Here is a 489,167-nt window from a genome sequence, read left to right on the forward strand (position 1 = left end):
TTCCTACATCAATACAACGAAAAGTTAGTTGATTGCGTCTTTCATGCGTTAAATTGCTGGAAATTATAATGCTGTCCGACCCTAAATTAATTGTCACACGAAAGAGCCTATTATATTCCGAAAGAGTTGAATTAAGAATAGAATAGAATAGAATAGCCCTTTATTGTCATTATACGGTTGTACAATGAAATTCCCTTTACAGTGCAGGACAAGTAAAAAAAAAAATCTCGAAAGTGGCTTGCAAGAATAAAGCATAAAATCTAAATAAATATAAAATATGTATGAGTCCTATCTTCAGGCAGTGCAAATAATTGAAGTAGCAGCAGTTGACAATGAAGGCATAGTTACTTTTAATGGTGTGTGTATCGTTAGATAATCTAAACGTGAGTGACATTTTCTTTTTTTTTTTAAGTAATTGCATTTGACATTCGGCCTACATTACATCGCCTCCAGTTTTCCTGTTTACAGCACGTTTGACGAAATTCGATCATTTTATGTTTAAATTCACCGCCCATCCCAAACCGACTGTTTTTACTAAAACATTTCTGTGCATTGAAGAGAATTTGAATGATAATAAATGCATAAATTGTTTTAATGTGTTGTTTCTTTTAAAAAAAAAATTTTTTTTTTTGAAAACTCTCATGTGCTGTATTTGTATTTCTTATGCATTTCATATTGATGGATATCGCTCCAGTGTGTTATTGCAGGTCTATGTGTTGTTTTTCTGCAGTTTTCCCCCCCTTCAGTTGATGTTGAGCTATGCAAATCTGCATGCGCCTACCCTCCTCTTTTCCCAGGCCACGCCACGCCACAGCGAAACTTTCTCTTTGCAATGCAGCCTATACCCACCCACTCCTCCGCACCTTGGAAATCAATAAGAAGCTGCGTGCAAGTTCCCCTTCCTGTAAAGTCACCAATCCATCCCACCAGTTAGGGAAGAGGTACAGTGCAGAAGGGGAGGGTGTTCATACATGCGTGCATGCATGCTTGTCTTTCTAGAGCAGTTTTGCTTGAACACACAATAGGAGCTTCGGTAGAAACGACGTTCTTGAAGCCGGGAAAGGAGCTACCAAACCGGGGGAGAAAAGAAAGTGGATAGGAGCATCGGATGATCGAAGCTCTGCTGGCCGCCCTTTGACGACTTATCCCCCGCTTTGACTGCTGTTGCTGTGAGGCTCATGTACTGGAAAAATGAAGTTTTGTCTCCTCTTTCAGAGGGCAACACAATTTTGTCCACCACGAAACAGGTAAAAAAAAAATACAAATATACATCATTGTGTGTGTTTTTTTTTTCCTTTGAATATATTTGTCAAAATGTTCCATTCTGCAAGTATGTTTTGGAAAATCTAGTGCGTTTTTGTAATGTCACAAAAAAAGACAACTCTGCTGCGCACGCAAAAACCCGTGGAAAAAAATAGGCTTTTAATTGCATGCATCCAAGTGTGTGTTTGGAGGGGGTGCCGCGTGACCCGTCGCTTGTCTACTGATTGACACATGAAATAGACACTTGCGCAACCTCTTATCCGCCAGCTATCTGTAATTACAGGTAGTTTACCCCTCCACGCATGCCCCCCCCCCTTCCTTAATTTCCACGCGTGTCCTGGATTGCAAGGGGGGAAAACGCTATTATTCCAGGAAGTCAATTTGTGATATAGCTTCATTTAAAGGCGTCTTTTTGTTGCCAAAGGGGAGGGAGGATGCTTGGGGGTTTATTAAGGCGCTCTTATGAAGTAAATCATTCACACTGGTTGATTTATCACACGGAGGATGACACCCGTGTCGATTTTGCCACTGCTGTTGTAGGTGATCTCCAGTGAAGGTCAAAGTGTTGCGGGCAGCATCGTGGAATCCAAACACACGCAAATGGTGAGATCGCTCTTCCCGTGCATGTTCGTTATTTTATTTTATTTTTAAGGGAGTTATGTTTCCTAAATCACGGGTCGTTGAATTTTATTTGATGTCATGCCGTGACAAAATGAAGCATTTTCAGAAAGTCATTATTTTTTGTTAATAAACAGTATTACCAAAAAAGTGTTACAATACTATGGGAAAATTGCATGTGATTTTCCTTAAAACCGTGAATCCTTGTTATGAATATAGTTTTTTTATTAATTAATTTTTTAATGTATATATTTTTTGTAACATGTTATTTTAAAAAAAAGGTGTCTGCAAATGCTTTTAATTAATACGAATTTAACCAAAAATACTATAGGAAATGGCATGGGATTACCCCTAAAATCGTGATGCCATGTCATATGAACATTTGCGGGTACCATAGTTTTTAAAAAATATATATATTATTAAATAATTCTCTTATTTATTTATTCTCAAGATTTTTATAATTGATCAGTGGGCTCATGAGCCGTGCATGAACCACGTGTTCGCCGCCCCACTTGGTAGTTCTTCTGTAAAAAGAAAAATGTATCATTTAAAATAATATAACTGAGCATTAGTACAAAATGTAAAAATATACACGTGTAAGAATGCACAATAATATAAAATACGTCTCTTATAAAATTTAAAATGAACCCTTTTTCCCGCTCAATTTAGCGTTAAATATGGGAAGTGGTCACAAAAAATGTTCGTTTTTATTATCCCAGATAGCAGACCGACGTTGAAAAGATGTTGATCTTATATCGTTGACTCAACGTCACTTTTGCACCCTCAATGTTGTTTCAACGTTGAAATCCTTACAAAACCTAAACGTCATTTCGATTATTATTAATATGGCAACAATGCTGAATCAATGTTATGTTTTCGACCAAAACGCCCGCTCATCCGTAATTTAATCATAATTTCCGGTCAATCATAAATCAACTATTTGTCAACATTAGTTAATAATGCTAACCCAACCATCGCCTGACATACCATAGAAGAACGCTGTTTCAACGTCACTTGACGTCGAAAATTTCGACGTCAACCATACTGATGATTTTGATGGAAAATCAACGTTTATTCAATGTCGGTCTGCTATCTGGGATTATTATTATTTTTGACTCAGATGCGTGAAAGATTGCCTCGTGGAAATGCCCGTGTGTGTGCGTGTGAAGCACTTGGTTCTGATTCGTGGGTGCCCCCCCCCCCCCCCCCACACTTCACCCCCCTCCCTTTACGCAGTCTCAGTCGGACGCGGAGTCCCAACGGTCGAACATGGAGCGGGACGACACACGCTCGTCCCCGAGCACGCCGTCCACGCCGTCCGTGTGCTCCCCCACTTCCACCGCCAGCTCCGTGCCCTCCACCGGGAAGAACGTGTGCGCCAGCTGCGGCCTGGAGATCCTGGACCGATACCTGCTCAAGGTGAGCGCCCTCTAAATGTTCAAATTAGGAGAGGTGCTTTACGTTCATGAAACTACAAACATGGCGACGATGGAGCGAATTCGAGGTTTTATGGGTTTTTTTCACCATGATTTTTTGAACGTGTAGTTTGCACGATGTTTGGGAGATCACAACATAGTCGTTTCCTTTACAAATCTTGTCAAATCGGTCCGTCACGTCATATCAAATGAAGACAAATCAATTATCGATTAAAGGTGCTAAATGCTGCATAGCCAATAGTAAATATAGTTCACTATGTTTAGTTTCATTTAAAAATACTATAACTGTTATTATTATGTACATACGTATCTGAATGTATTATTTGTAAATGAAATTGAAATGGCAATAAATGTCATTACATTTGCGTAAAATCATACATTTTAAAAAACGGCACAGTCGTTCTGCTTTTGTTTTTCACCGACAAGACAACAATAATTTTCAAATGCCCATTTCTCTTTATACCAATTCTCCAACTGAAAATATGTCACTCAAAAATAGCTTTTTGGATATAATTAGAAATGTTAAGTCAAAAAGTTCCACAAAATTGCATTATTTGTATTTTTCATTGTCTTAAATTAAAGCTAAGTAATATATTTATTTGTACCTAACTAACTGGTTACGTTCAATTGACTCAACATTTCAGCATTGAACGTATGCAATACCTTAATGTTACACTAAAGTATTATTGTTATGTTCAATTGATATAAGCACCAAATATTCATGATTAATTCATTTAAAGTAACGTAGTCGTGTGGAACCGCATTTGATACAACTTTCTTAGTAAATTCATTATAAACACAAGACTCTTTAATACATCCAATGAGTTCAATTTCAAGTTCAATTTGCTCAACACAATATATGGAGCTCTGTAAAGTAACAAAATACATTTTCAAACAAAGTCTGTATTTATTTATTTAAAAATTTTCCCATTTATTGTTACAACTATGCAATGACACATCCAATAAGTGCATTAATACATACATTAAACAAACTCGTAAACAAGCACAACTCAGTTTCTCCAAAACAGGCTTATATGGTCTCGTCGTTATTATTTTTTTGGAAGCCAATGACCCCTATTTGCGTAACAGACATGTGCCTATTTGAAAATACTGCCACTTTTAGCAAAAAGAAGAGGATTTATACAGATTCATGTTAAACCTTATTCTGAAATGTTTGCCGGCTACCATTTTTACCTGGGGTAAATTTAATGAAGTGATTTTAGGTCTGATCGAGGTCAATTTAATGAGTCGGAATAATAAGGAAATAACGGCGTTCTTCTTTCATGTAAATGTTGGAAGAGATATCCATCTGACTTCTGCAACATTTTCGTTTATATTCATTTAATCAAAAATGTGTGTGTTATTCTCATTATTGAATTACCGGTGTTTTGTCTCATTGCAATTGATTTTATTCATATGGGCTATTGTTTATGCTATTTTGTATTTATGTTTTTCAAATGTGATGCAGTATTCATTTATTTTCTATGTGAATACTAGAAAAAAAAACAATTAGAACCCCCCCGATATTTACATACGAAAATTATACAACATAAAATATTGACTATAAATGGCGGAAAACATTCAGGTGACTTTGAGACCCCCAATTTGGCCAAATTTGAAAATTGTGTGATACATCGTTGGAAAGCTTAAAATCTCAATTTTCTGGGGAAAGAATTTTTTTGAACAGGTAGGCATTAAAAAAAAAAAAAAAACAGCAAAACCCTAACTGGAGGTGAAAGCACACGAGAACATAATTAAAGACGCCATGATTTGAACGAGATATTATCGCGTATCGCGTCTTTTCGATCCAAAAATTCCATGTAGCATGTATCACCGAGTGTCAAGACACTGCTGTGAATGGCCACAGCAGGATTTTTGGGGGATTTTGTGGGTGAAACATGGTCATATAACAAGGGTCGCGATGCATAAATCGCAGACATCAAGGAGTGGTCGATTTTCATTTTCATAAATTTACCCTTTTAAACGTTTTTTTCCCCCCTTCAAATCTTCTTTGTTTGGATCAATTATTTATCATCTAAAATATCAGAGGAAGTGCGACACTAACGGAAAATACAATTAAGCGATAGTTATGAGGTAGCTATCCGTGACTTTTTTACAGACACCATTTTTTCACTGTGACGTAATTTGTTTAAAAGTTTAAAATATGCGAGTGAATAATTTTTTTAAGTCGTTTTTTCTTCTTCAACTAAATATCAGACATCAATGAATGATTCTAAGCTAAAAATGACAGACATTTTGAATAATAAATATAATGAATTACCTTCGTTTTATGGCTGGGTCGAAACAAAAGCTGTTGTGCGACGTCTGTAAACGGGGGTCTCCAGGGTAAAACTGAAAATTAAAAATTATTCGGGGGCTTAATGCTCCATGAATGTGATATGGCAGCATATAGACATATGATTCAAACAAACACAACAGTTCTTTTGGCCTAAAATACCGCAGTTTATTTTAAAGAGGGGTGCACGAGCAGAAACTGCTTTTTCAATGTTGTCTGTGTTTTCTGCCATATATATATAATACGTTTGTACATAATTAAAACAGCTATAGTTTTAAAACCGTTAAGATTTCACGCAAGTCTAATGAAATTTATTGCCATTTCAAATTCATTGACAAATAATATATTCAGATATGTACATAATTAAAACAGCTATAGTATTTTTAAATGAAACTAAACAAAATATTTGGTGAATAATACTTGATAAAATCTTTGTTACAATTTGCACTTACTTTTATTAAGTAAATTTTACTATAAGGAGTAAACTTTATACTACAAGCAGTAAAATGCACTTAATAAAAGTAAGTGGAAATTATTACAATGATTTTATCAAGTAAATTTTACTACAAGGAGTAAAATTTATACTACAAGCAGTAAAATGTACTTAATAAAAGTAAGTGCAAATTATTACAATGATTTTATCAAGTAAATCAACCAAATATTTTTTTCAGTGTGGCCTGCATGCAGCCTGTAGCACCTTTAATCGATCATTGATTTGTCTTGATTTGATATGACGTGACAAATTGCAGGTGTTTTGTCTCATTGCAATTGATTTTATTATATGGGCTATTGTTTATTCTATTAAGTATTTATGGTTTTCAAATGTGACGCATGCAGCATTCGTTTATATTTGATATTTTGTGTTGTATAATTTTAGTTCCTATGTGAATATAAAAAAAAAAATTAGATTTTGTTGTTGTTGTGAATATTAAAAATAATAATAATAATAATAATAATAATAATAAAAAGAATCCCCTCCTCCCACTGATATTTACATATAGGAACTAAAATTTAATCTTGAATATAAATGAATACCGCAACACATTTGAAAAACGTAAATACACAATAAAATAAACAATAGCCCATAAATAAAATCAATTGCAATGAAAACACTTTAAAATTAAGTAATAAGACCAATACACAAATCCTGCTTGCATTATGAATGAATTTGTCAATCATTGTTGACGTGTGCTCACTGCAGGTGAACAATCTTATTTGGCACGTGCGCTGCCTGGAATGTTCGGTGTGCCGGACGTCGTTACGTCAGCACAGTAGCTGCTACATCAAAAACAAGGAGATCTTCTGTAAAATGGATTATTTCAGGTAGGGTAAGTTTATGATACGACTTCTTTGCAAAACACCTCTCCTCTCCTCTTTTGCTGCATGCCAACATATCCTGTCATCAAACACGCTTTAAACGCGTGTTTCCTATCTGAAAGCATTAATGCCTCATTGGGTAACATTTTGTTTGAAGTTGAAATAATATGAATAATACATGTACAACACCAAAGCAATCATAAAAAACACTCAAATGTTTAATTGTTCCCGTTTAAACATGAATCGAGATCGACTTATTAGTACCAAAGAAGCGAAGAAATCCGTGTGTTCTAAAATGACGCATTTTTCTTATTTATTTTATTTTACTAACATTGTGCAATATTCCCGTGTTTATTGAAATTAGCAACAGAAGTTTCAACTCAACAATAAATACTGTGCGTGTTTTTTTTTCGTTTTTGTTTTAGTTTTGGCTCATGAGTATTCGTTCCCAGACAGCAGACCGACATCGAATAAACGTTGATTTTCCATCAAAAATCATCAGTATGATTGACATCGAAATTTTCGACGCCAAGTGACGTTGAAACAACGTTGTTCTTTTGATTGATTAATTGATTTTGGTTTTGAGCAACAACGATAAACAAAAACAAGAATGAAAAAAAAAATAATAGTAATGATGATTATAACAGAAATAATAACACTACATACTAGGGCTGTCAAACGATTAAAATTTTTAATCAAGTTAATCACAGCTTAAAAATTAATTAATCGTAATTAATCGCAATTCAAACCATTTATAAAATATGCCATATTTTTCTCTAGATTATTGTTGGAATGGACAGATAAGACACAAGACGGATATATACAGTCAACATAATGTACATAAGTACTGTATTTGTTTATTATATTAATAAATAAACAAATAAATCAATAAAGCGATCCATGGATAGAAAGACTTGCAGTTCTTAAAAGATAAATGTTAGTACAAGTTATAGAAATTTTATATTAAAACCCCTCTTCATGTTTTCGTTTTATTAAAATTTGTGAAATTTTCAATCAAAAAAATAAACTAGTAGATCGCCATTGTTGATGTCAATAATTACACCATGTTAACTCATGGTACTAACCCATAAAATCAGTTGGACCCCCAGCGCCAGCAGAGGGAGCCAAACACCAAAAAACAAGTAACAAGCGGACATTACACTGTACTGTCATTTTAGTCTGTTTGAGTGGGGCATGTGCGTTAATTGCGTCAAATATTTTAACTTGATAAATTTAAAAAATTAATTACCGCCCGTTAACGCGATAATTTTGACAGCCCGAATTATTACATTTCAACATGCAATACCTGCTTTGTCTTCTTAGCTTTAATTTACATTGGTAGGTCAATTAATCTCCAGGTCTGTATTTGTAGGTTTCATAACCCATATTTAAAAAAATACGTATGTTCTTGAATAAAAAGAAAAATCCGAATAAAATTTCCTAATTAAAAATGTATCAGCAGTTTTGCAAGTTTTCTTTTTATGGCTGGATTGAAACAAAAGCAGTTGCGCGACATCTGTAAACGGGGGTCACCGGGGTAAAACGGACAAATTAAAAATAGTTCGGGGGCTTAATGCTCCATAAATATTGTTCTATCAAACACAACAGTTTATTTTAAAGAGGGGTGCAAGAGCAGAAACAGCTTTTTCAGCCTTGTCAGTGTTATTGCATGCAAATGTATGCATAGACGTAATTGAAAAATGTAGATAATGATGATGTTCAAGTTTTGCTATTTTACTTAGCTAAGACAAGGTGGGGAAACTTGCAACATTGCAGAGGCAGGAAAACAAAGATTTTCTTCTTTACACAGTTTTTGCTTCTTTCTGCTATCCTAGTGAAAGCAGAACACATTTTTGTTACAAAAAGCCAAGTCAGAGCTGTCGTCTGGCTTTTAGCCCTGCAACCAAAGAATCAACAAGTGACTGCTATTTAGAAAATATGAAGCAACTATATAAATGTCTCTGAAATGAATTCTGCCAATAAATAATATTTGGTGCTTTTTATTTACTTGCATAAAATGATGAAGGATGCAGAGACTGACCAAAATGCGTGTATGATGCAATCATAGTCAGGGACAAACATAGGGTGTTGTCACTTCTTCATCTTGGTGGAGGATGAGTGCTGGATTTCTACTGTGTGCTTCAGATAATTATACCATATGTTTTCATGTAATGTGCTCCGTTACATTTAAAGACATAGACTTGGACAGTATGGAACCGTGTGCATATGCAGTATTGCTAGATAGAAATCAAAATTGTTGTTGTGAAAGACTATTAGTGGTGTCGAGTGAAATGGTTGAAGATGTTTTACTCTCGTGGCCTCATTATTACTTGGCAAATGCATGGGGCCATTCTTGTTTGTTCCAGCAAATTCATGTCGGATGTTATTAAGTTGAGTCATAGACTTCATAATGATATTGACGGGTCACATTCTTCAGATAATGCACCACGCCTTCAAGTAGAGGGCCGTCTACACTCCGCTTCAGTCGGTCGAAGTCGGTCGCAGTTATTGTCCAACGCCGGATTTAGGTTGAAAAAGTACGAAAGCTGTACCGCATACAAATAAGAAGGATTGTCTCAGGAGTGATTTGTTTGAGGATTCAAGGTAATTATTGTATTTTTCGTACCATGCATGCAATTTGAAATGTGAAAAAAAATCAATGGGAGAAATTAGCTGCTGCAGCACTGGCATTATACTTTGCAATATTTACGTTAAATAGCTGCTAACTGCCCGTATTTTGGCTTTTAGCCAAGAATGGAGACTGTTTTACATCCATATCTATAAAGAATTCAGCGATTCAAGCATTTATTCACAAGAATTTCAACGTAAAAAGCTCTTTGTGGTGATAAGGTGGCGCCGCAGTGGCTTAAAGACTAGCGCCACATTCGACATATTTACGTAAAATAAGTGCTAACTGCCTATTTTTTTGCTTTTAACCAAGAATTGGGACTGTTTTTCGTCCATGTCTATAGAAATCAGGGATTTAAGCATTTATTCACAAGAACTTTCAATTTATAATGCCCTTTGTCTGTGTTTCAACTCGGTCAGCTTTGACGGAGATAGGCCCCCTATTAATCGGCCCCGCACCCCTTGTCCCATCAATATATTATGAAGTCTACGGCTAAGTTTATGTATACACACGGGTGAAAGTGGGCCGGAACAGGCCGGAACGCCATTCCAGTATAAAATTCGGGGGCGGAACTGTGCTTTGATCCCGAAAATATGACGGCAACTGCCAAAACCCCATGCTAAAAACAACCTGAATGGTTGCCACACAGGCATCTCCAATAGGAAAACAATCTACTAACGTCAGATTTACAGTGTATCACAAAAGTGAGTACACCCCTCGCATTTATGCAGATATTTAAGTATATCTTTTCATGGGACAACACTGACAAAATGACACTTTGACACAATGAAAAGTAGTCTGTGTGCAGCTTATATAATAAAGTTCATTTATTTTCCCCTCAAAATATAGCCGTTAATATCTAAACCCCTGGCAACAAAAGTGAGTACACCCCTTAGAAACTACGTACATCTCTAAATGTCCAAATTGAGTACTGCTTGTCATTTTCCCTCCAAAATGTCATGTCACTCGTTACAGGCGTGCTGTCAGCATTGCTGCAGCTTTCGTAGTTCTTCAAAAATCCAAGCTTAAATCCGACATGAGCGTGTGCCGTCTGGGAGAGAATTTTATTCATGCTTAAAACACAACCATTATACATTATATTTTGTATGCTTTGTTATGCTTGCATGAGAACATTGTAGCATAAAGCGTCCTTGTTATATTAATCTGTTTGAGTGTGCCTCCCCATAGCCTTCACTATTGTAGACTGTATCACAATATGCCCAACTGTTATGTTCCTGTGTTTTCCAATATGCCCTGAATGAATACAATCGGTGTCTGTGGACCCCCTTATCAGATCTGATTCACTCTCTACCAGCTGGGACCAGTGCTCAAGGTCTCGGCTCAAAGATGTTTTTGTATGGAAAAATACCCAGGTTTGTGAGATAATGTGTTTCGTTTCTTAGTAAGTTTCGTTTCATGGTGGGCTTCGGCACCGCCCTTTCAACGGTATAAATGTCCAGCCTCTATTGTACTTCTGGGTGATCACAGCTCCTGGCTGAATCACATAATTTTGTACCCAAGAGCTCTCGTTCATAAAGCCTTCAATGCAAAGCAATCCACGGTTGGGGTCTGATTCATTTCTCATCGAGCTATCGAGTTGACACTTGTCTTGGAGTTCAAAGTTGAATTTCCCTGACAACGTCTTCGGCTATTACTAAATGAAGCTCGGCCCCCTCTAATGAGGTGTTATGCAAAGAATGACAAAGTGTCACGTCAATAGGTAAGGAAGTCTATGGTTTAATATAGATGTGTTTCCTTATTTTGTATATCTGAACTTTAATTCTACGTCATGTTGATGGTCAGTAAAAGGAACTGGAGTCTCGTATGCCATCAACATGCACGTGTGCCGAGTGCACGCAGCGATAAATCGCAGCCGGGAAAATTACCGACCTCATTTTTATTTACCGATAATTTGATTCATTGCATATCGCGACTTACATACAAGTTCAATAAAAATTAGGGCTGTCAAAATTGTCGCGTTAACGGGCGGTAATTAATTTTTTAAATTAATCATGTTAAAATATTTGACGCAATTAACGCACATGCCCCGCTCAATCAGATTAACATGATAGCAGAGTGTGCTGTCTGCTTGTTACTTGTTTTTTGGTGTTTGGCGCCCTCTGCTGGCGCTTGGCTCCAACTGATTTTGTGGCTTTCAGCACCATGAGTGAGCATGGTGTAATTATTGACATCAACAATGGCGAGCTATTAGTTTAATTTTTTGATTGAAAATTTTACGAATTTTAATAAAACGAAAACATTAAGAGGGGTTTTAATATAAAATTTCTATAACTTGTACTAACATTTATCTTTTAAGAACTACAAGTCTTTCTATCCATGGATGGCTTTAACAGAATGTTAATAATGTTAATGCCATCTTGTTGATTTATTGTTATAGTAAACAAATACAGTACTTATGTACCATATGTTGAATGTATATATCCGTCTCATCTTTTTATTCCAACAATAATTTACAGAAAAATATGGCATATTTTATAGCTGGTTTGAATTGCGATTAATTACGATTAATTAATTTTTAAGCTGTAATTAACTCGATTAAAAATTTTAATCATTTGACAGCCCTAATAAAAATTGTACCAAACAGTTCTTTACACGCAAATGAAATGTTCTGCAGAGCAAGGGCGTAGGTTTGCATAGGGACGGTAGGGACATAACACTAGCAACTTTTCAGGATGCTCAAATTATCCCCACCAATTTTTAAGCAACCTTATTTGCATGATATTATGACCTCAGGTATAAAGGTCATTTAGATTGTCTTCTTATATGTTGTAAGGATAGAATTAATCCTACCATTATTAAATGAATTACAGTACTTTCATTATGTTCAGACTTACACTGACCCCTTTTCACTCGCTGACTGTGCCAGTCCATCTTCCCCCCCAAACACTTTTGATTGGCTGATGACTTGACCCCCACCCCACACACCCTTTCACAGCCCGACAGAAATACAGCATGCCGCCTCCCCCGCCCCTTTCAAAGACGAGGGATATTAGAAGTTTTTCCGTCAGCAGCAGCCACTGTAAGTAATGTAAAAAGACGTCGATGTTGTGGAGGTGGGGAACACTTCACTAATTTTGCAACTGCTACATTGTTTCGATTTTACTCACTGAGATTTTTTGAAATAAGAAAAACAGCTAGCTGAAAATAAGCTTAACAGACTTATTTTAAGCAAAATGTTTGTATATTTAATCTTAAAAGAAAACTTGTTTGTCAGAAATGTTCTTAATTCAAGAATATTGTTCAAAACATTATTTGAAAGAATTTTTTTCTTGATTTAGGTGAAAAATGACCAACTTTTAGATGTATGGGCTAAATACGAACAAATAGTAATATTTACTTCAAGTAAGTGGAAGAATCTGACGCATTAATCTGTTAACTAGCCTTTAACACTTAAAAAATGATGGAGGAAATTATTTTAACAAAAATGATCGGATTAAGACGTTATAGATTTGCACTGTGAAAGTTAGTATAGGTCAATACAGATTTATTTTGCATTAATCATTTAGCCTATCAATTACCGTATTGGCCCAAATATAAGACGGTGTTTTTTGCATTGAAATAAGACTGTAAAAGAGGGGGTCGTCCTATATTCGCGAGCTAGACATTATACCCATTCACGACGCTAGATGGCGCCAGATATCATTGAAGCGATGTTCTGTCATGACACATCTCAGCTACTCTCAAGTTTAACCAGTTTGCATTGTTTTATTGCAATGTTTTTCCTTATTCAGATTTGTTTCAAGACTACAGTTACAGTTCGACTTCACTTTGATGGTTAATGCAGTTCTTGCGATTTTGTTGTTTTATCACAATAGATTGGTTTATATACATTTCAAAAACCAAAAGCCATTCATTTACGAATGTAACTTTAGTTTACATATTTAAATGTTCAGATAGTAAGATCTGAATGAGGCAAAATAACATGCTTTTTCTCCCAAATATATTGTTATAATCATTTGTTTCGGATTTTCTGTAATTATTTTCTGTATAAAAATTAATTTTCTTGTTCAAAAAGTCTTTTTTTCAAACTTAAGTAGAGCTGAAACGAATACTCGAGGAACTCGGGTTTAAAAAGTGATCCGAGTAATTTTATTCACCTCGAGGAATCGTTTAATTTTGCCAGCTCTAAGCATCATGTTTTGCCCGGATTACTTTTAATGCGTGATAACGCGCTGACGTCACGTGCGTAGAGGAAGAAGCAATAGAAAATATAAAAAGCAGCCGACAGCCACTCCAAACTACGCCGACGTTGCTAAAAACTAGCCCGCATGATGTTACGGTGGTAGCAGGTAGCATCCGATGCGTCTCATAGATATCACGTGTATGTTGAACTAGATGCGAAATGACAGTCAGCATTGTTAGTAAACAGCCGCCATCTTAAAGCAGTACAATTCTCAGCGCTAATAAATAAGATTAACGTTATTGTCACTCGCTCACGTAACGTTAGCCCTGCAGAGGGCTAGGTTTCTATTAAGACCACTGTCGATGCGTGGCTAACGCTTTATTTAATCTGTGAAAACATAGCACTGTAGAGTGATGAGGGTGTAAAAAGAAAATATGATAAAGCTAACTGTCAATTTTAGCTCAGTAGTCATTGCTGGATAAAACACCAAGTAGCACTGGTCCCTAATGTGCTCCAATACAGCAGCTATCATACGGTAACGTTGACAAAGAGTCACCCGCTTCGTTAGGTGGCAATTATTTCTTTTTTGCGAACTTGTGGAACGACAACAACAACAGGAAGGCACGTCTCTCTCTCTCTCTCCTGCACCTCCCGCACGTCACGCGGTGCATTCAGGAACGCATGAAAATATCCCCGCCGTATTATAACCTGATATGTTACAATACATTTATTTTGAACACTGCAAAAACTCAAAATTTTATCAGGACTTACAGTTTAGACTAACTTAAAACTTAACTAGAATTTAAAAATGGCTTGACACAAATGGGAAAAACACTTACCGTAATTTTCGGACTATAAGCCGCTATTTTTTTCCTTCATTTTGATACCTGTGGTTTATAGTCCAGTGCGGCTTATTTGTTGATTTTTTTTTAGGTAACACTTTATTTGACAGCGGTGTCATAAGGCTGTCATAAGATCATCAAAATTAAGACATGACACTATCATGGCCATTACTGAATGCTTATGTCATTAAGTGTCATTTGGCAAATTATGTCACTAACTCAATTTTTGTCCAGCTTGGATCTTTTGCATCCATTCAAAAGTGAGATCATTTGCCGGATAACACTTAATGACATCTGTTATACGCATTCATGAATGCTCAGGACAGAGACATGTCATAATTATGATTGTGTAATGACAGTCTTATGGCACCACTGTCAAATAAAGTGTTAGCAAATACCATAACTAGCAATTGATTAAACAATTGGAACAGTAACTGAAGAAATATTTAGCACAGAACATGATTTTTGATTGTTATTTACATCTGTAGCGCTGCAATGCATGCTAAGAGGCATGTTGGATGACAACAGTCAACGGCAGATGGCAGCAGAGGTTGACTATCTCCCCCAAGGGAGCAGTGATGGCCAAGTGAAGCTTCTTGAAGCAATAAAGCTTTGCAGTAATTGGTTCAAAGTTAAATGATGGTTCATTTGGTTTTATGACAGTCGGTCGCATGATACCGCTGTCAAATAAGGTTGTACCGGTTGATATTTTTTTGGGTGTAAATATCACATGATACAGTGTGGACAGCTGTGGCTTATAGTCCAGTGTGGCTTATCTACGAACAAATGCTTTTTTTCGTGACAAATTTGGTGGGCTGCGGCTTATAGTCAGGTGCGCCTTATAGTGCGAAAATTAGGGTAACTTTTAAGTGATGTGTGTTATCAAGCATAATGGCATTTTTAGGTAAGAAATATATACACATATATATTCATAAGATCTAAAAGTTTTATGGCTGAAAGCAGTGAATTGGTCTTTTTTTTTATTCTAGTCACATCTGAGAGGATATTGTTGGCTGTTTTCAACAATGTACATCAAAAATAAAGACATTGATTGACTGAAAATGGTTCAATGTTAGATGAAATGTCTTGTTTTCTCATGTACATCTACAATTGCTCTTTACCTAAAAAATATATGTTTTACCCGATTACTCGATAGGATTTTCAGTCAGTTACAAAAATATTCGATAGCTGCAGCCCTAAACTTGAGTCTTGAAAAAGAGGGGGTCGTCTTATTATCTTATATTCGGGCCAATACGGTAATTAGGTTCATATTGGTGAGAAATGGAGCCCGGACCCCCGTTCACCAAATATGTTTGGTCTTATTAATGTCCCGTCCCCAGCAAATAATGCACATGCAGGTTATGCTGTTATATCGTCCCTACCAATTTTAAGACCAAACCTACGCCCTCGCTGCAGAGTAAAGTACAACTGTCGGCAGTGATTCTTTCGTAAACCGCACATTGTTTTAATATGTTTGTGTTTTAGCCTGCATGAAAAAGCCTGGCGTAGGGACACAAATGTCAGCGTGTGATCGAAACCTGACGCAAAACCACCGCGCTGAGGTTTCTAATCACCAGCAATTAGTTGTCCTCCACCCCAGACCTCCGGACCAGCAATTAGACCGCCTCAAGTGCCTGGTCAGCACCATTTTTTGTGATCTCAATGCGATTCTTATCCCAAACTATTAGTCAGGTTCGCCCTTCAATACACACAGCCCTTCAGTACTGTATATCACCCCGCTTGACACAGTCACACAAACACATGCCGGCGTCTCTGTTTATTTATGCATGTCCAGCAGCTGTCAATCATTTGCTTTTATTATTTTCACAACACGTATTTCTGTTTGCTCTGCCGTGTTCGTACTAATACTCCAGCTGACCCCTTTCCGTTTAAACTCTCCCTCACCGGTCACCCCTCGCGCCCCCAAACTGCTCCCCGGACTGTGAGCCATTATTAAATATGTAAAGTAGACGTTAAGCGTATGCGAGCGCCTTCCAACCGCAAAAGTGGTTAGGAAAGGTACAAATGGCTGTCACATGGCAAGATGTTATGCCATCAGCACCAGTGAACTGTATAGTAAATCCTTTAACGCGATTATTGGCAGCTTGGCAATGACTATAATCTTTTTTCCAATCGGGGGCCATTCCAGTTTATAGTTTGAAGACCATATGGAAAATATGAGACAACTGTTGGGCAAAGATGGATGAGCATTTGTGTGTTACTAATTTTTTTCTCCCAAAGTTTTTAGTTGTTTTTTGGATTACACTCGATAAAAAGTAGTGTTGCACCGATACCATTTATTGGCCCCGATACCGATACCTGGCTGTGCAGTATCGACCGGTACCATACCGATACCACTTTGTTTGAAATACAGTATATGGCAGAAAACACAGACAAGACTGAAAAAGCAGTTTCTGCTCTTGCACTCCTCTTTAAAAGAAACTGCTGTATTTTAAGCCAAAACAACTGTTGTGTTTGATAGAACAATATGTCTATATGCTGCCATAGCAGATTCATGGCACATTAAGCTCCCGAACTGTTTTTAATTTGCCCGTTTTACCCTGAAAACCCCCGTTTACAGACGTCGCACAACCGTTTTTGTTTCAGCCCAGCAATGAAAACAAGTTAGGTAATCATATTTATTATTCAAAATGTCTGTCATTTTGAGCTTAGAATCATTAATTGATGTCTAACATTTCGTTTAAAAAAAAAAAAAAAACACTTTAAAAAAATTATTCACTCGCATATTTTAAACTTTACAAAAATTACATCACAATGAAAAAATTGGTGTCTGTAAAAAAGTCAAGGATATCTTCCTCATACCTATCGCTTAATTGTATTTTTATTGTTACTATCGCATTTTCTCCGATATGTTAGATGATAAATAATCGATCCAAACAAAGAAAAATTGAAAAAAACAAAAATCGTTTAAAAGGGTAAATATATGAAAATGAAAATCTCGACCGCTCCTTGATGTCTGCGATTTCTGCATCGCGACCCTTGTTATTTTACCATGTTTCACACATAAAATCCCCCAAAAATCCAGCTTTTGCCATTCGCAGCAGTGTCTTGACAGTCAGTGATACATGCTACGTGGAGTTTTCAGATCAAAACAAGATAAGTACGTGATAATGTCTTGTTAAAGTCATGGCGTCTGTAATTCTGGTCTCACATGTTCTCACCACCAGATAGGGTTTTGCTGTTTTATTTAAAAAAATGCCCGCCAGTTCAAAATTTTTCTTCCCCAAGAAAATTGAGATTTTAAGCTTTCCAATGATGTATCACACGTGCATATCGGACAATTTTGAAATTTGGACAAAATTTGGGGTCTCAGAGCGGAACTTCAAGTTACCTGAGTGTTTTCCGCCATATAAATATATATGTTGGAAATTTTCAAAATTGTCCGATATGCATGTGCGATACATCATTGGAAAAGCTTGAAAATCTCTATTTCTGAGGGAAGAAACATTTTGAACAGGAGGGCATTTTTAAAAAAACAGCAACTTTTTTTTAAAACAGCAAAACCCTAACTGGAGGTGAGAGCAAGAAAGAACATAATTAAAGACGCTATGATTTTAACGAGATATTATCACGTGCTTACCTTTTTTTCATCCAAAAACTATGTAGCATGCATCATCGAGTGTCAAGACACAGCTGTGAATAGCCACGGCTGGATTTTATGGGTGAAACACGGTAATAGAACAAGGGTCGCGATGCAGAAATCGCAGACATCAAGGAGTGGTCGAGATTTTCTTTTTCATATATTTACCCTTTTAAATGTTTTTTTTTCAATGCACTTTGTTTGGATCGATTATTTATCATCTAACATATCGGAGAAAATGCGACAGTAACGAAAAAAATCCAATTAAGCAATAGTTATGAGGTAGATATAAGTGACTTATTCACAGACACCATTGTTTTCATTGTGACATAATTTGTTTAATATTATGCGAGTGAAGTTTTTTTAAAGTCGTTTTTTTGTTGTTGTTGTTGTTTTTTTATTCTAAGCTAAAAATGACAGACATTTCAAATAATAAATACGATTACTTACCTTCTTTTTATGGCTAGGTTGAAACAAAAGCGGTTGCGCGACGTCTGTAAATGGAGGTTTGCGGGGTAAAACGGACAAATTAAAAATAGTTCAGGGGATTATTGCGCCATGAATCTGCTATGGCAGCATATAGACATATTGTTCTATCAAACACAACAGTTCTTTTGGCTTAAAATACAGCAGTTTCTTTTAAAGAGGAGGGCAAGAGCAGAAACCTCTTTTTCAGCCTTTTCTGTGTTTTTCCGCGATATATATATATCTACTTATATATCTACAGTTGTGGTCAAAAGTTTACATACACTTGTGAAGAACATTATGTCATGGCTCTCTTGAGTTTCCAGTTATTTCTACAACTCTGATTTTTCTCTGATAGAGTGATTGGAATAGATACTTCTTTGTCACAAAAAACATTCATGAAGTTTGGTTCTTTTATGACTTTATTATGGGTGAACAGAAAAAAGTGCTGGGTCAAAAATATACATACAGCAGCGCTAATATTTGGTAACATGTCCCTTGGCCATTTTCACTTCAATTAGGCGCTTTTGGTAGCCATCCACAAGCTTCTGGTTGAATCTTTGACCACCCCTCTTGACAGAATTGGTGCAGTTCAGTTCAATTTGATGGCTTTCTGACATGGACTTGTTTCTTCAGCATTGTCCACAAGTTCTCAATGGGGTTTTGGGAAGGCCATTCGAAAACCTTCATTCTAGCCTGATTTAGCCATTCCATTACCACTTTTGATGTGTGTGTGGGTCATTGTCCTGTTGGAACACCCAACTGCGCCCAAGACCCAATCTTCGGGCTGATGACGTTAGGTTATCTTGAAGAATTTGAAGGTAATCCTCCTTCTTCATTATCCCATTTACTCTCTGTAAAGCACCAGTTCCATTGGCAGCAAAACAGCCCCACAGCATAATACTACCACCGGATCGGCACCCCCTGCCGATATTGGTATCGGTGCATCTTTAATAAATAGTACTCCGATCTTCAGTGGTTTAGTAACATTTCAAATGTGTTATTGTTGTTTTTTTTCTGATAAGTAAGAGCACGTTACATTTAATACTCGAATACCCTTATCTCAAATTATAGTAACTCATTCATTCATTTTCCATGCCGCTTATTCCTCACGAGGGTCGCGGAGGTGCTGGAGCCTATCCCAGCTAACAACGGGCAGTAGGCAGGGGACACCCTGAACTGGTTGCCAGCCAATCGCAGGGCACAAGGAGACATACAACCATTCACGCACACACTCATACCTACGGACAATTTAGAGTGTTCAATCAGCCTACCATGCATGTTTTGGGGACGTGGGAGGAAACCCACGCAGGCTCCACACAGGAAGGCCGAAGCCCGGGATTGAACCCTTGATCTCAGAACTGTGAGGCAGATGTGCTAACCACTCAGCCACCGTGCCGCTATTATAGTAACTATCCTTTTTTTTTTTTTTCTTACGAACTAAATTTTGATCTCATGTAATCTATATTTCTGTCAGATTGGCAAAATAGTCTTCACTTGGGACTGTACTGTACATGAAAACTAATAGACATATTCATGTTGATGGACAGCTTTATAGTCAAATTGACAAATTCAGAGAGACAGAAATGTTCTTTGTCTTGTAATGGAAATTTTGATGTTTAACAATAGCTGGAGGTCGGCACTCATTTGCATAATTATATGTTTACGCTATCATTTTTGTGGAAGTCTGTGCGACTATCAGGAATGAAAATGGGCCATTTTATTGAGAAGCAGATGTGTGATGATGGTCACCTATGTAAATATTAAATTCCAAGCTGTTTTTCCTCCGCCCTTCTGAAACTTTAAAAACAGCGGCGCCTGTGACATGGCCAAATTCTTTTGGGGGGGTGCTTTCAAAACCCCTGGAGATGTTTCTTCATCAATGTCAGTCTCTCATCTGGCTTTGGACTGACAGCTGCTTTAATGGGACGTAATAGCAGGAAATCAGAGTGCGTTTCCATATTTTGCTTGAGATGAAGATCTTGGACTAAGGTGCTGCATTTGTTGGGATTTAGGTGCAGGACATAACTTTGCTGTGCCACTCAAACCAGTATTTCACACATACATGTACGTGCGCACGCACGCACAGGAAGTCTCATCACTGTTGCAATCAGGAGCGCTTCAGGGTGTTCGCACTGTACCCAGAGTGAGCTTTGTTAAGCAAAAGGCGATGAATTGTCAGTAATTACTCATCAACCCACCTCTGGTTTAAGTGATTAGGTTACTATAGCAACACACCACACAGAACAGTGAGTTTTTCTTTTAGACATTTGAATTCATAAAAAAATGATAAAACATCTGTCAAACAAAGACTCCGTTCATCAACACTTTTTACGGTGGATATTACGCAAGGTTTGCATAGGGACGGTAGGGACGTAACACTTTTAAGGATGTCCAAATTGTCCCCACCAACTTTTAAGCAACCTTATTTGCATTGTATAATGATTTCAGTTATATTGGTCATTTAAAATTGTCTTTCCATACGTCGTATGGATAGAATTGACCCTACCTTTATTAAGTGAATGACAGTACGTTAATTATGTTCAGACTTATATTTACAGTGCTGGCCAAAAGTATTGGCACCCCTGCAATTCTGTCAGATAATGCTGAATTTCTCCCAGAAAATGATTGCAATTACAAATGCTTTGGTAGAAATATCTTCACAACACAAAAGAGAATGGAAAAAAAATATTAAATCATTATCATTTTACAAAAAACTCAAAAAATGGGCCGGACAAAAGTATTGGCACCCTTTGAAAAATCATGTGATGCTTGTCTAATTTGTGTAATTAACAACACCTGTTACTTACCCGTGGCACATAACGGGTGGTGGCAATCACTAAATCACACGAGCAGCCAGTTAAAATGGATTAAAGTTGACTCAACCTCTGTCATGTGTCCTTGTGTGTACCACATTGAGAACAGAGAAAAGAGAAGCAAAATTGTGAGGTAGCATGGGCAACCTCAAGGCTACAGGTCCATCTCTAAAGACCTGAATGTTCCTATGTCTACCGTGCGCCGTGTCATCAATAAGTGTAAAGCCCACGGAACTGTGGCTAACCTCCCTTGATTTGGACGGAAAATAAAAGTTGACGAGAGATTTCAATGGAAGATTGTGCGGATGGTGGATAAAGAACCTCGACTAACATCCAAACAAGTTTAAGCTGCCCTGCAGTCCGAGGGTACAACCCGTACTATCCGTCGGCGTCTGAATGACAAGGAACTCGATGGTAAGATACCCAGGAAGGATACTCCACTTCTGACCCAGAGATATTAAAAAGCCAGGCTGGAGTTTGCCAAAACTTAGTTGAGAAATCCAAAAACGTTTTGGAAGAATGTTCTCTGGTCATATGAGACAAAAGTAGAGCTTCTTGGGAAAAGGCATTAACATAGAGTTTACAGGGGGAAAAAATGAGGCCTTCAAAGAAAAGAACACGGTCCTACAGTCAAACATGCCGGAGGTTCCCTGATGTTTTGGGGTTGCTTTTCTACCTCTGGCACTGGACTGCTTGACCGTCTGCATGGCATTATGAGGTCTGAAGACTACCAACAAATCTTGCAGCATAATTTAGGGCCCAGTGTGAGAAAGCTGGGTCTCCCTCAGACGTCAAGAGTCTTCCAGCAGGACAATGACCCAAAGCACACTTCAAAAAGCAGTAGAAAATGGTTTCAGAGAAAGCACTGGAGACTTTTAAAGTGGCCAGACCTGAATCGCTTAGAACACCTGTGGAGAGATCTGAAAATGGCAATCAGAGACCTGGAGCAGTTGGCCAAAGACAAATGGTCTAAAATTCCAGCAGAGCATTGTAAGAAACTCATCGATGGATACCGGAAGCGGTTGTTCGCAGTTATTTTGTCTAAAGGTTGTGCTACCAAGTATTAGGCTGAGGGTGCCAATACCTTTGTCCGGCCCAGTTTTGTGTAAAATGATTATGATTTAATTATTTTTTGTTCTCTTTTGTGTTTTTTCATTTGCAAGCAAAATTAAATGAAGATATTACTACAAAAGCATTTGTAATCACAACCATTTTGTGGGAGAAATTGAGCATTATCTGACAGAATTGCAGGGGTGCCAATACTTTTGGCCAGCAGCGTATATCACATGTTAAAAAGTGAGAGAAAGAGAGAGAGAGAGCTGTGGATTGATAATATAATACAAAGTTTGAGTACTATAATGCCCTTTTTAAAAACTTTTTTTAATTATTTTTTAAATTTAACATCTTTTGAATGATGTATTTCTCTCTTATACAGTGCAGTACATGATATTTGACAAAGGCTGATAACAGTGTTTCAAAGTCAACCCTGTAATCCCGATGCAGCATGTGTTTAAAAAAAAAAAAAATTATATATATATATATAAGGGGTTATATGGAGATGAAGCTAGAGGAGTCAGGGCCCCTGAATTGAGTGATGATTTGCAGCGTTCTCTGGGTTGTGTCTACAGAGTATAAAGCTGACAAGCTGCCATGCTAGATTAGTAGCTCAGTCCCAAAATGTTTTGCGTTTTACTGTACAGCGAGAGGGGAGCTCGCCATAACAATTTGGAATGACACACCAGTACAGTATCAACCACCAAGTCCATTTTCAGAATGACTTAGGTGGAAAATATTAGTGACAACTTAAACAAACTGGCTGAACGTAGTCTGAAGTCAACAAAACAAGCGTGTTGTCATGGCTTTGACTGGTGGAATTCCTCGTTCGATACAGTATGTTTACTGCATGGGCAATTACAATACAATTTTAAAATTTGTTTGTTCATTTTTTAAATCTAATACGAATCTGCATATTTTCCTAAATACAGTGTCAACTTATGCAGAAGCTGCCTGGTTTTTAACTGAGGGTCCGAGGGCCAAATCCATATCAAGTACTTGTGTTTTATTTACGTAAATTCAAGCCACCGTACTCAAATTACAGCAGATTAAATTATTGTATATTGCTGAAAATGCTAATAAACAATTACACTTGCATGAACTACCCTGTAGTCACGGGAATTATGACGTGAATCAATTCTCCAGATACAATTGGGACCTCATCATAACTCCTAATAATAGTTTTTAATATAAATAGTAATCCAAATTTACACTGTCAGTACATGGATTGAAAAACATTCCAACTGCCTGACATCTATGTTTCTGTAGTCACTTTAATTTTTACATCGTTAAAGTATGCCTAACATGCAATTTGGAGTTCAAGACACTCTACTGTACAGTACATTCACATCAATGGACGATATACATTGTTACTATGTATGCCTGGTATGGCAACAATATCATGTGATTGCCACCGCTGAGGAAGTGAGTTTGACCTTCATGTATGCTATGAAAACCTATACAAGAAATAGACTATTTGAATATAGCTGCATGTAAAAATGCATGGAGCACCAATAAGAGGAGGAGAACTTGCTTGTGAGGATACAAGGCACAACAGTGGGCTTTCATCCCAGGCAGAGTGGACTTGAGTGGGTTGTTTCTCTGCCAAAACCCACTCAAGTGGCAGCCCTTGTACTTCCCTCAGTGCAAACCCCCTCACAACCCATCTCTAATTCAACCTTTTATATCGGAGCGTTTCTTGATTTTTTTTTTTTGCTGCTTTTTGTATCCTATTCTCCTTGAGTTTTTCATTTGTGGAAGTAATAGATATCATGGGCATTGATTTTCGGGCCCTCTACGAAAGCTTTGGGGTCATGCAACTGGTACAGTGGTACCTCTACATAAGAATTCATTCTAGGAGCTGGTTTGTAGGTCGAAATTGTTGAAGGTTGAGCTGGGTTTTCCCCATAAGATTACATTATAATTCGATGAATTCGTTCCACAGTCCAAAAACCTACGCTATAATAATAATACAATAATATATGTTAATTTATCAAATTTATAATAATAATAACGCTATAATAATAAATACTGCAGGTAAAGAATTACAAATAGTAATTACACACAGCACAACAAATCAATTATAAATCCAAATAATAATACATTGAAAGAGAAAAAAAAGCCTTTTTAATGTGACATTGTATTGGTATTCACATAATTCACCCGTAGAACCATAGTTGCGGTAGCCGGAGGTTGTTAGTTTTTTACCCCTGTTCATTCTGGTTGACTTGTGTGTAACGTTATTGCTGGAATGCCAATGAAGCATCGCAGTTTGGCTGCTGGTGCGCACTATAAATAATCTTGTGCGCACTATAAACAATTTGGTGTGCACCAGAAACAATCTGGTATCTGGTGCGCACCCTAAAGAATTTGGTGCGTACTAGAAAAACAATCTTGTGCGCTTAGAAACTATCTGGTGCACAGTAGAAACAATTTGGTGCATACTAGAAACAATCTGGTGTGCACTACAAACTAATTGGTGTGCACTAGAAACAATTTGGTGTGCACTGGAAACAATTTGGAGTGCATTAGAAACAATTTGGTGCACACTAGAAACAATCTGGGGCACACTAGAAACCATCTTGTAAACATTAGGATTACATAACATTTAATCCAGCGAACCTATGCTATGCGAGTTAGCCAATTTATGTTATTTCTGTTGATGTCCATTTAGGGACATACCGTATTAGCCAGGCCCTCAACGGTATTACTTTCCAATCATTGTCTCATTTTTGGGTGAAATATTTTCACACAGTTGTTACTAAATATGGCCATATGCCGTAAAAATAAAAGTGTTGTGATTTTGGTTGCTGCACTTTATGACATGAATCGTTCTAGTCATCACATGGTTGTTGCCCACGCAATTTTGGACATAACATTTTAGTAATGAAGATAGCTTCACTTAGCACCACGGAGCTCATTCCGTTTTCCTTGGCCTTGTGGGGTCTCACACGTCGGTTAAAATGGCAAAATCTTTGTGTACGCCCTTCTTGAGTATCATTAAAGCTGCAATACCTCTGCTTTGCCTCCATCACCACAGTGTTTGTCTCATTCTGTCCTCAAACACATTTACCACCACATGTACGGCTCCAATAAGCAGCACGTGTTTATTTCAGGTATTAACGCCTCATTTCAGGCACGTCTGTCGTTAATCACTTGTTGTCCTTGCGAGGTTTACGTTCTCTTTCCAAAACTCTCATCCGCTGGCCCCGCTCCCCTCCTGTACCTATCCCTCTTGTATAATGCTGCCTGACCTCACTGATACTATCGGTTACAGCCACTACAAAATGATGTCATCCCCTCCCCGACTATCATCCACCCTGGGAAAGCACTGTAGTGTACAGTGTGTATATGTTCGCGATTGTGTGGTGATGGGGGGAGGGGGTTTGAATTTTTTTTTTAAAGGCATCAGTCAGGAAATTGCAGGTGTTGGTTGGTTTGTGTTTAAAGCTCAACTAGGAGACCTTTAGTTGAAATCACATCCTCCACCAAGGTTTCGTCATTCCTCCACAAGCAAACCAAAACATCAATGTTAGTGAGATGACATTAAAAAAGAATGGATGTAGTTGGGCGGCGCAAATGGGTTGTGTTGGCACCTCTACCTCGTAGTCGAGTCCCGGGTTCAGATGTCAGCTCAGGCCCACAACCTTAAACCAAAATCACGGCTGTCAAACTCATTTTCGTCACTGGCCACAGTATAGTCATGATTTCCCTCAGACTGTGGAAACTATATATAGTAAATGTATGTCATTACTCATACAATTTCTCCTGCATTTGATTCCAAAATCTTGCCATTGAAAATCACGGCATGCAAATATTTAAATCAATTTTCATGAATTGTTTCTAAATATATGAAATGTGTTTGAAGATGAGTAGTGGAATAGTGCACGTGTGAAAAGGAAGTATTTAGTGCTAAAATTCTGCAATAAAATCTTGTCACCTACGAAATCATCCAGATTTTTTGAGTGAGGCTAATAAGGGGGGCTCGATGACACGAAAAAATATTTATACCGGATTGGCCCGAATATAAGACGGCCCTGATTATAAGACGACCCCCTCTTTTTCCAGACTGAAGTTTGAAAAAAGACTTTTTGAACACCAAATTAATTTTTAAACAGAAAATAATTACATTACATGTGAAACAAATGATTAAAATTAATTATTAATTTAATTAAGGCGGCACGGTGGCTGAGTGGTTAGCACGTCTGCCTCACAGTTCTAAGATCAAGGGTTCAATCCCGGGCTTCGGCCTTCCTGTGTGGAGTTTGCATGTTCTCCCCGTGCCTGCGTGGGTTTCCTCCGGGAACTCCGGTTTCCTCCCACATCCCAAAAACATGCATGGTAGGCTGATTGAACACTCTAAATTGCCCGTAGGTATGAGTGTGTGCGTGAATGGTTGTATGTCTCCTTGTGCCCTGCAATTGGCTGGCAACCAGTTCAGGGTGTCCCCTGCCTACTGCCCCGAGTTAGCTGGGATAGGCTCCGGCACCTCCGCGACCCTCGTGAGGAAAAGCGGCATGGAAAATGAATGAATGAATGAATGAATAATTTAATTAATCTTTGATTAAAAACAATTAAAATTTTTAATCGAGTTAATTACAGCTTAAAAATTAATTAATCTCAATTAATCGCAATTCAAACCATCTCTAAAATATGCCATGTTTTTCTGTAAATTATTGTTGGAATGGAAAGATAAGACACAAGATGGATATATACATTCAACATACGGTACATAAGTACTGTATTTGTTTATCAAAACAATAAATCAACAAGATGGCATTAACATGATTAACATTCTGTTAAAGCGATCCATGAATAGAAAGACTTGTAGTTCTTAAAAGATAAATGTTAGTACAAGTTATAGAAATTTTATATTAAAACCCCCCTTAATATTTTCGTTTTAATAAAATTTGTCAAAATTTTCTATCAAAAAATAAACTAGAAGCCCGCCATTGTTGATGTCAATAATTACACAATGCTCATGGGTGCTGAAGCCCATAAAATCAGTCGCACCCAAGCGCCAGCAGAGGGCGACAAAACTCCCAAGTAACAAGAACTGTGAACATTGCTGTCATTTTAATCTGTTTGAGCAGGGCATGTGCATTAATTGCATCAAATATTTTAACGTGATTAATTTAAAAAATTAATTAATGCCCGTTAACGCGATAATTTTGACAGCCCTAATTTAGAAGTAACACTACTCTTACTTGAGTCATTTTCTTTGGCTACTCTACCCACCTCTGGGTATATGTGGTTGAATAGTGTTGAAGTGGTGGTCGGTCCAGGCCGGCTGGCATAGGCTCCAGCTCAACTGGTGGACAAGCACAATAGGAAATGTGAAGTTGGATGAATCTAGTTGTATTCCCTGTGCCTCAGCGCTTCTCTTTTTCTGTCCTTCACAGTAGGTTTGGTACGAAGTGCGCTCGCTGTGGCCGTCAGATCTACGCCAGCGACTGGGTGCGGCGCGCCAGAGGGAACGCGTACCACCTGGCGTGCTTCGCGTGCTACTCGTGCAAGAGGCAGCTGTCCACGGGGGAAGAGTTCGGTCTGGTGGAGGAAAAGGTGCTGTGCAGGATCCACTATGACACCATGGTGGAGAACCTCAAGCGAGCCGCGGAGAGTGGTGAGTGAAGTAAATTTTACCACAATTCATTTAACTTCTGTCCTTCACTGTGCCTCAAACTTAAATGAACTATCATTCCTTTTTAAATTTGATCCCTTTATTGCCAAATGTAACACATTTGATACACCTAAAATTTCATGATTTTGAAGCTAATTCAGAATTTTGACATTTCTTTTTGAAAAAAAAAAAAAAAAATGATGGATGCAAGTCAACACATGCACCTGCAGGTTCCAAGAGGGGAAAAAATGGATATAGCAAGGGTTATAGATATTAGAGCACTTATTACGGTAAACATATTCATTTTGACTTTTCTTTTTACAAATTTGAAAAAAAAAAAAAAAGGTTTCATTAGGACCTTATTTTTCAAATTTTGGGATTCTCTGGTAATTGCTTCATGTTAAAGGTATTTAAGGGTTATATACTGTATGTATAAATCCTCCTGAGAAAAATTCCCTTTAACAGATGTCTACAGATTTTTACATATTTAAAAAATTCAAGCTTTGGCTACTACTGGGAGGAAATACAGTCCCTGACAAAAGTGTTGTCGCTTATCCATTTTGTGGAAACAATTGCTAATAACCTGACTTTTAATGATTCAATTGGTTTCAGAAATGGCTCATATGAAAGCTAAGACCCTCCCAAATGATGTCGAATGTACAAAAATATATTTGTTTCACTGAAAAAAGATTGATCATTTAATGAAGACATAAAGGTCAAATTTTGGCAAGAACAAAGTTTTGTCGCCTTCAGAAAGTAGTGTGAAAATTGAACAAAAAATGTACTTCAAATACAAAAATTTGTTACATAAGCGAATTAAGTAGTGGTGCTGTGAGATCCAAATTGAATATTTTGCATGACTTCCATGGGCTTCAGCAAGGATTCATACAATTTATCGATGAAGTCATCAGGAACATCAAAGAAAGCAGTCTCGCATGCCTCCCAGAGTTCATCAACATTCTTGGGTTTCGTCTTTCATGCTTCCTCTTTCATCCTGTTCATGTCTGGTGACTGGGCTGGCCAGTCCTGGAGGATCTTGATCTTCTTTGCCTTGAGGAACTTTGAGGTAGAGATTGAAGTATGCGATGGAGCTGCAGAATTTGTCCCTTTTTATGGTTAGGACTGTAAGCTAGGATTTGTTGATATTTCAGACTATTTATGTTGCCCTCCACCCTGCAGATCTCTCGCATACCCCCATACTGGATGTAACCCCAGACCATAATTTTGCCACCACCAAACTTCTGTTTTCTGAGTGGATCTCGGATCCATGCGGGCTCCAGTAGGTCTCCTGCAATATTTGCGGCGGCTGTGTTGTAATTCGATGGAAGATTCATCTAAAAAATCCACCTTTAGCCACTTTTCCAGCATCCATCCTTTTGACAGGCTGTGGGCCTTGGCAAATGCCACACAGTTTTTTAATTGTCTGCACCCTTAGAGACTGGGCTGGCCAGTCCTGGAGGATCTTGATCTTCTTGCCTTGAGGAACTTTGAGGTAGAGATTGAAGTATGCGATGGAGCTGCAGAATTTGTACAGTGGGGAGAACAAGTATTTGATACACTGCCAATAGTGATTCAAATACTTGTTCTCCCCACTGTATGTAAGAGGCAACTAAGATTTGTTGATATTTCAGACTATTTATGTTGCCCTCCTCCCTGCAGATCACCCAGGGTGGCAGGGGGCGACAAAACACCATAAACACAGGAGAGCATTAAGTGGACATGACAGCACTGCCATTTGCGTATTGGCCCAAAACCGATGCCGATATTAACCGATGTCATTTTAAAATGCTTTTATCGGTCGATATTATCAGCTACCCGATAATATCGAACAACTCTACTTCAAAGGTTTGGTTATTTGGATATACGCCAATAATAAATCTGGTCAAATTTTCATAGTATATCTGAAAGTTGCACCAGCAACAACTTTAGAAAAGTGTTTTAAAAAAAAAAATTTAAGCTGTAGGAAGAAGGAAACATTTTTATGGAGTCACTAAAAACAAATGCCATTTGATTTGTACTTATCAGGCAACGGTATCACATTAGAGGGAGCGGTTCCAACGGAACAAGAGAATCAGCCCAAGCCAGCCAAAAGGGCACGGACGTCCTTCACTGCTGAGCAGCTGCAGGTAACACACATCACTCCTTTGATAATGATTATTTTTATACATATGGTGGTATGAAAAAGTATCTCAACCTTTTGGAATTTCTGACATTTCTGCATAAAATCATCAAATGTGATCTGATCTTTGTCAAAATCACACAGATGGAAAAAAAAAAAAACTGTCTGTTTTAACTAAAACCACCTAAAAATTTATAGATTTCCATATTTTAAGGAGGATAGCATGCAAACAATGACAGAAGGGGGAAACATAAGTGAACCATCACATTTGATATTTTGTGTATCATGATGCTCCCTCCACCATGCTTCACAGTGGGGATGAGGTGTTGATGTTGGTGAGCTGTTCCATTTTTCTTCCACACATGACGTTGTGTGTTACTCCCAAACAATTCAACATTGGTTTCATCAGTCCACACAATATTTAGCCAAAACGTCTGTGGAGTGTCCAAGTACCTTTTTGCGAACATTAAACAAGCAACAATGTTTTTTTTTTTTTAGACAGCAGTGGCTTCCTCCGTGGAGTCCTCCCATGAACACCATTCTTGGCCATAGTTTTATATATATATAGTTGAGATATTGGACTGTGCCAGTGATTTCTGTAAGTCTTTAGCAGACACTCTATACAAATCAATAATCCTTGATCGCAGGTCTTCAGACAGCTCTTTTGACCGTGCCACGATGCACATCAGACAGTGCTTCTCACCAAGACAATTCATACCAGGTGTGTGTTTTATAGTGGGCAGGGCAGCTTTAAACCACTCATCGGTGATTGGGCACACACCTGACTTAAAATGTTTGGTAAAAATTGGTTTCAATTGATCTTTAAGTCTCCTTAGGCAAAGGGTTCACTTACTTATTTTTTCCCCCTTCTGTCATTGTTCGCATGCTATCCCCATTAAAATATGAAAACCTATAAATGTTTGGGTGGTTTTAGTTAAAGCAGACACAGTATTTTCATCTGTGTGATTTTGACAAAGATCCGATCCAATTTGATGGTGATTTTATGCAGAAATGTGAAAAATTCCAAAAGGTTCAGATACTTTTTCATACTACTGGAGGTATATAAGGTCAATGAGGAACAGTTTTAAACTATTTGGATGGGGAATTCAGTGGTGGCCAAGTGTGACTTCGGGGCCACATATTGCTTGAAACTAAAATAAAATGAAATGAAATCAGTCTCATCTTCAATAACAGCAATTCAAATTTGCGTTCAAAAGTAGCTGCTGATACAGCAATAACAAACGTTTAGCATCTATCAGTTAGCGTCTGCACATCATCAAAAACAATCACATCAACTTACCCCAAGTATTCAACAGCAATTGAAAACGCACAATAAACAGTACAAAAGGGGTTGCCGTCGCCTCTGGATGCTTCGCAAGCAACAAATGTGTGCGCAGGCTGTCACCTCTGTTACTCAGCTGTTCTGTGTGTGCGTGTGTGTGTGGGGGGGGGGGGGGGGGCGTGTCTGTACATGCGGTCGCTTCCTGTTCTAAGGTTCCTGCGCCAAAATAAAAGCATGCATGACAAAATAAAAGTCAAATTTAAACAACAAAAAAAAAAAAAGGCGTCGTAAATTCGAAATTGTGTAAGTTGGGTCCGTCGTAACCCAGGGACTACCTGTACTTTACTTATCTACCCCCACCCCAGTTTTTATATGCTGTATGTATTTTTTCCATACTTTGATCTGGCCCATCTATTGGTAACCAGTCATAATAAGCTTGCATTAACTAGTTTACAGCGGGGGTGGACTAGCCATGCTAGTGCTAATATTCCGAGCAAACTGTTCAAATAGTCAATAGAGATGCGTCATAGTAAATGGCGCTGCACAACTGCATGTTACATCCCTTTTAAGTTGATTGAAGCCTGTAAAAATCTGAATCTGAATGGTTTTCTGGCCTGGCAACTAATTCAATGTGTTCAACTGGCTCCAGCTACCCCAATTAGAACAAGCGGTAACCTATCACTACTTTAAAACAACACACCCCTTCTCTGCAGATCATGCAGGCCCAGTTCGCCCAGGATAACAACCCAGATGCTCAAACGCTACAAAAACTAGCCGACATGACAGGTCTCAGCAGGCGAGTTATACAGGTGAGTATGTACATATGGTACGCTAACACATAAAAGACTGTCAAACATATCAATAAAAATCCCCTATTTGTGGTGGCACGATACATGATATGTGTTTGCGTGGCTCTTCTTAGGTGTGGTTTCAAAACTGCAGAGCAAGACACAAAAAGCACACACCCCAGCACAGCGGGGGCCCCCAGGGCCACCCTCAGTCCAGGATACCCTCGTCCTTGCCGGATGATCTTCACTACTCGCCCTTCGGCAGCCCCGACCGGGCGCGCATGGTCGCACTACACGGTTACATCGACAGTACGTATTTTGGTATTTGAAATCAAATCATATGAAAATGAAGTAAACTTGCATGCAAAAAAATTTTCTAATAAAATTAATTAAGTAATAAGGTAATGAGCAATTCTTCTCATCATTTCATAATTGTAAACAATATTCAATTAAAAATTAACATTAAATAATAATCTGTATTTTATTTATTTTTTGCTCACCGAATATAATATAACCATAATGTTCAATAATTGAAATGTGTAAATAATAAAAATAACACAAAACTATATAAATCTTATTTCAGACTACCCTATACTTTTCATTATATATTAAAATAATGTCATTTGATATAATGTAATAAGGGCTGTCGAAATTATCGTGTTAACGGGCAGTAATTAATTTTTTAAATTAATCACGTTAAAATATTTGACGCAATTAACGCACATGCCCTGCTCAAACAGATTAAAATGACAGCACAGGGTCATGTGCACTTGTTACTTGTTTTTTTTGGGTGTTTTGTCGCCCTCTGCTGGCGCTTGGGTGCAACTGATTTCATGACCATGAGAATTGTTTAATTACTGACATCAACAATGGGGACCTACTAGTTTATTTATTGATTGAAAATTTTACAAATTTTATTAAAACGAAAACATTAAGAGGGGTTTTAATATAAAAGTTCTATAACTTGTACTAACATTTTTTTTTTTAAACTACAAGTCTTTCTATCCATGGATCGCTTTAACAGAATGTTAATGTTAATGCCTTCTTGTTGATTTATTGTTAGAATAAACAAATACAGTACTTATGTACAGTATGTTGAATATATATATCCATCTTGTGTCTTATCTTTCCATTCCAACAATAATTTACAGAAAAATATGGCATATTTTATAGATAGTTTGAATTGTGATTAATTACGATTAATTAATTTTTAAGCTGTGATTCACTCGATTCAATATTTTAATCGTTTGACAGCCCTAAATGTAATATGACTGTAATATACACGACTGTTACAATTATTTTTTTAAAAACACCATTGAGCTAAACATTCACTACAATCCCTAGCAAAAAGTATGACATCACCAGTCTCAGGCGAGCACTCACTCAGACAGTTGATCATGTAGAACAAACTCAGATAAAAAGCTTAAAAAATATAATGAAGTAGTTCAAAAGTGCAACTCTTTAGCATTCAGAAACACTAAAAGAAATGAATAAAAAACATTGTGGTGGTCAGTAAATATTACTTTTATAGAGCAAGTATATATGGAATCACTCTATTCTGAGGAAAAAAATGGAATCATGAGAAAAAAAAAAACAAAAAAAACCCTTAGCGTTTTATAGCATTTAAGCTAGCAGACTTTTGCTATGCATGTTAGCCAATTGTTCTTTTGCTGTACATAGATCCTCGTTCATTTATTTATTTTTTAATAACGTTTGAGGCTCAGCTCAGGTATCTATCTATGTTCCTTATCCGATTACTCGATTATTCGAACTAACTAGTTCTTCGATTAATCGACTACTAAAATAATCGATAGCTGCAGCCCTACTTCATTGATTTATCTTTATAATTTTTCTAAAAGAAAAAAAAGTTTAATGCGCAATGTAGCGAAGGATTACAGTAAATAATCATCAATCCATAAAACCAGGGCCGGCCCAGGCCATTTGAGGGCCCTAAGCAAAAAAATGCAAAGGGGCCCATATTTTTGGCCCACCATTTCGTCACAGTGTACTGTGAAACCCATACATGCAATCCAACCCATACGTCCATATTTCGTATATTAATCAGATTTTGTTGCACTGCATACTTTAAACTTCTCACCCCAAATGATTGTCAGTACTTACAGTAGATAGCACCAAACCTTTTTCTAAAAGAGGAAAGAAAGAAGTTAAGGAAGAACTTTTATTTTTTTAAGCTTGTAATCAAGTATCAAAACTCACAAAAGTCAAATAAACAAAATAGAATATAAATTAAACAATTGCCAGATTGGGGGCCCCCTAGTGGTCAGGGGCCCTAAGCAGCTGCACAGTCTGCATATAGGTTGGGCCGGCCCTGCATAAAACACTTGTCATGCAAAATACATGAAGGTTTTTCATTGTTTCGTGTGTGTCTACATGTATTTTCCAGGTCACCCCTTCTCCGTTCTGACCTCCCAGAGTCTCCCCCATCAGGCCATGTCGCTTCCCCAGCTGCCCCTCAGCCGCTAGCACTCCGCAACTACTTTGACCTGGGAGGACTCGCTCAAACCTGGCATCCCAACTCTTGACCTCCAATCACTGACGCCCTCAGAACAACCGTGAGGTCGAGCGGGTGTCAATCCAGAGGACAAACAACTCTTGAGTTTTTCTGTGGATTCCACCTAAAAGTGTATGGTGGGTTTTTTTGTGTTAGCATCACAGCATCATACAACTGGAATCATTCCGAGAGTTGAAGTGACCCAAGAAGAAAGACTGAAGTCTGGTTTGAATGGGGGATTTATCACAGCGGCTTAACGGTAAGGGGATGTGGTCAGCGAGACATTGGAAATCCAGCAAAATGAGAATCCCTCACCGTACATAATGACTCACGGTCGGCAACAAAACCCTGTTGTGTTGGAAGGCCTCATTCACAATTGCAGATTATGGCGACGGTTTCAATGCCTAAAAATGAAGGACAACCACAAAGCACAAGGTTTGATGAGTACTTCCTAAATTTCAGGTTTCCTTAAACAGACTGCATACTGCTCACTAATCTTTCTTAACAAAAGAAATAAAATAATGTCGTTGTTTGCTTGGAGTGAAACAGTATTGGTACAAAATGGACAAAAATGAAACATGCTAGTAAGATGTGACTTTTTCTGTGTGTGTGTGTGTGTGTGTGTGTGTGTGTGTGTTGGGGAAGGACTTTGCATCATGTACTTAAGCGCCACGGCCATCATTGTAAAGACGCAGATCCAACGTGAACCTCAACGTCCTTGTATTTATTGAGATGGAAAAATCCCTGTAAAGCACTTTTTTCTTTGAATTTTGTAAAATGAAATGGGGAGGAAAAAAAAACAATGAAAAGAGACACAAATGTTTATTTGATAAGAGTGTGCTTCATCAATGTTTTGTGTAAAGAAATGCAATAAAACAGAATGTGATGACCTTTTGTGGTCAATCTCTGTGTGGTATCACAAAGTCAGCCACAAACCTAAAATGAACGAAACAGATAGGACGTGTGTTTGTTTTCGTTGAAGTACAGTGCTGGCCAAAAGTATTGGCACCCCTGCAATTCAGTCAGATAATGCTCAATTTCTCCCAGAAAATGATTTCAATTACAAATGTTTTGGTAGTGATATCTTCATTTATTTTGCTTGCAGTGAAAAACATGAAGGAGAATGGGGGAAAAGAAATCATTCTCATTTTACACTAAACTCCAAAAATGGGCCGGACAAAAGTATTGGCACCCTTTGAAAAATCATGTGATGCTTCTCTCATTTGTGTCATTAACAGCACCTGTTGCTTACCTGTGGCACATAACAGGTGGGGGAAATCACTGAATCAAACATGCAGCCAGTTAAAATGGATTAAAATAGACTCAACCTTTGTACTGTGTCCTTGTGTGTACCACATTGAGCACGGAGAAAAGAAAGAAGACCAAAGAAATGTCTGAAGACTTGAGAAGCAAAATTGTGAGGAGGCATGGGCAATCTCAAGGCTACAAGTCCATCTCCAAAGACCAGAATGTTCCTGTTTCTACCGTGCGCAGTGTCAATAATATGTGTAAAGCCCATGGCACTATAGCTAATTTCCCTAGATGTGGACAGAAAAGAAAAATTGACGAGAGATTTCAACGAAACATTGTGCAGATGGTGGCTAAAGAACCTCGACTAACATCCGTACAAGTACAAGCTGTCCTACAGTCCGAGGGTACAGCAGTGTCAACCTGTACTATCCGTTGCCGTCTGAATGAATACGGACTCTATAGTTGGATACCCAGGAAGACCCCACTTCTGACCCAGAGACATAAAAAAGCCAGGCTGCAGTTCGCCAAAACTTACCTGAGAAAGCCAAAAATGTTTTGGAAGAATGTTCTCTGGTCAGATGAGACACAAGTGGAAAAGGCATCAACATCGAGTTTACAGGGGGGAAAAAAGGCCTTCAAAGAAAAGAACACGGTCCCCACAGTCAAACATGGCGGAGGTTCCCTGACGTTTTGGGGTTGCTTCGCTTCCTCCGGCATTGGACTGCTTTGGCATTATGAAGTCTGAAGACTACCAAATAATTTTGCAGAACAATATAGGGCCCGGTGTGAGAAAGCCCTCTGAGGTCATGGGTCTTCCAGCAAGACAGTGAGCCAGAACACTTCAAAAAGCACAAGAAATTGGTTTGAGAGAAAGTACTGGAGACTTCTAAAGTGGCCAGAACTGAATCCCATAACACTGCTGTGTAGAGATCTGAAAATGGCACCCTTCAAATCTCAGAGACCTGGAGCAGTTGGCCAAAGAAGAATGGTCTAAAATTCCAGCAGAGCATTATAAAAAAAACCTCATCGATGGATACCGGAAGTGGTTGTTCACAGTTATTTCGTCTAAAGGCTGTGCTACCAAGTATTAGGCTGACGGTGCCAATACTTTTGTCTGGCCCATTTTTCAGAGTTTGGTGTAAAATGATCATGATTTCATTTTTCTTTTCATTTTCTTTTGCGTTTTTTATTTCCATTGCAAGCAACATAAATGAAGACATTACTACCAAAACATTTGTAATTGCAATCATTTTCAGAGAGAAACTGAGCAGATCTGACAGAATTGCCAATACTTCTGCCCAGCATTGTACGATAAAACTGCTGAGGTACAACTGGGCAAGTGTAATGACCACTTTTTATTATTGTACAGAGACCCCCGGCCCCCACACCATTCTACTTTGAAAATTTGTTTAATATCACTGACAGATTTTCTTCATACTTATTCCACCTGTGAAGAACAGGAGTCGTCATCTAAGAAGGACTCAGGATTTGGATCCTCTGCCACTCGACAGGTTTGCACTATCCACTCATGTTCTGAGTCATCTGTTGGGGGGAAAAATATTTTTATCATTCACACATTAATAATGAATTCTTGAAATGCAAAAAGAAATGAAAACCGGTGCCCTGCGATTGGCTAGCAACCAATTCAGGTTGTACTGCCTACCAGTGTTGTTAATCTTACTTTGAAAAAGTAATTCATTACAGTTACAAATTACTTCTCCCAAAAAGTAATTGCGTTAGTAACTCAGTTACCTGAATGCAAGAGTAATTAGTTACTTGGCAAAGTAACTAGTGATAATTTTCATGTTTTTTTTTTCTCCAAAAAAAAAAAAAAAAAAAAAAAAAAAAAAAAAAAAAGGTCACTCAATGTGAAGTTTAAAGGTTTTTTTGGGACAATTGGCCTTAGCCCAATTATTTACCCTAAACTTAACTAGACACAGGGGTATTGCGGATATTGCGATAACTAGATAGTAACCTTTGCTATGTGTGGAAGTCATTTAATGTTGTGAATCAACCGTTAAAGTTGTTAAAATTGCTCCCGTTATTGCACTAGTTCCCTTCTATTTTTGACATGTTTAAGTTTTAAAACTGTCTCATTTTTTAAAGATAGATTTAAGTTAAGATTTTGCCGATTTAGGAGCATTTTAGATAAAAGTGACTTAGGTTCGCTAGGAAGGTTCTCTACAACAGAGCCTTCCTGAGAAATCTACTGCTTTAAGATGGTGGCTGTTTACTAACGCATCTAGTTTTTTATTGTACATGTTGCTAATGCGGCCGTGTCTGTCATTTGCATCTAGTTGTGTATATATTAGGGCTGTCAAAATTATCGCGTTAACGGGCGGTAATTAATTTTTAAAAATTAATCACGTTAAAATATTTGACGCAATTAACGCACATGCCCCGCTCAAACAGATTAAAATGACAGCACAGTGCAATCTCCACTTGTTACTTGTGTTCTTTGGAATTTTGTCGCCCTCTGCTGGCGCTTGGGTGCGACTGGTTTTATGGGCATTAAGCACCCATGAGCTTTGTGTAATTATTGACATCAACAATGGCGGGCTACTAGTTTATTTTTTGATTGAAAATTTTTACAAATTTTATTAAAACGAAAACACTAAGAGGGGTTTTAATATGAAATTTCTATAACTTGTACTAAAATTTATCTTTTAAGAACTACAAGTCTTTCTATCCATGGATCGCTTTAAGAGAATGTTAATAATGTTCATGCCATCTTGTTGATTTATTGTTATAATAAACAAATACAGTACTTGTATACCGTATGTTGAATGTATATATCCATCTTGTGTCTTATCTTTCCATTCCAACAAGAATTAACAGAAAAATATGGCATATTTTATAGATGGTTTGAATGGTTTGAATGGTTTGATTACGATTAATTAATTTTTAAGCTGTAATTAACTCAATTAAAAAATTTAATCGTTTCACAGCCCTAGTTTATATGTGATATCTACCGAAGCATCATGTGGGCGTAGTTTGTAGGCTATCGGCTACAGTCAGGTATTATTGGAGCCACCTAGCATGGTAGCATCACGTTTGCAACGGCGTCACCCTCCCTTTGCCCCTCCCCACGCCTGTTCTGCTCTCTCGTCTCCGTGAGTCCGTCTTTCTCAGACTTTTCTCGCGTCAGTCAACCAACATAGCAACGCACGCCTTTCCCGCCTCAGTAACGGTAACGGCATTGCCAAGATGAGAAAAGTAGTTAATTAGATTACTCACTATTGAAGAAAATAACGCCGTTAGTAACAACACTGCTGCCTACTGCCCGTAGTTAGCCGGGATGGACTCCAGCACCTCGCGCAACCCTCGTGAGGAAAAACGGCACGGAAAATGCATGCATAGACTTCACCATTAGTTGACCAGACAGTTCCTACAGACTAGAGCTGTCCCGACTAGTCGACGTCATCGATGACGTAAATCCGTAGACGAGCACAACATCCCATCGACGGTTAATGAAGGGTTAAAAATATACATGCGTGGAAAGTTCAGAATGTCGGACGCTCGGTATGCAAATGGGGAAAGCGGCACAAAGCCAAAAAAGTGCACCAGAGGGGCAAAAACATTGACTTATTTCAACGAAACAAAGGAGGGTACACTGTTGTGTCCTGTCTCTTCAATGCCAAGCTTGGCTGCACGTCAGCCGTGAATGAACACCTACACTGTCACCCAGTTGTAATTTTGGAAGACGACAGTAAAAGTGTAACTTGAACATTAATGCACAGCATGGGCAGGGGTGGGGTTCATTCATTTTCATTAAAAAAAATGTTTTTCCACACAGGGGAAAGTCCTCTTTCTTGCTGACTCCATCCTATCAACTACTGTACAAGTCTTTAACCTTTCCCTCTCCAAACCACCTCCAACACTGTCGCGAGCTGTCAAACCGTGGGCCAAAATCGAAAGCACTCCCTGAAGCAGTCACATGTTGCAGCTGGGCAGCGAGGCTTCGGTCGAGGCATCAGAGTAAGCATAACGTTAAACTGTGTGAATTTGCTTACCTGCAAAACTCGAGTAGGAAGCTGTTTAGAGAGAAGTGTCCTTCTGTTTGTGTTTTCTACTGTTAATGTTAATTAAAGTGTGAGAAACGTAGTGAACTCTGCTGGAAACTATAGAAATTTATTAATAATCTATTCACATATTATTCATCATTGACTCTGCACGTTTTCCTCAATTATTAAGTTTCTGATGTTAAATTGAGTGATTTATTAGCTGTTGAAAAAAAAAAAAAGTTGCTATTTTGGTCAAAAACTTATATATGGTAAATATTGCTATTGATCCTGAAAATATCGGTGATTATCTCTGCATTTGGTGATTTTTGTGCATTTAGTGTAAAATCTGAGACTTTTATAGCCATTTTAAGTTGTGTTATACAAAAAGTAAGTCATCGGGATTTTATAAGCGAACGACTTTGAATTTTTTAATGCCGCTGCTCATGGAGACTCATATAGCAGCTTTACTTTTGAAAATATTTGAATTTGAAGTTTTTTTAAAAATAGGCCCCCAACGAATTGGCCCCGTTTCCCGTGCCATGTCATTAGGTTATGAAGTCTATGCATGTACATAAAAAAAAACTTTTAAAAAATTGGGGGATGCTGCGAGCTACCCACACTAGCGTTGCAAATTGTGATCGACTGGTCAATTGTGATCAACGTAATGAGTAGACCTGGGAATCTTTGGGCACCTAACGATTCGATTACAATTACGATTCAGAGGCGCCGATTCAATTATAAAATGATTATTGATGCACCCCCCTCCTTTGTTTTTTTTTTTTTTTTTTTTTTTTAATGTTTTGTACATTAGTTCCAAAATTGTTCAAAAATCTTCTCAGGCTAAACCAAACTACTATTTCAGTATCGAGTTAACATATAACAGTAAACAAATATACAAAAATAACAGTATATAAAAAAACTCCAGTCCGCATACTGTATCAGCAGCTTTAAACTACATTTAATTAATTTAATGTTGTGAATCAACTGTTACAGTTGTTAAAATTGCCCCCGTTATTCCACAATTTCCCTTCTGTCTACTTTTGTCAAAGTTTTAAAACTTTTTCATCATTTAAAGATAGATTCAAGACAAGATTCTGCCGATTTAGGAGTATTTTAGATAAAAAGTTAATTAGATTCGCTACAACAGAGCCTTCTAGAGAGGTCTACTGCCTTATGATGGCGGCTGTTTACTTACGCCGGAAAGTCTGTCATTTTGCATCTCTGTTCAATAATACATGTTCTAACACCGACGTCGTGTGTCATTTTGCATCTAGTTCTACATATATATGATATCTACTGTAGCCGTATGTTTGTAGCAACTGGGCGTTGTTTGTAGCGGCTGTCAGCCGCAGTCAGGTATGATTGTTTTTTTATCTAGCGGCATGAGTTGAACATGATATTTACTCTCGGTCCGTTCCTCATTGCGTCCCAAAGACCGCGCTGACTGTGTTTTACTTCCGCTTTACCTGGTATAATTCAATAATCGGAATTTGGATATTTGGGAATCGTTCTCGAATCTTCCACGGCCGAATCGCGAATAATCTAAGAATCGGAAATTTCGCACGCCTCTAGTAATGAGCACCCCTGATTTAGCATATCAATTAATTAGGTTCATATTCGTGAGAGATGGAGCCCTGACCCCCGCTCACCAAGCTCATTCCCAGCAAAAAGCGTACATGCCGGTTATTCTGTTATATCGTCCCTACCCATGTTGAGACCAAACCTAGGCCCTTGCTGTACTGTATATCCAAAGAAGTAAAACGGCCCCTCCTGAAACCGTTTTCCGCTTGACCGGCGTTTAAAAGTCTATCTGCCTATATACTGAATCGTAATCACGCACAGCGTGAAAGGAAACATAATAACGACTAAGCCGCAGAATTAAAAACGCAGGTCACTTTGTGTGTAAAAGGCAGCTTGAGCAGTGAAGTGCCATTCAGGTGGCTGGTAAATTTTGTCAAATCAAGATAAGCCTCACAATTAGGAGAAAATAACTTCTCACAGCCACTTCAGACACCCATAAACAATAACCCCTCACAAATGGTCGGCCCCTTCTTTTCCCCCTTTTTTTTGTGTTCTGCCAAAGAAGGACTGCCAGAGGAGCAGATAATGCTGCAGTTCGTCAATTGTTACGAGTGAAATGTGGAGCTAATTGCAGGGGAAGTCGCTCTTCTCTGGAGCGCGCGCAGCTGCACGCACTTGAGCGGCGTACGGACCTCACCCAGAAAGGTTGGAGCGCGCGTGGGGTTCGGGGGCCCGAGGGGGGGAAGCGGGTCCCGGTCGTCGACTGATTGTGCGTAATTTGGCAGTGACGGGCGTCAACGCTAACAGCCACTTCAAGCACAAAACTCCCCCAATCTTCTTTCTACCTGATCGGGAAGGAGACAGTATGGGGGATTTGGGGTATGCTCGGTCAATTGAACTTATCAGCAGCTGCAAACATTTTACATCCCTCTTTGTGGCTGTAAAGCGTAATCATCGTGGCCTACGTGTACCTCGTCACAGGGTCAAGAGGAGACCCCTAAAACCTGCATTAATGATGATTAGATTGACCCCCGTTTACGTATTGGGTAATCGCGGCCTCTTCAGATTGGATGGAGGCCATTTATGTTGGCTTAAATTGAGTACACAGGTGGCGGGTAAATATTCACATTTTGTAGTTTTTCTCTTTTCACAGCTGAACAGTGGAGTCGTAGTGTTGATCCATACTGGTGATCTGATCAAAGGTTCCGTGTGCGATTATCAAGTCAAAACTTTTGGTCTGAAGAATCCTCATACTCAAGAGGGTTTCAGAAACCACCTCTCTCATGAATGAAGTGCGCCTTGGCATTAGGCATGTACCGATAACCGCTTTCAAGGTATACCCTGGTATGAAAACGTCGCGGTTTCAAAACCGCAAACATTTTCTGTCATCCCTAAGGTATTAGCTATTTTTTTTATGTACCGTTGAAGGGAATAGCTACCGTTCTCGCACACACCATATAATTGTTTGCATTAGTCTAACACATTCATCGAACTATAGTTTAGGCAAACTTCACTCCATGCCCTTGACACAGTAAAGTGAATCACCTTATCGGACCTCATGAGGGGGAAATGAAAAAATGGTACCGTTTCTCATAGGCACCGTCTAACTGTTTGCATTACTCGAACACACGTAATATAAATAATCAGGGAATAGTATCATTTCTCATACTTACTGTAGGACTCCACTACTCTAACGCATCTAATATAAAATAAATAGCACACCATAGTTTAAAGAAGCAGAATAGATACAGTTGTGGTCAAAAGTTGACATACACTTGTGAAGAACATAATGTCATGGCTCTCTTGAGTTTCCAGTTATTTCTACAACTCTGATTTTTCTCTGATAGAGTGATTGGAACAGATACTTCTTTGTCACAAAAAACATTCATGAAGTTTGGTTCTTTTATGACTTTATTATGGATGAACAGAAAAAGTGATCAAATCTGCTGGGTCAAAATATACATACATGGATCTGAAAAAGCGAATCATTGACTTGAACAAGTCAGGAAAGTCACTTGGAGCCATTTCAAAGCAGCTGCAGGTCCCAGGAGCAACAGTGCAAACAATTGTTTGTTGTTCTGTTATTAACACATGGAGCTAACAGTACGAACACAGCTTGGGGCTCTCGGCAGGCTGTGCGGAGCAATAGATGGAGCCTGTGCCTCTCTATCACACTTCCGAGTCACGTGACCAAAACAAGAGTAATGTTGCGTGCACTTCAGGGTGCCACGAAAAACATTGTATCAGAATATTACACGCAGTTAGGACATTACAGTATAAAATGAAATAATAATATGCATAAATTCATTTACACAACAAACCCCAAGAATTGCATGTAGTTTATGAAAATTAACGTCATATGAAAGAGTCGGAGATTTGTTGGTGCACTGAGAAGCTGGACCAACAAATCACACTCCTGACATTTAAAAAAAAAAACAAAAAAAACCTTGAAATTTGCGGCATCTTGGGAGCAAGCAGCCAGGATCAAATGATATTTCAACATGCCAAAAAGACTGTTGCATTTACTGTCTTTTTTCAAAAAGAAGGAAGATGGTTCAAAACGACTCAGAAAAGCACATAGAAAAGAAAGAAAAAAAGGAAAGTCCCACAGCACGGCAAGTGGGCATTTGCGTTTTGTTTTCAGCACCATTTTCAGCATAATGTAATGTCCGTAACTGGGTGCGGGCCCGTGAAGGGGCCATCGGACAGCTGAGTGGTGACGTAGCGGGAAGTAAGGAGAAGGGTGCGGCGTGAGAGCAAAGTTGGCGGTCGCATGTTGCAGCAGTCCGCTGTTATTTTTGTTATTTGTTATTTAACTGTTGCCACAATAAAGTGAAGGAAGCCATCATTTACTCCTCTCCTTTCTATTTCCCTATTCAGGTTATTACAATATGTTCCGGGACCTGTCCACCTGCCGTCATCCCTGCGCTGTCATATGTACTTTGCGTTCCGGCACCTTATGATTTAAAAATTAAGCACTGTTCCACAACAGTTGGCAGCTCTGCTTTGACAAAGTCATCAAAGTCACACTTACTTTTTTGCAAATCCCGTATCATAAGCAGACCGGTTGAGCAAGCAGGCATCTTCGAAGTCTTTGTAGCAGAGAACACGACTCGATGATGGCGTGAAATTCTTCGCTTAGTGCGAACAAAAGATGTCCATTTATGTGCCCTGCTATCCTTCAGCCACTAATACAACTTTTCTTTAGATTGAGAACAATACACCGCCACACACCGCCGTGGCATCTTAACGAGAAGCAATGCAACAATACTGTGTGTATGGCGGACTTCCCTCGCAGTTCTCAGTGTGACGTCATTTCCGAAGATTTCCGAAGAAAAGCATTTTCGTTGTCAAGCGCGTTGCTATGGGTTAAACAAAGAATCTGGAAGTGTTGCGTTAAAGGGTATGAAAACGCAAAGGGGGTGTGAGACATCAATAGAACCGTTATGTGCCAAGATAACAAATATTGATAAAAATAACAAAAAAATCAATCACATTAATGATCAATTATCGAAAATAGATCGAAAATGTCTAACATTTCCGAAAGTGTTCCGGAATCAGCCGAATGGGGCGGAGACGTCATAACAAGGAAACAAAAGGTCGAGGCGGGTGCCGTCGTTGTTTATCGACGAGAGAGTTGCGTTTGTGTTTTATCAAAAAATCGCTAAAATGGTTCAAACCTGTCATGCTATGTGGTTTACAAATAGCCATTTGTCGCAATGTAGTACCCATGAGTTCCCGAACGCGAGATAAAGAGCTGGACTACGCAGACAATGAGTAAAGTTCGTCAGTGCTAAGAGGGCTAATTTTGCAGACCCAGCCTCCGGCACGGTTTTGTGTGATGCGCATTTTACACCTGAAAGCTATACGAACTATGGGCAAATGAAATGAGGTTTTGCTAAGAAATTGCTGCTGAAAGCACATGCGGTGCCCGGTGAAAAGAGGACGATGACTGGCTCACCTCACCACCCCAGGCAAAGCAAAGGAGGGAAATGGCCAGAGTGAGTACTCTTTTATAATAAAAAACATATCACGCATTGGATATAGGACTGGACACATGTATAAATTTACGCTCGTAAAATATATAGAACAAATCCTCAAATCCCATTCATATTTGTGTCTGTTGGCAGAGCGAAAACCTATGATAGCACTATTAATGATAATTATTCTATACATTACATTATTTTGCGGTCACGGTGTATCAGCTTCACAAAAAGAAATGCAAAACAAACCATTCGGTGATTCTGTTGCCGCCGGTGTTTCATCAGTGTGATTGCTCCCCTCAATGAACCTTTCATTAGGCTGCATTGGCTTTCGTTTGGGCTCAAATTGATAACTCAAAACACTGAAAAAAAAGTTCATAACTCTCCTCGTCACCATTAGAAGAATGTTCGTTGCGTCGGATTCGTCGCTGCAAATAGAAACAAAATTGTCCGCCATCATCGCCGCCATTCAGTACTAAGCACTGAGCCGGTTGTTTCCCTATAGTGACGTCACGCACACAATATGCTAGATTTCCGGCATCTCGGGGGCGGGTCCTTTTAGCTTGACAATCGACCTAATTTCTATCATTTTCTTGGTGTTGCGATGTGTGTAATTACTCGAAGTGTCATGATATGAATTCAAAAGGCATGCGTTGATGGATAAATGATGGAATATTAGCATTTCCCCAGGTGTTGTCGTACCCTTTAAAAAAAAATAACGAAAATATGTTTAGAATTGTTTAGCCATTGATATTATTCAAAAACATGGTTGGCCAACCTTACTTCACATTTGGTCTTTTAGTCAAAGTTAATGGTTAGTTAAAGGTACTGTAGTTTTAGTATAATTATAGTTTTTTTTCATCACAAAGCATTTACCATTTCAGTGTAATTTTACAGCTATGTGAAAAAATGGGACTGAACTGAGAGAAACTGTATTCTTGATGTTATCTGATTTTGAGATAAACTGACATCAAATAACTATTTGAATCCCCCCGCCCCTCCATATTAGCTCATTGATTTTCTAATCTATTCTATCTGAATAAGTTGAATACAAATGATAAGCTTTGACTAGAACGATGATTTTAATTCGACATGGTCAAAATAGAACAGCCATTTCTGCTTTTGCAGTTCAACTGAACGTCAACACATGGAATGATAGGGCACATGTTTATGGCATCTGTGCCCAATTCACTTCTATGATCATATCACAAAGCAAAACAGCGTCTGGTTTGATACACATCTTAAAAATAATCATCCATGCATGACCACTCTTTGGATTAGTCCCAATAATGTTTTATGTTCACATGTACAGTCTGCGCAGCCACCACTGAAGGCCCAGGTTGATGTTATCTATCTGTGGAGCACCTCAACAAGACTCGGACAAAGGGAGGGCCTGTGCTTAAGTCACCAGAGGTGTTTTTGTTGGCACTGGTATGTTTTTCACAGTGGAAGCCTTTCAAAGGGAAGTGCTTGCTTATTCCAGAAACAGGAAAGTGCGCCAAACAATATGGTAGCCCTTCAGTTGCCTGTAATGTTGCTACTTGTTGCCAAAATGAGTGTGGAAACGTTTGTTTATGAATTAGCCACAGCTGCACAGTTCACAATTAGTTTAATTGCTTAGAAACCGGGAGACAATAAAGTTAAAGTTTACTTCATAGTTTATAATGACCATATCCAAAAAACTGTACACAGTAGAGGGTTTTCTTAATTTTGCTACAGTAGAGCCCCCTTTCACACACACCTGAACACTGTTTAAATCCCGGCACATAGACTTCATAATGATTGAAGGGTCAGATTCAATCTTCAGTGCCCCACGCCTTCAAGTAGGGGGCCATCCCACAATCCGCTTCAGTTATTCGGAGTCGGTCACAGCGACACATGCTGCGATCCAACGCCGGATTTATGTTGAAAAAGTACAATACCAACAGGAAGGATTGTCTCAGGAGTGATTTGTTCGAGGATTCAAGGTCATTATTATATTTTTCGTACAATGCATGCATTTTGAAACGCTGTGAAATAAATCAATGAGAGAAATTGGCTGCTAAAGCATTGGCATTATATTTCGCAATATTTACGTAAAATGAATGCTAACTGCCCGGTTTTTGCTTTTAACCAAGAATCAAGACTCTTTTACATCCATATCTATTTAAAAAAAATGCAGGGATTTAAGCATTTTATCACAAGAATTTTCAACGCAAAAAGCTCTTTGTTGTACTATGGGGGCCACCACAGTGACCTAACTAACAGCACATTCGACATACAGTGGGGCAAATAAGTATTTAGTCAACCACTTATTGTGCAAGTTCTCCCACTTTAGAATATTAGAGAGGCCTGTAATTGTCAACATGGATAATCCTCAACCATTTGGGACAGAATGGGGAAAAAAACCCCAGACAATCACATTGTTTGATTTTTAAAGAATTTATTTGCAAATCATGGTGGAAAATAAGTATTTGGTCAATACCAAAAGTTCATCTCAATACTTTGTTATGTACCCTTTGTTGGCAATAACGGAGGCCAAACGTTTTCTGTAACTCTTCACAAGCTTTTCACACACTGTTGCTGGTATTTTGGCCCATTCCTCCATGCAGATTTCCTCTAGAGCAGTGATGTTTTGGGGCTTTTGTTGGGCAACACGGACTTTCAACTCCCTCCACAGATTTTCTATGGGGTTGAGATCTGGAGACTGGCTAGGCCACTCCATGACCTTGAAATGCTTCTTATGAAGCCACTCCTTAGTTGCCCTGGCTGTGTGTTTGGGATCATTGTCATGCTGAAAGACCCAGCCATGTTTCATCTTCAATGCCCTTGCTGACGGAAGGAGATTTTCACTCAAAATCTCTTGATATTCATTCATTCTTTCCTTTACACAGATCAGTCGTCTTGGTCCCTTTGCAGAAAAACAGCCCCGAAGCATGACGTTTCCACCCCCATACTTCACAGTGGGTATGGTGCAATTCAGTATTCTTTTTCCTCCAAACACCAGAACCTGTGTTTCTACCAAAAAGTTCTATTTTGGTTTCATCTGACCATAACACATTCTCCCAGTCCTCTTCTGGATCATCCAAATGCTCTCTAGTGAACCGCAGACGGGCCTGGACGTGTACTTTCTTCAGCAGGGGGACACGTCTGGCAGTGCAGGATTTGAGTCCCTGGCAGCGCATTGTGTTACTGATAGTAGCCTTTGTTACTGTGGTCTCAGCTCTCTGTAGGTCATTCACTAGGTCCCCCTGTGTGGTTCTGGGATTTTTGCTCACTGTTCTTGTTAACATTATGACGCTACGGGGTGAGGAGGGAGTTGAAAGTCCCTGTTGCCCAACAACATGGTTGAGGTTTACCCATGTTGACAATTACAGGCCTCTAATATTTTCAAGTGGGAGAACTTGCACAATTAGTGGTTGACTAAATACTTATTTGCCCCACTGTATGTGCCTCTGCTGGTAGGTCAAATCATTCAAAGTATGTTTATGAAGAACTGCAAGCAAACCACCCTGGGTGAAAGACAAAGGAGTGCAGGAGACCAAAGATCTGCACTGTCAAGTGGACACTTGAAAACACCTTTCACCCCCGCATATTACATTTTTTTTTTCTTTACTACATCCTCATAAAGTCAAGTTTCTGGTGCTTACAACTAATGTAAACACCTCCTGCTTGTTACCAGCCCTCATCAGTTAATAAGTGCAATGTGCTCTTGTAGGATGAACCTGCTGGCATATTCTTAAAGTATATTTGCAGAGTAGTTCTGGGGTGTGAGGGTTCTGTTAAGACATTTTGACATGTTTGCAGAATGAACTGGGTCCAAACCCCTAATTTGCACTTGAGTCACACACGCGTCAAGAAAATCGAAGAGAGTGGGTGCTCAGAGGAGTTTCCAACCACGATTGCAAGAAATAAACATAAAATTTAGTTAGGAAACAACTGTACCTACTTCTAGCTTATGAAAGTAAGTAGTTAAACATTTCTTTTGCTCATTTTTTAAAATGTCCAAATATAGCACAGTAACAAGTGGGATCAATTCAGTTCTGACTTAAGCCCAGAAACAACAACTACATATCATTGGACTTTATCTATAACTGCGAAACGTACAAAATAGACAAATGGTTAAAATGCACAAACTTCACGATTTAGCTAACCTGTAGCTGATCTAAGGAAGCATCATTTCACTTGGTTCAGTCGGAGGCGCGGTACATCTCACTGGAGTGACACGACCCAAACGCTGCTACAATGCAAGCTGACGTATTCCACGTATAATATTAAAATGTAACGCGTTGTAAAAATATGACAGAAACGATGTTACACTTTCGTTTCGTCGTTGTGTCGTCAGACAAAAACTGGCCTTCTTCTCATTATGTTTTAGTCTTCTGAGCCACGTTTTTAGCTCGGCAGCGTCATGAAAAAATTGTTCGTCGATGAAATATTTTCGTTATCGTCATTGTTGACAAAAACAACACTAATCAGTACTTGACTGATTTTTGCCACAGTGACTTGGGACTCGCTTGGAACTTGAAGGTTACTTGTGACTCACTTTTGACTTTCTATAGCTATGGTACAGTATGTGTGGTCTCCTGTGACAGTCAACTCTCAAAATAACCCATGAGCTCTTGGGGAATATTGGCTGCAGATTCTATTGTTTTGCATCTTGGCGCTGTGCCATGCAGGAATGTTTTCCCATGTTAGCAACGGTAACTAAGGAGGCTGAGGAGTCTGCAAATGGTGTGAAGAGCAGCCAACATCAAATTCTTCCAGTCATTTCAGGTAAATGTAAGAGCACCTTGCCCTACAGTCACCAGTTATTAGAGCAACGTGCACCTCGTCCTCTCTTTCTCCATACTGAGTTGAGATGTTCCCCGCACCAGATTAGGGGGTTTTCTTCCCACTGTCCCATCATCATCATTACATCCTGGAGGGGAAGCCATGAGGCAATAAATCCTAAGTTTACACATGCTCTGACAAATGCCCCATACACTTCCTTAGGTTGGACAATAAATCCATACAGGATACGGGGGCATTTTTCTTAAAAAAAATAAATAAATAAATAAAGAAGACAAAAAGGGAGAGACAGCGAGAACAAAAAGTGGTATTTGGTAAGCGGCAAAATGGATTTTCGTATGTGTCATTTTTTGTTGGTACGTGGCAAAATGGATTTTGTTTTGTGGCATTTTTATTCAGTATGTGGCTTTTTTTTTTTTTGGTATGTGGCAAAATGGATTTTGGTATGTGACATTTTTTGTTGGTATGTGGCTTTTTTTTTTTTTTTTTTTTTTTTGGTTATTTGGCAAAATGGATTTTAGTATGTGGCATTTTTTTTGGTCTGTGGCATTTTTTGTAGGTATGTGGCAAAATGGATTTTGGTGGGTGGCATTTTTTTTGGTACGTGGCAAAATTGATTTTTGAATGTGGCATTTTTTGGGGTATTTGGCAAAATGAATTTTGGTATTTGGCATTTTTATTTGGTATGTAGCAAAATGGATTTTGGTATGTGGCATTTTTTTGCAGGCATTTTGTGCAGGCATGTGGCATTTTTTGTGGTATGTGGCAAAATTGATTTTTGTATGTGGCATTTTTTTGCAGGCATTTTGTGCAGGCATGTGGCATTTTTTGTGGTATGTGGCAAAATTGATTTTTGTATGTGGCATTTTTGGGGTATTTGGCAAAATGGATTTTGGTATGTGGCATTTTTATTTGGTATGTGGCAAAATGGATTTTGGTATGTGGCATTTTTTGCAGGCATGTGGCATTTTTTTTGGTATGTGGCAAAATGGATTTTGTTATGTGGCATTTTATGACATGTGGCATTTTTGGGGTATGTGGCAAAATGGATTTTGGTACGTCCCTTTTTTTTTTTTTGGTATGTGGCAAAATAGATTTTGGTATGTGGCATATTTTTGTTGGTATGTGGCAAAATTGATTTTTGGATGAGGCATTTTTAGGGTATTTGGCAAAATGGATTTTGGTATGTGGCATTTTTATTTGGTATGTGGCAAAATGGATTTTGGTATGTGGCATTTTTTGCAGGCATGTGGCATTTTTTTTGGTATGTGGCAAAATGGATTTTGGTATGTGGCATTTTTTTGCAGGCATGTGGCATTTTTTTTGGTATTTGGCGAAATGGATTTTGTTATGTGGCATTTTATGATATGTGGCATTTTTTTGGTATGTGGCAAAATGGATTTTAGTATGTGGCATTTTTGTATGTGGCATTTTTGGGGTATGTGGCAAAATGGATTTTGGTACGTGCCATTTTTTTTCGGTATGTGGCAAAATAGATTTTGGTATGTGGCATATTTTTGTTGGTATGTGGCAAAATTGATTTTGGTATGTGGTATTTTTGGGGTATTTGGCAAAATGGATTTTGGTATTTGGCATTTTTATTTGGTATGTGGCAAAATGGATTTTGGTATGTGGCATTTTTTGCAGGCATGTGGCATTTTTTGTGGTATGTGGCAAAATTGATTTTTATATGTGGCATTTTTGGGGTATTTGGCAAAATGGATTTTAATATGTGGCATTTTTGTATGTGGCATTTTTGGGGTATGTGGCAAAATGGATTTTGGTACGGGCATTTTTTTTTTCGGTATGTGGCAAAATAGATTTTGCTCTGTGGCATATTTTTGTTGGTATGTGGCAAAATTGATTTTGGTATGTGGTATTTTTTGGGTATTTGGCAAAATGGATTTTGGTATTTGGCATTTTTATTTGGTATGTGGCAAAATGGATTTTGGTATGTGGCATTTTTTGCAGGCATGTGGCATTTTTATTTGGTATGTGGCAAAATGGATTTTGGTATGTGGCATTTTTTTGCAGGCATGTGGCATTTTTTTTGGTATTTGGCGAAATGGATTTTGTTATGTGGCATTTTATGATATGTGGCATTTTTTTGGTATGTGGCAAAATGGATTTTAGTATGTGGCATTTTTGTATGTGGCAAAATGGATTTTGGTACGTGCCATTTTTTTTCGGTATGTGGCAAAATAGATTTTGGTATGTGGCATATTTTTGTTGGTATGTGGCAAAATTGATTTTGGTATGTGGTATTTTTGGGGTATTTGGCAAAATGGATTTTGGTATTTGGCATTTTTATTTGGTATGTGGCAAAATGGATTTTGGTATGTGGCATTTTTTGCAGGCATGTGGCATTTTTTGTGGTATGTGGCAAAATTGATTTTTATATGTGGCATTTTTGGGGTATTTGGCAAAATGGATTTTAATATGTGGCATTTTTGTTTGGTATGTGGCAAAATGGATTTTGGTATGTGGCATTTTTTTGCAGGCATGTGGCATTTTTTGGGTATGTGGCGAAATGGATTTTGTTATGTGGCATTTTATGATATGTGGCATTTTTTTTGGTATGTGGCAAAATGGATTTTAGTATGTGGCATTTTTGTATGTGGCATTTTTGGGGTATGTGGCAAAATGGATTTTGGTACGGGCATTTTTTTTTTCGGTATGTGGCAAAATAGATTTTGCTCTGTGGCATATTTTTGTTGGTATGTGGCAAAATTGATTTTGGTATGTGGTATTTTTTGGGTATTTGGCAAAATGGATTTTGTTATTTGGCATTTTTATTTGGTATGTGGCAAAATGGATTTTGGTATGTGGCATTTTTTTGCAGGCATGTGGCATTTTTTTGGTATGTGGCGAAATGGATTTTGTTATGTGGCATTTTATGATATGTGGCATTTTTTTGGTATGTGGCAAAATGGATTTTGGTATGTGGCATTTTTGTATGTGGCATTTTTGGGGTATGTGGCAAAATGGATTTTGGTACGTGGCATTTTTTTTTTTCGGTATGTGGCAAAATAGATTTTGGTATGTGGCATATTTTTGTTGGTATGTGGCAAAATTGATTTTGGTATGTGGCATTTTGTTTTTTTTTTGGTATGTAGCAAAATGGATTTTGGTGTTTGGCATTTTTATTTGGTGTGTGATGTGGTATTTGAAAATGAGCATTACCAAAGACGTGGCTTCCATCATAAATCCACCCATACATCTTCAACCGATTTGAATATTTTTATTTGGGACATACGTATGAAGTAAAATACGCCAGCATTGGATAATGTGTCAGCGCAACTTTCATATTGGTGCGTTCGATGCGCCAACACGTCGTAGACACACTGTGTGTTAATTGACACCCCTATTTCTAACTAATGGGAGTGTCCCGTTAACTCTTTTATATCATATTGTTAAAAAATTCACAATGCACTGAGGGCTGGAAAGTTGAACCGCAAAATAGCGTGGAATCAAAGTAGAGTATATGTCATTTTCGTCTTACCTGCAGTTCTTAAGAAAACATCATCATAAGAGGTGATGGTTCTAGTAGTAGGATCATAGAAACCATCTCCGCAGTCATAACAGCCTTCAGGAATGACACGTGGAGGATGCAGGTCAGTAAGCTGAGATTCACCTGCATGAAAGAATGCATAAAAAACAACATGGAATTATTTAATTTGAAGTCTTAGTGGCTGATTAGATAACAACAATGCTAACCTGCTGGGCGTAGGCCGTTGCATCTCTCGGTATAGAAACGTCTGTCGTGACCGTCACAGTAATCCCAGTTTTTCTCCTGGTACGGCAGGCCATCATCAAAGGTGAATGATCCCTTTTTTAAAATAATCCAAAATTGAAACAAAAAACAATTGTTCAAATAATGACGTTTTATAGTGTTGAGTACCGAAATGTTCATACTATAAGGCGCACCTGACTATAAGCCGCCACCCACCAAATTTCACACGAAAACGACATTTGTTCATAGATAACCCACACTGGGCAATAAGCCGCAGCTGTCCTCACTGTATTATGGGATATTTACAACAAAAAATATTAATAGGAGACAGCGGCAACATTAGACTGTCATAGGACCAAATGAACCACCATGAAACACACTGTTTACTGTTCTCACTGGGCCTATTTGTTAGTTCCAACCAAAATTGTCATAAATGAGACCCTGGGGCTTATCATGCATGCCTCCAAAACAAATGCTTTTTAAATGCCACTCTTAAGTGCAGTAAGCAGTCCAAAAGAATGTCTGTTTTTCCGTGGTTGTTTTTGGTTCGAAGCCCAGAAAGATGTCCCAATTTGCGTGGATGGACTCTAATTGGAGACAATGGAATATGCCTTCAGGTCAACAATAGATATCCATATGGTCGTGTTTGTATTTACAGTACGTGGAAATGCACAGCAGCTCATATTTGGGAAAAAATCGGAATATTCTAAATTAGAAACAGTTAGGTTGTGAAGTAAACACTGCAATCACAATCACAAAAATTACATTAAATCTTTCTTTATGGAAAACAGAGCGAATGGGAGTGTTTAAAATGATGGCATTCAACTGCACCTAACAAATATGTCCAGTGAGATTACAGTGATTATCATAATTAATGTGGTTTTCTTTTGTTAGACGGTTAAAAAGCTTAGATGCCAGACATAGGCAAGCTGGATGAGTTTACCAGATCAAGCATTGTCAAATGGAAAGATGAGTCTATATTAGGAGCAGTAGAGGTTTAGTTCCCCTTCAAGTAACATGAAATATTTCAAATTCTCATAGAAGAGGTTGACCACTGTATGATAAAACAAAATTGTGCTGCAACGATCAATCGATTTGATTCGATTAGAAAAAGGCTTCGAATCAAATTTTGCCGCTTCGAGTATTTGTATATTAATTTATCGATTTGGGTGGATACACTGCCCTCTAGTGGCAACAGTGGACATGCCATAACTCGTCTAAGATGGCTGAATCCAGCTGCTCCCTGTTAAAACCAACATAAGGTTAATTTTTGTTTGCTAATATGCTTGTTTATGCCATTGTTTTTTAGTTTAGAAGGATATTTAGCTGTTTTTGTTGGAATATGTGTTTAAATGTTTAGTTAAGAGTTTTGTAAAAAAAAAAAAAAAAAAAGAAAAAAAAGTTAGCATTTTATAGCATTTATGCTAGCGGACTTTTGCTATGCAAGTTAGCCAATTGTTCTTTTGTTGTACTTATATCCTAATTTAAATTTTTTTTTTTTTTATACTGTTTGAGGATTAGCTCAGGTATTTTAGTTTTAAATGCATTTAATGCTCTTTTGAAATTGCAATCTTAGCCAGTAAAAAAAAAAAAAAAAAAAAAAAAAAAAAAAAGTTTGCATTTTATAGCATTTAAGCTAGCGGACTTTTGCTATGCAAGTTAGCCAATTGTTCTTATGTTGTACTTATATCCTCATTTATTTATTTTTTATACTGTTTGAGGCTAAGCACAGGTATTTTAAATTTAGGTTTTAAATGCATTTAATGCTCTTTTGAAATTGCAATCTTAGCCAGTTTAAAAAAAAATATATAGCATTTTATAGCATTTAAGCTAGCGGACTTTTGCTATGCAAGTTAGCCAATTGTTCTTCTGTTGTACTTATATCCTAATTTATTTAAAAATTTTTATCCTGTTTGACGCTTAGCTCAGGTATTCTAAATTTATTTTTAAATGCACTTAATGCTCTTTTGAAATTGCAATCTTAGCCAGTAAAAAAAAAAAAAAAAAAAAAAAGTTAGCAATTTATAGCATTCAAGCAAGCGGAATTTTGCTATGCAAGTTAGCCAATTGTTCTTATGTTGTAATTACATCCTCATTTATTTATTTTTTATACTGTTTGAGGCTAAGATCGGATATCTTTAGTTTTAAATGCATTTAATGCTCTTTTGAAATTGCAATCTTAGCAAGCCAAAATAAATATTATTGCAAGCATAAACATTTATTCTGCAAGGCATCATGTTTGTAATCTGATGACTCGATTATTCAAACTAACGAATCAACAGATTTAAAGATTATTTAAATAATCGATAACTGCAGCACTAAAACAAACCAAAAATAAATAAATAAAAAGCCAAATTCAACTTAAATCATTAATCCTTGCTGCTCACTGAAATACAACATTTTGAAATAACACTGGCTTTTAAAGGATGTTATCATATAAAATGGTGGTTGCAAATACAACTTGAAAATGTTTAAGAAAAAAGAAACAAAAATCTCATTAAACTGAATTAAAATACACTCTGGTCTTACGCACGAAAAACACTCGCCCACAGCATGTATTTTTAAAGTAAGATCATTCTTTCATACAAATGCTCTTGGTTTGAATAAAGCACCATTGCATTGCATATCCCTGGCTTACGGTGTTGCCTTTTGGGTTTAGCCTAGCATCAATGCAGGTGCTGGGAAGTCTTGGCTAGATTTAGTCACGGTTCATCGTGACTATCATTTGAATTGACCCTTGTCTGAATTGATAATAATTGCAATGATTGCTGCAGCAAATAGCAGGACAGAACACACCTTTGTAAAATACGAAACAGAGAAACCTAATAACCGCCACAAGAACGACGAGTGATTGCTGTAACATGGAGCAGATGTAATAATAAGTATAACCAACGTGAAACACATAGAGGCGTGCATACAAACACAAAAAACACACACTTGGGTTGCAATGCCATTCTCCCAGGTGGCCTCGTATTTACTTCCATTTGGAAAGTGGAGCACACCTGACCCATGGAACATCCCGTCTTTCATCTCCCCTATGTACTTAGTTTCTGACGGGAATGTATATTCCCCTTCTCCTTCCATCCTGAAAATACAGTAGAACACAATGTCTACATTGTTATAGCCTTCATAAAAATGTAAAAATTTGCATACTGAAATCTATTGCTGACGGGCTGTATTTATTAAAGGCTACAAAGCACCCACCCACCTACCTGTCTACCTACTAACCCACCCAGTGATGGTCAACAACCCAACAACCCACCCCCACCCACCCACCCACCTACCTACCTACCTACCTACCTACCTACCTACCTACCTACCTACCTACCTACCTACCTACCTACCTACCTACCCACCCACCCATCTACCTACCTACCTACCTACCTAACCACCCGCCTAACCCCCCGCCTAACCCCCTGCCTAACCACCTACCTACCTACCTACCTACCTACCCACACACCCACCTACCCACACACCCACCTACCTACCGATCCATCTATAACACACCCACCTAACAACCTACCTACCTACCTACCTACAACAAATCTAGAACACATCCACCCACCTACCTACCGATCCATCTATTACACACCCACCCACCTACCCACCCACCCACCCACCCTCCTACCTACCTACCTACCTACCTACCTACCTACCTACCTACCTACCTACCTACCTACCTAACCACCCGCCTAACCCCCCGCCTAACCCCCCGCCTAACCACCTACCTACCTACCTACCCACCCACCCACCTACCTACCGATCCATCTATAACACACCCACCTAACAACCTACCTACCTACCTACCTACAACAAATCTAGAACACATCCACCCACCTACCTACCGATCCATCTATTACACACCCACCCACCTGCCCACCCACCCACCCTCCTACCTACCTACCTACCTACCTACCTACCTACCTACCTACCTACCTACCTAACCACCCGCCTAACCCCCCGCCTAACCACCGACCTACCTACCTACCTACCCACCCACCCACCCACCTACCTACCGATCCATCTATAACACACCCACCTAACAACCTACCTACCTACCTACCTACAACAAATCTAGAACACATCCACCCACCTACCTACCGATCCATCTATTACACACCACCACCTACCCACCCACCCACCCTCCTACCTACCTACCTACCTACCTACCTACCTACCTACCTACCTACCTACCTATAACAAATCTATAACACATCCACCCACCTACCTACCGATCCATCTATAACAAATCTATAACACACCCACCTAACCTAACCTAACCTAACCTAACCTAACCTAACCTAACCTAACCTAACCTAACCTAACCTAACCTAACCTAACCTAACCTAACCTAACCTACCTAACCTCTTTACCGGTATATTAGTGTTAATGTCATTCATTCTTAATGTCATTCTTTAAGTAGTTAATTCTTACCTGGCATTTAGAGTTGGGCCCTGATAACTGCTTCCAGTAAGCTCCATTTTTTTTTCTGAACTTCAAACAGCAAAGATTCAAAAGGTATGGCAAAAGGTATGTTCAGCTCCTCTTAATACTACAAAATAAAATAGACGTTGTTAAACAGAAAAAATCGATATATTAGAGGCTGTTGTCATATGTCTATATCTTTGGAATTACGTAATGTCTTCAAATGTGAAACTGATTGAAAGCGCAGCGGTCGTTCATGTTGAAGTGTGCTGAGTTACCATGGCAACATAGTATCCATGAAAAAGATTGGGTTTGCGTAAATGTTGTGTCAAAAAAGTTTCTTCTACACCTTTTTAATTTACAAAAAAATATAAACTGTCAGGTTTGACCAAAACCAGACGTACAAATTATTTACTGGAAATATACAATGCGCATGCGCATTCTGGTGTCACGTCGCTCGCTATGACGTCATCTACACTCGCCTTTTCGTTGTCAGATAACCGAAGTGAAACTGACCTTCTCCGCGGAGGAGACCTTCAAACTTCACGTCCGACTCGTCGGTTTTTCGGCGTGTGCTTTGTTATAGACGCATGCAGCCATGCCGGTGGAAATCCCCAGTTTGCAGGAGCTGAACGTGGATGAGGTGAGCAACGGTTTAAATTCAATTTGAACCGGACCTTGGAAGCTAACAATTTAGCTATCACCGGTGCCAATGTTTGTAGCATAGTATACTTGACAACTTTTATAACCCATTGAACACTCATTTTGTTAAGTTTTTAAAATGTATTTATTTATTCATGGATTTATTTATTATTAACAATAATATTTTTTTAGGAGTCCAACCGTGTTGCGCATTAAATGCCATAATAACTAATAACTTATCAAATCGTCTACATTATTATCAACTGTAAGCAAGATCTATTTCATTATTATATCTTCTAACTCATCTCATGGAATCTGACCTTGGAAATCAAGTATTGACATCTTGGACCTCGATTACCAAACTCAAATCCTCCCTCTACTGAGGCTCTTTTTTTTAATTTAACTGAGTTTGTTGGATATGTATTAATTTAGCAATAGGGTTGATAAATATACTGTATAATAGAGATCCGTTTCTAATGCAATTGTGCACCACTTTAAACTAGAACAATGATAAAGTATTTTTGTGTGAGATGTTGCATTGATGTACTGGAATCGGTACTCCTTTCACTTGTGTTGTATTCATAATGGTATATCTCAATGTCTGTAGTTCTTAAATTTAGTAAGATAATAAGTATAACAATAGCACAGTGGATTAGCAGAAATTTAGCACATCTGCCCAACAGTTCTGGGGTTTGAATTGCAACTCACGTCTCGCCAAGGTTCCTTGGGCACGCTACAGCTTCCTAACACTCTGTTAGGTTAACTAAAAAGTCTTAATTTACTCCCATGTGTAAATACTATATATTTGGGAATAGTTCTCTATCTAGAGAGTAGAGCTGAAACGATGACTCGAATAATTCAAGTAGCTCAATTTTCCTCCGCCTCGAGGAATCGTTTAATTTTGCCAGCACTAAGTATGACTTTTTGCCTGGACTATTTTTCATGCGGCACAATGCGCTGACGTCACGTGCGTATAGGAAGACAGAGGCGACATATAGAGATAACGATGAAGAAGCCGACAAAAGCGAAGAGGAACGCACCAAGAAAAAGCTAAAAATGTCAAATTGTCAAAAGTGCTTGAGCATTTCAAGCTGGAGACCAATCCGAACACTGTTTCATGTATTCACTGTAACACAGCGCGCTATGCTATACTTAATGATGCAGCTCCACCCAAGGCACCTCGTTTACTCCGAGAGCGGAGGAGCTATACTCTGGACAAGGTAAAATTAAGTTAATGTAGCGCTATTAAATAAGATTAACGTTACTGTACCTCGCTAACATAACGTTAGCCCTGTGGAGTGCCTGGTTTCTGTTAATTATGACTACTGTTGATGCGTGTCTTTCGTACAGGCTTTATTTAATCTGTAAAAACACAGCGCTGTAGAGTGATGACGGTGTCAAATAAAAACATTATAAAGCTAACTGTCAATTTTAACTCTGTAGCCATTGATGGCTAAAACACTAACTAGCACTGGTGCCTAATGTGCTCCAATACAGCAGATATTATAATTTAATTTCGAACACTGCAAAAACTCAAAATCCTATCAGGACTTACAATTTAGACTAACTTAAAACTTAACTGCAACTTAAATATAGCTTGACACAAATGGAAATCTAATTAAAACATGTGGGAAAAACACCTTTTTAAACTTTTAAGTGATGTGTGTTATCAAGTAGGGCTGCAGCTGCCGATTATTTTAGTAGTCGATTAACGACTAGTTAGTTCGAATAACCGAGTAATCGGATAAGGAATACGAAAAATTAGAGTACCTGAGCTGAGCCTCAAACGGTATAAAAAATGAATAAATGAGGATCTACGTACAACAAAAGAATAATTGGCTAATTTACATCGCAAACGTCCGCTAGCTTAAATGCTATAAAATACTAAAGTTTTTTTTTTTTTTTTACAATGCTCTTAACAAATGGTTCGGACTCATATTCCCACAAAAAAAATGGCAAAATATACCTATAAACTAAATTACGAATGCATTAAAAATCATAAGCTCAAACAAAAAGTTAGGTTGGTCTCGACGGTGAGCAGTTGGATCCAGCCATGTGAAATGAAGCAGACCAGAGGGCAGTGTATCCACCCTAATCAATAAAACTAAATGTAAACACTTTGAAAATAAACCATTACAACGCCACTTTAATTAAACGAATACTTGAAGCAACAAAATTTAATTTGAATATTTTTTTCTAATCGAATACCCGAGTTGATCGATTAATCGTTGCAGCACTATTATCAAGTGTAATGACATTTTTAGGGAAAGAAATATGATTTTTTTCCTAGTCGCATCTGAGATGCAATTGTTGGCTGTTTTCAACAATGTACATCTAAAACACCAAACATTGATTGTCTAAAGATGGTTCAATATTAGGTGAAATATCTTGTTTTCTCATGTATATTTGTAGTTTCTCTTTACCTATTAAAAATAAGTTTTATCCGATTATTCGATGGAATTCAGTAGAATACTCGATTACTAAAATATTCGATAGCTGCAGCCCTTCTAGAAAGAGAGTTAACGTGTTAGTATTTGGTCAGTAATTTGTTTTTGCACTTTCAGGTCAATGTATCATCTGCGGTGCTGAAGGCGGCCGCTCACCACTATGGCTCCCAGTGTGATAAACCCAACAAAGAGTTCATGTTGTGCCGCTGGGAGGAAAAGGACCCCCGGAAGTGTCTCCAAGAAGGGAGGAAAGTCAACGAATGTGCGCTCAACTTCTTTAGGTATAGCCTAAATCCATGAATTCTTTCTAGATGTGGACGCAAAACAGTCTCGATTCTTGGTCAAAAGCACACCAAAAAAAACGTGCGGTTAGCATTTATTTTACGTAAATATGTCGAAGTACAATGCTAGTCTGTTAGTGAATATAGCTAGCGGCCACGTGATATAAACAGCTTTTCTGGTGAAAATTCTTGTGAATGAATGCTAAAATCCCTGAATTCTTCATAGATATGGACTTAAACAGTCTCAATTCTTGGTTAAAAGCAGAAAAAGAAAAAAAAACATGCAGTTATCATTTATTTTACGTAAATATGTCGAGGTACAATGCTAGTCTGTTAGTGAATGCAGCTAGCAGCCGTCTGATGTAAACTGAGCTTTTCCGGTGGAAATTCTTGTAAATAAATGCTTAAATCCCCGAAATCTTTATAGATGTAGACGCAAAATAGTCTCATTTCTTGGTCAAAAGCAAAAAAAAAAAAAAAAAACGTGAAGTTAGTATTCATTTTGCGTAAATATGTCGAAGTACAATGCTAGTCTGTTAGTGAATGTAGCTGGCAGCCACTGATACAAACAGAGCTTTTCTGGTGAAAATTCTTGTGAATAAATGCTAAAATCCCCGAATTCTTCGTAGATATGGACTTAAAACAGTCTCAATTCTTAGTTAAAAGCAGAAAAAAAACGTGCAGCTAGCATTTATTTTACATAGATATGTCAAAGTACAATGATAGTCTGTTAGTGAGTGTAGCTAACAGCCGCCTTATGTAAACATAGTTTTTCCGGTGGAAATTCTTGTAAATAAATGCTTAAATCCCCGAATTCTTTATAGATGTGGACGCAAAACAGTCTCAATTCTTGTTCAAAAGCAAAAAAAAAAAAAAACGTGCAGTAAGCGTTCATTTTGCCTAAATATGTCGAAGTACAATGCTAGTCTGTTAGTGAACGTAGCTAGCGGCCACCTGATATAACCAGAGCTTTTCTGGTGAAAATTCTTGTGAATGAATGCTAAAATCCCCTAATTCTTCATAGATATGGATGTAAAACAGTCTTGATTCTTGGTTAAAAGCAGAAAAAATGTGCAGCGAGCATTTATTTTACGTAGATATTGCAAACTATGATGCCAATGCACTTGCGGCTAATCTCTCTCTCTTCAAAATGCATGCATGGTACAATAAATATAATAATTACATTGAATCCTCAAACAAATCACTCCTGAGATAATTCTTCCTGTTTGTATGCGGTACAGCTTTTGTACTTTTTCAACAGAAATCTGGCGTTAGATCGCTGCGTGCGTGTGTTTGTGAATACCTCCTCTTGATGTGGGCGGTCTTGAATGACCGGTCTGACCCGTCAATACCATTATGAAGTCTATGGCTTATCATTAGAAACCATTTGTATTGAGTAAGATGTATCATTTATACAATAGGTTAAGTATATTATCTTCAACCTTATTTCCTATATTTAGAAACAAATCAATGGGTTTACAGGATCTTGGTTGTAAAGAAGTCCAGTTCAAGAAAATGTCATCTTAGTTGGATTGTGATTGTCAGGCAAATCAAGGGGAATTGCGCCGAGTCGTTCACCGAGTACTGGACCTGTCTGGATTATTCCAATTTGGCCGAGCTGCGCCGTTGCCGCCAGCAACAACAAACCTTTGACAACTGCGTGCTGGACAAGTTGGGCTGGGAGCGACCCGAGCTGGGAGACCTGTCTAAGGTGAGTCTCATTAGAAAGCGCTTTAGTTCCATGGCCGCCATTCGTGTTGATTGGAGGAGTCACTGATTGCATCTGCCTAACTGTACTTTTCACAAAATTGCGCCTTTTTCCTCCCCAGTACAACTTGGCAGTCACAGCTGTTGTTCAGAACTCTTGACTGAGAGGAGAAGGTAGAAAATGACAAGTTACGGCTAACTTGTGATTACAGTTACGCTCCTGCTTCACGTTTTGCAGGTGTTTAGCCACTTGACCTAGAATAACCAAATTATGTCTGAAGTAGTGGGAACAAACTACATTTTATTTGCAATAATGCTACTCTAAATACTAGATATTTTGAATAATACTTATTTTCATATTTTGTCTCTGTCCAATAAAAATCTAAAAAAATCTTAAAATCCAAGAGTCAAAAGTAAGATTTGTTGATTGAATAGCACTCACAGGCTGTCTTCGGCGCTACCAATAGAAAATCACGTTAAGTATAACATGATAAAATCACATGAAGTATAACATGGTTACAATAAGTAGGTAATGTAGGATATGGATATAAAACAATTAGAGCTGAAACGAATACTCGAGTAACTCGAGTTTAAAAACTGATCCGAGTAATTTTACTCACCTCGAGGTATCGTTTAATTTTGCCAGCTCTAAGCATCCCGTTTTGCCCGGACTACTTTTAATGCGGGACAACGCGCTGACGTCACTTGCGTAGAGGAAGAAGCAATACAAAAAAAAAAAAATTTACCGCAGCTGACAACCGCTACAAACTACGCCGACGTTGCTAAAAACTACGCCGCATGATGCTAGTTTGGTAGCAGGTAGTGTCCGATGCGTCTAGGGCTGTCCCAAACGACTAATTTTCTCCCGATTAGTCAGCCGACTATTTTTACGATTAGTCGACTAATCTAATAATTGTTATTATTATTTTTTTTTTTTTTACTAATTTAGCAATGGAATTTTTGTTGACGCTTATCAATTCACAAAAACATATTGGAACACTTAAATTATTTATTAAAGTACAAATAAACACATAAAAATAATAAATCAGAAATAAACAATGAGTTCAAATGCTGATAGAATTAACTAGTGTAGCATCCCGATTGGAAAGATGGTCTCTTAAACTGATGGTTTACAACTTTTATTCCATCCTTGATGTATACACACCGTAAGAGCTACGGTGCACACAAATAAAACAACACAATTAGAAATGAACAAAAACTTCTCACCTTTTTCCTTTTAAACCTTATTTATATATCAATGAATCGCCTTTCTGAATTGCCTTTACCTTAAATTAGTACCTTATCATTGACAATCTCTCCCTTGAGTGCAATCACTGTATATACTGTATATATTTATGACCTTTTAACCTTATATAATTGTCTATACCATTAAAATAAACCATAACATGAAATAAACCTTTCAATTATCATTAAGAACCATACTAACAGCACTTATAGGCCCATTGCCAATGAAACATCATTATTTAGTAAGGCGACAGCACCCTCTGGTGTACAAAAAATGGGGGGGGGTGTACAAACTGGGTGATGGCGCTTGAGGTGTTCATTCACGGCCGACGTGCAGCCAAGCTTGGCATTGAAGAGACAGGACAGAGGAGTGTACCCTCCTTTGTTTCTTTGAAATAAGTCAATGTTTTGGACACTCTGGTGCGCTTTTTTTGGCTTTGTGCCGCTTTCCCCGCTTGCATACAGAGCATCCGACATTCTGAACTTTCCACGCATATATTTTTTTAACCCTTCATTAACCGTCAACGGGATGTTGTGCTCGTCGACGGATTTACGTCTGCGATGACGTCGACTAGTCGGGACAGCTCTAGATGCGTCTCATAGATATCGCATGCATTTAGGACTAGATGCAAAATACAGACTCGGCCGCGTCTGGGCAGCGTTAGTAAACAGCCTCCATCTTTGGTGCCAATACTTTTGGCCAGCACTGTATCATTCTTTCCCATTTGGACCTCCATAGTTGCACTGCTTTTAACAGGGAAATGTAACGTTGTAAACATCGGACCTCTAATATTTCTCGTTTGCTAGTTCGCAATCACTTTATAATGTGCACTTTACTGCCATCTAAAGGCCAGGACTCTTGCACATTTTCGACTACAACATGTGACTCGTCCAAGTTTCACCAGGATACCCGGAAGACATATCGGGAACTTTTTGGCCTTGATAGAACACTGCTCGTTGCTAGTATTGCCCTGTTTTTTTGTGGTCCTGAGAACTTTTTTAAAAAAAAATTATTTAATTGCTTGTGAGCAAAAAAAAAACCTGTACATAAAGTGATGGTTTGCTTGCTTTATTTTCTAGGTGACCAAGGTTTCAACCTCTCGACCCATGCCTGAGAACCCCTACCATTCTCGCCCACGCCCCGAGCCCAACCCGACCATTGAAGCTAAACTAGAGCCTTCCAAATATGGCAGCAGATTGTTCTTTTGGACCTGGTGAGGCTACATGTTCTTTGCAAAAGCAACCAGGAATGGAAAGTGTGCTGGTACCAGCACTTTTTCGTGTTTGATCCTAAAAGTTGCTTTTGCACAGCAATACATCGTCACCATAAAACATATTTTGGTAAAAGGAAGACTGCACGATTCATACTTCTTTCCTGTCCACGTCTGTAAATGTCACGAGTGAACTTTGTTGTCACATAATAAAGAGATAAATTAAGAGGATTTTATGTTTTTTTTTTCTTAGCGAGGTTGCACGTCACTGTTTATGCACATCTGCACTTTGTCTGAGCGTGTGCTGTCAGCCTGATTGAGGACTGGGTTGAAGGTCAAGACTAAAGGTGACTACCTGCAGCCTCAGTGAGCTGCTTCTGCTTCCTTCTTTTCTCCAAGCTCACTTCCTGTTTCCTGACCCGGACAAGACGGAGTGTAAAAAGAAGCACTTTTGAGATTGGGGGGGAGGGGGATAAAGCATTTATGTCAAGAGCTCACGTGCGCAGACACACTAGTACGTCGAGAAGCCAATTGAAAGACTCGCTGACCTGACCAACAGATGTTAGCATCACAGGATTTTTTTTTTTTTTTAAACCACATCGTCTGTGTTGCAGTTATGAGTGAGGTATTTTACAGTGGTATGAAAAAGTATCTGAACCTTGGACTACTAAAATAATCGATTGCTGCAGCCCTAATTTTGTACATCTATCACATTTGTCTGGCATGCCCTTGTACAGTGTATCACAAAAGTGAGTACACCCCTCGTATTTCTGCAGATATTTAAATATATCTTTTCATGGGACAACACTGACAACTTGACACTTAGACACGATGAAAAGTCGTCTGTGTGCAGCTTATATACTGTAAGAGTTCATTTATTTACAGCCATTAATATCTAAACCCCTGGCAACAAAAGTGAGTACACCCAATGGAAACTACATGCATTCCTAAATGTCCAAATTGAGTACTGCTTGTCATTTTCCCTCCAAAATGTCATGTGACTCGTTACAGGAGTGCTGTCAGCATTGCTGCAGAGATTGAAGAGGTGGGGGGTCAGCCTGTTAGTGCTCAGACCATACATCAAATTGGTGTGCATGGCTGTCACCCCAGGAGGAAGCCTCTTCTGAAGACGGTACACAAGAAAGCCCGCAAACAGTTTGCTGAAGACATTTCAACAAAGCCATAGATTACTGGAACCGTGTCCTATGGTTTGATGAGACGTGCGGGCTTTCTTTTGTACCGTCTTCAGAAGAGGCTTCCCCCTGGGGTCACAGCCGTGCACACCAATTTGATGTAGAGTGCGGCATAGGGTTTGAGCACTAACAGGCTGACCCCCCACCTCTTCAATCTCTGCAGCAATGCTGACAGGATGTACGTAGTTTCTAAGGGGTGTACTCACTTTTGTTGCCAGGGGTTAAGATATTAATGGCTATATTTTGAATTATTTTGAGGGGGAAATAAATTATATTATATAAGCTGCATACAGACTACTTTTCATTGTGTCAAAGTGTCATTTTGCCAGTGTTGTCCCATGCATAGACGGATCTACTATTCAGGCGAAGTAGGCGATCATTCTAAGCCCCAACCAGTTGGGGGCCCCCAACTAGCTGCCCTTGCCCCAATGAGCAAGGGCTTGGACCACCGGAGCCAGCAGCACCCCCAACTATTCGTCATGTATAATTATATAAATAAATGTAAATAATTAAACAAATAAATAACAAAAAAAAAGAAAGCCATTTGAATGCTGCATTTATATTCTTACCCCCCCCCCCCCCCCCCCACCACCACCACCACACACACACACACACACGCGCGCGCGCACTACAATGGACTGTTCCACGACGACGGACTGAGTATCAGTCGCTTAGCTCCGCTTAGCTGTTCGTTAGCTTCACATAGCTCTCCCGCGTTTTTCCCCCACTAAGCTCTCTATTTTTACAGCTCACTTGCTACTTTGCACGTTGGCTATCGTTTATTTCGAATACATGTGCGAACATGTTCTCCATGAGAGCCAAAGTGCAGTAAGGGAGAAGTTGAGAACAGGCCGCTAATGTCTCTAAACTTTCTTCTTCGTCACAAAAACATAAAATAGACGACAGCACACCCTGTGGCGAAACAATGCAGTACAGTTCTAATCAGTCATTCAATAACACTTAACAGCTGGTTAAAGGCATTTGCTAACGAAAAAAAATTAAATCTATTCGTGAGACCACAAGCAATAAGGAAGAATGTTTTTTACGGAGTGTAAAGCTTTCGGTTAGCGGTTTAGCGAACGTACCTCCGGTGAACATTTCAAAATAAAAGCACGTCATGTTCGTCATATAAATAACGATTTCTGGAGTTAATCCCACATACTTCAGCATTAATATTATAATATGTTGAGTAAATACTACAGAATACAAATTCTACACTAAGAATAGCTTTCAAATGACACTTTATGACAAATATGATTGACGATGAATAATTATTACACTACTATTATATATAGTAGTATTCTATAATAATATTGTTAGAATTAAAAAATGTTTTGAAGAATGTTGGAAAGGCAAAGTCAGTTTTCTGAATCTGTTTACTTTCCATTCTTTTGCACTAGTGAATGCTATCAGCATTTAACCTCATTGTTTATTTGTGAATAATTATTGTTTTTTACATCATTATTTGTACTTTAATAAGGAATTTAAGTGTTCCAAAATGGTTTTGAGAATTAATAAGCGTCAACAAAAATTTCATTTCTAAATTAGTAAAAAAAAAAAAAAAAATTTATTAGATTAGTCGACTCATTGTAAAACTAGTCGGCTGACTAATCAGGAGAAAATTTGTCGTTTAGGACAGCCCTAGTGTACCGGAACATATTTCCTCCGCACCCTTCTCACCGTTTTAACCCTGACCCATGAAGAGGGCCCCTGGATATGTTCGCCTTAGGCCCCAAAATTGCCAAGTCCGCCACTGGTCCAATGAAAAGATATACTTTAATATCTGCAGAAATGCGAGGGGTGTACTCACTTTTGTGATACACTGTATATTCTCTGAAAATAGCAGCTTTCTTATCCCAGGGACTTGAATTTGGAATAAAGTCAAATTCTGTTTGGTGCAATGATGTCTGCTACATTGTAGCCATCTTTTCTTCTCTACACGAGTGGAGGTTGTGGAGGCAGTAGTGGCACTTGTGGCGGGTGGGTGTTTCCGCCACATAAAGCAACAACCTGCATGGCGGTTCAAAGCCAAGAGCGAGGGTACATGAAAGTCGCTCTCAGAATGAGATCACAGAGTAAAATGGCAAGGAACATAAACAGATAAAGCACATCTCCTTTTTAAGGTCTAGCTCAAGTGCGCCCACAGTGGGGGCTCTTAATGTTATGGATGCTGAGGGACAACTTTCCAGCTTCAACTCATTTTGCATCCATTTGCCAAAAGGTCGACATCTGCCCCCCTGCACTGTTTGGTGCTCATCGCCAATGCAAACACTGATTTCATTGCGACACCGGGGGGTATTGACAGGCGTGTTACGAAGCAGCCAGGTCGAGTATTTTAGCGTGTCCAGCTCCCAGGCGGGCTGTTGCTTTGTGAAAGCCCCGTATTGTATTTCTTTCCTGTGCCAGAGCACGTTTCCTGTGGCGCTGCCGTGTCAAACAACGATGACCCGCCGCTTCCTGCAAGTCGCATGGAGGCGAGGCCCCGCCACGAGCCCTGGGGGCCTCTGGGCCAGCCGCCGAACATGCTCGGCGACCTCGCCGCATCCATACCCTTCCCTCCTATGACTGCATCTCGCTTTTGGATGTTGATCACTTGCATCATCCCCCTTCATCTTATCCTCACACACACACTGTTCCTTGCCCCTTGCGTGCCGTGCTTCCCACTATCCACACCTCCTTTCCTTTTTGGATCCAGTCTTCCCTCCCCCTTTCTTCCCCTCAATTCAGGTCAGAAGAGGTTCTGTCAGACATTTCCCCTGCATGAAGTTGATCCAGACCACACCTTGTGAGGGGGATTCCGTCTTCTGTCACGTGCAGTGTTAGTGAAATGTCCCTGACACTCATTGGTTGTTCATGAATTGAAACCAAGCGTACATGAGGTGCACTACAACTCCATCCAAGCAAATTATTCTGTTCAATACAACACTGGCATATAAAGATTCTGATATTTCTCTCATTAAGTGGTTCTCCAATATTATACTGCAAATAATGTCTCAAAAAATACTTCACTGTCCAACTCTAAGTCCGACCATCAGGCAGGGCCGGCCCAGCCTATACGCGGATTATGCAGCTGCTCAGGGCCCCTAACCACTAAGAGGCCCCCAATCTGGCAATTGTTTAATTTATATTCTATTTTGTTTACTACAGTTTGCTTTATTTGAGTTTTGTGAGTTTTGATACTTGATTACAAGCTTTAAAAAATAAACCTTCCTTAACGTCTTTCTTTCCTCTCTTAGAAAAAGGTTTGGCGCTATCTACCGTAAGTACTTACAATCATTTGGGGTGAGAAGTTTGAAGTATGCAGTGCAACAAAATCTGATTCATATACAAAATACGGATGTATGGGTTGGAGTGCATGTATGGGTTTCACAGTACACTGTGACAAAATGGTGGGCCAAAAATATGGGCCCCTTTGCATTATTTTGCTTAGGGCCCCCAAATGGCCTGGGCCGGCCCTGCCATCAGGGTCAATGTTCACTCATTGGCTCCCATTAATGGCACTAGACTGGGGGTCAGCATCCCGTGGCTTTAGAGGCGCATGCGGCTATTTAGCCCTCCCCTAGTGGCTCCATGGAAGTTTTTCAAAAATGTTTCAAAATTCCTGCACCTTTTTTAACACACCCCACACATCATACTCCAAGGGAGAGCTGCGGCAAAGGGCGGTGGGACGGGTGGCTGGGCAGAAATTCCATGCATCGGTCCCACTGCCCCAAGCAGATTTTTATTTTAATGCATACATTGCACTACCCTCCCCACACAATCCCATCACGGTGTTGTGTAATGGCTGTCAGCCGGGAACCTTGCAGTCACAGTGTTACACGAAATTTCCGGGTTCGCGGTGAGTCAGTAACAGGCACACTTTTGCAAAATAGACAATGTTTATTAATGACAATTGCAGAATTAATCATGTTTATTGATTACAATCCCACATAAAAGCAAGCAAACAAATATCAAAACAAGCATAACATGTAATAACAATAACGCTAGATCAAGATTGTCACTTCTAGTATCCCCACGCTACCGTCTAAGCACAAATATTCCTCTAATAATGCAAAAGAACTCTTACCGTGACAAAAGGGCGGAGAGCCAACCCCTCGATCAGAGTCAGAAGAGGAATAAGCCAAGCGATTCGTACGTCATCCTTTGGCGGACTCTGACGGGGTGGAAAATGCTCCTGGCTTTATAACAGTACATCTCGTGAGCACGAAAGTGGCTGGCTTCTAAGGTCAGAAGATGAACCATTTTGCCCATATTCCCTCCCCGCTATGGTATGAGATTCCCTCCCAGTTGAGGTTTATTGTGTTACGGGGCGCCAGTATGTCGTGAGTGCAAAACACGTTACCTCGTGAGATTCCCTCCCAACTGTGGAACCCAGACGCCAGGATGGTGTGAAGTAAACAAGGAGAAGTTGTTGCAATCAAGGTCACAGTGGCAATCATACATCACAAAGGCATAATGTGCTTCACTTAAGCATAATGTGCTAATTCACTTCGGGTCACATAATATTTTCCTTGGGTACCAAAATGGTCAGGAACGGCACTGCCCGTACACTAGTACTACCAAGGGTGGATCGTTTGATACAAATCCCTTTTGTATCTAGAGAAGGGTCATCTGACCCTAATCAGCATATCTTTTGTGAGCATTGAGGTCCTCATTAGTCATTCCCATTCACACTCTTCAAAACCACAGGGTTGGATTGCTCTAATTAGCATCTTGAGTGTTTGCAGAGCAGGGGTGCCTTGGCTTTTTCGGACAGTGGACCGCTCAGGCAGGCAATCGGGCGGACAACCTTTTTGCATCTTCCAATAGTTGCAGTTTGCCTACAGTACAAGGGATGGTGTAATAAAAAACATAACATGTTTTATGTGGTGACATATGGCGACTGACCATCTCCGTGTTCCTACGTGTTTAACAAAGCAAAGGGAGCCCTGGATTTGCAAATATTCAAGATGCTTATTGCAGCTATCCAGACTGAAACCCCCCTTCACACCTAGGCAGTGACTCCACAGGAGTGTGTATCGGGATTGTATGTATGATTGCTTGTTTGAGTGGTCTATTGTTTGACAAAGCCCAGTAGTCAGTTGGGTATCGGGGTCATTTGACCCCTTTCTGGTCTTTCTTTATATCAAAAAAACAAAAACAAAAAAACGGGACTTTCAGTGGCAAAGTGTGAAAAGTGATGGCTCACCTGCATCAAATCCAGCGAGTGATACTATTGAAATCCTATAAAAGCATGAGCAGAGTTGTGGGCTGTACAATAAGCCTTGGCATGAAATTACCCACAGCATTCAGACATGATCATTGTTTGCTTTTAGATATTTTGCATGGCGTGTATGCGAAGTCTCCATTAACGTGTGACCTGAGCGTCATTGGCGCGCTGCGAAGCGAGAGCGTTCCTGCTCAGTCTTGTTTTTGACCAGCCAACCAACCAACACATGTATCCTCCAACATGGGCTCGGTGTTTTCTTAAGTGAGGCATTCAGAAGAGTTTGGCGAAACTGTAGCGGGATAGAGCGTCTGCCAAGCGTGTCTGCTTGGAATGCAAAACATGAGCCGTGGTCGTCTCTAAGTCACCGGTGCCTGGTTCCACGGTGGCACTGTTTCAGAATGAGATTCTTTAGTTTGTTCTCGATGTGTGTTTAAATAAAATAAAAAAAAAGATGTGTCTATTGCAAATTAAAACTTAACCATACAGTATATTACCAAGAACATTTGTAATATAGAAACTAGGGCAAGGGTTGGCAACCTTAAATACTCAAATAGCCATTTTGACCATCTCCGCCCAAAATAAAAATACCAGGAGCCACAAAAGCCCTATGACACCGAACATTTTAGTGAACCGTTTTTGTAGTTGATCTATAGTCCGCATATGGTCTGTACTATCATCTTCAAACTTAGAATTAGGTTTGAGAACTGTACAATCCAATTGAAAGTCAAATGAAAAACTCAATAACTCATTGGTTGCCATGGCTGTGATAAATTTCCAATCGACTTGAAATGGATTCGACGTCTACTAGTGATAAACTCATTTCAATTCATAGCAGAAGCTTGAAAAGACCTTTCATTCAAGTCAAATGCAATGACATTAAAATTAAGTTATAACTAGCTTATTTCTCAACCAATTATTTTATCAATGTCAAAGCACCTGTGATTTACTAAGTGTCTGCCATTGACGTCCAATGCATTTGATTTTCTTTGATTTTAGCAATCTTTTTTGACGCAGAATGAACAGTAGCGGTGCTGAGATTGACCTCTGGGGAACGCCACACTTCATAACCCATTCCCAGTTAAAACAGACTGGCTGCTACTTGTGATGAACTCATTGAAATTCACAGCTGAAGGATTATTGGGCGTCTAACATTGTAAATGGCACGGAAAAGGTTCACTGCCATAGTCAGAAAGAGCCACAGCAAACGACTGCAGTAGCCACAGGTTGCAGACCCCTGAACTAGGGATATCCCGATCTGATCACGTGATCGGAAATCGGACCGATCGCGCCATTTTTCAGAGGATCGGGATAGGGTGAAAAGGATTGGGGTTTAAATCTAAAAAATATATTCATGCTCGTACAGCCTCTCTCTCTCTTCCTGGCTGCTTTTCTTGATCAGCAGGCAGCTGGAGTTTGCTACTTTAACATTGTATACAGTGGGGAGAACAAGTATTTGATACACTGCCAATGGGAAAACCCATTGGCAGTGTATCAAATACTTGTTCTTCCCACTGTATGTATGGATCGCTCAGGGTTTCCCCTACACAGAAAAGATTGTGGCACACCGCCACATCAAAATATCCTCCACATCTTTCATGGCACGCCGCTCAATCTTGGTCTCACACAAAAATACACACGGTCCCAGTTGCTTTGGTCAGATGAGACCAAGATTGAGGTTTTTGGCAACAAACACTCTAAGTGGGTCTGGCGTGCCAAGAAAGATGCGCATGCTGAAAAGCACCTCATACAAACTGTGAAGTATGGGGGTGGGTCAGTGATGCTGTGGGGTTGTTCGCTTCCAAAGGCTCTGGAAACCTTGTTGGAATGCATGGCATCATGAATGCTTTGAAATACCAGGACATTTTAAATCAAAATCTGTTGCCCGAAAGCTGGAGATGGGTCGTCACTGGGTCTTTCAGCAAGACAATGACCCTAAACATATGGCCAAATCTACACAGAAATGGTTCACCAGACACAAAATCAAGCTCCTCCCATGGCCATCTCAGTCCCCAGACCTTGTTTTGTTGGCAAAAGGAGGTTGTACAAAGTATTAACACCAGGGGTGCTAATAATTGTGACACACATTATTTGATGTCAAATAATTTTTTCTTTATGTGGGATTTTTCCCCACTGAATGAATGTACTTGTATTGAAGGTTGGATTTTTCCCTTTTTTTCCATTAAGGTCCCATATTATTTGAATTAAAAAAAAAATATTAGAGGCTAAAAAAAACACATCTTTTTTAGGGGTGCCAATAATTATGAAGGGGAACTGTATAAGACGGGGTTTTTTGCATTGAAATAAGACTGAAAAAGTGGGGGTCGTCTTATATTCGCGGTCTAGACATTATACCCAATTTACGACGCCAGATGGCGCCAGATATCACTGAAGCGATGTTCTGCCATGACAGATCTCAGCTACTCTCAAGTATAACCAGTTTGCATTATTTTATTGCAATGTTTTCCTTATTCAGATTTGTTTCAAGACTAAAGTTACAGTTAGACTTTACTTTGATGGTTAATGCAGTTATTGCATTTTTTGTTATTTTATCACAATAGATGGTGTTGTTTTTGGTGTTGAAAAAGTCTTTTTTGTCAAACTTCAGTCTTGAAAAAGAGGGTGTCATCTTATAATCAGGGTCGTCTTAAATTCGGGCCAATATGGTAAATGTAAATCTCGTTCAAGCCTCTGAAAACGACCTTAATATGGACATCGACGTAACGTTTAAGCTCTTTATGGCGTGTCTTAGACCCGAATCGTTGCGTCGTAACATAGCCTTGTCAGTTACTGACGTCACTCGTTGTAATTTTAGATGAGTATTTTGGAAAGAGAACAGTTCCTGAAGAGGAGGTCAGGTGACAAAAAGAGTATTATTGTTATGGCGGTGTAGACCGTCACGTTCTGAAATATTTAATTAGCGTGCTAATTAAATATTTTAGAACGTGTGGCTCACGCTCCCAGGTTCAGAATGTATTTATTCAGAATGTATTTAGCTCTAACGATCCGGGGAGTAAAAATAACCAAATGGTTATGGCAAGCGTTGTATTTTAATGTTGAGATAGCGTTTTCAAAAACTGAATGAGGCAAGATCACAGCTGGTGATGCAGATCAGAAAGGCTCACTAAATCCAGGGAAAACAGTTGTTGCCTGTCGGACAGTGGACCGCTCAGGCAGGCAATCGGGCAGACAACCTTTTTACATCTTCCAAAAGCTGCTGTTTGCCTAGTATGTATAGGGCGGAAAACACTAAGGTGATTTGAAGTTCCGCTCTGAGATCCCCAGTTTGCCAAATTTGAAAATTGTCCTATATGCATGTGTGATACATCATTGAAAAGCTTAAAATCTCCATTTTTTGGGGGAAGAAAATTTTTGAACAGGTGGGCATTTTAAAATAAAAAAATAAATAAATAAACAGCAAAACCCTAACTGGAGGCGGGAGCACACGAGAGCAGAATTAAAGACGCCACGATTTCAATGAGATATTATCGCGTACTTACCTTGTTGTGATCCAAAAACCCCGTGTAGCATGTACTGTATCACCGAGTGTCAAGACACAGCTGTGAATGGCCACAGCTGAATTTTGGGGGGATTTTATGGGTGAAACATGGTTATATAACAAGGGTTGTGATGCAGAAATCGCAGACAACAAGGAGTGGTCGATATTTTCATATATTTACCCTTTTAAACAATATTTTTTAATTTTTCTTTGTTTGCATCGATTGTTCTATCAAACACAACAGTTGTTTTGGCTTAAAATACAACAGTTTATTTTAAAGAGGGGTGCAAGAGCAGAAACTGCTTTTTCAGTCTTGTCTGTGTTTTCCGCCATAGATTAAATTGCTCCTATTGACTTTGGCTGTTGCGTCTTATTAAGCAGTACTGTAGTCCTCAATTCTTTTTTTTTTTTCTAAATTAAAAAAAAAAAAAATTGGTAACACTTTACAATAAGGGTCCCTTAATTAACGTTAGTTAATGCATTTTTAACTCATGTTTAAGTAACATGACAATAATTCATTTAATCCCTTATCTAACATTTATTAATATATTAATTAACATGAGTTAATGCAATAGTTAATGCATTTTAAGACCATAGCTAATGTTTAAATATCATTACAATAATTACTATAATTGCTTATCTAACGTTTATTAATATATTAAATAGCATGAGTTAATGCATTAGTTAATGCATTCATTAATGCATAACCAGACAGTAACTAATAGTTTGGTAAAATTAAATTATAAAATATATCATATAATATATCAAATATATATAGGCCAATATAGAATTAGGGTTAGGGTTTGTTCACTTAAGCATTTATAATTTCTTAGTTAAGGGACACATGTGCTACAATTTACAATAAGGCTCCAAAAAGCATTCAGTAATGGTTAATAAAGGTTAAAAGGGGGGAACTTAAGCATTTATAATTTCTTAGTTAAGGGACACATCTGCTACACTTTAAAATAAGGGTCCAAAAAACATTCAGTAATGGTTAATTAAGGTTAAGTAATATTTAACGTACTCATAAGTATTACTTCACCTTAATTAACCCACATGTGTCCCTTAACCAAGAAATTGTAAATCTAAATTAACAAGCCCTAATCCCTAAACCCTAACCATAACCCTATATATGCCTGTATATATTTTTAATTTTACCAAACCATTAGTTACTGTCTGGTTATGCATTAACTAATGCATTAGCTAATGCATTAACTAATGCATTAACTCCTGTTATTTAATATATTAATAAATGTTAGATAAGCAATTATATTAATTAGTGCATTGTTACTTAAACATTAGTTATTGTCTAAAAATGCATTAACTAATGTTAATTAAGGGACCCTTATTGTAAAGTGTTAACAAAAATTTTAACGAGGTAACATCTTTAAGCATTTACACACACGTGATGAAGGAATTTCAATTTTACTGTAAAAATGGTTTTCAATAAGCCTGCCAGGATGACCCAGGAGCCATTTTCTGCGGGGCGCCACTAACTCTCCCGTGTGTTTATTTCACATGTGCAAAAATAAGACTGCAGCCATTTTTTGAAAGGGCGGGGGTGGGGGGGGGGGTCGTGTTTATTCTGTGGTATTGTAGCAAAGTGGACTAATGTGAAGTATGTGATGAAATGAAATGACGGACGGCTTAACACTCAAGATGTTGCGGTTTGGGAGCTTGCCTTCTGGTTTGTGTGTGTGCATGTACAGTATGTGTTCATACATATGCATGCGATGCATATAAAATGTGCAGCCTTAAGTGTTTACATGTTTTCCTGATAGTACACAATGTGTACGAACAAGGCCATTACAATACATGCATGTTGCCGCAGCTCCTTCATGTGTTTATTTTGGACGGAGCCCAGACCTTCATCGCGTCTCTGCTGATAGATCCATTTCTCCATCCCTTCTGTCCCTCCGGCTATTTACGAGTCTACCGCAGACTCGCGTTCCCTGCGTGCCAACATCCAATCCTTTTTCTCCTCTCCCGCTGTAAATCGGAGCCAATTTGCCTTCACGCTGTCATCCCCTTTTCCTTATCTCGCACCGTTTCATCGGCCAAACAGATCTTACCCAGCTGCACCGTCTGCATGTTCAACCTTTAGTCATTCTTTCCTTCGAATCATTTTTTTGTTTATACACTCTGGCCTTCTTGTCAGGAAAATGATACATAATCATTTTTTTGTGTGAGGTAGTGTGAACAGTGTACTGTCAGCTATAAAACAGGGCCTCTCTTGATTGACCGAGATTGTTTCCTGACATCATGACTCAGGACACTTATTAATGAATGAATTAATCAATCGGGGGGTTTGCTTGACGTCTCAGTTTCCTATCCATTTATTCTATATTTCAACGTGCTTATTAAGGTGAGCTGGATCCCATCCGAGCTGAATTTTTGCAAGAGGCGTGGTACAACCTGGGCTGGTCGTTAGCTAATCACGTATCCTCCCGACCTATTAAAAGGGATTATTTAATCTACATGAACTCACAGGGCACGTATACTCAAGGCTTTTACAACAGCTGCCAATATAAGAGACATATGGACAAATAAGTAGGGTTGTTGCGATCATGTTTTTTTGCTCCCGATCCGATCCCGATCGTTTTAGTTGGAGTATCTGCCGATCCCGATATTTCCCGATCCGATTGCTCCCGATTCAATTCCAATCATTCCCAATAATTTTTCCCGATCATATACATTTTGGCAATGCGTTAAGAAAAAAATGAATAAAACTCGGACGAATATATACATTCAACATACAGTACTTAAGTACTGTATTTGTTTATTATGACAATAAATCCTTATGATGGCATTTACATTATTAACATTCTTCTGTGAGAGGGATCCACGGATAGAAAGACTTGTAATTCTTATAGGACAACTGTGACTTTGTATATTGTGACTAAATATTGCCATCTAGTGGATTTTTATGAGCTTTCAGTAAATGATAATTCAGCCATTTAACTTCTGCCCAAATGCATGATGGGAAGTGCAACCATGACTGTACGTAATGGTACCAATTCATATATCTTCTCAGCGTTGGGAAATACAACAGGGTGTTAAGAAAAAGATCAACAACTACCTTTCTTCCCCACATTGCTTACCACGATAATTCTGATTGTTGAGAGAGGGATTGTAAGGCTTTGGCCATTTAAAAAAAGGCTTCACAGGCTGCCAAAATTCTCTCTACTCATTTAACATTGCCTTTTAGATCTATGTATATGTAATACAGTGCCATTATAGATTGGACACAACAATGCGTGAGTGGGTAGTGCAGCGCATGCGTAAATTGCGTTAAATATTTTAATGTTATTACTGCCGATTACAAGATAAATTTGACTGCCCCACTTTAAGCCAAAACTAAAGACTGGATGAGTGTAAGACATTTTGTCTGTAACGTTAAATACAATTTGAAAACGACATAATTAAAAAATAAATATATACTGTATATATTAAAAAAGGCATGTCCGATATTTATTTGCCGATTCCGATACATTGAAAATGACGTGATCGGACCCGATCGATCGGTCTGACATCTCTACAAATGAGTATTTTCACTGAAATATTAACATTATTCATCGTGGTGAAGCAATCTGACCTTTTAGCCAGATTGCCGGAATCACGGCAGCCGAACCGCCGGACCCACGCTGGCGCAGCTCAAATGACCCGGGCCGGCAAAATCCCGGCCAAAAGGCCAAACTCCACACATTCATCTTAGTCGCAACCCTTTGAAAGCTAGAAAAAGGCTTCGAAACACAAGTTGACAATTTATTCTGAGTCGACAGTAATCATACAGCACAGAGGGACCCAGACGAGGATCCAAGGTTACGATTTCACAAGTCAACAAAAGGTTCCTGAGAAAAATGACAACCATTAGTTAAGCATTTTTTAAGGCTCTCGCGGGGCGGCCTGCGGGCAGAAGAAGAGTGTGTTTGGGCGTTGTTTAGGATTATTGTCTGTTTGTGGAGTGGACAAGAGGATTCGGGAGTTACTGTTGTCTGGGCAACGAGGGTTATGGATTTTGCCACCTCAGTGTAAAAGGGGCACTTGAAGTCTTATCAGTCGTGTTATCAGTTGGATATCGGGCGTTCTCTGGTGCTGCTTGTGTTGGGACAGGGCATCCCGCCATTTGTTCTGAACTGATTGCGAGAGTTGGTGGTGCAGACGTGGACTTGTCAGCGTCAATCTTGCTCAGTCAGCTGCATTACGCACACGTTGGGCTTCCGTGATAAGAAGGCATCATGTATCTCTTATGCCCTATATTCTGCTTGTTTTCCTTAAACTATGGTATAAGTGCTATTTATTTTATATTGGGTGTTATAGAGAGAGTAATACAAACAGTAAATACGAGAAAATATACTATTCCCTTCAATACCTAAACAATAATAGGGAAGTTAATGTCACAGTTTATAAGACTTTTGCAGAGCTGCTCTAGAATTTCATGATATGATTCCCTGAAAACGGTGTTTCATGCATCTGCTCTGTTTAGCAAAGCAAGTTCCACGCAAAAATGTTTCCCACACGAAAAGTAGTTAAACTGTTGTTTAAGTGGTAAGTATTTTAGTGGCTCATAACTATTGGTTTCCAGTCTTTTTTGTAAAAACAAAGTCTGTTGGCAGTCAGGTCTGTAACTTTGCACACAACTGTTGCTTTTTTGTTTCCAAACTGTCTGTTCCTATCATGTCACTGGTGCTACTTTTTGAAAATCAACTCTGACTCAAATCCACATAGGAGTCACTTTGCCCTTTTCAATTCCCATTAAGCGTTTGCTGACAATATTACAGCATCCAAGCTAATATTGACTGAAGGACTTGATCCTGTGTACTGAAGACACACACACACACACACACACACACGGTCAGAACAAAGTGTTGCCAGTTGTTGGTAGCCAAGCAGAGTTGACTTGTTCCCATGGTGGGGAGCTGATGTGCCGCTAATGCTGTTGTGCTTGTGGTTCCTTCAAGGTATACTAGAGCATTCCTTGGCCGCGGCCTCATGTAAACAGTGCTAGTTAGAGAGGACACACGGCGGCTCAGGCTACACACTCCTCTGGGTGGCTCCTATCTGACGGAGCCCTCGCAGAGTTTTGGGTTTCCTACGCACGTCAAGGTATATTAGCCGCTTCCCACTGTCGGCTGGCTCTGTGGGCCCCGGTGGGCTATCAGTCATAGCAACCTTTCCGTCTCAGCCCCCCACCGTACCCCCAATCCCATCCAGCCCCGCTGGAAGTCTTCTTTCCTCCCCCCACCCTTCTTGCCTAGAATGACGCACACAAGGTTGACTCCTGGCTGTCATCCCTGTTTCGCTTGTCCCGCTTTACCCTCACAACGCCCATGACCAGACACACTCTTTTCTCTTTTGGACCTACATAATGTCTAATCTGGATTCTGTGGTTACACCACCACCACCACCACCACCTTTATTTGCCCGTTCACTTGTGACGTGCGTTTCTGTTTAAGTCTTGCTTCATGCACGTTTTAGCTGTTAGGTCACCAGCCTGTGACCTGAAGTTTGCAAACAAAACAACAACCAAACTTGAAACTCAATTTACTAACACTTGAATTGGCCCAATTAGAAGATTCACTTTGGTTTTGAATCAGGGCGTGGCAGCACAGCTCAGTCGCGCCTCCTTTTTTTGTAGGACTCTCTTCAATAGAGTTTTTCTTCCTAGGTGTGTGACTGCAGCTATCGATTATTTTAGTAGTCGATTAATCGAAGAACCATTGGTTTGAATCATCGAGTAATCGGATAAGGAACATGAAAAATTGAATTACCTGAGCTGAGCCTCAAGTGGTATAAAAATAAATAAATAAATGAGGATCTATGTACAACAAAAGAACAATTGGCTAACTTACAAAGCAAAAGTCCGCTAGTTTCAATGCTATAAAATGCTAACTTTTTTTACAATGCTCTTAACAAATGGTTCAGACACATATTCCCACAAAAAGGGCTAAAAATACCTTTAAACTAAATAACAAATGCATTTAAAAAAAAAAAAAACATTAGCTCAAACAAAATTGTAGCTTATGTTGGTCTTAACAGGGAGCACCTGGATTCAGCCATGGGAAATGAGGCAGACTAGAAGGAGTATCCACCCAAATCAATAAAACGAAATGCAAACACTTTCAAAATAAACTATTGCAATGCCACCTGAATTAAACGAATACTCGAAGCAGCAAAATTTAATTCAAATCTTTTGAGTTAATCGATTAATCGTTGCAGCACTAGAATGTATTTCTAATCCCCCCAAAAAAGAGGTGCGTTTCAAACAAGCAAGCAAACCATTGTGATTGTTTTCAAGCATGTTTGAATGAAAATACAACGATGAACCTCCTGCCGCTGTGGGCCGCTATCGTGGGCACTCCAGACACACTGCAGGCAGGCACAACCACCAAGAGGATCGGGGTGAAATCCCTGTGTCAGGCGAAATGTAATTTTGGCTTTTTTAACCCAAAACGTGGCACTCTGAGGCGGATTGTGGCATTTATTGTCTTTTTTTTTTTTTTTTTTTTTTTAAGTTGCAATGCACAGATAAACTGTGAATGTGTAGAATGAAAGAATGTGAACGTTCTGGAGACTCCAGGCACTTTGCATTTCGGTCACAGCCACCCTGAGCTCACTATTTTGGGCACAAGCACACGGAGGATCTGTTAGGTTTTGTGTTGGTTTTCTCCTAGTGTGACTTGTCTCTGTGATTGCCCATTGATTTCACCTGTTGTACCTTCTCCTAGTGTATCCTGCAATCTGCATCCTACTGTGTTACCCAGCTGTTCCTCGTTGTCTCGTTACCCCTTGTCTGCGTGTGTGTGTATTTAAGCACCCAGTTTCTTGTCACTCCTTGTTGCGTCATTGTCAATGTCTTCGTCCATGCCAGCGTCAATTTTGCCCCTTCCTACGTCACAGCCCTCATGTTTCTCTGACTAGTAAGTTTTTGAGACCAGTATTTTGCCAATACTTTGCCAATACCCTGGGTTTTTTTTGCAACCGTGTTTTTGGGATCACCTCAGTTTTGGTTTGTACTTTGTTTTTCTGTCGGCTTTAATTAAATTACTTTTGCACCACCTCTTTGCCTGGCTTCCCTTTCCCTGCACTTGGGTCCACACACGACCTGCCTGCTCGCAAACCTGACAGGATCCGGGCGAAATCCATGTTCTCAGGCAAAATGTAACTTTGGCGTTTTAACCCAAAATATGGGTTGAACGATGTAAGTGCTTTTGGAGACAGCCGTTTTGGTGAGTTCAATCATATCTCATTTTTCACGTTTTTTTTTTTGGGGGGGGGATTTTATGTCATAAATAATATTAAACAAATGGTAACAAATTCAATATATATTTGATGCATTATAGGGTTTATATATATATATAGGGCATTATAGATAGTACCCAAGAAATAAAATGGAAACTCCATTCTCCATACAGGAACTGTGCTTAAACCCTTGATTTCACAACTGTGATGGGACATGCTAACATCCATTTTTCCTCAGTGCCGCCATATTTCCAACTTATTTAGGATACATTTGTTTAATTTATCTTTACAAGTGTATAGTTGCCCAACGCTTGTTTCTAATGAGGCCTAAATTCAAATTGCGCAAGCTCAGCATATTGTTCAACTCTTGTGCTAATAGGTGTATTTAATAAAGAATGCCATTAATGGCGTACCGCAAGCAACACGTCATTTTTGCTCATTAATATTCATGACGTTAGCAATTGTTGCTCGCCGGGTTAACCTCCCGTTTGTCCCTAATGGTAAATGCATGGAAATAGTGTACGATCGAGATGTTTACTGAGCTAAACCTACCATTTCTGTCTGAAAATGATGTCCCCGGTGATGTAAAGATGTGGAAGAACATACAAATGTTCAGTTAAAGAGATGGCTTAAGTGTTGAGGGCTGAAAAAGAGCTGGCCTGATCCAGAGTTAGCTTTTTTTATCGACACCTTTTTCTTGTGTGCATTGCCTTACGCCACTGAAAATGACATTGTCCTGTTTCAACAATCTATCCTTTACCACCTTATGCACTGTCTTTCTTATATATTATATCCTCTGGGGTTTACATTGCTATTTTCGTGTAGCGATCGCAAATGCTACTCAGTGACTGCTAACGAACACTTTTAATTTTTTCATTAATAACAAATCTTAATTCTGTAATTTATTTACACTTCCCCCTTACTAAAGATGTTTTTTTTTAACTACAGAAAAGGTAACTGTGACAGTCAGATACCATTTTTAATGTTTTTCAGGTCATTCATTGTCAGACAGAAGCAGTGCGGCAAAACGCCACGCTAAAAAATAAGTCAAAATATCAAAATAGCTTACCTCTTTGTCCTCTTTAGGCCCATGTCCCCCAACAAAATGTTTGCTGCATATGAAATGTGAATGGCTTCACCTTGCTGTCGTTAAACTGGTCTTTTGGACGTCCCCACAAGTTGATCCATTCTTCACATTTTTTCCTTTTTTGTTTCGGAAAACGTATGAAGAAAACATGCTTCGTATGTTGTATTGTCAAGAGTCGTTTCTACAAGTTCCATCGCGGCAGTGTTTGATCGGCATGTTCTTTTTCGAAAGATTACTGGAGAAAACAAGGAGAAATAACATGGATTGTATGCGAGGGCGTGTCTATAATGACCCACTTCTGTGTTAATATGGCGACGTCATAGTCTAAAAATAGCATTCGTGCGGTACGCTATTGTGAGTTCACTATGGACAGCATGCGATTAATCGCGATTTAAGATTTTAAATCACTTGACAACATTATTATTAGGGTTGTTCCGATCATGTTTTTTTGCTCTCGATCCGATCTTTATCATTTTAGTTTGAGTATCTGCCGATGCCGATATTTCCCGATCCGATTGCTTTTTTTTGCTCCCGATTCAATTCCAATCATTCCCGATAATTTTTCCCGATCATATATATTTTGGCAATGCATTAAGAAAAAAATGAATAAAACTCGGACGAATATACACATTCAACATACAGTACATAAGCACTGTATTTGTTTATTATGGCAATAAATCCTCAAGATGGCATTTACATTATTAACATTCTTTCTGTGAGAGGGATCCACAGATAGAAAGACTTGTGACTTTGTATATTGTGACTAAATACTGCCATATAGTGTATTTGTTGAGCTTTCAGTAAATGATAGTATAGCCATGCCCAAATGCATGACGGGAAGTGCAACCATGACTGTGCGTAGTGCTACCAATTGATATATCTTCTCTGCGTTGGGAAATAACATAGGGTGTTAAGAAAAAGATCAATTGCTACCTTGCGTCCCCACATTGCTTCCCATGATATTTCCAATCGTAGGAGAGGATTGTAAGGCTTTAGCCAATTAAAAAATGGCTCCAAGGCTGCCAAAATTCACTCCACTCATTTTACGCTGCCTATTAGCTCTCTATAAAGGTAAAATGGCGCCATTACAGATTGAGCGCGACAAAGCGTGAGTGGGTCGTGCAGCGCATGCATTAATTGCGTTAAATATTTTAACGTGATTTTTAAAAAATTTTTTAAAATTAATTACTGACGTTATCGGGATAAATTTGATAACCCTACCTTAAGCCTAAACTAAAGACTGAATGAGTGTAACATATTATGTCTAAATACAATTAGAAAACGATTTAATTTTCTTAAAAAAAGCATGTCCGGTATTTTTTTGCCGACTCCGATACTTTGAAAATGACGTGATCGGACCCGAATATGATTACATTCTTTCAGGTAGGTCATGATATAAAGTGGGCGGGTCTGTTGCATGAAACACCAAGGCTGAAAATGAGTCCAACTCCGGCCGTTCTACCGATGTTGGGTCCAAACCTACGCCCTTGCATTTTAGTAACGCGTCCCTTGCATTTGTGACATGCACGCATCGGGGAAGAGACCGTCCAATTCTTGGGCGACACGTTACTTCCAGGTTTACTTTGTGCTTTAGCGTGGTACACCTCACAGGCCCTTTGCTTACTTGTGCATGGAGGCAACTTGTGAGTCAAAACCAACTTTTTGCTGAAGAAAAATAAACTGTCAGGGATTTTTCCTGAGAGGAAACCTTTAGTTTACTATATGACATGTTGCTTAATAGTGCTAAAGTGTTCAGCGTTCTTTAAATAAACAATGTGGACTTTTGCGTAGTGGGGGCATGAAAAAATGCAGGAGCCTCTCTGCCCCCCCTTTCACATATGTCTGCAATTTGGCTGCCTTGTGTATTTTGGAAGTTGGGGTGGGGGGGAGCGGAGAGGAACATTTCAAAGTAAACGAAAGAAGGAAAGTCTTATCCGCCTGGCAGCTGCGCTCCGGACCAAATTGCTTTCAGCTGATGCGCTGCATCTCAAACTTGCTTGGGTAATGTCAAGTGATGCATTGCAATGCTGAGAAAACAACACAGACACAAAAATAAATAGGAAGGAGCAGAAATGAACAGAAAGTCGCAAGGAGACATAGAGGTGAATTAGTTGTTTAAATGACGACGAATATTGTTGATAGCTGATCATTTCAATGTACTTATACTGTGCAATATAGATGAGACGATATTAGAGATGCTGTAATTGCATTTGGTTCCTTATTTTCATTGCATTGTTCCTGGTCAGGCAGCAGCCAAGACGTGGTGTCAATTTTTAATCATCAAATTATAGACTTCATAACCTATTGACATGACACGGAAAACGGGGCCGAATCGTAGGGGGCCTATTTTCAAAAACTTCAAATATTTACAAAAGCAAAGCTGCTAGCGACATAAAACCAAAACAGGCACCTACCTTAGCCATATATGAGTCTCCGTGAGCAGCGGCATAAAAAAATGCAAAGTCGTTCCCTTATAAAATCCAGATTAATTATTTTTTTGTATAAGTATAACACAACTTAAAATGGCTATAAAAGTCTCAGATTTTACACTAGATGCACAAAAATTACCAAATGCAGAGATAATCACTTATATTTTCAGGATCAATAGCAATATTTAACATAAACGTTTTTGACCAAAATAGCAACTTAATTTTTTTATTTATTGCAAATTTTCAACAGCTAATAATTCAGTCAATTTAACATCAGAAATCTAACTTATTTTTCGGACTGTAAGCAGGGGTGAAAGTGGCAAGAATTTCTTGCCGGAACTCCCAGACGTGAAGGGAGCCAGAAATTTTGTTGATTTATTTATTTATTCATTTATTTGTTTTCATTTTGGGGGGGGCAAACCTCCTAAAACTACTGAAATGCTAAGAAAATTGTTTTGGCAGTTATTTCTATAACACATACAAAAACTGATTTTCATTCAAAATTGTATTTTTTCAATGATTTGCAAAATAAAATTGAACAAAAACAGCAATAACCCCAACCTCCATCTCCTAATTTGTATTTTCCCTCATTTCCTCACATACTAAATGCCAAATCTCCATTTTAACTACTTAAGAACATAGGATGTATATTAAAATTGAAGTTAATGTAAACATTTACTTCTGCTTTTTTTAATTTATTTTTTTTATAATAATAAAGATATAAGTAACATACATTCAGAAAAATAAGAACAAATGACTTATATTATGCAGAGTGAAATGGAATATATTCTGAAGATCGCGCAAACATTTTTTTTTAAATCATAAGGAAATGAATAAGTCGCCTAACATAAATGAACAAATGTAAGTCCAAAGTGCACATTGACAGGTAAGATGTTCTGAACCTCCCCATCAGAGCAAATAAAACTAAATATGATAAATAAGCTCCTCAACTCTCTCCTTGCTCTTAAAGATTTGTTCAGTTTTCTGTTGCATGGCCCTTTTTTTGTCGCATCAATTCAACAAACTTTTTTTTTTTTTTGCTGTCCCAGAAAACATGCACATTTGAACCAATCAGAGCTAACTATCTCTGCTGCTCAGATGTCAGTATGTCAGCCAATTGAACGGATAAATGAGTCGAGGGGTTTTGCTTTGCTGCGTGAAGTGAACATTGAAGTGACTCATTATCGTCAGACTCAGATAACTGCAGCAGCTAGGGAAACCTCCATGCCGTCCGTGGAATAACATAAATGATAAGTATCGGTGGAAACAGATTATGTGACACAAGCACTTTATTATGCTTGTTGTTAAGACTTGTGTATGTAAATCTGAGGTTGGTAGATTGTTTTCTTCTTGGAGCTGAAATGCATGTGTGGCAGCTTTGTATTTTTTATCTTTTTTTTATTTTTATTTTTTTTACATAGCGTTTTGACAGTTGCCGTCATATTTTTGGAATCAAAGCAACGTGCACCGGAACAGCATTCCGGCCCTGAATCTTATACTGGAACTGCGTTCCTGACCGTTCTGGCCCACTTTCACCCCTGACTATAAGTCGCAGTTTTTTTCATAGTTTGGCTGGGGGTGCGACTTATGTGTAAAATTATTAACACATTATTATATCATTTCAGATGTTATTTTGGTGTTTTGGAGTGATACTGATGGTTTGTTAAACTTGTTAGCATGTTCTTTATGCTATAGTTGTCTGAATAACTCTTAATAGCTATGTTACATTAACATACTGGCCACATTCGCATTTCGTTGTTCATACATCATGTAACATTATCATACTGTACACTTATTCAGCATGTCGTTCTCTATTGTATTTTTATTTTAAATTGCCTTTCAAGATGACACATCTGCTCTATGTGTTGGATTTAATCAATTAAATTTCCCCCAAAAATGCGATTTATACTCCGGTGTGACTTATATGGTTTTTTTGGGTTTTTTTTTTCTTTTCCTCTCGCTCATTTTTGGGCCGGTGCGACTTATAGTCTGAAAAATACGGTAATACATGAGGAAAACATGCAGAATCAATTCTAAATAATATGTAAATTGATTATTAATATTTTTTATATACAATCACAGCATATTATAAAATAGAATAGCCCTTTATTATCATTATAAACTATATACTTTTAGCGAATCAGGCAATCGGCCGCCTGACGTAAACAGAGGTTTTCTGGCGAAAATTGTTTTGAATAAATGCTTAAATCCCCGAATTATTCATAGATATGGACGCAAATCAGTCTTGATTCTTGGTTAAAAGCAAAGAAACCGTACAGTTAGCCTTTATTTTACGTGTATATGTCAAAGTACAATGCTACTCTGTTAGCAAATTAGGCTAGCTGCCGCCTGACGTAAACAGAGCTTTTCTGGCAAATTTTTTTGTGAATAAATGCTTAAATTCCTGAATTCTTTATAGATACTGATGTAAAACAGTCTCGATTCTTAGATAAAAGCAAAAAAATGTGCAGGTAGCATTTATTTCGTGTAAATATTGCCAACTATGAGGCCAGTCAGTTATGAAAATTAGCCGCCTCCATGTGAAACAAAGAAGAAAATTTCTGCGACTAAATGCTTCAATCACGCATGCATGATACGAAAAATAGAATATTTACCTTGAATCCTCGAACAAATCACTCTTGAGACAATCCTTCCTGTTTGTATGCGGTACAGCTTTTGTAGTTCTTCAAAAATCCAAGCTTAAATCCAACATGAGCGTGTGCCGTCTTCGCCTGACTATACTAAATGAAGCTCGGCCCCCTCTGATGAGGTGTGATGCAAAGAATGACGAAGTGTCACATCAATAGGTAATGAAGTCTACAGTCCCTGGCAAAAGTCTTGTCTCTTATCAATTTTGTAGAAACAATTGCTTATAAGCCGACTTGTAATGATTCAATTGGTTTCAGAAATGGCTCGTTTGAAAGCTAAGACCCTCCCAAATGATGTTGAATGTACAAAAATAATATTTGTTTCACTGAAAAAAGATTGATTATTTAATGATGACATAAAGGTCAAATTTTGGCAAGACAAAAGTTTTGTCTTGAAAGTAGTGTGAAAATTGAACAAAAAATGTACTTCAAATGCAAAAATATGTTACATAAGCGAATTAAGTAGTGGTGCTGTCAGATTTTAATAAAGTCTGAAATATCAACAAATCTTAGCTGACTCTTACATTCCTAACCATAAAAAGGGACCAATTCTGCAGCAGGATGGTGCTCCATCGCATACTTCAATCTCTACCTCAAAGTTCAAGGCAAAGAAGATCAAGATCCTCCAGGACTGGCCAGCCCAGTCACCAGACATGAACATCATTAAGCATATCTGGGGTAGGATGAAAGAGGAAGCATGGAAGACGAAACCCAAGAATGTTGATGAACTCTGGGAGGCACGCAAGACTGCTTTCTTTGATGTTCCTGATCACTTCATCAATAAATTGTATGAATCCTTGCCGAACCGCATGGATGCAGTCCTTCAAGCCCATGGAAGTCATGCAAAATATTAAATTTGGATCTCACAGCACCACTACTTCATTCGCTTATGTTATGTAACATATTTTTTGTATTTAAAGTACATTTTTTGTTCATTTTTCACACTACTTTCTGTAGGTGACACAACTTTTGTCTTGCCAAAATTTGACCTTTATGTCTTCATTAAATGGTAAATCTTTCTTCAGTGAAACAAATATATTTTTGTACATTCACCATCATTTGGGAGGGTCTTAGCTTTCATATGAGCCATTTCTGAAACCAATAGAATAATTAAAAGTCAGGTTATTAGCAATTGTTTCTACAAAATGGATAAGCGACAAGATTTTTGTCAGGGACTGTAGGCGTTTTGTGTTGGATAAGCTGTGAAATAAATAATAAAAACCTGATGAAGCTGGCAATTTCTTTGGCGATGTTACCACAATAATAATTGTCACCTTAACTTATAAAGACTGGCGAACGGTGGTCGGGGGAGGATCGTGGAGATGCATTGTTGAGCCAGTTCATGGGTGCGCACGCCATGCTCATATTTTTCTATAATTTGCATCATCATTTCAATGGTAAGCGTCACCTTTTTCCTTGTTTCACCACCGGTACGACCCTTTTTGAAACCTGTGTTGATTTCTCTCACAAGAAAATCTGCCATGCGTTCGTCTGCGGCGCTGTCATGTCGTCGTATTTCGAGCATGTCGTCAGATGTAGAAACAAATGGCGAGTCAAATTTTACGTCGGATGTCAATAAGATCGTGTGTCGAGGCGATCGTATGTCGAGGTAAAGCTAATACAGATTCGTACAGCACATGTTGCCTTCATTATGAGGCCTATTTAAGGCCTTTAATTTTTTTGCGGTTTCAGACATACTGTATCAGTTTGGTTTTTTTTGGTTCAATATGGCTTTTTCAGCATTTTGGTTTGCCGACCCCTGGCTTAGACGGAGATATGCCCCCTATTAATTGGCCCTGCGCCCCGTGTCCCGTCAATATCATTATGAAGTCTACGGTGCCAGTTTATTACGTATGCAGTAAAGTATATGTTTTTTTCCCTTGGTGTGAAGTTTTTAAGTCACTTGTCTGTACTTATCTCCCTGCAGCCCGTTTACAGAGGATTCCTCCCCACAATCTAGAGATCTGAGGGGGGTTGCCCCTTACCCCTTACCCTCCCCACTTTTTTTTTTTTTTTTTGTAATCGTCTATTCATGACGCAAAAGGAACTCTCTGGCTTCCATGCTCGTGTTTACTGCTCCGACCGTGCGAGCAGGCCCCAGAGCCCAAAGGCGAGTCATGTTCTCAAGGAAAGAGCAACTCTCCACAGAGCCCGATATCAAAATAGTTTAAATTGTGAATTGGTTGATAGTTCCCAGTGAGTGCAGAGCCCTGGCCAAACGCTTCCAGATCACCCTGCTAGTGGAAAGTAAACAGAGCCGCGGGCTCGCTGCTATGGCGCAGTGACACAACCGGCGTGTTTGACTTTTTACTAGCTCACAGCACATCTTACAACACATCTTACTGCCGCTTAGCTCAGCCAAGGTTCCACTAAACACGATTCATTTCTTTTTTTTTTTTTCCCATGCCGTTACAGTGCATCATCGGCACCAAATCTTCAGCGGGAAAGGAAAACGGCAGCAGATTTATTTCGTAAGGGATAATCGAAAAGGAAAAAACACCATATTGCATCCAACACTGGAAAGCTATAATCAAAAACATCAGGGTTCAGCAGTTTCTTGTGCCTTTGCATAGCTGTGTGCAGGTGTTTTTTGTTGTCTACATCGTTGTTGTTGTTTTTAGCAGTTAATGCAAAAGCACTTGAAAAATCTCCACAATAGGTCATTGCAAAAATACAATTGTTAATGTAGAATGCAGTCAAATTTACTGGCAAAGCGGGATTACGTAAAAACTAAAACAATTACTGCAGTTTTTCTGGAGGGGATCCAAATAAATCGCAGTTTAGGTTTGCATAGGGATGGTAGAGACATACCACTAGCAATTTTTCAGGATGCTGAAATTGTCCCCACTAACTTTTAAGCAACCTTATTTGCATTTTATAATGACTTCAGTTCTATACTGTAGGGAATTTAGATTGTCTTCCCATATGTTGTAAGGATAGAATGGACCCTACCATTATTAAGTGAATCATTTTCATGATGTTCAGGCTTACAGTGTATCACAAAAGTGAGTTCACCCCTCGCATTTCTGCAGATATTTAAGTATATCTTTTTATGGGACAACACTGACAAAATGACACTTTGACTCAATGAGCTGTGTGCAGCTTATAAAACAGAGTTCATTTATTTTCCCCTCAAAATAACTCAAAATATAGCCATTAATATCTAAACCCCTGGCAAAAAAGTGAGTACACCCATTAGAAACTACATCCCCAAATGTCCAAATTGAGTACTGCTTGTCATTTTCCCTCCAAAATGTCACGTGACTCGTTACAGGAGTGCTGTTAGCATTGCTGCAGAGATTGAAGAGGTGGGTGGGGGGGGGTGTCATTCCCAACACCATGCTTGACTGTAGGCATGACACGCTTATCTTTGTACTCCTCACCTGGTTGCCGTCACACATGCTTGAGACCATCGGAACCAAACAAATTAATCTTCGTCTCATCAGACCATAGGACGTGGTTCCAGTAATCCATGTGCTTTGTTGACATGTCTTCAGCAGACTGTTTGCGGGCTTTCTTGTGTACCTGCGTCAGAAGAGGCGTCCTCCTGGGGTGACAGTCATGCACATCAATTTGATGTAGAGTGCGGCGTATGGTCTGAGCACTAACAGGCTGACCCCCCAACCTCTTCAATCTATGCAGCAATGCTGACAGCACTCCTGTTACGAGTTACACGACATTTTGGAGGGAAAATGACAACCAGTACTCAATTTGGACATTCAGGGATGTAGTTTCTAAGTGATGTACTTACTTTTGTTGCCAGGGGTTTAGATATTAATGGCTATATTTTGAGGGGAAAATAAATTAACTCTATGTAGCCCAGAGAAAAATATTGAAGCGTTATTCCCAATAACAACACTAGAGGACATGAGCGACATTTGAATGACATCAGCGCATGCACACTTCTTTTTGGAACCTTGGCCTTTTCTAACTGAGGGGGAAAAGTTTTGTTCGCTCCTGAAAGAACTAAAAAGATAAGGAAAAGTAAAGATAAGGAAAAGTAAACTGACAGATCCATCAACTGCTGAGGTGTGGCGTCTGTTACTTAATGCGAATTCAGACGATCACGTGGTGAAAACACTGAGCAGAGACCACTCGGTAAGATGTGGAAACACAATTCGCTAATTCGCTAATGTTAAATTTGCATTCATGGCTAACTGCTAGCACCTTATTCATATAGGCCAAAAGCCTTGTGTGAGAGAAGGAGGACCAGGCGTTGTCAGTTAAGATTATTCGGTGAGATATTTTTATTAAGATATACTGCTGTTTGAGATGTTATGAAATATAGTATCCATTTGAAAGGAAAAGAAATGTAATTATCATTTTTGTGTTTTTGGAAAATGTATACCATATTTGCCCGAATATAAGACGGTGTTTTTTGCATTGAAATAAGACTGAAAAAGAGGGGGTCGTCTTATATTCGCAGTCTAGACGTTATACCCATTCACGGCGCTAGATGGCGCCAAGATATCATTGAAGTGATGTTCTTTCATGACAGATCTCAGCTTGTCTCAAGTTTAACCAGTTTGCAATTTTTTTATTGCAATGATTTTCCTTATTCAGATTTGTTTCAAGACTTCAGTTACAGTTAGACTTCACTTTGATGGTTAATGCAGTTATGGCAATTTTGTTGTTTTATCACAATAGATTGGTTTATTTACATTTCAAAAACCAGAAGCCATTCATTTAAGAATGTGGTTGCCATAAGCGGATTTTAAAGGGGGGGGCAGGGGGCCAGGCCCCCCCCCCGGTGGCCGAAAAGTGTCATTGCATGAAAATGACTTTCCTATATATATATAAGTTGTAAAGCAATAAAACTGCAACAAAAATGAATGAAATGAACAACAAAATACATTTTTATAATGGGTCAAAATTATTTTTCGAACAGATCGAACAGTGACTAGCACCTTAGACGGTCATTTGTTTTGCATATAATAATAATTTAAAAAAAATAGTGGAGGGCAATTTTATTTTTCAAATGATTTTTTTTTCTTTGATTGAAAATATTTTTTTTGACTGAAGCAACTTTTTTGGGGATTGAATGTCCTACCCATAATATGGTCCGAAGACAAAAAAGTTTGCTTCAATCGAAGAAAACTTTTTCAATGAAAAATTAAGTGTTCAAATGCAAATATTTGACCCTCAAATTTTTTTTCGCATTCAAAAACGTTTTCTATGAATGAATTTTTTTTTTTTCAATCATTATTATTTTTATTTAAGTGATTTTTCTTTTTGAAAATATGTATTTTTTGAAGCAACTTATTTTTTGATTGAATAATAAAGACAAAAACATCCTAGCCAAAATGTGGCCCAAACACAAATTAATATTACTTCAATCAAAAAAGTTGGTTCAATTAAAAAAAAAAAAAAAAAAAATTCAAAGAAAGATAGCTTTCACTTGCATTATTTTGAGTTTCAAATTTATTTTTTGCATTTTTATGATTGCAACATCTTTTTCTTTTTTTTTTTTTTCTTTTTTTTTAATTGAAGCAACTTTTTTTTGATTGAATAATAAAGACACAAATCTACCTCCATATGGTTCCGCCCGGGGTATAAAATTTTTGACTGGGGTAACTACATCGGCACGACACCGGCGGGCGTACCATATTCAATGGATGACGAGCTTAGCTAAAAGTATTGCCTAAGCAGCCTGATTTAGAATTCCCCTAAAGAATGATCGTAAATGAAAAACTCTCATTGTCAACTTATTATTATAAATATTCTTGGAAGTTAATTTTATTGCTGACACTGCGTTTCAGGGTCATCAACATGTTGTGCCGCCCCAGCCCCAAAAGTCAAACTCCGACTATGGTAGTTGCACTTTAGTTTACATATTTAAATGTTCAGATATTAAGATTTGAATGTGGCAAAATAACATGCTTTTTCTCTCAAATATATTGTTATAATCATTTATTTTGGATGTACTGTAAGTATTTTCTGTATAAAAATGGTGTTCAAAAAGTAATTTTTCAAACTTGAGTCTTGAAAAAGAGGGGGTCGTCTTATAATAATCAGGGCCATCTTATATTCGGGCCAATACGGTAATTTACAGTATTGCATACAAAATGCTTTTGAGAGCCTAATTAACATTTTTGTGTGAAAAATGTATTATTTATTGCATACAAAATGCTAGTTGCTGATTAGAATTTTTATCATTGAGTGACTACTCAGTATTGTTTGAAAAAGTTGTACAACATAAATGAAACTGAAAAGATTGTAACTCAGGACCTGTGTTAAATCCAGGTCAGGTTTTTTTTTCTGATTGGTAAAAAAAATAGATCATCAGATTGGATTCAACGATGGCGAGCTAACCCAGAGTGATTAAAGAACCAAGATCATTGAAAATTCTGGAATAACAGACGGACTGTCTGTGTGGTAGGATTGTATCAGTCATCGGACGGATACCTACGTTTTACTTTTTTTTCTTCCAAAGAGTGCACTCCCACAAACATTGGAAAAAAAAAACTATTGCAATAGTAAAAACCTGAGACATAGTTGCCATCGCAACGAATGTTGGACAATTGTGAATTTGACGAAACAATTGACTTAGACTAAATCGGGGACTATTTTTTTCGTTTGTTGTTATCACTAGTTCATTGTTGTAAATTGTTAAAATTGTTTCACTTTATTGTTCATTAAAAAAATTAGGGCTGTCAAAAATATTAAAATTTTTAATCGAGTTTATTAGAGCTTGAAAATTAATTAATCGCAATTCATACCATCTATAAAATATGCCATATTTTTCTGTAAATTATTGTTGGAATGGAAAGATAAGACAAGACAGATGTATACATTCAACATACGTTACATAAGTACTGTATTTGTTTATTATAACAATAAATCAACAAGATGGCATTAACATTATTAATTTTCTCCTAAAGCGATCCATGGATAGAAAAACTTGTAGTTCTTAAAAGACAAATGTTAGTACAAGTTATAGAAATTTTATAGTAAAAGCCCTCTTAATGTTTTTGTTTTATTAAAATTTGTAAAAATTTTCAATCAAAAAATAAACTAGTAGCTCGCCATTGTTGATGTCAATAATTACACCATGCTCACTCCCCAAACCCATAGAATCATTTGGACCCAAGCGCCAGCAAAGGGCGCCAAACAACAAAAAACAAGTAACAAGCGGACATTACACTGCTGTCATTTTAATCTGTTTGAGCGGGGCATATGCGTTAATTGCGTCAAATATGTTAACGTGATTAATTAAAAAAATTAATTACCGCCCGTTCACACGATAATTTTGACAGCCCTAATGAAAAGATATACTGAAATATCTGCAGAAATGCGAAGGGTGTACTCACTTTTCTGATACACTGTATTTGCTTAGATTACTGTGTGATACAATCTGTTGTTGTTTGTGTTGTTTTCTCCACCCTTTTGCATCTTTATAGTGGTGCCACTTGCACAAAATGCCAATGGTAGCGTCCCGGAGAGCCAATGGGCTACCTTTACCGCTTCAGGTCCGAATGACCTATTAGCCAAATGTGTTTATTCAGTGTTTAGGCACTATTACCCTCGGTATGATCCCAGAGCTAAAGGGCTAATGGTTGAAATGTCCCACTCCCGCCCCCACAACTCGACTTGGCCGTGAAATAATTGGTCGCATATGACAGCGACTGGCACGCGTTTCCTCTTGTTTTCCTAAAGAGGTGATATCACGGGCTCGGCTCGAGGCCCGTTCGTCACCCAGAAAGCGTGATTGTTTTCTGGTGCTAAAGAAAAGCGGGAATGACGTGTGCGAGGACGGTGCCGGTTCCCATCGGCCGCCGCTGTGCGAGATCGCAATTTTCGGCCTTACTGAGTGAAAACCCAGAGTGAAGGAGAAGAAGACAATTTGTTTCGCGACTTGCTTTTTAAATGGCCTGTCATTAAATCGGCAGGAAATTGTCCCTCATCAAAAAGGGCTTAAAATAATATCTCAGCTGCAGGCGTTCTTATTATTTTCCTCTATGTAACATAACAGGGGGTTTCCTTTTTCCTTCACATTTTTCATCCCTCCATCACATTTATTCTAGGCTATTTAAAGTGTTGACCTGCCTAGTGACACATAACATAATTATATTTGCCCTCTTTTGACCTTTTAGTTCTTTGGTACAGAAAAAAATGTTCATGGGCCATTGCCGCCCCAAAGATGAATAGTAAATTGTGTGTATTTCATTTTATTTTATTTTTTTATGAATATAACGTAGATCAGGAGTGCCCAATCCTGGTCCTCGAGAGCCCCTATCCAGCTTGTTTTCCGTGTCTTCCTCCTTTAACACACCTAAATCAAATGATACGCTCATCAGCAAGCACTGCAGCAGCCTGATATCGATCCTGATTATTTGATTCAGGTGTGTTAGAGGAGGGGGACATGGAAAACAAGCTGGATAGGGGCTCTTGAGGACCGGTATTGAGCACCCCTGACAAAAAAATGTATGCAACCCTCTAATAGCAGTGGTACAATTTCAAATACACTGCTGGCCAAAAGTATTGGCACCCCTGCAATTCTGTCAGATAATGCTCAATTTCTCCTAGAAAATGATTGCAATTACAAATGCTTTGGTAGTAGTATCTTCATTTATTTTGCTTGCAATGAAAAAACACAAGAAAGAATGAAAAAAAAAATTAAATCATTATCATTTTATACAAAATTCCAAAAATGGGCCGGACAAAAATATTGGCACCCTCAGCCAAATACTTGGTAGCACAACCTGTAGACAAAATAACTGCAAACAACCACATCCAGTATCCATCAATGAGTTTCTTACAATGCTCTGCTAGAATTTTAGACCATTCTTCTTTGGTCATCTGCTCAGATCAGATTTTCAGATCTCTCTTCACTGGTGTTCTGGCCACTTTAGAAGTCTCCAGTGCTTTCTCTCAAACCATTTTCTAGTGCTTTTTGAAGTGTGTTTTGGGTCATTGTTCTGCTGGAAGACCATAGGCAGACCATAGGCAACATTTTGATGACCCCAAAACGCAGTGCCGGCAGTAAAATTAACTTACAAGAATATTTATAATAATAAGTTGAAAATTAGCATTTTTTTGTTTCCCATCATTCTTGAGGGGAATTCTAAATCAGGCTGCTTAGGACAGCTAAACTTTTTGCCAAGATCATCATCCATTGACTATGGTATGCCCGCCGGTGTCGTGCCAATGTAGGTACCCCAGTCAAAAATTGTATCCACTGGGTGGAGCCATATGGAGGTAGATTTGTGTCTTCATTATTCGATCAAAAAATGTGTTTGAATGCAAAAATAAATTTGAAACAAAAAAAAAAAAATGCATTTGAAAGCTAGTTTTCTTTAAAAATTTTTGATTGAATTCATTTTTTTTTTTTTTATTGAAACTTTTTTGATTGAAGTAATGTATATACTGTATATATATATATATATATGTGTGTATATATATATATATATATATATATATATTTTTTTTTTTTTTTTTTTCACCCAAACGAAAAATCACTTCAATCAAAAAAAGAAAAATTTCAATCAGAAAAAAAGTTTTTGAATACGAAAAAATATTTGAGAGTCAAATATTTGCATTTGAACACTTGATTTTTAATTTTAAAAGTTTTCTTTGATTTTAGCAATCCTTTTTGTGTTTGGGCCATATTACGGGTAGGACATGTGTGTCTAAATCATTCAATCCCCCAAAAAGTTGCTTCAATCAAAAAAAAAATATTTTCAAACAAAGAAAAAAATCATTTGAAAAATAAATTGCCCTCCTCTATTTTATTTTTTATTCATATTTTTTAAAATAATTTTTCAAAGCAAATGACCTTCTAAGGTGCTGGTCATATTATCTGTTTGAAAAATAATTTTGACCCATTATAAAAATAACATTTTTTTGTTCATTTCATTCATTTTTGTTGTTTGCTTTATCGCTTTACAACTTTTAGTCAAAGTCAATTACATGCAATGACATTTTTTGGCCACTGGGGGGGCTGTCTCCCCCTTAACTCCGCTTATGTGGAAGACTCATGACCTCTGAGGGCTTTCTCACACAGGGCCCTACATTATGCTGTAAAATTTGTTAGTAGTCTTCAGATTTCATGCCATGCACACGGTCAAGCAGTCCAGTACCAGAGGTAGCAAAGATACCCCAAAACATCAGGGAACCTCCGCCATGTTTGACTGTGGGGACCGTGTTCTTTTCTTTGAAGGCCTCGGCTTTTTCGCTGTAAACTCTATGTTGATGATTTTCCCCCAAAAGCTCTACTTTTGTCTCATCTGACAAGAGAACATTCTTCCAAAATATTGTTGGCTTTCTTAGGTAAGTTTAGGCAAACTCCAGCCTGGCTTTTTTATGTCTCTGGGTCAGAAGTGGGGTCTTCCTGGGTATAGAGTCCCTTTTCATTCAGACGCCGACAGATAGTACGGGTTACACTGGAACTGAAACTGATTTTGGAACAAATTTACAAAACATTAAAAGCCGGGGGGGGGTGTAACATAAATAATCGACTCATAATCGAATTGGAGCCTCTGAATCGTAATTGTAATAGAATCGTTAGGTGCCCAAAGATTTCCACCTCTAGTGCCATGGGCTTTACACTTATTGATGACACTGCGCACGGTAGACACAGAAACATTCAGGTCTTTGGAGATGCCCATGCTTCCTCACAATGTTCCTTCTCAAGTCCTCAGACAGTTCTTTGGTCTTCTTTCTTTTCTCCATGCTCAATTTGGTACACACAAGGACACAGGACACAGTTTGAGTCAACTTTAATCCATTTTAATTGGCTGCAAGTCTGATTTAGTCATTGCCAGATTTAACAGGTGCTGTTAATTACACAAATTAGAGAAGCATCACATGATTTTTCAAAGGGTGCCAATATTTTTGTCCGGCCCATTTTTGGAGTTTTGTGTAAAACGATAATGTAATCCCCCCCCCAATTCTCTTTTGTGTTTTTTCATTGCAAGCAAAATAAATGAAGATAATACTACCAAAGCATTTGTAATTGCAATCATTTTCTGGGAGAAATTGAGCTTTATCTGATCAGAATTGCAGTGGTGCCAATACTTTTGGCCAGCACTGTATATTTTGAAAATGGGAGAAGATGAATGATTTTTAGGCCTACTTGTCTAAATTCTTTGTTATCCATATTCTTTGCTTTTTCATGAGTTGTCAAAATGTTTAAGCCTCAAAACCGCGTAAGGTGAAGTTTTTCGGTCCATTTCATTTTAAAATAATAGGATGAATACGAACATAACAGGAAGGTTAATGGGTTATGTTCTAACTTATTCCCAAAGTGACATTTTATCATCTTTTTGATGCTGTGTAAGTACAAGTATATTTATGATTATTCATGAGGTCATGTAACACAACCCGAAAATCTCAGTTTGCATGGCGTACTGTGTGTGTGTGGGGGGGCGTGCGCGTGTAGATTTGTGTCCCATATAAGTTACATGTACCTAAACTGTGTCTCTCTCTCTCTTTTTCTTTCCTTCTTCATTTTGACAAATTTGAGTTTCCAGGAAGCCTCTGAGGTCACAAGCAGCATCTGTTGCTACTTAGGTGTACACATACACAGACACGCACGCATACGCGGATGCATAATACACACACGCTAAAGAACTCAGGACCAATCAGACATGAAAGCATGTTTAAAGTTCCCAAAGTGACTTTAAAGGAGACTCCAGGTTAGAGTTTGTGGATTAATATAGGATGTTAAGGGGGTGTGTGTGCGTTTGTGTGTGTGGCTTTGTGCGTGCATGTACAGTATGTGTATATGCATGCATGTGTGTGGAGGAAACAATTTAAGGCAATTGCAGTGTAAAATAAGGATTCCAGCAGGTATTATATTCTTACTCCGCAGTGGTGGTTAAATATTTGAATACATCTCCCACTTAATTAATATATATATATATATAAACTTTTGCACAGTACTGTATATTTTTATTATATTATGTATATACAGGATATACTGTATGTATATATTTTCCCCAAGTGGAAGCTTCCATGATCCTAATAAATTTAATAATTAAAAAAAAATATATATGTGTATATATATATATATATGTGTATATATATATATATATATATATATATATCCATCCATCTATCCATTATCTTCCGCTTAGTCCGGGGTCGGGTCGCGGGGGCAGCAGCTTTAGCAGGGAAGCCCAGACTTCCCTCTCCCCAGCCACTTCAGCCAGCTCCTCCGGCGGGATTCCAAGGCGTTCCCAGGCCAGCCGAGCGACATAGTCTCTCCAGCGTGTCCTGGGTCGACCCCAGGGCCTCCTGCCGGTGGGACATGCCCGGAACACCTCTCCAGGGAGGCGTTCAGGAGGCATCCGAACCAAATGCCCGAGCCACCTCAACTGGCTCCTCTCAACGCGGAGGAGTAGCGGCTCGACACCAAGCCCCTCCCGGATGACCGAGCTTCTCACCCTATCTCTAAGGGAGAGCCCGGACACCCTGCGGAGGAAACTCATTTCGGCCACTTGTATCTGGGATCTTGTTCTTTCGGTCACGACCCACAGCTCGTGACCATAGGTTAGGGTAGGAACGTAGATCGACCGGTAAATCGAGAGCTTCGCCTTTTGGCTCAGCTCCTTCTTCACCACAACGGACCGGTGCAGAGTCCGCATCACTGCAGACGCTGCACCGATCCGCCTGTCGATCTCCCGCTCCCTCCTACCCTCACTCGTGAACAAGACCCCAAGATACTTGAACTCCTCCACACGGAATTGGAGGTGCTGATCTTCATCCCAACCGCTTCAGACTCGGCCGCGAACCGCCCCAGTGAGAGTTGGAGGTCACGGCTTGATGAAGCCAACAGCACCACATCATCTGCAAAAAGCAGAGATGCAATGCTGAGGCCACCAAACCGGACACCCTCAACGCTTCGGCTGCGCCTAGAAATTCTGTCCATAAAAATTATGAACAGAATCGGTGACAAAGGGCAGCCTTGGCGGAGTCCAATCCTCACTGGGAACGAATTCGACTTACTGCCGGCAATGCGGACCAGACTCTGACACCGGTCGTACAGGGACCGAACAGCCCTTACCAAGGGGCTCGGTACCCCGTACTCCCGGAGCACCCTCCACAGGACTCCCCTAGGCGCACGGTCGAACGCCTTCTCCAAATCCACAAAACACATGTGGACTGGTTGGGCGAACTCCCATGCGCCCTCGAGGACCCTGCCGAGGGTGTAGAGCTGGTCCACTGTTCCACGGCCGGGACGAAAACCACACTGCTCCTCCTGAATCCGAGATTCGACTTCCCGACGGACCCTCCTCTCCAGCACCCCTGAATAGACTTTACCGGGGAGGCTGAGGAGTGTGATCCCTCTATAATTGGAACACACCCTCCAATCCAGAGGCACTGTCCCCGATGTCCACGCAATGTTGTAGAGGCGTGTCAGCCATGACAGCCCCACAACATCCAGAGCCTTTATTAAACCGGGCGGATCTCATCTACCCCGGGGGCCTTGCCACCGAGGAGCTTACTAACCGCCTCAGTGACTTCAACCCCAGAGATCGAAGAGCCCACCTCAGAGTCCCCAGACTCTGCTCCCTCAAAGGAAGGCGTGTCGGTGGAATTGAGGAGGGCTTCAAAGTATTCTCCCCACCTACTCACGACGTCCCGAGTCGAGGTCAGCAGTACACCATCTTCACTATACACAGTGTTAATGGTGCACTGCTTTCCTCTCCTCAGACGCCGGATGGTGGACCAGAATTTCCTCGAAGCTGTCCGGAGGTCGTTTTCCATGGCCTCGCCGAACTCCTCCCATGTCCGAGTTTTTGCCTCGGCGACCGCCGAAGCCGCAGTCCGCTTGGCCAGCCGGTACCTGTCAGCTGCCTCCGGAGTCCCACAGGCCAAAAAGGCCTGATAGGCCTCCTTCTTCAGCTTGACGGCATCCCTTACCGCTGGTGTCCACCAGCGGGTTCGAGGATTGCCGCCACGACAGGCACCAACCACCTTACGGCCACAGCTCCGATCGGCCGCCTCAACAATGGAGGAACATGGCCCACTCGGACTCAATGTCCCTCACCTCCCCCGGGACAAGGGAGAAGTTCTGCCGGAGGTGGGTGTTGAAACTCTTTCTGACAGGGGATTCTGCCAGACGTTCCCAGCAGACCCTCACAATACGTTTGGGCCTGCCAGGTCTGGCCAGCAACTTCCCCCACCATCGGAGCCAACACACCACCAGGTGGTGATCAGTTGACAGCTCCGCCCCTCTCTTCACCCGAGTGTCCAAAACATGTGGCCGCAAGTCCGATGACACGATTACAAAGTCGATCATTGAACTGCGGCCTAGGGTGTCCTGGTGCCAAGTGCACATGTGGACACCCCTATGTTTGAACATGGTGTTCGTTATGGACAAACCGTGACGAGCACAGAAGTCCAATAATAGAACACCACTCGGGTTCTGATCGGGGGGGCCGTTCCTCCCAATCACGCCCTTCCAGGTCTCACTGTCATTGCCCACATGAGCGTTGAAGTCCCCCAGTAGAACGAGGAAGTCCCCAGAGGGGGCGCTCTCCAGCACACCCTCCAAGGACTCCAAAAAGGGTGGGTATTCTGAGCTGCTGTTCGGTGCATAAGCGCAAACAACAGTCAGAACCCGTCCCTCCACCCGAAGGCGGAGGGAGGGAGGCTACCCTCTCGTCTACGGGGGTTAACCCCAACGTACAGACACCAAGCCGGGGGGCAATAAGTATGCCCACACCTGCTCGGCGCCTCTCACCGTGGGCAACTCCAGAATGGAAGAGAGTCCAACCCCTCTCGAGAGGATTGGGGACAGGCCCGGCCACCAGACGCTTGCCTTCGAGCCCCACCTCCAGGCCTTGCTCCAGAGGGGGGCCCCGGTAACCCGCGTCCGGGCAAGGGAAACTGGAGTTCATTTCTTTTTCTCATCATAAGGGGTCAGTTTGAGCCATGCTTAGTCTGGCCCCTCACCTAGGACCTGTTTGCCATGGGTGACCCTGCCAGGGGCTCAAAGCCCCAGACAACATAGCTCCTAGGTTCATTGGGACACGCAAACCCCTCCACCACGATAAGGTGATGACTGATGTGTGTGTGTATGTATATATATATATGTATTTTTATGTGTGTGTATATATATATATATAAATATATGTGTGTGTATATATATATATATGTGTGTGTGTGTGTGTATATATATATGTATGTGTATATATATATATGTGTGTGTGTGTATATATATATATATATATATATATATATATATATATATATATATATATATATATATATATATATATATATATATATATAAATAGTACTGTGCAAAAGTTTTAGGCAGGACACCTGCTTAAAACTTTTGCACAGTACTGTATATTTTTATTATATTATGTATATACAGGATATACTGTATGTATATATTTTCCCCAAGTGGAAGCTTCCATGATCCTAATAGATTTAATAATTTAAATATATATATATATATTAGGGCTGTCAAAATTATCGCGTTAACGGGCGTTAATTAATTTTTTAAATTAATCCTGTTAAAATATTTGACGCAATTAACGCATTATGCCCGCTCAGACAGATTTAAATGTCAGTACAGTGAAAGGCCAACTTGTTAATTGTGTTTTATGGAGTTTTTCCGCCCTCTGCTGGCGCTTGGGTGTGACTTGCATATGTTATGTGGCGTAATGTCGCCCTCTGCTGGCGATTCAGTGCAGCGGATTATTTGGGTTTCGGCGCGCTTTTCTGACGTGATTATATGTCGACGTGAACTCACACTAATAGACAGTGCTATTCAGACCAGCTAAAGTCCGCATCCAGTAGTGACGAGATTTGTCGTTCACTTGAGTAAACGAATCCATTCCGGTTCGTTCAGTAAAAAGATTCGTTCAAACAAATCGTTCAACGAATCGTTCGCCCCCCTCATCTCCCTCCCCGCCCAAACGAATCGTTCGGTTACTGAACGGGAAGTGACGTTGCCGAACGAATCACCAAAGACCGCTTCGCAGTATAACTGAACGGGAAGTGACATTGCTTGGTCCCTCCCTCTCTTCCACATTGACCACTCGTCGTAGTTTCAGAAATGAGTGACAGGCGGTATCGTTCTGCTTTCACAGATAGCCTCGTCTCCCTCCTGCTGCTACAAAAGCGAGGGAGAACTTCCGCGTCGTCTGTCCTAGTTCTATGGGCTCAAAGTCATGGCTCGTGCTTGCATTTCGATTTAGGACACGGTTAAACATTTTCCTTTTGTGAGGGGAGTAGGGGGCGGGGGCTCACGGACTTTCTTTAGCAGGTTCTTGATCACACATACATACTGTATACAGCATGTTTGCTGTCACGAAAATAAAAATACATCGAAAGTTTAATTTCTGAATATGGAACGACCAACACATCATATTTACATCTCGCTCTGTTGTATTTTTGTTTTTTAGTATTAAGATGATCGTGTTGAATTTTTGCACTGGTATTAATAAATAAAATAATCCGGTCAGCTCCCCTGTCGTCCCCGCATCTCAGATCGTCAAATGCTGACGAGAAATAATTGTTTGCTCTTTACGATGTCGCCTTTCTACTCTCATTAGTCTGTTAAGAAAAATGTAGACATATTGCGACATCTCCCGTGTCCGCGTGCTTTGTTTTTGGGCGCTTGAGTAGCACATGATGGACGGATTGACATAATTTGTCAAACCAACCAACACCTGACACGAGAAAAAAAAAAAAAAACACTCGGAAAAAAATTACATGTATATACAGTTTCATTGCAAATCAGTATTATGGTGATCATATTGTTTTTTTACACTGGTATTAATAAATAAAATAATCCGGTCTGCTCCCCTGTCGTCCCCGCATCTCAGATCGTGTGTGTATATGTATATATATGAGTGTGTGTATATGTATATATATATATACAGGGGTGCACAAGAAGAGCTACTCCTTCCCTCCCCTCTAGTAGAAGCCATGTCAACTGCTGCCACCCAGCGGCCGGAGGGATTCTCTTCAAATTGGTCCCGTAAAAAATCATAAAAACCGGACATTTTTATGAATTTATAAAACCCACCCGGACGACGAGGATACTACGTGAAAGTAGGACTTGTCCGGTTAAAAGAGGACGTTTGGTCACCCTAGCTTTGTGTGAATATCTCCCAGCCAGTGTACAGTCAATGACAGCAAAATGTCAGATAATTTGTAATTTTATTGCCACATCCGTGAATATTGAGTTAACCATCGCAGTAAAGAAGCCCAAGATTTCTAATTAGGATACTTGCTATGTGAACAGGAATGGCTACAATATGCTGCAGCATTTTTCGCTTTGCATCCACAAACATGCCACTATTGCTCCTGATGATGTACTCGTTTCAATTATGCAGTCAGTTGAGAGCCGGACAGGTGTCGTGTTGCAGCACCCAGAGGAGATGTTAAGACGTTCGAAAGCTGACGGCCCGGCCCGTGTTAACAGGACAGATGTGTTGGAGGAGAGAGGACCACCCTTACGCAGCTTCCCCCTTCAACAAAACTCAACCAGATGTTTAATGAAGGCCAGTACATGCGTGACCGTACTGTGCATAATCATTCTCACCTGCCTCTTGGACACTAATGGATGCAACTCAATGGTACGGTTTCCCAAACGGCTGCCTGTCCTTCGTTGGCACTTCCTTCCAACGAAATGACATCACGCAAACCGCCACTTGATGTTTTCATTCATTTCATTTATACAGCACTTCTCAGAGAGAGGATGCCCAACGTGCTTTACCTGGTAAGAATCACAAACCAGAGACTTCATAATTCCTATTGACCTGACACTTCGTCATTCTTTGCGTCACGCAAGGGCGTAGGTTTGCATAGGGACGGCAGAGACATAACACTAGCAACTTTTCTGGATGCTCAAATTATCCCCACCAACTTTTAAGCAACCTTATTTACATAGTTGATGACTAGGGTTGTTCCGATCATGTTTTTTTGCTCCCGATCCGATCCCGATCGTTTTAGTTTGGGTATCTGCCGATCCCGATATTTCTCGATCCGATTGCTTTTTTTAGCTCCCGATTCAATTTCAATCATTCCCGATAATTTTTCCCGATCATATACATTTTGGCAATGCATTAAGAAAAAAAATGAATAAAACTCGGACAAATATACATTCAACATACAGTACATAAGTACTGTATTTGTTTATTATGACAATAAATCCTCAAGATGGCATTCACATTATTAACGTGCTTTCTGTGAGAGGGATCCACGGATAGAAAGACTTGTGACTTTGTATATTGTGACTAAATATTGCCATCTAGTGTATTTGTTGAGCTTTCAGTAAATTATACTGTAGCCATGCCCAAATGCATGATGGGAAGTGGAACCATGACTGCGCGTAGTGCTACCAATTGATATATCTTCTCTGCATTGGGAAATAACATAAGGTGTTAAGAAAAAGATCAATTGCTACCTTGCTTCCCCACATTGCTTCCCATGATATTTCTAATCGTAGGGAGAGGGATTGTAAGGCTTTAGCCAATTAAAAAAGGCTTCAAAGGCTGCCAGAATTCACTCTACTCATTTTACGCTGCCTTTTATCCCTCTATATAGGTAAAATGGCGCCATTACAGATTGAGCGCGACGATGCGTGAGTGGGTCGTGCAACGCATGCATTAATTGAGTTAAATATTTTAACATGATACATTTTTTAAAAAATTAATTACCGCCGTTATCGGGATAAATTTGATAACCCTACTTTAAGCCTAAACTAAAGACTCTGGATGAGAGTAACATATTATGTCTGTAACGTTAAATACAATTAGAAAATGATTTAATTAAAAAATATATATATTAAAAAAAGGCATGGCCGATATTTTTTTGCCGATTCCGATACTTTGAAAATGACCCGATCGATCGGGATGCCGACATCTCTATTAAATATTGCTATTGGTCCTGAATAATATGGGTGATTATCTCTGCATTTGGTGATTTTTGTGCATCTAATGTAAAATTCAACATTAAAAAAAATTTTTTTTTTTAAAAAAGACAGGCATTGTAAAGTCGAAATCACGTAAGTTGGGTGCGTCGTAACCCAGGGACTACCTGTATATTCGTAGTGGCTATATGGAACAATCTATCTGGTGTGCCAGGTTAGGTTACGATGGACTAAGGTGCAGGTTTAAGGTTTTTTGTCTTGGGGGGGGGGGACAAAACTGGGGTGCAGGTTTGATGTTTTTGTAATCTTTGTCTGCATGCCACTTTCTGGGCTTTTGCACCAAGGTACACTTTTACCTCCTCTATGCCCACCCGCTCTTCATATTACAGCTGTTGTTTTGGATTAGTCAAATAGCTCCTGTCACAAGAAGCCATCGCTCTCCTTTACCACCCACTGAGCTGCACGCTTCCTCGCCTTACCCCTTGTTCTAGCAGCCCTCCCTTTGCACGTGCACACACGCCATGACAGGTGCGTGTCAAGGTGTTTCAGTGGCTCCAAGACTGTTTCCCAGGAATTCACCTCTCTTTCAACTACAGCTTGTCTTTTCACAACCAAGCGGATAGAAAGGGTGAAGTAAGGAGGGGGGGTTGACAGCTGGTCAGACAAGCTGACAGCGAGAGGTGTTTTGACACGATGATGGCAAGTGTAATAGTGTTATTTCAGTCATCTGGAGGACGGTCGGTCGGAGTCCGGTTGCAGAATCATCAGAGCGGTGTCCTTAATAATTTGACAGGCGCCTGTCAGAGTCGCAGTTGTTGTTTCTGCGACGGCAGACGCTCGCATTGACTGCCGGGGTGGAAAGGTGCCGTGCAAAGGCAATGAAAAGGCTGTCGTGAGTGAGAGGAGGAAATGTGCTCATGCGTGGAGAAATGAGCTGTGATTTAAGATCAAGCACGCCAAGTCAAATGGGAAATTGGGGCATTTCCCTAGGCGTGCTTTGACAGGTTCATCCCGAGGTCAAGTTGACCTATGATTTTGGCCTATTTAGGCAGAGATGGTGTTGTTTCTTTCATCCCAATTTATTTTTATATTTAATAGATCATAGACTTGATAATGTATTGACGAGGCGTGGGACCGATAAATCGGGGGCCTGCATTGTTGGCGAGGCCGTCAAAGTTGACCAAGTGGAATCACAGACAAAGAGATTTTTTCGTTGAAAATTCTTGTGAATAAATCCTTAAATCCCCGAATTCTTTAGAGATATACTGTGCACGGTGGCACTGGATGTTTCAACTCCAGACTCCGTCCACTGTTTCTGCAGGTCTGGAATCGGCCCTTCTCCACAATCTTTCTCAGGGTGCGGTCACCTCTTCTGGTTGTGCAGCGTTTTCTGCCACACTTTTTCCTTCCCACTGAGGTCCTTTGAAACAGCACTCTGGGAGCAGCCTATTCGCTCAGAGATTTCTTTCTGTGTCTTAGCCTCTTGCTTGAGGGTGTCAACGATGGCCTTCTGGACAGCAGTCAGGTCGGCAGTCTTGCCCATGATTGCGGTTTTGAGTCATGAACCGGGCCGGGAGTTTTTTCAAAAGCCTCGGGAATCTTTCGCAGGGGTTTTAAGTTCATTCGTAATTCAGATGATTAGGTTAGTAGCTTCTTTAGAGTACCTTTTCATGATAGGGATTTTTGTTTTTTCTTGACTTTTTGCCAAAACCATCAATATTAAAACAAAAACAGGCTTGAACTACTTCAGTTGTGTGTAATGAATCTAAAATACAGTGCAAGTTCTCCTACTTGAAAAGATTAGAGAGGCCAGTAATTGTCAACATGGGTAAACCTCAACCATGAGAGACAGAATGTGGAAAAAAAAAACAGAAAATCACATGGTTTAATTTTTAAAGAATTTACTTCCAAATTAGAGTGGAAAATAAGTATTTGGTCACCTACAAACAAGCAAGATTTCTGGCTGTCAAAGAGGTCTAACTTCTTCTAACGAGGCTCCACTCGTTACCTGTATTAATGGCACCTGTTTTAACTCATTATCAGTATAAAAGACACCTGTCCACAAGGTCAGTCAATCACACTCCAAACTCCACTATGGCCAAGACCAAAGAGCTGTCGAAGGACACCAGAGACAAAATTGTAGACCTGCACCAGGCTGGGAAGACTGAATCTGCAATAGGTAAAATGCTTGGTGTAAAGAAATTAACTGTGGGAGCAATTATTAGAAAATGGAAGACATACAAGACCATTAATAATCTCCCTCAAGCTGGGGCTCCATGCAAGATCTCACCCCGTGGCGTCAAAATGTTAACAAGAACGGTGAGCAAAAATCCCAGAACCACACGGGGGGACCTAGTCAATGACCTACAGAGAGCTGGGACCACAGTAACAAAGGCTACGGTCAGTAACACAATGCGCTGCCAGGGACTCAAATCCTGCTCTGCCCGACGTTTCCCCCTACTGAAGCCAGTACACGTCCAGGCCCGTCTGCGGTTCGCTAGAGAGCATTTGGATGATCCAGAAGAGGACTGGAAGAATGTGTTATGGTCAGATGAAACCAAAATAGAACTTTTTGGAGAAACACAGGTTCTCGTTTTTGGAGGAGAAGGAATACTGAATTGCATCCGAAGAACACCATACCCACTGTGAAGCATGGGGGTGGAAACATCATGCTTTGGGGCTGTTTTTCTGCAAAGGGACCTGGACGACTGATCTGTGTAAAGGAAAGAATGAATGGGGCCATGTATCGAGAGATTTTGAGTGTGAAAATCTCCTTCCATCAGCAAGGGCATTGAAGATGAGACGTGGCTGGGTCTTTAAGCATGACAATGATCCCAAACACACAGCCAGGGCAACAAAGGAGTGGCTTCGTAAGAAGCATTTCAAGGTCCTGGAGTGGATTATCTCAACCCCATAGAAAATCTGTGGAGGGAGTTGAAAGTCCATGTTGCCCAATGACAGTCCCAAAACATCACTGCTTTAGAGGAGATCTGCATGGAGGAATGGGCCAAAATACCAGCAACAGTGTGTGAAAAGCTTGTGAAGAGTCACAGAAAACGTTTGGTCTCCGTTATTGCCAACAAAGGCTACATAACAAAGTATTGAGATGAACTTTTGGTATTGACCAAATACTTATTTTCCACCATAATTTGCAAATGACTTCTTTAAAAATCAAACAATGTGATTTTCTGTTTTTTTTTTCCACACTCTGTCTCTCATGGTTGAGGTTTACCCATGTTGACAATTACATGCCTCTGTAATATTTTCAAGTGGGAGAACTTGCACAATTAATGGTTGACTAAATACTTATTTGGCCCACTGTATATGAACGTCTAATGTTTATCAGTACATTACAGAAAATATTGCAATTTTTTTTGGAGAAGGACCCAGTATATGGCCTGAAGTTGTCTGTCAGGCTGGAAGAGTGCTATAGGTGCAGTTTTTAAATACAAGACTTTAAGGCCAGTGTCAATCTCGGGTCCTCACTCCATCATCAGTAAAAGGAGTTAAGCCGGGAGATGTGGCGGCAAACTGCGCGTGTACCAGATCAAATCAAATCTAGTGTAATCTGTATGAGACAATAGGCTTGAGTGACAATCGTCTGTGTCTTGTCTCGACGGTCGTAGGCCCCCCTTCACACGGCCGCAGAAGAAGTCCCCCTTAGGGCTCCAACGTGATTGAGCATTCATGCCATTATACGCTTTCATTGAGCTTTCTTCATCCAATTCTCCTTACACAAAGCGCCACCAGTCAATCACCTGCATAAAAACCCGCCTAAATATAGGGTTTGAGACGTGTTACACCACTCGGCGCGGCCACGGCTTGTAATTGAAACTTTTCCCTATTTGCTGCCCCCCCTCCCTCCACATGCTTTGGCTGCCACTGGGAGATTGGCAGCTTTGAGTGGCCAGCAGATGAAGCGGCGGGCGCACTAATGAATAGAACGCTGATTGCAGGATCCCCGAGATGCAAATTACTGTTCCTGCCACCCCTGACGACCGGCAATTACCGGGCCTCCGCAGCCACCGCCGCCGAAGAGGAGGAGGAAGACGCCTCGTGCATATTCATCGCTCGGCGGCCATATCGATCGACAACTTCGGGCAAGAAATGCTAAAATGTCAAAAAATTGTTGTCTTGGCAGGATTATTTCTTTGAACAAAGCGAGCTAAAGGGTAATTCCTTTTTTTCCCCTCTTATATTGTCAAATGAACTGAGCTACAACACACATACAATGATGAGCTGTAACATTAGGTACTTACTGAAAAAAAATATTCTATATTCTGGTTCCATCACACATTGATCATACAGTGTATCACAAAAGTGAGTACACCCCTAGCATTTCTGCAGATATTTAAGTATATGTTTTCATGGGACAACACTGACAAAATGAAACTTGACACAATAAAAAGTAGTCTGTGTGCAGCTTATATAATAGTTTATTTATTTTCCCCTCAAAATAACTCAAAATATAGCCATTAATATCTAAACCCCTGGCAACAAAAGTGAGTACACCCCTTCGAAAAAATGCACATCCCTAATTGTCCAAATTGAGTACTGCTTGTCATTTTCCCCCCAAAATGTCATTACAGCAGTGCTTCTCAATTATTTTCTGTTACGCCCCTCCAAGGAAGACGTAAATGTTTCGCGCCCCCCCAAACTCTCTGCCGCCACTGTAAATTGACTGTAAAAAAAAAAAAAAGTATCATTCGTCTATAAAATTACTACTATAAATACGCATCTGCCTAACATTGTGTCCTTTTTTTTCTAATAAAGAGGAAAAGTAACATAGATCAACTTATGATAAAGTATAACTTTATTAACATTGTTTTGTTTGTAACAGAGAAGACTTGACGCGCATCAATTTGCCTGAATTTAAAAAAAAAGTCACATCCAAACTGTAAAACATACACTTAAGGTACATTTTTGACCATTTGATACAGAAAAATAAAATGTAATAACATCAGTAAATAATAACAAAATTGATTAGAAACATTCACTCATGAGGACAATATGCCAAAAAATTTGACCGAAAAAACAAACCTGAATAAAAGGAAAAAAAAGTGTCCTTGGACAGAAGGACAGTTTTTATTTTTGCTGCTCACATTATTTACCTCCGTTGCAATGGTGTGGAGTTATTTTGCAATGAGCATGCTAACAATGCTCACTGGTTTACTGATATAACACTGACAAAGCAGGACGATTGTTGGCAATATTCGGCACGTTTTCACTGAAAAACAATCAAGCGGCTTATCAATGAGATTGGGGTCTAATGTCTTTAAGTGGCGTCTTAACTGATTTGGCTTCTGGCTGTCCGCTATAATTATTTTTAGACACAGTAAACAGTGGTCTTTCCTCATTACTCACTGTATTAAAAGTCAAACCTAAAAGGCAAACGGCACGAAAAAAGCGCATTCTCGGCGGCCGAGGTAGAACCGTAGGTGAGGGCGGTCGTCGTGACGATCCCAAGCCGAAAATGGCACTTCTCGGGCGGCGACGTGAGAACTGGACAAGACAGTGGGTCGCTGCGTGAGTGAGTCTGGTCGGAAAACGGCTTTCGAAAACGGCGGCGGCACACTGCTCTTCATATCTGTTTTCTGTGTGTGCTGAGTGCTCTTCCTTAGTTCAAAAATACTGCGCGCACTCTGAAAATGAGAGCGCCACTGCCACCCACTGAGCGGATGTGCAAGTACACTTTATTCCAGTACGCCAAAAAAAAAAAAAGCATATTCCCCGAGGTCACATGCGCCCCCCCCTGGCATCACTCTGCACTCCCCCAGGGGGGTGCGCCCCACTATTTGAGAAGTACTGCATTACAGAATGACTAATTATAGGAGTGCTGTCAGCATTGATGCAGAGATTGAAGAGGTGGGGGGTCAGCCTGTTAGTGCTCAGACCATACGCCATACTCTACATCAAATTGGTGTGCATGGCTGTCACCCCAGGAGGAAGCCTCTTCTGAAGACGGTACACAAGAAATGATGTCAATGTTGTGGAGGTGGTTAACACACCGCTAATTTTGTTACTGAAAGTCTGACCCGCATCAGAGTTAGAATAACATTAAACTGTATATTTACTAACATTTTTGCTTAAGGTTATCATACCGTCAAAATCTCATACCGGCACATGCCAAGTCCCTACCAATGTTGAGACCAAACCTACGCCCTTGCTTGAATATAACTTTTAATTGGTGGTGTAAGTCATATTAAATTTTCTGTAGTTGTGATTCAGGAAAATTAAGGTGTTACTGATATAGTTAAAGGCAATATATGTGTTGTCATAGACTTCAAAAATCTATTGACCTGACTCTTCATCGTTCTTTGCTCGACGCCTTATCAGAGGGGGTCAAGCTTCATTTAATATTAGCTGAAGACGGGACACACTCATGTCAGATTTAAGCTTGGATTTACTTGCGATTGGATTTTACTACGCATACAAACCGGAAGGATTGTCTCAGGAGTGATTTGTTCGAGGATTCAAGGTAAATATTTATCGTACCATGCATGCGTGATTAAAGCATTTATTTGCAAGAATTTTCTTCTTTTTTCACACATGGAACTGACTAGCCTCATAGTTGGCAATATTTACGCGAAATAAATGCTACTTGCATGGTTTCTTTGCTTTTAACCAAGAATGGACGTAAAACAGTCTCGATATCTATAAAGAATTCGGGGATTTAAGCATTTATTCACAAGAATTTTCAACCAGTTAAGCTCCTTTTACGACAGGCGGCCGCTAGCCTCATTCGCTAACAGAGTAGCATGGTACTTCGTCAAGATACGTAAAATAAACGCTAACTGTACAGTTTCTTTGCTTTTAACCAAGAATCGAGACTGTTTTACGTCCATATCTAGGAAGTATTAGGGGATTTAGGCATTTATTCACAAGAATTTTCGCCAGGAAAGCTCAATTTACGCTAGGCGGCCGCTAGCCTCATTTGCTAACAAGATATAAGTGTATAATTATAATAAAGGGATATTTTATTCTATAATAAATTGTGATTGTACATGGCGGAAAACACTCAGGTGACTTGAAGTTCCGTTCTGAGACCCCCAATTTGGCCAACTTTCAAAATTGTCTGATATGCATGTGTGATACATCATTGGAAAGCTTAAAATCTCAATTTTCTGGGGGAAGAAAATATTTGAATAGGAGAGCATTTTTAAAAAAAAAAAAAAAAAAGTTTTTTTAAACAGCAAAACCCTATCTGGAGGTGAGAGCACGCGAGAGCAGAATTACAGACGCCAAGACTTTAACGAAATATTATCACGTACTTGCCTTGTTTCGATCCAAAAACTACACGTAGCATGCATCACTGAGTGCCAAGACACAGCTGTGAACGGCCACAGCTGGATTTTTGGGGGGATTTTATGGGTGAAACATGGTAATATAACAAGGGTCGCGATGCAGAAATCGCAGACATCAAGGAGTGGTCAAGATTTTCTTTTTCATATATTTACCCTTTTAAATGTTTTGGGGGTCTTTTTTCACATTTTTTTATTTTTTTGTTTGGATCGATTATTTATCATCTAACATATGGAAGAAACTGCGACACTAACAAAAAAATACAATTAACCGATAGTTATGTGGTAGATATCCGTGAAATCTGGTAAAACGGACAAATTAAAAATAGTTCGGGGGCTTCATGCGCCATGAATCTGCTATGGCAGCATATAGCCATATTGTTCTATCAAACACAACAGTTGTTTTGGCTTAAAATACAGCAGTTTCTTTTAAAGAGGAGTGCAAGAGCTGAAACTGCTTTTGCAGTCTTGTCTGTGTTTTCCGCTATATAGAATTTATTAATGATCTATTTACATATTATTTATATGATTGATTCTGCATGTTTTCCTCAAGTATTAAGTTTCTGATGTTAAATTGAGTGATTTATTAGCTGTTGGAAAACTTGCATTAAATAAAAAAAAAAGTTGCTATTTTGGTCAAAAACTTATATGTTGAATATTGCTGTTGATCCTGAAAATATAGGTGATTATCCCTGCTTTTGGTGATTTTTGTGCATCTAGTGTAAAATCTGAGACTTTTATAGCCATTTTAAGTTGTGTTATACTTATATAAAAAATAATTCATCCGGATTTTATCAGGGAACGATTTTGAATTTTTTGATGCCGACTCATATATGGCTAAGGCCTGTTTGTGTTTTAGGTCGGTGGCAGCTTTGGTTTTGAAAATATTTGAAGTTTTTGAAAATAGGCCCCCTATGAATCGGCCCAGTTTCCTGCGTCATATCAATAGGTTATGAAGTCTATGGTCTTTGTTATATCTTAGTTTTTCATACAGGAAGTGGTTACAAGTTATGCTCTCGAGGAGGAGGAGGACTTCCCCAGGCCATGTAAAGGATAACACTGGGCTCACGGCCAACTTTCCACTTAAATGAAAGGTACACACACACACACAAGCACACATGAAAATGCGTCACTTTTTCCTTTCAACTTCCCATCCACTCAGCGGCTGGGCTTATAGATATATATCTGAAATATCACAAGCTTTCTAAAACCCTCATCCGTGCTCACACACAAACGCGCACACAGAAAAGCAGCACTCAGGTTAAAAGACAATATGGGTGTGTGGGGGGTATGAGTGGTATTACGAAGTGGTTAACATATGTTGTCATATGTGCTTTTTTCTTGCCCCCTGATTTGTGTCTTCTTATCAGAAAATAGCTGGTGGGCTAAAATGCAGCTGACGCAGCCTCAGGAGGCATCAACTTAGACCTTTTTTTAAAAAAATCACTACTTTAAAAAGAGATGGAATTATTCTCATGATTGGATTATTACAGATCAAGATATCATTGCTATACAAAGCCAGTTTGGCAAAATTAAGTTTATTTTACCATGCCAGAACACACATAAAGGAAAAGAAGAAAACTGAATTTTGTTGGGCATTATGATAAACTATGAAAGTCCTGAAAAGCCCTGTATAAATCCAATGTGTTACTATTTTTAATATTATTATTACAGTGGTACCTTGACATACGATCGCATCGACACACGATCTGTTCGACATCCGACGTAAAATTTGACGCGCCATTTGTTCCTATATCCAACAACATGCTCTAAATATGACTATGACAGCACCGTACAATCCCTGACAAAAGTCTTGTCGCTTACACATTTTGTAAAAACGAGTGCTAATAACCTGACTTTTAATTATTCAATTGGTTTCAGAAATGGCTCATATGAAAGCTAAGACCCTCCCAAATGATGGTGAATGTACAAAAATATATTTGTTTCACTGAAGAAAGATTTATCATTTAATGAAGACATAAAGGTCAAATTTTGACAAAAGTTTTGTCGCCTACAGAAAGTACTGTGAAAATTGAACAAAAAATGTACCTCAAATACAAAAATATGTTACATAACATAAGCGAATGAAGCAGTGGTGCTGTGAGATCCAAATTGAATATTTTGTATGACTTCCATGGGGTTGAAGGAGTGCATCCATGCGGTTCGATAAGGATTCATACAAGTCATCAGGAACATCAAAGAAAGCAGCCTTGCCTGCCTCCCAGAGTTCATCAACATTCTTGGGTTTCGTCTTCCATGCTTCCTCTTTCATCCTGTTCATGTCTGGTGACTGGGCTGGCCAGTCCAGGAGGATCTTGATCTTCTTTGCCTTGAAGAACTTTGAAGTAGAGATTGAAGTATGCGATGGAGCACCATCCTGCTGCAGAATTTGTCCCTTTTTATGGTTAGGAATGTAAGGGGCAGCAAAGATTTGTTGATATTTCAGACTATTTATGTTGCCTTCCACCCTGCAGATCTCTCGCACACCCCCATACTGGATGTAACCCCAGACCATGATTTTGCCACCACCAAACTTCACTGTTTTCTGAGTGAATCTCGGATCCATGCGGGCTCCAGTAGGTCTCCTGCAATATTTATGGCGACTGTTGTGTAATTCAATGGAAGATTCATCTGAAAAATCCACCTTTTACCGCTTTTCCAGCGTCCATCCTTTTGACAGACTGTGGGCCTTGGCAAATGCCACACGGGTTTTTTTTTTTAATTGGCTGCACCCTGAGAGATAAATAGTCATAAATATCAACAAATCTTAGCTGCCTCTTGCATTCCTAACCATAAAAAGGGACACATTCTGCAGCAGGATGGTGCTCCATCGCATACCTCAATCTCTACCTCAAAGTTCCTCAGGGCAAATAAAATCAAGATCCTCCAGTCCAGGACTGGCCAGCCCAGTCACCAGACATGAACGTTATTGAGCATGTCTGGGGTAGGATGAAAGAGGAAGCATGGAAGACGAAACCCAAGAATGTTGATGAACTCTGGAAGGCATGCAAGACTTTCTTTAATGTTCCTGATGACTTCATCAATAAATTTTAGGAATGCTTGCCGAAGCCCATGGAAGTCACACAAAATATTTAAATTTGGATCTCATATGTTACGTAATATGTTTTTGTATTTGAAGTACAATTTTTGTTCAATTTTCGCACTACTTTCTGTAGGCGACAAAACTTTTGCCAAAATTTGACCTTTATGTCTTCATTAAATGATCAATCTTTTTTCAATGAAACAAATATATTTTTGTACATTCAACATCATTTGGGAGGGTCTTAGCTTTCATATCAGCCATTTTTGAAACCAATTGAATCATTAAAAGTCTGGTAATTAGCAGTTGTTTCTACAAAATGGACAAGCGACAAGACTTTTGTCAGGGACTGTGATGGCTAAAATGAGTCCCATTTATTGTGAGAGGCATGTTCAAGACCCAGCCAGAAATGGTGAAAATCTAACAGAAACTTATTAAACATGTTTTAAATTTATTAAAACACACTTCTTGTGTGTGTACGTGTTTTATACTTTAAGAGACGGGGCTTAGTTGCTAGTGCATAACATTTGGGGTAACGGTGGTGCAGGTAGTTGAGCGGGTTGTCCATTAATTAAAGGATCGGGAGTTCGAATCCAGCTCCCACTTGTCCCTGTTGTAGTATCTTTGAGCAACATGCTTCACCTTACTTACCTGTGTGAAAGTAGTGTGACAATGAGTGGTTGATTATTGTCAGAAAGCTCGATGGCGCAAATTGGCTGCCTCGCTTCTGTCGGACTGCCCCAGGGCGTGTGTGATCCAATGATAGCTTACCACAATTTAGTGTAGAGTTAAAAAAAAAAAACAAGAATGCAATGGAAAGCATATTTGAGTGTCCTGAAAAGCCCTGTATAAATCCAATGTGTTGCTATTTTTAAAGGGTATGTAACGGCAAAGGGGGTGTGAGACATCAATAGAACCGTTATGTGCCAAGATAATAAATACTGATAAAGTTAACCAAAAAAATCAATCACATTAATGAGCAATTATCGAAAATAGATCGAAAATGACGAACATTTCCGAAAGTGTTCCGGAGACAGCCGAATGGGGCGGCGACGTCACAACAAGTGATTGACAGTCGAGGCGGAGCCAGGTGCCATTGTTTTTTATCGACGAGAGAGTAGCGTTCGGGTTTGTTTGACCAAAACATCACTAAAATGGTTCAAAACTGCTGTGCTATGTGGTGTACAAATAGCTATTTATCGGAATATAGTATCCATGAGTTCCCGAACGCGAAAAGAAAAAGCTGGACTACGCAGACAATGGGTAAAGTTTGTCCGTGCAAAGAGGGCTAATTTTCAAGACCCAGTCTCCGGCACGGTTTTCTGTGGTAGGCATTTTCCACCTGAAAGCTTCTCGAACTATGGACAAGTGAAATCGCGTTTTGCTGCAAGATTGCTGCTCAGACCAGATGCGGTGCCCACCATACACCAGCCACCTAAATGTCCCGAGAATATCAAGAAAGAGGACGATGACTGGCAAAGGAGGCTAAGGCTAAGCAAAGGAGTGGAGCAGCCAAGCTCGAAATGCCCAGAGTGAGTACTCTTTTATGATAAAAAAATATCCCGCATTGGATACAGGACTGGACACATGTATAAATTATCGCTCGTAAAATATATAGAACAAATCCTCTGATCCCATTCATATTTGTGTCTGTTGGCAGAGCGAAAAACTATGATAGCGCAATAAATGATAATTATTCTATACATTACTTTATTTTGCGGTCACGGTGTATCAGCTTCACAAAAAGAAATGCAAAAAATATCATTCGTTGTTCCCCACACGATCTGCTGCCGATCAGTGTCATTGCTCCCCTCAATGACCGTTTCATTACGCTGCATTGGCGTTCGTTTGGGCTCAAATTGGTAACCTAAAACACCAATTAAAGCTTCGTAACTCTCCTCATCACCGTTAGATGAACATTTGTTACGTCCTTCTACGTCGGATTCGTCGCTGAAACTAGAAACGAAATTGTCTGCCATCATTGCCGCCATTCAATATTAAAGCACTGAGCCTTTTTTCTTGTTGAAGAAACACCCCTCACTGTCAATTCTGAATTCTCTTTTATTGACAACGAGGGGTGTTTCTTCAAGAGGGAACCTGGAATATGTGCAGGACGAACACAATGCAACAGCATTAACAGCTCAAAACACCGCTAATTCTCCCCTCACTAGAAGGAATTATATTGATGCAGACAGGCGCTGCCCCCCTAGTGGCCGGTGGCACTCTCTTCACTTGTCGTGACGTCACACACACAATCTGCCAGATCTCGGGCGCCGGTCGTTTTAGCTTGACAATCGAGCCAAATTTCTCTCATTTTCTTGTGTGTAATTACACGAAGTGGCATGATATGAATACAAAAGGCATGCATTTATGGATAAATGATGGAATATTAACATTTTCCCAGGGCATGACATACTCTTTAATATTATTATCATTTGCATGTGAGTCTTTGTGGAAGCTGTGGCCATTAACAGCAATTCATTTGCTTGCCTACATCTGAGAATGAACGTCTGCCACTGAAACAAAACAGGAAGTGATCAAGTGACGCGCTATTGGTTGGCTTTAGTCTTACAATCAATACTTTTTTTTTCTCCTGACCTGACCTGATGGTCAAAGTTGGCAACTTGGCCTCGGTGTCAAGTCGCATGCGCCGCTGAGGGGATCACATGATCACTTGTGACAGGAGTCACTGGGAGTCAAGTGGGGTCACCAGGAGTATCCTGGCGTCCTGCTCGTTTAATCACCCGTTTATTTGTTCAACAGCCAAACTCTGCTCGGGAGAGACGCAAGAGAAGCAGGAAGTGAAAGTTAAAGGATAATACTGGATTTAGCTCATGTTTATAGAGAAAAAGACTTATAGGGAGATCCCAACATAGACTATTGCTTCTCAAAATATTTTACACTTAAAAAAAAAAATCAAGAAACTACACTGCTGGCCAAAAGTATTGGCACCCCTGCAATTCTGTCAGATAATGCTCAATTTCTCCCAGAAAATGATTGAAATTACAAATTCTTTGGTAGTAATATCTTCATTTATTTTGCTTGTAATTTAAAAATAAAAAAACACAGAAGAGAATGGGAAAAAAATCATTATTTTATACAAAACTCCAAAAATGGACCGGACAAAAGTATTGGCACCCTTTGAAAAATCATGTGATGCTTCTCTAATTTGTGTAATTAACAGCACCTGTTACTTACCTGTGACACATAACAGGTGGTGGCAATAACTAAATCACACTTGCAGCCAGTTAAAACGGATTCAAGTTGACTCAACCTCTGTCTTGTGTCCTTGTGTGTAACACATTGAGCATGGAGGAAAGAAAGAAGACCAAAAAACTGTCTGAGGACTTGAGAAGCAAAATTGTGAGGAAGCAAGGGCAATCTCAAGGCTCATAAGACCTGAATGTTCCTGTGTCTTACATGTGCAATGTCATCAATAAGTGTAAAGCCCATGGCACTGTGGCTAACCTCCCTAGATGTGGACGGAAAAGAAAAATTGACCAGAGATTTCAACGAAAGATTGTGCGGATGGTGGATAAATAACCTCGACGAACATCCAAACAAGTTCAAGCTGTCCTGAAGTCCGAGGGTACAGTAGTGTCAACACGTACTATACGTCGACGTCTGAATGAAAAGGAACTCTACCCAGGAAGACCTCACTTCTGAGCCAGAGGCATAAAAAAGCCAGAATGGAGTTTGCCAAAACTTACCTGAGAAAGCCATAAACATTTTGGAAGAATGTTCTCTGGTCAGATGTAACAAAAGTAGAGCTTCTTGGAGAAAAGGCATCAACATACAGTTTACAGGGAAAAAAAGCGAGGCCTTCAAAGAAAAGAACACGGACCCCACAGTCAAACATGGCAGAGGTTCCCTGATGTTTTGGGGTTGCTTTGCTTCCTCCGGCACTGGACTGCTTTGGCATTATGAAGTCAAGACTACCAGCAAATTTTGCAGCACAATGTAGGGCCCAGTGTGTGAAAGCCCTCAGAGGTCATGGGTCTTCGAGCAGGACAATGACCCAAAACACACTTCAAAAAGCACTAGAAAATGGTTTGAGAGAAAGCACTGAAGACTGGCCAGCAATGAGTCCAGACCTGAATCCCATAGAACACCTGTGAAGAGATCTGAAAATGGCACCCTTCAAATCTCAGAGACCTGGAGCAGATGGCCAAAGAACAATGGTCTCAAATTCCATTGTAAGAAACTCATTGATGGAGACCGTAAGCGGTTGTTCAGTTATTTTGTCTAAAGGTTGTGCAACCAAGTATTAGGCTGAGGGTGCCAATACTTTTGTCTGGCTCATTTTTGGAGTTTTGTGTAAAATGATAATTTTTTTTTTTTCTTCATTTTCTTTTGTAGTTTTTTTTTAATTGCAAGCAAAAGAAATGAAGATATTTCTACCAAAGCATTTGTAATCGCAATCATTTTCTCGGAGAAATTGAGCATTATCTGACAGAATTGCAGGAGTGCCAATACTTTTGGCCAGCAGTATATAGTTATCTCAACTCAACATTTAACTATAAAGTAATCATAGTTGGCTCGATTTGTAATCAAAAGCAGGGCAAATGTTTTATTCCTGAAAAGTACATTTAATATTTCTTCAAGCCACTGTAACAGTATGCATAATCTAACAATAATACTGCGACCTATAACGGGAAACTAGAAATGATACTGAAATAAGGACTTTCTTCAAATGCGTTGCACGTAAGACTTAAATAAAAAAAAATATTCCTGAATAAAAGTTTATAAATCAACATAAAAAAACAATTATGTAAATACATTTACTAATGTTAAATACAACTAATCTAAACAAAATGAAGTACAGTAACCGACATTATTAGTTTGAACCTTTAATGCTTTGTACCACTAGAGGGAGATCACATACTAATAATGGATGGATCGATAACCGACACAAATACTTTTAAAACGGGAACTTTACATATACTGTAGATTGGTAGTTAATGTTAAATAGCATCTACATTCTTATTAAACTATATTAATATTATATTCATCCATTCAGCCGCCAATTTACTTGTTCTGTTATTTTACATTTTGACGATGCATAACGTATATTAAATTGACTGAAAAGCATATTTGAGAACACTACTTCACAAGCCAGCCTCTAAATATAACTCATTATTGTAATTTAAATAATTCTATTAAAACTAATATGATTACTGTTTTTGTCATCATATTTTTCTATTATCATGTCTTTATTATCTTTAATAACGTCTCATAAATAATGGACACGGAGTCCATAATATATATTAACTGAAAATGTTTAAGTTTATGCATTGTATCTTTTTATTTATATTTTTGTCAAATATCCCAAATGTATGTATATTTATAAACGATATATGTATCCATCTATTTGTGCATACAAACTCAGAATATGTGGTGTATGGTTACAGATTATATTTGAATCACTACGTCACTTAAAAAGTATTAGCAAGGATTTTCAAAATAGCGTGTTGCTGCCCTCTTTTGGTTATATTCACTGCTGAAATGATGATGCAACTCATAGTATTTTGCATGTTTTAATCTTATTGTATTTTGACTGAAAACCATTTCACAAGTATAAGGATAAGAATAATAGAGACATGATACTGTACTTCAAAACTATTTTTGTAACTGTACTTTTCGGTACTGTATGTTAGTTTTTGATATGAAGTCAAACAATTCAAATTATTTTTTTTATTTTTCCTATCCATTAGTCATCTAGATATTATCAATATATCTTCCTCCTCAGCGGGAGGAGAGGAAATGTGACGATGTGTGAGCCGAAATTAAACATTTGCCTTTTAAACACCATAACAGATTGAATCATCACTTTTTGTGAAATTTTGCGCTGCTTGTAAGACAAATCATCTCATCGCTAAAGAGGCTGCAAACCTGCTTTTGTCTCCCGCACAGGGAAAAAAAAAGTCAAATTGTGGCATTGATTATGGTCATAATGCAAATTGAGGAAGCGGAATATTTGCATCTCATTGAAATTGTAATATCCAAGTCTGCGGCAAACAAATGAGCTGTGTGCTTCAATGCTGAGCTCATTTGCATAGACCTCATTCACCGGAGTTAGTTAGAAAATTCCATCTACTGTATTCTCATCCTCCTCTTCTCAGGAAACGGGAACATGTGTGAGAACAGTTCATATTTTCATCTATTCTCCCTTCTAGTCAATGTAGAAAAAGTCTTCATATTCAAGTCCATATCTGTCCGTTCAAATAACTGGACGTATGCATCTTTACCAGGAGCTTAAAGGATAATTTCCCAATCTATATTGTTACAATGTCAACTGATACAAACCAGCACTTTTTTTTTTAAGCAAGGATATCCAAGTATATGTCATCCTACTCCCACAATATTGTACAGTATAACTAGGCATGGACAAGCATGGCATCGAGTTACTTGGGCGCCAATGGCGTACCGCACGAATGCTATTTTTAGACCGTGACGTCGCCATCATAACGCGGATGTGGCCCTCGCATACAAACCATGTTATTTCTGCTTGTTTTCTCTCATAATCTTTCAAAAAGGAACATGCCGATCAAACACTGCTGCTATGGAACCTGTAGAAACGACTCTAGACATTACGACATATGAAGGATGTTTTCTTGGACGCGTGATTGAAATGCAGCGGCGTAGGTTTGGTCTCAACATTGGTAGCGGGGCCGGAGTGGGACTTATTCTCAGCACCGGTGTTTCATGCAACAGACCGGCCCACTTTATATAGTATACTCTATATAATTAACTCACACTATTCATATAGTATACTCTATATAGTTAACTCACAATAGTGTACCGCACGAATGCTATTTTTAGACCATGACGTCGCCATATTAATGCGGAAGCGGGTCATTATAGACACGCCCTCGCATACAATCCATGTTATTTCTGCTTGTTTTTTCCGGTAATCTTTCAAAAAAAGAACATGCCGATCAAACACTGCTGCTATGGAATTTGTAGAAACGACTCTAGACATTACGACATATGAAGGACGCTTTCTTGGACACGTGATTGTAATGCAATGGTGTAGGTTTGGTCTCAACAGTGGTAGCGGGGCCGGAGTGGGACTTATTTTCAGCTCCGGTGTTTCATGCAATAGACCGGCCCACTTTATATCATGACCTACCTGAAATAAGGAAATTATAATGGTGTTCTCAAGTGATTAAAAATCTTTCATCGCGATTAATCACATGGGGTCTATAGTTAAATCACAATAGCGTACCGCATGAATGCTATTTTTAGACCATGACGTCGCCATATTAATGCGGAAGTGGGTCATTATAGACATGACCTCACACACAATCCATGTTATTTCTGCTTGTTTTCTCCAATAATCTTTTGAAAAAGAACATGCCGATCAAACACTGCTGCTCTGGAACTTGTAGAAACGACTCTAGACATTACGACATATGATGGATGTGTTCTTCATACGTTTCCCGAAGCCAAAAACCCGGAGGAAAAAAATGTGAAGAATGGATCAACTTGTGTAGACGTCCAAAAGACCAGTTTAACGCCAGCAAGGCGAAGCCATTCACCTTCATATTGGCAGTAAATATTTTGTTGGGGGCCATGGTCCAACAGAGGACGAAGATGTAAGCCATTTTGATATTTTGACTTATTTTTTAGCGTGGCATTTTGCCGTGCTGCTTCTGTCTGACAATGAATGACCTGAAAAAAATTACAATGGTATCTGACTGCCACTGTTGCTACCTTCACTGTTGTAAAAAACACAACTTTAGTAAGGAGGAAGTGTAAATAAATTATAGAATTAAAATTTGCTATAAATAAAAAATGTAAAAGTGTTCGTTGGCTGTCACTGAATAGCATTTGCGATCGCTGCACGAAAATAGCAATGTAAATTACCTCCGAGAATGGTCAGCAACATAAGACAACGAGAGGATATAATATATAAGAAAGACGTGGCGTATGGTGGTAAAGGATTAATTGTTAAAACAGGAGAATGTCATTGTCAGTGGCGTAAGGCAATGCACACAAGAAAAAGGGGTCGATAAAAAAGCTAACTCTGGATCAGGTCGGCTCTTTTTCAGCCCTCGACACTCAAGCCATCTCTTTAACTGAACATTTGTATGTTCTTCCACATCTTTACCTGTGAATTTGGCACCAGGGACATCAATTGACACATGCGGAGCTTTGAAGTTTCGGCTTCCAGGCATCTCAGGCAAGATGAAACCTTAACGTCTGTCAGTCATCGTTAACTTTAATAAGCAACTCCAGTGTACTACCTGACCAAAGAAAAGCAGCAGGAGGAAGAGTTAGACTACGTGATCGGATCGAGACAGCTCATCTGTATTTATTTATTTAGGTATTTATTTATATTTTAATTGACAACAAATCCGCGATGGACTGAGGGCACGAAGTTTGAAGTGCGAAGCAGCGAGGGATCACTGTATCACTAGAAACAGTTCTAATATGTAACTAGGCCTGCAAGCAGGACTGAACGGGCCCTCGCAATCTAGCGCAACTCGGACGTCACGCAACTCGGACTGTGTGCAGGTCAGGGTGGTGGGAGATCCTCCTCTCTAATCATCTCATTAGAACCTAACATGCTCGAAAGTCGCCTATTTACATTCCCACACCCAAGAGATAAAAACCCCTATTGGAGAGAGTACTACAAAAAAGGAGCCACTACTGAGCTGTGCAGCCAAGCCCTTATTCAAAACCAAAATTAATCTTCTAACTGGGCCAATTCGACCAAGTGTGCCAACTATTGTGGCTCTATAAGCTCCCTGAGTCTCTGAAAAAAAAATTTTCCTTTAAATGGCGAACAAAGGGTCGTCACGGCAACAGACAGAGACACGTGGACATGGGCCGTAAAAAAGTATTTTAATAGGTCTTGAAACTACAATGACCAACATGAAAAGAACTGGACATGTTTTGGAAAAACGAGTGACTTTCTATCGCCACTAGTTGGCGCTGTAGGGTTGATGCAAATGACCCCTACAAGGCCCTTCAGGGTATGACTCTCAACAAGCACGGGAAGTTTGGCGCAGATATCTTGTATATCTGCCGAGTTATGACTGTTCAAAGTTTTTGGAGAGAAAAATTGTTGACAGTCATTTTCACTTTACTGTTTGGACCCCTCCGCTTCAACAAAACTTCAATTTTTGTCATCAGGCACCTGAAGACAGGTCTTAAGGTTTCCCTTATGCAGGTTTGAGGTAGATTGATTTTTTCCCTTTAGAGGAGGAGTGTGTCCCGTAAAAAAGGGCATTTCCTGTTCCCACTAGGAGGCGCCAGGCACAAATGGTAAATTTTCTATCCAGTCCTGCTCAGGCTGGTATACCTCACACACATGGCAGATTTAAAATAGATTGAACGTTGTATGAGGGAGTTATCAGTCATTTTCCGAATTCGGTGTTTTGGCGAAAAAATGGAAGAATTTGGCGCCCCGCCCAGGTCAGGCCCGTGAATGAAAACACACCATTTTTATAACTTAAGATTTCATATGCCTCATGAACAGTCTCACCAATTTTGAGAATGATCAAACTAATTCCCTAGGTGCCAAGGTGTAAAATGTGCACACTGTAAATCGATAAAAAGTTCACATTCAATCCAAAATACCCGATTTCCTGTAGGATTTGGAATGTGTGTGCAAGAGACTTTTTGGAGCAGTTTTGCACAAAGTTTTGACTCTCCAAATTTCATCACTCTATGTTAGAAAAACCTAAATGGAGAGGCCTTTTTGAAAATTTCAAGGGGGCGCCACTGAGCCATTTTGTTAAATTGTTTCGTAACGTTGCAAGATTATCGAACGTTATCCAAAGCCGCATGTATGTGCAAATTTTGGTGAGTTTTTATGCATATTCAAGCCTCCAAATGTAAACTCTTACTGTGAACCCATGAAAATTTCACATTCGATCCAAAATACCCGATTTCCTGTTGGATTTGGAATATGGGTGCAAGAGACTTTTTGGAGCAGTTTTGCATAAGGTATCTACTCCCCAAATTTCCTTGCTCTATGTTGAAAAAACCCAATAGGAAAGGCCTTTTTTAAAACTTCTTTCTGTCGCCACTAGTTGGCACTGTAGAGTTGATGCAAATGACCCCTACAAGAACCTTCAGGGTATGACTCTCAACAAACACGGAAAGTTTGGCGCAGATATGTTGCATATCTGCCGAGTTATGACTGTTCAAAATTTTTGGCGAGACAAATTGTTGACGGTCATTTTCACTTCCAGTTTGGACCTCTCCGCTTCAACGAAACCTCAATATTTTTCATCAGGGACCTGAACACATGTCTTGAGGCTCCCCTGAAACAGGTTTGAGGTCAATAGATTTTTTTCCCTTGGAGGAGCAGCCTGTCTCGTAAAGAAGGCCATTTCCTGTTCCCACTAGGGGGCGCCAGGCCTAATGGGTAATATTTCAATGCAGTCGTGTTCAGGCTGGGATATCTCATATACATGCTAGAAATGAAAAAGATTGAACGTTGGATCACGGAGTTTTTAATCATTTTCTGAATTTGGTATTTTGCCCAAAAATGGCCGACTTTGGGACCACGCCCAGGTCAGACCCTTGAGTGAAAACTCACCATTTTGAAAACTTAAGATCTCATATGTCTCCTGAATAGTCTGACCAATTTTGAAGACGATCCAACTATTTTCTTCAGCGACAAGGTCTCAAATGTAAATCGATAAAATTTCACATTTGATCCAAAATTTCCGGCTTCCTGTTGGGTTTGGAATATGGGTGCAAGAGACTTTTTGGAGCAGTTTTGCACAATGTATCGACTCGCCAAATTTCATCGTTCTACGTTGAAAAAACCAAATAGGAAAGGCCTTTTTGAAAATTTCAAGGGGGCGCCACTGAGCCATTTTGTTAAATTTTTTTGTAGATTATCAAAATTTACGCAAAGTTGCATGTATGTGCAAATTTTGGTGAGTTTTCGTGCATGTTCAGGCCTCCAAATGTAAACTCCAACTGTGAACCGATAAAAATTTCACATTTGATCCAAAATATCCGATTTCCTGTTGGATTTGGAATATGGGTGCAAGAGGCTTTTTTGAACAGTTAGGCATAAGGTATCTACTCCCCAAATTTCATTGCTCTACGTTGAAAACCTGAGAGGAGAGGCCTTTTTGAAAATTTTAAGGGTCAAGGGGGCGCCACTGAGCCATTTTTTGACATTTTTTCAAAACGACACAAGATTATCGAAATTTACGCAGAGCCGCACGTATGTGCAAATTTTGGTGACTTTTCGTGCATGTTCAGGCCTCCAAATTGGCCATTTTCATTTGCCCTGAAAAAAGAAGAATAATAATAATAATAATAATAATAATAATAATAATAATAATAATAATAATCCTTTGCAAAACAATAGGGCCTTCGCACGTCTAGTGCTCGGGCCCTAATTAAAGTGATGTCCTGTATGTTCATGCATACACTGTTTATTTCTCCATGTATAGTTTGCCTCAACATGAAACCCTGTGTATATGCACATGCCAGGTTTCTTCTATTGAGCGACTTGTTTAATAATTTACAGAAAGGACATTCAAGTTACAATGACGCGAGGGAGAGTAGAAGTGAAACAGTGGCACGAGTAATGAGAAATTCGATAGCGGTGACCCATGGGATGGCGTTTGCTTTATCTTTTGCTAGTAGACGGCCCGCTTTATTATTCATCCTCAGAGCCGCTTATCCTCATGAGGGTCGCGGGGGTGCTTGAGCTAATCCCAGCTAACAACGGGCAAGAGGCAGGGTACACCTTGCCAGCCAGTTGCAGGGCACATAGAGACAACACATGCTCGCACTCACACCTACGGACAATTTGGAGTGTTAAATCAGCCTACCGTGCTGGTTTTTGGTAAGTGGGAGGAAACCAAAGTACCCAGAGAAAGCCCACGCAGGCACGGGGTAGAACATCCAAACTCCACACAGGGAGGCCGGAGCCAGAATTTAACCAACATTCTCAGAACTGTGAGGCAAACGTTTTAACCACTCTTCCTCTTGAAAATCGCTGAAACTATGTCACAGGCATCTTCCTAAAATGTAGGGAGGTCAAAAAATAAATTCTATGTGGCGTTAACTTTCTCATTCATTGACTTTGACTGGAAGCGGCCAGTCCTCCCTGTTCAAATGCATTGGAGGTCTATCACAGTCAATGACACCGAAATATGATCATTCACAGCCAACCCTTGCGCTTCAAATGGATTGGACATTTATTGATATTAATCACAGCCAATGCATTAATAATGTCACACCAACTTAGCAGGCATGTGCGGGGGGTGCTTGAGCACTGGCCCCTACATGAACAAAGTGCCCCTTTTGAATGGGCTTTATTTTTGTGCATATGTGTGTGCTGGCCGACTGTGCAGGCACACCACCAAGTACTTTATTTGAACACCGAAAACACCTTTGAATTTTTTTTTTTTTTTTAAATTAAAAGTTGTCTGTGTTTCCCCTCCCTACACGCTGTTCCTCTGTGTGGTGTGTGGCGAGGAGTCTGAGGACATCTGGTGGTTGAAAACAAATGGTGTTACCCTATCAAACCTTGTTCGAGCAAATACTGTAATGAAAATTCTTACGCTAGGTTTATTGTGGGGATTTTTAAAAACATAATATATATAATTCTCTCTTATATTGTTTTCTACTTTAATAACCACCCACCCCTAGGCTATTTCGATCCGTGTGTCTCTACTCTCTATAGGCAACCATATTTTTCCGTTCTCTTCACAACGTTATCTAGAAAGGTACATATCTTTAACTGGAGGTCCCGGGGTTTTTTTGGCTATAAAGAAATATCAGAAAGGTGTCAAATGACCCCGATACCGAATTGACTACTGGGCTTTGTCAAACAATAGACCACTCAAAGAAGCAATCAAGCAGGCCACCCCCCTACACACTCCTGTGGAGTTGCTGCCTGGGCGTGAAAGGGGGTTTCACACTGGATAGCTGCAATTAGCATCTTGAATATGAGAGAGACGGTTGGACTTGGGTCTTGCAAAGGAATTGGCTCACTCTCATGTGGGCACAAAAATGGCGCAGAAGGAAAAATTGCTTCAGAAACAACAACACCTAACCCCAGGAAAAGGGTGACGTGTCCTATGTCACCACATAAAACATGTTTTGTTTTTTATTACACCGTCCCTTGTGCTGTAGGAGAACTGCAGCTTTTGAAAGATGTAAAAAAGGTTGTCCGGCCGATTGCCTGCCTGAGCGGTCCACTGTCCGACAAGCAACAACTGTTTTGGAGACAAGCTTATTCAGAAGGGGGAGAGAAAATGACCTCTAAAGGTGTTCATTGCCTCAGACAACCATCGAATGGCACCTTTCTGTCTCCATACAGTTAACACACATACAGTATATATGAGACATACTGACTAGAGTATGGTTCCATGCATGAAGTTAAAAAAAAAAATTAAAAATCCTGACTAGTATGTTCAATTTGGTTTACACAGAGAATAAAACTGGAAGAGTTTGTGGGACAAATAAACACTTAAAAAGAAAGTCACATCCCGTCAGTAGTTGGGTATATTTTATGGTGGCTTTTTCACCACAACCTGCCTTCTGGGCTTGAAAGTGACCACAGGCCAGCTAGAATAACACCAGTTTACCCGTCCCCCATCAGCCAAGGCACCCCTGCCCTGCAAACACTCAAGATGCTAATTGGAGCAATCCAACTCTGTGGTTTTGCACGTGCGAATGGGAATGACTAATGAGGACCATAGTGCTCACAAAAGATATGCTGTTTAGGGTCAGATGAATCTTTTCTCGTTACAAAAGTCATTTGTATCAACTGATCTACCCTTGGTAGTTGTAGTGTTAAGTTCTGTGATTATGAAATAATAGTTTGCAAAAAAATGTGCTGATGGTGGCTCAGTGAACATCTAATTTGATTTGTTCTCAGATGAACAAGTTGAGTAAGAAAGTTTTAATATAGAGGTTGAAGGAAGAAAAAAGGCAAAGACTGACTTAGTCACACCCAGAAAGTGTTGATGACAGTGTTGATTTCTATTCAGTTTCCTCCCTCCCAATTAAAGTCTGTCACAGTCACAGCCAATTATACTGTAAATCTGGTTAAACTGGAAGTTATGTTGTTGTAAGGTGTATTAAATTTTTGTTCATGTGCCCCTTTTGATCTATGAGCACCTGCCCCTCCATCGGTCTCTGCACCGCCCTGCTTAAGAGACAAAATGACATTTGTATTTTTGTTTTTTGTCTAATAAATGTAATGCCTCACTCTTTTTTGCGTACAACCTTCATGTGTTTTGGTTGGCAGGCCACGCCCTCTTCCTGCACACCTGAATATAAGCTCACCTCACAGCTTCAGCAGCACAGACCCTCTCTTGCACTCCTTGAGGCATATCGTCATATTCAACCTGTTATCTTGTGAACATCTCGGTAAGTCCAATAAATCTTTTTTTGAATTCCGCTATTTTTCTTGGTTATGCGCCTGTAAAAATGGTGTCTCTTATATGAAATTAGTCACCTGTACATGATGCTTTATTTCTGTCACTGCTTACACTGTGACAGTTTGGAAAAATTCAATAAACTAATCATGATATGAATAGAAGAGCATTTCGTAACAACAAAGCATTCCCTTGTGTCCCGTATGGAATGCGCTATCAATCATATTTAGGCCATCATTTTCCCACGTGAACAAGGAGTCCGTCTGTCCCCTGATGGCTCCTCTGTTGCGTTGCCAGGATCAAGTGACGGACACATAGAGAGGTTCCCTTGACAGCTAATCCGCCTCTGTTGAGAAACTGACCACGGCCAGCACATGCGGATAGACCCCGCCTCTGCCCATACTCCCCTCACTCACAGACACGTACAAAGGCCGACTGTTTAACATTCATACGTGACTCGTCCAATGTACAGGAAGTAAGTTGAAACCTGGAAAAGATAATGTCAAACGAGCCCACAGAAAGGGAAACACAATTACAACTGGGTCCATTTAATAATATAGGCGAAGGTTGGCTTTTATGGAAGGGGGGGGAAAACATGTTGATGACCACGAAACGCAGTGTCAGCAATAAAATTAACTTACAATATGCACTGCTGGCAAAAAGTATTGGCACATCTGCAATTCTGTCAGATAATGCTCAATTTCTCAATTTCTCTCCAATGCTTTGGTATTCATATCTTCATTTATTTTGCTTGCAATGAAAAAACACAAAGGAGAATGGAAAAAAAAAAAATAATAAATCATTATCATTTTACACAAAACTCTAAAAATGAGCCAGACAAAAGTATTGGCACCCTTTGAAAGATCATGTGATCCTACTCTAATTTGTGCAATTAACAGCACCTGTTACTTACCCGTGGCACATAGCAGGTGGTGGAAATCATTAAATCGCACGTGCAGCCAGTTAAAATGGATGAAAGCTGACTCAACCTGTGTCCTTGTGTGTACCGAAAAAAAGAACGAAAGAAGACCAAAGAACTGTCTGTGTACTTGAGAAGCAGCTGTCCCGCACTTCATTGTGTTACTTCATTTTGACTTGTTTAAAAGTTTAAAATAAAGTTGTTGTTTTTTCAAACTAAATATTGGACATCAATTAATGATTCTAAGCTAAAAATGATAGATATTTCAAATAATAAATATAATTACTTACCGGTACCTACCTTTTACGGCTGGGTTGAACTGCCCCCCTTCAATCACTGCCTATGTTTAATGAGAAAAGAATTAGAGTAAATATATAAGTTCTTGCGCCTGTAAAACAGTAAAAACAAAATTTTGAAATAATTATCTTGCTCTATTTGTTCAAATGTCAGGCTTATGTGATATCAAAACAAATAGAGCAAGATAATTATTTCAAAATTTTGTTTTTCATTTTTTCAATTTTGTTTTCATTAAACATAGGCAGTGATTGAAGGGGGGCAGTTCAACCCAGCCGTAAAAAGAAGGTACCGGTAAGTAATTATATTTATTATTTGAAATGTCTATCATTTTTAGCTTAGAATCATTAGTTGATGTCCAATATTTAGTTTGAAAAAAACAAAAACAACTTTTTAAAAAAATTATTCACTTGAATATGTTAAACTTTTAAACAAGTTAAGTCACAATGAAGTAAAAACAACAGTAAAAACAAAATTTTGAAATGATTATCTTGCTCTATTCATTCAAACGTCAGGCTTATGTGATATCAAAACAAATAGAGCAAGATAATTATTTCAAATTTTTGTTTTTACTGTGGTACAGGCGCAAGAACCTTTATATAAGAACAACATTTGTTTACTTACCACTGAATCCACATGTTCAAAAATGAAGAAAAAAAAACACACGGTCACATTCCTGTGGCCAGGTAGAGATGCGGCTCAATCATGTATTAATGTGCTTTGAGAATAGAATTATTTTCTTGAATACAAAATGGATCTCATTATCATAATAATTGATTTTAGAATTTCATTCTTGTGAGAACATTTACATTTAGATTAGTTTGACACTTTTTCTTTCTTAATAAACGAGTGGTTGTTGTGAACAGATTAAAGAGACACTGACATCAAAGTCAGTTGTGGTCGGGGCGCAGACAGTACACGATAGCCTCTCACTCATTTTAGCGCCATCTCATCACGTTTAAGTGGTCTTTAAGAGTACTCATTCTCATCCAGAAATCAATATTTTCTTAAGGGCCTTCACATCATCAGCTTTTACGTGACACACTTGAAAATTTGGTGTATCCGGAGAAGAAAAAGAAGACTAACTGTAATCTTATATGATAACTACTGTACCGTACGGCATACAGAGTTGGGTAGAGTAGCCAAAACCTTTACTAAAGTAAGAGTAGCGTTCCTTTAAAGTGATATTACTCAAGTCATAGACTTCTTAATGTACTGATGGGGCGCGGGGCCGATAAATAGGGGGCCTGCTTGTTGGCGACGCCGTCAAAGCTGACCAAGTGGAATCACAGACAGAGCAGAAAAAGCTTTTTTCGTTGAAAAATTCTTGTGAATAAATGCTTAATTCTCTATAGATATGGACGTAAAACAGTCTCGATTATTTTGGTTAAAAGCAAAAAAACATGCAGTTAGCATTTATTTTACGTAAATATGTCGAAGTACAATGCTAGCCTTATAGTGAATGTAGCTAGCGGCCGCCTGATGTAAATTGAGCTTTTTTCATTAAAAATTATTGTGAATAAATGCTTAAATCTCCAAATTCTTTATAGATATGGACGTAAAACAGTATAAATTCTTGGTTAAAAGCAAAAAAAAAAAAAAACATGCAGTTGGCATTTATTGTACATACATACTGTATGTAGAAATAAAATGCTAGTCTGTTAGTGAATGTAGCTAGCGGCCGCCTGATGTAAACTGAACTTTTCTGGGGAACATTCTTGTGAGTAAATGCTTAAATGTCCGAATTCTTTATAGACAAGGATGAAAAACAGTCTCAATTCTTGGTTAAAAGCAAAAAAAGAAACGTGCAGTTAGCATTTATTGTACTTAAATATGTCGAAGTACAATGCTAGCCTTATAGTGAATGTAGCTAGCGGCCGCCTGATGTAAATTGAGCTTTTTTCATTAAAAATTTTTGTGAATAAACGCTTAAATCTCCAAATTCTTTATAGATATGGACGTAAAACAGTCTAAATTCTTGGTTAAAAGCAAAAAAACACAAAAAAAAACATGCAGTTGGCATTTATTGTACATAAATACTGTATGTAGAAATAAAATGCTAATCTGTTAGTGAATGTAGCTAGCGGCCGCCTGATTTAAACTGAACTTTTCTGGTGAACATTCTTGTGAGTAAATGCTTAAATGTCCGAATTCTTTATAGATAAGGACGTAAAACAGTCTCAATTCTTGGTTAAAAGCAAAAAAAGAAACGTGCAGTTAGCATTTATTGTTGTTTGGTATGTTAATGTTTTGTCTGTTTTATGTTTTGTGTGGACCCCAGAAAGGGTCCTCCATAGATTAGTATGTTGATATTTTGTCTGTTTTATGTTTTGACCCCAGGAAGAGCAGCTGATGTTTTCATCAGCTAATGGGGATCCTAATAAAAATACAAAATACAAATACAAATACATAAATATGTCGAAGTACAATGCTAGTCTGTTCGTGAATGTAGCTAGCGGCCACCTGATGTAAACTGAGCTTTTCCGTTGGAAATTCTTGTGAATAAATGCTTAAATCCCTGAATTCTTTATAGATATGGGCCTAAAACAGTCTCGATTTTTGGTTAAAAAGGAAAAAAACGTGCAGTTTGCATTTATTTTACGTAAATATTGCGAAGTAGGATGCCAATCCTGTAGCAGCTAATTTCTCCCATTGATTTTTTTCATGTTTCAAAATGCATGCATTGCACGAAAAATATGATAATTACCTTGAATCCTCGAACAAATCACTCCTGAGACAATCCTTCCTGTTTGTATGCGGTACAGCTTTCGTACTTTTTCAACAGAAATCTGGCCTTAGATCGCGGCGTGCGTGTGTTTGTGAATAGCTCCTCTTGATATGGGCGGCCCCCTGCTTGAAGGGGAGGCGCTGTATGTGCCCGAATTGACCTGTCAATACCATTATGAAGTCTATGCATTACCATGAATATAAGGTTTAAATAAATAAATAAACAAACTAACAAAAAAGAAATAACTGAAATATTTTAAATAAAATCGAAATAGAACTTATAGACATAGCTCAAGTTGCTGTATATGATCAAATTGATTTTATGTAAAACACATACCACTACTTCTATTAATATTAATTAGTTGAATATTAATGGAGAGCAAGTGTAAGAGTGTGTGTGTATGACTCGTATCATTATTTACACATTATACACACACACACCCTCTCTCCACACAGAAAGTCGCCAGAGAGAAAAAACAGCACAGTCTGTATTATGGAAATGTTATTTTGAACATATGTTTACAGTGGCGGAAGACTTTACAAAAGTAGGCTAATGATACAGCGGAAACTAGTAAGTCGTCTTGGCATGCTAACTAGCCACATTATCTGCCTCCTTACCAAGCTTACGTTATACTATGTTTTACCATCGCTAGACACACTAAACACGCTGGCGTCAACCCTCGTAGCTGATGGAAAATGTTCATGACAGCGTTTACTTGTGACAGATGATGGTCACGCAAATGTGAAGTCATGTTGGAGGTGTTGCTTCCCCTGGCAACCACCCTGCGCAAGCATGTCTTGCACTTCGACTGTCCCTTCACCTCTAAGCTGTGTGACACAAATACACAAACACAAAGAGGAGGGGCTCAGTTTAAATAATAGTATTCAAACATTGAAACATTTATAGCAACACAGAGTAAATGTTTTGTCCCTCCATATGTTGATATGCAACACATTTTTAATTAACTTGCAGACATGTATTAACGCTGGATTGAATAACTTGTCAATAAGTGACCTCTGAACGCAATTATGACTTTGAATAAAGCACTTACCATCAAAATTTCCATACGCCGAGATGACTTGTCCGTAATCCTGCGTGTCCTCCTATTTAGTGTCGCAGAAGATGCCCGCCTTCAGGGTGCTCGCTGTTGTGACGTCAAACGTCAACCGTTAAATTCGGGATTTTTAGCGCGTGCGGTTTGCACGGTCCGCACCGGACCAAAGCGTAACCTATCATTGGACTGTCAGATTGATTATCCCGGCCGCATCTGGCCCACTGAGGCGTTCAGCAGACGTGACTGCTATGTGAACCTGGTGAACTGACGCCGAATCCAGCGTACAGTCACCTGTTATCGGGTTTGGACTGTCAGATTGATGATCGCCGCCGCATCTGCCGCACTGACGTTTAGCGGGCGTGATTGCTATGTGGATCTGGCGAGCTGACGCCGGATGTTGCGCGCAGTCACCTGCTGTCGGGGTACCCACCTCTGACTAAATAGTGGTTCCACACTTTTCTACATCTTTTGTATCCCTCCTCCAAAGTCCTTCGTCATGGCCTCCAGCATGTCGCTTCGGGGTTACTCTGTCAGTCGACAGCCGTCTTTCTCCACTCGTTCCCTGATGGACACCGGCCGCTCCCGCGCCTCAGTATCGTTTTCCCCCGGCGGCGCCTTGACCCGTTCGGCATCGGTCAGCCACGACCTGAACGGGCCGGCGAGCTTGCAGATGAACGGGTTGCACGGTAACAGCACCAACGAGAAAGAGGCCATGCAGAGTCTCAACAACCGTCTTGCCAAGTACCTGGACAAGGTAGGGTTCTGTTTGAGTTGTTGGTCAGAAGCCAAATGGCAGACGGGGAAACGGACGCACTTTGATCACATGAGTTCTATTTGTCCTTGCAGGTGCACTCGCTGGAACGCTCCAACGCCGACCTAGAAATGAAAATCAAGCAAGTGATGATTGAGCACATTCCCAAAGGCCATGACTTGGACTCCATGATGGCCCAAGCTCACGCCATTGAGCAGGAGGTAGTGGAAACATGCTAGAATTTTCATGATCATGCAACTTGTTTTAACTATGACTAAAGGGTTCCACTGTGATAAACCTTAATCTCCTCCTGTTAATGTTTATGAGGTGAGGAAGAAGACCTTGGAAAATGCTCGTCTCATGTTGGAAATCGATAATGCCAGACTGGCTGCTGATGACTTCAGGATCAAGTGAGTAGTTAATGTTAACACCAAAATGCACTTCCGCTAAACATCTGCCAGATTTCCTCAATTGGACTGGACGTTTTTGGCTAACAAGCAATGAAAACAATACCTTATGCCTTCTTGTGTATAACTAGGTGGGAGACCGAGCTGGTGATGTGTCAGTCGGTGGAGCGAGACTGCGTGGCGCTGAAGAAGGCCAAGAGCGACCACGAGCAGATTATTGCCTCCCTCAGGGGTGACCTGGACAGCCTGAAAGAGGAACTTTACTTCCTTAGGAAGAACCACGAGGAGGTACTTTTTTCAGCTTTTACTGTAATTTCCTCCTCTGTCATCCTTCTCTTTATTGAAACCTTATGGTCGCTGTACAATGAAATTATGCATGTGGACATTGTTAATGTCCCTATTTTCATTGTGATTCTAAAAAATTTGAATTCAAAAATCAAAAAAGTATTTTTATGTGTGTTTTTTTCTACAAATCCACAAAATTTGGAGATACATGCTCTTCATTGTACAGCAGTAAAATTCTAAAAATTTTGAAAATAAACTCAACTTTGAGATTAAAAAACAAAAAAAAATCTTGCTTACTTTTTTTTCAGTGCTTCTTATAGTACTGTTGTAATTTTGATATTACACCTGTCATGAATATGCTTAAAAAATGAGTGTTATTCAGGAAATTATGTCACTTTTGATGCAAAGTTAACATTTTTTCACGTCTTTGAATAGTGTACCGCACGTAACATGTCACCTTTGCTCATTAATATTCATGACATTAGCAATTGTTGCTAAGCGGGTCAACCTTCCCTTTGTCCCTAATAGTAAATGCATGGAAATAGTGTACGGAGGAGATGTTTACTGAGCTAAACCTACCAATTCTGTCCGAATATGATGTCCCTGGTGCCAGATTCACCGGTAAAGATGTGGAAGAACATACAAATGTTCAGTTAAAGAGTTGGCTTGAGTTTCGAGGGCTGAAAAAGAGCCGACCTGATCCAGAGCTAGCTTTCAGTGGTTTCTACAAGTTCCATAGCAGCAGTGTTTACTCGGCATGTTTTTTTTGTTTTTTGTTTTTAAAGATTACCGGAAAAAAACAAGCAGTACTAGAATGGGTTGTATGTTGACCCCCTTCAGGTTTTTTATGGTGACATCACGCAGCCTTGCGGTCTAAAAATAGCATTGGTTAGGAAAGTAATTGAACGAGTACAATAAAACAGTGTAACGTTATGGATAATATTTTTTTATAATAAAAAGCCATTTTAAAAAATGTTTAGAATTATAAAGTCAGACAACATGAATTTATGAATTAATAATACAAATAAAAATGGTATACATGACCATTTTAATAATAGTACGCCTTCATTGAGTTTTGTTTTGTTTTTGTGAAAAATGAAGTGCAGCACTCATTCAATCAATATCTCCCAAATTTTTAAGTATATAATCTTTTAGGGTTCATTTTAAGCTCCCACCCAAACAGCATGAGGGCTATACGTATATTTGACTGACCTAATTTAGTGGCCGAAGTAGTCTTTTGGGGGTCCTTTGGTTACAGCAGACACAAAAAGCTGGGAGATTTTATTACCCTAAGCCATCCATTCTTGTCCACTCAACTTTGATGGGGTATACTATAGCCAGGAAACAGCTTGGACAAAACTGTCCTTATATATTTGCAGTGCCAGTCGAAACATACAAATATCGGTAACACTTTACAATTAAGGGTCCCATAATTAACATTAGTTAATGCATTTTTAGGCAATAACTAATGTTTAAGTAACATTATAATAATTAATATAATTGCTTATCCAACATTTATTAATATATTAATTAACATGAGTTAATGCATTAGTTAATGCTTAACCAGACAGTAACTAATGGTTTGGTAAAATTAAAAAAAAAAAAAAAGAGCCTATATAGGGTTAGGGTTTGTTAACTTAGCATTTATAATTTCTTAGTTAAGGGACACATGCTACACTTTACAATAAGGGTCCAAAAACATTCAGTAATGGTTAATTAAGGTTAAGTAATACTTATGAAGTACGTTCACATGAAATAATACCATACTTAAGGTTAGGTTAGCAGCACCCAAGGACTCACAGAGCAATGTTTCTCATTTTAAAATAACATAATCACTAGTACCAGTATACATTAATAACTATTTATTAATGCACTAATGTATGTGTGAATTCATGTTTCGTAATGTATTATATATATTTTTTTAATTTTACCAAACTATTAGTTACTGTCTGGTTATGCATTGGCTAATGCATTAACTAATGTTAATTGATATATTACTAAATGTTAAATAAAGGGATTATATGAATTATTGTAATGTTACTTGAAAATATTGTTTTAAAATTAGGGCTGTCAAAATTATCACGTTAATGGGGGGTAATTAATTTTTTAAATTAATCACGTTAAAATATTTGACACAATTAACGCACATGCCCCGCTCAATTGTTACTTGTGTTTTTTGGAGTTTTTTCGCCCTCTGCTGGCGCTTGGGTGTGACTGATTTCATGGGTGAGCGTTTTGTAATTATTGACATCAACAATGGCGAGCTACTAGTTTATTTTTTGATTGAAAATTTTACAAATTTTATTAAAACGAAAACATTAAGAGGGGTTTTACTATAAAATTTTTATAACTTGTACTAACATTTATCTTTTAAGAACTTCAAGTCTTTCTATCCATGGATCGCTTTAACAGAATGTTAATAATGTTAATGCCATCTTGTTGATTTATTGTTATAATAAATACAGTACTTATGTACCGTATGTTGAATGTACTGGACTGTCTCAGAAAATTAGAATACACAATATTCTAATTTTCTGAGACAGTCCTGTACATTAATCCACCATTTAAAGCAGGGGTGTCCAAACTTTTTGCAAAGGGGACCAGATTTGGCGTGGTAAAAATGTGGGGGGCCGACCTTGGCTGACGTCCTTTACATAGAACAATATACAGGACTGTCTCAGAAAATTAGAATATTGTGTATTCTAATTTTCTGAGACAGTCCAGTATATATCCATCTTGTGTCTTATCTTTCCATTCCAACAATAATTTACACACAAATATGGCATATTTTATAGATGGTTTGAATTGCGATTAATTACGATTAATTAATTTTTCAGCTGTAATTAACTCGATTAAAAATTTTAATCGTTTGACAGCCCTACTTAAAATGCATTAACTTAATGCATTAACTCGTGTTAATTTATATATTAATAAATGTTAGATAAGGGATTAAATGAATTATTGTCATGTTACTTACATTAGATATTGTCTAAAAAATGCATTACTAATGTTAATTAAGGGACCCTTACTGCAAAGTGTTACCCTAATATCAAAATTAGTGTTACAACTAAATTTTACAGTGTTTCAGTGCAAATAAATGACGAAACCATACATGTGCAGCTACAGTATCTTTTTTTCAATTAGTTTGAGATGAAGGCATTGACCCACTACTTTTACTTTGTTCAAAGATTTAACGGTAAGCTGAGCTCTATTTCATCAACTATTGATGGAAAACATCTAAATAATGTACTGTAGATGTCCTTACCTTCCCACTAAATGAGTATCTCTTCTATACGTGCGACACGGATACAGCACAAAATACAACTCAGTATTGTGAAATAGACTTTTAAGATGGCCAGATAGATATTTTAAAGATCCGGTTATGAATTAGGAAAGCAACATTTCTTCTTCTGAAGGAACTCGAGCAGATGAAGTCTCGTATAGCCCGCGATGAGGTGAACGTGGAGGTGGACTCAGCCCAGGGACCAGAGCTTGGAGCCATTCTGTCTGATCTGCGAATCCAGTACGAAGGCATTGTGAAGAAAAACAAGGAACATGCCGAACAGTGGTACCGCAAGAAGGTACAGTACGCTCCTGTGGTACATGCCCTGTTTTTTCATAGTACAGTCCTGGATAAAAATCAAGTCAAATTGATGTTGTTCAATATTCTGTTTCAGCTGGAGGCGGTGCAGAACGATGTGAAGGAGAGCAATGAGGCCTTGAGATGTGCGCAGAGCGAGTTAGTCGAGAGGCAGCGCTTTCTTCAAACCCTCGAGGTGGAGCTGGAGAGTTTGCAGAAGCAGGTGATTGACTGCGCTCTAAAATGATGTGCGTGCGTGGGTCCCATCGGGCGTGCAGTGGTCTCGTGGGGGCAAGTGGAGGTGTCACGCAGGTGCCGCCCCGGGGCTGCGGCCCTTCCCTGGCCGGCCGGGGTGGAGTGGGGAGAGCGCTGTATGCGGCGGCTACAGTTCCCTCCCTGGTCGGCCCAGCCAGAGCCACGTCTCCTTGTACCGGGTACCGGGGAGGTGCTGCTTGGTTTCATACCACGCACCCCTCTTGGCCCAGGGGTGGTCTGTCTCCAGCACTGTCCACCTCTCCGGACTACGGCAGCTACCGCTGCCCTCCTGTCGGCAAGGTAGTTGGAAGGGCCTCTTGGGGTCATGGGTGGAGCTTGCTGTCACCTGCCGGTGGGGTGGATGTCCCCTGGTCCCCGGCACTTGGCGCAGCGCCTGTTCGGAGTGGGGGTGGATGCTTTGGCGGCTGGGGGAGGGGTGGGGTTGGGGGTGCGTCACCTCTTCCCATCCCTAAAGGCCAGTCGTTGGTGGCGCGGGTGGCCCGAGGGACCACCCTGGATCCCGGGAGAGTGACAATGGCTCCTTTGCTGGGCTGTGGGAGGAGGGATGGGCTGCACTGGATCCCCCCCGTCCGCCTTCCCTTCCCGGGCTGGCTAGGTGGGGGCTGTGGCCCTGGGGTGGCACCTTCGCCTGTCTGCGTGACTGTCGCGTGCTTGGTGGGGCTCGCGCGGGGCTGGATATGATTGGGCGCGCTCGGGTGGGAGGGCCCCGGTGCCGCGATTGGGGATGGGTCGGCGTAGGGTCAGTTGCCAACGGGCTTACACTCATCACAAGGGATTCACACAATTACTGATTTCAAGATCACAGAGGTGATTTGTGTACACTCCACTCCTCCCCATTACTTATCCTATAGACTCCCCCACCCCTCCTCCCCTTCTTTCCCTGGTCAACAGGCCCCCCACACGGTGTCAAACGTATTCATAGTTCGTGTCGCCGTTCAATGTATTTCTTGTTGTTTTTTTGTTTGTTTTTCTTCTCTTGTGTTTCTTTTTTTCTGTTCTTCCATAACCCCTTCTTGTTCGCTGCTTTGTCATAATAAATGAGGTATGTCGAATGATCACAATGAGAGTATGTCATACTCTCAATGTGAAACATTAAAACTGTTCAGACCACCCGGACACTTAGACTTCCATTGTCCGTGTAAAACAGCTGAACAGGACAGGTTAAAAAAATAAAAATATAAAATAAATAAATAAAATGACAGCTACAATTTTCAAGAAGATCGTCATCCATTGAATATGGTACAGTGCTGGCCAAAAGTATTGGCACCCCTGCAATTCTGATAAATAATGCTCGATTTCTCCCAGATAATGATTGCAATTACAAATGCTTTGGTGGTAATATCTTCATTTATTTTGCTTGTAATGAAAAAACACAAACGAGAATGAATTTTTTTTTTTTTAATCATTATCGTTTGACACAAAACTCCAAAAATTGGGCCAACAAAAGTATTGCCACCTTTAGCCTAATACTTGGTAGCACAACCTTCAAACAAAATAACAGCCAACAACAGCTTCCGGTATCCATCAATAAGTTTGTCAATGTCAGGCAGAGGTCGTCTTTGCCACCACTTTTTCTCTTCGAAATTCTCTGACTAGTTTTACTTTTGTTGACAGTCAACACGTTTAAGCAGCGACAGCAACAGACTGTTGAGTCAGCGTTGAGTCTCAAAGACGAATTGGCTGAATGTGTCTCACCAGACGGTGTTTGCTTTGGAGGGCATGCTTGTCTGTTCACAGGATTTGTTGGTAACGGCCTGTGAAGTCCTGCAAGGATCAGGATGGCATTCTTGACGTTATTTGGCAGACAGAAACATTTGAAGTGGGATAAGTATGTAAATAACAGGAGTTAGCATAGTCATGGTTTTAAATTTGGAATTATATGCTCCTCAAATGGGGACACACCCCACAGTAGAACCTTAATTGGGTTTAACCGTTCCAATCCCGACTGTGTTCCCTTTGTGTTTTTACTCTCAGGTTGCAGCCCTGGAGGGTAACTTGGGCGAAGCAAGTCACAAATATGGCACTGAGATGGAGCGTCTGCAGGTCACCCTTAACCAACTGGAAGAGGAACTGTCCCAGCTCCGGTTGGACATGCAGCGCACTAAAACCGACTATGAGCAGCTCCTACGCATTAAACAGAACCTGGAGATGGAAATTGCCACCTACAGGCGCCTACTGGAAGGAGAGGAAAGGTATGAAGTACCCAGAAATGACACTTCTATACCTGGTACTGTTTTGAAATTGGTGATTTTTACTGTTCAGCTGCTTGTTGGTGTCAAGTTCAAATACAAATCCTTAGGTCGACATTTGTAATATTACCCAAAATGAGGACAGAAGGCACTTGATTTAGTTGAAAAGCTTGCAAGGAGAAGGAGGGGAAACATTTCAGCTTCCGCAATCATTCTGACTAGCCCCTCCTTCATCTAACTTTTTATTTGGATGGCCCTAGCAACAGACGGGTGTCTTGCCCTGAAAGGCAAAGGGGAAGCAAGCTGGCGACACCTCTTGTATTTGTTTGGCTATGTGTGTGCATGTAGGGGGAATTATATCCATGTGTGTCAGCACATTTCAGCAAAGCAAAGCTGGCTCTTTTGCCTCTGTCCTTGAACAGGCAAGAGGCCTCTTCAAGGCTTCTTCAAGACAAAATATTCCTTCTTTGTGAGCAGCAATAAGCAAAAGCATTTCTTTATTGCGAGCAGCAATTGATTAGAGCAAATATATAATAATGATCTCATCAAATACATTTCATGAAGCAATACCATGGCAAGTAATAAAATGCAACAATATGATTTCTTAAATTTGACCTGTGGAACCGAGGCTGGTTTAAACCGGTCAGAATGACAAGGCAGTTTTATCTAGAACTAAACATGTCTATAGTTATCCATCACTAAAATGTCTCTTTACTGCAATCAATCATGGAACATACTATTATAGCAATCAATATTGTGAGCCTTCATTGGTAAAAGCAAATATTTAATAACCATTTAATAATTATTAGTTGGATTTTGCCATGAGGCTTTTTTTTTTTTTTTTTTTTTTTTTTTTTGCCAAGTGGCATTTTTTTGCCATGTAGCAAAAAAGATTTTGCCATGTGGCATTTTTTTGCCATGTAGCAAAATAGATTTTGCCATGTGGCGTTTTTTTCTTTTTTTTTTTTTTTTTTTTGGCACGTCGCATTTTTTTTGCCATGTGGCAAAATAAATTTTGCGATGTGGCATTTTTAAAATTTTTTTGCCACGTGGCATTTTTTTTTTTTTTTTTGCCAAGTGGCATTTTTTTTTTGCCATTTGGCTAAATGAATTTTGCCATGTGGCTTTTTTAGCCACATGACACTTTTTTGCCATGTGGCATTTTTTGCCGCATGACATTTTTTTGCCATGTGGCAAAATGGATTTTGCCATGTGGCATTTTTTTTCCATGTTGCAAAATTGAATTCGCCATGTGGCATCTTTATGCCATGTGGCATTTTTTTTTTTGTTTTGCCATGTGGCAAAATTGATTTTGCCATATGGCATTTTTTTGCCATGTGGCAAAATTGATTTTGCCGTATGGCATTTTTTTGCCATTTGGAAAAACTGATTTTCACATGTGGCATTTTTTTCCATGTGGCAAAATTGATTTTTCCATGGAGCATTTTTTTTTACATGTGGCATTTTTTTTGCCACATGGCAAAATCATGTGAACGAAAAGTGTTTTTTCTCATGTGGCAAAATGGATCTTGCCATGTGGCATTCTTTTTTTTGCAATGTGGCAAAATTGACTTTTCCATGTGGCATTTTTTTTTACATGTGACATTTTTTTCCATGTGGTGAACTAACTATCTAAAACGGCACATAGCAAAGTCCATTTTGCCACATGGGAAATACCACTTTTCGCCCTCTTGAAAAAATAAAAGATTCATTGAGGCGTTTCATTTGTAAAATGCTAAAATCTTTGTCATAGGGATTGTTTTTTATCTTTAGCACGTTACTTCTTTTTTCTTCTTTCCATCAGAAAGAAAGCTGACCAATACGCGGGGTCTGAAAGGCAAATGGTCGTTGTGTTATTATCTTTAAATACCCGCTGCTCTCACGCAATCTTGTAATCTTTGCGTGAACCGATCGAGCCGCTCCACAGACGCTATGCTCGTAAAACGTGTCTTGTGGAAATTGTGGGCGAGCGTCAGTGGTGTGTTGACGCGCCGGCAACGTTGACACACCACAGACGTAATACTGTGGTTAAAAGGGAAGTTCAGAATTTTTGACATAAGGCTTAATCTTTGAGTTAGTTATTTGTCGGCGGGGTTGGTTTCAACAAATTCCGAGTAGTTTGTTAGTTATTTGTTAGTTTTAGGGCTCTGGAGTGGAAAAGCTAGCAATAGTCAATGGTGCCTCCTTAACATACCAATACAATCAACTTAAGCATGCATGGGAATCATTAATATCCCAGAGAGTTTAGTTTCTTAATGTCTGTGGCTTGTCCTCGAAGTTGACCTGTGGAACCTAGGCCGGTTTAAACCGGTCAGAATGACAAGGCAGTTTTATCAAGGACTAAACATGTTTATAGTTATCAGTCACTAAAATGTCTCTTTACTGCAATCAGTCATGGAACATACTATTGTAGCAATCAATACTTTATTGTGAGCCTTCAATGGTAAAAGCAAATATCTAATAACCATTTAATTATTATTTTATCAGTTGGTGATCAGCAAGTAAATGTTATATGGGATTTCAGGGTCATCACTTCAAATTACCAATATTCCCAAGTTTTGTGAGTAGTGTATATCACACATCCTGCTACGGTTCAAAATTATAAATAGTGTAATGTAGGTGTCAAGTATTCAGCTTCGGGGCTTTTTTTGGGCAGGTTCTTTGTTTTCCTGTTCAAAAAGATTGTATCGTAGGTTGCTTATATTTTGGTTAAAGTGTTTCATGATGTTCTAAGCAAGTATTTGTTTGCCTTGCAGCATTAAGGAAGTCCCACCACCACCAAAAAGTAAGTAATGTACTTTTTTTTGTGTATCGTTACCGTTCACACTGGTACTTTATTGGCCTGCTGAGGAGCATAAAAATGGAATATTTTTAGATTATTTTATTAACACCCAACATTATTAGAATATGGTTATATATTTTTTAAAGAGGCCTTGTCATTTTCTGCAAACACAGTAATAATAATGTCACAATGATTAAGTATTAGCTTTTGTGAGCGAATTGTAACTTTATTCTTGCAATATTTAAAACTTTTTCTTTAAAAAATGTATTCGTAACATGACAATTTCACTGTCACAATACAGTGTTTCAACTCTGAGTTACAAAATACAGTCCTATAATATTAAAACTACCGTAAATTTCATACTACAGTATAAGCCGCTCCTTTTTTTTATGCTTCATTTTGAATCCTGCGGCTTATAGTCCAGTGCGGCTTGTTTGTTGATTTATTTGGGTTAATAGGCAACACATCCCAAAAAACACAGAAGCAAACAAAACTCAGGTTACTCACAAAAGGCTGGGTATCAAAAACGTGCTTAGGGAACACGAGGGCTTGGACGGAGAAAACTGACGAGAACAAATGCTGAAGTGCACATGGATAATGTTGCGACAAGACTCAACAAAAACGGGGAGCTTATATTTACACAGACATGGGGTAAAGAGTCAACGAAGGACAAGTGGGTGACACAGGAGGATGCAGATTGGAGGATACACTAGGAGCAGGCACAACAGATGAAATCAATGGGCAATCACAGGGAAAAGTCACACTCGAAGGAAACAAACACAAAACCTAACAGTTACTGTTCCAGTTGTTTCATTAATTGCTTGTTATGGTATTTGGTTACACTTTATTTGACAGTGGTGTCATAAGACTGTCATAACACCATCATAATTATCAGGGCCGGCCCAGGCCATTTGGGGGCCCTAAGCAAAATAATGCCAAGGGGCCCATATTTTTGGCCCACCATTTCGTCACAGTGTACTGTGAAACCCATACATGCAATCCAACCCATACGTCCATATTTTGTATATTAATCAGATTTTGTTGCACTGCATACTTCAAACGTCTCACCCCAAATGATTGTCAGTACTTACAGTAGATAGGGCCAAACCTTTTTCTAAAAGAGGAAAGAAAGAAGTTAGGGAAGAACTTTTATCATTTTAAGCTTGTAATCAAGTATTAAAACTCACAAAAGTCAAATAAAGCAAACTGTAATAAACAAAATATAATATAAATTAAACAATTGCCAGATTGCCCCTATCTGGGCCCCCTAGTGGTCAGGGGCCCTAAGCAGCTGCATAGTCTGCGTATAGGCTGGGCCGGCCCTGATAATTATGATATGACACTATCACTGGCGACACTGAATGCTTATGACAGATGTCATTAAGTGTCATTCGGCAAAGTATGTTACTAACTCCATTTATGTTCCACTCCAATGTTTTACACCCATTCAAAAGTGAGATAACGTGATACTAAATGACATCTGTTATAAGCATTTAATAATGCTCATGACAGTGTCATGTCATAATTATGATTGTCTAATGACAGTCTCAAGCCGCCATTGTCATGTATAAAGTGTTACCAAATACCATAACTAGCAATTAATGAAACAAATGGAACAGTAACAGAAGAAATAATTAGCACAGAACATGAATGCATGCTAGGAGGCATGTTGGACAACAACAGTGTTGACAGCAGGGGGCAGAAGAGGTTAACTGTCTCCCCCAAGGGAGCAGTGATGAAGCTTCTTGAAGCAATGAAGCTTTGAAGCCAATTGGTTCAAAGCTTCATGGTGGTGCATTCGGTCTTATGACAGACGTATGATGCCGCTGTCAAATAAAGTGTTACCGGTTCATATCTTTTGGTCTAAACATCCCATAATACAGTGAGGACAGCTGCGGCTTATTGTCCGGCGTGGCGTATTTCTGAACAAATGCAGTTTTCGTGTCAAATTTGGTAGGTGGCGGCTTATAGTGCGAAAATTACGGTACTCTTATCGAGAAAAGAAAATACAACCTTATTCTTGTAATGTGTTTTTTTTTTTTTTCTAATGGTATCAATTACCCATCATATTTGTACAATTAAAAAAAAAAAAAAAAAAACAATTGGACTTCACTCAAGCCTCATATACGTAACTGTGTCTTTTTTGCTTCTTCTATGCTTAATTCTAATGACAAAATGAGATTCTCTTTTACATGACGGCTTTTCACCCTCATCTCGTCCAAACATTGGAGATGTGGATCTTATTTCGACATACTTACTCACTCACTGGCATGTTTTGTTGCAGAAGAGCCTGACGTTCACACCCGGAAGATTGTGAAAGTGGTGACGCAGACCATGGTCAATGGCAAGGTAGTGGATGAGTCCAGTGAGGTGGAGCAAATTGAGGAGACCAAGAAATAGGAGGTGCACGTAGGAGCCATTATTAAGTAAAGCAAACAAAAGTATTAGAAATAGGCACCATTTTTAATCACTGGAGGCTTTATTTGGCTTCGAGAGTTCTGTTTTCGTAGCGTAGTTATATAGTGCTGCATGCTTATAACCGTGCTTAGATAATTAGATTTGTAGGTGAAAAGGGCAGCTGACTAAGCGTTTTACAATAGAATACTGTCTAACTCAAGGACATACAGTATTTATTTCTTAGGGTATAAAGGTTTACCATAGTGCACCCAAGAAAAGTGCAAAAATAAGGTTTCTTAATCCTGTGTTCATGTTTTGCTTAATAAATGTTGATTTGAAATGCTTAGGAAAACAGCATTGGTGTGAGATTTTTCCATGTTGAATTCAAATTATTGTCAAATATGTCTATTTTGTCTATTTGATGTTGGAACATGGCTTACCCCGGTAATACACCAGGCACGTCTACGGCGCGTCAACGTTGCCGCCGCGTCAACGCGGTGAAATGCGGCCGTTAAAGTCAGGCAGAAGCGGTTCAACGCGTCGCACTCGACGTTTATTACTTTTTACTCGAAGTTTATTATTTGACACGAGACGCGACCCTCCTACGTCAATACTACTAGGCAGGATTGGGCAGACCGGAAGTCACTTGTGTAAAAATACGGTGGATCCGGTCAATTTTCAAAATAAAATTTTCAAATTAAAATTGCTCATTTCTGCATGGTGCTTTAACTTGAGAAAATCCATCAATAAAGCTTTTGAGAACCATTCATAAAAAAAAAGTGAGACAGCGAGAACCAAAAGTTGTATTTGCCAGTTGGCAAAATGGATTTTGCCATGTGGCATTTTTTTTGCCATGTGGCAAAACGGATTTTGCCATGTGACATTTTTTTTGCCATTTGGAATTTTTTTTTGCCATGTGGCAAAATAGATTTTGCCATGTGGCATTTTTTTCCATGTGGCAAAATGGATTTTGGCATGTGGCATTTTTTTTTCCATGTGGCAAAATGGATTTTGCTATGTGACATTTTTTTTGCCATTTGGATTTTTTTTTTTTTTTTTTTGCCATGTGGCATTTTTTAGCCATTTGGTAAAATGGATTTTGCCATGTGACATTTTTTTTGCCATTTGGAATTTTTTTTTTTTTTTTTTGCCATGTGGCAAAATTGATTTTGCCATGTGGCATTTTTTCTGCCATGTGGCATTTTTTTGCCATGTGGCAAAATTGATTTTGCCATGTGGCTTTTTTTTTTTTTTTTTGCCATGTGGCTTTTTTTTTTTGTTTTTTTTTTTTGCCATTTGACAAAATTGATTTTGCAATGTGGCATTTTTTTACGTGGATGGACAGGGGACTCCTCAGCAAACTGAGCACGAGTGACTGAAGTGTTCCTCTCTAATGTGGTCACATTACACATCTAAAAAAAGAAAATTCCTACAGAATGAAATGAATTACGGTAGTTTGGTGTGACATTGTTTTGTCTGCATGGGTATTTCGAACACTGATCTAAATTTTGAATTTATTTGACAACGTTAGATATGTTAATACGGTTTTTTTATTGGCATGCTAAGCAGGCACCATTGACTCGCGCTAGCTTAGCCACTCCGGAGCCCTGAAACTAACAAATAACTGACAAACTGCACAGAATTTTTTGAAATCAACTCCACTGACTAATTAAATTCTGAGCTTCCCCTTTCAGATTAATTTATTTTTGTTTTTAAATGTGAAAAAGAGCGTTTTTCACTTTAGATAACCAATTCCTGAAATCCCACTTGGTCGCAGATCAAACGTTGGGAATGTCCTGGATTTCCTGGAAGGTTTGTGGAATTAGCTATACTGTTAAAAATAATAATATAATAATAATAATTAATTAGGGCTGTCAAACGATTACAATTTTTAATCAAGTTAATTACAGCTTAAAAATTAATTAATCGTAATTAATCGCAACTCACACCATCTATAAAATATGACATTTTTCTGTAAATTATTGTTGGAATGGAAAGATAAGACACAAGACGGCTATATACATTCAACATATGGTACATAAGTACTGTATTTGTTTATTATAACAATAAATCAACAAGATGGCATTAACATTATTAACATTCTCTTAAAGCGATCCATGGATAGAAAAACTTGTAGTTCTTAAAAGATAAATGTTGGTACAAGTTATAGAAATTGTAATATTAAAACTCCTCTTAATGTTTTCGTTTGATTAAAATTTGTAAAATGTTCAATCAAAAAATAAACTAGCAGCTCGCCATTGTTGATGTCAATAATTACACCATGCTCACTCCCCAAACCCATGAAATCATTTGGACCCAAGCGCCAGAAGAGGCCGCCAAACACCAAAAAACAAGTAACAAGCGGACATTACACTGCTGACATTTTAATCTGTTTGAGCGGGACATGTGCGTTAATTGAGTCAAATATTTTAACGTGATTAATTTTTAAAAAATTAATTACCGCCCGTTAACGCGATATTTTTGACAGCCCTAATAATAAAAATAATAAATGAATGAAAAATTAGTAGAACTTGACATTTCAAGTCAATCAAGTTGACTTGCATGTGCAAGACTTGATGAAAAACAAATGCAAGTAGTTGCGGGAAAAATTCATACAGAATTCCAATTCCCACTACTTGAAAAAAGTATGTGAATAATGATGAAGAAACAGCTGTATGAGCAACTAATTTCACCATATGCAATTGTACTGTTTTGGACTGCAAATAAAAGCGCTCTCATGTTGAGTAAGTTCACCCAGTTGATCCCATCAGTGCTAAGCTAGTTTAAGTATTAGAATTCTGGACTGCTGCCTGTTACAGTGTCTCGCCAAGCAATCGCTCACAATAACCCCTTTTTTCCCACTCGCAAACAACATTGCTAGGCTCTTTCACGCAGGTCTCTCGTGAAGTTTAACTCGGAATTCATAAAGTGAAATTGTGACTTTTACACAGAATCTAGGGACGCGCCATTCACACAAACACTGCATCCACAAGAACACTTAGCAGTAAAAAGTATGGAATCACCAGTCTCGGATGAGCACTCACTCAGACATTTTATCATGTAGAACAAACTCTGATCAAAAGCTTGAAAAAATTATCAATTAGTTCAGAAGTGCAACTCTTTAGCATTCAGAAACAGTAGAAGAAATGAATCAAAAACATTGTGGTGGTCAGTAAATGTTACTTTTATAGAGCAAATTCAGGGAAATATATATGGAATCACTCCATTCTGAGGAAAAATATACAGAATGAAACAAACAAATAACAATCGAAACACTTCTCTAATATTTAGTAGCACCACTTCTGGATTTTATAACAGCTTGCAGTCTATGAGGCATGGACTTGATGAGTATTCTTCATCAATTTGGTGCCAACTGTCTTTGATTGCAGTTGCCAGATCGTCCTTGCAGGTCGGAGCCTTGCTGTGGACCATATTTTTTCAATTTCCACCACAGGTTTTCAATAGGGTTGAGATCTGGGCTATTTGCAGGCCATGACATTGACTGGATGAGTCTTTCTCCAAGGAATGCTTTAAAGTGATCCTCGATCTTTATGACAAGTAATTCTTAAAAGATAAATATTAGTATGAGTTATAATAATTTGATATTAAAACCCCTCTAAATGTTTTCGTTTTAATAAAATTTCTGAAATTATATTAGGTGATAGGTCACCATTCTTGTTACGTCGCAGTGCGTGACATCACCGGGCCGAACTTCCAGCGTGTCACTCTTAGCTACCCTAACATGTCGTCGGTTCTGCCCTTCCAATTTGAACCAGATCAGAAAAGTGAAGAGCAGGACAGTGCTGTCGGTCGTTCACAAGACGAGCATCAAAGGCAAAATGAGAACAGGAAATACAGTACCTTATAAGAGAAGAATTGGGCAAAACTGGTGATGTACTCGCTGCAAGTGCGTCTCATTGACAAGAGCGAGAGAGTGTATGCTGTTGAGAACTCCGGTTTTTGTTGGCAGATCTTCAAGGTAAGATATTGCGTTTTCAAACTTATCCCAGTATAATTATGTAGATTGTTAGTGTCCAGAGCTGTCGTATGCTTTACATACAGCACAAGCCAACAGTTTGACAGGGACAAATCCTGGAATCGAGTGTAATCCATGTCTTGTACATTGTAACGCGTGGTAGGTAGGATACGTGCATAAAAGGACCAAAAAGGGGAGAAGCTTCCACTTATGCACATTTATTCACCAAAAAAAAAATATATTTTTTTTTAATCTTGACCACTCGTCACTCGGCAGCTCAGCGGTACGCACACACGCGTTCCCAGACGAACTCCAACATTGTTGTAAGGTCCACGTCAGAGTCACTTTCGTCACTGTAGCGTGCTATAGTGCTTTAATTATTTGGTATGATTTGGGGAAAACTCCCACGAAGAGTAGTCGACAAAAAAGATAGCAATAGTAATCCGTTTCTTCACTCAAAGATTCAGGAATTAGACCGATCTCACGGCAATGTTGCAACCGGGATCGGGCCGTCGAATCTGCAAAATAGACTGATCCGAAAAGCCGCTGTGGGACCGACAATCCAGAAATTAGACAGATCAGAAAACCAATATTGCCGCCGCGGTGGGACCGTCGGATCCAGAAATTAGACGGATTCCTTACTTAACTGAGGATCCAGGAAAAATGTCCGGGCGCCAGTTGTAACGTGTGGTAGGTAGGATACCAAAAAGGGGAGAAGCTTCCACTTATGCACATTTATTCACAAAAAATTATAATTCCACCTTGACCACTCACATCACTCCACTTGTTGCCATTTGACTGGAAATTGCATCCAAAAGCAGCACATAGTGGCATTTTACCTCGCGAGTTTAGGCAGCAATACGCAATTGTTGTATACGCTACACATTTGGAAACATCCCATTTACGTCATCCCTGCGAGCCCGCAAAACATGGCGCCAACTATCGGTCAAAATGTGTTCTAAATATTATAAAATATTGCCATTGATCTAACATTTTATGTGTTTCTAACAATATATTTAAGTACAAGAGAACAATTGTGGTTTATTAGAGCCTACATGTACTTAAGGTAGAGGATCACTTTAAGAGTTTTAGCTCTGTGGCAGGATGCATTGTCATCTTGGAAAATGACAAACACATTTTCAATTGAAGGGATAAGAAAGCTGTCTAAAATTTCAATGTCAACTTGTGCATTTGAAGATTTAACCTGCACAACCATTTCCCAGTGTCTTTGCTGACACTCAGCCCCATATCATCAAGGACTGAGGGAATTTTGATGTCTTATTCAGGCAGTCATCTTTGTAAATCTCACTGGAACAGCACCAAACAAAAGTTCCAGCATCATCACCTTGGTGGTGATCACCTTGGTCTTTGCTCTTTGGCCTACAGTAGAATAAGCATCACATGACTAAAATGTGTAAACAACAGACCACCAGTAAGCCCTTTACTGTTGTGCACATGGAGTTTGTTTGGTCCTTAGCTGGATCAGGAGGGATCAGGAGCTCAGTGTGTTTTCAAGCTACAAGGTGCACATTTTCATGCGTAGCAGAATCAAAACATAGACAGAAATGTGGTTTTAGAAAAAAAAAATATTTTATTTGTTCCACTCATTCATAGATCACAAGAAAGGAGCAGCTTCATAAACTTGGTATAGGGTTGGTAAGGTGGTCATCCTTTTACACTTTTATTACATCAGTCCATGCAAACACGTTGTTCCACAATAGGTTGGCTTTCAAGCCTCAAAAACCGCGGCCAGGTGGCACCGCTCATTTCCCGTTTGGCTTTTCCATGCCTGTTTTGCACCTTTAGCAAGCACCGGACTGCAGCACGGGCTGGAACTGTCCAACCATGCAGATGTCCTCCTGCTTCTGGCGCACGATGCGCTGGATGGCGGGGGGAAGGCCGCGGGGGTTCCTAGAGAAGACGATGGCATAGCCGTCCTCGCAGCTGCCATCATCCTTGAGGGTGCGGCAGGCGTAGGTGATGGCGTAGTTGTCGTAGTCGGTGTCAATCACCCAGTAGTTGTCGCCTGAAGCGGGTAAGGATATTTAAACCAATGCGAAAGCGCAAGAGGAAATACAAAACCATATTTGTTGACATTCACCTCCGCTGGACAGGTAGCTGGCCAGTCCCTGGTAGTTCATGAACATCTTGCCGGGAGTGGTAGGGTCGGGGACAGAGTACTGGGCAGCCATGTCGGCGCATACCACCCAGAACCTACAATGTGAAAACATGAAAAACTCTCATGTTTCTTTCATTTCTAGACATTTATAATACAGAAAATTTTAGTGCTTCAGCAATTAATCAATTCATTCGCTTAGGAAAAAAAGCTTTGAATCAAATTTTGCTGCTTCGAAGATTCGTTTAATTAGAGTGATGTTGTAATGGTTTGTCTTTGAAAGTGTTGTATTTAGATATATTGATTTGGGTGGATACACTGCCCTCTACTGGTAACAGTGAATGTGCCATAACTCGTCTAACATGGCTGAATCCAGCTGCTCCCTGTTAAGACCAACATAAGGTATGTTTTTGTTTTGAGCTAATTGTTTGTTTACGCATTCGTTATTTTTTTTATATTTCGCAGTTTTTGTGGGAATGTGCTTGAACGATTTGTTAGGAGCATTGTTTAAAACGTTAGCATTTTATAGCATTTAAGATAGCCGACTTGTGCGATGCAAGTTAGCCAATTGTTGTTTTGTTGTACTTATATCCTGATTTTTTTTCTTTTAATACTGTTTTTAATACTGTTTGAGGCTAAGCTCAGGTATTTTAATTTAGTTTTAAATGAAAGTAATTCTGCATGTTTTTTGGGTGGATACACTGCCCTCTACTGGTAACAGTGAATGTGCCATAACTCGTCTAACATGGCTGAATCCAGCTGCTCCCTTTAAGACCAACATGAGGTATGTTTTTGTTTGAGGTAATGTTTTTTAACACATTCGTTATTTATTGTAGAAGTATATTTCGCAGTTTGTTTGTTTGTTTGTTTGTTTTTGAGGGAATGTGTTTGAATGATTAGTTAAGAGTATTGTAAAAAAAAAACAAACAAAAAAACCTTAGCATTTAAGCTAATGGACTTTCACTATGCAAGTTAGCAAATTGTTCTTTTGTTGTACTTATATCCTGATTTCTTTTATTCTGTTTAAGGCTAAGCTCAGGTATTTTAGCTTAGTTTTAAATGAAAGTAATTCTGCATGGTTTAAAGAAACACTCAGGAATTGTATTTTATATTCGCATTTAATGCTCTTTTGAAAGTGCTATATTAGCAAGCTTTTGTTTTACATCTCCTAGAATTCTTGAATTCAACACGTTAAATGTTTCTAATCCGATGACACAATTATTCGAACTAACTAGCTTATAGATTACTCGATTAATAAAATAATCGCTAGCAGCAGCTAGGGAAAATTCCGAGAAAACCACAGCAGTGGTAGGCAACTAGTAGCCTGGTTGGGTAGTAAAAGTTACAGTCTTCAGTCAAATAATCCGTTAGCCATTTCTTTTAAATGATATTGAGTTTGAAACGGATTTGAATGTTCTCCAGAAGGCATAAGCGGATTTTAGAAGGGGGCCAGGCCCCCACCCCCCCGGTGGCCGAAAAGCGTCATTGCATGAAATTGACTTTTCTATATACATAAAAGTTGTAAAGCAATAAAAATGCAACAAAAGTGAATGAAATGAACCCAAAAATATATTTTTATAATGAGTCAAAATTATTTTTCGAACAGATCATGTGACTACCTTGGATGGTCATTTGCTTTGCATATAATAAAAAATAAATTTTAAAAAAAATAGAGGGCAATTTTACTTTTCAAATGATCTTTTTCTTCAAACATTTTTTTTTTGGGGGGGGGGGGGGGGGGTATGGTTTGAAGCAACTTTTTTGGGGATTGAATGATTTAGACACAAATGTCCTACCCATAATATGGCCCAAACACAAATCAAAGAAAACTTTTTTAATGAAAAATTAAGTGTTCAAATGCAAATTGTTCAATCTCGGTATATTTTTTCGCATTCAAAAACGTTTTATATGATTGAAATTTTTTTTTGATTGAAGTGATTTTTCTTTTTGAAAATATATATTTTTTTAAGCAACTTACTTTTTGATTGAATAATAAAGACAGAAACATCCAAGCCAAAATGTGGCCCAAACACAAATCAACATTACTTCAATCAAAAAAAAAACAAAACAAAATCAATCAACAAAAAATAGCTTTCACGTGTTTTTTTTTTTTTTTCAAATTTATTTTTGCAAACACTTTTTTCTTTTAAGAGACTTTTTTTGGTTGAAAATATAAAGTTTGATTGAAGCAACTTTTTTTTTTTTTTTTTTGAAGCAACATCTTTTTGATTGAATAATAAAGACACAAATCAACCTCCATATGGCTCCGCCCAGGAGATACAATTTTTGAGTGGGGTAACTACATTGGCACGACACCGGCGGGCGTACCATTTTCAATGGATGACGATCTTGACGAAAAGTATTGCCTAAGCAGCCTGATTTAGAATTCCCCTCAAGAATGATGGGAAACAAAGAACGCTCATTGTCAACTTATTATAAATATTTTGTAAGTTAATTTTATTGCTGACACTGCGTTTCGGGGTCACCAACATGTTGTGCCCCCCCTCCACAAAGGTCAAACTCCACCTATGCCAGAAGGTCACAGGACTTTAGCTTTGCTTTAATTGAGAAAACTGCGGTGTGCGACTAACCCGAAGAGGGTGACTCGTCCTTTAGAGGAAGCCGTCATGCTGCCGTCGTCATCGATGGTGTACTCCGCAGAGATGTTGTCCTGCAGGAACAAGCCCTCGGGATCCTTCTTTTGCAGAGCGTACCATTTCCCTGAGTACTAAATGCACAATCTTAATCAGTCAGGGATGTCAGAGTTGCTTTTGATTTCTTTGTTTTGCAATTTAGGATGTACTCACTCTTTTGGGGTCAAAGTCCTCTTTGACGGAAAAGCTGTCAACCACACACGAGGTGGCCAGACAGCTCTCGATGCAGGACAGCACGACCAGCAGGATGGTCAGCCTGGAGAATGCCATTCTAGGAGAACATACAGTGAATTTCAATATCCAATTTCGAGAAGAAAAACGCTGCTTGTTCCCAAACAATGTCTGAATTTAAACCCATTTCCTGCATTCTGTTCAACCCTCAGAAAATGTCACTTTAAAATATAGTCTTTGTCTTACCTTATTTATGTCCAAGTATGTGCAAGAAGTACACGTATGTGGTCAAACACCAGATTGGGTCTTGTGTCAGACGCCACCTTCTTTATATACGTCCAAACGCAGACCAGCTTACAACTGATTTTCATTGCCGGGAACTAAATAAGGTGCTTAAATCTAGAGGTAATCTTGTTGGTTAGAAATCCTGACCGTAAGCTGGCTTCTGTGTTCAAACCTGCCAAAGATTTGCCTGAAAATACAATCAGACTTTTATGTAACTGAAGAAAGGTGCAATGGCATTTACATTTTTGGACTGTTGGAGCAAGGCAAGCGTGTCAGGAGAATCCAACAAACCCCACTGGAAAAGCCAAACCCAGTTAATACTGCAAAGCGGAGTGCTGATTTGGTTGGGGTAGTTATAAAACATTAGGCAACTCAAAACCTTGAAATGAAAATGTTGTTGTGCTCATTTCTTAAAGGGTATCACGGATAGAAAGACATGTACAACCCCTGGCAAAAAGTAAGGAATCACCAGTCCCGGACGAGCACTCACTCAGACATTTTATTATGTAGAACAAACGGATAAAAAGCTTTAAAAAATCATGACTTTTTTCAAAAGTGCAACTCGTTAGCGTTCAGAAACACTAAAAGAAATGAATAAAAAACATTGTGGTGGTCAGTAAATGTTACTTTTATAGAGCAAGTTCAGGGAAATAAATGTAGAATCACTTCATTCTGGGAAAAAAATATGGAATCACTCCATTCTGAGTAGAAAATAAAGACAAACCCATTCAATTTTCTTTCCCTAATTGAGCCCCTGCCTCAGATTAGATCTGCTCGTTAGTCAGCAGTTAAAAACATAGCTCCAACAAGAGAGATCTCTCTTGAGACCAAGGAGAGGATTATCAAACTTTTTGAAGAAGGTAACGCTACATGTATGACTGCAAAAGATATGGGCTGTTCACAGTCAGCTGTATCAAAAACCAGGACCAAGTACAAACAGCATGGCAAGGTTTTTAAAGTTAAGCATTCTGGTAGACATCAAAACGTCATGACAAACAACTAAAGGCCATATGCCTTGAAAACAGAAGATGTACAACAAGACAAATGAAGAAATGGGAGGAAGCTGGAGTCAAGGTATGTGACAAAACTGCAAAATCTCCTAAAGGAAATGGGATTTTCAGACAGGAAAGCTAAAAGGAAACCATCATTGAAACTTAAACAGAAAAGAACAAGACTGCAATGGGCTAAGGAGAGGCAATCATGGACTGTGAATGACTGGATGAATCAGTGATGAGTCAAGAATCTGCATTAGATGGGGTGATGATGCTGGAACGTTTGTTTGGTGCCGTTCCAGTGAGATTTACAAAGGTGACTGCCTGAAGAAAAGATCAAAATTCCCTCAGTCCTTGATGATATGGGGCTGCATGTCAGGCAAAGGCACTGGGGAGATGGCTTTGGTTGAATCTTCAATAAATGCACAAGTTTACATTGAAATTTTAGTAAATGTGACAAAATCATTGTCACGTCTAGGTGAGGGTTGTCATGTCTTGGTATATTGTCTCTTCCTGCTTTATTTTGAAGCCTCACCCTCCTGCTTCCACCACTCACCCTTCCTGCGGTCTCACCTGTCTCTGATTATGATTACCTTTTGTTCCCACCTGTGCCACATTCCTCAAGTGCTTAAATTGTTTGTCCCTCCCTAGTCTCGTGCCAAAGTGTCTTCGTCCTTGGTCGTCACTACAGCCTGTATTCATAGTCCAAGATATTCTACGTTGTGAGTTTATTCATAGTATTCTACAGTTTGCTCTTTTATGCCTCGTGCCAAGTCCTTTGTTATAGTATTGTACTCCGGTGCGTTTTGCCTGGCTCTCTTGTTTACTGTTTGTACCATTTTATTTCATAGCTGGTTATTTCCTCCTTCTGGAGTGCCCTCAGTTTGTTACTGCTTCTGATTATTTGTGTTCATTAAAGACTGAATTCTGCTCGTGATTCCGTTCCATTCCGTCCAAGTGTGACAATCATGCCAGTCATCATACTAGCTTTGCCTGCTAACCAGCAACGCTATTCTGCCAGTCCATCCCAACCGCGCCATCACCCCCAGCGCGGATTGCACGTGTAAAACATGGCACCCTCCAGAGGTCAAAACATGTTCTAAATATTATAGATTTTTAAATCAATAGCAATAATATACTGTATGTGTTTCTAATCAAATATGTGAGTAAAAAAGACCAACTGTGGCTTATTAGAGCCTACAAGTCTTTAGGACAGAGGTTCCCTTTAATAAAACGTTATCGTTTTGGAGCCTAAAAACACTTAAAATGGGTTTCAAAGTGGAACTCTTTGGAAAACAGGCTATTATTGTAAGTTCTGAAAATGGACGCGCACGTGTGAGTACTTAACAAATATATGGCTTATGAAATAGTGATGTTGTATTATTGTTAAACTCAAAATACTGAGCTTATTGAGACGTCTCGACACACAAACATAAACATTCACCACTCTCATCTTCTCCCCCCTGCAAAGAAACAAACTCCCGGGATTAACCTCGGTCACTTGAGATTACTGCTGTCATAACGTAGCGGCATGACAATTACGATCCAAAATGGTCTCCTGTCTACTGCCGTGCATGTCCCTTTTTTATCCGATTAAAGCTAACCAAATAGAGAACACCAAGTTCAAGGGTTGCGAGTAAACATAGTAAACAGCAACCTCGACGAGACAGTAGACACACGAGCCAGTCAAGACGGACCATCTATTTTCTCCACTGGGCTCTAATCTTCTTGTGCGGCCTGAAATGGCTGATGGACACAAATAGCTTCATTGTGAAACTGAGCTATTTTGTAAAATCTTTTTTTATTGAATGTAATAGCAAATATTCAAGATGCTATGTTATCTTAATTGAAGACAAAACTGTCCATCAGTGCAAAAGGTTGTTGTCTATCCGTACCTAGCCCATGATGCAAATTGCTTCCTAAAATCATCATGTAAGATTAAAGCTTTGCTGGCGTACAACTCACTTTGGACATTTTCAAAGGATATCAAATCCCTGCTTCCACATTGTAAACTTTTAATTTGACCCAACTGAAAGGTATGTCTAAAGTAAAGTATATAGCAACTATCAATTGGGGAGACAGCGAGAACGAAAAGTGGCATATGACATATGGCAAAATGGCTTTTGGCATATGGCATTTTTTTGGTATATGGCAAAATAGCTTTAGGCATATAGTACTTTTTTGGTATGTGGCAAAATAGCTTTTGGCATATGGAAGTTTTAGGTTATTTGGTAAAATGGCTTTTGGCATTTGTTCTGGTATATGGCATTTTTTGGCATATGGAAAAATGGCTTGCTTCATATATTGTTTTTTTTTGTGAGAGCATATGGCAAAATGGCTTTTGGCATATGGCTTTTTTTGTATATGGCAACATGGATTTTGGCATGTGGCATTTTTTGACAAATGGCATTTTTTGGGTTTATAGCAAAATAGCTTTAGGCATATAGTAGTTTTTTTTTTTTTTTTTTTTATGGCAAAATCGAGTTTGGCATATGGCATTTTTTTGGGTATATGGCAAAATAACTTTAGGCATATAGTAGTTTTTTTGTATATGGCAAAATCGATTTTGGCATATGGCATTTTTTATTTTTTTTACAAATGGCATTTTTGGGGGGATATTTGCAAGATAGCTTTTGGCATATGGAAGTTTTTGGGTACATGGTAAAATGGCTTTTGGCATTTGTTTTGGTATATGGCATTTTTTTGGCATAAGGAAAAATGGCTTGCGTCATATTAAAGTTTTTTGTGACGGCATATGGCAAAATAGCTTTTGACATATGGCATTTTTTTGGTATATGGCAACATGGATTTTGGCTTATGGTATTTTTTGACATATAGCGTTTTTTGGGGTTTATGGCAAAATAGCATATAGTAGTTGTTTTGGAATATGGCAAAATCGATTTTGGCATATGGCTTTTTTTTTTTTTTTTTTTAAATATGCCATTTTTGGGGGGTACATGACAAAATATCTTTAGGCAAATAGTAGGGTTTTTTTGTATACAGCAAAATCCATTTTGGCATTTGACTTTTTTTTTTTTACATACAGTAGGCCATTTTTGAGGGGTATATGGCAAAATAGCTTTTGGCGTATGGTAGTTTTTTTGTATATGGTAAAATGGCTTTTGGCATTTGTTTAGGTATATGGCATTTTTTGGCATATGGAAAAATGGCTTTTGTCATATTACATTTTTTTGTGAGGGCATATGGCAAAATGGGTTTTGGCATATGGCATTTTTTTTTTTGCATATGGCAACATGGATTTTGGCATATGGCATTTTTTGACATATGGCATTTTTGGGGGTTAATGGCAAAACAGCATATAGTAGTTTTTATGGTATATGGCAAAATCGATTTTGGCATATGGCTTTTTTCTTTTTTTTTTTTTACATATGCCATTTTTGGGGGGTATATGGCAAAATAGCTTTTGGCATATGGTAGTTTTTTGGTATATGGTGAAATGGTTTTTGTCATTTGTTTTGGTATATGGCATTTTTTTTGGCATATGGAAAAATGGCTTTTGACATAATACATTTTTTTTGTGAGGGCATATGGCAAAATGGCTTTTGGCATTTTTTGCAGGCCATGCATGTCTATGCCATTGACGGCAATGCACGTACACATTTCTCATTCATTTTGAATGGCAGAAAAACGTGTGGTTCTGATTTCTTACTATACACTTACCATTACAACATTTTTTTGCCATTGATAATGAATGGGGAATTTGGACACGCATGGCTGTCAATGGCATCACCTTACTTGGGTGCTAGTTGAATGTCAATGCGCTGTAAAAGCCATTTTGCCATATAACAAAAACAAAATAAAACGACCATATTCCAAAGCCATTTTGCCGTATAAAAAGTGCCATATTTAGAAAAATAAAAAAATAAAAAAGTCAAATGCCAAAAGACATGGTGACATATACCAAATACCACTTTTCGTTCTCAACCTTGCAGATCAATTGGGGCCAATTTCAGTCACACGTTGAGTGGCGGTACTAAAATATGGAGTTTTATGCCATCTACTGGTGAATGCCTGTAACACTTGTCCTCGCTTGTGCTGGAGTATATGTCAGACAATTTGAACCAGTTGCCAGCTAATCGCAGGGGCACAAATAAAAACTATTATTACTCACAGTCTATTATGCATGCTTTCAGGTGTGGGAGGAAAGTCGACTCCCCAAAGAACCATAAAACGCAAGCACAGGGAGAATATGCAAACTCCAACTAGGAGAACCGGAAGACATGTTTTAATACACTGCTAAAAAATATCAAGGGAACACAGTGAGCACATTCAACTTCGGAAAGAACAAAGTATGTAATAAAAATGCTTCATCCATTCAGATCTACGTGTTACTTTAGTGTTCCCTTTATTATTTTTTGAGCAGTTTATATTATGAAATGTACGTAGAATGCTCTTTTGTGATGTGGAAAACCAAAATTGACCACCCAAAAAAAATGACGTGACTTGCAATATTTACTGCTCATCCCATCCATCCATTTTCAGAACCAGTTATCCGTGCTTGGGTGATGGGCTCCAGCTCCCCTATCACAACACCCTGGCCTGGTCATCAGCCAATCGCAGGGAAACAGATTATTGATATGACCTTTTCTAAGGTGCTTATGAAAACTTAGCTTGCACAATCCATCATCGCTGCCTTATGGTGCGAAGGTGCGAACAACAACAGACACGGCATTTAAAAGAGTGCCAAAATAGTTGTGGTGCCCAGATAATCAGCTAGTGTCCTAGCTAAATGGGCTTATAGCTTGACGAGGTCTTATTTAATAAGCACTTAAAAGTGCTTGCACAGGAAGCACTTGAAGTGTAAGATAGCCATTTCATACTCTTCCAAACCATGGGCGTAGGTTTGGTCTCAACATTGGTAGGGAAACTATAAAGGAAATGGCTGCAAAAGTAGAAAATACATTTTAATTAATGAATAAATGCACAGTATAATTAACGTTAACAGTAGAAAACATACAGGATCACACTTCTCTTTAAGCAGCTTTCTACTCAAGGTTTACTAGTTAGCAAGTTCACACAGTATAATGTTATGCTAACTCTGATGCAATTCGGACTTTCAGTAGCAAAATTAGTGGCGTCTTCCCCACCCCTGCCACATTGATGTCTTTTTGCATTACTTTCAGTGGCTGTTGCTGGCCGAAAAAAACTTTGAATATCCTTTCTATTTAAAGGGGGTGACGTGTACGTCTGAACATCATGAAAACAATTCACTTAATAATGGTAGGGTTTATTTCATGTATTACATCCTTACAACATGTGGGAAGACAATCTAACTGAATTCATTATACAATGCAAGTAAGTTTGCTTAAAAGTTGGTGGGGACAATTTGAGCATCCTGAAAAGTTGCTAGTGTTATGTCCCTAACGTCCCTATGCAATTCTACACCCTTGTTCCAAACTCATTGGATATTATCAGGGGTTCATTTGTGCCGCATCCCGCCGGAACAAGATCCGGCACCTCTCGATTTTGGCCTCCCTGTGTTCCGGGACTTATTTGGGCAGATCCGGCACCTCTCGTGTATGGAAAATAATAATTTAAAAAACAATTTTTTTTTTTTGTATTGTAATAGCCCCAATTGGGGGGAACGAAGTAGAGGAGTCGTTAATGGTTTTCTCCACTTTATTGTGGCAACAATAAGAAAACAATACACAAAATAACAGTGGACTGCAGCCACATGCCGCTTCTCGACAGTCTACTCCTCGCTTCCTACTACCTCACAGCTCTCCAGCGTCTTTTAAAGGGACCGTGCATAGTTACGGACATTACAGTATAAAATAGAATAATAATATGCAGCAGGAGGCTAACGCCGCAGCAGCTAGCCTGGTTCACGGACAGCCAGCTAAGCCGGGGCAGTAGGGTGTTACTGTGGCAGGTCAGGTTCAGCCACCCAAAGTGGGTGCCAGCTACAACACCAGCAGTCAACCAGGTGGACCACCAACAGCCGGAGCAACAGGCTAGTACCCTTATGGGAAATTTGGGTTAGGGCTGCTCATTGGGGTGAAACTCACAAAAGAATGTGTTTGCGTTATTGTAATCTCAGATTTTTTTTTTTTTTGCTTTTGTTTTACAAGACAGTATGTTTCTGTAAGTCCCACCTGTGATTATGTGGGCAATTGCCCGTGCTGTGCAGAGTATAGACCCTACCCACCGACGTCACAAAATCACGTGATCGCTGTATTGTTCCGCCCCCTTGTCCGTCATTTTGTGTCTGTATTATCAATGGTCTCAATTGATCGAGCAATTTATAATGCATTTCATGGAAGACCCAGTGCTTTCGGATGCCGTAAACTCACTGGATGCGTTGCATAAAAGGCGTTATGTGGAAAAGCTTCAGTTTATCCATTCGCCAGATCCATATTTGATGCCTAAATCGATGTTTTTCGACCCGCTGTCTTCGCCGTATTTGCCTGACATCTGCTAGCTACCCTGATATTTACAACTATCTTGTCCACGCAAAATCAGCTTATTCTCACGAAAGTTTGAAAAACTTTAAGAGCTTGGAGGCTTATAAATACTTCGTTGCTGGTTGGGTGAAACAGGTCCTCGTCCACGAAAATTCGGCAGGAATCTATCTTGTGCTTGGAATGGTGAGTTACGAAATTTTCAATTCAAAATCTTTTGTTCTTGCTAACATCCACTGTCAAGTCTAATGTATTTCATGTCATTTGTCAATGGAGCTAGGGCTTTTAATGTTTATATGGTTTAGCGATAGCACTCTCACTACATACATACGTGTATGTTGTCGGCGATTAGCCTAGCAATGATCTTAATTGTGGTTGTCAGCCCAAAACCCTCTAAATATATATTAAATGCATCTTACCAGATATAAAATGACTACTACATAATCTGTGGTAATCGTTTGGAGCCCAGTTTTCTCGTCGAATTGCAGCAGCCCATCTCGCTCTCTCCTCTCCAGGTCTCTCAGAATCCAGTAGAACTTCAAGTCTCTCCGTCTTCTCCATCTATCTTCTCTGTTATTGCAACCGACCGCCACACACGCCTTCACCATTTTGATTATTAATGTTAACGAGCAGAAAAACACGCCGTAAATAGGAGGAATGTACGTAGCCGTAACAGGTAAACACGATGTGTTGACGGACAATTGGGCGGCACCAGTCAGGAGGGCGGAGTTGTGAGGTCACGTGGGTAGGGTCTATAGCCTAAATAATTGTAAATTGTTGTCATATCATTTATACCATGGATATTATCTGAAATTGAGGCTTATAAGTCCCACAGCATTGCAAGTGGCCATTTGCGTGTTGTTTTCAGCACCATTTTCTGCATATGTTCTGGAACCTGTGCCCATCTCGTCATCCCTGCACTGTCATATGTACTTTGCATTCCGGCACCTTATGATTTACAAATTAACCCTTTAATGCCTGCCTGCAATATGAAGCAATTGTCGGAGAATCACAAATTTTGAAAAATAAGGTCTTCATTAAACCTTTTTTTTCACATTTGTAAAAAGAAAAGTCAAAATGCAAATGCGTAATAAGCGCTCTAATATCTATAACCCTTGCTAACACCTGTTTTTTTTTTCTCATGGAACCTGAAGATGCATGTGTTAACTTGCATCCATCATTTTTTTTCAAAAAGAAATGTCAAAATTCTGAATTAGTCTCAAAGTCATGAAATTTTAGATGTATCAAATGTGATACATTTGGCAATATAGGGTTAAGCACTGGATATTATATGTTGGAACAGAGTTCTGACAGCTGTTAACCCAAATAAATCAACAAATAAGCCGCACTGGACTATAAGGGTAAGATTTCAAAATTAAGGGGTAAAGTATCGGCTTACGGTCCAAAAATTACGGTATCTATAACATATGTTGGAGGTGTGCAATTTATCTGGCATTCAAACTAGGCCTTTTTACCAAGGGCCATTAGTTAAGAGTTGATACTGGACAGTATGTCGGTGATTCATCTGTGCTTACTGTGATCGGTGGGCCCCCATGCAGACTAGCAGATGATCACATGACCAGGCAGATCCCCCGCTAACCTTCAGAACTATCTGCTGAGGGCAAGAGGATTGCTTGCATTCAGCCCTCTGCCTTCTCTTCAGGCCTCCCATCTGAGTACACGGCGGGGATTATCATTAACGCTAACCTGTCCTTCGTTTTCTTCAGTTTTGGATTACGACAGAGACCCAAACTGGATCCCACAGCATTGTTTGGTTGGTTTTTAGATCATTTTGTGTGTTGATATTTGGAGAGTTCACATTGAAAGCAGACTAAGGCAACGCCAGAGCTCTGCTGTTGCCTCGAAGAGAGAAGCTGTCATCATTTGGGTAAGGAAGACACAGACGGAAGGATGGCAGTGCAAAAGGAGGATGTGGAAAAGTTCCTCAGAGGGAACCCAGCTTTTGCTCAGGGATACTTTGCCAAGAAGATGAACCAAAATGCCATATCCAAGATTTCAGGACTTCCGGAGAAACAGGTGGACTTCAGCCAATTTCAGGAGCTTAGTCAGGTACTTATATTATTCTTCTGAAAGAATACACACATTCCAACGCAGGTTTTAAAGATTCCCTTTTTTTCGAAGGTGGAGGAGAGTCGCATCATGTACGATCTGATCAAAGACATGCAGGAGAACATCAACATGGAAAAAGTAGTCTTCAAGATCCTCAAGAGAATCAGCGCATTGATCCACGCTGACCGCTGCAGCTTGTTCATGTACCGGCAGAGGAACGGCATCGGCGAGCTGGCCACCAGACTCTTCAACGTGAACACGCAGTCCGAGCTGGAAGAGTGCGTCGTGCCGCCCGATTCGGAAATAGTCTACCCATTAGACTTAGGGATAGTCGGTCACGTAGCCCAGACCAAGAAGACAGTCAATGTGAAAGACGTCAATGAGGTAAGAGCAACTACCAACCCAAAGAAACCATGCTTATTTAAATGGATTCATTTTACATACACTGCTGACCAAAAGTATTGGCACCCCTGCAATTCTGTCGGATAATGCTCAATTTCCCTCAGAAAATGATCAAAATTACAAATGCTTTGGTAGTAATATCTTCATTTATTTTGTTTGCAATGAAAAAACACAAAAGAGAATGAAAAAATTTTTTTAATCGTTATTATTTTACACAAAACTCCAAAAATGGGCCGGACAACAGTACTGGCACCCTCAGCCTAATACTTGGTAGCACAACCATTAGATCCTTTTCAGATTTCTCCACAGGTGTTCTATGGGATTCAGCTTTGGCCACTTTAGAAGTCTCCAGTGCTTTCTCTCAAACCATTTTCTAGTGCTTTTTGAAGTGTGTTTTGGGTCATTGTCCTGCTGGAAGACCCATGACCTCTGAGCGAGACTCAGCTTTCTCACATTATGCTGAAACATTTGTTGGTAGTCTTCAGACTTCATAATGCCATGCACACGGTCAAGGAATCCAGTGCCAGAGACAGCAAAGCAACCCCAAAACATCAGGGAACCTCCGCCATGTTTGACTGTGGGGAATGTGTTCCCCTCTTTGAAGGCCTCGTTTTTTTTCTCCTGTAAAACCTATGTTAATACCTTTTCGAAAGAAGCTCTACTTTTGTCTCATCTGAGCAGAGAACATTCTTCCAAAACGTTTTTGGCTTTCTCAGGTCAGCCTGGCTTTTTTATGTCTCTGCGTCAAAGGTGGGGTCTTCCTGGGAGTCCCTTGTCATTCAGATGCCGACGGATAGTACGGGTTGACACGGTTGTACCCTTGGACTGCTTGACATCTTAAAAGTTGTTTGGATGTTAGTCGAGGTTCTTTATCCACCATCGGCACAATCTTCGGTTGAAATCTCCCGTCAATTTTTCTTTTACATCCACATCTAGGGAGGTTAGCCACAGTTCCGTGGGCTTTACACTTATTGATGACACTGCGCACGGTAGACACAGGAACTTTCAGGTCTTTGGAGATGGACTTGTAGCCTTGAGCTTGCCCGTGCGTCCTTAGACAGTTCTTTAGTCTTCTTTCTTTTCTCCATGCTCAATGTGGTAAACACAAGGATACAGGTTGAGTCAACTTTGATCCATTTTAACTGGCTTCAAGCGTGAATTAGTTATTGCCACCACCTGTTAATTGCCACAGATAACTAACAGGTGCTGTTAATTAAACGAATTAGAGAAGCATCACATGATTTTTCAAAGGGTGCCAATACTTTTGTCCGGCCCATTTTTGGAGTTTTGTGTAAAATGATGATTTTTTTTTTTTTTCTCCATTCTCTTTTGTGTTTTTTCATTGCAAGCAAAATAAATGTAATGATACATATTACGTAATAAAACATATTACGCCCAAATCATTTGTAATTGCAATCATTTTCTCGGAGAAATTGAGCATTATTTAACCGAATTGCAGGGGTGCCAATACTTTTGGCCAGTTGTGTAATTGTACCGCAAAGTATCCTTTTTTTTTTTAACTTTACAAACATGACTTGTTCTGTCCTCATTAAAGTTGTTCACCTTGACAGACAGCAAATAAAACAATTGTGCTTTTTGAAGCTTTTGACTTCCTTCACTTTTGAGTATTAATAAAGCAGTAAAACACATCCAAACACATGACACACATTTTAAAAATAAAACACTCGAGACAAAACGATTGGTGTTCAAACGTCCATCTATTCCGATCAATATGTAAATTTAGCTGATTATTAGGGCTGTCAAAATTATCGCGTTAACGGGCGGTAATTAATTTTTTTAAATTAATCACGTTAAAATATTTGACGCAATTAACGCACATGCCCCGCTCAAACAGATTAAAATGACAGTACAGTGACATGTGCACTTCTTACTTGTGTTTTGGGAGTTTTGTCGCCCTCTGCTGGCGCTTGGGTGTGACTGATTTTATGGTTTTCAGCACCATGAGAATTGGTGGTGCTGAACAATGGCGAGCTACTAGTTTATTTTTTGTTTGAAAATTTTATAAATTTTATTCAAACGAAAACATTAAGAGGGATTTTAATATAAAATGTCTATAACTTGTACTAACATTTATCTTTTAAGAACTACAAGTCTTTCTATCCATGGATCGCTTTAACAGAATGTTAACAATGTTAATGCCATCTTGTTAATTTATTGTTATAATAAACAAATGCAGTACTTATGTACAGTATGTTGAATGTATATATCCGTCTTGTGTCTTATCTTTCCATTCCAACAATAATTTACAGAAAAATGTGGCATATTTTATAGATGGTCTGAATTGCGATTAATTGCGATTAATTACGATTAATTAATTTTAAAGCTGTGATTAACTCGATTAAAAATTTTAATCGTTTAACAGCCCAACTGATTATGTTAGCCTAATTTGCCCCACAAAAGTCTGCCTTCTTAAATGCTACGAATGCTAATGTATTAACAATTTTCATAGCAAATCGCTTACACGTAACTCCACAAACTGTACCTGTAAACTTCTTTACAAATGCATACACAAACATATATTAGCTGAAGCAACGTATAACCTTCGTAGGCCAAACCAGAACACAGCTGTCCTTTATTAATGTGAGACGTCTTGAGTGCTCCTGTACGAAAGCATTATTGAACGACAGTCCAGCCAGACCCACCGCTGCCACTAGATGGCAGTGTATCCTCCACCTTGAAACTAAATACAATACTTTTGGACTTTTTGGGATAGTTGTTTTGAATTCTTAAAGGGTTAATTCCAACTTGCACGGAAATTCAGGTTACGTCACCAGTGTAGGAACGGAACTCGTAACCCAGGGACAACCTGTTTTACCTTATTTTACAATCTAAGGGCCGTATTACACAATTTGTCTGTTATTTATCAAAGGGTATTTATTTTAAAATGTTGTTTTTAGTTATTTAATTTTGGCCCTTTTGGGATTCCATACAATGGCGGTAACATCAGCAGATGTGAGAAGAGGTTATACAGTGCTGGCCAAAAGTACTGGCACCCCTGCAATTATGTCAGATAATGCTCAATTTCTCTAGGAAAATGATTGCAATTACAAATGCTTTGGTGGTAAGATCTTCATTTATTTTGTTTGCAATAAAAAGATAAAAAAGACAATGGGAAAAAAATTAAATCATGATCATTTTTCACACAAAACTAAAACAAAACAAAAAAAGGGCCGGACAAAAGTATTGGCACCCTTTGAAAAATCACGTGATGGTTCTCTAATTTGTGTCATTAACAGCACCTGTTACTTACCTGTGGCACATGACAAGTGGTGACAATCACTAAATCACACTTGCAGCCAGTTAAAATGGATGAAAGTTGACTCAGCCTCTGTAATGTGTCCTTGTGTGTACCACATTGAGCATGGAGAAAAGAAAGAAGACCAAAGAACTGTCTGAGGACTTGTGAAGCAAATTGTGAGGAAGCACGGGCAATCTCAAGCCTACAAGTCCATCTCCAAAGACCTGAATGTTCCTGTTTCTACCGTGCGCAGAGTCATCAATAAGTGTAAAGCCCACGGCGATGTAGCTAACCTCCCTAGATGTGGATGTAAAAGAAAAATTGACGAGAGATTTCAATGAAAAATTGTGTGGATGGTGGATAAAGAACCTCAACGAACATCCAAACAAGTTCAAGCTGTCCCGCAGTCCGAGGGTACAACAGTGTCGACCCGTACTATTCGTCGGTGACTGAATGAAAAGGGACTCTACCTAGGAAGACCCCACTTCTGACCCAGTGACATAAAAAGAATCCAGGCTGGAGTTTGCCAAAACCTACCTGAAAAAGCCAGAAACGTTTTTGAAGAATGTTCTCTGGTCAGATGAGGCAAAAGTCGAGCTTTTTGGGAAAAGCCTGGGAAAAAACAAGGCCTTCAAAGAAAACACGGTCCCCACATTCAAACATGGCGGAGGCTCCCTGATGGTTTGGGGTTGCTTTGCTGCCTCTGGCACTGGACTGCTTGACCATGTGCATGGCATTATGAAGTCTGAAAACCACCAACAAATTTTGCAGCATAATGTAAAGCCCCGTGTGAGAAAGCAGGGTCTCCCTAGAGGTCATGGGTCTTCCAGCAGGACCCAAAACACACTTCAAAAAGCACGAGAAAATCGTTTGAGAGCACTGGAGCCAGCAATGAGTTGGCTCCAGTTTGGTTCACTTCTGCGCAGCGGTTTGGGAGTTATCATCAATATTACATTTCTCTGCCAAAGTGCGTAGATCTCGCGCTCAAAAGTTGAGAATGGCTTTTTTGAACTTTTTTTGAGGATTGCGCACAAACCAAATGTCCTAGAACCAAATTTCCAAATATAATTACTAGAATATGACACAGCTCACCATTGGGTGAAGTTTGGTTCACTTCTGCGCAGCGGAATAGAGCACCTGTGGAGAGATCTGAAAATGGCACCCTTCAAATCTCAGAGACCTGGAGCAGTTGGCCAGCAGTATCTGAGAATACAACAATGTCAACCCGTACTATCCGTCGGCGTCTGTTTGACAAGGGACTCCCAGGAAGAACCCACTTCTGGCCCAGAGACATACAAAGCCAGGCTGGAGTTTGCTAAAACTTACCTGAGAAAGCCAAAACCGTTTTGGAAGAATGTTCTGTTACATGAGTCAAATGCCTTTCTGGGAAAAGGCATCAACATAGAGTTTACAGGGAAAAAAGCAAGGCCTTCAAAGAAAAGAACACGGTCCCCACAGTCAAACACGGCGGAGGTTCCCTGATGTTTTGGAGTTGCTGTGCTGCCTCTGGCACTGGACCCCATGACCGTGTGCATGGCATTATGAAGTCTGAAGACTACCCACAAATTTTGCAGCATAATGTAGAGCCCAGTGTGAGAAAACGGGGTCTCCCTCAGAGGTCATGGGTCTTCCAGCAGGACAATGACCCAAAACACACTTTAAAAAGCACTGGAGACTTGTAACGTGGCCAGCAATGAGTCCCATAGAACACCTGTGGAGAGATCTGAAAATGGCACCCATCAAATCTCAGACACCTGGAGCAGTTGGCCAAAAACGAATGGTCTAAAATTCCAGCACAGCATTGTAAGAAACTCATTGATGGATACCGGAAACAGTTGTTTGCAGTTATTTTGTCTAAAAGTTGTGCCACCAAGTATTAGGCTGAGGGTGCCAATACTTTTGTCTGGCCCATTTATAAAGTTTGGTGTAAAATGATCATGATTTTATTTTTTAAAAATTTTTTTTCATTCTCTTTTGTGTTTTTTCATTACACGCACAATAAATGAAGATATTACTTCCAAAGCATTTGTAATTGCAATCATTTTCTGGGAGAAATTGAGCATTTTCCGACAGAATTGCAGGGGTGCCAATACTTTTGGCCAGCAGTGTAGGTCAGATGCCATAGGAAGCAAAATAAAGCTGCATAATTTTCATGAGAACTAGGTCAAGAGGAAGAAACTAAAGGAGCAGAACAAGGGGTGCTTCAAAGTGATTATCATCATTTTAGAAAAGTTTGTTGTTCTTGCAATTCAAGGTACAGACGAGCAAGTGGCCTGAGTGAATGGAGACACGCAGCTATACTTGACCAAGGGAGGATGAAATCCCCTTGTTAGACATAATCCATTTATTTGTAGCTCCGCTCGAGTGGATTACACGGCCCTTGTATTTAGTCAGCAGTAGCAAACAACTGATCTACTTGAGTGTCCGCATAAACAGGTGAGTAGAGTAGCCCAAAAAAATTACTCAAGTAAGAGTAGCATTACTTCAAAATAATATTAATCACGTAAGAGCAGTCATCTAAAAAAATTAGGGCTGTCAAAATTATTGCGTTAACGGGCGGCAATTAATTTTTTAAAATTAATCACGTTAAAATATTTGACGCGATTAACGCACATGCCCCGCTCAAACAGATTAAAATGACAGCAGTGTCATGGCCACTTGTTACTTGTGTTTTTTTGTCTCCCTCTGCTGGCGCTTTGGTGCGACTGATTTTATGGGTTTAAGCACCATGAGAATTGTGTAATTTTTTACATAAAAAATGAGGAGCTACTAGTTTATTTTTTGATTGAAAATGTTACTAATTTTATTAAAACGATAACATTCATAGGGTTTTTAATATAAAATTTCTATAACTTGTACTAACATTGATCTTTTAAGAACTAAAAGTCTTTCTATCCATGAATCGCTTTAAGAGAATGTTAATAATGTTAATGCCATCTTGTTGATTTGTTGTTATAATAAACAAATACAGTACTTATGGACAGTATGTTGAATGTATATATCCGTCATGTGTCTTATCTTTCCATTCCAACAATAGTTTACAGACAAATATGGCGTATTTTATAGATGGTTTGAATTCCGATTAATTACGATTAATTAATTTTTAAGCTGTGATTAATTCGATTAAAAATTTTAATCGTTTGACAGCCCTAAAAAAATGTACTCAAATACAAGCAAACTGGTATCGGGAGAAAACAATACTCAAGTAATGAGTTACATTATGAGTAACTGCTTATGATGTTTTCTTACAATGGTATTTTTTTCTCAGCAAAAAGTCTTTATGTCAAATCTTTATGAACTGTTATTATTATACTGTACTATAATCCATAGACTTCATAATGACTTGACAGGACACGGGGCGTGGGGCGGATTCATCAGGGGCGTATCCCTGACCGAGTGGAAACAGACAAAGAGCTTTTTCCATTGAAAATTCTTGTGAATAAATTAGGGCTGTCAAAATTATCGCGTTAATGGGCGCTAATTAATTTTTTTATTTAATCACGTTAAAATAATTGACGCACATTCCCCACTCAAACAGATTAAAATGACAGCACAGTGCAATGCCAACTTGTTACATGTGTTTTTTGGAGTTTTGTCGCCCTCTGCTGGCGCTTGGGTGCGACTGATTTTATGGGCTTAAGCACCCATGAGCATTGTGTAATTATTGACATCATAAATGGCAGGCTACTAGTTTATTTTTTGATTGAAAATTTTACAAATGTTATGAAAACGTTTTAATATAAAATTTCTATAACTTGTACTAACATGTCTTTTAAGAACTACAAGTCTTTCTATCCATGGATCGCTTTAACAGAATGTTAATAATGTTAATGCCATCTTGTTGATTTATTGTTATAATAAACAAATACAGTACTTATATACAGTATGTTGAATATATATATATATATATGTCATGTGTCTTATCTTTCCATTCCAACAATAATTTACAGAAAAATATGGCATATTTTATAGATGGTTTGAATTGCGATTAATTACGATTAATTTTTAAGCAGTAATTAACTCGATTAAAAAATTTAGGCGTTTGACAGCCCTAGGATAAATGCTTAAATCCCTGAATTCTTTATAGATATGGACGTTGTAAAACACTCTCGATTCTTGGTCAAAAGCAAAAAAAAAAAAACGTGCAGTTAGCATTTATTTTATGTAAATATTGGGAACTATGATGCTAGTCAGTAAATTAGCGGCGACCATATGTAAACAGAGAGCTTTTTCCGTTGAAAATTTTTGTGAGTAAATGCTTAAATCCCTGAATTCTTTATAGATATGGACGGAAAACAGTCTCGATTCTTGGTCAAAAGCAAAAAAAAAAAAACGTGCAGTTAGCGTTTTTTTTTTTTGTACATGTTTTGTATATGTCGAAGTACAATGCTATTCTGTTAGTGAATGTAGCTAGCGACCGCCTGATGTAAAGAGAGCTTTTCCAGTGAAAATGCTTGAGAATAAATGCTTAAATCCCCAAATTCTTTATAGATATGGACGATGTAAAACTCTCTCGATTCTTGGTCAAAAGCAAAAAAAAAACGTGCAGTTAGCATTTATTTTACGTAAATATTGCGAACTATGATGCTGGTCAGCCAATTAGCGGCTCGCCATATGTAAACAAAGAGCTTTTTTCGTTTAAAATTCTTGTGAATAAATGCTTACATCCCTGAATTCTTTATAGATATGGACGTAAAACAGTCACAAGTTTTGGTTAAGAGCAAAAACAAAACGTGCAGTTAGCATTTATTTTAAGTAAATATGTCGAAGTACAATGCTATTTTGTTAGTGAATGTAGCTAGCGGCCGCCTGATGTAAACAGTTTTTCCAGTGAAAATGCTTGTAAATAAATGCTTCAATCCCTGATTTCTTCATAGATATGGATGTAAAACAGTCTCAATTCTTGGTTAAAAGCAAAAAAAAAAAAAAAAAAGAACGTGCAGTTATCGTTTTTTTTTTTATTTTTTTTTTTTTAACGTAAATATGTCAAAGTACAATGCTATTCTGTTACCGAATGTAGCTAGCGGCCGCCTGATATAAAGAGAGCTTTTCTGGTGAAAATGCTTAAGTCCCCAAATTCTTTATAGATATGGACGTAAAACACTCTCAATTCTTGGTTAAAAAAAAAAAAAAAGGCAGTTAGCATTTATTTTAGGTAAATATGTTGAATGCGCTGCCTTTAAGCCACTGTGGCGCTGCCTTATCACCACAAAGAGCTTTTTACGTTGAAATTTTTGGGAATAAATACTTAAATTCCTGAATTCTTTCTAGATATGGACGTAAAACAGTCTCGATTCTTAGTTAAAAGCAAAAAAAATAGGCAGTTAGCATTTATTTTACGTAAATATTTCAAATTAAGATGCTAGTCTGTAAGTCAGTCAATTTGGCGGCCTCCATACAGTATGTAAAAAGAGCTTTTCCTGTGAAAATTCTTGTAAATAAATGCTTAAATCCCTCAGTTCTTCATAGATATGGACGTAAAACAGTCTCGATTTTTGGTTAAAAGCAAAAAAACATGCAGTTAGCATTTATTTTACGTAAACATCATGACGACAATGCTGCAGTGGTTAATTTCTCCCATTGATTTTTTTCACAACGTTTATAAAATGCATGGTATGAAAAATACAATTATTACCTTGAATCCTCGAACAAATCACTCCGGAGAAAATCCTTCCAGTTTGTATCCAGTACAGCTTTCGTACTTTTTCAACCTAAATCCTGCGTTGGAGAATAACTGCGACCGACTGAAGCGGAGTGTAGGATGGCCACCTACTTGAAGGCGTGGCACAGTGTCTGGGGAATGTGACCCGTCAATACCATTATGAAGTCTATGAGCTAGCAATGTGGATCAACACCTGACACCAGTCAGAGACTGAACAGCGAATACTGTTTATTTGATGTGTTCCAGAATCAGTACTTCAGCTCGTTCGCTGACGAGCTCACGGACTACAAGACGAGGAATGTTCTCGCTACGCCGATTCTAAACGGCAAAGACATGGTGGCCGTGATCATGGCACTCAACAAGACCACCGGGCCGCATTTTACGAATGAAGATGAAGACGTGAGTTGCATTCTCGACTAACAGACTCGGCAATGTTTTGGGATAGCGGACATTTGTACTTATGCACATGTGTTCTTTTATAGCTGTTTTTAAAGTACCTGAAAGTTGCCAGTTTGAACTTAAAGATTTTTCACCTGAGTTACCTCCACAACTGCGAGACACGTAAAGGACAGGTAAAGCACATTCCATAGGTGAGAGTCACCATATTTTTCAAATCGTATGGTTATTTTCAGCTGTTGCTATGGTCAGCCAACAAAGTCTTTGAAGAGCTGACCGACATTGAGCGACAGTTCCACAAGGCCTTGTATACAGTGCGAGCCTACCTGAACTGTGACCGCTATTCGGTGGGCTTACTTGACATGACCAAAGAAAAGGTGATTTTTTTTTAACATTTTTTTTGTAATACAGTGGGGCAAATAAGTATTTAGTCAACCACCAGTTGTGCAAGTTCTCCCACTTGAAAATGTTAGAGAGGCCTGTAACTGTCAACATGAGTAAACCTCAACCGTGAGAGACAGAATGTGGGGAAAAAAAAACAGAAAATCACATTGTTTGATTTTTAAATAATTTATATGCAAGTCCTGGTGGAAAATAAGTATTTGGTCAATACCAAAGGTTCATCTCAATACTTTGTTATGTACCCTTTGTTGGCAATAATGGAGGCCAAACGTTTTCTGTAACTCTGCACAAGCTTTTCACACACTGTTGCTGGTATTTTGGACCATTCCTCCATGCAGATCTCCTCTAGAGCAGTGATGTTTTGGGGCTGTCGTTGGGCAACACGGACTTTCAACTCCCTCCTCACCCAGTGGCGTCAAAATGATAACAAGAACGGGGAGCAAAAATCCCTGAACCACACGGAGGGACCTAGTGAATGACCTACAGAGAGCTGGGACCACAGTAACCAAGGCTACTACAGTATCAGTAACACAATGCGCCGCCAGGGACTCAAATCCTCCACTGCCAGACGTGTCCCCCTGCTGAAGAAAGTACCAGTCAGTCTGCGGTTTGCTAGAGAACATTTGGTTGATCCAGGAGAGGACTGGGAGAATGTGTAATGGTCAGATGAAACCAAAATAGAACTTTTTGGTAGAAATACAGGTTCTCGTGTTTGGAGGGAAAAAAATACTGAAATGCACCATACCCACTGTGAAGCATGGGGGTGGAAACATCATGCTTTGGGGCGGTTTTTCTGCAAAGGGACCAGGACGACTGATTTGTGTAAAGGAAAGAATGAATGGGGCCATGTATCGTGAGATTTTGAGTGAAAATCTCCTTCCATCAGCAAGGGCATTGAAGATGAGACGTGGCTGGGTCTTTCAGCATGACAATGATCCCAAACACACAGCCAGGGCATCAAAGGAGTGGCTTCGTAAGGAGTATTTCAAGGTGATGGAGTGGCCTAGCCAGTCTCCAGGTCTCACCCATAGAAAATCTGCGGAGGGAGTTGAAAGTCCGTGTTGCCCAACGACAGCCCCAAAACATCACTTCTCTAGAGGAGATCTGCATGGAGGAATGGGCCAAAATACCAGCAACAGTGAGTGAAAAGCTTGTGAAGAGTTACAGAAAACGTTTGGCCTGTTATTGCCAACAAAGTGTACATATTGAGATGAACTTTTGGTATTGACCAAATACTTATTTTCTATCATGATTTGCAAATAAATTCTTTAAAAATCAAACAATGTGATTTTCAGGTTTTTTTTCCCCACATTCTGTCTCCGATGGTTGAGGTTTACCCGTGTTGACAATTACAGGCCTCTCTAATATTTTCAAGTGGGAGAACTTGCACAATTAATGGTTGACTAAATACTTATTTGCCCCACTGTATATCACTCTACTATCAAGTGTTTATGAGTGCTTTTCCTTAAACATAATTCTGTTTTTGTTCCTCAGGAATTCTTTGATGTATGGCCAGTTTTAATGGGAGAACAGCCACCTTATTCTGGGCCTCTTACTCCTGATGGAAGGGTACATAACAGTTTTTCTGAACGCTCTTTTTTCATTAGGGCTGCAGCTATTAAATATTTTAGTAATCGAGTATTCTACTGAAAATTCCATCGAGTAATCGCGTCATCGAATAAGAAAAACATTGCAATAAAATAATGCAAATGTTCATGACAGAACATCGCTTCAATGATATCTGGTGCCACCTAGTGTCGCGAATGGGTATAACGTCTAGACCGCGAATATAAGACGACCCCCACGTTTTCTGACTTATTTCAATGCAGAAAACACCGTCTTATATTCGGGCCAATAAGGTATATTTTCAATTATAAAAAAAAAAAAAAAAAAAGTCACTTCAATAAAAAAAAATTTAAAAGTTTGAATGGAAAAATAAATTTGAAATTCAAAAAACTGCATTTGAAAGCTATTTTTTCTTTGGATTCATTTTTGTCTTTTTTGATTGAAGTCAATTTTTTTTGGTTGAAGCAACTTTCTTGATTGAAGTAATGTTGTTTTGCGTTTGGGCCACATTTTGGCTTGGACATTTGTGTCTTATTCAATCAAAAAATAAGTTGCTTCAAACAAAAAAATATATATTTTCCCCCCCAAAAAATCACTTCAATCAAAAAAAGAAAAATTTCAATCATAGAAAAAAAGTTTTTGAATGCGAAAAAACATTTGAGATTCAATTATTTGCATTTATTTTAAACACTTATTTTTTCATTTTGAAAAATTATTTGATTTTAACAATCCAATCATTTTTTTTTTTTTGTTCATTTCATTCATATTTGTTGTTTGTTTTATTGCTTTACAACTTATAGTCAATTACATGCAATGACACTTTTCGGCCACCAGGGGGGCCTGGCCCCCCTTTAAACTCCGCTTATGATCGCGACCCTTGTTATTTTTTTTAACGAAATATTAAACATCAATGAATGATTCAAAGGTAAAAGTGATAGATATTTTGAATACCGTATTGGCCCGAATATAATATGCTTTTTTTCAAACTTGAGTTTTGAAAAAGAGGGGGTGGTCTTAAAATCAGGGCCGTCTTATATTCGGGACAGTACGGTAATAAATATGACTACTTACCTTCTTTTTATGGCTGGGTTGAAACAAAAGCGGCTAGCCAGTATCTTTAATTTGCCAGAATTCTGTGCTGTCAGATCTTGTCCATTTCAGAGAATAAAAGAAGCTGAGAAATAGAAGTCGTCTTTGGCAGTTCTTCATTCCACTCTTTTTCTTCAATCGTCAAATCGTCTCAAAATATGATTTTAATTCACATAATAATGCTATTTAGGATTTTTTTTTAATGCCGTCACAGGCACTTTAAGTCAGCAATGGTGATCACAAATCACGAAACTAAAGCCCTGGGGTTAAATATTCTGTCAAATAAATAATATTTCCATCTTTTTTTTCAAGGAAGTACATTTCTACAAAGTCATCGATTATATATTACACGGGAAGGAAGACATCAAAGTAATACCGTAAGTAAAAATCTTCTGATGTTCCCAATACAGAAAAACAAAGTAATTGAGAATATATGTCAAATGTTTTATGTTGGGGCAGCATGATGAGCAGTGGTTAGCATGTTGGGTGCCATTTAAATTAAGTGCCAAATTACGAATGTGTTTGCACATGATTTGGGATGAATTTTTGACGAAATAAGCTTCCATAGGCAAGTCATGTAATGTCTGTGAAGTACTGTAGAAAAGACCAACTTCTTTGTCATACAGTAATCCACCAGCAGACCATTGGGCCTTGAGTAGCGGCTTGCCTACTTATGTTGCGGAAAGTGGCTTTGTGAGTTCCATTTGATGTCATTACAATCTTTTTTTAAAAATCGGAATAACTCGAACGCTCTTTCGTGTTTTTTTTTTTTTTTTCTTTACTCGTAGATTTGCAATATCATGAATGCGGGAGCAGATGAGACATTTAGTTTCCAGGTAAGTGAGGAATTGTGGTAACGAGAGAAGACTCCGTACGCAATGTTGCTATGTCCCAGACTGAAGCGTTGGACAGCAGCGGATGGACCATAAAGAATGTCCTCTCCCTGCCGATCGTCAATAAAAAAGAAGAGATTGTCGGCGTGGCTACCTTTTACAACAGAAAAGATGGAAAGCCTTTTGACGATCAAGATGAGCAGCTTATGGAGGTACGGTATATTCATATTTCCATCACATACTGTACCGAATTGAACTTTGTTCTGCTGCTACTTGTCTACTAGGCTTTGACCCAGTTCTTGGGCTGGTCAGCTTTAAATACGGACACCTACGATAAGATGAATAAGCTGGAGAACCGCAAAGACATTGCCCAGGACATGGTGCTCTATCACGTTAAATGTCGGAACGATGAAATCCAAAATATCCTGGTCAGTATTTTGTCAGTTTTCCACAAAGTCCAAGAATATAGATGGTTCATGTTTGATGAAAACGATTCATCTTAAAGCAACACTCATTTTAAACCTTGATAAAATATTTTCATAACATTTGTGGTGATATGTCGACTGACAACTAGTTGAATGACACCTCTTTTATATCTTGAGGGGGTCTGTATCACTTTCACCGGAACAAACTAATTTTGACGAGGGTGGCAGGAACCCTGCCACACACAAAAAACCCCCACAAATGTTCTGACTTCTTTACGGCATACGTTACTCATCAGCGCTGACGAGTTCGGGTGACATGAAGGGGTTAGCCACACTAAGCCACACGGTTGCTAAACGTCATAAGCTATTGTTTAGCCACAAATGGATTCATTACTGAAGGAATCTGACCTTCTAGCCAGACTGCCTGAATCGCACCAGCCGAACCGCCGGACCCGGGCCGGCGAGTGCCCTACAATCCAGCCAGAAGGCTAAACTCCGCGCATTCACCTTAGACTTAACCCTTTGTACTGACACGATTTTGAAAGATTGAAAAAAGGCTGACCGAAAACAAGTTGACAATTTATTCAGGTCGACAGCATCAAAACGGCAAGGCGAAACAGAAACACTCAGGCGGGGAGGCAGGATCACCCCATCACACGTCAACAAAAGGTTCCCGTGAAAAATGACAACGTTTAGTTATACATTGTCTTCTGAAGGCTCTCGCGGGGCGGGCCATGGGCAGGAAGAAGGGTGTGTTTGGGATTATTGTCTGTTTGTGGATTGGACAGGAGGATTCGGGAGTTACTGTTGTCCGGGCAACGAGGGTTGTGGATTTTGCCACATCAGCGTCAAAGAGGCTCTTGGAGTCTTATCGGGCGTTCTCCGGTGTTCTTTTTGTTGGGACAAGGCGTCCCGCCATTTGTTCTGGACTGTCATGGAGAACTGATTGCGAGAGTTGGTGGTGCAGACGAGGGCTTGTCGGCGTCAATCTTGCTCATGACGCACACGTTGGGCTTCCATGTGATAAGAAGGCGTCATGTATCTTTTATGCCCAATATTCTGCTCATTTTCCTTAAACTACGGTATAAGTGCTATTTATTTTATATTGGGTGCGTTAGGCACCGTCTAACTGTTTATATTACTCTAAGAGAAATGATACTATCCCCTGATTGATTATATTAAGTGTGTTAAAATAATGCAAACCGTTAGATCAGGGGTGGGCAAACTATTCCACAAAGGGCCGCAGTGGGAGCGGGCTTTTGTTGCAACCCATTAAGAGGACACCTTTTCACCAATCTGCTGTTTTACAAGTGCAATCAGTCGATTGCAGTCAGGTGCTTCTCATTTCTGCTGAAACCGCATTGGTTGAACTATTTGTGCTGGGTCAGTATGAACAAAGACCAGGACCCACTGCGGCCCTCGAGGACCGGTTTGCCCACCCCTGCGTTAGATGGTGACTACGAGAAAAGGTACTATCTTCTTTAATAACCTTATTACTTTTCATCCTTCACACAGCCGCTGGAAACAGAAATGTTGTTTAATTCATCTGCAGGGGACCATCATGATTTTACTACATTATGTGGGTGTGCGTTGGTCCTGATGGGAAACGCTGTCTTCCTTAAGGCAAAACACTAGAGCGGTCATGACTAGTAGTCGACTAGTCGATGACGTAAATCCGTCGACGAGCACAACATCCCATTGAGGGTTAATGAAGGGCTAAAAAAATATATATGCGTAGCAAGTTCAGAATGTCGGACGCTCGGTATGCAAGCGGGAAAGCGGCACAAAGTCAAAAAAGCGCACCAGTGTCCAGTCTCTTCAATGCCAAGCTTGGCTGCACGTGGGCCGTGAATGAACACCTACGCTGTCACCCAGTTGTAATTTTCGAAGACGACAGGAGTAAGTCCATCTAACTAACTAACAACATGTTTTATTGAAGTTGCTAAGCCTGACGTGATATGCAATAAGTCCATTTAGCGCACGCTAAATAAAAATGAGGGCGGTCATTTTCACGGCTGCGTTTTATCGCCGCGTGCATGCGTGCATACATTTGTGCGTGCGTGTTGATGGCATATGAGACTCCAATTCCTTTTTCTCATCAACATGCTGTAGAATTAAAGTTCAGACATACAGAATAGGAAAACACATCTATATTAAACACTGTAAATGTTAGCATTGCTACATTGAGGTGAATGGGGAAAAATACAACCTACTTTAGTCTGCTACAAAATGTTGGCAGTCTTCTCCAAAACGCAAACTTGCGGTTAAAAGGTGACACGTCAAACATGAAAAATTGCTGGTTAACAGCATTTGCAAATGAAAAAATGGGGAAAAAATCTATTACTGACATGCAATGACAAAAAGTGTTTTGCGAACATACTTCCGGTGAACATTTCAAAATAAAAGCATGTCATGTTCATCATATAAATAACGATTTCTGGAGTTAATCCCACATACTTTTAATTAATTAATAATTCTACACTATGAATAGCTTTAAAATGACACCCTTTATGAAAAATCTGATTGGCAATGAATAATTATTATAATAATTATACCGTATTGGCCCGAATATAAGAATATAAGAGTTTTTTGCGTTGAAATAAGACTGGAAAAAGTGGGAGTCGTCTTATATTCGGGGTCTAGACATTCATTATACCCATTCACCACGCTAGATGGCGCCAGATATCATTGAAGCGAATGCTGAACTTGAGGAGTAATGTTCTGTCATGACAGATCTCAGCTACTCTCAAGTTTAACCAGTTTGCATTATTTTATTGCAGTGTTTTTCCTCATTAGATTTGTTTCAAGACTACAGTTCGTTAGACCTCACTTTGATGGTTAATGCAGTTATTCCAATTTTGTTGTTTTATCACAATAGATTGGTTTATTTACATTTCAAAAACCAGAAGCCATTCATGTACGAATGTGATTGCACTTTACATATTTAAATGTTCAGATAGTAAGATTTGAATGAGGCAAAATAACATGCTTTTTCTCTCAAATATATTGTTTTAATCATTTGTTTCAGATGTACTGCAATTATTTTCTGTATAAAAATTAATTTGGTGTTCAAAAAGTCTTTTTTCAAACTTGAGTCTTGAAAAAGAGGGGGTCATCTTATAATCAGGGCTGTCTTATATTCGGGCCTTTACGGTAATACTATTATATATAGTACTATACAATAATATTAAAGCTAGGTATTTTTTCAAATTGTTTGGAACCATGTTGGAAAGGCAAAGTCTGTGTTCGGAATCTGTTTACAGTCCATTCTTTTGCACTAGTAAATGCTATCAGCATTTGAACTTATTGTTTATTTGTGATTTATTATTGTTATTTACGTGTTTATTTGTACTTTAATAAAGAAAAGTTTTCCAAAATGTTTTTTTGAATTGATCAGCGTCAACAAAAATTTCTTTGCTAAATTGGTAAAAAAAAAAATTTTTTAATCAAAATAATTTTTAATGATTAGATTAGTCAACTAATCGTTAAAATAGTCGTCTGACTAGTCGGCAGAAAATTAGTAGTTTGGGACAGCCCTACAAAACACCACCGCTTTTGTCCACCAGTGTCGCTAAAATCGACTAAAACTGAAAAGTTATCAAGTGTTGCTTTAAAAACAAAAAAGCTTTGTCAGTTCTGAAATTTATATATGATTTCTATCGAATCATGTCTCTGGTGGGTGTGGTCACAATACGATTTGTTGATATGGTTTTCTGTCATGAGAATCATTTTAATTGACCAAGTATGTTGGAAACGTCAGTCATCATCAGAAATGTCATTTGGCGTGACTGGTGAAGGACTGTCCTGTGCACCAACTGGAGTTTCATCTACTTTTGGGCAAAACAAGTTGTAAGTGACCACTTATCCAGTTAAATTGCCCACAAAATGTAGGGGAGTGACATCAGGAAATTATTGCAAGCAGAAAATGGCAAATAGAATGCTTAAATTTAGAAGTTGCGGTCACGGTGAGAAGGTCAGGGTTGTTGTAAGCAATTATGTTGAGGTTTTTTTTTTTTTTGAAGCCATTCGTCCTTTGATTTTCTTTGCTCGACCGCGTGGCTTGAACTAATCCAAGTGTATGGCTTTTCTATGTAAATTTAGAACACACAGGAGGTCTACGATTGTGAACCGTGGGAGTGTGAAGAAGAGGAGCTTCAAGATATCTTGGTAAATGTTTAAGAATTGAAAATTCAATGCAGTGTGTCAATTACATTTCCTTTTTTTATTTTTAAGAAAAAAGACTTGCCTCCTCTGATAAAGAAATTTGAGATCTACGAGTTCCGTTTTTCGGATTTCAATTGCACAGAAACAGAACTTGTCAAGTGCGGAATTCAGATGTACTATGAAGTCGGTGTGGTCAAGAAGTTTCAGATCCCTCAAGAGGTGATTGTATACTCACACACTTTGTACAGGTCAACAATTCTGGGCCCTTCTAAGCACTACCTCCCTCGATTCTTCTCAGGTCTTGGTTCGTTTCATGTATTCTGTTAGTAAAGGCTACAGGAGAATCACCTACCATAACTGGCGTCACGGCTTCAACGTGGGACAGACCATGTTCACACTCTTGACGGTATTTTTATTTGCTCACATTTGGTCGAAAACGTCAACAGAATTAATGAGTATTTTTTTTCTGTCTTTGGGATAGACGGGTATGCTGAAGAGGTACTATACAGATTTGGAAGTCATGGCCATGATTACAGCTGGCTTCCTTCATGACATTGACCACAGAGGGACAAACAACTTGTACCAGGTCAAGTAAGTGCAGCTTGCTTCATTTGGTATCTATAGTACCTTACAACAAAATGGTCACCTGGTGAACACAACAATAAGAGATACAGCATGTCACTACATTTTTTTTTTAAAGACATTGATTTTAATCCAAGTGTTTTTAGGAGTACAGGTAATTATTCCATTAACACTGCATCAGTGTTGTTTTTGGCAGCCATTTTAATTTCCTTCTTAGTCTTTTGGACGACAATACTTATTAGTCTGAGTCTTATTTTAGTCATCTCAAAATGTGTTGGTCTTCGTCTAGTTTTTGTTGACTAAAACTCTAGATTAATCTTGTCTACTTCTAGTCAACGTTTAATAAAAATGTTTTCGTCTGTAAAATGACAAAAGAAAAATGACACCCACCAGGACGCCATGAACTGTATGTAAAAAAAGTTATGTAAAAAAGCAATAGGCTTATGCTAGCGAGAACGTGAATGCTATGCTAACGCTGCAGGTTACGTTTGGTGTGTGGTGGTCACTCAGCTCAAAGATTTTTAAGAAGACGCTCGCCGTTAGCAATACCCTGATGCTAACGCGAATGTGAATGCTATGATAACGCTACGAGTAGGGTTGTTCCGATCATGTTTTTTTGCTCCCAATCCGATCCCGATCGTTTTAGTTTGAGTATCTGCCGATCTCGATATTTCCTGATCTGGTTGCTTTTTTTTTTTTGCTCACAATTCAATTCCAATCATTCCCGATAATTTTTCCCGATCATATACATTTTGGCAATGCATTAAGAAAAAAATGAATATAACTCGGACGAATATATACATTCAACATACAGTACATACGTACTGTATTTGTTTATTATGACAATAAATCCTCAAGATAGCGTTTACATTATTAACATTCTTTCTGTGAGAGGGATCCGCGGATAGAAAGACATTTAATTCTTAAAGGACAAATGTGACTTCGTATATTGTGACTAAATATTGCCATCGAGTGTATTTGTTGACCTTTCAGTAAATGATACTGTAGCCATTTAACTGTTCTGCTCAAATGCATGATGGGAAGTGCAACCATGACTGTGCGTAGCAACACCAATTGATATATCTTTTCTGTGTTGAGAAATAACATAAGGTGTTAAGAAAAAGATCAACTACTACCTTTCTTTCCCACATTGCTTCCCACGATATTTCTAATTGTTGAGAGGGGGATTTTAAGGCTTTAGCCAATTAAATAAAGGCTCCAAAGACTGCCTAAATTCACTCTACTCATTTTACACTGCCTTTTAGCTCTATACATAGGTAAAACAGCACCTTTATAGATTGAACGCCACAATGCGTGATTAATTTTTAAAAAATTAATTACCGCCGTTAACGCGATAAATTTGACAGTCCTACTTTAAGCCAAAACTAAAGACTCTGGATGAGTGTAAGACATTTTGTCTGTAACGTGAAATACAATAAGAAAACGATTTAATTAAAAATATATATATATTAAAAAAAGGCATGTCCGATATTTTTTTGCCAATTCCGATATTTTGAAAATGACCTGATCGGACACGATCGATAGGCGACCTCTTTAGCTACGAGTTACTTTTAGTGTGTGATGATCACTCAGCAGCACAGAGACCTTAAGAGGACGCTCGACGTTAGCAATAGCCTAATGCTAATGCGAATGTGAATGCTATGCTAACGCTACTAGTTAGATTTAGTGTGTGATGATCAATCAGCACAGACCTTTAAAGGCTAAAGCAACATTGCATAATCTCTCTTTTTGCAAAGAAAAGACAAATCGTAACGTATATATATCTCAAAACAGGTAATCGGAAGACTGGAGAGGACACTAGCGGGTGAACTGGGGGGACGCAGCACGTCACATTAGTGACACAACAATACACACATTGTGAACATGTGACAAAAACTATGTCGCAATTTCGTCTCGTTCTCGTCTCGTCAGACGAAAACTGGCATTCGTGTCGTTATGTTTTAGTCTCCCAATACACGTTTTTAGCTCGTTGTTGTCTCGTCATCGTCATGTAAAAATTGTTTGTTGACGAAATATTTTCGTTATAGTCAGTGTTGGCGAAAACCACACTGCACTGCGGAAACACTTTTGCTATTTTCAGTTATTTGATTGTCAGTCCAGAAGATGTCATTTTAAGGTGTTTTAAATTTCACAGGTCAGGTAACCCTCTAGCCAAGCTGCATGGATCGTCCATCTTGGAACGACACCATCTAGAGTTTGGAAAATTTCTCTTGTCTGATGAGGTAAGAATGTCCAATGCCAAGCATGCATGTACAGAATATTTCTGTGATTCTTTATTTTTCAATAGTTTACCGACTGTAATGTTTAAGATAATCAAACAAATGTTGATAAGACAGCGAAATTACAAGTAGGGCTGCAGCTATCGAATATTTTAGTAATTGATGAATCCATCAACTAGTTCGTTCCAATAATCACGTCATCGGATTAGGAACACAATGTATTGCAGAATAAATTTTAGGAGATGTAAAACAAAGACTAGCTAATATTGCACTTTCCAAAGAGCATTACATGTGAATACAAAATAAAATTCCCGAGTGTTTCTTCAAACTATGCAAAATTCATTTAAAAATCAATTAAAATACCTGCGCTTAGCCTCAATAAAAAAGTGAGGATCTAAGTATAACAAAAGAACAATTGGCTAACTTGCATAGTAAAAGTCCAGTATCTTAAATAGTATAAAATGCTAACCTTTTTTTTTTTTTTTTTTTTTTTTTAACGCGCCTAACAAATCAAACAGATATTCCCACAAAAAGCTAAGCTAAATATACCCTTAAACTAAATTACAAATGGATTTGAAATTAAAAAAATAATTTAAAAAACTTGCCTTATGTTAGTCTTAACAGGGAGCAGCTTGATTAAGTCATGTTGAATGAGTTGTCATATTCACTGTTGCCACTCAAGGGCAGTGTATCAAATCAATAAAACTAAATGCAAACACTTTCAAAACAGACCATTACAACGCTACTCTAATAAATCAAATTCTCAAAGCAGCAAAATTTGAATCTCTTCTCCTTTTCGGTAGCTTCCGGCCGCCTCTTTATTGCAATTATGAGGCAATCGCCGACAGCTGTGATAGTCACTTGCCAGGGGCATCGCCATCTGTGGTGCTGAACCCCTTGTGGCGAGCCCTGTGGCACTGGGACGCCACACTTTTCTATTGTGCCTCAATTAACAGCACTATCTGAAATCACCGTAACATGTACAGTTGAAGCCGAATGTTTACAAACACATTTCATTTTTTGTCTCACTGTTTAGATTCAGTCTTTGGTTTCAGGTCAGTTAGGATTATCTAAATTTTGTTAAATGTCTCAATTAGACTCTCTTCTTTCAGCAGGAAAAAAAAGTTAGTTCATATCTTTTTCCATTTTTTAGAAATCAGCATTAGAAAATAGTTTAGTTTGAGCAATTTTCCAATTTCTGATGAAAAAAACAGAGAAATTGAGCTTTTTGTAAAAGCATACGTTTCAAACATAACTTTGACTTTAACAGCTATTTTTTGCTTTGTGACATCCCAAAAATCTGAATAATATTTTCATTCTACAAAATAACATAAACAACAAAACAAATAGAGCTTTTGATAGCAAAGTAACAATTTATTTACACATAACTAAACGAGATGACACTGTTGTGGCCCTGACAGCCGGAGTAAACTTTTCCCTCATTGCCGCCTCTCAAGACGGATTTTTTTGAGTCTTTCTTTTGTGGTGACCACTGTCTCGTGGCGGAGTTCGCCTGGGGGGGAATTGGTTTGGCCGTGCGCGTTTCCGGCTGAGTCGTGGGACACTGGAGGGTGCGGGGGACACGAGCGGCCGAGCACGGCGGCACGGGCTCTGCTCGGCGAGCAGCACGGACTAAACGGCATCGTCCGTTGCACAGGTGGTCCCGGTTGTTCTGCTCGGTCATCCTGGACGTCCATTCGGTCGTCTTCCACCGGCGGCCCGGCCATTCATTCCGTTGAATCGGGTTGCGGGTCTTACCAAATGCGCTACTGCCCTCCAGTAGCCAGTTTTATTGCTTTAAAATGGATTTTCAGCATTGTGCTTTGGAGCTAAGTTGCATCAGAAACTATAGATGTCTCTTGCGAAAAAAAAACAACATAAAAGACGTATAAATACAACTTTGAGACACTAAAACAATTAAAAATAGAACGTATTTATAGGTTTTTGGGAGCAAATGAGTTAAAGGTGCCACGTTCATCTGTTCAAACAATTATACGCAAGTATAACCATCATAGGTATGTCCAGCCATCGCATTGCTCAGGAAGTGGTTTAACTTCAGACAGTGAGACGAAAAATATGTTTTTACACAGTTTATGTAAACTTTCAGCTCCAACTGTGGTAAGTAGCTTGTTACTGTACATTACAGCAGCAGAACCAAATTGCAGCTGGGTCTCTGAAATATTTGGTTTCTACAAACATATCCATTTCATCACCTTTAGTTTTACACTGACCAATGGTTCTCTAACATTTTATACGAAGTACCCAGGAGAAGAAAAACATAAAAAAGTGCATGTTTTGAGAATGAAAACACAACAATGTACAGTTCTACCTCTTTCCTCACCCATAGTCACTGAACATCTACCAGAACCTAAACAGGCGACAGGTTGACCACGTTATTCACCTTACAGACATCGCCATCATCGCCACTGATCTCGCTCTATACTTCAAGTAAGCTCTCGTAATGCTTACCCCATTCTCATAATGGTTGGTTACGGTAAAAAAAAACAAAAATGAATGGTGATACCTCTTGTCACATTGTAGAAAGAGGACCATGTTTCAGAAGATCGTGGACCTTTCGCACACGTATGAGGACGAAAAGAAGTGGGTTGATTTCATGTCGTTGGAGACAACCAGGAAAGAGATAGTCATGTAGGTTCCCTCAACACACACAAAAATTGTACTTCTGCTTCTACATACCTTTCTAATAATATTTTTTGTTGCAGGGCCATGATGATGACTGCTTGCGATTTGTCTGCCATCACCAAGCCTTGGGAGGTGCAAAGCAAGGTGAGAGGCATTCCTAAGTCTACAGAAATGTCATCCATACGAGGTCCTCAAGGTGTTTGCGTCATGCAGGTTGCCTTGTCTGTGGCGGCAGAGTTTTGGGAGCAAGGTGACCTGGAGAGGACAGTACTGGAACAACAACCCATTGTGAGTCTCACGCAGTGTTGTTTTTGGTAGCCCTTTTCATTTTCGTCTTGGTCTTAGACTGGACGAAAACACTTCGGAAGCAGTGCCTTTGGATTGGCAAACTGGAGTGGTGGTCATTATCTTTAAGAAAGGCGACCAGAGGGTGTGTTCCAACTATCTGGGGATCACACCCCTCAGCCTCCCTGGGAAAGTCAACGCCAGGGTACTGTATAGAAGGGTCCGGTTGATAGTTGAACCTCAGATCAAGGAGGAACAATGGAGTTTTCGTCCTGGCCGTGGAACCACAGACCAGCTCTTTACCCTCGCGAAGGTGCTTGAGGGGGCATGGGAGTTAGCCAATTCAGTCCACTTGTGTTTTATGGATTTGGAGAAGGCTTATGACTGTGTCCCCAGGAGCACTCCGTGGTGGGTACTCCGGGAGTATGAGGTGGATGGCCATTTGCTTGGGGCCTTCCAGTCCCTCTACCACAGGAGTAGGAGTCTGGTCCGTGCGGCCGGCAATAAGTCGGACCTGTTCCCGGTGAGGGTTGGACTCCGCCAGGGCTGCCCTTTGTCACCGGTTCTGTTCGTGACTTTCACGGACAGAATTTCTAGGCGCAGCCGGGTGGTGGAGGGGGTCGGGTTCGGTGGTGGGAGGATCTCATCTCTGCTTTTTGCAGAATATGTGGTCCTTCTGGCTCAATCGCGCAGCGACCTCTCGCTGGGACAGTTCGCAGCTGAGTGTGAAGCGGCTGGGATGAGAATCAGCACCTCCAAGTCTGAGGCCATGGTTCTCGGCCGGAAAAGGGTGGATTGGTCGCTCCAGGTCAGGGGTGATTTCCTCCCCCAGGTGGAGGAATTTAAGTATCTCGGGATCTTGTTCACGAGTGAGGGTAGGTCGGAGCGTGAGACAGGCGGATTGGGGCGGCGTCCGCAGTGTTGCGAGCACTTAACCAGTCTTGTCTTGATTTACAGGTCAATCTATGTTCCTACCCTCACCTATGGCCATGAAATTTGGGTAATGACCGAAAAAACAAGATAGCGGATACAAGCGTCTGAAATGAGTTTCCTTCGCAGAAAGGCCGGGCTCAGTCTTCGGGATAGGTTTAAAAATAGTTTGTGGGCTTCATGCGTCATTAATCTGCTATGGCAGCATATAGACATATTGTTCTGGATATATATATGATCTTTATTCAGGAGTCACACGGGGTGTCCATATCACACTATCAAACACAACAGTTGTTTTGGCTTAAAATACAGCAGTTTCTTTTAAAGAGGAGTGCAAGAGCAGAAACTGCTTTTTCAGTCTTCTGTTTTCGATTAATTTATATAAAAATAATCGATTCCACACACATCCAAGCGGTACATTTCATTCAGGAGCAAAAAATACCACGTGAAATATGAAATAAACTTGCTTTTAACTGTCATAGGCACTTTAACGTCCCATTCTTTTTTGTATTCATTAGCCCATGATGGACAGGAACAAAGCAGCAGAGCTCCCAAAACTCCAATGCGGTTTCATCGACTTTGTTTGCACATTTGTCTATAAGGTGATGCTTCATCTGACTGATTAAATAAGCCGTACAGTGTTGGAGACTGAATTTAAAAACGTTTTTTTTTAATCCCCAAAAAGGAGTTTTCCCGCTTCCACCCACAAATCCAGCCCATGCTTGATGGAATCCTGAACAATAGGAAGGAGTGGAACGCCAAAAAAGAAGAGTATGAGGCAAAACTCAAAGTTATAGAGGACCAGAAAGCCGCCAAGCAAGCAGCTGCTGCCAGTAAAGGTGCCATCTTAATATCCAAATGAATCATTAACGGTCAAATTTTCAGTTCTTAAATATTCCACGTTTCCATGTAACATTTTTCTTCAGCGGATAACGCCGGCGGAGGCTCAAAGACATGCTCGGTGTGCTGAAAAAGTCAACCAGAATTTGATGACTACTTTAGACACTGCCAAGGAGGGAGATGGATGTACAGTATGTAGAATTTCTGCAGGAAAATTGGTGCTTTTGAGAAAGGAAGGCAAGAGAAGTAACTGCTAGTCTTCAAGAAATATTTACACATTTGGACTATTTAAATGCATATGTACATACAGAATGTGTTTCCCCAATTGTACAGATGACTTTTGGGTTGCTAATCAATTCTAGCAAAAGAGTGAACATGTAAATACACTATTGTCATGAAAAAATCATTTGTTTTATTTTTTTAAACAACTAACAAATTGCCGTAATTTTCAGACAATAAGGCACACCAGACTATAAGCCGCCACCAGGGGTGAAAGTGGGCCGGAACGGTCCGGAACACTGTTCCGTTATAAAATTCGGGTGCGGAACGGTGCTTTGATCCCGAAAAAATGACAGCAACTGTCAAACATCCATGTTAATAAAAAACAAAAAGAACAGCCAGGCTGCCACACACGCATCTCCGAGAACAAAACAGTCTCCTAACTTCAGATTTACAGTGTATCACAAAAGTGAGTGCACCCCTCGCATTTCTCCAGCTATTTAAGTATGTCTTTTCATGGGACAACATTGACAAAATGACACAATGAAAACTAGTCTGTGTGCAGCTCATGTAATAAAAGTTCATTTATTATCCCCTAAAAATATAGCCATTAATTTCTAAACCCCTGGCAACAGAGGTGAGTACACCCCTTAGAAACAACATCCCTAAATGTCCAAACTGAGTACTGCTTGTCATTTTCCCTCCAAAATGTCATGTGACTCGTTAGTGTTACTAGGTCCAGGTGTGCATATGGAGCAGGTGTGTTCAAATTTATAGTGCAGCTCTCACACTCTCTCATACTGGTCACTGAGAGTTCCAACATGGTACCAGATGGCAAAGAACTCTCTGAAGATCTTAAAAGACGTATTGTTGCGCTACATGAAGATGGCCGAGGCTACAAGAAGATTGCCAACACCCTGAAACTGAGCTGCAGCACAGTGGCTAAGATCATCCAGCGTTTTAAAAGAGCAGGGTCCACTCGGAACAGGCCTTGGGTCGGTCCAAAGAAGCTGAGCGCACGTGCTGGGCGTCACATCCAAATGCTTTCTTTGAAAGATCGTCGCAGGAGTGCTGTCAGCATTGCTGCAGAGATTGAAGAGGTGGGGGGGGGGGGGGGGGGGGTGTCAGCCTGTTAGTGCTCAGACCATACATTAAATTGGTGTGCATGGCTGTCACCCCAAGAGGAAGCCTCTTCTGAAGACGGTACACAAGAAAGCCCGCAAACAGTTTGCTAAAGACATGTCAACAAAGCACATGGATTTCTGGAACCGTGTCCTATGGTCTAATGAGACAACGATTAATTTGTTCGGTTCCGATGGTCTCGAGCATGTGTGGCGGCGACCAGGTGAGGAGTACAAAGATAAATGTGTTATGCCTACAGTCAAGCATGGTGGTGGTAATGTCATAGTTTGGAGCTGCATGAGTGCTGCAGGTGTTGGAGAATTACATTCCATTGAGGGAAACGTACTGTGAAATACTGCAGCAGAGCATGATCCCCTGACTCCAGAAACTGGGTCGCAGGGCAGCGTTGGAGCATGACACACCTCCAAGATGACCACTGCTTTACAGAGGAGGCTGAGGGTAAAGGTGACGAACTGGCGAAGCATGTCTCCAGAATTGAACCCAATAGAACATGTTTGGGGGATCCTCAAACGGAAGGTAAAGGTGCGCAAAGTCTCAAATATCCGACGTCGTCGTCATGGAGGAGTGGAAGAGCATTCCGGTGGCAACCTGTGACGCGCTGGTCAACTCCATGCCCAGGAGAGTAAAGGTAGTTCTGGATAATAGTGATGGCCACACAACTTTCACAAAGGGGTGTACTCACTTTTGCTGCCAGGGGTTTAGATAATAATGGCTATGTTTTGAGTTACTTTGAGGGGAAAATAAAATAAAGCTGGCAATCATAAATGGAAGAAAAAAACTTTAAAGTTTTGCAGGAAAACCTGAGGCCGTCTGTCAGACAGTTGAAGCTAAAAAGAGGGTTGATGCCGCAACAAGACAGTGATCCAAAACACAGAAGTAAATCAACTTCAGAATGGTTTCAGAAGAACAAAATACACGTTCTGGAATGGCCAAGTTAAAGTCCAGACTTGAATCCCATTGAGATGCTGTGGCATGACCTAAAGATGGTGTTAAACTTGTATAGCGCTTTTCCACCTTTCAAGGTGCTCAAAGCACTTTACACGACATTGCCATGTACCTTCTGCTGACGCAGCACCAGGAGCAATGTGGGGTTCAGTATCTTGCTCATGGATACTTAGGCGAGTTCATCAGGGCTTAGACTCCAACCAACAACCTCTGGGTTGGGAGACAACTACTCTACCACTGAGCCACGCCACCCCAAGACAAGGGAATTTATGCCAGACATCCCAGGAATCTGACTGAACTACAGCAGTTTTGTAGAGAAGAATGGGCCAAGATTTGTCCTGATCAATGTGCCAGACTGATCTGCAGCTACAGGAAGCGTCTGGTTGAAGGTATTGCTACCAAAGGGGGGAGGGGCCCACAAAATATGAAATGTGATGGTTGACTTACATATCCCCCCCCCCCTTCTGTCATTGTTTGCATACCATCCTCATTAAAATATGAAAACCTATAAATGTTTGGGTGACTTTAGTTAAAGCAGACAGTTTTTTCCTCTGTGGGATTTTGACAAAGATCAGATCGCATTTGATGGTGATTTTATGCAAAAATGTGGGAAATTCCAAAAGGTTCAGACAGTTTTTCATACCACTGTAAACCATATAAACTGCAGCTTTCCCCACTGTATTGCAGGATATTTACGATAAAAGATTAACCGGTTAACTGCCGTCCTTTTAAATTGTAAACTCGTGAGTGAGGCTACAAATGACAGTTTCACAATGTCTATTGTGGTAAAACCATCTCACAGTAAAATAATGTATCATAAAGAGTGGAAAATGAGCACTTTTAAAATAGACTACTTAAAAATACTTGCTTCTGTACATGTTTATCACTGACAACACAGCTCAAAGGAAGCAATTTGTTGACTGTCACACACAATTAGAATAGAGTTGGTAGCGATGCTTGCAGGTGAGAGTGCACTTCTGTCCATGCTGCACTTTCTACTACTGGCAGTTGACCCCAATCCTGGGATTATTACTGCTAAACGAGGCCGGGATTACAATTGGTCTTTAAATGAAGGACACGCATCACAATGAACAATCCGACACGGCATCATGAAAAATAATCTGTATTTATTCAATTGTGAACATAACAGAGATAGCTCACTTGAGGATGGTATCTGAATTAGCTGCAGAGACACACAGAGGAGAAATAAAAGGAAATGTTGAGAATAAAGATGTTTACAGGCAAACGTCTATCGAGCCTACCTTCAGCCAGTTGTTTGGCAATTCGCTCCTGCTCCTCTCGGGCCTTCTTTTCAGCCTCCTCCACCTTCCGCTCCTCCTCTGCGATTGGCTTCAGGTAGTCTGAATTTTGACAATGTTGGAACCAATTATCTTAGGATATTTAATATTTTGACTAAAAGAAAAAGACTGTCTGTTTTGAGCAGCGATTTATCGCAATGTTGCTCAAATTTTGGCAAACAATTACTATGTAAAAGTTGATCTTAACGAGTGAATTAGAGCTGAAACAATTACTCGAATAATTCGAGTACCGTATTTTTCGGACTACAAGTCGCTCCTGAGTATAAGTCGATCCAGCCATAAAATGCCCAACGAAGAGAAAAAAACATATACAAGTCGCACCGGAGTATAAGTCGATTTTTGGGGGGAAATTTACTTGATAAAATCCAACACATAGAACAGACATGTCATCTTGAAAGGCAATTTAATATAAAAATACAATAGAGAACAACATGCTAAATAAATGTACAGTGTACAGTGTATGAACAACGAAATGTGAATATACTGTCCTACATTAAGGCTCGGTCCTGGCTATACAGCGAACTCCCAAAAGACAATGCTGGACGTCCATATAATTTGCTGAATCAATTTGGTCCTCGATAGAAAACAGGTTCGCATCAACGTAAATAAATGATAATTAGGTACTATTAGTAATAAGTAACAGGTTAGCATGCGTTCGCTATCATTAGCACATCGTTCAAACAACCACACAACTGGCTCTAAGTGTCCGATCGCGGGTGGAAAACACACAACAACAACAGAAAAGATGATTCACGCAGGCGTTGCCTCTGTAGAGATGATTTAAAAGCATAAACAATGAAAGTAGGTTCGCAGCCGTCTATTCTCTCTAGCTAACTCGCCCACTCAACTCACTCAGAGCTACGTAGCTGTCCGTCTTCTTCTTGCATGTCACGTAAACAGGCGCGAAAGCGCCACAAACTAAATGCATCCATTTCAAGATAAAAAAGTCAATAATACAACTGAACATACACAGCCAAAGGCAGAACGCGAACGTGGCCATATCTATAAAGAGTTATTTAGATAACTATAGCATAAGAACATGCTAACAACTTTACAAAACCATCAGTGTCACTGCAAAACACCAAAATAACATGTGAAATTATATCATAATGTGTTAATAATTCCACACATAAATCGCTCCTGAGTATAAGTCGCACACCCAGCCAAAATATGAAAAAAAACCGCGACTTATAGTCCGAAAAATACGGTAATTCCATTTGAAAAAAATTGATCTCGGAATTTTCACCGCCTCTTTTAATTTTGCCAGCTGTAAGCATGACGTTTTGCCCGGACTACTTTTAATGTGGCACAACACGCTGACGGAGCAGCGGATATACGATTTGATTTCAACTATGCATGAATATAGAGGTAACGACGAAGACGCCGACGAAAGAAAAAGGCACCAAGACACTGTTTCATGTATTCACTGAAAAACAGCGCTTGCATAACACTACAGCACGTCTACAATGTTGCAGCTCCACCAAAGGCACCCCATTTACTCTGAGAGCGGAGGAGCAATACTCGAGACAAGGTAAAATGAAGTTAATGTAGCGCTGATAAAAAAGATTAACGTCACTGTACCTTGCTAACGTAACTTTAGCCCTGCGGAAAGCCAGGTTTTTATTCATTAGGACTACTGTCGATGCATGGCTAACGTGTCTTTCATACAGGCTTTATTTAATCTTTCAAAACACAGGGCTGTAGAGTAATGAGAGTGTAAAATAGAAACATAATAAATAGAGGTGTGCAAAATTTCCGATTCTTAGATTATTCGCGATTTGGCCGTGGAAGATTCGAGAACGATTCACAAACATCCAAATTCCGATTATTGAAATATGCCAAGTAAAGCGGGAAGTACAACACACTCAGCGCGCCGCGCGGTCTTCGGGACGGAACCGAGCGGGAGTAGCTAAACATTATGCTTCTCATTAACCGGCTCCTCGGGTAATGCCAACGCTCAACACACGGCTCTAGCTCAACTCATGCCACGAGATAAAAAAACACAACAACATACTTGACTGCTGCCGAAAAGCTGCTACAAGTACAGCTAAGCTACATAATGTTACGGTAGATATCATTTATATAGGACTAGATGGATTATAGACTCGGTAGCGGTAGCAGCACATCTGCAAAAAGCTAGATGCGGACGTTAGTAAACGGCCGCCATCTTAAAGCAGTAAACTTGTTGCTGTTGTAGCGAACCTTCCAAGCAAACCTGATTAACTTTTTATCTAAAATACTCCTAAATCGGTAAAATATTGACTTGAATCTATCTTTAAAATAGTTTTAAAACTTTCACATGTTAGAAGTAGACAAAAGGGAAATTATGGAATAACGGGAGCAATTTTAACAACTTTAACGGTTGATTCACAACATTAAATTAATTGAATGTAGTTTAAAGCTGCTGATACAGAATGGGGACTGGAGTTTTTTTATTTAATGTTATTTTTGTATATTTGTTTACTGCTATATGTTAACTTGATACTGAAATAGTAGTTTGGTTTAGCCTGAAAGTATTTTTGAACAATTTTGGAACTAATGTACAAAACTTTATTTAAAAAAAAAAGGGAGGGGGGTGCATCAATAATCGTTTTATAATCGAATCGGAGCCTCTGAATCGTAATCGAATCGTTAGGTGCCCAAAGATTCCCAGCTCTAATAATAAAGCTAACTGTCAATTTTAGCTCAGTAGTCATTGATGGATAAAACACCAAGTAGTACTGGTCCCCAATGTGCTCCAATACAGCCTGTATCATACATTTATTTTGAACATTGAAAAAAACTCAAAATCCTATCTGGACTTACAATTTAGACTTAAACTTAAAACTTAACTACAACTTAAAAAATAGCATGACACAAATGGAAATTCAATTCAAACATGTGGGAAAAATACCTTTTAAGTGATGTGTATTATCAAGCTTAATGACATTTTCTAGGTATGAAATAAGACTTTTTTTTTTTTTATTTGTTTTTTTGAGTCAAAGCAGTGATTTTTGTTTGTTTTTTCTATTCAAATCCGAGATGCAATTGTTGGGTTTTCAACAATGTACGTCTAAACTAAAGACATTGATTGTCTGTAAAATAAATGGTTCAATATTAAGTGAAATGTATTGTTTTCTTATGTATATTTATAATTGCTCTTTACCACCCCCCCCCCAAAAAAAAAAAAGGTTTTATCCGATAACTCGATTTATCGATTGAATTTTCAGTAGAATACTCGATTACTAAAATATTCGATAGAGAGAATGCATTCTATAGTTCCTCAGTGTTTGTGTAGAATTTAATAGTGTTGCAATGTAGCTTCGGGGTTACTAATGCAAAATAGTAGAAACACCCCTCTCCAATAATGCACCACTACCAAAATACACATGGGTCCTCATTTTCTGAATTAGTTGCATTTAAACAAAGTCTGAACGCTCTTCTATGCTAAAAAATAATAATAATAATAATAATAAAGTAATTAAACAAGATAAATATCGGTGAATTAGTTTAGTTTATATTGTACATAACAGAGGTGAAGTGAAGTGGTTGATGAACTTACCAAACCTCTGTTTGCCATACAAGACGCCGACGAACAGGGCCGACCACCGGGCCGTCTGAAATGACAGATTCAAAATAACACCAAAACATTATTATTATTATTATTATTGTACATTTTGTTTCTGAGCAAGTCGGGAAGGGCGAAGTCCACACTGACCCTCCGTCTGATGAGTTTAAATCTAAGTAGGCACAGCCACAAGAAAACTTACAAAGAATATGCTAGGGTGGCCAACGACTGAATGATGATTTTTTTTTTTTTTTTTTTTTTTTAATTTAATCTGAGATTTTCCGCGTGGGTTTGTATTGATTTATCAGCAAAACACCTCAATGTCATTGCAGTACTTGGAAGACTTCAACTAGCTTACTAATATTATGCAACAAAAAAACTAGGTCAATCTCCCAACGTGTCATCCTGACCAAAATGTTAGTGTAAAAAACTAAATACTTGAGTCAAATAAATGAAAAGCCTTCTTTGTTACCTTAATGAGTGGCGAAACAGCAACAGGGGGAGCCATGATGAAGACAAGGACGTTGACTTCCGCGTTTTTCTTCCTCGTTACTGGTTAAGATAAATGCGTACAGCGCCTTCTAGGCTGAATCATGGCTATCATACTCATATCCATGTAATGACTGCTCATGGCAGTGTTGCTTGAAAAATTGGCCTTTATTTACGTTTTTCTCCACTATTAGACAGCAGAAAAATAAAACCCCGCCATTTTTAAAATTCTACTGGGATTCACTTGATCAAAAAGATTACAGTTCCTTTAATGTTACAGTGCTGGCCAAAAGTATTGGCACCCCTGCAAATCTGTCAGATAATGCTCAATTTCTCCCAGAAAATTATTGCGATTAAAATGCTTTGGTAGTAATATCTTCTTTTTTTTTTTGCTTGCAATTAAAACACACAAAAGAGAACGAAAAAAAATCTTGATCAACAGAAAATGGGGGAAAAAAAAAAAAAAATCATGATAATTTTACACAAAACTCCAAAAATGGTCCGGACAAAAGTACTGGCACCCTTTGTGTAATTCAGACATGTCCAAAGTCCGGCCCGGGGGCCAAATGCGGCCCGTGGTCAAATTTCATCCGGCCCCCAGCCTCTGTCATAAAATCAATAACGTCTGGCCCGCACACAGACTTAATAAATTGGTCAGCAGTACTGCAACCAGCATATGAAGTAGCTTACACACTAAATGCTGCTACTCATTTACCCACTAAAAGGCAACAGCACTCTAAGCAACATTACCCTGTGTGACCCTTCCAATTTTCTAAAATGGCGACAACAACAACAAAAAAAAAAAGAAAGTTGACTGCGACAGCCGACACTTCAAGGATAGGTGGAAATTTGACGATTTCTTCACTGAAATACGCAACAACTGTGTCTGCCTCATTTGCAGAGACAGTCGCGATATTACCAAACAAGACATGTACGACAAGATTAGTGCTGCAACGATTAATCGATTAACTCGAGTATTCGATTACAAAAAAAAAATTCTAATTAAATTTTTTTGCTTAGAGTATTCGTTTAATTAAAGTGCCGTTTTAATGGTTTATTTTGAAAGTGATTGCAATTAGGATACACTGCCCTCTGGTCTGCCTCACATGGCTGAATCCAACTGCTCCCTGTTAAGACCAACGTAAGCTAAGTTTTTGTTTGAGTTAGTTTTTTTAATGCATTCTTAATTTAGTTGATAGATATATTTAGCTGTTTTTTGTGGGAATTTGTGTCTGAGCCATTTGTTAAGAGCGTTGTTAAAAAAAAAAAAAAAAAAAAAAAAAAAAACGGACTTTTTCTATGTAAGTTAGCCAGTTGTTCTTTTGTTGTACATATACGGTTTGAGGCTCAGCTCAGGTATTTTAATTTTTCAAGTTCCTTATCCGAGTACTCGATTATTTGAACTAAGTAGACCATCGATTATTCGACTACTAACATATTCGATAGCTGCATTCCTAGACAAGATTACAGGGAAGATACGCAGCGAGAAATTGAAGAAATTGAAGAAATTGAAGAAACTTGAAGCTAGTTAAATTTCACAGCAGCAGTATTTCGCAAGAGCCCGAGACTCAAAGGAGAACGCCACAAAGGCTAGTTGCGAGATTGTTGAAATTATTAATTAAAAACAATAATAAAGCAAATGTGACACACAGAATGGCTTGCTAAAATTTGCTTAAATATATTGTTCTACGTCAAGGACGTCAGCCAGGATCGGCCCCCCACATTTTTACCGCACCACTGGCCCCCTTTACAAAAAGTTTGGACACCCCTGGTGTAATTAATTATTTTTATTATCATTAATTACTTACCTGTGGCACGTAACAGGTGGTGGCAATAACTAAATCCCACTTGCAGTCAGTTAAAATGGATTAAAGTTGACTCAACCTCTGTCCTGTGTCCTTGTGTGTATCACATTGAGTATGGAGAAAAGAAGAACAAAGAACTGTCTGAGGACTTGAGAAGCAAAATTGTGAGGAAGCATGGGCAATCCAAGGCCATCTCCAAAGACCTGAATGTTCCTGTGTCTACCCTGCATAGTGTCATCAATAAGTGTAAAGCCCATGGCACTGTGGCTAACCTTTCAACGAAAGATTGTGCGGATGGTGGATAAAGAACCTCGACTAACTGACTAGGTGTAATTAGGCACACTCAAGTATATAAACTATCGGTGTCAGGATTAGCGATCAGGCACTATATAATAGGATGCCAACAAATTACTTTTCCCTCCCAATCACTAATTTTGACTAAAACCCCCCCCCACCCCCACCCCACCCCACCCCAATCATCAGGCCCCTGAAGGGAATAGGTACCGTCATCGCACACACCATATAATTGTTTGCATTAGTCTAACACATTCATCTAACTATTGTTTAGGCAGACTTCACTCCATGCCCTTTGACACAGTAAAGTGACTCACCTTATCTGGGCTAATGAGGGGGAAATGAGAAAATTGGTGCAGTTTCTCGTAGGCACCGTCTAACTGTTTGCATTACTCTAACACCCGTATTATAATTAATCAGGGAATAGTATCATTTTCATAATTACTGTAGGACTGTACTACTCTAGCACACCTACACACCTAATATAAAATAAATAGCACACCATAGTTTAATGAAAAGAATCAGAATCGATACACAGCGCCATCTTATCACGGAGGCCCAACGTGTGTGTCACGAGCAAGATTGACGCACCAACTCTTGCAATCAGTTCTCCCAGCAAACTCCAAGGACAAAGTGCTTTGTCCTAAAACAAGTAGAGCCAGCCCGGATAACAAAGTTGATAGCGGGCGCCTGGGACATCAAGACCAACGTCGGTCGCTGTGGCAACCACGTCCCATCGACGCACGAACCTAACCACCTAAAACCGGATACAGAGGGATGGTCCCAAAGCAACACCTTCGGCCCGGCCCACTCCACCACGGACTTCAAAAAGGCTGGACACTGAGATAACAAACGTGATTCGATGCTCGAAAACTTTTCTATGTAGCCTTGTTTTGGATCCAGAATGGTCCCTCCGTCGTCTGTTGTTGCCTTGTTTTTTGACCATTGTCGACGAATAAATTGTCAACCTGGTTTCGGTGAGTCTTCTTCAAACTTTTGGAACATGGGGTCAGTACAAAGGGTTAACATCAGAGATGAATGCGCCGAGTTCCGCCTTCCCGGTTGGCGCGCGCGGGGGCAGCATCGGTAGAGCGGCACTTTGTTCGGCTGTCGCTGTTTCCGTGCGCCTTGGCCGGGGGGGCGAATTCCAACACCCCCCACATGGTGTCAGGACAGGATAGGTTAAAAAAAAAAAAAAAACATTAAAAGACCTATAGGACACTCCGACTTCCCATTCTCTGTGTCAAGCAGCCTAACAGGACAGTTTAAAAAATACACACACACACAAAATGTAATGTAATTCTATCCATTCATCAATCAATCCAATTTTTATAAAAGTTGGGAGAACTTTTGTGGATGCCTTAACACAGGCTGAGTAAAAAAAAGTCTGGAAATACATATTATAACGATGACATATAAATACAGGGATAAGATTTTTTGTAACATTTATTGAATTGTGGGGAAAAAGACTTCATAAACACTTTATATGATACCTGCCAAATAGAACAGGGGTGCTCACTATTTTTTGCTCCAAGATCTACTTTTCAAGGAGACGGCCTCCCGCAATCTACCTTGACAGACGCCTAGAAAGCTCAGCATCAATGTATGTCGCCGCCAGCTACTGAATGACCAAGTCAAAGGGATCTGGATAGTTACAACTTATGTTGATGTATGTTGCATAATCACATATGCAGTGGCGGCACCAGGGGGTGGCCAGGGGTGGCCACAGCCACCCCTATAAATTGTTGGTTGGCCACCCCACTGGCCACCCCGCTTGCCAGTATATCGTTAGATTGTTGTAGCATCAGTTATGCATTTCATCCCAAATGAATGCAATTATTTTGTTTTGTTAAATGTAGGGCTGTCAAATTTATCGCGTTAACGGGCGGTAATTAGTTTTTTAAAATTAATCACGTGAAAATATTTATCGCCACTAACGCATTTGCGGTACGACTCATTCACGCATTGCCGCAAACAGCCTACAGTGGCGCCGTTCTACTTACTGGACTGTCTCAGGAAATTAGAATATTGTGTATTCTAATTTTATGAGACAGTCCTGTATGTTGGTGCTATCGTCAACTGGATGTACAGTATATGGATGTACAGTATATATATATATATATATATATATATATATATATATATATACACATATATATATATATATACAGGACTGTCTCATAAAATTAGAATACACAATATTCTAATTTCCTGAGACAGTCCAGTATATACAGAGGTAAGAGGCAGAGTGGAGTAGATACAAGCATTCATTGGGGCTGTGTTTTTAATTGGCAAAAGCTTTGTCATCTCTGCCACAGCACCTATAAATATTGTGAGAAGCGACGTGGGGAAGAATGACAGGAGTTGATCTTTTTCTCAACACCCTGTAGTGTACCCAACGCAGAGAAGATATAGCATTTGATGCCACCACACACAGTCATGGTTGCGCCACTTCCCACCATGCATTTGGGCAGAACAGTTAAGTCGCTACAGTATCATTTACTGAAAGCTCAACAAATACACTAGATGGCAATATTTAGTCACAATATACAAACTCGCATTTATCCTTTTAAGAATTACAAGTGTTTCTATTCGAATGTTAAACATTTTAATGCCATCTTGTGGATTTATTGTTATAATAAACTAATACAGTACTTATGTACAGTATGTTGAGTGTATATATCCGTCTTGTCTTATCTTTCCATTCCAACAATAATTTACAGAAAAGTATGGCATGTTTTAGAGATGGTTTGAATTGCGATTAATTACGATTAATTAATTTTTAAGCTGTGATTAACTCGATTAAAAATTTTAATCGTTTGACAGCCCTAGTTAAATGTACACCTTATTCCTAATATATACATAACGCAATAAAAGAGAATTGTTGTGGAACTCAAAATGTTGACTGGACAGTTATGGACTATGCACATTAAACCATTAGTAACATCAAATATTACACAATACACCAAAGTATATCAGTAGCCGTGTCCTTCTGATAGTTTTCCCCTGACCTTTTTACTGCAATAATATAATGAAAACCTGAAATTATGGCTTTTAGTTTTGGCCACCTCAAGATTTTAAGTGGCCCCATCTGGCCACCCCTATGAAAAATTTCTGGAGGCGCCACTGCGCATATGTTGGACAAACAACATAATTGTACATTTTTTTGCCAAATGTCACCATCTACCTACACTAGTGTTGCGGTTGACTGGTAGATCACGTTCGATGCAATGAGCACCCCTGATTTAGAGACTGTAAATATCATCTTTCTGAGGATGTTACAAAATCATTATGCAAACGTATAGCTGAGAACACTTTTTAAAACAAATCTCTCAAATAAGTTAAGATAAAACACTGCTGTTTTTAAGTTACCAAAAGACACATCTAAAAGACATACAGTAAGTACAAGTGGGGATTTCTGAGCACAATTAAAATAAATATTACACTCCAAGTAGTTACATAGGATCCAAGGTGCTCTTCATTCATCGTCATTGTCATAGATGCAATCTAAAAGACATAAATCCGATCATGATTAAAAGTTGTTCTGATTCCAAATTTTAGGTTAAGATTAAAAAAATAAATAAATAAACACCCATACCATCGCCAATGTCATCATAAATTTCCCCGTCACTGTACACACAAAAGAAATAGGTCATCCACTTGTTTCTTTGACAACATTCTTATATTACTTGTTCCTGTCTAATTTGCTCTGGAAATCATTTAGGCAAAAAAATAAATAAAAGCAATGTGTCTGTCACAAAACACTATACGAGTGTTTTTCCACCTTTCATCAGCCACGGCATATCTTTTTCATTTAAAAAATCCCAAGGTGCACCACCAGCAAAAATTGTAAAAATGAATTTCCGTTGCCTATATTAACAATATAACGTCGTGCATTGAATATGAATCGAACCAAAATGAAGAAAAATACATTTTACTCACATTTTTTGATTGCACGCCACTGACAATGTAGATGCACTGTTAATGCCACATCATTGTCACGTGCATCTCACTAATTAACATGTTCTCAGACATCTGTATCAATCTGGGTAATGCATATGGAATATTTGCACTGGTACATTATAGCATTTTTGCCCTGTTACATGAATATCTGGACACAAACTGATATCAAGTTAGCCATCTGCCTATTAGTCTGAGTACTGTAAATTGCCATATATGCACTGTAATATTAATACCACTAGTGTTTACACAAGACAAAGAGCTCATACATTTGGCGCTTTTCGAGGTAGGCGCTCCCAAGCTTCTCTGGCAAGATCAAAGTTTCAGAGCTATTACTCATCGTTAACTTTAACAAGTCGCTGTTTGGTGAGCAAGAAAAGCAGCAGGTGGGATAGATGTACGTGATCGTATCGGGATAACTTGACAAAATACTGTATTTTTGAAAGAAAAATCCGCGATGGACTGAGGGCACAAAGTTTGAAACGCAAAGTTGCGAGGGATCACTGTATTTCATTACTTTTAATTTTTTCAAATTATATAAACTGTAACATACGGAGCCCCTAACGGGACGTCGACAGTAATAACATACATTTAAGCAATCTGGTGCGCACCAGAAACTCTCTCTGGTAAACATTAGCATTAGATAGCATTTAAGCTAGTAGACTTTTGCTATGTAAGTTGGACAAGTGTTGTACACATTAGCATTACATAGCATTTAAGCTAGCAGAATTTTGCTATGAAAGTTAGCCAACTGTCGTAAACATTAGCATTACATATTATTTAAGCTAGTAGACTTTTGCTATGAAAGTTAGCCAACTGTTGTAAACATTAGCATTACATAGCATTTAAGCTAGCAGACGTTGGCTATGCAAGTTAGCCAATTGCAACAATGCAACAATTGGCTAACTTGCATAGCAAAAGTCCGCTAGCTTAAATGCTATGTAATGCTAATGTTGTTTAGGGTGACCATATTTTGATTTCCAAAAAAGAGGACACTCAGCCCGGCCTCAAGATACTTGAATTTTACTCAAAGTTCACTCAAAGATGCCTATATCACTTTAATATATTTAAAGTGTGCCCCCTCCCTCTGGATGGAAAAATGCAGTTCGGAAAAAAAAAAAAAAAAAAAAGACTTTAAAAAATATATATACGTATAATATATAACGCAGACCCATCGAAATGTAGTCCAGTCAATACACATACACACAGTAGGCTATGTGCCAACTAAACATTTTTATAAATTACTATCACGACAATTGTCCTTGACAAATTGTTATTCCCATTCAATGTTCTAGATTGCAGACAAACAAAAACCGAAATAAACTGAAAAACTATTCAACCGGCATGTTTCCAAACGTAGCAGTTCAAAACTACGTTTCCCATAATGCCTAGCGCGGTTTAGCTTACTGATAGCTAGCTGAGGCAAAAATCAAACTTTGCTATAAAAGTTTACAATCATCGGCAGCGCAACGATGCAACACCAAACGGGATTTTACAGTCAAAGCTCCGACAGAAGTCAACAGTTGCCATTATATACGTATTTATCGTAAAAAACTTCAGGCGTTGTGGCCATATCGTCAACCCAGTAGATGGCGGTAATGCCTCATGATAGGGGTAAACTGCCAACAAAAACAAGAAGAAATACTACTTCCCTCCCTACTACTAGGAGCCATGTCATCGCAGGCAGGCGCTGCCACCCAGTGGCCGGATAGGATTCTCTTCAAATTGGTCCCGTGAAAAATCATAAAAAAACGGACATTTTTATGAATTTATAAAACCCGCTCGGACCACGAGGATACTACATCAAAGTAGGACTTGTCCGGACAAAAGAGGACGTTTGGTCACCCTATGCTAATGTTTACCAGATAGTATCTGGTGCGCACAAGAAACAATCTGGTAAACATTAGCATTTATATCGCATTTAAGCTAGTGGACTTTTGCGACGCAAGTTAGCCAATTGTTGCAGATTGCTTAAATTTTATTTTATTTCTGCCGATGTCCCTTTAGGTAGTAACAGGTATGAATGTGTAAATGTTATACTCACTCCATGGAAATCTGGCACGTTGAAACATAGCCAACTGGGAAGGAGAAACACAGATTGAATTAGCAGTATTGGGAAACTTTTTGTGACTATAATATGTTATTATTATTTCGTTTTATTGGTGTCCCACTATTCCTGTCCACTCACATTTCCCATCTTCATTCCGACAGATCATTTTGTTGTCTACAGGCTTGACAATCACGTCAAGTTTTTCCCCGGCTCTGACCGCCAGATCTTTCCCGCCCCACTTTTTGTTAGCCAGAGCGGTGTCGACGGTCACCTGATATAGCACCTGGATATCTCCGTCATACTGAAAGCACATTTTATTCAAGTCACATACATTTGCCAGAGGGAACAGACAGTTGCGTTTGAACAAACTTTGAACTTTTTCCTGAAATCTTTCTCTTCTTTCTCAAACTTTTTGCTCTTCTTTGGGTCAATCTCGTCCGTCTTATCTCTACCTCTCAGGGTTGGAATGCTGATGAAACAAAATAACAGAGTTTGAAAAGGCTGTTCACAAACTAAGAGGGGGACAAAACAGACTATGCTTTTTGTATTGTACCTGCTGATAGGCGGAAGGGGAGGCTGGCTCGGTGCGTCAACGTCATAGTAAATCTCATCATCAACTTAAAACACAAAACCAATCAATTAACAAGATGATGTTTTAGTTTGAGACTTACTAGCCAATAAATGCCGTGAATACAAAGTTTGCTTTCATATCAGAACCTCAACTTTACTCGACTGAAAAAATGGAACGAAAGACTGCATTATCTTTTTTTTGTGTGTAGATACTTTAAGTAATACCATAGACTTCATAATGGTATTGACGGATCAGATCGGTCATGCACTGCGCCTCGCCTTCATGTAGGGCGCTGCCCACATCAAGAGGAGCTATTCACAAACACGCATGCAGCGATCTAACGCCGGATTTCTATTGAAAAAGTACAATAGCTGTACTGCATAAAAACAGGAAGGATTGTCTCAGGAGTGATTTGTTCAAGGATTCAAGGTAATTATTATATATTTCGTACCATGCATGCATTTTGAAACGTGAAAAAAATCATAGGGAGAAATTAGCTGCTACTGCATTGGCATTATACTTCACAATTTTTATGTAAAATAAATGTTACGTGCACGTTTTTTTTTCAGTTGACCAAGAATTGAGAGTGTTTTACATCCATATCTACAAATAACTCAGGGATTTAAGCATTTATTCACAAGAATTTTCACCAGAAAAGCTCTGTTTAAATCAGGCGGCCGCTAATTAGATTCACTAACAGACTAGCATTGTACTTTGACATATTTACGTAAAATAAACGCCAACTGCAATGTTCTTTTTGCTTTTTACCATGAATTGAGACTGTTTTACGTCCATATCTATAAAGAATTTGGGGATTTAAGCATTTATTCACAAGAATTTTCACCAGAAAAGCTCTGTTTACATCAGGCGGCCGCTAGCTAGATTCACTAACAGACTACCATTGTTCTTTGACATATTTACGTAAAATAAACACTAGCTGCACGTTTTTTTTGTTTTTTTGCTTTTAACCAAAAAATCGAGACTGTTTTATGTCCATATTTATAAAGAATTCAGGGATGTAAGCATTTATTCAAAAATAAAGATGCTTCACAATTTAATTGTACAACTGTATAATGACTATAAAAGGCTATTTTATTCTATAATAAGTTGTGATCGTATATAGAATATATTAATAATCTATTTATAAATTATTTATAATTGACTCGGCATGTTTTCCTCATGTATTAAGTTTCTGATGTGAAAATTTGAGTGATTTATTAGCTGTTCAAAACTTAAAGTAAATAAAATAAAAAATAAAAAAGTTGCTATTTTGGGCAAAAACATATGATATGTTAAATATTGCTAATGATCCTGAAATCATATGTGATTATCTCTGCTTTTGGTGATTTTTGTGCATCTAGTGTAAAATCTGAGAATTTTATAGCCATTTTAAGTTTTGTTATACTTATATAAAGAATAATTACCGTAATTTCCTGAATATAAGGCGCACCCGTGTATAATGCGCACCCCAAATTGACTTGTAAAATCTAGGGGAAATTATTGTACCCGTGCGTAACGGGCACCCTAATTTTAGAACCAATAAATAGAAGAATACAAGAAAACAGAGCTCGTGTACAGATACAGAAATGTCATTTTACTGACTGGTGAAACACAGCACAAGCATAGCACATTGGTAGTTCAAAACATTACCGTAAACTGACAATATGCACGGTAATAATATGATCTGACAACTTCTCCAATTTACCAAAATTCAGGAGAAAACAAAACAGATGTGACTTTTCTTTTAAAGGCTGCTGTATAACTTGATCGTTTCATCATGATGAATAAATGTTTCTTCCATGGATTGGTACGGTAAAATATAAGTGAGGACCGAAGTCAGAAATCGTAACAAGCGCATCTCTACTGTAACAATAGGAACTATTGTTATTTGGGTTTGAGTTTCCCGAGGGACAGATATAGTTGACGGACACAGGAAGTCTGTGTTGTGTTATGTTTGTTATGGTCCGAGTTGCTGAGTTGCAATAAAAGTTGACTCAAATGAGTTCAAGAAACTAAATTCTGTGCTTCATGAAGAGTGAAAAAAGCAGAATTTAACACTGACGAAATCATTCGACCAATCAGAGTGAAGTATTACCGAAACAAAAATGGCGACGTCATGTACCGTAATTGTCGGCAACGGATCGCTGCATACGTTTTCGTCGACACAACATGGCCGTGTCAAAAAAAAAAAAAAAAATCGGTCTTTTTATATATATATATATATATATATATATATATATATATATATATATATATATATATATATTTCTGTCTGCATCCCTGTATCTGTGTATAATGCGCAACATGATTTTACAAGTTGATTTTGGGGGGGAAAAGTGTGCGTTATAATTGGGAAATTACAGTAATCGGGATTTTATAAGGGAACGACTGAATTTTTTTATGCCGCTGCTCATGGAGACTCATATATGGCTAAGGTAGGTGCCTGTTTTTGTTTTAGGTCGCTAGCAGCTTTTGTTTTTGAAAATATTTGAAGTTTTTGAAAAGAGGCACCCTATGAATCTCCCCTGCGCCCTGTGTTCCGTCAATACATTATGAAGTCTATGGTTGTTTAAAAAAAAAAAAAAAAAAAAAGCACAGTTATAATGTTTAATTTTCAGTATTTTTATGAATTTAAAATGTTCACATTTAATAAATTAAAAAATGTGTAGATTCCTTTTAGTTTTTCCCATTTCATTTAATACATTTGTGATTATTCTTACATTTACAAAAATGAAACATTATGTAAGTGATGAATTTTTTTCTCAGGTTGAATTGTTTTTTGTTTTTTTAATCAAGCTTAAAAAACAACTCAATCATATATTTTCAATTATCATGAAAAAAAATACCTTTTCATTTTCAGATAAAATATAAAAACACATCCATTAAGTTGTAATGGTTTTAAATACCTGGATTTCCTTCTTGTGCAAACTGACTGGGTGGAGGCAGTCTGTTACAACAGAAGACAAAAAAATGAGAATGAGACTCATACTGTCAGACACATTTCGGCTGTTCATCTATCCAATTCTGAACGATTTTCTTTTTGATTGGTCTGTTTGGCAGTCGATGCCTCAATTTCAAACCGAGCACCAGCATGCATCAGTAACATCAACATAATCACGTGATTAGTGATAGAAACACAATTAGTTGATTTTACAGAAACATCTAATATTAGAAAAAGAAAAAATCCATGCAACTTTCATTCATTCATTAATGATGTTATCGTATGCAAAGAGGATTTGACAAATCAACACGAGGCGCCGTCTTCGGTTAGCCTTCGAATGATGGCGGGTAAGATTATAGTGACGATTTAAGTGTGAGAACCTATTGGGCGTATTTTTTTTTACACTTTAGTGCTGAACGGAAGGCTGTTTCGTTCAAACATCTTGAGGAGGCCGAACGTCTTTGTAACAAACGACCTGGGCTGGAGAGGGCTATGGAGCCAAATATATATATTTAGCTTTAGCTATTTCTCATTTTAAAGTGTTATTGCTTTTCACTACCCACTTCACATCCAAGTCTGAATCGACATCATTGTAAAGTTCCTTATTTTCCGCAGGAGGTGGTGGCAAAAACACTGTGAAAAAAAAAATCTGTTGGTCACATGTTTCAGTACATTAATTTAGTGTATAATGCCATGTTGGATTTGGGATTATTTTAAAGTCTAGCCTGGATTAAGTGAATGTATTGAAGTGAATGTAACAATGTTACCTCCTTGTCCACTGATCCCGCTGTGGATAGAAAAGAGGATGAAAAGTTATATTGGATCGCAGTTCTTTTTTTTTTTGTGCAAAGTCCTTCTTGAAATTGTTGTTTTGTGTCGAAATATTTTTTCAATGAATAACCATAGACTTCATAATGTATTGACGGCTCAGCTCGGCCATGCATTCAAGCACGGGGCCGCCCAAGTCAAGAGGAGCTATTCACAAACACACGCACGCAGAGATCTAACGCCAGATTTCTGTTGAAAAAGTACGAAAGCTGTACCCCATACAAACAGAAAGGATTGTCTCAGGAGTGATTTGTTCGAGGATTCAAGGTAATTATTATATTTTTCGTACCAAGTATGCATTTTGAAATCTTGTGAAAAAAAATCAATGGGAGAAATTAGCCGCTACAGCATTGGCATTGTACTTCGCAATATTTACTTAAAATAAACGCTAACTGCATTTTTTTTATTTTTATTTTGCTTTTAACCAAGACTCGAGACTGTTTTATGTCCATATCTATAAAGAAATCAGAGATTTAAGCATATATTTACAAGAATTTTCTGCGGAAAAAGCTCTTTGTTTACATATGGCGGCAGCTAATTTCCTTACTGACTAACCTTATAGTTTGCAAAATTTGCGTAAAATTAATGCTAACTGCACGTTTTTTTTTTTTTTTTTTTGCTTTTAACCAAGAATCAAGACTGTTTTACGTCCATATCTATAAGGAATTCAGGGATTTAAGCATTTAATCACAAGAATTTTCGATGGAAAATTTTCTGATTACATATGACGGCCGCTAATTTCCTTACTGACTAGCCTCATAGTTGACAATATTTACCTAAAATAAATGCTAACTGCACGGATTTTTTGCTTTACATATGACGGCAGCTAATTTCCTCACTGACTAGCCTTATAGTTCGCAATATTTACGTAAAATAAATGCTAACTGCACGGATTTTTTGCTTTTAACCAAGAATCGAGACTGTTTTACATCCATATATATAAAGAATTATGAGATTTAAGCATTTAATCACAAGAATTTTCGATGGAAAATTTTCTGATTACATATGACGGCCGCTAATTTCCTTACTGACTAGCCTCATAGTTGACAATATTTACCTAAAATAAATGCTAACTGCAGGTTTTTTTTGCTTTTAACCAAGAATCGAGACTGTTTTACGTCCATATCTATAAAGAATTCAGGGATTTAAGCATTTATTCACAAGAATTTTCAACGAATAATAGCTCTTTGTTGACATATGTTGGCAGCTAATTTCCTTACTGACTAGCCTCATAGTTCGCAATATATACGTAAAATAAATGCTAACTGCAGGGTTTTTTTGCTTTTAACCAAGAATCGAGACTGTTTTACGTCCATATCTATAAAGAATTCAGGGATTTAAGCATTTATTCACAAGAATTTTCAACGAATAAAAGCTCTTTGTTGACATATGTTGGCAGCTAATTTCCTTACTGACTAGCCTCATAGTTCGCAATATGTACGTAAAATAAATGCTAAATGCACGTTTTTTTTTTACTTTTAACCAAGAATCGAGACTGTTTTATATCCATATCTATAAAGAATTATGAGATTTAAGCATTTATTCACAAGTTTTTTCAACGGAAAAAACTTTTTGTCTGTTTCCACTCAGTCAGCTTTGACAGAGATAGGCCCCCTATGAATCAGCCCCGCTCCCCATGCCCGTCAATACATAATGAAGTCTCTGCACAAACATTGACAAATGATGAACTAGAACATACCAGACGTAAAAGAATTTAAACATCGGTTCCAAAACATTAAAATTTAGTACTCTGTATGAATAGTTTGTAACTTGCTTGCCACCTGCTATCCGATGAGGCCACATCCACGTCATCGTAATAGTCAATGTCATCTCTAGAGCCGTGCTGAGCTGGTTGATTCTTCAACATGTTAAAGTCAATGTCCATCAATGCGGTCTTCACATAGCCAACTGAAAAAGGAACAGGTACTTAATATACAAAGAAATTAATCATTTTAGGGAAGATTTTGAAAAATTGCACACAAAAAATATAAATAAACTTTGTTTGTTTTTTAAATAAAACATTTGAAATTGTACATTTTGTTTCCGAGAAAACAAAAATGTAAAATATGATGATAACATATCGTGAGTGTTGTTGGGGACGTTGTCACGTTTTAAAGTATTACAGTGCTGGCCAAAAGTATTGGCACTAGGGTTGGGCATCGTTTGTAATTGAACGATTCAGCTTCTGATTACGATTCCACGTTTCGATTTTGGTTCCGAAAGATTCTCGATTCCAATTCTTTTAAGAGGCAGGGTCAAAAAAAGGCAGGGTAAAAAAAATTTGCATCTAGCTGCTAGGGAACATATGCAACTTTTTTTGGAACACCCTATATATGACTTATCAGACTTGGAACAACTTGGCATACATCTAATGGTGTTTGATAAACCTCTTCTTCTGTCAGCTTTACAGGTGGAGTTTGTTGGCATCCTGCCCTGGGCCGTCCCGTCGCCGGTCTTGGCCCCCGGGATTTTCGGCCGGGGCTTGTCTGGTTGCGTCTGGCTGTGCGGGGGTCCCGTCGGGCACGCGCTGGTGTCGTGGGCGGGTGGGGGAGCCGCGCGGGTGCCGGTCCGGGGCCGCGGCCCTTCCCCGGCCGGCCGGGGTGGGGTGGGGTGGAGTTGGGGTGGGGGCCAGGGGGTGTATGCGGCAGCCATAGTTCCCTCCCAGGTCCGCCCGGCCGGAGCCACGTCTCCCTGTACCGGGTGCCGGGGAGGTGCCCTCTGGTGTCATACCGCGCGCCCCTCCTGGCCCGGGGGTGGGTTGTGGGGGGCGCGCTTCCGTCCCCTTGGTCTGCTTCCGGCCCTGTCCGCCTCCCTGGGCCGCGGCGGCCGCTGCTGCCCCCCGGCCGGCGGGGTCGTTAGCGGGGCCTCTTGTGGCCCACGGGGCCTTGGGTAGGGCTTGCTGTCCCTTGCCGGTGGGGTGGACATCCCCTGGTCGCCGGCGCTTGGTGTGGCGCCTGCTCGGAGTGCAGTGTGGGTGCTCGGTGGATGGGAGGGAGGTGGGCGGTCGCGGAGGCGCCGTGGGTGGTCTGGGGCGGGGATTGATCGGGGCCCTGACGCTTCTTCCGCCCTGCGGCCGGTGGTTCTGGTGGACGGGGCTACACCCGCGGGAGCCTGCCTCTTAACTCACGCACTTCTCACTTCGGCACTGTAAATATTTTTCACCCTGGCACTTACGTGCTCATACATTTCTCCGGGGAGAGTTGGGACGGGGCTTTACAGTCCCGGCCCGGCTCCCCCCTGTTTTTAATGCACCACACACCAAGGTTGTGGGATGGTTGGGACCTGTTGGGGGTGGGGGTACCTCATGGCTGCCTCCTCACCACAGGACCTGCCATCCCTGCACCTTTTTTAAATGCACCACACATCATTGATATTAAAGTCTTAACTTCTCAATGATTTTTTTAAAAATTATATGAACTTCACACAGGGCTAATTTTAACTTGTATATAAATATAAGTCCACCCCGCGACAGCTTTCAGAAGACTGAATGTTTAACTAATCGTTGACATTTTTCTCAGGAACCTTTTGTTGACTTGTGATATGGTGACCTTGGATCTTCGCCTGGGTCCCTCTGTGCTGTATGATTGCTGTCGACTCAGAATAAAATGTCAACTTGTGCTCCGAAGCCTTTTTCCAGCTTTCAAAATGGACTCACTATAAGGAGTTACGACTAAGGTGAACGCGTGGAGTTTGGCCTTTTGGCCGGGTTGTCGGAAACTCACCGGCCCGGCTCGTCGGAGCTGCGCCAGCGCGTGTCTGGTGGTTCGGCTGGCGTGATTCCGGCAGTCTGGCTAAAAGGTCAGATTCCTTCAGTGGCTAACCCTACCCCACCCCAACCGAAAAAGTTCGTCACGCCAGCGAGTGAAAGCCAGGCCAATGTTTGTTATGTATATCCTGGTAGACCGACAAAACTTTTTGTCTCTTTGGTTGCTCTGCCATCTTTGCAGCATTCGCGCGAAAGCGTTCACATCGACTTCCGTCTTTCGAATGAATGGGGAAGTGATGTATGCCATAAAGCAGTCAGCACATTTGTAGTTTTTTGTGTGACAGGAATCCTACCACCCTCCTCAAAGTTAGTGCCGGTGAAAGCAATACAGACCCCCTCAAGATATAAAAGAGGTGTTATTCAACTCGTTGTCAGTCTACATATTATCAAAAGTAGGGCTGCAGCTATCGAACATTTTAGTAATCGAGTATTCGACTGAAAATTCTATCGATTAATCAAGTAATCGGATAAAACATATTTTAGTAATCGAGTATTCGACTGAAAATTCTATTGATTAATGAAGTAATCGGATAAAACATATTTTTTTTAGGTAAAGAGCAATTATAAATATACATGAGAAAACATGACATTTCACCTAATATTGAAACATTTTCAATATTACTGCTTTAAGATGGCGGCTGTTTACTAACGGTGGCGAGTCTTGTCATTTCGCATCTATTTCCATATACATGTCATATCTATGAGACGCATCAGACGCTACCTGCTACCACCGTAGCATCATGCGGGCGTAGTTTGTATCATCGTTAGCATAATTTGTAGCGGCTGTAGATTGCAATCAGTTTTTTTGTTTGTTTGTTTGTTTTTGTTAAGATAATCACACAAATACAATACCAGAAGGATGCAATCAGGTAATATTGCTTCCTCCCCTACAGACGTGACGTCAGCCCGTTGTCCCGTATTAAAAATAGTCCGGGCAAAACGTGATGCTTAGAGCTGGCAAAATAAAACGATTCCTCGAGGCGAATTCAATTTTTTAACTCGAGTTACTCGGGTATTCGTTTCAGCTCTGATCACAAGTGTTATGAAAATATTCTCTAAAGGTTGAAAAGTTACCTAGTGTTGCTTTAAATAATTGATAGCTCTGGATTTATGACCATGTGCAGATTTTAAGGGGGGGCCCAGGCCCCCCCTGGTGGCTGAAAAATGTCATTGCATGTAATTGACTTTCCTACATACAGTGCCTTGCAAAAGTATTCGGCACCCTTGAATCTTGCAACCTTTCGCCACATTTCAGGCTTCAAACATAAAGATATGAAATTTAATTTTTTTGTCAAGAATCAACAACAAGTGGGACACAATCGTGAAGTGGAACAACATTTATTGGATAATTTAAACTTTTTTAACAAATAAAAAACTGAAAAGTGGGGTGTGCAATATTATTCGGCCCCTTTACTTTCAGTGCAGCAAACTCAGAAGTTCAGTGAGGATCTCTGAATGATCCAATGTTGTCCTAAATGACCGATGATGATAAATAGAATCCACCTGTGTGTAATCAAGTCTCCGTATAAATGCACCTGCTCTGTGATAGTCTCAGGGTTCTGTTTAAAGTACAGAGAGCATTATGAAAACCAAGGAACACACCAGGCAGGTCCGAGATACTGTTGTGGAGAAGTTTAAAGCCGGATTTGGATACAAAAAGATTTCCCAAGCTTTAAACATCTCAAGGAGCACTGTGCAAGCCATCATATTGAAATGGAAGGAGCATCAGACCACTGCAAATCTACCAAGACCCGGCCGTCCTTCCAAACTTTCTTCTCAAACAAGGAGAAAACTGATCAGAGATGCAGCCAAGAGGCCCATGATCACTCTGGATGAACTGCAGAGATCTACAGCTGAGGTGGGAGAGTCTGTCCATAGGACAACAATCAGTCGTACACTGCACAAATCTGGCCTTTATGGAAGAGTGGCAAGAAGAAAGCCATTTCTCAAAGATATCCATCAAAAGTCTCGTTTAAAGTTTGCCACAAGCCACCTGGGAGACACACCAAACATGTGGAAGAAGGTGCTCTGGTCAGATGAAACCAAAATTGAACTTTTTGGCCACAATGCAAAACGATATGTTTGGCGTAAAAGCAACACTGCTCATCACCCTGAACACACCATCCCCACTGTCAAACATGGTGGTGGCAGCATCATGGTTTGGGCCTGCTTTTCTTCAGCAGGGACAGGGAAGATGGTTAAAATTGACGGGAAGATAGATGCAGCCAAATACAGGAACATTCTGGAAGAAAACCTGTTGGTATCTGCACAAGACCTGAGACTGGGACGGAGATTTATCTTCCAACAGGACAATGATCCAAAACATAAAGCCAAATCTACAATGGAATGGTTCAAAAATAAACGTATCCAGGTGTTAGAATGGCCAAGTCAAAGTCCAGACCTGAATCCAATCGAGAATCTGTGGAAAGAGCTGAAGACTGCTGTTCACAAACACTTTCCATCCAACCTCACTGAGCTCGAGCTGTTTTGCAAGGAAGAATGGGCAAGAATGTCAGTCTCTCGATGTGAAAAACTGATAGAAACATACCCCAAGCGACTTGCAGCTGTAATTGGAGCAAAAGGTGCGGCTACAAAGTATTAACGCAAGGGGGCCGAATAATATTGCACGCCCCACTTTTCAGTTTTTTATTTGTTAAAAAAGTTTAAATTATCCAATAAATTTTGTTCCACTTCACGATTGTGTTCCACTTGTTGTTGATTCTTAACAAAAAATTAAAATTTTATATCTTTATGTTTGAAGCCTGAAATGTGGCGAAAGGTTGCAAGGTTCAAGGGGGCCGAATACTTTTGCAAGGCACTGTATATAAAAGTTGTACAGCAATAAAACTGTAACACAAATGAAATGAACAAAAAAATATGTTTTTATGATGGGTCCAAATTATTTTTTTGAACAGATCATGTGACTAGCACCTTAGACGGTCATTTGCTTTGCATATAATTTTCAAAATATATATATGCAATTTTATATTTCAAATGATTTTTCTCTTTGATTGAAAATGTTTTTTTTTTTTTTTTTTTTTTTTTTTTTTTTTATTGAAGCAACTTTTTGGGGGGATTGAATGATTAGACACAAATGTCCTACCCAATATATGGCCCAACCACAAAAAGGTTTGCTTCAATCAAAGAAAACTTTTTCAATGAAAAATTAAGTGTTCAAATAGAAATTTTCTCAAATATTTTTTTTGCATTCAAAAACTTTTTCTATGATTAAAATTGTTCTTTTTTTTTTCTAAGGAAGTGATGTTTCTTTTTGAAAATGTATTTTTTTTATAAGCAACTTATTTTTCGATTGAATAGTAAAGACAAACATTTCCTTGCCAAAATTTGGCCCAAACACAAATCAACATTACTTCGAACAAAAAAGTTGCTTCAATCAAAAAAAAATAAATAAATAAATCAAAGAAAAATAGCTTTCACATGCAATAAATTTTTGCATTCAAACCCCCCCCCCCCCCCCTTTTTTTTTTTTTTTTTTGGATTGTGAAGCGCCTTTTTTTGGGTTCAAAATACATATTTTGATTGAAGCAACTTTTTTTTTTATTGAAGCAACTTTTTTTGATTGAATAATAAAGGCACAAATCTACCTCCATATGGCTCGGCCCAGGGGAAACAATTTTTGACTGGGGTAACTATATTGGCACGACACCGGCGGGCGTACCATATTCAATAGATGACGATCTTGACGAAAAGTATTGCCTAAGCAGCCTGATTTAGAATTCCCCTCAAGAATGACGGGAAACAAAAAAACGCTCATTGTCAACTTATTATTATAAATATTCATCTAAGTTAATTTTATTGTTGACACTGCGTTTCGCGGTCATCAACATGTTGTGCCCCCCTGCCCCAAAAGTCAAACTCCGCCTATGTTTGTGACAAAATGTGAAATTGACAAAATTTAGAAGGGCTAGTGACAGTGAAAATGCGCAACAAATGAAAACTTACTGGATCCATCATGCTTTCGTCCCAACCATTTCCCCTCTGGGTTGCCTTGGACTCGAATAATGTCCAGACTGTCGCCTCTTTTCAACACAAGTTCTGTCTTACTGCCTTTGTAGTCCCCGCGAGCTTTGCCTCGGTGAATCACCTCCACCGGGCCAACAAGCTAACATGAGGAATAATAACAGCAAAAGATTGAATTAAAAAGAATGAATTCAAATTTGTGTGAAAAATTGAGATTTCACCTTGAATTTCTTTCTAGCTTCTTGTTCTTTCTTCTCACGTCCCTTCTGCTCCTTCTTCTCAGCCTCACGTTGTCGTTTCTCCTCGATTTCTCTCTGCTTATCGTATTCGTCCCTTTTAACAAGCAAGCACAAAACAAAGGCGACAGGCATGAAACAAAATCCCTATTAACTAGTATGCAGAGGTGGGTAGTAACGCATTACATGTACTCCGTTACTTTTAGTTGAGTAACCTTTAGAGAAAAATGTACTTCTAAGAGTAGTTTAACTAAGCCATGCTTTCTACTTTTGCTTGAGTAGATTTGTGAAGAAAAAACGCAACTCTTACTGGGCTACTTTATATTTTAGCGAGCGATGCTATTGCCAAGAGTAGCGCTACTAATTTCCCCAATGATACGTCGCAACAATACCGTAATCACATGACTCCATTACATCAATCAGACGCAAGCTTGCCGTTCTATGATCACGCTAGCCTGCTCAATCACACGTCTTTAAAGCAGCATAACAAATAAAATATTTGACATAGAGCACTGCCTTCAACATGAATCGAAATCGCGGATTTAAAACTCCCTCCCAGTTTTTACTTGTCACCGATTGACCACGGAAAACTGGAGATATGATCGTTTTAATTTCCTAATAGGGACTATGAAAGAACTACATTATTAGCAACTCAAACTAGGAACTATTTTCTCCACTAGAGGGCAGGGCACTAATGCTCTTTGGACAAATAATGCTTCATTACTGTTTTTTTTTTTTTTTTCTCTCTTTAATGTTTTTTTTTTCCTTATGCTAAGTGTGGTTATGTAATGGATTACTAACAACAGTTCATATAGATACGTTTGTGCTAACAGAAAAAAAATACCATTGTTTAAAAAAAATAAATCTATAAAAATAAGCAGTTACTCAAAATGTTACTCATTACTTGAGTATTCTTTTCACTGAACAGTTTTTTACTTGTCTTGAGTACGTTATTTGGATGACTACTTTTACTCTTACTTGAGTAATATTATTTTGAAGTAACGCTACTCTTACTTGTGTACATTTTTTGGCTACTCTACCCACCTTTGCTAGTATGTAATATATAGGGCTGTCAAAATTATCGCGTTAACGGGCGGTAATTAATTTTTTTAAATTAATCACGTTAAAATATTTGACGCAATTAACGCACATGCCCCGCTCAAACAGATTAAAATGACAGCAGAGTGTAATGTCCGCTTGTGACTTGTTTTTTGGTGTTTGGCACCCTCTGCTGGCGCTTGGGTCCAACTGATTTTATGGCTTTCAGCACCATGAGTGAGTATGGTGTAATTATTGACATCAACCATAGCGAGCTATTACCGTAGTTTATTTTTTGATTGAAAATTTTACAAATTTTAATACAACGAAAACATTAAGAGGGGTTTTAATATAAAATTTCTATAACTTGTACTAACATTTATCTTTTAAGAACTACAAGTCTTTCTATCCATGGATCGCTTTAATAGAATGTTAATGTTAATGCCATCTTGTTGATTTAATGTTATAATAAACAAATACAGTACTTATGTACAGTATGTTGAATGTATATATCCGTCTTGTGTCTTATCTTTGCATTCCAACAATAATTTACAGAAAAATATGGCATATTTTAGAGATGGTTTGAATTGCGATTAATTACCATTAATTAATTTTCAATCGTTTGACAGCCCTAATTCTTACCAGGTTTCATCAAGCGGCTCATACATATCACCGCTGTCATCATCCTCTTCTTCCTGTGTAGGGATGACAAAATCAAATCGAGATTTAAAAATTGAAAAAAAAAATACAGTAGGTTAGTTGAGTAAAGCTGAGGCGAATCATAGTGTTTTCCAACTCTGCTTGTTACCTTGGGCCTGAGGCTTGGATGAGCTAAAAAGAGGCAAAAAAAAATAACATGGTTAATTTTAATGTCTAAATAAGCAGCTGACATTTTATGAAGATTTTCGATAGTGGAGAAGATTTTCTAAATGCTTTGTAGGAAAGCATTGAGGGACAAAAACGTACATTTTGCATTGAAATAATCAGGTATAAACTGTAAAGTTGCAAAATTGCTGGTTTGTCAAAAACTGAGAATCTAATGGTGTTCCACCATAACAATGGGCCGGTCAATAACAGTCCCTTACTCTGAGTTACCACTGATTTTGCCCTTTTTGGGTCACCTACAGATCAGCCGGTTCAACCGTAACAGAAACATATTTTCAGACACTGTATATTAGCAGAGGTGGAAAGAGTCGCCAAAAAAAGTTACTCAAGAGTAGCGTTACTTCAAAACAACTACAGATGTCCCGATCGCATATTGTTGCACCCGAGTCCAAGTCCAGAGTTACCTGATTGAGAATCTGCTGATACCTCGATAGTCTCGAGCTGATACCGAAAACAATGTTCCCCCCAATTTATTTATTTATTTGGGGTGTTTTCAATGTATTTATTCGGATTTAGCATTGGAAGGAGATACATATAGTCCATTTTCCCCCCAAATTATAATATTTTTTTTTGAAAAAAAGAACTTTTGTGTATGTATATTTTAATAAATTATTTTTAAGCACTTCAAATGTAATAATTATATGTTTTAAACATGTTACTGTCTCACCGAATTATTTTTAAACAAGAATAATATAGAAAAATGCTTGTCTTTTTTTAATTGCTTCATTGAGTGAGTCCACTCAAATCCGCTCAAGCTGCTCACTTACACACAATGAGTTGCCGCAGCATGTGTTTAACAAGCTAAACAATGATTGACACATGCGGCGCCTCGAAGTTTGGGCTACCAAGCTTCTCTGGCAAGATCAAACCTTAACGCCTGTCAATCATCGTTTACTTGGCAAGCAACTCCAGTGCACTGCCTGACCTAGAAAAGCAGCAGGAGGGAGCGTGAGACTATGTGATCGGATCGGGACACCTCTATAAAAGGGTTGGTTTTTTTTCGTTGAAAAAAAAATCTGCGATGGACTTCATACATGAAGCGCAAAGTAGCGAGGGATCTCTGTACTTTGTACTTTTACTTGAGTACATTTTTTTCTTCGATATTTGTACTTTTACTTAAAAAAATATTTATATTTTTTTGCACCTGTATCTGTACTTTTACTTAAGTTAAAAAAAAAAAGTGAGTACTTCATCCACCACTGATTACTACTGACCACTGCACATTTATTATGGTTATTGTTATGGTCCCCGAGACCAGGACTTAACATATTTATAGTATGAAGTGTTGACCAAACCTGTAGACGGTAGAGGAGGAGGAGAGGGCGAGTTGATCATCACAGCATCAACATCGTCATAGGATTGATCCTGGTGCACACTGTAAAGTATAGGTTTAAGCTTTTGGCAAATGTGCAAAAGTGTTTGTGTTTTGTTTGTGTCTTTAAGGGTTGTAGACTGTAGTTACTTTGAAGTTACTTTAAACCAATTAGCAGTGTTGTCACGAATAATTACTGTCATCTGATTACTTTCTTTCAGTTATCTGATTAGCTTCCTTAGTGTCTGTGCTTTACTCTTTTTTATTGTCTCATAATGTATGTCGAATAAAGAATATTGTAGTCATGTACAAGGAGCCTTTTGAATAGAAAATGGAAGAAAGGTTCCCAGTACGCGTTCGTTTCTATGGTAACCGCTCATTGTTCCTGATTTGGTCTCGAGTCCCATGCGCTAAGGCGTAATGTAAAAAGACGTGGGGAACACACCACTAATTTTGCTACTGAAAGTCTAACCTGCATCAGTTAGCATAACATTAATCTGTGTGAATTTCCCAAACTCGAGTAGGAAGCTTCTTTAATAGAAATATCCTCCTGTATGTGTTTTCTACTGTTAACGTTAAACTGTGAGAAATGTAGTGAACCGAGGTTTACCCCCTTCTCCACAATTTTTATTTTTATTTTGTTTATGTGGTTTTAAAGAGGCCCAAAGGAGCTTTCATTTTTGGTTGAGTTTGTCTGTGCTTGTGGACTAATGCAATACTGCTTTACCTGAAGGAAGACTTAATTTTTATTTATTTTTGTTATTCCCTGACTAAGAGGTTTTCTTTTTTTGAGAGGCTATAATATTAGATATTAGAGAAAATATTAGAGAGGCCTGTAATTGTCAACATGGGTAAACCTCAACCATGAGAGACAGAATGTGGAAGAAAAAAAACAGAAAATCACATTGTTTGATTTTTAAAGAATTTATTTGCAAATCATGGTGGAAAATAAGTATTTGGTCTATACCAAAAGTTCATCTCAATACTTTGTTATGTACCCTTTGTTGGCAATAATGGAGTCTTAACGTTTTCTGTAACTCTTCACCAGCTTTTCCACACACTGTGGCTGGTATTTTGGCCCATTCCTCCATGCAGATCTCCTCTAGAGCAGTGATGTTTTGGGGCTGTCGTTGGGCAACACAGACTTTCAACTCCCTGCTCACCCCGTGGTGTCAAAATGATAACAAGAACGGTGAGCAAAAATCCCAGGACCACACGGGGGGACCTAGTGAATGACCTACAGAGGGCTGGGACCACAGTAACAAAGGTTACTATCAGTAACACAATGCGCCGCCAGGGACTAAAATTCTGCACTGCCAGACGTGTCCCCCTGCTGAAGCCAGTACACGTGCAGGCCCGTCTGCGGTTCGCTAGAGAGCATTTGGTTGATCCAGGAGAGGACTGGGAGAATGTTTTATGGTCAGATGAAACCAAAATAGAACTTTTTGGGTTGAAACACAGGTTCTCTTGTTTGGAGCAGAAAGAATACTGAATTGCACCATACCCACTGTGAAGCATGGGGATTGAAACATCATGCTTTGCGGCTGTTTTTCTGCAAAGGGACCAGGACGACTGATCCTTGTAAAGGAAAGAATGAATGGGGCCATGTATCGAGAGATTTTGAGTGAAAATCTCCTTCCGTCAGCAAGGGCATTGAAGATGAGACATGGCTGGGTCTTTCAGCATGATAATGATCCCAAACACACTGCCAGGGCAACAAAGGAGTGGCTTCGTAAGAAGCATTTCAAGGTCCAGGAGTGATCTCCAGGTCTCAACCCCACAGAAAATCTGCGGAGGGAGTTGAAAGTCCGTGTTGCCCAACGACAGCCCCAAAACATCACTGCTCTAGAGGAGATCTGCATGGAGGAATGGGCCAAAATGCCAGCAACAGTGTGTGAAAAGCTTGTGAAACGTTTGGCCACCGTTATTGCCAACAAAGGGTACATAACAAAGTATTGAGATGAACTTTTAGTATTGACCAAATACTTATTTTCCACCATGATTTGCAAATTTTCTTTAAAAATCAAACTGTGATTTTCTGTTTTTTTTTCTTCACATTCTGTCTCTCATGTTTGAGGTTTAACCATGTTGACATTTACAGGCCTCCCTAATATTTTCAAGTGGGAGAACTTGCACAATTAGTGGTTGACTAAATGCTTATTTGCCTCACTGTATGTCCTTGCCTTGCCTTCTAAAAAGGAGGATTTTTTTTTATTTCTGTTAGAAAAATGTTTCAGTAAAATGTTACACGTTCTTGTCTATTTGCCACAATTAACATGGAGGCTTTGTAAGGTTGTGACTTCTGATTAAACAAACTAGATGCCAATCAAAATGTTTGTTCTTATTTTTCCCCAAATTAGAATCGATAAGAGAATCAAATCATTAAGCAATGTTGATAATGGAATTGGAATTCTAAATATCCTATTAATTCCCATCCCTATTAGTTAAACGGTCTGTGCTCGATCGGAAAGAACAAAAACCAGGAGCCACAGCGTATCAATTCTCATCCCTACGCAGTTGGACAGTTTTCACGTAAACTGCGCAGTCCCGGGAGTATACAGTAAATAGGCCTTTAAGTTGCGCCATATTTGCACTCCGCAAGGAGATACGGTTACTATAAAAATAGAGCCCTACAATTGTATGTTTTTGTGTTTGTCTGCATTACATGTTTCCCAAAGGTCGTGCAGGCAGACTTGGAAGTGCACTTTGAGGCTGCTGAGGTCGGCCCGTGTGGTTGGCGGGAGGAATCGGGGGCGCTGTTTTGTTGAAAGTGCCATTTCCTGTCACAAAAACAATTATACAGCTTTATGTGCAGTACGTACAGTATATTAAATTGTCATTAACATAAGATGACCCACAAATAACAACTAATCTGTGATCAAAATAAACATGACTCAGAGTAAAACAGTTTTTAGAACATGGCAAGAAAATGATTGGTTAACACGTGAGTCTTTATCTTATGATAGTTATCTATTAATGGCACAGCTCTCACTCGAAACTCTCTCTTCTTCCTTCTACACACTTCCCCATAAGGCTAAACAAACTTACCGGACGAATGACGTGATTACTCTGTTGTACAATACCGCTTCAAGTTTAACTTCATTACAATATTAATGAATTACAAGAATGTTTGTGACATGTTTGTCCTACAACAAAAACCATATTACAGAAAAATATATAAGGCGAAAAACACTCAGGTGACTTGAAGTTCCGCTCTGAGACCCCCAATTTGCCCAACTTTCAGAATTATCCGATATGCATGTGGGATACATCATTGGAATTTGGAAAATTTTCTGGGGGAAGAAAAATTTTGAGCAGGAGGGAATTTTTCCCCCCAAAGAATGTTTTAAACAGCAAAACCCTATCTGGAGGTGAGAGCAGGCGAGAGCAGAATTACAGACGCCATGACTTTAACGAGATATTATCGCGTACTTACCTTGTTTTGATCCAAAAACTCCATGTAGCATGTATCACTGAGTGTCAAGACACAGCTGTGAATGGCCACAGCTGGATTTTTGGGGGATTATATGGGTGAAACATGGTCATATAACAAGGGTTGCAATGCAGAAATTGCAGACATCAAGGAGTGGTCGAGACTTTCTTTTTCATATATTTACCATTTTAAACTTTTTTTCAATTTTTCTTTGTTTGGATCGAGTATTTATCATCTAACATATTGGAGAAAATGCAAAAGTATCCAAAAAAAATACAATTAAGTGATAGTTATGAGGTAGATATCCGTGACTGTTTTACAGACGCCATTTTTTAAATTGTGACATAATTTTAAAAGTTTAAAATATATGAGTGAATAATTTTTTAAAGTCGTTTTTTTTTTTTTTTTTTTTAAACAAAATATGAGACATCAATTAATGATTCCAAGCTAAAAATGACAGACATTTTGAAATAATAAATATAATTAATTACCTTGGTTTTATGGCTGGGTTGAAACAAAAGCGTTTGCGCGACGTCTGTAAACAGGGGTTTTCAGGGTAAAACGGACAAATCAAGAATAGTTCGGGGGCTTCATGCGCCATGAATTTGCTATGGCAGCATATAGACATATTGTTCTATCAAACACAACAGTTGTTATGGCTTAAAATACAGCAGTTTCTTTTAAAGAGGAGTGCAAGAGCAGAAACTGCTTTTTCAGTCTTGTCTGTGTTTTCCGCCATGTATTTGGCTCCCCCATCTTTTTCCATTTTCAAAACATTTTTGAAAATTTTTCAGGGAGCCACTAGGGCAGCGCTAAAGCATGCGACTCTAGAGCCACAGGTTGCTGACCGCCGAGCTAGTACATGTTGGTCACACCATAGACTTCAAAAATCTATTGACCTGACACTTTGTCATTCTTTGCCTTATCGGAGGGGGCCGAGCTTCATTTAGTAATAGCCGAAGACGGCACATGCTCATGTCGGATTTAAGCTTGGATTTACTCATGTCGGATTTAAGCTTGGATTTACTCACGATTAGATTTAACTACGAAAGCTGTACGGATTGTCTCAGGAGTGATTTGTTCGAGGATTCAAGGTAAATATTATATTTTTTTACACTGGCCACCGGATAAAATTTCGAAACTGTATCCAGGTGCTAACCCAGCATGCCCAAGATGTGGTCTCACCCCGGCCAACTTAAGCCACATGTTTTGGGTGTGCCCAAGGCTGTATATATTCTGGAGAGAAAATTTCACAACACTGTCATCTCTATGTAAGAAGGGCATTGCGCCAAACTGTATAACCGCACTGTTTGGGAATGTACCATCAAACATATTAGTTTCCTCACACCAGGCCAAGGCAATAGCTTTTATGACCCTACTTGCGAGGCGCATGATTTTACTTGATTGGAAAAAAACTGAGCCTCCATCTTTTAAGCACCTGATGGAAGAAGTTATGTCCAATTTAAAACTGGAACACCTAAGACATCTTGTGAACGGCTCTCTCCAGACATACACAAAAACATGGCAACCATTTTTATCCTTTTTTGAGACCTGATCTAAAACATAGCTATTATTAACTAAACTGCTACAGCCTAACCCCCACCCCCTTACCTGTCTTCAATTTAGTCTGATTTCCATATAATGTCTTGTAAACAATGCTGAACTTGTATCCCTCTCGTAAAATATGCTGTAAGGTGCTGTCCAGCTCTACCTTTCAACATAGCCGATTTGTCCCCTTTGAGTCGTTGGGACTCTGAAATGTCAAACTAAGTAGCCATTTTGTGTATCCCAGACTATGTATTTGTGTTTCGTCTACCCTTTTTTTTTTTTTCAACCTGTCATTGAATGTGTGCACCAAATGCCGTTTCCATGTCTACTTGTGGATGTCGCTCATATTGTTTGTGTGTATTTGTATATTGTTGTGTTACTATGATAAAACCAATAAAAAAGATTTGAAAAATATTATATTTTTCGTACCATGCATGCGTGATTGAAACATTTATTCGCAGGAATTTTCTTCTTTGTTTACACATGGAGGCGGCTAATTTTTGCAACTGCCTAGCCTCATAATTGCCAATATTTATGCGAAATAAATGCTATCTGCACGATTTCTTTGCTTTTAACCAAGAATTGAGACTGTTTTACGTCCATATCTATGAAAAATTCGGGGATTTAAGCATTTATTCACAAGAATCTTGGCCAGAAAAGCTCCCTTTACGCTAGGCGGCCGCTAGCCTCATTCGCTAACATAGAAGCATGGTACTTCGTCAATATACGTAAAATAACGCTAACTGTACGTTTTTTTTTTTTTACTTTTAACCGAGAATCAAGATTGTTTTACGTCCATATCTTTGAAGAATTCGGGGATTTAAGCATTTATTCACAAGCATTTTCACCAGAAAAGCTCTTTGTGGTGACAAGGCAGCACCACAGTGACTTAAAGACTAGCAGCACATTTGACATAGTCACATAAAATGAAGACTAACTGCACGTTTTTTTTGCTTTTAACCAAGAATCGAGACTGTTTTACGTCCATATCTATAAAGAATTCAGGGATTTAAGTATTTATTTACAAGAATTTCAACGTTAAAAGCTCTTTGTGGTGACAAGGCGGCGCCACAGTGTCTTAAAGACTAGCAGCACTGTCGACATATTTACGTAAAATAAATGCTAACTGCCCGATTTTAGTTGTTTTTTTTTTTTTTTTTTTTTTTTTTTTTTGCTTATAACCAAGAATCAAGATTGTTTTATGTCCATATCTACAAAGAATTATGAGATGTAAGCATTTATTCACAAGCATTTTCACCAGAAAAGCTGTTGGTGGTGACAAGGCAGCACCACAGTGACTTAAAGACTAGCAGCACATTTGACATAGTCACGTAAAATGAAGACTAACTGCACGTTTTTTTGCTTTTAAGCAAGAATCGAGACTGTTTTACGTCCATATCTATAAAGAATTCAGGGATTTAAGTATTTATTCACAAGAATTTCAACGTTAAAAGCTCTTTGTGGTGACAAGGCGGCGCCACAGTGACTTAAAGACTAGCAGCACTGTCGACATATTTACGTAAAATAAATGCTAACTGCCCGATTTTAGTTTTTTTTTTTTTTTTTTTGCTTATAACCAAGAATCAAGATTGTTTTACGTCCATATCTATAAAGAATTATGAGATGCAAGCATTTATTCACAAGCATTTTCACCAGAAAAGCTGTTGGTGGTGACAAGGCAGCACCACAGTGACTTAAAGACAAGCAGCACATTCGACATATTCACGTAAAATGAAGGCTAACTGCACGTTTTTTTGCTTTCAAGCAAGAATCGAGACTGTTTTACGTCCATATCTATAAAGAATTCTGGGATTTACGCATTTATTCACAAGAATTTCAACGTAAAAAGCTTTTTCTGGTGACAAGGCGGCGCCACAGTGACTTAAAGACTAGCAGCACTGTCGACATATTTACGTAAAATGAAGGCTAACTGCACGTTTGTTTTTTTTTTTGCTTTTAACCAAGAATCAAGATTGTTTTACGTCCATATCTATAAAGAATTCAGGAATTTAAGCATTTATTCACAAGAATTTTCAACGGAAAAAGCTCTTTGTGTTTCCACTCGATCAGCTATGACGGAGATAGGCCCCCTATTAATCGGCCCCGCGCCCCGTGTCCCGTCAATACCATTATGAAGTCTATGCCCAATATTTTTCAGTGCGAAAAATTAAAACCAATCAAATTTAGAGCTTCTACTTGTACAAGCAAATCTAAGTTACCGGTAAAAATTCCAGCAGCTCTTCTGAAGTCGTCAATGTCTACTTCGGGGGGTCGTTTAGGTTTAGCAGGAGCAGGGCCCAGTTTGAAGGCGTTTGGAAGGGGGTTGCGTTTTGGCTCTGTATCCGAATCGGTGTGAGCGCTGTTGATCGGAATAGAGGCGATCGGCGGCTTTTTAATGCTGGGCTTTTTACTAGCTGGGGGTTTTGGAGGAGGGACGGCGGGATTGGACTTAACAGGCGATAAGGTCTCTGCCTCCTTGTTGAGGTCTGACTCTGACTTGTCTTGCTCCTTGATGAAAACCTCTTGGGCAGCCTTGAAATTTGCTGGAGAGGAAGGTTTGTCTGTGCTGGTTTCACTATGTTGCCGTAATTTGACAATGCTGCTGTTGGGTTTTCGGTGCACCGGAGGCACTTTTGGGGGGTTGCGCTCGATAGGCGGACCTTCACTGTGCTCTTCTTTGACTAAGGTAGGCTTGAGTCCCGGTGGAGTAGGTTTGGGACCAGGAGGTTTTGGGTTTGAAAGGGTCGCACTGAGAGTAGGCTTGAGATTGGGCTTCAGTACAGGACTTTTTACTTCAGGTTTAGAATCCAGCGGCTTCAGAGGTGTATGACCTCTGTCAGGTAAACGTTTTTTCGGCTCATCCAAAGTATTGCTAAATCTGCTAGCCAGAGCTTTTGTTTTATTTTCTCCAAGCACCTCTGTGTCACTTTTAGTGGTGACTGCGCTTTTAAGGTAGGAGGAGGGTTTGGGGGTTAGATTTAAAGTGCCGCCTGAGAGGCTCTCCAAGACTGGTTTCTTGGGCGGTGTGGCGGGACCAGATGAGAGGGTGTGGTTGACGGGAGCTTTGTGTCTTGGAGTCGGGGAGGACCTTTCATCAGAATTGCCCTGAAAACGAGCCATGATGGCCTTGACATCAGCCTTGTTTTCCTGCAAACAATGGGAAAGAGAATGGTGGTGGAATTATTAGCGATGATAATATTAAAAATTAGGGCTGTCAAACGATTCAAATTTTTAATCGAGTTAATCACAGCTTAAAAATGAATTAATCGTAATTAATCGCAATTGAAACCATCTCTAAAATATGCCATATTTTTCTGTAAATTATTGTTGGAATGGAAAGATAAGACACAAGACGGATATATACATTCAACATATTGTACATAAGTACTGTATTTGTTTATCATAACAATAAATCAACAAGATGGCATTAACATTAACATTCTGTTAAAGCGATCCATGGATAGAAAGACTTGTAGTTCTTAAAAGATAAATGTTAGAACAATTTATAGAAATTTTATATTAAAACCCCTCTTAATGTTTTTGTTTTAATAACATTTCTAAAATTTCTAATCAAAAAATAAACTAGTAGGTCGCCATTGTTGATGTCAATAATTACACAATTCTCATGGTCATAAAATCAGTCGCACCCAAGCGCCAGCAGAGGGCAACAAAACTCCAAAAAAGACAAGTAACAAGTAAGGTTGTTCCGATCATGTTTTTTTGCTCCCGATCCGATCCTGATCGTTTTAGTTTGAGTATCTGTCGATCCCGATATTTCCCGATCCGATTGCTTTTTTTTTGCTCCCGATTCAATTCCAATCATTCCCGATCATATACATTTTGGCAATGCATTAAGAAAAAAATGAATAAAACTCGGACGAATATATACATTCAACATACAGTACATAAGTACTGTATTTGTTTATTACGACAATAAATCCTCAAGATGGCATTTACATTATTAACATTCTTTCAGTGAGAGGGATCCACGGATAGAAAGACTTGTAATTCTTAAAGGATAAATGTGACTTTGTATATTGTGACTAAATATTGCCATCTAGTGTATTTGTTGAGCTTTCAGTAAATTATACTGTAGCCATTTAACTTACTAATCTGCCCAAATGCATGATGGGAAGTGCAACCATGACTCAGCGTAGTGGCACCAATTTGTATCTTTTCCCAGCTTGATGCAAATCAACAATCCTTGATCGCAGGTATTCAGACAGCTCTTTTGACCAAGCCGTGATGCACATCAGACAATGCTTCTCATCAAGACATTTCTTACCTGGTGTGTGTTTTATAGTGGGCAGGGCAGCTTTAAACCACTCATTGGTGATTGGGCAGACACCTGGCTTAAAACGTTTGGTAAAAATTTGGTTTCAATTGCTCTTTAAGTCTCCTTAGGCAGAGGATTCACTTACTTATTTTTTCCTTTTTTTATTGTTTGCATGCTGTCTTCATTAAAATATGAAAACCTATAAATGCTGGGGTGGTTTTAGTTAAAGCAGACACTGTATTTTCATCTGTGTGGTTTTGACAAAGATCACATTTGATGGGGATTTTATGCAGAAATGTGAGAAATTCCAAAAGGTTCAGATACTTTTTCATACCACTGTAAGACACAGTTAAAGGAAGTGTAGATGATACAGTTGCCATGGCAACAAGGCCATCGTGAAACATTGACATCAAATAAAATGGAACTTCCGTATGCTTATACTAATAAGCGACTTGGTAAATCATTGACTCACTTTCACCCTATGATAAAAAGTCTGAAGAAAAGTTGTATTGTACAATTACTGTAGTTTTGTTGCCTTGAGACACGAATTTAATTCATTCAGAGCTGAATTCATCATAAGAACTCATTCCTCAACTTTCTTATTATTATTTTTCATTTTCCTAATCTTGTTCTCCGCGTTTTTTTTGGCACGCCGTGCAGCCTGAACCATTTAACCGATTGCCACCGTCCGTATATCAAAATGAGCTGAGTTTTTGCGCGACACAGGGAAATTTTCGAACGACCCCCCAAAAAAATTCCGTTCGCCCGTAAACGCAGGTTTTTTGGAAAAAAAATAAAAGAACTTTCAAAATGTATCTATTCCTACAATTTTTGACAAAATCACATTATTTGCACATCAAAAAAATCCGGGACGGTGAGGGGCATAAAAGTTGGATACAGAATTTGGAAAAAACTTATGGTTCCCCCAAAATTTGCCAAAAACTGTCCCATTCATCTCTAATGGGATGCCATTGACAGCCATGTTTGTCCAGATTTCCCATTCATTTTCAATGGCAGTAAAAAAAACAAGGTCCTTGTGATTTTCGACCATTTACCATGACAGCCCATTGATGTTCAAACGGCGCCCAAGTAAGTCGATGCCATTGACAGCCATGCACGTCCATGCCATTGACGGCCATATACGGCCAAATTTCCCATTCATTCCCGATGGCATTTACATTGCATTGGCACCCATGTACACAGATGCCAATGAGGGCTATGCACGTCCATGCCATTGACGGCCATGTATGGCCAAATTTTTTATTTTTTTCCCCCCATCATTCTTGAGGGGAATTTTAAATCAGGCTGCTGGCAGGACAGCTATACTTTTCACCAAGCTCATCATCAATTCAATATGGTACGCCCGCCGGTGTCGTGCCAATGTAGTTACCTCAGTCAAAAATAGTATCCCCTGGGCGGAGCCATATGGAGGTAGATTTGTGTCTTCATTATTCGATCGGGAAAAAAAAGTGGCTTCAATCAAAATATATATATTTTGAGTAAAAAAAAAGTCACTTCAATCAAAAAAAAATGTGAATGCAAAAATAAATTTGAAACTCAAAAAAATGCATTTGAAAGCTATTTTTATTTGATTTTTTATTTGATTTTTTTTTGTTTTTGTTTTTTAAGTAATGTTTTGTGTTTGGGCCACATTTTTACTAGGGCATTTGTGTCTTTATCATTCAATCAAACATTAAGTTGCTTCATACAAAAAAAAATATATTTTCAAAAAAAAAATAAATAAATAAATCAAAAAAAAGAACAATTTAAATCATAGAAAAAAAAGTTTTGAATGAGAAAAAATACAGTATTTGAGACTCAAACATTTGCATTTGAACACTTAATTTTTCATTTTAAAAAAGTTTTCTTTGATTTTAGCAATCATTTTTGTGTTTGGGCCATATTATGTGTAGGACATTTGTCTCAAAATCATTCAATCCCCCAAAAAGTTGCTTGAATAATTTTATTTTATTTTATTTATTTTAAAAAAAATTTCAATCAAAGAAAAAAAATCATTTGAAAAATAAAATTACCTTCCCCTATTTTTTTTTAAATAATATGCAAAGCAAATGACCGTCTAAGGTGCTAGTCACATGATCTGTTTCAAAAATAATTTTGACCCACTATAAAAATGTCTTTTTTTGTTCATTTCATTCATTTTTGTTGTTTGTTTTCTTGCTTTACAACTTTTATATATATAGGAAAGTCAATTACATGCAATGACACTTTTCGGCCACCAAGGGGAGTCTGGCCCCCCCGGCCCCCCTTAAACTCCGCTTATGTGACAGCCCATTGACGTTCAACTGGCGTCCAAGTAAATCGATGCCATTGACAGCCATGCACATCCATGCCATTGACGGCCATGTATGTACAAATTTCCCATTCATTTCCAATGGCATTTACATTATTGACATCCATGTACACAAATGCCAATGAGGGCTATGTACGTCCATGCCACTGACGGCCATGAATGTCAATTCTATCGATCCGAATGTACTTGGATTCCATTGACGCATATGTAAGTCGATGCCATTTACAGCCATGTACGTCCAAATTTCCCATTCATTTTCTATGGCAACAAAAAAAACCTGTTTGCCCAAATCAACAGTAAGTGACCTGATATCAACAGGACGTGTGCCTCAAACGTAAGAAAGACAAATTACCTAATAGGAACAGGACGTGACCCCAAAATGTCCTCAAATCAACAGGAAGTGTCCCCGAAATGTCCCCAAACAACCTGGGTGGGTCTTAGATCTGTATCTACCACAGCAAAGCCCCATAGTAATTTCTCCAGAAATTGCAATTTCTCATACTTTATTAAAATCTGGAGTAATATCATAATTACATTCAGTAGAATATTTATGGTTATGTTGTTCATTATGAAATCACATTTCTACTAGCGAGCAGGTACACCAAATGCAAAATAAGCATTTACATTCTTCCTGATCACTCACCTCACGTTTTGACAGCTATTTGCACACCACAAGAGAGGAAGTAGTTGACACATTACCCGCATAACGTCACATTTAACCACTCTGCGCTGTTCTATAACCATGGATTTTCTAGACCTCTTATTCTCACTAGGGTCAAAGATGTGCTTCAGCTATCTCACTATACTTGGGCGGTGAGATCACTAGCCAGTCACAAGTTAACATACAGACAAATGCACAATTACATTCACATGCCTTTGCAGAATATGGTCTTCATGAACCAAAACTACATGCGCTAATTGAATACAATTCAAAAATGTACGCCTTACCTCAAATAAGCAATGTGTGCACCTCAAATAAACATCTTACTTCATAGCTGTCATTCGATACCATTACACTGAGAAACAATTTGAAAAAAAAACTGAAGGCGATCTTGGAATCGGAAAACCAATTTTAGTTTGAATTAAAATCTACCTCTACCAATTTAAAAAAAGAAACAAAAAAACACAAAAGAGAATGGGAAAAAAAATTAAATCATTATCATTTTCCAAAAATGGGCCGGACAAAAAGTATTGGCACCCTCAGCCTAATACTTGGTAGCACAACCTTTAGACCAGTGATTCTTAACTTCTTCAGGAGTGCCCAAATGTAAAAATCTATTGTTTTTTTTTTCAGAAAGCCACAATCAAATAACTCTTTCTGGATTTTTCACAGACCGAAAGTAAATTAAATTTAAAAATTATAATATAATATAATATAATTAGGGCTGTCAAACAATTAAAAATTTTAATCGAGTTAATTACAGCTTGAAAATTAATTAATCATAATTAATCACAATTCAAACCATCTATAAAATATGCCATATTTTTCCGTAAATTATTGTTGGAATGGAAAGATAAGACGCAAGATGGATATATACAGTACATTCAACATACGGTACATAAGTACTGTATTTGTTTATTATAACAATAAATCAACAAGATGGCGTTAACATTATTAACATTCTGTTAAAGCGATCCATGGATAGAAAGACTTGTAGTTCTTAAAAGATAAATGTTAGTACAAGTTATAGAAATTTTATATTAAAACCCCTCTTAATGTTTTCGTTTGAATAAAATTTGTAAAATTTTCAATCAAAAAATAAACTAGTAGCCCGCCATTGTTTATGTCAATAATTACACAATGCTCATGGGTGCTGAAACCCATAAAATCAGTCGCACCCAAGCGCCAGCAGAGGGCGACAAAACTGCAAAAAACACAAGTAATTAGCGGACATTGCACTGTGCTGTCATTTTAATCTGTTTGAGCAGGGCATGTGCGTTAATTGCGTCAAATATTTTAACGTGATTAATTTTTAAAAAATAATTACCGCCCGTTAACACGATAATTTTGACAGCCCAAAATATAATATAATAATAACACTATTAATTAAATAGATAATACCCAAATAACCTTCTCTGGGTTCTTCCCAGAAAAAAGCCAGGAAATAAATAACATTGAAAGAAAAAAAAAGGAAAAAAATCAAAATGCTCTATGGTAGGGTTGTTCCGATCATGTTTTTTTGTTCCCGATCCGATCCCGATCGCTTTAGTTTGAGTATCTGCCGATCCCGATATTTCCCGATCCGAATGCTTTTTTTTGCTCCCGATTCAATTCCAATCAATCCCGATAATTTTTCCCGATCATATACATTTTGCCAATGCATTAAGAAAAAAATGAATAAAACTCGGACGAATATATACATTCAACATACAGTACATAAGCACTGTATTTGTTTATTATTAACATTCTTTCTGTGAGAGGGATCCATGGATAGAAAGACTTGGGACTTTGTATATTGTGACTAAATATTGCCATCTAGTGTATTTGTTGAGCTTTCAGTAAATGATACTGCAGCCATTCAACCCAAATGCATGATGGGAAGTGGACCCATGACTGTGCATAGTGCTATCAATTTATATATCTTCTCTGCGTTGGTAACTAACATAAGGTGTTAAGAAAAAAATCAATTGCTACCTTGCTTCCCCCCATTACTCCCCATGATATTTCTAATCATAGGGAGAGGGATTGTAAGACTTTAGCCAATTAAAATAAGGCTCCAAAGGCTGCCAAAATTCACTCTACTCATTTTACGCTGCCTTTTAGCTTTCTATAAAGGCAAAACAGCGCCATTACAAATGGAGCGCGACAATGTGTGAGTGGGTCGTGCAGCGCATGCATTAATTGCGTTAAATATTTTAACGTGATACTTTTTTTTTTAATTAATTACCGCCGTTTTTGGGATAAATTTGATAACCCTACCTTAAGCCTTAACTAAAGACTCTGGATAAGTGTAACATATTATGTCTGTAACGTTAAATACAATTAGAAAACGATTTAATTAAAAGATATATATATTAAAAAAAGGCATGGCCGATATTTTTTTGCCGATTCCGATACTTTGAAAATGACGTGATCGGACCCGATCGATTGGGATGTCGATCGCTCGGGACATCTCTACTCTCTGGTATTGTTCAGGGGGCCGGACCAAATGTGGAGGCGGGCCGTATACGGCCCGCGGGCCGTAGTTTGGAGTTATTAAAACGGTATATAAAAAGGTTGAAAGAAAACCTGCACCTACAGCGGCCCTTGACGACCAGTTTTGACAAAACTGTTGTAGAGCAAAACCCAGATCACAAAACGTGTACTGTACAACTCAATCAAAACCCAACTTGGGGCATTCTACCATTCTAAAAGCTCAATTTTGAATAGAGTTTAATCATAAAGAATAGGCGATAAATCCGAATCACAACTCAAATGATTGAATGTGGATGAGGAAGTGCTTCTGCCGCTATTTGTCCCTAATACAAAATGTTACCAGCTTTATCACCATGACAAGCAGGAAAAGAAAAGTTAAAAAAAAAAAATACCCTTCATCACATGCTTCTTGTTTCTCAACAAGAAAAAGCTCAAATTACCCAACATGTGTTACTCCACAAAGTCGCAAGTGGCTCTTGGACTAATGCAAGACACTTTTACCTATAGAACATAAACTTATTCCTAAAGTTGAGTTGTTGCTTTGTTAGGTAGGCACATAGCAACAAAATGAACTTCATCATCATGTCCATTGATTAAATCCTCAAGCTTGACCCAGTACTGTATCGCAAATCCATTTTGACGAATGCTGTCGTAAATATTATATACAATGATCCTTCGTTTTTCCCGGGGTAACAGAATGAAGAGCCAAGTAGCAAAAAAAAAAAAAAAAAAAAAAAAATCAAAAAATTGTGTGTGTGTTCAATGTACTTATTCACATTTAGCATTGGAAAGAGATACATGCAGTAGTATGAAAAAGTATCTGAACCTTTTGGAATTTCTCACATTTCTGCATAAAATCACCATCAAATGTAGTCTGATCTTTTTTCAAAATCGCACAGATGAAAATACAGTGTCTGATTTAACTAAAACCGCCCAAACATTTATAGGTTTTTATTAGGGCTGTCAAAATTATCGTGTTAACGGGCGGTAATTAATTTTTTAAATTAATCACGTTAAAATATATCACGCAATTAACGCACATGCCCCGCTCAAACAGATTAAAATGACAGCACAGGGTCATGTGCACTTGTTGTGTTTTTGGGAGTTTTGTCACCCTCTGCTGGCGCTTGGGTGCGACTGATTTTATGACCATGAGAATTGTGTATTTATTGACTTCAACAATGGCGACCTACTACTTTATTTTTTTATTGAAAATTTTACAAATTTTAATAAAACGAAAACATTGAGGGGTTTTAATACAAAATTTCTATAACTTGTACTAATGTATCTTTTAAGAACTACAATCCATGGATCGCTTTAACAGAATGTTAATGTTTATGCCATCTTGTTGATTTATTGTTATAATAACCAAATACAGTACTTATGTACAGTATGTTGAATGTATATATCCGTCTTGTGTCTTATCTTTCCATTCCAACAATAATTTACAGAAAAATATGGCATATTTTATAGATGGTTTGAATTGTGATTAATTACGATCAATTAATTTTTAAGCTGTGATTAACTTGATTAAAAATTTGAATGGTTTGACAGCCCTAGTTTTTATATTTTAATGAGGATAGCATGCAAAATAAAAAATAAGTAAGTGAACCCTCTGCCTAAGGAGACTTAAAGAGCAATTGAAACCAATTTTTACCAAACAATTGAAGTCAGGTGTGTGCCCAATCACTGATGTGTGGTTTAAAGCTTCCCTGCCCACTATAAAACACACACCTGGTAAGAATGACAAGCATTGTTTGATGTGCATCATGGCTCGGTCAAAAGAGCTGTCTGAAGACATACGATTAAAGGTTGTTGATTTATATAAAACTGGGAAAGGATACAAAAGCATCTCTAAAAGTCTGGATGTTCATCAATCGACAGTCAGAGAAGGTGTCTACAAATGGAGAGAGTTTGGCACTGTTGCTTCTCTCCCAAGGAGTGGCCGTCCACCAAAGATCAAGGCCAAAAGTTCAACGCAGAATACTCAGAGAGGTGAAAAAAAAAAAAAACCTAGAGTGTCTGCTTAAGATTTACAGAAATCACTGGCACAGTCCAACATCTCTGTACACATCAACTATATGTAAAACTATGGCCAAGAAGGGTGTTCATGGGAGGACTCCACAGAGGAAGCCATCTCTGGGAAAAAAAACAACAACAAAAAAACATTGTTGTTCGTTTAATGTTCGCAAAAAGGCACTTGGAACCTCCACAGAAGTTTTGGCAAAATATGTTGTGGACTGATGAAACCAAAGTTTAATCGTTTGGGAGTAACACACAACGTCATGTGTGGAGGGAAAATGGAACACCTCACGAACATCAACAACTCATCCCCACCGTGAAGCCTGGTGGAGGGAGCATCATGATTTGGGGCTGTTTTGCTGTCCCAGGGCCTGGATAACTTGCAGTCGTTAATGGAAGAATGAATTCAAAAGTTTTTTAGGATGTTTTGCAGGAAAAGCCGAGGCAGTCTGTCAGACAGTTGAAGCTAAAAAGAGGATGGATGCTGCGACAAGAAAATGAGCCAAAACACAGAAGTAAATCAACTTCAGAATGGTTTCAGAAGAACAAAACACACGTTCTGGAGTGGCCAAGTCAAAGTCCAGACTTGAACGCCACTGAGATGGTGTGGCATGACATAAAGACAGGGATTCATGCCAGACATCCCAGGAATCTGACTGATCTGCAGCTACAGGAAGCGTCTGGTCGAAGTTATTGCTGCCAAAGGGGGGGACACAAAATTTTAAATGTGATGGTTCACTTACATATTCTTCCCTCTTCTGTCATTGTTTGCATGCTATCCTCATTAAAATATGAAAACCTATAAATGTGTGGGTGGTTTTAGTGAAAGCAGACAGTTTTTCATCTGTGTGGTTTTGACAAAGATCAGATCACATTTGATGATTTTATGCAGAAATGTGAGAAATTACAAAAGGTTCAGATACTTTTTCATACCTCTGTGTAAAAATTTTTTTCACTCCCACCCCCAAAGTATACAAAAAACTGTATTATAAATAAATTGTTTTCAAGCACTTTAAATGTATTAATAATGATCAGTTTTAAACATGTTACTGTCCTACCGAATTATTTTTAAACCAGAATAACATCGAAAAATACTTGTCTTTATGAAATGTTTCATTGTGTGAGTCCACTCAAATCCGCTCACACTGCTCACTTACACACAATAAGTTGCCACAGCAAATGTTTAACAAGCTAAACAATAGTTGACACATGCTGCACCTTGAAGTTTCGACTTCCAAGCTTCTCTGGCAAGATCAAACCTTAACGCTGTCAATCGTCGTTAAGTTTAACAAGCAACACCAGTGCACTGCCTGACCAAGAAAGGCAGCAGGAGGGAAAGTGAGAGACTACGTGATCTATAAAATACTGCATTTATTTATTTATTTATTTAGAAGAAAAAAAAACAATCCGCGATGGACCGAGAGCGCGAAGTAGCGAGGGATCACTGAATAAAGAAGAGCAATGTCTCCTGGTCAACACAAAGAGGAAGCAAAAAAGTGCTGGCCAAAGTAACACATGCAAGAGACGCAAAAGTGAAACCAAATACTCAGTTCTTATATCGAATTTTATATATAATTCAAAAAACCAAAAAAAGAGGTATTGTCTCATTGATTCTAACATCTGTAAATTTAAAAAAATTTTAAATGTCATTTGTAAATACGTACAGGTATTCGTCGCTTATGAGTGTGTCTGCTGACTTAATAATAAGTTACTTATCTAGCAGATTTGTATTGTTGATTCTAAAGTTTGTCGTACTTACCATTTTGAAAGTCTGGCTGATGTCTTGTGAAGTAGATTCAGGGTGTGTGTGTATGTCCCTGTACGATGGAAAAACAAAGTCTACACAAACTTAGTGGATGTGAGAGTGATAAAGTGTGTGTGTGTGTGTGACTGAACTTTTGTGGGCAGTGAGTCAACTACTTCCTCTCTTGCAAAGTGATGTGTGCGTGTGTGTGCGTGTTTTTGTGTGTGCGTAGCACACGGTTTTATCTATATGCTGATATCATGGATTTGCCTTTCGCTGGCAACAACAGTGGGGCAAATAAGTATTTAGTCAACCACCAATTGTACAAGTTCTCCTACTTGAAAAGATGAGAGAGGCCTGTAATAGTCAACATGGGTAAACCTCAACCATGAGAGACGGAATGTGGAAAAAAAACAACAACAGAAAATCACATTGCTTGATTTTTAACCCTTAAATACCTGCAACATGAAGCAATGATCAGAGAATCCCAAAATTTGAAAAATATTGTCCTAATGAAACCTTTTTTTTCAAATTTGTAAAAAGAAAAGTCAGAATGAATATGTGTAATAAGTAGGGTTGTTCCGATCATGTTTTTTGCTCCCGATCCGATACCGATCGTTTTAGTTTGAGTATCTGCCAATCCCGATATTTCCCGGTCTGATTGCTTTTTTTTTTTGCTCCCGATTCAATTCCAATCATTCCCGATCATTTTTCCCGATCGTATACGTTTTGGCAATGCATTAAGAAAAAAATGAATAAAACTCGGACGAATATATCCAGTGCCTTGCAAAAGTATTCGGCCCCCTTGAACCTTGCAACCTTTCGCCACATTTCAGGCTTCGACATAAAGATATAAAATTTTAATTTTTTGTCAAGAATCAACAACAAGTGGGACACAATCGTGAAGTGGAACAAAATTTATTGGATAATTTCAACTTTTTTAACAAATAAAAAACTGAAAAGTGGGGCGTGCAATATTATTCGGCCCCCTTGCGTTAATACTTTGTAGCGCCACCTTTTGCTCCAATTACAGCTGCAAGTTTCTATCAGTTTTGCACATGAAGAGACTGACATTCTTGCCCATTCTTCCTTGCAAAACAGCTCGAGCTCAGTGAGGTTGGATGGAGAGTGTTTGTGAACAGCAGTCTTCAGCTCTTTCCACAGATTCTCCTTCGGATTCAGGTCTGGACTTTGAATTGGCCATTCTAACACCTGGATACGTTTATTTTTGAACCATTCCATTGTAGATTTGGCTTTATGTTTTGGATCATTGTCCTGTTGGAAGATAAATCTCCGTCCCAGTCTCGGGTCTTGTGCAGATACTAACAGGTTTTCTTCCAGAATGTTCCTGTATTTGGCTGCATCCATCTTCCCGTCAATTTTAACCATCTTCCCTGTCCTTGCTGAAGAAAAGCAGGCCCAAACCATGATGCTGCCACCACCATGTTTGACAGTGGGGATGGTGTGTTCAGGGTGATGAGCTGTGTTGCTTTTACGCCAAACATATCGTTTTGCATTGTGGCCAAAAAGTTCAATTTTGGTTTCATCTGACCAGAGCACCTTCTTCCACATGTTTGGTGTGTCTCCCAGGTGGCTTGTGGCAAACTTTAAATGAGACTTTTTATGGATATCTTTGAGAAATGGCTTTCTTCTTGCCACTCTTGCCAGATTTGTGCAGTGTACGACTGATTGTTGTCCTATGGACAGACTCTTCCACCTCAGCTGTAGATCTCTGCAGTTCATCCAGAGTGATCATGGGCCTCTTGGCTGCATCTCTGATCAGTTTTCTCGTTGTCTGAGAAGAAAGTTTGGAAGGACGGCCGGGTCTTGGTAGATTTGCAGTGGTCTGATGCTCCTTCCATTTCAATATGATGGCTTGCACAATGCTCCTTGAGATGTTTAAAGCTTGGGAAATCTTTTTGCATCCAAATCCAGCTTTCAACCTCTCCACAACAGTATCTCGGACCTGCCTGGTGTGTTCATAATGCTCTCTGCACTTTAAACAGAACCCTGAGACTATCACAGAGCAGGTGCATTTATACGGAGACTTGATTACACACAGGTGGATTCTATCTATCATCATCGATAATTTAGGACAACATTGGATCATTCAGAGAACCTCACTGAACTTCTGGAGTGAGTTTGCTGCACTGAAAGTAAAGGGGCCGAATAATATCGCACGCCCCACTTTTCAGTTTTTTATTTGTTAAAAAAGTGTAAATTATCCAATAAATGTTGTTCCACTTCACGATTGTGTCCCACTTGTTGTTGATTCTTGACAAAAAAATTAAATTTCATATCTTTATGTTTGAAGCCTGAAATGTGGCGAAAGGTTGCAAGATTCAAGGGGGGCGAATAGTTTTGCAATGCACTGTATATTTAGAAGATTTTGGGCTGACAACCACAATTAAGATCATTGTGTGACGTTGGTGATTGGGGTCTATATAGTTGCCTCTTTTTTTGGGGGGGGCGGAGTTGTTGTTTTGTTGGTGTTGTTGGCGGTAAGCAGAGTAAAAAGAGGAAGAAAAATACCACGACTTCCGTGTCTAATTTTTTGCCGCCAAGCAAGCGTTACAATATTAATTAAAAATGAATGAAAACTAAATACTATTGATTATGTCATCATTATCATTTTAAAAATTTAAGTGACGGGTAAAAATAGATTATGACCGGATTTTTATGACCCTGTCAGTCAAAATGACAGACAACGAAAATGTCTAGCGCAACCTCTGGTTGGGAGTAACGGCGTTATTTCTTCAGTAACGGGGTAATCTAGCTAATTACTTTTTCCGCCGTTACAACGCCGTTACCGTTACTGACTGTCAAAGCGGTGCGTTACTTACTCTGAATGAATTGAAGAAACTACCCGCCGTGTCGAGTCGACTCTCTGCTCTGTTGATTTGTCATCCAAGACTTGGGGTGCGTTCAGGTTGGAGAATAGCGCTCGTACTTCTGACAAGCTGTTTTTCCCTGCCCATTCAATTAGACAATGCTTTCCAAAGTTTGATAACGTTTCTGCGTTTGCTACACCTGACGCTAGCCTCGTTCCCATCTCCCATTGTCAGCCAGCAATAATTCTGCTTCCATCTTGAGGACGGCAGACGCTTTGAAGGTGACGTGAATTGTCGGGAAACGAGCCCACCTGAATGTGGCTCCTCGAGAGATGCGACGGATGTGATTGTGATTGGCTGAGGGTTAGAGCCATGTGTCGTGGTGAGCCAGTCAGAGCCAGTGATTTTACAAGCAACCCGGAACAGCGCGTGCGGCAAACACACACACGCAAAACAGATGCACAGGGTCGGGATGGCAGAGCATTCAGAAGAAAAATGGTCCTTTAAGAGGTGGGGACATAGACACTATTTCAAGTTTGTCGAAATTAAAGGAAAGAACCTGCATGTAATGTGTAATTTATGTCCTGGGGCAAAGCTTTTGTCGACATCTATGGTAAGCAATTCAAATCTGCTGGAGCACTTAACAAGTTAACTACCTGTCTGTTCTTCTCTATTCCACTGACTCTAATACTGCTCAGAAAATTTCAAATTCTTTGACATACAACAAGTTCTTTTTAAAGTAACGGAAATAGTTACTTTCCCTGGTAACTTTTGCATAGAGTAATTCAGTTACTAACTCAGTTACTTTTTGGAAGAAGTAGTGAGTAATGTAACTAATTACTTTTTTAAAGTAACGTGCCCAACACTGGTCTTAACACGGGGACACCCTGTATTTTTTTGGAAGGAATCAAAATTGTTGAAATCATGCATTATTGACAGCTCCTCATTTGATTGAATATTGTTGTCGTATTGGTCCTGGAAAAAAATAATTACAGTTTCCTCTTTCATCAAATCACTATTTTTGTGCCTGTTTGACAACAACAACAAAAAACATGTCGCAATGTTGTTTCAGGTAAATGTGTATTTAATGAAACAGTTCTGTACAAAGAATGTGTGCATTGAGTTAGATTGGAGTCCACTTTGAACATTTTTAATGACTTCCATTCTCACAGACCTGAGAACAAAAACAAAGACTGTACAAACAGTATCAAAAACATTAAGAAATGTGGTCTTGAGGTGTCTGTCATATTTTTTTTGTATTATTTTTTTCCCCCCAAAAATGACAGGGGTTTATTTAAAATAACATCAGATTCCCATCCCGAAACAAAGAGTGTCCAAAGTGACTGAATATACTCAGAATAATCTTCCATTAATTTGGGGAAAAAAATTCATTGATTTTTTTTTGTTCTAAATTTAGAAAAAGCTATCATGAAATAAGTTAACCCCACTGCAATAAGGAGAAAATTTTCTCACTCGTAATTAAAACATTAGTGTTTTCCTTTCCTAGTGACAAATGTCTGTTCTAAGAGAAGTTCCATCTCATTGGACAACGCACATCTCAGTGCTAGACTGATATTGAGTCTCGCCCGTTCCATCGGTATTCCCGTCTACGGGATTCCTTCCGTGAGCATCTCGTTCATAAGGCTCCAAATTCTGCCTCAGCTTGATGAGCAGTTCCTTGCCATCGCTTGAGGGCAGGTTTCCCAAAAAGTACTGAGGTGTTAACTCCACCAGCCTGCAACAAAAAAAATTACAAAAACACTTGAAGAAACCACGCCTCCTGGAAAGTGTGACTCTGGTCATAAAATAAACATTTGTAGTGACCACTACATCCTCATTACATAATTAACCCACGGAACTAATGTGGGGGATACCAAGTTCCGGATGGGAACTCTTTGACGCCCAGTTTCTCTACAATGTCTACAAATTAGTGCTGTCAAATTTATCGCGTTAACGGGCGGTAATTAATTTTTTGAATGAATCACGTTAAACTATTTGACGCATTTAACGCATGTGTGGAATGACCCGCTCAAACAGATTACAATGACAGCACAGTGTCATGTCTAGACATGTGCCGGTTACCGGTTTCACGGTTTACCGTGGTGTGAAAACGTCGCGGTTTCAAAACCACTAAAATTTTACGTCATACCTTAGTACGGTATTCACTATTTTTCATGTGCCAAAATGCAGCCAAAGTGGCTTGGTGCGGCAGCGCTCACCCTTCCCGTTTGTTGCCGTGAGTGTCAGTGACGCTATTCTGCTAAACAGCCAGTAAACCCCAAAAACAAACCCTCCAAACACAAGGCGTACTTTTCTTCAATTTATTGAGCTCTCAAATCGTGGTGAAATATACAAATGAATACATTTAAAACGTTGTACAATTCGATTTTTCCACGCGTGATTAGGTTCAACAGGATACCAGTAGCACCATTAAAAAGTTCGCCAAAAACAAAACACACATTTTCCTTTCAAATTCAATATACAAACTAACTAAAACTTACAAAGACGAATGTTAGCCTAGGCTAAGCTGGGAAAGCAGCTTTGTCGAGGTTTTATGTCTCACAGACCCTGAGTGAGAAACGAGCTTGAATGAAGGGGGAAAGAAAAAGGATCGCGTCAAAGATCGCTAATTGTGAAAGGAGGTCTCACTCCTCACTTTTTTTTTTTTTTTTTTTTTTTTAGATGAAACCTTTCCTCAACAATATTTACATTTTAACTAATTTATAAAACTAACTTATACATTTTTAACTAACTTATTAACTTATGAATTCTTTGTTCTTTTTAACACAAAGGCATGGCATCATGTAGACTAGAGTTGACACAGTGGCGAAAATGGCGAAACTTCACTTGTGCCCCCCCCCCCCTCAAAAAAAGTCATACAGTATATATTTTTAATTTCATTTAGAAGTGTTTTTACTTTTTTTATAGCAATTATTTTGTTCTTACTCTAATATTCAGCAACTTGAGCTGTGGCTGTGGATATAGTCTAGGTTCTATTAATTTTAATTTTATATAAAATATTTGTTATTTTTTGTTAATTTATTTATTTTCACATTATATTCATGTTCCAATTTGCGAAAATGTTTTGAAAAAAATCCTGTTCAATGGAAAAAAAAAATGTTTTTCTTTTTTTAAAACCCATACATCTCAAAATTTTGGAGCTATAATTGCAATACCGTGATACCGTGAAAACGCGGTATTTTTGCTCACGGCTATCGTACCGTCAAAATCTCATACCGGCACATGCCTAGTCATGTCTACTTGTTACTTGCATGTGTTTTTTTGGTGTTTTGTCGCCCTCTGCTGGCGCTTGGGTATGACTGATTTTATGGGTTTCAGCACGCTCTGCTGACGTGATTATACAGTCAAATTAAATAATTCGAAAATTTACACTGTCATTGCTTGCAAAGCGTTAAAAGTAGGGTCGTGCCGATCATGTTTTTTTGCTCCCGATCCCGATCGTTTTAGTTTGAGTATCTGCCGATCCCTATATTTCCCGATCCGATTGCTTTTTTTTGCTCCCGATTCAATTCCAATCATTCCCGATAATTTTTCCCGATCATATACATTTTGGCCATGCATTAAGAAAAAAATGAATAAAACTCGGACGAACATATACATTCAACATACAGTACATAACTACTGTATTTGTTTATTATGACAATAAATCCTCAAGATGGCATTATTAACATTCTTTCTGTGATAGGGATCCACAGATAGAAAGACTTGTGACTTTGTATATTGTGACTAAATATTGCCATCTAGTGTATTTGTTGAGCTTTCAGTAAATGATACTGTAGCCATGCCAAATGCATGATGGGAAGTGGAACCATGACTGTGCGCAGTGCTACCAATTGATATAGCTTCTCTGTGTTGGGGAATAGCATAAGGTGTTATGACTTTGTATAATGTGACCAAATATTGCCATCTAGTATATTTGTTGAGCTTTCAGTAAATGATACTGTAGCCATGCCAAATGCATGATGGGAAGTGGAACCATGACTGTGCGCAGTGCTACCAATTGATATAGCTTTTCTGTGTTGGGGAATAACATAAGGTGTTAATAAAAAGATCAATTGCTACCTTGCTTTCCCACATTGCTTCTCATGATATTTCTAATCGTAGGGAGAGGGATTGTAAGGCTTTAGCCAATTAAAACAAGGCTCCAAAGGCTGCCAAAATTCACTTTACTCATTTTACCCTGCCTTTTATCTCTCTATATAGGTAAAACGCCGCCATTACAGATTGAGCGCGATAATGCGTGAGTGGGTCGTGCAGCGCATGCATTAATTGCGTTAAATATTTTAACGTGATACATTTTTTTTAAAATTAATTACCGCCCTAATCGGGATAAATTTGATAACCCTACCTTAAGCCTAAACTAAAGACTCTGGATGAGTGTAACATATTATGTCTGTAACGTTAAATACAATTAGAAAATGATTTAATTAAAGATATATATATACGTATTAAAAAAAGGCATGGCTGATATTTTTGGGCCGATTCCGATACTTTGAAAATGACATGATCGGACCCGATCGATCGGGACATCTCTAGTTAAAAGTACTGCGTATGTTGTCGTAACAAGCCGGTGGCAGGGGTGGGTTGGGGGGGGGGGGGCTATAATGCTCTGTTGACAGCCCTGGTTACAACAGTAGGAATGTTTGTTGCTGATATATTTTCTTTGCTCCAGTATTGTAAATGGTAACATTGCAAGCGACTGGGTCAATGTAAAAATAGTTCATTTTTAGAGCAGATTTGGTTAGCGTATCACCATTATTAGCAATCAATGAGGTAACTTGAATGCTTTGACTCACATGTTCGGGTGGACCTCCGATATTATGCGAATGCAGTTATCACAGGAAATCGTGAACTCGTGGTAGAGAACCCAGGATGGAGGCGTGGGGCGAGGCTGCCGACACAGGTAGGAAGAGAGAGGGTGCAGATGAGCCACGTGCCGGTGAGTTAACAGGAGGTAGTTACCAGAACCGTCCACATCATGAGCTACCTGAGGAGGAAAACAACCACAATCCGGATTTAGTGACACAAAAGAAATGCTGTGGACAGATAACGTAGAACATCAGTTTAGCTTCAACTCATGTATTGTACTGTATTTATGGACCAGTTTTGTACAACCAAAATCAAACAATACCATATTATTATCATCTAACGTGATAAGAGAAAAACTGATATCGGTTTTGAATTTCGCACTTAAACATTCATTCATCACTGCTCTTAGATCCAAAATAAAATATTTTGTTCCCCCAAAATTGTTGCCTACTGTTATCCACACAATTCTTGGATAGCTTAGCAGCCTGAACTAAAACAATGCAAAAATATTATCAGCATAATCTTAATTAACCTTATAAATGATACACCATATCAGGGGTCGCGTTAACCGGATATTTTCCGTCGTTGACCGGTTTTTTAAAACGGTGAGGGAAAAAGCTGAAGTCCGTCCGTCATTTTGACAGGTTGCAATTCACACCCCAGACCACAGGGTGGCGAGTTAGCATATTAATTAGCTATTGTCTCTCTTAATGCATGACGTCGTTGGCTCTTCTGTCAGAATATTGTAGCGTCACCGGGGTCTGGCGGCGGCACCGTGATTGACACATCAACGCGAGGTTCTTATTGGTGCACCCGGTGTGCCAGTGCGTCATCCAATTGATGGACATGATTGCCACCTGTGTATAGACCCCAATCACATGACGTCACAACTCCGCCCCCCTGACTGGAGCCGCCATATCGTCATGTTTACACATTACCGCTACGTACATGCCTCCTATTACGGCGTGTTTTTCTGCTCGTTAATATTAATAATCAAAATGGTGAAGGCGTGTGTGGCGGTTGGTTGCTGTAACAGAGAAGATAGACGGAGAGACTTAAGTTCTACCGTATTCTGAGAGACCCGAAGAGGAGAGCGAGATGGACTGCTGTAATTCGACAAGAAATCTGGGCACCAAACGATCACCACAGACTATGTAGTAGTTATCTGGTAAGATGCTTTTAATATATATTTAGAATATTTTGGGCTGACAACCACAATTAAGATCATTGTGTGACGTTGGTGATTGGGGTCTATATCGTTGCCTCTTTTTCTTTGGGGGCGGAGTTGTTGGCGGTAAGCAGAGTAAAAAGGGAGAAAAATACCACGACTTCCGTGTCTAATTTTTTGCCGCCAAGCAAGCGTTACAATATTAATTAAAAATGAATAAAAACTAAACTATTGAATATGTCATCATTATCATTTAAAAAATTTAAGCTACGGGTAAAAATAGACTATGACCGGATTTTTATGACCCTGTCAGTCAAAATGACAGACAACGAAAATGTCTAGCGCAACCTCTGCACCATATTGGCCCGAATATAAGACGGCCCTGATTATAAGACGACCCCCTCTTTTTCAAGACTCAAGTTTGAAAAAAGTCTTTTTGAACACCAAATTAATTTTTATACAGAAAGTAATTACAGTACATCTGAAACAAATGATTATAATAATATATTTGAGAGAAAAAGCATGTTATTTTGCCTCATTCAAATCTTAATATCGGAACATTTAAATATGTAAATTAAAGTGCAATCACATTCTTAAATGAATGGCTTCTGGTTTTTGAAATGTAAATAAACCAATATATTGTGATAAAACAACAAAATTGCAATAACTGCATTAACCATCAAAATGAGGTCTAACTGTATCTGTAGTCTTGAAACAAATCTGAGTAAGGAAAAACATTGCAAGAAAATAATGCAAACTGGTTAAACTTGAGAGTAGCTGAGATCTGTCATGAGAGAACATCGCTTCAATGATATCTGGCGCCATCTAGCATCATGAATGGGTATAATGTCTAGACCGTGAATATAAGACGACTCCCACTTTTTCAGTCTTATTTCAATGCAAAAAACACCGTCTTATATTCGAGCCAATACGGTAAATGATGTAGGGATTTAGTTTCGGAGTTGGGTTTAATATAGTTAACGTTTCGCAATAAATGAAATAAACTTACTTTGAGAAAGAAGCCAGAGATGAGAGCCCTCTTGATATTTGTGCAGTTGTCTTGGCACCCAAAAGCAGGATGTGACACAGGAAGTTCTATTCGCTGCATGACCTCCAGCAGCTCGGCCCTGATCACCCCGGCCAGGCGCAAGGCCACGTGGTTCAGAAAGTGTGTCGCGCACCACACCTCATCCTGATTATCTGCAATTTGCACACACCAATGAGTCAAAGGAATATTTCATTGATCAAAAATATATTTATTAATCAGATAAACACACCAACACGTCTTGTCTGAATGATTAAAAAGAAACTTTAAAAAATCAGGTCACTACATTTGCAAAGATGTTTACCTTGCCTTCTAAAGTTGAAGTGGATGAAATCCTTTTAAAAACGGTTCACAGCTAGCGCTAACCTTTATAGAGCAGCTTTGTTGTAGCATACTGTGGCAATAGAGTCCTCCGAGTGCCAGTTAAAAATGGCTAAACAACGCTAGGGTGACCAAACGTCCTCTTTTGCAGGGACAAGTCCTACTTTCACGTAGTATCCTCGTGGTCCGGGCGGGTTTTATAAATTCATAAAAATGTCCGGTTTTTATGATTTTTCACGGGACCAGTTTGAAGAGAATCCCTCCGGCCGCTGGGTGGCAGCGCCTGCCTGCGATGACATGGCTCCTAGTAGTAGGGAGGGAAGGAGTAGTTCTTGTTTTTGTTGGCAGTTTACCCCTATCACGAGGCATTACCGCCATCTACTGGGTTGACGATTTGGCCACAACGCCTGCCCAGTTATTAGGTTTTTTACGATAAATACGTATATAATGGCAACTGTTGACTTCTCTCGGAGCTTTGACTGTAAAATCCCGTTTGGTGTCGCATCGTTGCGCTGCCGATCATTGTAAACTTTTATAGCAAAGTTTGATTTTTGCCTCAGCTAGCTATCAGTAAGCTAAACCGCGCTAGGCATTATGGGAAACGTAGTTTTGAACTGCTACGTTTGGAAACATGCTGGTTGAATAGTTTGTCAGTTTATTTCGGGTTTTTTTTTGTGTGCAATCTAGAACATTGAATGAGAATATCAACTGAATGGGAATAACAATTTGTCAAGGACAATTGTCGTGATAGTAATTTATAAAAATGTTTAGTTGGCACATAGCCTACTGTGTGTATGTGTATTGACTGTGTATTGTGTATGTATATATATATTTATTTATTTATTTATTTTATTTTATTTTCAAACTGCATTTTTCCATCCAGAGTGAGTAGGCACACTTTAAATATATTATAGTGATATAGGCATCTTTGAATGAACTTCGAGTAAAATTCAAGTATCTTGAGGCCGGGCTGAGTGTCCTCTTTTTTGGAAATCGAAATATGGTCACCCTAAACAACGCTAGCATCGCGTTCTCTTGTCGTAGCAAATAGTAGATGCCCATCCATTTTATATTGTTCTTTTGTAGCAGCATATAATATCAGATTCAGCTATATTCATCTTGAGCTTTTAAGTCTGACGAGCTTCTAGCACGCTTTATCGGTGCTAGCGTAGCCGCTAAGAGCTATGTCAATGCAACATTTGGAAAGCTTTCTTTATAAATGTGTCTAATAATCCTATTATATTATTTTTAACAAGAAAATATGAAGCTAACGTGTCAAAAAAAAAATTCCTTATAAAAGCCACAGGGTAGAAACGGTGAGAAAAATGTAGCATCTTATCGTCCGAACATTTCCATTACACTGCTATCTATTGTGTTCATTCAATGGCTGCCATTGATGGCGATAAGTGCCTCTAATCTGTTTTGACAGCTAAAAAACGATTGGACATTGATCGCTGTCTATAGCAGAGAATGAGTTAAAATGTTCCTCTGGTTACATGTACTGTAATTTCTGATCTATAAAGCGCACCCAGCAAATTTTACAAGAAAACAGTATTTGCCCAATTATAGGCTGCCGGATATTCACAGCAAAAGACATGAAATATATAAACTAGGGCTGTCAAAATTATTGCGTTAACGGGCGATAATTAATTTTTTTAGATTAATCACGTTAAAATATTTGACGCGATTAACGCACATGCCCCGCTCAAACAGATTAAGGTGACAGTGTCATGTCCATTTGTTACTTTTTTGTGTGTTGTCGTCCTCTGCTGGCGCTTGGGTGCGACTGATTTTATGGCACCATCCACGAGCCAATAATTGACGTCAACAATGGCGGGCTACTAGTTTATTTTATGTTTGAAAATTTTACAAATTTTAGTGAAACGAAAACATTAAGAGGGGTTTTAATATAAAATTTCTATAACTTGTACTAACATTTATCTTTTAAGAATTTCAAGTCTTTCTATCCATGGATTGCTTTAACAGAATATTAATAATGTTAATGCCATCTTGTTGATTTATTGTTATATTAAACAAATACAGTACTTATGCACAGTATGTTGAATGTATATACCCGTCTTCTGTCTTATCTTTCCATTTCAACAATAATTTACAGAAAAATATGGCATATTTTATAGATGGTTTGAATTGCGATTAATTACGATTAATTAATTTTTAAGCTGTGATTAACTCGATTAAAAAATTTAATCGTTTGACAGCCCTAATATAAACCACACTGGACTAAGCAGTTGGGTTCAAAGCAGGGGTAAAAAAAAATAGCGGTATATGTAATAAAAATTGCTGAACTTATTATTTATTCTATTTATTCATTTATTTATCAAAAAGTAAGCACATGTGAACTTACGTTTGATGTAGGCATTGTAAATGTTAATGAGAGACATGTGATCGCCTTCATTGTGCATTAGAGGTCGCCATTGAGCAACTGCAGCTTCCTCTTTGCTCGGTTCTGGTCTCAGGAAGCAGGATGGAGCTAACAGAAGACACAGATGAGACAATTAACTTGCAAATGAAGCAATGCTTATAAAACTGTGAAATAAAAGGGGTCAAGACAACTCCCCCTACCTGTCAGCATGGCGGCTATCGTGAGCAGCTCATCGACACAGTCGTACTCGCAGGCTGCGATCAGGGCTTTAGCCAGATGTGGTTCCAGTGGCAGTTCTGACATGATGATGCCTACTTCTGATAAGTTACCATCGTCATCCAGTGCTGCCAGGTAGTCCAAGTCCTCCAAGGCCTGCATTAAAGCCTCAGGGGCTGAAAGAGACAAAATAGAAAGATAAAACAAACCACACCAAAGATGTTTTAGTCAACAATGACGATATTAAAATATTTCGGCGACAAACATTTTTTTCATGACGATCACGAGCTAAAAACGTGGCCTGGGATACTGGAATATGACGAGATGAATTCCAGTTTTCGTTCAACGCAGACCCATGCCGCCCATAAGGCAATCTAGGCAACCGCCTAGGGGCGCACCAGCGTCCAAAAGGGCGTCAAGAAAAAATATTCAAATAAAATTTGATGAGAGCAGTATTCAAAAAATTATACAAAACAATAAAACAAAAGAACAACAAAACCGTTCATAATAAGTCTTACACCCTTTAACACCGAACGTGTCGGCAGCGACACGTTTACGCATATCGTCTTTAAAGCTTCGTCACGCTGTAGTTACGTCACCCACGTGCCGCTGGTTGTTCTCATTTGAAAGTGTGGAAGTTGATGTCCACACCAGTTTTTATTTGAAGTCAATCGAACGAGTAAAACGGAAGATAATGTCATTTGAGTTTTATAGTATTTTTGCACTCGTAAATATGCATTAAAACGCTGCATGGACCATGTATCTATCTCCATATTTCCATCATTTCCTGTCCTTTTTCAAAACCGAAAGCAGCACAAAATACTACATATCCCAAGAGCCGTTGTGATGTCAAGAAGACGAACCGAATGTGAACATTTTTAATAAATTTCCGAGCGAGGCGCCAACTAAGGAAAGGGAGGCATGCGAAGCAAGCAACGGCCGGTTGGATTGAGCGACCGACTTTAAAACGTGCAGAATGAATCTAAAACTAAATTTAGCGCAAGCTAATGCATTATTTCATTAACTCAAGGAACAAGATGATTTGTCGTTGTTTTCCTTGGACGAGTCGGCGTCTCGGCGAGTAGAAGTGACAGCATCGCGCAAATGGCGAAAGAGTAGGCTGTGTTACGTTGTTTGTGACGCATCTCCCTCCATGACCTGTTCAAGAAGAAGCTTTATTGAGTTCGCAAAAAAAAAAAAAAAAAAACTTTATTGGGTTGCTTGCCTGAAAAATTTGAATTGAACTGAACCACTTGTCAATATTTTTGAAAATACTTTTTTTCAATGTTATATTTTTCTTCCCTAAAATCTTTTCAATTTTTATATAGATGTGTGTTCGAGAAGCTTGATTGCATGTACGTATATGTTTTTGATAAGGTGATGGGTACAATACCTAACTTCACAAAGGGATATCTTACAAACCCTTTTTGTGTTAGATGATATATATTTTTTTTTCTCTCACTATTTTGCACTGTTTATAACCTGTATCAAACAAAACTATTCAATCTTATTTTTTTCTACTTAATGTTTATCCTAACAAGTTGAATAAATATTATCAAGCTTCAAAACGGTCGGTCGAGCATGTTTGGTTGTCAATGGGACATAATCAACATTAAAAATTTTGAAAAAAGATTTTGGGATTTTTTTGCCTTTTTGGGTTCAAAATGTGGATTATAATTGGTCAGTGAAGAAAACAACAGTTTGGACATGAAGTTCAAGGTGTCCTGAAAAAAGGGACCCAACTTGGCCATTGTGAACATTTTTTTCTTTGAAATATAAAGGCAACATCAAATGCATGCAAATAGGCTTAGGTGTTAAAGGGTTAAATCACAATGAAATCATTTTTGTAGTGTGCCTTTTGTCCGTTTCACTTTTTCCTTTGATGCAATAATTTCACTACAGACCCTAGTCTCCCTCACCCCCCAGCAGACCAGCGAGCTACCTGAAGGTGCTATTTTAAGCCTCCGCAATTGAGCGACGTTACGGTGACAAGTCAACTTCATGAAAAGACAAAAGCCCTCCGGGTCGGGTCGGACGAGAAGAAAAACAGAGGTTTGTTGTGATGATTTTTTTTCAACAGCATAAGCACGTAGACTTAGCGCAACTGCAAGCTAGCGGTTATTTACATAGAGTTTATATGACTTAGTGCTAAAGCTAAATTATACTGTATCATTAGCCAGGCTGTTGTTTTAGAAATATTTTCAGTATTCAGCCAGCTGTTGATTAGTTTCAGTTAAATGAGGACAAGGTGAGTAAGGTTATAGGTCAAGGTGAAAAAAAAAAAAAGTTGCATTTTAAAGTGTTCTGTGTGTCTTTATATAGGTTTGTGTAGGTGGGTGTTAATTATATTGTGTATTGGAAAAAACACCTGTAACATTTTTATGACCTTTTTATGATCTTGTAACCTTTTTTGTGACCCGAATTGTTCCATATATGTATAACTACATAACTGCGTCATAACTGCTTTTTAACTGCGCCATAACTGCCTTTGAGAAAAGTAACTAAATGTGTGCTCTAGGTGCACACATTCTTTTGGACTGATAATGCAACTTCTTATCAGGTTATGCTCGCCTCTCTGACGGGAGTTTTAGCTCATTGCTATGGTAACCAAGATATATGATGCTGCTCGGAAGTGCAACGAGTGAACCAAATATATTTGGACACGAGACTAATCTCCTTAAGAGGTTGGCCAAAACATGTCAAATTTACCATGTTTGGGCAGGCAATATGTCTCCTGAGGGCAGGGGTTGGCCCCCTCTGTTCTTACGTGGCATATGCCTATAAGAGCTGACTTTTTCCGGGCCACACCTAGGGTCGGTCAGAGGGCTTAACGTCAGTCGCTCGGCCGGAGTTCCTTGTTGCTCGAACCAGGAACGTTGTGTGGCCCTCCGTTCATTGTCGACAGGTAAGAGCTTGATTTCATTATCGTCAGGGAACTCATTGCACTTTGAGCGCGGGGATATTATTAGCTCGACAACTAATTGTCTAGCGCCAAAGTTATGTGTGTTGATGTGCCTTTAACTGCATCGTAGGGGTTTTTGACAATTCAGACCTAGCGTTGTAGTTATTCTGAGCTATGTTTGTTATTCTGAGTGATGCTTGATTTTGTTTTTGCTGATTTTGCTTGCTTTTGTGGGATTGTAATCAATTAAACTCCATTTATTCATTTATTTGCAATTTCTAATTAATAAACATTGTCTATTAAGCAAAAGTGTGCCTGTTGCTTACTCACTGCGAACCTTGAAAATTTTGTAAAACATATTGTAATAACAATTGTAATTTATTTAATGCATTTGCTTTTGAAGTGTTTTTATTGGTGGTTTTAAATAGTTATTACAGCATTTTTCTTTTAATTTATGCACTTGTACGTTGTCTTTTTTATATAAAAAAATTACAAAGAGATAATGTGCTTTTTCAGTGTGAGTGTTTAAATATGCGGCGAAAATGGGGGGGGGGGCACCAACAAATCTGTTGCCTAGGGCACCAAATTGGTCAGGAACGGCCCTGGTCCGAGGACACGAAAATGCGACATATTTCCTGTCGTATGTTAACAACCTGTGACATTTTCATATTGTACGTGGAGTACGTCAGCTTGCATCGTAGCAGTGTGTCGCTCATGTGAGATGTGTTTCACCTCTCCCTTCCCCTCTCACCGGAGTTTAAGATGCGTTTCAAGCTAGGTTGCACTCCACCTTGCTTGTTTGAAAACGCGTAGTAGGATTTTTTTTTTTTTAATTCTCTCTTGGCAATGTTGCTTTAACCTTTAAAGGTCTGTATTTTTAACACAACGTCCCAACTTTATCAGAATTGGAGTTGTAAAACGTACCTGGTCTGTCAAGGAATTTGCATTGACCCATGTCGGCAATGTCCAGTCTCTTGAGCAACAAGACTAGGTGGCTGAGATTTTCCTCCATGACCCCGGGACAATGAGCTTCCCCCATGCCGTCATCGTACAGAGACTGGGGGTATAGGCGCAAACACAGCCCTAAAAGGTAAGAAATATTTCATATTAACAAAATGGCTCAGTTACATGATTTGAAGATACTAATGGAAATGTCTGTGATGCAATTTACTTTATCATAGTGCCGTTTTTAACTTGGACTTACCAGGAAGGTTGCTATTGACTCTTTGAGCTCGCATGTCCGCTTGTGTTTTGCTGATTGTTTTCAAGATCTGCGAGTTTGCTCTTATTTGAGGATTGTAAACCTTAGGAGTAATATGAAAGGAAAACAATTAGGAACGTATTGTTGGTTTTACCCGCAAAACTCGAGTAGGAAGCTTGACATGACATGACATGACGTTGGTTAAGAAAGTCATCTTTAATATTGCAAAACCATTAACTTAGATCTTTAATTTATCATTTCAATCTGGGTGTTTTTCTGAACAAATGAAAATTGCAAAAGTGATACCGCTATTTAAAAGTGGCCATAAATATAGTTTTAACAATTACAGACCAATTTCTTTGTTGCCCGAGTTTTCTAAAATTTTTGAAAAACCTTTTAATTCTCGTCTAGAAAAATGTATTGAGTAACATCAAATAAAAAATGAATGCCAGTATGGCTTTAGAACTGGAAGAACAACCTCTATGGCTATGATTGAAGCAAATGAAGAAATCACAAATGCCCTGGATCAGAAAAAATTAGGGCTGTCAAACAAAATTTTTAATCGGGTTAACCATAGCTTAAAAATGAATTAATCGTAATTAATCGCAATTCAAACCATCTATAAAATATGCCATATTTTTCTGTAAATTATTGTTGGAATGGAAAGATGAGACACAAGACGGATATATACAGTCAACATACGGTTAGGGCTGGGCGATATGGCCTTAAGTACGTATCACGATAAATTGAGCAGATTTACCTCGATAACGATAAATGACGATAAATTCACCCAAGCAGACTGTTACATAATTTGAAAATTTGAATCAATGCATGGAATACAAATGAACTGTTTCTCGTTAAATTTATTTAACCAGCTTTCAATTTAACAATTGCACTTGCAGTCTAAACATTAAGTATTAAAAAAAAATATTGTAAACAATAAGAATTCTAGTGTGAACATTTATAACAGCTTGTATGACTTGAAAAATGTACATTATAAAAATCAATATGACGACTGTGCAAACATGTCATTCTAACACAAATGACTTGCAGCTTTAACAGTACTTATTATAGTACTTATACTATAGTACTTATACTTATAGTACTTATAACAGTACTTAGTAACTTATTGGTAATGGCTGCTGTGACATAATTATTCAACACGAGTGTTTACGTCAAGGTTTCAGGTTTTTTTTTTTTCGAAACATTTTTTAATACATGCACCCCCCACACAGACACAACCAGATTAAAGCTGTATTGCTCTGATGCCAAAGAAACATTTAAGGTTTTATGATGGCAGAATGAAGCAAACGCATACAGAAAAATAGCTGCGGCCATTAAACTGTCATATTATATATAGGCTTCACTGTTGGATTATACTTTATGCTGAGTGCTTTACCATCATGAAAGCTTTCAGAGAAATCACACAGAGATGTCAAATAACGCGACATGATGATTGCTACATGAAGTCCGTGCCCAGTCCACTCATTAATTTCAGCCGTTTCGACAAGGTTAGAGCCGCTGTCCGACTCTTTCACATTCATTTGTAGCCGTTGTTAGCCAGTAGCGTTAGCCTGTGGCTTGGCTACCAGAAGAAAGCACTGAAAGCATCCTCTCCTGATATCGTGAAAACCAGGGAGGACAGCGGGTGAAAGCCCGTCTGGAACCCGCCAAGAGTTTACTTAATGTCGGGTGAAAGTGATGGTGAAGCTAACTTAAGCCCGACTCCATCCCGTTTACTAGTAGCGTTAGCCGCTAGCGTTAGGCTACCGGACTTCTGTTTGAATGGCTTCCTGAAAACCACGTGACTCCATACGTAAGCACACTGTCTGCTTTCTTAAAGGGGAATGAACACAGCCGAACAACACAGCGTCAAAGCGGGATAAAAAGGCTATATTTTCTTGTTTTATTAAATTACCGAATTTACCGACATGGTCACAATTACGTCGGTCATCGTGAAGAATTTCTGTGACGGTAAATTTTCGGTTTACCGCCCTGCTCTATATACGGTACATAAGTACTGTATTAGTTTATTATAGGGCTGTCAAACGATTAAAATTTTTAATCGAGTTAATTACAGCTTGAAAATTAATTAATCGTAATTAATCGCAATTAATCGCAATTCAAACCATGTATAAGATATGCCATATTTTTCTGTAAATTATATATATATTCTGTAAAATAAATTGTTGGAATGGAAAGATAAGACACAAGATGGATATATATACATTCAACATACGGTACATAAGGACTGTAGTGGGCATTGCACTCTACTGTCATTTAAATCTGTCTATGCTGTCCTCACTCCGAAGCGTCTACTTTTTCCAAAGCTAGACAGCTACTGAACGACGCCTTAGTAATTAGACTTCTTCCTTTGTCATCTGATTTATTAATAAAATGGCTTCAAACCATTGTCCTCTTTAGACCGTCGTAAAACTACAAAAAAAAAGTACACAAGCATTGCATTAGCAACAATGTTAGCTTAGCATGCTATACAGGTTCACTAAACATAAACAAAAAGCGTCTCATACAAAAAATAGAACATTTCGCTTACTAACATAATATGTACATTCTTTACAACAACCATACTTACGGACAAATCTTGTCCAAGGATCATATAAGCGCAACATTATCAGCCCGAGACGTCGTGCAGCCATAATGAACTGGCAAGAAAACAATAAACCATGTCGCAAAGCGACCACAAGAGTTTGCTGTTGGTCAGCACAAAAAGCCTTGCTGTAAAACTGACCAAAAGGCAGAATACTTTCTGAGCGGGACATGTGCGTTAATTGCGTCAAATATTTTAACGTGATTAATTTAAAAAATTAATTACCGCGCGTTAACGCGATAATTTTGACAGCCCTAGTTTATTATAACAATAAATCACCAAGATGGCATTAACATTATTAACATTCTCTTAAAGCGATCCATGGATAGAAAGACTTGTAGTTTTTAAAAGAATGTTAGTGCATGTTATAGAAATTTTATATCAAAACCCCTCTTAATGTTTTCATTTTATTCAAATTTGTAAAATTTTCAATCAAAAAATAAATTAGTAGCTCGCCATTGTTGATGCCAATAATTACACCATGCTCACTCATGGTACTAACCCATAAAATCAGTTGGACCCAAGCGCCAGCAGAGGGAGCGAAACACCAAAAAACAAGTAACAAGCGGACATTACACTGTACTGTCATTTAGTCTGTTTGAGCGGGGCATGTGCATTAATTGTGTCAAATATTTTAACGAGATTTTAAAAATTAATTACCGCCCGTTAACGCGATAATTTTGACAGCTCTAATAAAAACAAGCATTTCCAAGAGTCTCTCAATTATAATGAAAGCTAAACAATTTCTTGACGAGAACCCACTGCGCACTTTATACTCCTCTTTGGTTCAAACTGAGGACACACTTACAGTTTTGAGTTGAAGGCCTGTATCTATCACATAGCGAATGGCAGGTAGTGAGAAGGAAGCCTCAGCCAGGCCGTTAGTGAGGATCACTTTTCTCTGAATGCCTGAATCATCAGCATCCAACGTTGTGCTGTCCTTTCCCTCCGTCCCGTCATTCTCCCTGTGCGTAGACACTTCTGTGTTGTACACTCGTTGAGTCAGCCCACCTAGTCCGGTGTGGAGCGGGAGAATCTTGAGTGAACCAAGTTGAGGACTCAGGCCTACACGCGCGGCCTCGAGTTGTGCAGCACACTCTTCTATTTCCTACAGACACAAACAAAATAGGCACAAACAAAATATGATGGTGTTTTTGTTAGGGCTGTCAAAATTAACGCGTTAACGGGCGGTAATTAATTTTTAAAATTAATCACGTTAAAATATTTAACGCAATTAACGTATGCGCGGAACAACCCACTCAAGCATTGCCGCGAACAGACTACAATGGTGCCGTTTGAAGTACATTGAGAGCTAAGGGCAAAGACAAGCAAGTGGAGTGGACGCAGGTGTTACCGGCAGCCGCCAAGGAGGCCGCTGTTATTTACATTGTCAGATTGAGCAGTGAGGAAGAAAGCGGTCGAGCGAGAGAGTGCACAGTTAGCGCAGGCTAGTGCTGCGTCTCCCACATGCTTTTGTTTTGTTAATAAAAGTACCCACAAAAAGCCATCCCACGCCTCTCGGTGTTTATATGTTCACCGCAGTCTTCCTCAGGAGGAAATCGAACGAACCGAGCCAACCGACGACAACAAGCCAAAATGAATGTCCTCTCCATAGTACCGCCAATTAACAAAAAGGGTGACTTGGTACCGCAAGGATTTATTGGAGCCGCGCTATTTAATGGAATAATCGGTGGCATCTTTTCCACAACTGTTATAACTATTATAACAACATGGGGGAAGAATAACTTTTCCTTAGCACCATGTATTGATTTCAACGCAGAGAAGATATACCATTTGCAGCAACCACTGTGACTCATGGTTGCTCAAATTCCCATCATGCATTTGGGCAGTTAAGAATATTTAAGTCGCTACAGTTTCATTTAGTGAAAGCACAACAAAAATAATATTCCTATCTCTCAAAAATAATGTTCACAAAAAGAAAAGCGCTCAATGCAAAGATATCTGGCATTCCCATTCAAAATAGCTATGCAAAATAATACTCTATTCAAATATTAAGTTTAGCTCAACAAATACACTAGATGGCAATATTTAGTCACAATATACAAACTATCAAAATTACTATAACTTGTACTCACATTTATATTTTAAGAATTAAAAGTCTTTCTATCCGTGGATCGCTTAAACAGAATGTTAATAATGTTAATGCCATCTTGTTGATTTATTTTTATAATAAACAAATACAGTACTTATGCACAGTATGCTGAATGTATATATCCGTCTTGTGTCTTATCTTTCCATTCCAACAATAATTTACAGAAAAATATGGCATATTTTAGAGATAGTTTGAATTGCGATTGATTGCGATTAATTCATTTTTAAGCTGTGATTAACTCGATTCAAAATTTTAATCGTTTGACAGCCCTAGTTTTTGTCCAATGTCAATTCAGGACTACTTCTCTTCAAATCTGTACATCAGTACATTGTGTCAAACATAAAAACGAGTACCTGTACACTAGCAAGAAACACCATCATATCGCCCTCTTCTCTTCTTTGGTGAAGATCTAGAACCATGTGACATGCAGTAGCCACAGGCTCCTTCCCAGGTGAAAGCTCCCGGTACATGATCTCCATCCTTTTCAGGGTTCTAGAGTTCCTCTCCTCCTCTACCGCACTTTCCTGTTCTTGTCCATTTGAAGATGCCTCAGTGAAAAGCTTTCCCAAGTAGAGGTGAGGTACAGATGGGCCCAAGAAGGAAGCGAGTCGAGGAGTCAGACTCGGGTGAGTCAGAAGAACCACACGGAAGTTATCCGGCCTCTGACGGCAGACGTCGCACAGCAGGCCGAGCAGTACGTCCGTTGCCACGGTGCGCTCCTGGAGCTCGTCCAACACCACGACGCCATATTGATGCAGCAACGGATCGGACATCATTTCCTCAAGCAGGAGAGTATCGCTGACAAACCTTAGGAGAAGGAAATAAAGGTCAAGTTTGTCGCAAAGGCAGAACCCTTAAAATAACATTGTACTATTGAAACATTTGAATAGAATATACTGGATGTTGCACGCAACACAGAGAACTAAAACATCCACCAAGAAAAAAACATCTCAGAAGAACTTTCAAGGTCTAAATCTAAATGTGCATTTATTTGTTCATGGTTTGAGAGTGTAGTGAAGTGAAGGCTAAACAATCACTGTATCAAATTACACACCGGTAATACATTGACTGCCACGTTGGACAGCAAAGCACAGGGAACAAAGACCATGCAAGGTGTGGCAGCAAGTAAAACATAGATGATGTGACATCATCCAGAACTGCTGAAATCCAATACTGGGAACTAAGGACACGTTGAGTAGGCTGGTGTATTGAATTCATGACTTTCCGAGCAGGTGGCTGAACAAGATTTTGATGGAGTTCGAAAGTTTATTTTTCTAACAGGCTTATTCCTGAAGAAAGTTAAAGGGAACCACAGACAGAAAGACTTGCAGTTCTTAAAAGATAATCTGCTGGCCAAAAGTATTGGCACCCCTGCAATTTTGTTAGATAATGCTCAATTCCTCGCAGAAAATGATTGCAATTACAAATGCTTTGGTACTAATATCTTCACTTGACAGTAGGGGTGTAACGGTACTAGGGCTGCAGCTATCGAATATTTTAGTAATCGAGTAATCGACTGAAAATTCTATCGATTGATCGAGTAATCGGGTAATATATTTTTAGGTGAAAAGCAATTATAAATATACCTGAGAAAACGAGACATTTCATCTAATCTTGAACAATTTTCAGGCAATGTCTTTATTTTCGATGTATACAGGGTGACCCCAAAAAAAGTTTACACTCAGTTGACTGCTTGTTTAAAAGCCATTGAAACATATCTAAATAGGTTGTCATGCTTAAGTGATTCATTAAGGACACTCAATGCAGCTGGTAATCTCTTGTCTCTACAATTCCTGTGCTTCTGCTGAAAATGAAGAAAACTTTAGCTGTACCTGAATTGCTGTGTGCCGGTCCGACACCTACCGAGATTGCAGCAAATCTGAGAATATCCAGATGTGCAGTCTACAAAGTTAAAAAGAAGCTGAAAGATACTGGAACAGCCTCACGAAAACCTGGGTCTGGAAAACCCGATCTGTGCGGACCAAAAAGTTGATTGACAAGGTGATATGTGGCCACCCCAGAGTCCAGATCTCAATCCCCTGGATTATAGCATATGGGCAACTGTGGAGGACAGTGCCTGTAAGAAGCCACAAACTTCTGTGGCAGCCTTGGAGAGGTCCATTGTTAGATCTTGGGAAAAGATGACAGCATCCTACATAAAGAAGACCTGTCAAACGTTCCACAGGCGCCTGGAGGCTGTTGTGACACTTAAGGGAGGACACATTGAAAAATAGAGTGTACTGTACATGTTCTTTACAATAATGTATAATTTGTGATTAAATTCTAATTCAAAGATGAATAAACATGGCATTTAAATTGTATTGTGGCAGTGTAAACTTTTTTTGAGGTCACCCTGTATTGTTGAAAACAGCCAACAATTGCATCTCAGATGTAACTAGAATTAAAAAAAAGACTAATTTACTGCTTTCACTCAAAAAACCTTTAGATCTTATTAAAATATATATATATATACCTAAAAATGCCGTTACGCTTGATAACACACATCACTTAAAAGTTAGGATTTTTTCCCAGTTTCAATTGAATTTCTATTGGTGTCAAGCCACTTTTAAGTTCTAGTTAAGTTTTAAGTTAGTCTAAACTGTAAGTCCTGATAGGATTTTGAGTTTTTGCAGTGTTCAAAATAAATGTATGATACCGGCTGTATTGGAGCACATTAGGGACCAGTGCTACTTGGTGTTTTATCCAGCAATAACTACTGAGCTAAAATTGATAGTTAGCATTATTGAGTTTTTATTTTACACCCTCATCACTCCACAACGCTATGTTATGTCAAAGCCTGTTTGCAAGATCGTTCGCCACGCATCGAAAGTGGTCATAATTGATAGAAACCTAGCCCTCCACAGGGCTAACGTTACGTGAGCTAGTGACAGTAACGTTAATCTTATTTATCAGCGCTTAGCGCTCTTTATTAGCGCTGAGCGCTCTACTGCTTTAAGGTGGCGGCTGTTTACTAACGCTGCCCAGACACGGCCGAGTCTGTCATTTCGCATCTAGTTCAACATACATGTGATCTCTATGAGTCTCATCAGACGCTACCTGCTACCAACGTAGCATCGTGCGGGCTAGTATTTAGCAACGTCGGCGTCGTTTGTAGCGGCTGTCGGCTGCAGTAAGTTTTTTTTTTTTGCTTCTTCCTCTACACACGTGACATTAGCGCGTTGCCCCGCATTAAAAGTAGTCCAAGCAAAACGTGAAACTTAGAGCTGTCAAAATGAACGATTACTCAAGGTGAATAAAATTACACGGCTCAGTTTTTAAACTCGAGTTACTCGAGTTGCTCGAGTATTCGTTTCGCTCTAAACGGTACACAAAAATCTCGGTTTCGGTGCGTACCTCAGTTTTGAGGTCACAGTTCGGTTCATTTTCGGTACAGTAAGAAAACAAAATATAAATGTGCTAGTTGTTTCTTACACACTTTTGTGCTTTCAACAATAGGAACATTAGCCTATACAAAGCTAAAATTCTGCTCAAAAAGTAGCGGGTATTTCAAGATAATCCAACAACAATTTGCCTTTCAGACCCCGCGTGTTGGTCAGCTTTCTTTCTGAAAGAAAGAAGAAAAAAGCAATCCCAATGACAAAGATTTTAACATGTATTTACAAATGAAATGCCTCAATGAAACATTTTTTTTTCTTATGAATGGTTTTCAAAAGCTTTATTGATGGATTTTCTCAAGTTAAAGCGCCACACAGAAATGAATAAATTTAATTGTGTAAGCAGGATGTGTGTATTATTCTTATTATTTAATCACAGGTGTTTTAGCTCATTTCAATTTATTTTATTTAAATGGGCTATTATTTATTTCATTACCATGTTTTTATTTTGCAAATGTCATATAGTATTCATTTATATTGTATATTTTATGTTGTATAACTTTAGTTTCTATATGAATATTAGTTCCTACTTGTTTTGTTTTGGTAGGAGGGTTTTGTATTGAACACGGGGCCGTGTTGGTTATTATTATAGCAGAGAAGACAGCAGTAAATCAACAAAGACAAGTCAACTGTGCCCCGATCTACCACTCAAGGGATCTGATGGACTCAAAAAGTAGGTTACCATTGCATATTAGTTTGAAAATCGACCGGATCCACCGTATTTTTACACGAGTGACTTCCAGTCTGCCCGATCCTAGCTACCGATAGTAGTATAGACGCAGGAGGATCCCGTCTCGCGTTAAATAATAAACTCTGCCGTTCTTTTCGTGTGTGTCGCGTTGAGCTGCTTCTGGGACGCATCTAACACGCGGCCGCACTGCAACTGGTGTGCATTTGTTGATTGACTCTAACGCCCGTGTTTCACTGCATTCTCGTGGCGGCCACGTTGTCGCGCCGTTGACGTTTCTGGGTCATACCGTCCTACCGTGTTGGTCCTCATTATAGTAGAGAAGACGGAGTAAATATAATCTACACATAGAAACTGTAACCCGATCGACTCACAACCTCGAAAAGTAAGTGTAATATTACCTCAGAAACTCGTTCGGTACGCGTCCGTTCCGAACCGAGCACCAAGTACCGGAACGGTTCAAAACTATTACATGTACCGTTACACCCTTACTTGACAGGTATGCAATATCTTGGCAAGCCACCTAGGATCGGTTTAAAGGCTCTGCTGATGAGCTGGCATTGGATGCGGTTACGACGTTGGGAACTCATCCCACAGCTCTGTAACAAAACAATCCGACCAACAGAAGAAGGCGACAAAATCATGCCAGTCGTCATACTAGCTTCGCTTGCTAGCTAGCACATCTATTCTCCCAGTCCAGTCCAACCGCGTCATCCCCCTCAGTGTGCATTGCGCATGTAAAACATGGTGCCCTCCAGAGGTCAAAAACATTGACTAAATATTAAAGATTTTAAATCAATGGCAATAATATATGTGTTTCTAATAACATATTTTAAGAAAAAAATAAAACAATTATGGCCTGTTAGAGCCTACAAGTCTAAGTCCAAGGTTCCCTTTAAGACTAATGTGCTATTCCACTTAAGTCCTTTTCACATGTAGGGCAAGTAGTTGGAAAAGCCGCTGACCTGAGTAAGGTGTCCGGTGTACAACTGTTATCATGAGCCACCCCGTAGCCCACCTCCAGGCCCAAGCTGAGGTCCATCTCATCGGCCACACGAAAGGCCAGACTGACCGCTGCCACCGAGTAAGGCTGCGAACAACACACCAGGCCCTGAGAAAATTCATAGGACAAAGCATACTCCACACACCACTGTGGCACCTGGGAGACAAGAAGACAGAGAAAGGTCATCAAGAAGTCAAAGTACAGTGCAAGTTCAATTCATTTACCGTAATTTTCAGACTATAAGCTGCCACCCACCGAAGTTAACATGAAAATGGCATTTGATCATAGATAAGCTGCACTGGACTATAAGCCGCAAATGTCCTCACAGCATTATGGGATGGTTACCCCAAAAGATATTAACCGTTAACACTTTATTTGACAGTGGCATCATACGAAATGAACCACCATGATTAATTGCTTCAAGAAGTTTCATTCGGCCATCACTGCTCCATTGGGGGAGACAGTCAACCTCTGCTGCCATCTGCTGTCAACATTGTTGTCGTCCAACATGCCTCCTAGCATGCATTGCAGTGCTACAGATGTGAATAACCATCAAAATTCATGTTCTGTGCTAAAAATTTCTTTAGTTACTGTTCCAATTGTTTCATTAATTGCTAGTTATGGTATTTGTTAACACTTTATTTGACAGTGGCACCAAAGGACTGTTATAAGACCATCCTAATTATGACATAACACTGTCATGAGTAGAGCTGGGAATCTTTGGGCACCTAACGATTCCATTACGATTACGATTCAGAGGCTCCGATTTGATTATAAAACGATTATTGATGCACCCCCCTCCTTTTTTGTTGTTGTTTTTTTTTGTTTTGTTTTGTACATTAGTTCCAAAATTGTTCAAAAATCCTCTCAGGCTAAACCAAACTACTATTTCAGTATCAAGTGAACATATATCAGTAAACAAATATACAAAAATAACAGTAAATAAAAAAACTCCAGTCCCCATTCTGTATCAGCAGCTTTAAACTACATTCAATTAATTTAATGTTGTGAATCAACTGTTACAGTTGTTAAAACTGCTCCCGTTATTCCATAATTTCCCTTCTGTCTACTTTTGTCAAAGTTTTAAAACTATATCATCATTTAAAGATAGTTTCAAGACAAGATTCTGCCGATTTGGGAGTATTTTAAATAAAAAGTTAATTAGGTTCGCTACAACAGAGCCTTCTAGAGAGGTCAACAGCTTTAAGATGGCGGCTGTTTACTTACGCCGGAAAGTCTGTCATTTCGCATCTCTTTTCAATAATACATGTTCTAACACCGACGTCGTCTGTCATTTTGCATCTAGTTCTACATATATATGATATCTACTGTAGCCGTATGTTTGTAGCAACTAGTAACTGGGCGTTGTTTGTAGCGGCTGTCAGCTGCAGTCAGGTATGATTGTTTTTTTATCTAGCGGCATGAGCTGAACATGATATTTACTCTCGGTCCGTACCCAAAGACCGCGCTGACTTGTGTTTCACTTCCGCTTTGCCTGGTATAATTCAATAATAGGAATTTGGATATTTGTGAACCGTTCTCGAATCTTCCACGGCCAAATCGCAAATAATCTAAATCGGAAATTTCGCACGCCTCTAGTCATGAGCATTAAAGAATGCTTATACCAGATGTCTTTTAACTCATTTACTCCTAAAAACGTATAAAAACGTTCTATTTTTAGGTTCTGATGCAACTAAGCACCAAAGTACAATGCTGAAAATCCATTTAAAAGCAACAAAACATTTACATAAAGCATTTGGTAAGACCCGCAACCCGATTCAACGGAACGAACAGCTGGGCCGCCCGTGGAAGACGACCGACTGGACGTCCATGATGCCAGGCGGCGGACGACCGAGCAGAACAACCGGGAGGACGCCCAGGATGCCAGGCGCTGGACGACCGAGCAGAACGACCGGGACCACCAGTGCATCTGACGAAGCCGTTGAGTCCGTGCTGCTCGCTGAGCAGAGCCCGCGCCGCCGTGCTCGGCCGCTCTTGTCCCCTGCTACCCTCCAGTGTCCCGCGATTCAGCCGGAAACACGCACGGCCAAACCAGTTCCCCCCCCCAGGAAAATAAGTTCCCCAGACGAACTCTGCCACAAATCAGTGGTCACCACAAAAGAAAGACTCAAAAAAATCCATGTTGATCAGACACTACAGGCAGTGACGAGGGAAAAGTTTAACACGGCCTTCGCAGCCACCACAGCGTCATCTCTCAGTTATGTGTAAATAAATTGTTACTTTGCTATCAAAAATCTATTTGTCTTGTTGTTTATGTTATTTTGTAAAAGGAAAACATTATCCAAATGTTTGGGATGTAACTAAAGAAAAAAATAGCTGTGTTAAAGTCAAAGTTATGTTTGAAATGTATGCTTTTACAAAAAGCTCCATTTCTCTGTTTTTTCATCAGAAATTGGAAAATTGCTCAAACTAAGCTATTTTCTAATGCTGATTTTTAAAGAATTGAAAAAAGTATGAACTAACTTTTTTTTCCTGCTGAAAGAAGAGAGTCTCATCTTCCTTTTGGTGGGTTCCATGTTTGTATAGCAATAGAAGAGAATTTTCGGTGGGCCTTGCAAAATCAGTCAAAATCCAGTAAAACGGCCGGAAGCGAAGTGGGTTGCACCGGTGAAAATGGCTGGGAGTGAATGAGTTCATGTCATCCGTCAAATTATCTCATTTTTGAATAGCTGTAAAAGATCTGAGCTGAACATAAAGGGAGTTAGTGACATAATTTGCAGGATGACACTGAATGTCGTCTGTCATAAGCATTCAGTAATTCCCATGATAATGTCGTAATTATGACAGTCTTATGTCAAATTAAGTGTTACCTATTAACCCAAATAAGTCAACAAATAAGCCGCACTGGACTATAAACCGCAGGATTCAAAACGAGGGGAAAAAAGTAGCGGCTTATAGTCTGAAAATTACGGTAGTGACACCACTAACACAGAAAAAAAAAAATCAAATTTCTGTAAGAAGACGTATGTCAAAGCACCGCTGTATTTATGGCACTGCTTTATTTACCTGCGTGCTTTTTCCGACTCCGCTGGGCGTGCTGAGCAGCACCATGTTGTGACTCTCCAGGCACTCCAATAGATTCTGTCTGAGCGTCCATATTGGAAGCTGCTGCCTCTCTTGCAGTAGCGTGTAGTAGCGGGAAGAAAAAGGCAGGCCATCATATGGATTGACTTCCAGGTCTCTAAGACCATCTTCTTCCCGACCTCCGTCCGGCCCATCCTCGTCTAATTCTCCAGATAAAAAAGAAGACATGGACAGAGAGTCCAGTGCCTTTGAAAGTCCAGACTGGGGACAGGGCTTCACCGGTGGTGAAGACATCAGCAGGAAGTGGGATGGGTGCTCAAATATGAGCAAGAAGCTGGTTAACAAAGTGAGTTTATCTAAAAAGAAATAGGGGGAAAAGAACCAATCAATGACAACAAATGCACAGGATTCCGACTTCGAGACATTGAGTGAACAAATGTCTAACTGTTGTCTCATAAAACTAAAAGACTCCATAATGTTGCGTTTTCCTGTTCCTACAGTTTGTAGGATATTGAATAGTGTTTGATTGTACAGCCACCCCCACACTGCTGGCCAAAAGTATTGGCACCTCTGCATTTCTGTCAGATAATGCTCAATTTTTTTCAGTTTCCGTTTATTCGCACATCATCAAATACAATACACGATCATACGCTAGCAGTTCACATGTTAAGATAGGGCGAATAGGACACTCCAAAGAAGCTATTCAAAGCTTTTAGCAGGGGCCCAGTTAGACAACACACACACACGCATACAATTAACTAGGGTTGTTCCGATCATGTTTTTTTGCTCCCGATCCGATCCCGATCGTTTTAGTTTGAGTATCTGCCGATCCCGATATTTCCCGATCTGATTGCTTTTTTTTGCTCCCGATTCAATTCCAATCATTCCTGATAATTTTTCCCGATCATATACATTTTGGCAACGCAATAAGAAAAAAATGAATAAAACTCGGGCGAATATATACATTCAACATACAGTACATGAGGACTGTATTTGTTTATTATGACAATAAATCCTCAAGATGGCATTTACATTATTAACATTCTTTCTGTGAGAGGGATCCACGAATAGAAAGACTTGTGACTTTGTATATTGTGACTAAATATTGTCATCTAGTGTATTTGTTGAGCTTTCAGTAAATGATACTGTAGCCATGCTCAAAGGAAGTGGAACCATGACTGTGCGTAGTGCTACCAATTGATAAATCTTCTCTGCGTTGGAAAATAACACAAGATGTTAAGACAAAGATCAATTGCTACCTTGATTCCCCACATTGCTTCCCATGATATTTATAATCGTAGGGAGAGGGATTGTAAGGCTTTAGCCAATTACAAAACGGCTCCAAATGCTGCCAAAATTCACTCTACTCATTTTACGCTGACTTTTCTCTCTCTATATAGGTAAAACAACGCCATTTCAGATTGAGCGCGACAGTGCGTGAGTGGGTCGTGCAGCGCATGCATTAATTGCGTTAAATACAAATAAATGTGATACATTTTTAAAAAAATTAATTGCCGCCGTTGTCGGAATAAATTTGATAACCCTACCTTAAGCCTAAACTAAAGACTCTGGATGAGTGAAACATATTATGTCTGTAACGTTAAATACCATTAGAAAACGATCTTGATTAAAAAAATATATATACCGTATTGGCCCGAATATAAGACGGTGTTTTTTGCATTAAAGTAAGAATGAAAACCTGGGGGACGTCTTATAACTGCGGCCTAAAAAAAAAAAAAAAAAAAAAAAAAACTGCGGCCTAGACATATACCCATTCACGACGCTGGATGGCGCCAGTCATCAATGAATCGAATGCTGAACTTCAGTTACAGTTAGACTTCACTTTGATAATTAATGCAGTTATTGCAATTTTGTTTTATCACAATATTTTTTTCTTATTTATATTTCAAAAACCAGAAGCCATTCATTTATGAATTTGATTGCACTTTAGTTTACATATTTAAATGTTAAATGTTTAAATGTTCAGATATTAAGTTTTGAATGTGAAATTAAATGCCTTTTCTCTCAAATATATTGTTATAATCATTTGTTTCAGATGTATTGTAATTATTTTCTGTATTAAAATTAATTTGGTGTTCAAAAAGTCTTTTTTCAAACTTGAGTCTTGAAAAAGAGGGGGTCGTCTTATAATCGGGGTCGTCTTATATTCGGGTCAACACGGTATATATATTAAAAAAGGCATGGCCGATATTATTTTGCCGATTCCGATACTTTCAAAATGATGTGATCGGACCCGATCGATCGGCACATCTGTACAATTAACTGTGGATAATTTCAAAGTTTTGGTTACATTGGATTTGATATGACACACCAGTAATGTTATTCAAAGAATCAGCATGTTATACAGTGCCCTCCATAATTATTGGCACCCCTGAAAAAAATGTGGTTTTTAGCCTCTAATATATTTTTTAAATTCAAATAATATGTGACCTAAATGGGGGGGGGGAAAATGAGAAAAATCCAACCTTCAATACAAGTGCATTCATTCAGTGGGGAAAATATCCCAGATAAAGAAAAAAATATTTGACATCAAATAATGTGTGTCACAATTATTAGCACCCCTGGTGTTAATACTTTGTACAACCCCCTTTTGCCAACAAAGCAAGGTCTGGGGACTGAGATGGCCATGGGAGGAGCTTGATTTTGTGTCTGGTGAAGCATTTCGGTGTAGATTTGGCCATATCTTTAGGGTCATTGTCTTGCTGAAAGACCCAGTGACGACCCATCTTCAGCTTTCGGGCAGAGGGCAACAGATTTTGATTTAAAATGTCCTGGTATTTCAAAGCATTCATGATGCCATGCACCCTAACAAGGTTCCCAGGGTCTTTGGAAGCGAAACAGCCCCACAGCATCACTGACCCACCCCCATACTTCACAGTGGGTATGAGGTGCTTTTCAGCATGCGCATCTTTCGTGGCACGCCAGACCCACTTGTGAGTGTTTGTTGCCAAAAAGCTCAATCTTGGTCTCATCTGACCAAAGCACATGGTCCCAGTTGAAGCTGAGGGTGCGAATACTTTTGTCTGACCCATTTTTGGAGTTTAGTTCAAAATGATAATGATTTTTTTTTTCATTCTCTTTTATGTTTTTTTTTTCATTGCAAGCAAAATAAATGAAGATATTACTACCAAAGCATTTGTAATTGTAATCATTTTCTGGGAGAAATTGAGCATTATCTGACAGAATTGCAGGGGTTCAAATACCTCTGCCCAGCACTGTAACTAAATGGTAACATGATACAAAATGTTCTTATTTGTAACTCACACAAACAGAGAGGGAGAAAGAGGAGAGGAAGGAGGTGGGGGTGAGGAAGATAGGGGGAAGGAGTGCATTTCAGTCGTAAAATGGGGCAATTGGGCAAAGTTCAAGGGAAGAAGACAAATGATGTTTACAATACATAAAAAAGGCTTACAGTTTAGCAATTATATGCCGACTCCAGAATATTTAGAATGATGTTTTTCTTACTGATGTATTGATCAATGTGCATTGTCTTAATCAAATAAATTACATGAATGAAGGTTTGCGTTGTATGAATGGTGCATTTTAAATTACAGTAATCCCGGTTGCTATGATGAGTAGTGCAAATACAAATATTCAAAACGGATTGTTTTACCACATTGTGCAAAGATTGATTTATGACAAGTAAAACAACCAGTCTTGTGATCTATACTACTTTTAACTGAGTGTGCGAGGCTGACTGGCCGTGTGTGATCATTCCAGTCAAAATAGTAATAGTACTACTTGATTCTTGTTTATTACCTGACTCATTACATAACGCTTAAGCGGTCAACCCAGGTGAGCCCAACAATAAAGCGAGGGTAGTGACGTCACCGCGATTAAACCATCCATTACTGATTGGACTAACACTGTCTGACTGCACATCACTTTTTGAATTTTCCACTTCCAAACATGCAAAATATAAAATACACGACCTTGCCATAGATATTGTTAGGTCCTCTTCCCCTTCCTTTTGAGACATGCCCACCTCCAGCAGGTGTGCATGTTTTTACTTGATTACAGGTCAGACGAGTGGAGCGGCCACACCTGAGGGCAATTAACATCAGCCAGCTTTAAAAGCCAAGCAGACGCTCCACCTCGTCGCCCGATCAACTCGTCTGGTTCCACCGTCAGTTGTTTCTCGCATTGCTTTGATACGTACTCCTGATCACCGGCTCACGACTTGTTTTTTCTCTCGCCCCAGGACCTGTTCTCTGCGCGCCCCTTGTCGGATTCCACGCCTGCCTCCCTCCGAGCTCCTTCGCCTCACGCCAGCTCAACTACCCCGAGCCAAGTCACCAGCCCTCGCCACATTCTTGTGATCATCAATAAAAGATTACTCATCTCACCCCTGTGTGTCTGCTCTGGGATCCCCTCTTGCTCACGCAACCCTAACAGCTTGATCGGGCCATAACATGGATCCCGCAGACAACCTCGCCAGCTCGCCTACGTCACTCCTTAATCATCACCAGGCCATAGAAGCGCTCTTCCATAAGGTAACTGACATCTCTCGGACAATCCAGGCCATCCAGGCACGGCTTACATCGCCTTCTCATTCACATACGCCCCCGTTATCTCCAAGCCACCCCGCCGCCGTTCCGAGCCACGCGCCCACTGCTAACCCGGCGTCATCGGCTTCGCGCCAAGAGCCCCACGTTCCCGCACCGGCTCCGTACGACGGCGACCTCGGTGCGTGTCGGGCCTTTCTAGTTCAATGCAGCCTAGTTTTTGAGCAGCAACCCTCCGCATACCAGGGGGATAGAGCAAAGATTGCCTACCTCATCGCTTCCTTGCGGGGGGCGGCTTTGGATTGGGCTTCGGCCGTGTGGGAGCAGGGATCCGCTGTGTGTCTCTCGTACGCCCGCTTCACCGAGGAAATGCGCAAAATCTTTGACCATCCTGTCCGCGGCAAAGAGGCAGCCAAACGGCTCATGTCGGCTCGCCAAGGGACTCGAAACGTCGCCGAATTCTCAGTGGAGTTCCGGTGTTTGGCGGCTGAAAGCCGCTTTAATGACGCAGCGCTACAAGAAATCTTCATCTGCGCACTAGATGAGACTATCAAAGATGAATTGGCCACACGGGACGAATCGGATTCGCTGGACGATCTTGTCCGCCAAGCCATAAATATTGACAATCGACTGCTTGAACGCCGGAGACAACGAAGAGAACAGCCGGCCGCTCGGCACACCCGCCTCTCGGTCATTCCGCGGCCATCACTGTTTCCTGTCCAAGCCTCTGATGGTGCGCAGGCGGCGCCGCCCCCCGCTGGAAGGACCGAGCCACTGCAGTGGGGCCGCACTAGGCTGACACACGAGGAGCGCAACCGCAGGTATAGTGCACAATTATGTATATACTGCGGTCAAAGTGGGCATTTCATCCGCAGCTGCCCAGTGCGTCTGGTTTCCCCAAGCAAAGACTTACTGGTGAGTCATATGTCTTACAATTCCTCACGAAGGCTCCAGCTCGCCGCCACACTCACCTGGAAGGATCAGTCCCATACAGTGACTGCCCTTGTTGATTGTGGCTCTGATGAGAATTTTATAGATCGTGGCCTCGTGGACCAGTTGGGGCTGGCTACGCACCCGCTTCCTGCCCCATTAAGAACCACTGCGCTGGACGGTCGTCTCCTGTTTAGCGTGAGCAATAAAACAGAAGCCTTAGACGTCCTCCTGTCAGGCAACCACAGAGAGGTGAGCCAGTTTTTAGTTTTCCATAGCCCCTGCATACCGCTGGTCCTTGGTCTGCCTTGGTTGAAGACTCATAACCCCTCCATAGACTGGACACACCCCAGGATTACGGCTTGGAGCGATTTCTGCCATACTAACTGCTTAAAATCTGCTCTAGTGCCTGCTTGTCCTGTCCCGAGCCTGGAACAACCAGACCTGTCAGCCGTGCCAAAATGCTACCACGACCTGGGGCAGGTATTCAATAAAGACCGCGCAGCGTCGCTCCCTCCACACCGACCTTATGATTGTGCCATCGACCTCCTTCCTGGTGCGGCTCTTCCAAAGGGTCGCCTCTATAACATCTCTCTTCCAGAAAGGGAGGCGATGAAAAAGTACATTACCGAGTCATTAGCAACTGGTGCCATTCGCCCGTCGTCTTCCCCAGTAGGTGCGGGTTTCTTTTTCACGGGCAAAAAAGACGGCGGCCTGAGACCCTGCATAGACTTTCGAGGCTTGAACGAGATAACGATAAAAAATAAGTACCCTCTTCCTCTTCTTGAGTCTGCGTTCACCCCCCTCCATGGCGCCACTATTTTCACAAAACTCGACCTGCGCAGTGCCTACCACCTGGTCCGTATTAGGGAGGGTGACGAGTGGAAGACCGCTTTTAATACACCCCTAGGCCATTTTGAATATTTGGTAATGCCGTTTGGGCTCACAAACGCCCCTGCAGTTTTCCAGAACCTTGTTAATGATGTCCTGGGAGACATGATTAACAGGTTTGTGGTTGTGTACCTAGACGATATCTTGGTGTTCTCGCGCACACCACCGGAGCACGAGGACCACGTCCGACAAGTGCTCCAGCGGCTCCTCGAGAACAGACTGTACGTCAAAGCTGAGAAGTGCGAGTTCCATGTTCCTGAAACCACATTCCTAGGCTACGTCGTGGGAAAGGGGGAGCTACGCATGGACCCAGCAAAAGTTACAGCGGTTCTGCACTGGCCTCGTCCATCTGACCGTAAGCAGCTACAGCGATTTCTCGGGTTCGCTAATTTCTACCGCAGATTTATTCGCAATTATAGCCGGCTAGCGGCTCCGCTCACCGCCCTCACCTCCACCGCCAAGCCATTCCTCTGGTCTGATGCTGCAGACTCCGCCTTCGGCGACCTCAAGAGCCGGTTCACCACGGCCCCGGTGCTGGTCCATCCTAGCCCCTCACTGCAGTACATCGTGGAGGTCGATGCCTCGGAGATTGGCGTGGGCGCGGTGCTATCCCAACGCCGTCCGGCTGACAGCAAGATCCACCCATGTGCTTTTTTCTCTCGTAGGCTCTCCCCCGCTGAACGAAATTATAGCATCGGGGACAGGGAACTCTTGGCGGTAAAACTGGCATTGGAAGAATGGCGCCACCTACTGGAAGGGACACCCCAGCCCTTCGTCGTGCTCACAGACCATAAAAACCTGGAATACCTCAAGTCCGCCAGGAGATTGAATCCCCGACAAGCCAGGTGGGCCCTGTTTTTCAGCCGCTTCAATTTCACCCTGTCCTATATTCCAGGTAGCAAAAACACCAAGCCCGACGCCCTGTCACGCCAATTCCAAACAGGCGAACCCAAGGAAGAACCAGCCCCCATTCTTCCACCTACTTGCTTCATTGCCTCGATGGAGTGGGAGATCGAGCGAAAGGTGAAAGACTCCCATGGGGAACATCCAGACCCTCGAGCAGGCCCACAACCTAACCTGTTTGTACCCCAGGATCTCCGTTCCCAGGTGCTGGAGTGGGCTCACGCTTCTCGGCTGTTCTGCCACCCCGGCATCCGTAGGACGCTGGCTGTGCTGCGCCAGCGGTTCTGGTGGCCCACCATGCCTGAGGACACCAGATCCTATGTTCTGGCATGTACTGTTTGTGCTCGCAGTAAAACTACCACCAAGCCCAGCTCTGGACTCCTTCGCCCGTTACCCATTCCTAGCCGCCCTTGGTCCCACATAGCCCTGGACTTCGTCACCGGCCTGCCTCCTTCCAAAGGCAACACAGTTATACTCACCGTAGTGGATAGGTTCTCCAAAGCTGCCCATTTCATCCCCCTGCCCAAGCTACCAACAGCAACGGAAACCACGACCCTGCTCACAACCCATGTGTTCCGTTTACATGGCATCCCGGCAGATATAGTCTCTGACAGGGGACCCCAGTTCACCTCCCAGGTTTGGAAGGCCTTCTGTGCGGCCCTGGGTGTTGGCATAAGCCTCTCCTCCGGTTACCACCCGCAGACCAATGGCCAGTGCGAGCGAACAAACCAACAGCTCGAAGCAGCCATCCGTTGTACCACACAAGCTCACCCCAACACCTGGAGCGATCAACTGCCCTGGATCGAATACGCGCACAACACCCTGCCGAATGCCTCATCAGGTATGTCTCCCTACCTGTGCTCCTTGGGTTACCAACCCCCATTGTTCCCTTCACAGGAACGCGACATTGCCGTCCCGTCTGTCCAAGCCCACATTGATCGTTGCTCCAAGGTCTGGGAGAAAGCGCGCTCCGCACTCCTCCGTGCGTCCGAGAAATCCCGTACTCAGGCTGACCGCCGCCGCAGGCCTGCACCCGTCTACACCGTTGGTCAGAAGGTGTGGCTCTCTTCAAAGACCCTCCCGCTCAAGACTGAGTCGGTCAAGCTTTCCCCCCGGTTCGTTGGTCCCTTTGAAATCACCAAGATAGTGAATCCTAACGCCGTGCGCCTCAAGCTCCCTGCCCATTTCAGAGTCCACCCTACCTTCCACGTCTCCCAAGTCAAGCCTGTTTCCACGTGCCCTTTGGCTCCCCCTGTTCAGCCTCCTCCGCCGCCCCTGTCTATCGATGGGGGTCCTGCCTACCATGTGGAGCGGCTTCTCGATGTCCGCCGCCGTGGCCGTGGGCTCCAATACCTGGTGGACTGGGAGGGTTACGGCCCAGAAGAACGGTCCTGGATCCCTGCTCGGTGGGTGTTGTCCCGTGAGCTCATCCGGGATTTCCACCGTGCCCATCCCGGGGCTCTTCGTCGTGCGCCAGGTGGCGCCCGTAAGGGGGGGGGTCCTGTTAGGTCCTCTTCCCCTTCCTTTTGAGACATGCCCACCTCCAGCAGGTGTGCATGTTTTTACTTGATTACAGGTCAGACGAGTGGAGCGGCCACACCTGAGGGCAATTAACATCAGCCAGCTTTAAAAGCCAAGCAGACGCTCCACCTCGTCGCCCGATCAACTCGTCTGGTTCCACCGTCAGTTGTTTCTCGCATTGCTTTGATACGTACTCCTGATCACCGGCTCACGACTTGTTTTTTCTCTCGCCCCAGGACCTGTTCTCTGCGCGCCCCTTGTCGGATTCCACGCCTGCCTCCCTCCGAGCTCCTTCGCCTCACGCCAGCTCAACTACCCCGAGCCAAGTCACCAGCCCTCGCCACATTCTTGTGATCATCAATAAAAGATTACTCATCTCACCCCTGTGTGTCTGCTCTGGGATCCCCTCTTGCTCACGCAACCCTAACAGATATTTACATTGCAAGCTATGAACAAAGCGTACGTACACTCGGTTTAATATTTAGTATTAGTGCCTTTTGTCCTCTTGACCGTCCTCATCGTGGAATACCTCTGACAAAAACCAACGCGTGACGCATAGATATTTCTACAGTAACGTTACAATGTTAAATATTCTTCAAATCATGTCAAACCTGTTTAACATATCGCTCCAAGTGAGGAAATCAAGCCGAAAGTGTTCTTGCGCAGCTCAGTACTGACGTTGTGTTGTTCGCTTCACTTCACTCCTCTGCGACAAGCCGCCTTCTCTTCGGTAAAAGTAGGTGGATAAAAACTACACAATCTGGAAAAGGGCCAGCAGTTGATCCCGAACGCTTCCCATTAATCCTCATCCAGTCAGCTTCTTTCCTGACAGCTGACAGTGGCCATAAAGAGAAGGTGTTGATAGGACGCTCTACCGGGCGCCATATTTGCTGTCGTGCTGTCAAATCGGGTGTTGCGTTCACTTTCATTGGAAAACGCAGCATCTCTAACTCGAGATGTTGTTTTGGTTTACATTTTGAATAAAAAAAATAAAAAAAACTTGCCTCCTTGGACAAGAATGTATCCTTCGCTATTGTGAAAAAAAAAAAAACGTTTTATTTTCAACTCTTCTGATTCATTGTCCTCGTAACTGCGCTAAGACTCAGCAGTGGCGCCACCAGGGGGTGGCCAGGGGTGGCCGTGTATAAATTGGTTGGCCACCCCACTGGCCACCACGCTTGCCAGTATATTGTTAGATTGTTGTAGCATAGCATCAGTTATGCATTTCATCCTAAATGAATGCATTTATTTTGTTTTGTTAAATGTAGGGTTGTCAAATTTATCGCGTTTACGGGTGGTAATTTTCTTAATCACGTGAAAATATTTATCATAATTAGCGCATTCGCAGTACGACTCATTCACGCATTGCCACAAACAGCCTACAATGGCGCCGTTTTACTTTTATACAGAGATAAGAGGCAGTATCAAGTGAGTGGAGTAGATACAAGCATTCATTTGGGCCGTGCTTTTAGTTGGCCAAAGCTTTGTCATCCCTCCCACAGCCACTATAAATATTGTGGGAAGCGACGTGGGGAAGAATGGCAGGAGTTGCGCAGGGAAGATATAGCATTTGCAGCCACCACACACAATCATGGTTGCACCACTTCCCATCATGCATTTGGGCAGAACAGTTAAGTCGCTACAGTATCATTTACTGAAAGCTCAACAAATACACTAGATGGCAATATTTAGTCACAATATACAAACTCACATTTATCCTTTAAGAATTACAAGTCTTTTTATCCGTGGATCCCTTTCACAGAAAGAATGTTAATAATGTTTATGCCATCTTGTGGATTTATTGTTATAATAAACAAATTAATTTTTAAGCTGTGATTAACTCGATTAAAAATTTTAATCGTTTGACAGCCCTAGTTAAATGTACATCTTATGCCTAATATATACATAACAATAAAACAGAATTGTTGTGGAACTCAAAATGTTGACTGGACAGTTATGGACTATGCACATTAAATCATTAGTAACACCAAATATTACACAATACACCAAAGTATATCAGTAACCGTGTCCTTAAGTCTTTCTGATAGTTTTCCCCTGACCTTTTTACTGCAATGATATAATGAAAACCTGAAATTATGGCTTTTAGTTTTGGCCACCCCATGAATTTAAGTGGCCCCATCTGGCCACCCCTTTGAAAAATTTCTGGAGGCGCCACTGGGACTCAGTAGGCCAGTGCTTCTCAATTATTTTCTGTTACCCCGCTCCTCAGGAAGACGTAAACGTTTTTCGCCCGCCCACCGCCACCGTTCATATATCGAAACGACAGGAATTTTCATGCGACGCAGGGAATTTTTCGAACGACCCAGAAAATGTTTCAGTTCGCCCATAAACGCCGATTTTTTGGGGAAAACAATGTATGTAGTCCTGCAGTTTTTGACCAAATCACATAATTTGGACATCAAAAATTCCGGGACGGAGAGGGGCATAAAAGTTGTATTCAGAATTTTTTTTTTAAATATGATTACCCGGAAATTTGCCATACACTTGGGATGCAACAATCAAATTTCCCCATTCACTTTCAATGGAATTTCCAATGAAATTTACATTGCATTGATGCCATTGACGGCCAATGTACTTGGATTCCATTGAGACATATGCAAGTCCATGTCATTGACAGCCATGGACGTCCAAATTTCTCATTCATTTCCAATGGCATTAACTTTGCATTGAGGCCAATTTAGACAGATGCCATTGACGGCCATTTATGTTATTTCTATTGATGCTAATGTACTTGGAATACATTGACGCATATGGATGTCGATGCCATAGACGGCCATGGACGTCCAAATTTTTTCCCATTCATTTTCAATGGCAAAAAATCCATTGTCCCCAAATCAAAAGGAAATGACCATGTATCAATAGGACGTGTCCCCCAAATGTCCCAGATTTCATTGACGCTTATGGAGGGCGCTGCCATGGACGGCCATGGACGTCCAAATTTCCCATTTATTTCCAATGACATTTACTTTGTTTAATGCTACTGACGGGCATGTTTGTCCATTCTATTGATGCCAATATACTTGGATTTCATTGACGCCTACGTAAGTCGATGCCATTGATGGCCATGGACGTCCAAAATTTTCCCCATTCATTTTCAATGGCAAAAAAACCAATGTCCCCAAATCAACAGGAAATGACCAGACATCAATCGGACACGCCCCCCAAATGACCTGATATGACCAGGCCACGCCCCCGAATGTCCCCAAATGACCTGATATGACAAGGGCACGCCCCCAAATGTCCTCAAATGACCTCATATAACCAGGCAACGCCCCCCAACTGTCCCCAAATGACCTCATATAATCAGGCCACGCCCCCAAAGGACCTGATATGACCAGGCCACGCCCCCCAAATATTCCCAGATCAACAGGAAGTGACCTGATATTGTCCCCGAAATGTCCCCAAACCAACCTGGGTGGGGCTAAGATCTGTATCACCACAGAGCAAAGACCCAGAGTAATTTCTCCAGAAATTGCAGTTTCTAATTATATGTACACTTCTGCATAACATTGTGTCGCTGTTAACATAAAAAATTCTTACAATACTAACAATAAAGTATAACTTGATTAACATTGTTTTGTTTGTAATAGGAAAGACTAAAAGCCAAGTGCGTAGGTTTGCATGGGGACGGTAGGGACAAAACACTACCAACTTTACAGGATGCTCAAGTTGTCCCCACCAACTTATAAGCAACCTTATTTGTATTACATAATGCAGTGTTTTTTTTAACCTTTTCTGAGTCACAGCACGTTTTTACATTGGAAAAAAAATGTCGCTGCACATCACAAACCAAAAATGTTCTAAAATTACTTCCTGTACAGCAGGGGTGCCCAATCCCAGTCCTCGAGAGCCCCTATCCAGCTTGTTTTCCATGTCTCCCACCTCTAACACACCTGAATCAACTAATCAGGATCGTTATCAGGCTGCTGCAGAGCTTGCTGATGAGCTGATCATTTGATTCAGGTGTGTTAAAGGAGGGAGACACGGAAAACAAGCTGGATAGGGGCTCTTGAGGACTGGGATTGGGCACCCCTGCTGTACAATATATTTGATTATCCTATAATTTCTCAATATTTATTCTAACTCAGTGGTACTTGAGTCTGTTTAGATGAACACAAAGCAGATATCCTGGCTGGAATTGAAGATGCACACGAAGCTCTTCTTCAACTTTGTCTCTGTTTTTATTTTTTATCGCAGTTAGGCTTGAAAAGCTCAGACTTATCAGACAGGGGGACTTTAGCAATGTCTTTAACCACATCAGGGCCGAACATCTCGCTGACAATTACTTTGAAGGCAGGTAGTATTAATTTCTCTGCCACAGTGTGGGACATTTTGAATTTAGCAACAAGTTCAGCAACAAGGTAACTGGCTTTGAGCGCTTTCTCATTTACCATTTTACAATTGACAAAACTTTAGCCACATTTAGGAAGTAGTACATATTTTATTTAATCATGCAAGGCAAATTTATTTGTATAGCACAAATCAACATAAGGCAATTCAAAGTGCTTTAAATCACATAAAAACAAAAAAACAAAAATTAGTGACACAGAAAAGTAGAGTCGTCCGATAATGACTTTTTAACCGATATACCAGTATTGTCCAACTCCAAAAATCCGATGCCAATATCAAACAGATACTGATATCAGCGGATTTTAAGCAACACTTGGTAACTTTTCAGTTTTGGTCAATTTTAGCAACACAAATGGACAAAAGCAGTAGTATTTTGAATTAAGGAAGACCGTTTCCCATGAGGACCAGCGCACACCCGCACGGTGTCGTAAAATCATCAGTCAATCAAAAATCAATCTCTCGGTCGCCTGCAGATGGAATAAACAGCATTTCTGTTTCCAGGCTGTGTGAAGGATAAATAGTAATAAGGTAATGAATCCAGTTGCGGCTAAACAATAGCATATGATGGTTAGTAACCGTGTGGCTAACCCCCCCACCTCACTCGAACTCGTCAGCACCGATTACATTGACACTGATGAAGGGTGCTGCCATTGACGGCCATGGACGTCCAAATTTCCCCATTCATTTCTAATGGCATTTACTTTGTTTAACGCCATTAACGGGCATGTTTGTCCCTTCTATTGATAGCCCTGGGCTGGGCTAAGATCTGTATAGCCACACAGCAAAGACCCAGAGTAATTTCTCCAGAAATGGCAGTTTCTAGTTCAACTAGTTCTCAGTCGACATATAATCAGAAATGTCCTGAAAATATTCCATAAAGGTTGAAAAGTGACCTAGTGTTGCTTTAAAAGCACCTAAACCCATAAAAGGAAATCAAACATAAATTGGAAAAAGTGCGTGCAGTTAGCAGATTTTTGAAATGATTGTGCTTTTTTTTCTAAATCTCCCAAAATCAGATGTAATAAACCCCTCGGTTTTTCCTGGTTGAGCTCACAGCCTGGATTGTCATTCTAAGTTGCTGTTCCCAGTCTTTGCACCAGTCAGAGGTACGTTCCAGCTTCTGGTAACGTGAAGGTAACTTGTCTAAAGCTTTGACCGCTTCGGGTGGATCAAAGTTTAACCCGGCCTTCTGTATTGCTGACTGAAACTTGGCTGGAGACGCTGTGCCCAGGTAACACCTGAAAAAGACAAGTTTCAGATGGATGTTGGATATTTATTAGGGCTGTCAAAATTATCGCGTTAACGGGCGGTAATTAATTTTTTAAAATTAATCACCTTAAAATAATTGACGCAATTAAGGCACATGCCCCGCTAAAACAGATTAAAATGACAGCACAGGGTCAGATGCACTTGTTACTTGTGTTTTTTGGAGTTTTGTTGCCCTCTGCTGGTGCTTGGGTGCGACTGATTTTATGGGTTCAGCACCATGAGAATTGTGTAATTATTGAAATCAACAATGGCGAGCTACTAATTCATTTTTTTGATTGAAAATTTTACAAATGTTATTAAAACGAAAACATTAAGAGGGGTTTTAATATAAAATTTCTATAACTTGTACAAACATTTATCTTTTAAGAACTACAAGTCTTTCTCTCCATGGATCGCTTTAACAGAATGTTAATGTTATCTTGTTGATTTATTGTTATAATAAACAAATACAGTACTTATGTACAGTATGTTGAATGTACCGTAATTTTCGGACTATAAGCCGCTACTTTTTTCCTTCATTTTGAATCTGGCGGCTTATAGTCCAGTGCGGCTTATTTGTTGATTTATTTGGGTTAATAGGTAACTCTTCATTTGTCATAGGACTGTCATAAATACGACATGACACTACCGTGGGCATTACTGAATGCTTATATCAGTAGGCGTCATCCGGCAAATTATGTCACTAACTCCATTGTTTCCAGCTTGGATCTTTAACATCCATTCTAAAGTGAGATAATTTGCCAGATAACACTAAATGACATCTGTTATAAGCATTCATTAATGCTCATGATAGTGTTATGTCATAATTATGATTGTCTAATGATAGTCTTATGGCGCCACTGTCAAATAAAGTGTTACCAAATACAATAACTAAAAATTGATGAAACAAGCGGAACAGTAACTGAAGAAATAATTACCAGACAACACAAATTTTGTTATTTACATCTGCAGCGCTGCAATGCATGCTAGGAGGCATGTTGGACAATAACAGTGTTGACAGCAGGTGGCAGCAGAGGTTGACTGTCTCTCACAAGGGAGCAGTGATAGCCAAATGAAGCTTCTTGAAGCAATAAGGCTTTGCAGCCAATTGGTTCAAAGCTTCATGGTGGTTTATTAGGTCTTATGACAGTCATGTGATGCCGCTGTCAAATAGTATCATTCTTTCGTTGTCCGAGCCGCTTATGTTACCAGTTAATATCTTTTGGTGTGAATATCCAATAATACAGTGAGGAGAGCTGCGGCTTATAGTCCGGTGCGGCTTATCTATGAACAAATGCAGTTTTCGTGCCAAATTTGGTGGGTGGCGGCTTATAGTCAGGTGCGCCTTATAGTGCGAAAATTACAGTATATATCAGTCTTGTGTCTTATCTTTCCATTGCAACAATAATTTACAGAAAAATATGGCATATTTTATAGATGGTTTGAATTGCGATTAATTACGATTAATTAATTTTTAAGCTCTGATTAACTAGATTAAAATTTTTAATCGTTTGACAGCCCTAATATTGATCATATTTAGTCTTCTCAAGCTTTGGCAACTCGACAATACAATACGAATTTGTTGCACAGCAAATTTGAACAACTTCTTACTACGCTTTATCAAACTAAATAACTCACAGCAGAGTAACGAGCTGAAAGAAATACAAGACCTTTTAATAGTAGGATCGTGAGGACAGTGGTAGTGATGCCATGCAGCCACTGCTGTGTGGGGACACAACACATACTGGTTTTCCTCCCAGCATCTCCTCAGCGTCTCTAAGATGCCTTCATCATTGACTGTTCCACTTGAAAAAGTACAGGACAACTACAAGAGCAAACGTGAAGAGGGAAAAAAACTGTATTGTCTAAAGTGACAGTAAATCTATTGTTCCTAGTGCGTACGTACCAGTTTGTGGTGGTTTTCAAGCAGAGTATGTTTATGTGAATGTTGAAACTCCTCCATCATATTTTTCACCAAACTAGAGTCTTTTTGCAGAAGCAACCAGAACACTCGCTCCATGTTGTAAGGGTCCTATAACACCAACATTTATCAGCAAAAGAGATCAACACTATGTACAGTGGGGCGAATAAGTATTTAGTCAAACACCAATTGTGCAAGTTCTCCCACTTGAAAAGATTAGAGAGGCCTGTAATTGTCAACATGGGTAAACCTCAACCAAGAGAGACATAATGTGGGGGGAAAAAAAACAGAAAATCACACTGTTTGATTTTTAAAGAATTAATTCCAAATTAGAGTGGAAAATAAGTATTTGGTCACCTACAAACAAGCAAGATTTCTGGCGGTCAAAGAGTTCTAACTTCTTCTAATGAGGCTCCACTCGCTATCTGTATTAATGACACCTGTTTTAACTCATTATCGGTATAAAAGACACCTGTCCACAATGTCAGTCAGTCACACTCCAAACTCCACTATGGCCAAGACCAAGGAGCTTTTGAAGGACAAAATTGTAGACCTGCACCAGGCTGGGAAGACTGAATCTGCAATAGGTAAAACGCTTGGTGTACAGAAATCAACTGTGGGAGCAATTATTAGAAAATGGAAGACATACAAGACCACTGATAATCTCCCTCAATCTAAGGGTTAAATGCAAGATCTCACCCCGTGGCATCAAAATGATAACAAGAACGGTGAGCAAACATCCCAGAACCACACGGTGGGACCTAGTGAATGACCTACAGAGAGCTGGGACCACAGTAACAAAGGCTACTATCAGTAACACAATGCGCCGCCAGGGACTCAAATCTTGCACTGCCAGACGTGTCCCCCTGCTGAAGCCAGTACACGTCCAGGCCCGTCTGCGGTTCGCTAGAGAGCATTTGGATGATCAAGAAGAGGACTAGGAGAATGTGTTATGGTCAGATGAAACCAAAATAGAACTTTTTGGTGGAAACACAGGTTCTCGTGTTTGGAGGAGAAAGAATACTGAATTGCATCCGAAGAACACCATACCCACTGTGAAGCATGGGGGAGTTGGATTCATCTTCTGCCCTAGCTCTATAATCAACCTGAATAAACCAATAAAAGAATTTATTTTTTAAAGCAAGTTTTACGTATCCAATTGATTATAATAACACCTATCCCCTGTGTCTATAAAATGACTTCATTGTTTATGCCATAATTAATCTTGCCCCACAAATAATACATTTCAATGAAAATACAATAAACATTTCAAGACAAATCCTGTATACATAACCTTCATTGGAAAGTATTAACCAGAAAACAAAACGATATATAAATGATTAAAATATATATCATATCAATTTAACTACCTAAACTTTAAAGTAAAACCATTTATTTTATTAATATTTTGTTGTATTTCTTCTGAATTAATATTGCTGCTGAGTGTGCATACGTTGTTTTACAGCTAAAATGTTTGCCAATTGCCAATATACCTAGCAAGTAACCCTCTTCATTCCATCTCAACCCGGTGGCAACTAGAAAGTCCGCCAAAGCTCTTATCGCTCTATCCTGCCCCTTCGTGGGCCACAAGTCTTTCAGCCAGGTGCATTGCTGCCACCTGTCGGATTGGATGCGAACTGTAGATAATCACAGAGTATAGAGGGGATAAAAGCAGCGATGTGTGTATGGCGGCCACCGGCCGTCCAGAGCACCGGCCGTTCTGTGATCCTCCAGAAGCTACAGATTACCAGTCCGCCCCTGAACACAGGTTCTTGTGTTTGGAGCAGAAAGAATACTGAATTGCATCCGAAGAACACCATGCCCACTGTGAAGCATGGGGGTGGAAACATCATCCTTTGGGCCTGTTTTACTGCAAAGGGACCAGAACGACTGATCTGTGTAAAGGAAAGAATGAATGGGGTCATGTATCGAGAGATTTTGAGTGAAAATCTCCTTCCATCAGCCAAGTCTGTGTTGCCCCAAGACAGCCCCAAAACATCACTGCTCTAGAGGAGATCTGCATGTAGGAATGGGCCAAAATACCGCAACAGTGTGTGAAAAGCTTGTGAAGAGTTACAGAAAACGTTTGGCCTCCGTTATTGCCAACAAAGGGTACATAACAAAGTATTGAGATGAACTTTTGGTATTGACCAAATACTTATTTTCCACCATGATTTGCAAATAAATTCTTTTTAAAAAAAAAAAAAATCAAAAAATGCGATTTTCTGGGGTTTTTTTCCCCCACATTCTGTCTCTCGTGGTTGAGGTTTACCCATGTTGACAATTACAGGCCTCTCTAATATTTTCAAGTGGGAGAACTTGCACAATTAGTGGTTGACAAAATACTTATTTGCTCCACTGTATGTATAACAGTTGCAGTACCTGAATGTCAATGGCAGGAGCCAACGTCTGTGTGACATTAGCTGCCATGGCAAAATCACCAGATGATACAGTCCTGTGAACAATATCATTGGAATTCACCATGGCCACCAGCTTAAGGGGCACACCCATTTGGTTCACAAAGAAACCAGCTGAGACACAAACAGACAAGAGCAAGAGAAATATGAGGAAAGTTGGACACTGGAGACAACATGCTAATTCAATTTGTAAACGTCAGCCACGACTGCCAGGTAATACTGGCTAATATTTGAAGTTTTCTGTCTATTGTAGGTGACCTACCGACCTGCGATGTTCCCCGCTCCACCAGTGGGCACCACCACTTCTAGTTCAGGCAATGGTTCCTGAGCCTCCATCTGCTCCATACAAGTAAGCTGCAGGTATGCAAAGATGAAATGGGTCAGCTGGATCATGATACGAGACCAGTTCACAGAGTTAAGGCTCATGAGGCCATGATGTTTGACCAGATCCTGATCGGCAAATAAACGACGGAGAGGCTGGTCGATGTCATCTGATGAGCCGTCCGCTTTGAAAACACAACATGCATCAAATTCAAGTACCTCGAAAGGTATAGCCCATATAAACTTGTGGTATGTTCACCTGCAAAGACATGGACATTATCCTCCAAGCAAGTGATCATATGTTTCTCTTGGACAGGAGTAACGCGTCCTTGAGGGTAAACCACCACTATATCCAAACCACTCAGGCCTTTGGCACTCTGGATGGCTGAGCCACCTGTATCACCTGATGTACCTAAATTGGAATGCAAAGTCACATTGTACAGTATTAGAGTTCATTGTTATGTCTTATTTAAAATCAAGATTGCTCTAGCCATTATTTCCATCTTGGTTCTTTTACTCCTAGGCAGCGATGCATGAAAATATACTTATATTTCCATCCATCATCTACCGCTTAATCCAGGGTCAGGTTGTGGGGGCAGCAACTTAAGCAGGGAAGCCCAGACTTCCCGATCCCCAACCACTTAAACCAGCTCCTCCGGCAGGATCCCAAGGTGTTCCCAGGCCAGTCGAGAGACATAGTCTCTCCAGCGTGTCCTGAGTCGTCCCTGGGGACTCCCGCCAGTGGGACATGCCCGGGAAACCTCTCCAGGGGGGCGTCCAGGAGACATCCTCTCAATGCTGACAGCCCGGACAACCTGCGGAGGAACCTCAATTTGGCCGCTTGTATCCGGGATGTTGTTCTTTAGGTCACTACCCACAGGTCTTGACCATAGGTGAGGGTAGGAATGTAGATCGACTGCTAAATCGAGAGCTTTGCCTTTTGGGTCAGCTCTTCCTTCACCACTACGGATCGGTGCAGAGTCCGCATCACTGAAGACATTGCACCGATCCGCCTGTCAAACTGCCGCTCCCTTCTACCCTCACTCATGAACAAGTCCCCAAGATACATGAACTCCTCCACCTGGATCTCATCCCCTGACCTGGAGAGGGCACGCCACCCTTTTCCGACTGAGGACCATGGTCTCTGATTTGGAGGTGCTGATCTTCATCCAGACCGCTCCAGACTCTGCTGTGTACCGCTCCAGTAAGAGTTGGCGGTCACGGCTTGTTGAAGCCAACAGCATCACATCATCGGCAAAAAGCAGAGATGCAATGCTGAGGTCACCAAACCGGACCCCCTCGACGCTTCAGCTGCGCCTAGAAATTTTGTCCATAAAAATTATGAACAGAATCGGTGACAAAGCCTTGGCAGAGTCCAACCCTCACTGGGAACGAATTCGACTTACTGCCGGCAATGTGGACCAAACTCTGACACCGGTCATACAGGGACCAAATAGCCCTTACCAAGGGGCTCGGTACCCCGTACTCCCGGAGCACCCCTCACGGGCTTCTCCAGATCCACAAAACACATGTAGACTGGTTGGGGGGACTCCCATGGACCCTCGAGGACCCTGCCGAGGGTATAGAGCTGGTCCACTCTTCCACAGCCGGGACGAAAACCACACTGCTCCTCCTGAATGGGAGATTTGACTTCCCGACGGACCCTCCTCTCCAACACCCCTGAATAGAATTTACCGGGGAGGCTGAGGTGTGTGATCCCTCAACAATTGAAACACACCCTCCGGTTCCCCATCTTAAAAAGGGGGATCACCAGTCTACCGATCCAGAGGCCTGTTCCCTATGTCCCCGCGATGTTGTAGGTGCGTGTCAGCCACGACAGCCCAACAACATCCAGAGCCTTTTGAAACTCTGGGCAGATCTCATCGACCCCCGGGGCCTTGCCACTGAGGAGCTTTACAACCACCTCAGTGACTTTGACCCCAGAGATAGGAGAGCCCACCTCAGAGTCCCCAGACTCTGCTTTCCTTAAAGGAAGGCGTTTCTGTGGAATTGAGAAGGTCTTCAAAGTATTCTCCCCACCGACTCACAACCAGTGTTGTTAATCTTACTTTAAAAAAGTAATTAATTACAGTTACAAATTACTTCTCCTAAAAATTGCATTAGTAACTCAGTTACCTGAATGTAAAAGTAATTAGTTACTTGACAAAGTAACTGGTGATAATTTTCATGTTTTTTTTTTTAATTAAAAAAAAAAAAAAACTGGTCACACAATCTGAAGTTTAAAGGGTTTTTGGGACAACAGGCGTATTGCGGATATTGCGATAACTAGTTAATACTAATAATAACTCGATAATAACGTTTGCTATGTGTGGAAGTCATTTAATGTTGTGAATCAATCGTTAAAGTTGTTCAAATTGCTCCCGTTACTGCATTAATTCCCTTCCGTCTATTTTTGACATGTGTAAGTTTTAAAACCTTTTCATCATTTAAAGATAGATTTAAGTTTTGCCAATTTAGGAGCATTTCAGATAAAAAGTGACTTAGGTTCGCCAGGAAGGTTCTCTACAACAGAGCCTTCATGAGAAGTCTACTGCTTTAAGATGGCGGCTGTTTACTAACGCATCTAGTGCTTTATTATATATGTTGCTAATGCCGCCGTGTCAATCATTTGCATCTAGTTCTGCATATATGTAATATCTACCGAAGCATCATGTGGGCGTAGGTTGTAGGCTATCGGCTACAGTCAGGTATTATTGGGGCCACCTAGCATAGTAGCATCGCGTTTGCAGCGGCGTCAAACTCCCTTGCCTCCTCCCCACTCCTGCTCTGAGTCCGTCTTTTTCCAGACTTTTCTCGCAGCAGTCAACCAACATCATAACGCAAAGTAACGCACGCCTTTTCCGCCTCAGTAACGGTAACGGCGTTGCCAAGATGAGAAAAGTAATTAATTAGATTGCTCACTACTGAAGAAAATAAAGGCGTTAGTAACGCCGTTATATTCTAACGCCGTTATTAACAACACTGCTCACGACGTCCTGAGTCGAGTTCGGCACTATACACAGTGTTAATGCTGCACTGCTTTCCTCTCCTTAGACATCGGATGTTGGGGCCAGAACTTCCTCAAAGCTACCTGGAAGTCGTTTTCCACGGCCTTGCCAAAATATATTTGTTTTTAGACAAAAATTCATTGAAGATTAAAATATGATTCCTCTCCTTTGGAGCAAGACTGCTGGCCGAGGCAGTTTGAAACCGAATCATTCATGCATTTGCTTTCATACCAACAAGAACAGTAGCTCTGTGTTTCTCCTTCTGCAGAAAGTAGTCCAGGAAATGCACTGTGCAGGTCATTGCCAGGTCCTTAAAGGCCAGCGTTTCTCCATGGAAAAGCTCCAGGATGGTCAAGCCATCCTTCAGCTGTGCAATTCTAATCACATCGGGCACAGAGAATCCAGATAAAGCAGAGTGCACAAGATCTAGAACAGGGAAAGGGTCATAGTTTAATTCATTAAAAGAAATAGGAAAAGTGTTTTTTCCCTTTTAAACCAGGTGTGTCCAAACTACCCCAAGAAAGGGCCGCAAGTTTTCATTCCAACCGATCTACAGGACACCTTTCCATCAATCTGGTGCCACAGACACATCAACCTCATTGGTCAAACGGTCTTCTGGATCGTTTGGAACAGAAACTTGCACCCACAGCGACACCTGAAAACCGGTTTGGATACCATTGCTTTAATGAGCTCACCCTTCAGGTCCTCTCTGGAGATTAGCTGAGCGGGAATAAAAAGTGAGGCTACCTCCACCACCAGTTTGGGATAGGATAGTCCACTCCAGCACCTCAGAGTTTCTCGGCTTAGCGTTGGAATACTCTCAGGCATGAACATCCCTCCATCAGGAGCGTAACCTGAGAAGAGCACGTCTCGGAACTCCCATCCATGGACTCCACCACGTGTACTGCAATACTTCATTGAGCAAACCTAAATAAACACATAAAAGTTATGTACGAGCTACCGTGACTTGTGTGTATCGTCACATCCCTAATATACAATGGAAACACCTAACATTTTGGCATCTTAATAATTGAACATTATTGTTAAAGAATGGCATGAGGAACATTCTAATGAAGTTGAGCATCTCGAATGGCAATCCCCAGACCTCTACATTATTGAGCATTTATGGTCAGTTTTAGAGATTCAATAACTAATTTTCACACTATAAGGTGCACCTGACTATAAGCCACCAACCACCAAATTTGACACGAAAACGACATTTGTTCATAGATAAGCCGCACTGGACTATAAGACGCAGCTATCCTGAGTGTATTATGGGATTTTTACACTAAAAGATATTAACTGGTAACACTTTATTTGACAGAGGCATCAGAAGACTGTCATTAAACCAAATGAACTACCATGAATTCATTGCTTCAAGAAGCTTCATTTGGCCATCACTGCTCCCTTGGGGAGACAGTAACCTCTGCTGCCACCTGCTGTCAACACTGTTGTCGTCCAAAATACCTCCTGCCGTGCCGGTTGGGGGGCTGCGGCTGTGGCTCGTGGACCGGGTGGGCGGGCGAGGGTGGGGGTAGGCGTGGGGTTGGTGGTGCGTCCCCTCTTGCCATCCCTGAAGGTCGGTTGATGGGTGCGCGGGTAGCCCGGGGGACCACCCTGGATCCCAGGCTCCTTTACTGGGCTGCGGGAGGAGGGATGGGCTGCGCTTGACCCCCCCTCGCGTGCGGCTGGATGTTATTGGGCGCGCTGGGGCGGGGGGTCCCGGTGCCGGGATTGGCGATGGGGCGGCGTAGGGTCGGTCGCCAACGGGCTTACACTCACAAGGGATTCACACGATTACTGGGTTCTAGATCACAGAGATGATTTGTGTACACTCTACCCCTTTCAGTCATTTAGCCTATAGACTCCCCCACCCCCGTCCCCCTCTTTCCCTGGTCAACAGGCCCCCACATGGTGTCAACCGGAAATACATCTAGCTGACGATAGGACTAACACATTAGTAACTGGTAGAGAAGATTTTCAATGTATTTCTTGTTGTAGTTTTTTTCTTTCTTCTCTTGCGTTTCTTTTCTTCTGTTCCCCCATAACCCCTTCCTGTTCACTGCTTTGTCATAATAAACGAGTTATGTTGAGTGATCACAATGGGAGTATGTCAGACTCTCAATGTGAAACATTAAAACTGTTCAGACTATCCGGGCACTTAGACTTCCATTCTCCGTGTCAAACAGCTGAACAGGACAGGTTTTAAAAAGAAAAAAAAAAAAAAAAAGCCTCCTCGCATGCATTGCAGCGCTACAGATATATATATAATGATCAAAATCGATGTTCTGTGCTAATTATTTCTTCAGTTACTGTTCCAGTTGTGTCATTAATTACTAGTTATGGTATTTGGTAACACTTTATTTAACAGTAGCACCATAAGACAATCACTTATGACATGTTACTGCCATGAGCATTAATGAATGCCTATGACTGATGTCATTTTGTGTCATCTGGCAAATGATCTCACTTTTGAGTGGATATAAAAGATCCAAACAGGACATAAATGGAGTTAGTGACATAATTTGCCGATGACACTTGATGACTTCTGGCAGAATTAGATGTGGGCCTCTTTTTGAGAATAAAAAGCGCACAAATGCAAGGTTTAAGCTTGCTGTACGTTTTATTAGTAGGAATGAGGCCAGTATGAGGGCAGACTCCCTTGCTGGCAAACTTAGTAATCATAGATACTGTGACTTTTGGAAAGAGGTGAAAATATTGAATAATTGTAAAGCTCCCTTACCTTTTAACATTAACGGAGTATGTGGCTCGAATAACATTGCGGAATTATGGAGACAGCACTACTATGAGCTGTTTAACTGTATTAAGAGTGATATATACATACAGGATAATGTTGACCTCAGTGAGATTTTAGTGATAACCCCGGATGAAATCCACAAAGCTATTACTGAACTAGAAAACAATAAGGCTGGTGGTGCCGATTGTATTACAGCTGAGCATTTAAAACATGCCAGTCAGAAAATAATCCCTCTTCTTGCCTTGTGTTTTGACGGGTTTTTTAAGCATGGCATCTTACCTGACTCTATGATGGCAGTACAACTTGTGCCTATCTTAAAAGACAAGGCTGGTAAAATCAATAGTAAAGATAATTACAGACCTATTGCCCTGGCCAGTGTGCTCTCTAAAGTTCTAGAGTCAATCATACTGGGCAGAATTCTTTCATTTATTTCGACAAGCGACAATCAGTTCGGGTTTAAAAGGAAACATGGAACCGACATGTGTATATTTGCTCTGAAGGAGCTATTATTTAAATATCGAAGCCTAAACTCAACAATGTTTTTATGCTTCATTGACTCATCGAAAGCCTTTGACCGGATCAATCACAGCAAACTTTTTCTTATGTTAGCAAAAAGAGGGGTGCCCAAATACATAATCCGTATTCTGGCCTTCTGGTATGCAAATCAACTTGTTCGCATAAAATGGGGTGGCTCGGTCTCTGCTTGCTTTAAAGTAGGTAATGGTGTAAGACAGGGAGGAATTCTCTCTCCATATTTGTTCAATGTTTTCATGGACGACTTATCCAGCCGACTCAATAAGTGTAATACGGGAGGTGTTGTAGGAGACACTGTCATTAACCATCTTATGTACGCAGATGATGTGGTGGTGCTCTCCCCATGCAGTGCTGGCTTGCAGGAGTTACTCTCGATATGTTCCGAATTTGGTGATCATTTTGACATCAAATATAACGCAGAGAAAAGTAATATCATGATTGTCCGTTCTAAAGAAGATAGGGCGGCTATATTCCCTCAGTTCTTTCTTGGCAAAATAGCTATGAATATTTGCAATGAAGCCAAATACCTCGGCCACTTCATATCTGAAGACTTGTCGGATGACAGGGATATTCATCGTCAATGTTGTAAACTTTATGCACAGGCAAATATGCTCAAAAGAAGATTTTCTATGTGCTCCCCCCACGTTAAGACCTCGCTGTTTAAGGCATACTGCACACCATTTTACACAGCTCACCTGTGGTCAAGGTACACAGCTAAATCCATGCAGAGGCTAAATGTAGCCTACAATGATGCCCTGAGGCTGTTACTGCGTGTGCCTTGATGGTACAGCGCCAGTCAATTATTTGTTAGCTCTGGATTACCCACATTTAAAGCGCTTTTAAGAAAATTGATGTACAGCTTCATGTGTGGCTAAATGAGTCTGGAAATAATATTATAATGAATTTAACAGACCCTACAATGAGCTTTAGATTTAGTTCGAGCCTGTGGTGCCATTGGCACAAAAGCCTGTTTGTTGTGCACTGATTGCCAGTGCTTCCTTGTTGTTCTGTTTTTTTGTTTTTTTTTTCTTTCAAGTCACTTTATTATTATGTCTCCGTATGTACGGTATTCTTTTTTTTTTTTTTTTCTTTGTTGGTGTGTGTGTGCTATGGACCCACTGTGAGATTCCGGAATAAAGATCTTATATATATATATATGACATCTGTCATAAGCATTCAGTAATGCCCATGATAGTCTTATGACGCCTCTGTCAAATAAAGTGTTACCTATTGATCCAAATGTTATGAACTTAAAATTACGGTAGTTTTTGTGGATTTTTTTTTATGGTCCATTATTTTGTCCAATCCCTGTATACAGATGTATTTTTCAATAGGTAAGGCTCTGAATCTCCAGCCTCTCATATCTTTACTCCAGTTCTTTTGATTAACTCAATTGCTCCCAAAAACGTATAAACACTTTCTATTTTTAATTGTTTCAGTGTCCCAAAGACGTATTAATGCGTCTTTTACGTTTTTTTTCACAAGAGACATCTCTGGGTTCTGATTCACTTTAGCTCCAAAGCACAATGCTGAAAATCCATTTTAAAGCAATAAAACCGGCCACTGGAGGGCAGTAGCGCATTTGCTAAGACCCGCAACCCGATTTAACGGGACGAATGGGTCAGGGCGCCGGCAGAAGACGACCGAAGTCCAGGATGCCAGGCAGTGGACAACCGAGCAGAACAACCGGGAGGACGCCCGGGATGCCAGGCGCTGGACGACCGAGCAGAACGACCGGGACCACCAGTGCAGCGGACGATGGCGTTGGGTCCATGCTGCTCACCGAGCAGAGCCCGCGCCACCGTGCTCGGCCGGTCGCGTCCTCCACACCCTCCAGTGTCCCGCACGGACACGCGCACGGCCAAACCAGTTCCCCCCCAGAAACAGAAGTTCCCCAGGCGAACTCTGCCACGAGGCAGTGGTCACCACAGAAGAAAGACTAAATAAAAATCCATCTTTATGAGACAGGCAGCGATGAGGGAAAAGTTTACCCCGGCTGTCGCGGCCACAACAGCGTCATCTCTCAGTTAGTTATGTGCAAATATATTGTTACTTTGCAATCAAAAGCTCTATTTGTATTGTTGTTTATGTTGTAAAAGGAAAACATTATTCAGATGTTTGGGATGTAACTAAAGCAAAAAATAGCTGTGTTAATGTCAAAGTTATGTTTGGAATGTATGCTTTTACAAAAAGCTCAGTTTCTCAGTTTTTTCATCAGAAATTGGACAATTCCTCAAACTAAGCTATTTTCTAATGCTGATTTCTAAAAAATGGAAAATAAACCAACTTTTTTTTCCTGCTGAAATAGAGTAATCTTTCTTTTGGTGGGTTCCATGTTCATACAGCAATAGAACAGAATTTTCGGTGGGTGTTGCAAAATCTGTCAAAATCCAGTAAAACGGCCGGGAGCAAAGGGGGTTGCACCGGTGAAAATGGCTGGGAGTGAATGAGTTAAAGGTTCATGCATATGTCATTCAAGAAGTTTAGGGTAAGTGGCTGTTTTTGGTTAAAATTGTGTAAATGTGTTAATAAAGGACTATTTTTGGTATTAAAGAAAAATTATATTCTAGCGTCTAAGGACAACGCCAACTTAGTGATTATAACACACACACTCAGCTGGGAAACTTGCATTATTTTTCAATTAATTGTACCCACATGGACTCAGGGGTAAAAGTGGGCCAGAACGGTCAGGAACGCAGTTCCGGTATAACATTCAGGGCCTGAATGCTGTTCCGGTACAGGGTGCTTTGATTCCAAAAATATGACTGCAACTGTCAAAACGCTATGTAAAAAAAAAAAGCTAAGCTACCACACATGCATTTCATCTCCAGGAAGATAACAATCTACCTACCAACATCAGATTTACATAGAAAAGTGTTAAAGGGTATCAAAACACTAAGGGGCAGTGAGATATCAATAGAACTGTTATGTGGCAAGATAACAAATATTAATAAAGTTAACAAAAAAAATAAATCGCATTCATGAGCAATTATCAAAAATAGATCGAAAATTATGAACATTTCCGAAAGTATTCCGGAAACAGCCGAATGGGGCGGAGACGTCATAACAAGGAAATGAAAGGTCATGAGGTTCATATTTCTGTCTGTTGACGGAGCGAAAACCTATGATAGCACAATAAATGATCATTTTTCTATACATTACATTATTTTGCGGTCACGGTGTATCAGCTTCACAAAAAGAAATGTAAAACAAACCATTCGGTGATTCTGTTGCTGCCGGTGTTTCGTCAGTGTGATTGCTCCCCTCAATGATCCTTTCATTAGGCTACATTGGCTTTCGTTTGGGCTCAAACTGATAACCCAAAACACCAAAGAAAGGTTCATAACTCTCCTCGTCACCATTAGAAGAATGTTCGTTACGTCGGATTCGTCGCTGCAACTAGAAACAAAATTGTCCGCTATCATCGCCGCCATTTCATCGCCTAAGCACTGAGCCGGATGTTTCCTTGTAGTGACGTCACGCACACAATATGCTAGATTTCCGGGATCTCGTGGGCGGGTCCTTTTAGCTTGACAATCGATCCCAATTTCTATCATTTTCTTGGTGTTGCGATGTGCGTAATTACACGATGTGGCATGATATGAATCCAAAAGGCATGCGTTTATGGATAAATGATGGAATATTAGCATTTCCCCAGGTGTTGTCATACCCTTTAACAACAAGCATAATAAAGTGCTTGTGTAGCGTAATCCGTTTCCACCAATATTTATTATTTATTTATCTATTCCACGGACGACATGGAGGTTTCCCCAGCTGCTGAAATTATCAGAGTCTGACGATGATGAGTCACGTCAATATGCGAATGCACGCAGCAAAGCAAAACGACTGGCCTGGCTGATATACTGACGTGTGATCAGCAGAGATAGTTAGCTCTGATTGGTTCAAATGTGCATGTTTTCTGGAACAGCAAAAAAAAAAAAAAAAAGTTTGTTGAATTGATGCGACAAAAAAAGGCAATGCAACAGAAAATGGATCGAATCTTTAAGAGCAAGGAAAGAGTTGAGGAGGCTTATCATATTTAGTTTTATTTGCTTTGATGGGGAGGTTCTGAATATCTTAGCTGTCAATGTACACTTTGGACTTATATTTGTTCATGTATGTTCGGCTACTTATTCATTTCCTTATGATTTTAAAAAAAAAGTCAATGTTTGTGCAATCTTCAAAATATATTCCATTTCACTTTGCATAATAGAAGTCATTTGTACTTATTTTTCTGAATGTATGTATCTTATATCTTTATTATAAAAAAAAAATCAAAGAGTAAATGTTTACATTAACTTTTTATTATACACCCTATGTTCTTAAGTAGTCAAAATTGAGGTTTGGCGTTTAGTATGTGAGGAAATGAGGGAAAATAAAAATTGGAGGTTGGGGTTATTGCTGTTTTTGTAAATTTTTATTTTGCAAATCATTGTAAAAATACAATTTTTTTTAAAAAAATGAAAATCAGTTTTTTGTATGTGTTATAGAAATAACTGTGGCAAAACAGTTTTCTTTGCATTTCAGTAGTTTTATGAGATTCGACCCCGCCCACGGAAAAAAATGGAAAAGAAATAAATCTATAAATAAATAAGTAACATTTCCTGCTCAGTGGCGACCTTCCCGTCGGGGAGTTCCAGCAAGAAATTCTAGCCACTTTCACCCCTGCCTGGACTGAACGCCACGAACTGTATGAAAAAAATAAAGTTGCTCGAGAGTTTAAGATGACACTCGCCACGCTAAATGCTAACGCTAATGAAAACTCGAATGCTATACCAACGCTCCGAGCCAATCATCACCGTTATTCACAACACTGTGCATACACGTGCATAAGAAAGCGACGTAGGATAATCACTCGGATTTGTCCAGTGCAATCTTTGAATGTATTGCGTCAAAGAATCAATAACCAGATGAGTGCTAAAACTTACCAGTGTTCTGCAATTCCTTACGACCCGGGTGAGAGATGAGATCCTGTCGTCCTGCACACCAGTGCAGAGTGCACTTGCGCACCGCATGCGCACATCGGTTAAAAACGGCGAGTACATACTATTTTTGTTGAATCGCTTTTTATTACCTTTTCATTGCCTCAAAATACTTTTTGCACGTGTTTCCCTCTCATACTTTTAAGCATTGTTTTTTCTTGAGGTAGCTTTCAAGCAGAGTGATCTGTTGACTATATTACTAGTCACGTAGCGTATTTAAACCACCTTGATTTGATTGATCTGGTTAATGGAAACCAGTACCTGCCGCAATAAGTGCAAATGCGCGAAGTAGCGCCCCCCACCGGAAAAAAACATATTTTTTTGTATACAATGAATTTATACAGATTTAGCATTGGAAAGAGATCCATATGTTTTTCACCTTTTTTCCCTCAAAGTATAATTATCTGACTCTTTGAAAAAAAGACCCAAATCTTAGCTGCCTCTTACATTCCTAACCATAAAAAGGGACAAATTCTGCAGCTCATACTTCAATCTCTACCTCAACGTTCCTCAAGGCAAAGATCAAGATCCTCCAGGACTGGCCAACCCAGTCACCAGACATGAACAGGATGAAAGAGGAAGCATGGAAGACGAAACCCAAGAATGCTGATGAACTCTGGGAGGCATGCAAGACTGCTTTATTTGATGTTCCTGATGACTTCATCAATAAATTGTATGAATCCTTGCCGAAGCCCATGGAAGTCATACAAAATATTAAATTTGGATCTCACAGCACCACGACTTAATTCACTTATGTTATGCAACATATTTTTGTATTTGAAATACATTTTTTGTTCAATTGACGCTACTTTTTGTAGGCGACAAAACTTTTGTCTTGCCAAAATTTGACCTTTATGTCTTCATTAAATGATCAATCCTTTTTCAGTGAAACATATATTTTTGTACATTCAACATTATTTGGGAGGGTTTTAGCTTTCATATGAGTCATTCCTAAAAACCAATTGAACAATTAAAAGTCAGGTTATTGGCAATTGTTCCTACAAAATGGATAAGCGACAAGATTTTTGTCAGGGACTGTAGTGTATTTGGAATTTGTCTTGACACGGTATCAAAATCTGTCTTGACCTGCATGCCAATTTTGGTGCATTTTGAAGCATTCTAAGGGGGTCAAATTGAGCTCAAAGGGGCTGCGGAACAAAGAATAACTATAATAATAATAATAAAACCGAGGAGCCACAATGGGTTCCCTAAAAAAAAAAAAACATTGTCACCTGCATGTCCATACTGTTCAGTTATGGATGTGTTTTAAGTCAAAATCAAATCAACTTGTGAACAAAATATTAAATGGGATAGTTCATGCCCTTCTGGCATTGTTTGCACACTATCCTCATTAAAATACGAAAACCTGTAAATGTTTGGTTTAAGTTAAAGCAGTTTTTTTTTCATCCGTGTGATTTTGACAAAGATCAGATCACATTTGATAGTGATTTTGTGCAGAAACGTGACAAATTCCAAAAGGTTCAGATACTATTTTTATACCACTGTGCATGGCTCTGCACACGACTAACCACTTGAAGAAATATCAAGTGACCTTTAAACTTTCTTCGGCTGATTTTTCCAGTCTGTCTGGCTGATCTTTAGCCAGGGGCGGAGTTTGAGGGGGTTGGTGTTGCGGTCCTCCCTGCTAATACAATCAAGACATGTGGCGTTTGGTGCATCAAAGTAGCGATAATACCAGTTGTTGCAGCAGGCACTGATGTCAGCAAAATATCTCCGCCAGCACCCCCACACATACAAACATAACCCCCTGTAGCGACGATCCCAGTAGATGTTGTAACTAGGGTTGTTCCGATCATGTTTTTTTTGCTCCCGATCCGATCGTTTGAGTATCTGCTAATCCCGATATTTCCCAATCTGATTGCTTTTTTTTTTTGCTCCCGATTCAATTCCAATCATTCCCGATAATTTTTCCCGATCATATACATTTTGGCAATGCATTAAGAAATAAATGAATAAAACTCGGACAAATATATACATTCAACATACAGTACATAAGTACTGTATTTGTTTATTATGATTATAAATCCTCAAGATGGCATTTACAATATAAACATTCTTTCAGTGAGAGGGATCCACGGATAGAAAGACTTGTGACTTTGTATATTGTGACTAAATATTGCCATCTAGTGTATTTGTTGAGCTTTCAGTAAATGATACTGTGGCCATCCCAAATGCATGATGGGAAGTGGAACCATGACTGTGCGTAGTGCTACCAATTGAGATATCTTCTCTGCATTGGGAAATAATATAAGGTGTTAAGAAAAAGATCAATTGCTACCTTGCTTCCACACATTGCTTCCCATGATATTACTAATCGTAGGGAGGGGGATTGTAAGGCTTTAGCCAATTAAAAAAAGGCTCCAAAAGCTGCCAAAATTCACTCTACTCATTTTATCTTCTCTTTTATCTCTCTATATAGGTAAAATGGCGCCATTACAGGTTGAGCGCGACATTGCGTGAGTGGGTCATGCAGCGCATGCATTAATTGCGTTAAATATTTTAACGTGACACATTTTTTAAAAAAATAATTACTGCCGTTATTGGTATAAATGTGATAACCCTACCTTAAGCCTAAACTAAAGACTCTGGATAAGTGTAACATATTATATCTGTAACGTTAAATACAATTAGAAAACGATTTCATTAAAAAATATATATATATTTAAAAAAGGCATGTCCGTTATTTTTTTGACGATTCCGATACTTTGAAAATGACGTGATCGGACCCGATCAATCGATCGGGACATCTCTAGTTGTAACGGCCAATTTTTCGCTCTCAGTAAAAGATCTTCACCAGACCCCCCCCCACCACACACACACACACACACACAAATCAAACCCTTGAGGGATAGGTGTTATACCATTTACTGATTTATTGTACATTTTACAACAAGTAAAAAAAAACAAAAACATATATATACATATACACAAGTAGTAACACTTGAGTCAATACAAAATCAAGATTATAAAGTAGGGAACATGCAAAATGGCAGATTAGGACATTGAACACTGTAGGCCGCTCCCCTACAACCTTCAATTTTTAGGCGCTTCACAATGGTTTACGTTACATTCACCTGCAATTTAAAAATGTTAAAATGCAAGGGTTGGTTTGCCAATTAAAGCTGGCTATGCAGTTTAATTTTGAGTCAAGACATGCGTGTTTTTCCAATTAACGTTTGCAACGTTGGAGGCTCTTAAAGGGGAAGTTCAGAGATTTTGACATAAGGCTTAAACTTCAAGTTCGCGGGGGTTTAATTAGTCGGTGGAGTTGATTTGAACAAATTCCGTGCAGTTTGTCAGTTATTTGTTAGTTTCAGGGCTCCAGAGTGGCCAAAGTCAACCGTGCCTGCTTAGCATGCCAATAAAAAAAACGTTATTAGCAGAGCTAAGATAATCAAATAAATTCTAAATGCACATCATTGTTCAAAATACCCATGCCGAAAAAACAATGTCACACCAAACTGCTGTAGTTTATTTCATTCTCCGGAACTTTTTTTTTTTTTTAGGATGTGTAATGTGACCACAATAGAGAGGAGTGCTTTGGCTGCCATGTGCCAAGTCTGGGTAAAAGCTGGGTAAAATCAGCAGTGAAAAAAAAAAAACCAATGTGACATCACTAGACAGCCTGTTCCCTGCAGAGCTGCTGGATTACAAATGTTGCTGTTCATACTTCATACTAGGGCTGCAGCTATCGATTATTTTAGTAGTCGATTAATTGATGTATCAGTTTGAATAATCGAGTAATCGGATAAGGAACATGAAAAATTAAAATACCTGAGCTGAGCCTCAAATGGTACAAAAAAATAAATAAAAAATGAGGATCTATGTACAACAAAAGAACAGTTGGCTAACATACATAGCAAGCCCGCTAGCTTAAATGCTATAAAATGCTAACTTTATTTTTTACAATGCTTTTAACAAATGGTTCAGACACACAGTCCCACAAAAAATGGCTAAATATGCCTATAAACTAAATTATGAATGCATAAAAAAACATGAGCTCAAACAAAAACTTAGCTTACGTTGGTCTTAACAGGGAGCAGTTGGAATCAGCCATGTGAAATGAGGCAGACCAGAGGGCAGTGTATCCACCCTAATCACTAAAACTAAATGCAAACACTTTCAAAATAAACCATTGCAACCCCACTCTAATTAAACAAATACTCGAAGCAATAACATTTAATTTGAATCTTTTCTTCTAATCAAATACTCGAGTTAATCGATTAATCGTTGCAGCACTACTTCATACTAAAATTATTGACATGCAATGGTGCCTTTTGATGACTACATCCTGACAGTATAACCAACACTATTGATTGCATGGGTCATCGGTGATTGACACGCATGCATTGGTTGTTTTTTTATTGGTATGCTTCACGCAAGCTCAGCCACTACGGAGCCCTAACCCCAACAAATAACTAACAAACTGCACATAATTTGTTGAAATCAACTCCGCCGACTTATTTAACCCCCGCTAACTTGACGATTAGGCCTTATGTAAAAAATTCTGAACTTCCCTTTTAAAATTAATGTTTGTAGACAACATCAAATGTTATTCCCTTCATGATTTGTTTATATGGATTTTAAAGAAAAATAGAAGTGACTAATCGAGCACCATCATGTAAGTTACATTGTGGTATTTGGAGAACACAAGTTATAAGTTTGAGTATTATTTTTTTTAAAACATTTACCTTCTCTCTCCACATTAAATGACTATACATTTGCTATTCAGCTTTTTTATTTAAATAAAATAAAAAAACTGGTAATTTAGAACACACAGTTTCAGCAAGAAGTACCACAACAGAATGTGAATAACAAGATATTTCACATTCAAATTCATGAGTGTTTATTTATAATAAAAGAGAAAGAGTGTGAGAGAGAGAAAGTATATGTTTGTAGAGTACTGATTGTATGGACTTGATTCCCAGCCAGTGCGTCAATTCTAATCTACTACCAGTTCCAAACCCAGATTTTTAAAAAGGTAGGTAATTTGGCATTAAAAAAAACTTTGTGATCACTGATGGGACAGGCCAAAAGTTGCAACAAATTGTAAATTGCATTGGCATTTTGGACAGAACAGACCGGCCCCCCCAAAATACCGTATTGGCCCGAATGTAAGACAGTGTTTTTTTGCATTGAAATAAGACTGAAAAAGAGGGGGTCGTCTTATATTCGCGACCTACACATTATACTAGGGGTGTCAAACGATTAAAATTTTTAACCGACTTAATTACAGCTTAAAAATTAATTCATCGTAATTAATCGCAATTCAAACCATCAACAAAATATGCCATATTTTTCTGTAAATTATTGTTGGAATAGAAAGATGAGACAAGATGGAGATATACATTCAACACACGGTACATAAGTACATAAGTATTTGTTTATTATAACAATAAATCAACAAGATGGCATTACCATTATTAACATTCTGTTAAAGTGATCCATGGATAGAAAGACTAGTAGTTCTTAAAAGATAAATGTGAGTACAAGTTATAGAAATTTTATATTAAAACCCCTCTTAATGTTTTCGTTTTAATAAAATTTGTAAAGTTTTCAGTCAAAAAATAAACTAGTAGCCCGCCATTGTTGATGCCAATTATTACTTACACAATGCTCATGGGTGCTGAAGCCTATAAAATCAGTCGCACCCAAGCGCCAGCAAAGGGCGACAAAACTCTGAAAAACACAAAAAGTACACATTTCACTGTGCTGTCATTTTAATGTTTAAGCGGGGCATGTACGTTAATTGCGTCAAATATTTTAACGTAATTAATCTAAAAAATTAATTACCGCCCGTTAACGCGATAATTTTGAAAGCCTTACATTATACCCATTCACGGCACTAGATATTATTGAAGCCATGTTCTGTCACGACAGATCTCAGCTACTCTGCCCATTCATGATGCTAGATGGCGCCAGATATCATTGAAGTGATGTTCTGTCATGACAGATCTCAGCTACTCTCAAGTTTAACCAGTTTGCATTATTTTATTGCAATTTTTTTCCTTATTCAGATTTGTTTCAAGACTACAATTACAGTTAGACTTCACTTTGATGGTTAATGCAGTTTTTGCAATTTTGTTGTTTTATCACAATAGACTGGTTTATTTACATTTCAAAAACCAGAAGCCATTCATTTACGAATGTGATTGCACTTCAGTTTACATATTTAAATATTCAGATATTAAGATTTGAATGAGGCAAAATAACATGCTTTTTCTCTCAAATATATTGTTAGAATCGTTTGTTTTGGATGTACTGTAATCATTTTCTGTCTAAAAATTAATTTGGTGTTCAAAAAGTCTTTTTTCCAAACTTGAGTCTTGAAAAAGAGGGGGTCGTCTTATAATCAGGGCCGTCTTATCTTCGGGCCAATACGGTACTTCCACTTTCAGCCAATAGAACAACTAAATAAAAACATTTCTGGATATGAGCATGTGACATTATCTTAAGCGAAACGATGAGCGGCATGAACGTGACATCACTTTAATTCATTTATAGATTAACCCCGTTAACAAGTTTTGAGGTGAGTGATATGTGGTGAACCAAAGTGTGTGTATACAATCTGTATGTTCACGTTCTAATTCGAAACTGGCTGAGGGATTGGTTTTATAGTGTTTTCCTCTGTCAGTGAATTGGAAGGAACCACTGATGAAACCAAAATTGGTGGCTTGATCATAAAGCAAACAATAACAAAGAAGGTATGACAACAAAAACATGAAATATGCCTAATTGTGACTTCGGAGCGATTGTGCAAAAGCACAGAATCTGCAGAGAAAAATGCGTTGTCACCCTACCTATGTGCTCTTCACGTACAGGGGAAAAAAAGTGTGCAAACCCATAGTCACACAAATCATATTACATGAGCATAGCTGATGATATATCATATACAAAAAAATCACCTGCAACATGAACCGGTTTTCATCAAGTAGTTTAGCTTTAAAAGTTTGAAATATAAAAGTGTGGGCAAATGTTTCTGCACTTCAAGCATAATATTCGGTAGTGTAAATGATCCTACATTTTTTTTTGCAATTTTCTCAATAATATTTCATTCTGTCACGGTGATACCGAAACACACAACCCCTAGCACAAAGTATGGAATCGCCAGTCTCGGAAGAGCACTCAGACATTTTATCACGTAGAACAAACACAGATAAAAAGCTTGAAAAAACAATGTTTTAAATAAAGCTCGAACCACAGCCATCTCCCCAGTGCCTTTGCCTGACATGCAACACCATATCGTACAGGACTGAGGGAATTTTGATGTTTTCTTCAGGCAGTCATCTTTGTAAATCTCACTGGAACAGCACCAAACAAAAGTTCCAACATCATCACCTTGTCCAATGCAGATTCTTGACTCTTGATTCTTGACTTCTGTTTGGTGCTGTTCCAGTGAGATTTACAAAGATGACTGCCTGAAGAAAACATCAAAATTGCCTCAGTCCTTGATGATATGGGGCTGCTTGTCAGGCAAAGGCACTGGGGAAATGGCTGTGGTTAAATATTCAATAAATGCACAAGTTTACGTTGGAATTTTAGACAGCTTTCTTATCCCTTCAATTGAGAATATGTTTGTCATTTGCCAAGATGACAATGCATCATGCCACAGAGCTAAAACTGTTAAAGCACTCCAGTCATGGCCTGCAAATAGCCCAGATCTCAACCCTATTGAGAACCTGTGGTGAAAATAGGGGGGGAAATGGTCCACAGCAAGGCTCCGACCTGCAAGGATTATCTGGCAACTGCAATCAAAGAGAGTTGGCACGAAATTGATGAAGATTACTAATCAAGTCCATGCCTCAGAGACTGCAAGCTGTCATAAAAGCCAGAGGTGGTGCTACTAAACACTAGAGATGTGTTTTGATTCTTATTTCTTTGTTTGTTTCTCATGAGTTCATTTTTTTCCCCCTCAGAATGGAGTGATTCCATATATATTTCCCTGCACTTGCTCCATAAGAGTAACATTTGCTGACCACCACAATGTTTTTCATTCATTTCTTTTAGTGTTTCTGAATGATAAAGAGTTGCACTTTTGAACTAACTCATTATTTTTTCAAGCGTTTTATATCTGAGTTTGTTCTACATGATAAAATGTCAGTGAGTGCTCGTCCGAGACTGGTGATTCCATACTTTTTTCTAGGGGTTGTAATTAATCACTGGGCTGAAGGCACAAATCTGAAATTCTGCAAAACACAATGCGAGTCTCATCGCTTCATAACCACCTTTCAAATACTGACATTGTCCAAGTTAAAAAAAAAAAAAGTTTCATCCAGTTTTTTAAAATAGCACAACAACTGAAAACATGCACTATTGCTCAAACTAATTTATTATGCTATTGCAGTGTTTCGGTAAAATGTCAACTCAATTCTTGAACAACTCTGGAATGTTTAAATAACGACTAGTTAGAACCGACGCAACGTGCCTCCCGCTGCCCCGTATGAAAACTCAGTCAGGACGACAGGTCTCCACGGGAGAAGGGTTGAGAATGGAGGACGAGCACGGGGACCTGTTCCCCATAATGCAATAGGATGCATTTCCTCCTTCCATCGTTCCAGTTCTTTTAGCAGTCCCCAGCGACCGCAATATCAGTCATCAAGTTCAAAGGCAATATGCTGTTTTTCCCCACAACACATGCATTTAGGTCCTTTAACATATACATGATAATGCTTCCTTGTTGAATGGGCCTCCACTCACCAACCAGGTTACGAGTTGTCCTGCAGCTCTTTGGCTTTGGTAAGAATGGTGTGGACATCTGAGATGGGGTAATCCTAAATATTGACAAATCAAGGAAGGAACAAAATTAATAAATCACCCGTAATCGAATCAAGTGTTTTTGCAAATTTTCAATACAGGGAGTATTCAGCTTACAATTGAAACCAACAACTTCTGGCTCAAATAATGTAAAAAGAAGGACAGTAATGTAACGAATCGGGTTGCATGTATGCTTCAGGTTGCAATGTTGTGTTGTCTGGGCTGTCCCTGAACACGGCGAGTGAGACGGCAGGGTGGACGAGATGGCGAGTTGGGTTTTGCTTTCGTTTTGTTGGCATCCGCTAAAGTCTACAGTAGTCGTGTCCCAAGCTTTCGGTTGGAAATAAACCATTGAAAACCCTAACAAAGTTAGTGTCGTCCTTGTAGACGCTACAGTAATATACTACCATAAATCTCGTAATTGTACAACTTTTTTCTCAAAATATTACGCTTAAAAACTGTGCAGCAGGGCATACAGCTCTCACAGCTTCCGCTCCATCTCCATTCTCTTCTCAGCGGCATTGATAACTACGGGATATTTTTTTATTATTATTTCAATTAGGGGTGTAACGGTACACAGAAATCTCGGTTCGGTACGCACCTCGGTTTTGAGGTCACGGTTCGGTTCATTTTCGGCACAGTAAGAAAACAAAATGCAAAATATAAATGTGCTAGTTGTTTATTACACACCTTTCAACAATAGGAACATTAGTAGAGGTGTGCAAAATTTCCGATTCTTAGATTATTCGCGATTCGACCGTGGAAGATTCGAGAACAATTCACAAACATCCAAATTCCGATTATTGAAATATGCGAAGTAAAGCGGAAGTACACAACACTCAGCGCGCCGCGCGGTCTTCGGGACGGAACGGAGCGAGGGTAGCTAAACATCATGCTTCCCATTACCCGGCCCCTCGAGTAATGCCAATGCTCAACTCACGGCTCTAGCTCAACTCATGCAACGAGATAAAAAAACACAACAACATACCTGACTGCTGCCGAAAAGCTGCTACAAGTACATCCACATAACGTTACAGTGGATATCATTTATCTGACTAGATGCATTATAGATTCGGTAGCCTTTGCAGCACATCTACAAAAAGCTAGATGCGGGCGTTATAAACGGCCGCCATCTTAAAGCAGTACACTTCCCTGCAAGGCTGTTGTAGCGAACCTTCCAAGCAAACCTAATTAACTTTTTATCTAAAATACTCCTAAATTGGTAAAATATTGACTTGAATCTATCTTTAAAATAGTTTTAAAACTTTCACATGTCGAAAGTAGACAAAAGGGAAATTATGGAATAACGGGAGCAATTTTAACAAATTTAACGGTTGATTCACAACATTAAATTAATTGAATGTAGTTTAAAGCTGCTGATACAGAATGGGGATTGGAGTTTTTTATTTAATGTTATTTTTGTATATTTGTTTACTGCTATATGTTAACTTGATACTGAAATAGTAGTGTGGTTTAGCCTGAGAGTATTTTTGAACAATTTTGGAACTAATGTACAAAACATTAAAAAAAAAAGAAGAAGAAAAAAAAAAGGAGGGGGGTGCATCAATAATCGTTTTATAATCGAATCGGAGCCTCTGAATCGTAATCGAATCGTTAGGTGCCCAGAGATTCCCAGCTCTAAACATTAGCCTATATACCCTACCCACCGACGTCACAAAACCACGTGCTCGCTGTGTGGTTCCGCCCACTTGTCCGTCATTTTGTCTCTGTATTAGCATTGTTTTCAATTGATCGAGGAATTTAAAATGCATTTCATGGAAGACCCGGTGCTTTCTGATGCCGTAAACTCACTGGATGTGTTGCATAAAAGGCGTTATGTCGATGTTTTTCGACCCACTGTCTTCGCCCTGTCTGCCTGACATCTGCTACGCTGATATTTACAATTATCTTGTCCACACAAAATCAGCCTATTCTCACGAAAATTTGAAAAACTTCAAGAGCTTGGAGGCTTATAAATACTTCGTTGCTGGTTGGGTGAAACAGGTCCTCGTTCGGCAGGAATCTATCTTGTGCTTGGAAAGGTGAGTTACGAAATTTTCAATTCAAAATCTTTTGTTATTGCTAACATCCACTGTCAAGTCTAATGTATTTCATGTCGTTTGTCAATGGAGTTAAGGCTTTTAATGTTTATATGGTTTAGCAATTGCACTCTCACTACATACATACGTGTATGTTGTCGGCGATTAGCCTAGCAATGATCTTAATTGTGGTTATTTGTCAGCTCCGTAGACGAGGCCAGTTTCTTTCACTTGGTACCAGCTAAATATTATTCAAAAAATAACGATGGTGGAAGAAAGGGAAGTCACAAACATCTTGAATTTGAAACTATTTCGTACTACGTCGTATGTTGTCGGCGATTAGCCTCGCAATGATCTTAATTGTGGTTATTTGTCAGCCCAAAACCCTCTAAGTATATCTTAAATGCCCAGTTTTCACATCGAATTGCAGCCGTCCATTTCGCTCTCCTCTTTGGATCCCTCGGAATACGGTAAAACTTCAAGTCTCTCCTTCCATCTTCTCTGTTAGTGCAACCAACAGCCACACACGCCTTCACCATTTTGATTATTAATGTTAAGGAGCAGAAAAACACGCCGTAAATAGGAGAAATGTACGTAGCCGTAACAGGTTAACACTATGTTTTGACGGACAAGTGGGCGGTACCATTCAGGAGAGCGGAGTTGTGACGTCACGTGGGTAGGGTCTATACAAAGCTAGAATTCTGCTCAAAAAGTAGCGGGTATTTAAAGATAATCCAACAACAATTTGCCTTTCAGACCGAGCGTATTGGTCAGCTTTCTTTCTGAAAGAAAGAACAAAATAGAAGTCCTGAGCAAAAGAGAAAAGCAATCCCAATGACAAAGACTTTAACATATATTTTACAAATGAAATGCCTCAATGAATCTTTTTTTTTTCTTATGAACAGTTTTCAAAAGCTTTATTGGTGGATTTTCTCAAGTTAAAGCGCCACACAGAACTTAATAAATTTAATTGTTTAAGCAGGGTCTGTGGTTTATTCTTATTCAATTACAGGTGTTTTAGCTCATTTAAATTTATTTTTATTTAAATGGGCTATTATTTATTTTATTATGTGTTTCTATTTTACAAATGTGATGTAGTATTCATATTATTCATATATTGTAGCTACCGGTAGTAGTATTGACGCAGGAGGGTAGCGTCTCGCATCAAATAATTAATTCTGCCGTTCTTTTCGCGTGCGTCGTGTTGAGCCGCTTTTGGGGCGCGTCTAACACGCGGCCGCACTGCGACTGGTGTGCATTGGCTGATTGACTTTAACACCCGCGTTTCACTGCGTTCTGGTGGCGGCCACGTTGTCGCGCCGTTGACGTTTCTGGGTTATACTGTCCTACCGTGTTGGTCCTCATTATAGTAGAGAAGACCGAGTAAATATAACCTACACAAAGACACTGTAACCCGATCGACTCACAGCCTTGAAAATTAAGGGTTACATTACGTCGGAAACTCGTTCGGTACGCCTCCGTTCCGAACCGAGCGCCACGTACCGAAACGGTTCAATACAAATGCATGTATCGTTACACCCTTAAATTCAATGTATTTTAACTTTTTTATATGAAGCATTTTGATCGTCGCCAGCGTTGGACGGAACTCATTCCTAACTCGAGGACTCCATATATTCCAACATCAGTGCAAAAACATGCTGTAAAATCAGGCCTTCAAAATAAGAGCACTCTTAATTGTATGACGAATTAAAAAAAAAAAAAAAAAACAGGGAAGAAGTTTACAAATCACTGAACACAGAAGCACCCTTGTTGCATTTTCCAAAAGACACACGTACCTGTAGTAATCTCATATTCACTGTGAAGTCTCCTGCCAGTAAGTTATCCCGGATCAGGCTGTAAAATGTGTTTAATCAGGAGAAATCAGGACTTACGTGACAAAGAAGAAGTATTTATTTTATAACGGCGGGACTGGATGTCTCACATGAGCATGGCACAGCAGACCAGGATGAGGAAGTGGAAGCGGTCCTGATCAGAAAAGAGAGTATCCCAAATGCGGATGACATCTGGAAGGAGGAACTCCTGTGATAACAACAGGGTCAGCCAGCGGAAGGTGAAGTACTGGGGCTTGATATTTTGTTCTTGCTAGGTGCACAAAAAAAAAGGAGAAAACACCGTTAAAGCAAAAAAAAAAAAAAAAAAAAATTCAGTGTTGAGTTGTCAACATTATTGATTGGTGAAATTTTTATAAATAATTTATCTTTTGTGTTTGAATCGGTATTTTTAATTAGACTTTTTATAGCCACTGTATACAAATTCAAACATCATATGATATAAAGTTAAAAACTTTTTTTCAAGAAAGACACAGTGACCTTTTCAACACCTTACCAGTTTGAGATAGAGCTCCAGGTCTTTTCCCTTCAACATTGAATACACACTCTCCATTTTGTACGTAATACCACACTGAGAATCATCCAGGCTCTTGATGAAATTATCTCTGTTTTCTGACATTAGGTTGGTAAAACAGAAGAATGTATCAGCTTCTGCATGCTCTGGAATGAAAAGACAAGATACTATCAGTTTCAGTATATAAATGAAAGAGTACAAATGTTTACATTAGAGCTGTCAAACGATTAAAATCTTTAATCAAGTTAATCACAGCTTAAAAATTAATTAATCGTAATTAATCGCAATTCAAACCATCTCTAAAATATGCCATATTTTTCTGTAAATTATTGTTGGAATGGAAAGATAAGACATAAGACGGATATATACATTCAACATACTGTACATAAGTACTGTATTTGTGTATTATAACAACAAATCCACAAGATGGCATTAACGTTACTAACATTTATGTGTATTTTGCATAGCTATTTGATTGGGAATGCCAGTTCTCTTTGCATTGAGCGCTTTTCTTTTTGTAAACATTATTTTTTTGAGAGATGGGAATTAGGGTTGTCAAAATTATCGCGTTAACGGGCGGTAATTAATTTTTTAATTAATCACGTTAAACTATTTGATGCAATTAATGCACATGCCCTGCTCAAACAGATTAAAATGACAGCACAGTGCAATCTACACTAGTTACTTGTGTTTTTTTGGAGTTTTGTCGCACTCTGCTGGCGCTTGGGTGTGATGGATTTTATGGGCTTAAGCACCCATGAGCATTGTGTAATTATTGACATCAACAATGGCGGGCTACCAGTTTATTTTTTGATTGAAAATTTTACAAATTTTATTAAACGAAAACATTAAGAGGGGTTTTAACATAAAATTTCTATAACTTGTACTAACATTTATCTTTTAAGAACTACAAGTCTTTCTATCCATGGATCGCTTTAACAGAATGTTAATAATGTTAATGCCATCTTGTTGATTTATTGTTATAATAAACAAATACAGTACTTATGTACCATATGTTGAATGTATATCATATATCTTGTGTCTTATCTTTCCATTCCAACAATAGTTTACAGAAAAATATGGCATATTTTATAGATGGTTTGAATTGCGATTAATTACGATTAATTAATTTTTAAGCTGTAATTAACTCGATTAAAAATCTTAATCGTTTGACAGGCCTAATGGGATTATTTTTGTTGTTCTTTCACTAAGTGATACTGTAGCGACTTAACTGTTCTGCCCAAATGCATGATGGGAAGTTGGGCAACCATGACTGTCAGTGGTGGCTGCAAATGGTATACAGTATTTTCTGCATTGTGTTCTATTAAGAATGTTAAGAGAAAGATTGTCTTTTGCTCCGCCCAAATGCATGATGGGAAGTTGGGCAACCATGACCTTCAGTAGTGGCTGCAAATGGTTTACAATGTGTTCTGCATTGTGTTCAATTAAGTGTGTTAAGAACACTAGACAAGTTTAAGGTGAAGAAGGTGGTCCGAAACTATAAATTGGTTATCAAAATACTTGACAATTCATTTGCTCATCGATTCATTGTTGCACATCAACTGCATATCGTAGACTTCATAATGTATTGACGGGTCAGATCAGTCATTCACTGTGCATCGCATTCAAGTAGGGGGCCGTCAACATCAAGAGGAGCTATTCACCCACTAAACACGCACGCAGCGATCTAATGCCGGATTTCTGTTGAAAAAGCGCGAAAGCCGTACCGCATACAAACAGTAAGGATTGTCTCAGGAGTGATTTGTTCGAGGATTCAAGGTTATTATGTTTTTTGTACCTTGCATGCATTTTGAAACGTTGTGAAAAAAATCAATACGAGAAATTAGCCGATACAGCATTCGCATCATCAGTTCGCAATATTTACGTAAAATAAATGCGAACTGCACGTTTTTTTTTTTTTTTTGCTTTTAACCAAGAATCGAGACTGTTTTATGTCCATATCTATAAAGAATTCAGGGATTTAAGCATTTATTCACAAAAAATTTCACCAGAAAAGCTCAGTTTACATCAGGCGGCCGCTCACTACATTTACTAACAGACTAGCATTGTACTTCGACATATCTACGTAAAATACATGCTAATTGCACTTTTTTTTTTTTGGGCTTTTAACCAAGAATCGAGACTGTTTTGCGTCCATATCTATAAAGAATTCGGGGATTTAGGCATTTATTCACAAGAATTTTCAACGCAAAAAGCTCAGTTTACATCAGGCGACCACTAGCTACATTTACTAACAGACTAGCATTGTACTTCGACATATTTATGTCAAATACAAGCTAATTGCACTTTTTTTTTTTGCTTTTAACCAAGAATTGAGACTGTTTTATGTCCATATCTATAAAGAACTCAGGGAATTAAGCATTTATTCACAAAAAATTTCACCAGAAAAGCTCAGTTTACATCAGGCGGCCGCTCACTACATTTACTAACAGACTAGCATTGTACTTCGACATATTTACGTAAAATACATGCTAATTGCACTTTTTTTTTTTTTTTTTTTTTTTTTGCTTTTAACCAAGAATCGAGACTGTTTTGCGTCCATATCTATAAAGAATTCGGGGATCTAAGCATTTCTTCACAAGAATTTTCAACGCAAAAAGCTCAGTTTACATCAGGCGGCCACTAGCGACATTTACTAACAGGCTAGCATTGTGATTCGACATATATATGTCAAATACAAGCTAATTGCACTTTTTTTTTTTTTGCTTTTAACCAAGAATCGAGACTGTTTTATGTCTATATCTATAAATAATTCAGGCATTTAAGCATTTACTCACAATAATTTTCACCGGAAAAGCTCTGTTTACATGAGGCAGCCGCGACATTGAAAAACAGACTAGCCTCGTACTTCGACATGTTTACGTAAAATAAATGCTAACTTCATGTTTTTTTTGGGGGGTTTTTTTTTTTTTTTGCTTTTAACCAAGAATCGAGACTGTTTTACGTCCATATCTATAAAGAATTCGGGATGTAAGCATTTATTCCTAAGAATTTTCAACGAAAAAAGCTCTTTGTCTGTGATTCCACTCTGTCAGCTTTGACGGCCTCGCCAACAATGCAGGCCCCCTATTTATCGGCCCCGCCCCCCCGTGTCCCATCAATAATTATGAAGTCTATGCTGCATATAATACACAGGAGTTACATCGAATACACAGGAATTCACAAAACGAGTGACCCCACCTTTCCATTGGCTGTTGGGGTCTGTGGCAAAGGTATAGTAAATTGGACCGACAATTTCATTCATGCCCTGGACGTAAGCGATCCCAGGATTGAGTTTGGCATAGATGAACAGAATGCGCTCCACCACTTCCCAGTGTGCTTCACTCCCATTGGGCAACACCTCGTATTCATTAGATGGATACAGGTTCAAAGACTTTCCAGGGGAGCTGACCTGAGAGAACAGATTCAGTTTACTGAACAGCGAGTTAGTGCTGTACAACTATTGAAATCAAAGATTTATGCAGTATATGTGGAGGGAATTTGATTTTGCCCTGAAAAAAAAAAAATCTAACCTGGTGTAAACACACTTTAATAAAGTGCAAGCCAAACAATGGTAAAGGACAGCGTAACACAATGAAAGCCTGCCTAAATTTAGTGCTGAGTGAGAAATACAGTGGTATGAAAAAATATCTGAACCTTTTGGAATTTCCCAAATTTTTGTATGAAATCACCATCAAATGTGATGATATTTGTCAAAACCACTCAGATGAAAAAACTGCTTTAACTAAAACATCCCAAACCTTTATAGGTTTTCATATTTTAATGAGAATAGTATAAAACCAATCACAGAAGGGGGTGAAAAATAAGTAAGTGAACCATCACATTTAATATTTTGTCCCCCTTGCCCCTTTGGCAGCAATAACTTCAACCAGACACTTCCTGTAGCTGCAGATCAGTCTGGCACATCGGTCAGAACTAATCTTGGCCCATTCCGCTCTACAAAACTGCTGTAGTTCAGTCAGATTCCTGGAATGTCTGGCATGAATCGCTGTCTTAAGGGCATGCCACAACTTCTCAACGAGGTTTGAGTATGGACTTTGACTTGGCCACTCCAGAACGTGGATTTTGTTCTTCTGAAACCATTCTGGAGTTGACCATTTACTTCCGTATTTTGGATAATTGTCTTGTTGTAGCATCCATTCTTTTTTCAGCTCCAATTGTCTGACTGACAGACGGCCTCCTGCAAAACATCCCGATAAACTTTTGAATTCATTCTTCCATTAATGATTGCAAGTTGTCCAGGCCCTGAGGCAGCAAAACAGCCCCAAATCATGATGCCACCTGCACCACGCTTCACAGTGGGGATAAGTGTGGATGTTGGTGAGCTGTTCCATTTTTCCTCCACACATGACGTTGTGTGTTTCTCCCAAACAATTCAACTTTGGTTTCATCACTTCACAAAATACTTTCTCAAAACTTCTGTGGAGTGTCCAAGTGCCTTTTTGCAAACATTAAACGAGCAACAATGTCTTACAGTATTTTTTTAGACAACATTGGCTTCCTCAGTGGAGTCCTCCCATGAACACCATTTTTGGCTATACAGTGGTACCTCTACATACGATCGCTTCGACACACGAACTTTTCTACATCCGACGTAAAATTTGACTCGCCATTTGTTTCTACATCCGACGACATGCTCGAAATACGACGACAATGGCAGCACCGCAGACGAATGCACGGCGGATTTTCTTGTGTGACAAATCAACACTGGTTTCAGAAAAGGTTGGTACAGGTGGTGAAACAAGGAAAAAGTTGACGCTTACCTTCTAAATGAAGATGCAAATGACAGAAAAATATGAGCGTAGGGTGGGCATCCGTGAAATGGCTCAACAATACATCTCCACTTTCCTCCTCTGACCATCGTTCGCCAGTCTTTATAAGTTAAGCTGACAATTCTTATTGTGGTAACATCTCCAGAGAAATCGCCAGCTTCGCCACGTTTTCATCATTTCTTTCACAACTTATTCAAAACAAAAACACCTTCTGTCTGCCGCAATTGACGGTGTTAAGAAAACATTCAAAGTGAAAGTGAAACTCAAGCTCACCGGTCTGCCTCTGGCACGTCAGCACCGCGGTGCGTTCAGGGTCAGTAAAAAACGTCCGCCACATTAGAACCCGATTCGTTACATTAATACAGGAATTATTATTATTATTATTATTATTATTCCGATTTTGATTTATGATTTATTTGTTTTGCTATGTGTAATTGCCATTTGTAATAGTACCAGCAGTATTTTTTAAGGATTTAGTGAAGGTTTTTGGGCTGTGGAACGAATTAATGGAATTATAATGTATTCCTATGGGAAAATCCTGCTCGACATACGACCATTTCGACTTACAAACAAGGTCCTGGAACGGATTAACTTCGTATGTAGAGGTACCACTGTAGTTTTACATATAGTTGATGTGTGCACAGAGATTTTGGACTGTGTCAGTGATTTCTGTCAGTCTTTAGCAAACACTCCAGGGTTCTTTAATATCTCTCTGAGTATTCTGAACTCTTGGCGTCATCTTAGGTGGACGGCAGTTCCTTGGGAGAGAAGCAACAGTGCCAAACTGTCTCCATTTGTAGAAAACTTCTCTGTCGAGGGATGAACATCCAGACTTTTAGAGATGTTTTTGTATCCTTTCCCTGCTTTATACAAATCAACAATCCTTGCTCGCGGGTCTTCAGACAGCTCTTTTGACCGAGCCATGATGCACATCAGACAATGCTTCTCATCAAGACAATTCTTACCAGGTGTGTGTTTTATATTGGGCAGGGCGGCATTAAACCACTCATCTATGATTGGGCATACACCTGACTTAAATTGTTTGGTAAAAATTGGTTTCAATTGCTCTTTAAGTCTCCTTAGGCAGAGGGTTCACTTATTCTTCCTCCCTGTCATTGTTTGCATGCTATCCTCATTAAAATAGTTAAAGTAAACACTGTTTTTTCATCTGTGTGATTTTGACAAAGATCAGATCACATTTGAAATGTTAGAAATTCCAAAATGTTCAGATACTTTTTCATACCACTGTATTAGATAATTCGGCAACTGAACTAACAAGCCAAAAAAATAAAAGTCATTCATACATACATTGGTTACTCCACTGCGGTTGCGATTTACAGTTTGTGCTTTCAGAGTTGTTTGTTCCACTCGCCGACGCAGCGTCTCGTAATCATTCTGAGGGTCTAAGATAAGTTGGCAAGGGTAGTCTGTAGGGCGCTGAAAAAAGGCCATGTCTGGATACAGTCTCCTAAAAGATGAAAATCGACATATTTGATTGAAGTTGCAAGAGTTAACATTTGGTGTACTTGTTCAGATCTATGAGGACAAAGGAGATTCTGAAAGAAAGAGATATTACTACATTTAGCTCAACTTCATACCTGACATCCTTATCAATTTGGAGAAGAATTTCATTATCTTTGAAGTAAGTGTTCCACCTGCTCTCTGGATTTGGATTTAGAGGCTGTAAAACAAAAAACAAGTTTGTTTCTTTTTGCAATTCAGGCTCGGCGCCCTTCTGGGCCGGGTCACTCACGTGATCTTCCATGGTAACGTCTTCTCTGGATAGTCCCAGGTTGGCTTTGGCAATGCCAGGTTGAATGATCATTTCTTTCAAAAACTGGGAATACACCTCCCTGTGATAGATAGAATTAAGAAGTACATAATGTAACCCACCCCCATATACAACACTAGGGCTGCAGCTATTGTATATTTTAGCAATCGAGTATTCGACTGAAAATTCTATCGATTAATCAAGTAATCGGATAAAACATTTTTTAGGTAAGGAGCAATTATAAATATACATGAGAAAACAAGACATTTCATCTAATATTGAACCATTTTCAGTCAATCAATGTCTTTATTTTCGATGTACATTGAAAATATTGAAAACAGCCAACAATTGCATCTCAGAAGTGACTAGGGAAAAAAAACAAAAAATTACTGCTTTCACTCAAAAACTTCTAGATCTTATATTTTTTACCTAAAAATTTCATTACACTTGATAACACAATAGGGCTGCAGCTATCGATTATTTTAGTAGTCGATTATTCGATGAACTAGTTCGAATAATCGAGTAGCTGGGCCTCAAATGGTATTTAAAAAAAACAAAACAATAAAAATAAGGATCTACATATGTACAACAAAAGAACAATTGGCTAACTTACATAGCAAAAGTCCAGTAGCTTAAATGCTATAAAATACCAACGTGTTTATTTATTTATTATTTTTTTTTTTTTTTATAATGCTCTTAACAAATGGTTCACACACATATTCCCACAAAAATTGGCTAAATATACCTTTAAACTAAATTACGAATGCATTAAAAAACATTAGCTCAAAGAAAAACCTAGCTTATGTTGGTCTTAACAGGGAGCAGCTGGATTTGGCCATGTAAAATGAGGCAGACTACAGGGCAGTGTATCCACCCAAATAAATGAAACTAAATGCAAACACTAAAAAACAAACCATTACAACGGCACTTTAATTAAATGAATACTCGAAGCAGCAAAATTTAATTTGAATCTTTTTTTCTAATCGAATGCTCGAGTTAATCGATTAATCGTTGCAGCACTATACAACAATACTGTCATTTCTCTTATTACAGGCTGAATGCCTGTCCAGTCACCACTCCAGTATTTGTTGTTGTTGTTCTTCTTCTTCTTCTTGTGGACACCAACTTTGGAGTCCTTATATTCCGTCATTCATGAAACCATTGTCTTTAAATCTGGTCGTTATGTAGCATGAGCTCCTAATTACAGATCCTCAGAGCCCAATTTTTCATTTTTTGTACATGGACTGAGTAATTAATTGCATACTTACTGGATCATTCTAATTTTAGTATGTGTCACTGAAGTAAGGCACTGCAGTCTCTTTACTACAACCCCTAGCAAAAAGTATGGAATCACCAGTCTCGGACGAGCACTCACTCAGACATTATATCATGTAGAACAAACTCAGATAAAAAGCTTGAAAAAATAATGAATTAGTTCAAAAGTGCAACTCTTTAGCATTCAGAAATACTACAAGAAATGAATTAAAAAACATTGTGGTGGTCAGTAAATGTTAATTTTATAGAGCAAGTGCAAGGAAATATATGTGGAATTACTCCATTTTGGAGGAAAAAACTATGGAATCATGAGAAACAAACAAAGAAATAACAATCAAAACGAGGGCTGTCAAAATTATCTCGTTAACGGGCGGTAATTAATTTTTTTCATTAATCATGTTAAAATATTTGACGCAATTAACGCACATGCCCCGCTCAAACAGATTAAAATGACAGTACAGTGTAATGCCCACTTGTTACTTGTTTTTTGGTGTGTGGCGCCCTCTTCTGGCGCTTGGGTCCAACTGATTTTATGGGTTAGTACCATGAGTGAGCATGGTGTAATTATTGACATCAACAATGGCGAGCAACTAGTTTATTTTTTGATTGAAAATTTTACAAATTTTATTAAAACGAAAACATTAAGAGGGGTTTTAATATAAAATTTCCATAACTTGTACTAACATTTATCTTTTAAGAACTACAAGTCTTTCTGTCCATGGATCACTTTAAGAGAATGTTAATAATGTTAATGCCATCTTGTGGATTTATTGTTATAATAAACAAATACAGTACTTATGTACCGTATGTTGAATGTATATATCCATCTTGTGTTTTATCTTTCCATTCCAACAATAATTTACAGAAAAATATGGCATCATTTACAGATGGTTTGAATTGCGATTAATTACGATTAATTATTTTTTATGCTGTAATTAACTCGATTAAAATTTTTAATCGTTTGACAGCCCTAATCAAAACACATCTCGAGTATTTAGTTGCACCACCTCTGGCTTTTATGACAGCTTGCAGTCTCTGACGCATGGACTTGATGAGCATTCTTCATCAATTTGGTGACAACTCTCTTTGATTGCAGTTGCCAGATCATCCTTGCAGGTCGGGACCATTTTTTCAATTTCAACCACAGGTTTTCAATAGGGTTGAGATCTGGGCTATTTGCAGGCCATGGCATTGACTGGAGAAGTGTTTCTCCAAGGAATGCTTTAACAGTTTTAGCTCTGTGGCATGATGCATTGTCATCTTGGGAAATGACAAACATATTTTCAATTGAAGAGATAAGCAAGCTGTCTAAAATTACAATGTAACCTTGTGCATTTCTTGACGATTTAACCACAGCCGTCTCCCCAGTGTCTTTGCCTGACATGCAGCCCCATATTATCAAGCACTGAAGGAATTTTGATGTTTTCTTCAGGCAGTCATCTTTGTAAATACCACTGGAAGGGCACCAAACAAAAGTTCCAGCATCATCACCTTGCCCAATGCAGATTCTTGACTCATCACTGAAAATAACCTTCATCCAGTCATTCACAGTCCACGATTGCCTCTCCTTAGCCCATTGCAGCTTCCTCCCATTTCTTCTTCATTTGTCTTGTTGTACATCTTCCGTTTTCAAGACATATGGCCTTTAGTTGTTTGTCATGACATTTGGATGTCCTCCTCGGTCTACCGGTACGCTTAACTTTAACAACCTTGCCGTGCTGTTTGTACTTGAAGACTTTTGATACAGCTGACTGTGAACAGCCCACATCTTTGGCAACCATACGTGTCGCATTACCTTCTTCAAAAAGTTTGATAATCCTCTCCTTGGTCTCAAGAGACATCTCTCTTGTTAAAGCCATGATTCTTGTGAATCCAGCAGCCCTCCAAGGTGTGATAACTGCACTGTTTTTAGAGCTGAAACGAATACTCGAGCAACTCGAGTAACTCGAGTTTAAAAACTGATCCGAGTAATTTTATTCACCTCGAGGAATCGTTTCATTTTGCCAGCTCTAAGCATCCCGTTTTGCCCGGACAACTTTTAATGCGGGACAACGCGCAGACGTCACGTGCGTAGAGGAAGAAGCAATAAAAAGAAAAAAAAAAAAAACTTACCGCAGCCGACAGCCGCTACAACTACGCCGACGTTGCTAAAAACTACGCCCGCATGATGCTAGTTTGGTAGCAGGTAGTGTCCGATGCGTCTCATAGACATCGTATGCATTTAGGACTAGATGCAAAATGACAGACTCGGCCGCGTCTGGGCAGCGTTAGTAAACAGCCGCCATCTTTAAGCAGTAGACTTCTCATCGCTAATAAATATAACGTTACTGTCACCCGGTCACGTAACGTTAGCCCTTCGGAGGGCTAGGTTTCTATTGATTATGACCACTGTCGATGCGTGGCTAATGTGTCTTACCTACAGGCTTTATTTAATCTGTAAAAACACAGCGCTGTAGAGTCATGAGGGTGTGAAATTAAAACATAACAAAGCTAACTGTCAGTTTTAGCTCAGTAGTCATTGCTGAATAAATGTGCTCCAATATAGCAGATATCATACATTTATTTTGAACACTGCAAAAACTCAAAATCCTACCAGTACTTACAGTTTAGACGAACTTAAAACTTAACTTAAAATAGCTTGACACAGATGGAAACTAAATTGAAACACGTGGGAAAAACACATACCGGTAGCTTTCAAGTGATGTGTGTTATCAAGCGTAATTACATTTTAGGTAAGAAATATATTGTTTTCATATATAAGGTCTATAAGTTTTTTGAGTGAAAGCAGTGAATGATTTTTTCTAGTCACATCTTAGAAGCAATTGTTGGCTGTTTTCAACAATGTACATCGAAAATAAAGACATTGATTGACTGAAAATGGTTCAATATTGGATTAAATGTCTTTTTTTCTCATGTATATGTATAATTGCTCTTTACCTAAAAAAATCTTTTATCCGATTACTCAATTAATCGATAGAATTTTCAGTCGATTACTCTATTACTAAAATATTCGATAGCTGCAGCCCTAACTGTTTTTAACTGCTGACTAACGAGCGGATCTAATCTGAGGCAGGGGCCCAATTAAGGAAAGGAAATTGACTAGGTGTTGACTAGGTTGATTCATTTTTTTTTTTAGTGTTTCTGAATGCCAAGGAGTTGCACTTTTGAACTAATTCATTATTTTTTCAAGCTTTTTATCGGAGTTTGTTCTACATAATAAAATGTCTCAGTGAGTGCTAGTCCGAGACTAGTGATTCCATACTTTTTGCTAAGGGCTGTAATATGCATAGTTGCCATCAATACATGGAAAGTTTACCTTACCTTTCTTTTTTGAGGAACAAATCCCATCGCGTCTGATCAAGAGGAAGGTAATTAAGAAGAATCTGAAAAGATAAGGATATGACCATGATTCAGAAAAAAAGCGTTAGAAGTTGTGTGTTCTATGAGCACCAGGATAAAGTTAATAACAGATACAGACAGAGTACAGCATTTGCAATTTTCATTTTAAATACTTGTTACATATGAAACGAGGGGAGTATGTATATATATATTTTTTTTTAAAGTGAAATGTCAAAAACATTTTTGTTGGAATATATACATTAAGGTGTTCCGAAGGCTGCAGTAGTGTTTGAAATGCTGTAAGTTAATTAGGCTAGGTTCATACTGCTTAATGCACAAATTTGATTTTTCTTTTTCATTGTTTTGGCGTGCCCATTCAGACTGCCTTTTTCCATTGACCCCGGAAATGTAGCACGCATGCGTACTAACTCCTAGTCCAACATGGCTGAGAAAAATGACCAGCATGCACGGAAGCATCAAAACAAATGACTACACATGCTGGCCCCATGTCATTCCAGGGCATTCATATTTTTATTTCCAAAAAGGGGACACAAATAACAGACAAAAATAATCCCGGTTTAGTTTCGTATTCAAATTTTATATGGATTGATAGATCGTGTGCATGACGCACACACGTATTGTCAGTTTGCCCAGACTCTCGGCCATGTAAGCAATATTGAAATTCAGGACTGCTCATTGGGCGTGCAGAGAGAAAACTTATTTTTTTTATAACTGTTGTCAAGCCCGCCTCTTCACTAAAAGCCTAGTTCAAGCTAGGCGCTAACGCTAATGTACAGCTCCATTGCTGCTGTCATCCGTGCCTCTCTCTTTGCTGATGTAATTGCTACATCAAATCCGATTTAGCCGACTTAGTCATTTTGATAGTGGGCTAATAAGCTAATACAGCATGTATATATTAATATGTAAACAGCATGTGTTGCCTTCATTATTAAGTTTATTTAAGGCTTTTCATTTTTTCCTGGACTATGCCACTTTAACAGAAATTGTGTCGAAATTAAAGCCCACAACATGCTGCCTTGACATCCTTCCTTCAAACTTTTTCAAAACTGTTTTTCATTGCATAGCCCCAGACATACTTCAGATTATAAATACTTCCCTCCAAACAGGAGAGTTTCCTCAGACTTTAAAAACTGCAGTAATAAAACCTCTCCTAAAAAAACCTAATCTGGATGCCTCAACCATTAGTAATTACAGGCCAATATCAAATCTGACATTCCTGGGGAAAATTATCGAAAGGGTTGTGTTTGAACAGATCCAGACTTTTATGATGCAAAACAATCTTTTTAACTCATTTCAGTCTGGATTTCGGCCACAACACAGCACCGAGACCGTGCTTATCAAAGTCCTAAATGATATTCGGCGGAATACCGATGCAGGCAAATCATCTGTTCTGCTACTATTGGATCTCAGCGCCGCATTTGACACGGTTGATCACAACATACTACTCAGCAGATTGGAACAGTGGGTAGGGCTTACTGACACTATTCTTCAGTGGTTCACATCCTATTTACATGATAGATTTCTTTGTGTCAATTGGAAACTATCAGTCAGAACGAAACAAATTCACGTGTGGAGTCCCTCAAGGGTCAATTCTTGGACCACTCTTATTTAACATCTATATGCTTCCGTTAGCTCAGATAATGGAACAGTATGACATCTCCTATCACGCCTATGCAGATGACACACAACTGTACATTTCTGTGTCCCCACATGATTATAGTCCCTTAGTCTCCCTGAGTAAATGCATTCATCAAATCAGTGAATGGATGTGCCAGAATTTTCTCCAGTTAAATGTGGAGAAGACAGAGGTGATCATTTTTGGGCCAAAAAAGGAAAGGTCAAAGATAAGCAGCCAACTTAGCACAATGTCCCTTACAGCTACAAATCAAGTCAGAAACCTTGGCGTAATTATTGACTCAGACCTAAAATTTGATAGCCATCTAAAGTCCGTCACTAAATCCGCTTATTACCACCTAAAAAATATAACCAGAATTAAGGGGCTTCTGACTCAACAAGACATGGAAAAACTTATGCATGCATTCATTTTCAGTAGATTGGACTACTGCAACGGTATATGTACAGGTCTTGATAAAAAATCAGTCAGGAAGCTGCAGCTAGTACAGAATGCAGCAGCCAGAGTCCTCACAAATACAAGGAAGCTGGACCACATTACACCGGTTTTGAAATCACTACACTGGCTTCCAGTGAGTCAAAGGATAGACTATAAAATACTACTGCTCGTCTACAAAACACTTAATGACCTTGGACCAAAATACATGCTTGACTTGTTAGATTCCTATGAGACATCTAGACCCCTAAGGTCGTCGGGAACGGCATGTTCCAAGAACAAGAACCAAGCAGGGTGAGGCAGCATTTAGTTATTATGCTCCTCACCTCTGGAACAAGTTACCCGAACGTCTGAAGTATGGTCAAACTGTTAGCTCCTTTAAATCAGGGCTAAAAACGCTTTTGTTTGGCACTGCATATCCATAACTGTCTATATATTTCAACCTACCTGCCTTCTATTCCTCTTGTGCTTATCTCCATTGCTGATATCAATGATTATTAGTAGTAGTAGTTTTAGCTTTATTTTTATTGTTGTTTTATTTTTATTTATTTATTTTTATTCTGTGATTAAATGCGATCTTTTGTCTTGGTTTTTACGTTGTGTTGATTTAAATGTGATTTTTATGGTCTTCATGTGATGTAAAGCACTTTGAATTGCCTTGTGTTGAATTGTGCTATATAAATAAATTTGCCTTGCCTTGCCTTTTTTGCGGCTCCAGACATTTGTTTTTTTGGTCCAATAAGGCTCTTTCAACATTTTGGGTTGCCGACCCCTGACCTAGGACAACAGTCTTCAATTAACCTATCATTAATGTTTTTGCAAATGGGAGAAACCCCTGAGAATACCGGACCAGAACATGCAAACACCACACAAGATACAGGAAGGGTGCAAACCTTAGAACTTTGAGGCAAATCTGCTAATTACAAATCAATTGTATTGTCGACCTTGAAGAATATTTGAAACCAATACCCGAGAATAAAAAGTCAACAAATCAGATAAAAGATATCAAATATTTTCCGTTCTGAATTATACTTAACCCCATATAAGTTTTAGGCTTTTAAAGTATTTTGTAAATTGAATAGTGATCTGTAAGTAGAAAATGAAATTGCTGCAGACGAGTGATGTTTACCTTCCAGCAAAGTGCCCGTATGCCTCCTTCGAATGGAATTCCTAAAATGAATCAAGAAAAGGACAGTCAAACACTGTTCAACAATGTCACAAAACATAAATATGAAGGAGAATTACCATTGAAGCACAGCTCTCTTAATGTTTTCAAGTCTATGTTTTCTTCAGTCAAAGCTACTTTGAAGTCCTGTATTCTGTGAAAAGAATAGTTTAGAAAAGTATTGGAATAGTCTTCTTTTCCTACAACAGCATCATCTTCAGTAACTTTTGACACAGGTATATTTCTATGGTAGGTTTGTATGTACAGTCCTATTACCATAGACTTCATAACTCTATTGACCTGACACTTCATCATTCTTTGCGTAACGCCCTATCAGAGGGGGCCGAGCTTCCTTTAGTAATAGCCGAAGACGGCACGCACTTATGTCAGATTTAAGCTTGGATTAATTTAATATTGGATTTAACTACGAAAGCTGTACCGCACACAAACAGGAAGGATTGTCTCAGGAGTGATTTGTTCGAGGATTCAAGGTAAATATTATATTTTTCGTCCCATGCATGCGTGACTGAAGCATTTATTTGCAGGAATTTTCTTCTTTGTTTACACATGGAGGCGGCTAATTTTCGTAACTGACAAGCCTCATAGTTTACTTTTAACAAAGAATCGAGACTGTTCTACATCCATATCTATAAATAATTCAGGGATTTAAGCATTTATTCACAAGAATTTTCACCAGAAAAGCTCCTTTTACGCCAGGCGGCCGCTAGCCTCATTCGCTAACAGAGTGGCATTGTAGTTCGACAATATATGTAAAATAAACGCTACCTACACGGTTCCTTTGCTCTTAACTAAGAATCGAGACTGTTTTACGTCGATATCTATGAAGAATTCGGGGATTTAAGCCTTTATTCACAAGAATTATCGCCAGAAAAGCTCCTTTTACGCCACGCGGCCGCTAGCCTCATTCGCTAACAGAGTAGCATTGTAGTTCGACAAAATACGTTAAAAAAACGCTAACTGCACGGTTTCTTTGCTTTTAACCAAGAATCGAGACGGTTTTACGTTCACATCTATGAATAATTCGGGGATTTAAGCATTTATTCACAAGCATTTTCGCCAGAAAAAGCCATGTTTACGCCAAGCGGCAACTAGCCTCATTCGCTAACAGAGTAGCATTGTAGTTCAACAATATGAGTAAAATAAACGCTAACTGGACAGTTTCTTTGCTTTTAACCAAGAATCGAGACTGTTTTGCGTCCATATCTGGGAAGAATTTGAGGATTTAAGCATTTATTCACAAGAATTTTCACCAGAAAAGCTCTGTTTACATCAGGGGGCCGCTAGCCTCATTCGCTAACAGTATATAGTGTATAATGATTACAAAGGGCTACTTTATTCTATAATAAGTTGTGACTGAATATAGAATTTATTAATCATCTATTTACATATTATTTATAAATGATTCTGCATGTTGTCCTTAAGTATTAAGTTTTTGATGTTGAGTGATTTATCAGATATTGAAAACTTTGAAATTAAGTTGCTATTTTGGTCAAAAGCGTGTATATAATATGTTAAATATTGCTATTAATCCTGAAAATATAGGTAATTATCTGTCCATTTGGTGATTTTTGTGCATCTAGTGTAAAATCTGAGACTTTTATAGCCAATTCAAGTTGTGTAATACTTATATATAAAAAAAAAAAAAAAAAAAAAAAAAAAAAAAAAAAGAATTCTTCGGGATTTTATAAGGGAACGACTTTCAATTTTTTGATGCCACTGCTCATGGAGACTCATATATAGCTAAGGTAGGTGCCTGTTTTGGTTTTAAGTCGGTAGCAGCTTTGGTTTAGAAAATATTTGAATTTGAAGTTTTTGAAAATAGGCTCCCTACGAATCGGCCCCGTTTCCCGTGTCATGTCAATAGGTTATGAAGTCTATGACTTACTATATTTTGAATGAATATTTCACAAATTTTGCCCCTAAACATTTCTCCATTTACTATGTGCCAATGGTTTATGATTTAAGGAGGGAGTCAAAACGTTGTAGAAATCAAAACGCGCTTGTGTCCCGTTATTATCGCTAATCAAACCATGACGAACCTGCAAATGCAAAAGCACAGAACACAACGCTCCTTTGGGGAAGGCAAAAATACCATGCTACTACTGCTAAATAGAATGGTATATTCAACCAAAACCTGATCTGGATACATACTAAACACAGACCACTAACTTAAATCAAGCCTTGCTTGGTTAGCGTTTAGCTTCGAACACATTCTGAAAAACACACAGTCAGCAAGAACGCAAAACGTTAGCCATTAGTTGAACGTTATCAGCTGACATGCTAACGGACAGCTAGCATCGCTAGCTTGTCAAATGGGAAGATGTAAATAAAATTTGGGGGCAACGCTGTGGTCTTCAGACAACATCAATCAATTTTTTTAACAGCGTAACGTTAACAACGATTTAAGATAACACTTGAATGAAAGTTTACGGTTCCGCTAACCCGCACGCATTGTCCGATTGGGATGCTGTCGTCACGATAAATGACGAGAATGTATTGCACGTTTCCCGCAATTATCACGTCACCTCACGCAGAACATACCTGTTTTTGTATGCAACTGACATATCTGGGCAAGCGGCGATATTTACATCCAACTATTTCCAAAAAGATGTTTGCCTAAGGGAAGTCGTCTTGTCACTTCCGTCTTCACAACAGTGGGCTGGGAAGGCACGACGCTACTTTCCACACACCGCGTAGTTCGTGTTCGCACGTGACTGTGATACCAGAAGAAGGCACACGAGATTATCAATTTAGCCAATAAATTATACCTTGATTTACGAGATAGATCTGTGTTTGACTACTCTCGATAGATTTGTGTCTTTATTCTTCAAGCAAATAGAGTTGCTTCAATCAAAATATATATTTTCAATTTAAAAAAGAAATATGAGCAATAGAGATGCACATTATGTAAATCAGGGGCGTCACTATCTTTTAAGAATTAGGGGGGGCTTAGCCCCCAGGAGATGACCAGGATGTTAGAGAACGTAGCGTTTTATATATATCAGGTGTCCCCAAACTACGGCCCGCGGGCCCGATAGCCTCCACATTTGGTCCGGCCCCCTGAATAATACCAGAGAGCACATTGAAATTTTTTTTTCTCAATAGTGGTATTTATTTTCTGGCCTTTTTCTGTGAAGGACTCAGAGAGGGTTATTTGGTTATTATCTATTTGATTAATAGTGTTATTATTAGAGATGTCCCGATCGATCGGGCATCCCGATCACGTCATTTTCAAAGTATCGGAATCGGCAAATAAATATCGGCCATGCCTTTTTTTAATATATATACAGTGGGGAGATCAAGCATTTGATACACTGCCAATGGGTTTTCCCATTGGCAGTGTATCAAATACTTTGTTCTCACCACTGTATATTTTTTAATTAAATCGTTTTCTAATTGTATTTAACGGTACAAACATAAAATGTTACACTCATCCAGAGTCTTTAATTTAGGCTGAAGGTAGGGTTATCAAATTTATCCCAATAACGGCGGTAATTACCCACGTTCAATCTGTAATGGCGCCGTCTTACCTATATAGAGAGATAAAAGGCAGTGTAAAATGAGTAGAGTGAATTTTGTCAGCCTTTGGAGCCTTTTCTTAATTGGTTAAAGCCTTACAATCCCTCTCCCAACAATTAGAAATATCATGGGAAGCAATGTGGGGAAGCAAGGTAGCTAATAATCATTTTCTTAACACCTTATATTATTTCCCAACGCAGAGAAGATATATCAATTGGTAGCACTACGCACAGTCATGGTTCCACTTCCCAGCATGAATTTGGGCATGGCTCCAGTATCATTTACTGAAAGCTCAACAAATGCACTAGATGGCAATATTTAGTCACAATATACAAAGTCACAAGTCTTTCTATCCGTGGATCCCTCTCACAGAAAGAATGTTAATAATGTAAATGCCATCTTGAAGATTTATTGTCATAATAAACAAATACAGTACTTATGTACTGTATGTTGAATGTATATATTAGTTCAAGTTTTATTCATTTTTTTCTTAATGCATTGCCAAAATGTATATGATCGGGAAAAATTATCGGGAATGATTGGAATTGAATCGGGAGCAAAAAAAAGCAATCGGTTCGGGAAATATCGGGATCGGCAGATACTCAAACTAAAACGATCGGGATCGGATCGGGAGCAAGAAAACATGATCGGAACAACCCTAGTTATCATTATTTATTATTATTATATTATATTTTATTGTTATTTTAATTTAATTTACTTTTGTTCCGTGAAGAATACAGAAAGGGTTATTTGATTGTGGCTTTCTGAAAAACAATTTTTTTTTACATTAAGGCATTCCTGCAATTGTCACACTTTTTCTGTTACAAACTAACCCCAGCCCCTCATCAGAGAAGGGAAAAGTTATGTGGCCCTCACAGGAAAAAGTTTGGGGACCCCTGATATATATGGTGGAAAACGCAGACAAGACTGAAAGAGCTGTTTCTGCTCTTGCACTCCTCTTTAAAAGAAAGTGCTGTATTTTAAGCCAAAACAACTGTTGTGTTTGATAGAACAATATGTCTATATGCTGCCATAGCAGATTCATGGCACATTAAGCCCCGAACTATTTTTAATGTGTCTGTTTTACCCTGAAAACCCCCATTTACAGATGTCGCGCAACCGCTTTTGCTTCAACCCAGCCATGGAACGAAGGTAATTAATTATATGTATTATTCAAAATGTCTGTTGTTTTTAGCTTAGAATCATTCATTTATGTCTCATATTTTGTTTTGAAAAAAAAGGTCTTTAAAAAATTATTCATTCACATATTTTAAAATTTTAAACAAATTATGTCCCACTGAAAAAAATGGCGTCTGTAAAAAAAGTCATGGATATCGACCTCATAACAATCGCTTAATTGTATTTTTTTTTTTTTTTTTTGGTACTGTCGCATTTTCTCCGACATGTTAGATAATAAATAATCGATCCAAAAAAAAAACAAAAAAACAAACAAAAAAAAAAGTTTAAAAGTGTAAATATATGGAAAAGAAAATCTCGACCACTGATGTCTGCGATTTCTGCATCGCGACCCTTGTTATATTACCATGTTTCACGTATAAAATCCCCAAAAAATCCAGCTGTGGCCATTCACAGCTGTGTCTTGACACTCAGTGAAACATGCTACATTGAGTTTTTGGATTGAAACAAGGTAAGTACGCGATAATATCTCCTTAAAGTCATGGCGTCAGTAATTCTGCTCTCGCATGCTCTCACCTCCAGTAAGGTTTTGCTGTTTGAAAAACATTTTTTCTAAAAAAAAATGTCCTCCTGTTCAAAATTTTCTTCCCCCAGAAAATTGAGATTTTAAGCTTTCCAATGATGTATCACACATGCATATCGGACAATTTTGAAAGTTGGCTAAATTGGGGGTCTCAGAGCGGAATTTCGAGTCACCTGAGTGTTTTCCGCCATAATTAAAATAAAATTTAAAAAAACATAGTTTAATTTGTATGGGGGTCTTGCATTGTTGTTTCTTATCCCGTGCATAGCAACGCGAGGGAAGGAGGAAGAGGAGCAGCACGGAACGAGGACTTGTAGTAGAAGTAGGAGGAGTCTGTTTGTTGACATCAGACGAAAACGAAAATCAGATGAGCGAATATTGGTGATAATAACTCCGTTTTTCGCTTTTATCAAGACCCCAAGCCTCGGCGAAAGCTGAGGTAGAGCATTAGACGATGACTCGCTTACTCGGACATCGCTGACCATTGACTGTTTGCTTTATTTGATCATATATGTGGAGCTAGCGCTAGCCTCACAGCTAAGTTCGCTAACATTGCAGGGAAAGTCATCGTTAGCTGAAAGCTAAGGTAACCTGAAATACACGAGTGATGTACGCTACCGGCTATTGGACGCCTAACTTCGAATAACAACTTCTACTCGCAAGTAGTGTGGGTAATTATAAGCAAGTATATAAGCATGTGCTGCCCGGCCAGATCCGACTATTTAGTGTTCGGGTTATTTTCAAGTAAAATGTTCTAGTTAATCGCTAACTAGCTCGCTTGCTAATTTAGTCGCTCTAGGATTCATCGCTAACAACATAAGAAACACCAGAAGACGGGGAAGCTTTGCTTTCACTTTAAGACGACTGTTAAGAATTTATATGCTTAATATTACGCCATTAGTTCATAGTGTTTTAAATGTTTGAACAAGTTATAAAGTAGACAACTTCAGTCGTAAACAAGCAGCAAAATGGTCAATATTGTTTTTTTGCAAAACATTGAAACTGCATATAACATATTGGTTTGACTTGCTCTTTGTAGTATTGACGTTTTCCCTAAACAGTCCTTTTTTCATACTTATTTTTAACAACAATCCAAATAACATGATCTAATGAAGGGATGTTTTTTTTTTGTAATGGCAAGTGTCCTACTTGAATAAGCCGTTTGTGAAAATAAATATAATTGTATTATATTTATTAGGGCTGTCAAATGATTAAAATTTTAAATCGAGTTAATCACAGCTTAAAAATTAATTAATCATAATTAATCGCAATTCAAACTATCTGTAAAATATGCCATATTTTTCTGTAAATTATTGTTGGAATGGAAAGATAAGACACAAGACGGATATATACATTCAATATACTGTACATAAGTAAGTAACTATTTGTTTATTGTAACAATAAATCAACAAGATGGCATTAACATTATTAGCATTCTGTTAAAGGGATCCATGGATGGAAAGACTTGTCGTTCTTAAAAGATAAATGTTAGTACAAGTTATAGAAATTTTATAATAAAAGCACAATGCTCATGAATATATACAAAGAAAGAATGCAACTCACAAGCGATGCGTGTATAAGACACAAACAGTGTGATGAGACTGCGAAAACTGCCACTGAATAATGGATGCAGACGTTAGCTGGTCTGTATAGCACTGTCTATTAGTATGAGTTCGCGTCGACATATAATCACGTCAGCAGAGCGTGCTGAAACCCACAAAATCAGTCGAACCCAAGCGCCAGCAGAGGGCGACAAAACACCAAAAAACAAATGCAAGTAACAAAAGGACATGACACTGTGCTGTCATTAATCTGTTTGAGCGGGTCGTTCCGCACATTCGTTAATGCGTCAAATATTTTAACGTGATTCATTTAAAAAATTAATTGCCGCCCGTTAACGCGATAATTTTGACAGCCCTAATATTTATACCATTCATATTCAGGCTTATTAAGACTGACTACCCTCCCTGTGACCATAATGTGTTTCTTAGGATATGCCGTGAGCAGGGGTTAATTTGTGCCGGATCTTGCCGGAACAAGATCCAGCACCTATTGATTTTGGCCTCCCTGTGTTCTGGGACTTATTTGGGAAGATTTGGCACCTCTTGTGTATACAAAATAATAATAAAAATATGAAAATGTTTTAAAAAAAATGTATTGTAATAGCCCCGAATGGGAGTCGTTGATGGCTCTCTCCACTTTATTGTGGCAACAATAAGAAAACAATAAACAAAGTAACAGCCGACTGCCGCCACTTTCGACCACAAACTTTTGCTTCTCGCCCGTCTCCCCCTCGCTTCGTACTACTCGCAGCTTTCCAGCCTAGCGTCTCTTAAAAGGACCGTGCATAGTGTCTTGTTTTGAGCTTTTTGTTGACAAAGGTATCGAACACACGATATGCTGACAACTTTGTTTCTTTATTAACACATGGAGCTAACAGCACGAACAGAACTTGTGGCTCTTGGCAAGCTGTGCTTCCGCACCATGTGACCAAAACAACAGTAACGTTGCGTGCACTTCAGTGTGCCTTGTAGAACATTATATCAGAGTATTACACATAGTTACGGACATTACAGTAAAAAATAAAATAATATATATAAAATCATTTTCAGAACAAATCCCAAGAATTGCATGTTGTTTATAAAAAATTAACGTCATTTGAAAGAGTCGGAGATTTGTTGATGCACTGAAAAGCTGGACCAACAAATCACGCCCCTAACATTCGAAAAAAAAACTTGAAATTTGAAGTATCTGGGGAGCAAGCAGCCAGGATCAAACTGTATTTCAACATGCTAAAAAGACAGTTGCATTTACTGTCTTTTTTCAAAAAGAAGGAAGGTGTTTCAAAACGAGACAGAAAAGCACAAAGAAAAAAAAAAAAGTCCCACAGCATCGCAAGTGGGCGTTTGTGTGTTGTTTTCGGAACTATTTTCTGCGTATGTTCCGGGACCTGTGCCCGTCTCGTCATCCCTGCGCTGACATATGTACTTTGCTTTCCGGCACCTTATGATTTACAGATTAAACACTGGTCAAAATAGCTCATCCTCAGCACATGTTTAACTTTGTGACACTTTTCTCTTCAGGTCCCCTGCACTGCCTAGTCTTGGATCTGAGCCAGAGAAGAAGAGACTAATATGGCAGCTAAAGCAGGAGACAACCCCGACAGCCTCATGACTCTGGCGACAGTATTCTGCCTGAGGAACCTCCGAAAGACGATGTGCTATCAGGGTTTGAGGAATAAGCTGTGCTTGCGCTCAGACATCTTTCTCCCCAGTGAAATCTGTGACAAATTAGTCAACGTGTATGTAATTCGAATGACATTACCACACTACACTGCACTTTTCTTGTATTGCAGATGTCTTGAGTAATTTGTTTGTCCAAACAGGTACATGGAGTTGGTCCATACAGACAGTAACTTTGAGTCAGAGGAAAGCTTCTTCCAACTATTCTCAGAACCTAGTAGCACCAGACTTACCAGGGTTCAACTGAAAGAAGACTTTGTCCGTGACAGACACTTAGAAGCTATAAGAAAACAGGTAAAAGGCAGTACTGGATTATTAATTGATTAATTCGCTTAAGGTATGTGTAATAGAATGGAGCATCTGCCTGGAACAGTGTTTAGTACTGGATGTAAAAAAGAGATGTCTTTAAAACAAACATTTTTTTTCTTATCTCTCGATGTAGCAACCAGCATCTTATTTAGTCTTTAACTGCTGCAATATGCATCTTTTCTAGAGGTCGACCGATATAGGATTTTCAAATGCCGATGCCTATACCAATATCTAAATATTTTGTTTTCTTACTGTACCGAAAACGAACCGAACCGTGACCTCAAAAGCGAGGTACGTACCGAATCGAGATTTTTGTGTACCGTTACACCCCTAATGATTTTAAACACTCAGCAAGAACAGTACATTATTTTAAAAATAATTAAACCCACTAGAACATCACGATGAGATGTATGGTAATTTTCGGACTATAAGCCGCTACTCTTTACCATCATTTTGAATCCTGCGGCATATAGTCCAGTGCGGCTTATTTGTTGATTTATTTTCGTTAATAGGCAACACATGCCTCCTAGCAAGCATTGCAGCACTACAGATGTAAATAACAATCAAAATTCATGTTCTGTGCTCATTATTTATTCAGTTACTGTTCATTGTTTCGTTAATTGCTTGTTATGGTGTTTTGTAACACTGTATTTGACAGCGGCATCATAAGACAGTTATAATTGTGACACTATCATGGGCATTACTGAATGCTTATGATAGATGTCATTAAGTGTCATCCGGAAAATTATGTTACTAACTCCATTTATGTCCAGATCGGATCTTTTAAATCCATTCAAAAGGGAGATAATTTGCGGGATGACATCTCTGATAAGCATTTATTAATGCTCATGGCAGTGTCATGTCATAATTATGACGGTCTAACGACAGTGTTATGGCGCCACTTTCAAATAGAGTGTTACCAAATATTATAACTAGCAATTAATGAAACGGTAACACTTTATAATAACTATCCGTTTTACTAGATAATAGATCATTAGTAAACTGTTGATAAATGATTTATTGTTGATTTGTGAAGTATTTGTTAACCGTTTGTTAAGCATTTACAGGGTGTTCTTAACCTGAAACACAGTTTGTGTAGAAAAGTTTTTGTGTGTAACATTTAGCATTTCTATCTTTTCGGGTTAAGAAATGCCATTCACTTCAAAAGAAAAGGCATTTTGATAAGGCATTTTGCAGGCAGCGCTCATGTTGCACATTTATGAAAATCTGCCATCATGAGTGTTAGATACACAGTTCTAATTTATGATGCATCTTAACTTGAAAAAACTATGTCTCTGAAAATCCTAAATTTGCTATGCATTTAAAGTCCTTAAAATAATCCATGGTTTTTTTTCTTTTTTCAGGACCTAATTGAGCTTCACCTTACCTACTGCAACAGTCTATCATCCCGCAGTTTGAAAACACTGACCTGCTTCCGTGAGACGCTGGTCTCTCTTTGTCTCTTTGGCTGCAGTAACATATTCTACAGGAAGGCCGGCTATGCAGATACGGAAGATGACGAGGAAGATAGCCATGTTTCTAGGCAGGGATTAGAGACGGACTTTAACTTTCAGGGGTTTAACCGCCTGCGGTTGCTCAACCTTGGTGGACTACCAGATGAGGTGCATGCTGAGACCCTGCTTAAACCCCTGAAGTCGCTCACCTCATTAGATCTGTCGAACGTGCAGTTACTGGGAACAGCTTTTCTAACTCAGTGGAAAGATAGGCTGGCATCTCTTGTTCTCTACAATGTGGACCTTACAGATGAGTTGGCCAATACTGTGGTGGAACTTGTCAATCTCAGGTAAGTACTTACCAAGATGTGTATTTTACCAACTTTTATGAGTTGACAAAATGTGGCACTTTTTGTATTATTATCTAAAAAAAAAAAAACACACACAATTTCTGAATTTTTGAACTGCTAGTTCGTAAACTTGCAGTCAATATTTTTGTCTTACGTGATCAGTTTTACCAGAACTTTGCATTTAACAAAATGTACCTCTACAAATTGTGATATCCTAGTTCAGTTGTTCTTAACCTTGCTAAGGGTATTGAACCCCAAATGTTTCACATGTACATTCATCGAACCCATCACAATTAGATAATACAACTTTTTTTGTTTGTTCAAAACTGATATAACTAAGCTATAGCAAGCTTATATCTGAGTGAATTCCCATTGAAAGTATTTCAAATTTCAAATATACTACAAATAATTGTGCCTTTTGCTGTTTTCTCGTTGGAAAATGAATTTATTTGTTTTCATGTCTCCTTGCATCATGTACTATTTTTATAGGGTAAAACATGACGCATATCATAGACTTCATAATATATTGACGGGACACGGGGCCGATTCATAGGGGGCCTATCTCCGGCAAACCTGACCGAGTGAAAACACATAGAGCTTTTTCCGTTGAAAATTCTTGTAAATAAATCCCTGAATTCTTAATAGATATGGATGTAAAACAGTCTGGATTATTGGCTAAAAGGAAAAAAAAAAGTGCCGTAGTCATTTATTTTACGTAAATATGTCGAATGCGCTGTTGGCTTTAAGCCACTGTGGTGCTGCCTTATCACTACAAAGAGCTTTTTACGTTGAAATTCTTCTGAATGAATGCTTAAATCTCTGAATCTTTATAGATATGGACGTAAAACAGTCTCAATTCTTGGTTAAAAGCAAAAAAAAAAAAAAAAAACGGGCAGTTAGCATTTATTTTACGTAAATATTTTCAAGTATAACATTAATGCTGTTGCGAATAATTTCTCCCATTCATTTTTTTCACAACGTTTCAAAATGCATGCATGGTACGAAAAATACAATATTAACCTTGAATCCTCCAACAAATCACTCGTGAGACAATCCTTCCTGTTTGTATGGCCGTACAGCTTTCGTACTTTTTAAACCTAAATCCGGCGTTGGTTCGCTGCATGTGTTTGAGAAGAACTATGACCGACTGCAAATAACTGAAGCAGAGTGTGGGACGGCCCCCTACGAAAAGGCGTGCCACAGTGGAATCTGTCTCGTAAATATAATTATGAAGTCTATGCGCAAATGTTTCCTTTTTCTAATACTTTCTCGTACCAAGTATGGGTCAGCCTTCCACTGAGCAAACAAGTTTCTCCTCACATTAGATAGAGGGCTAGCAGTGGAAGGAAATTGAATTACGGTAAGATTGTAAATTGGGGGCAAACCAGTCCAAAACTTGGTCTGAAACGACGCTTTGCCTTTAGTCGGTATACGAAAATAGGGCCCTGTATGTCTTAACCTTCGTCGAGCACCTTAGACTTACTCACCGGACCCCTGGGGTTAGAACCACTGTCCTCGTTGTATGGTCTATAAAGCATTGATCAATTAACACATCAGTGGGCTTTTAATTCTTGATCAATAACAAACTTATTTTGACAGAAAGATTGTTTAATTCACTGTATAAGTCACCAATAACTAATGAATCTGTATTCCTCAGGCATCTTGATATCTCACGCGAGAGTCGGAGGACCTCCAAATTTCAGATGACCAGAAAAATCCTGACGGCTATCGTTCAGCGACTGGTCAATCTTGTTTCACTGGACATCTCAGGTCACATCATGATTGAGAACTGCACAGTTCCGCACTTAGAAGAAGCTATGGGCCGACCAAGGTGGTGATGTAATTCATAAGATAAGGCGACAGTTGACCTATAAGCTTTTCTGTTTTTTTTTTCATTTAAATTTCTTTTCATCTTCAGTATTGAGCCATGCAAGAGCAGCATCTACCCTTTCCAAGAGCTGAAGAGGCCCCTGCAGTTTTTAGGTTTATATGACACAACCCTTTGTAATGTGACACACATCCCTGCTTATAAGGTACGTTACTACTGAAAGAAGGAGAATACCTTTAAAGCAACACTAGGTAACTTTTCAAGCTTGGTAAAATATTTTCATAACATTTGTGATATGTCAACTGACAACTAGTTGAATGACACCTCTTTTATATCTTGAGGTGGTCTGTATCTCTTTCACTGGCACTAATGAACTTCGAGGAGGGTGGCAGGAATCCTGCCACACATAAAAAAAAAAACTACAAATGTGCTGACTGCTTTATGGCATTCGTCACTTCCCCTTTCCTCCATTCATTATAAAGACGGAAGTCGACGCATACGCTTTCGTGCGAGTTCTGCAAAGATGGCAGAGCAACAAGCAGTGTTGTTAATCTTACTGAAAAAAAGTAATTAATTATAGTTACAAATTACTTCTCCCAAAAAGTAATTGCGTTAGTAACTCAATTACCTGAATGTAAGAGTAATTAGTTACTTGGCAAAGTAATTGGTGATAATTACTTTTTTTTTTTTCCCTCAAAAAAAAAAAAAAAAAAAAAAAAAAACATTGGCCACACTATGTGAAGTTTTTTGTGAAGGTTTTTGGTACAATTGGCCCGAGCCCAATTCTTGACCCTAATTTACCCTTTACCCTGAATCAACTGTAAAAAGTTGTTAAAATTGCTCCCATTGTTGCATTTGTTCCCTTCTCTCTACTTTCGACATATAAAAGTTTTAAAACTGTTTCATCATTTAAAGATAGATTGAAGTCAAGATTTTGCCGATTTAGAAGTATTTTAGATAAAAATTTACTTAGGTTCGCTAGGAAGGTTCTCTACAACAGAGCCATCCTAAAAAGTCTACTGCTTTAAGATGGCGGCTGTCTACTAACGCATTTAGTGCCATGCAGTGTTGTTAATTTTACTTTAAAAAAGTAATTAATTACAGTTACAAATTACTTCTCCCAAAAAGTAATTGCGTTAGTAACTCAGTTACCTGAATGTAAGAGTAATTAGTTACTTGGCAAAGTAACTAGTGATATTTTTTTTTTCTCAAAAAAAAACAAAACAAAAAAACACACAGGTCACACAATGTGAAGCTTAAAGTGTTTGGGGGACAATTGGCCCTAGCCTAATTCTTTACCCTCCACTTAACTAGACACAAGGGTATTGCGATAACTAGCTAGTAACCTTTGCTATGTGTGGAAGTCATTTAAAGTTGTGAATCAATCGTTAAAGTTGTTAAAATTTCTCCCGTTATTGCATTAGTTCCCTTCTGTCTACTTTAAACATGTGTAATTTTTAAAACTGTTTCATCATTTAAAGATAGATTTAAGTTAAGATTTTGCCGATTTAGGAGCATTTTAGATTTTAAAAAATTACTTAGGTTCGCTAGGAAGGATCTCTACATCAGGGCCTTCCTGAGAGGTCTACTGCTTTAAGATGGCGGCTGTTTACAAACGCATGTAGTCCTTAAAACATGTTTGCAGTGCAGCAGTGTCTGTCATTTGCATCTAGTTCTATAATATGATATCTACCGTGTCATGTGGGCGTAGTTTGTCGGCTATGGCTGCAGTCAGGTATTATTGGAGCCACCTAGCATCGCGGTTGCAACGGCGTCTTCCCCACTCCTGCTCTGCTCTCGTCCCCGTGAGTCCGTTTCTCTCAGACTTTTTTTTATTCAACCAACTTAGTAACGCATAGTAACGCACGCCTTTCCCGCCTCAGTAACGGTAACGGCGTTGCCAAGATGAGAAAAGTAATTAATTAGATTACTCATTACTGAAAAAAATAACGCCGTTAGTAACGCCGTTATATTGTAACGCCGTTATTAACAACACTGGCAACAAGAGACAAAAAGTTTTGTCTGAGGAGGGAAAAAAAGAGGCTAACTGGATACACAGAATAAACAGTGGCTTTCACTCGCTGGCTGACGAGTTCGGGTTGGGTGGGGGAGGTTAGCCACACTTAGCCACAGGTTGCTAACCGTCATATGCTATTTTTTATCCACAACTGGATTCACTACCTTATTACTATTTGTCATTCACATAGCTGCTAGAAACAGAAATGTATTTTAATCCATCGACAGGCAACCGGGAGATTGATTTTTGATTGATTGATCATAGACTTCTTAAATATTGACGGGTCAGAGAGCGCGGGGCCGATTAGTAAGGGCCTGCATTGTTGGCGTGGCCGTCAAAGCTGACCGAGTGGAATCACAGACAAAGAGCTTTTTCCGTTGAAAATTCTTGTGAATAAATGCTTAAATTCCTGAATTCTTTATAGATGTGGACGTAAAATATTCTAGATTCTGGGTTAGAAGCAAAAAAAAAACAAAACGGGAAGTTAGCATTTATTTTACGTAAATATTGCAAACAGTGATGCTAGTCAGGAAGCAAATGTAGCCATAAGAAAACAGCTTTTTCCGTTGAAAATTCTTGTGAATAAATGCTTCAATCCCTGAATTCTTTATAGCAGGGGTCCTCAAATACAAATCTTGAAGGTCCACAATTCTTTTTTTCATACACGCACAGGTCCATTTATTAATGTCGGTCAAGTACAAGGCAGGTCGTAGGTGGTAAAGGTGGTTTTCTTTTGACCAAACAAAAATAGAATGCACATTATGATTAAATAAAAATGAATTAACAAAGCGTTCTCTTGATTTAAAATAAAAATACAAAAACAGATGCAAGTACAATGTTTACACATGTACACTAAATAATTGAGAAGATCTGTCCTTAAGGTGCAAACAGTAACTATTGACAGTACATTTTGTAACTGTAAAACACTGCTGGACAAAAAAGAAAACGTGCAAGTACATGTTCACATGTACAAAACATAAATGACAAGTTGTGTCATTAAAGTGCAAACATAATGATTATTGACAGTAACTTTAACTGTAAAACACTGCTCAATGAGAGAAATAAAATTTGGGGGTCACAAAGCTGTGTACTCACATCATCAGCCAGTACTTCAGTGTGTCTTGTGGTTGATGAATCTGAGAGTGAGATTTGTTTGATTTTTGTTTTCATCTCCTGTTTTTTTCCTTCGAACATTGCTGCCATCACTTTAGTCATACGCTCTCTTACTATTTCTCCATCAGAGAACGACTTCTTATGTTTGGCCAACACCCACGACTCTCTTGAGAGAGCACTCAGTTGCAATTTGTTGTTGTGTCATAGATTTAACAATAACTTTGCTTGACTCTTGATATGACTGCTTCAAACTGTTCATTTCTTGCCTTCTCAATTCTGATTTAGGAGAACACTTATCTTCAAGAGAGCTGTGCTCTTTAAAATAATTCACATTTTCACTTTTTATCAGAGCAGCTGTCTTTAAGCATATTAAGTACATTGGTTTGGTACTTGCAGTTGGTAAAATGGACGCATATTTGTCATTCCATTCCTCATTGAAACGGCGATTTTCATTGTCCAATTTCACCTCTTGGTCAACTCTGAGCATGCCATTTTGTTAGGTTCGGTCTTCGACTGGTGGCGGGTAAACAAAGAGATCGCAAAGTGCCAGCTGCGACTCGTGTTTCACACTGCTGCGTTCCGTCCACTCTAGCTAGCAGCATGCAGGCTTCCTCAGCCAATCAGCGCGTCCATGCAGGCTCTCTCAGGCAATGAGCGCATTGTTGTCATAGAGATGACAACAGAAGTGGGAACATGCAAGATATTTGACTAAAAATGAAACAGAATTTAGCGATAGAATAGTTGCACAAAGCGATAGATTTTTTCCCCCCTTTTTTTTTTTCTTTTCTTTTTTTCGACGTGCCATTTGCTCTGGGTCCGCAGAGAGGTGTGCCGTGGTCCGGTCGTGGACCGCGGTCCGCTAATTGAAGACCCTGGCTTTATTGACATTGACGTAAAACGGTCTCGAGTCGTGGTTAAAACTAAAAAAAAAATTTTTTTAAACATGCAGTTAGCATATATTTTATGTAAATTTTGCAAACGATGACGCCAATGCCGTAACGGCTAATTTCTCCCATTGATTTTTTTCACAACGTTTCAAAATGCGTGCATGGTACAAAAAACATAATAATTAATTTGAATCCTGGAACAAACCACTCCTGAGACAATCCTACCTGTTTGTATGGCTGTACAGCTTTCGTACTTTTTAAACCTAAATCCGGCGTTGGTTCGCTGCATGTGTTTGAGAATAAATCCTCTTGATGCTGGATGTGGGCAGGCCCCCTACTTGAAGGCGTGGCGCAGTGTCTGACAGATGTGAGCAGTCAATATAATTTCGAAGTCTATGGATTGATGATTCACGGAAAACGCAGTCTTTCTTAAGGCAAAACACTACCGCTTTTGTCTACAGGTGTCGCGAAAATCGACCAAAACCGAAAAGTTACATGGTGTTCCTTTGCTCTATATCAATTATGTTTACAAAGAGATTTCGTTTGGTGCTTATTCAATTGTGGTGTATTTTCAGGTGACTGGATCAAAGAATGAAGACCAAGTCCTGAATGCTATTGAAGCTTACACTGAGTTTCGCCCTGAATTAGCCCACAGAGCCATCAATCAATTGTTTGACATCGCTAGGATACAACACTGCGTCCAGCTGCTCCGGGCGTTGCAGGTATAAGACCTTATTAAAAATTGATTGTTGACGAATTGAAAGAAATGAGGACTGACAAAAATCTCTTGTTTTAGCTTGTCATTGCGGCATTGAAGTGCCATAAATATGATAAGAGCATCCAGGTGACGGGTAGCGCTGCTCTCTTTTACCTGACAAACACAGATTACCGTAATGACCAAAGTGTGAGGCTTCGCCAAGAGGTCATTCGAGTTGTTTTAAATGGAATGGAGCAGTACCAGGAGGTCACTGTAAGTGCTTTTCTTCTTCTACCATCTCCAACAACAACAACAAATCTCCAATGTGTGTCATCCCCATCTCCTGGCTAGGTTCAAAGGAACTGCTGCTTGACTCTGTGCAACTTCAGTATTCCCGAGGAGCTGGAGTTTCAGTATAGTCGGGTCAACCAGCTGCTGCTAAAAATCCTAGAGCCGGCAAGGCAAGATGAATCCATCCAGAGAATCGCTGTGCATCTCTGCAATGCCTTAGTCTGCCAGGTTGACAACCACCATAAGGAAGCTGTGGGGAAGATGGGTTTTGTTAAGGTAACATCAAAATGAGGTTTTTCAAAATGTCTTCTTGTGTGATTTTTACCTTTTCACTCTGAAGTAATAGCCAATACGGTGGTACCTCGAGATACAAAAGCTTCTGTACATGAAAAATTCATTTTGCAAAAAGATTTTTTTCGCTTCATATTATGGAAAAATTCTTCAGCATACAAAAGATTTGGAGGATATCTCTTTGTGAGTTTAGGTATTGCACCCATCACCTTATCAAAGCTATACATACAATCAAGGTTCTCGAACACAGACGTCTATATACAGTGAGGAAAATAAGTATTTGAACACCCTGCGATTTTGCAAGTTCTCCAACTTCCAAATGATGGGCGGGTTTGAAATTTTCATGGTAGGTGCTTGTCCACTGTGAGAGACAATCTAAAAAATGAAAATCCAGAAATCCCAGTGTATGTTTTTTTTTTTTTTTTTTTTTAAACTCATTCACTCCCAGCCATTTTCACCGGAGCAACCCCCTCCGCGCCCGGCCGTTTTACTGGATTTTGACTGATTTTTCAAGGCCCACAGAAAATTCTGTTCTATTACTATATAAACATGGAACTCACCAAAAGAAATATTAGACTCTCTTCTTTCATAAGGAGAAAAAGTTGGTTCATATCTTTTCCCATTCTTTAGAAATCAGCATTCGAAAATAGCTTCGTTTGAGCAATTTTCCAATTTTTGATGAAAAAACATAAATTGAGCGTTTTTTTTTAAGCATACATTTCAAACATAACTTTGACTTTAACACAGCTATTTTTTTGCTTTTGTGACATCCCAAACATCTGAATAATGTTTTCCTTCTACAAAATAACATAAACAACGAGACAAATAGAGCTTTTGATAGCAAAGTAACAATTTATTTACACATAACTAAACTATTGAACTGAGAGATGACGCTGTTGTGACCGCGGCTGTCTCAGCAAACGGGGTAAACTTTTCCCCTCATCACCGCCTGTCTCATCAAGATAGATTTTTAAAAAATCTTTCTTTTGTAGTGACCAATACCTCATAACAGAATTCACCTAGGGAACTTATGTGGGGCATGTTGTATTCCTGGGGGGTGAACAAATTTAGCCGTGCACGTTTCTGGCTGAGTCACGAGACATTAAAGAGTCACGAGAGACACGAGCGGCCGAACACGGCAACGCAAACTCAGCGAGCAACAGAGACTCAACAACATCATCAGCTACACTTTGACGATTGTGTCGTTCTCTTTCCAAAACACTCCTCCAGTGTCGTTTGCCATGTGTTTTACATCGTTCTCCACATTTTTCTCATGTTTCTTACTTCTTCCAACTTCCGTTTCCAGACTATTTCTCTTCACTTCCTTTCATGGTCCAATATGAGTTCTTACCAAATGCGCTACTGCCCTCCAGTGACCAGTTTTATTGCTTTAAAATGGATTTTGAGCATTGTGCTTTGGAGCGAAGTTGCATCAGAACCTAGAGATGTCTCTTGTGGAAAAAAAATGTAAAAGACGTATAAATACGTTTTGGGGACACTTAAACAATTAAAAATAGAACATATTTATGTGTTTTTGGGAGCAAATGAGTTAATATATTTGTATTGTACAATGTATGGAATTTTTGAGTCTGACTTTTTGACCTGTTTGAGGCGGTTAGCTGCATATCAACACCTGTCCACACCAAACACACCAAAGAACTGTCCAAAGACAACAGAGACTTGTAGAATTGTAGACCTCTACAAGGCTGTACAAGGTTACGGGGAAATTGCCAAGCAGCTTGGTGATATAAGATCCACCGTTGGAGCAATTTTTAGGAAATGGAAGAAGCTAAACAAGATTGTCAATTTCCCTCGGACTGGGGCTCCATGCAAGATCTACCTCATAGGGTCTAAATGATCCTAAGAATGGTGAGGAATCAGCCAAGAACTACACAGGAGCAGCTGGTCAATGACCTGAAAGGAGCTAGAAGCACCATCTCCAAGGTTATTGTTAGTAATACACTAAGACTTCACGGTTTAAAATCCTGCATGGCACAGAAGGTTCCCCTGCTTAATCCAGCCATGTCCAGGCCCGTTTTAAGTTTGCCAATGACCATTTGAATGATCCAGAGGAGTCGGTGGAGAAGGTCATGTGGTCATATGAGATCAAAATGGAACTTTTTGGCCTAAATTCCACTCATAATGTTTGGAGAAAGAAGAATGATGAGTATCATCCCAAGAACACCATCCCTACTGTGAAGCATGGGGGTGGTAGCATTATGCTTTGGGGGTGTTTTTCTGTACATGGGACTATAAGACTGCACTGTATTAAGGAGAGGATGACCAGGGCCAGGTATTGTGAGATTTTGAGGAATAACCTTCTTCCCTCAGTTACAGCATTGAAAATGGGTCGTGTCTGGGTCTTCCAACATGACAATAGCCTGAAGCACACAGCCAGAATAACCAAGGAGTGGCTTAGTAAAAAGCATATCAAGGTTCTGGAGGGGCTTAGCCAGTCTCCAGACCTAAACCCAATAGAAAACCTTAGGAGGAAGCTCAAACTCTGTGTTTCTCAGTGACAGTCCAGAAACCTGATTGATCTAGAGAAGATCTGTGTGGAACGGTGGTGGAAAAATTCCCGCTGCAGTGTGTGCAAACCTGGTGAAAAGTTGACCTCTGTAATCGTAAACAAAGGCTACTGTACCAAATATTGACGTTGATTTTCTCAGGTGTTCAGATACTAATTTTCAGCAGTATGATACAAATAATTTGTTTTTAAAAAAAAAAAAAAAAGACTGATTTCTGGATTTTTTTTAGATTATCTCACAGTGGACAAGCACCCACCATGAAAATTTCAAACCCCTCCATCGTTTCTAAGTGGGAGAACTTGCAAAATCGCAGGGTGGTTCAAATATTTTCCTCACCGTATGCATGCAATCGCGCTTCTCGATCACACACATCTATATACAAATTCAACAGATTGATAGTGGAAAAAGTCAAATTTAACATTGAAAAAAAAAAGTCTTTTCTAACCCTGACCCTTGACAGTAAGGTAGTTCAGTTGAATTTTTTCAGGCATGCCACTCAGTTTCCCCTTGAACAAGACACAGGGCTACGTCACACAGCCCACTCTTCCGCCGTTTGCGCACTGCTGTCACTTCTCATTCGCCGACTAATCTGAAGAAAAGGACAAATCTGGCCCGTCCTCTTCCTCAAGTTTATGAAATAATGCGTTTGCATGCGCTAAATTTAGTTTTCGATTCATTCGGCACGTTTCGAAGTCGCTCGCTCAATCCAACCGGCCGTCACTCGCTACCTCGCCTACCTCTCTTTAGGTGGCGCCTTGCTCGGCAATTTATTAAAAATGTTCAAAATACGTCCATCCTTCGTGACCACACACAGGCTCCTGGGATATGTTGTTTTTCACGGTGCTTTCGGTTTTGAAAAAGGACAAGAAATTATGAAAGTATGGACTTCACACTGGAAGTCCCGGGGTTTTTTGGCAAGAATGAAAGACCAGAAAGGAGTCAAAAGACTCAGATACCAAACTGACTGCATGGCTTTGTCAAACAATAGACTACTCAAACAAGCAATCAAGCAGACAACCCCCCTACACACTCCTGTGGAGTCGGTGCCTAGGTGTGAAGGGGGGGGTTTGAATCTGGATAGGTGCAATTAGCATCTTGAATATGTGCAAATCCAGGGCTCCCTTGGCTTTGTCAACACGGAGGAACACTGAGATGGCCAGTCGCCGTGTTCTACAATATGATGACTTGGCAGCATTGAATGCATATGTGTTGTATTAGGTAGGAGTGGGAACGTCTTGGTACCTCACGATACGATTTGCGATACAAAGCTCACGATAACGATGATCTGACGATATAGCGATACAACGATTATCGATACATTGGTCAGGAAATCATTCTAGGATATTCGACAAACAACTAATTAAGAGAAAAACAAGCTTCTAGTGTGAATTAGTAATATTAGGTTATCACTAGTAGACGTCCAATCCATTTGAACTGGGAGGGTGGTAGCGGGAGGGAGAACGAACGAATGTTCATTCGCCGCCATCCCTCCCACTTCAAACGGATTGAACGTCTATGGCTGTCAGTGGCCGTCAATGCCAGGCAATTAGGTAATTTTGGGCCATTTAAGGTCTCACTGGAGCAGCACCAAACAAAAGTTCCAGCATCATCACCTTGTCCAATGCAGATTCTTGACTCTTGACACGGTGATGATGCTGGAACTTTAGTTTGGTGCCGTTCCAGTGAGATTTACAAAGATGATTGCCTGAAGAAGACATCAACGTTCCCTCAGTCCTTGATGATATGAGGCTGCATGTCAAGCAAAGGCACTGGGGAGATGGCTGTGGTGAAATCTTCAATAAATGCACAAGTTTACATTTAAATTTTAGACAGCTTTCTTATCCTTTCAATTGAAAATATGTCAATGGCATGGCCTGCAAATAGCCCAGATCCCAACCCTATTGATAACCTGTGGTGGAAATTGAAAAAAAATGGTCTTCAGCAAGGCTCCGACCTGTATGGATGATCTGGGAACTGCAATCAAAGAGAGTTGGCACCAAATTGATGAAAAATACTCATCAAGTCCATGCCTCAGAGACTGCAAGCTGTCAAAACCATTGACACATTTTTAAAACGATATCTCGATTCTTGGCAGGAGCATATCAATAACCTACTGGGATACAAAGTATCACGATATATCACCATTTCGATATTTTGTCACACCCCTAGTATCAGGCATGCATGGGAAGGCAAGAGAGACGGGTGGTCTTCTTGGTGGGTCTTGCAAAGGAATTGGCCCACTCTCATGTGGTTGCAAAAGAAGGCGCAGAAGGAAAATTTGCTTCAGCAACAACCTCCGACACCTAGCCCTGGGAAAAGGGCGAAGGGTCATATGTCACCACATAAAAACGTTTTTTTTTGTTTGTTTTTTTATTACACTGTCCCTTGTACTGTATATAGTTTCTTTTGTTGTCTTTTTCTCATGTGTTTCTTTATTGCATAAAAAGCTTTTTTGTGCATTATCAGCCATCCATCACCAGCAATATGACAATTATATCTCCATACATACAAGAAACAGTGCAACTACATAATCAGAGAGATTGAGACAGCTGTTCTTTCTCAATGCTGCAATGCCAGCCAGTCCTCCGCAAACAGGCAGCCCTGCCCTGCAAACACTCAAGATGCTAATTGGAGTAATCCAACTCTGTGGTTTTGCGAGTGTGAATGGGAATGACTAATGAGGACCTCAGTGCTCACAAAAGATATGCTGATTAGAGTCAGATGGTCCTTCTCTGGACACAACAGTTTGTATCAACTGATCCACCCTTGGTAGTTAATCAGTTTCTGTTAAAGATAATGTTGTTCATCCCTAAAGGTTGTTTTCCCCCTGATCATTTTTAATTGATTCTTGTCCTCCATTCTCAGACAATGTTGAACTTAATACAGAAGAAGCTGCAGGATCGAATGGTGAGTGACCTTAGTAAAATGCATATGCGCTATCTATAGGTTTATCCAATCAAATTGTATCCTTGCTGAAATTCTGTGATTTTGTTTCTACCCAGTGTGACCAGGTGATGGAGTTTTCTTGGAGTGCTCTGTGGAATATTACTGACGAGACTCCAGACAATTGTCAAATGTTCCTCAATTGTCGGGGAATGAGCCTGTTCTTGGACTGTCTGAAAGTGAGTTTGTTCTGACACAGATTCCAAAGTCGTGTAAGGTTTCCTTTGTAGAATTAAAGCTAATTTCTCTTCGAAAACTTCAAATCCAGGAGTTTCCAGATAAGCAGGAGCTACATCGCAACATGCTGGGCCTTCTGGGTAATGTCGCCGAGGTCAAAGCACTTCGACCGCAGCTTGTCACGCCACAGTTCATCTCTGTTTTCAGGTGACATATGCTGACACACAAACAGCTGTCAACTTTTATTGTTAAACATTAAAGTACGGCTTCTCTGTGTATTTGTTTTGGTGCCTTTCACTACAAGTGGTAAATAATAAATGCCTATTACAAATGGTGGCGGATGCTGTAATTCCATCATAATGTTGTTGTCTGTTTCCCCTCGTTTACACGGCAGTAACCTACTAGACAGTAAGGCCGATGGGATTGAGGTATCATACAATGCATGTGGCGTACTTTCCCACATCATGTTTGATGGACCAGAACTTTGGGCGATGGAAGAGCCATTAAGAGACACCGTGATGGACAAGATGTGGGATGCCATTCAGAGCTGGGACGTAAGCTCACGTCGCAACATCAACTACAGGTGATACTCTGATGGCTTTAATTGTCTGTAATATTATGGAATGTTTAGACTGATGAGACGAATGTCAAATTTTCCCAAAGTTAATACCAACATTGCCTTTGGTACATGTGCGCTCACATGAGGTATCCAGGCGAGGGGAAAAAACAGATGATTACCGTCATTTTCGGACCATAAGGAGCACCTGAATATAAGCCGCTACCCACCAAATTTGACACAAAAATGGCATTTGTTCATAGATAGCCTCACCGGACTATAAACCACAGCTTTCCCCACTGTATTGTGGGATATTTACACCAAAAGATATCAATTAGTAAGACTTTAATTGACAGCGGCATCATAAGACCAAATGAACCACCATGAAGCTTTGAACCAATTGATTGCAAAGCTTCATTGCTTCAAGAAGCTTCATTTGGCCATCACTGCTCCCTTCGGGGAGACGGTCAACCTTTGCTGTCACCTGCTGTCAACACTGTTTTTGTCCAACATGCCCCCTAGCATGCACTGCAGAAGTGCGGCAACGATTAAGCGATAAACTCGAGTATTCGAATAGAAAAAAATATTCGAATTAAATTTTATTGCTTCGAGTATATGTTTAATTAAAGAGGGGTTATAATGGTTTATTTTGAAAGTATTTGCATTTAGTTTTACTGGTTAGGGTGGATACACTGCCCTCTGGTCTGCCTCATTTCACACGGCTGAATCCAACTGCTCCCTGTTAAGACCAACGTAAGCTAAGTCTTTGTTAGAGCTAATGTTTTTTATGCATTCATAATTTAGTTTATAGGCATATTTAGTTGTTTTTTTGTGGAAATATGTGTCTGAACCATTTGTTAGGAGCACTGTAAAAAAAAAGTAAGCATTTCATAGCATTTATGCTAGCGGACTTTTGCTATGTATGTTAGCCAACTGTTCTTTTGTTGTACATAGATCCTCATTTTTCTGTTTTTTTTTTTTAATACCATTTGAGGCTCAGCTCAGGTATTTTAATTTTTCATGTTTCTTATCCGATTACTCCATTATTCGAACTAACTAGTTCATCGATTAATCGACTACTAAAATAATCGATAGCTGCAGCCCTACATTGCAGCACTACAGATGTAAATAACAAACAACAGCAAAATTCATGTTCTGTGCTAATTATTTCTTCAGTTACTGTTCCAGTTGTTTCATTAATTGCTAGTTATGTTATCTGGTGACACTTTATTTGACAGTGGTGCTATAAGGCCAAATGAACCACCATGAAGCTTTGAACCAATTAACTGCAAAGCTTCATTGCTTCAAGAAGCTTCATTTGGCCATCACTGCTCCCTTGGGGCAGACAGTAAACTTCTGCTGCCACCTGCTCTCAACACTATTTACGTCCAACATGCCTCCTAGCATGCATTACAGCGCTACAGATGTAAATAACAAACAATAACAAAAATCATCTTCATTGATAATTATTTCTTCAGTTACTGTTCCGGTTGTTTCATTAAATGCTAGTTATGTTATCTGGTAACACTTTATTTGACAGTGGTGCTATAAAACTCATAATTATTGATATATTTTTTAAAATATATTAATTTAAATATTGAAATAAAAATATTGAAATATTTGAGACAGCCTTGTTGTGATCCAGGGCTATACATATAAAATTGAATTGAATTATGACATGACACTGCGATGAGCATTATTGAATGCTTATGACAGATGTCATTTTGTGTCATGCTTCAAACTATCTCACTTTTAAAAGGATGTAAAAGCTCCAAGCAGGACATAAATGGAGTTAGTGACATAATATGCCTGATGACACTTAATGACATCTGTCATATGCATTCATGATCATTAATGCCCATGACAGTGTCACGTCATAATTACGGCAGTCATATGACGCCTCTGTCAAATAAAGTGTTACCTATTAACCCAAATAAATCGACAAATAAGCCGTGGGATTTAAAATCAGGGGGAAAAGAAGCGGTTTATTGTCTGTAAATTAAGGTACTTGGACTACTTTAAAGTTTGCTGGTTGTTGACAAGCAGCACAGCGGTAATGGGATTTTCCTGTTTAAATTTTGATGTTCTCTTAGGTCATTCGAACCCATCTTGCGACTTCTGCCTCAAAGTATCGCACCTGTTAGTCAACACTGGGCCACGTGGGCGTTGTACAATCTGGTGTCAGTTTACCGTGAGTATCGTAATCTATGGCCATTTTGTCAAGGGGGAAAAAAAACATGAGAGTCACAGACTCAGCAGTCACAGCTATAATGTCATAGTTGCAAAAGCATACATTTGCATGGAGTATATATTAGTAATACTGTATATGACTTTGCTTGTTCTTATCCTCGCTAATGCAAATGTCTCTACTGCTTCTCTGAAATAATGCCTACATTCTTCCCATCTTTGCTCATGTTCCATGTGCAGCAAGCAAATACTGTCCCTTGCTGATTAAAGAAGGAGGAATTGGACTTCTGGAGAGAGTTTTGGAGTTGGAAAGCTCGCAGCCCGAGACTAAAGACATGGCCCAGTAAGACAAGCTTTTTCACACAAGTGTTCTCTGTGCAATACAAGGAACAAACCATTACAACGGCACTTTAATTAAACGAATACTCGAAGCAGCAAAATTTAATTCGAATCTTTTTTCTAATCGAATACTCGAGTTAATCGATTAATAGTTGCAGCACTAATATATTTACACTTTTAAACGTTTTTTTTTTCTCAACTTTTTTTGTTTAGTTCAATTATTTATCATCTAACATATCAGAGAAAATGCGACATTAACAAAAGAATACAATTGAGCGATAGTTATGAGGCAGATATCCGTGACTTTTTTACAGACGCCTTTTTTTTCATCGTGACATAATTTGTTTAAAAGTTTATAATCTGTGAGTGAATAATTTTTTTAAAGTCTTTTTTTTTTTAACTGAATATTAGACACAAATTAATGATTTTAAGCTAAAAATGACAGACGTTTCGAATAATAAATCTAATTAATTACCTTTGTTTTATGGCTGGGTTGAAACAAAAGTGGTTGCGCGACGTCTGTAAATGGGGGTTTTTAGGGTAAAATGGACAAATTAAAATTAGTTTGTGGGCTTAATGTGCCGTGAATCTCCTATGGCAGCACATAGACAAATTGTTCTATCAAACACAACAGTTGTTTTAGCTTAAAATGCAGCAGTTTTTTTTTAAAGAGGAGTGCAAGAGCAGAAACTGCTTTTTCAGTCTTGTCTGTGTTTTCCGCCATATAATCCCCTCCCAAAATATCACTTAGACTCCGGTGCGACCTATATATGTTTTTTTCCTTTTTATTGCGTATATTTAGGCTGGTTCGATTTATACTCGGGTGCGACTTATGGTCCAAAAAATACGGTACTGTGTAGTTTTTTTTTTTGTTTTTTTTTTTTGGGTGAATTGCACCATCCCCCGGAAAAATCTCTGAAAATCTCGTGACCTTTCTTTCAGGAAAGTGATGGAGCAGTGTGAAAGCTTCAAAGATGACCCCATGGAAACCAACCACGCACAGGAGGTCAACTACGGACAAAGAGGTTGATAGCGCCGAGCTTGGATTCCAGGCAAACATCAAGCAAACCAACCTTAAGCTCCTCGTCATCACCGCAAGGGTCAACGTGTGCATTTTTCTTCTTATCGTGATTAGTTTTCTTTTGTCGGCAGAACTTTGCCTCTGACCCTTTCCGCAACAGTATATGACGTTTAGGGGTTAAGACACGGTGCATGGTGTTTTTCCCTTTGCTGCTTCTAAGCGTCTCCTCTGTTGGGATGGGCCTCGCGGGTTTGGGTGACCGTTATCGCTCGGTGTGTGTTTTGTGAAATATTTCTCGATAGGACATAGCAGCTGGATTGATGCTTGATTCCCAGTGGAAGGAAACAGACACGCCCCGCAAGGTGGAGGTTAAAAGGTCAGGCGTTGTCACGTAACTGTGAAAGTGGCCGACCTCTCCTATTAGCTCACGGAGCTGTGGTCGCATCTACAGTGAAGATGAGGCAATATGCAAGAAGGCTGACGTTGGCTTGAGGGAAGACTGCAGAGAAACTTTTTTGTTAGATATGTAAATATTTTTTGTCCCTTTTACTGTGCGTTTGTTTTATAATATAATTGTAAGCACCTAAGATTCTACCCTCTATTTAAAAATTTTCAGGTCAGGCTGACATATTTTCAGTGCATACTCAATCACTCAACTGTAATTGTAAAGGATCATTTGGGTTTCTCTCTGTAGGAAGGCTGTCCTTCTGACATTGACGTTAACTTGACATTCGTCGCTTAAAAAGTCAGCGAGGAGTTATGACGTCAACAAAACATCGTCGTCCCATCAGCTTGTTCGTAAGCAGGTGGTTTGTCAGCATTGTGTAAGACACAATTGTGCCCCTTTAGATATAAACGGTGAGAGGAATAGTGTTAGGAAATCTTGTGGGGTTTGAAAAATGGCTTTTTTGGACTATAAGTCGCACCAGTACGTTAATACATTATGACGAAGTCGCACTATGAGTCATTTTGTTCCCTCAAAGAAATGTACTGTATTTTCTAGAAAAACACATTAATTTCATCTTGAAATGAAGCTTAGAAAGTTAACAAGAGAATAAAGAATTTTAATGTAATGTTAGTGGTACAACAGTAGCAATAAGCCATCAAGTCGAGATTGCCCTCTCACGGCTGGCTGTAGCTAATGTTCGAACGATGAGCAATCATGTTATTCCATGTGAAATAACATTTAATAACATGAGAATTTACTGTATTTTAACTACACTGCTAGCCAAAAGTATAGGCACCCCTGCAATTCTTTCGGATAATGCTCAATTTCTCCCAGAAAATGATTGCAATTACAAATGCTTTGGTAGTAATATCTTCATTGATTTTGCTTGCAATGAAAAAACTAGGGCTGTCAAAATTACCGCGTTAACGGGCGGTAATTAATTTTTTAAATTAATCACGTTGAAATATTTGACGCAATTAACGCACATGCCCCGCTCAAACAGATTAAAATGACAGCACAGTGTCTTACCCACTTGTTACTTGTGTTTTTTGTCTCCCTCTGCTGGCGCTTTGGTGCGACTGATTTTATGGGTTTAAGCACCGTGAGAATCGTGTAATTATTGATATCAACAATGGCGAGCTACTAGTTTATTTTTTGATTGAAAACTTAGCAAATTTTATTAAGATGAAAACATTAAGAGGGGTTTTAATATACAATTTCTATAACTTGTACTAACATTTATCTTTTAAGAACTACAAGTCTTTCTATCCATGGATCGCTTTAACAGAATGTTAACGTTAATGCCATCTTGTTGATTTATTGTTATAATTAACAAATACAGTACATATGGACATTGTACAGTATGTTGAATGTTTATGTCCGTCATGTCTTTCCATTCCAACAATAATTTACAGAAAAATATGGCGTATTTTAGAGATGGTTTGAATTGCGATTAATTATGATTAATTCATTTTTAAGCTGTGATTAACTCGATTAAAAATTTTAATCGTTTGACAGCCCTAGAAAAAACACAAAAGAGAATGGGAAAAAAATGAAATCACTGTCATTTTTACTAGGGCTGCAGCTATCGATTATTTTAGTTGTCGATTAATGGATGAACTAGTGAGTTCGAATAATCGAGTAATCGGATAAGGAACATGAAACATTAAAATACCTGAGCTGAGCCTCAAAATGGTATAAAAGAAAGGATCTCTGTACAGCTAAAGAACAACTGGCTAACTTAAAGAGCAAAAGTCCGCTAGCTTAAATGCTATAAGATGCTAACTTTTTTTTTTTTTTTTTTTTTTTTTACAATGCTCTTAACAAATGGTTCAGACACATATTCCCACAAAAATCGTCTAAATATGCCTATGAACTCAGTAATGAATGCATAAAAAACATCAGCTCAAACAAAAAAATTAGCTTACGTTGGTCTTAACAGGGAGCAGTTGGATTCAGCCATGTGAAATGAGGCAGACCAGAGGGCAGTGTACCCACGCTAATCAATAAAACTAAATGCAAACACTTTCAAAGTAAACCATTACAACGGCACTTTATTTAAACGAATACTCGAATCAATAAAATTTGATTTGAATATTTTTTTATAATCGAATACTCGAGTTAATCGTTGCAGCACTAATTTATACACAAAACTCCAAAAATGGGCCGAACAAAAGTATTTGCAATGCTCTGCTAGAATTTTAGAACCATTCTCTTTGGCCAACTGCTCCAGGTCTCTGAGATTTGAAGGGTGCCATTTTCAGATCTCTCCACAGGTGTTCTATGAGATTAAGGTCTGGCCACTTTAGAAGTCTCCAGTGCTTTCACTCAAAAATTTTTCTAGTGCTTTTGGGTCATTGTCCTGCTGGAAGACCCATGACCTCTGAGGGAGACCCAGCTTTCTTACACTGGGCCCTATATTATGCTTCAAAATTTGTTGGTAGTCTTCAGACTTCATAATGCCAAAGCAGTCCAGTGCCAGAGGAAGCAAAGCAACCCCAAAACATCAGGGAACCTCCGCCATGTTTGACTGTGGGGACCGTGTCCTTTTCTTTGAAGGCCTCGTTTTTTTCCCTGAAAACTTTATGTTGATGCATTTTCCCAAAAAGCTCTGCTTTTGTCTCATCTGACCAAAGACCATTCTTCCAAAACTTTTTGGCTTTCTCGGGTAAGTTTTGGCAAACTCCAACCTGGTTTTTGTATGCCTCTGGGTCAGAAGTGGGGTCTTCCTGGGTAGCTTGAACTTGTTTGGATGTTAGTCGAGGTTCTTTATCCACCATCCGCACAATCTTTCGTTGAAATCTCTCGTCAGTTTTTCCTCAATTTGTCTCATCTGACCAGAGAACATTCTTCCAAAACGTTTTTGGCCTTCTCAGGTAAGTTTTGGCAAACTCCAGTCTGGCTTTTTTATGTCTCTGGGTCAGAAGTGGGGTCTTCCCAGGTATCCTACCAGAGAATCTTTCGTTGAAATTTTTCTTTTCCGTCCACATCTAGGGAGGTTAGCCACTGTGCCATGGGCTTTATACTTATTGATGGCACTGCGCACGGTAGACACAGGAACATTCAGATCTTTGGAGATGGACTTGTGGCCTTGAGATTGCCCATGCTTCCTCACAATTTTGCTTCTGAAGTCCTCAGACAGTTCTTTGGTCTTCTTTCTTTTCTCCATGCTGAATGTTGTACACACAAGGACACAGGACAGAGGTTGAGTCAACTTTAATCCATTTCAACTGGCTGCATATGTGATTTAGTTATTGCCACCACCTGTTCTGTGTCACAGGTAAGTAACAGGTGCTGTTAATTACACAAATTAGAGAAGCATCACATGATTTTTCAAAGGGTGCCAATACTTTTGTCCGGTCCATTTTTGGAGTTTTGTATAAAATAATGATTTTTTTCCCATTCTATTTTGTTTTTTTTTTTTTTCATTGCAAGCAAAATAAATGAAGATATAACTATCAAAGCATTTGTAATTGCAATCAATTTCAGGGAGAAATTGAGCATTGTCTGACAGAATTGCAAGGGTGCCAATACTTTTGGCCAGCAGTGTACAAGTAACAGGACCAACCAATCTATGATAAAGTAGACTTCCTGTATAGTCCCAGAAATTTGGCTGCCCGTAATTACAACCTAGTACCATCAACTTGACTAAACCAGCACAAATTGGTGTAGGAGAAACAACAATCATTTTTCATGTGTTCATTTATGCGAGTAGAATGTACAGGTTCCTTGTTTATAATTGTTACAATAACTTTGATTACCTTCACCTTGACCAGACATGGTGTCTGCATTCACAAATCACACGTTTCTGTTCAAATCACTAAAACAAATGGTTAAATCGACTGGCTAGAACTTGTATTTTGAACTGGTTAATCAACTTGCTGCTGTATTACTTTAATCAAACAATTTTCATAAATACCTATCATGAGGAAGAAATTTTGAATTGACATGTTCTATTAGTGGCTTTTTAATAGACCTGCCCGACGAATATTGATCATTAACATTGACGATAATTAAAATGTCCCATTCATTTTCTATGGAAAAAAAAAAATTAATGTCCCCAAATCATTAGGAAATGACCAGATATCAATAGGACGTGTCCCCCAAATGTCCCCGATTTCGTTAATGCATATGGAATTCAATGCCATTGACTGCCATGGACGTCCAAATTTCCCATTCATTTTCAACGGCATTTACTTAGTTTAATGTCATTGGCGGCCATGTTTGTCGATTCTATTGATGCCATTGTACTTGGATTTCATTGATGCAATTGTAAGTCGATGCCATTGACGGCCATAGACGTCCGAATTTCCCATTCATTTTCAATGGCAAAAAAACATGTCCCCAAATCAACAGGAAATGACCAGATATCAATAGGACGTGTGCCCCAAATGTCCCCAAATGACGTTTTATGACCAGGACATGCCCCCCAAATGTCCCCAAATGACCTGATATGACCTGGGCACGCCCCCCAAATGTTTCCAAATGACCTGATATGACTAAGAAACACCCCCCAAATGACCTGATATAATCAGGACACTTACTCAAATGTCCCCAAATGACCTGATATGACCCGGACACGCCCCCCAGATGTCCCCATATGACCTAATATGACCAGGACACGCCCACCAAATGTTCCCAAATGACCTAATATGACTAGGAAACGCGCCCCAAATGTCCTGATATAACCAGGACACTCCCCCAGATGTCCCCAAATGACCGGATATGACCAGGACACGCCCCTCCAAATGTCCCCAAATGACATGATATGACCAGGACGTGTCCCCCAAATGTCCCCAAATCAACAGGAAGTGACCTGATATTGTCCCCGAAATGTCCCCAAACCAACTTGGGCGGGGCTAAGATCTGTATCTCCACACAGCAAAGCCCTAGAGTACTTTCTCCAGAAATTGCAGTTTCTCGTCAACAGTCGTCTCCTGCTCACCCGTGACCCTGAAGAGGGTAAGCGGGGTACAAAAATATTGTTTTGGCCCTTATATGGCAGTATTTGCCATCTATTTTTGATCAATTCTGACTCATTTTTTCTTCCACATATGGCAAACATGACCTTAACTTAAAAGTTTGTGGAATTGTATTTTCACAATAAGGTCAATGCCAAGAGTAAAAAAAAAAAGTCATGTCTTCCACTGCACAGTTAAGAAATACACAACTTCAGATGATTTCTGAATGCGAATCGGTAAAACCATACTAATTAGGTGAGGCATAGATCGACCAAATTCTGCACAATTTTACAGCAGGATGAAAAGTGGTAATTGCTATGTGGCAAAACGGATTTTGCCATGTGGCTTTTTTTTTTTTTTTTTTTTTTTTATTTTTTTATTTTTTTTTTGCTATGTTGCAAAATTGATTTTTTCATGTGGCATTTTTTTGCCTTGTGGCATTTTTTTTTTTGCCGTGTGGCAAAATTGATTTTGCCATTTGGCATTTTTATTCCCATTTGGCAAAATGTATTTTGACATGTGGCTTTTTTTTTTTGGTAAAAGGCAAAATTGATTTTTTGGTACGTGGCATTTTTTGGGGGTAAATGGCATTTTTGCAGGCTGTGCACATCCATGCCATTGACGGCTATGCACGTCCAAATTTTCCATTCATATTAAATGGCAGAAAAACGTGTGGCTGTGATTTTTGACCATACACTTACCATTACAGCGCATTGACATTCAACTGGCACCCAAATAAGGGAATGCCATGACGGCTATGAACGTCCAAATTTTCCATTCATTTTAAATAGCAGAAAAACATGTTTGGCTTGGATTTTTAATTATACACTTACCATTAGAGCACATTGACATTCAACTGGCACCCAAATAAGGCTATGCACATCCATGCCATTGACCGCTATGCACGTCCAGATTTTCTATTCATTTTAAACCAAAATCAATTTTGCCACAGGGCAAAATCAATTTTGCCACATACCAGAAAAAAAAAAATTGCCACGTAGCAAAATCCATTTTGCCACGTGGCAAAAAAAATGCCACATGGCAGAAAAAATGCAACATGGCAAAATTCGTTTTGCCACATGGCAAAAACATGCCACATGGCGAAAAAAGCCACATGGCAAAATCAATTTTACCACATGGCAAAAAAATGCTAACTGGCAAAATAATTTTGCCACATGGCAAATACCACTTTTGGTTCTCACCGTCTCTCCAATTTTATGACTATTTCTTAAACTTGGAATGAAAAAGAGACCTTTGCCTTTTATACCATAACAAGATTGCTGGGTTCTACATATGGAGTCAACAGATCAAGAAAAATGACATAATTTTGTGACCTATTTAAACATTCACAATGATATATTAATGGATTGTCAAATGGATTTATATATTGGTAAATGATACCACCCATTCTACAGCTTCATATTCCAGAAAGTTGTGTTTGTCATTGAGTGTTTCTGAGGACAAATATATTGAAATTGTCAATCATTTAAGTTTTGTAAGTTACTCTATTGTCATGTAATTATGGTGAAGAAGGTTATAATTTTGTCGATGTCTAACTCCCCTTTAACAGCCGCTGGTGCACAAATGATAATCAGAGTATCCAATTGTCACCGTTTAGCAAATCTGTCTACTGCTCAATAGCAGTAAATAATGAAATGATGTATTTGTGTGAAGAAACGGAGCCTCTCTTACTCCTCAGATTCCACAGCAATCAATCAATATTTGCATTTTTACTATTAGCACTTGTTTTATTGCAGCTGATCTACAAGTATAAATGAAATGCACCGAAGTGTGTGTAGCAGGAACAGAGTATGGCCTAACCTCTCCATACAGTGCATCACTGAGTTCTCTTCCACTTTAAACATAATATTTAAGAGTGATGCCTTTTCTGCAAGCCATGTTCTAGTAGTTATTGATCCATGTTGGGTTTACTAACGTTTCATGTACAGTTTTCATCTTTTTGTGATTCACGGCAATCTCTTTGGGGACTGGTTCACATTCGTACTGTAGAGGTGGTTCTCTAGTTGCCAGCGATCTGAAAATATGTACATCTCTGACTTTAGTGATTTCTGTGTGAAGGATTTATCACAAAGATTGGAGCTCCCCGAAACGTCAAACACTTTTCCCCCCTTAAAAATGCTTTATTGGTGTAAGAAAAAAGATCATGGCAGTTGCAAAATGTTGTCTTTCTTGGTCACATATTAATTGTACTGCTAGAGAAATTCATTTGGGAGCCTCAAACCATTTGTCAGTTTCAGCACTAGCCATGTAAAGCCTGGTACTGGTTTCTTTTGTAACTGCAAGTGTAATCCAAATTATGGAATAGTTCTCATCTAAGTAGTACCTGGCCATTAGTGTAAAAGTGAATAAGCAATAAAGATGGAGTGGTAAGCAAAGGTGTAGTATGTTGTTCTGTCATGTGTTTGTGGTCATCCTGAGAACAAGGCAATATGGAAATAGCCTTGAGGAATTTCTAGATCTTCTACACAACACAGAAAGACACACAAAAAAATTTTTTTTTTTTATTATACAGGTAGTTCCCGGTTGACGAACGACTTCCGCCCTTCTGCGCTGGCTATGTAACTCGGATTTCCATGTAAATCAGAATTACCCTTTAAGTACCTCTAAACACCCTCTTCATTAAAGAGTGTACAATGGTACCTCTCCATACAAAGTTAATTTTGAAATTTTGACAAATTGGGGGTCTCTGAGCGGAACTTCAAGTCACCTGACATTATTCCGCCATGGTAAATATTAGGGTTGTCAAACGATTAAAATTTTTAATCGAGTTCATCACAGCTTAAAAATTGTAATTCAAACCATCTCTAAAATATGCCATATTTTTCTGTAAATTATTGTTGGAATGGAAAGATAAGACACAAGACGGATATATACATTCAACATACTGTACATAAGTACTGTATTTGTTTATTATAACAATAAATCAACAAGATGGCATTAACATTATTAACATTCTCTCAAAGCAATCCATGGATAGAAAAACTTGTAGTTCTTAAAAGATAAATGTTAGTACAAGTTATAGAAATTTTGTATTAAAACCCCTCTTAATGTTTTCGTTTTAATGAAATTTGTAAAACTTTCAATCGAAAAATAAACTAGTAGCTCGCCATTGTTGATGTCAATAATTACACAATGGTGCTGAAACCCATAAAATCAGTTGCACTTAAGCGCCAGCAGAGGGTGACAAAACACCCAAAAACACAAGTAACAAGTGCACATGAGACTGTGCTGTCATTTTCATCTGTTTGAGCGGGGCATGTGCGTTAAATGCGTCAAATATTCTAACGTGATTAATTAAAAGAATTAATTACCGCCTGTTAACGCAATAATTTTGACAGCCCTGATAAATATACTCTCACCAGCCACTTTATTAGGTACACCTGTCCAACTGCTCGTTATCACTTAATTTCTAATCAGCCAATCACATGGCGGCAACTCAGTGCATTTAGGCATGTAGACATGGTTTAAGACAATCTCAATCAAAAAAATCAAAAAAAAAAATCAAAGAAAAATAGCTTTCACGTGCATTTAAAAAAAAAATTTGGGGGGGTGGGTTTGAGTTTCAGATTTATTTTTACATTCAAACACTGTTTCAAACGATTTTTTTTTTTTTCGGTTGAAAATATATATTTTGATTGAAGCAACTTTTTTGATTGAATAATAAAGCCCCCGCCCCAAAAGTCAAACTCTCAGCCTATGCGTGGACATGATACGTATATTAGATGTCAGGAGGAATAATAATGTTCTGACTAGAGAGACTGCGAGGATGAAGATATATATTTTCCTGACTTTTACATTGTATAATAATCTCATGCTATTCATAGGGTCAAGATTATCTGACCTTTTAATACTGGGGAAACGCACGGGCAAAGATGCATGCATACACGAATCACGCTATCTCTTTAAGAGCAGGGCGAATAGTCGATTGCCGAACGTGGAGTAGGAGAGATTACTGCTTCAGACTGCTGCTACATCATCTCCGTTGATTCAGAGGATTCCCTCTCCGGCGTTGCAGCTAGTGCACGATTAACCTAGCACAGCGGCATGGATTTTAACGTGAAAAAACTGGCTTCTGATGCGGGGGTCTTCTTCACCAGAGCTGTGCAGGTAAACCAAACCGTTTGGCGGATTTCATCATTGATTTACCGTCTGCGTCGGGCATTCGTGAATGCTGAGGGCCTTTACGTCGAAGTCGTCGGAAAGAATTTGTGTTTTTGTAAATGCAAAACTTGTCGTGTGCTTTAGCTTTACTGGCGGGACTGTAAGCCGATAAAGGTCTGCCAAGCCTCCATATATTATTGATAGCGATGGTTTATGAGTCACGTGACTCCACGCGCTACAGTGCACCCTCAGCCTCCAGACTCGACAACGCCACAGTAAAAATAAAACACATTTTCTAAATAGTGTGATGTAGTTTTGCACGTCTCACGTGCTTCAGACACATGTAAAATGCATTTTTCTAAGGAAATATCACAACAATACTGAATATTTCAGTGCTTTTTCCGACTGATCATCCACTGCCATTTAAAAGGGTATGACGACTATTGAATCTTTATCAGATAGTTTATAATAAAGTACTGTATTGTGTAATTTGTAATCAAGATCAAATCCTCAAACCACCACACACACACAATAAATGAAATAATTTGCTTAAGCGTATGTGAGTAAGACAAGTCATAGACTTGATAATGTATTGACATGACGCGGGGCCGATAAATAGGGGGCCAGCATTTTTGGCGAGGCCGTCAAAGCTGACAGAGTGGAATCACAGACGAAGAGCTTTTTTCGTTGAAAATTCTTGTGAGTAAATGCTTAAATCCCAGAATTCTGTAGAGATATGGACGTAAAACAGTCTTGATTCTTGGTTAAAAGCAAAAAAAAAACGTGTAGTTAGCATTCATTTTACGTAAATATGTCGTAGTACGATGCTAGTCTGTTAGTGAATGTAGCTAGCGGCAGCCTGATGTAAAAGGAGCTATTCCAGTGAAATTTTTTGTGAATAAATGCTTAAATCCCCGAATTATTTATATATATATTTGGATGTAAAACGATCTCGATTCTTGGTTAAAAGCAAAAAAGAAGCCATGCAGTTAGCATTTATTTTTCGTAAATATTGCGAACTATGATGCCAATACGGTAACGGCTAATTTGTCCCATTGATTTTTTTCACAACGTTTCAAAACTCATGCATGGTACGAAAAATATAATAATTACCATGAATCCTCGAACAAATTACTCCTGAGACAATCCTTCCTGTAAGTATGCGGTACAGCTTTCGTACTTTTTCAACAGAAATCTGGCGTTAGATCGCTGCGTGCGTGTGTTTGTGAATAGCTCCTGTTGATGTGGCAGCCCTCAACTTGAATGCGAGGCGCAGTGCATGACCGATCTGACCCGTCAATGCATTATGAAGTCAGTGAACAAGCGTAATCGGATCTGAACTGTTTAAGTTCACAGAGGAGAAGTTGGGCCAGGCTGAGAAGACTGAGCTGGATCCTCATCTTGAGAACCTGATCACTCGGGCGGACTGCACAAAGAACTGGACTGAAAAAATCTTGAGGCAAACAGAGGTGCTCCTGCAGCCAAACCCAAGTAAGCCCTTTCGAAGTCATCGTTGATGCCATATTCTCTGGTCTACTATCTAAAGGCAACCTCGGACTTAATGACTTGTAGGCTCTAATACGTCACAATTGTTCTCTTTTACTAAAATATGTTGTTAGAAACACATATTTTTGCCCTTTATTTAAAAAAACTAATATTTAGTACATCTTATGACCTACGGAGGGCGCCATGTTTTATCCGTGCAATGCACGCTGGATGACGACATAGTTGGCCTGGACTGGTTGTGCTAGCTAGCAAGCAAAGCTAGTATGACGACTGGCATCATTTTGTTACATTCTGCTGCTGTTACAGAGCTGTGGGATGAGTTCCCAACGTCTCACGATTATTAAGCGGAGCAGAGTTCGTTTGTTTGGCCCGTACTAGTTGGGATGCGTGTTAACATTTACAAAGCAAAGCGGGCTATCTGAGAAAAAGAACTCTGGTCCGTTTAAAAAGGACCAAATGTGCTCGTATGGTGTGTGGGCGTGGTTGGGTGAGGAGAAGGTCAAACAGATAGGTAAGATAATGCTTGGAGTTGTAATATAGTTTTAAAATATCTCTGGACGATCGTCTTGAGGGCCCCGCGAATATTTGTCCACGAGCAACCCCCACCGCTCATTGCCCCCGGGCCTTGTTCACATTTGTTCCGCCACTGTTTTATGTCTAATATAATCATGTATATTTGTTGCCCCTCATGCTTCAGTTGACCACACTGGTGAGTTCTGTCTTCATTTATCAACATATGTACTGTATTTTACAGCCAAAAAAAAAAAAAAATATATATATATATATATATATATATATTAGGGCTGTCAAAATTATCGCGTTAACGCGCGGTAATTAATTTTTAAAATTAATCACGTTAAAATATTTGACGCAATTAACGCACATGTCCCGCTCAGAAAGTATTCTGCCTTTTGGTAAGTTTTACAGCAAGGCTTTTTGCGCTGTCCAACAGCGAACTCTTGTGGTCGCTTTGCGACATGGTTTATTATTTTCTTCTTTTCTTTCTTCATTATGGCTGAACGACGTCTCGGGCTGATAATGTTGTGCTTATATGATCCTTGGACAAGATTTGTCCGTAAGTATGGTTGTTGTAAAGAATGTACATATTATGTTAGTAAGCGAAATGTTCTATTTTTTGTATGAGACGCTTTTTGTTTATGTTTAGTGAACCTGTATAGCGTGCTAAGCTAACGTTGTTGCTAATGCAATGCTTGTGTACTTTTTTTTTTGTAGTTTTACGACGGTCTAAAGAGGACAATGGTTTGAGACCATTTTATTAATAAATCAGATGAAAAAGGAAGAAGTCTAATTATTAAGGCGTCGTTCACTAGCTGTCTAGCTTTGGAAAAAGTAGACGCTTCGGAGTGAGGACAGCATAGACAGATTTAAATGACAGTAGAGTGAAATGCCCACTACAGTCCTTATGTACCGTATGTTGAATGTATATATCCATCTTGTGTCTTATCTTTCCATTCCAACAATTTATTTTACAGAATATATATATAATTTACAGAAAAGTATGGCATATTTTATAGATGGTTTGAATTGCGATTAATTGCGATTAATTACGATTAATTAATTTTTAAGCTGTAATTAACTCGATTAAAAATTTTAATCGTTTGACAGCCCTAATATATATATATATATATATATATATATATATATATATATATATATATAGCAAAAAATGCACACCATACTACTGTGGTATGAAAAAGTATGTGAACCTTTTGGAATTTCCAACATTTCTGCCTAAAGTGATCTGATCTTTGTCAAAATCACACAGATGAAAAAACAGTGTCGACTTAACCTATAAATGTTTGTGTGGTTTTAGTTATTCATATTTTAAAGAGGATAGCATGCAAACAATGACGGAAGGGGGAAGAATAAGAAAGTGAACCCTCTGCCTAAGGAGACTTAAAGAGCAATTGAAACCAATTTTTACCAAACAATTTAAGTCAGGTGTGTGCCCAATCACTGATGAGTGGTTTAAAGCTGCCCTTCCCTCTATAAAACACACACCTGGTAAGAATTGTCTTGATGTGAAGCACTGTCTGATGTGCATCATGGCTCAGTCAAAAGAGCTCTCTGAAGACCTGCGATCAAGGTTTGTTGATTTGTATAAAGCTGTGAAAGGATACAAAACCATCTCTAGAAGTCTGGATGTTCATTAATGGACAGTCAGAGAAGTTGTTTCCAAATGGAGAGAGTTTGGCACTGTTGCTTCTCTCTCAAGGAGTGGCCGTCCACCAAAGATGACAGCAAGCATTCAGCGCAGAATACTCAGAGAGGTTAAAAAAAAAAAAACCTAGAGTGTCTGCTAGACTTCCAGAAATCACTGGCACAGTCCAATATCTCTGTGCACACATCAACTATATGTGAAACTATGGCCAAGAATGGTGTTCATGGGAGGATTCCTAGAAGGAAGCCACTGCTGTCTAAAAAAAACATTGTTGTTCGTTTAATGTTCGCAAAAAGGCACTTGGACATTCCACAGAAGTATCTGCAGCTACAGGAAGCGTCTGGTTGAAGTTATTGCTGCCAAAGGGTTGGGGTACAAACTATTAAATGTGATGGTTCACTTATGTTTTTTACCCCTTCGGTCATTGTTTTTATACTATTCTCATTAATATATGAAAACTGAAGGAATCTGGCCTTTCAGCCAGATTGCCGGAATCACACCAGCCGAACGGCTGGACCCGCGCTGGCGCAGATCCAATGACCCAGGCCGGAGGGACCCCGAGAACCCGTCCAAAAGGCCAAACTCCACAAGTTCACCCTAGTCTCAATCCCTTGTACTGACTCCATTTTGAAAGCTGGAAAAAGGCTTCGGAGCACAAGTTGACAATTTATTCAGGTCGACACAAATTAAACAGAAACGCAAACCGAAACAGACTCAGGCGAGAAGGCAATGTCACCATATCACAAGTCAACAAAAGGTTCCTGAGAAAAGTGACAAAGATTAATTAAGCATTCAGTCTTTTGAAGGCTCTCACGGGGCAGGCTGTGGGCAGAGAAGGGTGTGTTTGGACGTTGTTTATGATTATTGTCTTGTTTGTGGATTGGACCGGAGGATTCGGGAGTAACTGTTGGCAGGGCAATGAGGGTTGTGGATTTTGCCACCTTGGCGCCAAAGGGTTTGGCCTTTGAGGTTAAGGTTTTGGACGTTTGGACTGTCTGGGTGAAGTGATTGCGAGATTGGTAGTGCAGACGTGGGCTTGTAGATGTCAGCGTCAATCTTGCTCAGTCAATTGAATGACACACACGTTGGGCTTCTGTGATAAGAAGGCATCCTTTATCTCTTATGCCCTATATTCTGCATGATTTCCATAAACTATGGTATAAGTGCTATTTATTTTGTATTGGGTGCGTAAGAATAGAATAGAATTGAACGGAACTTATTCTCATTGTCAGCAAAACATTGTCAACAACGAAATTTGACTTGGCACTAGTAATACAAACAGTCGATCGGCAAATACAAGAAAGGATACTTTTCCCTATAAATATTTGGACGGTTTAAGTTGAAGCCGACACTGTTTTGTCATCTGTCTGATTTTTTACAAAGATCAGATCACATTTGCTGGTGTATATGCATCAAATGTGAGAAATTACAAAAGGTGCAGATACTTTTTCATTCCACTGTATCTGGTGCACACCAGAAACTGTAGTTTCTAATACACGCCACATACTATCTGGTATGTATTTTCATTCTCTGAAATGTCATACTCAAATACACTTACCGGACACATAAACAAGAAAGACATTCATAAGTCTGTCCGCTTGAAACACTGACTTGAACACTTTATGCAGGTGCTCGAATAGAGGAGTTCATCTATGACAAACTGGAGAAAAAGCTTCCTTCCAGGACAACCAATGCAGAGTTGCTTGGCCAATACATGCTGGATGCTGCCAATGAATTTGGCTCTGGGACACCTTACGGTCAGTAGGTTTGCTGTATGTAATGTGTTTATCATGCAATCATACAAAAGTAGAAACCGCAATTTCAGGAGAAATTACTTCTGGTCTTTGCCATGTGGAGGTACAGATCTTAGCCCCAGCCTAGGTTGGTTTGGGGACAATTCGGGGACAATATTACGTCACTTCCTGTCTATTTGGGAACATTTATGGAGCCTGGGATAATGATATCAGGTCATTTGGGAACATTTGGAAGGCGTGGCCTATTCATATCGGGTCATTTGGGAGCATTTGGGGGCGTGGCCTAGTCATATCAGGTCATTTATGAACATTTAGGGGGCGTGGCCGGATCATATCAGGCCATTTGGGAACATTTAGGGGGCGTCGCCTGGTCATATAAGGTCATTTGGGGGGCGTGGCCTGATCATATCAGGACATTTGGGGGCGTGTCCTATTGATATCTGGTTATTTCCTGTTGATTTGGGGCCATTGTTTTTTTTTGCCATTGAAAATGAATGGGAAAAAATTTGGACGTTCATAGCCGTCAATGCCATCCAAGGACATTGGCATCTATAGAATGGACAAACATGCCTGTCAATGGCATTAAACTGAGGAAATGCCATTGGAAATGAATGGAAAATTTGGACGTTGGATGGCAGCACCCTCTATAGACCATACCCACGTGACGTCACAACTCCGCCCTCCTGACTGGTGCCGCCCAATTGTCCGTCACCACATCGTGTTTACCTGTTACGGCTACGTACATTCCTCCTATTTACGGCGTGTTTTTCTGCTCGTTAACATTAATAATCAAAATGGTGAAGGCGTGTGTGGCGGTCGGTTGCAATAACAGAGAAGATAGACGGAGAGACATGAAGTTCTACCGGATTCCGAGAGACCCGGAGAGGAGAGCGAGATGGGCTGCTGCAATTCGACGAGAAAACTGGGCTCCAAACGATTACCACAGATTATGTAGTAGTCATTTTATATCTGGCAAGATGCATTTAATATATATTTAGAGGGTTTTGGGCTGACAACCACAATTAAGATCATTGCTAGGCTAATCGCCGACAACATACACGTATGTATGTAGTGAGAGTGCTATCGCTAAACCATATAAACATTAAAAGCCCTAGCTCCATTGACAAACGACATGAAATACATTAGACTTGACAGTGGATGTTAGCAAGAACAAAAGATTTTGAATTGAAAATTTCGTAACTCACCTTTCCAAGCACAAGATAGATTCCTGCCGAATTTTCGTGGACGAGGACCTGTTTCACCCAACCAGCAACGAAGTATTTATAAGCCTCCAAGCTCTTAAAGTTTTTCAAACTTTCGTGAGAATAGGCTGATTTTGTGTGGACTAGGCATGTGCCGGTATGAGATTTTGACGGTACGATAACCGTGAGCAAAAATACCGCGGTTTCACGGTATCACGGTATTGCAATTATAGCTCCCAAATTTTGAGATGTATGGGTTTAAAAAAAAAAAAAAAAAAAAACTTTTTTCCATTGAACAGGTTTTTTTTTCAGAACATATTTGCAAATTGGAACATGAATATAATGTGAAAATAAATTAATGTGAAAATAAATAAATTAACAAAAAATAACAAATATTTTATATAAAATTAAAATAAATAGAGCCTAGACTATACCCACAGCCAGAGCTCAAGTTGCTCAATAATAGAGCAAGAACAAAATAATTGCTATAAAAAAGTAAGAACACTTCTAAATAAAATTAAAAATATATACTGTATGACTTTTTTTGAGGGGGAGAAGCTGAAGTTTCGCCATTTTCAGCCACTGTGTCAACTCTCTTCTACATGATGTCATGCCTTTGTGTTAAAAAGAACAAAGAATTCATAAGTTAATAAGTTAGTTAAAAATGTATAATATTGTTGAGGTTTCAAGGTTTCATCTAAAACACCTATGTCAAAGTCAAGGCCCGCGGGCCACATCCGGCCCGCGAGAGGTTTTTTTCCGGCCCCCGGGATTATATAAATTTGTTATTAGAACTGGCCCCCAGATCGCTGCACGCCAGCAGCCTCCAGGTACTTTACACGCACTGTAACGGTCACCTCTGTGATTGGTGTTCATTCCAACATCCACCACGCGGTGGCGCTGCTTTATTTATATCGAATCGTTTCTTCTTCTGTTACTGTTTAGTTTTAGTTGGAGTTCATTCATGTGGGAACGGTGTGTGCGAACCGCTGAGCTCCTGAGTAACGAGTGGTCGAGGAGCATTTATTTGTTTGGCTAAATAAAAGTGCACAAGAGGAAGCATGCTCCATTTGTTTGGTACTTTTATGGCCGCATCCGACCGGTCACGCGTTACAGCACCAACGGACTACATTTCCCACAAATCAACGGTGGCGCTCCGAGCGGCAGACCACTTCATTTCATTATTCATCAGCGGGCATTAGCATCAACTTTTAGATAACCTACCCTTAAAAAAATGGCAAAACGGAAGGCGGACACTGAGAACCGGGCTTTTAAAAAAAGGTGGGAGTCGGAGTACATGTTCACGGAGGTAGGTGGAAAACCTGTGTGTCTTTTGTGTGGAGTAAGTGTGGCGGTAATGAAAGAGTTTAATCTGAGACGGCATCATGAGACAAAGACAAGGATATGGACATGGAACAGAGGCTGCAGAAGGCGGAGGAATTAAAACGAGGCCTCAATTCTCGGCAGGCTCTGTTCAGAAAAGCCAAATCACAAAGCGAGGCTGCTGTCAAGGCCAGTTTTATTTTGGCAGAAGAGATCGCTAAATCAGCCCGGCCATTCACTGAGGGGGATTTTATTAAAAACTGTATGCTAAAAGTTTGTTTGCCCAGACAAAAGGCAACTCTTTTCGAACGTGAGCCTGAGCAGAAACACCATTGCTGAGCGTGTGGACGAGCTGTCCATCAATCTAAAAGAGCAGCTTGTGAAAAAGGGAAAAGAGTTCATCGCATATTCGCTGGCTGTGGATGAGAGCACTGACATTTCTGACATTGCCCAGTTGTCAATCTTCATCCGCGGAGCGTGACAGAGGAGTTTTTGGCGTTACGTCCTATGCATGACACAACTACTGGACATGATCTGTATGAAGAGGTGTCAAGATGTGTAAATGAGATGGGACTGCCTTGGGAAAAACTCGTGGGTTTGACAACAGACGGAGCACCTGCGATGTGTGGACACAAGAGTGGACTGGTGGCAAGGATACGGAAGAAGATAAAGGAGGAAAACGCCCTAGGTGAGCTGGCAGCTTATCATTGTATCATACATCAGGAGTCGTTGTGTGGAAAAGCCTTAAAAATGGAACATGTAATGAGCACCATCACACGCGCAGTTAACATAATCAGAGCCAAAGGTTTAAATCACCGCCAGTTCAAGGCATTTCTGAGCGAGTTAGAAACGGAGCATGGTGATTTGCCCTATCACACTGAGGTGCGATGGCTAAGCCAGGGAAAGGTGCTGCAAAGATGCTTTGAGCTGCGTGAGGAGATCTGTCTGTTCTTGGACAGTAAAGGGAAAGACGCTACTCAACTCCGAGATGAAACATTTTTGTGTGAAATGGCATTTCTGTGTGACATCACGACTCATCTGAATGCAATGAACTTGCAGCTGCAGGGTCGGGGTCGTGTCATCTCTGATATGTACAGCACAGTGAAGGCGTTTAAAACCAAACTGCCTCTGTGGGAGGCACAGATGCGGGAAAAAAACTTGAGCCACTTTCCTTGCTGCCAGACCATGAAAGAAAAGCTCACTACCAGTGTGTTCCCGTGCACAGAGTTTGCTGATAAAATTAGTGTACTCGCCGCTGACTTCCGACGCCGATTTGCTGACTTTGAAGCACAAAAAAGTAGGTTTGAACTGCTCAGTAATCCATTTGCAGTTGACGTGGAAAGCTCACCACCAAACCTCCAAATGGAGTTGATCGAGCTCCAATGCAGTGATGCACTGAAAGCAAAATATGCGGCAGTGCGGTGCTGCGGAGTTTGCCCGTTTCCTCCCCGAAACAATGCCCCAGTTGCGCATCCAGGCTGCTCAAACGTTGTCTATGTTTGGCAGCACATACTTGTGTGAACAACTGTTTTCTTTGATGAAGCTAAACAAAACATCACACAGAAGTCGACTTAATGCAGAACACCTCCACTCAATCCTGAGGATTTCCTCAGCCCAGAGCCTGGCCCCAAACATTGATGAACTTGTTCAAAAGATGAGACACCACCAAGTATCAGCCACAGCTTCAAAAAAGTGAACATTACTGTGCAATGACGTATTCAGAGTTTTTACTAAGTTTAAAAGTGAAATGTTTGTTTTCACAGCACTTGACTTTTCCATGAAGAAAAAAATGTTTCATTCAGATTTTTGCACTTTATTATTATATTTCAATCCAATTTGTTTTTAAAATATTTCAGTTGAGTGAATTATAGAACATTGCTGATATTATTTATTTCTTTGAAGTAAATTTAGGCCATTTTTGCTATTTCCCTGAGAAGTAATACTGATGGAGCCTTGAATAATACCGCTTCATTCATTTAAAGTTCGTGTTTTGGGGATTTTAACATAAAGGAAGTCTTTTGTCCCTGTTGAAAATTACAATTTTCTGACACAAGTATCAGCCACAGATTCAAAAAAGTGAACATTACTGTGCAATGACGTATTTAGAGTTTTTACTCAGTTAAAGTTTATAAGTGAAATATTTCTTTTCACACCACATGTGACTTTTCCATGTAGAAAAAGAAGTTTCATGTTAATAGATTTTTGCACTTTATTATTGTATTTCAATCCAATTTGTTTTAAGAATATTTCAGTTGAGTGAATTAGAGAAAATTGCTGATATTATTTATTTCTTTGAAGTAAATTTAAGCCATTTTTGCTATTTCCCTGAGAAGTAATACTGATGGTACCTTGAATAATACCGCTTCGTTCATTTAATGTTCATGTTTTGGGTTTTTTACATAAAGGAAGTCTTTTGTCCCTGTTGAAAATTAAAATTTACTGACAGAGCCATAAGAAATTATTGATTCATTTATTTGATCATATAGTAATATATTTTTAGGTTTTCAGTCTGTTCAATGGGGATCACTAGACTATATGCGGTCATTTTATTTTTTTTCAATGAACATTCGATCAGTCCGGCCCTCAACTTGTTCCTAAATTTTTCATTTGGCCCCCTGTCCATTTGACTTTGACACCCCTGATCTAAAACAAAAAGTGAGGAGTGAGACCTCCTTTTGCAATTAGCGATCTTTGACGCGATCCTTTTTTTTTTTTCTCCCCCCTTCATTCAAGCTTGTTTCTCACTCAGCGGCTGTGAGACATAAAACGTCGACCCAGCTGCTCTCCCAGCTCGTCTTTGTAAGTTTTAGTTAGTTTGTATATTGAATTTGAAAGGAAAATGTGTGTTTTGTTTTTGGCGACCTTTTTCATGGTGCTACTGCTATCCTGTTGAACCTACTCACATGTGGAAAAATACAATTGTATAACGTTTTAAATGTATTCATTTGTATATTTCACCACGATTTGAGAGCTCAATAAATTGAAGAAAAGTACGCCTTGTGTTTCGAGGGTTGGTTTTTGGGTTTGCTGGCTGTTTAGCAGAATAGCGTTACTGACACTCACGGCAACAAACTGGAAGGGTGAGCGCTGCCGCACCAAGCCACTTCGGCTGCATTTTGGCACATGAAAAATAGCGAATACCGTACTAAGGTATGACGGAAAATTTTAGTGGTTTTGAAACCGCAACGTTTTCACACCACGGTAAACCGTGAAACCGGTAACCGGCACATGTCTAGTGTGGACAAGATAGTTGTAAATATCAGGGTAGCTAGCAGATGTCAGGCAAAGACGGCGAAGACAGCGGGTCGAAAAACATCGATTTAGGCATCAAATATGGATCTGGCAAATGGATAAACTGAAGCTTTTCCACATAACGCCTTTTATGCAACGCATCCAGTGAGTTTACGGCATCCGAAAGCACCGGGTCTTCCATGAAATGCATTATAAATTGCTCGATCAATTGAGACCATTGATAATACAGACACGAAATGACGGACAATGGGGCGGAACAATACAGCGATCACGTGATTTTGTGACGTCGGTGGGTAGGGTCTATTAGCGTCAATGGAAGTGGGGAAGTTTGGGGAACACGTCCTGTTGATATCTGGTCATTTTCTGTTGATTTGGGAAATTTTGTTTTTTCCCCATTGAAAATGAATGGGAAAAATTTTGGGCGTCCATGGCTGTCAATGGCATCGACTTACATAGGCGTCAATGGAAAGCAAGTACATTGGCATCAATACAATGGAGAAACATGCCCGTCAATGGCACAAACTGTGACCCCTTGAGGTTTATTGGGAAACAACATTTTGAGTTTCTTGTGTTATTTGATGCTGCCAATTAGGCAGTACCCTGATTACGGTCGGAGAATACCAGAAAAGACTGGGAACAGCCGAGCGAGAGTTCCTTCAAACCTCTGCCACGACGTTCCTAACGCCCTTACGCAACTTTCTGGAAGGAGACTGGAGGACTATATCAGTGAGTGCCGCTTTGTGTATGTAAGCCAAATATATTTTGTGTCTGAAATTCACTTGCCTCTCACAGAAAGAGAAACGACTTCTGGAGAATCGCCGGCTAGATCTTGATATCTGCAAAGCACGCTTGAAAAAAGCCAAGCAGGCAGAAGCCAAAGCAGCAGTGAGTTTTGATTATTATTTGACCTTTCAACTAGGGGTACGATTTGCGAGTCAAGGCTCACGATAACGATGATCTAATGATATGGTGATACAACAATTACTGATACATGGGTCAGGAAATCATTCTAGGATATTCTACAAAACAACGACTAAACAGGAAAAACGAGCTATTTTCAACCTTCTACTGTGAATTGAAATTAGTTTATCACTAGTTAATGTCCAATCCGTTTGAAGCAGGAGGGATGGCAGCGAATGAACGAATGTCATTTGGCCGTCAGTGGCATAGAGTCAAATTTTGGGCATTTCATGTCTGTGTAATTCTATTGTTGGCCACTAGATGGTGGCACTTGATCCACCCTGGCACTTTAAATTTGACTTAGAAATAACAAGGATTACTTAATGTACAATATTAGTGCTGTCAAATTTAGTGCCTTAACGGGCGGTAAGTAATTTTCTTAATTAATCACGTAAAAATAGTTGACGCATTTAACGCATTCACGGAATGACCCGCTCATGCATTGCCTCAAACAGATTAAAATGACGCCGGTTTTTTTTTGCATATTGAAAGCTAAGAGTCAGAGACCGCGCCGTTTATTGGCATAAGCTTTGGCAAATCTTTCAGAACAAACATAACGATTGTGGCGACTGACGTGGGGAACAATGACAGGAAATGATCTTAACACCACTGACAGTCATGGTTGCCCAACTTCCCATCATGCATTTGGGTGGAACAGTTAAGTCACTACAGCAGGGGTCCCCAAACTTTTTCCTGTGAGGGCCACATAACTTTTCCCTTCTCTGATGAGGGGGCGGGTGAGTCGTAACAGAAAAAGTGTGACGATTGCAGGAGTGCCGAAATGTAAAAATGTATTGTTTTTCAGAAAGCCACAATCAAATAACCCTTTCTGGATTCTTCACGGAACAAAGTAGTAAAAAAAAAAATAATAATAATTTAACAACAACAACAACAACAACAACAACAAAATATATATATATATATATATATATAATATATTAAATACTAAATAATATAATAATAACACTGTTAATTAAATAGATAATAACCAAATAACCCTCTCTGGGTTAGTCACAGAAAAAAAGCCAGGAAATAAATAACACTATTGGAAAAAAAAAAAAAAAAAATTGTTCAGGGGGCCGGACCAAATGTGGAGGCGGGCCGTATCTGGCCCGCGGGCCGTAGTTTGGGGACCCCTGCGCTACAGTATCATTTAGTGAAAGCACAACAAAAATAATATTCCTATCCCTCAAAAAAAATAATGTTCACAAAAAGTAAAGCTAGCATTACTAATCAAAATAGCTATGCTAAATACACATAAAACTTACTCAGACTTTGGTCAAACTCTATTCAAACATTTCGTTTCACTCAACAAATACACTAGAGGGCAATATTTAGTCACTATATACAAACTATCAGAGGTCAGGTACAGGTATGTTGTAAAGTCAACACTCAAATGAACGTAAGGTACAATGAACCCGGAAACTACGGCGTCAGTCGAGGGGCAAAATGCACTCGTTGGCTGGACCTCTAATTAATTTAAAACTCGCCATTGACACCTTGCGGTGTATTTCAATCACTAGCTTACGTAGTTAAAGAAACTGAAAGAACGGCAGGGAGCCCATGTGACAATGGTGGTGAGCTAGTAGTTTATTTTTTAATTGAAAATTTTACATATTTTATTAAAATGAAAACATTAAGAGGGGTTTTGCCGTATTGGCCCGAATATAAGACAGTGTTTTTTGCATTGAAATAAGACTGAAAAAGTGGGAGTTGTCTTATATTCGGGGTCTAGACATTCATTATACCCATTCACGACGCTAGATGACGCCAGATATCATTGAAGCGATGTTCTGACATGACTCCGCAACTCTCAAGTTTAACCAGTTTGCATTATTTTATTGCAATGTTTTTCCTTATTCATATTTGTTTCAAGACCACAGTTACAGTTAGACTTCACTTTGATGGTTAATGCAGTTATTGCAATTTTGTTGTTTTGTCACAATAAATTGGTTTATTTACATTTCAAAAACCACTTTACTTTACATATTTAAATGTTCAGATATTAAGATTTGAATGAGGCAAAATAACATGCTTTTTCTCTCAAATATGTTGTTATAATCATTTGTTTCAGATGTACTGTAATTATTTTTGGTATAAACATTTTTGGGGTGTTCAAAAAGTCTCTTTCCAAACTTGAATCTTGAAAAAGAGGGGGTCGTCCTATCATCGTGGCAGTCTTATATTCGGGCCAATATGTTTTTTTTTTTAGTTTTTCTGCCTTCCATTGACTCTTTGACTAATTCTATTGTTGGCCACTAGATGGTGGCACTTGATTTACCCTGGCACTTAAAATTTGACTGAAAAAGAACAGGGATTATTTGAAGTACAAAAAAATATACATATATTGTTTTTAATTATGACATTTATGAGTGACTGCATTTTTATGACTGAATTATACATCCTAATTTTTAATAACGCACAATTATTCCCACTTTTAAATGAGGTGAAAACATTGCTTTTTTTTTTTTTTTTTTCAAATGAACTTCTGATTGAATTATTGGAAGTCCTCCTATTAATCCAATGTTTTTCCTCATTTCTCGCTGTTAATATTGACTTTTTTTGCTGGTACTTTTAAAATTATATTTACTTTTAACTTACACTAACTCAGTGCTTCTCAATTATTTTCTTTTACAACCCCCCCACACGAAGACATAAACGTTTCGCGCCCCAAACTCTCTTCTGCCACTGTAAATAGTACCATAGTACCATTAATCTCTAAAATTATTATTATAAGCACACCTCTGCATAACATTGTCCTTTTTATATTAAAGGAAAAAATATAAATCAACTTGGAATAAAGTATAACCATAGACTTCATAATGTATTGACGGGGCGCGGGGCCTTGCATTGTTGGCGAGGTTGTCAAAGCTGACAGAGTGGAATCGTTGAAAATTCTTGTGAATAAATGCTTAAATCCCCGAATTCTTTATGGATATGGATGTAAAACAGTCTCGATTCTTGGTTATAAGGGGGGGGAAAAAACGTGCAGTTAGCATTAATTTTACTTAAATATGTCGGAGTAAATTACCAGTCTGTTAGTGAATGTGGCTAGCAGCCGGTTGATGTAAACAGAGCTTTTCTGGTGAAAATTCTTGTGAATAAATGCTTAAATCCCCAAATTCTTTAGAGATATGGACGTAAAATCATCTCGATTCTTGGTTATAAGCAACAACAAAAAAAGTGCAGTTAGCATTTATTTTACGTAAATATGTCGGAGTAAATTGCTAGTCTGTTAGTGAATGTGGCTCGCAGCCACCTTTATGTAAACAAGCTTTTCCGGTGAAAATTCTTGTGAATAAACGCTTAAATCCTTGATTTCTTTATGGATATGTGCGTAAAACAGTCTTGATTCTTGGTTAAAAGCAAAAAAACTGTGCTGTTAGCATTTATTTTAAAGTACAATGCTAGTCTGTTAGTGAATGTAGCTAGCGGCCGCCTTATGTAAACAGAGCTTTTCCGTTGAAAATTATTGCGTATATATGCTTAAATCCCTGAATTCTTTTATAGATATGGACGTAAAACAGTCTAGATTCTTGGTTAAAAGCAAAAAAATCATTGCAGTTAGCATTTACCGTATTGGTCCAAATATAAGACAGTGTTTTTTGCATTGAAATAAGACTGAAAAAGCGGTGGTCGTCTTATATTCGCGGTCTAGACATTATACCCATTCACGACGCTAGATGGCGCCAGATATCATTGAAGCGATGTTCTGTTATGACAGATCTCAGCTACTCTCAAGTTTAACCAGATTGCATTATTTTATTGCAATGTTTTTCCTTATTCAGATTTGTTTCAAGACTACAGTTACAGTTAGACTTCTCTTCCATGGTTAATGCAGTTTGGGTTCCATCCATTCAAATTACTGACAGTGCAGACTTCAATTTTCAGCCATTTTAAAAGAAAGCAACATAATATTTAGTAACGCATGAGTAGCAGACAAAGCTTTGGCATGGACCCTTTTCCTGTGTCTCTTTTCAGCATGAGGAGTGATGCTGCTTGTCACAAGCTATTAAGCATGTTAACACTCATGCAAGCCTATTGTTTAAGTTTTATCAAGTGATTGATTGATTTTCAATTCCTGAATATGAGATATTGCTGCTTTCGTCTCGTCTTTCAAGACTGGCAAACACTTATTTTATGCTTTATGGTGTTTTCATCAGCTTTTAGTGCACTCGGTTTGTTCCACTAATGTTTGGGAATGCATGACTTTGCCAATGTTTGTTCCCCCCCTCCCTGCTCTTGTTGTTTTTAGGCTGCACCTGATTTTCAGGAGACAAGGCCACGAAATTATGTGCTTTCTGCCAGTGCGTCAGCGGTAAGAATCACAAGCAGAACCAATGGCGCTGACACAGTGCACACGTAGTTTGATAGCAAAAGCTAATACACTTATTGATATGCCAGCTATCCATCAAAACTCATCACTAAGAGTTATTTGTTTTACAAATACCCCCGAAAATACGCAACTATGCTTCAATCTATTAATGCGTCACTTCCGCAGTATTAAGTCGCAAAGGACCACTATCACAAGAGTACATTTTAAATGTGTCCGTATATTGCTTATCGAATAGAAAACCAGCGCAAGCATATACAGTGCTGCTCAAAAGTTTGTGAACCCCCTCAACATTTTGGAATTTTCTATTATTTCAACCTGATTTCCTAATCAATCAATTCAGTAGTTTTTTTTTTTGTTTTTTTAACAGTTGTGTTGTCGAGACTAAATTAAAAAGAGTTTTCATCAACTGATGTAGGTGCAAAATTGAACTGTTTGGTCACAACCAAAACCGCCATGTCTGGCGAAAAGTCAACACTGCATACCACCAAAAGAACCTTCTCCCAACAGTGAAGCATGGAGGTGGGAATGTCAAGATCTGGGCTTGCTTTTCATCCTCAGGACCTGGACAACTCCACATAGTCCAGGGAATCATGAATTCTGAGGAATATTGTCAAATCCTAGAACATAACCTGAAGCCATCTGTTTTGAAGTTAAAGCTTGGCAGAAGGTGGATCATGCAACATGATAATGATCCAAAGCATTCCAGCAATACAACCAAGGAATGGCTGAAAAAGAAGAAGATTCCTGTTCTGGACTGGCCCAGTCAAAGTCCTGACCTAAATCCCATTGAAATGCTGTGGCGGGACCTGAAGCGAGCAGTTCATGCCAGACGCCCATTAAACCTCTCTCAACTGACTGCGTTCTGCAAGGAAGAATGGGCAAAAATCCCCCAAAGTAGATGTGAGAGGCTGATTAGTCACTACAGAAACCGTTTGGTTGAGGTAATCTCTGCAAAAGGAGGCGCAATATCCTATTAACTGAAGGGGTTCACATACTTTTGCACACATGATATCTGAGTTTTTCTTAAATCAACCACTTTTGTTAAATAAAGAATGACAATATAACTATTTCTTTTGTTTCAGTCCATTATTTGGAATGTCAGTATTGTGGATTTGGGTATAACTTAACATTTAATAAGGTTATTTTAGTTTTTTTTACAAAAAATCTGACCATCGCTGTGGGGTTCACAAACTTTCCAGCAGCACTGTATACACTGCTTGCCAAAAGTATTGGCACCCCAATCCAAATGATTGCAATTAAAAATGCTTTGGTACTAATACCGGTACCTTCATTTATTTTGCTTGCAATAAAAAAAAACACAAAAGAGAATGGGGGGGGGGTCATTATCATTTTACACAAAACTCCAAAATGGGCCAGACAAAAGTATTGGCACCGTTTGAAAAATCATGTGATGCTTCTCTAATTTCTGTCATTAACAGCACCGGTTACTTACCTGTGGCACATAACCGGTGATGGCAATAGTTAAATCACACTTGCAGCCAGTTAAAAGGGATTAAAGTTGACTCAACCTGTGTCCTTGTGTGTACCACATTGAGCATTGAGAAAAGAAAGAAGACCAAAGAAATGTCTGAGGACTTGAGAAGCAAAATTGCGAGGAAGCATGGGCAATCTCAAGGCTACAAGTCCCTGGGGCCCTGCATTGTTGGCGAGGTCGTCAAAGCTGACAGAGTGGAATCACAGACAAAGAGCTTTTTTCGCTGAAAATTCTTGTGATTAAATGCTTAAATCCCCGAATTCTTTGTAGATATGGACGTAAAACAATTATTAAAGCATTATTTTATTGCAGTGTTTTTCCTTATTCAGATTTGTTTCAAGACTACAGTTAGACTTCACTTTGATGGTTAATGCAGTTATTGCAATTTTGTTGTTTTATCACAATAGATTGGTTTATTTACATTTCAAAAACCAGAAGCCATTCATTTATGAATGTGATTGCACTTTAGATTATATATTTAAATGTTCAGATATTAAGATTTGAATGAGGCAAAAAACATGCTTTTTCTCTCAAATATATTGTTATAATTATTTGTTTCAGATGTACTGCTATTATTTTCTGTATAAAAATCAATTTGGTGTTCAAAACGTCTTTTTTCAAACTTGAGTCTTGAAAAAGAGGGGGTCATCTTATAATCAGGGCCGTCTTATATTCGAGCCATTACGGTACTACCAAAGCATTTGTAATTGCAATCAATTTTCTGGGAGAAAATCTCTGACAGAATTGCAGGGGTGCCAATACTTTTGGCCAGCGGTGTATTACGGTGGGCGAGAGATGTCAGGCAAAATGCCAAGTCCAAACACTTTGCAAATCGAAAAAAAGAACGAACGCCAATTGCAAACGCTTTGCAAAAGAAAAAAAGGCACGAATGCAAACTGGCACAATTACAACTCCCTCTTGCCAAAGCACGACTGCAAGTTGGCAAAAGCACTAACCCCAATTTTCACAACACGGCTCGCAAGATGCCACAGCACGACTGCAAAAGGATGACCCGGAAGTAAAACTGTGTTTTACTGACTCTAAGTCACACCTGAGAATAAGTCATACAAGACGAAAAAATGTGACGAGGGAACAAATCATATGAAAGTCGCACTAGACATATTAGTCCCATTTTTGGGGGAATTTTGATTCATCAGAAACCACTGCCCGACATCATTGTTTTGTAAAAATAAAATGGAGAACAACAGGATACATGGGAGTCTTTACGTAACATAGTAGCATTTATTTGGAAAACTGGAGCTAAACCAATACAACATTATAAAGTGTGACTTATAGTCCGGAAAATACAGTATATTTCCTCATACTTTCAAATATTCTTTCTTTTTTTCCCTTTTTGTTTCATAATTGAATTTGTTGCAGTGGTCGGATATGGAGGCGGAGCCTAGTATAGCCGAGCAAAGAAAGGTTGTAAACATGGGACTTCAGCCTAATACAACCCCTAGCAAAAAGTATGGAATCACCAGTCTTGGACGAGCACTCACTCAGACATTTTATCATGTAAAACAAATTTAGATAAAAACCTTGAAAAAAATAATGAATTAGTTCAAAAGTGCAATTCTTTAGTATTCAGAAACACTAAAAGAAATGAATAAAAAACCTTGTGGTGGTCAGTAAATGTTACTTTTATAGAGCAAGTGCAGGGAAATATATATGGAATGACTCCATTCTAAGGAATAAAATATGGAATCATGAGAAACAAACAAAGAAATAACAATCAAAACACATCTCTAGTATTTAGTAGCGCCACCTCTGGCTTTTATGACAGCTTGCAGTCTCTAAGGCATGGACTTGATGAGTTTTCTTCATCACTTTGTGTGCCAACTCTCTTTGATTGCAGTTGCCAGATCACCCTTGCAGGTCGGAGCTTTGCTGTGGACCATTTTTTTCCATTTCCACCACAGGTTTCCAATAGTGTTGAGATTTGGGCTATTTGCAGGCCATGACATTGACTGGATGAGTCTTTCTCCAAGGAATGCTTTAACAGTTTTAGCTTTGAGGCATGATGCATAGTCATCTTGGAAAATTACAAAGATATTTTCAATTGAAAGGATAAAAAAGCTGTCTAATATTTCAATGTAAACTTGTGCATTTATTGAAGATTTAACCCCAGTGCCTTTGCCTGACATGCAGCCCCATATCATCAAGGACTGAGGGAATTTTGATGTTTTCTTCAGGCAGTCATCTTTGTAAATCTCACTGGAACAGCACCAAACAAAAGTTCCAGCATCATCACCTTGTCAGGAGTCAAGAATCTGCATTTGACAAGGTGATGATGCTGGAATGATGCAAACCAAAAGTTCCAGCATCGTCACCACCTTGTCCAATGCAGATTCTTGACTCTTGAGTCAAGACTCTGAGTCAAGAATCTGCATCATCACCTTGTCCAATGCAAGTTCTTGACTCTTGAAACAAGACTGTTACAGTCAAGAATCTGCATTGAACAAGGTGATGATGCTGGAACTTTTGTTTGGTGCTGTTCCAGTGAGATTTACAAAGATAACTGCCTGAAGAAAACATCAAAATTCCCTCAGTCCTTGATGATATGGGGCTGCCTGTCAGGCAAAGGCACTGTGGTCAAATGTTCAATAAATGAAATATTAGACAGCTTTCTTATCCCTTCAATTGAAAATATGTTTGATATTGATGAAGAATACTCATCAAGTCCATGCTTTAGAGACTGCAAGCTGTCATAAAAGCCAGAGGTGGCGCTACTAAATACTAGAGATGTGTTTTGATTCTTATTTCTTTGTTTGTTTCTCATGATTCCATATTTTTTCCTCAGAATGGGGTGATTCCATATATATATTTCCCTGCACTTGGTCAATAAAAGTAACATTTACTGACCACCACAATGTTTTTTATTCATTTCTTTTAGTGTTGCTGAATGCTAAAGAGTTGCACTTTTGAACTAATTCATAGCTTTTTGTTCTACATGATAAAATGTCTGAGTGAGTGCTCGTCCGAGACTGGTGATTCCATACTTTTTGCTAGGGGTTGTACTTTGTGTGTTGATGACATGTTTGTAGCAATGTAAGACCAGTCTTGTGTGTTTAGTCTTTTGGTGTTTGGTTACTCCCTTCGTCAAAGTGTAGGTCACCTTTAGTCACCATCGCAGAAATTTCACATATACTGTACGTTGCATTACAATCCGTAGAAACCCGATTCCAGATAGTGCATTAATGTTACTCAATCTGTTACTCAGTTCTTTAACATGAAAACCATATTGCGATTATAAATTATTCATGTCTGTGTAAATATGGAAAATGTCAATTGTAAGGGGATTTAACTAGTTTTTCCTAGCTCGAATGCTGGGCCATGCATTTTGAACTGGGCCTTTGTGTCACTAACACTTTATTTATTTATCCATTTTTTAAACTGCTTTCAGGCATTTGTTTGTTTTATTTTGTAACTTGTAGTACAAACCAGTTGAAAACTATGGAAATGTATGTGAGCCAAAATTCTTGAAAAGCAGTGGAACAGAGAGAACTTAATAAATCCCACCCCACTTCTCATTTATAAGACACATAAATTAATAAGAAATATTTTCCTGCAACTTTTTTATCTTAAATCTGAATATTTTTACATTTTACAAATACAGAAACAATCTGTAAGAATACAAAACGGCACGGAACTGTGCCACGTGAAGGGAGTCCAGAATAAATATCTATCCAATGATTTCATTAAACAAAAACAAGAGAGATTAGTGCTGCAACGATGAATCGATTAACTCAAGTAATTCGATTAGGAAAAAAATTTTGAATAAAATTTTGCTGATTTGAGTATTTGTTTAATAAGAGTGGCGTTGCAATGGTTTGTTTTGAAAGTGTTTGCATTAAGTTATAGTGATTTGGATGGATACACTGCCCTCTAGTGGCAACAATGAATATGATATAACTCATTTAACATGGCTGGATCCAGCTGCTCCCTGTTAAGACCAATGTAAGGTAGGTTTTTGTTTGAGCTAATTTTTATTTATTTATTTTTTTTTTTTTTTTTCATTTAGTTTATAGGTATATGTAGCCGTTTTTGTGGGAATAAGTGTTAGAGCAATTTGTTAAGAGCATTGTTAAAAAAAAATTAAAAAGTCAGCATTTTATAGCATTTAAGCTAGCAGACTTGCTATGCAAGTTAGCCAATTGTTCTTTATTTGTACTTACTGTAAATCCTCATTTATTTTTTTTTGGTACTGTTTGAGACTAAGCTCAGGTATTTTAATTTATTTATATTAGGGCTGTCAAAATTATCGCATTAACGGGCGGTAATTAATTTTTTTAATTAATCACGTTAAAATTTTTGACGCAATTAACGCACATGCCCCGCTCAAACAGATGAAAATGACAGCACAGGGCAATGCCAACTTGTTACTTGTGTTTTTTGGAGTTTTGTCGCCCTCTGCTGGCGCTTGGGTGCAACTGATTTTATGGGCTTACGCACCCATGAGCATTGTGTAATTATTGACATCAACAATGGCGGGCTACTAGTTTATTTTTTGATTGAAAATTTTACAAGTCTTTCTATCCATGGATCACTTTAACAGAATGTTAATAATGTTAATGCCATCTTGTTGATTTATTGTTATAATAAACAAATACAGTACTTATGTACCGTATGTTGAATGTATATATCTATCTTGTGTCTTATCTTTCCATTCCAACAATAATGTACAGAAAAATATGGCATATTTTATAGATGGTTTGAATTGCGATTAAGATTAATTACGATTATTTAATTTTTAAGCTAATTAACTCGATTAAAATTTTTAATCGTTCGACAGCCCTAATTTATATATTTATTTAATTAATTTTATGATGTCCTAAAATTTATTCCGCAACGCATTAGATGTTTCTAATCCGATTACTCGAATATTCAAACTAACTAGTTGATGGAGTAATCGACTACTAAAATAATCGATAGCTGCAGCCATATTACAGATATTGACTTTTAAAGCTGCTAACAGAAATGTTTCACTCGTCAAAGTTGGCTGAAAAAAAAGTTTTGCTCTGACCAACCAGAGGTTGGAGAAATTGAGAGCCATATTGAGATTTAATTGAAACGAAATGATGGAACTATACACATTATCAAAAAAGTACACCCCTTAAATTTCAGTTAAGTTAAAAGTCAATCATAGTGTTTTACAGTAAAACTCTTAGCATTTGGCAGAGTTCCTCATAGTTATAACTTTGCAGTACAAACAGTTTTTACATTGGTAAAACAACGTGATGTTGAGAAAATGTTTGTTTTTGCTCTCTCAGCTGCTGAGTGAGGAAGTGGACAAAGTAAGTAGACACTGCCAATTTGCCCATCAATACAGCAAAAAATACATGTGCGTGTTGTGCATTGTTTCTGGAAAATTTACACATAATATCTTAAATTTTCCTTCATTCATGGTTCTTTCTGTCTGGCAGGCAGAGCACGAGCTCCGTGTCGCGCAGACTGAGTTCGACCGTCAAGCTGAAGTCACCAGACTGCTGCTGGAGGGAATCAGTAGCACACATGTGAGTGTTATTAAAGGAGAGAGAGAGGGGAAAAAAGAAAAAGATTTCCACTTCCAATTCATTGAATGGCCCTAATATTTCAATAGACATGAAAGAAACATGTTTTTTGGAAATACCTCTAACACGGTTCTCAATAGTTAAATCGAGATTTTCCCGTTTCTAAAGTCAATTGTCAGCTTGTTTTAGTTATTAATATTTCGATTCGGTGTTTACAATGGATGACCCGCCTGCCACCAATTACGAGATCCGTTCTTTGTCTTCGTGCAGGTTGCCAGAGCTCTGTAGTTTCGTGAACTAAGGTTGCAGAAATAAAACAAGGATATGCATATTTGTCGTGCACTTGTATTAAAAGTACGTTCACTTACACTACAAGAACATGTACTTAATTTTACTCCTCTATTGTTACTTTTACTACAAGTACTAGTGCTGCAACGATTAATCGATTAACTCAAGTATTCGAATTAAATTTTGCTGCTTCGAGTATTCGTTTGATTAAAGTGGCGTTGTAATGGTTTGTTTTGAAAGTGTTTGCATTTAGTTTTATTGATTTGGGTGGATACACTGCCCTCTGGTCTGCCTTATTTCACATGAATGAATCCAGCTGCTCCCTGTTAAGACAAACAGCAAAGTTTTTGTTTGAGCCAATGTTTTTTTTTTACGCATTCATAATCTAGTTTATAAGTATATTTAGCCGCTGTTTGCGGGAATATGTGTCCGAACCATTTGTTGAGAGCATTGTAAAAAAAGTAAAGAAAAAAAAGTTGGCCTTTTATTGCATTTAAGCTAGCGGACTTTTGCCATGAAAGTTAGCCAATTATCCCTTTGTTGTACATAGATCCTCATCTATTTATTTATTTATTTTTATACCGTTTGAGGATCAACTCAGGTATGTAAATTGTCATGTTCCTTATCCGATTACTCGAGTATTCGAACTAACTAGTTCATCGATTAATCGACTACTAAAATAATCGATAGCTGCAGCTCTAACAAGTACGTGTACTTGTGCTCCAACTACGTGTTTTTGGATGTTAAACCACAAGTGTGTGTGTGTGTGCTTGTACTTGCGGTACAAGTATGCGTGCGTGCACTTGTAGTACAAGTATACTTGCGTGCGTGCACTTGTGGTCTAAGTATACATGCGTGCACTCGCGTTACAAGTATACGTGCGTGCGCTTGCGGTACAAGTATACGAGCGTAGGTGCGCTTGCGGTACAAGTTTGCGTGCGTGCACTTGCGGTACAAGTTTACGTGCGTGCATGCACTTGCGGTACAAGTATACCGACTTGCACAGCAAAGCTGTCCATGCAATTTTTCCAAAAATTGTGTCTTTCATTTTCTGATTGAAATGCAACATTCGTATAAAGCAGCTTGATTCTCCATTGCGAAGAACTTATCTGGCAGCCCAAAGGGGAAGAAGGCGGATGTTGTGCACCTGAGTATTTTCAACCTGGTTGCAGTGCCATTTTTGGCCACCAATATGACTGCTCCTTGATTCTGACAATTGTGTTCATGTGCCTGTAAATGTGTATCGTATATGTTATTTTTATACACCATACCTGATAATCTGGTGCATAATTTTGCTGGTTTTTCATTCCTCATCCTCTTTCTCTTCACAGCTGAACCACCAGCGTTGTTTGCAGGATTTTGCAGAAGCTCAGGCCACTTACTATGCTCAGTGTCATCACTACATGCATGAACTCCAGAGGGAACTCAACAGGTGAGTCTTTTAATTTTGGCACGCCTGTAATTCCATTGTTTACATCATATTTTTAACACAAATGAAATCATTTCAATTTGCTATTAGTTGATATTGTTCAGTCTTATGCTTTTGATGATCAAAGAACATTTTATAAACAATTATTGCAATAGTTTCAGTAATTCCTTTGTGTTGAGATATTTTTCTCCGACTGTAATCAAGAAAAAAAAACAAAATTTGGTTCATCATTCTCATCCAGATCCACTAATGCAGTTAGCGCACCGCACCAGTCTGCAGTCTGTCCCAACCCTGTGTCCGCCGCTTTCCCACCTGGCACCACTGTCTCCGACTCCTCCAGCAATAAACCCAAAACAATGGCGATAGAGCAAACACAGCTCCCAATTACGGGCACCAGAAAAGCCAAAGTGCTGTACGACTACGACGCCCATGATTCCAGCGAGCTGTCTCTATTGGCTGATGAGGTATGCTGTTTCATGACGACCTTCCAAATCATTCAGTGGCAGCCATTTTACTAGAGTACATGTTTTTGCACCTGAATTTGAACCACCTTAATTTGAGGATCTGCCCATACTGAGTACCGATCCGATACCTCGGCAATGTATTCATTATATATAACAATTAATTATTGATTTATTACAAAACATCCAATTTATTGTTTCTTTTGACAGTATCATTGTCCATCTAGATTTATTTTGTTGCTTTGTAGCCAAAAAAAAAAATCTTAAAAACACAATCGTATTCATACGGGGCCCCTTAAAGGGACATCGACAGGAACAGAATAAATTTAAGCAAACTGGTGCGCGCTACAAAACAGTCTGGTAAACATTAGCATTATAAAGCATTTAAGCTAGCGGACTTTAGCTATGTGAGTTAGCCATTTTTTGTATTGTTGCAATCGGCTAACAATTGGCAAGGCAAAACTCTGCTAGCTTAAATGCTATATAATGCTAATGTTTACAACAATTGGCTAACTGGCATAGCAAAAGTGTGCTTGCTTAAATGCGATATAATGCTAATGTTTCTAGATAGTTTCTGGTGCGCATTCGAAACAATCTGGTAACAATTGGCTAACTTGCGTAGAAAAAGTCCCCTAGTTTAAATGCTAAATAATGCTAAAGTTTACAACAACTGGCTAACTTGCGTAGCAAAAGTGCTAGCTTAAATGCTATGTAATAATAATGTTTCCAACAATTGGCTAGCTTAAATGCTGTATAATGCTAATGTTTCCAACAATAGGCTAACTTGCATCGCAAAAGTACGCTAGCTTAAATGCTATATAATGCTAATGTTTACAAGAAACTATCTGGTAACAATTGACTAACTTGCATCGAAAAAGTCCTCTAGCTTATATGTCATATAATGCTAATGTTTACAACAATTGGCTAACTTGCATCGCAAAAGTACACTAGCTTAAATGCTATATAATGCTAATGTTTACAACAATTGGCTAACTTGCATAGCAAAGGTCCCCTAGCTTAAATGCTATATAATGCTAAGGTTTACAACAATTGGCTAACTTGCATAGCAAAAGTCCGCTAGCTTAAATACTATACAATGCTAAGGTTCACAACAATTGGCTAACTTGCATAGCAAAAGTCCGCTAGCTTAAATGCTATATAATGCTTATGTTGACAACAATTTGCTAACTTGCATAACAAAATTCTGCTAGCTTAATTGCTATATAATGCTAATGTTTACAACAACTGGCTAACTGGCATAGCAAAAGTGTGCTAGCTCAAATGTGATGTAATCCTAATGTTTCCAGATCATTTCTGGTGCCCATTAGAAACAATCTGGTAACAATTGGCTAACTTGCATAGAAAAAATCCCCTAGCTTAAATGCTATACAATGCTATTGTTTCCAACAATTGGCTAACTTGCATCGCAAAAGTCCGCCAGCTTAAATGCTATATAATGCTAACGTTTACCCGATAGTTTCTGGTGTGCACCAGAAACTATCTGGTAACAATTGGCTAACTTGCGTGGGAAAAGTGTGCTAGCTTGAATGTGATGAAATGCTAATGTTTCCAGATCGTTTCTGGTGCCCATTAGAAACAATCTGGTAACAATTGGCTAACTTGCATAGAAAAAAATCCCCTAGTTTAAATGCTATATAATGCTAAAGTAGGGTGACCAAATGTCCTCTTTTGCCCGGACAAGTCCTACTTTCACGTAGTATCCTCGTGGTCCGGGCGGGTTTTATAAATTCATAAAAATGTCAGTTTTTTATGTTTTTCTTTTTCTTTAGTTTTTCACGGGACCAATTTGAAGAGAATCCCTCCGGCCGCTGGGTGGCAGCAGTTGTCATGGCTCCTACTAGAAGGGAGGGAAGGAGTAGTTCTTCTTGTTTTTGTTGGCAGTTTACCCCTATCATGAGGCATTACCGCCATCTACTGGGTTGACGATTTGGCCACAACGCCTGCCCAGTTGTTAAGTTTTTTTATGATAAATACGAATATAATGGCAACTATTGACTTCTGTCGGAGCTTTGACTGTAAAATCCAGTTTGGAGTTGCATCACTGCGCTGCCGATGATTGTAAACTTTTATAGCAAAGTTTGATCTTTGCCTCAGCTAGCTATTAGTAAGCTAAACCGCGCTAGGCATTATGGGAAATGTAGTTTTGAACTGCTACGTTTGGAAACATGCTGGTTGAATAGTTTGTCAGTTTATTTCGGTTTTTGTTTGTGTGCAATCTAGAACATTGAATGAGAATATCAATTGAATGGGAATAACAATTTTTCAAGGACAATTGTCGTGATAGTAATTTATAAAAATGTTTAGTTGGCACATAGCCTGCTGTGTGTATGTGTATTGACTGGACTACATTTCTATGGGTCTGCATTGTACAGTATATTATATAATATACAGTGGGGAGAACAAGTATTTGATACACTGTCAATGGGTTTTCCCATTGGCAGTGTATCAAATACTTGTTTTCCCCACTGTATATATGTCATTATTTATTTATTTATTTATTTTCAAACTGCATTTTTCCATCCAGAGTGAGGGGGCACACTTTAAATATATTAAAGTGATATAAGCATCTTTGAGTGAACTCCAAGTAAAATTCAAATATCTTGAGGCCGGGCTGAGTGATCTTTTTTGGAAATCAAAATATGGTCACCCTAGCTAAGGTTTACAACACTTGGCTAACTTGCATAGCAAAAGTCCGCTAGCTTAAATGCTATATAATGCTAATGTTGACAACAATTTGCTAACTTGCGTAGTAAAAGTCGGCTAGCTTAAATACTATATAATGCTATTGTTTACAACAATTGTTTAACTTGCATAGAAAAAGTCCCCTAGCTTAAATGCTACATAATGCTAATGTTTACCAGATAGTTTCTGGTGCAAGTTAGCCTAGGGTGACCATATTCTGATTTCCCAAAAAGAGGACATTTTGCCCGGCCTCGAGATACTTGAATTTTACTCTAAATTCACACAAAGATGCCTATATCACTTTAATATATTTAAAGTGTGCCTCCTCCGGCTGGACAGAAAAATTCAGTTTTATTTAAAAAAAAAAAAAAAAAAAAAAATAGTATATAGTCAATTGTTGGAAATGTTAGCATTATATAGCATTTAAACTAGTACACGTTTGCGACGCAAGTTAGCCAATTGTTGTAAACATAGCATTATATAACATTTAAGCTAGGGGACTTTTTCTATGCAAGTTAGCCAATTGTTGTTAACATTAGAATTATATAACATTTAAGCTAGGGGACTTTTTCTATGCAAGTTAGCCAATTGTTGTTAACATTAGAATTATATAGCATTTAAGCTAGGGGACTTTTTCTATGCAAGTTAGCTAATTGCTACCAGATAGTTTCTGGTGCGCACCGGGTTGCTTAAGTTAATTTTATTTCTGTCGTAGTGCCTTGAGGGGCTCCGTATATTCACTTAGTATAACATCTTCTAAGAATGTCGCATAGAACAAAACTTTTTTTTTTAGAGTTGTCTAATATAAAAGTATTTTAAAATGATATCGGCTAATATCGACATCAGTTTTTCATCATTAGTGTTGGGACAATATGCATGTTGGCTTCAAAGTGAATGAAAAAGCCTGCTTTTGCACAAGGGCTAGTCACATCCGAGCACTGCAGTTATGATTATTGACCGTTAGATGCCTCCTAACTAAGATGTTTGGGATTTGTTTTGTCGGTATCAGATTTTTGGAGTTGGATAATATCGGTTATAAAGTAATTATCCGAAAATTCTAATATTTTGTTGCTTTGTAGCCCTTAATAATTAAGAAAAGAAATCCTTTGGAAAAAAACAACCATTCCCCAGATTTTGATGTTTTGAGGCCTGATTTCCGATCACATGATTGGATTGAGGACATCTCTAATCGTTATACCACTGGATTATTTTTGTTGCTTGTCGCCCTCAACTCATTCACTGCCATTACCGGCAATAGACGTTTATTTTATATTATTGAGTGATCCTGTTTCACTGCAATTGACGGCAATTCCGATGTTCTAAAAATGACGTGATCAGATCGGGAACATCCCTTTATTTGACCTTTACTTCATTTTGCTTTTTCTTCTATTTCAGCTCATCACCGTCTACACCGTGCCCGGCATGGACCCCGATTGGCTGGTTGGAGAACGAGGCAACGAAAAGGGAAAAGTCCCCGTCACCTACCTGGAGCTGCTGAGCTAATGGACATGACAAACACGGTTTCTACTGTCACTCTGTGTAATAATACAGCGCACTTATTTCATGACTAAACATGAAGTGGTTCGTTCAAACTTTCTATGAATACAAATAACATCGTTCCCTGAAGCAATAGTTTGGGTTCACTGGGAATTGTAACTGGCTGATTTCGTGTTTTAGAAAGCCCGCGTTGCTTTCATAATTATTTCATTTTGGGAAAAAATGTTTGAATGTTACTAAATGGTCATTTGTGTGTTCAAATGTCTTGCTTTTAATCTATGGGTAAATGCATCAAAAAAAAAAAAAGTAAATGGAAATAGATGACTATCCTGCTCATTCAAAACAACAACACTGATTGAATTTCTATATCCTTAAAAGAAAGTATAGTTGATCTAACCTTTTAGTAATCCCTATACCTATGAACAGGATTCTGGTCACAGAGGCAAGTTGAGACTGGAAAATGAATTGAGCAGCACTATCAACGTTCCTTTTGAAATGGGCAGAACCTTGTTAACCTTGTGACGATCACTTATTGTGACTTGCGATGGGCCTATGTGCAAAATTGATAACGTCGTAGAACTGACCTGTGGAAATGTATTATGTAAAGTTGAGGAAGAGTAACTGTGCTCAAAGAAATGGTATATTACATGAAATGGTTTTACATAACATGACTTCCTCATATGTCAGTATGCATGGATAGTTGTCGTGTATGTGACATTGCAAAAAGCAGACAGCATACGTGTATGCTGTTTCAATTGGAATGTGGTATGTCAAATCCCTAAAGCGATATTGCACTTGTTGACCCATTTTTGTCTGGCTTGGAGCGCAATAAACTTGCATGTGTGGAACAGCAAGCAGCATTGTGCCCTCCTGATTTTCAAAATGTATTCAGTCAGCTTTTCATTTTTGATTTGTGACCGCAAGCTCCTTGTCTTATGACTTTTTCAAAGCTGGCATGACTTTAAATTTTGGTTTAAAAACAACTACATTAGACGTATTTGATTGACACATACACTGCTGGCCAAAAGTATTAGCACCCCTGCAATTCTGTCAGATATTGCTCAATTTCTCCCAGAAAATGACTGTAATTACAAATGCTTTGGTAGTAATACTTTCATTTATTTTGCTTGCAATGAAAAAACAAAAGAGAATGGGAAAAAAAATCAAATCATCATTTTGCACAAAACTCCAAAATGGGCCGGTTAAAAAGTATTGGCAGCCTTTGAAAAATCATGCGATGCTTCTCTAATTGGAGTAATTAACAGCACCTGTTACTTACCTGTTCCACATAACCGGTGGTGGCAATAACAATCACACTTGTAGCCAGTTAAAATGGATTAAAGTTGACACAACATCTGTCCTGTGTCCTTGTGTGTACCACATGGAGCATGGAGGTAAGGAAGAAGACCAAAGAACTGTCTGAGGACTCGAGAAGCAAAATTGCGAGGAAGCATGGGCAATCTCAAGGCTACAAGTCCATCTCCAAAGACCTGAATGTTTGTGTGTCTACCGTGTGCAGTGTCATCAATAAGTGTAAAGCCCACGGCACTGTAGCTAACCTCCCTAGATGTGGACAGAAAAGAAAAATTGACGAGAGATTTCAACGAATGATTGTGCGGACGGTGGATAAAGAACCGCGACTGACATCCAAACAAGTTCAAGCTGTCCCGCAGTCCGAGGGTACAACAGTGTCAACCCATACTATCCGTCGACGTCTGAATGAAAAGGGACTCCATACCCAGGAAGACCCAGAGACATAAAAAAGCCAGGCTGGAGTTTGCCAAAACTTACCTGAGAAAGCCAACAATGTTTTGGAAGAATGTACTATGGTCAGATGAGACAAAAGTTGAATTTTTGGGGAAAAGGCATCAACATAGAGTTTACAGTTTAAAAAAAAAAACAAACAAACTAGGCCTTCAAAGAAAAGAACACTGTCCCCACAGTCAAACATGGCGGAGGTTCCCTGATGTTTTGAGGTTGCTTTGCTGCCTCTGGCACTGGACTGCTTTGGCATTAAGAAGTCTGAAGACTACCAACAAATTTTGCAGCATAATTTAGGCCCCAGTGTGAGAAAGCTGGGTCTCCCTCAGAGGTCATTGGTCTTCCAGCAGGACAATGACCCAAAACACAATTCAAAAATCACTAGAAAATAGTTTGAGAGAAAGCACTGGAGACTTCTAAAGTGGGTAGACCTGAAACCCATAGAACACCCATGGAGAGATCTGAAAATGGCACCCTTCAAATCTCAGAGACCTGCAGCAGCTGGCCAAAGAAGAATGGTCTAAAATTCCAGCTGAGTATTTTAAGAAACTCATTGATGGATACCGGAAGCGGTTGTTTGCAGTTGTTTTGTCTCAAGGTTGTGCTACCAAGTATTAGGCTGAGGGTGCCAATACTTTTGTCCGCCCCATTTTTGGCAGTTTTGTGTAAAATGATAATGCCCCCCCCCCCTTTCTCTCTTGTGTTTTTTTCATTGCAAGCAAAATTAATGAAGATATTATTACCAAAGCATTTGTAATTGCAATCATTTTCTGGGACAAATTGAGCATTATCTTACAGAATTGCAGGGGTGCCAATACTTTTGGCCAGCAGTGTAAATAGCTATTAGTTGGTTTAAAGTGAGCGTGGGTAGCCCCTATCTCTAAATGTCATAATTATTACTGTCAACAGAAAGTGCTCCCGAAATGTCCCCAAAACAACAGGAAGTGATCTGATATCCCCATGACGTTGAGAAGGCTTCGGCAGTCTGACTGCAGGCCGCAGCCACGCTACAAACCATTGCTGGTGGTATGAAAAAATTGTTCTTTACCCTAAACCTTCTGTTTACTTTCGACGTGAAAGATTTAAAACCGTTTCGTGATTTAAAGATAGATTCAAGTCAAGATTTTGCCAATTTAGGAGTATTTTAGGTAAAAAGTTACTCACCTTAGGTTTGCTACAACAGAGCCTTCCTGAGAAGTATACTGCTTTAAGTTGGCAGCTGTTTACTAACGCCGGTGAGTCTGTCATTTTGCATCTAGTTCTATGTACATGTGATATCTATGAGACACATCAGACGCGACCACCCTAGAATCATGTGGGCGTAGTTTGGAGGCCGTCGGCTGCAGTCAGGAATTATTAAGGACGTGGCCCAGAAATGTCCCCAAATCAACAGGAAGTGACTTGATATCACCAAGACTTGCCCCAGAAATGTCCCCAAATCAACAGAAAGTGACCTGATATCATGAGGACATGACCCAGAAATGTCCCCAAATCAACAGGAGGTGACCTGATATCAACATGAGTGTCCCCGAAATGTCCCCAAATCAACAGGAAGTGAACTGATATCAGCAGGACATGTTCCCAAATCAACAGGAAGTGACCTGATATCACTAGGACATGACCCAGAAATGTCCCCAAATCAACAGGAAGTGACCTGATATCAACAGGACATGTCCCCAAATCAACAGGAAGTGACCTGGTATCACTAGGACATGACCCAGAATTGTCCCCAAATCAACAGGAAGTTACTTGATATCACCAAGACTTGCCCCACAAATGTCCCCAAATCAACAGAAAGTGACCTGATATCATGAGGACACGGCCCAGAAATGTCCCCAAATCAACAGGAAGTGACCTGATATCAACATGAGTGTCCCCGAAATGTCCCCAAATCAACAGGAAGTGAACTGATATCAGCAGGACATGTCCCCAAATCAACAGGAAATGACCTGATCTCACTAGGACATGTCCCCAAACCAACAGGAAGTGACCTGATATCACTAGGACATGACCCAGAGATGTCCCCAAATTAACAGGAAGTGACCTGATATCACCAGGACATGTCCCAGAAATGTCCCCAAATTAACAGGAAGTGTCCCTGAACTGTCCCCAAATCAACAGGAAGTGACCTGATATCCCTAGGACATGACCCAGAAATGTCCCCAAATCAACAGAAAGTGACCTGATATCATCAAAAAGTGTCCCCGAAATGTCCCCAAATTAACAGGAAGTGACCTGATATCACTAGGAGATGACCCAGAAATGTCCCCAAATTAACAGGAAGTGTCTGTGAAATGTCCCCAAATTAACAGGAAGTGACCTCACCTGATATCACCAGGACATGTCCCAGAAATGTCTCCAAATTAACAGGAAGTGTCCCTGAATTGTCCCCAAAACAACAGGAAGTGACCTGATATCATGAGTACATGACCCAGAAATGTCCCTAAATCAACAGGAAGTGACCTGATATCAACAAAAAGTGTCCCCAAATCAACAGGAAGTGACCTGATATCAACAGGACATGACCCAGAAATGTCCCCAAATTAACAGGAAGTGTCTGTGAAATGTCACCAAATCAACAGGAAGTGACCTGATATCACCAGGACATGTCCCAGAAATGTCCCCATATCAACAGGAAGTGGCCCATCACTAGGACATGACCCCAAAATCAACAGGAAGTAACCTGATATCAACAGGAAAGGTCCCACTTGCTAGTTCTTCTTTTTCTCACTGGCCTTTGAGATAAGACAAACACTGGGCTAGATTGTGGCGTCATTGACAAATTCTTATTGGGCTACCCATTTTCAAGACCTTATTTCCCAAAGTAGTCCAAGGCATCAAGCAAGGTTGTGTCAGGGATCATGAAGGAATGTTCTGAACGTGATGATTACTTCAGAGTTTGAGGCTGAAGGCCAGCATTCCAGTGATGCAATTGGTCTGCAACAGGACTTTATTTCTTTTGTCGTTTATTACTGCATAAGTTATTGAAGTATTGTAATGTTATTGAAATACCTTAACAGTTCATCCATTGCCATAAATGATCTGTTCCGCATATGAAGATGGCCCTCTAGCCATCGCAGTCATACGAGCTGATTTTTCGCAGAGGATAAAGAATACGCGCCTTTATTTATGAGCCAAATTTGAGTTCGTAGCACCGGTGAATGGAGGTGAACAGTGCTTCTTGCAGACTGCTTTTTCCATTAGGCAAAAAAAAAAAAAAAAAAAAAGGAAGTGTTGTAACGCAGGATGAAGGAGGCGGAGCCGCCGGCCCAACCGCCTGCTCGCAGGTCTGTCCGGCCGTCTCACACAAAGCCAGGAGCTGCTCACAATGGAGTTTGCCAGTGCAGCGCTGTGAGCGCTGTGTCAACACCTTGCAGGTGAGGCACACTTATTGTCTTTTGCGCCTTTGGAAAGCTTTCGGCGCCGACCGACTCACTCTGAGCGGCCACGTCGCTTTCAGGAGGAAGGGGGGAAAGAAGTCTGTGATATGTTTGGAATGCGGCCTCCCGCCCAGGTCCCGGCTTGTTGCGAGACGAGTTTTGGATTGGCCGCCTCTTCGAGATTACTTGCTAACTGCTTTAACACTGGCAGCCAAAGCACATTCTCATGACGTCATCCGAAAGCGTCTTGAGTGTTGTCACTCATATTTTCAAAGCGCGCTCATAGATGACTACAGTTACTGCCATTGACGGCGATATACGTCATAAGCGGAGTTTAAGGGGAGTGCCAGGCCCACCCGGTGGCCGTAAAGTGTCATTGCATGTAAATAACTTTCCTATATATGCTTTTCAAATTAAAAGTTTTCTGGTAAAATATAGGGCTTTCAAAATTATCGCGTTAACGCGCGTTAAGTAATTTTTTAAATTAATCACGTTAAAATATTTGACGCAATTAAAGCACATGCCACGCTCAAACAGATTAAAATGACAGCACAGTGCAATGTTACTTGTGTTTTTTGGAGTTTTGCTGCCCTCTGCTGGCGCTTGGGTGCGACTGATTTTATGGGCTTAAGCACCCATGAGCATTGTGTAATTATTGACATCAACAGTACAATAGCGGGCGACTAGTTTATTTTTTTGATTGAAAATTTAACAAATTTTATTAAATCGAAAACATTAAGAGGGGTTTTAATATAAAATTTCTATAACTTGTACTAACATTTATCTTTTAAGAACTACAAGTCTTTCTATCCATGGATCGCTTAAAGAGAATGTTAATAATGTTAATGCCATCTTGTTGATTTATTGTTATAATAAACAAATACAGTACTTATGTACCGTATGTTGAATGTATATATCCATCTTGTGTCTTCTCTTTCCATTCCAACAATAATATACAGAAAAATATGGCATATCTTATAGATGGTTTGAATTGCGATTAATTGCAAGTAATTAATTTTTAAGCTGTAATTAACTCGATTAAAAATTTTAATCGTTTGATAGCCCTCGTAAAATATTGTCTATAAAAGTTGTAAGGCAATAAAACAACATAAATAAATGAAATGAACAAAAAAAAAATCGAATGGGTCAAAATTATTTTTCGAAAAGATCATACGACTATTGTGATGATACCATGAGCAAATCGCATCTGCGTGTTCGATTAGTAATGTCTGCTCATCACAGCACACGGAAGTCAGAGATGCGCAGCGAGCTCGAGATGTTTGATAAAAAGCCCACCAGTAGACAGTTAATGTTGATGCGGCTTTTCTGTTCTGTAACTAAAGATCTATCAGTAAAAAAACATCAACTCTTTCAGTATGTTGTCTTATTCAAGAAACCCACAAATACAAAGTAACACAACTAGCACCTTAGACCATAGGCGGAGTTTGACTTTTGGGGCAGGGGGGGCACAACATGTTGATGACCCCGAAACGCAGTGTCAGCCATAAAATTTACCTATAAGAATATTTGTAATAAGTTGACAATGAGCGTTTTTTGTTTCCCATCATTCTAGAGGGGAATTCTAAATCAGGCTGCTTAGGCAATACTTTTCGCCAAGATTGTCATCCATTGAATATGGTACGCCTGCCGGTGTCGTGCCAATATAGTTACCCCAGTCAAAAATTGTATCCCCTGGGCAGAGCCATATGGAGGTAGATTTGTGTCTTTATTATTCAATCAAAAAAGATGCTTCAATTAAAATAATATATTTTCAACCAAAAAAACGTTGCTTCAAAAAAAAACAAGTTTGAATGCAAAAATAAATTTAAAACCTAAATAAAAATAGCTTTCACATGCATTTTTTTTAGATTTTTTTTTTTTTTTAATTGAAGCAACGTTTTTGATTCAAGTAATGTTGTTTTGTGTTTGGGCCACATTTTGGCGAGGACATATTTGTCTTTATTATTCAATCAAAAAAAGTTGCTTCAATTAAAATAATATATTATCAACCAAAAAAAAAATCGCTTCAATAAAAAAAATGAATGCAAAAATAAATTTAAAACTAAAAAAAAAAAAATGCATGTGAAAGCTATTGTTCTTTGATTTTTTTTTTGTTTTGTTTTTTGATTGAAGCAACTTTTTTGATTCAAGTAATGTTGGCTAGGACATATTTGTCTTTATTATTCAATCAAGAAATAAGTTACTTCAAAAAAATATATTTTCAAAAAGAAAAATCCCTTTACTTTTGAATGCGAAAAAATATTTGAGAAATTTGCATTTGAACACTTAATTTTTCATTGAAAAAGTTTTCTTCCTTTTTGTGTTTGGGCTATATTATGAGTAGGACATTTGTGTGTAAATCATTTAATCCCCAAATAAATTGCTTCAAGCAAAAAATATTTTCAATCAAAGAAAAAAATCTTTTGAAAAATAAAACTGCCCTTCACTATTATTATTGTTTTTTTTTTTTGTTTTTTTTTATTGTGAAAATTATATGCAAAGCAAATGACCGTCTAAGTTGCTAGTCACATAATGTTACTTTTTACCCATTATAAAAATATATTTTTTTGTTCATTTCATTCATTTTTGTTGCAGTTTTATTGCTTTACAACTTCTATATATATATAGGAAAGTCATTTACATGCAATCATACTTTTCGGCCACCAGGGGGGCCTGGCCCCCCCTTAAAATCCGCTTATGCCTTAGACGGTCATTTGCTTTGCTTAGCCAAAACCACCTGAGGAAAGAAGAGGCAAGGTGGATATATGTATTTTTTTTCCCAAACCTAAGCTTTCAAAAGCAATAATAACTACTGAGCGAGAACCAAGGATTGAAAATATGGACCGTGAAAAGCCAGAGACCACCGCCAAAATGGTGAGCGGAGTTTCAATTTACCCAACTAAAGATGCTAATTGTACAACAGAGCAACCACCGGTGTCTTCCCAAATTTTGCACCCTTATAATATTTTGCTTCCAAAGCTGTTGTGGCGATGAATAAGCCCTCTTTTACATTCAGTTGGACTCTCAATGTTATCCACAGGGGCTAAATAAAAAAATATTGTAAACAGACATGTTCAACACGAATATGGCGTAAATTGATGCTTAACGACATGGCGAAGACGTAAACAATGAGAGAGCGGCCTGCAGTTTTTGTGTGCAGCTAACATGGCAGGATGTGTCTGAGGAGAACTTTTCTACATGTCCGTCCATGATCAAACTTAATTAAATATTCCTTTATGTAAAGAAAGTTTGTAGTGTTTACTCAATGGATGACGATCTTGGCGAAAAAGTATAGCTGTCCTAGGCAGCCTGATTTAGAGATCCCCTAAAAAAATGATGGGAAAAGAAACTGCTTATTTTCAACTTATTATAAATATTCTTGTAAGTTAATTTTATTGCTGACACTGTGTTTCGGTGTCATCAACATGTTGTGCCCCCCTGCCCCAAAATACAAACTCCGCCTATGATAAACGTTCGTTTGAAGCGGGATGGCGGGCGGCCGCGGGAGGGTGCAGAGGAAGAACTTATTGGCTGCCATTGCAAGCGATAGACACAATCATTCCATTGATGAATTTGAGAGATGAATCAACTGGCTCGTTCCGCCATGAGTCCAATTTTGGGTCAGAAAGCCACCTTAAAAATGTTAAAGTATGCAAAAACAATGAAGATGAATGAGAAAAATCTTCAATGAGTTTATCACAAAGTCCATCCATTTCAAAGGTGTTTCCTTTTTTTTTTTTTTTTTTTTAACTGATGACTGCCACCTTCGGCTGGCCTAAAGCGTACATAGTATTGAGTGCATAGCTGATATAATTAATACAAGGTTGACTTTTTTTGTATTAAAAAACACTTTTTTGCATTTGTCGGATGAAATGTGCTAATTATTTGAGATAGGGATTTTTGTTTTTCTTGACATTTTGCCAAAATCATCAATATTAAAACAATATAAGGCTTGAACTACTTCAGTTGTGTGTAATGAATCTTAAAATATATGAAAGTCTAATGTTTATCAGTACATTACAGAAAATAATGAACTTCATCACAATATGCAAATTTTTTGAGGACTAGTATTTTACATAAATATGTTGAAGCTGTCTCGTCTAGAAGCTGTCTAGAAGCAATGCTAGTCTGTTAGTGAATGTAGCTAGCAGCCGCCTGATATAAACAGAGCTTTTCCGGTGCAAGTTCTTGTGAATAAATGCTTAAATCCCCAATTTTTTCATAGATACGGGGGTAAAACAGTCTCAATTCTTGGTTAAAATCCAAAAACAAAACAAAAAAAGTGCAGCTAGCATTTATTTCACGTAAATATGTCAAAGTACAATGCTAGTCTGTTAGTAAATGTAGCTAGCGGCCGCCATATACAAACATAGTTTTTCCAGTGAAAATTCTTGTAAAAAAATTACGGCTGCAGCTATCGATTATTTTAGTAGTTGAGTAATCGGTGAGCTAGTTATTTCGAATAATCGAGTAATCGGATGAGGAACATGAAAAATTAAAATACCTGAGCTGAGCCTCAAACGATATAATAATAATTAAATAAATAAGGGTCTATGTACAACAAAAGAACAATCGGCTAAATTACATAGCAAAAGCCTGTTAGCTTAGATGCTATAGATGCTAACTTTTTTTTTTTTTTTTTTTTTTTTTTTACAGTTCTCTTAACAAATGGTTCAGATACATATTCCCACCAAAAACGGCTAAATATACCTATACCTCTAACTAAATTACGAATGCATTGAAAAAAACATTAGCGCAAACAAAAACTTGTCTTATATTGGTCTTAACATGGAGCAGCGGGATTCAGCCATGTGAAATCAGGCAGACTAGAGGGCAGTGTATCCACCCAAATCAATAAAACTCAATGCAAACACTTTCAAAATAAACCATTACAACGCCACTTAAATTAAACGAATACTCGAAGCGGCAAAATTTATTTTGAATATTTTTTTTCTAATCTAATACTCGAGTTAATCGATTAATCGTTGCAGAACTAAAATAAATCCCCAAATTCCTTATACATATGGATGTAAAACAGTCTCGATTCTTGGTTAAAAACAAGGAAAACGTGCAGTTAGCATTTATTTTACGTAAATATTACATACATACATTAAATTGCTCAGACCAATCAGACACAGAGACTGCAAGCTGTCATAAAAGCCAGAGGTGGTGCTACTAGATACAAGAGATGTGTTTTGATTGTTATTTCTTTGTTTGTTTCTCATGATTCCATATCTTTTTCCTCAGAATGGAGTGATTCCATGTTTATTTCCCTGTGTTTGCTCTATAAAAGTAACATTTACTGACCACCACAATGTTTTTTATTCATTTCTTTTAGTGTTTCTGAATGCTAACGTGTTGCACTTTTGAAATAATTCATTATTTTTTCAAGCTTTTTATCTGAGTTTGTTCTACATGATAAAATGTCTGAGTGAATGCTCGTCCGAGACTGGTGATTCCATACTTTTTGCAAGGGGTTGTATGATCAAAATTTTCGAATCGCTGGACAGCACTAGTATGTATATCTGCATTTGCTCTGGATAAGCAATCATTGCGTATAGATTTTGTCGCAATACACATTCCCAGGGAAACGTTAAGGCAAAAAGGGTTTTCCTCATGTGCCCATGTATTGACTCATTTCAAAATTAATTGCTGCTTAGTCAACTATCTAAACAATGATTTGCAAAACTTCATAGTTAAGAAAGGAAAAAAAGTCCAAGTGAAGTGCCTGAAAGAATGATAGCAAGTCATCAAAGTGCTTTCAACAACGTCCCACTTGATTTGCGAGTTGTGTAACTTTTCATTCAAACTCCAGCAGCTGCTCAACAGGAAGTGTTATCATTGCAAAAAAAAAAAAAAAAAACTGTGCGTGCGTGTTGATTTACACAGCCTTGTTCATGTTGTGTGCGTATTTCACTGCAGGAAATTGAGGCGTCATGGAACAGGGCAAAAGTGTGGAAAACGGAATGCCTACATCAATAATGCCATACTTTTTTCCCAGAAATTGACAGTGGGTGTGACATATGAATTCTGATTGTTCTTAATGACTTCAAAACTATTTTATGGAGCATAACTGTATTATTATTATTTCAAACTCAAAGTCTTTCAATGAGTTTATCACTAATAGACATCCTATACATTGGAACTGGGAGAGTGGCAGCAAATGTTGGCTCTTTTTTTTTTTTTTCAAAACCTGTCCTGTTCAGCTGTTTGACACCGAGAATGGAAGTCTAAGTGTCCGGTTGGTCTGAACAGTTTTAATGTTTCACATTGAGAGTATGACATACTCCCATTGTGATCATTCAACATACCGCGTTTATTATGACAAAGCAGCGAACAGGAAGGGGTCATTGGGGAACAGAAGAAAAGAAACACCAGAAAAGAAAGACAAACAACAACAAGAAATACATTGGACGTCTACACTAACTATGAATATGTTGGTGCTATCGTCAGCTAGATGTATTTCCGGTTGACACCATGTGGGGGGGCCTGTTGACCAGGGAAAGGAAGGGGGGTGTTTATAAGATAAGTGATTGGGAGGGATGGAGTGTAGAAAATCAGCTCTGTGATCTAGAAACCAGTAATTGTGTGAATCCCTTGTGAGTGTAAGCCCGTTGGCAACCGACCTTACGCCGCCCCATTGGCCATCCCGGCACCAAGGACCCCCCCCAAATCACATCCAGCCATGCGCGAGCCCCATCAAACACGCGACAGCCACGCAGGCGAGCAGAGACGGGCGCCACCCCAGGGCCACGGTCCCCACCCAGCCAGCCCGGGGAGGGAGGGCAGGCGGGGAGGGGGGGTTGCAGCACAGCCCATCCCTCCTCCTGGAGCCCAGCAAAGGGATCCAAGCATCACACCCCAGGGATCCAGGGTGATCCCCCGGGCCACCCGCTCCCCCAGTCAACCGGCCTTCAGGAATGGGAAGAGGGGACGCGCCACTAACCCCACGCCAACCCCCGTCCGCCCACCCGGCCACAGCCGCAGCCCCCCAATCGGCAAAGCACACCACGGGACCCCCAACGGCCCACCATGCCCAGGACAGTGCAGGTCCCCCGCTGGAGCAGGCGACACACCGGCGTCTAGCCGGCGACCCGCGACGGAGCGCAAGGCAGATACCCAAGCAGAGAAGAGAGGGGACGGCAGAAGCAGGAGAACGCCGAGGGGCCGCCGCGGGGTGACGCGAGATCGGAGCCCCGACCTCCCACGACTCCCGCGGCCAGCAGCCCAGGCAGAGGGGAGGCTAAGCCCGGGGAGCCACGCCATAGAGAAAAAGTGTGGGACCCACCTACCACCCTATTGCTGTGGCCCCCAGGTCCCCGGCTGGCAGCCATTACCCAGCACCGTGATGGGATTGTGTGGGGAGGGTAGTGCAATGTATGCATTAAAATAGGAGAGCTGAGAATGTTTGTTCATTCTTAACTTCCAGTTGATTTGGGGGCATCACTTCCTGCTCATTTTGGGATACTTCCTGTTTATTTAGGTTCAGCGCAAGGTCCATTCCAGTTGATTTTGGGGCATTCCTTGTTCACGTTGTAAGGTACGAGATGGGGGAACCAGTTACGTACCACGAGCACAGGTTTTTATTGAGATTGGCGGGCAATGAACACAAACGGGAAGTGGAGGAACGGCGTGGTCGGGTCGAGAGGGTCAGGCAGAAGTGTTGTAGTTGGGTCAAGCAGAAGACTGCTGAGCAGGTCAATTGGTCAAGGACGGTCAACAAGCAGGATTGTGCTGTATCGTTGACAGTCTGACACTGACTGTTTCGAGGCTGTGCCTTAAATGCACAGCTGTTAACAGGTTGCAGGTGGTGGTATTTAGGTGTGATTGGGAGATTAGCTTCATGATAGGTGGAGTGGCAGCAGGCTGAGTGTGTTGGATTAAATTTTTGAAACTTTTTTTTAATGTACATTTTCATCATCTTTGATAAACTATAACCGCACATACATAGATATGAGAGTTAGTTCCTTTCCGGCTTTGTCACTTTAAACAAATGTTTTTTTTGTTTGTTTGTTTCTGTCGCCGAGCGAGCAGATGACATCTGGGGAGAGCAGCTCGTCGGAGGACGATGAGCAGGAAGAGACACGGCCCGAGGGCGGCGGCGGCGGCGGCGGCGCCAGCCTTTCGGGCATCTCGTCCACCCTGCGCGCCGTCGTCCGCATCAAACAAAAGTACCAGGCCTTGAAAAAACGGAGGCAAGAGATGGCACTTCTAGCGGGCGAGGGGTTCCCGGGGGCCCCGGTCCGCACCAGCCCAAAGATCTTCACCTTCGACACCGCCACCGCTCACGCCGTGTCGTCGCCCCTGAGGAAGAAGCGCAAGAAGAAGAGGAGGGTGCTCTTCCCTAACAGGAGGAAGAGAAAAGCGGCTGGGCCCACCGAGCCGAGTCACGCCCGCTTTTGTCTCTATCTGCTCAGCGCCATACTCTTTCTTCAGGTATGCCGTCTTTAAAACACACTACCTGCCTTACTGACTATATTGGAGATTAGAACCGATCAAGTCAATTCAACATTTTGAACTCATTGGCGGCGATAGATGTCCAATCCTCGTGAAGTGGGGAGGTGAAGTTACCCTAAAATGCATAGATATAAAAAAACTAGAGTTGAAAAATGCGCCGTGAGCCACTTGAGTGCCCTAATGACCCTAGGAGCGATGCTGTTGGGGGCTTTTGCCCCTGGTAGTGTTTCACATGACAGATTGGTCCAAGGCGAAGGGTCAGAAAAAGAACGGTTCAGAAGACCCTGATGGACGGTAAAAACAGGAGTAAGTGTACCTGGCCCGGAGGAGTACCTGGGCTCTCCCCTGGACCCGGGCCTGGGGCTGGGCCAGTGTGCGATCACCTAGTGGTCGGGCCTTCGCCCATGGGGCCCGGCCGGGCACAGCCCGAACCGGATACATGGGCTCATCGTCCCGTGGACCCACCACTAGCAGGTTGAATCCATAGGGTCCGGTGCAATGTAGCAGACCAAAGCGGGGACCTTGGCGGTCTGATCCCCGGTTGTGGAAACTGTCATTTGGAACATGGAACGTCACCTCTCTGGCGGGGAGGGAGCAGGAGCTTGCGGAAGAGGTTGAGCGATTCCGGCTAGAAATAGTCAGCCTCACCTCGACACATAGCTCTGGCTCTGGAACCCAGGTCCTCGAGAGGGTTTGGACACTCTCCTTTTCTGGAGTTTCTACAGAGGATAGGCGGAGGGCTGGGGGGGGGGGGGGTCTTTTGATAGCCCCATGGCTTTCTGCCTCTGTGTTGCAGTTTACCCCGGTGTATGAAAGGGTCACTTCCCTGCGCCTTAGGGTCGGGGAACGGGCTCTCACTATTATCAGTGCATATGCACCAAATGGTAGTGCAGATTACCCACCCTTTTTGGAATCCCTTGGAAGGGTACTGCAAAGTGCCCAGAAAAGGGGACCCCATTGTCCTACTGGGGGACTTCAACGCCCACGTGGTCAATGACAGTGTGACCTGGAGATGAGTGGTTGGAAGGAATGGTCTGCCTGATCGGAACCCAAGTGGTTTTCAGTTAGTGGACTTCTGTGCTACCTACAGTTTGGCCATAACGAACACCATATTCGAAAATAAGGATGTTTATTAGTGCACATGGCACCAGGACACCTGCTGCTGTATGTTCTGGACACTCGGGTAAAGAGAGGAGCAGAGCTGTCAACTGACCACCACCTGGTTGTGAGTTGGATCAGATGGCAGGTGAAGAAGCCGCGCAGACCTGGTAGGCCTAAACGAATAGTGAGGGTCTGCTGGGAACGCTTGGCGCAGGTACCTGTCAGACTGATTTTCAACTCGCACCGGAGCTTCGACCGCATTTTGGGGGCAGTGGGGGACATTGACTCTGAATGGGCTTTGTTTCGCTCGCCATTGTCGAGGCGGTTGCTGAGAGCCGTGGCCGCAAGGTAGCTGGGACCAGTCGTGATGGTAACCCTCGAACCAGATGGTGGACACCAGAGGTGAGGGGGGCCATCAGGCTGAAGAAGGAGGCCTACAAGGAATGGTTGCCTGTGGGTCTCCTGAGACAGCTGACTGTTACCGGCGGGCCAAGCGGAGTGCAGCTGTGGCAGTCGCCTAGCAAAGACTCTGATGAATTTGGTGAGTCTATGGAGGAAGACTATCCGTCCGGCGCCAGGGGGGAAGGCGGCATCTCACCCACATTGTTTACAGTGGGAGCAGGGAGCTACTGCCTTCAACTGAGGACATTGTCGGGTGGTGGAAGGAGAACTTTGAGGACCTCCTTAATCCCACCAACACACATTCCATGGAGGAAACGGTGCCGAGAGACCTGGGGTTGGTTGGGTCAATCACTGGTCGCCGAGGTAGTGAAATTACTCCGCGGCGGCATAGCTCCGGGGATTGATGAAGTCCGCCCTGGGTATCTCAAGGCTTTGGATGTTGCAGGGCTGTCTTGGTTGATGTGCCTGTGCAACATTGCATGGTCATCGGAGGCAGTGCCTTTCGAATGGCAAATCGTAGTCGCTATCTTTAAGAAAGGCGACCAGAGCATGTGTTCCAACTATCAGGGGATTACACTCCTCAGTGTCCCCGGGAAAGTCTACGTCAGGGTACTGGAAAGGAGGCTCCGGTCGATAGTTGAACCTCAGATTGAGGAGGAACATTGTGGTTTTCATCCTGGCCATGGAACCACGCGAGGGTGCTTGAGGGGACATTGGAGTTTGCCAATTCAGTCCACATGTGTTTTGTGGATTTGGAGAAGGCTTATGACCGTGTCACCAGGGGCACCCCTTGGGGGGTATTCAAGGAGTATGGGGTGGATGGCCCTCTGCTAGGGCCCATCTAGTCCCTCTACCACAGGAGTATGAGTCTGGTCCGTGTGGCCGGCAATAAGGCGGACCTGTTCCTGGTGAGGGTTGGACTCCGCCAGGGCTGCCCTTTGTCACCGGTTCTGTTCGTGATTTTCATGGACAGATTTTCTAGGCGCAGCCGGGTGTTTGAGGGGGTCGAGTTCGTGGTGGAAGAATCTCATCTCTGCATTTTGCAGAGGTTGTGGTCCTTCTGGGTCCATCGCACAGTGACCTCCAGCTCTCACTGGGACAGTTCGCAGCCGAGTGTGAAGTGGCTGGGATGAGGATCAGCACCTCCAAGTCTAGGCCATGGTTCTCAGCCGGAAAAGGGTGGCTTGCTCGCTCGAGGTCAGGGGTGAGTTCCTGCCCCAGGTGGAGGAGTTTAAGTATCTCGGGATCTTGTTCACGAGTGAGGGTAGGTCGGAGCGTGACATTGACAGGTGGATTGGGGTGGCGTCCACAGTGTTGCAGGCGCTTAACCAGTCTGTTGTGGTGATGAGGAAGCCGAGCCAGAAGGTGAAGCTCTCCATTTACCGGTCAATCTACGTTCCTACCCCCACCTATGGCCATGAACTTTGGGTAATCCGAAAGAGCAAGATCGCGGATACAAGCGGCTGAAATGAGTTTCCTTCGCAGATTGGCCGGGCTCAGCCTTCAAGATAGGGCGAGGAGCCTGGTCATCCGGGAGGGGCTTGGTGTAGAGGCGCTGCTCCTCCATGTCGAGAGGAGCCAGTCAAAATGCTTTGGACATCTGGTTAAAATGCCCCCTGCGCCTCCCTCAGGAGGCGTTTCGGGTATGTCCAACTGGGAGACCACAGGGCCGACCCAGGACACGCTGGAAAGATTATATCTCTAGGCTGGCCTGGGAACGTCTTGGGATTCTCCTAGATGAGCTGGTGGAAGTGGCTGGGGAGAGGGCTGTCTGGGCCTCTTTGCTGAGGCTGCTGCCTACGCGACCCGAATTCGGATAAGCGGGAGACGACGACGGACATGCAGCAAATTAACTGCACATGTCAAATTAATTTTGCATCATTATTTTCAAAATCCAGCCTGAATCAAAGCCATGTTAACACGGTTTGCTATAAGCCAAATCGTATGAACTTGTGATTTTACAAGTTCACCCACTTAGAAAATAGGTAGACGTCTGAAATTTCAATCATAGATGCATTTCCAATTATAGAGACATAATCTAAATTTTAAAAGTCCGAAACTCACCCCCCACCCCACCTTATTGTTAATTTCATTCATTTAAAAATTTTTTTTTATTGCTGTACAACTTTTATAGACAACATTTACAGGCAAAGTCCTAATTTTAAATTCATATATTGGAAAGTCAGTTATATGCAATGACATTTTCGGCCACCAAGGGGGGCTAAGCAACCCACCCCCGCCCCGGGCCTCCCTTAGTCTCCACGTATGTTTGAGGTGTCCTACCCGGAAAATTCCTTATGTTGAGACGTTCGTGAGTAGAGGTAACACTGTATATATGACATCCTACGTCAGGGGTGGGCAAACTATTCCACAAAGGGCCTCAGTGGGTGCAGGTTTTTGTTGCAACCCATTAAGAGGACACATTTTCACCAATCTGCTGTTTTACAAGTGCAATCAGTCGATTGCAGTCAGGTGCTTCTCACTTCTGCTGAAACCTCATTGGTTATACTATCTGTGCTGGGTCAGTTGGAACAAAGACCAGGACCCACTGCGGCCCTCGAGGACCGGTTTGCCCACCCCTGTCCTACGTAGACAGTTGAGATCACCTCGTCATTTTGTGCACTCGGGCAGGTGTACAACGCCATCGAGAACCTGGATGACCACGTGATCCGCTACGATCTGGAAGGTCTGGAGAAGACTCTGGGCAGGGAGGTGTTTGGCCAGCAAGGGGCGGTGGAGGCACTGCTCTGGCACTTGAGGGACTTCCTCTCCACCTACGTGCACAACAGGCCGCTGGCGCTGTCGTTGCACGGGCCCGTCGGTGTGGGCAAAAGCCACCTTGGCCGCCTGCTGACCGGACACTTTCGCTCGGTGCTGGGAGAGCCCCTGGTGCTGCAGTACTTCGCGTTGCACCACTGCCCCCCGGAAGAAGCCGACGGCGCCGGCTGCGCCCGCCGACTCACAGCTTCCATCGCCGAGTTGGTGGAGCTGGGCGATCGAGAGGAGAAGATCCCGCTGTTCGTGCTGGACGAGGCCGAGCACATGCGCAGGGAGGTCCTGGACGCCCTGCTGGAGCTGGTGGACTCTCCCCCAGCCAACCACTACCTAAACGCCGTCTACGTGCTCCTGGGCGACCTGGGCCACGAGCTCATCGCCGAGCACCTGCTGCGTAACGCCTCGGCGGGGACGCCGGCCGACGCGGCGCCCGCGCTCAGACGCCACCTGGAGAGCCGCCACCCGCTCTGGGCCCGGCTCCACCTACTGCCTCTAGGACTCCTCGAGAAAAGGCACGTGGCCCGCTGTTTTACGGACGAGATGAGCCAGGAGGGCTTCTATCCGGACCACGCCCACGTGGAGCGCCTGGCCGCCGAGATCCGCTATTATCCACCCGTGGGGGCGAAGGAGTATTCTGTCACCGGCTGTAAGCAGGTGGTGGCCAAGGTCAATTTGCTGTGACCCCCGCTTGCCCTCTGATTTAAAAAAAAAAAAAAAAAAAAACAGAAGTGGGCCAGTCCTCAATCATAGACTTCATAATGATATTGACGGGGCGCGGAGCCGATTAATAGGGGGCCTATCTCCGTCAAAGCTGACCGAGTGGAAACACAGACAAAGAGCTTTTTACGTTGAAAATTCTTGTGAATAAATGCTTAAATCCCTGAATTCTTTATAGATATGAACGTAAAACAGTCTGGATTCTTGGTTAAAAGCAAAAAAAAAAAACGTGAAGCTAGCATTTATTTTACGTAAATATGTTAAATGTGCTGCTAGTCTTTAAGCCACAGTGGCGCCGCCTTATCACAACAAAGAGCTTTTTACGTTGACATTTTTGGGAATAAATGCTTAAATCCCTGAGCTTAAAAACCAAGGTGGCCAAACCGACCCAAGTGTTTTTGAAATAGCTAGTCGTTGTCCGACAGACAGACAGCAACCATTCATATGTAAATGCAACTACTTGACATGCATTGTGATAGTATGCAGCCCAAACGAAGGGGAACACACCAAGGTTGAACTAGTCATGTGATAGTTTGTGTCAGTTCAAGTCAAGCTACATTTATTTACGGAGTTTTACACTTTTTACACATTTTTTAAAACTCACTTCTCCGATACTCTACACACAAAAATAGAAAAAAAATGGCACAAATGTGTACATTGTTTTTGAAAAAAAAAAAAGTATTTTAGAACTCCAATCTGAGTGTAAAGCAGGAGTTGTGTCTATAGTTTAGAAGGACTGAATCAGGGGCATGGATCATGAATTTAGAATACACATTTAGGTCATTATTTGTTGTTTTTGTGTGTGGAGTATAAGAGAAGTGAGCTGAAAAAAATGTGTAAAAAGTGTAATTAGCCATACATAGACTTCATAATTATATTGATGGGGCCGATTAATAGGAGGCCTATCTCCGTCAAAGTTGACCGAGTGGAAACACAGAAAAAGAGCTTTTTGCGTTGAAAATTCTTGGGAATATAAATGCCTAAATCCCTGAATTCTTTATAGATATGGACGTAAAACAATCTCGATTCTTGCTTAAAAGCAAAAGAAAAAAAAAAACGGGCAGTTAGCATTTATTTTATGTAAATATGTTGAATGTGCTGCTAGTCTTTAATTTACTGTGGCGCCGCCTTATCATAACAAAGAGCTTTTTACATTGACATTTTTGGGAATAAATGCTTAAATCCCTGAATTCTTTATAGATATTGACGTAAAATAGTCTCGATTCTTGGTTAAAAGCAAAACAAAAACAAAAAAACTGTTGCACAATCTGTGGGGTGGCGTGGCTCAGTTGTAGAGTATTTATCCCCCAACCCTGAGGTTGTGGGTACGATTCTCCGCTCTGATGAACTCGTCTATATATCCTTGACCAAGACACTGAACCCCATGTTGCTCCTGGTGCTGCGTCATCAGTAGGTGGATGGCGATGTAGTGTAAAGCGCTTTGAGGGGCTTGAAAGTTGGAAAAGCCATATACAAGTATAGTAGTCTTGAAGCCACTGGGGCGCCTACTTATTACAACAAAGAGCTTTTTACGATGAATTTTTTTAGGAATAAATGCTTAAAACCCCGAATACTTTATAGATAGGTACGTAAAACAGCTAAAAGCATAAAAAAAATAAAAAAAAAAACGTGCACTTACCATTTATTTTACGTAAATATTGCGAACTATGACGCCAATCTCATAGCGGTTAATTTCTCCTACTGATTTTTTTCACAATTTCTCAAAATTAGGGCTGTCAAAATTATCGCGTTAACGGGCGGTAATTAATTTTTTAAATTAATCACGTTAAAATATTTGACGCAATTAACACACATGCCCCGCTCAAACAGACTAAAATGACCGTACAGTGTAATGTCCGCTTGTTACTTGTTTTTTGGTGTTTGGCGCCCTCTGCTGGCGTTTGGGTCCAATTGATTATATGGGTTAGTACCATGAGTGAGCATGGTGTAATTATTGTTATCAACAATGGCGACTTACTAGTTTATTTTTTTATTGAAAATTTTACAAATTTTAATAAAACGAAAACATTAAGAGGGGTTTTAATATAAAATTTCTATAACTTGTACTAACATTTATCTTTTAAGAACTACAAGTCTTTCTATCCATGGATTGCTTTAAGAGAATGTTAATAATGTTAATGCCATCTTGTTGATCTATTGTTATAATAAACAAATACAGTACTTATATACCGTATGTTGAATATTCATATCCGTCTTGTGTCTTATCTTTCCATTCCAACAATAATTTACAGAAAAATATGGCATATTTTAGAGATGGTTTGAATTGCGATTAATTATAATTAATTTTTAAGCTGTAATTAACTCGATTAAAAATTTTAAATCGTTTGACAGCCCTACTCAAAATGCATGTGTGGTATGAAAACTACAATAATTACCTTGAAAATCACTCAAATCACTACTGAGACAATGCTTCCTGTTTCTATGCGGTACAGCTTTTGTACTTTTTCAACCTAAATCCGGCGTTGGATCGCTGCATGTGTTGAATAACCGACTTTGACCGACTGAAGTGGAGTGTAGGACGGCCCCCTACTTGAAGGTGTGGCACAGTGTCTGGGGAGTGTGACCCGTCAATATCATTATGAAGTCTATGCCTCAGTGACATCACACAGAAACTTATTGGCTGCCATTGACAGTGACCAGAAATGTGATTCAGAAATGCCACAAAATCAACAGAAAATGACCTGAAATTGTACCTAGACCCACAGAAAGTGACCCGGAAATGCCCCAAAATGAACAGGAAGTCAACCCGGAAATGCCCCAAAAAGCAAATTGAAATGGATCTGGAATTGAACCAAAATGAACAGGAAGTGACCCATAAACAAGCCAAAATTAGGGGCAGTTTACATGGCGACTCTGCGACACAAAGACGCAATGACTGAGTAGCGGACTCGCCTCGCGTGCATATGGTGTCGGCGACGACGAAAAATTCTGAATCCTGCCTCCAAAGCGGAAGAATCCGTTTGCCGGGGATTGAGGGGGGGGGGCTTTCTCGGCATGCATATCAAAGGCTCCCGCGGCGCGAGCCCGCGCAGTTAACGTCAGCACTCGTACACGTCACATTGGGCGTGTGCAGCGGTCCTACTAAGCATTAAAAACAGCAAATATTGCGGAATGTCGGCGTTAATTTACTGTTTTAATAGTATTTTTAAATTAAATATGTTGAACGTTTCAATTTTTGTGCCTTTTTGGACAAAAGAAAAATGCCATTGCTTCGAGTGGGCGGGCATATTTTTTTCCGGGCTGAGGGAGCTTGGTGGGGTCAAAGTGCATCATTCTCTGTCGCCCTGTAAATCTGCACTGCCCCCTAGGGCCTGGCATGAATACTGCATCGTTTTCATGCGGAATAGCGACATTGATCAAATAGAGATGCAAATGCAAATTCGAAATTTTTCGTATTCTCTGATAGTCACCATGTAAACGGCTCCTTAAAAGGAAGTGTTCCGGAAATGCCGGAAATGTATCAGGAAGTGACTTGGAATCGAATGGAAATTAAAAAAAAAGTGAAAAAACATGCCTCTTTCCAATGCTAAATACAGATAAATACATTGAACACACACACACAAAAAAAGTAGGGGGTGTTACTTCGCGGTTTTTCACTTATCGTGGCGGGTTCTGGTCCCCATTAACCGTGAAAAACGGGGATCACTGTACTGTCAGCTTCAAGCTCCGCCTACCATTTTGGAATCTTTTCAAACAAGTATTCCGTCGAAGAAGTTTGAAAATTCTTCTGACCACTTGTGTTCCTATTTTGACTTGAAATCAAAATGAAGGAACACCAGCAAGTGAACGAGCCTGACGTTACAACGCTGTACTGCCACTATTCTGATTTTATGTTCACTACTGAAAAAGAAACAGATTTTTGTGGTAGTAAATGTTTTTCATTGTTTTGTGCTTCACAAACTTTTTTTGTATTTAATAATAAATAAATAAATAAATAAAAAACTCACCCTATCCCAACTGACCCATGGTTGTACAAATGTTGTGTACAATGACTGTTTTTTGGAGGAAATAAATGCCTATACATTATCAGTGTTAGTCATTTTTATGTTATGACTGAAATATGTGTATTTATGTGGTTGGATTAATAGTATGAATTTTTAATCATTTAAAAGCAATATGAGTATATTTAGGAGAATTTACCTGGCGCTGTGACACATTTTTTATTAATAAGGGGCAGCGTTTGCAGAGCCGGCCCAGGCCATTTGGAGGCCCCAAGCAAAATAATGCCAAGGGGCCCATATTTTGGGCTCACCATTTCTTCACAGTGTACTGTGAAAGCCGTACATGCAATCCAACCCATACGTCCATATTTTGTATATTAATCAGATTTTGTTGCCCTGCATACCTTAAACTTCTCACCCCAAATGATTGTCAGTTCTTACAGTAGATGGCGCCAAACCTTTTTTTGGGGATGTACGTTTTTTTCTTTGTTGTTTGTTTTATTTGAGCACCAATCATCACAAAGCAGGTTCAACATCACTCCCCGGGTTGCCAGATTGTAATGACAAGAAAATGGATGTTTGCATAGATAAACAGCAATACGCGCCACATTATTCACGATGCTCTATTAACAACGTATAAAATGAGGTTGCCAGATTGGGGGCCCCCTAGCAGTCAGGGGCCATAAGCAGCTGCATAGTCTGCATCTAGGCTGGGCCGGCCTTGGCCGTTTGTAAAGCAGCACATGCTGAAAATTACAATATTTTCTCACATTTAGCGCCACACAGTGTTTGAAATGGGGTGAAATTTTTAGACTCACATTTTTTTTTTTTTTGCACATTTACAACATTGTTTAGCAACTTAAATATTTATTTTTAAATAAGAAGTTTTGGACCTGATTGTTTAAATCCAGAACTAAATTAAATTAGTGCTGCAACGATTAATCAAGTAACTCGAGTATTCGATGGGAAAAAAAATATTCGAATGAAATTTTGTTGATTCGAATATTTGTTTAAAGTGCCGTTGTAATGGTTTCTTTTGAAAGTGTTTGGGTTTTGTTTTATTGATAAGGGTAGATACACTGCCCTCTGGTCTGCCTAATTCCACATGGCTGAATCCAACTGCTCCCTGTTAAGACTAACGTAAGCTTTTGGTTTGAGCTAATGTTTTTTAATGCATTCGTAATTTAGTTTTTTGATGGGAATATGTGTCTGAACCATTTGTTAGGAGCATTGTAAAAAAACTGTCAGCATTTTATAGCATTTAAACTAGCGGACTTTTGCTATTTAAGTTAGCCAATTGTTCTTTTGTTGAACTTAGATCCTCATTAATTTATTTTTATATACCGTCTGAGGCTCAGCTCAGGTATTTTAATTTTTCATGTTCCTTATCCGATTACTTGATTATTCGAACTAACTAGTTCATTGATTAATCGACTACTTCAGGAAACGGTCGGAGCTAAATATTTAGCTTAATATGCAAATTCACATAACTGGAGACTGAAAGTAACAAAATAAAAGCTGACGCACACAAAATACTCTTTAAATAGTTTCTCCTAAATATGTATTTTACCTATATATTATTATATCACAATTACTCAACTATTCAAAGAGAAACTATTTAAAGAGTATTTTGTGTGCTCCAGCTTTTATTTTGTTACTTCCGGTCTCAGGTCATGTGAATTTGCATATTAAGCTAACTATTTAGTTCCGACCATTTCCTAATTTAATATTTTAATATATTTAATATTTAAGTTGCTAAATAATGTTGTAACAGTGCACAAAAAAGTGAGTCTAAAAATTTCATACCATTTTAAACGCTGTGTGGCGTTAAATGTGAGAAAATAGTAATTTTCAGCATGTGCTGCTTTACAAACGGTGCCCCACAATTGATTGGCAATAACTGTCAACACCTGGTGGCGGCAACGGGTCCAAAGCCGTGAATTATGCTGAAAGCGTCACAGACTTTTGACCGTCACATTAATATTTAGTTATGAATTCATCTTTTGTTAAAAAAAAAAAAAAAAAAGTCAAAAGACTTAGCCTAAATAACAAGAATTGTTGAGGCATGACAGAGCTAAGCTACTGAGTCAAGCTAGATGCTGCTAGCTTAGTAAGGAGGCAGAATCAACTGAAAGCACCATCAAGGTTTTAGGGGAAAAGAAACCAGAATTCCCTGGATCAGGTCAGACCACTCGTTCATATTTTTGTTCAAAACGCCTCACTATAGATCTGTTTTTCGTAAAATGCAAAACAAAAACGAAACACATAACCTGTTTTTAGAGGAAAAAACACCATACATGGTCATTTTTTGTTGTTTAAAGCAACACTAGGTAACTTTTCAACATTTAGAAAATATTTTTAGAAAATTTGTAAGATGTCGACTGACAATTAGTTGAATGACGCCTCTTTTTAGGGAAACTAATATGAAATGGTGAGGGGATTAAAAGGGGTAATGAGGTCAAAGGACACAGAGGTCAGAAATATGTGTTCAAAGATAAATCAAGAACGACTAAGTTATTATGAATATTACAGGATATGTTTGTTATATGAAATCGAAAATGTGATTAAATTTAGGGATGATGAGGTCAAAGGTCAGAAGTATGTGTTTTAAAGCAACACTAGGTAACTTTTCAACCTTTATAAAATATTTTCATAACATTTGTGATACAGTATGTTGACTGACAACTAGTTGAATGGCACTTCTTTTATATGGTTTGAAATATGAAATGATGAGGGTAATGAGGTCAAAGGTCACAGAGGTCAGAAATATGTGTTCAAAGATAACTCAAGAACGACCAAGGGGATTATTATGAATCTTGCAGCATATGCTTGTTATATGAAATGGAAGAGGTGATTAAATTTGGAGATGATGAGGTCAAAGGTCAGACGTATGTGTTTAAAGCAACACTAGGTAACTTTTCAATCTTTTTAAAAAAAAAATTATTTTTATAAAATTTGTGATATGTCGACTCACAACTAGTTGAATGACGCCTCTTTTATATGGAAACTCTGCTATGTAATATGAAATGACGAGGGTAATGAGGTCAAAGGTCACAGGGGTCAGAAATATGTGTTCAAAGATAAGAACGACCAAGGGGATTATTATGAATCTTGCAGGATATGCTTGTTATATGAAATGGAAGAGGTGATTAAATTTGGGGATGATGAGGTCAAAGGTCAGACGTATGTGTTTAAAGCAACACTAGGTAACTTTTCAACCTACAGTGGTACCTCTACATACGATCGCTTCGACACACGAACTTTTCGACATCCGACGTAAAATTTGACTCGCTATTTGTTTCTACATCCGACGACATGCTCGAAATACGACGACAATGGCAGCACCGCAGACGAATGCACGGCGGATTTTCTTGTGTGACAAATCAACACTGGTTTCAGAAAAGGTTGGTACAGGTGGTGAAACAAGGAAAAAGTTGACGCTTACCTTCTAAATGAAGATGCAAATGACAGAAAAATATGAGCGTAGGGTGGGCATCCGTGAAATGGCTCAAAAATACATCTCCACGGTCCTCCTCCGACCATCGTTCTCCAGTCTTTATAAGTTAAGCTGACAATTCCTTTTGTGGTAACATCTCCAGAGAAATCGCCAACTTCGCCACGTTTTTATCATTTATTTCACAACTTATTCAAAACAAAAACACCTTCTGTCTGCCGCAATTGAGGTGTTCTCAAGAAAACATTCAAAGTGAAAGTGAAACTCAAGCTCACCGGTCTGTCTCTGGCACGTGAGCCCCGCGGTGCGTTCAGGGTCAGCAAAAAACGTCCGCCACATTAGAACCCGATTCGTTACATTAATACAGGAATTATTATTATTATTATTCCGATTTTGATTTATAATTTATTTGTTTTGCTATGTGTAATTGCCATTTGTAATAGTACCAGCAGTATTTTTTAAGGATTTAGTGAAGGTTTTTGGGCTGTGGAACGAATTAATGGAATTATAATGTATTCCTATGGGAAAATCCTGCTCGACATACGACCATTTCGACTTACAAACAAGGTCCTGGAACGGATTAACTTCGTATGTAGAGGTACCACTGTATTTTAAATATTTTTATAAAATTAGTGATATGTCGACTGACAACTAGTTGAATAACACCTCTTTTATATGGAAACTGCTTTGTAATATGAAATGACAAGGGTAATGAGGTCAAAGGTCAGAGAGGTCAGAAATATGTGTTCAAAGATAACTCAAGAACGACTAAGGGGATTATTATGAATCTTGCAGGATATGCTTGTTGTATGAAATGGAATAGGTGATTAAATTTGGGGATGATGAGGTCAAAGGTCAGAAGTATGTGTTTTAAAGCAACACTAGGTAACTTTTCAACCTTAATAAAATATGTTCACAACATTTGTGATAATATGTCGAATCACAACTAGTTGAATGACACCTGTTTTATATGAAAACTGTTTTTTTGGAGTTTTGTGTAAAATGATCATGAATAATGTTTGTTTGCATTCTCTTTGTGTTTTTTTTTCATTGCAAGCAAGATATTACTACCAAAGCATTTGTAATTGCGACCATTTTCCGGGAGAAATTCAGCATTATCTGACAGAATTGCAGGGATGCCAATACTTTTGGTCAGCACTGTAGATGGCGAAGTTATTGCAAATTGTCAATACATAGGCTTTAAAAAGAAAAGTTTTTAAAAATCCGTTCTGTATAGCTACACGGTGTTTATTATGGAGGAAAAAGCCTTATTACACAGTCATTTTCGAGTAAAAAAAAAAACCCACCTTACTACATGTTTTTTTTTAAAAGACAAAAACCATTCAAACATTCTGGAGTGAACACAAAGAAGCGCTTCTGTTTCCAATGTATTTAATTATAGAATTGCCCTAGCTGACATGAAAAATGAGGTCTAAGTGACATTGATGACAACACACTCACACAAAAAAACTGTTTTGAAGGGTAGATGAAAACAATCCGGTAGAAAAGCAAACTATGCTTAACGACTTCATTGCTATTGGTGTTGACGGACGTTCAATTTATTCAGACAATCGTTCGATCCCTGCCAGCTCTCCCGGTCCGAACAGATTGGACGTCCATCACCGTCAACGGCAATGAAACGGGATGATTCGGTCGCTCGCGTTTTGTTTGGTCATCAGGAAGTGACATAACACACACTCGCACACGGTGGGGTCCTCGGCGACACCACGACACACCGTGACAATCATCTCAACATCTGTCAACATGCTTGCATGTGATTGGCAGGAGGCGGGGCTTGTGGGGGAGAAGCTACGTGAGTCATCTTCATCCGGCGCTTCTACGCCTCCAGCTCGAATCCCATGCCCACCTTGTGACCGCCGGCGTTGAAGTTCTTTCCGTCGACGAGCGCCGACAGCGTTACCTTGACGCCTGCGCGAAACGAAGAGGCGTTAGCCGCGAGCTAGCCTACTTTTCGCCACGATCCGGCCGGTGTTACCTGGTCGGAGGCTCTGAGTGTATCCCACTCCGATAAGGCTGGCGTTGTTGACTTTGGCCTGCGCAACGAAAACACCGTCAGAGGCGCACGGGGAGAGGACGAGCGCGCATCGTTCGCGGCCCGCTTACCGACACGGAGGTATCGGCGTCCACTTTGTATTTGGCGGCGATGCCGAAGCGGGTGTTGTTGCTCCCGGCCGTCCAGGCTAAGGTGACGGCCGTCTCCAACTCCTCGTTGACTTTTTGGTAGATGGAGCCGCCGAACTCCGTGCCGTCGTTGCTGTGACAAAAAAAGGACGTTGAAATAAAGAGGCCTGAGTTGCATACCTCATTCACTGCAATTGACTGTCAACTCATTCTGCCTGCTAAAATACAGTGGTATGAAAAAGTATCTGAACCTTTTTGAATTTCTCACGTTTCTGAAAAAAATCACCATCAAATGTAATCTGATCTTTGTCAAAATCACACAGGTGAAAAAACAGTATCTGCATTAAGTAAAACCACCCAACCATTCATAGGTTTTCATATTTTAATGAGGATAGTGTGCAAACAATGACAGAAGGGGGAAAAATACAGTACCCTCCATAATTATTGGCACCCCTGAAAAAGATGTGTTTTTTAGCTTCTTATATATTTTTTTTTAATCAAATAATATGGGACCTTAATGGAAAAAAAAGAGAAAAATTCAACCTTCAATACAGGCACATTCATTCAGTGGGGAAAAAAATCCCACATAAAGAAAAAATTATTTGACATCAAATAATGTGTGTCACAATTATTAGCACCCCTGGTGTTAATTATTTGTACAGCCCCCTTTTGCCAACAAAACAAGGTCTGAGGACTGAGATGGCCATGGGAGGAGCTTGATTTTGTGTCTGGTGAACCATTTCTGTGTAGATTTGGCCATATGTTTAGTGTCATTGTCTTGCTGAAAGACCCAGTGACGACCCATCTTCAGCTTTCGGGCAACAGATTTTGATTTAAACTGTCCTGGTATTTCAAAGCATTTATGATGCCATGCACCCTGACAAGGTTCCCAGGGCCTTTGGAAGCGAAACAGCCTCACAGCATCACTGACCCAACCCCATACTTCACAGTGGGTATGAGGTGCTTTTCAGCATGCGCATCTTTCGTGGCACGCCAGACCCACTTAGAGTGTTTGTTGCCAAAAAGCTCAATCTTGGTCTCATCTGACCAAAGCACACGGTCCCAGGCTTCAACTGGGACCGTATGGGGGTGGGTCAGTGAAGGGGGTTGTACAAAGTATTAACACCAGGGGTGCTAATAATTGTGACACACATTAATTGATATCAAATAAGTTTTTTTTTATGTGGGATTTTTTCCCCACTGAATGAATGCACTTGTATTGAAGGTTGGATTTTTCTCTTTTTTTTCCATTAAGGTCCCATATTATTTGATTAAAAAAATATATTAGAAGCTAAAAAACACTGCTTTTTCAGGGGTGCAAATAATTATGGAGGGCACTGTAAGTAAGGCTAGGTTCATACTGCAGGTCTTAATCCATGAATCAGATTTTTTTCGTGTTTTTCAGACTCGAGTGAGGCATTAACTTGACGCGCTGAATGGGACAAGTCGCATAGAAGTGGACCATTTCCCGTCTGATCTGGGTCACTTTTGTATGTGGTTTAAATCCGAACTGGGCCACATTTTCCAGAATATCGCGCGCAGTCTGAACTGTCAAGTCTCCCAAATCGGACTTCATGAAGCAATTAGATCATCAAGTTAAAGTTACAGTTAAAGCGGATACTGTTTTTTCATCTGTGTGATTTTGACAAAGATCAGATCACATTTGATGGTGATTTTATCCTGAAATGTGAGAAATTCAAAAAGGTTCAGATAATTTTTCATACCACTGTATTTTGAATTCAATAAAATCCCTCATGATAAAATAGTTACCGGAATTTTCGGACTATAAGCCGCTACTTTTTCTTCCTCATTTGGAATCCTGCGGCCTATAGCCCAGAGCGGCTTATTTATGTTATTAAAAAGCCATAAGTAATATAAGTCCAGAGCGGCTTATTTATGTTACTAAAAGGTAACACTTTATTTGACAGCAGCATTATAAGACTGTCATACGACCGAATGAACCACCACGAAGCTTCGAACCGATTGGCTGCAAAGCTTCATTTGGCCATCACTGCATGCTCCCTTGGAGGAGACAGTCAACCTCTGCTGCCGCCTGCTGTAAACAATGTCGTCCAACATGCCTCCTAGCATGCATTGCAGCAATACAGATGTAAATACCAATTAAAATTCATGTTCTGTGCTAATTATTTCTTCAGTTACTTTTCCAGTTGTTTCATTAATTGATAGTTATAATATTTATTTGACAGTGGCGCCATAAAAGAGTCATTAAACTATCAAAATTATGACATGACACTGGCATGAGCATTAATGAATGCTTAAGGCAACCTCCCCGAAGTTAATTATTGCTGATGAAAGCGATACAGACCCCCTCAAGATATATAAGAGATGTCATTCAACTAGTTGTCAGTCAACATATCATCACAAATTTATGAAAATATTTTATCAAGTTACCTAGTGTTGCCTTAATGCTCTTTTAAAAGTGCAATATTCGCAATCCTTTGTTTTACATCTCCTAAAATTGATTCTTCAACACATTCAACACCCTTGTTGGAGGAGCTTCTAGTAAAGTGTGCTCTAGTTTTAAGTGTGGTCATTTTGAAATGAGGAGCTTTTTGTGTAAACTCACACGTTGGTGTGCAGCTGGAAGTCTCCTGCCTTGTAGCCCAAAGCGAAGTTGTTCTGCACCAGTTTGGACTTGGCCGTATCAAAGGCCATCTGGTAGCCGGCCAGCCAGCCCTCATAGCCCAGCACGGCGGAGGCGTGGACCGCCGGACCCTCGAAGTCCACGTCACAGCTCACGTTGACGTAGTCGCGCTTGTAGCCTGTCTTCAGCTTACCGCTTTTCTTGCTGCACAGAAAAGAAAAAAAAGCATCCACGCTTTTCACCAGGTCATCGCAACGGCCATGAGACTAAGGCCATGTCTACACGTAGCAGGGTGTTTGGGCTATCATCCACACGTATGTTCTTAAAAACTTCGGCTAAAGTAAAGATATGCGAATAGCGTAGCGCACGAATGCTATTTTTAGACTGTGACGTCACTATTGTAACGCTGAAGTGGGACATCATAGACATGCTCTCGCATACAATCCATGTTATTTCTGTTTTTTTTCTCCGGTAGTCTTTCAAAAAAGAACATGCTGATGAAAAACTGCTGCTACAGAACTTGTAGAAACGATTCTAGACATTGTATGAAGGATGTTTTCTTTATACGTTTCCCGAAACCATAAACTCGGTGAAAAAAATGTGAAGAATGGATCAACTTGCGCAGACGTTCAAAAGACCAGTTTAACGCCGAGGTGAAGCCATTCACCTTTCATATGCAGTAAACATTTTGTTGGGGGCCATGGTCCTACAGAGGACAATGAGGTAAGCCATTTTGATATTTTCACTTATTTTTTAGCGTGGCGTTTTGCCGTGCTGCTTCTGTCTGATAATGAATGACCTGAAAAAAATTTAAATGGTATCTGACTGCCACTGTTGTTATCTTTTCTGTTGTAAAAAAACAACTATAGTAAGGGGGGAGTGTAAATAAATTATAGAATTAAGATTTGTTATTCATGAAAAAATTAAATGTGTTCGTTGGCCGTCACTGAGTAGTATTTGCGATCGCTACACAAAGCTAACTAAATTACCCCCAAGAATAGTCAGAGACGTAAGACAACCACGTCTTTACCAGTGAATTTAGCACCAGGGACATCATTTTCAGACAGAATTGGTAGGTTTAGGTCAGTAAACATCTCGTTCGTACACGATTTCCATTCATTTACTATTAGGGACAAACGGGAAGTTGACCCCCCAGCGCGGCTTATTTGTTGGTTTATTTGGGTTAACAGGCAACACATAACTCCTAGCATGCATTGCAGCACTACAGATGTAAATAATATTCAAAATTCATGGTCTGTTCTAACTCTTCAGTGACTGTTCCAGTTGTTTCATTAATTGCTTGTTATGGTATTTGGTAACACTTTATTAGACAGCGGCGTCATAAGACTGTCATAAGACTGTCATAATTATGACTTGACACTATTCTGGGCATTACTGAATGTTTATGACAGATGTCATTACGTGTCATCTGGCAAATTAAGTTACTAATTCCATTTATGTCCAGCTCGGATCTTTTACATCCATTCAAAAGGGGGATAATTTGCAGGATGACACAAAATGACAGCTCTCATAAGCATTCATTAATGCTCATGGCAGTTTCATATATAAATAAATATCAAATAAAGTGTTACCAAATACCGTTACTAGCAATTAATGAAACAACTGGAACAGCAACTGAAGAAATAAATAGCACAGAACATGAGTTTTCATTGTTATTTACATTTGTAGCGCTGCAATGCATGCTAGGAGGCATGTTGGAAGACAACAGTGTTGACAACAGAGGTTGACTGTCTCCCCCAAGGAAGCAGTGATGGCCAAATGAAGCTTTTTGAAGCAATGGTGGTTCATTTGGTCTTCTGACCGCCGTATGATGCCGCTGTCTTATAAAGTGTTACCGGTTATTATCTTTTGGTGTAAATATTCCACAATACAGTGAGGACACATGCGGTTTATAGTCCAGTGCAGTGCTGCAACGATTAATCAATTAACTAGTGTATTCAATTAGAAAAAAAGATTCCAATTAAATTTTGCTGCTTCGAGTATTTGTTTAATTAAAGTGGCGTTTTAATGGTTTGCTTTGAGAGTGTTTGCATTTTTTTTTCATTTGGTTGGATACACTGCCCTCTAGTCCACCTCATTTCACATTGCTGAATCCAGCTGCTCCCTGTTAAGACCAACGTTAGCTGAAACAAAAATTTAGCTTATGTTTTTTTAATGCATTCGCAATTTAGTTTATTGGTATATTTAGTCTTTTTTTTGTGGGAATATGTGTCTGTACCATTTGTTAAGACCATTGTAAAAAAATAAAAAATAAAAAAAAAGTTAGCATTTTATAGCATTTGAGCTAGGGAACATTTGCTATGTAAGTTAGCCAATTGTTTTTGTTCTACATAGATCCTCATTTATTTATTTATTTTTTTCATACGGTTTGAGGCTCAGTTTAGGTATTTTAATTTTTTATGTTCCTTATCCGATTGCTCGATTATTCATCAATTAATCGACTACTAAAATAATCGATAGCTGCAGTCCTAGTCCAGTGTGGTTCATCTGTGAACAAATGCCGTTTTCGTGTCACATATGGTGGGTGGCGGCAAGGCCGGCCCAGCCTATACACAGACGATGCAGCTGCTTAGGGCCCCTGACCACGAGGGGGCCCCCAATCTGGTAACCTCATTTTATACGTTGTTCATAGAGCATCGTGAATGCATGGATAAACGGAAATGCGCGCCACATTAAACGTCAATTTTTTTGTCATTACATGTCATTTGGGGTGAGAAGTTTGAAGTATGCAATGCAACAAAATATGATTAATATGCAAAATATGGACGTATGGATTGCATTGCATGTATGGGTTTCACAGTACACTGTGACGAAATGGTTGGCTAAAAATATGGGCCCCTTGGCATTATTTTGCTTAGGGCCCCCAAATGGCCTGGGCCGGCCCTGGGTGGCGGCTTATAATCAGGTGCTCCTTATAGTGCTAAAATTACTGTAATTATTAGACAGGTGATTTTTGTTTTCATTTATTTATACACTCTTGCAGTGCTTCATATTGAAAAACATGCAAAGGATGGAGGTATTATGGGCAATTATTTTTCGTTAATTGCGGTTGGTTATGAAAGCTTTTGAATTTTTTTCTAGAAACGTGCTGGTGTAGACGTAGTTATTTTTTCTGGACGTATAAGGGCAGGATCCTCAGTTTAAAAAAAAAAAAAACCTGCTAGGTGTAGACATGGCCTAAAAAATAGAATTTTGCACTCACCCCGTGTTCGGAACAAAAGACGTGTCCAACGCCACCTTCAGGCCTTGAGTCAACTGTGGGTGAACCAGAGTGTGTTAGCAAAAAACTAATGTCATACTTTTCTGTTCAAGATAATTCCTTTATTTACCGGCATCGTTAAAATCAACAAAAACTGAAAAGTAACCTAGATTTGCTTTAAGATAAATCAAGAATGAATACCGGTATTATCAAACTTGAGGCATATGTTTGTCATATGAAATTAATGAGACAAATACATTTTGGGATGATGAGGTCAAAGGTCAAAAGTTGTCAAGCTCAGAAATGTGTTTAAGATGAATACTATTCATAATGATTAGGGCTGTCAAAATTATCGCGTTAACGGGCGGTAATTAATTTTTAAAATTAATCACGTTAAAATATTTGACGCATTTAACGCACATGCCCCGCTCAAACAGAATAAAATGACAGCACAGTGTAATGCCCACTTCTTACCTGTGTTTTTTGGTGTTTTGTCGCCCTCAGCTGGCGCTTGGGTGCGACTGATTTTATGGGTTTCAGCACCACATGAGATGTGTGTAATCATTGACATCAACAATGGCAAGCTACTAGTTTTTTTTTTTATTGAAAATTTTACAAATGTTATTAAAACGAAACCATTAAGAGGGGTTTTAATATAAAATTTCTATAACTTGTACTAACATTTATCTTTTAAGAACTACAAGTCTTTCCATCCATCGATCGCTTTAACAGAATGTTAATAATGTTAATGCCATCTTGTTGATTTGTTGTTATAATTAACAAATACAGTACTTATGTACCGTATGTTGAATGTATATATCCGTCTTGTGTCTTATCTTTCCATTCCAACAATAATTTACAGAAAAATATGGCATATTTTATAGATGGTTTGAATTGCGATTAATTATAATAAAAAATGTAATAATAGATAAATAATAATAAATTATAATTTTTGGGAATAAATGCTTAAATCCCTGAATACTTTATAGATAGGTACGTAAAACAGTTAAAAGCATTAAAAAAACCTGCAGTTAGCATCTATTTTACGTAAATATTGCGAACTATGACGCCAATCTCATAGCGGTTAATTTCTCCTACTGATTTTTTTCACAATGTCTCAAAATTAGGGCTGTCGAAATTGTCGCGTTAACGGGCGGTAATTAATTTTTAAAATTAATCACGTTAAAATATTTGACGCAATTAACACACATGCCCCGCTCAAACAGACTAAAATGACAGTACAGTGTAATGTCCGCTTGTTACTTGTATTTTGGTGTTTGGCGCCCTCTGCTGGCGTTTGGGTCCAACTGATTTTATGGGTTAGTACCATGAGTGAGCATGGTGTAATTATTGACATCAACAATGGCGAGCTACTAGTTTATTTTTTGATTGAAAATTTTACAAATTTTAATAAAACGAAAACATTAAGAAGGTTTTTAATATAAAATTTCTATAATTTGTACTAACATTTATCTTTTAAGAAGTCTTTCTATCCATGGATCGCTTTAAGAGAATGTCAATAAAGTTAATGCCATCTTGTTGATTTATTGTTATAATAAACAAATACAGTACTTATGTACCGTATGTTGAATGTTTATGTCTGTCTTGTGTCTTATCTTTCCATTCCAACAATTATTTTCAGAAAAATATGGCATATTTTATAGATGGTATGAATTGCGATTAATTAATTTTCAAGCTCTAATAAACTCGATTAAAAATTGTAATCGTTTGACAGCCCTAACAATAATATTAATATTCGTTTAAATCAGCATTTTAGTAATCACGTGCAATATATATATATATTTTTTTTTTTAAATAAAACTCAATGAATAAAACCAATTCATCGTCCAGGCCTAGATCTAATATGTGAACCAATGATTGCAAAAACAATGGATGATGTATGAAAAATCACCAACCTGGTCCTCCAGCGCGATCTCGGTGGCAAGCGTGTTATCAGTGTTCCACTTCTGGTTTACGCTGAGGCCCAACTCCTTCATCTTGTATTTGGTCTCCAGGTTGCCCGACGCTTTGCCCGAGTCGGTGTTGCTGGAGCCTGACGTGTTGAACTCCTGCGCACGCAAACATAGGCCATTGTTAACAAGATTACCTCCACAGTAGTGCGTGACACAATGCCGATAAGGCATTCAATCTTTCAGAGTTCGCACTTGCAAAAAAAAGATGCAGGAGGGAATCCAATGAGAAACACAAAAAAAATTGAAAGGCGAGCAGATTTCCTCATATTTTGTGTAAAGGTGCATTTTTACTATACAGGCACGTACTAAATGAATGGCCTGGAAATGTGAACAGTGAATGTGTTCATTCAAACAGGAAATAAAGAAGACAAGAAGATGATGAAGACAGACAAATACGAATGCATTAAAAAAACATTAGCGCAAACAAAAACTTAGCTTATGCTGGTCTTAACAGGGAGCAGCTGGATTCAGCAATGTTAAATGAGTTGTCATTTTCACTGTTGCCATTAGAGTGCCGTGTATCCACTCAAATCAATAAAACTAATTGCAAACACTTTCAAAACAAACCATTACAACGCCACTTAAATGAATCCTCAAAGCCGCAAAATTTATTTTGGATCTTTTTTTCCCATTGAATGACTCGAACTAATTAGTTTGAATGATCGAGTAATGGGATAAAGAACATAGAAAATTGAAATACCTGAGCTGAGCCTCAAACAGTATTAAAAAAAATAAATAAATGAGGATCTACGAATAATTAACTACCTTGCATAGGAGAAGTCCGCTAGCTTAATTGCTATAAAACGCTACAGTGGTTAAAACACCAATCTAACAAAAAACGGCTAAATATACAAATAATCTAAATTATGAATGCATTAAAAAAAACATTAGCGCAAAAAAAAACTTATGTTTGTCTTAACAGGGAGCAGTTGGATTTAGCCATATAAAATGAGTTATGTCATTTTCACAATTTTACCCAGTATAGGGCAGTGTATCCAGTCAAATCAATAAAACTAAATTCAAACAATTAAAGAACAATTGACTAACTTGCATAGCAGAAGTCCGAAAGCTTAGATGCTATAAAATGCTAACTTTAAAAAAAAAAATACTTTCACCAAATGTTTAAAACACATATTCCCATAACAAAAATGGCTAAATATACCAATAAACTAAATTCGAATGCATTAAAAAAAAAAAAAAAAAAAAAAAAAAAAAAAACATTAGTGCAAACAAAAACTTAGCTTATGTTGGTCAAAGCAGGGAGCAGCTGGATTCAGCCGTGTAAAATGAGTTATTTTTACTGTCGCCACTAGAGGGCAGTGTATCCACCCAAAGCAATAAAACTAAACGCAAACACTTTTATAACAAACCATTACAACGCCACTTTAATTAAACAAATAATCAAAGCCGCAAAATTTTATTTGAATCTTTGTTATCGAATTACTCAATGAACTAGTTACTTCGAATAATCGAGTAATCGGATAAGGAACATAGAAAATTAAAATACCTGAGCTGAGCCTCAAATGGTAGTAAAAAATAAATAAATGAGGATCTAAGAACAATTGGCTAACTTGGATGGCAGAAATCCACTAGCTTAAATGCTATAAAATGCTAACGTGGTTAAAACACCTAATCCAACAAAAAACTGCTAAATATACCAAAAAACTAAATTACGAATGCATTAAAAAAACATTAGCGCAAACAAAAACTTAGCTTATGATGGTCTTAACAGGAAGCAGCTGCATTCAGCCATGTGAAATGAGTTATTTTCACTGTCGCCACTAGAAGGCAATGTATCCCACTCAAATCAATAAAACTAAACGCAAACACTTTCAAAACAAACCATTACAACGCCACTTTAATTAAACAAATAATCAAAGCCGCAAAATTTTATTTGAATCTTTGTTATCGAATTACTCAATGAACTAGTTACTTCGAATAATCAAGTAATCGGATAAGGAACATAGAAAATTAAAATACCTGAGCTGAGCCTCAAACGGTATTAAAAAATAAATAAATGAGGATCTAAGAACAATTGGCTAACTTGCATAGCAGAAGTCCACTAGCTTAAATGCTATAGAATGCTAACGTGGTGAAAACACCCGATCCAACAAAAAACAGCTAAATATATCAATAAACTAAATTACGAATGCATTAAAAAAACATTAGCACAAACAAAAACTTGGCTTATGTTAGTCTTAACAGGGAGCAGCTGGATTCAGCCGATGTGAAATGAGTTGTTATTTTCACTTTTGCCATTAGAAGGCAGTGTATCCCACGCAAATCGATAAAACTAAATGCAAACACTTTCAAAACAAACCATTACGCCACTTTAATAAAACGAATCCTCGAAGCCGCAAAATTTAATTCAAATCTTTTTTCCTCATCGAATTACTCGAACTAGTTACATCGAATAATCAAGTAATTGGATAAGAAACATAGAAAATTAAAATACCTGAGCTGAGCCTCAAACAGTATTAAAATAAATGAGGATCTACGAACAATTGACTACTTTGCATAGCAGAAGTCCGCTAGCTTAAATGCTATGAAATGCTACTGTGGTTAAAACACCTAATCCAACAAAACACGGCTAAATATCGCAATAAACTAAATTATGAATGCATTAAAAAAAACATAAGCGTTATGTTGGTCTTAACAGGGAGCAGTTGGATTTAGCCATAAAAAATGTTCACAATTTTCACCGGTATAGGGCAGTGTATCCAGTCAAATCAATAAAACTAAATTCAAACACTTTCAAAACAAACCATGACAACGCCACTTTAATAAAAACGAATACTCGAAGCAGCAAAATTTAATTTGAATCGTTATTCTAATCGAATTACTCGAGTTAATCGATTGATTGTTGCGACACTAAAATATTTTGTGTGAAAATGAATTCAAACAAGAAATAAAGAAGACAAGAAGATGATGAAGACGGCCAAAAGAAGAATGAAAAGAATGACATGACCAAGATTTTTAGTTTTAGTCTTACCATCTATGGCGCGCATCCGTGGCGGTCAAGGAATGGACATGGTTTAAAGGGGGAGGGGGTCAAAGGGCACAAGGAAAGAGAGCAGAGAGAGCCTCAAACACCGCTTCTAGTCACTGGGCGCCGGACGCCGGTCTGGAGAAGAACAAAGACGAGAAACAAAGAGGAGGACGCTCACCACGCCACTTTGAGATTTGGTCTTCAGGTCCAGCTTGACCAGCCCGAAGCCTGCCACGAGGTACACACACACAAAAAAAGGAAGGGTGTCAAACGATTAAAATTTTTAATCGAGTTAATTACAGCTTAAAAATGAATTACTCGCAATTAATCGCAATTCAAACCATCTATAAAATATGCCATATTTTTCTGTAAATTAATTTTGGTATGGAAAGATTCGACACAAGACGGATATATACATTCAACATACGGTACATAAGTACTGTATTTCTTTATTATAACAATAAATCAACAAGATGGCATTACCGTTATTAACATTCTTTATAAAGCGATCCATGGATAGAAAGACTTGTAGTTCTTAAAGGGTAAATGTTAGTACAAGTTATAGAAATGTTATATTAAAACCCCTCTTAATGTTTTCGTTTTAATAAAATTTGTAAAATTTTCAATCAAAAAATAAACTAGTAGCCCGCCATTGTTGATGTCAATAATTACTTACACAATGCTCATGGGTGCTGAAACCTATAAAATCAGTCACACCCAAGCGCCAGCAGAGGGCGACAAAACTCCGTAAAACACAACAAGTACACATTTCAGTGTCCTGTCATTTTAATCTGTTCGAGAGGGGCATTTGTGCGTTAATTGCATCAAATATTTTAACGTGATTAATTTTAAAAATTAATTACCGCCCGTTAACGCGATAATTTCGACAGCCCTGAAAAAAGTAATATTGTAGTGATGCAAAGATTAATCGAGTGATTCGATGAGAAAAAAGCTTCAAAACAAATTTTGCTGCTTCAAGTGATTATGATATAAATTTAATCAAATCTTTCATAAGCATTCATTAATGCTCATGACAGTGTCATGTCATAATTCTGATGGTCTTATGACGCCGGCACACCGGTTGAAGAACGCTGCCATATAGCAACTGGACCACCATGAAGCTTTGTGTGCGCCGTGTCCACTAAGTGCTGCAACGATTAATCGATTAACTCCAGTCATTCGATTAGAAAAAAAGCTTCAAATCAAATTTTGCTGCTTTGAGGATTTGTTTAATTACAGTGGCGTTGTAATTAGAGATGTCCCGATCGATTGGGTCCGATCACGTCATTTTCAAAGTATCGGAATCGGCAAAAAAATATCGGCCATGCCTTTTTTTAATATATATATATATTTTTTAATTAAATTGTTTTCTAATTGTATTTAACGTTACAGACATAACATGTTACACTCATCCAGAGTCTTTAGTTTAGGCTTAAGGAAGGGTTATCAAAATTATCCCGATCCCGATAGTGGCGGTAATTCATTTTTTAAAAAAATGTATCACGTTAAAATATTTAACGCCATTAATGCACGTGCTGCACGATCCACTCACGCATTGACGCGCTCAACCTGTAATGGCGACGTTTTACCTACATAGAGAGATAAAAGGCAGTGTAAAATGAGTACAGTGAATTTTGGCAGCCTTTGGAGCCTTTTTTTAATTGGCTAAAGCTTATAATCCCTCTCCCTATGATATCATGGAATATCATGGGGAGCATTGTGGGGAAGCAAGGTAGCAATTGATCTTTTTCTTAACACCTTATGTTATTTCCCAACGCAGAGAAGATATATCAATTGGTAGCACTACGCACAGTCATGGTTCCACTTCCCATCATGCATTTGGGCATGGCTCCAGTATTATTTACTGAAAGCTCAACAAATACACTAGATGGCAATATTTAGTCACAATATACAAAGTCACAAGTCTTTCTATCCGTGGATCCCTCTCACAGAAAGAATGTCAATAATGTAAATGCCATCTTGAGGATTTATTGTCATAATAAACAAATACAGTACTTAAGTACTGTATGTTGAACGTATATATTCGTCCCAGTTTTATTCATTTTTTTCTTAATGCATTGCCAAAATGTATATGATCGGGAAAAATTATCGGGAATGATTGGAATTGAATCGGGAGCAAAAAAAAGCAAACGGATCGGGAAATATCGGGATCGGCAGATACTCAAACTAAAACGATCGGGACCGGATCGGGAGCGAAAAAACATGATCGGAACAACCCTAGTTGACACTGTTGTACCCTTGGACTGCGGGACAGCTTGACCTTGTTTGGATGTTAGTCGAGGTTCTTTGTCCACCATCCGCACAATCTTTCGTCAAAATCTCTCGTCAATTCTTCTTCTCCGTCCACATCTAGGAAGATTAGCCACTGTGCCACGGGCTTTACACTTATTGATGACACTGCGCACGGTAGACACAGGAACATTCAGGTCTTTGGAGATGGACTTGTCGCCTTGAGATTGCCCATACTTCCTCACGATTTTGCTTCTCAAGTCCTCAGACAGTTCTTTGGTCTTCATTATTTCCTCCATGCTCAATGTGGTACACACAAGGACACAGGACAGAGGTTGAGCCAACTTTAATCCATTTTAACTGGCTGCAAGTGTGATTTATTTATCGCCACCACCAGTTATGTGCCACAGGTAAGTAACCGATGCTGATAATTACACAAATTAGAGAAGCATTTCATGATTTTTCAAAGGGTGCCAATACTTTAGTCCGTCCCATTTCTGTAGTTTTGTCTAAAATTATAATGATTTAAAAAAAAATTCCCCCATTCTCTTTTGTGTTTTTTCATTGCAAGCAAAATAAATGAAGATATTACGCGTACTACCAAAGCATTTGTAATTGCAATCATTTTCTGGGAGATATTGAGCATTATCTTGACACAATTGCAGGGGTGCCAATACTTTTGGCCAGCACTGTAGTTTTAAGAAAAACACGAGTGTAGAAGCACTTTATTATGTATTCGCATTTGATACTCTTTTGAAAGTGCAATCTGAGCAGGCCTTTGTTTTACATCTCCTAAAATTTATTCTGCAACAGATTAAATGTTCCCAATCCGATGACTTGATTATTTGAACTAACTAGTTGACAGATTACTCGACTACTATTATAATTAATAACTGTAGCCCTACCTAGGGATTTCTTTGTGTCAATCGGAAACCTTCAGTCAGAACGAAGCAAATTCACGTGTGGAGTCCCTCAAGGGTCAATTCTTGGACCACTCTTGTTTAACATCTATATGCTTCCCTTAGCTCAGATTATGGAACAGTATGACATCTCCTATCACACCTATGCCGATGACACACAACTGTACATTTCTGTCTCCACACATGATTATAGTCCCTTAGTCTCCCTGAGTAAATGCATTCACCAAATCAATGAATGGATGTGCCAGAATTTTCTCTAGTTAAATGTGGAGAAGACAGAAGTGATCATTTTTGGGCCAAAAAAGGAAAGGTCAAAGATAAGCAGGCACCTTAGCACAATGTCACTTACAGCTACAAATCAAGTCAGAAACCTTGGTGTAATTATTGACTCAGACCTCAAATTTGATAGCCATCTAAAGTCCGTCACTAAATCTGCTTATTACCACCTAAAAAATATAGCCAGAATTAAGGGGCTTCTGACTCAACAAGACATGGAAAAACTTATGCATGCATTCATTTTCAGCAGATTGGGACTATTGCAACGGTATATTTACGGGTCTTGATAAAAAAATCAGTCAGGAAGCTGCAGCTAGTACAGAATGCTGCAGCCAGAGTCCTCACAAATACAAGGAAGCTGGACCACATAACACCGGTTTTGAAATCGCTACACTGGCTTCCAGTGAGTCAAAGGATAGACTATAAAATACTACAAAACACTTAATGGCATTGGACCAAAATACATGCTTGATTTGTTAGATTCCTATGAGACATCTATACCCCTAAGGTCGTCTGGAACCGGTCTCCTGCATGTTCCAAGAACAAGAACCAAGCAGGGTGAGGCAGCATTTAGTCATTATGCTCCTCACCTCTGGAACAAGTTACCTGAACGTCTGAAGTATGCTCAAACTGTTAGCTCCTTTAAATCAGGGCTAAAAACGCTTTTGTTTAGCACTGCATATCCATAACTGTCTATATATTTCAATCTACTTGCTTTCTATTCCTCTTGTGCTCATCTCCATTGCTGATTTCAATTATTATTAGTAGTAGTAATTTTTGTTTCATTTATTTTATTCTATTTGTGATTAAATGCGATTTTTATGTATAATTTTATTTCCTATTTTGATTGTCTTGGTTTTTACGTTGTATTGTTTTAAATGTGATTTTTATGATCTTCATGTGATGTAAAGCACTTTGAATTGCCTTGTGTTGAACTGTGCTATATAAATTTGCCTTGCCCTTGCAAGGCAAATTGATCGCAAAAAAAAAAGAGAATAATTCCAATATTAGTTGACAGGTTGATTCATCATCTTTGTCGAGTATACAAAACGACGGACTCACCATAGCCTTTGCTAAAGATGTCCTTGGCAGCTTTGCCCAGGTCAGCATAGGAAGGAGGCACGGTCATGATTCTACGAGGCAAAAATATATGAATAAAATCTATCTCGGAACAATGCCATATCTTCAAACTAGCAATCAAATATCTTGGCTATTCACAATGTAGGATTTTTCCGCTGCACTTTGAACAAATGCTAGATGCTGCGGCATCTATTTGGCCTGATTGACAAAGGACACAAAGGGACAAAAGGTGCGCGGCTGACAACTACCCAGCCCAGCGACGAGCACGCACGACTGGATCGTGTCAAATTTCGTCGGGTGGGCGCAGAGTCGCCGATTGAATCCGAATAGAGGTGATGAAACCCAGGATTAAAGAAGGCTGCATGGCTCCCCATCATTACATAATGCTACCGTTAGCTAAATCCCCTTACGCGTGGCTAACCTTGGCCGCAAACCTTAACGAATTGACGATAAACGTCCACCCTGCGTGGAATAAGAGCTAAAGAAACGCGAATGTCGCTCACCGTTCCGTAAGGGGTGTCGGCAAAGTCCTGGTGGCGTGAGGATGCTGAGCGCTTCGACCGCTATTCAAGTTACGCCGTCACTCGACGCCAGGAGGACAGGGGGCGCTGTGAAGGAGACGCGTTTGCGCATGCGCGTGATTAGCAAACAAAGAGTGCTTGGAAAAGCAAGAGGGAATTCGGCCTTCATTTCAGCCGACGTCAACGGAAGTACGGAGAAGTCGTGAAGACGACGGCAAAATGATCATTTTTGCGCTTAAATCCACGAGGTGGACTTAAACACGCAGATAAACGTTCAAACTAAGAGATAAATCGCAGCCTGGCCAATGGTTTCCGGAAATACGCCGACGAAATACAAAGTAAATGACTAGCTGAGGGACGCTTCACTGTTGCTAGTCACTTTTTGTTCAGAGAACGACAAATGCGTATCGAAAAAATTTCCAAACTTTTAATTGCTGTATGTATGAGGATTTGGGAACAGATGAAAACGAACAACAAGTGCGAGGGCTCGCATGGCAGGGAATGAGTTAAATGTCAGCGTCCACCAAAGGGGGTTGGGGGCGGCGCTGCACTGGGGCCCCTCTCGGGCCCCGCCTAGCATTGAGGGAAAGTGTGACTCGACATTTAGCAGCCGAGAGGGAAAACTTCAGCCTGTCAAAAGTCCACAACCGAGCCGAGGGAGACGGCGGTCCCAAGTCCAATGGTCAGGGGCGTACGTCGCACTTTGGACCCGGTCTGGTGCACAGATTGCAGCGGGTCCGCATGAGGCTTCGTCCCCATATTGAGAACCAGTGGGGCACCGAACGCAGTCATGTCGGGTCAGCCGAGTTTCGTCAATCCCTTCCACGGCAGGACGTCCAGCCTGGCTGCAGCCGCCCCTGCAGGCAAAGCCAAGCTGACGCACCCCGGCAAGGCCATCCTGGCAGGTGAGAACTGGACTGGATTGTCGCTTGAAAGTGACTTGGTTTGCTTTTCAAATCACCATACTTGTCAATTTTTAACATGATCGAGCTTGTCAATCATTTCAAGTTTTTATGTCTCTTTTTGTAGCGGCATCTAACATGTTTCAACCGCAACAGGTAGTTTTTGTTTATTGGATATGTGCCTTTAAGGGGCGTATCCTCGTGAGCGACATCAGGAGGTGGAGTGACTTGGTTGGCCAAATACAGTGATCCCTCCTTTTTCACGGTTAATGGGGACCAGAACCCACCGCGATAAGTGAAAAACCGCGAAGTAGCGATCCCCCCAATTTTTTATTTTTTCAAAGCTGTCCTGTTCAGCTGCTTGGATACAGGAGAATTTTATTTTTTATGTATATTACATTCTTTATATATTTTTTTGTTTATAAAGTCCACTAGTTTGAAACGTAAATGCAATATTGATATACAATAACATGCATAAGATGAATAAAATACTCACCACGCTGATGATCTTGATAAATGAAGAAAAAACTCCAGAACAATGGATATAAAGATAAAGATGATTTACTGAGAAGCTTCTGCAGGAGGTGTCCTGCTCACAAGGAACATCATGATGGGGAGTTGTGACCGTTGTTTTTCTGGATGGCATCCTCTTCCAAAAAAGGCCAGTCTTGTCCATGTTAAACACCTGCTCCTGGAGATAGCCACCCTCTTCAATTAATTTGAGAAATTGGTCCTCGACGTAATGAACGGCTGCTTCATGGTCCGCCGAGGAGGCCTCCCCATGCAACGTAACGCCACGAAGTCCAAACCTCTTTTTGAATTTTTCGAACCATCTCTTGCTGGCAACAAAACCACGATTTTCTTCACTTGTACTAGGCTGTGGTTCATCATCAGAGCGGTGGAATATGAGTTGGGCGGGCTCTCCTTGCCTTCTGTTAGGGAACGGGCAGATTTTACATCCTATTTTCCCAATTACTTTAATTTTTTATGCATGTATATCTGTATTTTTTTTGACTGGAAAAAAAATCTGCGATAGACTGAAACCGTGAAATTCGAAGCGCGAAGAAGCGAAGGATCACTGTAATACCAGACCAGGAGTGGGTAGAGTAGCCAAAAATGGACTCAAGTAAGAGTAGCGTTACTTCTAAATAATATTATTTAAGTAAAAAAAATAAAAGTAGTCATCCAAAAATGTCCTCAAGTCAAGGGTGTAGGTTTGGTCTCAACATTGGTAGGGACGATATGGCATAACCTGCATGTACAGTGAGTGGTAGGTAAAAGTATCTGAACCTTGTGGAATTTCATACATTTCTGCATAAAATTACCATCAAATGTGATCTGATCTTTGTCAAAATCACACGGATGAAAAAAGTGTCTGCTTTAACTAAAACCACCCAAACATTTATAGGTTTTCATATTTTAATGATTACAGTATGCAAACAATGACAGAAGGGGGATAAATAAGTCGGTGAACCACGTCATTTTAATATTTTGTGCCCCCCCCCCCCCCCCCCCCCTTGGCAGCTATAACTTCAACCAGACGCTTCCTGTAGCTGCAGATCAGTCTGGCACATCGATCAGAACTAGGGTCACCATGTTTTGATTTCCAAATAAAAGGACACTTGGCCCGGCCTCGAGATACTTGAATTTTACTCGAAGATCACTCAAAAATGCCTATGCCACCCACTTTTTTTTTTTTTTTTTTTTTAATCAACCGGTTACTCAACGGGCTTTATTCTTCCTAAAATAAAAAAATATCATCAAACAATTTAAAAAAAAATATATATATGTATATATAATGCAGACCCATGGAAATGTCGTCCTGTCAATAAACACACACAGTAGTAGTAGTAGTAGTAGTACTAGTAGTAGTAGGCGCACCTAAAAGCCTTAAATTTTCTCAAAAGCCAAGCGTGCACCCTATATTTAGGTGCGCCTTATAGTGGGGAAAGTAAAGTTTATAACCCCTGCAGTGCATTCTATAGAGCAAGGGTCGGGAACCTATGGCTCACAAGCCAGATCTGGCTCTTTTGACGGCTGCATCTGGCTCGCAGACAAACCTTTAATTATTTAAAAAATAATAATAAAAAAAGTTTCGTTATACTCCTTTGGGCTGTTACTGGCATCCCCAAGGAGCCACTGTCCCGTTTCAAAATACAGTAATCATGAAGGCTTATTATGTATTTATAGCCAACTTACCGGTATTCATTTTGATAATAAGCTAATATAGCTAACATACAGCATGTGTTGCCTTCATTATAAGGCTTATACAGTATAAGGCTTTGCTTTTTTTGCGGCTCCAGACATTTTTTCTTGTCCAATATGGCTCTTCCAACATTTTGGGTTGCCAACCCCTGATCTATATGAGCTGTTATTATGATAATGTACTATAACCTATTACATGACCATATTAGGCCAAAACATGACACAAAAATCGAGCAAAACGCAAAGCAAAACGACACTCTGAAACATCACACGCCCAAAATGCATGACTTCCCTCTAGTTCCACATGTGATTGGTAAAATTGAGTCACGTGGGGTGGCCGTGCGGCCACGGTACAGTTGGTTGCTCGAGTTGTCCTGGGACGGAAGGGTCAGCGGTTCAATTCCCGGCTACGACTGGCCACTGTCGAAGTGCCGTTGGGCAAGGCACTGAACCCTAATCTGCCCCCAATGGGTTAGCAGCGCCTTGCATGCCAGCAGCACAATTTGTATGTGTAAAGCACTTTGGGCATTGTAACAATCAGTGTTGTTAATCTTACTGAAAAAAAGTAATTAATTATAGTTACAAATTACTTCTCCCAAAAAGTAATTGCGTTAGTAACTCAATTACCTGAATGTAAGAGTAATTAGTTACTTGGCAAAGTAATTGGTGATAATTACTTTTTTTTTTTTCCTCAAAAAAAAAAAACAAAAAAAAAACATTGGCCACACTATGTGAAGTTTTTTGTGAAGGTTTTTGGTACAATTGGCCCGAGCCCAATTATTTACCCTAATTTACTCTTTACCCTGAATCAACTGTTAAAAGTTGTTAGAATTGCTCCCATTATTGCATTAGTTCCCTTCTCTCTACTTTCGACATATGAAAGTTTTGAAACTGTTTTATCATTTAAAGATAGATTCAAGTCAAGATTTTGCCGATTTAGAAGTATTTTATATAAAAAGTTACTTAGGTTTGCTAGGAAGGTTCTCTACAACAGAGCCATCCTAAAAAGTCTACTGCTTCAAGATGGCGGCTGTCTACTAACGCATTTAGTGTCTGTCATTTTGCATCTAGGTGTATCTATATACAGTACATGTGATATCTACCATATCTACCATGTCTACCATATCTACCATAACATGCGGGCGTAGTTTGAAGGCTATCGGCAACAACATGTATTATTGGAGCTACCTAGCATCGCGTTTGTTCGGCGTCACAACTTTCTTGCCTCCTCCACACTCCTGCTCTGCTCTGTCGTCTCGGTGAGTCAGTCTCCCTCAGACTTTTCGACCACTATAGTAACGCATAGTAACGCATGCCTTTCCGTCCTCAGTAACGGTAACGGCGTTGCCAAGATGAGAAAAGTAATTAATTAGATTACCCACGACTGAAAAAAATAACGCCGTTAGTAACGCCGTTATATTGTAACGCCGTTATTAACAACACTGGTAACAATGTAAATAAATGTGCTACATAAGTACTGTCCATTTATCATTGGCATATTATGAGTTATTTCGTTGTTTTCGACATGTGAGATCAACTTAAACAAAGGTGGTTCAGCTTTTGCTATGACATCATTCTGAAACGGCGAACACTCACACTGGCCAGAAGTCAGATAGCTCTTTGTATGTTGACTCGATGACTTTTGCACTTTGTTTTGAGAGAGGCCCCAGTATCACATACACACATACTGCAATGACGAAGCATAATACGTACTCCTCTAGCACAGTGGGACTCTGTGTGTGTGTGTGTGTGTGTGTGTGGGGGGGGGGGGGCTGATCGAGATAACACATTTTAGTAGTTTCAAGTCTAGTAATAATAATAAATAATAATTAGGGCTGTCAAACGATTAAAATTTTTAATCGAGTTAATTACAGCTTAAAAATTAATTAATCGTAATTAATCGCAATTAATCGCAATTCAAACCATCTATAAAATATGCCATATTTTTCTATAAATTATATATATATTCTGTAAAATAAATTGTTGGAATGGAAAGATAAGACACAAGATGGATATATACAGTGGGGAGAACAAGTATTTGATACACTGCTAATGGGTTTTCCCAATGGCAGTGTATCAAATACTTGTTCTCCCCACTGTACATTCAACATACGGTACATAAGGACTGTAGTGGGCATTTCACTCTACTGTCATTTAAATCTGTCTATGCTGTCCTCACTCCGAAGCGTCTACTTTTTCCAAAGCTAGACAGCTAGTGAACGACGCCTTAATAATCAGACTTCTTCCTTTTTCATCTGATTTATTAATAAAATGGCCTCAAACCATTGTCCTCTTTAGACCGTCGTAAAACTACAAAAAAAAGTACACAAGCATTGCATTAGCAACAACGTTAGCTTAGCACGCTATACAGGTTCACTAAACATAAACAAAAAGCGCCTCATACAAAAAATAGAACATTTCGCTTACTAACATAATATGTACATTCTTTACAACAACCATACATAGGGACAAATCTTGTCCAAGGATCATATAAGCACAACATTACAACGTAGGCGTCAGCCCGAGACGTCATATTCAACTGGCAAGAAGAAAATAAACCATGTCGCAAAGCGACCACAAGAGTTCGCTGTTAGCACAAAAAGCCTTGCTGTAAAACTTACCAAAAGGCAGAATACTGTCTGAGCGGGACATGTGCGTTAATTGCGTCAAATATTTTTACGTGATTAATTAAAAAAATTAATTACCGCGCGTTAACGCGATAATTTTGACAGCCCTAATAATAATACATTTTATTTCTAGAACGCTTTTCAAATCACACAAAGACGCTTCACAAGAGACATGGAATCACAGTACGATAAAAAGGTATTAAAAGGATAAATGATTAAGAGCACAATAAAAATAAGTAAAAATATAACCGAGCCAGGAGTTATGGTGGGTAAGAAAGAGTCAACAGGTGTGTTTTCAGTCTAGATTTGAAAAGTGATAGGGTACATATGCTGCGAAGATCAGGGGGTAGGGAGTTCCAGAGCTGGGGGGCGCACTGACTAAAAGCTCTGGAACCAAAGGTGGAGAGGCGGACACGGGGGACGGAGAGGGGAAGAATAGTTGTAGAGCGAAGTGAACGGGTTGGATTGTTTAGACGGAGAAGATCGCAAAGATAGGGAGGGGCCAGGCCATGGAGTATTTTGAAGGTGATGATGAGGATCTTGTAGTTGATTCTTTGTTTGACTGGAAGCCAGTGAAGTTGACGGAGGATGGGGGTGATGTGGCGTGTTGCGGGGGTTCGAGTGATGAGGCGTGCTGCTGAGTTCTGGAGGAGCTGCAGCTTCTGGAGGGACTTGTTAGGGAGACCGAAGAGCAGTGAGTTGCAATAATCCAGCCGGGAGTGTATTAGATTACAGACCAGGGTGGAAGTGGTATGGCGGGTGAGAGAAGGGAGGAGGCGAGAAATGTTGAGAAAGTGGAAATAGGCTGATCTGGTGATGCTGTTGATATGTGACCGGAAGGAAAGTGTGCTGTCGAGGATGACAACCAGACTCATAACCTTAGACGAAGGAGAGATCGGTAAATTGTTGATGGTAATAGAGAACTTACGGACATTAGAGAGCATTGCGGTGGTTCCAACTAGGAGGACTTCTGTTTTGGAGCTGTTGAGTAGGAGGAAGTTAGAGGAGAACCAGGAGTTAATGTCATCTAAGCAGAGGGTGAGGGAGGAAGGTGGGAGGGAGGCGGTTGGTTTTGAGGATATGTAGAGCTGGGTGTCATCCACGTAACAGTGAAAGTGAATGTTGTGTTTGCGGAAGATGGAACCGAGGGGGAGAATGTAGATGTATTTTAGTATTGTCTCATAATTTATTGCCGATATGCAATATTATTGTCAATTTCTTATCTAATTCAACCACTCTTGTAGTGACAATATAGCCCAATAAATCCTATTCAAATGCAATAAATTGTTATTCTTAAACACAAGCTAAAAAAAACCACACACACACAATGCATAATGAGTCATTTGAAAGCTAGCATTTTCGCTGCCAATTAGAGCCCATCAAAAGTGTTTATTTGATCCAAAATGGCTGCCATCTTTTCCTGCAAAGTCCTGCCAATCCACCGGTTTCCTGCAGAGAACCATGGCCTCTGATTTGGAGGTGCTATTCCTCATCCCCGCCGCTTCACACTCAGCTGCAAACCCATCCAGTGAGTGCTGCAGGTCACGTGCTGTTTATGCAAACAGGACCACATCATCTGCAAAAAGCAGCAATGCAATCCTCAGCCCACCAAACTGTAAACCCTCTCCACCACGACTATGCCTTTATATCCTATCCATGAAACGCACAAACAGAATTGGTGACAAAGCACAACCCTGGCGAAGGCCAACACTCACTAGGAATAAGTCTGACTAACTTCTGAGGACCCGGACACAACTCTCACTTTGGGTGTACAGGGATTGGATGGCCCTAAGGAGTGGCCCCCTTACCCCATACTCCTGCGATACCTGCCACAGCATATCCCTGGGGACCCAGCCTTTCCCAGGTCCACAAAGCACATGTAGACCGGATGAGCATACTCCCAAGACCCCTTCAGGATTCCAGCAAGAGTAAAGAGCTGGTCCGTTGTTCCACGGCCAGGACGGAACCCACATTGTTCCTCCTCAATCAGAGGTCTGACAATTTCCAGTACCTTGGAGTAGACTTTCCCAGGGATGCTGAGGAGTGTGATACCCCTGTATTTGGAACATACGCTCTGGTCCCCCTTTTTAAAAAGAGGAACCACCAGTCTGCCACTCTTCCACACAATGTTAAAGAGGCATGTCATCCATGACAGCCCTTCCAACACCCAGAGCCTTCAGCATTTCAAGGCGAATCTCATCAACGCTCGGGGCGTTGCCTCCGCGAAGTTCTTTAACCACCTCGGTGACTTCGCCCAGAGAGATTCCAGAGTTAACTCCCCCATCGTCCTCCAGCTCTGCCTCTGAAACGGAGGGCGGGTCAGTTGGGGTAGTTGGATTGAGGAGTTCTTCAAAGGTTTCCTTCCAACGACCGAACACCTCCTCAGTCGAGGTCAACAATGTCCCATCCACAACTCGGATGGTTCCCAGTCTTCCCCTTCTGACTTGCCGGACAGACTTCCAGAACAACTTTGGTTCCGTCCGAAAGTCCTTCTCCATTGTCTCTCCGAACTCCTCCAACGCCCTCTGTTTTGCCTCAATCACAGCCGAGGCTGAATAGAATATATTTTATCATGCTCATGTATTTATAAAGCATTTTTTGATTGTACTTCGTCTAAATATGTTGAATAAGCATTTAATAGGAATGAAATATTCTTTGATTGGCAAAGCGTTCTGTCGGGTTTTTTCAGGCGGCATCGCAGGCGGCATCGAGATCTGCATCACCTTCCCCACAGAGTACGTCAAGACTCAACTGCAGCTGGACGAAAAGGCCAACCCCCCCAAGTACAAGGGCATCGGTCGGTATCCAGAGTTTTCCTCCACTTTTCCTCTGGCAACACATTGAGTCTATCTCTTTTCGGGACTCAGGCGACTGCGTCAAACAGACGGTCAGCAGTCATGGCGTCCGGGGGCTTTATCGGGGTCTCAGCTCGCTAGTCTACGGATCGGTTCCCAAAGCCGCCGTCAGGTAAGCTGTTTTCCAGGTCTTTTGAACCTTTGAGCTCATTAGCCCCTTTCAACATATACCTGAACACCGTTTAAAAAGTGGGATTTAAACGGGTAGTCCTTATGTGTGAAAGCAATTTCCCGGCTTACGCGGACATTTAACGGGTCTTGTCTGAGTATTATGTCTGGGACTTTCCCGGGACAAGGCATGTGTGAAAGCATTCCTGTTGATTTTAGGTCACTTGCTGTTGATTTAGGTTCAGTATTGAAAGGAATAGTATCTTTTCTCGTATTTACCATCCGACTGTATAACCCTAACGTACCCAATAAAAAAATTAATAGTATTTATGTCATAGTTTAGGGAAAACAAGCAGAATATATTTGACATAGGGCTTAGATACATGACGCCTTCTTATCACAAAAGCCAAACGCGTGCATCTTGCAGCTGACTGAGTAATATTGATGCTGATTACCAGGTGATAGGCAAGACATCAACAAGCCCACGTCTGCACCACCAACTCCCGCAATCAGTTCTTCCGGACAGTCCAGAACAAATAGCGGGACATCTCGTCTTGACAAAGAACATCTTATCAGGAGGAACCCTCAGCACTCACCTGGTGCTGAGGTGTCAAAATCCACAACCCTCGTTGCTCTGACAACAGTAACTCCCGAATCCTCCTGTCCAATCCACAAACAGACAATAATCCTAAACAACGCTCAAACACACCCTTCTTCTGCCCACAGCCCGCCCTGCGAGAGCCTTCAAAAGACTGAATGTTTAGCTTAGTGCTGCAACGATTATTCGATTAACTCGAGTATTCGATTAGAACAAAAAATTTCAAATTAAATTTTGCTACTTTGTGTATTCATTTAATTAAAGTGGCGTTGTAATAGTTTATTTGGAAAGTGTTTGCATTCAGTTTTATTGATTTGGGTGGATACACTGCCCTCTAGTCTGATTCATTTTACATGGCTGAATCTAGCTGCTCCATGTTAAGACCAACATAAGCCAAGCTGATGTTTTTTTAATGCAGTCGTAATTTAGTTTATAGGTATATTTAGTATAGCATTGTTTTTTTTTTTTTTTTTTTTTTTTTTTTTTACAATCGTTTTATAGCATTTAAGCTAGTGGTCTTTTGTTGTGTAAATTAGCGAATTGTTCTTTTGTTTTACATAGATCCGTGTTTATTTTTTTATACCGTTTGAGGTTCAGCTCAGGTATTTTAGTTTTTCATGTTCCTTGCCCGATTACTCAATTATTTGAACTAACTTGTTCATCGATTAATCGACTACTAAAATAATCGATAGCTGCAGCCCTAGTTTAGCTAATTGTTGTCATTTTTTCTCAGGAACCTTTTGTTGACTTGTGACATGGTGGCCTCGGATCCTCGCCTGGGTCTCTATGCTGTATGATTGCTGTCGACTCAGAATAAATTGTCAATTTGTGTTTCGAAGCCTTTTACCAGCTTTCAAAATGGAGTCAGTACAAGGGGTTAAGACTAAGGTGAACGTGCGGAGTTTGGCCTTTTGGCCGGATTGTCAGAATTTTGCTGCGCCAGCGTGGGTCCGGCTGGCGTGATTTGGGCAATCTGGATAGAAGGTCCGATTCCTTCAGTATCCAGGTCACTTCCGATTGATATTGGGCATTTTCGGGTCACGTCCTGTTGATTTTAGGACTAGAATGTTCATTCGCCTCGATCGCGGTCCATGGCGGCTAATGAGTTAAAATTGAAGTAAAAATGAAGACCAAATGTTGTGTATGATTACATTTGCTGGCAGATTTGGCACGTTTGAGTTCCTGAGCAACAAGATGCGCGACCAAAACGGCAAGCTGGATAGCAAGCGCGGGTTCCTGTGCGGCCTCGGCGCCGGCGTGGCTGAGGCCGTGGTGGTCGTGTGTCCCATGGAGACGGTCAAGGTTGGATGTCAGCCGCCGCCGCTAAACACCGCTCTCATCTGCCGTCACGCTCACGTCCGCGTGGCACTTTTCAGGTCAAATTCATCCACGATCAGACGTCGGCCAACCCCAAGTACAAGGGATTCTTTCACGGGGTGCGTGAGATCATTCGAACACAAGGTGAGACAAATAAAAACTGTCAGGTTTTTTTTTTTTTTTCTTCTTTATACATATAAACTGCATACAGCACAAGATACAAGAACAACATTGTTGTTGTAGAAGCCATATTCACTAACAATTCGCTGCATCAGTTTGTTATTTTGAAACTGTGTTATTGTTTTTGCCACCAGGGGGCACAACCAATGTCATTAGGTATTTTACTGTAAAGGTGCGCCCAGAGTGGCAGTGCTAATCAGTGCACCTGGTGGACATACGGTTTTTACCTGCATTGGAAAGTGAACTGTTTGCTGAATTACTGCAATAAATCAACCAAACCAAAACCATCAATGTGGGCAGATCATTGCCGGTAGTCTGAGTGGACGGTATGCCCCCCCCCCCCCCCCCTTTGGTGGCAATAACTTCTACCAGATGCTTCCTGTAGCTTCAGATCAGTCTGTCACATAGATCAGGACTAATCTTGGCCCATTTTCATCTCTACAAAATTACTGTAGTTCATTCAGATTCCTGGGATGTCTGGCATGAATGGCTGTCTTAAGGGCATGCCACAACATCTCAACGGGATTTGAGTCTGGACTTTGACTTGGCCACTCCAGAACGTGTATTTTGTTCTTCTGAAACCATTCGGAAGTTGATTTACTTCTGTGTTTTGGATCATTGTCTTGTTGCAGCAGCTGTCCTCGTTTTAGCTGCAACTGTCTGACCGACGGCCTCAAGTTTTCCTGCAAAACATTCTGCAAAACCTTTGAATTCATTCTTCCATTAATGATTGCGGGTTGTCCAGGCCCTCAGGCACCAAAACGGCCCCAAATCATGATGCTCCCTCCACCATGCTTCGCGGTGGGGATGAGGTGTTGACGTTGATGAGCTGTTCCATTTTTCCTCCACACATGACGTTGTGTGTTGCTCCCAAACAATTCAACTTTGGTTTCATCAGTCCTCAAAATTTTTGCCACAACTTCTGTGGAGTGTCCAAGTGCCTTTTTGCGAACATTAAACGAGCAGCAATGTTTTTTGAGACAGCAGTGGATTCCTCCGTGGAGTCCTCCAATGAACACCATCCTTGGCCATAGTTTTACATATAGTTGATATGTGCACAGAGATATTGGACTGTGCCAGTGGTTTCTGTACGTCCTTTGCAGACACTCTAGGGTTCTTTTTTACCTCTCTGAGTATTCTGCGCTGAAATCATGGCGTCATCTTCGGTGGACGGCAACTCTTTGGGAGAGAAGCACAAGTGCCAAAATCTCTCCATTTTTAGACTACTCTGACTGTCGCTTGATGAACATCCAGACTTTTAGAGATGGTTTTTCATACCACTGTACATGTACCTTCGCTGGGAGCTACCACGAAGCATTCGTATAAATTCTTCTATTGATAATTTAATGCAGATGAAGCAAAATACCGTATTGGCCCGCATATAAGACGGTGTTTTTTGCAGTGAAATAAGACTGAAAAAAGAGGGGGTCCTCTTATATTTGCGGTCTAGACATTATACCCATTCACAACGCTAGATGGTGCCAGATATCATTGAAGCAATGTTCCGTCATGACATATCTCAGCTACTCTCCCCATTCAGGACGCTAGATGACGCCAGATATCATTGAAGCGATGTTCTGTCATGACAGATCTCAGCTACTCTCAAGTTTAACCAGTTTGCATTATTTTATTGCAATGTTTTTCCTTATTCAGATTTGTTTCAAGGCTACAGTTAGTTAGACTTCACTTTGATGGTTAATGCAGTTATTGCAATTTTGTTGTTTCATCACAATAAATTGGTTTTTTTTATGATATTCATGTGATGTAAAGCACTTTGAATTGCCTTGTGTTGAATTGTGCTATATAAATAAATTTGCCTTGCCTTGCCTTGCCTTCATCCATCCATCCATCCATCCATCCATCCATCCATCCATCCATCCATCCATCCATCCATCCATCCATCCATCCATCCATCCATCCATCCATCCATCCATCCATCCATCCATCCATCCATCCATCCATCCATCCATCCATCCATCGTCAAAATGATAATTTTTTTTCCCAGGTCCGGGAGAATCGGAGTGTTAGTCCCTGATCCCATCGATGCTCGATGCCCAACGCTAATAAAAATGTGCCGTTACTCAGAAAAGGTTTAAAAACACGGCTTCATTGTCTGGTCATGTTGCAGTCACCCAAGACACATTTTTAGCTCGTCATCGTCATGAAAAATATGTTCGTCATCGAAATTTTTTGTCATCGTTGACGAAACAACAATGATTGGACGCCACCATATTTGGTGTCTTTTCACCGTCAATGGCATTGAAAGTGTTCAATAATCCTTTGTAGCAATGCTAGTGCTAATTTTTGAGAGCTGTGCATGCAGGCCTAAGGGGAACGTACCAAGGTTTGACGGCCACCGTGCTGAAACAAGGGTCCAACCAGGCCATTCGCTTCTACGTCATGACTTCTCTCAGGAACTGGTACAAAGGTACAAAACCGCCTGGCAAAATTGGCCTTTTAAGATTTCGACGATCCGGCAACCTGAATACTAAATCAGGGTGTTTTTCTTGGGGTGCGGTGGAGGTGACAATCCGAACAAATCCATTAACCCGGTGGTAACGGGGCTCTTTGGAGCCGTAGCCGGAGCAGTCAGCGTGTTCGGAAATACGCCACTGGATGTCATCAAAACCCGCATGCAGGTGAGTGGAGATGATTCATTTTACGTCTTGACATCTTCTCAATTTTTGTCAATTGGACTGGTGGTTCTGTTTGCATAAACAGGGTCTGGAAGCGCACAAGTACAAAGGCACTGTGGACTGCGCAATAAAGATCATGAAGCACGAGGGGCCTAAAGCGTAAGTGGAACAAACACCCGATGATTTGCTACCAAATTAAGCAAAAACTTGCTCACTTCCTGTAGATTTTCACTGGCAAGTAACCCTTTACACTCCGCGCTGTACAATTGGGGACGCCGGAGTCCCCTTGATTTCTGTGGGCCGTAACGTCTCTTGTACTCGTTATAAAGAAGCCATTTTCGGCCAGTATATAGAGGGATAGCAGCAATGACGCATGGTAACTAAATGAATTTTCCTGAGCTGACTTAGTTGAAGTTCGCATCAGTGGCTGCCATCTTGCATCCGCGTTGTTTCATATTACATCTCTGCTGGAATAATCAGTTTTCCTCACAATTACATCGACAAAATGGCATCACAATGACAAGGCAGGGGTAGAAGAGGTGTAGATGCATCAACCCTACAGCGACAACCAGCGGGGACAGTAAGTTTTTAAAAAGGCCTCTCCTATTAGGTTTTTCAACGGAGAGCGATGAAATTTGGGCAGTCGATACCTCGTGAAAAACTGCTCCAAAAAGTCTCTTGCACCCATGTTCCGAGACCAACAGGAAATTGGGTATTTTGACTCGAATGTGAGATTTATATCGAGTTACAGGGTGCATATCGAGACACTGGCACCTAGGGAGTAAGTCTGATCCTCCTCAAAATTGGTAAGACTATTTATGAGAGATATGAAATCTTTTTTTAAATGCTTTTTTTTTAAAAAGGTTTTTTAAATGCTGGGTTTTCATTCATGTGTCTGACCTGGGTGGGGGGCCAAAGTTGGCCTTTTTTTTTTTTTTGGGGCAACACGCCATACACTACTGGCCAAAATTATTGGCACCCCTGCAATTCTGTCAGATAATGCTCAGTTTCTCCCAGAAAATGATCACAATTCAAATGCTTTGGTAGAAATATCTTAATTTATTTTGCCTGCAATGAAAAACCACAAAAGAGAATGGGAAAAAAAAGTTGAATCATTATCATTTTACACAAAACTCCAAAAATGGGCCGGACAAAAGTATTGGTACCCTCAGCTTAATACTTGGTAGCCCAACCTTTAGACAAATTACAGTGGGGCAAATAAGTATTTAGTCAACCACTAATTGTGCTGGTATTTTGGCCCATTCCTCCATGCAGATCTCCTCTAGAGCAGTGATGTTTTGGGGCAGTCGTTGGGCCACACGAACTTTCAACTCCCTCCACAGATTTTCTATGGCTTTGACATCTGGAGACTGGCTAGGCCACTCCAGGACCTTGAAATGCTTTTTATGAAGCTACTCCTTTGTTGCCCTGGCTGTGTGTTTGGGATCATTGTCATGCTGAAAGACCCAGCCACGTCTCATCTTCACCGCCCTTGCTGATGGAAGAACATTTTCACTCAAAATCTCTCGATACATGGCCCCATTCATACTTTCCTTGACACAGATCAGTCGTCCTGGTCCCTTTGCAGAAGAACAGCCCCAAAGCATGATGTTTCCACCCCCATGCTTCACAGTGGGTATGGTGTTCTTCGGATGCAATTCAGTATTCACAGAACCTGTATTTCTACCAAAAAGCTCTATTTTGGTTTCATCTAACCATAACACATTCTCCCAGTCCTCTTCTGGATCATCCAAATGCTGTCTAGCGAACCGCAGACAGGCTTGGGTTGTACTGGCTTCAGCAGGGGGACACGTTTGGCAGTGCAGGATTTGAGTACCTGCTGGCGCATTGTGTTACTGATAGTAGCCTTTGTTACTGTGGTCCCAGCTCTCTGTAGGTCATTCACTAGGTACCCCCGTTTGGTTGTGGGATTTTTGCTCACCGTTCTTGTTATCATTTTGATTCCACGGGGTGAGGAGGGAGTTGAAAGTCCGTGTTGCCCAACGACAGCCCCAAAACATCACTGCTCTGGAGGAGATATGCATGGAGGAATGGGCCAAAATACCAGCAACAGTGTGTGAAAAGCTTGTGAAGAGTTACAGAAAACGTTTAGCCTCCATTATTGCCAACAAGGGCTACATAACAAAGTATTGAGTTGAACTTTTGGTATTGACCAAATACTTATTTTCCACCATGATTTGCAAATAAATTCTTTAAAAATCAAACAATGTGATTTTCTGTTTTTTTTTTCCACATTCTGTCTCTCATGGTTGAGGTTTACTCATGTTGACAATTCCAGGCCTCTCTAATATTTTCAAGTGGGAGAACTTGCACAATTAGCGGTTGACTAAATAGTTATTTGCCCCACTGTAACTGTGAACAACCGCTTCCGGTATCCGTCAATGATTTTTTTACAATGCTCTCCTGAATTTTAGACCATTCGTCTTTGGCCAACTGCTCCAGGTCTCTGAGATTTGAAGGGTGCCATTTTCAGATCTCTCCACAAGTGTTCTATGGGATTCAGGTCTGGACTCATTGTTGGCCACTTTAGAGGTCTCCAGTGCTTTCTCTCAAACCAATTTCTAGTGCTTTTTGAAGTGTGTTTTGGCTAATTTGTCATCCTGGAAGACCCATGACCTCTGAGGGAGACCCAGCTTTCTCACACTTGCCCCTACATTATCCTGCAAAATTTTTTAGTAGTCTTCACACTTCATAATGCCATGCACACGGTCAAGCAATCCAGTGCCAGAGGTAGCACAGCAACCCCAAAACATGCTCCGCCATTTTTGACTGTGAGGACAGTGTTCTTTTCTTTGAAAACCTCGTTTATTTTCCTGTAAACTCTATGTTGATGCCTTTTCATAAAAAGCTCTACTTTTGTCTCATCTGACCAGAGAACATTCCTCCAAAACGTTTTTGTCTTTCTCAGGTAAGTTTTGGCAAACTCCAGCCTGGCTTTTTTATGTCTCTGGGTCAGAAGTGGGGTCCTCCTAGATATCGAGTCCCTTTTCATTCAGACGCCGACGGATAGTACGGGTTGACACTGTTGTACCCTCGGACTTCGGGATAGCTTGAACTTGTTTGGATGGTAGTCGAGGTTCTTTATCCACTGTCCGCACAATCTTTCGTCGATATCTCTCGTCAATTTTTCTTTCCCATCCACATCTAGGGAGGTTAGCCACAGTGCCGTGGGCTTTACCCTCATTGATGACACTGCGCACGGTAGACACAGGAACATTCAGGTCTTTGGAGATGGACTTGTAGCCTTGAGATTGCCCATGCTTTTCTCACAATTTTGCTTCCTCAGACAGTTCTTTGGTCTTCTTTCTTCTCTCCATGCTTAATGTGGTACACACAAGGACACATGACAGATGTTGAGTCAATTTTAATCCATTTTAACTGGATGCAAGTGTGATTTAATGATTGCCATTACCTGTTATGTGCCACAGGTAAGTAACAGTTGTTGTTAATTACACAAATTAGAGCAGCATCACATGATTTTTCAAAGGGTGCCAATTTTTTTGTCCAGCCCATTTTTGGAGTTTTGTGTAAAATGATAATGATTTAATTTTTTTCCCCATTCTTTTTTGTGTTTTTTCATTGCAAGCAAAATAAATGAAGATATTACAAGCATTTGCAATCATTTTCTGGGAGAAATTGAGCATTATCTGACAGAATTTCAGGGGTCCCAGTACTTCTGGCCAGCACTGTATGCTGTCATCGATGGCACGAGACATCCAATTCATGTTGTCCCTCCCAGTCAAAATGAATCTGTATATCTAATGTAAACTTTCTATCTGCAATTCTCCAGATTCTACAAAGGGACCGTGCCTCGTCTGGGTCGGGTGTGTTTGGACGTAGCCATCGTCTTCATCATCTACGAGGAAGTGGTGAAGGTCCTCAACATGGTTTGGAAAACGGACTAAGACGGACCGGGCCGTCCGAAGCGTTAACCTCTGGTGCTTGGCTTAGTGATTTTTGTAGCATCTAACTGGACAGCAACAATCCTCTCTTTTCATTCTAGGAAAAAACAGGACTATCTGAATGACCAAAAAATCCTACTTGAAGATTTTAAAACGCTTTTACTTATGCGATTGTGTTGATTTTCTTTAGAAATGAGATGTTATAGAAAACTTTTTAAGTGCCTCCTCGCTGTACGATTTTAACAAGTGTTTATGTTTGGCTTCCACTATTAGTGCCTTGGGAGTTTCTTCCTGATCTCTGTTGTGCCATATCAGATGTTTACCAGCCTGAAATACATATACTGTACTTGTTCCATAAAATGCCAGGTTTTCCAACCTTTGGGCTCAAGAGCCAACCAAAAACATCAATACATTCCCGGCCTACAAGCATGTGTGCAACATTTAGATTAGTTGCAGGGTTCATCAGATTAAAGCGGAAGTTCAGAATTTTTGACATTAGGCTTAATCTTCGAGTTGATTGATTTCAACAAATTCCGTGTAGTTTGTATGTTATTTGTTAGTTTCAGGGCTGCGGAGTGTCTAAGCTAGTGCGACTCAATGGTCCCTTCCTAACATGCCGATAAAAAATGATACAAATCAACTAAAAGATCTCACGTAGTCAATCAAATAAATTCAAAATGCGGATCATTGTTCCAAAACAACCATGTGACCAAAACAATGTCACCAGAGGTGGGTAGAGTAGCCAAAAATTGTACTCAAGTAAGAGCGTTACTTCAAAATAATATTACTCAAGTAAAAGTAGTCATCCAAAAAATATACTCATACAATTTTTTAAAAGAGTATCCGGTGAAAAGAATACTCAATGAGTAACTTTGTGAGTAACTGCTTATGATGTTTGATTTTACTTTATTTTTAAACAGCGGAAAAAACACAAACCTTTCGAGAGACTGCGAGAACCAAAAGTGGTATTTGCCATGTGGCTTTTTTCTCTGCCTTGTGGCAAAATAGATTTTGCCATGTGGCATTTTTTGCCGTGTGCCAAAATAGATTTTGCCATGTGGCAAATTTTTTTTGCCATGTGGCAAAATGGATTTTGCCAAGTGTCGTTTTTTTCTTCGCCATTTTGCAAAATGGATTTTGCCGTGTGGCAAAATGGATTTTGACCTGTGGCATTTTTTTGCAATGTGGCAAAATGGATCTTGCTATGTGGCATTTTTTTTTTGCCGTGTGGCAAAATGGAGCTTGCCATGTGGCATTTTTTTTGCCGTGTGGCAATTTCTTTTTTGCCATGAGGCAAAATGGATTTTGCCAAGTGGCATTTTTTTCGCCATGTGGCAAAATGGATTTTGACCTGTGGCATTATTTTGGTATGTGCCAAAATAGATTTTGGCTTGTGGCATTTTTTTGGGGGGGGGGGGGGGGGGTTATGGCATTTTTTGGGGGGGTATATGGCAGTTTTGCAGGCCATGCATGTCCATGACGTTGACGGCTATGCACGTCCAAATTTTCCATTCCTTTTAAATGGCAGAAAAATGTGTGGTTGTGATTTTTGACCATCTACCTACCATTACAGAGCATTGACATTCAACTGGCACCCAAGTCAGGCTAGGCCATTGACTGCTGTGCACGTCCAAATTTCCGTGTCCGCTTTCTTTCTGCACTGATGAATCATGGGTATGCGGTCGCTACGCTCACGGGTGGACTGCCAGATTATTTCAGGAGCCTCGTCAACAATTACAGGAAAATCTTAATTTTATTGCTGCTTTGTGGATGGCCAAAAATCACAGCCACACATGCTTTTCAGCCATTTAAAATGAATGGAAAATTTGGACGTGCATGGCCTGCAAAACTGCCATATACCCCACCAAAAAAATGCCACAAACCAAAATCCATTTTGCCACATACCAAAAAAAAATGCCACATGTCAAAATTAATTTTGCCACATGGCAAAAAAAAAAATGCCACACGGCAAAATCAATTTTGCCACCTGGTGAAGAATGAGGAACAATATAAACTGGTTACTTGCTGCTGGCTACGACATAAAAAAATCAGCGGTGGGGGGAAAAAAATGTGATATCACTCCGCCCTGCTCCTTTGCAGAGCTGCTGGATTACAAATGTTGGTGTTCATACTGCAATTATTGACATGCAATGGCAAGTTTTATTAACTTTATCCTGAAAACATAGCCAACACTATTGATTGCATGGGTCATCGATGATTTTCATATGTGCATACATTGTTTTTTATTGGCATGCTAAGTCAGCCCAATTGACTCGCGCTAGCTTAGCCATTCCGGAGCCCTGAAACTAACAAAAAACTAGCAAACTACACAAAATTTGTTGAAATAAAACAACTACCAACTAATTAAACCTATCGCTAACTCAAAGATTAAGCCTGATGGCAAAAAATCTGAACTTCCCCTTTAATATAATGAATTCATTGATTAACCATAAAATTTAGATGAGTTGCAGATGCAATTATTTGACAGATAAATCCATCGAAATCACTGATTAATGCAATAATTATCGCAATAATGTGATTACTCTGTCGACTATTTCTGCAAATAATCTGACGAGTTCATCGAATTCGTCTTTCAAATGAATTTCCTACATTATTTGACAGTTTATAGTACATTAAAAATGATTATAGTTATCAAACTTTTACTGAGATTTTAAATAGTTAATTAGGACAGAGTCATTCTTTTTAATCGTTTAGTCTGACGCCGTCAATGCCAGCCAATGAGTTCAAATGTATGGTATTCATAAATCAACTCATTGGCTGTTAATAAACGTTCGCCCTTCCCAATCTAAATAAATAGGACGGCAGCCAGTGTGCTACTTATCATTCCTCTGAGTCTTGTTTGAGGACCACTGCCTTAAATGCTAATCATCATCATTCCTGTGCCTTGAGTCTTATTGCTAACACTGTGAACGTGAACAAATAAAACATGGATGGGACTGCCTAGAATTCCTACGTGTTTTTCTTTCACCATTTCTTGTGTGTGGCCATAACGCTGCGGCAGAGACGGCGGGACCAAGCACGGCCGTGGGGGAGGTTGGCTTGTCACTGGCGCCTCCAGAAATTATTCATAGGGGTGGCCAGATAGTGCTCTTAAAATTTTGGGGTGGCACACCAAAAACTAAAAGCCATAATTTCAGGTTTTTATTACGTTGTTGCAGTAAAAAGACCAGAAAAAACTATCAGAAAGAACTTAAGCGCACTCCCACTGATATACTTTGGTGTATTGTGTTATATTTAATGTACTGCTGCAACAATTAAACGATTAACTCGAGTCATTCGAAAAAAGTTTCAAATTAAATTTTGCTGTTTCGAGTATTCGTGAGTAAAGTGTTTGCAAAATGATAATGATTTCATTTTCTTTCATTCTCTTTTGTCTTTTTTCATTACAAGCAAATTAGATGAAGATATTACTACCAAAGCATTTGTAATTGCAATGATTTTCTGGGAGAAACTTGCATTATCTGACAGAATTGCCGGGGTGCCGATATTTTTTGCCAACACCGTATTATATATTATTATTATACATTATAATTGGCTATGTTCATAGGTATACACAGGATGGGAGTAACGTCATTTGGATGTTGAATCCAACCGGAAGCGGTTGTTCGCAGTTATTTTGTATAACGGTTGTGCTACCAAGTATTAGGCTGAGGTTGCCAATACGTTTATCTGGCCCATTTTTGGAGTTTTGTCTAAAATGATGATTTAAAAAGAAAAACAATCATTCTATTTTGTGTTTTTTCATTGCAAGCAAAATAAATGAAGATATTACTTCCAAAGCATTTGTAATTGCAATCATTTTCTTGGAGAATTTGGGCATTATCTGACAGAATTGCAGGGGCGTCAATACTTTTGGCCAGCAGTGTATTGATGACACTGCGCACGGTAGACACAGGAACATTCAGGTCTTTGGAGATGGATGTGTAGCCTTGATATTGCCCATGCTTTCTCACAATTTTGCCTCTCAAGTCCTCAGGCAGTTCTTTGGTCGTTTTTCTTTTCTCCATGCTCAATGTGGTACACACAAAGATACAGGACAGAGGTTCAGTCAACTTTAATCCATTTTAACTGGCTGCAAGTGTGATTGAGTTATTGTCACCACCGGTTATGTGCCACAGGCAGGGCCGGCCCAGGCCATTTGGGGGCCCTAAGCAAAATAATGCAAAGGGGCCCATATTTTTGGCCCACCATTTCGTCACAGTCTACTGTGAAACTCATACATGCAATCCAACCTATACGTCCATATTTTGTATATTAATCAGATTTTGTTGCACTGCATACTTCAAACTTTTCACCCCAAATGATTGTCAGTACTGACAGTAGACAGCGCCAAACCTTTTTCTAAAAGAGGAAAAAAAGAAGTGAAGGAAGATCTTTTATTTTTTTCATCTTGTAATCAATTATCAAAACTCACAAAAGTCAAATAAAGCAAACTTTAGTAAACAAAATAGAATATAAATTAAACAATTGCCAGATTGGGGGCCCCCTAGTGGTCAGGGGACCTAAGCAGCTGCATAGTCTGCGTATAGGCTGGGCCGGCCCTGGCCACAGGTAAGTAACAGATGCTGTTAATTACACAAATTAGAGAAGCATGACATGATTTTTCAAAGGGTGTCAATACTTTTGTCCGGCCCATTTTTGGAGTTTTGTGTAAAGTAATAATGATTTTATGTTTCTTTCATTCTCTTTTGTGTTTTTTTCATTGCAAGCAAAATAAATGAAGGTATTACTACCAAAGCATTTGTAATTGCAATCATTTTCTGAGAGAAATTGAGCATAATCTGACAGAATTGCAGGGGTGCCAATATTTTTGGCCAGCACTGTATTATATATTATTATTATACATTATAATTGACTATGTTCATAGGTATACACAGGATGCGCTTCACGTCATTTGGATGTTGAATCAAAATGCACAAACAATGATCTCTACCCACAATAGATGTGACCCGAGGGTACTGAATGAAGCTTCGGGTAGTGAACCACTTTGACACAGTGGTTGGGAAAAAACAAAAAAAAGTTCAGCGCTTCAAAAAGCCTTGTCTTGCCATCAGTACCAGCGACCCCTCGGTCTCGCATGACCAGACCCATTTATTGTCCAACAAAGTCGGAACCAGATGTACACCGGAACGCCACATGGTGGCACTGCGGGGTCACAATGTCTCGTAAACAGAAGCAGTCGTTACTGTTTGCAAGAATGTCCTGTCCGTCCACGCCATTTATTATTAGGCAACGACTAAAGCCTGAAACACAAGTCAAGTGAATGACACGAGTATTCTGATGATCGAACCGGGCCGTCACCCACTGGGTTGGGCAGGTGGTCACGTGGTGTGCCGGAGAGGGGCGGAAAGAGCTGCGGAGGTGCGCTCTTGTCAACTTTCTACCAACGAGAGGAGAAAAGGAAAGCAAAAAATAAGAAGGTAGGCCAACTTTCTGTCTGGAGCCAGGTTTTCCGGTTCGGTTCGGTTCGGTATCGGCTCTTTTAAAACAAAGCACTTTAGCTAGACAAAGGTAAAGCGAAGCTGGCTAGCCAGGAAGTGCACCTCACCTTACCTCGCGCCGAGTAAACTGGTCAAACTAGAGAAAAAAACGACAGGTATAGTCGGCGAGGAACGTTAAAGCACTGCTTTTACCTCTTAACTAGAGCGTTGTCAATGTTTTTAATGACGCGAACGTAACTTGTTGTTGGAACTCGTCGGGCCTCCTCCAAACATCTGTTTCCCACCCCCCCAACTGTTGAAAAGAATCACCTTCAGCGAGTTATTTATACTTTTGTTAGAATAGAACTAATTTCTTGGAGTTCGTTCTATTCATTCTATATTACAATACTTTGCTAAATCAATTATATTGTTCGGAAATTTGCTGTTGACAAAATGATGCGTTCGCGAGCCTTACAAAGTGTCGTTCATATAATCGGCTGTTGCAAATTTTGGGACTTTTGCCACATATTGGGATTTTGTATCCCTCTTTCTTAAAAATCTTTCGTTTTCGCCCCCAAAATCAAAGGCCCCATTTATTTTCAATGGCAAAAACATATATACATCCATTTTTCAAAGTGCTTGCCCATACAATTCCAGTGCATTCATTTCCAATGGCACATACAACACCCACAAAAACCTCATTTAAAAAACAAAAAAACAAAATCTTTCTTGAATTGCCCCAAAATCAACAGGTTACCTGGAAAGGCCCCCCCACATCAATGGAAAGTGACTGAAAATCAATATTTATCCATTTACTTTATGTATAATCTTAAAAAGATTAAACAAAATGTTTTAAATCATTAAAAATAATAGTAAAAATAAATACTTCCAAAAAAAAAAAAAATCGTGATTTTTTTAAACAGAATTTCCTTTTTTGTATTGATAGATCGATAGACAGATTTCTTAACAGACTCAGTTTCCAAATCAAAACAACACAACACAACACAAAAAAAAGCCTCATGTCAAATATATTTTGCCACATGGCAAAAAAAAATGCCACATAGTAAAACCATTTTGCCACACGTCAAAAAAATGCCAAATGTCAAAATCCGTTTTGTCACATAGCAAAATCAATTTTGCCACGTGGCTAAATAAATGCCACATGGCAAAATCAATTTTGCCACATACCAAATAAATGCTTCATGTCAAATACATTTTGCCACATGGCAAAAAAATGCCAAAAAAAAAATCAATTTTGCCACATGGCAAAAAAATGCCAAAAAAATCAATTTTGCCACATGACAAAAAAATGCCAAACGGCAAAATCGGTTTTACCACATGGTAAAAAAAATGCCACATGGCAAAATCCATTTTGCCACATGGCAGGCAAAATTCATTTTGCCACATACCAAAAAAAAAAAAATGCCACAAACCAGAATCAATTTTGCCACATACCAAAAAATGTATCATGTCAACTACATTTTGCCACATGGTAAAAAAAATGCCACATGGGAAAATCCATTTTGCCACATGGCAAAAAAAATGCCCTATAGCAAAATCAATTTTGCCACATACCAAAAAAATGTCTCATGTCAAATACATTTTGCCAAATGGCAAAAAAAAAAGTCAAATGGCAAAATCAATTTTGCCACATGGTAAAAAAAATGCCACATGGGAAATTCCATTTTGCCACATGGCAAAAAAATGCCATATGGCAAAATTCATTTTGCCACATACCAAAAAAAATGCCACAAACTAAAATCAATTTTGCCTCATAACAAAAAAATGTCTCATGTCAAATACATTTTGCCACATGGTAAAAAAATGCCACATGAGAAAATCCATTTTGTCACATGGCAAAAAAATGCCCCATAGCAAGATCAATTTTGCCACGTACCAAAAAAATGTCTCATGTCAAATACATTTTGCCGCATGGTAAAAAATGCCACATAGCAAAATCCATTTTGCCACATACCAAATAAATGCCTCATGTCAAATACATTTTGCCACATGGCAAAAAATGCCAAATGGCAAAATTCGTTTCACCACATGGCAAAAAAAAGCCATATGGAAAAATCCATTTTGCCACATGGCAAAAAAATGCCAAATGGCAAAATCAATTTTGCCACATGGTAAAAAAAAAATGCCACATGGCAAAATCCATTTTTCCACGTGTCAAAAAAATGCCATATGGCAAAATCCATTTTGCCACATACAAAAATCCATTTTGCCACATACCAAAAAATGTATCATGTCAAATACATTTTGCCACATGGTAAAAAAAATGCCACATGGGAAAATCCATTTTGCCACATGGCAAAAAAATGCCCTATAGCAAAATCAATTTTGCCACATACCAAAAAAATGTCTCATGTCAAATACATTTTGCCAAATGGCAAAAAAAAAGTCAAATGGCAAAATCAATTTTGCCACATGGTAAAAAAAATGCCACATGGGAAATTCCATTTTGCCACATGGCAAAAAAATGCCATATGGCAAAATTCATTTTGCCACATACCAAAAAAAATGCCACAAACTAAAATCAATTTTGCCTCATAACAAAAAAATGTCTCATGTCAAATACATTTTGCCACATGGTAAAAAAATGCCACATGAGAAAATCCATTTTGTCACATGGCAAAAAAATGCCCCATAGCAAGATCAATTTTGCCACGTACCAAAAAAATGTCTCATGTCAAATACATTTTGCCGCATGGTAAAAAATGCCACATAGCAAAATCCATTTTGCCACATACCAAATAAATGCCTCATGTCAAATACATTTTGCCACATGGCAAAAAATGCCAAATGGCAAAATTCGTTTCACCACATGGCAAAAAAAAGCCATATGGAAAAATCCATTTTGCCACATGGCAAAAAAATGCCAAATGGCAAAATCAATTTTGCCACATGGTAAAAAAAAAATGCCACATGGCAAAATCCATTTTTCCACGTGTCAAAAAAATGCCATATGGCAAAATCCATTTTGCCACATACAAAAATCCATTTTGCCACATACCAAAAAATGTATCATGTCAAATACATTTTGCCACATGGTAAAAAAAATGCCACATGGGAAAATCCATTTTGCCACATGGCAAAAAAATGCCCTATAGCAAAATCAATTTTGCCACATACCAAAAAAATGTCTCATGTCAAATACATTTTGCCAAATGGCAAAAAAAAAGTCAAATGGCAAAATCAATTTTGCCACATGGTAAAAAAAATGCCACATGGGAAATTCCATTTTGCCACATGGCAAAAAAATGCCATATGGCAAAATTCATTTTGCCACATACCAAAAAAAATGCCACAAACTAAAATCAATTTTGCCTCATAACAAAAAAATGTCTCATGTCAAATACATTTTGCCACATGGTAAAAAAATGCCACATGAGAAAATCCATTTTGTCACATGGCAAAAAAATGCCCCATAGCAAGATCAATTTTGCCACGTACCAAAAAAATGTCTCATGTCAAATACATTTTGCCGCATGGTAAAAAATGCCACATAGCAAAATCCATTTTGCCACATACCAAATAAATGCCTCATGTCAAATACATTTTGCCACATGGCAAAAAATGCCAAATGGCAAAATTCGTTTCACCACATGGCAAAAAAAAGCCATATGGAAAAATCCATTTTGCCACATGGCAAAAAAATGCCAAATGGCAAAATCAATTTTGCCACATGGTAAAAAAAAAATGCCACATGGCAAAATCCATTTTGCCACGTGTCAAAAAAATGCCATATGGCAAAATCCATTTTGCCACATACAAAAATCAATTTTGCCACATACCAAAAAAATGTCTCATGTCAAATACATTTTGCCACATGATAAAAAAATGCCAAATGTCAAAATCAATTTTGCCACTTGGCAAAAAAATGCCACATGGGAAAATCCATTTTGCAACATACCCAAAAAAATGCCATATGGCAAAATCCATTTTGCCACATGGAAACAAAAATGCTTCATGTCAAAATCCATTTTGCCCTGAGGGAGGGGAAAGCAAGCTGGCGACACCCATGTGGTTTTTTATTGGCTATGTGTGTGCATGTAGGTGGAATTTAAGTGATACACGTGTGTGGAGCAAGAGCTTATGTAAACAATCAAAACAATCATATAAACAGTCAAAATAATATATAAGCAGTCAAAATAATGCAGACACTTTTAGTTATGCAACGTTAAACAATCAGCAGAATAGTCCAAACACTTCCAGTTGTGCACCGCTGTGGCCCTGGAAGATGTCCTCGGATGGAAAATCGTCCTCGAAGGGCTAGGCGAAAGTCCAAACCCCAGGTGCTGGGGTTGTCTGGAAGGTCCAGTTACGCAACGGCGCGGCCATGAAGCCACTCCGACCCTCTTTCTACACTTTGTAACACTTAAGCATTATACTACAATCTGGTATAGCAAGCAATGATCATTTACTGGTTATATATGTAAGAAAAATATGGCAATATGTATTATTTATGGTATATATGAGCATAAGCATAACTAGAAGTAAGAAGAATATGGCAGTATGTATTATTTATGGTATACTGTATATGAGCATAAGCAAATATTCAATCAACCAACCAAGGAAACATTTAATGAATCAAACCCCGATAATTATCTCAACACACATACCAAAAAAATGCCACATGGCAAATACCTCTTTTCGTTCTCAGTCCTGCTGCATTTTTGTGATGCGCTTTGTGTTTTAGGCCATCGTCGGCGTCGGCTCACGGCAGGTCGTCAATGTAAGTGGTGACGAGTGACTGCGTGCCAGCGAGGTATTTGAAAGAATTTCCTATTTTTTAATCTCGTCCTCATCTGGTGTTCTGAAGAGCCGCCCGCAGCGCGTCCCTGTGTCGCCACCCACCGGCCGCCCGGCCAGGACACGCGCTGCGGGCATGTCTAGCGTTGAGGATTCTGGGTGATTTCTGGTTTGTGGGTCTCACTGGGTCTGGCTTCTGTGGTGACTTTTTACATTGTGGGCTGGCTTAGAGCCACTAAGCATAGATTTCTAAAAGGTTTTCACATCTTTGTGCTAAACTTTTTTCTTGTTGATGAATCAACATTTTTTGCATGTTTGTGGTTTGTTGTTTTGCGTGTGCGCCCACCCCGTGTCAGGGCCCTCCGTCATCCCGATGTTCCATGATGAAGAGCGCCTGGGCCGCAGCGAGCAAAACGGCCAGACGCCGCACTACGATCAGGTGCCGGCCGGCACGCTGCCTCGGGGCGAGCCCTACGAGCCTCACCCCCTGAGCGCCCGCTCGGCGGCGTACTTGGGGCACAGCGCCGACCCGCTCCCGCCGCCTCCTCTGCCCGACCTGCCTCCCATCGGACCTGACCACCCGGGTCACGGGTAGGTACATGCATAGACTTCATAACCTATTGACATGACACGGGAAACGGGGCCAATTCGTAGGGGGCCTATTTTCAAAAACTTGAAATATTTTCAAAACAAAAGCTGCTACCGACCTAAAACATACACCTACCTTAGCCATATATGAGTCTCCATGAGCAGCGGCATCAAAAAAATCAAAGTCGATCCCTTATAAAATCCCGATGAATGATTTTTTACATAAGTATAACACAACTTAAAATGGCCATAAAAGTCCCAGATTTTACACTAGATGCACACAAATCACCAAATACAGAAAATCACCGATATTTTCAGGATCAATAGCAATTTTTAACATATCATAGAAGTTTTTGACCAAGATAGCAACTTAATTTTTTATTTACTGCAAGTTTTCAACAGCTAATAAAGCACTCCATTTAACATCAGAGACTTAATACTTGAGGAAAACAAGCAGAATCAATAAAAATAATATGTTAGATTATTAATACATTCTATATACAATCACAGTTTATTATAGAATACAATAGCCCTTTATAATCATTATACACTACAGTATATACTGTTAGCGAATGAGGCTAGCAGCCCCCTGACGTAAACAGAGCTTTTCTGGCGAAAATTCTCGTAAATAAATGCTTAAATCCCTGAATTCTTTATCGATGTGGACATAAAACAGTCTCGATATTTGGTTAAAAGCAAAGAAACCGTGCAGTTAGCGTTTATTTTACGTATATTGTTGAAGTAAAATGCTTCTCTGTAAGTGAAAGAGGCTAGCGGCCGCCAGGCGTAAACAGAGCTTATGTGGCGAACATTCTCGTAAATAAATGCTTAAATCCCTGAATTCTTCATCGATATGGACGTAAAACAGTCTCGATATTTGGTTAAAAGCAAAGAAACCGCGCAGTTAGCGTTTATTTTACGTATATTGTCAAAGTACAATGCTACTCTGTTAGCAAACAAGGCTAGCGGCCGCCTGGCATAAACAGCTTTTCTAGCGAAAATTCTTGGAATAAATGCGTAAATCCCCAAATTCTTTATAGATATGGACGTAAAACAGTCTCGATATTTGGTTAAAAGCAAAGAAACCGCGCAGTTAGCGTTTATTTTACGTATATTGTCAAAGTACAATGCTACTGTTAGCAAATAAGGCTAGTGGCTGCCTGGCGTAAACAGAGCTTTTCTGGCGAAAATTCTTGTGAATAAATGCGTAAATCCCTGAATTCTGCATAGATATGGACGTAAAACAGTCTCAATTCTAGGTTAAAAGCAAAAAACGTGAAGTTAGCATTTATTTTACTTATATTGTCGAGCAAAACCGTACAGAGGATTGGGGTGAAATCCCTGCTCTCGGGTGAAACATCTGATGCAGATTGATTGGTAGGGCGTTCCTAATTGTGGCATCTTCCATTGTGTGTTTCTGGCAAAATCTGTTGTTGATGGGAAACTGCCCCTCTAGGGACCCAGATCAGGAGTCGGAGCTAGACCCGGCGCTGGACATCAAACCGGTGCACCGCTTCATCCCCGACTCGTGGAAGAACTTCTTCCGGGCTAGCGACCGAAGCAGCAAAAAGGGAGCGTGGCCGGAGCCTCCGCCGGCATCATGTAACAACAACAACAGCACCAGCGAGGGCGTCCGTTGCTCGCCGCCGCACACGCCGTCCGTCCCCGGGTCGTACCGGGACCCTTACGGAGGCTCGGCCGGCAGCTACGACTCGGGCAAGGAGCTCCTGGACCTGGGCGAGTCGGCGTCTGCGTCGGGGCAAACCTACCGCACGGCCTTGACCTACGCCGAGCGCGTGGAGGAGTACCACCAACGCTACGCCTTCATGAAGTCGTGGGCGGGGCTGCTGAGGATCCTGGGCTGCGTGGAACTGCTGCTCGGCGCCGCCGTCTTCGCCTGCGTCTGCGCTTACGTCCACAAAGACAACGAATGGTTTAACATGTTCGGCTACTCGTCTCCGGGCGGCGCCTACGCCGGCGGCTTATACGGCTCTGGCGCCAGCTCATACACGGGCCCCAAGACGCCCTTTGTGCTTGTGGTGGCCGGCCTGGCGTGGCTGGTGACCGTCATCGTCTTGGTGCTGGGTATGACCATGTACTACCGCACCATCCTGCTGGACTCCACTTGGTGGCCGCTGACAGAGTTCATCATCAACTTGGTGCTCGCCGTGCTCTACATGGCTGCAGGTAGGAAAGGTCTCTTTCACTCCTTCCATTTAACTTATTCGCCGCCATTGACAATGATATACATCCAATCCATTTGAACTGGGATGAATGGCATTGATCGATTGTGTTTCAGTGCCATTGCTGGTGATAGACGTCCACTCCATTTTTTGATTAGGAGGGGCAAATGAACATTTGTTTATTAAAATAACATGTTATTTCTATATTGTGGGGCTCACGATTCCGTGAGGGACAATTTTCACTTAATATCATAAGTACAACCCCAAGCAAAAAGTATCGAATCACCAGTCACGGACGTGCACTCACTCAGACATTTTATCTACAGTGGGGAGAACAAGTATTTGATACACTGCCAACCATTGGCAGTGTATCAAATACTTGTTCTCCCCACTGTATGTGTAACGAAAGAACAATTGGCTAACTTACATAGCAATAGTCCGCTAGCTTAAATGCTATAAAACGCCAACGTTTTTTTTTTTTTTTTACAATGCTATTAACAAATGGTTTAGGCACATATTCCCACAGAAAACGGCTAAATATACCTATGTACTAAATTACAAATGCATTAAAAAAAAACTAAAACTTAGCTTGGTCTCAACATGGAGCAGCTGGATTCAGCCATGTGAAATGAGGCAGACTACAGGGCATTTTATCCACCCGAATCAATAAAACTCAATGCAAACGCTTTCAAAATAAACCATTACAACGTCACTTTAATTAAACGAATACTCGAAGCAGCAAAATTTAATTCGAAATTTTTTTTCTAATCAAATACTCGAGTTAATCGATTATTCGTTGCAGCACTACAATACACTTATATACACAACTTTTATATGTATAGCATAGCACACTAGCTTCAGCTACTAAAGCATTGGATGACTTCTATAACACAACAATTTATGAAGTTCTGTACATAATATGACCCTTCACCACAGAAGTAAACATATATTGCACATCTGTATGTTATAGTAAACATAAAATACTTACGGACATTTATTTCCGAGGCGGAAACGTAACAGAAAGCATTCACGATTGTCAATACTACCGCTAAACACTGCAATGTGTAAGTGAACCAAGCTTGTGAACAAAACTGTAAAAAAAAAATAGATGCAGTGAATTATTCCAACCAGCAGGTGGCAGCAATGCCCCACAAATGGTCAACTGATTTCCCATACTAGTGTGTAAACTGTAAAGCCAGCACAGTTACGGTACATATTATCGGTCCTATAAATAATGTTATTGGATTTATTGGGATGACGTCATAATACCTTTTATCTGAACCAGTAAGTGTCGTGCACCAGTAATTATTACATTTTATTATTCATTCTTGTGCTCCCCTCCATTTGTCAGGTATAGTGTACGTGCGCGACACGACTCGCGGGGGCCTGTGCTCTTACCCCGTGTTCAACAACGGCATGACCGGCGCGTTCTGCCGGACGGAGGCGGGGCAGACGGCCGCCATCATCTTCCTCTTCCTCACCATGGTCATCTACCTGATCGGAGCCGGCGTCAGCCTCAAGCTGTGGCGGCACGAAGCGGCGCGGCGATACCGCGAGAGCAATGCGCAGGAGGTCGCGCCTCTTTTCTGAACAAAATTGTCATTATTTATTTTTATTTTTATTAATTGGAATTCGACCTGTGTGCTTTTTGTGTTTTTCTAGATGCGGCAGTCGGCCTTTGGAGTGGGGCAGTCGTTGGTGAGGGACCTGAGGGTCACGCCTATTGCATGCGCGCGTGACTCTGCCCACCGCAATTTGAATTTGTTGTATTGCAGGGGTTTGAAACTCTTGCTTGAGGTCTCCATATCAAATATTCCACAAAAATAGTTTAGAATATTCCAACATGTACAAGTAATCCATTCGTCGAACTGGGGAGCAGATTCTGCCCGCCGCATAGCTTTACGTGGGCTGCAGGAGTAAATCATGGGCATCTACTGTTCTTCTGTTTCTTGCTAAAATAACATTTCAATCAAATTTGAAAGAAGATTTCCAGATTTTGTTAAAACTACATGAATAAGTCATATTGCCGATGCATAGACTTCATAATATATTGACATGACACGGGAGACGGGGCCGATTCGTAGGAGGCCAAACTTCAAATATTTTCAAAGCAAAAGCTGCTACTGTGCTAAAACCAAAACAGGCAGGTACCTACCTTAGCCATATATGAGTCTCCATGAGCAGCGGCATCAAAAAATTCAATGTCGTTCCTTTATAAAATCCCGATTTATTATTTTTTATATAAGTACAACAAAACTTAAAATGGCCATAAAAGTCTCAGATTTTACACTAGATACACAAAAATCACCAAATGCTAAGATAATCACCTTTTTGGCCCAAAATAGCAACTTTCAATTTTTTTTCAGCAGCTAATAAATCACTCAATTTTCACACCAGAAACTTAATACTTGAGGAAAACATGCAGAATCAATTAGAAATAATTTATGAATAGATTATTGATAAATTCTATATGCAAATTTATTATAGAATAGAATAGCCCTTTATTGTCATTATACAGTTGTATAGTTAGTTAAATAGATGTAGTGAATGGGGTTAGCGGCCGCCTGACGTAAACAACTTTTCTGGTGAAAATTCTTGTGAATAAATGCTTAAATCCCAGAATTCTTTATAGATATGGACGTAAAACAGTCTCGATTCTTGGTTAAAAGCAAAGAAACCGTGGATTTAGCAGTTATTTTATGTAAATATGTTGAAGTACAATGCTACTCTGTTAGCGAATGATGCTAGCGGTCGGCTGACGTAAACAGAGCTTTTCTGGTGAAAATTCTTGTGAATAGATGCTTGAATCCCCAAATTCTTTATAGATATGGATGTAAAACAGTCTCGATTCTTGGGTAAAAGCAAAAAAAACAAAAAAAAAAAAAAAAACGTCCAGTTACCGCTTATTTTACGTAAGTATGTCGAAGTCCAGTGCTACGCTGCTAGTGAATGAGGCTAGCGGCCGCCTGACATAAACAGAGCTTTTCTGGTGAAAATTCTTGTGAATAAATGCTTAAATCCCCGAATTCTTTATAGATATGAATGTAGAACAGTCTCGATTCTTGGTTAAAGGCAAAAAAAACCGTGCAGTTTGGTTTTATTTTACGTAAATCGGTCGAAGTATAATGCTACTCTGTTAGCGACTGAGGCTAGTGGCTGCCTGAAATAAACAGAGGTTTTCGAGTGAAAATACTTGTGAATAAATGCTTATATCCCCAAATTCTTTATAGATATGGATGTAAAACAGTCTCCATTCTTGGTTAAGGGCAGAAAAAAAAACGTGCATTGAGCGTTTATTTTACGTATATTGTCGATATACAATCCTTCGCTATTAGCGAATGAGCCTAGCGGCCGCCTGATGCAGTCACGCCTTTTCCAGTGGAAATTCTTGTGAATAGATGCTTGAATCCCCAAATTCTTTATAGATATGGATGTAAAGCAGTCTCGATTCTTGTGTAAAAGCAAAAAAAAAAAAAAAAAAAAAACGTCCAGTTACTGTTTATTTTACGTAAATACAGTGGGGAGAACAAGTATTTGATACACTGCCAATGTCGAAGTACAATTCTACTCTGCTAGTGAATGAGACTAGCGGGTGCCTGACATAAAAAGAACTTTTCTGGTGAAAATTCTTGTGAATAAATACTTAAATCCCCGAATTCTCTATTGATATGGACGTAAAACAGTCTTGATTTTTGGTTAAAGGCAAAAAAAAACGTTCAGTTAGGTTTTATGTTACGTAAATAGGTCGAAGTACAATGCTACTCTGTTAACGACTGAAGCTAGCGGCTGCCTGAAATAGAGGTTTTCTAGTGAAAATTTTTGTGAATAAATGCTTATGTCTCCAAATTCTTTATAGATATGGACCTAAAACAGCCTCGATTCTTGGTTAAAAGCAAAAAAAAAAAAAACGTGCAGTTAGCGTTTACTTTCCGTAAATATGGCAAACTATGATGCCGATTTAGTAGCGGCTGATTTCTCCCTTTTTTTACAATGTTTGAAAATGCATGCATGGTACGAAAAATATAATAATTACCTTGAATCGTCAAACAAATCACTCCTGAGACAATCCTTCCTGTTTGTATGCGGTACAGCTTTCGTAGTGCTTCAAAAATCCAAGCTTAAATCAGGCTGAATGACTATTACTAAACGAAGCCCAGCCCCCTATGGTAAGGCGTGACGCAAAGAATGACGACGTGTTAGGTCAATAGAGTTTAAGTCTATGGCCGATATTACAGGCAGCACAGGTTTGAAACGCGACCAATTTTGGTTGTAAGATAGCACTGTTTGAAAATGGATGGATGAATATTTACTATTTTTTTTTCTCCTTTCTTAGTGTTTCTATAATACAGGTAGGCCCCGGGTTACGAATTACCGGACTCTTGTGATATTGACTTTACGACGCTAGAGTCTCGTCCGCCATTTTATTTCCAGTTGTTTTTTTTTTTTTGTTTTAATTTTTTTTACTAGGATACGACCCGGATAATGTCCGTGTCAGTCGACGTGTCAGAGTTTAGGGTTCCCTTTCCATCACTGAATGTACGTAAATGCCTATTTGAGATCTCTGTTTTTCCCCACCAGCTGGATACCACAGACGCTCCGTTGAACGCCGAAACCCCTCGACAGGAATCTGTAGCCACGTTGGCTCGGGACGCGCCTGTCGCTGTGGCGCCCAAGATCCTGCAGGGGGCCATACCGTCCGGACACATACCCAAGCCGGTCATCGTGCCCGACTACATCGCGTGGGTGTCTCCCCGACTTCTGCTCGGCAGCGCCACATACACAAACCTGACCGGGTCTCTCCGCCTATAGGAAGTACCCGACCATCCGCTCGGACGAGGAGCGCGACCAGTACCGCGCCGTCTTTAATGACCAGTACGCCGAGTACAAGGAGCTTCACGCCGACGTGCAGGCCGCCTGCAAGAAGTTTGATGAGATGGACGGCATGATGCGCAATCTCCCGCGCCAGGCCAGCAGTCAGATGGTGAGTGTGCCTTATGCTCTTTGCAGCAAACCACCGTTTTGATTGGCCGGTAACTCATTCGCATTATAGACCCCAATCACCAACGTCACACAGTGACGTGTCGCTTATTGTGCCGCCATATTGTCCGTCATTGTGTGTCTGTATTCTCAATGGTCTCAATTTATCGTGAAATTTATAGTGCAATTCATGGAAGCCCCGGTGCTTTCAGACTCTGTAAACTCATTGGATGTGTTGCATAAAAGGCGTTAAGTGGAAAAGCTTCGGTCGATCCATTTGCCAGATCCATATTTGATGCCTAAATCGATATTTTTCGACCCGCTGTCTTCACCGTCTCTGCCTGACATCCGCTACCCTGATATCTACAACTATCTTGTCCACAGAAACTCAGCCTATTCTCACGAAAGTTTGAAAAACTTTAAGAGCAGTTCTCTAAGCAACATTACACCATGTGACTCTTTACTTTCAATTTTCTAAAATGGCTGGCGACAATCAATTAAAAAAAAAGTTGACTGCGATGGCCGACGCTTCAAGGATAGGTGGATATTGGACTATTTCTTCAATAAAACCCGCAACAACTGTGTCTGCCTCATTTGCAAAGAGACAGTCGCTGTTTTCAAAGAGTTCGATGTGACGCGATAATATTACCGAACAAGACACGCTGACATGTACGACATTACAGGGAAGATACGCAGCGAGAAATTATAGCAACTAGAAGCTAGTTTAATTTCACAGCAGCAGTATTTCACTAGAGCCCAAGGGTCGAAAGAGAACGCCACAAAGGCGAGATTGTTGAAATTATGAATTTAAAAAAAAAATAAAATAAAGCAAATGTGACACACAGAAGGGCTTGCTAAAATGTTTAAATATATTGTTCTACGTAATTCAGCCAATGTAGCCCCCCACATTTTTACCACACCAAATCTGGCCCCCTTTGCAAAAAGTTTGGACACCCCTGTTTAACTGATGATCCGGAGACGAGGCCAGCTTCTTTCACTTGGTACCAGCTAAATATTATTCAAAAAATAATGATGATAGAAGAAATAAACATCTTGAATTTGAAACTGTATGTTGTCGGCGATTAGCCTCGCAATGATCTTAATTGTGGTTGTCAGCCCCAAACCCTCTAAATATATATTAAATGCATCTTACCAGATGTAAAATGACTACTACATAGTCTGTGGTGATCGTTTGGTGCCCAGTTTTCTAGTCGAATTGCAGCAGTCCATCTCGCTCTCCTCTTCGGGTCTCTCGGAATACGGTAGAACTTCAAGTCTCTCCGTCTATCTTCTCTGTTACTGCAACCAACCGCCACACACGCATTCACCATTTTTATTATTAATGTTAACGAGCAGAAAAAAAAGCCGTAATAGGAGGCATGTACGTAGCGGTAATGTGTAAACATGACGAGCTGACGGACAATATGGCGACTCCAGTCAGGGGGGCGGAGTTGTGACGTCATGTGATTGGGGTCTATAGTCCCGCTGTCCTCTTCCCCACTCAAAACTCTTGCCTCCCGAGCCTCTGCCATCGCGACTTTGCACACCTGCTTTCAACAGTTTTTTTTTAAACTTCTCTGGCGCTATTTGTGATATACACAGTTTACAACCCCTAGCAAAATGTATGGAATCAGCAGTCTCGGACGAGCACTCACTCAGACATTTTATTATGTAAAACAAACTCAGATAAAAAGCTTGAAAAAATACTGAATTACCGTATTGGCCCGAATATAAGACGGTGTTTTTTGCATTGAAATAAGACTGTAAAAGGGGGGGTCGTCGTATATTCGCGGTCTAGACATTATACCCATTCACGACACTAGATGGCGCCAGATATCATTGAAGCGATGTTCTGTCATGACAGATCTCAGCTACTCTCCCTATTCACTAGAGGTGTGCAAAATTTCCGATTCTTAGATTATTCACGATTCGGCCGTGGAAGATTCGAGAACGATTCACAAACATCCAAATTCCGATTATTGAAATATGCCAAGTAAAGCGGAAGTACAACACACTCAGCGCGCCGCGCGGTCTTCGGGACGCAATGAGGGACGGAGCGAGAGTAGCTAAACATCATGCTTCTAATTACCCGGCCCCTCGGGTAATGCCAATACTCAACTCACGGCTCTAGCTCAACTCATGCCACGAGATAAAAAAACACAACAACATACCTGACTGCTGCCGAAAAGCTGCTACAAAGTACAGCCACACACTGTTACAATAGATGTCATTTACTAGATGACTAGATGACTAGACTAGATGCATTATAGATTCGATAGCGTTAACAGCACATCTACAAAAAGCTAGATGCGGGTGTTATTAAACGGTCGCCATCTTAAAGCAGTACACTTCCCTGCAAGGCTGTTGTAGCGAACCTTCCAAGCAAACCTAATTAACTTTTTATCTAAAATACTCCTAAATCGGTAAAATATTGACTTGAATCAATTTTTAAAATAGTTTTAAAACTTTAGGGAAATTATGGAATAACGGGAGCAATTTTAACAACTTTAACGGTTGATTCACAACATTAAATTAATTGAATGTAGTTTAAAGCTGCTGATACAGAATGGGGACTGGAGTTTTTTTATTTAATGTTATTTTTGTATATTTGTTTACTGCTATATGTTAACTTGATACTAAAATAGTAGTTTGGTTTAGCCTGAGAGTATTTTTGAACAAATTTGGAACTAACGTACAAAACTTAAAAAAAATAAATAAATAAATAAAAAAGGAGGGGGTGCATCAATAATCGTTTTATAATCAAATCGGAGCCTCTGAATCGTAATCGTAATCGAATCGTTAGGTGCCCAAAGATTCCCAGCTCTACTATTCACGACGCTAGATGGCGCCAAATATCATTGAAGCGATGGTCTGTCATGACAGATCTGAGCTACTCTCAAGTCTAACCAGTTTGCATTATTTTATTGCAATGTTTTTCCTTATTCAGATTTGTTTCAAGACTACAGCTAGACTTCACTTTGATGGTTAATGCAGTTATTGCAGTTATGTTGTTTTATCACAATAGATTGGTTTATTTACATTTCAAAAACCAGAAGCCATTCATTTACGAATGTGATTGCACTTTAGTTTGCATATCTAAATGTTAAGATATTATGATTTGAATGAGGCAAAATAACATGATTTTTCTCTCAAATATATTGTTATCATCATTTGTTTCGGATGTACTGTAATTATTTTCTGTATAAAAATGAATTTGGTGTTCAAAAAGTCTTTTTTTCAAACTTCATTCTTGAAAATGAGGGCGTCGTCTTATAATCAGGGCCATCTTATCGGGCCAATACGGTAGTTCAAAAGTGCAACTTTTTAACATTCGGAAACACTAAGACAAATGAATAAAAAACCCTTTATAAATGTAAATGTTACTTTTATAGAGCAAGTGCAGGGAAATATATATGGAATCACTCCATTCTGAGGAAAAAAATATGGAATCATGGGAAACAAACAAAGAAATGACAATCAAAACACATCACTAGTACTTAGGAGCACCACCTCTGGCTTTTATGACAGCTTGCAGTAGAGCTGGGAATCTCTGGGCACCTAACGATTCGATTACGATTACGATTCAGAGGCTCCGATTCAATTATAAAACGATTATTGATGCACCCCCCTCCTTTAAAAAAAATTTTTTTTTTTTTTAATGTTTTGTACATTAGTTCCAAAATTGTTCAAAAATACTCTCAGGCTAAACCACACTACTATTTCAGTATCAAGTTAACATATAGCAGTAAACAAATATACAAAAATAACATTAAATAAAAAACTCCAGTCCCCATTCTGTATCAGCAGCTTTAAACTACATTCAATTAATTTAATGTTGTGAATCAACCGTTAAATTTGTTAAAATTGCTCCCGTTATTCCATATTTTCCCTTTTGTCTACTTTCGACATGTGAAAGTTTTAAATCTGCTTTGAAGATAGATTCAAGTCAATATTTTACCGATTTAGGAGTATTTTAGATAAAAAGTTAATTAGGTTTGCTTGGAAGGTTCGCTACAACAGCCTTGCAGGGAAGTGTACTGCTTTAAGATGGCGGCCGTTTATAACGCCCGCATCTAGCTTTTTGTAGATGTGCTGCTAACACTACCAAATCTATAATGCATCTAGTCCAATATAAATGATATCCACCGTAACATTATATGGATCTACTTGTAGCAGCTTTTCGGCAGCAGTCAGGTATGTTGTTGTGCTTTTTTTTATCTCGTTGCATGAGTTGAGCTAGAGCCGTGAGTTGAGCATTGGCATTACCCGAGGGGCTGGGTAACTGGAAGCATGATGTTTAGCTACTCTAGCTCCGTTCCGTCCCGAAGACCGCGCGGCGCGCTGAGTGTTGTGTACTTCCGCTTTACTTGGCATATTTCAATAATCGGAATTTGGATTTTTGTGAATCGTTCTCGAATCTTCCACGGCCGAATCGCGAATAATCTAAGAATCGGAAATTTTGCACACCTCTAGCTTGCAGTCTCTGAGGGATGGACTTGATGAGTATTCGTCATCAATTGGGTCCCAACTCTCTTTGATTGCAATTGCCAGACCATCCTTGCAGGTCGGGACCTTTTTTTTCAATTTCCACCCCAGGTTTTCAATAGGGTTGAGATCTGGGCTATTTGAAGGCCATGTCATTGACTGGATGAGTCTTTCTCAGTTTTTGCTCTGTGGCATGATACATTGTCATCTTGGAAAATGACAAACATATTTTCAATTGAAGGGATAAGAAAGATGTCCAAAAGTTCAATGTAAACTTGTGCATTGATTGAAGATTGAACCGCAGCCATTTCCCTAGTGCCTTTGCCTGACATGCAGCCCCATATCATCAAGGACTGAGGGAATTTTGATGTTTTCTTCTGGCAGTCATCTTTTGTAAATCTCACTGGAACGGCACCAGACAAAAGTTCCAGCATTATCACCTTCACCAAAACAGATTCTTGACTCTCGACACCTTGTACAATGCAGATTCATGACTCCTGACAAGGTGATGATGCTGGAACTTTGGTTTGGTGCTGTTCCAGTGAGATTTACAAAGATGACCCCCTGAAGAAAAGATCAAAATTCCCTCAGTCCTTGATGATATGGGGCTGCATGTCAGGCAAAGGAACTAGGGAGATGGCTGTGCAGGTTAAATCTTCAATAAATGCACAACTTTACATTTAAATTTTAGACAGCTTTCTTATCCCTTCAATTGAAAATATGTTTGTCATTTTCCAAGATGTCAATGCATCATGCCACATAGCTAAAACTGCTAAAGCATTCCTTGGACAGAGACTCATCCAGTCAATGTCATGGCCTGCAAATAGCCCAGATCTCAACCCTATTGAAAATTGAAAAAAATGGTCCCAACCTGCAAGGATGATCTGGCAACTGCAATCAAAGACAGTTGGCACCAAATTGAGGAAGAACACTCATCAGGTCCATGCCTCAGAGACTGAAAATGATCATAAAAGCCAGATGTGGTGCTACTAAACACTAGAGATGCTTTTTGATTGTTATTTCTTTGTTTGTTTCTCATGATTTTATGTTTTTTCCTCAGAATGGAGTGATTCCATATATATTTCCCTGCACTTGCTCTATAAAAGTAACATTTACTGACCACCAGGATGTTTATTATTCAATTCTTTTAGTGTTTCTGAATGCTAAAGAGTTGCACTTTCGAACTAATTCATTATTTTTATCAGAGTTTGTTCTACATGATAAAATGTCTGAGTGCGTGCTCGTCCAACTGGTGATTCCATATCTTTTGCTCGGGGTTGGATAACGGTTGATCTGGTAAGCAATGGCTTGTTATGACGGGGAGTTCCTTCTATTTCTCTCTTTGCAGGAAGCAGATCGCATCAACAGAATCCTTCAGGAGTTTGAGAGGAAGAAAAACGTGAGTGGCTTAGGTTAGGCTGCCATATATTTTGTCTCATGGTTTCCTTTCCGACACGCAGGACCCGACCTTCCTAGAGAAGAAGGAGCGTTGTGAGTACCTGAAGAACAAGCTCTCGCACATCAAGCAGAAGATTCAGGAGTATGACAAAGTCATGGAGTGGAACGACGGATACGACTAAAAATGAGCTTTTTTCTCCTCAAATGTGGTGATGATTTTTCTCTGTCCCGCAGAGAAAGCTAATGTATTTTTTATTTTATTTTAATTTTTGATATAACGTGAGTCTTAACACTAAATAAAGCTCATTATAATCCCATTGTTTTGATCATCATTGTGATTAGTCGACTAATATGTAAATTACATTATTTACGGTTGCTATTATTTCTGTTTGTCACTTGCAGACGTCCAATCCATATAAAGTGGGAAGGTGTTCATTCACTTCAAACAGACTGGAGGTTAATAGCCGTCAATGAGATAAAAGCAGGTGTTTGCAAATATTTACAAAGATTGTTGCAATTTGACCTTTTAGCCAGATTGGCGGAATCATGCCAGCCTAAGCGGCAGAACCACGCTAGTGCAATTCCAACGACCCGGGCCGGCAAAACCACAACAACCTGGCCAATAGGCTGCCACCCTCCCAGTTCAAATGGATTAGACGTCTACTAGTGATAAACTAACAGCAGATGGATAAAGGTACCGTAATTTTCGGACTATAAGCCGCTACTTTTTTCCTTCATTTTGATTCCTGCGGCTTATAGTCCAGTGCGGCTTATTTGTTGATTTATTTGGGATAATAAATAACACTTTATTTGAAAGCAGTGTCATAAGACCGTCATAATTCTGACATAATACTATCATGGGCAATACTGATTCCCTATGACATATGTTATTAATTGCCATCTGGCAACTCATGTCACTAACTCCATTTATGTCCTGCTCGAATCTTTAACATCCATTCGAAGGTGAGATAATTTGCCGGATATCACCAAATAACATCTGTTATAAGCATTCATTATTGCTCATGACAGTGTCATGTCATGATTATGATTGTCTAATGACAGTTTTATGGCGCCGCTGTCAAATAAAGTGTTCCCAAATACTATAACTAGCAATTAATGAAACAACTGGAACAGTAACTGAAAAAATAATTAGCACAGAACATGAATTTTGATTGTCATTTACATCTGTAGCGCTGCAATGCATGCTCGGAGGCATGTTGAACAACAACAGCATTGACAGCAGGTGGCAGCAAAGGTTGACTTTCTCCCCCCAAGGGACTTAGTGATGGCCAAATGAAGCTTCTTGACGCTTCTTGAAGCTTTGCAGCCATTTGGTTCAAAGCTTCATGGTGGTTCATTTTGTCTTATGACAGACACTTATAATACAGTGAGGACAGCTGCGGCTTATATTCCAGTGCGGCTCATCTATAAACAAATGCTGGTTTCGAGTCAAATTTGGTGGATGGCGGCTTATAGTCCGGTGCGTCTTATAGCGCGAAAATTACGGTAGCTTGTTTTTCCTGTTTAAAAGTTGTTTTGTAGAATGATTTACTGACCAATGTATCACCATATCGTGAGATCATTGTTATCGTGAGCTTTGTATCACAAATCGTATTTTATTGGGAGATACCAAGCAGTTCCCGCCCCTCCATATGACTATTTTTTTTTTCATCCTTTTTCCCAACCAAGGTTGTTTTAACAAATAAAGATTGGGGGTTAGGGTGAAGAGGACGAAGACATTTTATTTGTTCAACTCAATATCTGCCATTGAAGAGGGTAAACGTCTAAACCAGGGGTCCCCAAACTACGGCCCGCCTCCTCATTTGGTCTGGCCCCCTGAACAATTTTTTTTTTTTTTTTTTCAATCATGTTATTTATTTCCTGGCTTTTTTTCTGTGAAGAACTTAGAGAGGGTTATTTGGTTTTTATATATTCAATTATTAGTAGTAATATTATATTATATTATATTTTATCATATTTTGGGCTGTCAAAAGATTAACATTTTTAATCGAGTTAATCACAGCTAAAAAATTCATCGTAATCGCAATTCAAAACTATAAAATAAGCCATATTTATCTGTAAATTATTTTTGGAATGAAAAGATAGGACACAAGATGGACATATACATTCAACATACTACACATAAGTACTGTATTTGTTTATTATAACAATAAATCAAGATGGCATTAACATTATTAACATTCTCTTAAAGCGATCTTGGATAGAAAGACTTGTACTTCTTAAAAGATAAATGTTAGTACAAGTTATGGACATTTTATATTAAAACCCCCTCTTGATTTTTTCGTTTTATTCAAATTTGTAAAATTTTCAAATAAAAAATTACCAAGTAGCTCACCAATGTTGATGTCAATAATTACACCATGCTCACTCATGGTACTAACCCATAAAATCAGTTGGACCCAAGCGCCAGCAGAGGGCGCCAAACCCCCCCCAAAAAAGTAACAAGCGGACATTACATTGTCCTGTCATTTTAATCTATTTGAACGGGGCATGTGCATTAATTGTGTCAAATATTTTAACGTGATTAATTAAGAAAATTAATTACCGCCCGTTAACGTGATAATTTTGACAGCCCTAGTTTTGGATCATTGTCCTGCTGGAAGACCCACGACCTCTGAGGGAGACCCAGGTTTCTCACACATTATGCTTCAAAATTTGTTTGTAGTCTTCAGACTTTATAATTCTATGTACACGGTCAAGCAGTCCAGTGCCAGAGGTAGCAAAGCAACCCCAAAAACCCCAAAACAGAAGTGGATTCTTCCTGGGTATCCTATAATAGAGTCCCTTTTCATTCAGACGACAACGGATTGTACGGGTTGACACTGTTGTACCCTCAGACTGCAGGAAAGCTTGACCTTGTTTGGATGTTAGTCGAGGTTCTTTATCCACCATCTGCACAATCTGTCGTTAAAATCTCTTGTCAATTTTTCTTGTCCGTCCACACCTAGGGATGTTAGCTACAGTGCTGTGGGCTTTACACTTATTGATGACACTGCGCACGGTAGACACAGGAACATTCAGGTCTTTGGAGATGGACTTGTAGCCTTGAGACTGCCCATGCTTCCTCATAATTTTGCTTCTCAAGTCCTCAGATAGTTATTTGGTCTTCTTTCTTTTCTCAATGTAGTACACAAAGGCAGAGTCAACTTTAATCCATTTTAACTGGCTGCAAGAGTGATTTATCTATTGCCACCACCTGTTACGTGCTACATGTAAGTTACAGTTGCGGTTGATTACACAAATTAGAGAAGCATCACATGATTTTTTTTGGGTGCCAATTCTTGCTGCAACGATTAATCGATTAACTCGAGTATTCCGATTAGAAAAAAGAGATTCGAATTAAATTATGCTGCTTTGAGTATTCGTTTGATTAAAGTGGCATTGCAATGGTTTATTTTGAAAAGTGTTTGGGTGGATACACTGCCCTCTGGTCTGCCTCTTTTCACATGGTTGAATCCAGCTGCTCCATGTTAAGACCAACATAGGCTAAGTTTATGTTTGACGTAATATATATATTTTTTTTAATACATTCGTAATTTAGTTTATTAAGTATATTTAGCCATTTATTGTGGTAATATGTGTCTGAACCGTTTGTTAAGCGCATTGGGGGGGGGGAAAAGTTAGCCTTTTATAGCATTTAAGCTAGCAGACTTTTGCCACGTAAGTTAGCCAATTGTTTTTTTGTTGTAAATAGATCCTTATTTTATTTTTTTAATACTGTTTGAGGCTCAGCTCAGTTATTTTAATTTTTCATGTTCCTTAGCCGATTACTCGATTATTCGAACTAAGTAGTTCATCGATTAATCGACTACTAAAATAATTGATAGCTGCAGCCCTAGTGCTAATACTTTTGTCCGGCCCATTTTTGGAGTTTGTATAAAATGCAGGGCTGTCAAAATTATCGCGTTAACGGGCGGTAATTAATTTTTTAAATTAATCACGTTAAAATATTTGACGCAATTAACGCACATGCCCCCCCTCAAACAGATTAAAATTACAACACAGTGCAATGTCAACTTTTTACTTGTGTTTTTTTTTTTTTTTTTTTTAGTTTTGCTGCTCTCTGGTGGCGCTTGGGTGTGACTGATTTTATGTGCTTAAGCACCCATGAGCATTGTAATTATTGACATCAACAATGGCGGGCTACTAGTTTATTTTTTGATTGAAAATTTTACAAATTTTATTAAAACGAAAACATTAAGAGGGGTTTTAATATAAAATTTCTATAACTTGTACTAACATTTATCTTTTAAGAACTAGTCTTTCTATCCATGGATCGCTTTAATAGAATGGTAATGCCATCTTGTTGATTTATTGTTATAATAAACAAATACAGTACTTATGTACCATATGTTGAATGTATGTATCCATCTTGTGTCTTATCTTTCCATTCCAACAATAATTTACAGAAAAATATGGCATATTTTATGGATGGTTTGAATTGCGATTAATTACGATTAATTAATTTTCAAGCTGTAATTAACTCGATTAAAAATTTTAATTGTTTGACAGCCCTAATAAAATGATAATAATTTCTTTTTTTTTTTTTACATTCTCGTTTGTGTTTTTTCAGTGCAAGAAAAATAAATGAAAATACAAAGCATTTGTAATTGCAATCATTTTCTGG

General features: G+C 39.4%; 17 protein-coding genes across 39 annotated transcripts; 10 read left to right on the forward strand and 7 right to left on the reverse strand.

The window, feature by feature from the left end:
* Window positions 1-801: 801 nt before the first annotated feature.
* On the forward strand, window positions 802-35,636 carry lhx6a (LIM homeobox 6a). Of its 3 annotated transcripts, XM_057819184.1 has the most exons (10): window positions 802-941; window positions 1,026-1,247; window positions 1,804-1,866; window positions 3,118-3,300; window positions 6,815-6,936; window positions 27,883-28,103; window positions 30,126-30,226; window positions 32,215-32,310; window positions 32,424-32,598; window positions 34,694-35,636. In XM_057819184.1, exons 2-10 carry the CDS (start codon window positions 1,179-1,181, stop codon window positions 34,771-34,773), a joined length of 1,110 nt encoding a protein of 369 aa, XP_057675167.1. In that variant the 5' UTR covers window positions 802-941; window positions 1,026-1,178; the 3' UTR covers window positions 34,774-35,636. The 3 variants fall into 3 exon arrangements, with proteins under 3 accessions (XP_057675167.1, XP_057675168.1, XP_057675169.1); XM_057819185.1 differs by having other exon boundaries at window positions 914-1,247; window positions 27,886-28,103; XM_057819186.1 differs by lacking the exon at window positions 1,804-1,866 and having other exon boundaries at window positions 914-1,247.
* On the reverse strand, window positions 34,827-58,908 carry morn5 (MORN repeat containing 5). The gene is made up of 7 exons (XM_057819187.1): window positions 58,767-58,908; window positions 58,498-58,615; window positions 57,001-57,148; window positions 54,048-54,159; window positions 53,833-53,964; window positions 37,491-37,594; window positions 34,827-35,205 (listed from the first exon to the last, which is right to left on the reverse strand). Exons 2-6 carry the CDS (start codon window positions 58,542-58,544, stop codon window positions 37,491-37,493), a joined length of 543 nt encoding a protein of 180 aa, XP_057675170.1. The 5' UTR covers window positions 58,545-58,615; window positions 58,767-58,908; the 3' UTR covers window positions 34,827-35,205.
* Window positions 58,909-58,963: 55 nt separating this feature from the next.
* ndufa8 (NADH:ubiquinone oxidoreductase subunit A8) lies at window positions 58,964-66,247 on the forward strand. The gene is made up of 4 exons (XM_057819099.1): window positions 58,964-59,131; window positions 61,695-61,858; window positions 63,404-63,569; window positions 65,891-66,247. The coding sequence occupies exons 1-4, from the start codon at window positions 59,087-59,089 to the stop codon at window positions 66,026-66,028; spliced, it is 513 nt and encodes a 170-aa protein (XP_057675082.1). The 5' UTR covers window positions 58,964-59,086; the 3' UTR covers window positions 66,029-66,247.
* A 48,244-nt stretch (window positions 66,248-114,491) lies between these two features.
* Window positions 114,492-150,850, forward strand: si:ch211-243g18.2 (uncharacterized protein LOC559906 homolog). Of its 2 annotated transcripts, XM_057819013.1 has the most exons (13): window positions 114,492-114,641; window positions 116,459-116,558; window positions 132,747-132,868; window positions 134,334-134,383; window positions 138,359-138,625; window positions 138,718-138,843; window positions 138,950-139,032; window positions 139,161-139,317; window positions 142,731-142,895; window positions 142,992-143,117; window positions 145,145-145,362; window positions 148,116-148,144; window positions 150,426-150,850. In XM_057819013.1, the coding sequence occupies exons 5-13, from the start codon at window positions 138,368-138,370 to the stop codon at window positions 150,539-150,541; spliced, it is 1,278 nt and encodes a 425-aa protein (XP_057674996.1). In that variant the 5' UTR covers window positions 114,492-114,641; window positions 116,459-116,558; window positions 132,747-132,868; window positions 134,334-134,383; window positions 138,359-138,367; the 3' UTR covers window positions 150,542-150,850. The 2 variants fall into 2 exon arrangements, with proteins under 2 accessions (XP_057674996.1, XP_057674995.1); XM_057819012.1 differs by lacking the exon at window positions 134,334-134,383.
* Window positions 150,851-156,080: 5,230 nt separating this feature from the next.
* Window positions 156,081-159,821, reverse strand: rbp4l (retinol binding protein 4, like). Its single transcript, XM_057819262.1, has 5 exons — window positions 159,702-159,821; window positions 159,438-159,555; window positions 159,222-159,358; window positions 156,616-156,728; window positions 156,081-156,540 (listed from the first exon to the last, which is right to left on the reverse strand). The coding sequence occupies exons 2-5, from the start codon at window positions 159,552-159,554 to the stop codon at window positions 156,317-156,319; spliced, it is 591 nt and encodes a 196-aa protein (XP_057675245.1). The 5' UTR covers window position 159,555; window positions 159,702-159,821; the 3' UTR covers window positions 156,081-156,316.
* Window positions 159,822-168,910: 9,089 nt separating this feature from the next.
* pde6b (phosphodiesterase 6B, cGMP-specific, rod, beta) lies at window positions 168,911-196,183 on the forward strand. Its single transcript, XM_057819518.1, has 23 exons — window positions 168,911-169,224; window positions 169,297-169,608; window positions 178,794-178,946; window positions 179,030-179,119; window positions 179,180-179,320; window positions 180,840-180,914; window positions 182,313-182,377; window positions 182,627-182,693; window positions 182,789-182,836; window positions 182,896-183,045; window positions 183,118-183,261; window positions 187,360-187,425; window positions 187,492-187,641; window positions 187,721-187,828; window positions 187,904-188,013; window positions 190,160-190,247; window positions 192,592-192,692; window positions 192,786-192,893; window positions 192,968-193,031; window positions 193,101-193,175; window positions 194,621-194,704; window positions 194,788-194,941; window positions 195,029-196,183. Exons 1-23 carry the CDS (start codon window positions 169,066-169,068, stop codon window positions 195,070-195,072), a joined length of 2,556 nt encoding a protein of 851 aa, XP_057675501.1. The 5' UTR covers window positions 168,911-169,065; the 3' UTR covers window positions 195,073-196,183.
* Window positions 196,184-206,804: 10,621 nt separating this feature from the next.
* On the reverse strand, window positions 206,805-244,917 carry fyb1b (FYN binding protein 1 b). 2 transcript variants are annotated; one of them, XM_057819714.1, is made up of 19 exons: window positions 244,757-244,917; window positions 233,472-234,399; window positions 228,937-229,051; window positions 226,255-226,334; window positions 224,883-224,905; window positions 224,717-224,769; window positions 223,022-223,133; window positions 222,783-222,942; window positions 216,835-216,961; window positions 214,993-215,012; window positions 214,789-214,858; window positions 214,629-214,715; window positions 214,191-214,231; window positions 211,267-211,330; window positions 211,083-211,182; window positions 210,852-211,014; window positions 210,708-210,741; window positions 208,302-208,333; window positions 206,805-208,210 (listed from the first exon to the last, which is right to left on the reverse strand). In XM_057819714.1, the coding sequence occupies exons 1-19, from the start codon at window positions 244,757-244,759 to the stop codon at window positions 208,182-208,184; spliced, it is 2,241 nt and encodes a 746-aa protein (XP_057675697.1). In that variant the 5' UTR covers window positions 244,760-244,917; the 3' UTR covers window positions 206,805-208,181. The 2 variants fall into 2 exon arrangements, with proteins under 2 accessions (XP_057675697.1, XP_057675698.1); XM_057819715.1 differs by lacking the exon at window positions 214,629-214,715.
* Window positions 244,918-247,143: 2,226 nt separating this feature from the next.
* On the reverse strand, window positions 247,144-284,163 carry dqx1 (DEAQ box RNA-dependent ATPase 1). Of its 4 annotated transcripts, none has more exons than XM_057818662.1 (12): window positions 283,940-284,163; window positions 274,473-274,846; window positions 271,408-271,601; window positions 266,713-267,166; window positions 265,055-265,354; window positions 261,642-261,741; window positions 261,362-261,520; window positions 257,520-257,711; window positions 257,302-257,427; window positions 254,580-254,770; window positions 252,390-252,580; window positions 247,151-249,307 (listed from the first exon to the last, which is right to left on the reverse strand). In XM_057818662.1, exons 2-12 carry the CDS (start codon window positions 274,782-274,784, stop codon window positions 249,112-249,114), a joined length of 2,415 nt encoding a protein of 804 aa, XP_057674645.1. In that variant the 5' UTR covers window positions 274,785-274,846; window positions 283,940-284,163; the 3' UTR covers window positions 247,151-249,111. The 4 variants fall into 4 exon arrangements, with proteins under 4 accessions (XP_057674646.1, XP_057674645.1, XP_057674644.1 ...); XM_057818661.1 differs by lacking the exon at window positions 283,940-284,163 and adding an exon at window positions 279,287-279,905; XM_057818660.1 differs by having other exon boundaries at window positions 247,152-249,307; window positions 283,873-284,163.
* A 3,325-nt stretch (window positions 284,164-287,488) lies between these two features.
* Window positions 287,489-304,825, reverse strand: thnsl2 (threonine synthase-like 2). The gene is made up of 9 exons (XM_057818664.1): window positions 304,768-304,825; window positions 297,243-297,474; window positions 296,779-296,973; window positions 293,799-293,951; window positions 293,485-293,724; window positions 293,184-293,332; window positions 290,787-290,912; window positions 290,551-290,705; window positions 287,489-288,870 (listed from the first exon to the last, which is right to left on the reverse strand). Exons 2-9 carry the CDS (start codon window positions 297,463-297,465, stop codon window positions 288,645-288,647), a joined length of 1,467 nt encoding a protein of 488 aa, XP_057674647.1. The 5' UTR covers window positions 297,466-297,474; window positions 304,768-304,825; the 3' UTR covers window positions 287,489-288,644.
* Window positions 304,826-312,139: 7,314 nt separating this feature from the next.
* Window positions 312,140-335,149, reverse strand: tbc1d13 (TBC1 domain family, member 13). Its single transcript, XM_057819559.1, has 12 exons — window positions 334,994-335,149; window positions 332,512-332,585; window positions 332,396-332,436; window positions 329,160-329,221; window positions 324,546-324,645; window positions 324,391-324,473; window positions 324,101-324,260; window positions 321,201-321,411; window positions 317,982-318,145; window positions 317,578-317,738; window positions 317,432-317,489; window positions 312,140-313,613 (listed from the first exon to the last, which is right to left on the reverse strand). The coding sequence occupies exons 1-12, from the start codon at window positions 335,014-335,016 to the stop codon at window positions 313,548-313,550; spliced, it is 1,203 nt and encodes a 400-aa protein (XP_057675542.1). The 5' UTR covers window positions 335,017-335,149; the 3' UTR covers window positions 312,140-313,547.
* Window positions 335,150-337,990: 2,841 nt separating this feature from the next.
* Window positions 337,991-360,873, forward strand: zer1 (zyg-11 related, cell cycle regulator). Of its 4 annotated transcripts, none has more exons than XM_057819514.1 (16): window positions 337,991-338,130; window positions 340,775-340,992; window positions 341,077-341,227; window positions 342,607-343,046; window positions 344,704-344,877; window positions 344,965-345,079; window positions 349,467-349,613; window positions 349,688-349,861; window positions 349,940-350,155; window positions 355,564-355,605; window positions 355,701-355,820; window positions 355,910-356,025; window positions 356,213-356,401; window positions 358,468-358,565; window positions 358,802-358,904; window positions 359,843-360,873. In XM_057819514.1, exons 2-16 carry the CDS (start codon window positions 340,826-340,828, stop codon window positions 359,928-359,930), a joined length of 2,340 nt encoding a protein of 779 aa, XP_057675497.1. In that variant the 5' UTR covers window positions 337,991-338,130; window positions 340,775-340,825; the 3' UTR covers window positions 359,931-360,873. The 4 variants fall into 4 exon arrangements, with proteins under 4 accessions (XP_057675497.1, XP_057675499.1, XP_057675500.1 ...); XM_057819516.1 differs by having other exon boundaries at window positions 338,031-338,072; XM_057819517.1 differs by lacking the exon at window positions 337,991-338,130 and adding an exon at window positions 338,150-338,277.
* Window positions 360,874-369,212: 8,339 nt separating this feature from the next.
* Window positions 369,213-400,220, forward strand: LOC130905750 (endophilin-B2-like). 9 transcript variants are annotated; one of them, XM_057819391.1, is made up of 13 exons: window positions 369,213-369,458; window positions 370,802-370,943; window positions 371,656-371,667; window positions 374,769-374,897; window positions 381,264-381,397; window positions 381,464-381,556; window positions 385,887-385,949; window positions 388,843-388,887; window positions 392,736-392,759; window positions 392,889-392,978; window positions 394,595-394,695; window positions 394,934-395,156; window positions 399,252-400,220. In XM_057819391.1, the coding sequence occupies exons 1-13, from the start codon at window positions 369,396-369,398 to the stop codon at window positions 399,357-399,359; spliced, it is 1,227 nt and encodes a 408-aa protein (XP_057675374.1). In that variant the 5' UTR covers window positions 369,213-369,395; the 3' UTR covers window positions 399,360-400,220. The 9 variants fall into 9 exon arrangements, with proteins under 9 accessions (XP_057675374.1, XP_057675375.1, XP_057675376.1 ...); XM_057819392.1 differs by lacking the exon at window positions 371,656-371,667 and having other exon boundaries at window positions 369,216-369,458; window positions 399,252-400,219; XM_057819393.1 differs by lacking the exon at window positions 388,843-388,887 and having other exon boundaries at window positions 369,219-369,458; window positions 399,252-400,219.
* LOC130905752 (general transcription factor II-I repeat domain-containing protein 2-like) lies at window positions 377,334-379,002 on the forward strand. Its single transcript, XM_057819400.1, has one exon. The coding sequence runs from the start codon at window positions 377,927-377,929 to the stop codon at window positions 378,938-378,940; it is 1,014 nt and encodes a 337-aa protein (XP_057675383.1). The 5' UTR covers window positions 377,334-377,926; the 3' UTR covers window positions 378,941-379,002.
* A 3,061-nt stretch (window positions 400,221-403,281) lies between the features above and the next one.
* tor4aa (torsin family 4, member Aa) lies at window positions 403,282-422,082 on the forward strand. The gene is made up of 3 exons (XM_057819638.1): window positions 403,282-404,491; window positions 412,529-412,930; window positions 417,086-422,082. The coding sequence occupies exons 1-3, from the start codon at window positions 404,276-404,278 to the stop codon at window positions 417,908-417,910; spliced, it is 1,443 nt and encodes a 480-aa protein (XP_057675621.1). The 5' UTR covers window positions 403,282-404,275; the 3' UTR covers window positions 417,911-422,082.
* Window positions 422,083-426,626: 4,544 nt separating this feature from the next.
* On the reverse strand, window positions 426,627-443,425 carry LOC130905884 (voltage-dependent anion-selective channel protein 2-like). 2 transcript variants are annotated; one of them, XM_057819649.1, is made up of 9 exons: window positions 443,321-443,425; window positions 442,800-442,870; window positions 438,470-438,519; window positions 435,246-435,398; window positions 433,333-433,385; window positions 430,092-430,313; window positions 427,487-427,637; window positions 427,359-427,416; window positions 426,627-427,291 (listed from the first exon to the last, which is right to left on the reverse strand). In XM_057819649.1, the coding sequence occupies exons 2-9, from the start codon at window positions 442,864-442,866 to the stop codon at window positions 427,200-427,202; spliced, it is 846 nt and encodes a 281-aa protein (XP_057675632.1). In that variant the 5' UTR covers window positions 442,867-442,870; window positions 443,321-443,425; the 3' UTR covers window positions 426,627-427,199. The 2 variants fall into 2 exon arrangements, with proteins under 2 accessions (XP_057675632.1, XP_057675633.1); XM_057819650.1 differs by lacking the exons at window positions 438,470-438,519; window positions 442,800-442,870; window positions 443,321-443,425 and adding an exon at window positions 438,295-438,420.
* A 128-nt stretch (window positions 443,426-443,553) lies between these two features.
* Window positions 443,554-462,093, forward strand: slc25a1b (slc25a1 solute carrier family 25 member 1b). The gene is made up of 9 exons (XM_057819647.1): window positions 443,554-444,243; window positions 451,762-451,869; window positions 451,940-452,039; window positions 453,797-453,935; window positions 454,010-454,094; window positions 456,454-456,558; window positions 456,654-456,769; window positions 456,852-456,925; window positions 460,578-462,093. Exons 1-9 carry the CDS (start codon window positions 444,129-444,131, stop codon window positions 460,690-460,692), a joined length of 957 nt encoding a protein of 318 aa, XP_057675630.1. The 5' UTR covers window positions 443,554-444,128; the 3' UTR covers window positions 460,693-462,093.
* A 3,790-nt stretch (window positions 462,094-465,883) lies between these two features.
* Window positions 465,884-484,836, forward strand: marveld2a (MARVEL domain containing 2a). Of its 4 annotated transcripts, none has more exons than XM_057819632.1 (10): window positions 465,884-466,130; window positions 470,836-470,904; window positions 471,245-471,479; window positions 472,933-473,663; window positions 475,011-475,231; window positions 475,322-475,357; window positions 478,238-478,398; window positions 478,469-478,640; window positions 484,470-484,520; window positions 484,582-484,836. In XM_057819632.1, the coding sequence occupies exons 3-10, from the start codon at window positions 471,262-471,264 to the stop codon at window positions 484,699-484,701; spliced, it is 1,710 nt and encodes a 569-aa protein (XP_057675615.1). In that variant the 5' UTR covers window positions 465,884-466,130; window positions 470,836-470,904; window positions 471,245-471,261; the 3' UTR covers window positions 484,702-484,836. The 4 variants fall into 4 exon arrangements, with proteins under 4 accessions (XP_057675615.1, XP_057675614.1, XP_057675617.1 ...); XM_057819631.1 differs by having other exon boundaries at window positions 470,836-470,871; window positions 470,959-471,479; XM_057819634.1 differs by having other exon boundaries at window positions 470,836-470,871.
* The last annotated feature ends 4,331 nt before the right edge of the window (window positions 484,837-489,167 follow it).

Source organism: Corythoichthys intestinalis, chromosome 17 (assembly GCF_030265065.1).
Source record: "Corythoichthys intestinalis isolate RoL2023-P3 chromosome 17, ASM3026506v1, whole genome shotgun sequence".
Lineage (NCBI taxonomy): Eukaryota > Metazoa > Chordata > Actinopteri > Syngnathiformes > Syngnathidae > Corythoichthys > Corythoichthys intestinalis.

What these genes read in the sequence shown, in the direction of transcription:
- lhx6a (XM_057819184.1), top strand. Translation starts at nt 1,179, where the DNA reads ATGTACTGGAAAAATGAAGTTTTGTCTCCTCTTTCAGAGGGCAACACA. An exon ending in TGGACCGATACCTGCTCAAG is followed by an intron (nt 3,301 to 6,814) that starts GTGAGCGCCCTC and finishes TGCTCACTGCAG; the next exon opens with GTGAACAATCTTATTTGGCA. An exon ending in TCAGCAGGCGAGTTATACAG is followed by an intron (nt 32,311 to 32,423) that starts GTGAGTATGTAC and finishes GGCTCTTCTTAG; the next exon opens with GTGTGGTTTCAAAACTGCAG.
- morn5 (XM_057819187.1), bottom strand. Translation starts at nt 58,544, where the DNA reads ATGGAGCTTACTGGAAGCAGTTATCAGGGCCCAACTCTAAATGCCAG. An exon ending in GGCCCAACTCTAAATGCCAG is followed by an intron (nt 57,149 to 58,497) that starts GTAAGAATTAAC and finishes CTGTATTTTCAG; the next exon opens with GATGGAAGGAGAAGGGGAAT. An exon ending in TGTTTTCTTAAGAACTGCAG is followed by an intron (nt 37,595 to 53,832) that starts GTAAGACGAAAA and finishes TCCCCCCAACAG; the next exon opens with ATGACTCAGAACATGAGTGG.
- ndufa8 (XM_057819099.1), top strand. Translation starts at nt 59,087, where the DNA reads ATGCCGGTGGAAATCCCCAGTTTGCAGGAGCTGAACGTGGATGAG. An exon ending in TGTGCGCTCAACTTCTTTAG is followed by an intron (nt 61,859 to 63,403) that starts GTATAGCCTAAA and finishes TGTGATTGTCAG; the next exon opens with GCAAATCAAGGGGAATTGCG. An exon ending in AGCTGGGAGACCTGTCTAAG is followed by an intron (nt 63,570 to 65,890) that starts GTGAGTCTCATT and finishes TTTATTTTCTAG; the next exon opens with GTGACCAAGGTTTCAACCTC.
- si:ch211-243g18.2 (XM_057819013.1), top strand. Translation starts at nt 138,368, where the DNA reads ATGGCCTCCAGCATGTCGCTTCGGGGTTACTCTGTCAGTCGACAGCCG. An exon ending in CTCACGCCATTGAGCAGGAG is followed by an intron (nt 138,844 to 138,949) that starts GTAGTGGAAACA and finishes AATGTTTATGAG; the next exon opens with GTGAGGAAGAAGACCTTGGA. An exon ending in TTAGGAAGAACCACGAGGAG is followed by an intron (nt 139,318 to 142,730) that starts GTACTTTTTTCA and finishes CTTCTTCTGAAG; the next exon opens with GAACTCGAGCAGATGAAGTC.
- rbp4l (XM_057819262.1), bottom strand. Translation starts at nt 159,554, where the DNA reads ATGGCATTCTCCAGGCTGACCATCCTGCTGGTCGTGCTGTCCTGCATC. An exon ending in GGACGAGTCACCCTCTTCGG is followed by an intron (nt 156,729 to 159,221) that starts GTTAGTCGCACA and finishes TTCACATTGTAG; the next exon opens with GTTCTGGGTGGTATGCGCCG. An exon ending in CAGCTACCTGTCCAGCGGAG is followed by an intron (nt 156,541 to 156,615) that starts GTGAATGTCAAC and finishes TACCCGCTTCAG; the next exon opens with GCGACAACTACTGGGTGATT.
- pde6b (XM_057819518.1), top strand. Translation starts at nt 169,066, where the DNA reads ATGGCAGTGCAAAAGGAGGATGTGGAAAAGTTCCTCAGAGGGAACCCA. An exon ending in AATTTCAGGAGCTTAGTCAG is followed by an intron (nt 169,225 to 169,296) that starts GTACTTATATTA and finishes TTTTTTTCGAAG; the next exon opens with GTGGAGGAGAGTCGCATCAT. An exon ending in CTCTTACTCCTGATGGAAGG is followed by an intron (nt 180,915 to 182,312) that starts GTACATAACAGT and finishes TTTTTTTTCAAG; the next exon opens with GAAGTACATTTCTACAAAGT.
- fyb1b (XM_057819714.1), bottom strand. An exon ending in TGCACAAGAAGGAAATCCAG is followed by an intron (nt 211,331 to 214,190) that starts GTATTTAAAACC and finishes TTGTGTTTTAAG; the next exon opens with TTGATGATGAGATTTACTAT. An exon ending in ATTTCAGGAAAAAGTTCAAA is followed by an intron (nt 211,015 to 211,082) that starts GTTTGTTCAAAC and finishes ATGTGCTTTCAG; the next exon opens with TATGACGGAGATATCCAGGT.
- dqx1 (XM_057818662.1), bottom strand. Translation starts at nt 274,784, where the DNA reads ATGTCTTCACCACCGGTGAAGCCCTGTCCCCAGTCTGGACTTTCAAAG. An exon ending in GAGTCGGAAAAAGCACGCAG is followed by an intron (nt 271,602 to 274,472) that starts GTAAATAAAGCA and finishes CTTGTCTCCCAG; the next exon opens with GTGCCACAGTGGTGTGTGGA. An exon ending in TGTTTCTTGCTAGTGTACAG is followed by an intron (nt 265,355 to 266,712) that starts GTACTCGTTTTT and finishes TTGTGTCTGTAG; the next exon opens with GAAATAGAAGAGTGTGCTGC.
- thnsl2 (XM_057818664.1), bottom strand. Translation starts at nt 297,465, where the DNA reads ATGAAGTATTGCAGTACACGTGGTGGAGTCCATGGATGGGAGTTCCGA. An exon ending in CAGAGCTACTGTTCTTGTTG is followed by an intron (nt 293,952 to 296,778) that starts GTATGAAAGCAA and finishes ATTCCAATTTAG; the next exon opens with GTACATCAGGTGATACAGGT. An exon ending in CACGATCCTACTATTAAAAG is followed by an intron (nt 288,871 to 290,550) that starts GTCTTGTATTTC and finishes TGTCTTTTTCAG; the next exon opens with GTGTTACCTGGGCACAGCGT.
- tbc1d13 (XM_057819559.1), bottom strand. Translation starts at nt 335,016, where the DNA reads ATGTCAGTTGCATACAAAAACAG. An exon ending in TCAGTTGCATACAAAAACAG is followed by an intron (nt 332,586 to 334,993) that starts GTATGTTCTGCG and finishes TTCTTTTCACAG; the next exon opens with AATACAGGACTTCAAAGTAG. An exon ending in CAAATTGATAAGGATGTCAG is followed by an intron (nt 324,261 to 324,390) that starts GTATGAAGTTGA and finishes TTCATCTTTTAG; the next exon opens with GAGACTGTATCCAGACATGG.
- zer1 (XM_057819514.1), top strand. Translation starts at nt 340,826, where the DNA reads ATGGCAGCTAAAGCAGGAGACAACCCCGACAGCCTCATGACTCTGGCG. An exon ending in GGAAGATGGGTTTTGTTAAG is followed by an intron (nt 350,156 to 355,563) that starts GTAACATCAAAA and finishes CTCCATTCTCAG; the next exon opens with ACAATGTTGAACTTAATACA. An exon ending in CAGTTCATCTCTGTTTTCAG is followed by an intron (nt 356,026 to 356,212) that starts GTGACATATGCT and finishes TTTACACGGCAG; the next exon opens with TAACCTACTAGACAGTAAGG.
- LOC130905750 (XM_057819391.1), top strand. Translation starts at nt 369,396, where the DNA reads ATGGATTTTAACGTGAAAAAACTGGCTTCTGATGCGGGGGTCTTCTTC. An exon ending in TTTCTGCCAGTGCGTCAGCG is followed by an intron (nt 385,950 to 388,842) that starts GTAAGAATCACA and finishes AATTTGTTGCAG; the next exon opens with TGGTCGGATATGGAGGCGGA. An exon ending in TGTCTCTATTGGCTGATGAG is followed by an intron (nt 395,157 to 399,251) that starts GTATGCTGTTTC and finishes CTTCTATTTCAG; the next exon opens with CTCATCACCGTCTACACCGT.
- LOC130905752 (XM_057819400.1), top strand. Translation starts at nt 377,927, where the DNA reads ATGCATGACACAACTACTGGACATGATCTGTATGAAGAGGTGTCAAGA.
- tor4aa (XM_057819638.1), top strand. Translation starts at nt 404,276, where the DNA reads ATGGAGGTGAACAGTGCTTCTTGCAGACTGCTTTTTCCATTAGGCAAA. An exon ending in GCTGTGTCAACACCTTGCAG is followed by an intron (nt 404,492 to 412,528) that starts GTGAGGCACACT and finishes CCGAGCGAGCAG; the next exon opens with ATGACATCTGGGGAGAGCAG. An exon ending in GCGCCATACTCTTTCTTCAG is followed by an intron (nt 412,931 to 417,085) that starts GTATGCCGTCTT and finishes GCACTCGGGCAG; the next exon opens with GTGTACAACGCCATCGAGAA.
- LOC130905884 (XM_057819649.1), bottom strand. Translation starts at nt 442,866, where the DNA reads ATGACCGTGCCTCCTTCCTATGCTGACCTGGGCAAAGCTGCCAAGGAC. An exon ending in CCAAATCTCAAAGTGGCGTG is followed by an intron (nt 435,399 to 438,469) that starts GTGAGCGTCCTC and finishes TTGCGTGCGCAG; the next exon opens with GAGTTCAACACGTCAGGCTC. An exon ending in TCTTTTGTTCCGAACACGGG is followed by an intron (nt 430,314 to 433,332) that starts GTGAGTGCAAAA and finishes TTTTCTGTGCAG; the next exon opens with CAAGAAAAGCGGTAAGCTGA.
- slc25a1b (XM_057819647.1), top strand. Translation starts at nt 444,129, where the DNA reads ATGTCGGGTCAGCCGAGTTTCGTCAATCCCTTCCACGGCAGGACGTCC. An exon ending in GTCCCATGGAGACGGTCAAG is followed by an intron (nt 453,936 to 454,009) that starts GTTGGATGTCAG and finishes GGCACTTTTCAG; the next exon opens with GTCAAATTCATCCACGATCA. An exon ending in TCTCAGGAACTGGTACAAAG is followed by an intron (nt 456,559 to 456,653) that starts GTACAAAACCGC and finishes GGTGCGGTGGAG; the next exon opens with GTGACAATCCGAACAAATCC.
- marveld2a (XM_057819630.1), top strand. Translation starts at nt 471,181, where the DNA reads ATGAATCAACATTTTTTGCATGTTTGTGGTTTGTTGTTTTGCGTGTGC. An exon ending in GCCAGGCCAGCAGTCAGATG is followed by an intron (nt 478,641 to 484,469) that starts GTGAGTGTGCCT and finishes CTCTCTTTGCAG; the next exon opens with GAAGCAGATCGCATCAACAG. An exon ending in AGTTTGAGAGGAAGAAAAAC is followed by an intron (nt 484,521 to 484,581) that starts GTGAGTGGCTTA and finishes TCCGACACGCAG; the next exon opens with GACCCGACCTTCCTAGAGAA.